General features: G+C 47.3%; 10 protein-coding genes across 14 annotated transcripts; 7 read left to right on the top strand and 3 right to left on the bottom strand.

The window, feature by feature from the left end:
* Positions 1 to 13,575: 13,575 nt before the first annotated feature.
* neurod2 (neuronal differentiation 2) lies at positions 13,576 to 19,952 on the bottom strand. Of its 2 annotated transcripts, none has more exons than XM_052038853.1 (2): positions 19,382 to 19,952; positions 13,576 to 17,736 (listed from the first exon to the last, which is right to left on the bottom strand). In XM_052038853.1, exon 2 carries the CDS (start codon positions 17,729 to 17,731, stop codon positions 16,664 to 16,666), a length of 1,068 nt encoding a protein of 355 aa, XP_051894813.1. In that variant the 5' UTR covers positions 17,732 to 17,736; positions 19,382 to 19,952; the 3' UTR covers positions 13,576 to 16,663. The 2 variants fall into 2 exon arrangements, with proteins under 2 accessions (XP_051894813.1, XP_051894812.1); XM_052038852.1 differs by lacking the exon at positions 19,382 to 19,952 and adding an exon at positions 18,564 to 18,963.
* A 39,854-nt stretch (positions 19,953 to 59,806) lies between these two features.
* stard3 (StAR-related lipid transfer (START) domain containing 3) lies at positions 59,807 to 96,090 on the top strand. Its single transcript, XM_052038847.1, has 15 exons — positions 59,807 to 60,417; positions 62,415 to 62,767; positions 66,709 to 66,786; positions 66,883 to 66,960; positions 68,188 to 68,244; positions 72,211 to 72,328; positions 79,247 to 79,345; positions 81,496 to 81,551; positions 82,800 to 82,892; positions 83,898 to 83,957; positions 87,605 to 87,700; positions 88,788 to 88,867; positions 91,953 to 92,057; positions 93,644 to 93,737; positions 95,216 to 96,090. The coding sequence occupies exons 2-15, from the start codon at positions 62,573 to 62,575 to the stop codon at positions 95,324 to 95,326; spliced, it is 1,320 nt and encodes a 439-aa protein (XP_051894807.1). The 5' UTR covers positions 59,807 to 60,417; positions 62,415 to 62,572; the 3' UTR covers positions 95,327 to 96,090.
* An 8,565-nt stretch (positions 96,091 to 104,655) lies between these two features.
* Positions 104,656 to 114,394, top strand: mreg (melanoregulin). Its single transcript, XM_052038366.1, has 5 exons — positions 104,656 to 104,738; positions 105,803 to 105,962; positions 109,718 to 109,808; positions 110,233 to 110,393; positions 114,185 to 114,394. Exons 1-5 carry the CDS (start codon positions 104,656 to 104,658, stop codon positions 114,392 to 114,394), a joined length of 705 nt encoding a protein of 234 aa, XP_051894326.1.
* A 2,218-nt stretch (positions 114,395 to 116,612) lies between these two features.
* Positions 116,613 to 118,337, top strand: LOC127583047 (telethonin-like). The gene is made up of 2 exons (XM_052038765.1): positions 116,613 to 116,936; positions 117,833 to 118,337. The coding sequence occupies exons 1-2, from the start codon at positions 116,821 to 116,823 to the stop codon at positions 118,206 to 118,208; spliced, it is 492 nt and encodes a 163-aa protein (XP_051894725.1). The 5' UTR covers positions 116,613 to 116,820; the 3' UTR covers positions 118,209 to 118,337.
* Positions 118,338 to 133,739: 15,402 nt separating this feature from the next.
* On the top strand, positions 133,740 to 136,184 carry LOC127582801 (phenylethanolamine N-methyltransferase-like). Its single transcript, XM_052038367.1, has 3 exons — positions 133,740 to 133,884; positions 134,637 to 134,844; positions 135,758 to 136,184. The coding sequence occupies exons 1-3, from the start codon at positions 133,740 to 133,742 to the stop codon at positions 136,182 to 136,184; spliced, it is 780 nt and encodes a 259-aa protein (XP_051894327.1).
* A 1,722-nt stretch (positions 136,185 to 137,906) lies between these two features.
* On the bottom strand, positions 137,907 to 146,370 carry pgap3 (post-GPI attachment to proteins phospholipase 3). 3 transcript variants are annotated; one of them, XM_052038869.1, is made up of 8 exons: positions 146,036 to 146,370; positions 145,233 to 145,330; positions 143,729 to 143,881; positions 143,088 to 143,150; positions 142,943 to 143,004; positions 142,289 to 142,425; positions 141,397 to 141,601; positions 137,907 to 138,754 (listed from the first exon to the last, which is right to left on the bottom strand). In XM_052038869.1, exons 1-8 carry the CDS (start codon positions 146,220 to 146,222, stop codon positions 138,691 to 138,693), a joined length of 969 nt encoding a protein of 322 aa, XP_051894829.1. In that variant the 5' UTR covers positions 146,223 to 146,370; the 3' UTR covers positions 137,907 to 138,690. The 3 variants fall into 3 exon arrangements, 2 of the variants coding, with proteins under 2 accessions (XP_051894829.1, XP_051894830.1); XM_052038870.1 differs by lacking the exon at positions 141,397 to 141,601; XR_007958208.1 differs by lacking the exons at positions 137,907 to 138,754; positions 141,397 to 141,601 and having other exon boundaries at positions 142,292 to 142,425; positions 142,867 to 143,004.
* erbb2 (erb-b2 receptor tyrosine kinase 2) lies at positions 146,309 to 201,948 on the top strand. The gene is given in 31 exon segments (XM_052038871.1): positions 146,309 to 146,422; positions 152,681 to 152,815; positions 160,861 to 161,126; positions 162,215 to 162,366; positions 162,607 to 162,790; positions 168,877 to 169,014; positions 169,214 to 169,282; positions 169,686 to 169,804; positions 172,042 to 172,183; positions 172,416 to 172,532; positions 174,345 to 174,471; positions 175,444 to 175,517; positions 176,808 to 176,898; positions 177,167 to 177,366; positions 177,898 to 178,027; positions 178,147 to 178,237; positions 179,525 to 179,647; positions 179,649 to 179,671; positions 188,372 to 188,510; positions 189,261 to 189,383; positions 189,760 to 189,863; positions 190,841 to 191,042; positions 193,751 to 193,856; positions 193,859 to 193,932; positions 196,457 to 196,532; positions 197,243 to 197,268; positions 197,270 to 197,390; positions 197,674 to 197,771; positions 198,396 to 198,500; positions 199,600 to 199,861; positions 200,271 to 201,948. Coding segments are annotated over 29 exon segments (3,654 nt in total). The 5' UTR covers positions 146,309 to 146,422; positions 152,681 to 152,815; positions 160,861 to 161,026; the 3' UTR covers positions 200,609 to 201,948.
* Positions 201,949 to 211,541: 9,593 nt separating this feature from the next.
* LOC127582990 (von Willebrand factor C domain-containing protein 2-like) lies at positions 211,542 to 218,560 on the top strand. The gene is made up of 3 exons (XM_052038665.1): positions 211,542 to 211,765; positions 214,962 to 215,091; positions 218,250 to 218,560. Exons 1-3 carry the CDS (start codon positions 211,595 to 211,597, stop codon positions 218,429 to 218,431), a joined length of 483 nt encoding a protein of 160 aa, XP_051894625.1. The 5' UTR covers positions 211,542 to 211,594; the 3' UTR covers positions 218,432 to 218,560.
* A 140-nt stretch (positions 218,561 to 218,700) lies between these two features.
* LOC127582989 (zona pellucida-binding protein 2-like) lies at positions 218,701 to 265,769 on the bottom strand. The gene is made up of 7 exons (XM_052038664.1): positions 265,671 to 265,769; positions 262,660 to 262,785; positions 238,035 to 238,184; positions 235,701 to 235,919; positions 232,436 to 232,521; positions 226,929 to 227,106; positions 218,701 to 219,895 (listed from the first exon to the last, which is right to left on the bottom strand). The coding sequence occupies exons 1-7, from the start codon at positions 265,741 to 265,743 to the stop codon at positions 219,798 to 219,800; spliced, it is 930 nt and encodes a 309-aa protein (XP_051894624.1). The 5' UTR covers positions 265,744 to 265,769; the 3' UTR covers positions 218,701 to 219,797.
* A 499-nt stretch (positions 265,770 to 266,268) lies between these two features.
* Positions 266,269 to 420,222, top strand: LOC127583066 (zinc finger protein Aiolos-like). Of its 2 annotated transcripts, none has more exons than XM_052038792.1 (8): positions 266,269 to 266,359; positions 287,041 to 287,092; positions 287,492 to 287,608; positions 348,828 to 349,085; positions 350,773 to 350,940; positions 372,850 to 372,966; positions 405,699 to 405,821; positions 415,585 to 420,222. In XM_052038792.1, exons 2-8 carry the CDS (start codon positions 287,044 to 287,046, stop codon positions 416,295 to 416,297), a joined length of 1,545 nt encoding a protein of 514 aa, XP_051894752.1. In that variant the 5' UTR covers positions 266,269 to 266,359; positions 287,041 to 287,043; the 3' UTR covers positions 416,298 to 420,222. The 2 variants fall into 2 exon arrangements, with proteins under 2 accessions (XP_051894752.1, XP_051894754.1); XM_052038794.1 differs by having other exon boundaries at positions 348,828 to 348,989.
* The last annotated feature ends 24,854 nt before the right edge of the window (positions 420,223 to 445,076 follow it).

Raw genomic sequence — 445,076 nt, forward strand, 5'->3', positions numbered from 1 at the left:
AGATAAAACCAACTAGAAAAGTAAAAACAGACAGTAAGTGTGCCCACAGGTATTTGAACCAGAGAACTGTTATCGCAGTGTGCTGGTCCCATAGAATTAATAATAATAAAAACACAAGAAACTGGCAGATGAATTAACCAGGCACTTTCCATCGGTCTTCAGCACAGAGACTAAAAGTAAAAATCAGCAATAAATGTAGATTGGGGACTGGAAGGGAGGAGGACCTCAGGACAATGACAGGGACATGGTGCTGAGCAGGAGCTGTGGCTGCCAGCTCCCTTGTCCTGATTGACTTCATCCTGGGAAGGTTTTCAAGAAGTGGTTTGTGGAATTATTGATGCATTGGTTTTAATTTTCCTAAGTTCCCTAGGTTGGAAATCACATGAGATTGGAAAATAACAAATAGCTATTTCAAAAAGGGAAGGAGACAAAGTAGAACACTGCTGGTCAATTAGATAAACATTTGTGGTAGGGAAAACATTTGAAGCTATTATTGAAGGTGCTGTACATTCAACAAGGCCACGTTGCAAAATTCAAGGTCGTCAGGAAAGGTCAACTTGATTTTGTGAAAGGGGAGTCACATTTGAACAACATTGGTGTGCGATGGATTTGGGGGCAACCAGAGGATGTTCAACGTTTAGATTATTGACCAGGTTCCAGAACAAAGGTTGTTTTGGAAAATGAGATTTCATGGTGCCAGAGGTAAAATATGGACATGGATGGAAGAGCAGCCGGCTAACACAAACAGAGAGTCGGCATCTCTGGGTCTTCTCAGTGGATGACGGAGTGTGACTATTGTCCCACAGGAGCTGGTGCTGGGGCCTCAGGGTGTTACCATTTCTCTGAATGACTTGAGTGAATGATTGCTAAACTTGCTGATGACACAAAGACAAGTAGGAAAGTAAGTTGTGAAGGTGTGATGTTAGGAGGCTACAGAGGGATGGGGCTAGGTTGAGGGAGGGGGCAAAGAGCTGGCAAACGGACTGCCATGTGAAATTGTCCACTTTGACAGGTTCCCCAAGTGGTGAGCGATTGCAGAGCTGTGAGAGGCAGAGCGATCCGGGTGTCCCAGTGCACGATTCATAAAAAGCTAGATCGTAGGTACAGTGAGTGATTGGGAAAGCTGACAGGATGTTATTGGTTATTGTGAGGGAAATGGAATATAAAATTACGGAGGTCATACTTCAGATGCATGTGGTCTGGAGTACTGTGGACAGTATCGGTCTCCATATCCAGGGGATGTTCCTGTGTTGGAAGTGGTTCTGAGAAGGTTTACTGGACTCAAGACCTGGAATAGGCATGGTCCAATGAGACAAGTTAGACATACTGGGCTTGTATCTGCTGGGGGTTAAAAGAGTGAGAGACGATTTGATTGAAGGGTCTGGAAGGGGTGGATGTGGAGAGGATGTTTTCTCTTGTGGGAAATCTAGAACAAGGTGAATAAGGGATCACCCGTTTAGGAGAGGGAGGCATTTTTTTCTCTCAGAGGTTTGTAAGTCTTTGGATCTCTCTTCTTCAAAGGCCAATGAGCGCAGGTCTTTGGATATCTTTAGAGCAAGGGCAGGCAAGAAGGTGAAAGGTTACCAGCGTGTGGATTTGAGATTCCAATCATATCAGCCATCGTCTTGTGGTGACCTTGTTGGTGGGACAGGCTGGAGGAAGCGGAGAGCTCCTCTTGCTCCAGTTGGTATGTTTGTATGTTTGTGTGTTACTCCTGCAGCAACATCCAGGATGGAAAATATCGACCTTCAACAACCACGACTCCTGCTTTGTGCGAGGAGTGAATGCAGTCTGGTTACCACCTTGTCACTGACTCCATCTCCAAAACATTGAGCCTGAACTGTGTTAAAACACCACAACCTTGCTATTAGCCAGACTGTGGGGCCAGGGTCTGCTTTTTGTCCAGCCCATTCACATCTCCCTCTGCCTTTCAAACCCTCCTGACATCCTGCCTGTCCAATCAGCTTTAGGCATCGCTCCTCATGCTTCCAAAATGCATCGTATTTCTTGAACCAATTTATTTATCTTCTCTTCTGTAAAATGGCTTAGAAAGTTTTCTATGTTAAAGGTGCTATATAAACGCAGCTGTTGTTTTGCTGAGACAAGGTATGCTTGCATTGAAATGTGAGCAGGAGAGTCAGGTGTGTGCCAGGATGGAGACGGGTTCTGCACCATCTCACACGTGCCCAGGCTGCCTTCATTGGCCCAGGGGAGAGTCTCAGTTTAAGGCCAGCTTCCTGAAATGTTCTTGATATGTTCACAGCTTGTTACAGACGCTGACTGAAGATGAGGAAAGCTACTAACTGTGGGCGCTCTACCTTTTGATTCCACGCTGCCCATTCCCTGCTACCATTTACGGTTACACAGTTAATGCAAAAGGCCACAGGTTTGGACAGGTGAGAGCTGCAGAACTGTAGACTGATTATACATCACAGAACAGGGTAACAGGATGGCAGGGGATGGGGGCCTGGGGTAACCACAAGTGTTTACATGTGAGTGTTGCTGAATCATATCTAGGTTCAAGTCAGTTTCTACAACAGCTTCTCTGGAGACCCATAGTCTGTGGCACATGCACTGTACACAGGAGAGCAATGCCTGGGGCAGGAAGTATAGAAATAACAGCACAAGATGGGCAGTAAATGAGTGACACTGAGCACAAACTCTTCTTCTGCCACTGTGGTTTGTAACATCAAAACACAACAGCAACAGACTGAAGCGGCAAGTGACGGGGGATCCATTAGATGGTGAAGCAAGTGAGAGGGGCTCCAACAGACGGGGGAACCACAGACGGGGGATCCAACAGACGGGGGAACCACAGGCATGGGCACCAAGACATGGCACCAACAAACAGGGGAACCAATGGATGGGCCACCATCGACAGGGGAATGAACAGGGCAGTGATCCCAGCGACAGGGAACAGACGTCCCTCTATCTGTCCCACACAATTGTTGCAAGACATTCCTTCTCCTGGGGTGGATTTGCTGTGGAATTGGTGAAAAGGAGAGAGGAATTCTTTGACCTGCACACAGGCAGAACTGATGACTGGAATATGAAACAGAGCAAAGTGGAGCCTGTGGTTCCTGGCGATTTCTCTGTGCTCTGAGTGCGGCCCTGTGTACTTGTGTTGCGGGCGCCATCGATGCCATTGTTGCATGGAAGCAGATGGGGTGGCGGTGCAATGCCAGCACTGAAATCCGGCTGCTTTACAGTCACTGGGGAGGCAGCAAAGCAAAACGCACCTCCCCCATCGCTGCACATACTGGCAGTAAACAGGAACTAACACACAGGCAGCTCTATCGCACGAGGCTGTGTCACATCACATCCTGCCAGCTCAGAAAGAAACAAGCCTGCAATTAAACAACATTTACAATGTTGGACTTAGCTAACAATCAAAGGAACAATTCCCGTCTATTACTGAAGTGGGAAGAGTTTCACTCCAGCAGCAGTGTGTGTCTTATTGAGCCCCTGGCCTGGTCTCAGCGGTCAGTTGTCACAGTTACACACGGTGACATCACCCCGCCTGTACACAGCATCAGCCCATCTCTCCCCCAGGAGCAGCAGTGTCACCACAAATCAGTGCTGAGCCCCTACACTGGACACAAGTAGGGCACAGAGAACTGGCTGGACATCCACAGGCTGACCCCGTCCCCTGCAAACAAACCTTGCCCCCATTTCCAACTATTGGGACAGAATTGTTGTGGACAAAGTGACAATTGGCCCATTCTCTCCCTTCTTGTTGTTTGAAAATGAGAAGAGACAGGATAACCTTAGAACATCAGAGATCGGAGTGGGAGACCACACACCTCCACCCCACCCCACCCCACCCCACCCCACCACACAGAAACATCACAGCTGAACGTCTAGGAAAACACATACCACCAGGTTCAAGGACAGCTTCCACCCCATGTTATCAGACTCTTGAACAGACCTCTTGTACAATAAAGATGACTCTTGATTTCACAATCTACCTTGTTGTGACCTTGCACCTTATTGTCTGCCTGTACTGCACTTTCTCTGTAACTGTAACACTTTATTCTGCATTCTGTATTGCTTTTCCTTGCACTGCCTCCAGGTACAGATGTTTGGAATGATCTGTATGGATGACGTGCAAACAAAAGTTTTTTGCTGTACCTCGGTACATGTGACATTAATAAACCAAATACCAACTTTCCTGCCCTATTGCCATATCCCTTGATTCCCTTAGTATTCAGAAATCTACTGACGTTTTTCAATGAACTCAATGATTGAGCCTCTGGGGAAGATAGTCCCAAAGTTTCACTGCTCTCTGAGGAAAGAAATTTCTCCTCATCTCAGTCCTAATGGGCCACTCTGTTATTCAGATCCTCAGTCCTGGTCTCCCCAGCTGGAGAACATCCTCCTCACATTTATCCTGTTGAAAGAATCGGGGTCTGATCTGCTGAGTCTCTCTCATATTACAGCCCACCAGCCCAGCAACCAGTCTGGTAAATCTTTGCTGCACTCTCTCAAATACGTCCTATTTGGTGAACAGACCGAGATTGTGTAAAATACACCAGGGTGGTCTCACCAAGACCCTGTATAACTGCAGTAAGACATCTTCACTCTTGTACTCAAATCCTCCACAATAAAGACCAACATACCGTCTGCTTTCCTAACTGCCTGTAGCAGCCAGGTGTTGGCGTCCAGTGACGGTGTACAGACACACCCAGGTGTTGGCGTCCAGTGACGGTGTACAGACACACCCAGGTGTTGGCGCTCAGTGATGGTGTACAAACACAGCCAGGTGTTGGCATTCAGTGACGTTGTACAGACACAGCCAGGTGTTGGTGCTCAGTGACGGTGTACAGACACAGCCAGGTGTTGGCGTTCAGTGATGGTGTACAAACACACCCAGGTGTTGGCGTTCAGTGATGGTGTACAAACACACCCAGGTGTTGGCGTTCAGTGATGGTGTACAGACACAGCCAGGTGTTGGCGTTCAGTGACAGTGTACAGACACACCCAGGTCCCTGTGAACATTAACATTCCCCGGTTTCTGACTATTTAACAAGTTCTCAGGTTCCTGCTTGTTCGACAAGCGGACAACCTCACACTGTTCCTCGCACTCTCCCCCTGTCACGTCACTGTCAACCATCTCTATTGCCACTTCTGTCACACCCCTTCTGGTGACAGTGCAGCAGTTCCTGACCCCAGCCCCTCACCCCCTCACCCCATCCCACCCCATCCCTCCCCATCCTCACCCCCTTACCCCCTCACCCCATCTCACCCCATCACCCCATCCTCACCCCCTCCCACCCCCACACTTCATCCCACCCCTAACCACCACCTCTTACCTACACCACCCCCACCACCCACCATCTGACCCATCCCCCCACCTCCCCCAGGGGAGACAGGGTGACAGGTGATGCCAACTGAAAGGGGGTGATAAGGGCCAGTGAGCAGCAAAGGTTGTGCCTGGGAATGGGGGGGCTGGGTGGGGCTGGAGTGAGTGTGGGGAGGGGTGGGGCATCACTGAAGGTCGTGAAATGACCAGGAGAGAAGATGAATGATAGGAGGCCTGGGAGGTGACGACTGCGGTGTTGAGTGAGGGAGGCCGTGATGTGCCAAGCTGGGAGATGAGGTGCTGAACTTTGACCGGAGCTTCATGGGAACAGTGCAGGTCAAGGAGGTCGGAATGGGATGGGATGGAGAACAAAGGTGACAGGTGACCGGATGCAGAGGTCACCTTGGGCACTTAACGGGGAGGGCGGGTTGGGGGGTGCAGCCAAATGGTCACTCGATCTGTGGTTTGTTCCCTCGGAGGAGGGAACTGTTTGTGACGTTCACCCTCCTTGTCTCCAGGCCATCACTCGCCCTCCCTTTGTTCTTTCTGCCTCTGCCTTGGCTGCAACTACAATCCTGTTTTACCTTCTGCTGAAAGGTCACTGACCTGAAAAGTTGACCCTGGTTCCCTCCCCACAGATGCTGCCTGACCTGTTGAGAGTTTTGGCATTTTCTGTTTCTATTTCTCAGTTAACTGATCTTTGAGTCATCCAGTCTCCAGGGAACACAAACCCACTCTGTGCAACTGATGTTATACTTTAACCCTTTAAAGCCCAGGATCGTTCTTGGGTACCTGCTCTGCTCCACTTTGAAGAGCACTCCACCAGTCAGGAGGCAGGACTGGAGCAGTCGTCAGTCCAGAGCACCAAAAGAAGGGTCAACCTTCCAGGATCTGCCTGGTCCCCTGTTCTACCATCACAGGGAACAATGGAATGGTTACAGCACAGAGGAGGCCATTCAGCCCATGTGTCCACGCTGGTCCCCATCAGTTGGTGCTGCTGCCTCACAGCTCCAGTGACCCAGGTTCAATCCTGACCTCCAGTACCGTCTGTGTGGAGTTTGCTCATTCTCCCCATGACTGTGCGGTTTTCCCTCGGGTGTTCCGGTTTCCTCCCACATCCCAAAGATGTGCGGGTTGGTAGGGTAATTGTCTGCTGTAAATTTCCCCAAGTATGCAGGTGGGAGAAGAATTGGCGGCTGTTAATGGGCCGTGAGGGAGAAGGGGTTACGGGGAGACAATGGGGCTGATGGGTTTGTTTTGAGAGCCAGTAGACTCAATGGACCAAATGGCCTCCTTCACTATTGTAAGGGAAGGTATGAAATGTAAAACATGTGTGTACCAGAGCAACTGTCCAGTTCCACCCACAGCCCTTTCTCTGTAGTTTTTCAACTTCCTGTTTATCTAATTGCCTCTTGAAGGTGACAATGGAACCTCCACCACACATTGTGCTCCAGATTCCAACAAGGCTTTTCCTCACATCACTGTTAATCCTCCTCCCCTTTGTTTTATACCTGTGACCTCTGGTCCTTAACCCCCTCCCAATGACCACCTCCCTGTCCACTCTGTCCAGACCATCATTTTTATATAACTATCCATCTTGTCTCTGCCTTTACTAAACAGGCCTCTCTCATCTCTCCTTGTAACTGTAGTCCTCAGCCCAGGAACCCTTCTCGGAACTGGTCTCTGGACTCTGTCTAACACCCCCACGTCCTTCCCATAATGAGCTGACCAGAATTAAATACAATACTCTCGTTGAGGCTGGGCCAGTGCTTTAGAAAGTTCAGCAAGCAGTTCCTGCCCTTGTACTCTGAAGCTGTGCTGACAGAGTCCTTACTTACCTCCTTCTCACCTGCCCTGTCACCTGCATTGATGTGTGGGCCGTCTGCTCCCTTTGCAACAGGGTCTTTCATTCCACATTCCTCCCCTCATTCTCCCTACTAAAAGGCATCACCTCACACTGATCCGCTGTACATTCTACCAGCTACTGATATCCTGACGCAGCCTATCACCACCCTCCTCACACTCCACAATGCTGCCAAGTTTTGTGTCATCTGCAAACTTAAAAATTGTGGAGTGCATCCCTAGGTCTATCACTAACATAAACTGAAAGAAGTACTGGCCCTACAGTGGGGACACTGCTCACTGCCCTCCAGTCTAAAGCACCCGCCATTCACCACCACCCTCTCCCGTCTGTTGTTTAACCAACTTCAAATCCATGCTCTTAACTTCACTCTTGTGCTGATGAAAATAAAAAAAACATTGGATTCTGGAAATCTGAACAAAACTAGAAAATTCTGGAAACTCAGCAGTCAGGCAGCTTCTACGGAGATAGAAACAGAGTTAATGGTTCAGGTCTTGGGGTGATTTCTGTACCCCGCCCCGGCCTATTTCTCATCATTTGGAAGGTATTCCACTTTGACTTTCTGCTGCTGTCTGCACTGTTACCGTGGAAAACATATCTCAAGGTGGCATGCCCAATGATCAGAAAGCATCCCATTGTAGTTCTCTCTCTCTCTCTCACTCTCCCCCTTTCTTATCTTCAAACTAATTTCCAACCTATGGGAAAAATTTGGCTCTAATTTCACCTGCTCCCAGTTAGATGATTGGATTAGGTGTTGCAAGCTTTCATTACATCCTTAGAACATAGAACATAGAAGAGTACAGCACTGGAGGCGGGTATTCACTGGGGCAGGGGGAGGGTGGGGGTGGGTATTCACAGGGGGAGGGGAGGGTGGGGGCGGGTATTCACTGGGGCATGGGGAGGGTGGGGGTGGGTATTCACTGGGGCAGGGGGAGGGTGGGGGCGGGTATTCACTGGGGCAGGGGGAGGGTGGGGGTGGGTATTCACAGGGGGAGGGGAGGGTGGGGTGGGTATTCACTGGGGCAGGGGGAGGGTGGGGTGGGTATTCACAAAGGGAGGGGAGGGTGGGGTGGGTATTCACGGGGGAGGGGAGGGTGGGGTGGGTATTCACTGGGGCAGGGGGAGGGTGGGGGCGGGTATTCACTGGGACAGGGGGAGGGTGGGGTGGGTATTCACTGGGACAGGGGGAGGGTGGGGGTGGGTATTCACGGGGGAGGGGGAGGGTGGGGGTGGGTATTCACTGGGGCAGGGGGAGGGTGGGGGTGGGTATTCACTGGGGCAGAGGGAGGGTGGGGGCGGGTATTCACTGGGACAGGGGGAGGGTGGGGGCGGGTATTCACTGGGACAGGGGGAGGGTGGGGTGGGTATTCACACGGGGTCACAGTGAAGCTACAGAGGTCACAACCTGGCCCAGGCCGGGGGGATGTGACGTCCTGAACCCCAGTCTGTAGGAGGGACGCCACGGCCCGGGAGAGGGTCCTGGATGTGCCGGGACTGCAAGAGGCTGCCGGGGTTCCCCGGGACCGGAGGTCAGCGGAGAGGTGCCGACAGCTGGGAAAGGTTTTGAAATGAAAGGGATGCTGTGGCCGAGAGCGCGGCTGCAGGGGCTGTGGGTGTAAGGTGATCGCGGGAGGGGGTCGGTGAGTTGTGATCAGGGAGCTCTGCCTGAAGGGAGGTGAGAATGTACGGAGTGCGGGGAAGTTAGGGCTAATGCTGGGGCCGAATGGCCTTGCCGGTGACTATCCCACTCCCCACTGACAGGCGGGGCCCCTGACTGACGGATCCAAGGAACTGCTGACAGGCTTTGACAGGTCTGACGTTGCCACATTTCTCTGCTGGAGAACTCGCCAACTTTTCAATCATCAACGCGACCTGGAGGGTCGGAGTTTGGGGAAATAATTCCAAACACAAGCCCAGTTCTCCCGACATCTGGAGGTTCGCCAGCCATTTGCGCGTTAACTGCGCCGAAGCCGCGCCTTGGATGGTCTCCCCGAGGAGTGGTCGCACGGAAACCGATCTGCCTGGGGAGCGGCCGCCATCGCGGCTGTCGGGGGTCACGGGGATGTGGGAAATGTGTCCTCGGGAGTTCCCATTAAATGTCCCATCCGCGTGTGCGGCAGAGTGTGCCCACCTCAGCCACCCGCCCACCGCCTCTCGCTGCAGCCCGGGCTCCGGGTCACTGCGTGTGAGCCGGGCGCAACTGGGACCGGCGGCCGGACCTTGCGGGACAGGGTGAAGGGAGCGGGCGGGCTGCGGGAAACCGGCTGGACCGGAGAGTTTGTGGCGATTCGGGTGGTCCCGTCCTCCCGCCCCTTCTCCCGCAAAGGGCGGGCGGCGGAGGCAGGAACGACCGGAGGTAGAGGGTGAGTCGATTGGAGTAAATGGAGGAACGGGCTCAAGGGGCCGAGCGGCCTCCTTCTCGTTCGTTTCCTGGATTGTACGCAACGTACACCCCCAGGTAGAAGGCAGACATTTCAGTCCATCGAGTCTCTGCTAGCTCACAGAACAACCCCAGTCCCCTGTAACCTGTTCACCAGGAACTGGGGTTCTGTGAGCTAGTACAGACTCGATGGGCCGCTAACACCAAGATAATTGATAGTCACTGTTGGTAACGACGTGTCTGCCTGCAGAGGAGATTATGTCAGCCACAAAGGCCGCGGTCCGGGGAGAAGGAGGTCACCTGCCGATAACCAAGGTGACGGAGGGAAGGGAGAGCCGGCGGCCGGCGAGGCTGCTGCTCTCCGCTCCGGGCCGGCGGACCAGGGAAGGAACCATCTGGCGCCGATGTGTCAGCGCGGAGCTGGGCTGCAGCAGCAGCGGGTCGGCGGCTGCGGGGCCGGGGTCGGCGCTCCTCAAGGCGCTCCGCAATCTGTGAATTCAGGCGGCTGGAAGGACAGGAGCTCGGCTCAGGAGAAATCGGATCTCTGCAAAATGGAACTGGGAACAGCAGCTAACGCAGCGTCACTCTCAGTAGGTATTGTGAATAAATACAGTATTGAATAAACGCAACGTTGTTCTAAATCAATACAATGTTACACTAAATAAAGAGTTATTCTGAATTAATCCAACAGTGAATGAATACGATGTTACTCGGAGTAACAGTGTTCCGAACAAATAGTGTCATTCTGTATAAAAGTATTATTTTCCTGAATAAACTGCTCCTTGAATCAAGACAGAGAAGCAGTTTATTTGTTCAGGGAAATAACAATAATATGTTACTCGTGGTGCTGCATCGAATAAATAAATTCTAACCTGCGCGCAGACGGCCTGACTGAACCTCCGATATAATCCCGAATAATTCAACGTTACACTGACCACATTTCCCGAAAACTACAGTAGTACAGTGGTCACTTTGAATGAATTCAGATATTCTGAATAAAGAAAACACTACAGTAAATAAATCATTTCTCTGAATAAGTATAATGTAAATCGAATTACTGCAAATTGTATTATGAATAAACGCCGTCCAATCTGAAGAAATGAAGTGTTATTCTTAATAAGCAGGATTTGGTTTAATAATTCTAGTTATTCTGAATAAATGCATCATTACTCTGGATGATTGCAATATCGGTGGGAATAAACACACCCTAAATAAACATCTCGTTCAAAACTACTGAGGAAACGCCGTATTACTGAATGAATGTGATTCTTCATAAACAGTATTTTACCCCGAATGCAGAGTTTCTCCTAATGAAGAAATCAAATTGCTCAGAGTGCGTAGATGTTACTCTGAATTACTACAGGGTTACCCGGACCAAGTGCAACATTACCTGGTTCTATTCAACTAGATGTTGTTACTTTGGTTAAAACGGTGTCAGGCCGATGCTAATTCGTAGCAGTCTGATCTTTTTGTAACGAAAAATTCACAATTAAACTAGGATTAAATGACTCTGGTGAAAAGCTCTGAACATTCCCCGCGGCTCCTCAGAGCCAGTGAGATTATATCCGTCGGAGAGAGAAACAAAATCCGCTTAAATCGGAAACTATCGGCGGTTGGAATTTAATAGTTGCTTTACCTAAATATTCGTTAATTTCTAACGGATGCTGTCTGTCTGTTGGGTTAATCGATCTGGTTCGGGTTTGAATTTCCGAGATGTTGGTGAGATCCATTTCCTCGTTCTGAGCCTCTCTCTGTCTCACACACAACACACTCTCTTCTCCCATCCCCACGAGCTCTTTCACTCTCCATCCGAATCGTTCTCCCCACCCACCCCACCCCACCCCACCCCACCACTCTGTCACCTTCTCGCCCAGCTGTGAGTTTCGCTCTCTTTCTATTCGTTGCATTTTTCTGTCCATCTCTCCAGCCACCTCTATCTCTGTCTCTGCCTCTTTCTCTCTGCTCCTCTCCCCCACCCTTTCTCCCCCTCTCTGTACAGGTGTCGGATCCGCTACCTCCTCTCCCTCCTGAACTGCCCCCCCCCCCCCCCATTTCACGCACGTCCCTCTCCGCCGATGTTTATACTCGTGGAGTCCGGTGTGGCGGACCCTGCGCTGGATATGGTCAGACACCGAGGCCTGAAGTGTAGCAGCTCCCCCTCCCTCCCCCCTCCCCACCCTTCAGGTTACTCTTCACCCCATCTTGGCATTCACCGGGTCAGGGTATCCGGAACCCGTCCACGGGACGGGCAGCCGCTGCCGCCGTCACCGCGCCGAGAGAATTGGGGAAGATGTAAATGTGGGAATGTTGGATGTACCGGGATTCTGCAGCTCCAGGAGCGGGAGCCCGGCTCTCTGCAGCTCCAGGAGCGGGAGCCCGGCTCTCTGCAGCTCCAGGAGCGGGAGCCCGGCTCTCTGGCGCTGATCGGCTGCCAGAAATTTGGGCTCATCCTGAGCGCGGCCGCGTTTGTGGTTCTGGAGAGAAGCGGGAGGGGTGTAAACTCCTGCTTCGGGGAGAATATGTGAGAGGGAGAAGGGGGAGTGTGAGACCGAGGGAGACACCGACACGGTGACAGAAAAAAACACAAAATGAAGCAGGGAGCAAATCAGAAAAAGGCACCGTAAAGATAGAGAAAGTGGGAACCACATTCCCGACCGCCAGCCCAGAGCCCGGACACGGGGACAGCCGGAGTGTGGCAGTTCGGCCCTCCGCTCACCGGCTCGGGTCGCAGTGAACATTACAGAAGTGAGCACTTTAAACCTCACCGTCTGTCTGTGAAACTGCCGGACTGAGCGTGCGATTCACTCTCCCGTGGCGGGGGCTCCCAATTTCATGTATAATTCAAATCGGGGGGGTGGGGGGGGGGATGTGGAGGGAGGTGCGATCTCGCAGCCTTGGCTGGGAATGACAAGGTGTGGCGGGGGTTCAGGGAAGGTCTCCGGGATCTAACCCAGGGGAGAGGCGCAGGGAAGGATTTCCATCCAATCCGCGGGAATGTGTGAGGAGTGAGGTGTTGACCGGCTTTCGACATGACGGGGACCTCCGGAGCGGGCTTGAGGTTGGAGTGACACCGGGCTCCTGAGATTGGTGCTGACCTTTGCAACCGCGGATCATCTCCGACCCGCGGGTGTGGGCGGCTGGGGTACACACCGGACAGTCACGCCTCTGAATGATGGGAATGGGGTGTGAAAGGGGAACCGTGAATGTCCACCCCTGGTGAGCACTCGGACACACAGATTTTACTTCACACACAGATCGCCATTACATCTACAGAGATATCGATAACGCTCAGAGATTCCCGTCGGCGCTACTTTCACCAACAGGTAAACACCAGCCCCGGGTAGAATGTGTTGTTGGACTCCCGCCACCGCAGCTGGGATCTAAATCCACAGCTCAACCACCCGGCCGTCCCTCGGGAACGGTCACCACCAACACTGGCTTCGCCCATGTCCTTCGGGGAAGGAACTCTTACCCAGTCCGGCTGTACGTGACTCCAGACCCGCCTCCCAACTTCAATGGAGATTGGGTGGACACTAACTGCCGGGGGTTTCCCAGCCGTCCACTTCTCTGGAATGAATGGAAAAGACATAACCGTTATTGTATAGATCTGACCATCTCTACGGTAATCGAAATTATATCCGTCAACGTACACATCGATATTGGTGTCCATATCCATGACTAGGCACAACTTGCAGCAGACAGGAGCCCGCGGACCGCGGCTCACGGACCGCGGCCGGGACCCATCGGGAGGCCGTGGGCTGCGGCTCGTGGGGGCCCCCATGAACGGGACTGAGGCATCGGTGACATTCTCACGTACAGAAATTCGTGGAAAGATATTTAAATAAACGCAGGCTCCGCCAGTGTTACAGGCTCGAAGTAAACCATCTGTTTGGTTTGTTGTTGTTCTAGACATTTCTGGCATACACAAGGAGTCGTTCCTGTGGAAATGGTTTTCGCCGAGAGGCGGGAGAGGCGGCAGTTGAAAGCCGCTCGGAGTTGTAACCAGGAAGAAAGAATAAAGGAGGGCAAATGCAGTGGAGGATTCACTCCCAGATTTTATTCGTCAGTAGGAAGCACAGTGATCGACTCTGATCTTAAAAATCATCAGAATTCATGGCAAGAAATTTCAGAATCGGGAACATGACGCACAACGCACAGAGTTTCCAACTTTACATCTTCAGAATTAAGGCAAGAAAGCAGAGGGCATCGTAATATCAAACGGGTCGGGTTAGTAACTAACCGTTTACAAAAGAACTCACAGCTCATTGTTATGTGCAGATACACCAGACGACGAGGCTCGAGGAATCTAAACATCAAACACCAATGTACAAAATCTGCCGACCTAAAGGCTGCAGAATCCGGGGAACGAAAGGTCGCGCTCGGTGCGAAGCGGAGAGCGTCTGAACCGCGGGAAGGGCTCGGATCACCTCCTTGAGCCCCCATTCTGTGGAGATGCGACAGGCGGGGGTCGCGCTCAGTGGGAAGTCACCAACAGTTCGCACATCGCTGGGCAGAGCACACACTGCACCCCCCACCCCCGGCCTCAGACCGCACCGGGTCTGGAGGTTTATTTGCAGTTCAAATCGTCCCGGCTGGGGCCCCACCGCCGCCGGGATCAGCGCCGTCCGAATTGATGATGATAGCTGGACATATTATCACAACCATGCAGAACACGAAACAATCCAACTAAATATAGTCTGTGCAAAATGTAGCTGTAAACATATTTAAGTGCATAATCCTGTAATATTCATACACATTAAATAATATATACAGTTCGAGTGTAAACCTGCCTCGACGCGGTAACGGCTTGTGCCGCATTGTTACATTGATGGGGTCAGGAGAGGAGACGGTGTCTACAGTCTCTCCAAGCCGAGAGAGTGCCCGAGAGCGCGGCGCCCTCGCCCAGTTCCCCTTCCATCCGTTCTCTCCCATCAGTTGGCGGGGCCCGTTCCGCGGAGACCTTCCCTCCTTGGCCGCACTCACTGCCTGTCGCACAGGGACTTGTTGAGGGAGGTCTGAATGCCATCGCCGTTACTCGGAGCTGCAGGCGGACAAGTTGCTTATTTCACTTTTGGCCAGTTCAGACAGAGTCGCCGCGGGATTTTCGTTCCCATTTCAAACAAAGAAAGCAACTCGGTGCAAACCCAGCGATAAACTTGCCGACCGCGCTCCTCAATATAACGAAATCTCCCAGTGTGACCCGGTAACCAACCCCAATGCGATCGAGTGTTACAGGATTCGCGCGAGGATTCTCAAACCAAGGATCCGCCGGGTTATTCCTCCCGCCGGGGCCGGGGCCGGGGCTGGGGCCGGGGACTGCCTCCTCGGAGCTGATGATGTGCGCCAGGGTCATTGTGTAAATATCAAAGGTCCATATTGGTCTCAGAGGAGCAGAGAACCGTGGTTCCACGGCCCGCCACAGCTCAACTCACACCTCAACCCAGCAACTCAGAGACAGCGGCCACCAGAGGTTGGGGTGGACGCGAAGCGCCGCCGGTTCACCGGGAGAATCTGCAGCATCCGTGTCGGGAGCGGCGCTAAGGCTCGCCGCTGTCCCGGCGCGGGCTGTAAGGGGCATCGCTCAGCTGAAATCATGGACATGTCACCCAAGGAGAAGGTGTATTTCCCAAGTGAAATCTCGGTGTCCCACGGGCGGCCTGTCGTGGGGGGGGGGGGGGGGGGGGAGGCGGTGGGGAGCGGAGTGGCCCGGCACCGCCATCCGCTCTCCCTCCGCCTCCCGCTCCCCACTGACGCGCAAAGAACAGCTCTCGGGAATGGAGAATAAGCATACAGCTCCGGACAGAGTCACTGTCAAACTCGTGTCAGCGCGCTGTGGGAGCGGACGTGCAGAGGCAAGGGGGAGTGACAGGGTGAGGGGCAGGGAGGGGCGGGAGAGGTGGGGGCGACACGGAGGAGCAGGGACAGGGAACGGAAGGGCAGCGAGCGAGAGAGAGTTGTTGGCAACTCAGCGGTTGTACATTTCTGACCTCGGGTTACCCAACATTAACAAAGTCCTAAACCCTCACCCTGAGCCCCTCTCACAGACTGAGAGCCCCCCCCCCCCCCACCTCCCGCCGCTCCCCCTCTCCGGATGGTAAAGCCAGGAGCTTGCCCCGTGTTCCGAGTCGCTCCCTCTCCCTCTGTCTCTGCACGGCCCTCGGATTCATCCTCGATCGGAGTGACCGAGTCTGCGGGTTCGGCCCTTTTGCTCCGGGACCCGGCGACGGCAGGCTAAAGTCAGCCATTCCAGGCTGCACTTTGAACCCCCGTGGCCAGGAGACCGCTGCCGGTGACGGACACGGGTTCGGTGTCACGGGCCTGACTGTAACTCGGCGGCAACTTTCCGCACACGGGTGCAATGTGCCCTCAGGCCGGCGGGCCGGGCCAGGCCAGGCCGAGCCGGGTGTGAAGGACCCCAGAGGTTGTCCGTCTACTGCGGGGTGAGCAGTGAGAGCGGGACGCGGTGCGAGTGGATAAAACGGAATAAGGGGACGGTTATTTTTGTTGAAATCTGAGAACCTGGAAGTATTTGCAGTGCGAGCGCCGGCTGCGACGTTCCGTGGAAGATATTCTCCTTTGCACAGTCAGAGATTTCTCAAAACGCATCTTACAAAAAAATCTGTAACAAAACTTGTCCCTTCATCGGTAGAAAATTCCCAGAAGGTTGCTGGAAAATAAATAGAATTTGTTTCTGTTTGAGTTGCCGCGAGCAGCATCTGATTGAAACTCGGGTCCAGAACAGAAGGTGATCGGCAGCTCCTGTCCGAGTGCGGCTCCGGCTGACAGAATCATCCTGTAACGCCACTTGCATAGATTTCTGTTATTGCTTTACCGGAGGTCGCCGCGGGCAATCTTCCGCGCTCTGTATCCAAACAACCTCGAGAGCCGAGCCACAACCGTAGGGACGGGCTCGCTACACACAGACACACACAGCTGACCATTCGCATCCGACACAGCTTTCGGAAGCACTTTGAACACTTTGGGTTGCGCCCACACCTCTCCCGCGGTCAAATCACGTCAGGCCCAGCGGCGGAGTCTGCGCTCGGCCGTCCGTCCGCTCCGGTCCCTCGCCTTTGCGAATCTGCCGAGGGCTAACGGCCCTCGAACAAGTCTTCCTCGCCTAGTTGTGGAAGAAGGTGTTGAGTTCCTCGTAGCCCGGCGCCCTGTCGCTCTGCAGCAGCGTGTCGTAGGGCGTGAGGTTGTCGGAGTGCAGCGCGCTGCGCAGCGCCGAGCTGCTGAAGATCAGGCCGTGGGCCGGGCCGCGGGAGCCAGGCCGCGCCGAGTAGTGCATGGTGTAGTGATAGGCCTTGTCGTGGTCCGGGGGCGAGTCCGGCTTCAGCGGGTAGCTGCTGTCGGCGCACAGCGAGGGGCTGAGTGGCGCCTCCAGCTCGGAGCCGGGGTAGTCCGGGGACACGCCCCCACACAGGTGCTCAAAGGAGGAGCAGTAGGGGTGCGAGCGCAGCGGGTGGGTGCTCCCCATGGCGGCGGGCGGGCACTGCGGGCTCGGCAGCCGGGCGCACGGGTAGGTGTACGGGTGCAGAGCGAAGGAGTTGTTGGCGGCGTGCAGGCGCGCCGCGTCCTGCGACGGCTCGGTGATGAAGTTCCTGGAGTTGAGCTGCAGGCAGCCGGCCACCAGGTTGGTGGTGGGCTGGGACAGACCCTTGCACAGGGTCTGTACGTAGGACAGCAGGTCCGGCCTCTTCCCCGAGCGTAGGATCTCCGACAGCGCCCAGATGTAGTTCTTGGCCAAGCGCAGCGTCTCTATTTTGGAAAGTTTCTGCGTCTTGGAGTAACACGGGACAACTTTGCGCAGGTTGTCCAGCGCCGAGTTCAGGTCGTGCATGCGGTTCCGCTCCCGGGTGTTCGCCTTCTGGCGCCGCAGTTTGAAGCGTTCCAGTCTCGCCTTCGTCATCTTCCTCCGCTTCGGACCCCTTTTCCGGGGCCTGGCGCCATCTTCCTCCTCCATGTCCCCCTCCTCCTCCTCGTCCTCCTCCTCCATCGCCGTTTCCCCCTCGTTGTCGGGGGCCGCGCTCAGGCCGTCGTCTGCCGCTCGCTCCCGGGACACGCGCATGTCGCCCTTGCCCTCGGCGCGGGTCCGCTCCTCGTCGCTGTCGCTCTCGGCAGCCCAGCTGGCGAACTTCTGAAGGCCGGGAATCAGCGGCGAGTCGCTGAACAGTCGGGTCAACATGGTCCCTGCAAGTGGCCAAAGACAACACGTCGGGAACGGTGGTCAGTACTGGAGCCGCGCACGGCCGCACCCTCCCCGCAGTCGCGGGGCCAGGCGCCAGTCCACGGGACGGTCGCCAAGGTCCGGCCGCGGCCGGCCTCCCTTACCCGGAGCCCCTCGACCTCCTTTCCGGGGAGGTGTCCGGCAGCCCGTGAAACCGGGGCATCGGACCAAGAGCTGCCGCTCTCCTCGACAGGAACGGACACATTGCGGGAATATTGAGGGTTTATCGCCCATTCCCCCTTAAAGCCCCTCCGTCAGCGGGTTCAACCTTTCGTTTGGTGATTAATCGATTGGTTCGATTTCCACGCTCGCTCCCGGATCGCCACGCCTGCCCGACCTAAAAAATGGAGCACACTCCCTCGCGTTTGATGCATTCGGGCACACAATTGTTTCTATTAAATAACTGGGAGATGTATCCCGGGACCGTGGCCAGGAATCTCGGGGTGCGGGAGCGGCTCTCCGTCTCCGAAACATCGCCGTTCCGCTCTCGCATTATTTGTTCAACTTCCATGGGGAGAAACTTGGAAGGACATGTCTCCGATTGTATCGGTCCTTTCTTTAAGAAAATAGTGAAGGGATTCGCCATCGAAGGCGGGCGCCTCCTGAGGATATCCTAATCCGAATTGTCTCATCTCCCGGTTCGCCCAGATCACAAAGCTCTGGAAGCAAATTAATTCCCAGAATTATTTTAATAACCAGACACTGATTTAAGGGGCCGGGGTTTCTGACGGACATCACCCATATGTCAGCCGTCAGTCAGCGGGACAGGACTCTCCAGAACTGGCCTTACCTGCAGAGGAGAGGGAAGGGGCGCCGGCCGCCTCCGGGCCTTTAGCTCATTGTTCAGCCGTACCTTCTGGGATTAGCTGGTTCGTTAAGGTCCTGGGCGTCTGGCAAAGCTGCTCATCGCCAATCTATCGACAGAGGCAGCTCCACCAAACTGCGGTACCAGCTTCAATGCCAGGCCATATGCTTGCACGTCATTGGCAGCGCGCATCACATGAGACGCACTGATTGACATGAGCTCGCATTCGGAGCGATCCGTGTCCCGCGGGAGCAGGGGATGACCATCTGTCGCAGTGTGCCGACTGTACCAACACAGACCCCACAAACCGGGACACGGCAGCCCGCCGAGCCCCGGCACTTGCACCTCCCCTTCCATATACGGCCAGGCCCTCGGTTTCTTTAAGTTAAAGTGAGCTTTGAAGATCAGAATGTAGTTGACAGCTTCCCCCCCCCACCCCCCCTTCCGCCCCCTCCCACACAGGAACAGCGCCCGGCACTGGAGACCGCTCTCCTGCGCTGTAATTTTGGGAGTTTGATGTTTATAGAATCGAGCATCCGTCTGCGTTTGGCCAAAGTCCAAAGCGACACAAACTCCCTCACCTGCCTCTCCGCACACCGGAGCCACTCCGCGCCTGCCTCCCGCATCTACCCCGGGTATCTGCACTTTCCCCGTTTGTTCTGGATCACACAAGCCAGCTTTGCCTGTACGTCCCCAACACTTGGTTCCCGTGGGTATGCGTGGCCGGTATTCGGCGCAATCACCCCGCACACGTCCCGTGAATTTGTTCACACGGCATTCGCCTTGTACCGCCGTCTACTCACCTGGTGCACGCTCCGTTCCCCGCGCCGCGTCGGTTTTCGTCCCTACGTTGATATCGCCTACACGCCGGTTGGTTCTGTGCGATGTATTTATCCCAATGTCCTGTGGTCACTGCACACAGAGGGCACCTTGCACGGGATTTGCCAGCAGCAGGCCGGATTCCCTGAGTTCCCTGTTTACTCCGTGCCCTGGACATCGGTACATTTGTATCCTGTACATGTAGTCCGTGTGTCCCTGGGTGCGATTTTTGGCTCTTTATCCGAAATGGCACCCGTGGCGGAACACGGTCCGGAGCCGAACCGCCGCTTGGTCGGCACTCGAACCCTGCCCGTTCTCACGTACCTCTGCGTGAGGCATTTAACCCACACGCTGTCGTTTCTTCCGAACTGCGTGTCCTGTACAAAATAACGTTACCCGTGTGCCCGCCGTTATCCCGTTCATTGTGTCGGTCTGTTTCACACGGCAGGCGATACACAGCCGTGCACTCGATTTACCTGATGCCTTGGCGCTCCACTGGTCTCGGTAATCCCCTGGCCTGGACGGCACACGCCGTCTTAGTATTTACATGATGTTTTTCCTGGGCACATTTTATTAACCCTTTGTGTCTTTTACATGTGAGTTAATATATCCCGTGTGATGCTCTAACTGTACGCTCTCTATTTAGATTTTTCGTGGGTGTTACAATTTGCATGTGGTTTAATTGGCGTGCAGTATTTATATTGTACATGCTAATTTAATACATGAATTTTATTTGCAGATAAATTATTGTCTTTCCTCGCAAATGCTGAATTTACCCCTTCCGTTTACCTACTCGGTTGTACACCCCATGTTTACAATGTCCACACCCCGTGGGACACGTTGTGTTGGCCCCGCCGGGTGTCAGCGCTGCAGAGTCTCCGCAGTGGGGTGTGTCACGGTCTTGCTGCATGGATCCGGCCGACACAAGTGTGGCTTCAGGACAATGACATTCGTTCAGTGACATTTCTGGTGATGACCGGGCGCTGACCACCACCCAGCAACTCCCCTCCCGTTCTGATCCACGCAGTCCGGCTGCTCCTCTCTCGCCGTCCTCGGCGCTCTTCCCGTGCTCTCGTTCCTCGTGCACGTGCTGCAGTTTGACGAGATTTTCCAGAAACAACGTGAACGGGGCTCCGCTCCGCTCCACCCTCCTCCGGGCCGCTATCTCCGGCCGCCAGGCCGCTGCCCGACACCGGGACCCTGAGGAGCAGAAACTCCCTCCACGAAGCTCAGAACCTCCGCCTCAAAGTCTGTTCCCGACCGCCGACAGCTCCGGCCAGCAACGTGTGTATGAGGCCGCGACGGAAAGTTGCCTGGAGTCCCGTCTGACCCTGAGAGCCCCGCCCGTCTGTCCCAGCTCCAGAGTTCCAACAACCCCCCCCCCCCCGTGAACCACTCCCGGTGCCCGTGTGTCTCCCCACCCCGGGTTCACCCTGCGCTCGCTGACCGTCGCGGGCTCCGGTTCTGAGTCCCACCTGTTTCCAGATTTTTCCCCGAGGGCCCCCAAACCACTGGCGGGGAATCCTCGCCGTGCCCAAGGCCCCACTGCCCTGGAGACGTGTCCCCAAGAACCCGGCACCTCACTGATCAGAGGCGGAACACCAACAGATGCTCAGCTTCCCATCCTGGTAGGTTCCGTGGAAGGATTCTCCACATACCCGCCGTGACCCGCCCGGGTTACCCGCAAATTACAGCCCTGATTACAGCCTCGGATTACCCGCAGATTACAACCCTGATTACTGCCCTAATTACAGCCCGGTTTTTACACCCCGCGGCGCTGCTGCGATGAAGCTTCTCTGCGTCGTTCTAATTGGACGCTACAAATCCCCCCAAACTCTCTTCTTGAGACAAATCTCCGCCACGGGCCTATTGAGACCGTCAGACACAGGCCATTCGGTCCATCGAGTCTGCTCCACCATCAATCATGGCTGATTTTTTAACCCCATCCTCCCGCCTTCTCCTCCGAAACCTTAATCACCCCACCCACACCCATCAATCTCTGCCTTAAACACACCAATGACGGTCTCCACAGCCGTCTGTGACAACGGATTCCACAGATTCGCCGCCCTCTGGCTGAAGACATTCCTCCTCATCTCAGGTTCTAAAGGGACGTCCTTCTATTCTGAGGCTGTGCCCGCTGGTCCTGGACTCTCCCACTGATGGAAACATCCTCTCCACGTCCCGTCTATCCAGGCCTTTCAGTATTGAGGCGACTCCCAACCTGAGGTCCAAGGCTGTTGAAGCCTCTCCACCAGCAGCAGCCTAACACACCGCCTTCTCTGCTGTCCGCCCGGGGCCCTGACAACCCGCGCACTCCTCCCACACCAGCGCGTCCACTCAGCTGCAGGGACCCGGCTTTCAGCCGCTCCTCGGCGCTCTCTGTGTGGAGTTTGCTCGTTCTCCCCGTGACCGCGTGTTTTCCCAGGTGCTCCGGTTTCCTCCGCATCCCGGTGTGCGGGTTGCTGAATTACTTGCCTCCTGGATGCCAGGGTAATGCAGACGGACAACCGATGATGTTGCGAAAGGGAAATGTGCTGCGAATCAAGGGAACACCGGGCAGGTCAGGGAGCGCCCGTGGAGGGAGGAACGGGGTCACTTTTCAGGCCAGAACTGGGAGAGGAAGATAACGTGGTTGCGGAGCAGGTGGCGGGAGGAATGGACAGGAAAAAGGGAATATCTGTGGTTCGGCGACACCACGTCAAGTGGGTGAATGGGGTTAGAGATGTCTTTGTCTTGTCCTGTGTTGCTCGTTCGCAGGGCCGCGGGACTTGTCCAGCGGGTCAGCCGGTACAAGCGGAGAGCCAAAAACGGAGCCAGTGTCGCAGACAAATCCTTGCAACAGAAACGGCCAGTTCTGACCAAGGCAAGGCGAGGTATCTGCCGCTAGAGCTGTGCTGTGGAGTCCCGACTGCTGCCTCTCTCCCTCAGCTCGGGTCTGTTTATAACTGTGCCAAATTTCGTTGGTGTAGACGGACGTTTGATGGTCGGCGCTGGGCTTGCTTCAGTGCAGTCTGATCCCATGGACAACAGGTGACCGCCTGTGTACAGATACCCAGCAGACACCGAACGCAACGCCACCCACTCCCATCACTGTGACCACACGCGGCTGTGTCGTGTGTGTTGTTGCGGCCTTGGTACACGGTGTTTATTCCGCAGGTTTATTCAGCACCCCGTGCATGTTGTCGTTACTCTGTGGATAATATATCCAAGTTACGAACGGGATGTCTACACCGGATGTGTCACGATTCAAACGTACAACGGCAAGAGGCGAAATACCGCGGACTCTGAAGCTCCAAAATGACAACAGACGGCGTTGGAAATGTTCTGCGGGTCAGGCAGCATCTGTGGAGAAAGAAGGTTAGTTGGGGTCAGTGATGGATGTATGTACCGCGGTGAATGGGAAGGGCGGAGAGTGGTGCGGAGAGAGGCAGGTCTGTGGGAACCTCGCCGTGGACCGGTTACCCGCCAGCGCTCAGTGAAGGGGAGGCGACAGGGGGCGGGAGCGGGACGGACACGGCCGCCCCTTTATTTGGAGCGGGACGGAGCGGTCGTGGCCACGGGAACGCGCCCTGCAGTGAGGGCACCTTGGGACGTTGAAGCGAGGGGCTAACGTGGGCCGGATTATCCAGAGATGAAGATAATCCGGATTACAGGCTCAAGGCGGTACATCCCGTCCAGCCGAGCGCTTCCAATCGCTCGAATCAACATTTAATCACTGACTGGAGATGTTTCACTGATTGTCACAGTGCCGGAGACGGCCAGTTCCCGGAAATTACAGGGAGAGAATCAGTTCCCGGAAATTACCGGGAGACGGTCAGTTCCCACACATATCAGTGGGGCGCTGAGGGGGGAGAGGGTGCGATGGGTGGGGCCGCGGGGCTGAGTTGGGGTGTAGTCAGGTAGCTGGGACAGGGAGACAACGGGGTGAGAAGTGTAGCAGGCGGACCGAGAGAGGCGGGGGTGAGGGAGCGGCTGCTGCCCGAGGTACTAACCGGCAGGGGAGGAACGAGCAGAACTCAGCGAAGTTAGGGGCGTGAGTGGGAGAAATGTGAACCACACAAAGCCAGAGAGAGCAAAACGGACAGTCTTAGTAATTAATTCATCTCCGTGCGTCGCTCGAGTTTCAAATAAACTCACACCGCACAAACCAGCAGCTGTGTGTCTGTGAGTGTGTGTTTGTGTGTGTGTGAGTGTGTGTCTGTGAGTGTGCCAATATGTGTGTGTCAGTGTGTGTATCAATATGTGTATTGTCTGTGTGTGTGCATATTTGTGCCAATATTTGTGTGTGTCAGTGGGCCTGTGTGTGTCAGTGTGTGTGTCAGTGTGTGTGTCAGTGGGCGTGTCTGTCTGTCTATGTCAGTGTGTGTATCAGTGTGTGTGTGTGTGTGTGTGTGTGTGTGTGTGTGTGAGTGTGTGTGTGTGTGTGTGTGTGTGAGTGTTGTGTTCAGAGGTGGTTCCGGGGAAGCAGCAGTTTCCCCGGGTGGGAAGCGAGGAGCTGGGATTGGGGTTGGGAAGCGGCGGGAGAGCCCGTCAGTCCCAGAGCTCTGACTGAGGCCGACTCAAAGACCGCCCCCACTGCGCCCCCATCCCCCGCCCCCCCCCCCCCCCCCCCCCCCCGCCGCCACCCCACGGATCCAGCTCTGTAGCTCACGCCCTCGCCCTCCGGCCCGGCCACAGAGAGCGGTGACCGCGGCGGGAATGCGGGGGTTAGAGAACAGTCCTACTTCCGTCCGGTCCAGTTCGGGATGAAGGCAGCGCGATTCCTGGACTGGGAATGAATTCACATTGACAAGCGGAGGAATTCCCAGGGAATTATTTCCAGAAGCGGCTTCACTCTGCGCTCATCAAGTGGCCTCTGCTCACTCTCCCAAAGAAACAGCGGCAGGGGAGCGCTCGGCCCCTCCAGTCCGTTCCGTCTTTCAATAAGATCGTGGCTGATCTAACCCTCTGCCCGCGTCCCAAATCTCTCCGGTCCCCTAACTGCCCCACCCTGAATGTACCAGTGACCCCCCCCCCTACCCATCCACCCCTTCCTCCCTCCCCGTCCACCCTTCCCTCCCTCCCTCCCCGTCCACCCTTCCCTCACCCCCCTCCCTCCCTCCCCGTCCACCCTTCCCTGCCTCCCTCCCCGTCCACCCTTCCCTCCCTCCCTCCCCGTCCACCCTTCCCTCACCCCCCTCCCTCCCTCCCCGTCCACCCTTCCCTCACCCCCCTCCCTCCCTCCCCGTCCACCCTTCCCTCCCTCCCTCCCCGTCCACCCTTCCCTCACCCCCCTCCCTCCCTCCCCGTCCACCCTTCCCTCCCTCCCTCCCCGTCCACCCTTCCCTCACCCCCCTCCCTCCCTCCCCGTCCACCCTTCCCTCACCCCCCTCCCTCCCTCCCCGTCCACCCTTCCCTGCCTCCCTCCCCGTCCCCACTTCCTCACTGCTGCAACTTATACTTGTGTTTCCGCAGCTCTGGCGAAGGGTCTTCGACTTGAAACGTTCACCCTGTTTCTCTCTCCACAGACGCTGAGTGTTTCCGGCGATGTCTGTTTTGGTTTTAGAGTTCCAGTATCTGCAGGTGAGCCGCGAACTCGTCCATCTTGCAACCAGCGCTGTGCGGTCAGATAAAGAGCCTTTCCTTCTTTGCTCTATTTCCTGGTGCACTTTACACCTGCATGTTCTGCCCTCCTTGATACATCCTCGTTATTGCCCCCATCATCACTCTACACTATTGCCTTCTCTTTCCCTTTGCCTGCCCGAGTACCCCCTCACCTGAACCCTTCCATTTCCAGTTCAACTGCTGTGCCCATGTACCCTCCGGTTCCCAGCTCCCTGTCACTCCAGCCGCCAGCAGACATTGTCCCCACGCTGCTGCCTTTCCCCATCCCTGGCCCCTTCCTCCATCCGACACAGTCCCTGCAGTCAAACATCCGCTGGTGGTCCTCCTGCCAACGAGCTGAGGCATCCCCAATAACCCAGAGGTTACTGCCTTTAAATGTTTGTCCTGACTCCCTGCCCTGTGACAGTGGACTCGGCCTCTGACTGTTCACCTCCCCCATCAGGATGCCCCTTCACTGTCATCCCTGACCCTGGCACCATGGAGCCACCCACCTTCCTGTGGTCCTCCTGGACACTGGAGCCACTCTCACTGCTCTTCCTGCCTCCTGTGAAGGGAACCACTGTGGTGCCACACTCCCAGTTCTGGCTGCGGCTGACAAGCAGGAGGGAATGAGAGGGAATCCCTGCACCATTACCTCTGGCTGCACACACCAAAACTTCCTGTAACCACCTCATGTTGCACCTTCGGAGTCTCCAACCTGACGGCCTCAGCATTGATTTCTCCAACTTCCAGTAACCCCTCCCCTTCTTTTTCTATCACCCCCCCCCCCCCCACTCCTTTGTCTTCCCTTATCCCTGTGGCTCCCTTCCTCTGCCTTGATGACCTGCCCATCTCCTCCCCTCCCCTCCCCCATCCTTTATTCCATGGTCCACTGCCCTCTCCCACTGGATTCCTTCTTCAGCCCTTTGCCTCTTCTACCCATCACCTCTCAGCTTATTACATCTTCTCCCCCTCCCCCACCCACCTACCTTCCCCCTCTCACCTGGACTCGCCTATCACCTGAACTCACCTGTCCCCTGCCTGTGTGTGCTCCTCCCCCTCCCCCCACCTTCTTATTCTGGCTTCTGCCCTCCCTTTCTGCTGCTGCTGAAGGGTCTCGGCCCGAAATATCGACTGTTTCCCTCCATAGGCCCTGCCTGACCTGCTGCGTCCCTCCAGCGCTCTGTGTGTGTTGCTCCAGATTCCAGCACATGCAGAACCTCCTGTGTCTGTAACACTCTGTCCACCAGCCCTCGGCTGTGTGGGACAAACCCCAGAGCAGCTGCAGATGGATACACTTCCTGCACACAAGGACATCCAGGTCACTCAACCTGCCCACAGGATGCAGAGTCAGCCGGGCAGCCTTGCTGCTGCTCGCCATTTGTAAAGCAGGAATTGGACAATAGAAATCCTCTCCAGCTCCTCACTGCCCGCTCCCCTCTGCTGCCAGACTGATGCTGAGCAACGCACTCACAACTCACCATGTTGGCTCCTCTCCCCCCCTGACCTGATCCCCGAATTTCCCTCTCTCCTGACTTCTGCCTTGCCCGTGTTCCCTGTTTACGGCTGGGAGACCTGTGTCTGCAGTCATGGGGCATCCCAATCGTGTGAACATTGTGCTCCTCTGTCTTTTGGCAATTCATCACTCCATTTCCAACTTTTCTGCATTTCCTTTCTCCATTCCCTCTGGATCATCCCATGAATCATTAATTTCATTCCTCAGTCTTCCCAAATCCCAGCCCAACCACATGACTTCTCCCACAATGGCAGCTTGATGTTCAGTGGGGAGCCCATGTTTTCACTCTCTGACTACGCCTGTCTTTCTCACTGGACCCTCACACTGCCTCCCTAACAGCAGCAACTTCAGCTGCATCATCCAGTGACCTCTGGCCCTGTGTACCCGAGAGGTGAATCATTTGTAACTCACCCTCTCCGGTTACTGGTTCCCTCCCCAGCTCCCCCCAGATCTTCGGTGGCCCAATGCCGGTGACTGACTGATCAGCTTCACAGCCACAACAGAGGAGTGAGGAGGCCTCCGTATGTGCACCCTCCTCCCTGGCTCGTTCTTCAACACCCAGGCCAAATGGCTCTCAGCACCAAATACCACCCTCATCTCCAATTTGTTCCAACCTCCTGCCTCTCACTACTCCCTAAGGCCACCCCACTACCTTGACAAGTTTCCCACCCAGATTTCAGTGATTTCGTCTCTGCACGAACTGACTGCTCTTCCTGGCTGACTTCGGTCTTCATCCCGATGCATCATGATCTCTGTTCCTCAATTTCAAGACCCTCCCATTGCCTCCCTCTCCATAGGAACTCCCCCACCTCTGCTTAGTGCCAGCTCACCCATCAAGTTGTAGCATTCCCTTCTTTCTATCCCTCCCCACCTACACCCGCCTTCCTTCTCCCACTGGCCTCTGCCAACTCTCGAAGCTGCTCTTTCCCAATTCATTCCTGCCTGCCCGCCTGCACCTCCAGCTGCTGAGCCCTTGTCTCTCTGCTGCAGCTGCTGACTGCCCACACACCATCCCACACTCCACCCAATACAGCCCTCGGCTCTGGTCATCCCAACACTGCTCCTCATACAGGATAATCCTCAACTCCAGAGATAACCTCCAGTTCCTATCCTTCACCACAAACTGTCTTCTTAAAGCCCCACCCGTATCCTCAACCCTTGATTTCAAAATGCAAAGAAGCTGAGACCTGATAGAAGTTTCTAAAATTATGATAGGGTAGACAGCTGGTATCTTTTTCCCAGGGTAGAAATATCTCATACTGGAGGTTATGCATTTAAGGCGAGAGGGGGTAAGTTCTAAGGAGATGTGCAGGGCAAGTTTTTTCCACAGAGGATGGTGGGTGCCTGGAATGTGCTGGTGGTGGAGGCAAATACGATAGAGACATTTAAGACACTCTTAGATAGGCACATGAATGTGCAGAGAATGGAGGGATATGGATTTTGTATAGGCAGAAGGGATTAGTTTAGTTTGGCATTCAATTACTCATTTAATTAGCTCAGCACAACATGATGGGCTGAAGGGCCTGTTCCTGTGCTGTACTGTTCCCTTTCTGCCCCTACATCCACTCTTCATTTCTCTCCATGGATGCTGCCTGACCTGCTGAGTTCCTCCAGCATTTCGTGTGTGTTGTTATCCCTCTCAGTTCCCTCAGCCAATTCCCCTGAACTTGTACAGGAAGTCCATCACCTGCCCCCTCAACATCCCACGAAAGGTGCTGAGCAGCCAACTCCCCATCCCAGCTCCCATGTTGTTCGTGGTTCTACCTCAGGCACACTCTCCTCCTTTGAACCTGCTGCACTCTCCCTGACCACTAAAAATTACTCTTCTTCCCATGATTAATGCTGCCCAAAGCTATACTGTTTGTATGTGAAAATCTCTCCCGAATCTGCTGCTGCCTTTCGTGTGAACCCAGTTGGATATCTGCCCTGTCACAATGCCAGGATACCTCTTACTAAAATCACCAACAACATTCCGTGTAACTTTGACAATTGTAATCTCCTCACCTTGTGTCAGCCTTTGACATGGTCGATCACAGCACCTCCTGCATTCTCATCCAACTGGATCCAGCTGTGTCCAGCTGTGGCCAGGCTATCTGCATCTGGAGCTCTTTCTGCACCTTACCATTCCCTCTGGTGTGTCCCAAGGATCTATCTCTTTTTCTTACCTGCATGCTGTCGCTAGGCAACGTCAGTTTCACTACATACACTGAAGATAGACAACTCTGCATCAGCACCACCTCGGCTCACCCTCCACTCTCTCGAAATTGCCACATTGCCATCAACGTCCTGCCCCATGAGCACACCTCAGCAAAGAACTGGGATGATCAAAGCCATTGTCTTTGGTCCCTGCCATAAACTCCGTTCCCTAGCAACTAAACATATCCTTCACCCTGGCAACTGCCTGAGACTGCCTAACTGTTCGCAACCTTGGTGTCATATTTGACTTTAAGATGAATTCCTGACCTTGAATCATTATGTCCATTCATCTCTAGTTCTGTAAGAATGTCCCACTCTGGACTTGCTCAGCACTTCTGCTGCTGAAATCCTCAATACATCACTTTGATTTGACTGTGCTGGGGCACTCCTGGACTGCCTTCCACCTTGGCATCCTCAGCACACAAGATCACCCAGAGCCTGGTGTCTGTGTTCTAACCTGTACACCCCATTTACCCACCCCATCCACACTGGCTCCCGGGTAAGCACCAATCCAATATAAAATCCACATCTGTTTCCAATCATTTGAATCTGCTCCCTTTCCCTGCAACATACTTCAGATGGACAACTCTTTCTGATCTATGTTCTCCTCTGTTCCAACATTTTGCACAGCCCTGAATTAAATCCTTCTATTGGTGACTGTTCCTTCAAATACCAAGGATGTGGTGTCATGGTGTAGGTTTGCTGGGACTGGGGTGTTGGAGCTTTGATGTTACAGTGCTGGGCTGTTGGAGTGTTATGTTGGAACTGAGGTGTAGGTGTGTTAATTTTGGGGTGTTTTGGGTTGTTGGAATGTGGCGATGTCAGTTTGTTGGTGGAGGTTTATTCTGTTTTTGCTGTTGTACTATTAGTGTTGTAGCTTTGGTGTTGTGGTGTTGGTGTTGAGGGTGTGGTGTTGGTGTTGCACTGCTGGATTGTGGGGTCAGTGTTGCTCTTCTAGGTTGTGGTGTTGGGTGACGATATTGGTGTTGTAGTGTTGGGGCTGAAGGGCTGGACTTGTGGTGCTGGAGTGTGGTGCTGGAGTGTGGTGCTGGAGTGTGGTGCTGAGGCTGCAGTGCTGGACTCGTGAGGTTAGATAACCAGCCTATCCACCTTGAGTTGGAACCAATAATTTCTGGTGTAAGGTCATCAACCTGTGACAGTAGGTACGTTTTACTCCCTCCACAGATGCTGCCTGACCTGCTGCAAGTGTCCAGCTTTCTCTTTTATTTCAGATTTCCATTGATCTTTATCTTACAGCGGCGTTGTGTGTTCTCTCCTCTGTTCTCACCCTCCTCTATCTACACCTCACCCAGAGTGGTCAGCTGTCAGCCCGCAACAACCGAGTCTGTGTCGTTCCGGCTCTGCTGGTCTCCAGCCTATCACAGACATTCTCTCCGTCCTTTCTAACACCCCACCCCCCAGTCACCCACTGAGTATTTCCAGCTATTCCTGTTTTATCTTTAGACCTGGAGTATCTGATTGATGTATGTGCTGGTGTTCATGTAGGTGTGTTGTGGATAGATTGTTGAGGTGTTACTGTTGTGATGTTGGTGTCGAGGTGTTGTGTGTGGAGTGTTACTGTTGGTGTGTTTGATGTGCTTGGTGAGTTGGTGTGTTGGGGAGGGGAGGGTAGACAATGCCTCCCCTCAACCATCATCCCCCTCCTCACCTGGTTCCATCTATCACCCGACAGCCCCTGCCTCACCCCTTCGTTCTACCGGCTATCTCCCCTCTACACTCAGTCCTGATGCAGGGTCTTGACCTGAAACATTGGCCTTCCCTCTTGCCTCCACAGACACCACTCGGCCTGCTGAGTTCCTCCAGCAGTTTGTTTGTTGCTCCAGGTTCCAGCATCTGCAGTCCCATCTGGTGTTGCAGTCCCTGCCCAGTCCTGACGTCACTCTGTTTCTCCTTGCATCAATGTCCCTGACCTGCTGGCCTCCCAGCTTCCTCCTTTACTTCAGTGCCTGGTACAGAGGCTCCGATGTGCAGCATCGAAAGAGGCTGCAGAGGGTTGTAGACTCAGCCAGCTCCATCACGGGCACAACCCTCCCCACCACCAAGGACATCTTCAAGATGTGGTGCCTCAAGAAGGCGGCATCCATCATTAAGGACCCTCACCATCCGGGACATGCCCCCTTCTTGTTACAACCATCAGGGAGGAGGTACAGGAGCCTGAAGACCCACACTCATGGATTCAGGAACAGCTTCTTCCCCTCCACCATCAAATTTCTGAACGGTCCTTGAACCAATGAACACTACCTTGTTATTTCTCTTTTGCACTATTTATTTTGTAACTTATAGTAATTTTTATGCCTTTATGTCTTGCACTGTACTGCTGCTGCGAAACAACACATTTCACAACATCTGTCGGTGATAATAAACCTGATTCTGATGTTCCTTTGTCTCTCGTCCGTCTCCTTCCATGTGTGCCTCCTCCAATAGATGTCTCCTTCGCCCTCTCTCAGCCCTTGGTCCAACTTCCCCTGGCCTCCACCTTGTCCTACCTGCCCCATTGTTTACTTCACCCTTCTGTTCTGCTGCCTGTTGCTAAATCTCCCCACTTCTAACAATATGTCTTTACTCTGAAATGTTAATGATTTCTTTCTCCATGGATGCTGCCTGACCTGCCAGGACTTTCCAGCATCTTCTGTTCCTCTTGTCCTGGATGTTTTGTGCTTTAATGTCTGAAGTTGGATGTTTAAAGGTTGCACCGAATGTCTACAGCCAGCAACTGGAGTGGAGACATGATTAAACCGTTCATTGTTGAGAGTCTCTGTGCACAGTGCACACATCAGATGTTCCTGGGATGAGGGAAGGACAGAGACTTTAAACCAGTCCTCACAAATGAAACTGCTGAACAATCCTTCTGTGTGAACAGGAAGGTCAACCTGTCAGTCGCCCTCTGACAAACGATGTCAACTGTGGTTCTCAGATGGGGTGACTGGTGATATTGGACGGTTTATCCTGGAATCTGCAAACACCTTCACATTGTATGTTGTCCGTGTTTTGAATCCATACCCACTTGATATGTGATGAATTGAGAAATAGTCAGACAGGCTGGTGTTAAATTTACTGGATATTCTCAGTGTCTCCCTCTCCCAGAAAAAAAAGTCCCCTGTCAGCAGGACTGCACGTCTCAATCCAGTTTTAAAGGGAACCAGCATAATAACCCAAAGGCCTGGACTATAATATTATTGGCATTCATCATTTGGGCGTGTGGAATTTCTGACAGTAGCGGCCACTGAGGTTGTTTTTGACTGAAAATTTTAATACATTTTATTGCACATTGTCAGCCTGAATTTACAGACAGTTGTTCATTGTACTAATACTGACACTGGTCACCGGTCAACTGGGCACCGACACTGGGGACTGGGCACTAACATGGCACAGGGACAGGGCACTGGGCACTGACACTGGGCACCAACATTGGGCACTGGGCACTGACACTGGGCACCAACACTGGGCACAGGGACTGGGCACTGACACTGGGCACTGTGCACTGGGATTACATTGAACAGTGAAAAAGGCTGTCGAAGGACACAGATCAAATGGGAAAGTGAGCACGGAATGGCTGCTGGAATTTAACTCAGACAAGTGCAAGGTGATGCATTGTGGAAGCTGGGCTGGGGCAGGACACACACAGTGAACGGCAGGGCCCTGGGGAGTGTTGTAGAACAGAGGGACCTCGGGGTACAGGTCAGTATTCCCTGAAAATGGTGATGCAGGTAGACAGAGTGGTGAGGAACACATTTGGCACAGTTGCCTTCATCAGCAGAAGGTGGAGATGGAGAGGCTGCAGAAAAGGTTCACAAGGATGTTGCCGGGACTGGAGGGCTTGGATTGCAAGGAGACACGGGATAAACTGGGACTGTTCCCTGGAGTGAAGGAGGCTGAGAGGAGAGAGAGGTTTATGAAGTTATGAGAGGCAAGGATAGGGGAGATATCCAGAGCCTGTTCCCCGTGGGAGGGGTGTCTGAAACTGTGGAGGGCAGAGGTTTCAGGTGAGAGGGAGGAGGTTTAAAGGGGACCTGAGGGGTAAATGTTTCACATATAGAGTAGAACAGTACAGCACAATACAGGCCCTTCGGCCCACAGTAGTTGGTGTCCGGACTGAGCTGCCGGCGAGGTGTAGAGGCAGGAACAGAAAAACATTTAAGAGGCGCCTGGACAGGGCACAGAGCGATGTGGGATTGATGCAGGCAGGTGGGGTTAGTGTAGATGGGTATGGTGGTGGGCACAGACACAGTGGGCCGAAAGGCCTGCTTCTGTGCTGTACACCTCTGTGACTGTAGGACACACGTGGAGAGGACGTTTCCCTGTCGGAGGGGACTCAGTGTTATCGTCCCAATGTAATGGGAAGACCATTTCGGACTGAGATGAGAAGATATTTCTTCAAAGGATGTGAATCATTGAAGTGCTTTTCCCCAGAGGGTTGAGGAGATCCAGCTATTGAATATGTTCAAAACACCGACCGACAGAGTCCTGCTAACTGGAGAAATTCTGGGATCTGGGCAGGAAAACGGTGTGGATCAGCCACCATACAGATGAAGGGCGGGGCAGACGAGGGGTCGAATGGCCTCCTCTGTCCCTGGACACTGATACTGGGCACTGACCCTGGCAGAGAGGCTCCAAGCACCAGGAAGCGAGCACCAGGCGCTCTGGCAATGAACGTCCTCCGCACCCCAGAACTCGCCGCAGCGAACAGATGGAATCTCCAAATGTTACAGCTTCACGTAACAGGCAAAACCCGGACTGGAGTCACAGACCGACTCAAAATACCCGGACTGTGGAGGAGACTGGATTCACAGAGCAGCGCACAAAACCCGCACTGGAGCCCTAAACTAGCAGGCACTCCTGATTTTCCCCATTGTTCTCGCCGCCCGGCATCTCTTATTCTGCAACCCCAAACTTTTAATAAAATAATATAACGTTTTCTGTTTTCATACAAAAGTTAAATCGGTTCTACTCTCCCTAGAAGTTCTTTGATTTGCAAATTTTGTTATTGAACCAACACACAAAGCCCGGACTGGAGTCAGGAATCCCCACCCAAGTCCGGTCCGGAGTCAATAACCAGACACAATAACCCGGACTGGAGTCACCGATCAGCACACAAAGCCCGGACTGGAATACAGAGCATCATGTAAAGTCCGGGGTGGAGCGAGCGACCAACGCTCAAAGCTCGACTTGAGTCGGAGGTAAACAAGTCGCAACTGCGATCAGGATTGAGGAGAAATCCAGGAATTGAGCAGGCAGTTGGAACGAAAGATCCCGGGACTCCGACCGCGCTCCGATGTCACGGTTCTGATTCATTTCTTTTGTCCCAATTAAAAATAACAGCAGCGGGTTTTGTCTGAATTCGCTCTCCAACTCTCCCCCATCGCGCTGAGTTTGCTCCCCTCTGCTTGGAGGGCTTCCCTTCCCCTTGAGCCGCTCCCCTGTTTCTCTCTCCACTCCGCTTTTTGAGTTACTGCTTCCTCTTGTCCTCAGGGTGCCTCCTGTCGCCTGTTCGCTCTCCTCCTGCCGCTGTTATGTTTTGTGCTTTGTCCTATCAGTTAATGTGTTTACTGACAGAGTGTGGGCCCCTCGCCGGCTGTGTCAGTGATGCGGGAGCCCCGCGCTGCCGCCGAGCCTGCCGTCCGCCTCATTTGGTAGAACGTTTCCAGCCCGCTTCACACCAACATCTGACAAGTCAAACTTCTCATTTCAGAGTAATCACGCGGCTGCACTAATTGCACATGCAAATATGCAAATTTGTATTAATTAATTACTATACTAATTAGTTCTGCGGTATTTTCAAGTAATAAATCATTTCGCAGTGGCGGAGAAACAGGAGACTTGTCCATTTACAGATTGCATAAAACGCTAATAGCAGCGAGCACGGAGGGAGCCAAGTTCACCAACACACACACAGACCAACACACACCCACACATACACCAACACACAAACACCAACATACACCAACACACACACAGACCAACACATACACCAACACACAAACACCAACATACACCAACACACACACAGACCAACACACACCCACACATACACCAACACACAAACACCAACATACACCAACACACACACAGACCAACACATACACCAACACACAAACACCAACATACACCAACACACACACATACCAACACGCCAACATATACCAACACACAAACACCAACATACACCCACACATACACCAACACACACACAGACCAACACACACCCACACATACACCAACACACAAACACCAACACACACCAACACACAACACATTCAGACCAACACATATGCACACCAACATAAACCAATGCACACCAACACACACCAACACAAATATACACCAGCACAACACACATAAACACCAACACACACCAGCACACACACAATAACACTCAGTGAGGGGTGCGGGGTGTATCAGTGTTACAGTGAGGGAGAATGTGGGAAGAATTGGGATTAACGTAGGGTCAGAGTAAATGGGTGGTTGGCACGGAGTTTGTGGGCTGAAGGCCCTGATTCTGTGCTGTATCTCTCCATGACTCCGTTGTGACAGTTCCTGTGTGTGTGAACATGTGATAGTATGTACACATGTAGAAACATGTATGTTGATTACTGTGTTTAAACATGTGACAATGTCTCCCTGTGGAGACGAGTCGGTTCAGGCTGGTCTTGCATTGTTACCTCAGTCCTTATCACTGCCTCTCTCACCAGCAGCACCACCTCTTCAGCTGAGCCCTGACAACACTTATTGTTCCCACAAAAGTGTCTCACCGAGATGTTCCCGGGAGGAAAGGGACACATTTCCAAAACCTGTGCAGTGTGGAGTTGGTCTGGGGCCAATGTGCCTGAGCGATGGTGTCTCTCTGCACCTCGTCCAATCACAGTGACAGGCAGCTCCTCGATACATCTCTCACCATCTGTCACTGCACACAATACCCAGCCCGAGTGAGTCTGCGGCCTGTACAGCAGCAGCTCCTGCTTCTGAAGGTATGTGTTGTTGAGCGGAGCAATGCGAAGAATGGCAGACCTATTGAGGATGGAGAGGGGAGGTGGGCAGGTGGCAGGAGGCAGGAGCAGCCCACGTCACAGGCTGCCAGCGATGTTCCTCGGGGTAAAACCAGAGCTCAGTGATCGGAACCACTGACATAATTTCACAGCAAAGTTGCTGCCTGACCTGCTGAGTATTTGCAGCAACTTCAGACTGTCAGCACCTGCAGTGTGTTTATAACTCAGCCAAGGACCACTGACCACATGCTCCAAGTTAAGCTTCTCTCACACAGCATGTACCTGAGTGTCTCAGTCACGGGCAGACATGGAGCATTGGCCAATCAAGAACTCCTAAATTTTGACAGTCACCGACATTATTACAGGGAGGATGAAAGGTAAATATCATTGATATATACCCCGGCAACTCACCCCGGCAAAGGTACATATCATTGAAATATACCCCGGCAATTCACCCCGGCAAAGGTACATATCATTGACAGGGGGAGGGAAGGTTATAATAGTGTTACAGTGTGGGGTGTGTTGATGTTACAGTGAGGGGTGTGGGGGTGTTGGTGTTACCGTGAGGGGTGTGGGGTGTGTCAGTATTACAGTGTGGGGTGTGGGGGTGTTGGTGTTACAGTGAGGGGTGTGGGGTGTGTCAGTGTCACAGTGAGGGGTGTGGGGTGTGTTGATGTTACAATGAGGGGTGTGGGGGTGTTGGTGTTACAGTGAAGGGTGCAGGGTGTGTCGATGTTACAGTGAGGGGTGCGGGGTGTGTCAGTATTACAGTGAGAGGTGCGGGATGTGTCGGTGTTACAGTGAGGGGTGTGGGGTGTGGGATGCGTCAGTGTTACAGTGAGGTGTGTGTCAGTATTACAGTGAGGGGTGTGGTGTGTCAGTGTTACAGTGGGGGGTGTGGGGTGTGTCAGTGTTACAGTGCGGGTGTGGGGTATGTCAGTGTTACAGTGAAGGCTGTGGGGTGTGTCAGTGTTACAGTGAGGGGTGCAGGGTGTGTCAGTGTTATAGTGAGGGGTGTGGGGTGTGTCAGTGTTACAGTGAGGGGTGCGTCAGTGTTACAGTGAGGCATGTGTCAGTGTTACAGTGAGGGGTGCAGGGTGTGTCAGTGTTACAGTGAGGGGTGCGGGGTGTGTCAGTGTTACAGTGAGGGGTGTGGGGTGTATCAGTGTTACAGTGAGGGGTGCGGGGTGTGTCAGTGTTACAGTGAGGGGTGTGGGGTGTGTCAGTTACAGTGAGGGGTGCGGGGTGTGTCAGTGTTACAGTGAGGCGTGTGTCAGTGTTACAGTGAGGGGTGCAGGGTATGTCAGTGTTACAGTGAGGGGTGTGGGGTGCGGGGTGTGTCAGTGTTACAGTGAGGGGTGTGGGGTGCAGGGTGTGTCAGTGTTACAGTGAGGGGTGTGGGGTGTGTCAGTGTTACAGTGAGGGGCGTGGGTTGTATCAGTGTTACAGTGAGGGGTGTGGGGTGTGTCAATGTTACAGTGAAGGGTATGGGGTGTATCAGTGTTACAGTGTGGCATGTGTCAGTGTTACAGTGAGGGTGTATCAGAATTTTACAACGAAGGTTAGAACATACAAACGAAAAGCAGGATGAGACCATTGGGCCCCTTGTGCCTGTCCTACCATTTTATAAGAACATGGCTGATTTATTTTTACCTCAGCACCACTTTCCTGCACTTCTCATTTTCTTCCCTCCTTTAATACAAAAACATCGATCGCTGTCTGGAATAAATGCAGTGACCGAGCTCATACAGGTCACTGTGACCACTCTCATCTCGTTACCAGCCTGAATGGCCAACCCCTTGCTCTGAGTCTGTAATCAGCGGACACATCATCCTGAATGTACCCTGTCAAGCCTTGTTAGAATTTTGTCTGTTTCAATGAAATCACCTCCATTCTTCTCAACTGAAGAGAGTGCCAGCCCGGTCTGATCAATCCCTCCTCTCACAATATGCCTTCCATTCCAGGAATCATTCTGTTGAACCTTTTGTGCACTCTCCCAATCACAAGTATATCCATCCCCAGGTAGGAAGAACAGACCTATACACAACAGTCCAAGTGTAAACACACCAGAGTCCTGTGCACTTGGAGTAAGACTTCTGTACATGACTCAAATCTTCTTGCAAAAAAGACCAACCTACCATTTGCAGTCCTACTGGTTTGCTGTATTAGCTGATTAGCTGTCAGAGCACTGAGTACACCTGGTCTGTCCAAACATCTCTCATCATTTAAGATTACTCCTCTTGAATTTTTCTACCAAACAGGATGCCCTCATATTTTTCCATGTTATATTCAGTCTGCTGCCCTTGTCCACTCGCTTGACCTGTCCATCACTCCCAGTCTCCCTACCCACACTGCTGCCCAGCTTTGTATCATCAGCTTGTGCACTTGCTCCCCGCATCTAAGTCATTGACATCGACTGTGAGCAGCTGGGGCCCCAGCACTGATCCCTGGTTCCCGCCGTCCCCCAACCCAAGGATATTTAACCAACCATGACAAAATGCGTGCCAGTAAACTCCCCCTAATGTCTTGTATCTAATTCTGCGTACAAACTTACTGACTGATATCTTATTGAAGATCTTCTGAAAGTCCAAATGCACCACATCCATCCTCATAAGGTCCCCCTTGATCTAGTCTGCTTGTTATAATAGGCATGCCAAATGTGATTGCTCTCTCAGAGATCCATGTTGACCCTGCCCAGTCCTACTAGTGTCACATTATTACTGCTTCCTTAATAAGAGATTCCATCCTTTTCCGAACACAAGCTTTACTAACAGATCTCTCCCTCTCTGATAGTAAAGTAATCCCACCCTTCCTTGAAGACTGGGATTACTTTTCTATCTTCCGATATCTGGGAATTGTCCCCAAAATCTATTAAATTGTGAAAGATGACATCCATTGCATCCACTATCTCTGTGACCACAATACTAGGCCTGAAGTCGTCCATTCCTTTTTTGGTTCCCCAACACACTGATGTAGAAAGCCATCTCTGACCTACATTGTGAATTTAGTCTCCACACAACTGCTGTTAGTTTTGTTTCCCTGGTCTATTTGTGGATTAGTGTCCCTGGTTATTGTGTAATCCTTACATGTACTTCTGACCTGTTCTATGCCCGACGTTCTTGTAAACACTACTGTGGTGTAGCGGCTGTGGGGTACATCAGGGTCACAGTGAAGGGTGTGGCGTATGTGTCACATTGATGGCTGTGGATGCACCAGAGTTAGTGATGTGCGGTGGTATATTGGAATTTTATAATAAGGATTCAGGATATATTGGAGAGTTTCAGTGAGGCTTGCAGGATACCGGAGAGTACTGATGCCAATAGTAGGGATGTGGTAACTGGCCACTTCGGAAACAATAATAGAATGGGCAGACTCTACATCTACTTCCGAAAAGGAAGTTGTGTTTGACAAACCTTCGAGTTTCTGAGGTTGTGACAAACGGATTTGTTACACAGACTTTCAGAAGGACTTCAACAAAGTGCTGTACAAGAGGTTGTTAAACAAATTCGAGCCATCAGTATTGGGGGGAATGCATTGCTGTGAACTGAGCTAAGGTTAGCAGACGTGATCCAGCAGGATTAAATGGGGAAGATAAAAACAGAAAGTGCCGGAAAACTCAGTGGGTCAGGCCACATCTGTGAGAAGAGGACTGAGTTAACATTTCAGGTTGAACACCCTTTGACCAGAAACGTTGTCTCTGTCTCCCTCCTCACAGATGCTGCCTGACCTGCTACTCCCAGAATTCTCTGTTTTTATTTCAGATTTCCAGCATCTGCACTATTCCTTTAGTTTTCAGGAATAAACAGGTGATTTTCGGGTTAGGAATCTGTGACCAGTGGGTGCCACAGGGATTGGGTACCACCTGTACCAATGATGGGTGAGGGAATGAGGTGTAATACATCCAACGCTGGGTAACGGAGTGGCTTTGTGGAGGATGAAGAGAAGATGTGGGGGTTTAGTCAGGCTGAGAGAATGGATGGGGATACGTCAATGAAACTAATGTCATTACAGAGAAAGGCGGAAAACTTGTTAAATGGTGTGTGATTGAAAGGTGTTGGTGTTCCGGGGGCCTGGTTGTGAATCACTGAAAGTCACAGAGCAGGCTCAGTAAGCAGAGGCAGACAGTGCGCCAGCAGTTATTGCAGATGGACATGAGTACAAGGAGAGGGGTCTTCCTCCAGTTATATCACAAAGGCAGACACCTTGCTGGAGGCTCCAGAGGTCCTGAGGCACAGAGCAGGAGAACACACCTGGCACACAAACTCAGCACTGGAACGTCTCACATTGTGCCTCAGAACCACACTGGACTACCCAGGACACAGCTGGGACAGGCACAGCGTCAGACCGGGGTTAGGGCTACAGTTAGTGGAGTGGACAGCAGGCAGCAGATGGGCCGAATGTGCTTTACATTTTAGTCCTTTCTCACAAGTATCTCATGATGGATACTGAAGGCAGCTGAGACCCCTCCCCCCACAGCTGAGACCCCCCCCCCCCCCCTTCTTCACAGGTGGGACACTCCCCTCACTGGGGGACAGTCCCACACACACTGACCCTCACTGGGGGACATTCCTGCACACACTGACCCTCACTGGGGGACATTCCCGTACACACTGACCCTCACTGGGGGATGGGTCCCATACACACACTGACCCTCATTGGGGGACAGTCCCACACACACACTGACCCTCACTTGGGGACAGTCCCACACACACTGACCCTCACTGGAGGACGTTCCCACACACACACCCTCACTAGGGACAGTCCCACACACACTGACCCTCACTGGGGGACGGTCCCACACACACTGACCCTCATTGGGGGACGGTCCCACACACACACTGACCCTCACTGGGGGACAGTCCCACACACACACTGACCCTCACTGGGGGACGGTCCCACACACACACTGACCCTCACTGGGGGACAGTCCCACACACACACTGACCTTCACTGGGGGACAGTCCCACACACACTGACCCTCACGGGATAGTCACACCTTGCTCTCCGCACTTACCGTGCCCTGTACTCTCCCTACGATGGATCCATCAAGCTCCCTGACTCAGCTGCCTGACGCTGCTTTGGGACAGATGTTGGTTCTGAATGACACGGTCCTTCCCTGCTCCCACTCTGCTGCCCCCCTCCAACTCTTCAGCCACGTGCACCCTGCCCCACCCTTCTCCCTCTCTCTGCTCCCACCCCCTCACTCTGACCCCATTCTGTTGTGCTCTCTGCCATCCCTCTCCCTCTTCTTCCTCACACTGTCCCCTTCTCCCCCCTCCTTGTTTCCCTCGACTCCCTGCCTCCCTCTCCACACCTTTCTTTCCCTCTCAGTCTCTCTTCATCTCTCGCTCACCCAAGCCAGAATGTGACGAGTTTGGCAGATGTTCTCCATTTATTAACCAGTCATGGTTAAATTGGTTTATAAATTAACAGATGTTTCAACTTTATTTTTTTTCTTCTGGGAGTCAGGGCATTTCCGGAGCAGCTCCTGTGTGTCGTCGCTGGTAACAAACCCTCGGTTGAGCCCAACACCTCAGTTAACCAGTGTTCCGTGGGGGTGAATATTGTCTCAGCAAATTCAGAGATAACAGTGCTTCAATATCCCGCCACATACTCCCAGGGTACAGGTCAGACACAGAGCAAAGATCCCTCCGCACTGTCCCGTCACACACTCCCGGGGTCAGACACAGGGTGGAGCTCCCTCCGCACCGTCCCGTCACACACTCCCAGAGTCAGACACAGGGTGAAGCTCCCTGTCTCATGGGACGGGATTTAGATTGGGATGTACGGAAGAATGCCGCTATCAGTGCTGAGGCTGCATCTGGCAGCAGCATTGTCCACTCTGGCCCGCTCCAGGAACCTCGGGCACCAGCACTCCCAGTTCTGGGGGAAGGGATCCCAGCAGCTTGGCACAGTCAGCTCCAGGCATGAAGGATGGAGCCAAAGCTCCCTCCGGTGATGGTCGGGACCACAACCAAAGAAGACGCTGGGAACACTCAGCAGGCCAGGCAGCATCTGTGGAGAGAGAAACTGTTAACGTTTCAGGTCCAAGACCCTTCACCAGAACTGGGAGGGAGGGAAGGTGGGAGAGGGGTGGGTGGGGGACAGGGGATCTCTGAGGGGTTGTAACCTGAGAAGGTCCTGGACCGGAAACGTTAGATGTCTCTGTGTCCCAGGCCATGCCCACCTCGTGCCTCCAAACATCCTGCACTGCCCACTCCCATTGGTTGTCCAGCAGGGATAACCCTGGTTTGATGCCGACCGCCGGTGTTGGTATTGGTATTGGAATTGGAATTGGTATTGGTTTATTATTGTCACTTGTACCGAGGTACAGTGAAAAGCCTGTCTTGCATACTGATCGTACAGATCAATTCATTACACAGTGCATTGAGGTAGTACAGGGTAAAACAATACAGAATGCAGAGTGAAGTGTCACAGCTACAAGGAAGTGCAGTGCAGTAGACAATAAGGTGCAAGGTCATAACAAGGTAGAATTTGAGGTCATCTCATCGTATAAGGGAACTGTTCAATAGTCTTATCACCATGGGATAGAGGCAGCTCTTGAGCCTGGTGGTACATGCCCTCAGGCTCCTGTATCTTCTGCCTGATGGGAGAGGAGAGAAGAGAGAATGACCCGGGTGGGTGGGGTCTTTGATTATGCTGGCTGCTTCACCAAGGTAGCGAGAGGTATAGACAGAGTCTATGGAGGGGAGGCTGGTTTCTGTGATGCGCTGGGCTGTGTCCACAACTCTCTGCAGTTTCTTGCAGTCCGAGGCAGAGCAGTTACCATACCAAGCCGTGATGCATCCAGATAGGATGCTTTCTATGGTGTATCGATAAAAGTTGGTGAGTGTCAAAGGGGACATGCCAAATTTCTTTAGCCTCCTGAGGAAGAAGAGGTGCTGGTGATCTTTCTTGGCCATGGTTGGACCAGGATAGGCTATCGGTGATGTTCACTCCTAGGAACTGGAAGCTCTCAACCCTCTCGACGTCAGCACCATTGATGTAGACAGGTGCATGTGCACCAGCTCCTTTCCTGAAGTCAATAACCAGCTCTTTTGTTTTGCTGACATTGAGGAGAAGGTTGTTGTCATGACACCATGTCACTAAGCTCTCTATCTCCTTCCTGCACCGACTCATCATTATTCGAGATACAGCCTACAATGGTGGTATCATCTGCAAACTTGTAGATGGAGTTAGAGCAGAATCTGGCCACACAGTCATGAGTGTATAGGGAGTAGAGGGCTGAGGATGCAGCCTTGTGGGGCACCAGTGTTGAGAATAATCGTGCCAGAGGTATTGCTGCCTATCCTCACTGATTGCGGTCTGTTGGTCAGAAAGTCAAGGATCCAGTTGCAGAGGGAGGTGTGGAGTCCCAGACGTTGAGTCGTCAGTGCTGTCTGTGTGGAGTTTGCATGTTCTCCCTGTGACTGCCAGGGATTCTCCCTGGTGCTCCGGTTTCTTCCCACATCCCAGAGGTGTGCTGGTTGTAGGTTACTTATGCCTGGTGTGGTGGTGGTTGGGGAATCAGGAAGTCAGTGGGCATGGAAGAGAGAGTGGGACACAGGGAAATGAATGGGACTGATGGGCCAAATAGCCTCCTTCTGCACCATACATTTCTCTGCTTCTTCGAGATGTTGAATTGTTGAATGAGGCATTGATGCTGTTTAACAGTGGTGTGCAGCTGACGTCAGTGATTGTCGCTCAAGAACTCTGCACTAACCATGGTCCAAGCAAGCAGGTAGAGTGCAGTGAGTAGGCTGAGGGGCCACGGAAGCAGCTCAGAACCTTTTGTCCTTTCCTCTGTTCCCCTTAGGAACCCCCTGTTGAATTTTCCCACTGCCCTTTCAGGCAGCACATTCCAGGTTTCAGCTCCTCGTCACCTGCGTTAGGCCTTTGTGAATGTGTTTCCACAATACGAGCAAAAGAGAACCGAGGAATCTTTTTGAACATAAAAGCCACATCAGTCTTGCTCCCATCTTACTTTCAAAGCAATGCTGGAGTTTCCAGCAATGCCATATCCCGTGTGGAGCTGCCCTCTACTGGATTCAGGCAGGGACGCACAACTGGGGTCCTCTCCAGAAACTCCCCTGGGCAACTGGAGATCATCAGTGGGTTCATCTCCTTTCACTGCACACAGACCTCAGCAAAATCATTCCTCACCAACTGTGCCCGGTTACAGATGCAACATCTTGTCGAGGAATTGCATGTCAGCCACACACACCAGAGAGTCAGGAGGAGAGATGGAGCGGGAGGGGGGGGTGCGGGGGGAGAGGAGAGAGAGATGGGGGGCAAGATGGGAAGAGGGAGGGAGAGAGGCAGGGTAGGTAGGAGGAGGGAGGGAGGGAGAGAAGCAGGGTAGGTAGGAGCAGGGAGGGAGGGAGAGAAGCAGGGTAGGTAGGAGGAGGGAGGGAGAGAAGCAGGGTAGGTAGGAGGAGGGAGAGAAGCAGGGTAGGTAGGAGGAGGGAGGGAGGAAGAAGCAGGGTAGGAGGTGGGAGGGAGGGAGGAAGAAGCAGGGTAGGTGGGAGGAGGGAGGATGAGAGATGGGAAAGGAGAGGCAGGAAGAGATGGGGAGGGAGATGGGGTCCCTGTAGGGTTGGAGTAGGGGAATGTTGGGAGGGACCACAGGAAGTGGGGGATGTGATTAGTCACTCAGTGTGGAAATTATTGAAGGCACAATCCTGTCCATTGGGAATAGTCAATAATCTGCTATTCTGGCATTTGCACTTTTACTTTGAAGTAGTTTCCAAGCTGAGATCTGTAAATGGAAATGTTGAATGGTTTCAGTGAAAGAATTTGATAAATTAATTATTTCCTGAGGCACCTTGTCTGTCTGAATAATTGTCAGGATGACCCAGAATAAGTAGAACAAGCTTTCCCCACACTTCTTCAGGTGGCTTCTGCTTCTAAAATATGATGTTACTGAGCTTGATGTGGAATTTTAGAAGGTTCCGAAATTCCTATTTGCTCACCTTGTGGAACTACGGGAGATGAGAATTTCCACAGGGAGCTGAAACCTGGAATCTGAACAGGGAGACAGGACATGGCAGTGGGAATAATGGGAGATTCCTTTCATAGAGCTGGTACACACCTGATGGGCCGAATAGCCACTTGTACTGTCAGATGCTCTAATTCTGTCAACATTTGCACTATTGTGTAAGTATTTTTTGCAGACATCGACCAGTTATGGTCCGTAAATGTAAAATGGCAGTAATGCTGACACAAGAGGAGGCTTTCAAACCTGTGTCAGATGTTTGATACAGGACGAGTCTGGGAATGTCGTCCGGCAGAACTATTGAAGTCAATAATTCCACTCACTGCAATTAGGGTTTTTATGGAAAAACTGAACAATTTGACTGAGGGAAAGGCCAATTCAGGGCTTGCAAGTACTCGGACTGATGTGCTAATTATATTATTGTGAACCTGGCTTCATTGTTCTTTTTAATCCTTAAAACATTTCAGAGATTAGAAATATCAGTTACTGAGAAAAAAGGGACAATAAAGATTAGTTAAATGATTGATTGTTCTTGAATGTTTTCTCAGCTCAGTTATTTTTTATATAAAAATTAATATCAATGAATACATTTACATATCAGCCAATCATCTTTATAATAATTTGCATTCATATGAATAAATCAAATAAATTTGTGGCAATTTGCACTGGAATAATTTGAATAAGTTGAATCTATAATTTTTCAAATACAGCATGTTGTGTGGAAAAGGGCCTGAGCAAGAAGTACAGGCAAAGCCCGTGTTCACGCAATTCCCGGGTGATCTCTGACAGCAATCTGCAGGATGAACCCTCCCTTGTGGTACAGGGTTAGGATTTGCAGGATTGAATACTTTCAATTCCATTTTCATTAAATCTCAATTTTTTATTATTGGATGAGCAGAAATGCACCCAGTTGTATCAGGAATACCAAAACTATTGCCGCACTCTCTCTCCTTCGCCTTGCATCAACCCATGGTAACCCCGCTGCCCTGTCCCTGTTGAATCCCCCCAGATAATACTATCGGGAGCCCCAACAGCCGTGGAGCTCCGTAACCCAGCCTGATGGTGAGTGGGTGGAGAATGAAAAGGTAGGAGAGATGAAAGAACCTGAGTGTACTGTGGGTGGGGGGAGAGGGGGGTGAGGGGGGGGTGAGAGGTGGGGGTGAGGGGTGGGGGGGTGAGGGGGGTGAGAGGTGGGGGTGAGGGGTGGGAGGTGAGGTGGGGGTGAGGGGTGTGAGGGGTGGGGGGTGAGGGGTGGGGGTTAGGGGTGGGGGTGAGGGGGGTGAGGGGGGTGAGGGGTGGGGGTGAGGGGGGTGAGGGGTGGGGGTTGGGGGGTGAGGTGTGAGGGCTGGGGGTTAGGGGTGGGGGAGAGGGGTGAGGGGTGGGGTGTGAGTGGTGGGGGGGTGAGGGGGAGGGGTGGGGGGTGAGGTTTGGGGGCTGAGGGGGGTGAGAGGTGGGCGTGAGAGTGGGAGGGGCGGGGAGGTGAGAGGGGTGAGGGGTGAGGGGTGGGGGGTGAGGGGTGGGCGTGAGAGGTCTGCAGGTAGAGGCTCTCACCAGATTTAAGTATCTGGACCAACACTTGAATCACCAAGGCAGAGAAGGCTACTGACTGAGAGCTGGGAAATGGCATTCGTGTGGACAGGTGGCTGGTGGTCAGGATGGCAATGATGGGCCGAAGGGCCTGTTTCTGAGCTGTGTGACTCTGTGACTTCATCCAAAGGTTCTCAGGCAACGGAGCTCACTGGATTATAAAATACTCGGGTATACGTGGAGCACGGACATACCAGGCTGAATGGCCTGTGCTGTAAGTGATTTGAGAATTCTCAGGAGTCAGTCCCCGGGAATTCTGTGTCTCATCCATGCCAGGAACACGGCGATGTGATTGGGAGGGGGGGCAGAGGGTTGACCCGTGATGGTGTGGGGTCAGCTCGCCTCTGACCCTTGCCCACCTCAGGGCCCCGGACTCACAGGTCAGCTCTTCCCCTCATCTCGCACATTCCCATCAACAACTCCCTGACTCTACCACTCACCTGACCAGGGCCATTTACAGTGGTCGCTTAACCCCCCCCCCCCCACCCATCATCCCCACTCTCCCCTCACCCCCATTCTCCTCCCACTCCCTCAGCCCACACTCTGCCCTCAGGCAGCTTTCTCCATCGTATACCCTCCATCTGTTGCCCACTGTGGTTGCTGGGAATTGGTGGTGTTGTAGACGGAGGAAGGTTGTCAAAGGATTCAATGATTCAGCAGGATGTGGATCAGCTGGAAATGTGGGTGGAGATGGCAGGTGGAGTTTAACCCGGATAGGTGTGAGGTGTCACACTGTGCGAGGTCAAATATGAGAGGAAAGTGTACAGCGAATGGTAGGACCCTTGGAAGCACTGATGTACAGAGGGACCTTGGGGTCCAAGTCCATAGTTCCCTGAGAGTGGCCACACAGGTGGATCGGGTGGTAAAGAAGGTTACGGCATGTGTGCCTTCATTGGTCGGGGCACTGAGTCTAAAAGTTAGCAAGTCATGTTGCAACTTTAGTTTGGTCACGTATGGAGCATTGTGTGCACTTCTGGTCACTGCATTACAGGAAGGTTGTGGGGGCTTTGGAGAGGGTGTGCAAGTTCACCGGGATGCTGCCCAGACTGGATGTATTGGCCATAAGGAGAGGCTGAACAGACTGGTTTTCTCTGGAGCGTCAGAGACTGAGGGGCAACCTGATAGAAGTTTATAAACTGATGAGAGACACAGATAGGGTAGACAGTGAGAGTCCTTCCCAAGGTGGAAATGCCAGAGGACATGCACTTTAGGTGAGGGGGGTAAGTTCAGAGGAGATGCGTGGGGCAAGTTTTTTACATGGAGAGTGGTGGGTGTGTGAAACGTGCTGCCAGGGACGTGGTGGAGGCAGATACGACATCAACATTTAAGAGGCATTTAGACAGACACATGAACAGGCCAGAGTGGAGGGATATGGACCACGTGCAGGCACACAAGACTTGTTAGGTAGACATCATGGTCAGCATGGACATGGTGGGCCAAGGGGCCTGTTCCTGTGTGTGACGGTGGCGTGTGTGCTGTACGGTGTGTGACGGTGCTGTACTGTTGTGTGTGACGGTGGAGAGTTCAGTGGAAACCTGTCAGCATTATCCAGCCCACCCCATCCCTCAGCCGTGAGGTTCTGGTACTGCTCACGGTTAAATCAGCCCACACTCTGTCTCTAACTCGCCAAACTCATTCTCTCTTTTACTCCAGAGGGGAAACCATCTTCACATCCAGTCAGCCTGACATTTCTGATCAGGACTGAGTAACCTGTGGCAAAGGGTCTCTGACCTGAGATGTTCCCTCGGTTCCCCTCTCCATAGGTGCTGCCTGATTTGCTGAGTGTTCCCAGTATTTTCGATTTTTGCTTCAGAGAAAAGCAGAATCTGGATCCGAATTATCATCTGCAGAGTTACCCCAGCCTTTTCTTCCCCTCTGTCCCAGTACTTAGACTCCATTGCTGCCGGCCCAGTACTCTCTTCCTCCCTGGGGCCCACTCCTACTGCAGTCATGTCAACCCAGCCTCCGGGACTCACTCTGAGCTCAATCCTGTGGCACTCCCCCACTCCCAGGACACACTCAACCCTCAAGAATCACTAGATTTAGGAATGGTTCCGGAGGACTGCAAAATCACAAATGTCGCTCCGCTCTAAGGAGGGAGGGAGGCAAAAGACAGGAAATTATAGGCCGGTCAGCCTGACCTCAGTGGTTGGTCGGATGTTAGAGTCCGTTATTGAGGAGGAGGTTTCGGGGCACTTGGAAGCTCAAAGCTCATGATAAAATAGGCTGGTCAGCATGGTTTCCTTAAGGGGACATCTTGCCTGACAAATCTGTTGGAATTCTTTGAGGAAGTAACAGGCAGGATAGACAAAGGAGAGTCAGTGGATGTTGTTCACTTGGATTTTCAGAAGGCCTTTGACAAAATGCCATACATGAGGCTGCTAAACAAAGTAGGAGCCCATGGTGTTACAGGAAAGGTGCTAACAGGGATAGAACATTGGCTGACTGACAGAAGGCAAACAGTGGGAATAAAGGGGGCCTTTTCTGGTTGGCTGCCGGTGACGAGTGGTGTTCCCCAGGGGTCGGTGTTGGGACCGCTACTTTTCATGTTATATGTTAATGATCTGGATGACAGAATTGATGGCTTTGTGGCCAAGTTTGCAGATGAAACAAAGATAAGTGGAGGGACAGGTAGTGTTGAGGAAGCAGGGAGTCTGCAGAAGGACTTGGACAGGTTGGGAGAATGGGCAAAGAAGTGGCAGATGGAACACAGCGCAGGGAAGTGTACAGTCATGCACTTTGGTAGAAGGGATAAAGGCGTAGACTGTTTTCTAAACAGGGAGCGAATTCAGAAATCGGCGGTGCAAAGGGACTTGGGAGTCCTAGTGCAGGATTCCCTAAAGGTTAACTTGCAGGTTGAGTGGGTAGTAAGGAAAGCAAACGCTATGTTAGCATTCATTTCGAGAGAACTAGAATAGAAAAGCAAGGATGTAATGCTGAGGTTTTATAAGGCATTGGTCAGACCACATTTGGAGTATTGTGAGCAGTTTTGGGCCCCATATCTAAGGAAGGATGTGCTGGCATTGGAGAGGGTCCAGAGGAGGTTTACAAGAATGATACTGGGAATTAAAGGGTTAACATATGAGGAGTGTTTGATGGTTCTGGGCCTGTACTCGCTGGAGTTTAGAAGGATGAGGGGGGATCTCATTGAAACCTACCGAATATTGAAAGGCCTGGATAGAGTGGATGTGGAGAGGATGTTTCCAGTGGTGGGAGAGTCTAGGACCAGAGGGCACAGCCTCAGAATAGAAGGACGTCCCTTTAGAACTGAAATGAGGAGGAATTTCTTTAGCCAGAGGGTGGTGAATCTGTGGAATTCATTGCCAAAGACGGCTGTGGAGGCCAAGTCATTGGGTGTATTTAAAGTGGAGGTTGATAGGTTCTTGATTAGTAAGGGCGTCAAAGATTATGGGGAGAAGGCAGGAGAATGGGATTGATAGGGAAAAATAAATCACCATGATCGAATGGCGGACCAGTCTCGATGGGCTGAATGGCCTAATTCTGCTCCTATGTCTTATGGTCTTAAGATCAATCCTGTGGGATTCACCTGTCCCAGGATCTACTCCAATCCTGTGGGAGTTCCCTGTCCCAGGATCTACTCCAATCCTGTGGGAGTTCCCTGTCCTAGGACCCACTACCATCTGACGGGGAACCTTGCTCCTGAGCCCCACATTTTTTTCTAATCTATTTGTCGTCTGGAATCTGGGCATCAGCAAGGCCAGCATCTATTGCATATCGCTTATTGCCCCTGAGGAGGTGGGGGAGAGCCCCTTCTTGAACCGTAGTCCTGGTGGTGAAAGTGACATCATTTACAGATCACATCGGCAGTGTGATGGAACACTTTCTATTGCCTGGATGAGTGTCTTGCCAACAACTCTTGACATCATCTATGACAATGCAGCACATTTGAGGTAGCCCTCCCGAAACACTCCCTCCCTCCACCACAACGCTCAGTGCTGTCTACAAAATGCACAGCCTTCACTTGTCCAGGCTGTTCCCATGATCTTCCCACCATGGACACGGGAAACAAGCGCAGGGGAACACCTTCACCTGCTGGTTCCCCTCTAAGTCACACAGCACCCTGATGTGGAGCTATATTGCCAGCATTACTGGGTCTAAATCCTGGAACTCCATCCCCAACAGCACTGTTGTTACTGGCCATGTCCAATGCAAGCCTGAACATTGTCAGGTCATGCTGCTTCATATAACACAGAACATAGAACAGTACAGCACAGAAACAGGCCCTTCAGCCCACAGTTGTGCTAAACCAATTACATTAGTAATCAAATGCCCAACTAAACTAATCCCTTCTGACTACTCAGTGTCCATATCCTACCATCTCTTTCACATTCATGTGCCTATCTGAGAGCCTCTTGAACACCCAGATTATATCTGCTTCCACCACCACCCCGGCAGCACATTCCAGGCACCCACCACTCTCTGTAAAAAAACTTGCCCCACACATCTCCTTTGAGCTTACCCCCCTCACCTTAAATGTATGCCCTCTGGTATTAGACATTTCAACCCTGGGGAAGACTTTTATAATCTTATAAACCTCTATCAGATCTCCCCTCAGCCTCTGCTGCTCCAGAGAGAACAACCCAAGTTTGTCCAACCTCTCCTCATAGCACATGCCCTCTAATCCAGGCAGCATCTTGGTAAACTTCTTCTGCACCCTCCCCAAAGCCTTGACGTTCTTCCTGTAACGGGGCAACCAGAACAATGCAAAATTCCAGATCTGGACGAACTAAATTTTTATAAAGTTGCAACATAACTTCATGACTCTTGAACTCAATGCCTCGACTAATGAAGGTTTATCATTGGAATTCTCTGTCCCTGAGGACTGTGGATGCTGACTTACTGACTGTGCTCAAAACCAAGACTGATGTATTTTGGGCTACAGGAGAATCCAGGGTTTTGGGGAATATGTGAGAGAATGGTATTGAGGCCAAGAATACATCAGCAACAATCAGAGTGAATGGTGGAGAAAGCTTGAGGTGCCTTATGGCCGTCTCCTGCTCCTGTTTCATCTGATAGGAGTTCGTCTACTGCCTGGGGACTTATCCACCTTAATGCTCTCTTATCTCCTCCTTTATCTTGAAATATTAGCACGCTCCACACTGATCTGTCCTCTACATCCTTCTCCTTGGTAAATACAGATGCAATGTACTCATTAAGGACCTCACCCACCTCCTCTGCTTCCAAGCACATGTTCCCTCCTTTATCCTTGAGTGGTCCTACCCTCTCCCTAGTTGTCCCCTTGCTCTTGATGTATGTATAGGATGTCTTGGGATTCTCTTTAATCCTACTTGCCAAGGACTTTTCATGGCCCCACCTCCTCTCCTAATTCCCTTTGAGTTCCTTTCTGGCTTATTTAGAATCCTCAAGTGCTCTGTTTGATCTGAGCTTCTGAAACTTTACAAACTTTTCCTTTTTCTTCTTGACTAAATTCACCACCTCTCTCGGTCCAAGGTTCCCTTCCCTTAGCCATCCTTGTCCTTCCTCCTCCCTGGAACATCCCTGTCCTGTACTCTGTGCAGTCGGTCTTTAAACACCCTCCACAGGTCAGATGTGGACTTGCCCAAAAACAGCTGTTCCCAATTAATTCTCCCCAGTTCCTGCCTAATGCTCCCATAGTTTGCCCCGTTCCAATTTAATACTCTCCCGCAAGGTCCATACTTACCCTTGTCTATAGCTATCTTAAAAACTTAAGGACTTGTCGTCACTGTTCCCTAACTGTTCTCCCACTGAAAGGTCAGTCACCTGGCCAGGCTCGTTACCCAACACCAGGTCAGTACGGCCCCTCCTCTTGTTGGACTATTGACATATTGATTTAAGAAATCCTCCTGGATGCACCTAACAAATTCTGCCCCGTCCAAACCTCTTACAGTAAGGAGGTCCCAGTTTATATTCAGGAAGTTGAAGTCCCCCACAACAACAACCCTCTTAGTTTTACACCTTTCCCTAATCTTCCTGCATATCTGTTCCTCAATGTTCCGGTGGCTATTGGAGGGTCTGTAGTATAATCCCATCAGAGTGATTGCGCCTTTCTTATTTTTGAGTTCTACCCATATAGACTCAGTGGACGAGCCCTCTACATCCCCTCTGTGACATCATCCCTGATTAGTAGAGCAACTCCCCCTCCCGCCCCCTCTTTTACCTCCCTCTCTACCTTGGAACATTGAGCATCCATTCCTGTCCCTCTCTCAATCGTCTGTGTTCTGGCCACAACATCATCGTTCCAGGTACTGACCAATGCTCCAAGTTCATCCCCTGACCCATAATACTCCTGGCATTCAAACACACCCACTTCAAGCTGTCCGCCCCATCGTGTCTGTTACTTTGCTCCTGCCCGTGTTTACTGGCCCTGTCATCTCCCTTCCTCTCAATCCCTCCACTTTCTGACCCAGTGCTCTGGCTCCCATCTCCCTGCCAAACTAATTTAAACCCTCCCGAGTAGCACCAATGAACCACCCGGCCAGGATATTCGTTCCCCTCCAGTTGAGGTGCAACCCATCCCTCTTGTACAGGTCATCCCTGCCCCAGAAGGGGTTCCAATGACCCAAGATCTTGAAACCCTGCCCCCTGCACCAGTTCCTCAGCCACTCATTCATCTGTTCTATCATCCTATTCCTGCCCTGACTGGCACGTGGCACCAGGAGTAATCTAGAGTTTACTGCCTTGGAGGTCCTGCCCTTTCCTAACTCACTGCGCAGGACCTCTTCCCTCTTGCTACCTGTGTCATTGGTGCCAATGTGCGCCACAACCTCTGACTGCTCCCCCTGCCCCTTGAGAATATTCTGCAGCCGCTGTGAGACATCCTCGACCCCAGCACTAGGGAGACAACACACCATTCTGGTGTCTCTTTTGAGGCCCCAGAATCTCCTGTCTGTCTCCCTATCGAGTCTCTTCTCACTATTGCTCTGCCTGACTTTACCCTTCCCTGCTGAGCTGCAGAGCCGGCCACAGTTCCATTGACCTGGCTGTTGCTGCTGTGCCCTGATAGGTCATCCCCCAGCAGTATCCAAAGGGGTATGCTTGTTGCTGAGGGGAATGGCCACAGGGGAACCCTGCACTGACTGCTCACTCCTCTTACCTCTCCTGGTGGTCACCCATCTCTCTGCAGCCTGTACCCTGGATGTGACCGCCTCGGTGAAAGTCTCATCTATGAGGTTTTCAGCTTCCTAGATGGTCCTGAGTACATCCAACTCCAGCTCCAGTTCCTTGACCTGGTCAGTCAGGAGCTGCAGCTGGGTGCACTTCCTGCAGATGTAGTCACCAGGGAGACGGTGAGGTTCCCTGACATCCCACATCTTACAGGAGGAGCATTCCACTGCCCTAACTACCATCCTACCTACACTGAATCAAGGACTAAGGATATGCAGACAACAAAATAACCTGTTCTTACCTGTGCCTTCTTACCAAAACCTTTTTTTTTAAAGAGCTACTCGCTCTCCCCTCACCCGGGTCACTTACTCAGCCTCCTCTCGCCGAAGCCTCTTGATCTAAAGCCTCAGTCCCCACTCTAGCACTGAACCACTCCACCAATGGCCGCTCCAAAATGGAGGTGTTGCAAATGCATTGTGCAACTATCTGTGAATAAGACCACTTCTGATATGGTTGGGGGTGGGGAGGGGGTGGGCAGAGGAGGTTCCCGAGGGTGTTGTCTCAAATATGAGGCGAGGATGGAGATGCAGGATCTGTTTTCCTTGGAGCGGAGGAGGCTGGGGGGGACCTGATGGAGGTGTACAAAATTCTGAGGGGCATAGATAGGGTAGATAGTGGGAAACTTGGCAGAGGTATCGAAATTGGTAATTGGTTTATTATTGTCACATGTATACAGTGAAAAGCTTTGTTCTGCATGCCATCCAGACAGATCATTGCAAAACATGAATATGACACTAGGGCAAGCTGCCTGTCACAGTCGCTCCCTGATCACTGCCCCACACTTGGACCACAACCCACCAAAAGATGACTCGGTGCCCCAGCGAGTCCTGCACAGATCACACACTCTTTGTTCCTCGTTACCCCACCACTGGCTTGGTTTTCTTCAGTCGCTGGTGAAGTGGAGCTGAGCCTGTGGCAGGGTCGGGGGATCGCTGATATCTGGAATAACCCCTTCAGGACCCACACTGCGGTGTGGCCTCAGCATACCCTCTGAATGGCCTCAGTCTGTCGTCAGGCCTGAACAATTCACTCCCCACTACAGCAAGGCACATCTGCTTTCTTTGAGCTTCACATTATGTTGATGAATCTTCGAAACACCTCCTCCAGCACCCGTAGGTTTTCTTCCTCTGCGGCTGTTGGAACGCGAATGTCATCCTGACTGCAGAGTCAAGGCAGGATTGCTTGCAGCATCTTATCCATTGTTGCTAGGTGATGATATTACCCCATATGGTCGCTTCGTGAATGAACACAACCCCTTGTGGGTGTTTGTTACCGAGTACAATTGGTTCTCTGTGACACTGAACTGGGTTTGAGTGTGGGACAGATCCAGTGTAGTGAAGACTAGCTCTGCCAACTCAGTATTTAACCCTCGAGATGTGGGTCTCACGTCACCTACTGCTCGTTTAGGGGTCACTTTATAACCTCCACTGAACTGGACAGACTCATCAGCGGAGACAGCAGTGTGGGTGTTGTCCGATCACTACTGGCCACTCTCACCAACATCCCTGCTGCAGTTTGTGTTCGGGTATTTCTCTTGTGGTTTCTGTGGATAATACCGGCTGGCATTCAGCTTTACAGCTTACTATTCATTGACGTGAACCTTCGTTGATATCCATTTGAATTGACATCTCTGTGAATCTTCAAGTGTCTCTTCACATCAGAGTCATAGAGTCAGTGAGGTACAGCACGGAACAGGCCCTTTAGCCCGACAGGTCCATGCTAACCATCAACTACCCATTTACACTATCCTACATGAATCCCATTTTACCTTCTCATCTGCTCCTCTTCACCCACACACTGGGGGGCAATTTACAGCAGCCAGAGGTTGATAGGTTCTTGATTAGTGAGGGCATCAAAGGTTATGGGGAGAAGGCAGGAGAATGGGATTAAGAGGGAAGAGTAAATCAGGCATGATGGAATGGCGGAGCAGACTCGATGGGCTGAATGGCCTAATTCTGCTCCTGTGTCTTATGGTCTTCCCAAGTCTCTCTGTCCATAACCCTCCTGGGTCCCTGTCATGTGCTGCACACGTCCTGTTGGTATTTGATGTCCCAAGATTCATTACCTTACACTTGTCTGGAATAAATTCGACCTGTCACCGTTCCATCCAATGTTTCAACAGATCTCTCCATTCCCTCCCTCGCAGAACAGGCACTCCTCACTCACGACTCAGCTCTTCCTGAGAAGCAGATGCTGTTGACAGTTCTCACAGCGCTCTCTCCATCAACCCCTGATGCTGCCCTCACAGGGTGGCCCCCAGCACAGAGCGAGCTTGAGGAAGGATCCGTCCACTGACAGAACCAGGAACGCACTGCCTGAGGGATACAAACACAAACACAATTCCGCCAATTTGTGTGTCACCAAGTTACAGGGTCACAGAGTCAGACAGCCCTCCGTGTCCATGCCAACCCACCTATATTACCCCACATACCAGCACTTCTCTGCCCTGTGCTTATCCAGGTACTGAGAGAGTCTCTGCCTCCACCTCCCCCTCAGACAGTGCGTTGTCACCAGACCACCCCTCTGAGCTGAGGGAGACCTTCCACAGTCCGGGAGGTGTGTGTCGGTTCTTTTATCATGGGCTGGTCACGGCACTGCAGTGTAGGCACAGCGAGGTCCTGGTCCGTAGGCAGGGAGAGGTGAGGTGATGGGGCATCGGCAGATCGTGGTTCCCCACTGCCTGCTGTGGGGAGAGATGGCGTGGAAGGGAAGAGATCCCCAAGGCATCACCTGGGCCACCTCATCACTTGGTGGGTCGCACGGACCCCTGCCCTCCCCATTCCTACACCTCCGGGCCCTCGATCCCCCATCCTAAACCCCCCCAGGGCTTCTGCACCCCCCATCCCAAACTGCCGGTGCCCCGACCCCATTCCAAACCCCCGGGGCCTGATGTCCCACAGGATCTGGCAAGGCCCCCAGTGGGAGTCCCTCTGACCTCGGACAGGGCTCTGTGACCCAGGTCAGGGGGACGGGGGCGTGGGGGACAGTGAGGGTGGTGAGGGAGCGAGGGGGAGGGGTGAGGGGAAGGGATGGGGTGGGGAGGGAGGGGAGGGGTGTGGAGTTGGACAGTGGGGTTGGAGTGAGGGGGTGAGGGGGAGGGGTTGGGGGGAACAGGTAGAGGAAATATTAACCAGGTTGAAGGATCAGAGAGCTGTATGGTACAGCCCAGTGAGTCCATGCTGACCATCGTGAAATTGGGATGACCGTGTCCGTGTTTCCTGACCAGTGGCCAGGGTCCATCCAAGGTCCCCAGCTGTGGAGCTGTCCCAGGCTGGGTGACTGCGCCCTGTATCTGTTGGTTACCCTACTGCTCAACCTGTGGGGTAACCATGTGAGGGTGGAGTCAGGGTTGTCAGCACACTTGTGTACCGTGTGGTGGCATTGGTAAAGCAACGCTCCCCTTCCCACCCCTCCCCTCCCCTCCCCTCCCCTCCCCTCCTCACCCCACTGCTCCCCTCCCTGCCCCTCCCCATCTCACCCCTCCCCTTCCCACCCCTCCCCTCCCCTCCCCACCCCTCCCTGCCCCTTCCCTCCCCACCTCGCCCCGCCCGTCTCCTGAGATGGAGATTGAAAGATGGAGGAAGGAGAGAAGAGGTGTCAGAGATAGTTCAAGTGAATTGGAGAGCAGGGTGAAAATTAGTGGTGAAAATGTTGAGTTCCAGACGGGTACAGGAGGTGGCACTAATGCAGTCGTTGATATAGCGGAGAAAGACTTGAGGAATGGGTCTGGAGTAGGCTTGGAACAGAGACTGTTCAATGTAGCCAATGAAGAGGCAGCTGGGGCCCATGCGAGTGCCCGTAGCTACGCCCTTGCTCTGTAGAAAGTGAGAGGAATCAAAAGTGAAGTTGTTTAGGGTGAGGACAAGTTGAGCCAGGCGGAGGAGAGTATTAGCGGAAGGTGAATGGTTCTGTCTCTGGCGGCATAGACACAGAGTGAGAAAGGCCACATGGCTGTGGAGCCGAGTCTGAGTGAAAACATGGTGAGGAGCTGGAGAGCAGAGGAGGTCACAGAGGGGGAGCTCCCGTCGAAGAGAGGAGGAAAACTTCTTCAAAGTGGGAGAGACTTCGCAGTGGAGCAGTAATACTAGAGAAATAAAGTGCTGCAGATGCTGGAATCCAGATTTAAAACACAATGCTGCTGGAGGAACTCAGCGGGCCAGGCAGCACCCATGGAGAAAAGCAGGCGGTCAACGTTTCGGGTTAGGACTCTTCTTCAGGACTGAAGATAGGAAAAGGGGAAGCCCAATATATAGGAGGGAAAAGCAGAGCAGGGACAGGTAGACAAAAGAGGGAGGCAGGGTGGGCACAGGGTGGTGATAGGTAGATGCAGGTAAGAGGTAGTGATGGGTAGGTGTGGAGGAGGAGGGCAGAGCAGATCCACCGGGGGATGGGTCACAGGTAAGGAGAGAAAAAGCCAGTTAGCTTAATGCGTTTGTGGAAAATATTCAAAGCTGTTATTAGAGACACAGCAGGTCACTGAGAAACATTCAACACAAGACGTCAGAAATAGGATCAGGAGTCGGCCATTTGGCCCTTTGAGGTGCTTTACCATTCAATGGGACCACGGCTGTTCAACTTTCCTTGCTCAATGTCCCGCCCCCTCCCCATAACGATTGACTCCATCCTGATTAAAAATCTATCTCAGCTCTGAATAAATTCAAGGATTCAGTCTTCATGGTGTCTGGGACAAAGGACGGCAGAGACTCACAAATTCTTTATCATCCCAGTAAGGGCACCCCTTATTCTTGGAGCATGCTCTGTGGAATTAGAGGAAACATTCAGCATTCACCCTGACAAGTCCCCTAACCATAGAACCATACAGCACAAAACAGGCCCTTCGGCCCACCATATTTCAATAAGATTGCCTCCCATTCTTCTCAACAATAAGTACAGGCTAACTAGTTCAATCTCCTGCATAAGACGATGCTCGAGATGGTCTCACTCGAGCCTCGTACAGCTGTAATAGGGAGGAAGGAATTGTTGATGTTTTGGGTCCTTTCCCCACAGATGCTGCTCAGCCCACTGAGTTCCTCCAGCAGACTGTGTGTTGCTCCTCATTCCAGCATCTGCAGACTTGTGTCTCCAGCATTCCATCAACCTTCCTGATCACTTGTTGCACCCAGACAATCAGTGAGCCATGAATTTCTTAAATGGAGCAGGCTCAAGGAGCTGAGGTCCACTCCTGCTCCTGACCCATGTGTATTAAACAACAGTTACAGCTCAGCAACCTTCCAGCCCTCTGATGCCCATCGTGAAGGAGACTTCTGTGGACAGACCAGAGAAGCTGAGGTTGTTCTTGGAACAGAGGAGATTGCAAGAGGATCTGATAGAGGTGTTTAAAATCATGAAGAGTTTAGACACTAAATAGAGAGGAACTGTCCCCATTGGTGGAGGAGTCAAGAACCAGAAGGTACAGAACCAAAAATAAAATTCTCACAAAGTGCTGACCTTTCAGGCCACTTGAAGCTCTCTCAGCATTCTACCTGTGCTGCAGTTCATACCTGACTCAAGTTGTTTCCAGAGTTAGGTCACAGACATTGGTGAGACCACAGATCACTTACTGAGTAAAATTTCAGGTTTAATGGGCAGATCAGTCTTTCCTCTTGCATGTTCCACTTGTTGAGCTGTGTACATCCCCTTGACTGGGCATAGGATCCAACATTCAACGTGACCCCTCTCTCCATTGCCTCTCTTCCCTGTAGCTCTACTCTGTTTATATTAATACCATCAGTGCAGCTTCTTGCTTTTGAGCTTTATAAGTTCCAACTGCCCAGTCTTCTGCCATCTCCCTCTTTCTCTTTCTCAGGACTGTCTCCAGGTCTAAATCATTCTCTCTCAGGGTCACTGTATCTCTGCAACTATTCCTCCTGCATTCTTCTAATCAACGCACGATGCAACTGGTTTAGTGTTATTGTGATTCAAAAGCAAAAAGCAGCAGGGTGAGACCTGCTTCCCTCATTAATCAGGCTGGAGCAGCAGAGAGCAGAGTGTCCATTACGGGCTGGAAACTGTAATCCTAGATCAGATCTGGCACAAAGATAAAGGCATATATCCAAGTGCACCAACCCTTCAGGAAAGGTTGTGCAGCAACTAAACTATCACCCAGGATCTTATAGAACCTGATGCTGGAGGTCTGGCAAAAAATAAAATCATACTAATAAAATTGGTTTTAATATAGCATGTGTAGTCTGCTTCCATGCATGGAATGGATTACTGTTGAATTGTGATGTGGACACTAGTCATTGAGACCTAACTTGCAAATGCAGGAAGCGACAGAAAATATATTGGTCTTTAATAAGGTAGGTTTTGAGCACAGGTGTAAAGATGTTTTACTGCAATAAGGCCTTGGCGAGACGGCACTTGGAATATGGGGTGGACAGTTTTGGTCTCCTTACCTAAGAACGGATGCACTCGCAGAGTGGAAGTATAGCAAAGATTCACTAAATGGGGCTTGGGATGGCAGGTTAACTGTGAGAGGAGAGATTGAGTAGACCAAAGTGTTCTTTAGAGTTTAGAAGAATGAGAACACATCTCATTGAAAATTCAAGCAGAGTTCAACAAGCTGAAGAGCCCAGAAGCAGGGGTAGTCTCAGAACGGGGGAACTCATCCAGGCCTGAGACCAGGAGCGTTTGTTTTAGGCAGAGCGTGGTGGATCTTTGAAACTCTCCACCTCGGAAGGGCGCGGATTCATTCATGGAGTTTATTCAAAGCAGAGAATCAAGGGATGTGGGGAATGGAGCTGAGGGAGGAGATCGATTCTGTTCTTCATAAAGGACAGAACACGTCCGCAGGGCCCAATTACTCCGGCTCCTGATTTCGTTGTTGTCTGGCCGGAAGCCGGGGGATGATTGAGGGGGTGACACAACTGGGAAATCGCTCTATCTCTCGCTGGGAGCGGTTCGAGTGGATCCACTTCCGGGTGAGACCGAAGCGCGGGTTCCGGATCGGGAGCGAACGGCGGCGGGTCTGAGGTAAACGGACCACGGACCGGGGACCGGGGACCGGGGGGGGGGGGGGGAAGCGGGAAGCGGGGACCGGGGACCGGGGGGGGGGGGGGGGAAGCGGGAAGCGGGAAGCGGGGACCGGGGGGGGGGGGGGGGAAGCGGGAAGCGGGGACCGGTGGGGGGGGGGGGGGAAGCGGGGACCGGGGACCGGGGGGGGACCGGGGACCGGGGACCGGGGACCGGGGGGGGGGGGGAAGCGGGGACCGGGGACCGGGGGGGGGGGGGGAAGCGGGGACCGGGGACCGGTGGGGGGGGAAGCGGGGACCGGGGACCGGTGGGGGGGGGGGGGAAGCGGGGACCGGGGACCGGTGGGGGGGGAAGCGGGGACCGGGGACCGGTGGGGGGGGGGGGGGGAAGCGGGGACCGGGGACCGGTGGGGGGGGGGGGGAAGCGGGGACCGGGGACCGGTGGGGGGGGGGGGGAAGCGGGGACCGGTGGGGGGGAAGGGGGAAGCGGGAAGCGGGGACCGGGGACCGGGGGGGGGAGGGGGGGGAAGCGGGGACCGTGGGGGGGGGAGGGGGGGAAGCGGGGACCGTGGGGGGGGGGGAGGGGGGGAAGCGGGGACCGGGGACCGGGGGGGGGGAAGCGGGGACCGGGGACCAGGGGGGGGGGGGAAGCGGGGACCGGGGACCAGGGGGGGGGGGGAAGCGGGGACCGGGGACCGGTGGGTGGGGGGGGAAGCGGGGACCGGGGACCGGGGGGGGGGGAAGCCGGTTACCGGGGGGGACCCGGCACGGAGCCGCCCGACCTCTCCACGGCGTTCCCGTCCTCCCCATCGGCCGCTGCTGGTGGTCATCCCGGACCAGTGGTCACCCCCCCCCCCTCAGTCCCTCTCCCCAGACCAGTGGTCACCCCCCCCCCCTCAGTCCCTCTCCCCAGACCAGTGGTCACCACCCCCCATGTGCATTGAGTTGGGTACCGAAGCTGATAGATTCCAGGCAACAAACTGAACTCTGCTCTGGTTAATTCACCAGCAAAGGCAGCCTGGGGTGGTGGATGGTCTCCCCCGATCCCATGACTGGTTGGAGGGAGTACTGAGGGCTGACTCTCCATGGCTGAAACTCTTGTTGAGATTTCCCTGCTGGTTTAGATATTACTCAGTCATATGATGTTGTTGAAGCAGTTGTTTATGAAATAAATACTATCCTCATTGCAGGTCAGAGTGACCACTGGCACTGCAGCACCAGGAGTAGTTGCTTGTGGGTTGGTTGAGTGCGAGACGCTTCTCTGGTGTGTGTCTCACGGTCAACAGGGATTATTCATCAGGCTGTGTCTCTCACCCCATTAGTCTTGCTGCTGGGCTGTGATGTTCCTGCATGAGACCAAGGTTATATCTGTTCCTTGTTTACACAACCTGTGGTGCACTGAGGATACACAGCTGATGCCGCCCATCGATCCTGGACAGATGACCCCACACTAGTTTTAGGTTTTTTTTGTATCTCATTTTCCTTCAATCTGACCAATAGATGAGGAACTGTGCACGTGTGTGTGTGTGTGTGTGTGTGTGTGTGTATGCATGCGTGCGTGCATGTCTCTCACTGGGTTTCTGTGTGTGCATATATCATGCAGTTCCTCTTCAGTTGACTGACACTTCCTGTCTTGTTCTGTGTACTTTTGCCCCTTAGTACAATGTGGTTGTGTTGTCCCTGACACCTGAGCCCAGCTGCCTTCCATTGTTGGAGTCCAGCAGTACTGGGCACCATAGCTGCAGAAGTGATCTGGTCAACTGATTCATTCTTGCCGGGACCGTAATGCACCAACTAGTGCTCCGGCTGAGACTGGTTAACCGCCAACTAGAGGGAGAAATGTGGGATTTGTGGGGCTCTGTTAGTGCCATCCAGCCAATGAATTCATCAAGCAGTTACTGGGGCCATTGTCAAATACCCAACAATGTCTGCATTTACAAAGCACCTTATCAGGTTAAAAGACCCGTATTTAATTATCTTTGACCTCTGTATCTATAGAACTGTCTCCACGAGTGCCTTGATTGCGTTAGAAGCAGACTGCGTTTGGGGGCACTGATCAGAAGTTGGGCATCGGCTGTCGTCTCCAGCACTTGGACTGTTCGGACTGCCGTTTCTTTCTCTGCAGCCCTGATGCCTGATGGTGGGCAGGGGCTAGGATGGATGGGCTGGACCAGCCTCTCCCAACCATTGCCTCAATCAACACCTCGTACTCCCAGTGCCAGGCAGGCCTGGCAGCACAGTGCCCAACTCTGGAGGAGAGGAAGGCCATCTCTGACGTACGCCGGACCTTCTGCCTCTTTGTAACCTTTGACCTGCTGTTCGTTTCCCTCTTGTGGATTATCGAACTGAATGTAAGTGTTTCCTTTCTGGGAATCAGCACACACACACACAGGGACAGGATCTGAAACGCTGTTGCTTCCTCCCTGCTAGTTTTGCTTTGATTTGTAAATAGTTAATACAAACCCCCACCTTTTATACTGGCTATCTCCCCTCTTTCTTTCCAGTCTGGATGAAAGGTCTCAATCCGAGACATTGACTGTCCGTTTCCCTCCGTAGATTCTACCCGACCCGCTGAGTTCCTCCAGCATTGTGTTGCTACCAAAAACTCACAGTTCAACTCTCTCCCCTGTAAAGAATAAAAATTGAAATTAGATGTGATTTCAACACATCCGTGGTTACTGTAGAGCACAATTCCAGAGCAAAGGTCAGCTCCTGTTTGTTAGTCACTGGGTGTGATGGCCACAGTCACTATACCCAGAGTGAGGATCAGATTCTTTGTCACTACATGGAGTCACTTTCTCTTCAAGATAAATGTTATTCCCTGTGAAACTGTACAGAGTTGATGTAGTGAGGTATCGTTAATCAGATCGTTTCCTGAGCATTAATGAGCAGCAGCTTAAACACGAGCTGGTTTCTGGGTTTGAAGCCATGATGTTTGGTGGGCTGAGTGGTTGGGCAGAATGACTGTGTGATCGCTCAGTGACCCAGTGCAGTCCCTGTGAGGGGGAGTGTTGCAGTGTGGGTGGGGCGGTGCAGAAGGAGCGCTACGCTGTGGGAGGGGCAGTATGGAGAGAGTGCTGTGCGATGGGAGGGTGCGGTGTACACATAAGTCAGAGGTTGAACCCTGGTTTAATGAGTGCAGAAGGACATGCTGGGATCTGACAACAGTACCTGGCGAAACACTGCCACAGGACTGTGTGAAACAGCAGAAGCAGTTTGCAATACAGCAAAGTGATTCCACGACCAACCAACCCAAACAAAGCTAATTAGAGCTGGTGGTGCACAATGATACAGTCAACGTGAGGAGGAACCTCCAAGGACATCACCATCCTCAACGATGACAGCTCCTAGGAGAAACACCTGAAACGTTTGCAGTCGTGTCCAGCCAGAGTGTCTCGTGGGTGCTCCATCTCAGCTTCATCCTGAGATCCCACCATCACAGGAGCCAGTCTCCAGCCAATGCGACTCACTCCTTGTGATATCGGGAAACAGAGATCACCGAATGCAGCAACAGCAAGGGGGCCAGACAAGTCCTTGTTCCAGACCCCTCCATCTCTGTCCAAGCTGTTCCGATACAGTTAAAGCAACAGCATCCACTCAACAACATGGCAAATCGTCCAGGAGCCCTGTTGAGGAAAAACAAGACGATCCAGTCTGGCTAAAATTACTGCTCAGTTGGTCTACTCTGTCATCAGCAAGAAGCTAAAGGAGGAAGATGTCACCAGTAGTGGTGTCGGGCACTCACAGACGGGCTGCTCACGTGTCCAGTGCAGGTTTTTGTCAGGACCACTCAGCTTCAGAGCCGTCAGTCTTAGTCCAGACATGGACCAAACAGCTGACTTCCAGAGGGGAGGTGAGTGCGACTACCCCTAACAGCAAGGCAGCATCTGACCCACTGCGGCAAAACTGGTCACTGGAGGTTCAAAGAGAAAAGACGAAGTCAGGCCTCACACAGAGGAAGATGGTTGTGGTTGTTGGAAGTCAATTATCCCAGCCCCAAGATATCACTGCAGGAGTTCCTCAGGACAGGGTCCTGGGCCCAACCATCTCCAGCTGCTTCATCGGTGACCTTTCTCCCATCGTGAGGTCAGAAGTGATGATGTGCAAGCACCAGCAAAAAATGTTCAATTCCTTTTGCAATTCCACAACAGCTGAAACTGCCAGGACTGGGCTGAGCATGGGCTGAGAAGTGGCAAGTGTTCTTGCCAGAAAAGTGCCAGGCAATGACCATCTCTGATGCAGGAGAGTTTAATCACCAACCCCGGACATTGTGGTCTATCATCACCGAGTTCCTGGAGGTCACCATTGAATGGAACTGGACCAGCCACATGGGTACCATGACAATGAGAACAGGTTAGAGGCTGAGGCAGTGGCGAGTGACTCACTTTCTGACACCTGTAGCACAAGACAGGAGTGTGAAAGAATGCCTGGATGTGTGTAACTGCGACCACACCAAGAAGCTTTACACCATCAGGACAATGCAGCATTCATTCACTGGGCCACAGTGGCTGCAGTGTGGACCATCTACAACATGCACTTCAGTTCAAGTCCAGGCTACTCCGACAGCACCCTCCAAACTGAGGACCTCTACCACCAAGGACGACGACAGCAGGTGCAGGGAACACCACCACCTGCAAGTTCCCCTCCAAGTCACACACTGTCCTGATTTGGAAACGTGTTGTTGTTCCTTCATTGTTGCTGGGTCTAAATGTCAGAATTACTCATCCGGTAGTGTTGGGGAGCACCTTCACCAGAGACTGCAGCGGTTCAAGGTAGTGGTTCACTGTAGTGCCAAGAGAGTGCTGCACTGCAGGACCTTCACTCATTCTAGACCCATGGTTCTCTTGTTTTCAGATGTTCACTGTCTTCTGTCAAGATGAATGCAGAATAGATGTTTCGTTTCCTCTTGTATCCCAAACACTTTCTCTGACTCTGTGTAAGGGGCCCACATGTTTAATTAACCTTTTCCTTTAACATATCCATAGCAACCACTGCAGTCAATCGGTGTCTCCCTGCCCTGCCCTCGTTTTTCACTTTTACTTTCCTGATCAGCGTTTTGGTTTCCTCTGAACTCTGCTTTCCAACTGTCAGGCTTGTTGCTTTTTTTGATAACTGCTCTCTCTTCAACTTCTCGATAGAAAAGGCCTTTTATTTTTGCCTCAGGGACATATAATACTTACACCATGCCTACCTTTTAATGTAAATTTTCTAAGCTATCATAGCCAAATCATGCCTTTGAGGCATAAAAACAAACTGCTGGAGGAACTCAGTGGGTCAGTCAGCATCTGTGGAGGCAGAGAGATGATTGACGCTTTGGGTCAAGACCCTGCAAGTCGTTTTGACCTGCTGAGTTCCCCCAGCAGTTTGTTTTTCTGCTCCAGATTATAGCATCAGCAGTCTTCTGTGTCTTCATGCCTTTGAAGTTTGCTTTATTCAGATTTAGGATCCTGACTCCAGATCGAACAAATTCACTTTTGTTTTTATATGAAAGTCTCCTTCATATTATTGATCAGTCCTCTGAAGACCATTTAACTACCAGATCATCAATGAACTGATTCTCATTGCACCGTGTGGCAGATCTGCACTCGCCCTTTGCACCTACTGATCTGAGTGAGGGGGCAACAGAGAGAGAGCTGTGCTGAGGGAGGGAGGGAGGGGGCACTGTTGGAGGTGTAGTACTGAAGGGGATTTGTACTGTTGGTAGGGTCAGTACTGAGAAAGGACGATACTGTCAGGGTAGCAGTATTGAAGGTGCACTGAATTGTTGGTGGGTCAGCACTGGGGGAGCTGTGCACAGCTGGAGGCGCTTTGACTTTGGGCTGAAATGAGGTGAGATTTGAACTAGGGCCCCATCTAGCCTCATGTCACTGTCTGAAGAAGAGCAGGACACTGCCTCCTGGTGTCATGGGGCCAATACTCATCTCCCAACAGATTGCCTGGTCCTTACCTGATTACCTTCTGTGGGATCTTGCTGTGCACAATTTGGCTGCTGCACTTCCTACGTTACAAAGTGGCAAGTCCTCAAGTTCTTATTTGATTGTTGAGCTTTAGCATGTCTTTGGGTTAGGAGAGCTGCTGTAGGAATGCAAGTCTGTCTTTACAGAGCTTGCAGAGCATCTCAGAGCTTCACCACGTCTGCAGCTTGACTAAACAACTCTGTCAAACAACGTCTCTGCCTCTTGGCACAGAGGCGGAGCTGGAGCCTCCACAGTGAGTCAGAGTGTTTCCGTGAACTGCATTTCCCTTGGAAAATTACTGACTCTGAAACCTTAACATGTTCTTTGTTTCCCAGACAAAAGATGGTATTGAAAAAAATCTGAAGGCTGAAATAATACAGTATGATTTTAGAACTTCATTTTTTGACATTTTTGTAAGTATTGTGTCCCTACATCTAACCAGAATTCCATTACTCCACCTCCTAATGACTCTAAACAATTATTGATGTTGGTTCTTCTGCTCCCTGCAGTTGCTGGCAGTATTACGTTTCCTGGTGTTGCTGCTGGCGTATGCTCTCCTGCGGCTCCGTCACTGGTGGGTGATTGCAGTAAGTAGAGTTTTCACGGTCTCGCTGGTTGTGTGACGAGGGGTGTGCACTTGTCCGGCATTTTTACAGGTGTTGGTGGGGCCAAAGCTGAGGGTGAGTGGGTAGATGACGAATTCTCTCCACACTGCACCAGCTGACAGAACTGGTTGGCAAGTATCTGCACAGAGCTTGGGGAGTGGTTTTGGTCACCCACCCAAGCCAGTAATCAGCCTGCCTCTGCTATAGGCATGGCCTGCCTGCAGATTCTGCTTTACTTTTGGGTTTCAGCATCCCCTTTGCTGCTGTAATGACCAGACCCTCGATAACACTTGTTCACGGTTTGAGAGGGCTGAAGGCTCCAAATGGAGATTTGGCCAGAATTTGTCAGAAATCAAAACCAAGCAGTGATTAATCACGTTTTGATGTATTTGGGCAGAGTGAGTGTGTGAAAGGGATGAGAGGCAGCAGGGTGAAGTTCTGCTGATCACACATTTGCTGGATGTTGCCAGTACTGGGAGGGAGGAGGGAGGTCCGTGGGGGATGTGTTCCATTCACTGGGCTGAGCAGAGTGCTGCAGGGTCTGGTGTACGTTTCGTCATTGTGTTGTGCCCCCTTCACACCAACCTGCTCACACACTGTTTGCTGGTGATCTGGGTTGATTCATCTCAGGCAGTAGAGATATTGTCTGCTAGAGCTGGCTATGGCACTCTTGGCCAGAGGCTCTGCTCAGAATGGGGGGTCAGGGGTCAGCTTGGATGATAGGGGTCAGCTCGGAGTTTGAGGGTGGGGCTCAGGAGTTATCTCACTGACTGCAGGTCAGGCAGAAGCTGTTTATTAATTTCTATTTCTTAGCCTATAATTGATGAATTACCCTCCTGCTCTCAGGTTGACCCAGCTGGAAGGGGGGCACATGGGAGCAGTGCATCAGGGCAGGGAAGCAAGGATAAGGTGATTCCAGTACAGGTACAGTGGGTCACATGGCCTCCTTGTGCAGCACTAAGTTGTTTGTGTGTAGGGAAAGGCCCACTCTGGTGTTACTTTAACAGATAACTGTTGAGGAGGGAAGTCTCGGTGGGTCCTGGAGGTTCACCAGTTGATGCTCAGCTTGGCACTCTGCTGGATGTGAGGATGTTTCAGAGGAAAACACAAGCAGGTCTCTTACCTGGTCATTGTTGGGCTCATTCTGCTTTGAACAGCCTGTCACTGTCCCCACAGGGAACTGCCACTGACTCTTGTGTTTTCTTTTAGATCACCACTTTATTTACCAGTGGCTTTCTAATAATAAAAGTCATTCTCTCGATTCAGGTAAGGAGCATTTTATTATCATTTCTTTCTTGTTCTGCCATTCCTTCACGCTTGACATTCCCCCACAAGGGGCTGACTTTTACCATGAAGGTGACTCAGTAATTGGCCCAAGGACTGTGGGCCCAGAGCCACTCAGAGGTTTGAGCACAACATTCAGGGTAATTCTCTAGTGCGGTTAGAGTCAGTTATACAGTACTGAAACGGGCGCTTCAGCCCAACACATCTGTGCCGACCAAGTTGCCTAACTGAGCTAGTCCCATTTGCCTATGTTTGGCCCATATCCCTCTGAACCTTTCCCATCAATGGACCTGTCCAAATGCCTTTTAAATATCATAATTGTCCCCACCTCTACCACTTCCTCTGGCAGCTCATTCCACACACCCATCACCCTTTGTGGAGAAACTTGTCCCTCAGGTTCTGAGAGAGGGCTGCAGAGGGCCTGTCTTATTTGAGATGCTAAACCGATGGCTCCAGTGCTCTCTTGCTGAGAAAGATACCATGATATCACTCTGAAGTCATCAAGGGAATTACATTGCTGATACTCTTACCTCCAGCTAGATCAGGGAGGCAGATAATCTTGTCATTTATTGAACCTGGTGCCTTGTGCACACATTTTCTTCATTTCCTACCTTGAACCATGGCAGTACAAGGTATCTCTTCAGATCAAAAGTGATTTCAGATGTCCTACAATTATAAAAGTGATAAAATGCCGACAGAGCCCTTTACTGCAAGGTCTTTTGACATTCAATAGACCTGTTCTATCTATCGACCCCGTGAGGCCACAGGAATTCTTCTTTACAATGGCCTCCACCATGTCTGTTTGTTTGTCAGTGATTCAGCAAGTTAAGCCCTGGAAATGTTTGGGGATAGAAACCTGCAGCCAGTTTTGTGCAGTTAGTGTCTGCTGACAGTTGCTGAACTTATGAAATCACAATCCTGGTGAAGTCCTCAGCACCCTGGCTCTTGTGGCTCCCTCTCCTGGATCTGCACCAGGTAGACATTTGGCCTAAAGGGGGAACAGCAGCTGCTGATGGTCTGTGGTGGTTTTGGGGGATTTAAATGTGGGGGAGTTCTGTGTGAAGCCCCGTCTGAGCATTCCAGAGATGTCTAGTTAACTCAGAGCTGGACACTTCATTCAGTTCAGCAAGTTTCTTTTACAAAGGTCTTTAAAAGAAAAACAGTGCAGGTGCCAGAGGTTGGCACTGCAGAGTCATTGAGAAAACAGTGGGCCAAAGGGCCTGTTTCCATGCTGAGTCCATACTAGCCATCAGCCGCCCATTTACACTAATGCTACATTAATTGCTTTTTTGTTTTCAAATTCTCCCCACATTCTTCAACTTCCCCAGATTGTACCTACACACTAGGGACAATTTACAGCAGCCAGCTAACCTACTTTGGGCTAACTTTGGGCTCTCTGCCTGCCCTGTCACTCAGACTGATAACAAAACAAATCTGTCCCCCCACCATTGGTAACATTCTCCACACATGGGCCCCCAAACTTTCTCTGTTTGAATCACAGTAAATGAATGGAGGTTTTTCTGATTGGCCCCCTCCCAGACAATACTCTCCGTGTACCAACCTACAGCAGAGCAAAGTAGCTCAGTTACCATGGCAATCTTCAGCACCCCGAGAGCTGACTTGTTGCCTCTTCAGAGACATTGAACTCAAGCATACAATGTAGGAGGACGACGACATTTGGCCCTTCATTCCTGCTCTGCCATTCAATTAGATCACAGGTGATCTTCTGCCTCAACACCATTTTCCTGCCCATCACCATACTTCTGATTGATTTAATATCTGGAAACCTATTGGATTCAGAGTACAGCACAGAAACAGGCCCTTCAGCCCCACTCATCCATGCCAACCCTGATGCCCATCTATGCTAATCCCATTTGCCCGCATTAGGCCCCTATCACTCTACACCTTTCCAATCCATGACCCTGTCCAAATGCCTCTTAAACATTGAAATTGTTTCTGTCTCTACCACTGCTAGCTTGTTCCAGAATCTGACCACACTGTGTGGAAAGGTTGCCCCTCAGATCTCCTTTTAAATTTCTCCCCTCTCATCCCAAACCTATGCCCTAACTTCAGACTCCCCTGCCCCATGTAATCTTATAAATCTCTACAAGGTCACCCCTCAGCCTCCTAAGCACCAGTGAGAACAAACCCAGCTTACTTACTGTCTTGTACCTGAAGCCCTCTGTTCCAGGCATCATCCTGATGATTCTCTTCTACACTCTCTGTTGCTACCGCATCCTTCCTGTAGTGTGGTCCAACCAACGTTTTGTACAACTGCAACATGACGTCCCAATTCTTACACTCAGTACCTCGGCCAATGAAGGCAAGCAGGCCAGATGTATTCTTCATTACCCTATCCATCTGTGTCTCTATTTAAGGAATTGATTTCTGTTGTGAACAAACAGCAGGACCGAGCTTCCACAGCCCTTCAGGGCAGAGATTTACAAAGATTCATTACCCCCAGAGTGAAGAAATGTCTTCGCTGGGGAAGCATCTTACCACATCTACCCTGTAACTGTTAGAATTTTGTATCTTTCAAGAGCTGCCCTTCTATCTTCTAAGCTGCGGAGAACAGAGGCCCAGCCTCTGCTCCTATCAGCCATCCCAGGAAGCAGCCAGGTGAATCTTCACTGTTCTCTCTCCATAGCAAGTACTTACCAACACCCTGTCTAATTAGATAAAACATAATTACTTCTGTAGTCAAATCCTCTTGCAATAAACTTCAACGTACCATTTGCTGTCCAAAGTGCCTTCGATGATTTGCATGCAAGCACATCCAGGTCCCATTTAACATCAACATTCCCCATTTCTTGCTGTTTTAAAAAAACCTAATTTTAAACTTCTCCACCAGAGCGATAACCTCACCTTTTCCTACATTATTCTCCACCTGCAATGTCGTCACTCACTCAGTTTGTCCATATCCCCTTGGACTATTTGTATCCTCAACTACTCACCTTCCCACTTAGTTTTGTGTCATCAGCAAAGAATGGATTTTAGATTAGGTCAGGAGCAGATCGAGAGAGCGCTTCATTACTCTGCTCCTGGGTAACTGGCTCCAGGAGTCAACTCCTGTAAAATAAAGGGCTGGCAGACAGATTGGGCTGAAGGTCCTGTTTCCATGCTGTATGACTGCTTAACGGGATAACTGAACCCCAGTAGATGTTCATAGCAAAACCCAGAGTGGAGAAGAGCTGAAGCCCTGTAACTGGTGGGGACCGAGAGTTGCCTAGGTCCGTCCTTCTCAGGGGTCTGTTGATGTTGCTATGCCTGGCCATTTATTTCTAACATTTCAAGTTTGTGTGCTATAATAGCTGGTGCTCCTGCTGTTCTCAGCAGACCGAGGACAGGTATTTATATCTTTCAATTTTTTATTGCATTTCAAATTAATATACATAACATTAATGATTATACATTCAGTGTGAAGAGATCAGGATAACAATAAGTTAATATTTATACTCAAGGAGTAAAATATATAATCTGGACCTCCTGCACTCATGCCAAGTGAGCGTGATACAAAAAATTGAAAAGAGATTATATGAAAAGAGAACCCAAATAAACAAATAAATCAACAAAAACAAACCAAAAACTTCAAAAAAGACTGGACTGATATTTCTTTGGTTTAAAAAAACATTATTATATCGTTAGTTCCACTCCTATATTCAAAGGTTATTGAAAGGGATTCGAAAAGGTCTGCTAACATCATATGGAAATATTGAATAAATGGACTCAACTTCCTCAAATTTAAGTGAAGGATCAACAGTACCACTCCTAATTTTTTCTGTTTAAACATGTTATAGTTTGAGAAAACCATTGAAATGTGGTAGGGGGTATAGGGTCTTTCCATTTAAATAGAATGGATCTCTTGGGTATTAATGTAACAAAAGCAATCATACGACAAACAGATAAGTGGCCAGAATACCAGGTATTTATATCAAACCCTTCATTCAGTTTCAGACGAGAGGTGCCTTTGGCTACGTTCTGCCAATTGTTTCCTTCATACTTGTCTGGCTGGAGACCTGGTTTCTTGATTTCAAAGTCTTGATCCAAGAGGCAGAGGATGAGAGATGTGAGTAAATGTCTGAGGTAATGTTGCAGCTTTGCTGGTCTGCCCCTCTCTTAGGTGTGGTGTAGTCACTGGCTGTTTGCATCAACTGATAACCACACACTGGTGGAGTTGAGAAGGCAGGCAGTCGTCAATGTGACTCTCTGAAAGACACTGTTTGACCCACATCCCTGGTTTTTGTTTGTAATCCCACATCAAGTGCCTGCTCAAATTTCACTAAATTATTCATGGTTCATCTTGGAATAGAACCTTAGCATTGTTACATCACAGAAGGCCATTCAGCCACAGAATGTGTGCCAGCTCTATGCACCAATGCAGTCCATTCCTTTCTGCCAGCTGTAGAAAGGGATAAGGATGGAAGCAGGGTGGGCTTATAGCCCTCTGGTGCCTGTGCGCTACACACCAGCACCTCTACTTCCTCAGAAGGCAAAGGAAATTCAACATGTCCCTGTTGACCCTCTAATTTTTTTTTTACAGATGCACCACAGAAAGCATCCTATCAGGATGCATCACAGCTTAGTGCAGCAACTGCTCTGCTTGTGATCACAGACAGTTGTGGACATAGCTCAGCACAGCATAGAAACCAGCCTTCCCTCCACTGACTGTCTACAATTCCCACTGCCTCTGGAAAGCAGCCAACATAATCAAGGACCCCTCCCACCCCAGTCATTTTTTCTTCTCCCCCTTCCATCAGGCAGAAGATACAAAAGCTTGAAAACACATATCAGGCTTAAGGACAGCTTCTATCACACTGTTATAAGACTATTAAACAGACCTCTTGTACAATAAAGAACTCTTGACCTCAGTCTACCTCATTGTAGCCCTTGCACCTTATTGTTTACCTGCACTGCACTGACTGTAACACTATACTCTGCATCCTTTGGTTGCTTTTCCCTTGTACTACCTCAATGTACTGATGTTTTGAAACTTTGTATAGATGGTTGCAAAACAAAGTTTTTCACTGCATCTCAGGTGTGATGCTAATAACCCAATTACTGCAACACCATTTTCCTGCACTAACCCCAACCTTTCTTTCCCTTAAGATTTAAAAAAATCTATTGAATATTCTCAGCAACTGATCCTCCACTACCTCTTGGCAAGAGAATTCCAAAAATTCACCACTGTCCAGGTGAAATTTCTCCTCATCTCAGTCCTGAATGGCACAACGAGCTAACCCACCAAGCTTTCTATTATCACAAGTAGCTGCACTGGACTCACTCCCCTCAGCCAAGTCATTAATGTAAAAAATAAGTAGTTGTGGCCCCAGCACTGATCCTATTACTGATTACCAATCAGAAAATTATCCATTTATCCCACTGCTGTTTCCTGTTAGTTAGGCATTTCCCTATCCATGCCAATATATTACCTGGACCCCATGTGCTCTTATCTTGGGCAGTGCTCTTGAGGCACCTTATAAAATGCCTTCTGGAAACCCAAATACATTATTCTATTAGTAGCCCTTTTTCTACCCTATTACACCCTCAAAAAATTCTTGCAAATTTGTCCAATGATTTGCCTTTCATAAACCCATGTTAACTCTGCTGGATTGTCTTATGATTTTCTAAATGTACTGGTATTATCTCCTTAACGTCCCAGTGACAGATGTCAGGCTAACTGGCCTACAGTTTCCTATTTTCTGCCTCCCTCCTTTCTTGAATGGACCAACACATTTGCAGCTTCCCAATTCTCTGGGACCTCTCCAGAACCAAGGGAATTTTAGTGGATTACAGCCAAAGCATCTCTATAGCCACTTCCCCAGGGTGGAAGTCATCACATCCAGAGATGGCAGCCTGTAGCCTCATTAGAAATGGGTACTGAAACTAATGATAGCAACTGTTTTAAGTTCCTCCCTTTCTCTAGCTCCTTCACTATCACTTATGATTAGGACATTAAGTTTCTTCTGTTGTGAAGGCAGATCTAAATTAATTTAGAGAAATGAAGAAGATTCTATTTCCTTTATTAACTTCTCACTCATCTTCTAAAACAATGTTTACTTTAGCTACTCCCTTTATACACCTGCAGACATTCTTGCCATCTATTTTTATCATTTGTTAGTTTACTCTCATACTCTATTTCTTTAAGCTTTTTTTAATTCACCTTTTGCTGGTATCCCAATATCTTGCTTACCATCAACCTTCACACCATTGTATGCCTTTTCATAGAAGGCTACAGTACAGGCCCTTCAGCCCACAATGTTGTGTGGATATTTTATCCTCTAAGATCTATCTAACCCTTCCCTCCCACATAGCTCCCCATTTCTCTATCATTCACGTGTCTATCCAAGAGTCTCTTAAATGTCCCTAATGTATCTGCCCCCACAACCTCTGCCGACAGTGTGTTCCATGCACCCACCACTCTTTAAAAAAAAGAGCACTTACCTCTGACGTCCCCTTACACCTTCCTCCATTGACCACCTTCATGTGAGCCATTTTCACCCTGGGAAAAAGTCTCTGACTGTCCACTCGATCTATGCATCTTATACACCTCTATCGTCACCTCTCAACCTCCTCCCCAAAGGGAAAAGCCCTAACTCACTCAACCTATCCTCAGACATGCTCTCCAATCCAGGAAACATCCTGGTAGATCTCCTCTGCACCCTTTCTAAAGCTTCCACATCCTTCCTATGAGGCAAGGAGACAGAACACAATACTCCAAGTGTGGTCTAACCAGCGTTCTATAGAGCTGCAACATCACCTCATGGCTCTTGAACTCAGTACCCCAACTAATGAAGGCCAACACACCATATGCCTTAACAACCCCATCAACCTATGCAGCAACCTTGAGGGATCTATGGACATGGGCCCCAAGATCACTTTGTTCCTCCACACTGCTAAGGGTCCTGCCATTAACCTTGTATTCTGCCTTCAAATTTGATCTCCCAGAGTGCATCACTTCACACTTTTCCAGGTTGAACTCCATCTGCCACTTCAGCTCAGTTTTGCATCCTATCAATGTCCTGTTGTAACCTACAGCAACCTTCTACAACACCACACCACCAACTTGTGTGTCATCAACAAACTTACTAACCCACCCTTCCACATCCTCATCCAAGTTATTTATATAAAAATAGAAAAAAAGAAAATCACAAAGTGCAGGGGTCCCAGAACAGATCCCTGTGGAACACCACTTGTCACCGACCTCCAGGCAGCATACCCTCCATCTACCACCACCCTCTGTCTTCCATGGGCGAGCCAATTCTGAATCCACACAGCCAAGTTTCCTTGGATCCTATGTCTCCTGACTTTCTGAATAAGCCTTCCATGAGGAACCTTATCAAATGCCTTACTAAAATCCATGTACACCACATCCACTGCTCTACCTTCAATGAGCTGTGTCACATCTTCAAAGAATTCAATCAGGCTCGTGAGGCATGACCTGCCCCTCAAAGCCATGCTGACTGTCCCTAATCAACCTGTGCTTCTCTAAATGCCCATAAATCCTGTCTCAGAATCTTCTCCAGTAATTTGCCCACCACTGAAGAAAGACTCACTAGTCTGTAATTCCCAGGGTTATCCCTACCCCTTTCTTAAAGGAACAAGATTTGCCACCATCCAATCATCTGGCACTACTCCTGTGGCCAGTGAGGACACAAAGAACATAGCCTAAAGTGCAGCAATCTCTTCCCTTGCTTCCCATAATAACCTTGGATATATCCCATCCAGCCCTGGTGACTTATCTATCTAAGTGTTTTTCCAAAAGTTCCAGCACATCCTCTTTCCTCACATCGACATGCCCTAGTGTATCAGCCTGTCGTATGCCATCTTCAAACATCAAGGTCTCTCTGGTGAATACTGAAGCAAAGTATTCATTAAGGACCTCCCCTACCTCTTCTGACTCCAGGCAGATGTTTCCTCATTTATCCCTGATCAGTCCTACCCTCACTCTAGTCATCCTCCTATTCTTCACATGTGTAGAACACCTTGGGGTCTTCCTTAATTCTCATGCCCCCTTCTAGCTCTCCCATGTCCATCCTCAAACTCCCTCCTGGCTACCTTGCAACTCTCCAGAGCCCTGTCTGATCCATTCTTTCTAAGTCTTAGGTAAGCTTTCTTCTTGACAAGATATTCTACATCTCTCGTCAACCATTGTTTCTTCACTCTACCATCCTTACGCTGCCTCAATGGGACAAACCTATCCAGAACCCCATGCAAGTATTCCCTAAACCTCCACATTTCCACTGTGCACTTCCCAAAGAACATCTGTTCTCAATTTACACTCAAGCTCCTGCCTAATAGCATCATAATTTCCCCTCCCCCAGTTAAATACTTCCCCATATTGTCTGCTCCTATCCCTCTCCAAGGCTATGGTAAAGGTCAAGGAGTTATGGTCATTGTCACCAAAAGATCTGAAACCTGATCAGGCTCATTACCTAGTCCCAGGTCCAGTACGGCTTCTCTTCTAGTCGGTCTGTCCACATACTGTGTCAGGAATCCTTTCTGAACACACCTAACAAACTCTGCCCTATCTATCCCCTTTACACTAAGGAGGTGCCAATCGATATTAGGGAAGTTGAAATCACCCATGACAACAACCTTGTTATTTTTGCACCTCTCAAATCTGCCTCCCGATCTGCTCCTCGGTGTCTCTGCTGCTATTGGGGGGTCTGTAGAATACTCCCAACAGAGTGATCGCTCCCTTGCTGTTTCTGACTTCCACCCACACTGCCTCAAGTGGACAATCCCTCCAGGACATCCTCCCTTTCTACAGCTCTGACACTGTCCCTGATCAGCAAAGCCACTCCCCCACCTCTTTTACCTCCATCCATGTCCCTTTTGAAACATCTAAACCCTGGAATATCCAGCAGCCATTCCTACCCTTGTGACAGCCAAGTCTCTGTAATGGCCGCCACGTCATAGTTCCATGTACTTACCCACGCTCTAGGTTCTCTATGCTCCAAACTCTAACCCTTGTTCCTGATACTTCTCACATTAAAGTGGACACACTTCAGCCTATCCAACTGGCTGAAATTTTTCCCTTTCAACTGCTTATTCTTCCTCAGTCTTTCTACACTCTGCATCTACTTGTACACTAAGTGCACTAACCTGACCTATCACTCTGGTTCCCATCCTCCTGCCAAACTAGTTTAAACCCTCCCCAACAGTTCTAGCAAACCTGCCTACAAGAATATTGGTCCCCCTCCAGTTCAGGTTAACCTGTCCCTTTTGTACAGGTCGTACCTTCCCTAGACAAGATCCCAATGATCAATAGATCTGAAACCCTGCCCCAACTCCTCAGCCACATATTCATCTGCTAGATCAACCTATTCGTACCCTCACTGGCACATGGCACAGGTAGCAATCCAGAGATTACTACCCTTGAGGTCCTGCTTTTCAGCTTCCTACCTAGCTCCCTATATTCCGTCTTCAGGATCTTATCTCATTTCCTACCCATGTCATTGGTACCAATATGTACCACGACCTCTGGCTATTCACACTCTCCCTCCAGAATGTTGTGGACCCGATCCGAGACATCCCTGACCCTGGCACCTGGGAGGCAACGTACCATCCAGGAGTTTCTTTCACATCCACAGAATCTCCTGCACCCCCCACCCTTACTATGGAATCCCCTATCACTACCACTCTCCTCCCTTCCTTTCTGCACCACACAACCAGGCTCAGTGCCAGAGATCTAGTCACTGCAGCTTTCCCCAGTAGGTCATCCCCCCAACAGTATCTAAAGCGGTATACCTGTTATCAAGGGGAACAGCCACAGGGGTACTCTGCACTACCTGTCTATTCTCCTTTCTCCTTCCTTCTCCTAACTGTTACCCAGCTTTGGAGTGACTGCCTCCCTGTAACTCTTGTCTATATACTCCTCTCAGTATCCCATAGGAGCCAAAGGTCATCCAGCTGCAGTTCTAGTTCCCTAACACAGTCTACAAGGAGCTGCAGCTGGATGCACATCATGCAGATATAGTTATCAGGGAGACTGGATGTCTCCCAGAACTCCCACATCTCACAAGATGAACACACCACTGACCCTGGAGCCATTCTCACTACTCTGGCCTGGCACCAAAGGGGGCACCAAAGGGAACACCAAAGCTAGAAACTTATCTTTGCCTCATCTCACCAAAGCCTCAGTTCCTTCCCCCTGCCCCTAACACAGATCCACCACAAAAATAGCTGCTCTGCTTAGACCTACCTTCCTTTAATTTACTGCTGTTAATTAGCCAATCAACTGGTAACAATTTGCAAATGTGCCTCGTTTAGACTCTTGCAAGGTGAAATTCACCAGCTCAGGCAGAGAGACTCACCTCTTTTCAAAGGTCCCGCTCCAAATCCCAACTCTGCAAGGTGAAACTCATAAGCGCACTGACAAAGACTCACCTCTTTTCAAAGAGGTGCCCCTGTTGTTACCCCAGATGATTGCCTTCTCCTTTCTCATTGCCTTTCTGGGTAACCCTTCACCTGAACCCCTTTTCTATTTTCTGATTCTGCATTCTGATTCTCCCCTTGGGTTCCCAGCCCCCTGTCAAGCTAGATTCAACCCTCCCCAGCAAAATTCCTGCAGAGTTATTGGTCCACCTTGTCCAGCTTGTAGACATCCCACCTTCCCCAGACCCAGGAACTTAAAGCCCTCCTCCTACACCACCTCTGCAGCCATGCATTCACTCGTGCTCTGCCTATTTCTCTGCTCCCTAGTGTATGGAACTGGCTGTAATCAGGAGATTACTGCCTTTGAGGCTGTTTAACCTCTTCCCTAGCTCTCTAAATTCTGCCCGCAAAACTTTGGCCATCTTTCTGTCCACGATCTTCTTGATTTTATATGTCCGTAGATTCCATGTAACCTGATGCATTTTATTAGCACCTTATCATCTAGCCCTCCCAATTTCAAGAATTTATGTTTTTCTTCCTCATTTACTTAGCTTCACAACTAAATGTGATGTTCTTTTGGTTGTAATACAATTTGTCTCTGCCTCAGTGTACCAGGCATCACAAGCAATACACAGAGGCCCTGGCCTTCTTTACCCCAGTGCTGTGTCAGAGGGGCAGTTCTACTCTCCACCGGAGTCCTTCGCAGGTACCTGTCAAAGCAGCTTCTCTCTTCGATATAGTCTCTTCAGAAAGCACAAATAAAAACAAGATGTTAGAAACACTCAGCACGTCAGGCAGCATCTGTGGAAAGTGGAAACAGTTAAGGTTTCAGGTTGAAGACCCGTCATCAGTACTGGTGAAAAGAGAAAAAAGGTTAGTTTGAAGTTGCAGGGAAGTTGGGGGAGGGTTGGAGAGCACACCGGGAACAACGTCGTTAGGGTGAGCTCAGGATTGCCATGAGAATAAGTTGTGGAGGTCATCCGGTTGTTGGGTTAATGGTGGAAGTTAGAGAGAAATAGAATAAACCAAACCCAAGAGCACTTAGAGAGTGAAAGGTGAAAGTTGTGAAATTCAGGGCTGTGGGACATGCCTGGTCTGGCCGGCTGAGTCTGTTTTTATTTCAGATGCCCAGTATCTGCAGTTTTTTTGATTTTCCTTCAGCAACCTCCGTGGGAAGCGAGAGGCTGTGTGTAGGCAAGCAGGAGGTGAGGTACAGGAGAGGGCAAGGTTGGGAGGGAGAGTGGGTTCGGGAAGGAAGAGGGCACAAGAGGGACTGGGGGAGCTGTGTGTCTGGTCGCTGTGTTTTATGCAGTGTCACTTATGCACTGTCCTCACATGTAGGGAGACTGACCTGTCCTCCAGCTTTAAGCTGAGAGCTGAATTGGGAAAGGATGGCAGGGTACTTAGACGGTTAGCCTACATCAGGAGTAGGGGAAATGCTGTAATTTATTATTAAGGAAGTGCTGATGGGAGTGGGCAGAGTCGCTGAGTACTTATGAAAGGGAAATGACATCTCACAAATCCATTAGCTTTTTGTGACAAGCAGAATGAAGAAAAGTGAACTGTGGTGCATTTGCACTTCCAGTTAATGTGTCGCACGATTATTAAACAAAGTTAGAGCCCCTGTATGAAACAGCAATATTCTGGCATGGATGAGAACTGGGTAACAAACAGAGTAGGAATAAACATTTGTGTGTTGGGAGGCTGGGAGCAGTGGGTGCCTCGGGGATCGGTGCTGGGACCCAGCTGCTCACCATCTGTATCGTTGATTTGAATTGGGGGCTCGAGCCCAATACTTCTGAATTTGCTGGAGGTACAAAGCTAAGTGGCAGTGTGACGCAGAAATGGTGCAGAGGTTTCCGTGGGGGTAGACAGGTTGGTGAATGGGCATGGGACACGGCAGGTAGAATCGAACGTGGAAACGTGTCGGGAAATGCAGGGTATTTGTCAGTGCTGAGGGATTGAAAGGTGTTGTGTTCAGAAGTAACTGGGTGTCCTTGTACACCAGTCACTGAACGCTAACATGCAGGTTCAGCAACAGTTTGCAAGACAAGTGTTTCATTGGCTGTTATTTCAAGGGGAATAGAGATATATTGCTCCGATTGTATCGTGCCCTGCTGAGTCCTTGTGGAATAGTGTGTACTGGTCTATTCTCCCAGCCTAAGAAAGGATCTAGAGGGGGTGCAGCAGAGTTCACCAGATTGATTCCTGGGGGTGATGGTGGTCGGGGTTGTTACATGAGAGATTGAGCAGACTTGGCCTGCAAAACTTTAGGAGAATGAGAGGTGATGCAAAGTTTTTATAAGAATGAAAATCTTTCCCCCTCTTTCCCAGTTCTGATGAAACATTCCCTCTGTTTCTCCTTCCACAGAAGCTGTCTGACTTGCTGAGTATTCCCAGAATTTTCTGTTTGTATTCCAAACTTTTATGCGACTTGACGGAGTAGATGCCGGATGATATTTTCCTGGCTGGGGGTCAAAAACCAGGGATCAGAGTCTCAAGTAGAGGCTAGAACCCGGAGGAAAGATGATGAATCAGCAGAATTCTCTACCAAGAGGGTTATGGAGGCATCCCTGAGTGTACTCAAGAAAGCAATTGAGCTTTTAGATAATTATGGTTAGGGAGATGGGGATAGTGCAGGGAATTGGTACTGAGCTAGAAGCTAGGCCATAATCTTACTGACTGGTGGGTCAGGCATGAGGGGCTGAATGGCTGCCTCCTCTGTTGTATATTGGTAAGGACTGGGAGGGATATCAAAGCCTCTGCATTGTTCACAACCGACCCTGGGCCGTTCTGAGTGAGGTGTGCTATTACCTGTCTGCTGTTAGCTGTGCTGTGTTTTGCTTCATGTTACAGGTTCTGAAGATGAGTTGGATGAGGAAGGTGTGGGAAGGGTTGCAGCAACACCTCAGGTATGGACGAGTTGAAGTTTTCACAGCAAATACTGTTTGTGGGGAAAGGGGCTGATTGTGTCCATTTTGGGGAGGCAGGTGTCACTAGCCAGGCCAGCTTTTATTGCCCATCCCTAACTGCCCTTGAGAAGGTGGTGGTGAGCTGCTGCTTGAACCACCAGTAGAGGGCTATGGGGGTATTAGGCTTGCAATCCATTGACCTGCACTAACGATCCAGTGCAGTGCCAAATCTCACCACCACGTGGGGAATTTACTTCCAGTTAGTTCAACCTTCTCTTTGTGTTAGTTAATAAATGATATTGTCAGATTTGATCTCGCCCTTGGGATAAAAGGCTCCTTCAGTGCTTTTGGGTCAGTTGTCCCAGGGTCACACCCAGCAATGAATTGGGAATGGTGATGTTTCTCCAGATGTATAATCCAGATCCCATGCACCCTGTCCTCGGAGTTACTGCTATGTTTTAATCTGAGCTTTAGTCTTCCATTTCCCGTTCTCCTCTCCACACTCAGCTTGGAAAGGTAAAAAATAAACATTAAAAAGAACCCAGTAAAGTAGAGCCAACCTGAAAAAGAAATCTTCAACCTCTCAGTGGGAAGTTGCATGTGATGATTGCAGTTGCAGTCTGCTCCCGCTCCCCCTCGAGGACATTGTACAGTCAGCACTCGTTAACCACTGACACCCTGCAGGACAGCAACAGATTCAGTGGCAACAGTAACTTCCCTATATTAAAAAAAAACACCTTTAGCAAAGAAAAGAATCCCAAAGCTCTTCACTGGGGTGTTGGTTCTGAATCACATTGGGACATATCGGGGCAGCACGTCAGGAGCTTGGCTAAAGAGATGGGCTTAAGAAGGAAGGAAAGGTGGAGAGGTTTTATAGAGGGAGTTCCAGAGCTCAGGCCCTTGGTAGCTGAAGGCATGGCTGCCAATGGTGAACCGATTGGATGCTGAGGAAGGAGAACTTGAGGAACAAGCTTGGAGGGTTGAAGGGCTGGACAATGGTGTGTGACCCAGATCCCAGGCTGAGGGGTTTGGAAGAAGAATGAGAATTTTAAAATTGAGCCATTGCTTGGCTGGTCCTAGTCAGCAGCATGGTGATGGGTGAGCAATGCGAGTTAAAACATGCCAGCAGAGTTCTGGATGGCCTCAAATTTATGGAGGGGAAGGTTGTCATAGTTAATTCTTCGTCACTTCATGGTCAGTCTCCTGCTCCAGGACATCGAGTGCTTCACTGCCACTTTCCTTCTGCAGGACAAGGAGTACGTGCGTCAGGGTCGGGAGGCGATGAAAGTGGTGGAACAAATACTAGGGCACGAGGAGTTCTGGAAGCTGGAGAAAGAGGATGTGAGTATGTGGCCAGTGAGAAGCTGCTGCCTCTTGTACTCATGGTTTCTGTGTGTCCTACATCAGCTGCTCAAGTACAGAGAGTCCATTTGTACAATAACAGAGTTTCACAGGCTGTGTTGTGAGGCAGACATCTAGAACTGTGGCTCGCAAAAGTAAAATCCTACAGATGCTGCAGATCTGAAACAAAACCATAAAGTGCTGGAAATATTGAACAGGTCAGGCAGCATCTGTGGAGAGAAACAAAGGTGAATGTTCTGAGAATAGATCATCAGCCTGAAATGCTAACTCAGTTTCTTTCTCTGCAGAAGCTGCCTGACCTGCTGACTATTTCCAGCTACTTCTGTTTTTATTGTGGAACCTTGTGCTGTGTGTGGAAAGATGGATGGGATTTGATTATAGCTGAGCAATTGCTAATGCTAGTTTGGCAAATAAAACTATGTTTAAATCACAGGTTTTAAATTTGAAAAAGAGCAATTTAAACACTTGTTAAACAAAATAATGGGGTTTTGAATTCCGTGTCCAACTTCTGTCTCTGAGCACCACAGACGCCTGCCTCAGCCCTGAACTTTCGGTGGTGCAAAGCCCTTGCTGCAATGCTGCGAGGGTTGGCCCTGTTCCAGCAATACCTAGAGTGGCCCAAAGGTTATCCGTGCTCACTCCGGAACTCGGGACAGGTCCAATGAGTTTTTGTTTAAAACTCTCCACTTGATTGCCACTGCTACTTCTGTTACCCCATCAGGAGCTGTTTATCTGCCTTATGCTGATGGAGCTTGTGATGTGGTGGGGAGGTGGTGCCCTGGCCACAAGCCTGAACTATCCATCAAGGCCACTGCTGGGATCCCCGTGTTTACCCAGTTAAGCAGTCAGAAGTGGATGGTTGACCTGCAGTCTGGTCTGACTCCAGTTCTGAAATATCTTTATTGCTGATCACACTGTTGTTGTTTGAGGAAGAGATTGTGCTGAGGAGTCCAGGCTCCCATTAACCTGGGATCTGTATTACAGGGCAGCGACGCTGTCTACACGTTTGAAATCCCATATCACGGGAAGAGCTTCATTCTAAAGGTGAGAAGTTTTGCAGATGGGTAATCTCTAGCCTGAGGAGGAAACATTTACTCGTGAGAAATTCATTAAATATACAAGCCGTGGTTGTGCTTTGACCAGCAGCATGGAGTGTGATGTGAATGCACGGACTCCCTGCCCATCCCGAGGCACTGGTGATGTCAGTGCTTGGATTGCCGATGTCACATCACCCTGTCTCCCTGCCCCACTTCTCCACTCACCCTCCTGCTCTCCCTCTGTCCTACATCCTCAGTTGCGCCACCCCCACCCTCGCTCTGTTCTGTCCCCACCCTCACTGCCTCCTCTGTCCATGGTCTCTTCCTTCCCTCACACCTCTCCCTCTTCCCAGCAAGCAAACCCGAATCTGGAGTTTGAAGGGAGGGCGGAAGGAGCTGCTGTCAGAAGGGGAGAGAATGGTGCTGTATAATCAGGAGGGACAAAACTCAAGAAGCAATGCGTACTGATCTGGAGACGGCAGACACTGGAATCTGGAGCAACGAACAATCTGCTGGAGGAACTCAAGTGGGTCGAGCAGCATCTGTGGGGGGAAAAGAATTGTAAATGTTTTGGGTTGAAACCATGCAAATTCCTTCTCCCCCTCTTGAGTTCCTCCAGCAGATTGCTTGTTGATCCAGTACTGGTCTGGATTATGTTCCCAATGGAAAGGAGGTTGCAATGGATGGGCCATTAACCATTGCCTCTGGCATTTGGCTTGGATACAGTCTTACAGCTCAGGTTCAAGGCTCCAGTGGATTGCTTTGGGGATGGGGTTCAGTTGATTTCCAGTGGAGATGCCAGTACAGAATGATTTGAATGTGGCTAATTTATTGGAATAACCACAGGTTGACTGGTATGGGAAATGGAAAAACTTCTCAGAGAATTAAGGGATTGATGAGATATTCCTGGATATTCTGGGACAGGCCGACGAGAGGAGGGGCCATTCTGGACCTGGTACTAGGCAATGAGCCGGATCAGGTTTCAGATCTCTCAGTTGGAGAGCATTTTGGAGATAGTGACCATAACTCCTTGACCTTTACCATAGCCTTGGAGAGGGATAGGAGCAGACAATATTGGAAAGTATTTAATTGGGGGAGGACGATTTATTATGCTATTAGGCAGGAACTTGGGAGCGTAAATTGGGAACAGATGTTCTTTGGGAAGTGCACAGTGGAAATGTGGAGGTTGTTTAGGAGAGCTACTCTGGAGAGCTACTCTGGAGAGTTAGAAGGTAGCCAGGAGAGAGCTTAAGAATGGACTTAGGAGAGCTAGAAGGGGGCATGAGGTCTTTGGTGAGTAGGATCAAGGAAAACCCCAAGGTGTTCTACACGTATGTGAAGAATAGGAGGATGACTAGAGTGAGGGTAGGACCGATCAGGGATAAAAGAGGAAACGTGCCTGGCATCCGAAGAGGTAGGGGAGGTCCTTAATGAATACTTTGCTTCACCAGAGAGAGAGATCTTGATGTTTGTGAGGATGGTGTACAACAGGCTGATGTACTAGGACGTGTTGATGTGAGGAAAGAGGATGTGCTGGAACTGTTGAAAAATATTAGGATAGATAAGTCACTGGGGCCGGACGGGATATATCCAAGGTTGTTACAGGAAGAGATTGCTGCACCTTTGGCAATGATATTTGCATCCTCACTGGCCACAGGAGTAGTGCCAGATGATTGGAGGGTGGCAAATATTGTTCCTTTAAGAAAGGGAGTAGGGATAACCCTGGGAATTACAGACCAATGAGTCTTACTTTATTTGGAGAAGCGTAGGCTGATTAGGGACAAGTCAGTATGGCTTCGTGAGAGGCAGGTTGTGCCTCACGAGCCTGACTGAATTCTTTGAGGATGTGACAAAGCACATTGATGAAGGTAGAGCAGTGGATGTGGTGTACATGGATTTCATAAGGCACTTGATAAGGTTCCTCATGGAAGGCTCATTCAGAAAGTCAGGAGGCATGGGATCCAGGGAAACTTGGCTGTGTGGATTCAGAATTGGCTCATCCATAGAAGACGAGGGTGGTGGTAGATGGAGCATATTCTGCCTGGAGGTCGGTGACCAGTGGTGTTCCGCAGGGATCTGTTCTGGGACCCCTGCTCTTTGTGATTTTTATAAACGACTTGGATGAAGATGTGGAAGGGTGGGTTAGTAAGTTTGCTGATGACACAAAAGTTGGTGGTGTTGTGGATAGTGTAGAAAGTTGCTGTAGGTTACAACAGGACATTGATAGGATGTAGAACTGGGCTTAGAAGTGGCAGATGGAGTTCAACCTGGAAAAGTGTGAAGTGATACACTCTGGGAGATCGGATTTGAAGGCAGAGTACAAAATTAATGGCAGGACTCTTAGCAGTGTGAAGGAACAGAGGGATCTTAGGGTCCACGTCCATACATCCCCCAAGGTTGCCGTGCAGGTCAATAGGGTTGTTAAGAAGGCATATGGTGTGTTGGCCTTCATTATTCGGGGTATTGAGTTCAAGAGCCGCGAAGTAATGTTGCAGCTCTGTAGAACTCTGGTTAGACCACACTTGGAGTATTGTGTTCAGTTCTGGTTGCCTCATTATAGGAAATATGTGGAAGCTTTAGAGAGGGTGCAGAGATTTACCAGGATGCTGCCTGGATTGGAGAGCATGTCTGAGGATAGGTTGAGCGAGCTAGGGCTTTTCTCTTTGGAGAGGAGGAGGATGAGAGGTGATGATAGAGGTGTACAAGATGATAAGAGGCATAGATCGAGTGGATAGTCAGAGACTTTCTCCCAGGGCAACAATGGCTAACACAAGGAGGCATAATTTTAAAGTGATTGGAGGAAGGTATAAGGGGGATTTCAGGGGTAAGTTTTTTACACAGAGAGTGGTGGGTGCGTGGAACACACTGCTGGCAGAGGTTGTGGGGGCAGATACATTAGGGACATTTAAGAGACTCTTAGATAGCTAGATGAATGATAGAGAAATAGAGGGCTATGTGGGAGGGAAGGGTTAAATAGATCTTAGAGCAGGATAAAATGTTGGCACAACATCGTGGGCCGAAGGGCCTGCACTGTGCTGTAATGTTCTATATTTTATAAGGGTTGGGAGCTTTTAATGTGTCTGCCTCCTGAGTGTCCTTGCCATGATGGTTCAGTGTTGAGGGAATTTTACTCTGTATCTAACCCGTACGGGCCCTGCTCTGGGGATCTTTGAACGGACAATATAGAAGGAGCTTTACCCTGCGTCTAAACCATGGTGCCCTGTCCTAGGGGCATGAGACAGGATGGTGTAAGAGGAGCTTTATCTGTAACCTGTGGTGTACCCATCCCCCAGGAATGGTCCTTGCCATTGATTTCTTCATATTGATGAACATGACGAAGTACACTCAACCTCAAAATTAAGTTTGAAGTCATTGCTGACGGAAGTGTTTGAGTTTCACCCAACCAGTCAGGATTACCAAGGTGGGAGCATGGTGACCAGGCGTGGTCAGAAACAGATCACAACGCACCAACGTTGGGGTCAGGAACCAGCTCAGCTCCAAACATAGCTTGAGTTTGTTTCTGTCACCTTCCCCATTTGTCCAGTAGGGTTACAGTAACACCGCCACCTAACCCCTGCTCCCTGTGTCTGTTCTGTGCCTGTACATGGTAGCTGGAAGTTTGTGTGACCACATTAATGTACGTCTCCCCATCAGGCATTATTGCAGTGCCCGGCTGAGCTCGTATACCAGGAGGTGATCCTTCAACCTGAGAAGATGGTCAGTTGGAACCGGACAGTTGCAGTGTGCCAGGTACTTGTGCAGTGACAGCTCCTGCAGGTAATTCACTTAGCCGCCGACTCTCTGCAGAGCAGAGGTTCCAGACGCTGGGATCGGAGAGGTGACACTGAACTTTCTGCTGTATAGACCAAACAATTCACTCAGACTGCTTCCTGTGCTGATGGGCAGGGATGTCAGCTGATGACTCTTAACCTGTCTGAGAGGGGACGGTCCCACACACACTGACCCTCACTGGGGGGGCGGTCCCACACACACACTGACCCTCATTAGTGGACAGTCCCACACACACTGACCCTCACTGGTGGACAGGTCCCACACTCACTGACCTTCACAGGGGGACAGGTCCCACACACACACTGACCCTCACTGGGGCTGGGTCCTACACACACTGACCCTCACTGGGGGATGGTCCCACACACAGTGACCCTCACTGGTGGACAGGTCCCACGCACACTGACCCTCACTGGGAGGACAGGTCCCACACACACTGACCCTCACCGGGGGACGGGTCCCATACACACACTGACCCTCACTGGTGGACAGTCCCACACTGACCTTCACCGGGGGGATGGGTCCCACACACACACACACACACACTGACCCTCACTGGGGGACGGGTCCCACACACACTGACCCTCACTGGGGGACGGGTCCCACACACACTGATCCTCACTGGGGACGGGTCCCACACACACTGACCCTCACTGGGGACGGATCCTACACACGCTGACCCTCACTGGGGAACAGTCCCAAACACACTGACCCTCACAGGGATGGTTTCACACACACTGACCCGCACTGGGGGACCGGTCCCACACACACACTGAATCCTCACTAGGGACGGGTCCTACACACAGACACACCCCTTTGGGCTATTCATTCACATTGAACAGTGGGGGAAATTGATGCCACGTTACCAGCCGTTTCCACCTCCCACTCCACCCACCGTAGCTTCCTACTGGGCACTCAGTGTCAGTGAAGTTCAATGTCACCTGCTACTGCTGCTGTTTTACGGTGTTGTTACTCTGCCTCACTTCACAAGTTCTGGAGTGGGTGGATGAGGCCTGCCCCTGTAACTCTTGTTCTGACTGTGTTTCAGGTTCTACAGCGAGTTGATGACAACACCCTGATCACCTACGATGTATCTGCTGGAGCTGCAGGAGGGGTCGTTTCTGCCAGGTCAGACCACCAGACTTCTGTATCGTCATAGAGTCACCCATAGAGACAGGCCCTTCACTCACCATAGAACCCATCTGTACTAGTCCTATTTACCAGCTCTCGGTCCGTGCCTTCTGTGCCTTGACGATTTTTGCTTGTCTAAATACTTGTTAACTGTTGTGAGTCTCTGCTCCCTTCCCCTCAGGCAGTGAGTTCCAGATTCCAACCACTCTCCAGCTTAAAAAATCTCAGATCCCCTCCAACCCTCTTGCCCTAAACCTCTAGATGTCTCTGCTCTAGGGAAAGGTTTCCTACTGTCTCCCTATCTATGCCTGTCACAATTTTGAGCACCTCTGTCAGGTCCTCCTCAGTCCCCTCTGCCCCAAGAAAAACAAACCAGCCTCTCCAGTCTCCCCTCGGTGAAACGCTCCATCCCAGGCAACATGCTGGTGAATCTGCTCTGCACCATCTCCAGTGTAATCCGTCCTTCCGGTAGTGTGACAAGCAGAACTACACATAATACTCCAGATGTGGCCTGACCCACATTTTCTAAAAGTTGTGCCATAACTTCCTATGCCCAGCAATGTGCTATGAATTCAGGGATCCTTGATCAGTCTGTTCCTCAATACTCCCTAACATTCATTGTGTCTCCTAACCCTATTAGACCTCTCAAAGTGTATCACCTCACACTTATCAGGATTAATTTCATCTGCTGCTCTGCCATCTCATCAACTAATCAATATCAACCTGGAGTGTAAGACTATCCTTCTCCTCAATATTTACAACACTAGTAATTGCCATGCCATCTGCAAACTTATGAATCATCGCTCTACCTTCATATCCAGATCATTTGTGTATATAACAAACAGCAAGGGTCTCAGCACTGGTCACAAATGTCCACTTAGAAAATTAACCCTCCACCATGGCTCTCTGCCAATTTTAGATTAAATTGAGCAACTTGCCTCAGGTCCCATGGGCTGTAACCTTTGAAATGAGTTTTTCATAAACTGCACTGCCCTCATCAATACATTTTGTTACCTCTTTGAAAAATTCAGTCAAGTTGGTCAGACAAGATTTCCCCTTAACAGAGCAATGCTGACTATCTTTGATTAATACCTGCCTTTCTAGGTGTAGATTAATCCTGTCCCTCAGAACTCCCTAACACTGCTGTTAGATTCACAGACCTGTGATGTGTTAGTCTCGCCTGCCTCGTCTCTGCCCCTCTTGAATGAAGACGCCACGTTTGCAGTCCTCTGGTCTGGCACATCACCTGTGGCTGGCAAGGTTAACATTTCTGTCAGAGCACCAGCAATCTCCTTGGCAGCCTTGGGTACATCTTATCAGGCCTTGGGGATTTATCCACCTTCTAAGACATTTAGTACCTTTTTAATGCTAACATGTTCTAGAATTTCACCATTCCTTCTAACTGCAATTCCCGATGAGAGTGTTCGCACCTTCGTGACTCTACACACAGATTGCCTCTTTGGTCCTGAACAGGCCAGACTCTTCGTTAGACAAGGAACAGATTTAGATTGGTCACAGGTACTGTTCCTGTGAGTAGACCAGAGGTTGTGTATCCTGATTCCCACCACCAATCTCCTCCACCACAGGAACAGAGGAAACACTATGGCTCATTCTGCTTCCTGTACCTGCTCTGTATTCAAAAAGATCATGACTGCGTTTTACCCGCACCGTTTTCCTGCACTAACCCATATCCTTCACATTGTCTTGAACACACAGTGAATGACACTCCCCACAGCCCTGGTGGGTTGAGAATTCCAAAGGTTCACCACCCTTGGTGAAGAAATTTCTTCTAACCTCAGTCCTGAGTGACTGACCCCTTACATTGAGGATTGAGGTCCCTGGCTCTGGATAACCAGCCGGGGAAACCATCTCCCTGCATCTACTCGGTTAGCCCTGTAAGGATCCTGATTTCTCAATGAGATCAGACGTCACTCATCCAAACTCGAGCAAGTACAGATGTAATCAGCCAAATCTATCCCCATACCTCAAACCCCCACGCTTGCCCCACCCCAGGTATCTGATGACCCTTCGCTGCACTCTCTCAGTGGCAAGTCTACCCTTCCTTGGGTAGGGGACCAGACCTGTACGCAAAATTCCACATTTCACCAGAACCCCATCCGATGGGATCCAGTCCTCCCTACCTGTGTACTCACCCATAACGTACATCATAGCTTCAGCAGGAAGTTTGACATATCTGGGTCAAAGCAGCCACTTGGCTGGCATGCCACCCACCACTGAGATCCATCCCTTCGCCAGTGTGTGCCCCCTGAGGACTGTCCCGTCAGGTCAATAGAGCAACCTGGCCTAGTCCGATATGCCATTACCTTCTGCCCTATGTGTGACTCTGTGGGCACCATTGTTACGTCAGCTCACCTCCCAAACCTGCAGCCTCTGTCACCGAGGACCAGGGCAACGGGTGTATGGAACACCACCTGCAGGTTCCCCGTCAGGTCACACCATCCAGACCACTACTCTGAGGGCAGATGTGCAGCACTCACACCAACGCGAGTGATCTGTCCTGACCCTAGCCACCTGCTCGGCCGTTCACTCATCTGCAGTCTCCCTCTCGCTCTCTCTCCCCCCCTCCCCCCTCCCTCTCTCCCTCCCCCCCCTCTCTCCCCCTCTCTCTCTCGTGTACACACACACGTACAGTGATGCATACACAGGCGAGTATTCCATCTGTACCATCCGGCAAGACAGTTGCTGGCCTGGTGAAGGTCACTGAATTGGGTCTGGATTTCACAGATATTTGGAGCCAGGTCTTTGTGTGTGAGTCTGTGTGGCTGTGTTCCCGACCGCAGGTTAGGTCACTGTGGAGACCTCACCGGAGAGCAGTCAGAAGCATGACCGCTTTCTGATTTCAGCTCTTCAGCTGGTGACACCCAAGCAGCACACAGCTACCTGAGACCCGGTGGAGGGACAGGCTTCCTCATTTCCAGGTTACATTGGCTGCACTCCCAGTGCTGGGACTGAACCACAGCTTCCCTCCTGCTGTGACCAGTCAGCCAGCTGTAGACTGGAGTGTGCAGGCACAGACCACAATGTTCCTCCATCTCTAAATCCATGTCCCGTCAATCTGCAGGGATTTTGTAAATGTGCGTCGTATTGAGAGAAAGAAGGAAATGTACATTTCGTCGGGTGTGTCAACCACTCATGACTCCAGACCCCCACTGAAAAAGTACATCAGGTAGGTGAAAATTTCTTAACCCAGGGCCCGGACATTGGTTCTAGGTCAGCACAAAAAGGGTTAAAGTTTGCCTGGAGATTCCCTCTGGGAGTGGATTCCTAATACAGATTGTAAAGAGCTGAATCCCACCAGCTACAGCTTGCACCCTGACAGTGGCCTGTTCAATGCTACCCACTGTTTCTTGAGTGTATTAACAGGATCCTCGCATTATGAACTATGACCCTGTCCAGTCACTTTTATAACCTTTTGAATGCCTTTCACAAATTCAAATACACCAAATCCAATTTATTTCTCCTAGATACCCACCCAAAGAACTCCACCTGTCTTCCTCTCATCAAACCATCTTAACCCTGCCATGTAAAATCACTGTAGGAGTATACAAGTTGTCCAAAGCCATTGTCGGGGGAGCCAGTGCCAGCTTCTTCTACTGGACTGACAACCCAGCCTCAAGGCTCTGATTAGCTCCTGTGGGCAGGCTCCTGTGGTGTCAGCGGATTGGAAAGCAGCAAACGGAGGCATTCGCTTTGCTGTTTTCCAATCCACTGACACCACTTAGATCGGGGGAACTTTGAAGGTCTGCAGCCTCCTCTGTCAGAGCTGTATGATGCAGGCCCTTGAAGGGTGGCAGTACAGTGGCTATTTTATCTGAGCGGCAACCAGAGATCTGAACCATTGTTCAAGGGTCTGCATTCAAATCCCATCATTCAATTAACTAAATGAATCTAGATTTGTTTTAAAGATACCCAGTCCCAGTAACTGTTACCACAAGAGTACTGTATTGTCATGGAGCCCCATCTGTTTCACCAACGTCCTTGAAAGAATGAAACTTGCTCTCCTTGTGTGGTCTGGGGGATACGTGACTCCATACTCACCATTCAGATCGGCTCATAACCCACACACCAGTCTAGCAGCAACTGGAGGTCAGCAGTAACTGTGGTGTTTCCTGTGACAGTAAAGGCAGGAAATGCACAGCTACTGAGTGCTGCTGGAACACGTTACTTTAGGGTTACAGCATCTGCATCTTTTTTTTTGCTTTGCAGTAAATGTCGGTTTATCCATCGCTGATTTCCCAAATTTGTCCTCGCCCTCGTATTCTTTGTAAATTTACATGTGGTTCATTTCAAACTTAATCCTTAACATTTTTAAATAATCTCAATGTGACAACCCTTCCCATTGTGTCTACACCTCACTGGGAGTGATGAAATATTTCAAGAACTCCTGCTGCTCACTGTCACAGCTTCTGATCTAGTTTCCCAATCTGTTTTAGCCAACTTCTCTCTCAAGACTGTGATTGTTTCTTAAGCTTAAGATTCAAGTTTCAGACTTCAGCTGTTACTTTCAGACTGAGCACAAAATTCCACGATTTCATGATCACTCGTCTGCTGAAGTTCCTTTGCCGTGAGTTTCACTTTTCACTTTGCTGTTGAACTGGGAATGATGGTGCTGCACCATGTTGGGAGAGGGAAAAGCGAGGGATTGAAATTCCTCTGTCGCCCAGTAGATGGTGGTGGTGTTCCGTGTCTCTGCTGTGTTGCTGTGTGTTGGTAATCACACTTTTCTCTGATTTCCCCCTAAATTTTTTGCAGAGGTGAGAACGGACCTGGAGGTTTTGTGGTGATCAAGTCTCTCCGGAACCCCAGTGTCTGCACCTTCATCTGGATATTAAACACAGACTTGAAGGTAAGTGTGGATTCGAGTTGCTCACTATGGTGAGTTAAGACCAGGGTTGAGTTTGAATGACTGTGGAACAGCTGTCCACAAACTAGAACCAGGGTGTAAAATCCCCTCACTCCTGGCAGCTGGCTCTTCTAACCTAACTCGGGCCGGTGGATTCTGCTCCCAGATGTGGCCTCCCAGCACAGTGGGTGTTGCTCCTTGGAGAAAGAGCTGCAAGTAAGGGCTGCTGACCAGAGCAGTGGCAGGTTAGGTATTTGTACCCTCCTTGCAGGATGGTGGCAGGCAGTGAGAAAGCGGTGCCTCTGAGCAGAGAGATGTACCATGGATGGCTCCCACCTCTCTGGCCATGTCCTTGCGGGAGACCACCCTGCCACACCCCTCCCGCCACTGCTGAGATTAACTGACTGGTGTGTTCGTGATCCGGTTGGGGGCCATTTCTGACCCAACATCATCAGTAGTTGTCCCACAGTCACCAGGTTCAACGCTTCTAGACGTGAATGTCCCACCCCGTCTGATCCCCCTCCTCACTCCCTCACCCCTCCCCTCGCTCCCTGCAGCCTTCATTGTTTTAATATTTTATAAAGTCTACCTTTTCACTTCTCGACACACTGGACGCACTCGGGGAAATGTTCTGAAATTAAAAGCATTTGGTGGGAACTCACAGGTCAGGTACTGTGTGTGTGGAGGGAGAGCAGAGCTCGTGTGGCAGGTCACTGACCTTCATCAAAATAGGGGTGGGGACTGTGGGGGGTGGGGATTGTGGGAACTGTGGGGGGTGGGGATTGTGGGAACTGTGGGGGGTGGGGATTGTGGGGGTGGAAGGTGGGAAGAGACGGTGAAGTACAGGAAGTGACAGAGGAAAAGACAAACAGAAGATGGTGGGGAAGGGGGAAGGGGTGTGGGGAGGGGTGTGGGGAGGGGTGCGGGGAGGGGTGCGGGGGAGGGGTGCGGGGAGGGGTGCGGGGAAGGTGCGGGGAAGGTGTGCGGGGAGGGGTGTGCGGGAAGGGGTGTGGGGAAGGTGTGGGGAGGGGTGTGCGGGGAGGGGTGTGCGGGAAGGGGTGTGGGGAAGGTGTGGGGAAGGTGTGCGGGGAGGGGTGTGCGGGGAGGGGTGCGGGGAAGGTGTGCGGGGAGGGGTGCGGGGGAGGGGTGCGGGGGAGGGGGAAGGGGGAGGGGGAAGGGGTGTGGGGAGGGGTGTGGGGAAGGGAGAAGGTGTGCGGGGAGGGGTGCAGGGTAGGGGGAAGGGGTGTGGGGAGGATTAAACATGAGGAGCAGAATACCTGAAAAAATGGGGGAAGTGCTGGGGATCGGAACCTGTAACCCTGACGTGCGCAGACGACCGGTTGAACTGAGGCTCTGTTCCTAACCTGAGGGAAGTTTCTTTGGAAGTACATAGGTGGTTGGGGCCAGAGAGCTCGGAGTGAAATGGCTGCTCTCCCTGGGCTTCTCTGGCCGGCTGTAATCTCCTCTCTGTCCTTGAGCAGGGCCGGCTCCCGCGGTACCTGATCCAGCAGAGCCTGTCGGCCACCATGTTCGAGTTCATTGCACACCTGAAGCAGCGGGTGCAAGAGATGACTGAGGTGGGACATCAATGACGTGGCGCGTGCAGGGACCCGAACGTCACGCCTCACTCAGCCTGGCATCTGCAGCAGCACCGTGACCCAGGACCAAGCATTAGCCAGGGCCAACTGACTTTCCATTGATGACAGAACATTCTTCACACGAGTGTCTGACTGAACCGTCATTTGGAGAACTAAAGAACGGGATGCAAAACTGATCCATTAATACTTTTATACTTAGCTGTTTGTGTTAGGGGTGGGGTCAGTGGGACTGGGTGCTCTGGAGATTTGCCCTGACAACCCCCAGTTGCTTGTTTTGATCAGAAGCCTGCTTGATGGGCAGCTGACGGACTGCTGGTTCACTCAGCACTGTGGTATTGCAATGCTTGCTGCATCTGTGACATGCAGCTGAGGAGAGCTCGGAGGTCGGGTGTTGCTGCAGCTTTGCACCGTGTGACCGTTCAGCCCTTTGAGCCTGCCCCACTGCAGCTGATCTGACCCAGCTCCTGGTTCTCACCTAGCCCGATCGCCTCCCATCGCCTTGTTCCCACACCAGAGTCTGTGAGGCCAGCTCAGAGGCAGAGCACCAGTAACCGAAGGGCAGCAGGTCGGGCAGCAGCTGTGGGGACAGAAACCACTAACGTCTCAGGTCAGCCGCCTTGTGTCAGAGCTGGGGAGCAACAGGACCCCTTCTCCTGAGGAATGGACTCCAGCACTGAGCAATTGGCCAACCGTCCTGTTTCTGTTGCTGTATCTCTGTACTTGCTTCTGTGTGAATTAAAAGCTGTTTGATAAAGAAAGTTGTTTGCCTTGAAGGAATCAGGTTCAAGAATAAACGCGCCATCTTGTCCGATGCCTGGTATGTGGCTGACCCTGACTGGCTGCAGCTCTGACACGTGTGGAGGGTGTGGTGTCCAACCACAGGGACACGGCAGGAATGCCCAGACACTGGGAATCGGAGAGCTGCTGTCTTTCACCAGCACATGTCTGTTGACAGTGCCCATTGATCACTGCTCAGACATGGGCCGTGATTTCCACCTTGTGTGGGAGCTTGCTGTGCAGAAACTGGTTATTGTTTAATTCATTCCACACCGGCAGTGGGACAACCCAAAGCTCTGGGTTCGACTGTACCCTCGGCTGCTGTCTGTGTGTAGTCTTCCCAAAGGAAGAAACTGAGAGCTGGAGTCAGCCATTCAGCCCTTCGATCCTGTCCTATATTCAATACTCTGTTCCTGTTTTCTCCTTGCGTTCCATGTTATCTTTAGGCTCCCTCTTGAATATATTTAATGATTTGGCCTCAGCTGTGTTAGACAATTCCACAGGTTCACCAAAGCTTCTCCTCACTGAGTCTTCTCCCTCCTGAGACTGTCCTGGTCCTGAGCTCCCCATCATCGGGAACATCCTGCATCATCCGTCCAGTGTGCTGAGGATTTTATGTTTCGTGAGGTCCATTCTTCTAACTCTAGTGCCCACTGAGCCAATCTCCTCGTACGTCACTGCTGCCCTTCACTGCACTCACTCCAAAGAAAGAACATCCTTAGATACGGAGACTACAGCAGCACACAACGCTTGAGGTGTGGTCTCACCAAGGCCCTGTACAACGAAACGTCCCTGCTCCTACACTCGAATCCTCGCTATGAAAGCCAGACACCACTCACCCTGTTCACCTGCTGCCCCACCAGCTTACCCTCACCCACTGGTGCACAAGGCCGCCCGTGTCAGCACTAAACCCCTCTCCAAATCTCCCTTTGTTCAGATAATAATCTTCCTCACTGGTTTCCCCAGGGAGTGACTATCCTAGGGTTTATCCACATTACGCTGCCCCTGCCATGTGTTTGCCCAGTCCCTCGACCCGCCCACTCCCTCGACCCGCTTGCCCAACCACCACCTGCCCCCCGACCCACCCAGATCAACCTGGAGCCTCTGCATCCTCCTCACAGCTCCCCCAACCCTGCCCACACCCCAGGCTGTGGAGAGAGATGGGGGGAATTACATGTACCACGTCTGGTTGCGTCCAAGTACTGAACCCTGTTCCCTGACTGCCTGGACAGCTCCTTCCCCTGACAGTACGCTACCACAATGTCGTGCTTATCTGGGACCTTGTCAAATGCCTTCCAAAAGTCCATTACACCCTCCCCCCCCCACCCGCTGCCTCTCCTCCTCCATTCGCTCTCCCCAACCACCCGTTCTACCAGTTACATCATCAGAACATACCAGAAGTTTGTTCAGCCTCCATGCTGACTTTGACCAACCCTGTTACTGATTCCCAAGTGCTCTGCTCTCATGTTCAGCAACTGTCTCAGGTGTTTGCCCAGACTGACATCAGGTGAATTGCTCTATAATCGTTCTCTCCTTGTGTTAATAATGAGGTTACACCAGCTACCTCCTGTACGTGAGAGAATGCCCACCACTGTATCTGGGACCGATTCCGTAAGTACTCCGGGGGGCCAACTCTCAGGCCGCAGGGATTCACCACCTCCAAGGTCCCCAACACCTCTGGAAGGACATGTGCCCTCCTTTGTGAAGACAGAGCCAAGGTTCTTCCCCACAGCCCTGAGAGGTGGTGGCTGGGTAATCTGTTGTAAGGTACTCCTTAGTGTCAGTCAGTGGCAAATGAGTTAAAGATGACGTGAACAAAAGTTGTGGGGCTCGGGGGAAATGAGAACGGAATGGGACTGATGGGATTGCTGTACTGGGAGCCAGAATGGACCTGGTGGGCTGAATGGCCTCCTGTGTATGTATAGCTAAGTTTCATTGTTGGGTGTACTGAGGTTGCAAAGGGGGCTATTGAAATGCAACTATCTGGAGATTGGAGTTTCAGGATTAATTGTCGCAATGGAACTGGATCAATATACTGGTGTGGCAGATCACATCTCTGGGTATCTGGGGAACTGCTGAGAGAGATGTGGGCCCTGCAGTCCTGAGCCCCGAATTCAAATCCCACCACTGCCTCTGTGGAAATTCAATTCTGTTAATAAACCGGAATTTGGGAAAACAACTGTGCTTAGTGCTGGGCTGAGCAGGCTCCTCTGTTCAACTGCTGACTTCTGTCTGGTCTGTGCGTGACACCACACTCACCCCGCGTCCACCCAAAAATACCCTGTGCAAAGGCCGAGTTCCCCGTAACCCACTTCACAGAATTCCCCATTGCACAGTTTCCTCTGACCTGTGTTCAGAATCAGGTTTATTATCACTGACGTATGGCGTGAAATTTGTTGTTTTGCGGCAGCAGGACAGTGCAAGACATGATAGTTACTATAAGTCACATAAATAAATAGATAGTGCAAAAGAGGAATAACGAGGGAGTGTTCATGGGTTCATGGACCATTCAGAAATCTGATGGTGGAGGGGAAGAAGCTGTTCCTGAGTCGCTGAGTGTGGGTCTTCAGGCTCCTGTACCTCATCCCCGATGGTAGTAACGAGAAGAGGGCATGTCCTGGATGGTGAGGGCCCTTAGTGATGGATGCTGCCTTCTTGAGGCACCGCCTCTTGAAGATGTCCTCGATGGTGGGGAGGGTTGTGCCCGTGATGGAGCTGGCTGAGTCTACAACCCTCTGCAGCCTCTTGTGATCCTGCACATTGGAGCCTCCATACCAGGTGGTGACCAACCAGTCAGAATGCTCTCCACTGTACATCTATAGAAATTTGCAAGAGTCCTTGGTGACGTACCAAATCTCAAACTCCTAATGAAGCAGAGCTGCTGGCGTGCCTTCTTCATGCTTGCATCAATGTGTTGGGCCCAGGATAGACCTTCTCAGATGTTGACGCCCAGGAACTTGAAGCTGCTCACCCTTCCCACTGCTGATCCCTTCTGCTGCAATGCCTGTGGCATTCACATCCACATGTGAGGGTGACCCACAGGCAACTGAACCACTGCCGTCTCCCTGTTGGGTCTCTGGGTGACTGTGTTCCCGGGGACTGAACAGCTAAAACCTGAACCTGCACTGCCCCATGGCCTGCTCCCTCCCTCCCTTCCCCCACCCGCACTCTCCCCCCACCCATCCTCTCCTGCACCCCATTCCTCTCCCTCTCTGTGGGTCCCTGAGGAATGATATTTCCAACCCCGGCCTGGCCTTTGCTGAGTCTAGTCTTGCTTCCTATTTTGGGACCATTTCCCCTGCACCTCTGCCCACACATTCCACCCTCCCCCCCCCCGGGCTCTTCCCCCATCTCCAGCTCTGGTTTTGGCACCATCCCAGCCCAGATTGGGGTCCACACGAAGAATCTGCCCAGGGACAGGTCCCACCCACTTGTGTGTTCAGGACAACGTCACTTATAGAACTCAATGTGTGGTTAGAATCATGAGATCCTCTAACATTCCTCCAATTTTAAATCATTTGATCTTCCAAAAGTAACCAATGACAAGCTGAGCACTGAACAGTGTCTGTATTGTTGAGGTAAGTGCTGATGTTGATGAGATTAAAAATAGCAACCTGCCATAGGCTACTGACTTACTGACTCCTCTGTGGGGGAGGCTGGCTGCAGGAGGGGGTGCACTGGAGGGAGATGCTGCCTCCTGGTTGACCAATCCTCACTGCCAGGCTTTGCAGTCGTCCTGGCAGGAGCTGGGTACAGTGAAGCTTGGTGCCACACTGCCAGGGCACTAAATCGTTCTCTGACAGTGAGTATGGTGTTCCATGATGAGTCAGGCTGGTGAGGGAGCTTGGCCATGCTTGGACACACCAAACCTCACAGCCGTGTGCTTTGTCCAATGTCACACTGCCCACACTTGCCCCGCTGATGGCTGGCACGCTGAGCATTCAGGTTTTACTGGCGAATACATGAAACTGAAGCCTAGAGTCAGTGACACAGCACAGAAACTGGCCTTTAGCCCCACATCCATGGACCAAGGTGCCTAGCTGAGCGAGTCCCATTTGGCCCAGATCCCTCTAAACCGTTCCTATCCATGTCCTTGTCCAAATATTTTTTAAACATTGTCATTATCCCCACCTGTACCACCTCCTCCAGCAGGTCGTTCCACACACCCACAACCCTCTGTGTTAACCACTTGCCCTTCAGGTCCCCTTTAAATCTTTCCCCACTCACAAACCTATGCCCTCTAGATTCTCCTACCCTGGGGAAAAGACTGTGATCATTCACCTTATCTCTGCCCCACATGATTTTATAAACCCCTATAAGGTCACCCCTCAGCCTCCTACGCTCCAAGAAAACAGTCCCAGCCTATCCCGTCTCTCCTTGTAACTCCAACCTCCAGTCCCGGTGACGTCCTGGTAAATCTGCTCTGCATCCTTTGCAGAGTAATGACACCCTTCCAATAGCTGGGTGACCAGAACTGCACACAACACTCCAAGTACAGTCTCACCAATGCCTTGTGCAGCTACAGTCAAAATTCACTGGAAAGGGTGCAGCTGGAGAGAATCAGGCCAAAACAAAAGCTGTCTCTGCAGCAAGAAAATCCGGTTAAAAATGGAGCAAAAATCATCCAAGTTCTGGTGTCCAGGAACGATTCCACTGACATTCAGCAAGTGTAAAGAAGGAAGAAGCACTCACTCTGGGGAGTTAAACCAAAGGCAATGAAGCTACAGCATTCGGGCCCCCCTCTGTCAACCAGAGATGGTAGGTAGGGAGCAATGGACACAGATGCTCTTCAACCAAGACAAGGACACCACACAGAAACCACGGGAGTCTGAAAAGAACAGGAAAAGCTGAGAAAGCTGAGAAAGCTGGGAAGTAGGACCCAGTTTGTGCACAGTAAGCTCCCATTATGGTAATGTCCAGGTCATCTCACAGATGTTGAATGAGGAATAAACTTTGCCCAATCTGTGGGAAAGTTCCCTGACAGTGCCTTAAGGTTCTTTCACATCCACCTGAAAAGCAGATCTGAGAGAACGCCTCCTCCCAATGACCCTGACAGAGCAGCACTCTCAGCACTGCACTGGGGGACAGCCTCCACTTTTGTGCTTACACTTGTGGAGTGGGTCAAACTCATCAGCTTCTCGCAGGGCTGGAGAGATCCACAGAGACATATGTGATGCAGTGCAGAGGCACACTGAGCCACACCAGTGTAGGGCCATGCTTGCTGTGTTTACTCTGTCACTCTGAGAGTGAGGGAGGAGAGTAATTGTGGAGTAAGGCCAGGGAATGGCCATGTTAACAGATCAGGGAGCTCAAGGCCTGACCTCAATAGAGCAAGTCCCACCAGCCATTCTGGGAGCTAGGATTTAGTTTAAATAATTTGCAAATAAAATGTTGATGTGTGAAATTATTTTCTGGCCACATTGGGCAGTGAATCCTGGCTCAGTGAGGAGCATTGAAGGTCAGGGTGGGACCAAGAGTGGATGTACCAAGAAATGATGAGGTGCCTGCTGGGGGAAGCTGGACACAGGACTGTACACGCACTAAACCGGACTGTGCACGCACTAAACCGCAGAACAGCATTGCAACAGGCAGAACTAAGTCATCTCAACCAATTGATCAGACCAAAACTCTGAAGTCCAACCACATGGCGGGAACAATGAAACAACTAGGGGAAGGAGGGGGTTCTGAGGACTTCCCCACCCTCCATGAGGACAGGGCCCAGGGTGAGAGCTGGAGACCAGGCTGAAACATTGATACCCACATTCAGCCGGAAGGGTCGAGTGGAAGATCCATCTCCGCTCCCTCCTGAGATCCCCACAGTCATGGGAAATGGCTGAAAGCTTCAGATACAGCAGAGACTACAGGACCGTACGACATCCAGGCTGTAGTATGGAAACCTGTGCTCCGGAACTGGCCATGCCTCTAGTCCAGCTGTTCCACTGTGGGTACAGCAGTGGTTAGCCAACAACGTGGAACTGTTCACAAAGTCCAGTCTGGTGAATGACTGCCCAGTCAGTCCACTCTCGGCAGAGTGACAGAAGGTGCCATTGACAGTGCTATCAAGCAGCACTTACTCACCAGTGACTTGGTTACTGCTGCCCAGTTCTCGCTTCACCAGGACAGTTCCAAACCCCACCACAGTCTGGGTCCAAACGCGAACCAGAGCTGAACTCCTGAGCTCAAGAGAGTGATTGCCCACAACACCAAGGCAGCATTGACCAAGTGTGACAGGGGGGTGTCCTGGTGAAACTAAAGTCAATGGGAACAAAAGCAAAACACTCTAGTGATTGAGGTCAGGCCTCACAAAGAGGAAGATGGTTGTTGGAGGTCAACCAACCCAGCCCAAAACATCACTGCAGGAGTTCCTCAGGGCAGGGTCCTGGGCCCAGCTTCATCAATGGCCTTGTAAGGTCGGAAGTGGGGATGTTCACTGATGACTGCACAACCTCAGCAGAAGAAGGAGCCCATGCCTGCACACAGCCATATCAAACAATGTTAAGGCAAGGGCAGACAAGGGACAGGTAACAGTTCCTCCATAAAGGTGCCAGGCAATGACTGCTTCTAACAGGAGTGAGTCCCACCACCTCCCCTGATGTTCAATGGCACTGCCAAAGCCAAGTCCCACCAGCCACGTCCTGGGGTTCACCACTGACTAGAAATTCAGCAGAACCAGTCACATAAATACTGTGGCTACAAGAGCAGGTCAGAGGCTGGGTGACTCACCTCCTGACACCCCGAGGAATCTCTACCATCTACAGGGCACATGGCAGGAGTGATGGATCACCCTCAGGACCAGTGCAGTCCCAACAATGCTTGAGAATTTCCGCAGCATCCAGGACAGCTGCTCAGCACTGCGTCCACCCCATCACCACCCCCTCCCTCCACCACCCCCTCACCACCCCCTCCCTTCACCACCAGCTCAGCACCCCGTCCACCCTCTCAACACCCCCTCCCTCCACCACCAGCTCAGCACCCCGTGCACCCCCTCAACACCCCCTCCCTCCACCACCCCCTCCCTCCACCACCAGCTCAGCACCCCATGCACCCCCTCAACACCCCCTCCCTCCATGACCAGCTCAGCACCCCATCCCTCCACCACCAGCTCAGCACCCCGTGCACCCCCTCAACACCCCCTCCCTCCACCACCAGCTCAGCACCCCGTGCACCCCCTCAACACCCCCTCCCTCCACCACCAGCTCAGCACCCCGTGCACCCCCTCAACACCCCCTCCCTCCACCACCAGCTCAGCACCCCGTGCACCTCCCCAACACCCCCTCCCTCCACCACCAGCTCAGCACCGCTTCCACCCCCTCACCACCCCCTCCCTCCACCACCAGCTCAGCACCCCGTGCACCCCCTCAACACCCCCTCCCTCCACCACCAGCTCAGCACCCCGTGCACCTCCCCAACATCCCCTCCCTCCACCACCAGCTCAGCACCCTGTCCACCCTCTCAACACCCCCTCCCTCCACCACCAGCTCAGCACCCTGTGCACCCTCAACACCCCCTCCCTCCACCACCAGCTCAGCACCCTGTGCACCCCCTCAACACCCCCTCCCTCCACCACCAGCTCAGCACCCTATCCACCCCCTCACCACCCCCTCCACCACCATCAGCACACAGTGGCTGCAGTGTGCACCACATACAAAATGCACAGTGGTTACTTACCCAGGCACCTCCCAAACCCATGACCTCTCTCATTAAGAATGACAAGGACACCAGGTGTTTGGGAACACCACTGCCACAGGTTTCCCCCTCCCCATCCTGACCTGGAAATATCTCACTGGTCCTTAATCATCACTGGGTCTAGGTCCTGGAACTCCCTCCCAACAGCACCGTGGGAGCACCTTCACCGAAGGGCTGCATCCATTCAAGAAACCAGCTCACCACCTTCTTGAGGGTGATTAGGGGAGGGCAATAAATGCCGGCATGCCAGTGACACCCAGATCCCAAAAACAATAAACTGGTTCTCCAGGGAAGTAACCTGGTGCCTACTCATTTTGGGCCCATGTATGACACCAGTTCCACCAGAGCTCACTGGTGGACGGGCAAGCTCTCGGGATGTATTAAGCCAGCCTCAACGTCTCCACCTCAGGACAAGTCATGAACGGAAGTAAAGGCAGCCCCAGTGACAGAGGCAGAGTCAGTGACAGTGGCTGCTAAACCTCAAATGTCAGTGCATCCGATCAGTGTATTATCCTGGGAACAGGCAATGTCCCTTGAAGCCAGTCTGAGCTGCCTGTCTCAACTGGCAGTCAGGACTTGAACTTATTTTTAATCAGACCCTCTCAATGTACTTTGTGTGTGTTTGTGTAGCTGGAGGCAATAGTGAATCACCACAGCCCTCACATGACCACTCATGACTTGGTCCTCTCCAGAGGAAACATTCAAATGATCCACCAACCTCAGCAATTGTGAAAGTGCCTCCATCTCCAGCTGATGCTGAGCTGTCCGCTTGACCCTGCTCTGTCCGCCGAGTGTCTGCCCATTCTACCTGCCTTGCCCAGGCACCTGGCTAACTCTGGTGCTGTGTGACCAAGAGTGAGATGGGGGACAGGACCATGCTTAACTGGATCTGCTGCTCTTGTTGTGGGGGAGATGAAGCTGAGGAGAAGACTCCAATCATCAGGTAAACATTGCTGTAAACTGATTATTTACAAGGTCTTCAGCTGAGAACTTGGTGTGTCACAGCCCAGAGCTTCAGTCCTGACAGGAGACTCAGCTCAAGGTGTGGTGGGCTCCCAGAGAGGGAGCTGGGCACATTGTGGTGGGGAGTGAAGATCGTGAGGTAGAGAGGGATGGGGATGGGCGGACAGGGTGGGGTTTGGGTGAGGTGGTGGGATCGAGGCAGGGAAGTAGATTTTCCTCGCGTGTGCCGGTGACGTGCTGGGAGGTAATTGGCTGCTGTAAATTACCCCTTGTGTCAGTGAGTGGCAGCTGATGGGCAGGTTGTGGGGCACAGGGAAGGAGTCGTGGAGATTCTCTCCTGGGGGCTGGTATGGACCCGGGGGGGGGGGGGGGTGTGTGGGGGAGAGCAGTCAGAGCAGTCATTGGGAACTGGGGTCTCCTGAGCCACCCCTCTCATCAAAATCCTTTCATTATCTTAAAGTCTGCACTTTGTACAGACGTGGGCAAACTCTCCAAATCAAATCAAACTTCCCCTTTAAACTTACTTTCATTTCTCTGCTGTTTTCCAATTTCGTCCCTTCACAGGTGAGTGTTGGGGTTGGTTGGATTTACTTCCAAACGTTAACCTGTAACTTTACGTGCTTTGTCTGTAGCCAAGACTCCCTGCTCTTTCCCTCTCCTTCCACAAGTAGCAACTCAGCCCCTGCTCGCTGAACTACCAGCTACCCACCCTGGACCCAACAATTACCCACTCTGTGGGCTTGCTGAGGTCTCCCTTCACACCCCTGATTTAAATTTTACCCGTCCTGAAGTTGTGTTTCCTGCCTCAGAGTCTGTTGAAATTCGGGCCACAGCCGCAGGGCCCAAGGCCAGCACACATGACGATTTCACCCCCTCTGGCTGTGGAGAAACATCCACGGGAAAACAAAATGCTGCAGATACTGGATATCTGAAATAAAATCAGAAAATGACGGGAACTCTGTGGATCAGGCAGCGTCTGTGGGGAGAGAAGTGTTTCGGCCATTTGTAGCCTGTGTGAGTGACCTTGCCTGCTCTCTCTGACAGCGAGACCTTGCTGTACTTTGCCCAGGAGGCTCAGCGAAGGCGATCAGAGCAAACCAACCTGTGGAGTGAACCCCACGACACCTCCCACACGGAGAGAGACGATGATCGGGAACTTTACAACCTGCTGCAGAAACGGTCCAGGACACGCAGAGGTTCCCAGGTCTGAACCCTTCAACCTTTCATTGAACCAGTTCGTTACAAATGAGCCCAGAATCTGATAAACCCCAAGTTCCAAAAATCTCAAGAACATAGAAGCATAGAACAGAGAACAGTACAGCACAGGAACAGGCCCTTTGGCCCACAGTGTCTGTGCTAACCATGATGCCCATGTAATCCCATCTGTCTGCACGTGGTCCGTATCCCTCCATTCCTGACCTGTTCATTGTCTGTCTAAATGCCTCAAACACCACTATCGTATCTGTTTCCACCCTCTCCCCTGGCAGCCCGTTCCAGGCACCCACCACTCTGTGTAAAACACTTGCTTCATAAATCTCCCTTATAGTTTCCCCTCTCACCTTAAATCTATGCCCTCTACTATTTGACATCTCCACCCTGAGAAACAAACTTTGACTATATACTCTATCTGTGCCTCTCATAATTTTATAAACCTCTATCAGGTCTCCCCTCAGCCTCCGACACTCCACAGAAAATTATTCGTTTGTCCAACCTTTCCTTGTACCAAATACTCTCTAATCCAGGCAGCATCCTGGTGAACCTCTCCTGCACCCTCTCCAAAGCCCCCACACCCTTCCTGTAATGGGGAAACCAGAACTGCACACAATAATCCAAGTGTGGCCTGACCAAAGGTTTATACAGCTGCAGCATGACTTCCTGACTTTGGTGCTCAGTGCCCCGACCCATGAAGACACGTGTGTTGTACAATTTGTTTACCACCCTATCAACTTTCAGAGAACTATGGACTTGCATCTCAAGATCCCTCAGTGCAGCAATGCTCAAAGTGCGACACCTCACTTGTCCGGATTAAACTCCATCTGCCAACTCTCCACCTACAATTCCAACTGATCTACATCCCGCTGTGTCCTTCAACAACCTTTCGCACTATCCACAACTCTGTCGATTTTTGTGTTGTCTGCAAACTTACCAGCACATTCACCTACACCTTCATCCAAATAACTTACATGCATCACAAACAGAGGACCCAGCACTATCCCTGCAGAACACCACTGGTCACAGACTTTCAGTCAGAATAACAGCTCTTCACCACTACCCTGTCTTCAATTCTGAATCTGCTTTTTGAGTTCTGGAGTAGGTTGCCATGATGATGTGATGCCATTGTTATCAACTTCCAAAGTTCAACGGATTCCGGTTCCTGCAGACTAAAGTGTGAGGTTGCTGTTTAGGGAGGGAGGGAGAGAGACAACAGGAGCCTGACACCAGGAGTGGGGAAAATGCTGGGATCAATAATGCAAATGTTGTGATATTGATTCCCAAGGCATTTTAAGAGGGGAGCCAGGGAAGGAGTGGGTCCTCTGATGGACCAAGTGGAGCTGGGGATGTGGGCGAGGTCATAAATTAATACTTCTCACGTGTGGTCACCAAAGAGAAGGACGTGGAGGGCGGTGAATTCAGGGAGAGGGATGTGAGCAGGTCAGTATTGGGTGAAGGTGTTAGATGTCATGGGACAAATAAGGGTGGATAAATCCCCAGGGCCAGATGATATCTGGGAAACGGGGGAGGAGATAGGTGGGACCTTGATGGAGATTTTTGCGCCTTCATTAGCCACAGGTGAGGCACCAGAAGACTGAAACATAACTAATGTTATTTCTTTATTTATATCAAGCAATTTCTTTTCAGAATAAACTCAGTGACTGAGTCCCCATACCCCTCTGGGGTAGAGACTTACAAAGGTTCACCTGATGAATAAAGAAATTACCCCTCTCGCTCCTAACTACCAACATTATCAGACTGACCCATCATTACAGACCCCGCAGCCTGTGCCTACCGTGGGCCCTCTGAGGGTCACCTCTCATTCTCACCCTCTCCCCATCTGACAGACTCACCACCCTAGGAACAGTCGGGTGACTCTTCACCGCACTCCCTCTGCACCAAGTACATCCCTTTGGCAAACCGCCTCAGTACTCCCAGTGTGGTCACAACATGCCCTGTATGGTCACGGTAAGACATCCTTGCTCATGTGTTCACATCCGCTTGCAATAAGGCCAAAAGAAGGACATCTTTTTCCTAACTGCCTGCAGCAGCCAGGTGTTGATGTTCAGTGACGGTGTACAAACACACCCAGGTGTTGGTGTTCAGTGACAGTGTACAGACACAGCCAGGTGTTGGCGTTCAGTGACGGTGTACAGACACAGCCAGGTGTTGGCGTTCAGTGACGGTGTACAGACACACCCAGGTGTTGGCGTTCAGTGACGGTGTACAGACACACCCAGGTGTTGGCGTTCAGTGACGGTGTACAGACACAGCCAGGTGTTGGCGTTCAGTGACAGTGTACAGACACACCCAGTTGTTGACGTTCAGTGACGGTGTACAGACACAGCCAGGTGTTGGCGTTCAGTGACGGTGTACAGACACACCCAGGTGTTGGCGTTCAGTGACGGTGTACAGACACAGCCAGGTGTTGATGTTCAGTGACGGTGTACAGACACAGCCAGGTGTTGACGTTCAGTGACAGTGTACAGACACAGCCAGGTGTTGGCGTTCAGTGACAGTGTACAAACACACCTAGGCCCCTGTGAACATCAACATTCTCCGGTTTCTCACTATTTAATGTTCTCAGGTTCCTGCTTGTTCGACAAGCGAACAACCTCACACTGTTCCTCGCGCTCTCCCCTTGTCACGTCACTGTCCACTCACACAGCTCATGATATCCCCTCACCGCCTCATCACTGTGCCCATCCCCACTTGGTTTTGTGTCATTGGTAGCTTGGTCCCCTCACCCCCCAATGTAGATGGTGAATAGCCAGATCAATCTGTCTGGAACCCCCAGTCACAACTTCCCAGCCAGAGAAGGACTCATTTGTTCCCACTCCTTGTTAACCAGCTCTCACTCCACAAGGAAAACACCCCTCCACCACCACTCTCATCTCCTATCACCAAGCCAATCTCAATCCCATGTGCCTTACCCAGCCAACCATGCAGGACCTCGTTAAATGCCTTACTGCAGTCCACAACATTGCTAGAGTGGACACCATCTACTGCCCTGCCTTCACCTTTGCTACTTCCTCAAAAAACTCCGGTTAGTGAGCCGGGTTCCTGATGACCCCCTGCCTTTCCAAATATAACTATCTCTCCACATTTTCTCCAGTAGAGTCCCTCCACTGACAGAGGGCTCTCCAGCCTGTTGTTACTTAGCTGATCCCTTCCTGGGTGTTAAGGGAATTGAGGGATCATGGATCAGGCAGACACTGAGGCAGATGATCTTTCTGAAAGGCAGAACTAGCTCAAGGGGTGGAATGGCCTTGTGATGCTCAGAGACCTTCCACCTGTTCTCGCCCTGGAGGCATGGTTTATCCCGCTCATCTTTACCACAGCGAGGTCCCCAGGAAGGGCTCAGTTCGTGGGGGCAGAGGGGGAGGGGTGCTGGGGAGACAGAACCAGGTGGGGAGAGGCCAGTGTCCACAGTGAAATGACCAAAGGACGTGGTTCAGTGACCCCACAGGTCAGGGTTCATTCAGGTGGTGACCCCCACGGGTCAGGGTTCAGGCAGTGATCCCATGGGGTTAGAGTTAAGGCAGTGACCCCCGTGGGTCAGGTTTCAGGAGGTGACCCCGTGGGTAAGGGCTCTGATGGTGACCTTGTGAGTCAGGGTTCAAGCAGAGACCCCGTGGGTCAGGGTTCAGGCAGTGACCCTGTGGGTCAGGGTTCAGGCAGCGACCCCCGCAGTTCAGTGCTGGGGTGGGTGGTGCTACCAGTAATCACTTGTCTCCTCTGTCCAAGGGTTACCGTCGGCTGAGCCTGGACATTGAGGCGGTTCGGCAGGAGCGGAGGGACGTGCTGGGGAAGTGGAAGGTCATCCTGCAGAGTCTGGGTAGGAAAATGTGCTCCCTCAGCCTCTCCCTCGCCTCTGTCACCCCCTCCTCTCCCCCCTCACACTTCCCTCATCTCTCACCCACCCTCTGCCTCTCTCACCCCTGCTCCTCCCCCTCCCTTCCCCCTCCTCTATCCTCTCACACTTCCCTCATCTCTCACCCCTCCTCCCCCTTCCCGCTCCCTCACCCCCTCCTCTCCCCCTCACACTTCCCTCATCTCTCACCCACCCTCTGCCTCTCTCACCCCCTGCTCCCCCTCCCCCTTTATGCCCCTCCTCCCTTCCCCCTCCTCCCTCACCATCCCCATTACCCATCACCACACTTTCAATCCCTCTCACCCACTCCCCCACCCGTAGCCCCTGCCCCCCCCCCCCCCCCCCCGCCGATGTGGGGAGGTTGAGCTGAGCCTCTGTTGTCCTGCAGGGTTTGCAGCGGAGGCGGACTCCCTGCTGACGGTCACCTCCACCACCACCTACAGCAGCCTCCGCAGCGCTCCGCACGCCAAGCATCTGCTCGACACATTGGCTCAGGAGACCAACATCTTCGACAGCAAGATGCCTGCTGAGAGGTACATCTATGTGCTGGTGAGTGTGACAGGGAGGGGCCGGGGGAGGGGAGGGGAGGGGAAATGGGGAGGGGGAAGCAACAGTGGCAGTGCCTCTGGCACAAAGTCCGGCCCGGTGGCTCAGAAGGGTAGTGAAGGAGAGAGGAGGGCACTAGTGATAGGGGACTCTATAGTTAGGGGGTCAGACAGGTGATTCTGTGGACATGAGTGAGAATCCCGGATGGTATGTTGCCTCCCAGGTGCCAGGGTCCAGGATGTCTCTGATCGGGTCCACAGCATTCTTGTGCGGGAGGGAAAGCAGCCAGAAGTCGTGGTACATGTTGGTACCAATGACGTAGGTATGAAGGGGGATGAGGTCCTGAAAAGGGAGTTTAGGGAGCTAGACAGAAGGCTGAAGAACAGGACCTCAAGGGTAGCAATGTCAGGATTGCTGCCAGTGCGACATGACAGTGAAGGTAAGAATAGGAGCAGATGGCAGATGAATGTGTGGCTGAGGAGTTGGTGCAGGGGGCAAGGTTTTAGATTTTTGGATCATTGGGATCCCTTCTGGGGAAGGTGGGACGTACAGATTGGATGGGTTACACCTGAATTCAAGGGGGATGAACATCCTTGCAGGCAGGTTTGCTAGTGTGGTTCGGGAGGGTTTTAACTAGTTTGCGAGGGGGATGGGAACCGGAGGGATAGGTCAGTGGAAGAAGTGCATGGAGTAAAGTCAGATCTAACATATAGAGAGGCTTTGAGGAAGGAGAAGCGAGTATAGGGTATAAAAGTAGTGAGGTGGATGGGCTAAAGTGCATTTACTTAAATGCAAGAAGCATCAGGAATAAGGGGGATGAACTGAGAGCTTGGATAAATTCGTGGAACTATGATAATGTGGGTCTTGCAGAGACTTGGCTGTCACCAGGGCAGGAATGGATACTGAACATTCCTGGATTTCAGTGTTTTAAAAGGGATAGGTAGGGGGGGAGAAGAGGAGACGGGGTGGCGTTACTGGTCAGGGACACTGTTACAGCTGCAGAAAGGGTGGATAATGTAGCAGGATCCTCTCTAGAGTCAGTATGGGTGGAAGTTAGGAATAAGAAAGGAGCAGTTACTCTACTGGGAGTATTCTATAGGCCCCCTGGTAGCAGCGAGGATACTGAGGAGCAGATCAGGAGGCAGATTTTGGAAAGATGCAAAAATAACAGGGTTGTTATCACGGGAGACTTCAACTTCCCAAATATTGATTGGCACCTGCTTAGTGCCAAAGGTTTAGACGGGAAAGAGTTTGTAAAGTGTGTCCAGGACAGAATCCTGTCACAGTATGTTGACAGGCCGACTAGAGGGAATGCCATATTAGATCTAGTATTAGGTAATGAACCGGGTCAGGTGACAGATCTCTCAGTGGGTGAGCATTTGGGGGACAGTGACCACCGCTCCCTAACCCTTAGCATTGTCATGGACAAGAATAGGAGCAAAGAGGACAGGTAAATATTTAATTGGGGAAGGGCAAATTATGAGGCTATAAGGCTAGAACTTGCAAGTGTGAATTGGGATGACATTTTTGAAGGGAAATGTACTATGGAGATGTGGTTGTTGTTCAGGGATCTCTTGCAGGATGTTCAGGATAAATTTATCCCGGTGAGGCAGAGAAAGAATGGCAGGGTGAAGGAACCATGGGTGATAAGAGAGGTGGAACATCTAGTTAGGAGGAAGAAGGCAGCATACATAAGGTGTAGGCAGCAAGGATCAGATAGGTCTCTTGAGGAATATAGGGTAGCAAGGAAGGAACTTAAGAAGGGGCTGAGGAGAGCAAGAAGGGGACATGAAAAGGCCTTGGCGAGTAGGGCTAAGAAAAACCCCAAGGCATTTTTCACTTATGTGAAGAGCAGAAGGATGATGAGAGTAAAGGTAGGACCGATTAGAGACAAAGGTGGGAAGATGTGCCTGGAAGCTGTGTAAGTGGGTGAGGTCCTCAATGAATACTTCTCTTCAGTATTCACCAAGGAGAGGGGCCTTGATGATGCTGAGGACAGTGTTGGTAAGGTTAATGTTCTAGAGCATGTTGATATCAAGAAAGAGGATGTGTGGTAGCTGTTAGAAAATATTAGGACAGATAAGTCCCCGGGGTCTGATGGAATATTCCCCAGGCTGCTCTGCAAGGCGAGGGAGGAGATTGCTGAACCATTGGCTAGGACCTTTGAGTCCTCGTTGTCCACGAGAATGGTACCAGAGGATTGGAGGGTGGCAAATGTTGTCCCCTTATTCAAAAAAGGTAGTAGGGATAGTCCAGGGAATTATAGACCAGTGAGCCTTATGCCTGTGGTGGGCAAGCTGTTGGAAAGGATTCTTAGAGATAGGATCTATGAGCATTTAGAGAATCTTGGTCTGATTGGGGACAGCCAGCAAGGCTTTGTGAAGGGAAGATTGTGTCTCACAAGCCTGAGAGTGTTCTTTGAGGAGGTGACCAGGAAGATTGATGAGGGTAGTGTAGTAGATGTGGTCTACATGGATTTTAGTAAGGCGTTTGACAAGGTTCCACATGGTAGGCTTCTTCAGAAGGTCAGAGGGCATGGGATCCAGGGAAGCTTGGCCATGTGGATTCAGAATTGGCTTGCCTGTAGAAAGCAGAGGGTTGTGGTGGAGGGAGTGCATTCATATTGGAGGGCTGTGACTAGTGGTGTCCCACAAGGATCGGTTCTGGGACCTCTGCTTTTCATGATACTTATCAAAGACTTGGATGAGGGGGTAGAAGGGTGGATCAGGAAGTTTGCAGACGACACAAAGGTTGGTGTTGTTGTGGATAGTGTGGAGGACTGTCGAAGATTGCAGAGGGACATTGATAGGATGCAGAGCCGGGCTGAGAAGTGGCAGATGGAGTTCAGTCTGGAGAAGTGTGAGGTGGTACACTTTGGAAGGACAAACTCCAAGGCAGAGTAAAAAGTTAATGGCAGGATTCTGGGCAGTGTAGAGGAGCAGAGGGATCTGGGGGTCAATATCCACAGATCCCTGAAAGTTGCCTCACAGGTGGATAGGGTAGTTAAGAAAGCTTATGGGATGTTAGCTTTCATAAGTCGTGGTTTCGAGTTTAAGAGCCGCGAAGTGATGATGCAGCTTTACAAAACTCTGGTTAGACCACACTTAGAGTACTGTGTCCAGTTCTGGTCACCTCATTATAGGAAGGATGTGGAGGTGTTGGAGAGGGTGCAGAGGAGATTTACCAGGATGCTGCCTGGTTTAGAGAGTATGGATTATGAGGAGAGACTAAAGGAGCTAGGGCTTTACTCATTGGAGAGGAGGGAGATGAGGGGAGACATGATAGAGGTATATAAGATATTAAGAGAAATAGATAGACGGCCAGTGCCTCTTTCCCAGGGCACCAATGGTCAATACAAGAGGGCATGGCTTTAAAGTAATGGGTGGGAAGTTCAAGGGAGTTATCAGAGGAAGGTTTTTTACCCAGAGAGTGGTTGGTGCATGGAATGCGCTGCCTGGGGTGGTGGTGGGGGCTGATACATTGGTCAAGTTCAAGAGATTGTTAGATAAGCATATGGAGGAATTTAAAATAGGGGGATATGTGGAAGGGGTTAGATAGTCTTAGGTGAGGTTTAAAGATCGGCACAACATTGTGGGCCAAAGGGCCTGCATTGTGCTGTAGTGTTCTATGTTATATGAAATGGGGAGGGGGAGCGAGGGGTGGGGACACTGTTGGGATCTGGGTTGATGGGGGACGGGGATGTGTGCGGGACGAGGGGTGTGCGCGGTGACGGGGGGCGTGGGGGGCGTGAGGGCTGGGCTGGAAGCCGAGTGACGGTCTCCTGCTGTCCCCAGGACCGCCTCATCACCCTGGATGCGGCGCAGGACTTCGTGGCCAAGGCCCGCAGTTACTTCCCCCGCGACCCCGGGCCGGAGCCGGAGACGGAGCCGCCGGCAGACGCGGCCGCCGTGCTGGTGAAGAAAAGCGAGATGAGCTTGGTGACGGACGAGGAGTTGGAGGAGCTGGATGAGGAAGCCGTTCTCTCCCGGTCCCTGGAACTCTGACCCAACCCGGACTGGAACTGTTGCAGTGAATGTCGGAGCTTCGGGCGGTCCGTCCCGGACCGGGGGCCGGGGACGGGGGACCGGGGGCCGCCGCACAGACTCACCATGTCACGGGTTGTGTGCGCCATAAATGTCGGTGCCGGTGACCGGGACCCACTCACTGCCGCCGTCCTGTTGTTGCGGAGCCTCCCACAGTGCGGCGCTCCCTCACTACCGCCCCTCCCACAGTGCGGCGCTCCCTCACTACGGCCCCTCCCACAGGGCGGCGCTCCCTCACTACCGCCCCTCCCACAGTGCGGCGCTCCCTCACTACCGCCCCTCCCACAGTGCGGCGCTCCCTCACTACCGCCCCTCCCACAGTGCGGCGCTCCCTCACTACCGCCCCTCCCACAGTGCGGCGCTCCCTCACTACGGCCCCTCCCACAGTGCGGCGCTCCCTCACTACGGCCCCTCCCACAGTGCGGCGCTCCCGCCCCACCTACAGAGGCGCTCCCCCAGTACCAACCCACGGCAAACCGCCCTCCCAGTGCGGCGCTCCCTCAGTACTGCCCCCCACAGTGACGCTCTCTCAACATAAGAAAATAGCAGCAGGAGTAGGCCACGGCCCGTCAAGCCTGCCGCACCATTGAATGTGACCACGGCTGATGTGTCCCCTGTCTGTGTCCCCGCTACCCGTCGTCCTGTCCCTGATCTTTCAAAAATGTATCTACTCCACCTTAAATGCTGGGAATGATCCGCCCCTCCCCAACTCTGGGCAGGGAATTGCAGGGGCTAATTTCTACATATTTCAGTAATAAATGACCGTCCGGTTATCCTGAATCCGTGTCCCCTTGTTTGTGGCTCCCACTCGTGAAAACATCTTCGTGTTGGAAACTCCAGAAATATACCCCCATCGCAGCTGGTGTCTCCTGTCAGGACAATCGTCTCATTCCAGGATGAAAAACTCTCTGATGCTGGAGGAACTCTGCAGGCCGGACAGCATCGATGGAGAGAAGCAGGCGGTCAGGACCCTTCTAAAGGTTCAAGTCCCGAAACGTTGACCGCCTGCGTTTCTCCACAGATGCTGCCGGGCCTGCTGAGATCCTCCATAATCTGCAGTCCTTCGTTTCTCCAGTCTCATCCCGGGAATTGGCCTGGTCAATCTCCTTTGGACTACATCTGCTCACGGGTGCGTCGTACTCCAGGTGTGGCCTCACCAGCACCCTGTACAACGGGACAAGAGAGGTCTACAGCACAGAGATGGCAGTCTCTCTCCATTTAGATAATAACCTGCCTTTTAGAACAGAACGGCACAGGCGCTTCGGCCCACCATGTCTGTGTTGAACCATCTCTTCTGCCTGCACATTCCCCGCGTATTCATGTATCTGCCTATTGTAAACCCCTCTGCCCCCACCCCGGGCAGCCCGTTCCAGGCACCCACCGCTCTCCGCGTAAAACACTTGCCTGCACATCTCCTTTGAATTTTCCCCTCTCACAAATGCGTGTCCTCTAGTGTTAGACATCTCCACCCTGGGAAAAAGATACCAGCTGTCTACTCTGTGGATGCCTCTCATAATTTAATAAACCTTTCAGGTCTCCCCTCAGCCTCCGCTGCTCCAGAGAAAATAACCGCAGTTTGTCCGACTTCTCCTTCTAGCTCATGCCCTCCAATCCAGGCAGCGTCCTGGTGAACCTCCCCACACCCTCCTGTAATGGGGGCGACCAGAACTGCACTGAATACCCCAAGTGCGGCCTGACCAAAGTTTCTTCCACCGGCAACGTTCCGCTTTCGGCAGAGATGAGCGAACACGTTGCATTCCGCCCGCAGTCTGTGGAGGTCATGTTGCAGGATCGCAATGTTCTCACCACAACTCGTCCTTCCACGATGCTTATGTCAAACAGGACTGGATCCTCGCACCCCTCCGACCGGAACACCCCCGTGCGGTGACCAGCGGCCCAGGCGCTCCCTCAGCACCGCACCTCGGACAGCGCAGGGCCCCGTCAGCACTGCACCTCCTCTACTGCGGCGCTCCCTCAGTACAGCGCGCTCCCTCGGCAACGCCCCGCTGATGGCGTGGAGCGCACTACCCGTTTAACTGCCATTTAATCAGTGCGGCGCTCCCTCTTTCCTGCCCCTCCGACAGTGCGGCGCTCCCTCATTCCTGCCCCGCCGACAGTGCTGTGCTCCCTCTGTGTGTCAGCGCTGCCCCTCGGCGCTCCCCCACCCTGGCGGGCGTCCCCTGGGTGTGTGTGTGCCTGCGGGCGCTGACAGCCGGAATGCGGCGGGAACGTCACCAATTCCACTGCGAGTTGTCAGCGGGGATTTAGCGGTGATAACACAGCCCCAAAATAGCGGCTGCGGACTACATAAAGGGGCGGCCGCCGCCCTAGCGCTCAGTGACCCGGGCACCCACCCAGCGTCGGGCAACTCACAGGTCGCGGGCAGGATGAAACTGGCGCCTGAAGCCACTCTCACCGCCTCCGTGAACGAGGAGAACATCCGGAGAGAATCTTACTCGGCAGAGTGGCAGGACTTGATCCTCAGAACTCTGCCTCAGGACCGGTGAGGGCCACAGGGACAGAACCAGCAGCGGCCCGGCCGGCGGGTCCTCCGGACAGGGCGGCGGGGGGGGGGGGGGTCATGGAGAAGTGGGGTGGAGAGGGGGGAGAGGGAGGGGAGAGGGAGGGACGGAGAGAGACAGCGAGAGGGGGAGGGAGGGGGAGAGGAAGGGGTGAGGGGGTGAGGGAGGGAGAAGGAAAGTCAAGGAAAGATTTAAAGAAAGACACAGAAAGGGAAAATGCGTTAACCATAGAGAGGGAATGGGAGAGAGTCACAGAGACGGCAAGAACCGGTCACAGAGAAGGAAATAGTGAGAGTCACAGAGTGGAGGGAGAGACACAGTCAAAGAGAGAGTCAGGACTTACACAGGGAGAGAGAGAGAGACGAAGGAGTCACAGGAAGAGAAAGGTTCATCCAGAGAGAGAGAGAGAGAGAGAGAGAGAGAGAGAGAGAATTACACAGAGAACGACAGAGACGAGAGAGAAAGAAAAAGACCTGCGAGGGAGAGGAGGAGTGCGGGGGTCTCAGCCTGGGGTGGGGGGTCGGGGTGGGGTGGGGTGTGGTGTGGAGGGGAGGAGTGCGGGGGTCTCTCCCTGGGGTGGGGGGTCGGGGTGGGGTGTGAAGGGGAGGGGAAGGGTGCCGGGTTCTCTCTCTGAGGTGGGAGGGTCGGGGTGGGGTGGGGTGTGGAGGGGAGGGGAGGAGTGCGGGGGTCTCTCCCTGGGGTGGGGTGTGGAGGGGTGGGGTGTGGAGGGGAGGGGGGGTGCCGGTGTCTCTCCCAGGGTGGGGGGTCGGCGAGGGGTGCCGGGGTGTCTCCCCGGGGTGGGGAGGGTCGGGGTGGGGTGTGGAGGGGAGGGGTGCCGGGGTCTCTCCCCTCCTGACCTGCCTCTCCCCGGCCCCAGGTGCTGCCTGTCCGAGGTGAACAGATCCCGGCGGGAAAGCTACAACAGGAAGCAGCGGGTGAGTTACCTGGTGCAGCGGGCTCCGGACCAGCGGCTGTGGATGGGTCTCCTGGGGCAGGAGCTGAGCGAGTACCGTCTGCCCCTCCCCATCTTCACCCCCACCCAGATCGGCGGCACGGCGGAGCGGCCCGAGGCTGAGGCAGCGCTGGAGCGGGCGCAGAGCCCGGGCGGAGTGTGCCCGGACAAGCGGGAGATCTCGGCCATCACCAAGGACCTGCCACCGCTGATGCAGCCGGTCAGCCTGGCGGGCAAGAAGCCGGAGCTGGCCCGCCGCTCGCTCTCCAGGTCCATGTCCCAGGAGGCACAGAGGGGCTGAGCGGACTGGGCGTGCCCCGGGCGGACGGTGCAAGGACTGGGCATGTGGAGGAGGGAACGGCGGTGGGCAGGAGGGTGGGGGTGAGGCAGCGAGGTGCGGGAGGTGGGGGCTTCGGCTGGTGAGCCAGTGTTCAACGTACGGGGGCTGGATGCGTTCACTGTCGATGTTTGATGATTTATTTTTGTAATTGGTCGAGCAGACGTGTGTTATTTCTAATAAACTTTAGTGACTTTGCATAGCGTCCTGTCCCGTCCTCTCTGACCCGGAGAAACGTTGAAATCTGAGATCAAAGAACGCGCTGGAAACACTCGGCGGGTCGGGCAGCGTCTGTGGAGGGAGACAGCCAGTGTCCTAGTGCGAGAGCCGCGGACAACTGATGGGGAAGCCGAGCCAGTGCGTCTCAGGCGGGGTGCAGCGCGAGGCCGCTCGGCCCACTTAGCTGGTGCTGTCCGGTCAGTCCTGCCCCTGGCGGTGGCTCCGGCCCTGACCCAGCACAGTCACGGGCTCCGGATACCCCCTCCCACCTCGACTGCTGCGAGCCCAGTCTGTGCACGTCCCCGGAACCGTGTCAGCGGGCCGGCCGCTCTGCCGCTGCGGTCAGTCGGCATCGGACAGGGCGCTGAGGTCCGGGACACGCGGGCCTGTCCCAGGCGGAGGGTGCGCTCGCTGGGGCATCGGAGACGGCGGCGTGTAGAGTCCCGAGGGGCGCGGATAGCCTGTCCTCATCCTCCTCAACAGGCACCCCGCTGCCGCGACTGGCGGCTTCGGCAGAGTTTGAAATAATCATCAGGTTTGGGGAAAACTGACTCTGGTGGGTCCTGACCCTCGGGACCAAACACTGGCCGTCTCCGGCGGCACCCACGGATTCCACCTTCAGTGATTACTGTGAAGCTTCATCAAACCCCGTCAATCGGCCTGACAACGTTGTATCGCATCACGGCTCCCGTTCCCTCTCAGAGTCATGTTATTAGTGGAATTGGGAATGTGACGATTGGTCCCCGCAGGACGACTGCGAATCGCTGCACAAAGGATCAATCCCCTGGCACCCACTAGTTACAGTCTCCCGGTCTGAGAAGGGCTGGTTTATTCCACAGAAAGATCCTAACCGGATGCATCACAGCCTGGAACGGCAGCTGCTCCCCCCGGGACCGCAAGAAATTGCAGAGAGTTGTGGACACAGCTCAGCGCGTCACGGACACCAGCCTCCCCTCCATGGACTCTGTCTACACTTCTCGCTGCCTCGGTACAGCAGCCAACATAATCAAAGCCCCCACCCACCCCGGACATTCTCTCTTCTCTCCCCTCCCATCGGGCAGAAGATACAAAAGCCTGAAAGCACGTACCACCAGGCTCAAGGACAGCTCCTATCCCGCTGCTGTAAGACTATCGAACGGTCCCCAGTACAGTTAGATGGACTCTTGACCTCACAATCTACCTCGTTATGGCCTTGCACCTTATTGTCTGCCTGCCCTGCACTTTCTCTGTAACTGTGACACTTTACTCTGTGGTATGGTATTGTTTCCCATTCTAATGATGTTTTGGAATGATCTGTACGGACGGCACGCAAAGTGTTTCACTGTACATGTGCATGTGACAATAATAAGCCAATAACTTGCCCCTTTTCCCATCTGTGAAGCAGTTCCCAGCCCACCAGACTACCTTACCCCAGTCCCTCGGTCACCAGCCTCTTGCTGGGATCTTATCAAAAGCCTCTGAGGAACAGCGGCAACAATTTCTTGTTCGTAAATCAGAAATACACGGGAAACAGGTCGTCCGAATGTCAAATCGGGAGATCACAATGAACGATAAGGTGGCAGAAAGGTTAAGGCGAGAGGCAGGAGCCCGAGGTAGCCGCTGTAATTCCCGGCCGCAGTCAGTCTCTCGGTGACCCCGGGAGACACATTTCACGGAGAGTTTCCTCCTCAGAGTTCTTTCCTCAGCGGGTAACAGGGAAAGGTTTGCTCAGCGTGTCGGGCAGCGTCTGTGGAGGGTGAGGTGACATCCTCTGTTCCAGGCGCTGTCCGACCCAGAAGAGAAATATTTCCTGTGGACCCTTCCCGTGTCGCCGACCCCCTGCCCCCGACCCCTGCCCCTGACCCCTACCCCCTGCCCCTGACCCCCTGTCCCCGACCCGCACTCGGAGCTCTTGCCGCGACCTTGCTGTGCCCGTGGCAGCGGTTCGCAGGGCGGGGATTGTCAACAGATGGGCGATCGGACACCGCTTGGGACCTGACCAGCACATTCTGCCGGCCGCTGGTGACTCGTCGCTGCTGCAAGGAATTCATTCCGTCCCGTAGGGGTGGGGGGGGGCACGAAGGTCACGGTTGGGGGTAGGTTCACCACATCCGCCCCTGTCTCTGACCCCCCGTCCCCGACCCCCTGCCTCCGACCCCCTGTCCCCGACCCCCTGCCCCCGACCCCCTGTCCCCGACCCCCAGCGGTGTGGCAGCCGGGGTCTGTCCCGGTTGCAACCACCGACCTGGGACCTGAGCTCGATCCTCGCTGAGCCGGGACACGAACCGCACGGTTCCGTGACCCAGAGACACAGGAGACGCTGGAACCTGGAGCCACGCACACACGGTCCGGAGAAACTCAGCGCGTCGGGCAACTTCTGCCCTCTTCCTCTCCAGTCCCGATGAAGGGTCTCGGCCCGAAACGTCGACTGTTTATTTCCCTCCATGGATGCTGCCTGACCTGCTGAGTTCCTCCAGCGCTCTGTGTGTGTTGCTCGGTGAACCAGAGCCCTGTCGTCAGGCGAGGAGTCGCCCTGTTTACCCACTCTGGCCTGTCTGTGACTCCAGAAAACGACGGGATTGCCCCTGACCTCTGCCGCTGTGCTCCCCACCTCCAGGGCCGAGGGGATGGCAGTATGTGCCGGTATCCTCTGTGTCCTGTGACTTACTGACCACTCTGGACACCCGTGGACAGTGACTGCGGCTCAGAGCTCAGGCAACGCTGCCTTGGTATTGCCATTGGTTTATTATTGTCACTTGTACCGAGGTCCAGTGAAAAACTTGTTTCCTTGTCTTTGGGGTTTGGTGCAGAGACGGTCCGCTGGGTTAATTCCTGGGTTGGGGGGGGGGGGGTGCGATAACTGCTGCCAGCTCACCGTTCCCGGTGCCCCCTCCTCCCGCAGCCCACGGTGGGTGTGGCTCGCTGATCTCCCAGTGCCAAACCACCGGACCCTGCACACCGCCCGGCGCGGGCACTGTCCATCGCCGGCTGGGCGGTCCTGATGCAGGCTCTCGACCAGAAACGTCGACAATTCCCTTGCCCTCACAGACGCTGCTCGACCCGCTGGGTCCCTGCACCAGGCTGTGTGTTGCCGGCTACGGGTGACTTGCTTCTGATGGGTTCGGTAGTCGGAACTGTGGAGACAGGGAGAGTGATCATGGACCACGCTTCAGAGTAGGAGGATTGGAGACGATACCCCATAACCTCAGTGGCCGATTTCCACTAATTTAAACCCAACATCAGGTGTCCGGATCATGGGATGTGATGTCCCAGGACAATCTGGCAAAGTCCCATCAGCACAGAGAGGGCCCGCCAAAGGTCCGGCGCCGGGATAATTACAACATTCCACGCACCATCCAAGTTTCCAGCGAGAATGGAGCCAGGCTTTTAATCATGTTCTGGAAACTTCTGAAGCATGTGCTTAACTGATGGAGCGGAGAGTCTCCGCGGGGATTCGGATTTATCTGCGCGTCTGTTGTAGTGCAAGGCGACGGAGCGCCAGATCACAACACCCACAGTGTAGCGGAGCCCACGGGGAGGGAGGGTGCGGGCTGTAGCGGGGGGGGGGGGGGGGGTGGATGCGGGCTGCTCGGGCTGTTGGGGGGTGGGGGCTGCTCGGGCTGTGGGGGGTGGACGTCGCTGTGGGGTCCATGCGCCGGATAAGGTGCAGCACTTCACGGCGCGGGTGCTCGAAATCAAACCCAGGTTTGTCATTCAACAAACGGAGTGACACTTTGAATTCCATATGAGATAGAAGGAGGCCATTCAGTCCACCGAGTCGACGCAAGCTCTCAGTCCTCTTCCCCTCACAAGTATCCGCCCACATCCCGACCCCTCCTCCAACCCCACTACGGTCATTCCCGGGGGAAACTCACGGTCACAGGGAGACCGTGCAAACTGCACACAGACAGCGCCGGAGGTCGGGATCGAACCTGGGCTGTTGGAGCTGTGAGGCAGCGGCTCTGTCGCTGAGCCACTGCGCCCCATGTCTGAGTGCCGCTGGCGTCTCTCTCAACACCACGTCTGCCCTGTTCTGTGTCGCGCTCTCTGCTGGAGTATCTTTCCTTCCACCAGTTATGTGTCCGTCTCTCACGGGTGGCGGGACATTCCCTGAGCCTGGCCGAGCGGAGTCAGTGGCGGGCAACGGTAATGGGAGTTACCGAGAGCCCGGACCCACCGACAGGAGGCTCGGTACCGCAGGCCGTTTCGCCAGTAACTGAGCGAAGGAAAACTTGTATCTCTGTAATTCTGAACCCCGAGCTCAGGACATCCCGAGCATTTCCCAGTCAGACTGTAACGTGGGCAAGCTGTCACCACAGACGGTGCGGTAATGACCATGGCATCTGCTTCAGTGCTGTTGTCCCGGGGTAAACATTGGGCGTAACCATGGAGCGTTCCCTGCTGTTCCCAGTGTGTGGATATGTGATCTCCCGCCAACCGCACGGAAGTAACAATGAATAAAAGTCAACAACAAAATCAATTAAGTGAGAATCTGTGGAGAGGTGAAAGTTGCTGGGAAACTACAACAGCTTCACCAGAGGGATTGGTGTTGGTTTATTATAGTCACTTGTACCGAGGTACAGTGAAACACTTGTCTTGCACACCGATCGTACAGGTCAATTCATTATACTGTGCATTGAGGTAGTACAGGGTAAAACAATAACAGAATACAGAGTAAAGTGCCACAGTTACAGAGAAAGTGCAGTGCAGGCAGACAATAAGGTGCAAGGTCACAACAAGGTAGATCGTGTGGTCAGAGTCCATCTCATGGTATTGGCGAACCATCCCATAGTCTTATCACAGTGGGGTAGAAGCTGTCCTTGAGCCTGGTGGTACGTGCCCTCAGGCTCCTGTATCTTCTGCCTGATGGGAGAGAAGGGAGAATGACCCGGGTGGGTGGGGCCTTTGATTATGCCAGCTGCTTCACCAAGGCAGCGAGAGGTATAGACGGGGTCCCTGGAGGAGAGCCTGGTTTCCGTGATGCGCTGGGCTGTGTCCACAACTCTCTGCAGTTTCTTGCGGTCCCGGGCAGAGCAGTTGCCATACCAAGCCGTGATGCATCCAGTTAGGATGTTTTCTATGGTGCATTGATAAAAGTTGGTGAGTGTCAAAGGGGACATGCCAAATTTCATTAGCCTCCTGAGGAAGGAGAGACACTGGTGAGCTTTCTTGGCAGTGGCATCTATGTGGTTGGACCAGGATAGGCTGTTGGTGATGTTCACTCCTAGGAACTTGAAGCTCTCAACCCTCTTGAGCTCAGCACCATTGATGTAGACAGGTGCATGTACACCGTCCCCTTTCCTGAAGTCAATGACCAGCTCTTTTGTTTTGCTGACATTGAGGGAAAGGTCATTGTCATGACACCGTGTCACTCAGCTCTCTAGCTCCTTCCTGGCTGGGAGCTTCCAATGGGCCCACACCCCCACAATCCCCTCACAGGGAGGAGACAAGGGGCCCTGCGGGACATGAGAGGAGGCTCTGGGGATTCACCACTAATCAGCGAGACGTGACTTGCCCAGGTCTGTGTGACCATGAGAAACACCCCTCTCACATTCACTAACAGCAGTGAGTGCTGGCGAGTTGTACAAGGTGACTCCCCCGAGTCCTGACGTCTCGGTAACCTCGTCCTCCACAGTCAGTAAACAGCAGCTGCCGTACTATGTTTAGTCAGGGTGGGAATGTTAACTCTGTCCCTCTCCCAGATTCAACATGATCCCCATCAGCTTTCTGAAGCAACTGCACAGTTCATTCATTCACAGGGTCTGGCTGCCTCTGCCAAGGCCAGAACTGTCCTTGGGAAGGTGGCAGCAAGCTACCTTCCTGAACTGCTGCTGTCTGCTGGTGAAGGGGCTCAGCAGTGCTGTTGGGGACAGACTTCCAGGATTTAGACCCCGGCGATGATGCAGGAGCAGTGATTTAGGAAAGGGTGTGATGAGAAAATGTCTCAACTACTGACTGTCTGCTCCGTGCCTACAGTGGGGGGGGGGGGGGAGTTCTGAATCAGTGTGATATCTGAATACTGACTGGTGTCTCTCAGGGGGAGATCTGTACACTGACCGGTGTCTCTCAGTCCCTGTCTCTCAGGGGGAGATCTGTACACTGACCGGTGTCTCTCAGTCCCTCTCTCAGGGGGAGATCTGTACACTGACTGGTGTCTCTCAGTCCCTCTCCCTCAGGGGGAGATCTTTACACTGACCGGTGTCTCTCAGTCCCTCCCTCAGGGGGAGATCTGTACACTGACCGGTGTCTCTCAGTCCCTGTCTCTCAGGGGGAGATCTGTACACTGACTGGTGTCTCTCAGTCGCTCTCCCTCAGGGTGAGATCTGTACACTGACCGGTGTCTCTCAGTCCCTGTATCTCAGGGGGAGATCTGTACACTGACCGGTGTCTCTCAGTCCCTCTCCCTCAGGGGGGAGATCTGTACACTGACCGGTGTCTCTCAGTCCCAGTCTCTCAGGGGGAGATCTGTACACTGACCGGTGTCTCTCAGTCCCTCTCTCTCAGGGTGTTCCGTGTACACAGAATCATTGCTCTTATTTTAACATCCCTTTGCCAAGGCATCTTGCCTGGATAATGATCACACAAATTCCCAAATCTCTGACCTTTCCCCATATGATTCAGAGTCCACCTGTTTGAGGCGTTTACTGCATCATGACATCACTGCTTACATTTGATCTTGCGTCTATTCTGAGTCATCACAGCAAATGCCACAGGAGTGTTGATGTTGGTCCGTCCCAGCAGGGCATTGCCTCAGTACACAGGAGTGCACACCGAGAAGATCTAGTGTTTTCAGCCAAGTGCAGTATAGGTAGGCAGGGGGTAACTGAACACTGTGACACACCACACTGTGCACATAGAGATTATATACCAGCCCCGCCCTGAGTGCAGTGTGGAGCAGGAGAGGGGGTGAGGTGGGGGAATACCCTGCACTGCTCCATACAGAGGCATAAGTGCCAATGTCATGTGTGTTGTATGTCATTGAATGGTACAGCAGAGAAACAGGCCCTTTGGCCTAACTCATCCATGCCAACCATAATGCTCATCCCATTAGCTTGCGTTAAGCCCTTATCCATGGACCTGTCCAAATGTTTTTAAACACAGTAATTGTACCCACCTCTACCACTTCCTCTGGCAGTTCGTTCCACACACCCACCGCCCTCTGGGTGAAAAAAACTGCCCCTCAGATCTTCGTTAAATTTCTCCCCTCTCACCTTGAACCTGTGCCCTCTACTTTGAGACTCCCCTACCTTGGAAAAGGGCTGTGACCACCCACCCTGTCTATACCCCTCAGAATTTTACAAACCTGGGTAAGGTCACCCCTCAGCCTCCTGTGTCCGAACCAACCCAGCCTGTCTGGTTTCTCCTTGTAACTATTGCCCCTCCATTCCGGGCCAATGCCGGGGAATCTCTCTGTTGCTGCCACATCCATCTGGCAGTGCGGTGACCACAAATGTACACAATGCCTCAAGGTGCAGCCTGACTGATGTCTTACGCAGCTACGATGTGACATCCCAATTCTATACTCAATGGAGAACAAGAGGCTGCAGATGTTGGAATCTGGAGCAAAAAACAAACTGCTGGAGGAACCCAGCGGGTCGGGCAGCATCTGTTGAGGCAGAGGGATGGTTTTGGGTTGACAGCCTGCACGAGGACTGAGAGTGTAGAGGGGAGATAGGTGGTACATGGAAGTGAGAGGGAGGGCTGAGGCAGGGGCTGGGAGGTGATAGGTGGAACCAGATAAGGGAGAGGTGATGGGAGTTGGGTGGAAGGGGACATGAAAGGTAAAGCAAGGGAGAAGAAACTCAGGTAAATAGGTGTGTGGGTGATGGGCGGATGGGCGAGGGTGATGTCTTGGTAATGGGGGGGGGGAGAGGGATGGAAAAGGTGAACAAAGGGAGACACCATGGGTGGAGTGGGATGGGAACACAGGGAGGGGGTTACCTGACATTGTTCAAACCCATGGGCTGCAGGCTGCCCAGGCACAATATGAGGTGATGTCCCAGGGTGGTGTCACCCTGGCAGTGGAGAAGGCCACGGACAGATGGGATGGTGTGGGAATGGGGTTTGGGGGGGGGGGGGTTGTAGTTGGAACAACATGCACCTGGGAGCTGGAGATGGCCGTTGTGGACAGGGCACAGGTGCCCTGCCAAACAGTCGCCCAGTCTGCACTTAGTCTCACCAGTATAGAGGAGGCCACATTGGGAGCACCGGATGTACTACACTTGGTTGGAGGTGCAGGTCTGCCTGACCCGGGACAGAGGTGAGGAGGGAGGTGTGGGGACATGTTGATCCTAGGGCTGCAGGGGACAGGGAGGGGTGGGCAGACCAGGGAGGGGAGAGTGGTCCCTGTGGCCGGAAGGTGAGGCTGGAGCTGATGGAAGTGACAAAGGACCATGTTTTCAACTTTGTCACCAACTTCCACCCTGCCCTCAGTTTCACCTGGATCCCTCTGTCTCCATCTCAGGAGACAAACTATCCACTGATATCCACTATAAACCTACGGACCACAGCTCCCTTGGCTACACCTCCTCCCCCCATCTGCTCCCACCTGGGTCCTCTTCCCATCAGCCGGTACCCATCGGTTTCTGGGCTCACCATTCCTAACCCCTGCCCAACCGGGTACCATCTGTCCATCATCCATCCCTCAACTGGTCCACCGATCACCTACCACCCTGTGCCTCACCGTGCTCTCTCTCACTATATACCGGCTATCTTCCCTCTACGCTCTCAGTCCTCATGCGAGGTCTCAACCCAAAATATCAACGTTCCCTTTGCTTCCACAGATGCTGCGCCTGGCCCACTGGTTTCTCCCAGCCCTTCATTTTTTGCTTAATGCCTCTGTCTGTGAAGCCAAGCATGCCGAATGCCTTCTTCATTACCCTATCCACCTGTTTCATTATTTTCAGGGAGCTATGAACTTGCACCCCAAGGTCCCTTTGAACATCAACACTCCTGAGGTCCCTGCCACTTGCTGTACGTCCTGTTGGTGTTTGAAGCCCCAAAATGCATTATCTCACACCTGTGTGGATTAAATTCGATCTGCCACCGCCCCGCCCAACTTTCCAGCGGATCTGTGTCCCGCTGTACCCTTTCACACCCTCCTTCGCTGTCTACAACTCGACCAGATTTTGTGTCATCAGTAAACATGCTCATCAGTCCACCTACATTCTCGTCCAAATCACTTACGTACATGACAAACAACAAAGGTCCCAGCACTGACCCTGCAGTACACCGCTGGTTACTGACCTCCCATCAGAGAACCACTCCCTGTGAGACAGACGGGGTGGTCCTGAGCCACACAACTTTCTTCAAAAGATGTAGAGTTAAGCTACAACAGGAATAGAAGCAGGAGCCCGTCCAATAAGACCAGCACCACTTTTATGAATGAACCTCATACCTCCCGATTCCTTTAACATCTAAAGACCTACCGATCTGTGGGATATTCTCATTGACAGCCCTCGACCTGAGTATTCACTGGGTGAAGAAATTTCTCATCTCAGTCATGAAAGGCCAACCCCTTATTTGAGTCTGTGACTCCTGCCGGAAACTTCAACTATGTCAGGCTGTGCATGTTTTAATGAGACGGCCTCTCATTCTGCTGGCCCAGTGTGACAAACCTACAGCCCAGGAACCATTCTGATGAACCTTTGCTGCACTCCGTGGTAAGTATATCCTTCCTTAGGATGGCTCCACAATATTCCAGGTGCACTCACCATTATATTACTCACTGGAAGTTGTTCTCCATAACACAGTGAACACATCAAACCCAGTTACTGTGAGACACACCCTCACAGGGTCAATATAATGGGAGCAAGATGTCTTTAATCTTATACTCAAATCCTCTTGTAATAAAGACCAACAAGCCACTTGCCTTGCTGGTTGCCTGCTGTACCTGCACTTCCAATGGTTTCTATACAAGGACATGAGGTCCCTCCCAACACTGACACTGAGGACAAGACAGACCAAAGTGTGGTGAAGTAACAGCGACGTTTGATTGAAAGGAGTTGGATCAGGAGCCGGATTGGAAGTTGGATTGGGAGCTGGGTCAGGAGACGGATCAGGAGTTGGATCACGAGTCGGATTGGGACTGAGATCGCTTCTTTTCCAATTGGTTATTTTCTACAGTTTCACTTTTCCGGCACTTTCCCAAGATCCAGGGCTGGACCAGTTGCTCCTTGGACACCTGCCCTGCAGAGTGGCTCCTTCACACAACCCTCCCATATCTCATCTGCTGAATTCACTGAGCAGATAAACACTGCCCGGTCCACTGCCCCACCAGCACCACAATAACAGACAATTACATCAATTTGTGCTCAGCCTGAAGGTTGTTAGTGATCTCCATCACTGATAACGCTGTTTACCAAAGTCCTTAACCTCACTAATGAAATCACTCTGAGGGATTGCTGCACTAAACGAGCACTGCATGGGGCACTCTGCATCAGGGAATGCTGCATAGAGCAAGAGCCACACTGGGAGAAGGCTACTGGGAGAGCTACACTGGTGCCGGGGGGGGGGGGGGGTGGGTGGGAGGGGCACTGCATTGGTGGAGCGAGGTTGCAATGTAGGGACGCTGCTTTGATGGTACACCAAGCACTGTTTAATCTGAATGCTGTGGTTTATTTGAAATCTAATAACGGTGAAATATGTAGGACGCGTTTGGCCTGTTTCAGGTGGGAGCATCTTCAGTCAAATTAAGACCAAGTGTCCAACTGTCGGTACCTGGGCAACATCCTCGAGAAACGGCAGCAGTCACTCCTCCAAATCAGACAGTACAATTCCACTTCAGACACGTCCTAATCTATAAAACACTCTAACTGTGTTACTTCCCACTCCTGCTTTCCATCTGTTACTGGGAAGTGCAGTTAGATTGTGATGTGTTGGTTGGAGCAGTGTGTAACTACGTTACCCGCCTCGGAATGGCTCTCTTTCCTGCGTGCTGTCTCGTCCCTTCATTAGATCTTTCAATTAGAACCCAGCAACCTGTTGAAAGCCACGTCTAGTTATTGCTGTGTTAAACTGATGACAGCAGGTGATAAGGTTCTCCCAGAGGTCAGTCTGCAGGAGCTGAGGGAGCTCAGCATCACTGCAACACAGAGCAGCAACCTGATTCCAAATCACAAACCGCAGGGGCACCGAGACTGTGAACTGGGAGACCATTGACCCCAGACACTGACCTCGGACACACTGACCCCAGAGACTGACCTGGGACACACCGGGACCCCAGACACTGCCCTCAGACACACCGACCCTAGACAGTGACCCTGGACACACCGACCCTGGACACTGACCCCGGACACCAACCGCAGAGACTGACCCTGGACACACCAACCCCAGAGAGTGACCCTGGACACACTAACCCCAGACACTGACCCTGGACACATTGGCCCTGGACACCGACCCCAGACACTGACCCTGGACACACCGACCCCGGACACACCGACCCCGGACACACTGACTCTGGACACTGACCTCGAACATACCGACCCCAGACACTGACCTGGGACACACCGACCCCAGACACGGACCCGGGACACACTGACCCCGGACACACTGACCCCAGACACTGATCCGGGACACACTGACCCCAGACACTGCCCTCGGACACACTGACCCTGGACACTGACCCCGGACACCAACCCCAGAGACTGACCCTGGACACACCGACCCCAGACACTGACCCCGGACTCTGACCCTGGACACACTGACCCCAGAGACTGACCCTGGACACACTGACCCCAGACACTGACCCCGGACTCTGACCCTGGACACACTGACCCCAGACACTGACCTCGAACATACCGACCCCAGACACTGACCTGGGACACACTGACCGCAGACACTGACCTCAGACACACCGACCCCAGACACGGACCCGGGACAGACTCCGGACACACTGACCCCAGACACTGACCCTGGACACACTGACCCTGGACACTGACCCCGGACACTGACCCCGGACACCAACCCCAGAGACTGACCCTGGACACACTGACCCCAGACACTGACACTGGACACACTGACCCCAGAGACTGACCCTGGACACACTGACCCCAGACACTGACCCTGGTCACACCGACCCTGGACACTGAACCCAGACACTGACCCTGGACACACTGACCCCAGACACTGACCTCGAACATACCGACCCCAGACACTGACCTGGGACACACTGACCGCAGACACTGACCCCGGACACACTGACCCCAGACACTGACCTGGGACACACTGACCGCAGACACTGACCTCGGACACACTGACCCCAGACACTGACCCGGGACACACTGACCGCAGACACTGACCTCGGACACACCGACCCCAGACACTGATCCGGGACACACTGGCCCCGGACACACTGACCTCAGACACTGACCTCGGACACACTGACCCCAGACACTGACCCCAGACACACCGACTTGGGACACTGATCCAGAACACGCCGACCCCAGACACACTTACCCCGGACACTGACCCTGGACGCACCGACCCCGGACACTCCGACCCTGGAACTGACCCTGGACACACCGACCCCAGACACGCTGACCCCGGACACTGACCCAGGACACACCGACCCCGGACACTCCGACCCTGGACACGCCGACCCCGGACACTGACCCCGGACACATGGCTACAGTCACAATGAGACTAGACCCAGCTGTAGAACTGGGGGCCTGTGCTCCAGATCGAGCTGTCCCAGTTATTGGCATCTACCCAATGACCTGGAGAACTGCCCAGGTATGTCCTGTTCACAAATAGCACCATGACTCCCGTCCAAGTAATTAGCACCTAATCAGTCTACGCTCAGTCATCAGCAAGTGACGGAAGGGCCGTCAACAGTGTCTCGGCAGCATCTCCTCATCAATGACCTGTCCACTGATGCACCAGTTCCAGACCTCAGTGTGGAGAATTCCAGTGGCGAGTTGAGGGTGGCTGACCTCGAGGGAGGGACAGTACTGTGGGTGGGGCAGTACTGTGGGGGGGGAGTCACCCTGTGGGAGGGGCAGACTGTGGGAGGGGAAGTATTGTGGGACGGATGGTACTGTGGGATGGGCAGTTCTGTGGGAGGGTTGTTCTGTGGGACGGGCGGTACTGTGGGGGGGTCACCCTGTGGGAGGGGTGGTACTGTGGGAGGGGGAGTACTGTGGGTGGGGCAGTTCTGTGGGAGGGTTATTCTGTGGGTGGGGCAGTACTGTGGGAGGGGAAGTGTTGTGGGAGGGGCAGTACTGTGGGAGGGGTGTTACTGAATCCTGGACTGAACTCTGTGTGTAAACCAGTTCACACAATGACAGCAGTGGTGACCCCAGTAACACCCGGCAGCAGCTCCCTTTGGGAAAGTCTGGAGACAATTATAAATACAAACCTTCCTTTCCTCCACTGAGACATTTTTGATGCTTCAGTACATTAAAATAAAGGCCTGATAATCTGCTGTCCGACTGTTCAGAAATCCCGAGGGTTCATCTGTCTCACAGGGTGCTGATGCACCGGGATCCTAGTCCCCATCCCCTCACACACCGGGGCCCTGGAACAGGCCCTTCGGCCCACCATGTCTGTGCCAACCATGATGCTAAATGACACTAATCCCATCTGGCCGTATCCCTCCATTCCTGGCCCTTTAATGTGTCTGTCTAAATGCCTCACAAAGGCTTTTGTATCTGCCTCCACCACCTCCCCAGGCACCCACCGCTCTCTAAAAACCTACCCCGCACACCTCCTTTAAACTTTCCCCCTCTCACCTTAAACCTGAGCCCTCTGGTATTTCACGTTTCCACCCTGGGAAACAGAGTCTGACTGTCTGCCTTATTGGTGTCTTTCATAATTTTATAAACTCTGTCAGGTCTCCCCTCAGCCTCCACTGCTCCAGAGAAAACGACCCAACCTCTCCTTATAGCTCATGCCCTCTAATCCAGGCAGCATCCTGGGAACCTCTCCTGTACCCTCTCCAAAGCCTCCACTTCCCTCCTGTAATGTGGGCACCAGAACTGCACACAGTACAAGTGCGGTCTAACCAAAGTTTTATACAGCTGCAACATGATTTGTCAACTTTTATACTCAATACCCTGACCATTGAAGGCAAGCATGCCGTACGCCTTCTTTACCACCCTGTCTACCTGTGTTGCACTCTTAGTGAGCAGCAGACCTGCATCACCAGATCCCTCTGTACATCAATGCTCCTGAAGGTCGCGTCATTTTCTGTACACTTTCCCCTTACATTTGACCTCGCAAAGTGCAGCACCTCACACTTGTCCAGATTAAACTCCAACTGCCGTCTCTCTGCCCACATTTCCGGCTGACCTACACCCCACTGCATCCTTCAACACCCTTCCTTACTGTCCACGACTCTGCCAATTCTTCAAACTCATAGGATGTGGAAGGAAATGGAGCACCTGGAGAAAACCCACACAGTCACAGGGAGAACGTGCAAACTCCACAAAGACAGTGTCCCAGGTAGGATCTCCGGCAGCAGTACTACCTGCTGCGCCGCCCTGGCTCCCACTCGGCCTGTGGTGAAGGTTGGGGTCTGTAAGGTCCATTGATTACTCTAACCTCAAGTAAACATAACACTAACCACACTTCGACACAGCCCACAATCCCCCTGACTGAGCTCCAGGGAGGACCGGGAGCCGGAACGGGATCAAAACCAGAGGTGGATCAGGAGCCGGAGCCAGGAGTTGAATCAGATCAGGATTTGGATCAGGAGTTGGATAATGAATTATATCAGGAGCTGGATCAAGAACTAGATGAGGAGTTGGATCTGGAGTTGGATCAGGAGCTGTGTCGGGAGCCGGATCCTTTCCAAATGGATATTTTCTGCAGTTTCAGTTTTCTGACATTTTCCCAAAATCCGGGGCTGGACCAGTTGCTCCTTGGACACCTGCCCTGCAGAGTGGCTCCTTCACACAACCCTCCCATATCTCATCTGCTGCACTCACTGAGCAGATAAACACTGCCCGGTCCACTGCCCCGCCAGCGCCACAATAACAGACAATTACATCAATTTGTGCTCAGCCTGAAGGTTGTTAGTGATCTCCATCACTGATAATGCTGTTTACCAAAGTCCTTAACCTCACTAATGAAATCACTCTGGAACCTGGCCCAGAGCTACGAGTTGCACACAGGGTATAAATGCCACAACATTGTCCGCCTTCACTTGGCCACGGCTCGCTCGCTGTGGTTCTGGCCAGGCGGAGTGTTAACTAGACTGTGACCACCGATCATTCTGTTGTGGCCCAGGGCAGCACGATTGGTCATTGGGCAGTGCCAGTGTCAACCACTAACACAACAGCCGTGCCCACAGGAAGGATGTCGCAAGGTGCCAACGGGTACCAGCTCTTCAACCCTCGGGCTTACCTGCAGAACAACTACACTCCTCCCAGGGCCGACTTTGAGAGAGAGGACAGTGTGGTCCCATGGAAACTCCGCTGCCTTGCAGCTTCCTTCTCCACAGGTCAGGGGTCAGTGTGGCTCAGATGCAGGGGGGTGGGTCAGTATAGCCCAGGGGGTGGAGACAGTCAGTCCATCCAGTGCCTCGAGGAGGGTCAGTGGGACACAGTATTCACAGAGCCTGCAGGGCTGTGGACTGGTGTTTAGTGACTGGGGGGGAAGGGAGCATCCGTAATGTGCGGTGTGGGTGTGTGGGGTCAGTGATGTGTGGTGTGGGTGTGTGGGGTCAGTAATGTGCGGTGTGGGTGTGTGGGGTCAGTGATGTGCGGTGTGGGTGTGTAGGGTCAGTAATGTGCGGTGTGGGTGTGTGGGGTCAGTGATGTGCGGTGTGGGTGTGTAGGGTCAGTAATGTGCGGTGTGGGTGTGTGGGGTCAGTGATGTGCGGTGTGGGTGTGTAGGGTCAGTGATGTGCGGTGTGGGGTCAGTGATGTGCGGTGTGGGTGTGTAGGGTCAGTAATGTGCGGTGTGGGTGTGTGGGGTCAGTGATGTGCGGTGTGGGTGTGTGGGGTCAGTGATGTGCGGTGTGGGTGTGTAGGGTCAGTAATGTGCGGTGTGGGTGTGTGGGGTCAGTGATGTGCGGTGTGGGTGTGTGGGGTCAGTGATGTGCGGTGTGGGTGTGTGGGGTCAGTGATGTGTGGTGTGGGTGTGTGGGGTCAGTAATGTGCGGTGTGGGTGTAGTCAGGAGTGTGCTGGTGTGGGCAGCTGTGATCCTGTGTGGGGGGGGCAGCTGTAACCAGGGCATTGTGCTGTCTGCAGGGGAGATCCGAGGTCAGACCCTGCTGGACATCGGCTCTGGACCCACACTCTACCAGGTCATCAGTGCCTGTGACTTCTTCACCACAATCATCATGTCTGACTACCTGGAGGGGAACCGGGAGGAGCTGTGCAAGTGGCTGCGGGCAGAACCAGGAGCCTTTGACTGGAGTCCCTACATCAAGTATGTGTGCAGCCTTGAGGGCAAGAGGTGAGTTCTCCTGGGGCCGTTCAGGGTCCAAAGTGGAGGGCTCAGAATGGACCAATGGGGTTGGTGTCGGTGGAAGAGGGGGCAGTAATGGGTCTGTTGTGGGGACGGGTTTGTGATGGATCAGTGGGGAGGGGTCATGGTCAGTGGGTGACTCCTCAATGAATAAGTGCGAGGGGTCAGGGGTTAGTGCAGCAAGTTGAAGAGACTGTGTGTGTGGGTGCGTCAGTGACAGCGGTCAGAATCAGACTGAGTAACTCGAAGCTGACACACGGCCACCTGCTGACGATGAGGGAAGCTCACCCACGCGGAGGGGTCAGAGTTGGGGCGGGAAACACATCTGGAGTCCTGTGTACAGGTATTATGTCAGGGCAGATGTTAATGTTTTGGAAGCAGTCGAGGTTTACCAGACCAACACCCGGGATGGGGTGACAGGGCTGGGTTTGTACCTACGGGAGTTTCGAAGATTGAGCTGGGACTTGATTGAAACACATAAAAGCTGAAGGGGTCTCGACACGATGGATGGGGAGAGGATGCTTCCACCAGGGAGAACCGGGAACCCAAAGTCAATTATTTAAAAATAAGGGGTCACCAAGTTAAGGCAGAGATGAGGTGAAAATGTTCTCTTGGAGGGTGGAGGCTCTTTGGAACTCTCTTCCTCAAAGGGGAGGGTGGATTGAAGCACAGTTTGAATATCTGTAAGGCAGAGGTTTAAAGGCAGACTCCGGTGAATGAAGTGTCACTGTATCATGGGAATCCAGGGCTGAGGAAACATCAGATCAGTAAATGATTCAGTGATGGGGCAGCCCTGGGAGGGGGCAACACCGGGAGGGGGGCAGCCCTGGGGGGGGGCAGCCCTGGGACGGGGCTGTGGTCAGTGAGGGAACAGTCAGTGATGTACTGATCTCCTGTGCAGTGACCAGTGGCAGGTGAAAGAGCAGAGAATGCGAGAGACGATTAAAGATGTCTGTCACTGTGACATCATGCAGCCCAACCCTATGCACCCACGGGTGCTGGAGCCGGTCGATGCCATCAGCACCACCTTCTGCCTCGAGTCAGTGTGCCCAGATAAGGAATCGCTGGAGCATGCTCTGAGCAACGTCACGTCACTGCTGAGAGCTGGTGGCTTCCTCCTGATGATTGGGGCCTTGGGTGAGTCCTATTACCTGGCTGGGGAGGTGAAGCTCAGCGTGGTACCCGTGGATGAAGATTATGTGAAGGAGGCAGTGAGCAAGTCCGGCTACAGAATTTGTGTCTTTAAAACATACACCATGCCGCCTGAACTCAAAATCGGGGTCGATGATGTGACTGGAGTCTTTTATCTCCAAGCACAGAAGATCTGACCCGGATGCTCTACTTTTCCTGTGAGAATCTCACATCGCCTCATCTTGTAATGACGTAGGCCATTCTGCCCATCAGTCCCTGCTATTCCCCATCAGCCCCATTCCCCCTTTCCTGATTCCCTGCAACTTTCACTCTCTCACACATGCCCACCAGTGCCCCTTTGATCAGGAACAGCCGAAGGGCTGGGGTCAGGATGTCACCACGTCAGTGCATCATCCCAAGCTATCCCGTGTGACGGCATGAGTAACCCTATCACCCCCTGAATTACTCAGTGTCACCCTCTGAGTTGCCCCATGTCACTCAAGGAAGTATCTAACACAGTGACTCAGAGTAACTCAGTGCCACTCCTTGCAAATTAGTGTCACTCCTGGAACTATTCTGTGCTTTTCCTTGTGTGGACTGAGTCACAGTTGTTTTTCATCTTTAATTTGATGAATTCTCTTTGGGGCAGAAAAATACGATGAATAATAGACCAAGGTCCCGGGCCCCCAGCTCGTGGCCCCACAGTTACCACAACCTGCCGGGCCCCCAGCTCGTGGCCCCACAACTACCACAGCCTGTCCCACACACCCTCACTGCCCAGCCCGGCTGTCAGACACCATGGGTGTGTGCTGAGAACGACTGCTCTCTGAACGTAATGTCCTTCATTTCAGTGTTGCCTGTTTGATTGGGACAGTGGCTGAGGATGGGCCCACATGTCGTCACTCAGGTTCGGCACCACAATGCCCCTCCCAGCCCACAGGCCTGAGGAGATGAGTGGGAGAAAAGATCTGCAGCAGCCAAGCAAAATCTGACCTTGGCCAAGCCATGCCCCTCCTGCCAGCCTCAGCATCACACCCCACTCCATGTCACGGACCCCTGAGGCCAGAACCTCCCTCCACACTGGTCCAGATGCAGCAACTCCTCAGTGCCCCCGGATCAGTGTTTGCAGAGACCGATTACCAGCACAGATTCCAGAGGATTTCCAGCTGCAGGGAGTGTCACAGCTGGATCCAGTTTGACCAGTGTAGGGGGTTGGAGGATCCAAGTCTGCAGCCACAAGGAATTTCCTGTGCCCTCCGTCAGATCCCTACAGGATTTGAACCAAATGTGCTCAGCCTCCTGACCCAAGGGGCCAACCCCAACCTTTCCAGACTCTCCACATAACTGTAGTCCAGGAAACACCTTTCTATTCTAACCACAGTGTGGAGTGAAGTGCAGGACAATTCTTTAGTGGGGCCAAACTACTGCATGGTAACTAAATATTTGCTGCAGATTCATGTGTAATTAAAACGTGCTCTTTGTGCATTGACTGACTGTGTCCAGACGTGGGCAGAATTATTCAATAATGTTCTAAGTGTTCATGTGCCATCTTCTTTCAATGCAAGGCTCACTCAGCCTATTTGCAAAGCTTTGTCTGCATCACTTATGTGTGAAAATACAACTGCTGTGAAATGGTTTTGAATAAATGCAAAGTCAAAATACCAGGCTGCTTCAGAGACTGCTTCCAGGAATCAGACACACTTTACAACAAAATTGCAGACTCCCAAAAGATTGAATTATCTCAGTTACACACAGGCAAGAATCAGCAGGTAAGGTTTAGTGCCCTCACTGACTGCCAGCACACAGGTTGAGCAGATACACCCAGCAACCACTGACATCCATGGGGCGAAGGGGCTCACAGTGCTTTGGTCAGGACCCCAAGGTTCTGACCCAGCAACAATTAATTACAAAGTGCAAAATCACAAATTTCCTTATTTATTGAAGTTATTCAAAATATTTCTCTGACATTCAGTGGGTGCAGTTCACAGTCTAGGGTCACTGGAGAGTGCACTGGAGTCTCTGATCCTGAGGAGTGGTGGGTGAGAGACCGGAGGCTGTGGGGAGATGGGGCAAAGAGTGAAGATGAGGTGGTGGGGGGTGTCAGTGAGGGTTTGCATGGAGGCAGAGGTAATGCAGTGGGAGGTGCTGCTCACATCGGTAGGGTTAGGTGTCCCAAAGGGTCGAGGAAGGACCTGGAGATGGGCAAGAGCCGTGTCCTGGGCTGACCCTGAACTGCAGCATCAGACACGACACCACAGTGGCTCCAAACTGGCACCAGCAACACCACTGGCACAGAAGGCAGCTCGGGGCTTGGGTGGATGATCTTTGGATTGGGCAGATGCCGTGCAGTGGGGAGGGGCCACACAGGGGGTGGGGGGGGAGTGTGCACTGGGGAATGTCCCGTGTTTGCAGTCAGTGAAGTCCTGATGTCTTGTGCCTCTTGGTGGCAGTGTGGGACCACATGCACCGTTGCTCCAACCTTGGGCAGTTACATCCAGCGTCTTCACATCTCGAATCAAACCCTTCACCAAAAATCAGCATATCCTCACTGCTGACGCAGGGTTAAACCCTGGGTTCCAACATGATTCGGAGACTCACACACCAGGAATGAATTAGTTCAATCAGAGTCTAAAAGGGTGCAAAGCATCAGTGTGAGCGTTATATTCAGTCTCGTTGCCTTCAATGCTCACACCCGTCACCAGCTCACTCCTCCTTCCGATAATCTCCCCTCACAGCGAGAAGATGCAGACTGTCATCAACCAGAAAGCTGCGAGGGGAAGAGGGAGGGGAGGGGAGGGGAGGGTGCAGGGGGACAGAGAGCCACCGTTAATATATTATCTCACTGCAAAGCATCTTAAAGTCACACATCATCCAAATATTCTTCCTGCTAGAATTCTGCACCATCACCCCAGACTTGTAACACCAGGACCTCCCTCTCTCAACTCCGGAGATGCAATAGTTAGTGTTAGACACACACAGGGGTCTGGAGCCACTGGTGTTCTACCGGCCTGGATACAACAGCAGAAAGTTCCCAGACCCTGGGATTTGAGGTTCAACTGGTTTCGACGGAGCAGAATGAGGGAATCGGGCTGGTCATGTTCACCATCTCACTTCTTTTCAACAGCAGCTTGACTGTTGGGTTGTTCCAGTCAGAACACAACAGGAGGTGCTGGGGGAGCCTCAGTTACTAGGAAGATGCAGAGAAAGATGGGTTTGTCCTTCACAAGATTGAGGAGCTTTGATACAGCTGTTCAAAATCAGACCTGGAGGGCACAGGTTTAAGGCAAGAGGGGAGGAACTTAAAGGAGATCTGAGGAGCATGCTTTTCCACAGAAAGGGTGATGGTTCCTGGAACGAGCTGCCAGAGGATGTACTGGAGGCAGATATAACTGCAATGTTTAAAAGGCATTTGGACAGGTACTTTGGTAGGAAAAGTGTAGGGGGTACAGGTCTAACAAGGGCCAGTGGGATGAGTGTAGACAGGCATCACAGTCGGTGTGGACGAGGTGGGCTATAAGGGCCGTTGCTATGCAGTTTGTTTCTAGGATTCTATGAAAGAATAACTGAGAGATTGTTTCGAGTGGCAGGAGAGCTGTGACTAGAGACAGATCATGGTTCGCAGAATCAGACAGAGAAGATCTCCCTTTTTGCAGGTACCACGTGAACAATATTGCAAAGGAAGACAACAAGAACAATGAAGGCGCGAAGATGGAGTACACTGAAACTTGTAGTGAACAAAACACTGACTGTTAAAGCTTCTATAAACATCAAAAAAAGTGACCTCAGATAAATGCCTGTATGAGAAACAGGGTAAATTCTCACTGGGAACAAAGAAATAGTGAATAACATGCACTTTTGTTCTCTCTTTGCAAAGGACACCAATAAACGTGGGAACTGAGGGTGTAGGGAGGAACTGAAGCAAGTCAGTACAGTACCAGTGAAGAAATAGGGCAAGGGAAATGAACGGGGATAAGGGCCAACAAATTCTCAGGCCGTGATAATCTACACCCCAGAGCACTAAAGAACGTGGTCCTGGACACACTGCATGCGTCAGTGGTCAGCTTCCAAAATTCTTCAGACTCTAAATTCCAAATCCTTTAGAGTCTGCAGATTGGAGGGTGGCAAATGTAATTACACTAATCTGAGAAAAGAGGGAGAGGAAAACTTCTCCCTCTGGAGAAGACAGCCCGACATCACTGGTTCTCTAATCTAACAGAATCCCTGAGCATTGATGGGACTGGACAAAGTCAACATGGGTTCACGGAAGGGAGATATGTTGAACAAATCGACTGGAGTTTGAGAATGGAAAGGGGCCAGTGGATGGGGCGTATTTCGACTGAGGCTTTAGATATGGTGCCACACACACGTGCAAAACATCAGTCACTTAAAGCAAGCACTCAGGTGCAGCAAGCAGTTAGGAAAGGGGTACAGGAGCAAGGATGCAGCTGTGCAGGGCCCATGGTGAGACTCCATCTGGAACCGTGCATGAGTTTTGGTCTCATCTCCGAGAGAAAATGCAACAAGGATTTTCTGGTTTAGTTCCTGGGCCAGTATTCACTGGATAATATAACATTGAGGGGTGATCTCATTGAATCCCATAAAGTTCTAACAGGACTGGTTAGACTGGATGTTCCTGATGACTGGAGAATGCAGAACCAGGAGTCTACAGTCTCAGGATATGGGTAAACCATTTAGAACCAAGATCAGGAGAAAGTTCTGCACCCAGGGGGTGGTGAACCTGTGGAATCCTCCACCACAGAGGACAGTGGTGGCCAAGTCAGTATGTTCAAGAAAGTGTTTATGTATGTCTTAGTGCGAAACGGATTGAGGAGGGAGCAGGGTACTCCAGTGGATGGAGAGAACAGACTACAGACACTGGAATCTGGAGCACAAACAAACTGCTAAAGGAACTCAGCGGGTTGAGCAGCGACTGTGGGGGGAAAGGAATTGCTGATGCTTTGGTTTGAAACTGCATCGGGACAGAGAGGGGAGAGGTTAGTATAGCGAGGAGACAGGGAGCGGCAAGACTGAAGTGAACGATCAGCCACGTAAATCTGAAGGTGCCCCGGACAAGGGGTCCAGTAAAGCGCAGTCCCCAGTGAGAGAGGGCAGACCCTGAGACCTGTACCTACGTTCTGCGATTCTGGGAGCAGTGCCCCAGGTCTCAGCTCTTCAGTGTGGAAGCACGTGGCCAGTGCTGCTGTGGCAGAGGACAGCAGCTCACGTGCTTGGCCAGGATCCCAGAACTAGAAGAAAGGGGTGTGTGTGAGGCAGGGAGGGGGCAGGAGAGAGCATCAGAAGCAGTGGTTTATCAGAAGGGGCAGGTTTAGCAGGGTTGGGGGAGAACTGGGAGAAGTCATTCGCAGAAAGAGCTGGCTCCTCGTGCTGAGAGAGTGTTGGGTCACTGACCTGTAGAACAGGAACGGCACAGGGATGGTGCTGAAATGCCAGACGGCATGCGCGTCGAACACCCAGAGCAATGGGGGGAAGTCGAGCAGCTCGAGGAGAGCCAGTCCGTGCAGCATCACCACGACCACTGCACACTTCCACACGTAGGGCAGGCGAGTGCGGTTCTGCAGGCACCAGCCCAACCACCACAGCACGTTCATCAAGCCTAGAAACAGACACCGGGCAGCACAGCACCACAATCACCACACCTCAACAAGGTGGTTCAAGTCAGCTCCACCATCCCACAGAAACTCGACTTCCCAGCTATCCCTCCACACCTGAGGCACACTGCAACCAGCCTTGTGCTCTCCCACACCCAATAGCTCAGTATCCACACCAAAAACATCACAGATTTATAACCCTGAAGTCAAGGAAGTTCTCACCTTGGTTTTAAAAGTAATTTCACTCACAACTATGGTTGTGCTTCCCAGCCTCCTGGTTCAGGGACAATTAGGAAGGGACAATAATTTATGGTATCACTGGTAATTTTCAAATCTCTCTACACCGTCCCATCACACACTCCCAGAGCAGGGATAGGGGCAAACCCAGAGTGAAGGTCCCTCTACACTGTCCCATCACACACTCCCAGAGCAGGGATAGGGGCAAACCCAGAGTGAAGCTCCTATACCGTCCCATCACACACTCCCAGAGCAGGGATAGGGGCAAACCCAGAGTGAAGGTCCCTCTACACCGTCCCATCACACACTCCCAGGGCAGGGATAGCAAGGGTTAGACACAGAGTGAAGGTCCCTTTCACTGTCTGGTTTGTATTTAAACACACAGTAAAGAAGCACTTATGCCTAAAGACTTTCTCAGTAATGAACAGCTTGGATTTTGTGGAAGTCTCTCTCACCTATTAAAACATTGGCAGCCATATTGTAGCCATAATCGAACTGCACGTACGTGAGATACCAGATGTGACATGTGAACAACACAATGAGCAGTGTCCCAAAGAGACTGGCCATCCAAGGACGGAACAGACCCAGAGTCCTGCAGAGGAAACACATGGAGATGACCAGCAAGGTTCCAGCAGTTAGTGTGTGGCAAATTCTACTGAGATCTCAATGATTCCAATCTCCTGGTCCGGGGAAATACGAGGATACAGGGTGTGAAAGGGTGGGGTGAGGGGAGAGCAGCCTGTGAAAGGGGCTTCATCAGGTGGGGTGCTGTAGGCATGGGGCTGGAGATGTTCATTGCGCTCTGTCACTAATCATCAAAGCTACTGAAAGCCTTTAGTTGTTGGTATACAGAGAGCTGGGCCCTGGTACACTGACAGTTAAACCAGAAAGGTCAGCAACACCAGGGAATTCTCCACAGCTTCAAGCAGTGGCAGACCTCTGCACGTCCCAAAACCGCTCCTTCAGATCACCTTCATGCAGACCCCAGCTCAGCTCACCCACCCTCCATCCACCCACTGCCCCCCTCCTTCACCTGTGGGTGCCCCGAGGCAATGGTACCAGTTGGGTTGGACTGGAGGCTGGTGTGGGGTTCAGGCGGCGTTACTCACCGGACACAGCACAGGTAGATGGAATACAGCACCACAGCCGAGGCACAGAAGTAATCCATTTTCTGCAAAATTAAAACGACGATAAATCCACCAACATTGTGTCAGGTCAGAGCAAGGTCAAAGCACCTGGGACATGGCTACTCACTTCTGTTAGTGCTGTGTCCCGTGTGTGGAACACTGTGGACCAAACCCAGGCATTGAGGCTGACCTGCAAGACAGAGGGTGCCCATCACTGTAAATATTAATCAGACCAAGGGCTCAGCACAGTTAGTGGGGAAGGTTGAAGTCCCTGCTCCTCTGCACCCCCTCCATCACCTTCATATCCTTCCTGTGATGGACTTTGATTTGACCACAACTCTCCTCAATCTACCACAGCAGCTAGAAAATGACCTCCTCTGTGGAGCCTCTCTCACTGAGGAAACACTGCACAACAGGGCAATGTACAGTGGCTGAGTCAACATCTCCTGGGCCCAGAGGTTTCCGTCACCGAGGAGATAAGCAGCCAGGACCCCAACTCCCGATTCATCTCAGAAACTGCATCCAGACAGGCTAGGAGCAGGATGAAGCCCCAAGTTCACCCAGGAGGGCAAAGCATTTCTAGGGGTTCTGAAAGGGTTAGAATGGAGCGGCGTGTGGAAGTGCCACATACAGAGGCAGAGGTGACACTGTGTTTCCCTACCTCAGTATGAAAGCACCTCCCCTGAAACAAGCCCAGAGACAGAACAGCGTTACAAATACCAGGGGTTACGAGTGCTGCAGAGGAGCAGGTATCAGGGATTTGCTTACGATGGCAAAGGAGACGCAGGTGTTGTACATGGGGCATTCTGTAGGCACCACGGCCCGGTACTTGGCTAACATCAGCAGATTGGCCAGTCCATTCAGCATCGAGGCAATGGCTGAGGCAGGTTCCTGGAAGAACAGGAATCGGTAGAAGGGCCACTAGAGGAGGAAACCAAGAGAGAGGAAACCATCAAAAGGGAAAAAAGCCAGGTACACAACCTGACCCACATTCACTCCCAAATTGTCCACACACTCCCCATTCCAACATTCCTTACCCTTCAGATGAGCCCCCTTCCTGCCCCATCCATTCTCCATCCCAGTGCATCCAATCCTCTACCTTGCATCACACCAGATCTCCTGACCCCCACCCACTGATCCATGTTCCCACTTCACTCCCTTCCCCCATGCAGCACTGCCACTGAGGCCACTTTTGCATGCAGTAGGGGCCCAGAGAGCAGGGGAGGGCAAGATGCCATGGGGACTTGGTAGGTGGGGGGAAGGGAGTATAGAGTGGTATGATGGGGTGAGGGGGGGGCTGGGCAGTAGGCAGGCAGGAGGGGGTCCACACTCAACAAGCACTGGCAGGAGAGCTTAAAAGATGGTGGCTTCCAGCAAGTGGAGAGTGGACTGCCAAGGTCCTATAAAGTACGGGGACGGAGTGTGGCAGACCCTCACTGAGGGGTCCAGTAAAGAGCAGTCCCCAATGAGAGAGGGCAGACCCTGAGCTGTGGGCTCAAGAATGAGGGGGTAGCAGCAAGGGAGGGTGTCCCAGAACTGGGAGTGGGGTGGGCAGACCCTACAGGGAGCAGGTGACGTGAAGGGGTCCAGCCAGGGAGGAGGGGGAGCTGTGCCCCAGAGATGGGGAGGGCACTGTGACAGGCCAGCTGTGCTCTCATGAGGGATGTGACAGCTGAGGCAGCCCCTCCTCTGGGCAAACCACTGGGTACAGCCGTCACAGTTGTCAGAGCCGAGGAATGTTTGTTAAAGTCAGACATTTGTAGATGTTCAGGGACAAGAAGAAACTACCAACAAACAAAACAATACATGTCTTTCATTAAAAGGCTTTACCAATTAAGCTCAAAGAAAAAAAATAAAATCATTCAAAAGAACTTAACTAAATCCTACTTACCCTGACCGAGAGAAGCTGTGCTTGGGCCACTAACCCTGGTGCAGCTTCCGTGGGCAGGCTCCCCAGCCTAGGGAAGCCTGCAGAAGTTCGTGCTGCACTGTTAGGACTCTACGAGGAGCTAAGCAGCAGCGGTGGCTGGGCAGAAGATGCTTCTGCCAACTTAAGCCTGTGCCAGTGTTGGAAGCAGAGAGCTCCATGGGAAACCCAGGTTACCCTGGTATAAGGTCAGCATCTAGGTAAAAAGTAAAGAACATTTGCAACAGAAGACCAGAGTTAAAGTTACACCTGTCAGGACAGACGAAACAAGTAGGTTCTTTCCAGTAGCAAAGGCTGAGGATTTCCAAATGACCCATTTCTGTACTATACCACTTACTTCATTACCTTGCCATGAAACTGAGGCACCTTGTGTCCTTCCCTAATATACAGACTAACTGTCGCCCACATGCAGTCATACTGGCAATCGTCAGCGCAGGTCCAGCCTGCCGGCAGAAACAAACACAAAGTCAATCTCAAGACTAATGATCATGCATAGCTCCACCTCTCAGAGACAAAGCAGCCATCAACCTGCCAATATCCAACATACAAATGCTCAGCTTCAAACACCTGCTGATAGATCCCAACACAGCGCCGGTCCGAGTATGGAGAAAGGGACGGGGGTGGAGTGGGGGCGACCATCTGACATCAGGAAGCCTGGGCAAGGTTCAACTCAGTGGGATTAAGGAAAGTCCCCACTGCAGGTTGTTGGCTCTTGGGGGGGGGGGCGCTGGGGAGAGGGCAAAGGGTCCTGTGGGGTGGGGGGAGGGTGATGGGTCAGAGGATGAAGGTCCCTGAGGTAAAGGATTGAGAGGTCAGGGTGGGGTGAAGGGTCCCTGGGGTGGGGGTGAAGGTCAGAAGATGGTCCCTGGGGTAGGGGTGGTCAGGGGTGAAGGGTCCTTGGGGTGGGGGTGGTCAGAGGTGAAGGGTCCCGGGGTGAGGGTGAAGGTCAGGGGTGAAGGGTCCCTGGGCTGGGGGTGGTCAGAGGTGGGGTCCCGGGGTGGGGGTGAAGGGTCCCTGGGCTGGGGGTGGTCAGAGGTGGGGTCCCGGGGTGGGGGTGAAGGTCAGGGGTGAAGGGTCCCTGGGCTGGGGGTGGTCAGAGGTGAAGGGTCCCTGGGGTGAGGGTGAAGGGTCAGGGGGCGGGGCCTCACCTGTCAGCTGCATGTGGATGGACTGCGCCGTGCGGAAGGCCCCGAGCGCGGCGCCGGTGCAGTTGCGCTGCTCACACCGCCGCACGCACTGGCGGTAGTAGGGCTCGCGGTCCCCCTGCGAGCCGCCGGCCCCGGACACGGCCCAGGCCGCCGCCGCGTAAACCCACACCCAGGCTGCGGCCCGCATCCTCCCCCGCACTTCCGGTGCGCGCCACAGCCCGACCCCGGTTCCGGCCCCGCCCCCTGGGCGGCCTGGCCCCGCCCTCACCTGGCCCCGCCCACCGACGGCGGCCCCGCCCCTTCCCGGTCCGTGAGCCGGAAGTGAGGGTCGGACGGGTGGCGGGACGATGTGGCTGTGGGCGCCGTTGTTCGGAGCCCGGCGGTCAGGTGAGGCGGGGCCGGGGGCCGGGGGCCGGGGAGTGGTGGACGGTGGATGGTGGATGGTGTGGGGCCGGGGCCGGGGCCGGGGGCGGGGACCGGGGGGCGGTGGGGAGTGGGGTTGGGGGCGAGGGCTGGGCCGGGGTTCAGGGGGCCGGGGTTCAGGGGGCTGGGGCTGGGGGCCGGGACCGGGGCTGGGGCTGGGGCTGGGGGCCGGGGCTGGGGCTGGGGGCTGGGGCCGCAGGGGAGCCAGGGAGTGGTGGACGGTGTGGGGCCGGGGGCCGGGGGTTTCACGGCGGAGATCGCGGCCGCGGAATCTGGAGACGAAGCGGCCTCGGGACGTCCGAAAGCCCCGGCGCTGCCTGACGGAGAGCAGCGGTGGCTGGGGAGCGGGGGTGAGGGGCAGGTTGTGACTGAGGGTCGGTGTCTGGAGCTGACTGCCGGGGGGAGGTGCCGGAGTCCGGTACAGCCCTACGTTCAACAGACGTTAATGCAGACGCTTCATGGACAAGGGTGGAAGGATACGGCTCTAATGTGGGCAAATGGGTAGTGTACAGAGGGGCAAAAGGGGCTGGCATGGACATGATGGGCCAAAGGGCCTGTTTCTGTGCTATACAACTCTGTGATACCGCTCCTCAAAGAGTGAGGTGCTCCCTCGGTCCCCTCTCTCAGACAGGGCGCTCCCTCGGACAGCGGGGCCCTTCCTCGGCCCTCTCAGATGGGGGGGCTCCCTCGGTCCTCTCTTTTCAGACGGCAGGGTGCTCCCTCGGATGGGGGGCTCCCTCGGTCCTCTCTTTTCAGACGGCAGGGTGCTCCCTCGGATGGGGGGCTCCCTCGGTCCTCTCTTTCAGATGGCGGGGGGGCTCCCTCGGTCCTCTCTTTTCAGACGGCAGGGTGCTCCCTCGGATGGGGGGCTCCCTCGGTCCTCTCTTTCAGACGGCAGGGTGCTCCTTCGGATGGGGGGCTCCCTCGGTCCTCTCTTTCAGACGGCAGGGTGCTCCCTCGGATGGGGGGCTCCCTCGGTCCTCTCTTTCAGACGGCAGGGTGCTCCCTCGGATGGGGGGCTCCCTCGGTCCTCTCTTTCAGACGGCAGGGTGCTCCCTCGGATGGGGGGCTCCCTCGGTCCTCTCTTTCAGACGGCAGGGTGCTCCCTCGGATGGGGGGCTCCCTCGGTCCTCTCTCTTGGATGGTGGGGTGCTCCCTTGGTTGGCGGGGCTCCCTCGGCCCTCTCTCTGGGACAGCAGGGTGCTCCCTTGGCATCACACTGGAGTCCGGGTTTTACCGTCACTGCTCCAGAACATTAATGTCTCCACCATGGAGGCATGTAAATCACAGCCAGTGAGGGGATGCTGTACTCAATGTGGATTTGGTGATTGGAACAGACGTTCCAAAGCACAAACTCTAATGTAAAGAGCAGGATCAGTTGCACCCAGCCCACTTCATCGTTTATTGAGATCTTGGCCTCAGCTCTGTTCCTCATAACTGAAATTCCCTGTGCTGAAACTCATTCCATCTGAGCCTTGAATATCTTCATTGACTCTACAGCTTTAGGGGTATACAATTCCATGTATTCACTAACTTCTGAATGAAGAAATTCAGTGTCGTCTGTGTCTTAAATGGGTGACCACTCATTCTGGCCTCTGATGGTGAGTAACAGGGCCTGGTTGAAGCGCATGTCTGCGGTTACGTTGGAATGGTTAGTAATGTGTCTGAAGGGTCAAGCAGCAGATTCGTTGTAGGACTGGACGTGTGGAGTCTTTGGGATGTTTGAGTAGTTGAGGGTCAACCACTTCCTAACTGGGAACTGGTGTAGGTTAATAAGCACGGGGATGAGGTGAGTTAGGAAATGGGCAGTAGACATTCTGATGAGCTCACCTTTATGATGAGAAGATGAGATTGTCCTGGTGTGTGTTGGAATGGTCAGCTCTGGAATATCAGGTGCATGGATTTGGCAGGACATTAGCTCTGGTGGGGCTGGATTCAAACTGTTGTACAGCACAGGAACAGGCCCTTTGGCCCACGGTATCTGTGCCGGCCATGATGCCAATCCAAACTAATCCCATCCGCCTGCTCGTGGTCTGTATCCCTCCATGCCCTGCCTGTTTCCACATCCATAGACATGTCCAAATACAAGTTCTGGATGTGGAAACAGGTGGTCGTTGTAATGGAGAGGAGAGTTGGGAGGCAAGGTGAAAGGGGATACAGTTGGTAGGTTATTGATTTCTGTTACGTAGTTGTTTCTGTATGATCCCTTAAGGCAGATGTTGGGTGAACCATATATTTCATCACACTTACCCAATCACATGGTGCCCTTGTGTTTAAACTTTACAAGCACCATAACTTCACCGATGTACAGTGATGATTGGGTAACTCACTGCTTGCCTCCTCAAATGGCAGCTGGGATTTTCTATGGCTGCACCTCGTATCACCTGCTTGCAAACAATGACTTGCATCAAACTCCTGGCTCTGGACACTAGTAGATGGAAAGCAAAATGCTCTGCAGTGTGTCTGGTTGAAGTGAAATCTCAGTGTAGCTGTCCTTGAAAAGTTAATTTTTAAATCCTCCAATGGTGCTTGAAGGATTGCTGCCTTTTGTGACCTCTGTACCCCGTAATTAGATGCTACGTGATCAATGAGCGATTTGTTTGATATGTTTAAAAGTGGGCCCTGCCATACAAACCTAGACTGACTCCTTGCAGTACTGAGGGACTGTTGCAGGTTTACCGTCTTTTGGATGAGAACTCAAACAGCCTCCTTGTCCGTTCACTCACAGAAACATTCTGTGACACTGTTTCAGTGAAGAGCAGGACAGCTTTCCCCAGGCTCCAGGGGCCAAGGTTTATCCACAGATCAACATCTTGTCATTATTTCATGACTTCATAGGATCTTGCTGTGCATAACTTGGCTGTGTGTGATGTGGCTTGTTTTACCTGATTAGTGGGAGAAGTGGGTGGGTTCAGGGGGCTGCAGTGAATCACTGGGTCCTCCTTCTCATTGGAATATAACCTCCCATGTCAGCCAGTTGATATATGTGGATTAAACCAATGATGCTGATTAGATTCCTGAGCAAAGACATTTATATCGAGCAACTTCTGGGAATGCTGGAAAATGGAACGCACTGGAAATGTCAGGAGACTGGGCCTCTGTAGACAGGGGAAACAGTTGTTCTGATCAAAGACCATTGGCCTGAACAGCTGTTTCTCCCTCTGCAAGGTGCCACCTGACTCGTGCTTTTATCATTTGTTTTTATTTCAAACTTTGAAAGTTCGTTGGATGATAAATGGCAGAGTTAGTGCTCAGCCTGCTTAATCTAAGATATCTCCGTTCACTCAGCAAACCTCCCCACACTGCCTCCAATGGAAGTGCATCGTCCCTTAAACAAGGAGACCAAAGTTCTCTGCCGGACTCCTGGTGTTCAGGTATCATTGGATTGCGTATGTCGGCCCACTGAGTGTCTACCTCTGCCCTAATGTGTGTTTTGCTTATTGTCACTAGGCTAACAGTTATACACACCAAGCACTATGCATAGCGTCTGGTCCCTGGAGGTGAATCTAGAACCGGGGCGTAGCTTCTGAATTTATTTCATCGATTTAAGACGAAGATAAGAAAAAACCTCTTCAAAGTCATAAATTTCTGGAGTTCTCTCTAGCTGCAGTCATTGAATATATTCAAGACTGAGACAACTTTTCGAACTAAGGAGAGCTGAGGGTTACTGTGATGGGCCTGGAAAGGTCACGGTCCCTTTGAATGATGGAGCAGTTTCCAGGGAACACTGACTGCCTCCTGTTCTTGTTTTTTTTGTGTTTGAGAATGTGGGTGTGTCACAAACTCTCAGTGGAGATCCTTGGTCCTGTTGCTCTGATTTCACTCTGGTACATCTGATACCAACTTCTGCTGCTGCATTGTGCCAGCAACAAAAGAAACCTCTACCACATCTCCCAGTGGAGGATCAGAAACTGGAGCACTCCTGGTTTGGCCAGTTTTTGATGAGGTTGTTTGTTCCGTGAGGCTCAGTTGGCCACCTGCGTGTTGTTGGTGTAGTGATTGGCCTGGTCTGTCCGACTGGCTCACCCTGTTTCTCCACTTCCCTAGAATACCGAGTAATCTCTGTTGCTGCTCCCAATGAGCTACAACACACACACCACTTTGGTAAGTGTTAGCTCCGGCATTGTGTGCCTGGGGCCAGGCATCTGTTTACAACTCACTGTTTCAGTAAAGGGTGGTTCTCCAGATTAATTATTCACAGGCTGGGTGGTTGCAGGAACTTTGCACTTTGAATTTACCAGAAGCTTTATCTCCAGGTACTCCCAGTCCAGAATCAGTGCAATAATTCAGTATCAACAAACAAACTACTGGAGGAACTCAGCGGGATCGAGCAGCATCCGTGGAGGCAGAAGGATGGTTGAAGTTTCAGGTGGTGACCAGTCCCTCTGCCTCCACAGATGCTGCCTGACCAACTGATTCCTCCAGCAGTTTGTGTTTTTGCTCTCGATTCCGGCATCTGCAGCCTCTTGTGTTGGCTGATCTGGTCTGTCTGTCTTCTCTGGGGAAATTCCACTCCAATCACTTCATGGTTTCATTCATGTCACGACCATAGGAGCCTCTGATCCCCTGTTACTCCCCCACTGTGCAGATACACAATCCACTGTCCGAGCCAGAGGGGCCCAGATTAAACACACAGACTGCCCACTGATGCCAATGTGAATGGAGCAGCACAGCCACAGAACAGGACTATGGGACACGCCTGTGCACCTTTGGGTAATGCTTCTAGCTTTGTCCTGTACCCCAGCATTATCATTCCCATGCCTCCACCTCTTTACCCTGCCGTAAAGCGCCCTGTGTCTTGGAGTAACATACAATGATAGAATAGCCCGGAGGGAGGTTGTTTGGCCCATCGTTGTGTTAGGCAGAAATGGAGCTAATTAGGGTTCCTGTCACATCACAACTCCATAAGACAAAGGAGCAGAATTAGGCCATTCAGCCCATCGAGTCTGCTCCACCATTCCATCATGGCTGATTTATTTTTCCCTCTCAATCCCATTCTCCTGCCTTCTCCCTGTAACCTTTGACACCCTTACTAATCAAGAACCTATCAACCTATGACTTGGCCACAGCTGTCTGTGGCAATGAATTCCACAGATTCACCGCCCTCTGGCTGAAGAAATTCCTCCTAATCTCTGTTCTAAAGGGACGTCCTTTCATTCTGAGGCTGTGCCCTCTGGTCCTGGACTCTCCCACCACTGGAAACATCCTCTCCACGTCCACTCTATCCAGGTCTTTCAATATTTGGTAGGTTTCAATGAGGTCCCTCCTCCTAAGCTCCAGTGAGTACAGGCCCTGAGCCATCAAACACTCCTCGTACATTAACCCTTTCATTCCCAGGAGGCTGATCATGGCACACATTAATGCCAGCCTTGTATGGGCTGAAGGGCCTTTTTCCCTGCTGTACAACTCTGACTATTCTTTGGCAGAAAAAATATTTCCTCAGCTCACTCCTTATCTTTCTACTAATTAACCTAAATCTATGTCCCTTAGTTATTGATCTCTCTGCCAAGAGAAATAAGGTTATTGCTCTTCACTATATAGTCTTCTGTGTTTGTTAACCTCAATTAAACTGACAATATCATCATAGGTTTCTTCTGCACCTTACCCAGTGCTATCATATTCTGTAGTATGACCAGAACCCTACACCGTACTCTTAACAGGTGGAGGATGAGAATAGCCAATCAAATCCGAGAACAATCCTCCACAAAGCCCCCTCAGTTGACAAAGACTTTTGTGAGGTTAAGGCCACCTACAGTGGTTGATGCTGCCCCCTATATTTTGCATGAACTCGTTACACAATGAATGTCATGTCCCTGCAAAGAGGTGGACAAAGAGCATCCATGTCATGACTTTACCAGTGGTAGACAGCCAGAAGACTCCTGTAATTACTGCAATCTGACGTCTCCACTGTGGCAGATCGCCATTCTTGCAGTGACTCAGATCTCTCGACATGCCCTTCTCTTCCTGGTTAAGGGAGCAGAGGTTGTGGATTCACAACAGAAGCACTTTTCTGTCATAGAACACACAACAGTACAGCACAGAACAGGCCTTTCAGCCCATGATGTTGTGCTGTCATGTTTAGTACTTCAGCATGGATTTTGTCTGCTTCAGAAGCCTTTCCTTCCGTGTGGCCTTTCCAACCTTTTGCTGGGCTGAGATAATGGTGAGATTGCAGCAGGTAGTGTGCTGTAGAATATCACCCACTGTCATTTCCCTCCATAGATGCTGCCTGACCCGCTGAGTTCCTCCAGCTTTTTGTCTGTTGTGCCAGATTTCAGTATCTGCAGTCTCTCATGTCTCCATGCTGTAGAATGAGGTCCAGGTGTGGAATGGAATCAAGGACAACGCGCAACAAAGGTAGAGTATTGGTTGAAATGTTCCTACCAGTGGGTGCTGACTGCCTCTCTATTATTGACAAGCTTCCCCCTGTTGGCAGTGAGGGATCTCGGTTGTCTGGGCTGTAGATGATTGTGAAAACAATGAGGATTGCATGCATGTTGTGTTCTATTTACTGGACCACCTACATTGTTCTGTTGGACCATGTCTAAGACTTTGGCCTTCAAATTCCTGTGGATTTATTTTTTAACCTTGAGTTGTGATAATGTTTTAAGTCCAGGAACACCTTAGTTTGATTTATTAGTTTGTGGGTCTCCTGCATATGCTCATCAAACACTCGGAGGCTCTCGTAGGTTGGGAATCACCAGACATCGGCTGAGCAGCACTTCCTTTGCTGGGTCTTTGAACCCTTTGGTATTGATCGTCCTGCAGTAGTGTTTCTGTTGCTGTCACTGTTTTGGGGCCAAGTTGATGGAGAGGAATGTTGCTGATGTTTGCAAATGTTACAAAAGAATAAAAAATGAAGAAAAGTTAATTGTGCTATTAAAAGTTTAAATTATTTAAAACATTTTACATTGAATTTAAAAAACAATTAGAAGGCTAGAAAACACAAAACAATTGAACACATTTAAGTACCTTTGGTAACTTGGTACAAAAAGTATTAATGACCTGAAACTTGGCCTTCAGTCTGGGAGCTGTTACTGCCACTGAAATGAGTGCACTAATCTGGTGCACATTCTGCATCTCAATTTCCCAGTGTAACTGCAGGATTTTAACACTGTGTTGCTGTAGTCTATCAGCATTCCAGCACTGATCACAGTCAGAACGACTGCAGCAAAGACCCCTCGGAGTTCAAGGCATCCCTGTCCATGATTGTCAATGCCGCCCTCCCCTCTATAGGCTTTGCGCACTTACAAGGATATAGTACTGAGCCCTGTGGAACTTTGCTGCACACTGCCCTCACTGACCTTTGATCTCTCCCACTGAGCCAGTGTTTAATCCTGCCTGCCAGTTTCCTTGTTTCATGTGAATTTTGACTTGTGATTTGTCCGCTGTGTGGAACTTTGTTAAACAGCTCTGCATCAAATGTGCTATCATCATCAACATCCCCCCCCTGCCCCCCCCCCCCCAAACATTTAACTAGTCTGTCAGACAAGACCTTGCAGTCGGTCAGGACCTTAATGCCCCTGCTGCCTCAGTACCCTGTAGAGTAACCCTTCTGTGCCCTCTCCCTCCCTCCACCACCAGCAGAAGCAGGGTGTGAGGGGCATATCTTGGATCCCTGTGCCAAGTTAGTGTGATATGTCTTCCTTTCAGCACCTGCAGGTTTTTGCATTGCTGTTGCTGGAGTCTCTGGACAATGTGAAGTTCAGAACGTTCATCAAGTCACAGGTTGTACAGCACAGAACTGGGGCTTCCACCCAACTCGCCCATGCTGACCACGATGCCTGGCAAAGCCAATGTCATTTGCCTACATTTGGCTCATATCCCTCTATCCCTTTCTTATCCAAGTACCTGCCCAAAATTGTAATTATATCTGCCTCTACCACCTCCAGATATTCTCTGCCCTCTGTGGAAAACCTGTCCTTCAGCTCTCCCTCTCACCTTCAACCTGTGCCCTCTAGTTTTAGACTCCCCGCCCTGGGGAAAAGATTCCGACTGTCTACCCTATCTGTGCCCCTCATAATCTTATAAACCTCTACAAGGTCACCCCTCAGTCTCCTACATTCCAGTGAGAACAAATCCAGTTAAACAAAATGAACCAAGATAAAATCACAAGCTTCAAATGTGTCTCATGCAGAGCTGGATGCTCACTGTCTGTGTGTGCCTTCCTCAGAGTGTTACTCTGTCACTGAGCACTCCCTCCCAATGTTAGTGCCTCACACCCAGATTCTGTCCCCTCATTCCCTGCTGATGATTTTTCAGCCTACTGCATTTGGGGAGGAGGAGCACAATCACTCCTATTCATTGGAACTAGTGACGTCTAAAATTTCTGTGCATCACATCTGAGAGTGCCAGGAGTTACAAGAGCCACTCCCAGAACATATCCAACCCCAGCCATAGTGTACTCCACCCCACAAGTACACAGCTCACTTGTTGTGACATGGTGTCATAGTCCTTTGTCCTTGCGCCGGCCTTAATCAAGCAGAGCTGGTGTCTGGGCAGTGTGCTGGCTGACTTACACTTTCTACCTGTGGCTTCCAATGCTTGCATATCCAGGGAGCTCAGAACACAGGAGTCAAAGTCTTCAGGAAGGAATAGGTTAAACACCAGCAGTAAAGCTCCTGTGTTTTTGGTTTACTGGAATGACTGGTGATATAGTAACCTGTGAAACAGGAAGATCTGGTTTCTGTATTTGCAGACATTCAGGCGTTGAGTTCTGCATACAGCCCACCTCCAGCGGCAGGTTTCAGCAGACTGTGATGGTTTCTTCCATTAAAGGTGCTTTCAGTTCTGGAGGTTGCTGGCACTTAGACCCAGATTGGGCATGGTTTGGGTTTCTCCACCTTTTCCCTCGTCTGTAAGAACTTCTCTCAACATTTGCCATTGTTTGGTGTGGAGACCACGAAGCAGAGGAATGGCTCTCTGTTAAACGCCCCACTCGCCACAAGTATCGCAGGAGGCTGTTTGATGAAAGATTATGCCAGGAGACTAGCCACAAAACTGCCTTTATAAAACATTGCTTTGGCCATGCATTTCACCATGGGAATCTTGTGTCCACTTCTAAGAGTCATGCTTTAGGAAAGATGTGAAGGTTTTAGAAAGTGTTCGGAAGAGATTTACTGAAATGATTCTAGAGATGAAGACACAAGAGACTGCAGATGCTGGAATCTGAAGCAAAAAACAATCTGCTGGAGGAACTCAGCGGGTTGAGCAGCATGAAGAAATGTAGTTGTATAAATAGATGGGAATCTGGGGTTGTTCGTGGAACAGAGAAGTCGAGAGGAGATCTGACACAGGTAATTAAATTCATGACGTGTGTGGACTGAGTGGATAGAAACGGTTCCCATTAGTGGAGGGGTTACAGATTAGGGGACATAGGATAAGGTGAAGGCGATATGAGTAGGTTGGGTTGGGAATGCACAGCTAGGGACTAGTGCAGGGCGACTGTTGTTGTTTCATTTGAAAGGGAGCTGGAAAAATCTCTGAAAGGAAAGGAGTCACAAAGTTTGGGAGTCAACTCACTGGATGTGATGGGCTGAATGGTCCCATCTTGAGCTGTATCATTCATTCTCTCTCTCTCTCTCTCTCTCTCTCTCTCTCTCTCTGGTCTCACACGTACGTGTTGGGGTTGCGCGCGCACACACATGCTGGGGTCTCTTACACACACCTGCGAACTAAATGCTTGAAGCTTTAAGTTCCCCTGCTTTCAATGCTGCCATAGTTTCCCACGGAACATATAGAGATTAAAGAGGAGGAGGTGCTTGCTGCCTTACAGCAAATAAAGGTAGATAAATCCCCCGGGCCTGACATGATATTTCTTCGGATCTTGAGAGAGACTAGTGTAGAAATTGCAGGGGCCCTGGCAGATATATTTAAAATGTCCTTAGCCACAGGTGTGGTGCCGGAGGACTGGAGGGTAGCTCATGTTGTTCCGTTGTTTAAAAAAGGCTCTAAAAGTAAACCAGGTAATTACAGGCCGGTGAGCCTGACATCAGTAGTAGGTAAATTATTGGAAGGTGTTCTGAGAGATCGGATATACAAGTATTTGGACAGCCAAGGGCTGATTAAGGATAGTCAGCATGGCTTTGTGCGTGGTAGATCGTGTTTAACGAATCTTGTAGAGTTTTTTGAGGAGGTTACCAAGAAAGTAGATGAAGGAAAGGTTGTGGATGTTGTCTGCATGGACTTTAGTAAGGCCTTTGTCAAGGTCCCACATGGGAGGTTAGTTCAGAAGGTTCAGACACTAGGTATCCATGGAGAGGGTGTAAACTGGATTCGAAATTGACAGTGTGGGAGAAGACAGAGTGGTAGTGGATGATTATTTCTCAGACTGGAGGCCCATGACTAGTGCTGTGCCTCAGGGATCTGTGCTGGGTCTGTTGTTGTTTGTTGTCTATATCAATGATCTAGATGATAATGTGGTAAATTGGATCAGCAAGTTTGCTGATGACACTAAGATTGGAGGTGTAGTGGACAGCGAGGAAGGCTTTCAAAGCTTGCAGAGGGATCTGGACCAAATGGAAGAATGGGCCAGAAAATGGCAGATGGAATTTAATGCAGACAAGTGTGAGGTGTTGCATTTTGGAAGGACAAATCTAGGTAGGACATACACAGTAAATGGTAGGGCACTGAGGAGTGCGGAGGAACAAAGGGATCTGGGAGTTCAGATACATAATTCCCTGAAGATGGCGTCACAGGTAGACAGGGTTGTAAAGAAGGCTTTTGGCATCCTGGCATTCTCAAATCAAATTATTGAGTATAGGAGTTGGGATGTTATGGTGAGGTTGTATAAGACATTGGTGAGGCCAAATTTAGAGTATTGTGTGCAGGAAGGATATCAATAAGATTGAAAGAGTGCAGAGGAGATTTACTAGAATGTGGCCGAGTCTTCAGGAGTTGAGTTACAGGGAAAGATTGAACAGGTTAGGACTTTATTCCATGGAGCATAGAAGAATGAGGGGAGATTTGTTAGAGGTTTACAAAATTGTGGGGTATAGATAGAGTAAATGCAAGTAGGCTCTTTCCACCTAGATTAGGAGAGATAAGTACGAGAGGACATGGCTTTAGGGTGAAAGGGGAAAGGTTTAGGGGGAACATTAGGGGGAACTTCTTCACTCAGAGTGGTGGGAGTGTGAAACGAGCTGCCATCTGACGTGGTAAATGCGGGCTCGCTCTGAAGCTTTAAGAATAAATTGGATAGATACATGGGTGGGAGAGGTCTGGAGGGTTATGGACTGGGTGCAGGTAAATGGGACTAGCAGAATAAAGTTTCGGCAAAGACTAGAAGGGCTGAATGGCCTGTTTTTTGTGCTGTAGTGTCCTATGGTTCTATCCTCAGTCAGTCCCTGCCCATTATTGGGGGGGGGGGGGGGGGTGAAAGGGAAGAAATCATAGACTGATAGAAAATGTACAACACGAGGAGACCATTTGGCCCATTGTGTCTGCCAGCTGAAGAAGAGCTGTAGAGCCCAATCCCACCCCCCGGCTTCAGGTCTGTAGCCCTGCTTCTCAAGCGTACACTGTGTCCCATTTAACAGCCTTCAGTTACAAATGCGCACACCGCTGTTCAGCCAGATTTGTGTCAGGTTTCCCACTCTCCCAAGGCCCATGGGCTTTTCTGTTTCTTTGACCAGCTCTCTGTGTGGGACCTTGTTAAAACCCAGATGGACAACATCAAAAGCACCTTTCTAACAACCCAACCTTGTTATTGCCTTTCAAAAAAAAAGCTCAAGTTATTTAAACATGGCCTTTGCTTCACAGATCCCTGGCCAATCTGTGCTTTTCTAACTAAGAATTGCTACTGTCCCTTGGAATTGATTCCAATAATTTACCCGTTACCAAAGCTACGCTAACTGTAATTACTAAGTTCATCCCTTCATCCCTTTTTAAACTAATCCAGTACGGATTCTGGCCTTTGGCCCAAACATTCGAAACACATTCTGTTCCCATCTCCCTTCAGCATCACCCCAAAGCATTCTGAAACACTGACATAGTTTCTGCTTCAAACACTAATTCTGGGAGTGAACCCCACAGTCCCAGAACTCGCTCTGATTCCTGGCATGAATCTCTTGAATCGAGGTGGGGTTTGGGGGGTGTGGGGGAGGACAGTCCCGGCAGGGTGACAGGACCACAGTCATAGACACATGGCTGTTCCCAACCATGCCCAGAGGTAGCCCCCGGGTCCTGCTCATTCAGGGGGGCTGCAGGAGTAGGGAGGGGGGACAGGAAGGTGCCTCCCACAGTCCGAGTGCTTGTGCTGTCTGCTGGCCTCACTCTGTACAACTGCTGAGTGAGTCAAGATCCCAAGTTCCAAAACACCGAGGCTGCCCAGAGTGAAGGCTTTGGGAAAATCATGACAGCTTCTGCAAGAAGAAAATTGTAATAAACACAGATGGTCACAGCGCAGTGTTGCTGCCAATAGTAAGTTTAATATTTGTAGAATTCATAGATGGGTACAGTTCAGATGGCCCATCTTACCTATGCCAGCACTGTTTGGTCCACTGCCCTCTCTCTGTGACCATGCAGTTCGCACCCCCCCCCCCCCCCCCCCCTTCAAGTATTTGCTCAATTCTGCTGTGAAAGTTGTGGTTAAAGCTGCCTCCACTGTAAACGTGAAGAAGAGGGAAGCACTGACAACAGTGAACTGTCTGAACGGGGGGGGGGGGGGGGGGGGGGGTGTGGGCAGGTATTCTGGGTAGTTTGAGGCAGTTGGGGTATTTGTGGCGTTGGTGGTTTAGGAGGAGTGTTTACAGGGAGCATGGCTTTGGGAGATGTTTTTGGGGAGGGGTTGAGCTGAGGGAGTTTCCTGTAGCGGTATCAATGCTCTCTGTGAGATCCCCACGGGGTCGGAGTCTGTTGCCGTGGTCACCGGGCCCACGTTCAGTGGGGGTGGTGGCCAACAATAATTCACCTGTCTGAGAGCTAGTGTTTGAGGGCTGCCAGCCTGGTGGTGTGAGTAATCACCTCATCCAGCCGAACTTGGCACAGAACTTCCTTTCTCAGCACATTCCTGACATTCCCAACAAGCAGCAAGCGGAACCATGCTTGGCCTAAGCTGAATCTGTGGAGACACACTCGGAGAAAGGGATTGACTGAGAGCAGGCAGCTCCTTCCTGGACTCCATTGCTTGCTGCTGGACCTCGGATCACCCAGCCACAACCAGACAAACCTTCTGTCTGAGGATCAGGCCTGGATCTCCTGACACACAGATTCCTGGGATCCTGTCTGCCTGGGATGTAGATTCCATCCACCCAGGCACAGGTCACCAGGGGTTCATCCAACCTGGACACGGATCCCTGGGGAATCTCCATTCAGCTGGGTACACTGGGATCCTCACACCCAGTGGTAGGTGCCCTCCTCGCCAGAATGGCCCCATCACCGCTGGGTTACTCTTTGGTTAAAGTGTGTAACACTGGTTGGCACTGTGAGTCCTGCACAGACAGTGCTGCAGCATCTGCCTGCTCGGAGTGACGGTCACACGTGAAGTCAGCTGCTCAGTCTGTTCCAGCTGTCAGTCTGCAGTGGGGGGGGGTTTGCTGCAGTATTGAGCTGGGATGTGGGTGAGCAGTGCTTTAGTGGGCGTTAGGAAACAGTGAAGGCTTCTGTAAAACCTCAGTGACGTTAAACTTGAGTGGCAGATGTTTCATGTGACAAGTCATAATTTTACTCTGATAGAAGAAACAGTGACTGTGCAGTAACACACTGTCCCTTCCTCTGAATAGTGACTCCTTGTAGTTACATACGGAGTAATCCTCATTCAGACTTCTCGGATTTATTCAGGGCACTGTGCTAACACATTTAGATGAACAGGGAGCCACGAGGGCTGCAGTTGGGGTTAACTCTGAGGTTGTGCTGTGGTTGCTGTGTAACACAATCGTCCAGTTTCCTGGGGAGAGTTGTGAGGTGGGCGCTCCCTGCCAGCAGAACGTTTACCAGAGTCTCAGTGTGTTCCATGCTGGCTTACAGCACAGGCAACACTCTCCAGACTGGCTCAGCTCTTCCTGCAGTGCCTCATTCCCTTCCATGGATCCTGATAGTTTGCTTGTACTTGGGTATAAATACCCTGCACCTGCCCCTGTGTCTCAACATGTCTCTCCCACAAATCCTCTTCAGTACCCTGTCTCCCCCCCCCCCCCCCCCCCCCTCACCACCACCACATCCCTCATTGCTGTTCCTGGTCACCATTCTAACAGCTCATACATCACCACTCAGAACCACCAACTCCCCTCACCAACCCCCACTCCATCTGGAAGGGTCTGTGCTGTATTTATGGGACCGGATCAGACTAACCCTTTAAACAGACAGGCTGTAATTAATAGCTGTGAGTTGGTGCCAGGTATTGATGACAGTTCAGCGGAAGGAAACTCAGTGACACTTCTTTCTCTTATTTTACTCCCGTCCAGGAAATGCTTGTCCAGTTAGTCCGTTAGTGACCAGTGTGCCATTTGCTGTCTCCTGTCTTGAACTGACCTGCTAATTGCGTACACCCCGAGCATTGCAGCAAGATCTGGAGCAAAGGAGTTCTCTTACTTTGAGCTCCAAGTTCACCCTCGCTCATCAGGCACTGTGATGGTTGCTCAGACTCTTGCTCCCTGGGCTGATGCTGCCCCCCTTTTGGTCCTGCTGCTGTGTGGAACCATCAGCCCAGCTCAGCTCTCCTTCCCTCGAGGTAAGTGCTGCAAGTTGTATAAAAGTTGGGAAGTCACGGTGTGGTTGTACAGGATGCTGGTGAGGCCACACATCGAGTTGTGTTCAGTTTTGGTCGTCCTGCTATAGGAAAGATGTTACTAAACTGGAAAGAGTACAGAAAAGATTTAAAGGATGTTGCCAGGACTTGAGGGACTGAGTTATAGGGAGAGGTTGGACAGGCTAGGACTTTATTCCTTAGAGCATAGGAGACTGAGGGGTGATCTTATAGAGGTGTATAAAATCATGAGGGGCATAGATGGGGTGAATTTTCCTGGGGTTGGTGAGTCAAGAACTATAGCGGGCATATGTTTAAGGTGAGAAGGGAGAGATTTAAAAGGAAATTGAAGGACAACCTTTTTTACACAAAGGGTGGTGTGTATGTGGAACGAGCTGCCAGAGGAAGTAGTTGAGGCAGGTACAATAACAACTTTTAAAAGACAGTTGGACAGGTACATGGATAGGAAAGGTTTAGAGGGATATGGGCCAAACGCTGGCAAATGGCATTAGCTTGGATGGGGCATCTTGGTCGGCATGGACCAGTTGGGCTGAAGGGCCTGTTTCTGTGCTGTGTGACTCCATAACTCTATAAGTATCCAGGAGAAAAGAAAGCCACTGTGGAGGCGACCTTGGAGCTGTGTGTAACAGAGGAGGATCCAAACTGTCTCCATGTGAGAAATTAAACAGACAATGCTGGATACCCACTACAGGTCAGGCAGCTTCTGTGGAAGGAGTAACAGAGTAAATGTTTCAGGTTGAAGACCTTTCATCAGATTTGGGAAAAGTTAGAACACAAGCATGCTTGCTTTTGGGGTCTCTTTGAAATACTTCAATGAACAGTGGCCCTGTACCAATAGGGGTGTACCAGAGTGTTACGGTGAGGGGTGTGGGGTGTACCAGAGTGTTACGGTGAGTGTGTGGATATAACACCGATACAATGAGGGGTGTGTGGTGCATCTGAGAGTATGGGAGATATTTGGGAGTGTTGCTGTGGGCGTACTTGACTGAGATTTCAATGGTACTGGCGCAGTAAACACCACAATACCTCACGTCTCCTGACGTTCTGTTCAGTATGTCCAGGAACAGACATGAAGCTCAAGCAGACTTTCAGTTTAGAAAATCATTACTACACTCTGCGCAAGTTGTACGGGAACTGCCAAGAGGTACAAGGTAACCTGGAGATCACCCACCTGAAGGGGAACCTCAGCCTTACCTTCCTGAAGGTAACTATAAAAAGTAATGCTACAATAGCACTGCTTCCAAACCCCTCCCCCTCCCACCATCCTTCCCCTCACCCCCTGCCCCCTCTCTCCCTTCTGCCCGCCCCTGCACTCTCTCTCCCCTATCCCTTCACTCCATTAGTTTCTTACTCAGTTACCCACAGCTGGATAACAGCAGCAGTATGTTGTTGGATTTGCTCTCAACTTGAAATTTACGGATTGTGTTGATGTTTTGTTGCCCAGGATATTCAGGAGGTCCAAGGCTATGTTCTTATTGCTCATAATGAGGTCAGCTACATTCCCCTGGAAAATCTACGCATCATCCGGGGAAGCCAGTTATATGAGGGCCGCTTTGCGCTGGCTGTACTCTCGAACTTTAACTCTACGGGCACGGGTCTGCGAGAGCTGCGGATGAGGAGTTTGACAGGTCAGAACCTTCTTACAATCTCTGTTTCACTGGTTCTGAAAACCACTTCCATCTGCCCTGCTTCATCCCAAATCATCCATCAGAACGTTCTCAACTCTCTCCCATCTCTGCTCAGGAGATCCCTCAACCTATCTTGGGAATTTAAGCAATTCTACTTTGAGTTAGCATGTTAGACAAAATCCAGATGGGTTTGATTAGGATTTGCTTTGCAGGAGTTGGTTCTGGACTTGGACCACTGTGTTTGTCCCAGCACCTTGCAGAGCAAGCTTGTAGTGCCATTTTTCTGCTCTTTTCCATAATACTGCAAATTATTTTTCCTTAAGTGTCTGTACCAGTTCCTCTCAAAGGCATTGATCGCCGCTGTTTCCACTGCCTGTAACAAACAATGATTCCAGTTCATACCATTCTGCAAAATAAACAAAAACCTTTTCCTCGCCTCTTCCCTGAACCTTCTGTCCATCGCTATGAATCGGTTTCCCCAGTCCTCGAACCACCTGTTAGTTGGAACGGCTTCTAGTAATGTTCTTCTCCAATCTTTTGGGCTTCACAATGCTCCATTTGGCCCTCATACAGGTTCAGCATAACCTCCCTGCTTTTGTACTCTGTGTGCCTCCTTTCATGAAGCTCAGTATCACATCCACCTCAGTCTCTGCTCTCTCAACATGTCCTGCCCAGCTTCCCCGTACCTGAATGCTGTTTAGAATACGATTTTTAGTCCTCGTTGTCTGTCCTTATTCTTTCTGCTACCTCACCTTTCTCTGTATTAAGCTTCAATTCCAGACACTTGTCCATTTTGTCAGTTCCCCTGCCTTATTGCAGTTTCTACAAACCTCCTTGCTGTTTACTGCACCTGTAAGTTGCAAATTTTGAAACTGTTACTCATACACCAGCCCAGGTGAGTATCACTAACCGCCATCCTCAGTCTGGTAAACACCTGTTCACCGTGCCCTTTTCCCTCTATCTTCAGTCAATTTCTAATTCATGCTGTCAGTCACCTTTTAATTTAGAGCCTTGGTTTTGTTCACCAGCCTTTTCTGTAGAACTTTGTCAGATGCTCTCTGGAAATTGATGTAGACAGTGTCCACTCCATTTCCTTCATCAACTGCCCTCTTTCCTAATCAAACATTTTAATCAGGCTCGTCAAACATGATCTGCCTATAACATATATTTATGGCTGTCCTTCATTCATTCCCCTTCTTCAAGTGCCTTGGTTATTTCTCCCGATATTATTTCTAGAAGTTTTCCCTCCACTTTAAACTGATGAACACACAGTTGCATGTCCTTGCAATCTTTTTTAAACAAGGGTGTTACATCTGTCACTTGCCAGTTCTCTGGCACCTCTTCTATATCTAAGGAGCAGTGGAAGATCACTGAAGGTCCTTAGAAACATAGAAAACCTACAGCACAATACAGGCCCTTTGGCCCACAAAGTTGTGCCGAACATGTCCCTACCTTAGAAATTACTAGGCTTACCTATATAGCCCTCTATTTTTCTAAGCTCCCATTTATCCAAAAGTCTCTTAAAAGACCCTGTCGTATCCACCTCCACCACCGTTGCCGGCAGCCCATTCCATGCACTCACCACTCTCTGAGTAAAAAACTTACCCCTGACATCTCCCTTGTACCTACTCCCCAGCACCTTAAACCTGTGTCCTCTTGTGGCCACCATTTCAACCCTGGGAAAAACCCTCTGACTATCCACACGATCAATGCCTCTCATCATCTTATACACCCCATCCTCCGTCACTCCAAGGAGAAAAGGCCGAGTTCACACAACCTGCTTTCAGGTCCTTCTGCAATCTTCATCCCAGTTTACCATAGCTTTCCATCTAGACCCAGTGACCTGTTTGCTTTAGGCTTAGCTAGCCTGTCCAGCACCACCTTATTGTTAAATTCACTACATTCATTATATCTAAGAACTCCACTTTTGATAACATTTTGGCAGCATCCTCTACTCGGGTAAAACCAATGCAAAGTTCCAACTCCTGTGCATAGATCACCTTTTGGTAACCAATCACCCCACCCTCTGCAACCTGCTTATTAGTACATGCCTTGAGAAGGAGCTTAGATTCCTTTCTCTGTGCATCACCTTCTCAAAGCCTCTCTTTACTACTTAACTTTTTCTTTTCACTGCCCCTCTAGTCAGCTGTATTCAGTCTGCTTCTATCCACCTGATGAGTGTCTCACATGCACCCTCTTCACTATTTTCATTACATCCTTTAATGTCCAGGGAGCTCCAGTTTTGTTGCACATAATTGTTCTTTGTTTTGGGAATGTGCCGAAACTGTCCCTGAAACATCATCTTTTCAAAGGTCATCCACTGTTCTATTTATTTTAGCTGCCAATCTTTGGTTCCACTTAGATCCCCCCGCAGCCCACTGAAATTAATTCTTCTCTAGTTATCGCCTTAAACGGTGGTAGAGGTAGAACCTCTCATTACATTTAAACAGTGTGGCACTTGGGTGTGATCTGTAGGGCTACAGACCCAGTGCTGGAAGGGGGAATAGAATGAGTTGCTCTGGTTGAATATCAGAAGGAAGATTGGCAATTAATTCACCGTGCTGTACCAGGGTTCCCGAAGAGGTGAGAAACCCACAGGGTCTCCGGCGCTTGGGTGAGTAAACAGTCAGTGATATCATCGTTCTGTGACATAGAAAGGTTCAAAACATGGTGTTCGAAATCGGTGGGATAAGACACAGATTTGCTCTATGTGAAGACAACTGCCTTGGGAAAACCTGAGAGGGTTCCTCCTGAGTACGGATGGCCTTTGGTGTTCTGCATTACGGTAGCGTAGCGGTTAGCATGCTGCTATTACAGCACCAGCGATCGGGGTTCGATTCCTGTCGCTGTCTGTAAGGAGTTTGTACGTTTTCCTGTGTCTGCGTGGGTTCCTGCCGGGTTTCCTCCCACATTTTAAAAGACGTACGGGTAGGTCAATTTGGGTTTAAAATGGGCAGCGCGGACTTGTTGGGCCGGAAGGACCTGTTAGCATGCTGTAATAAAATTAAAATTAAAAAAAAATTAAAAATTAAAATTAAAAATTAAATTTAAAGGACGGTAAACCATGGGGCGGCATTTGGAACAGTGGGTCTGCATCAGGTGGTAGTTTCGCAGCAGCAGAAACGCCTTCGGGACCCACACAGAGGGCGAAATTAGTGATAGAGATGGACTTACTTTGGCTGTCTCACAAGAGCCTTCATAAGATGGTCCGGACCCTCCACACAGTAATGCGCCGTGCAGTGGATAGTTGTATGCCGCTCGGATGTTATGTATGGGTATTTTCCCGGTGCTCTGAGGGCTTTAGGGAGTTGCAGCAGTTGTTTAACAGTGGCTAATGCTGTGTAGACAAAGGTTTGTTAGTAAACTTCCACCATCAAACTTCAGGTTTTACCCGAGCAGTCTCTTCCAACAAGACACAGACAGTTGGGTGTACAGTTTCTGGTACTTCAAGTTGTACTCCATCAGGGGAACGTACCAACGTTCAGCTGAGCTTGCAAAGGAGATCCCGCCCCAATAAATTAGCCGAGGGTCGTGTGCTATAAGAGAAACTGATGTTCCCTTTAGTATCCCTGAAGCTGATCGGTATCCTTCGGGGAAACAGGTAAAGAGACTGGCTGTCCCCCGGTGTCGACACAAGTAACGGGTCCCCACCTCCTTCAGCAGGTTTAGGTTTCTGGTGTTGTAACTGTCTTTGACAATGTTGAAAAACACAATCTTAAATCAAATTGCAATCTTAAAGTTAAATCTTTGCCTTCCTTTCCCACACGTAACAGTGAACAGCTCCTTTAAGCTGGGTTGTAACCCATTTACAGTAACATTTATCAAGGTGGGTGCCCCGCCTCTGGGGTTATTCCGGAATGCTTTTGAAATGTGGTATGTCTGCGTTCTACACATTTGTTGACATCCTCATCTGCCTTTTGCACAGTGCTGTGTATCGGATGCCAATCTGCAGTGCGAGGGGAGACACTCCCTAAAGCATTTGTCAGGCTATATCGGGACCCTCCGACTGTGGTGGGGCAGTGGCTGGTGCCGATCCCGCCGAGTACTTGGGGGTGACACTCGGAGCGAGCCTTGTTGTAGCTGTGGCTGAGGGAGGCGAGGGTGCAGAGAGTATCGTCATCTGTTCATCCTCTGATTCCAGTACCGGCTGTTTCTTTTTAAACACAGAGGTTGACACCATTATCTTTCCCTGTCCTTTCTGTCTTTACCTTTCCTACACTTCCCTTGCTCTTCCTGTGAGATCCATTGAACCGCCTGCATCTCGCTTTTCCAGTGAATAAATGCAGACCAACCCACATTACCCTTACATCTCTCGCTCTCTCTCTAATGCCTTCTGTGACACTCCAGACAGTCTGCATTAAAGGCACTGCCAGGAGGGAAATTCTTATCTGCTCCTTGAGTCCACTTCGCCCACTCGTTAACATACTTAACACTTTCTGGTCCGCGATGCAAAGACATGTACGCCGCCGGTGTCCCCGAGGTAGTCCGGGGCAGTCTTTTGACAGGGCTCCTCCCATTTTTGCTTTAAAGTTTCACTCACACATTCATTCACACTCACACTGAAAAGAAAATATTTTACTCTTACACAGCGTTCCTTCTCCATAGAACACTACAGCACAGAAAACAGGTCATTCGGCCCTTCTAGTCTGTGCCGAAATGTTATTCCACTAGTCCCATTTACCTGCACCCAGTCCCTAACCCTCCAGACCTCTCCCGTCCATGTATCTATCCAGTTTATTCTTAAAACTTAAGAGTGAGCCCGCATTTACCCCATCAGATGGCAGCTCGTTCCACACTCCCTGTTCCTCTTTTTTTTGTTTCTCTTCATGGGACCCAGCCCACAGGTGCTCACTTGCGGGACTTGAACCTGGCCCGAGGTACCTTAGCCGGGGACTCGAACCTCTGACTGCCACAGCTCTCCTCATTCCTGAAGGGGGGACTCGAACCTCCCGTTGTGATTGCTCAGCCAATTGCTACCCCTCTCGGCGACTATCCAATGGCGTATTTCAACTACCCCTCACGGGAAGAAATTAAGGTTCCAGCGACACTCAGTCCCACTTGCTCCGATACGAGCAGCTGAGGACTCGAGACTGATCAGTCATTGGGGCTCAACTTAGTTTTCCCATATAGTGAAGCTAACGGTCAGCCATCTCGGTGGAACCTCCAAGAAACTGTCGTTGCTGATTAACTGGACTTCGACAACTTGCACTTGTTGCTCAATAACATTCACTTGTGCACAAGCAGAACAGGCCGGCCCTGTCACCGAACTGTTCTAAAGTTTCAACAAAGAGTTGTCTTTTTTAAACAGATATTGACCAATTAAAGTCTTTGGGCACCTTAGAATCCCTCATTTACATACATAAAATACCAATCACGTTCCATTAATGTAGGTGTTAATGACCAGTAGAAACTACATGTTAATGGCCAATAATACCTTTGAGTTAGTGAACTAATTGTCCAATAGTTAGTGTGTGCCTGGCGACCTCAGCTCCCATGCTGTACAAAGAGGAGCTCTGCTCTGAAGGACCTTGCTCAGCACAGATGACTGCAGACTGTCTACAAACCATCTCTGCCTGTACACTATCTTAACCCCTGCCTTGCCACAGCGTCCACGTTTTATACATTATGTTGCACTTTACTGCTGAGGCGTGTCAATCCACTGCTGATTTAGTTCACAAATTCCCAACTGCACTAGTGAAACCTCTCATTTCACGTGTCACTGAATCAAGAGTTCTTCCTGCAGCCAAGAATTAGAAGCTCCAGCTACATCCCTGTCAGGTTCAGTAAAATCAGAGATTTTGTTGTGAGGGGCGGGAGAAGCATCAAGCGCTGAGTCCAGGGGCTAGCAGGGTGATGAGGAACAGAAGAGACGAGCTTAATAGCTTTCAATCTGTCAGGAACAGGAGACTGAGAGGGTGCCCATAGTCATGGTGCTGCTTGGTGCTTGCAACCTGGTTATACAGGGTCTGTGTGACTAATTTGTTAAGTTTAGTGACTGGTGCTTATGTTTCCTTGTATGAAATTCTTCCCTGCAATGTGCTGGACTATCTAACTCCAAGCTGTTAACGCTAGCATGTAATTGACAGAAATCCTGACTGGGAGTATTTGGATTAGCAACAATCCCTGGCTGTGTTACCAAGAGACGATCCAATGGGATGACATTCAAGATAAGAACAACAAGTTTCCCTTTGCAGGAACAGTGGACGCGAATCGGACAGTTCAGTGTGAGTAGCTCATCAGTGAATGGAGGCGGGTGTTACCCTCCAGCAGCGCAGAACATGGAATATTACAGGGTTCTGCTCCCAGTGTTTACATGGCTTTAATGTTGTCTCTCTCCCTCTCTCTCTCCCTCTCTCTCTCTCTCTCTCTCTTTCCCACCAACCCCCACCCCTTTCTGTCTCCCTTCCTTCCCCAACCCCACAGGTAGAAACTGCAGTCCTGCCTGTGAGTCGTCATCTTGCTGGGGTTCCGGCCCTGAGTATTGCCAGACATGTGAGTGACCACCAGGGATCGGTAGTTTGTATTGGTGCAGCATAGTGCTCTGGTAGAAACCTCACCAGCCACCTGCCCTCCTCCTCTAGTCTTTGACTGGGCGCTAAATCAGAATTGGACGCTGGCTTCATTAATTTCCTGCTGTCTGTGGGACATGTAATGAAGTCTGGCTCACCAGAGCCATGCAGAACAGGGTGGTGGCTGCAGTCTGGCTGCCCCCACTCCTGGTGACCAGGCCAGTGACATCGCAGTGACCTTCACCCGGGGGCTGTTGGTGCTGAGCTCCAGAGTAGATATAGGATGCAGCCTGTACTCTGCCGAGTTCGCTGGGATGGAGAGGGAGGCGGAGACCCACGGGGCCCACCTGGAGTTCTGGTTTGCACACCTTATTTTGCCTTTTCAGTGACTCGGAAGATCTGTGCCTCTGAGTGTCTGACTCGCTGTAAGGGGCAACACCCGACTGATTGCTGCCACAGTGAATGTGCCGCCGGCTGCGTCGGACCCAGGGACACCGACTGCCTGGTACGTACACACCAGGGGTCACTCAGTGACGGCAGATACACCCCACCAAACCCAGGCTCATTCAGGGCAGAGCTACCTTTTCATATCCTTACATCCTGAAGCCATAGGCACTGACAGTAGATTGGCTAAACCAGGGGCAGAACAAATCCCAGAATTGTTAAGGTGCTGGTGTGGTGGGGGTTGTCAGGCTGGGGGAGAGAGAGAAATGTGGGCGGGGGGAGAAAGCTGTGGTTTGATGATAAAAATGTGAATTTTACAATTAGGAGCATGGGTTTCAGAGGTCTGAAGAGTCACGAGTGTGGACCAAGCAGTACTGCAATGAAATAGTCAGGCCGGGCCGCAGCACGTGTTGAGGTAGGGACATCCATGTGAAGTATCCTGTCAGCCCCTTCAACCTGCTCCTCCAACCTAATGGTTGGTCTGATTGGAACCAGCTCCGCATGCCCATCTGCTCTGCGAACCTTTCACTCCTTTGCTCAGCAAGACCATGTCTATTTCTGTCACCCCTTCCCCCACCTTTCATACTGGCCATCTCCCCTCTATCTTTCAGTCCCAATGAAGGGTCTTGACCCAAAATGTTGACTGTCTATTTCCCTCCATAGATGCTGCCTGACCCGCTGAGTTTCTCCAGCAGCTTGTGTGTTGCATCTATTTCTGCCTTTTGTGTTCGTAGTCTCTGTTCCCACCACCCTTTGAGGAACAGAGCTCTAAAGATTCACAACCCACTGAGAGAAAAACATTTCTTTACCTCTCCTTTAAAGGGAAACTTCACCCTGTGACACCCTTCGGTGACAAGGTGATCACACCAGTGGAAGTAACCAATCCTAGTCACGCCACACGTGTGTCAGGCACGGTACAGAGAGGTTTCACAGTCTTGTTGTGATGTTTCCTGGGAGACGGCTGGTGCCTGGGGTTTGGAGTTGGTGAAAGGATCCAAAGGCAGTGGTTTGGGTCTTGCCAGTGCTGCTTGGAAGAAATGGCAGTGGGACTTGTCTGATGGGTTAGGCTGGGCTCAGGTGAGGTGGTGGCTGTGTACATGTGGAGGTGTTCCACTGAGGAGCAAGAGGGGTCTGGGGTAGATCTGAGGGCACCAGAGGTAATGTTGCAGGACTGGGAAGGGAAGCCATCGGCGGAGATTCCCCACCTGTGACTGGGTGGGTGGGTGGGTACAAAGTGGTGAGTGTAGTCACCCTGTGGCAGGAGGGTGGTGGGTCACCCTTTGGGTGGGGAGGCGTTTGAGGAGGGTGGGTCACCCTGTGGGTGGGGGGGAGACGTTGGAGGGTGGTGGGTCACCCTGTGGGTGGGGGGGACATTGGAGGAGGGCGGTGGGTCACCCTGTGGGTGGGGGGGACATTGGAGGAGGGCGGTGGGTCACCCTGTGGGTGGGGGGGACATTGGAGGAGGGTGGTGGGTCACCCTATGGGTGGGGGGGACATTGGAGGAGGGTGGTGGGTCACCCCGTGGGTGGGGGGAGACGTTGGAGGAGGGTGGTGGGTCACCCCGTGGGTGGGGGGGACGTTGGAGGCGGGTGCTGGGTCACCCTGTGGGTGGGGGCATTGGAGGAGGGTGGTGGTCACCCTGTGGGTGGGGGGAGACGTTGGAGGAGGGTGGGTCACCCCGTGGGTGGGGGGATGTTGGAGGGTGATCCCCCTGCCAGAGGATGCGGAATGGTCAGGAGAGACCACGTTCATTGAGGAGGGTCGTGGTGACCATGATGAGAGCATGGCGACTGGGTGAAAACCAGAGTGGAGAGAAGGCAGGGCAGGTGGGTGTGGGGGGGGTGGGCAGCACCTTCCGGGCTGGTACGTTGATGAAGGGGGCAGGTTGGAAGAAGAGCAGGCAGTGCCTGAGGGCAGAACAGCTAAACATGGGTCCAGTTGTGGTCAGCTGTTCAGGGAGCTGGTGGGGGGGGTGAGAGTCCTGCATCGATGGAGATGTGATTTTGGGGCTTGGCTGGGGACCACCCACTTGCTCTTGTTGGATGTGGGGCAAGGAGTGGTGGGGAGGTCTGGGGTATTCAGGGGTCGGGGGCCCAGGCTGACCTGGTCAGCTTTGAGTGTCCCAACTCCTGATCCAAATCATTGAGCCACAGACTTGCTGCAGAGGCACTTGGGAATAAAGAGAGGAGCGACGTTTTGTGGAACTCTCTGCCGCTCAGAGCCTGTCGCCTTGCCCCAGGTACAGAGGGCTCCCCTTCAATTCCGTCCTCGCATCTGATCCCTGGATTTTGTTTCCAGGCCTGTCATCATTTCAGCAACGGAGGCATGTGTCGTGGGGACTGCCCGCCTCTGAGCATCTACAATGCTCAGGCCTACCAGATGGAGCCCAACCCAGATGGGACGTACATTTTTGGAGCCAGCTGTGTCAAAGAATGTCCACGTAAGACCCTCCCACTACTTTCTGGCAATTCTGCATTTATTCTTCTGTAAAATTTATCTGTGACGATGTTGTAATAAATCTCTAAACCCCTTCCATCCTTCCTTCCTGAACCTCTTTCTGGTCCCCTTATGCACGTAAGCCCTCTCCCTCCCCTCTTGTTCTCATGCTCCCCCTCTCCCTCTCTTCCCCCCCCCCCCCCCCCCCCCCCCCGGGTCTCTGTTAAATCTCGCAGACAATTACTTGGCCACAAATGTGGGTTCGTGCGCGCTGCACTGTCCAAACAACACCAAGGAAGTGATTGAACGGGATCGACAGAGATGTGAGAAGTGCGGTGAGCCTTGTCCCAGAGGTGAGGACCGGCTCGGCTGAGGGGAGGGGTGGGGCGGAATGTGGACTGCTTGCTCATTACCCTTTTGTGAATCGTGCACTGGACACCCAGATCCCTCTGCATTTCAGAGTTCTGCTATCTCCCCCATTCAGATTTTTTTTCCTGAAAAAATGGAAAGTTTTGCATTTTTTATATTCCATTTGCCAGATCTCCACCCATTCGTTGTTCTCATAAAGGGCCTTTGACCTGAATCGTTAACTGTTTTCTCTTTCCACCGATGCTGCTCGACTGGCTGAGTTCTGCCAGTGTTCCCACATTTGTTTTAGATTCCAGCATCTGCAGTTTTGTTTTTCTTTCCCCCCAATTCCATGACTTCTCTTCCAGGTTTATTTCCCTGAAGGAGTTCTCTTCCTCATACATTAGGATTTCCGACATCTCTTGCACACTGTTCACCCTCAATGCAAACTCCTTATGTCCTCTTTACACTTGTGTACCTCCCTACCTCTGTGTCATCAGCTAATTTAGTGACTATACCTTCAGTTTCAATCCAAGTGAAATGTAGAAGGGTGATGCGCAGTACACGTTACACCTTGCCACTCATTTATGCCGACTCTCTTCTCCCTGTCTTCCACACCACTATCAAATAAACCGTGAGCTTTTATTGTCCACAATAACCTTTGATTGATATCTTATCAAATGTCTTCTTGAAATGACTGCTCTTTGACCAGAGCACGTGCACTTCTTCAAAGAGCTCCATTAAATGTCATTTTCCATTCACAAAACCAGGTTAATTTTGCCTGATTATCTTGACTTTTTTCTAAGTGCCCTACTTTTATTAATAGCTTCTAACTATTTCCTAATAACAGATGTTAAGCTAACTGGCCTGTAGCTTCCTGCTTTCTGACTCACCTCTTTGAATAAAGGAGTTGCATTTACTGTGTTTTAATCTAATGGAACCTTGCCTGAGACCATTGAGTTTTGGAAAATTAAAACCAATGCAACAACCATCTTTCTAGCCCATGTTGTGAAGATCCTAAGATGCAGTCCATCGATTTGTCAACCTGCTCAGTAGGGCTGCCCTGGTGATTGCAATTTTCCTGAGTTCTTGGCTCCCAGTTTCTGATTTACAGCTATCTCTGGGATGCTTTTGTGTAAATTGATGCACAATATCTGTTTTCGTCATCTGCCATGTCCTCACTTCCCATTATTAATTCCCTGTACTCACTGTCCATAGAACCAGTACTCACTCATTAACTATTATATAATATTTAATAAAGAGAACTCTTACCACTTTTTTTTAACTCTGTTTTCCTTTGTTATTTTGTTTTTTTTTCAGTCTAATCTTAACAATGTGCCACCTGTCTTTGCACAGTTATATCCTTTTAATTTTTTTTGAGTTACCTAGCAATAGTGGGTCTTCCACTATGAATTTTTATTTCTTGTTAGAGTGGATGTATTCTGTGTGCTCCAAAAGATTCCCTTAAATATCTGTCGCTGCACCTTGATTAGCTAATCCTTCACCTTGTTTTCCAGTTCACATCCCTTATAATTTTCTTATTTATGTTTAAAATACTTGTCTTCCACTCATTTTTTTAATGCAGCAATCAGGGTAAAACTCATCCAAATGGTCTCTTAAATATAAAGTTTCCCAGTTTTTGATGGGAAGTTGTTTCCCATTTGAGTGTTAGCACTAACCACACCAAATCAGCTTATAGTTCAATTTTTCAACCGCCACTCTCTGTTTAGTTGATTAAATGTGTTTTATGGTTATGGAAGATGATTGTTTGATGTTGATCACCTTGCTCAGTCCTTGCTTACTGGTCTGTCTTGCAGTGTGCAACGGTTTGGGGGTAAATAACATGAAGAATGTGCGTGCAGTGACCTCCAACAACATTGATTCCTTCAAAGGCTGCACCAAGATCTTTGGCAGCTTAGTGTTCCTCACCGAGACTTTCTCTGGGTGAGTACAGTGGCTGTGGACCCTGTCACCTCTCATCTCTCACCTCACTCTCAGTTCCTGCACACTCAGACCCTCCCTTGGTCATGGGGTAGATTTTCTGGAGTTGTTTATGGTAGAATTAACTTCAGCACATGTTGGAAGGTTTTGGCGTGTGGGGGCTTTAGAAGCCTGTCTTTTGGTCTCACAGCAGTGTGGCTTCATGTAGTTTGCAGCCCATGTGTGTTTGTGTATGTGTGCGTAAAGGTGTACGTATGCACGTACATGTAAGTTGTTTTCTCTTTCTCTCCGTCTCTCTGTGCTGAGGGTCTGTTGCTATAGTGAGTGAGGTGTATTATTTCTGTCTGGCTCCGAGCTTTAATTCACAGAGGTGGTAGGGGTCTCTCGGTTGTGTGGGAACTGTTCTAATTCTGCAGTCCCTCCCTGAGGTGTCCAGTGGTGTCTGGCCCTGTATTCTGACCCCTTCGCCAATCGGAAGATGAGCTGTTTTGAGTCGGTGACTAAGGTGTGAGGGTGAGTGAGGCTCCAGGCTCCCCATCTGAGGCTGTGTGATGCCCATCACGTGGTCACACTTCACTAAAGCCATGCGCTGTGCTCTATCCAAGGAACAAACTACTGTCCCAGTCTGCTTATCAGAGGTAGATTAAACTACAGTGCAGAGATGTAGGGTAAGGGATAGAAGGGATCCGAACATTTAACGTGTCTAGATGAGTATTTGATGGCCAAGGCGAGAAGGCCAAGTGTTGGAAGATAGGTGCCCACTGGTTGGCATGGATGTGATAGGCCGAATGGCCTGGTTCTGTGCTGCAGACATTGGTTAAGGAAAGAATCGTTTAAGGATACATCACTGTCTGATATCATGCCAGCATCGACTGTCACGTGTCCAGGACAACCTGTGGGCGGGATGTGGTGGCCACAGAGGGGGCCAGAGGTAGAAGGTTAAATGTGGTCTGATATTTATTCTTGTCCTTTTAGCGACCCAGCTGCAAAGATTCAACCCCTGGATCCAAGGAAGTTGCAAGTCTTCAGTGCTTTGACAGAGATCACTGGTATGAACCCTCCACTGATCCATGAGTTCCAAGTTGTCGGAAGTAGTCCTGTCTTTAACCATGTCCCTGTTCTTTTGTCCAAACCAAAGAAGAGTCAGGACATAAGAAATGGAAGCGACGGGGGACATTCGGACCCTTGTGCTGCTCCACCATTCAGTGGCTGATCCAGTGCTTCACCTCCAACTTCCTGCCCATTCCACCTTTCCCCAATGTTCAAGCATCCAATGACCTCATCCCTGAATATATTCAATAGCTGAAGATCCAAAGTCTCTGGGGAAGAGAATTCCAAAGATTCATAATTCTCTTTGAGAAGATATTTCTCGTCAGTTCAGTCCTCATTCTGAGACTACCCCTCAGTCCCAGACTCTCCGTCCTCGCCACATCCATCCTGTCAAATCCTCTCAGTAAGGTCACCTCTTCTTTCTGCTAACCTCCAGTGATTGAAGGCCAGTCTCTCCTCATTGGATGAGTCCCTCATCCTCGGTGTGACCTCGTCATGGGCTGACTCTGAGTACCTGAACCTTTTGCAATTGACTGAGAGTCCTCTCTGATTCTTTTTCTGACTGATTTGAAACAATCCTGTGTTCTGATGCATTCTGTGTTAAATTAATCTGAGGGAATACCCACCTAACCCATTCCCTTTTATTGAAGTGTGGAACACAGAGGGACCACTCAGAACTCGTGCCCATGTAGACTCCTTGAAGGAGCCGTCAGTCAGACCCCTCCCTACTCTTCAGCCATGGTCCTGTAAATTTTTTCCTTCATCCACTGCCCTTTGAAGGCCAAAACAACTTGCTGCGTTAAAAATGTCTTCTTCTCTGGTGCGTTTGACATTTACCCTAAATACATCAGCTCTCCTGACACCGGAAGTAACCTGCTGATTGATTAAAGCTTGTGATTTTGAACCCTTTGTTAAATCTCTCTTCTGTTATCAGGTAAACCTCAGCTTCTCTGATCTCTCTACATAACTGTAGTCCCATCACCGGGCCCATCCTTGACACCCTCTCCAAAGGCTAGCTGTCCATCCAGAGTGAAGTCGCCAAAAATGGTAGAACTGAGGCCCCTCCCGTTAACCCTGAGTTGATCCCCTTGTCACCAGTTTACTAAATGATCTTTCAGTGTGCACAATAACTAAATCACCCTTAAATGTCTCAGTGCTGTTGAGCAAAACCCTGTCCTACAAATCCAACAACTAATGCCTGAACCCACCCTATCCAGAACCAATCCCCTGCCAGCTCAGCGTATCATACATGCAATGTCACCAGTCTGTGATGTCCTTCTGGTCTACAGGGTATTTGTACATCGAGGCTTGGCCACAGAATTTTACTAACCTGAAGGCTTTTGAGAATCTTGTTACCATCCGAGGACGACTGTTATACAGGTGAGACTTGCCTACGCACCTCAAAGCCTGTCACTGATCTCTCCACTTACACTGCTTTACTCGTTTGTATGTTGCACTTACCCTGTTCCCTAGAGAACACATCAAGGATGCAGGCAGGACACAGTTTGTAAATTGCCTTTGATTTTGATTTTTTTTGTCGTTGGTTTTGATTTTTTTGTCATTGATTTTGATTTTTTTTGTCTTTGGTTTTTATTTTTTGTCTTTCGTTTTGATTTTTGCTTTTGACACGCTCCCTCTCTGGTTACAGCGGTGCTTATGCATTGTTAGTGCAGAATCTCCAGATACAATCCCTAGGACTTCGATCTCTAAAAGAGATTAGTAATGGGCTGGTGTTTATTCACCGGAACCCTAACCTCTGCTATGTGAATACCATTCCTTGGAGGCAGCTGTTTAAGAAGGATCACCAGGAGGAGCTGATAACAGCCAACAGGCCCCAGGATGTCTGCGGTAAGTAGCAATGGGACACGCAGTCCAATCTGATTGCATTGGGTACTGGATCCTTCCCAACAAGGGTATCTAGAAACATGGTGGAACAAAGCAGAACATGTGAGATGCTTACATTTTCCTATTCATTTTAAATGCACATAGTGGCTGATGGAATGACATTCAGAGCGTTGCACACAAATGTACCTAATATTAGCACTGAGTGAAATGGCCTGTTATCCGGTAAATGCAGAAACACAGCCCAGTCTGGATCCCTTGAAGCTAATGGCCAACTCCTCTTATGTCTGTTTATTCATTATTAGCGTGGAGGGAATCTGTGTTATCCAAAAAAAATCCACAATTATCAAAGCTTAAAATAGCCGTTCTCTCTGCTCTGCACTGTGCAGCCTGTGTGTGAAAGTACTGACCGCTGCTACCTGATACTGTGTCTCCCCTGTGTTTCTGTGCAGCAAATCCCCTTAAACTCCCGATTAGTGACTGGGTCAGAACTCAGTGTCTGACTTTTACCCTTGACTCGTTTCATTTCTCTTGCAGAAGCTGAGGGGAGTACCTGTTACAGCCTGTGCATCAACAGCAGCTGCTGGGGCCCAGGCCCAAAGCAGTGCCTCTCCTGCACGTACTTCCGAGGTCAGGAATGTGTGGAATCCTGCAACTTGTATGAGGGGTAGGTTGTGCTAAAGGTGGCTGCAGCAGACAATGGCGAGAGGGTGCTCAGGGAAAGGGGTGCCTAGAGGCACGTGTCTGGGCTGCATTCTAAATCTTACTTTGCTTCTCCTTTTCCAGGCAAGTTCGGGAGTATCTGAGTGAATCGTCCTGTATCGCATGTCACCCTGAGTGTCTGCCGCAGAATGAGACCCTGAGCTGCAGTGGGAAGGTAATGACCCTGGAATCGACTCTTCAATTCACACATCAGTGCCTTGAGGAGGGGAGACTGAGAGGTGTGGGAGGGGAATGGCAAAGTGGTCTGTGAAGGGGCAGAGAAGGCTATGTGGTAATGTTTTGAGTGAGGCAGCGGTGAGAATGCTCAGGCAGTGATGGCAAGGTTCCCGGAAAGGCCAGCAGCAGAAGGCGTTGACTTGTTGCAGGCCCTCTGCTGTGGGCAGTGACTGCACTCTGTGGCTCATTCAGGGGCCGTTCACTCTGAGGGCAACCTCACTGTAGCAACTTCATTCAGCTCCCTTGTTCCACGTCCAGTGAAGTGGAAACCATGAGTACCTAACCCACATTCTGTTGCTCACCTTGCAGTGGGCTTTTCTCATTTCTCACAGATCCCACATGCCCCCCCACACACACACACACACACACACGCAGCCTTGGGAAGTAGTAGAGTGCACTCTGCTCTTATTCCTATCTTTGGCCACCTCAGGATTTCAGTTTCAGGCTGGATTTGTGTGTTTTCAAGGCGACAGCTGTTGTTTTCCTGTCACCTGTGTGCTCTGCACTGACTTGGTCTTCAGCCTGAGGTGAATCTGAGTGTGATGCAACCTGTGTTGCTGAGGTCGCTTATAGAACTGTAACTGCTGACTTCAGTGAGACCGGCTCCTGTGGCATGGACAGAGTCACACCATCAACCTTCCTACTCCAGCAGCACCTCAGGTTTAGATGATCACCCTCTGTGGTGTGGCCCCTGCCTACATCAGGGTCCCACACCTCTGCAGGATCCTTCCACTCCAAAGCCAAGGCCCAAGTTCTTGAATTTGTCACTGAACCTCTCCTGTGCCTTTTCTCTCTTCACTTAAGGAGTTATTTCAAACCTGCCTCTTCAACCAAGCTCTCAGTCATCATCTCTCCCTGTGGCTCCTGATTATGTTCCTGTGAAATGTCTTGACACATTTTGTAATGTGAAAGGCATTAAATGTCAAAGGTCATAGGGTGAGTACCAGGGTGTCAGTCACAACTTCAGGAATACCTTTGGGATGTGCACTGACCGCCCCCTCAGGTGAACATGGCAATACTTCAAAGCAGGGACCTTCTCTTTGGTGTCCCAAGCAATACTGATCCCCACTCAACACGATTCATCAAATGTGTGAGCTGTTGAAGATCAGCTTGTGTCTGCGTCACTGTTTCAGTATTGTTGCTGCTGGGTGACTGACGGGAGAGGGTGTTGTTTATATTCTTCATGTGCTGTTCCTGGGGGCTGACCTTTCCTTCTCACTGTCAGGGTGCCGATGCCTGTGTGGCCTGCAGGCATTACAAGGATGGCGCGCACTGTGTGGAGAAGTGTCCGAGTGGTTTACACGGACACATCTGGAAATACCCTGACGAGCATGGCCTTTGTCAACTGGTGCCCCACAAACTGCAGTCACTCGTAAGTGCACATCAGCAGTGAGTCTGTGCCTTGTTTGGAATAACTCTCTGCATTTGCTGTAAGTAATTCTGCTTTGTTCTTCAGATGTACAGCAGTGATGATGGATGTCCTGAGAGCCTATTCACAGGTAACTGCTCTGCTTTAATCACTCACTGGTGTCGGTAACCCATTGCCCACCACCCTGATGTTGTTATGTTGGTGCAGTCTGTTACTGGTGCATATGCAAGCAACTGGGGAGAGGGAACGCCCACATTCCCAACCTCAAAATTCAGCTAGAAGCCGGGTAATTTCCCCATATCATTGCCTCTGCTAGGAGGACAGCTGGGGAAGAGAGTAGGATTGGTGTGGTAACCTACGTGTGGAGCCACGGGAAAGGAGCGAGGTCTTAAGTGAAAACTTCTTGTCTGTGTTTACTATGGAGGAGGAGGTGGAAGCTGGAGATGTCCTGGAGCACGTCAACATTATGAAGGTGGTGACATTGGAGGTCTTGGAACATATAATGGTGGATAAATCCCCCGGGGGCTGATTGTATCCTGGAATGTTATGGGAAGCAAGGGAGGAGATTGCTGGGGTCGTGGCCGAGATTTTGTATCTCATTAGCCGCGCCTTTATTGAGGAAGGTCTGCAAGGACAAGCCAGGGAACTGCAGGCAACTATTGAGCCTTACATCAGAGGTGGGAAAGTTATTGGAAGGGATTCTGAGGATTTGTTTGCATTTGGAGAGGCAAGGACTGACTTGGGATAGTCAGCATGGCTTTGTGCACGGGAAATCCATGTCTCATAAAATAGACTGAATTTTTGAAGAGGTGACCAGAGGAATCGATGAGTGCAGCATGGTAGATGTTGTCTGCATGGACTTTAGCCAGGCCTTTGACAAGGTCCTACATGGTAGGCAGTTCTAGAAGGTTCGATCATATGGGATCCAGGGTGAGCTAGCCAATTGGATACAGAATTGCCCTGTTGATAGGAGGCAAAGGGTGGTAGTGGAGGGTTGTTTTTCCAGATTGGAGGCTTGTGACCAGTGTTGTGCTGGGACTGGAGGGTTTGAGTTATGAGGAGAGATTGGATAGGATGGGTATGTTTTCCCTGGAGTGAAGGAGGCTGAATGACATGATAGAGGGCTATAAAATCATGAGAAGCAGAGATAGGGGAGATAGCTGTGGTCTGTTTCCTGAGTCTGTGAAGGTTCTATTCACACGCACCACTTTTATTCCAGTCTTGATGACAAGCCAGTACATGGCATGTAATCCATGTCTTTTGGGATTGCTTATGTAGCACGTTAATCAGATTTCCCTCATTGATCCTCTCTGTTATAGCTTTATCAATACATATGCTCACATGTGGAAAACAGACTTATTAGGGAGAGTCACGTCTTACAAAGTCGACTGTGTTTTCTGAGGAGGTGACAGATGATTGAGGGCTTTTGACAAGGTCTCTCCTGGTAGGATGATCCAGAAGATTAAGGCACATGGGATCCATGGAGACTTAGCAGATTGGATTCAAAACTGGCTTGGCTTTAGAAGTCAGAGGGTAGTGGTAGGGAGGCATTATTCTGACCAGAGGTCTGTGATCAGTGGTGTTCAGCAGGGATCTGTGTTTGTGAAATTTGTAAATGATTTGGATGAAAATGGAGGTGGGCTGATTAGTAAGTTTGCAAATGACACAAAAATTGGCAGAGTGTGGATAGTGAGGAGGGTTGTCAAAGGATGCAGCAGGATAGAGATCAGTTGGAAATATCAACAAAGAAATGGCAGCTGGTTTGAATCTAGACTAGTGTGAGGTGTTGCACTTTGGGGAGGTCAAATGCACAAGGAAGGTATAAAGTAAATGACAGGACCCTTGGGAAATATTGTACAGAGAGATCTTGGGGTACAAGTCCATAGCTTCCTGAAAGTGGCAGTACGTGGTAGAGGGTGGTAAAAGGCGGCGTGCAGTGTACTGGCCATTGGTTGGGTGTGGAGTGTAAGAGTCAGGAAGTCGTATGGCAGCTGTATAAAACTTCAGTGAGGCTGCATTTGGAGAATTGTGTGCTGTTCTGGTCGCTCCATTACAGGGACGATCTGGAGGTTTTGGAGAAGGTACAGAAGAGGTTCACTAGGATGTTGCCTGGATTAGAGAATGTTAGCTGTATGGAATGTCGGAGGCAGAGGGGAGACCTGATAGAAGTTTATAAAGGCACAGATAGTCTGTTTCCCAGGATAAAAATGTCAAATACTAGAGGGCATAGGTTTAAGGTGAGAGTGGGATAGCTTGAAGGATATTTGAGGCAAGTTTTTTCTCACACAGCGTGGTGGGTGCCTGGAATATGCAGCCAGGGATGTGGTAGAAGCCATGTATAAGAGGCAGTTAGACAAACACAGGCAGGGGATAGAGGGATACAGACCACATGCAGGCAATCGGGATTAGTTTGCATTGCCATCATGGTCAGCACAGACACTGTGGGCCCAGAGGGTCTGTTCCTGTGCTGTACTGTTCTTTGTTCTGTGTTCTATGTTTTAATACACAATTTGCTTTTAACAAATCCATGCTGGCTTTCTCTAATCAAACCACCTTTCTCCAAGTGACTGCTAGTTCTGTCCCTGACCGTTGTTTCTGGACCTTCCCCTACACTTGAGTTTGAACTGAGTAGCTAGGTTTGCTGGGTTTACCCTTGCACCTCTTAAAAGCAAGGGTGTAACATTTGCACCCCTCCAGCCCCCTGGCACCACTTGTTAGGAAGATGATGGCCAGGATCTGCACAATTTCCATCTGTTCACCTCTCAGCAACCTTGAGTGCATCCAGTCTGCACCTGGGTGATTCATCCACTTTACTGGTACCACCTCCTTTAAATGTATCTCATCAGTACCTTAATTATGTCTTCCTTTGCTGAGATTCCCGCAATGTCATCTACCCTGGCGATGTACGTATTTAAATACCTCAGCCGTGTCCCTGCCTCTGAGTAGATCTATTTGGGTTCCTGAATGGCCTCATCACTTAAGCCCCAGTTACAACTGAGGTATCTCAAGAAAATATTCAGGTCCCTGTGATGTTTGTTGCTGGTGTTTCTTCATGATTTCCCCTTGACCCTTTTTCCTTTCTCACTTCCCCTCTGAGCTTCTGCTGTCAGCCCAGTTCTCACTCGTGCCAACAACCTGGCATCTGCCACGTGCTCTGTTTTTCTATCTCACTGGTCATCCAGGGAGCTCTGGCTTTTATTGCCCTTCCCTCCTCCCTGTGGGAATGTCCCAATCTGCACCTGAATCCCCAAGGGCAGGCTGTTGCTTATACTTAGTCTTGCCTGTCAGTGTTTGGTTCACATTTACCCAGCCCACATCTCCACCTCCCAATGGAGCTAGCCTTCCTAAGCTTAAGGATGCTCTGGTTGCTGTTCCCCAACTATCCCCCCAGTGACATGTGATTTACATAGCCCCATTCATTCGCCAGCAATGCTGCATCCTCATTGCACTGGAAACTTACTGGTCAAGGAAGTTCTTCTGAATGCACTCCATAAAATTACCCCCTCCCAGGACTCTTTTGGTGGCGCTGGATGGAGTAGGTCGTATCTTGGCTCGGCTCCATTCACCTTTTAATTTCTTCCGCCCTTTTAATAAGACTTTCATAACACTTTTACAAGGCTGAATTTGATTTTTAATTGCCGGAAATGAACACCAGAGCTAAAGCTGCAGCTAATGGTAAGGGTAATGGAGACCCTCAGCTTACTTTGGAAGCTATTTCTAAACTGGATAAAAAACTTGACCAGAGATTTGCTACTTTGGAAACGTTGTTAAAGGACATTGACGACAGACAAAATATACTCATACAGGAGAATGCTCAACAACAGCAATTAATTGCTCACCTGGATGAAGCTGGCAAAGAAAGGGATCGCAGACTGAGCTTACTGGAAAAAGACTTGACTGCGACCATCCAGAGGCTGGAACAGCAAAGGCAGAGGATTACTGATTTAGAAAATCACAGTCAGAGAAACAATTTGAGGCTCATTGGTTTTCCCGAAGACACTGAAGCTGGCAATCCTACTGAATTCTTTTCTAAACTTCTGATGGATGTGTTTGGCTCTGAAGTTTTTTTCTGTACATCCCATACTTGATTGTGCTCATCGAGCGTTAAGACCAAAACCCCCAGCAGAGCAAAAACCATGGCCAGTAATATTGAGATTTCACTATGCGAGTACCAAAGAGCATTTGATTCGAATCGCTCGTCATCAAGGAATGATCCAACATAAAGATTGGAAGTTTTGTCTGGTTGAAGATTACAGCCCAGAAGTTATGAGAGAGGGACTGCGTTATAAACCGATTATGTCGCGACTCTATCAAGAGAACTATCAACCCGCATTAGTGTTTCCTGCATGTTTGAGGATTGTACTCCCAGACAAATCATGCCGATGGTTTAATTCCCTCAAGGAAGCCGAAGAATTCCTTCAACAATAACTCTTGGCTTCAGATGGTTAAGAAATGTGCTATTCTTTGATTTTTATATCTATTTGGTTTATTAGGTAATAATTAACTTACAGACTTTAGAGCTTTTTAAGTTCGGAGATATTTTTCTTGCTTTCTGTTAACACTTTCATGCTTGGTTCTGGAACATGGACACATATCTCTGTTTAACATTTTTTTCTTTTTATTATTTTACTTTATTTTTTTATGGTTTGTTTTGGTAATAATTAAGAATCTGATTGAGTGACTGCTTTTATTCCTCTTGAAATAATAGTAAGATTGTATTCTTTAAATGTCGATTGTCGGTATTTTTGTTTCTATAGAACTCTGTTAGCAGTCTGTTTACATTTCGATTTGTGTTTTGGCTAATGGTGGTGTTTGGCATTCCTTTTAATTTGGTGATCTGCCACCAAAAGAGGTGGGGTTAAATTACGTAGTGGGTAGCATTCTGGCTGTCTATTGGCCAGTTTTAGGGCTTTGGGGGGTGGGGCTGTTTTTAGGTTAGTTTTTTCCCTCTGGACTGATAAACTACAAATATGTCTGAATTGTCGCCATATGTGGCTCCTCTGTGAACTTTTTTTTCCTCTTCCTGTTTAGGAGTCTCCTCTGCAATAAAGTTAACCCTTTACATACCATATGTTTTTAGTCTGTTAAAATGGAGAAGATGATTAATTTTGTTTCATGGAATATGAACGTTTAAATAATCCAATTAAGCGCAAGAAGATCTTTAAAGTTTTTCATGGACTGAACGCTCAGATTATTTTTGCACAGGAGACTCATTAGGAGAGAGGATAATCAGCGTTTTTTTTTAGATTTTGGAGGGGTCAACAGTTTCATTCTAACTCACAAGCAAAGGTGAAAGGAGTCATTATTTTTATAGACTCCTAAATTTCATTTCATTATGAAATAATTTCAGACCCGAATGGTAGATTTCTATTAATTACTGGCTTACTTCATAATAAAAAAAGTGGTTATGGTTAGTGGCTATGCACCTAATGTTGATCATCCCAAGTTTTTTAAACATTTATTTGCATCTTTTTCTAATTTAAACGAATATAAGTTGATTATGGGTGGAGATTTCAATTGCTGTTTAAACCCTTTGATGGATAGATCTGCGTCGAATCACGTACTTCTAAACAAATCCACTGTCTTTATTAATTCCTTCTGGAATTCTAGAAGTTTGGAGATTTTGACACCCATATGATAAAGAATTTTCATTCTTTTCTCATGTTTATCACAACTACTCTAGGATTGATTACTTTTTTATTGACTCGTGATTAGCTCCATCTGTTATTGACTGTAAATACGATGCAATTGCCATTTCTGATCATGCACCATTGAAACTAACTAACTTAAATTAGGGGACCTACCCTCTGGTGTCAGACAATGGCGACTCAATTCTTCTCTATTTGCAGGGTTTAGACTTTGTTCAGTTTATTAAAGAACAGATTTCCTCTTTCTTTTCAACTAATTCTATGGAAGAAATTTCAAGTGGTATATTATGGGATACCTTTAAATCTTATATCCGGAGTCAAATTATTTCATACTCTGCTGGATTGAAAAAATGAAACTAATAATGAAATGCGTATATTGGCTGATAAGATCAAAGAAATCGATAAAAAAATACTCTGATGCTCCTAATTTGGAGCTTTATAAAAAGAGAACTGAACTTCAATTACAATATAGTTTATTACTAACATCTCCAATTGAAAATCAATTACTCAAAACTAGGAGTCAGTTTTATATACATGGTGATAAATCCAGTAAATTGTTGGCCAACCAACTGAAAGCTGCTTCAACTAAATGTCAGATTATTAAAGTTCGTAAACGAGATGGTAATTACACGGTGGACCATGATCAAACTAATAAATATTCAAAAATTTTATTCTTTATATCAATCAGAATTTCCTGAGGACCCTACATTAATGCATGAATTTTTAAGGAATTTGAAGACTCCGAAATTATCGCCTAATGAATGTTCAATATTAGATGCGCCTATTTCGGAGGAAGAACTAAAGAAAGCAATTTTTTCAATGAATTCGGGTAAAACACCTGGTCCCGATGGGTGTACAGTCGAATTTTTAAAATCCTTTTCTGATCTTCTCTCTCCCTGGTTAGGTAAAATTTTTAAAGATGACCTATTAGTAGTTAAATTACCACAATCTTTTTATGAAGCAACTATCTCTTTAATTTTGAAAAAGGATAAAGATCCTACTGAATATGCATCTTACAGACCTATTTCTTTATTGAATGTGGATTCCAAAATTTTTTCCAAAATATTGGCTTCTAGACTAGAAAAGGTACTTCCACAAGTTATTTCTGATGACCAGACAGTATTTATTAAGAATCATTATTTGCATTTTAATGTTAGGAGGTTACTGAATATTTTATATACCCCTCCATCTATAATCTCGCTAGATGCTGAGAAGGTGTTTGACAGAGTTGAATGGGAATATTTATTTAACACACTTGAGAAATTTAATTTTAGTCCAAATTTTATATCCACAATTAAATTGATTTATCATACACCTATGGCTTCGGAGATCCCCCCTTTTTTTAGGCTTTTTCAAGATGTAATTCAATGTCCTCGATGGGTGTATCTTGAGTATGAATCAGTGCAAGGATTTTCATTAGCTTCTATTTTAGGAGCCTCACTCCCTTTTGCACTTACTAAATTGAGTAAACAAATGACTAACCCAATAGTTAAACATACAATACGAATATGGTTTCAGTTTCGTAAATTTTTTGGATTGAATAAATTCATTTTATCAAGTCCTATCCAATCAAATTCTAGATGGTTTTCTTTCAACCATCTAGAATTGACTTAGCTTTTTCTTTATGGAAAATGAAAAGAATAATGTTTTCCTGATTTATTCATTGATAACTGTTTCATGTCTTTTGAACAGTTGTCTAATAAATACAATTTGCCTAGATCGCATTTTTTTCGATATTTACAGATTAGAAACTTTTTAAAAGCCACTTTACCTACTTTTCTGATACTATATTAAAACTGAAATTACAAGAAAAATCTTAGGTTTTAATCCTTATTAGATTTTGAAAATAAGTCTAGAGACTCGATAAAATTAAGAATGAATGGGGAAGAGAACTCCAGATACTCTTAGCTGCAGAGACATGGAAGAAAATTCTCCAACTAGTTACTACTACTTCAATGTGTGCTAGACACTCTTTGATACAGTTTAAGGTGGTCCACAGGACACATATGTCCAAGGACAAGTTAGCCCGTTTTTATCACCATATAAATCCTATATGTGACAGATGTAATTTGGAGGTGGCTTCCCTGACACACATGTTTTGTTACTATCCTCTTTTGGAAAAATATTGGAAAGATGTTTTTAATATTATTTTAACTGTATTGAATATTGATCTACAACCCCATCCTACTACTGCAATTTTTGGGTTACCAATGATGGATTCTGGCCACTTATCCGCTTCAGCTTGTCATATGATTGCTTTTGTTACAGTAATGGCAAAGAGATCCATTCGATTTAAATGGAAGGACCCTGTACCCCCTACTACATTTCAATGGTTTTCTCAAACTATAACATGTTTAAACTTAGAAAAAATTAGGAGTGGTATTGTTGATCTTTCGCTTAAATTTGAGGAAGTTTGGAATCCATTTATTCAATATTTCCATACAATATGAGCAGACCTTTTTATGAATCCCCTTCAATAACCTTTGAATGGAGAGGAGCGGAGCTGACGATATAAGAATGTTTTTTTTAATCGAAGAAATATCAGTCCAGTTTTTATTTCTTTGAAGTTTTTGGTTTGCTTTTGTTTAATTTTTTTTTGATTTGGGGGTTTTCTCTTCATATAATTAAATTTCTTTTCAATTATTTTCTTCCCATCATGTACACTTAGCAAGGGCGCGGGAGGTGTAGATTATGTATTTTACTCCTTGTGAGTATAAATATTAACTGTCATTGTAGTTACCCCGATCTCTTGGTATCACATGTAGAATCATTAATGTTATGTACATCAATTTGAAATTCAATAAAGAGATTGAAAAAGAAAATTCCCCCCTCCCCCCACTCTTTACGTTCTTACCACCCAGGTTACGTTAGCAGAGCTGGAAATCCCCTACTATAATCTTTGACTTTGATTAAAGTCCCACTGATCTTCAGAATATGAAGCAAATCTTTCCCCTTGGTGAGCCTGTGTTTGGAGCTCTGTTCTGGAAGTGTCCCAGGTCACTGCTGGCCTGAGCATTGGTCTCTGGGACTTACTCTGTGTCTGTCTTCCATTTAGCCAGGTGACCTCAGTCGTGGCTGGGATAGTTGGGGCTCTGCTGTTCATGGTGCTTATCATCCTGCTGATCATCTGGTGGAAACGCAAGGTGTACCTGAAACAGAAACACAAGATGCTGAGACTCCTGGAACAGAACAAGGTGAGTGTTACTGCTCCCAGCCACCTTCAGCAGCAACGTTAACCGTTCCAGGCTGGGGGAGTGATGGTTTCAACATTTTCCAAAGCACCTCAACATTTCCAACCACCAGTTCATCCATAACTAACATTCAGTATGGTAATGATGTTGTATCCAAATAATTACGTTGGGGCATGTTGCTGTTGCTGGATGTAGCCTCCACCTCAGCTGCACACAGGTAGCCAGTGGGATCGGGTTTCTAATCCATTAAGGGGTATTGTCCCCACCCACTCACTCAGCTGGATTACACTGCACTCCCGAGTGGGCCTGGGCTCACTGCCTCAGGGTGCTACCTCATTTGGTAGGGGTGAGAGATCTCAGCCTGGATTATGGGTTTAGATCTCTGGGGTGAGGCTTTAACCTGATCTCATTCCTTGTGAAGTGAGCAAAAAAGAGGCACCTTGCACTTACTGAGCTCTCAGCGAGCCACGCCCCCCACTAGAGGCAGTGCTATGTGAATTAATCGGTAACAGAGCAGCACCAGAATCTGCACGAAGCAAGCTCTGCCGATGCTATGTCTTCCTGGAAGAACATTTCACCGTGTCTACAACCTGCAGCCCACACTCTCTCACTGCATCAGCCATGGACTAATCTGCAGGGTCACTGCTGTGCAGAAGCTCATGGGTCACATACCTGGCGCGTCGACGCTCTCAGGTCACTCCCTGGCGTGTTGATGGATCATTTATTTTGGTTGTGATGTTCTGTCTCTTCCAGCTTGTTGAGCCAGTGAGTCCGAGTGGAGTTGTTCCAAATCAGGCCCAGATACGAATCCTAAAGGAAACGGAAATGAAGAAAGTAAAAGTTCTGGGATCTGGTGCTTTTGGAACTGTTTATAAGGTAAATACACTGGGCAAGCACAGAAACTGGCGCAGAGGCTGCTCTCCAGTGAGCAGCTGGATGCAATTACTGATGCTGTGGGGGACACTGAAAGTTAACTCTGAAAAACTGTTTCTCTCTCCACAGATGCTGCCTGACCTGACTGTTTCCAACGTTCTCTGTTTATATCTCAGGGGTCTACCCTTTCCAGTTTTTAGGTCTCATTTACCTGGCTGCTCCCTTCCTGGACTTGGAAGGGGTCTGATACAGTGGACCTGATTAGATTTGGGATGTTGTGAAGCAGTGACCTTTCTGAAGGTTGCTTGGATTTTCCGGTCAGTGTTTTGGGGAAAGGCTCAGTTACTGACTTCACTGCTTTGCCTTTTCCTGAATGCAGGGAGTCTGGATGCCAGAGGACGAAGATGTGAAAATACCTGTTGCTATTAAAGTTCTAAGAGAGGGAACGTCTCCCAAAGCAAACAAAGAGATCCTGGGATGTAAGTAGAACCAGCGAGTACTCGAGCCGAATAAACAGGAATCCTTTGGCAATACAGTTTACCCTGATTCTGGGATTAAAAAAAATCTCTCGGCACAGTGAGAGTCCTCTCTCTACTGCCTTCACGTTTTTTGTAGAAGGTAACCTCTCATCCCACCTCATCCTCTTCCACTGACACTTTCCTAAACGAGTGACTTAGCTTTGCAAACATTTTTCTCACAGTAACAGTAGTGCAGTTGATAGTTAACAATTCAGTGTCCAGTGTAGCTTCTCACTGGTGACCATGCTATTCCTCTGTTAATCCTCAGTAGAATCTGTCCTTCAACCCTTGGCAACTCTCTCTCAGATTTTGGCAACCTTCTCATCTGTAGCTTCCCATTAAAGCTGGAATCTCCCTTCTGTTGCTTTGCCGGTCATACACTGACACCCGCCAGTAATGTGTTTGCAGGACTAACACAGCCCCTTCCCCATTGGTAAACTGCTCCATTCGCTGACCAGCCCATTGTCCTCTAGCCACAGGCTGAGCTGCTCCAGATCCTTGCCCTGGTGGCTTGCAGCTTTTTGGTAAATTGGTTTATTATTGTCACGTGTTCCGAGTAACAGTGACAAACTTTGTTTTGCCTGCCATCCATACAGATCATTTCATCACATCAGCACATTGAGGTAGTACAGGGAAAACAACAACCAAATGCCAGAATAAGTGTTAAAGTTAGAGAGAAAGTGCAGTGCAGGCAGACAATAAGGTGCAAGGCCATGGTGAAGTTGAACATGAGGTCAAGAGTCCATCTCATCATTCAATAGTCTTATAACCGCACCTTCAGTGCAGTACCTGAGTTTGTACAACAGTCAGTTCACAATCGAGTCCAACCAACGTGGAAATTGGATCCTGTTCCTGGTGCCTCACTGCTCCCCGTGAGGTGGAATTTTAAGGAGAGCACTAGCTGCTGGCAGAGATTGGGGGTGGTGACGGCAGTGTGCTGAGTGTTTGTGTATTGCAGGAGGCGTACATTATGGCAGGAGTGAGCAGTCCCTACGTCTGCCGCCTCCTCGGGATCTGCCTGACCTCCACTGTGCAGCTGGTTACCCAACTGATGCCGTTCGGATCCCTGCTGGATTATGTCCGAGAAAACAAGGACCGGATCGGATCACAGCATCTCCTCAACTGGTGTGTACAGATCGCTAAGGTACGTCAGCAGAGAGAAGCCACAATTCAGAATCCTGATAGTCTTCGCTATATTGTGGGGAAGTGCCTACTGTCTGGTACTGGTGATAGTGACTGAGCATTGGCACTAATCGCTGGGCAGAGGGAGCCAGCGTGGATTCAGGGTGGAGGCCTCAAACGGGCATAGCTGTGATGGGGGAGAGATAATTAACGTGGTGGTTATTGTGTCTGTGTATGTCTTATTAATATAGTTTCCATAGAGGGTATTGGGGGATTTGGAGGTAATACTAGATTGGTACTTCAGAGATCCAAGCCCAGTCACAGCAGCTGGGGAATTGAAATTCAGTTAAATAAGCTGGAATAAAAAGGTAGTTATAGTAAAAGTGGGTGTGGATCTATCCATCCAATGTCTGGCTGGTGTGGGAGTCCAGATGCTGGAATCTGATTAACTCTTATTGGGTTTACTTTTATGCAGCTGGTAAAACAAAATGTAAAAGAACAAATGTCCCTGTAGTGAAACTGGCCAGGCCTTGCCTCTGTAATCGAGCTAACAGCCTGGGCAGTACAAACAAGATCAGTGGAGATCCATAAGAAAGAGTTGATGGACCTGCTCGCTCGGTGGGCTGTGGAATAACTGCAGGTGTGAAGGGGCCACAGGCTTGTTCCTCAGAGGCAGTAAGGAGCAGTGCTCGGCTTGGGGACAGCTCACAGCCTGTAGAGTACAAATGACCTGTGAAGGGGTAGACACTGGTTGAATGGAAGCAATGTTTTGTTATGATCAGAAACTGACCAGGCCAGTGGTCTCATTTTGGGTTGGTTGAGAAGTAAATAGCTAATTGTTTGTGGATTAGTCAAGAAAGAGCTCACCCATGGTGTGCAGAATTAAAATTTAATGATACAGGTTGCATGTAATGATGCTTTGGTTATAATAATGACTGTCTGTATTGTGCTAGAACTCTGTATCTAGGGGCTTCCTTGCATATGTTTGGTTAAACCAGTGAACAAAGGAGTTTTGGCAGATTGCTGTGGGATGTGGTGAGTGATAGAACTTCCACAACACTCTGAGCTGTCTGTGCCCCATGAGCTCTTACGCACCAAGTGTGTCCTGTGTGCTTCTCACACTAGGCCTATGATCTGGGAGCTTTGCACAATAGTCACCAGGGAAATGAGTTCATGCCTGAGGCAGGTTGTGATGTGGGGAGGTGCAACATGTAACCGCAACAAGCAATGAATGTTATCCTTGCCAGTAATGCCCACATCCACTGATGGAATAACAAATAATTTGATCAAGTTGCATACAAGCACTGATTAAACATGAGAGTGTGTGGAACTGGGGAGCACCTGATCGACGTGACTGGGAGAAATGACTCAGAATCTCGTGTGAATAGCAGGAGGTGACTCATGTTGTCTCTCGGTGACCTGTGCTGGAAACCTCAGTGTATTTATAAATGCCTTGGATGAGGGAAGAGAGCACCACCTGTACTAGATGGCTGATGACCCTGTTGGTTACACATTAAGCAGTGTAGATTGGACCAGAGACCTGCACATGGACACTGACAGGTTAACAGTGGGAAACTGTGGCAGACAGAGTCAGTGTGGGACAGCTCAGGTGTCCTGCTTTAGACCTAAGAAAGCTCAATCACAGTACCTTCCAAGTGGTGAGAAGCTGGGAGCCCAGCGATTTGAGGGCCCAAGTACAGAAATCTCAAATCTGAAGGACAGATTGAAAAAATAATTGAAGATGATAAAGGGATGTTGGTCTTAGGGTGATAGTTAATGTCACCGTTGTACAAAGCTCTGGTTAGACCCCAGGAAACACGAGACTGCAGATGCTGGAATCTGGAGCAAAAAACTGAGCTGCTGGGGGATCTCCAGCGGGTCGAGGAGCATCTGTGGAGGGAAGTGGACAGTCGACACTAATTTCCCTTCACAGATGCTGCCTGACCTGTTGAGTTCCCCAGCAGCTCATATTCTGCTCTGGTTAGACCCAGTCTGGGAAACACATCCCAGAAAGGAGATTGAACTTGGGTTGGGTGGAGGGCAAATTGAATCGGAGGGTAAATATTAAATTCCCTTAAATATAAAACATTAAGGGGTGATTGAACAGTTCAAGGTGGTGAGAGGATTTGTTAGTGCAGGTGAAGAGAAACTGTTCACCTGAGGGAGCAAGTGCAGAACAAGAATTCGAGCTCTTCCGCACAGGGCTATCGTCGGGAGAACTTCTTTCTGTGAACATCAGGTAACTGCTCCCCAAATGGCTGTGGACCTTGGGGCTCGGATGTAAATCGGAAATCTATGATTGCGAGATTTTTTTTATATCAGATTGTGGAATTATGGGTTACAGAAGCAAAGTAAGTAAATGACATTAAATTGGGATCAGCCGAGATCTAACTGAATGATGGAACAGCGTTGTTGGTTGAGTGGTGTCTTCCTGTGTGGGACAGTGCAGATTCTGATGCTCTGTCAGGAGAGGCACTGCAGAGCAAGTAGCCTGAGGGCAGTAAATCCCAGGAGCCATTTGGGAACGTGTACCGGGGGTGTGACAGCAAGTTCCATTGTTAGCATTGCTCCCATGGTATAACTCTCAGCATTTTGTAAACCACAGGCCATGTAGAAAAACATTTGGGGAATGAGACCAGACATTTGGGGTGTTTAAGGAGGTTTTTTGGTCAAAGAGGGCAGCTTTGGCAAAAATAAGAAGAGGGCAGGAGAATGGAGCACATTGACCAGATCTCATTCATACCATTTCCCAGGGAAATGCATTACCTTGAAGATCAGGTTCGATTGGTCCACCGTGATCTGGCAGCAAGGAATGTCCTGGTGAAGAGCTTGAATCACTGAAGATCACTGACTTCGGACTTGCCAGGCTCCTAGATACAGATGAGACAGAGTATCATGCAGATGGTGGAAAGGTAATCCGTCTGATCCACAGCCTCTGTAGCCCGTACAATCCACACATCGTACGCCAACTCGCAGCACAGAATTTGTCATTGGACCTCAGTCACAAAGGTGAATCGTGGAACTGTAAACCATTCAGCTGAGAGCTTGGTGTGTTCCCTGAGCTTGGTGTGTTCCCCAAGGAAAGAGTGATCACAGTGTAGTAACATTCTAAATTCAGTTTGAGGGTGAGAATCTTGGGTCTGAAACTAATGTCCTAAACTTAAATTAAAACTGTTGCATTTGTAGGAGGACAGAGTTAGCTGTAGTGGACTGTGAAAATGGACGGAAGTGTAAGGCTGAGGCAGACATTTAAGGAGATATTTCATAAATTTCAGTGAAGGTTTGTTCCAGTGAGAAAGGCTGTATGCGAAGAATATACCATCTGTGGTAAGGTTGGTATCAAAATGAATGAAAACTCGTGCAGTGGTGTGAGGTTTAGTGATAGGCCAGAGATTTTGGAAGTTCTTAGAAACTTAAAAAAAGGACATTGAAAACATAAAATGGAGAAGATAAGAATATTTGAGTAAACTAGTAAATAATATAAAAAATAGACAGTTTCTAAGGTTATATATAAAATGAAAAGCTAAAGTAAAACATGTTCATCCCTTAGAGGATGAGACTAGGGAGAGTATCATAGGAAATAGAGAAAAGACAGAGGTTCCAAATAATTATTTTGGATCAGTCTTCATGGCAGAAAACAATAAAACCATCCCAATAAAAGATGACCACATGTCTGTGGGGAGGAAGGAACTTAAACTAACCTCCACCAGCAAAGAGAAATGACTCCGCCAAAGACCGACACATCCCCTGACCTGATGGGCTGCAGCTGAGGGTCTGCAGAGACAGTGGATGCATCGATCAGAGGTTACCAAAGTTCTGGGTTCTGGAGCAGTCCCAGTGAGCCAGAAAACTGCTAATGTAAGCCCCATGATTCAGGAAAGGAGGGAGAGGGAAAGTAAACTATAGCCTAAGTCTGTTGGTGGGAACTGCTGGAATCCACTAATGATGTAAAATTTGAAAAATCATCAATCAATTGAAGTTGTCACGGTTTTACGAAGGAAAACCATGTTTGACCAATTTACCAAGAAGGTGCCACATAAAAGGTTACTACACAAGTACACAGCTTGACATAATCTATTGGGATGGAGAGGGGAACAGAAAACTACTAGAAACCAGGGAAACACAATAAATGGTGCAATTTTGGCAATCAGTGACCAGTGAGGTGTCTCTGGGATCAGTGCGGGGGCATCAACTGTTTACAATCTCCAGTGACTTGGATGAAGAGACCAAAGGACCTGTGGCCGAGTTTGCTGCGGTTACAGAGACTGGTGGGTTAGCAAGTTGTGAGGAGGAGCCAGAGAGGCTGCAGAGGGGAGAGAGGTTGGTGGGGGGCAGGAAGTAGGCAGATGGAGTATAATGTGGGAAAATGGGAGGTTGTCCACTGGAAGGAAGAACGAAACAGCAAATGATTTATGTGGAGTGATGCTACAAAATGTTGTTTTGCAAAGGGAACTGGAGATCTCAGTACATGAACTGTGCAGGTACAACCACAAATTATGGAGGTTAATGAGTCATGGGCCTTTTTTACTTGGGGTATGGAGTATAAAGGTCAGGAAGTTTAGATGCAACTTTACAGGCTGCAGGTGAGACTGCACCTGGAACATTGCAAGTAGCTTTGGTCACATTTGAGGAAGGATGTGCCTTCACTGGGGGGCATTGCAGAGGCTTCACTGGCTTGGTTCCTGGGTGAGGGGTTGATGTCTGAAGAGAGGTTGAGCAGCTGGGCCTGTACTGATTTAAGACTGAGGCGACCTTGGGGCAACAGATTGTGATGGGGACTGACAGGGCGGGGTGCCGAGGAAGTTAACCCCAAAAGCCAGTATCTGGAACCCAGGGTCATGGTGTCAGAATCAGTGCTGGCCCGTCTAAAGTGAGATGAGGAGAAATCTCTTCTCTGAAAGGGTCGTGAATCTTGGGAGTTCTCTTCCCCAGGAAACTGTGGAGGTGGAGTTAGTGAGTGTACACAAGGTGGACACCAGCAGATGTTTGATTTGTTGAGGGATGCGGAAAGGGAGCAGAATGTGTTGTTGGGGCTGTAATCTTGTTACGTGGAGGAGGCTGAAGTTTTACAAAGACATAAAATTACTATAAATTACAAATAAATAGTGCAAAAGAAAGGAATAATGAGGTGGTGTTAATGGACCGTTCAGAAATGTGATGGCGGAGGGGGAAGAAGCTGTTTCTGAATCGTTGAGTGTGGGTCGTCAGGCTCCTGTACCTCCTCCCTCCTTTGATCCTGTGATTCACTGCCTGCATTTCCCAACTTGTTTCTGCAGCCGAGACTGTTCTGGCAGTGACAGTTTGGGCAATGACCCAGCACTCTCCTTGCTCTCTGGTGGAGTGGGTATGTTCTAATGCCACAGGTGTTGTACATAGGGGGTGCTGACCCTGTTGGTTCAGAAGCTGGACTGATACATCTCACGTGCTGCTGTTTAGGTTCCAATCAAGTGGATGGCTCTGGAATCCATATTACACAGAAGATTCACACACCAAAGTGACGTCTGGAGTTATGGTATGTGAACCAGCTTGCTGAGACATCAGCTCCTGAGGACGGATGGTCACCTCAGTCCCAGCAGGACCCTGCTTCATGGCTGCTGTCCAACTGCATGTAGGCAACAGGTCCCTCCAGGGTTGGTGTCCATCCCTGCCAACCCAATCCCCTGACCCCATCCCACCCACTGACTGAGCTACCCATCCCTGGTGTCCATCCCTAACCCCTCCCCGTCACTGACCCCTACCCCCCCAAACCACCATCCCTAACCCCTCACCCCGTCACTGACCCCAAACCACCCATCCCTGGTGTCCATTCCTGCCAACCCAATCCTTCCTTGACCCCACCCCACCCACTGACCGAACTCATACATCCCTGGAGTCAAACCCTGCCAACGCCAATCCTTCCCTGAGGCCCACCCACCTCTGTGTTCCACCCTGCCAAGCTGATCCATCCCTGCCCCCACCCTGGTCGCTGACCATGCATCACGCACTGGACCGGAGCTCACCCACACCACTGACCGGAGCCTGCCCTGGAAGCACAGACACTCTCCAGTGACGTGAGCAGCTCAGTCGGCCTGGGCTGCAGCAGGGAGGGCAGCTTTGTCCTGGCTGAGTGAGGATCACATGTACCCAGTGGCCTCGCTTGTTAAATGGGACTGTGTGTGTTTCTGGTGTCTGTGGGAGAGAGAGGTTCCCTCAGTGAGGTTATGTCCTGGCTCTCTGCTACAGGTGTAACAGTCTGGGAGCTGATGACGTTTTGGAGCCAAACCTTATGATGGGATCCCAGCTCGAGAGATTCATGACCTACTGGAGAAGGGAGAGCGCCTGCCGCAGCCTCCCATCTGCACCATCGATGTCTACATGATCATGGTGAAATGTGAGTTGGAGAGTGGAGAAGTCCACAGGGGTGGGACAGAGCCTGGGAGCAGAACTCCGCCTGGGGTGGGATACCCCTCGTCCCATGTGGGACTGAGCTGGGGAGGAGCAGAAACCGCCCCAGGACTGATGCTGGTGCTCAGTGTGGTAGTGAATGTGGGTGGGGAGCAAGGAGATCGACACCCACGTGGGACTGTCCCGGGGAGAGACCCTCCCACGGTTTGGGACTGTATCCTGGGGAGACCCAGACTGACTGCCATTCTCCGTGAGTTTCTGCCTGGTAGGATGGATGATTGACTCGGAGTGCAGACCCAGGTTCCTGGAACTGGTGGCAGAGTTTTCAAAAATGGCCCGGGACCCTCAACGATACATCGTTATCCAGGTGAGGGGAGGAGGGGGTGGGGCTGGGGCAGAGGGGGAGGGGGTGTGAGGGAGGGAGAGAAATGGCGGAGGGAGAGGGAGGGTGTAGTGAGGAGGGAGGGCAAAAGTGAGGGAGAGAAATGGCAGAGGGAGGGAGGTGTAGTGAGGGGAGAGGAGGGGGGGCAGTGTGTGGATTGATGGGGTGGGAGGGGCGTGCAGTCAGGGCTGAGGAACGGAGCGGCGATGGGGTGAGACGAGCGGGTGCTGAGGGCTCCGGGAGAGACCTGGGGCAGTGGTCAGGTGTCTGCTGTGGGCCTGGATCTGGGTCCTCCCCAAAACCCCCACCCCTCCCCCCGCAACATCGTCTCCCACCCCCATTCTGCCCCCTCTGCCTTCCCCCCACCCCCTCTCCTCCCCTTGCCTACCCCCCTCACCCCTCAATACCCCTGCCCTCTGTTCTTCCCATGATCCTCCTGCCCTTCTTCCACCAATCCCCTTTGTCACCCCTTTTTCCCTCCATTTCACCCCCTCCCTCCCCCACCTGCCCACCCCTCCCCCTCTCTCCCATTGGGGGGTTCGGTGTGGCCCCCCCCCCCCACGGTCCTGCTGTTGGGGTGAGCTGACAGGTTGCATTCTCTCACTACAGGGCGACGAGCACCTCGTCCCTCAGAGCCCGACCGACAGTAAGTTCTACCGCACTCTGCTGGAGGAGGAGGACATGCACGACCTGACCGACGCTGAGGAATATCTGGTACTGACAGGGATGTTCTCGGCCGCGCAGCGCGCCCTGCAGCAGAATAAAGGCAGAACAGCCCCCTGCCTGTGTATGAGCCCTGCCCCAGTGCCCAGTTCAGGGAGCCCCAGCGTTCACCACGCCCACAACCTTCGATTCCCCCAGGCCTACATCTGTCAGTCTCGCCTCTCCGAGGGGGCAGAGAATTGGAAGGATCCATCGGCACCAGGGGAAGGAACTACGACACCCCCTGTACTGAGACATTGCCCATTAGTGGACTCCTCCACTCAGGAACCTTGCCCTCAGCATCTGCCGCAGAACCCCGCTGCCTCTCGCCTCAGCATCATCACCTCTCGATCTTTTAAACCCGAGAGTGGAGGCCCAGCCTGCATCCGCCAATCCATCACTGTGCTGTGAGTCACAATATCCCGCAAATAACAAAACCAGCTGCAGGACCCCATCCATCTGCCAGTAAAGGTGGACGTGGTGCAGTGTCTGTCACCCTGTGATCTACACAGACTGCAAGAGACATTGGACAAGTGCATGGGCCGAGGCTTCTCACACCTGCCTCACAGTCCCACCCTCCTGGCTAGCCTGGCCTTACAGTGATCAGTAAACACGCCCCCTCCCCTTCTGCAACTCATTCTGGCTCAGCAACCCTGAACTGGTTCTGCAGGACGCAAACACTCCCTATGGATGTACTTGCTGGGGTCTCACCTGCCCACTGACTCCCACATGCTGCAGCCACAACACATCACTTGCACTGTGAGCCCGATCCAATCTCAATTCACATATTCAATAGCTTTGTATTTAGGTGATATCTGGTACAATGACAGTATATCCATCAAGTGTTGAACCCTTTATAAACTCCAAATGAAGCCCTGGCTCACCCCAAGGTAGAGTCTAACTTGCTGCCTGGTCTGCTGCAGAGAGCAGGCCCTCTCCCTCCCCCTTTGTTCCCACACTCACCAACTTCCTGACTCCAGCAATCTGTTTTAAGCTGCATTCTGTGTGATCCGGTTAGAGTGCTGGTTAGCGTGAAGTAGTTAGAACACTAACTAGTGAGGTTTGGGCCCAGGTCTGTCTCCTGTCTGACTACCTTTGTTTCTGCCCCCAGAGTGCAAAGAGTGTGGCGGAGGTGGAAGGTCGGGGGTCGGTGTCCACGGAGAGCTTGGGCCAGGCCTGTGGTCCCCTACAACAGGCGGCTGACGTCCCCAGCGACGGGGAGGGCTCGGGGTACAGGGGGGCCGTCTGCCCACCCCAGGAGGACAGCGTTGGTCAGCGGTACAGCTCAGATCCCACTGTGCACCTGGACGATGAGGGAGAGGGGCTGGAGGTGGACAGTTACATCGCACTGGGCAGTGAGTCCCTCGGCACAGGTGTGGGCTCTGACCACTCCCTTTCTCAGGGGTGGAGGGAGGGGCTGAGCAAGGGAGGGCATCCACGGAGGGAGGGATGAGGGTAGGAGTGGATCCACGGGGCGAGGGACGAGGGATGGAGTGGATCCGAGGAATGAAGTGGATCCATGGGGCAAGAGGGGGAGGGACAAGTGATGGAGTGGATCCAGGGGGGATGGATGGAGATATTCCCAGGATGAGGGACGGCGTAGAGTGCCTCTTCAGGGTGAGGGGTAAAGGGTGGATCGTGTCCAGGGGAGAGGCTTGGGGCAGGGGTGAGGGGGAGTGTCCCCAGGGTGAGGAGGCCCTGGGCAGGAGGGGGAAGTGCGGGCAGTGTACCCCAGGGTCCGGCCCTCCTGGAGGTGTCTGATGTCTCTCCCTCTCCCCTCAGGTTACATGAACCAGCTGGGGGAGGTGCCTGCCCCTGGGCACGCTGGAAGAGGGGGATTATTCACTCGGGGCAGCGCCGGGAATGGTCTCCTGGTCCCAACCAGTTCATTTCGGAACACGGTGGAGAATCCTGAATATCTGTCTCACCAGAGCTTGGTGTCGGACGATGACCCGGCTTTTGACAATCCTGATTACTGGGGCCAGGATTCCCGGACGGTGAGTCAGCCTGGGATCACTCCAGGCCTGACTGCTGCTTCAGCCCAGCCCAATGGCTACATCCGTGTGGCAACTGCGGAGAATCCAGAGTACCTTGGCCTCTCGGAGACCAGCAGTGTGTAGGGGGATCTGTGGCTCCCAGTGAAACCAGTCTCACCACAGCCCTCGCCAAGGGGACCTCACTGACTAATGGCACAACAGACAAAACCATCGACAGAGGCACCGCTTGTTGAACTCGGCGTGATCCAGACTGATGGTAGAGAGCTCCCTGGACAATCCTGGTACCTCGGTCCGGACTGGTGGACCCCTCCCTGGAAGATCCTGGTCCCACAGGGTCTGGACTATTGGACCCCTCCCTGGAAGATCCTGGTCCCACAGGGTCTGGGACTATTGAATCCCTCCCAGGAAGATCCTGGACCCACAGGGTCTGGACTGGTGGACCCCTCTCTGGAAGATCCTGGTCCCACAAGGTCCGGACTTGTAGACCCCTCCCTGGCTCTCTCACATTACTAGTCAGAGCCCAGGTGTTGCCGATGGGGATGCAGCCAATCAGGGTGTGGTGAATACTCTCCGTGACTCTGGTGGAAGTTCGCAGTTGTTGGGTTCCTTGAATTACTGGGAAATGAGAGAGACGTTTGAGGAGTCCACAAAACCCAGCTCCTGTCCGTGGGGCTTGTGGTTCCGTTCCATCACCCCACTCGTACCTCTCCCCCCCCCCCTGCACCTCCTACACCCCGCCGTACCTCACCCCCAGCTCCTACACCCCATGCCCTCTCCCCCACCCCACTGTACCTCTCCCCCCATCCCATACATAAAGTAGTCATCCCCTCTGAGTTTCACCTCTGGTGACTGACAGTTTGTCAGCCAATCAGTTTCTGGTTGGGTGAGTCCTGAACGATGCTGGAATTAGTGAACTTTTAACAACTTTTATGTTTTGTATATTTTTGATTTGGGAGATAGTTTTGTATGTTTGAGGAAAGTATTTTTTCTAGAAGTCTCCGTTGCTGTGAATGTGTGAGCTGAGGGCTCCTGGCTGGGGGATGGTGTGATTCAGGTGTTGATGCAGCACCTGGTGTTCCCGAGCTCCGGGATCAGACCATCTCCTGCCTGGGACGTCAGTAAAGCTGCTTCAGTCTAATGAAGCGTGGGGCACGCGATTGTGCTGCTAATTAGATGGCGTTCTGTGTGGCCCTGTGATCAGCCCCGCAGTGCAGTGACTTGATCGTGATTTGATGATTGGACACAGTGGTGTGGGCAGAGCCTGGGTTTACTGAGTGCGCAGAGATACTGCAGCCCATGCTAAACCTGGGAGTGTGCAGCAGGACCTTTGATCCACATTCCCCACAGCCAGCAGTCAGGAATTGTGTGACTAACAGGCACTCCCGTTCTCTTCTCCCAGCCACTGTGTCCCAGAGTTATTCTTGGAATCTGGTGTGGATAATAAATCTCATGTGATTTTTAAATCTGTTTCTTATTTTGTTCTCAACCGGAGATCTTCATATTCCCAAGCGTTCCCTTCTCTCACTCCCGGTGGGAGTTAAAGGTTGCCCTGCAATGTCTGTAATGGTGGGGTGGAGGGGGTGTTTCAGGATGAGGGACACAGAAGCAGGCTGCAGATCCGTGGCCTTCATGGGAGAATGGGACCAGACAATGCACAGAATACCGACAAAGTGTTACTGGGCTGAGCTGACACCAGAGCGAAGGGCTGAATGGCCATGAGTGGTTCCCATTCTGTGATCCCAGGAATCTGGGAACTATACTTCAAGGTGGATCGGATTTTGTTTATTTGTGAGGATACGCCATCGCCAATGGTATTGGTATTGGTTTATTATTGTCACTTGTACCGAGGTACAGTGAAAAACTTGTCTTGCATACCGATCGGACAGGTCAATTCATTACACAGTGCAGTTACATTGAGGTAGTTTAGGGTGCATTGATGTAGTATAGGTAAAAACAGTAACAGTACAGAGTAAAGTCTCACAGCTACAGAGAGAGTGCAGTGCAATAAGGTGCAAGGTCACAACAAGGTAGATCGTGAGGTCAGAGTCCATCTCATTGTATAAGGGAACCGTTCAATAGTCTTATCACAGTGGGGTAGAAACTGTCCTTAAGTCTGGTGGTACGTGCCCTCAGGCTCCTGTATCTTCTACCCGATGGAAGAGGGGAGAAGAGAGAATGTCCTGGGTGGGTAGGGTCTTTGATTATGCTGGCTGCTTCACCAAAACAGCGAGAGGTAAAGACAAGTCCAAGGAAGGGAGGCTGGTGTCCATGATGTTTTGGGCTGTGTCCACAACTCTCTGCAGTTTCTTGCGGTCCTGGGCAGAGCAGTTGCCATACCAAGCCATGATGCATCCAGATAGGATACTTTCTATGGTGCATCAGTAAAAGTTGGTGAGAGCCAAAGGGGACAAACCAAATTTCTTTAGCCTCCTGAGGAAGTAGAGGCGCTGGTGAGCTTCTTGTCCATGGCATGTGATTTGACCAGGACAGGCTGTTGGTGATGTTCACTCCCAGGAACTTGAAGCTGTCAACCCTCTCGACCTCAGCACCATTGATGTAGACAGGTGTATGTACACCGTCCCCTTTCCTGAAGTCAATGACCAGCTCTTTAGTTTTGTTGACAAGGAGGGAAAGGTTGTTGTCATGACACCATTCCACTAAGCTCTCTATCTCCTTCCTGTACTCCGACTCATCACTGTTTGAGATACGGCCTACAACGGTGGTTTTATGTGCAAACTTGTAGATGGAGTTAGAGCAGAATCTGGCCACACAGTCATGAGTGTATAGGGAGTAGAGGGCTGAGGACGCAGTTTTGTGGGGCACCAATGTTGAGAATAATCGTGCTGGAGGTATTGCTGCCTATCCTCACTGATTGCGGTCTGTTGGTTAGAAAGTCAAGGATCCAGTTACAGAGGGAGGTGTTGAGTCCTAGGTCTTGAAGTTTGGTAACAAGCTTGCTTGGGATTATTGTATTGAAGGCAGAGCTGTAGTCAATAAACAATAATCTAACGTAGGTGTCTTTACCGTCGAGATGCTCCAGAGCTGAGTGTAGGGCCAGGGAGATGGCATCCGCTGTAGACCTGTTTCGGTGGTATGCAAATTGCAGTGGGTCCAGGTTGTCTGGGAGGCTGGAGTTGATGTGAGCCATGACCAACCTCTCGAAGCACTTCATGGTGGTGGATGTCAGAGCCACTGGTCGGTAGTCATTGAGGCATGTTACCTTGCTTTTCTTTGGTACCGGGATGATAGTGGTTTTCTTAAACCAGTGTTTGTTGCCCTGGAGAGCTGGTGCTGGGACATGTGCCGTTTGAGGTTCTGGGCAGTACCTTTGCCATTTCCACCCCCGGTACCCCAGAATACATGCCGTCTGGACCAGCACACTCACCCACCTCAGTACACCAGTGCCTCCACTTTTCACCACAGCCAGTATCTAAGCTGCATTCCCCTCTGCCTCCAGGTCAAGATCAAGATTCCTGATGTCCCCATTCTCTCCTTGTTCACTCTGCGTCTGTAGGAGCTTGTAGGCTTCCTTCGTGCATTTACAACCGATTTGTTCTCATCTCTCCACCCCTCAATAACCGACCTTTCATTATCAGCCCAACATCTGTTGTGTGCCTCTTTATTCTGCATCATTTTACTCTGGCCATCCACAGTGATGGCCTTTAGTTGCCCTGTCAGTGCACCCGAACTCCTCTCATTATCAGCCACTCAGTGTTCAGTTTGTTCTGTCTGTCTGATGTTGATTCCACTTTGCCCAGGCCGGATCGTGCCCTCCCACTGCCTGCTCTTACCATGGAAGAGTCTGTCTCCAGTAGCTATTCCAAACTGTCTGGAACGTTTTGCTCCGTAAGTGTCTCCCTGTGAGACCAGCTCCACGTGACTGACATTCTCCGCGGGCCGCAGTGCCTCCTTCCTCATGCTGGAACCACCTCAATGCCCCTCCATGGTTGCCCCTTAAATTAACAATCTTATTATCTGTCATTTGTTTGTAGAAGTTCCCTCCATTACCACCGAATTGTACTTCCACATCTCTGTAAGTTCCGAGCAAATGTTCCTCGATACCCCTCTCACTGCCCCGTGACCCCCCTGAATATGCACAGTGTAGAGGTAACTAAACACATCCTGCCCCGTCTGCTGGTTCATTCTCCTTGATCAGTGGCTCCACGGCTCTGAACCCCCCCACTGGATCCAGTCACACTGAATTCCCAGCACTGCAGTTTTCAGCCGGAATGTTTCTTCTCAAGATCCCAGACCCCACAAACTATCCCACACACCCAGTGTGTTTTTGCCTCTTCCCTGTGACCCCCGGGCCTTCAGTGGGGAACCAGCGGGCGGTGGTGTCGCCATGCCCACTGCCCCTGGTGGGAGGGGCTGTTGGAATGGCACGGGCAAGTAACCGCAGCCACTGTGCCGGTGGTGGAGGGAGGGGGGAGGGGGTGTGTCGGGTGGAGGGAGGGGGTGTGTCGGGTGGAGGGAGGGGGTGTTTCGGGGGTGGAGGGTGTCGGGTGGAGGGAGGGGGTGTGTCGGGTGGAGGGGGTGTGATGGAGGGAGGGGGTGTTTTGGGGGTGGAGGGTGCTGAATGAGCCACTGCTGAGAGTGGGAGCTGCACTCAGCCAGACGGTGCAGAGCATCCTTCACACTCCGGAGTTGTTCCTGGTCAGTGATGAGCCCTGGGGTGTCAGAGGTGAGTCACTCGCCATGCTGCCTGTGTGGCTGGTCCGGCTGATGTTCTGGTTGATGGTGACCGCTGTGTGTTGATGGGGGATGCTGGGTGAATGCAGTTCCAGCAACAAGGCCACACCACCCAGGACAGCAGCCGCTCACTCTGCAATCTCTCCCCCGCTCTCCCCACCACCGGCGCATAGTGGCCGCAGTGTGCACCGTCTCACTCAGGCTACTCCAACAGCCCCTCCCACACCAACGCAGACCAGGGGGATATCACCACCTGCAGAGTTCCCTCCATTTCAAACCACCTGACTTGGAAATACATCGCTGTTCCTTCACCGGGTCTAAACCCTGCGACCCCCTCCCCAATAGCACCGTGGGAGCCCCTTCCCCACATGGTCTGTGGCGGTTCACCCTCTCTCCTTGTGGGGCAGTTAGGAATGGGCAATGCTGGCCTGGCCTGTGGTGCCCAGATCCTGACAAAGAACAAACAAAAACAACTTCCCAGCCCATTCCTGAGTGTATCTGGGTCTGGCTCAGTGGCCACCTGACAGCAGTGCGTTATCCAAGTGAGTACTGTGCCCAAAGCAGATGTGGAGCTGCAGCAGTGGCAGGGAGACAGGCTCTGCCTGTGGGGTCCAGGGCTCCTGAGAACTTCAGGGGAGACGAGGTGGGTGTCCAACATCAGAGGGTTGACTGAGGAAGCTGTGGGCGTTGTTCCTGGTAACCAGAGGAGATGGACTGAAGGTTGTGAACGCACAGCGCAGGAGGTGGGGGGGAGCGGTGAGTGGACATGAGAAGGCACAGAGGGAGACGGGGTACGTCGGTGCATAAATAAACGGTAAATCCACAGGATTCCCTGGGAAAGAGCAGTGTTGTTGGACTAACAGTAGACCTGTTCCAAAAACTGTGCAGGTCCCTCACTGGGGGACGGGTCCCACACACACTGACCCTCACTGGAGGACGGGTCCCCCACACGCTGACTCTCACTGGAGGACGGGTCCCCCACGCACTGACCCCCTCCCCCACGCACTGACCCCCTCCCCCACACGCTGACTCTCACTGGGGGACGGGTCCCCTACACGCTGACTCTCACTGGAGGACGGGTCCCCCACGCACTGACCCTCACTGGGGGACGGGTCCCCTACACGCTGACTCTCACTGGAGGACGGGTCCCCCACGCACTGACCCTCACTGGAGGACGGGTCCCCCACGCACTGACCCTCACTGGGGGACGGGTCCCCCACGCACTGACCCTCACTGGGGGACGGGTCCCCCACGCACTGACCCTCACTGGGGGACGGGTCCCCCACGCACTGACCCTCACTGGGGGACGGGTCCCCCACGCACTGACCCTCACTGGGGGACGGGTCCCAAGCACACAGACCCTGAGTCTGGTGGGGGCGCTCTGCTTGCCCACTCCCTCAGCTTGTCCTGTCCCCGTGTCTGACCCCATCTCCGATCACTGTCCCTGGGGCAGAGTCGTGACCCTGTCTGACCCAGTCTCCGGCCACTGTCCCTGTCGCTGGGGCAGGCAGAGTCGGACCGGTCTGTCAGGTCCGCACACCCTGGGCCAGAGTCGTGAGACTCGGTCACTGCGGTTATTCAGACCAGAGAGGACAGATTCTGGGGTGTGGAGGGGGTGGTGACTGTGGTGTCAATGCAGGAGGGTGATGCTCAGGATAAAGGTCGGTTGTGGTCCCACCAACTGGGGGCTGGGACACGCTGTGGGAATGCCCCTAGCTTCCATTGCTGGTTGTCTGACACTTTCACCCGAGCACTGATGGTGCATCTGGATCCCGGTTCATCTCGGCTCAGGGCTTGGAGACAGCACTGCAGCTCGGTGACTCTGGACCCAGGATGTGGACCCGAGCTCGGCGCAAGAGCAAATCTTTTCATTTTCATGTGTGAAACAGGAAAAAGCAATGAACTATTCTACAGAGTGGGGGCAGCTTGTGCAGAGATGGTCAACTGAGAGTTCCTTCACAAGCTGTGCTACAGCCAGTGCTACACACAGCAGCTAAGAGCAGTGAACACACCATGCAGGAAGGTAAGCTGTAAACACTGTACAGTGGACCTGTACATGTGTTGTACACTGAGAGCTGTACACTGCACCCTGTACACTCGGTCTGTGTGTACACTGGATGTACACAACATCTATGCAGTGTGCTCTGGACCTTGCAGCATAATGTAGTTTCCATTGGCAGGTGAGTTGTGTCTGTCTGTTAGAGCACCAGGTCCCCAGTAGGAAGGAATGACGGTGAACACATCCAGTCTTGGCCGGCAAATGTTCAGAAAAGCCCCCCAACCCAGTGAGGTTGTTGTCACCTGAGAGTTGCTGGGTTTCATCCCCAGCCTGGGTGCCCCTGCAGTGCTGACACCAGAGAGAGCCCAGCTTCACAGAGCTGCTGCCTGGGGTTTGTCATCCTCAGCTCCCCCACTATCTCCCTGAACTCCCGGCTCACAGTCACAGAGAGAGGAATCAACTTGCTGCTCCAGTGTCGGCTTAAGTGCAGTCCCCAGGGTGGGTGTCCCACCACACCGAGCAGGGTATCCCCTCAGGCTGGGATCTGCACCGTCTCCCTGACAGCTCTGGGGTGAATGGCATGTACGGCAGGCACCGTAGTGTAGCAGCGTAACGCTGCACAGCGCCAGCGACCCGGGTTCAATTCCCACCATGTCTGCGTGGGTCTCCTCCGGGTGCTCCGGTTTCCTCCCACATTCCAAAGACGTACAGGTTAGGAAGTTGTGGGCGTGCTATGTTGGTGCTAGAAACGTGGTGACACTTGTGGGCTGCCCCCCAGAACACTACGCAAAAGATGCATTTCACTGTGTGTTTCAATGTACATGTGACTAATAAAGATCTTATCAAGATCTTATTTTATGTTGGCCTTCACTGTGAAGGGGTTGGAATTTGCAAAAGGGAGGTTGTGTTTCAGATGCACAGGGTGTTGGTGAGGCCCCAAGTGGAGATCTGGTCACCTTGCCTATAATAGTATCATTGGGGCAGCCCAAAGGGGACCCATCAGGTAACTCCTGGGATGAGAGGGTTGTCCTGTCAGTCTCGGTCTGTATTCCTCGCAAGAATTAGGGTGACCTTATTCAAACATACAAGATCTCATGACTTCCATTGGGGAGGAGGTACAGGAGCCTGAAGACCTACACTCAACGATTCAGGGACAGCTTCTTCCCCTCCCCATCAGATCCATGAACCCATGAACACACCTCACTATTTCTTTACTTGCACTATTTATTGGTAACTCAGTAATTTTTGTGTCTTGCACTGTACTGATGCCACAAAACAGCAAATTCCACAATGTGTGTCGGTGATGATAAACCTGATTCTGATCCTGGGGGGCTTTCATGGTAGACGTTGGGATGTTTCCACTAGTGGGAGAGTCACAAACGGGGAAAGAACACAGGATAAGAGGTCAGTTGTTTAAAACTGAGGAGTGTAGAAATTCCTCTGAGGGTGGGGAATTCTCGGCACCTGAGGGTGCAGGATCAGGAGGTGTATTTAAAGTGGAGGTGGATGAATAACTGACAGATCGAGGGATAGAGGTTTACGAGGAACTGACACAGGAGAGTTTGAGGCCAGCATAGATCAGCCATGGTCGTACAGAATGGTGGGTCAGGTTTGAGGGACCGAGTGGCCTTCTGCTCCTGTTTCCTTGTTTCCTTGTGTCCTTGTGCCGAACCTGGAGCCTGTCCGTGTACGGCCTCCACCCAGAATCAGGGGATGTCCTGGGGGTCTGACGGTGGCCACAGGAACAGGGAGGCCAAGCTCAGCGTCTGCTCGGACCACCAATGACCAGAGACTGAGGGTGGCTGTCACCAGCCCTTGGGATCTGTTGGGCTGTGCTGCTCATAGGGCTGGAGTGCAGCAGATTGGGAGCAGGCACTGTGGCAGCTGGAGGCATTCAGTGTCGCAGCCACAGGAAGACTGCCTGCTCCACCAGGGCCACATGTCACAGGAGAAATCAGGAGGGCAAAGAGAGAACAAGGTTGCTCTGGCAGACAGGGTGAAGGAGAATCCCAAGGGTTTCTATGGCTATATTAGGAGCAAAAGGATAGTCAGGGACAGAATTGATTCTGTTGAAGATCAGTGTGGTCATCTATGTATGGAGCCGAAAGAGATGGGGGAGATCTTAAATGAATTTTTTGCATCTGTGTTTCCTCTGGAGACAGACACAGACAAAACTGAGGCAAATGAGTAGTGAGGTCATGGACTGTATCCAGATTACAGAAGAGGAGGTGCCGGCTGTCTTGAGGTGAATGAAGATGGATAAATCCCCAGGGCTGACGAGGTGTCCCCTCAGACCTTGTGGGTGGCTAGTGCAGAAATTGCAGGGGCCCTGGCAGAGATATTTAAAATGTCCTTAGCCACGGGTGAGGTGGCGGAGGGCTGGAGGATAGCTGATGTTGTTCCATTGTTTAAGAAAGCCTCTAAGAATAAGCAGAGAAATTATAGGCCAGTGAGCCTGACGTCAGTTGTGGGTAAATTATTGGAAGGTGTTCTGAGGGACAGGATATATAAGTATTTGGATAGACAAGGCCTGATTAGGGATAGTCAACATGGCTTTGTGTGTGGCAGGTCACGTCTAACCAATCTAAGAGAGTTTCTCGAGGAGGTTACCAGGAAGGTTGATGAAGGAAAGGCAGGTGGATGTTGTCTACATAGACTTTCGCAAGGCCTTTGACAAACTCCCGCATGGGAGGCTGGTCCAGAAGGTTAAGTCGCTTGGTATTCAGGATGGTAGTCAATTGGATTCAACATTGGCTTAGCGGGAGAAGCCAGACAGTGGTAGTAGATGGTTGTCTCTCTGACTGGAGGTCTGTGACCGGTGGTGTGCCGCAGGGATCGGTGCTGGGTCTGTTGTCGTTTATCATCTATATTAATGATTTAGATGATAATGTGCTAAACTGGATCAGCAAATTTGTGGATGACACCAAGATTGGGGGTGTAGTGGACAGCGAGGAAGGCTATCAAAGCTTGCAGTGTGATCTTGACCAGCTAGGAAAATGGGCTGAAAAATGGCAGTTGGATTTTAATGCAGACACATGTGAGGTGATGCACTTTGGGAGGACCAACCAGGGTAAGACTTACACAGTGAATGGCAGGGCTCTGAGGTGTGCAGTAGAACAAAGGGACCTGGGAATACAGGTCCATAGTTCCTTGAAAGTGGCGTCACAGGTAGATAGGGTCGTAAAGAGAGCTTTTGGCACTTTGGTCTTCATCAATCAGGGTACTGAGTACAGGGGTTGGGTGTTATGTTGAAGGTATACAAGACATTGGTGAGGCTGAATTTAGAGTATTGTGTGCAGTTCTGGTCATCTACCTACAGGAAAGATATCAATAAGCTTGGAAGAGTGCAGAGAAACTTGCGCTGATGTTGCCTGGACTTGAGTTATAGGGAAAGGTTGAATAGGTTAGGACGTTATTCTCTGGAGCGCAGGAGAATGAGGGGAGATCTATAAGATACAAAATTATGAGGGGTATAGCTAGGGTGAATGCATGCAGGCTTTTTCCCCTCAGGTTGGGTGAGACTAGAACTAGAGGTCATAGGTTTAGGGTGAAAGGTGAAATATTTAAGGGGAATCTGAGGGGGAGCTTCCTCACTCAGAGGGTGGTGTGAGTGTGGAATGAGCTGCCAGCGGAAGTGGTGGATGAGGGTTCAATTGTAATATTTAAGAGAGGTTTGGATAGGTACATGGATGGGAGGGGTTTGGAGGGATATGGTCCGGGTGCAGGTAGATGGGACTAGGCAGAAGACCAGGCTGGCATGGACTAGATGGGCTGAAGGTCCTGTTTCTGTGCTGTAGTGCTCTGTGACTCTGTGGAGAACCCTACGCTGATATTGCTGGTGTTTTCACAAAATAGGAGCCTGCAGAGTCTGTGCTGGATCCATGTGATGATCCTTGGTCCTACTCCCATCTCTTGGAAACGGGAACAGGGTAGTTGGAGTTAAGGTCAGCCCTGGCTCCGTTACATCACCGTGTTTCTTGCCTCTCCCCATCCCACCCACAGTCCGAACCTTGCCCTTCCTTGAGTGGGCCCACTTCTCGGTGCTGCCTGAGGTTGTTGCTGCGAGGGATGTGACCGGAACGGAGCTTGCGGGGTGCAAGTGGTGGTCAGCCGGTGCCTAATTAGTGCGGCTCCCTCTCCGTGCAGACACTCTCCCTGCAGAGTCAGAGATTGCCGCTGTCAGCCAGGTGAGTGGGCATCTGCTGCCCTCTATTTCTGGTCTGCACTAATGGCTCCAGTCTGTCTCTGCTCATGGAGAGTCACTTCCTCGACCAGCGGGGCACTGCCCTACTTACTGATGCCAGCTCTGCTTCAGGTCCCAGGCGTCACTCCAAGCATGTTTACAAGGTGTGTGATACAATTTGCAGCACTTTGCTTCCTTCTCTGCTGCAGAGATACACCCAGCCTGCTCCAGGGCGATGGCCGTCTGGAGGGCACCATCCTGGTTAGTGCCTGTGAGCCTCGTGCTGATTCACACAGCACCCAGAGCAGCCAGCCTCAACAACATCCTCCCTAAAGGGGAATCAGACTACCTTCTGCCAGACTACCGTGGGAAAGGCTGCATCGATGACAACGGGTTTGTCTTTGAGGTGGGTGAGACATTCTACCCCACCGCAAGGTCCTGTCCCTGTGTCTGCACTGCTGTGGGTCCCGTGTGTCATAAGCCCCGCTGTCCCAGACTCCCCCCTCGCTGTATCCGGGTCAGTTACCACTTCTGTTGCCCACGTTGTCTGGAGACCAGGAATTCGTGTCAATACGGAGGCAGGACCTATGGGCTCTACCAGGAGTTCTGGGTAAGCACACTTGCCACTTTGTTCTCCTTTAACTTGGTAAATTGGTTTATTGTTGTCACTTGTACCTCGGTACAGTGAAAACTTGTCTCGCATAGTGTTCGTACAGATCAATTCATCACACAGTGCATTGAGGTAGTACAGGGTAAAACAATAACAGAATGCAGAATAAAGTGTCACAGCTACAGAGAAAGTGCAGTGCAGGCAGACAACAAGGTGCAAGGTCATAACGAGGTAGATTGTGAAGTCAAGAGTCCATCTTTTCGCAGTGGGAAACTGTTCAGTAGTCTCATAACAGCGGGATAGAAGCTGTCCTTGAGCCTGGTAGTACGTGCTTTCAGGCTTTAGTATCTTCTGCCTGATGGGAGGGGGGAGAAGAGAGAATGTCCGGGGTGTGTGGGGACAGATTTATGCTGGCTGCTTTTCAGTGATCCTTTTTGTTTGTGAATTGCCCTTGTTCTTTAAGCACCAGCTCTGCTAAATTGGTAGGTTTCCAACTGAGTTAGAATGTTGTGGCTTGAAACAGTTTGGAATGGCACAGTTCACAGGTGAGGTGCAGATAAACAGACTGAAGAGCAAGCACAGAATCGGAAGTGGTATTACCTCATTCAAGATCAGCATTTGTTGAATTTGCACCTGAGAATGTAATTAATTCTGGGGCAAATAATATTTTTAAGGTTGAGAAGGAAGTGTAATGTGTATGTGATATGAATTTGCAAGGAGCTTAGAGAGGGAGAATGGGGTGATTAGTCACACAAGGACTGTTCGCAGTGAGTTTGGCATTAAGTGTGAGTGAGCTGTGGGTTAAAGTATTTTGTTTACCTTGGGTGTTAGTGCTGTGATTGCAGCTATTTTGTCTGTTACAACAAAACCCAACTGATCAAAGTGTGAGAGAAGTAAAATTCTGGGCAACTAAGAGGTGGGAGCATGTGTTCTATCTGTGTGGCACCTACAGCAGCCAACACAAAGACAACACAAGCTGTACACTACCAGGCAGGAGTCAATCATTCCCAAAAGCTGTGGGGAAGAGAAATAACATTAACAGTAAGTGAAAGGCAATGGCTGAATCAGATTAATTCTGCCCTTTGAAATACATCCACTAAAGGGTAAATAAAATTCTGTGGGATGGCAGGGAGGGTTGAGAACGTTGCACTACAGTCAGGTGTTTATCATCCTTCACCATTGCTGGGTCTAGTTCCTGGAGCTCCCTCCAACACCTTCACTGCAGCGGGTCACCCCTACCTTCTCAGGGGCACCTAGAGCTGGGAAATAAGTAAAATAAACCTCAGGACGAGGATAGAAATTTAGAGGTCAAAGGTAAATCCAAAACTGATGTGGAAGAGAAGATCTGATGAAGATTTGGAAGAAGCTGCCATGGTCTGCAGCTGCCAGTTGCCAAAAAGTTAAATGCAGCTAGATTCTGGGATAGAATTCTCTGGCCAAGTTAACGTGGTACAGTCCACTCAGTGTTACCGTCTCGCAACCAAAGAAGGACGTCTTAAAGTTGATCAGACCTAGTACCTCTAATTAGGTCACATCTGAAATTGACCCTTACCTGACAGAATGTGTATGTTCCTGTCTGACTCTGGGCTTGCATTTCAGGATCAAGTGCAGTTCAGATGCATCAGATGTTGGCAGCGTTCCAAGAGGTGGCTTCACTGCAGTGATCACATAAACAAGTTTCGTATTGCAGTGACAGTGAAGATTAGGGATTATTTCATAGGATTTAAAGGTTTTCAGTATATCAGAAGGAGCTGATTGGATGAAGAGAAATGCTCCTTCATGCTGGGACCAGAATGTCCAACCCCAGGGGGTGAAGTTAGGGAGCCAACCTTACACTGACAGCAGAACTTTTTCACAAAGTGAAGTAAACACGAGCTGAATTAATCATTTCAACCCCAAGACAAGTAGATTCTGTCAACAAAAGAGATCACTGACTGAATGTGGGTCCATGGAGTTAGGTTACAGATGAACTCTGACCTCACTGAAAGTAGAACAAGCTCAAGGGGATGAATACACACCTTACATCACAGGTTTTTTTTGGACCAACCAATAGGTTTACAACACTTGCCACGGTAGATGGATGGAAGTCACGTGGAGGTGCAGAGCCAAGCAATTCAGGGGCAGTGCAGGGAGTATGTCACATGGTGGTGTGGAAACTGGGGGCTCACTCCTCCAACACAGCTCACGGGTGTGAGGGGGTCAGTAGGGCATTCGAGATTAAGGTAGATTTTTCTAAAAGCAAAATACTGCAGATGCTGGAACTACAAAGGGAAAAAAAATTTAAAATGCTGGAAATGCTGAAGAGGTCAGGCAGGATCTGTGGGGAGAGACACAGGTTAACGTTTCAGGTCAATGGTCCTTCATTCTATGTTTGTTTGGCGGGAGTGTCAAGGAACAAAGATAAGAAAATAGGAAGGGATTAGCCTTGAATCGTGGAATTTTCTTGAATCACTGAACTCGTTCAGTTCCTACTGTTATCTGAAGCTATGTGCATGACGTGACCTGATTGGAGTATGACAGGTCTGACCAGTAACTTTAAAATACTTTCAGTATAAGGACTGTTGACTTGGCCTCGGAGTCCCTGCTACAACATTGGCTGCTGATCAACACAACTCCTTGAACTGGGCAAGGTTTCTCACTCTGTCCAAGTGCCACACTGAGACAGACCTTTGTTCAGATTGTTGTGTGCTGAGCTTCAGGGCTGCCTGGCAACTGAACAACAATCACTGTTTGTTGTAAGGTTATATCAGACCATCCTGCTAAACAAGAATTTCTTCTTGCCCATGGGATGGTGCTGAACCCAGGGTTTTGTTGATTGCCGAGGCGGCCAAATGCTGGAAATGTCTGTAAACTTTGAATAAAATCATCTTTTGGAAGCTTTGTTACTGCTCACTAGTTTGCTGGCTGTTTTACAAATTAGAAGCTGAGAAGCTCGTTTAGAGCTTTTGGTTTAATTGATCATCAGTCCTGATCTATAAATGTTTTTCTGCAGCCATCTGCCTGTGAGAGGTGTCGGTGTGAAGCTGACCGAGAGGTGTACTGTCTGACCGCAGAATGTGCTCCTGTCCACTGTGTCAACCCTTCGTATGAACCCAACCAGTGCTGTCCTGTCTGCAGGCAGGGTAAGTGGTGATTCTGAGTGCAGAATCAAAGGCTCTCTCGCAGAAAGGACTCAATATTTCCCAGGCTCCCTACAACTGAAATCACAGCCGCTCCCCCCATGGCCCCGAGACGGCAGATTCCAGCAGCTCCCGCTGAACCAACAGATTCCAGGCCCAAACTCCCAGCTCTGTTTTCAAATCCTTCCTTGTCTTGGCTCATCCAGTCCCCCACCCCTTCCCCCTGCATCACCCTCCCACCCCCATCTCCCACCCCCATCACCCTCCTCCACTCCTCTGCCCCACCTCCACCCCATCCCCTACCCCCACCCCCATCACCCTGCTCCCCCACATGACCCTGTCCCCCGTCCCCCACCCCCCCACCCGCCATCACCCTGTCCCATCCCTTTAAAGTCAACCCCTTCACTCCCAGAATCAGTGGAGAAAATTTCTCTGCATTGTCCGAAGGCAGGCGTATCCTTCCTTAAATCACCCCAAAGACACGTGTGGTTGTATAAGTGTGGTCTCACCACTGGCTCTTGGAGCTGCAGTAAGACTGCCCCACTTCTGCACGTCTTCAATCTTTCAACATTCCATTTGTCTTTGTAACTACTTGCTTGCTAACGTTGAGGACATTTAGAGCTCTCAGAACACCTGCATTCGATACACACTATTTAAATAATATTCAGCTTCTGACATGTTTTCTGTCCACTGTCCTGTCTATATCCTTTCACAGACTCTTCTGTCCTCCTGACAGCTTATCAAATGCATTTTAGAAATCTTATACACCATATCCACCTGGTTCCCCCTTATCCACCCAACTAGTTTGATCCTCGAAAAGTGCTGAAAAATTTGTCAAATACAATTTCCCTTTTCAAAAATTCGTTTTGACACCTAATTTTCTCATCTGCTGAGATCTCTCCAGAATCTAAGGAAATCTTTAAAGACACAACTATTGCATTCACCTACGCCTTCCTTAGCCTCTCGTTAGTGACACATGGATCACCTTTCTCAGAGATTCGTTATTCCTCAGTGGTTTTGTTGAGAATTAGTTATCTAGTAAATATTAGTCTCTCCTTGTATGTCATCACATACTTTAGTCTAACTTCCCAGTCCACTTCAGGTAGCTTCATGGATGTGTAATTGCTGTTTTTATCTCATTAGTGCTGCAGTTTTAGACCTCGGTTTGTCACTCAGGCTGAATATGGCATTCAATCATCTCTGATTACTCTTCCCTCGAGGATCCTTTACTATGATATTACTGATGAATCCTGTCTCCTCACACATGACCAAATCTACAATAGCTTGTTCTCAAGACATATTGTTATAGGAAAGTGCCGCAATGAACTTGCCCTCAAGCCTACTTTTGCCAAATTTGATTGGCCCAATTGATGTGAAGATTCAGAGATTATTGCATTACTTTTGCTGCAAGCTGCCTTTATTTCTTGATTCTGTGTCCAATTCTGACCTCTTGATCATCAGGTGTCACTCCCTCGCTTACTTCTTCGATGAGGCTTCAAACTATCTCTTCATATGGCTTTGGGTTGAATTTTATCTGATTTCACTCCTCTGAAGCACCACATTTAAGTTTTGTCATGTTTTTGAATAACCAGCAGAATTCTCAAAGTGTTGCTAATTGGATGCTGGATAACACACAGAACTATCTGTAGAGTGCTGAATGTGACACTTGCAGGAATTGATGTGCCAATTGTAAGGATTATTTTTCTTTGTGGACTTTTCTTCCATTGTCTTTGCTCTCCTACTGCTAGAGAGAAACTTGGGCTCGTGCCAACCTGCATGTTGTGACTCACCTGTCTAGAAGTTTCTATGAGAATACATTTGGCTTCTGGCCTGTGTTCTTCCTGTAATGATTATCCTAAGTTAAATGGTGCCGGGGAACTTCTGCTTGGCTTGGATGTGCAACTTTGCAAATGGGTCAGGTAGCTGCAGGTCAGCACACGGGTGGAGACCGTATCAGGCTCCTGCTCTTCCTGCTGCCGATATTCCATGTGTGGGTGTGTGACTCCTCTTTGACAGAGGTGTTGTGTAGATCCAGAGCATAAGATGGTGGCTCTCCTTTGTACACCATTGTCATCTCAAAGAAATTACTTGTACATTGTGCGCTTGTTGTGTGTCTCAGAGACAAAAACGTTACGTGCGGCTGATGGTAGGAGCAGAGGGAAACTTAAATTTCCTAAATCTGGCAGCCAGGCTGTTCTATCTGTGGTGTCACAATGTGGCACTCTGTAAAACCCAGAGGCAAGGAAATAAAATGGATTAATTAGACTTTTCACCCCTTCTTCCCCCAGCCCAGTTTGAGATCCCCTCTCTACTATGTCTCATAACACGGTTTAATTAGTCCTCCTGCAGCTATTGATACAGGGAGATAATGCCTTGGTGTGGGGTTTCAATTGAAGGTAGTGTTTTGCAATGGTGTACTTCCCCATGGTGTCTCAACTTTTCACTGTTAGGGACACATGAAATAGAGGTGGATATCCCAGTTTAAAGTGCTGCTTTATGGTTTAAATTATAGCTCAAATTACATAAACTTCTCTTGAGCTCAGAAGGTTGAAGGATTGTTTAAGCTTACAATTCCTTGATTTACAAAAGCAATGCATTCCTGAAAAAACATTTCATTGAGTGAGTTTTGTAAATCAAAAATGAGAATTAGAATTTTGATAGACCGTACTCCTGTGCACAAGGAATAGTGTGCTAATTGTTATAGCTTTGTAAATCCAAGACACCTACCCAAAGTAATCACTTCTGTTAGAGCACAAATTTTTTTAAATCAAGGAAATACCTGTTTAATGATTTGATAAGGTTGACAAAGAAAACTATTCTCTCTGAGAGAATCCTGAACAAGGGAGTGTCTTGAGATTAGAGCTCGACTGTGCAGGAAGGAAATTGAGAAGCAGTCCTTCACAAGTCTAGAAATCTCTCCCAAAAAGCTATGGTGGCTGGGATCAATCATGTTTTCAAGACTGAGGCTAGAACTTATGTTAGTGAAGGGTACCATGAGATAATGATGGATAAATGGAGATAGAATCCAGTTCTGATTGAATAACAAATTCTAGAGACAAAATATCTTCCTACTGTAGCACAATTTGAGCAAGGATCTTGCTGTGTGAGATACCTTTATTTACATAACAGAACTTCTATAACAGTCTGTTTTATCCCTGCAGGGCCCAACTGCTTTGCAGGAAACACTATTATCCCTGCTGGTGTGAAGGTGGAAATGGATGGAATCTCTGTTTGTTTCTGCCCATATAAGGATGGCTCCTGGGAACCTCAGCAACAGGCGATCTGCAGCCCCCGTGGCTGGAAGCAGTCTCATCATTATACCACTAATGAAGGCCGCCACTGACAACAGGAGCCAGGCAACAGGCTGACTGCCGCATCCTGTCACCAACTCTTGTCATGTTTGTCAGAGACCTGTCATCATTATTAACACGGAAAACCCAGGTCTGTCAGCAGCCCCCCCCCCCCCCCCCCCCCCCCCCCCCCCCAAATCATCAGTCTACAGGCAGCATGATCTCTCCACGGGAGGCTGCATGATGTGAGTGTTCTGCTCTGGGCCCCCAGCCCCACCCTTGAGCCAGTAAGGTGAATGTGAAGAGGTAGGGCCCCCTTGCTCCTTCTGACCTCACAAAAATAATCCTTGGACACAAACTATTAAGGCTTTCTCCTAACCGTGTTCCAGCTTGCTCCAACACATGCTGGAATAATGAGGCAGGGTGGGTGCCCAGCAGCAGCTAAAGGTCCAACTTAAAATGGCGACATGGTGGAAGGTCGACAGCAGTCAATACCTGAAATTTAACTCTGTAACTGCTGGGCTGAGGGAGTTAAAACGTCACCTTGTTTCCCCAGAGTATCACTACTACTTCAATGTCTCTTAGCATGCTCCTGTCCCAGTGCTACAGGAAGCTCAGTACATCCCATGTCTGTGTCCAGTACTCCCAGTCCCACTGCGCTGAATGAGGTGGCTGCTCATGCTGAATCTCCACACATGCTTGCAGATTGTCTGGTATTTATTGTAAAAATAGAAATAAAAGTTGTTGGGTGGTACATTTTGTTGCAAACTCCATGCCTGTGTTTACATTGACTTAGAAACAGCAAATCATGATAAATCACTGACAAGGGTTCAGCCTGCACCACGTTGGTTAAAATGTGTTTGCTCTTCGATAGGCTGATGGGGCCTGGTCCACACTCACCGTGGATTGACAAATACAAATTGAAAGAATGGGCATTTGGTTTTAGTGAGAATTATTTTCAGAAATACATTCAGTTCACTTAAAAATCTATCTATTTTTAAGGAAGCTTTTTATACTTCCTAAACCTTCATGGATAGTTTAGTAATCTCAGTGTTTGATTATATGGAACATCAGGTAATAGAGCCCTTGGTAACACCACTAATGCTAAACATTAAAGGCAGGGGAAATAAAGACATCAGACTTGCACAATTTTTACCGATAACCAACTGGAGATGATGCCAATCCAATTAGGAGAGTGAGAACAGTCATTAATCTGTGGAAAACCAGATCTTTCGTCAATTGCTCCCAATACAGATTTCACAAATGTAGCTTATGTATACAGATAAACCTTTGTAAGATATATAATGCAATTTTACTGGTATCACTGGGGAACTTTGGCTTTTCAGGTGAAATTGATTTTGTTTAGAGAGCAGTATCAGTCATTGAGATAAATATAAAATTGGAACAGTTTGGCTCTGGTTAGCAGGCAGTTGCTCCGTAGTAATTAATCTTGACACTGGTGCAGGGTTTACAGTACACATCATTGGTAGGGCTGTACATTCCGTGATCACAAACCACTGTGGGAGAAAACAAAGAGACGTATAGTTAGAACATACAACATGGCAGCTAAACACAAACAGGAAAACCCACGCAGCACGAAGCCCAGAACTGTGGGATATTGATTCTACAAGACTACAAAGCTCTGAAGCTGGGAGAGCGGGGAAATTTTAAGGGTTTTAGGGGTTTAGCGCTTTCTAGATTTAACTCAGTTTAGCAGTTACCTTGGACCTTTGTTAGTGGCAAGCAAGCTGCTTGGTGGAGGCAGTTGCACAATTAACAAAGTGAGTGACGGGAACTGATTTATCTGGTAATAACTGTGAGGAGGAGCTGGCATCTGTTTGAGAACTTTAGTATAAATACAGGGATTTAACTAACACACTTTGAGTTCAGGTCTGCTGAATTTGATGAATGGGGAATAGAGTAGTATTTTGTTTCTGATTAGGGAGTTCATCTGACCTTTCAGTGGGAGAACATTAAGAAAACAGTGATCACAACTTCTTAAGTTTTGAGATAGCTGTAGATAAAGGATAAGTATTGACCTTGTGGGAGAGTATTCAATTGGAGCAGGGGAAATTACAAGAGTGTCAGGCAGGAACTAGGGAGAGTTAATTGGGAACAGCTGTATTTTGGGCAAGTCCACATCTGACATGTGGAGGGGGTTTAAAGACCGACTGCACAGAGTACAGGCCGGATGTTCCAGTAAGAAGGAAGGACAAGGATGGCAGGGTGAGGGAACCTTGGAGGTCAAGAGAAGTGGCGAATTTCGTCAAGAAGAAAATGAAAGCATATGTAAGGAAGGTCAATATGGAAGCTCAAATGGAGCCCTTGAGGATTATAAAGAAGCTGGAAAAGAACTCAAGAAGGGAATTAGGAGAGCTAGAAGGGACCATGAAAAGTCCTTTGCAAGTAGGATTACAGAGAATCCCAAGGCATTCTATACAGACATCAAGAGCAAGAGGGAATACGTGGAGGATGTGGGTGAGATTCTAAATGAGTACTTTGCATCAGTTATTTACTAAGGAGAACTATGTGGAGGATAGTGAGATCAGTGTGGAGAGTGCTAATATGCTGGGGCATTTTGAGATAAAGAAGGAAGTTGTGTTGGGTCTCTTAAAGAACATTAAGGTGGATAAGTCCTCAGGGCCTGATGGGATATACCCCAGGTTATCGAGCGAGGCAAGAGATGAGATTGCTGGGGTCTTGACCAATATCCTTGTGTCCTCTCTAGCCACAGGCGAGGTCCCAGAGGACTGGCGAGTAGCTAATGTTGTTCCATTATTCAAGAAGGGAAATGGGGATAATTCTGGACACTATAGGCCAGAGAGTTTCATGTCAGTGGTAGGGAGATTATTGGAGAGGATTCTTAGGGATAGGATTTACGAGCATTTGGAAAACCATGGCCTAATTAGGGGCAATCAGCATAGTTTTGTGCAGGGCAAGTTGTGTCTTATTAACTTGATAGAGTTTTTTGAGAAGGTGACAAGGGTGATTGATGAAGGTAGAGCTGTGGATGTTGTCTACATGGATGTTGTAAGGCAATTGACAAGATCCCCCATTGGAGGCTCATCCAGAAGATTGAGATGCATGGGAGCCACGGTGAACTGGCCGTTTAGATTCAGAATTGGCTTGCCCATAGAAGACAGAGGATGGTGGGCGATGGGACTTATTCCAGCTGGAGGTCTGTTACTAGTGGTGTTCTGCAGGGATCAGTGCTGGGACATCTGCTGTTTGTGATATATATAGATGACCTGGATGAAAATGTAGATGGATGGGTTAGTAAGCTTGCAGATGATGCAAAGATTTGTGGTGTTGTAGATAGTGTAAAGATGCCAAAGGACACAGTGGGATATAGATCAGTTGCAGATATGGGTGGAGAAAAGGCAGATGGAATTTAATCCGGCCAAATGTGAGGTGTTGCACCTTGGGAGATCAAATATAAAGGGACAGTACATTGTTAATGGTGGGACCCTTAGCAGTGTTGATGTACAGAGGGATCTTGGGGCCCAAGCCCATAGCTCCCTGAAAGTAGCTGCACAGGTTGATAGAGTGGTAAAGAAGGTGTACTGTACAGTATACTTGCCTTTATTAGTTGAGGCATTGAGTTCAAGAGTTGGGAAGTTGTGTTGCAGATTTATAAAACTCTGTTTAGGCTGAAACTGGAGTATTGCATTCAATTCTGGTCACCCCATTATAGGAAGGCTATGGAGAAACTTAACAGGATGCTACCTGGATTAGAGGGCATGCTAAAGGTTGTAAAGTAGATTTAAAAATAGCTTACTGGTTCATATTTAAACATAAGGAATATAATGAAAAAGGCAAATGAACTGAAGGGAGAGATAAACATGTCCAAGTATGCTATTTTAGCCATTACTGAAAAATGCCTTAAAATGTGGCAGGTTGGCAGCTTATTGTTCCTGTTTACAGGATTTTCAGGAGAGGTCAGACAAACAGGTTGTTCTCTCTGGAGTGGTGGTGGCTGTGGGGAGACCTGACAGAGGTTTTTGTAAGATTATGTGAGGCATAGATAGAGTAGACAGCTGGTATCTTTTTTTCAGGGTTGAAATGTCTAATACCATGCACTTAAGGTGAGAGAGGGTGTTTAAAGGAGATGTGCGGGGAAGTCTTTTTACAGAGCGGTGGGTGCCTGGAATGCGTTGCCAAGGATGGTGGTGGAGGCAGATACAATAGAGGTGTGCTTCTTAGATCGGCACATGACTGTCCAGAGAATGGAGGGATACGGACATTGTGCAGGCAGAAGAGATTAGTTTAGTTAGGCATTTAATTACTAGTTTAATTAGTTTGGCACAACACTGTGGGCCGAAGGGCCTGTTCCTGTGCTGTACTGTTCTATGTTCTCTAATAAACATCGGCTTGGCAGGATAGCTCACATCTGTGGAGTGCACATCCTGTGCCATGTAGGAACTCCCGAACACTCCTGTATCCTGAGGAACCACAGGTGCAGAAGGTGTTGCCAGTTGGTGGAGCTCAAACTCCAGGTTTTGAAACTTGAGAGACAGCTAATGTTACTTTAGTCTGTGAGGCTGACTGATTCATGCACAGCACGTCTCAGGAGGTGATCATTCCGTAACTTGAGAGAGGAAACGGGTTACTGCCAGACTGAACAAAAAGCAGTGGGCAGTCAGTTCAGGAAGCCCTGGTTCTGAACACTGGGGAAAAGGGAGTTGTGGGGAATGCAGGCAGAGCCAAGCCCATTACACCATGGGTAGGGTAGCTGTATTGGGGGGGGGGGGGGGGGGGGGGGGGGGGGGGGGGGGGGGGGGGGGGGGGGGGGGGGGAATGTCCTCAGTGCAACTTTTACATGGGATTCTGTAAGCAGTGAATGAACAGACAGAATCTTCTGTGGTACTGACATGATTTCAGGATGGTGTGTTGTCTCCCCATGCTGGGGTCAAGGATAGTATTGAGCAGCTGCAGAACATTCTTGGGAGTGGATTGAACACCAGAGGTTGTGGTCCATATCATGAGATGAATAGTAAAAGCAATGAGGCCCTGAAGGTGGAGTTGGAGGCATCAGAAAAGAGACTGAGATGTAGGACTTTAAGGGCAGTAATTACTCCTGGTTCTGGGGAGGTTGAGCATGCCAGGCATGTTACAGTTCAACAGGATCGGGGCCAGTATCCTGGAGGCGCTGTTGAGAAGCATTCAGACAAGTTTGGCAGGGGGTGGGCAGTGGAGTAAAGGCTCAAATGGGTGAAAAGCTCCCATACTGTAAAGGGATTGGATGATATAGAATTTGTCAAATGTGTTCAGGAAAGTTTCCTTAATCAATATGTTGAGGATCCAACTAGAGAGAACTGGATTTTCTATTGGGGAACGAGACAGGGTAGGTGACAGAAGTGTGTGCAGGGGAACACTTTGGGTCTAGTGATTATAATTCCATTAGTTTCAAGATAATTATGGAGAAGGATAGGACTGGTCCTCGGGTTGAGATTATAAATTGGAGTAAGGCCAATTTTTATGGCATCAGAAATGATCTGGCAGGCGTGGATTGGGATAGGTTGTTTTCCGGCAAAGAGATGGTAAGTGGGAGGCCTTCAAAAGTGAAATATTGGGGGTACAGAATCAGTATGTTCCTGTTAGAATAAAAGGCAGGGCTAGTAGGCCTTTGACAAAGTCCCTCATGGGAGGCTGCTCCAGAAGGTTAAGTCGCTCGGAATTCAGGATGAAGTAGCCAATTGGATTCAACATTGGCTTAGCGGGAGAAGCCAGACAATGGTAGTAGATGGTTGTCTCTCCGACTGGAGGCCTGTGACTTGCGGTATACTGCAAGGATCGGTGCTGGGTCCATTGTTGATTTGCATCTATATTAATGATTTAGATGATATTATGGTAAAGTGGATCAGCAAATTTGTGATGACACCAAGTTTGGGGGCGTAGTGTACAACGAGGAAGGCTATCAAAGCTTGCAGTGTGATCTTGACCAGCTAGGAAAATGGGCTGAAAAATGGCAGATGGAATTTAATGCAGACAAATGTGAGGTGTTGCACTTTGGGAGGACAAACCAGGGTAAGACTTACACAGTGAATGATAGGGCTCTGAGGTGTGCGGTAGAACAAAAGGTCCTGGGAATACAGGTCCGTAGTTCCTTGAAAGTGGTGACACAGGTAGATAGGGTCGTAAAGAGAGCTTTTGGCACTTTGGCCTTCTTAAATCTGGGTATTGAGTACAGGAGTTGGGATGTTATGTTGAATAATAATTTGTATAAGAGTTGTATAAGTTGGTGAGGCCGAATTTATGGTATTGTGTGCAATTCTGGTGACCTACCCTACGGGAAAGGTATCAATAAGCTTGAAAGAGTGCAGAGAAACCTTACAAGGATGTTGCCTGGACTTGAGTTATAGGGAAAGGTTGAATAGGTTAGGACTTTGTTCTCTGGAGCGCAGGAGAACAAGAGAAATTAACAAAATTATGAGGGGTATAGATGGGGTGAATATCTGAAGGCTTTTTCCCCAAGGTTGGGTGAGACTAGAACTAGGGGACACAGGTTTAGGGTAACAGGTGAAATATATAAGAGGAATCTGAGAGGAAATGTTTTCACTCAGAGGGTGGCGCAAGTGTGGAACAAGCTGCCAGTGGAAGTGCTAGATGCAGGTTCAATTGTTATATTTAACAGAAGTTTGGATAGGTACATGGATGGGAGGGGTTTGGAGGGATATGGTCTGGGTGCAGGTAGATGGAACTAGGCAGATGATCAGGTCAGCATGGACTAGATGGGCCAAAGGACCTGTTTCTGTGCTGTAGTACTCTATGACTCTAGAGGGCATAGGTTTAAAGTGAGAGGGGAAAGATCTGAAAGGGGCTTGGACAGGTACATGGATAGGAAAAGTTTAGACGGATATGGGCCAAATGCTGGAAAATGGGACTGGCTTAGATGGGAATCTAGGTTGCAAGCACCTGATGGGCTGAAGAGCCTGTTTTCATGCTCTATGACTCTATGACCAAGACCACTTTGCTAAATTAAAAAGACAGCAGAAGTGGACTGGAAGCAGTAATTTAATGGTAAATCAGTCATGAAGCAATAGGTTTTGGAAAGAGAAACAGAGTTAATGTTTGACCAGAAAGGTTAATTCTGTTTCTCTTTCCACTGAATTTGCCTTATCTGCTGAGTGTTTCCAGTATTTGCTGCTTTCGTTTCAGAGTTCCAGCATGTGCAGCTTTTTGAAGGGATCAAAGTTCTCATAAAGAAAACCCTTTTTGTTTCCGATGGGATGAGCGTAGGCATTTGGACAGGTACAGGAACTGAACGGAGAAGAACCTGTATTAAGTTCTGTGTCTGACATAATGTTCCCTTTTTTTGCCTTAGCTTACTCTCCATGCACTCTGTCACGTTGGGGGCTTTAGATTTGGCATAGAAATGTACAGCACAGAAGCAGGCCCTTCGGCCCACCTCATCCATGCCGACTATGATGCCCATCTACACTGATCCTATCTGTCGGCATACGGGCCTAATGCAGGTAACTGGGATTAACGTAGTTAGGCATCACAGTAGCATGGGAGAGGTGGGCCTAAGTATGCTGTGACATCCATCTATAATGTAATAAACATTTTTATGTATCATGTACTTCCCATGTTTCCAGGAAAATCACATCAGTGTATGTCATAGCTGAACACCAAACTTGGATACTGGTAGGCCTACATTTGCTGCATTCTATTTCACATTCAGTTCCCCACAGGTAGGTGGCATTATGGTATTGTGCTATTGGATACGCTGTCCCTGCTGTGCTTGTTGCTGTTTCACTGATGTGATTAGCAACACCTCTCCATTGCTGGTCTGATGCTTTCTCTGCAATTCATACCTATCAAAACATGGTCTGAAATGCATGCCCCTTTCCAACCTCAACTCCCAAGCTCACAATTGCTGGCAGCGAGCTTTAGCCAGACTTCCCACTCAACTTGCATCAAACACTTACCACCACCAAGTAATGGGCTAGAAAATGAGAGAGAGGAAGTCATAGGAAGAAAAAGGAAGTGTTATATATGAAACTAGCTGAGGAGAAAGCGAGAGAAGTAGCAACTCAAGTGTAAGAAAAGCATAAGATTGGGGTTGAATTCTGATGGTGATCACTGTGCATACATTACCACAGCACATGATCAAGGACAAGTTTCTATTCTGTTTTGCAACTAGTGTGTGCAATACATCATGTAATATGCTATGTTTAAATTGTAGAAAAGATCATAGATTGTGTCCTTGGATTTATATATGGATCACTAAGTATAAAACCAAGAAACTAAAGTTGAATGAAAAAACAAGAGACTGCAGATGCTGAATCTGGAGCAAAAAACAACCTGCTGCAGGAACTCAGCGGGTCGAGCAGTGACTGTGTGGGGGGGGGGGGGGGGGGGAAGGAATTGTTGACATTTCAGGTCAAAACCCTGCATCAGAACAAAAATTAAATTTGGCTTTTGCTATGACCTTTGGTGCACCTCTAGCACTTTGGATGCCTTATTAAAGGAAGGACATAAGAGCTATAGAAAATGTATGGTCAAAATTCAGTCAGTAACTAATACAAAGAACAGCTCAGAACTCACCACAACACTCAGAACAGTCTAAATGCGTTAACTTGTTTTTCCCAAACCCTGGCCGACAATGATCCACTCGTGTTGTTTTCAGAGAATTTGTGATGTAGTAATATGTGGGCATGTTATCGTTCATTTGGTCAAGTGCAATACTCTGTTTCTTGAAGAAAGCCTCAATACGATTTCGGGCCTGAAAGTGAATCAAACACAAATGGTGTAAAAATACCAGGTTAATTTCAGGCAGGAAGCAATAGAATGTCACCATGTGGGAATTTTCAGTTACCCTAGGCAATGTGTAGTCTGCACTGCGGGGTGTAAGATTACATGTATAATATGATACAAACACTAATCTTACTGAAATGGATTTATCACTGGGTTTAATCCCTAAGATTCTACATTCAAGATATATTTTAAATTTAAAATAATGTAAATACTTCAACTGTTCACAGTGTTGTTCCCATTTTGCCATTCCCTCCTCATTCACAGTTTCTTCTTTGAACTGTTATTTTAATATAATCTAACAGGTTTTGCAAACAATCAGCCTGGTAAATCTCAACCTGTTCCTGTTTGTACTTTGGCTTTTGCTGTCCATTTCTGACAGCAGTGCAAGTTTAAGTAGATAGGCCAAAATATCCACAATTTGTAGATTATACCTACATCAGAAATGGGACCATTCCAATCCCTGACAAAAGCTTGTGCAGGAAAGTGATTGCAATAAAAGTCACACCGTTTGTCTTGGAGTCCTTTAATACCCAGTGGGTTAACCACTTACACAGTTCAATGCACCTTTGAATGGAAACAGAGATCAGAGTAACTTATTAGGATGCAGCACCATCAGGACAATATTCTGACATTGTGCCAATGGCTGTTCGTTTCCCTATTTTTCCCAAAGGCTTCTCGTGTGACATACTGTATCTTCAAGGTGCGGTGTGGTCTACGCAGGCTGCTGGGATACACCTGGAACGGGGCTGTATTCCTTTCCTACTTTTTCCTGGCATTGAAACTGCTGTGTGTCACCCCAGTGCTGTATTTAAAAGGTGCACAAAGACTTTAACCTTCAATTGCAATGTTCCCAGACAGAATAGAGTCATAGAGTTATCCATCACAGAAACAGGCCCTTCAACCCAACCCATCTCTGCTGACTATGCAGAGTCAGCTAGTTCTGCTGAGCTACTTCCATTTGCCTGTGTCTGGCCCATATCCCTCTAAACCTTTCCTCTCCACGTACCTGTCTAAATACCTTTTAAACATTGTAATTGTACCTGCCTCTGGCAGCTTGTTCCATATACCCACCACCCTTTGTGTGAAGAAGTTGCCCCTCAGGTCCTTTCTCCTCTCACCTTAAATCTATGCCCTCTAGTTTTCGACCTGGAGAAAAGACTGTTATATCCACCTTATCTATGCCCCTCTTGATTTTATATATCTCTGTAAAATTTGGATTAAGGGTTACAGGGAGAAGGCAGAAGAATGGGGTTGCAAAAAATCAGCCATGGCAGAGCAGAATCGATGAGTCAAATGGCCGAATTCTCCTCCTATCTCCTTATGGTCTTATGAGGTTATCCCTCAGCCTCCTATGCTTCAGGGGCAAAAAGTCCCAGCCTATTCAGCCTCCCTGTATAACTGCTATAGATGACAAACAACAGTGGACGCAGCACCATTCCCTACGGCCCACCATAGGACTCCAATATGAGAAACAACCCTTCACTACCACCCTCTAACTCTTTCTACCAAGCAAATTGGTGAGCTCACCCTGAATTCCATGAGATCTAATCTTCCGGACCAGCCTATCATGCAGGACCTTGTCAAAGGCCTTGCTAAAGTCTATGTAGGGACTGCTCCGCCCTTGACAATCCTCTTCGTCAGCTCTTCAAAAAACTCAATCAAATTTGAGACACAATCTCCTGTGCACAAAGCCATGTTGACTATCCCTAATCAGTCGCAATATACAGAGCGCTGGAGGAACTCAGCAAGTCAGGCAGCATCTCTGTAGGGAAATGGACAGTCAACATCTCGGGTGAGAAGGGAGGAGAGTGGGAATGATGTAAAAAGCTGGGAGCTGATAGGTGGAAATGACAAAAGGCTGAAGAAGATGGAATCTGATAGGAGAGGACAGTGGACCATGGAATACAGGGAAGGAGGTGAAGAGGGGAACCGGTGGGAGGAATGTGTGGGTGATGGGCAGATGGAGAGAGTGGGGGAGGGATGGGGTGATGGGGGCCTGTGGGATCAGGAGGAAAAAAAGGAATGGGGGAAGGAACAGAGGGAAGCAGTTACTGGAAGTTAGAGAATTTGATGTTCATGCTGTCAGGTTGGACACTACCAAGCAGAATATGAGGTGCTGTGCCTCTAATCAGCATCTATCCTTGACTTGGGAGTGGAGGAGGCCATGGACAGACACGTTAGTGTGGGAATGGGAAGTGGAATTATGGGAAATGGATCACACCCTCCCCTCACCTGGATCCACCTATCACACAGCAGCTCTTGCTCCACCCCTTTCCCCCACCTTTATATGCTGGCTATCTCCCCTCTTTCTTTCCAGCCCAGATGAAAGCTCTTGACCTGAAACATTGACTGTCCATTTCCCTCCACAGATGCTGCCTGACCCGCTGAGTCCCTCCAGCGCTTTGGATGTTGCTCCAGATTGCCAGCATCTGCGGTCTCTTGTGTCTCCCTAATCAGTCTTTGCCTTTGGTAGATCCTGTCCCTCAAGATCCACCCCTCACCCCCAGTAACTTTTCCACCACTAATGTTAGGCTCAATCCCCAGCTTGTCCTCGCAGACCTTCTTAAATAAAGTCATAACATTAGCCACTCTCCAGTCTTCTGGTACCTTACCTGTGGCTAAAGATTTTGCAACCATCTCTGCCAAGACCCTGCAATTTCTTCCCTAGCTTCCCACGAGGTCCTAGGATTCACTTGGCCAGGCCCCAAGGATTTATCCACCTTTCTTATGCGTTTTAAGATTGCCAGCACCTCCTCTTTTATGTGGACATGTTCCAAGACATCACTATTCATTTCCCTTGACACCTTAGCTTCTCCACAGTAAATACAGAAGAGAAATATTTCATTTTAGACTTTGCCCACTTCCTGTGACTCCACACATATCATCCACACTGATCTTTAAGGGGACCTATTCCCTCCTAGTTACCCTTTTACTCCTAATATACTTGTAGAATCTCTTGGGATTCTCCTTTACCTTATCTGCCAAAGCCATCTCTTGTCCTCTTTTTACCCTCCTGATTTCCCTCATGTACTACATCCCTTATACTCAAGGCATTCACTTGATCCCAGCTGCCTATACCTGTCATATGCCTCCTCCTTTTTCCTGACCAGAGTGTCAATATCCCTCATCAACCAGGGTTCTCTAATCCTGCCAGCCTTGCCCTTCAGTCGAACAGGAACATGTTGTTCCTGAACTCTCCCTTTCTCACTTTTAAAAGCCTGCCACTTGCCAGACATCCCTTCACCTCCCTTTGTAGCATCCCTATGTCCTCTTCACAATTTATTTTCCAATCTGTCTTTGTATCATCAGCAAACTTAGCAACCGCACCTTTGGTGTCCACATCAATTTTGATAAATTGTTAAAATCTGAGGCCCCAGCACCGATCGCTGTTGCACACTACTCATTCCACCTTGCCAGCCAGAAAAAGACTCTGTGTTTTGTGTTAACCAGCCAGTCTTCTATCCCTGCCAGTATTTTTCCTCCTACATCACAAACTAATTTTATGTGATAACTTTTGAGGCAGCATCTCATCCAATGCCATAATGCATACCTATGTATAGTACAGCCACTAGCTCCTCCTACTTTGGTACATTGGTCAAACATGGAAGACCTCTCTTTCACAAAACCATGTTAATGACTACCTTGAATTTTTTTTTTGAAGTGTCTTGTTCTAAAAGGTTGAATAATAGCTTCCAACATTTTCCCAATAACAGATGTAACGTTAACTGGCCTGCAGTTTCCTGTTTTTATCTCGCACTCTTTTTGAGTCAAAGTTACAATTGCTATTTTCCAATCTAATGGAGCCTTCCCTGAATCTAGGGAATTCTAGAAAATTAAAACTAATGCATCAAGTATTTCACTCCTGAAGCCTGAGGATCCAGGGGCTTGTCAGACCGCAGCTTCAGTAGTTTGCTCAGTTCTACTGGCGTCTGTACGTTTTCCTGAGTTCCTCCCTCTTTTCAAATTCCTGATTTACGTCTATTTCTGGGATGTTATTTGTATCCTCTATAGTGATACAAATGGATGGGAATTATCTGTTTAATTCACCTACCATCTCCTTGTTTCCCATTATTAATTTGCCAGACTCATTTTCTATAGGACCAATGCTCACTCTGTTAACATAGGAACACAACAAAATAGAAGCAGAAGTAGGCCCCCTGGCCTCTCAAGCCTTCCCCACCAGTTAGTATGACCTGCCTCAGGCCTCAACTCCTTTTCTGCTTCAGTTCCAGATACCCTCAGATCTTTCCTGATCTTCCCATAGTTTATCTAACTTCCTTTTAAATACTTCCAGTGATCCTGACTCCACAATCTTTTGGGGTAGAGAATTTCAAAGGTTTACCATCCACTAAGAAATTCCTTCACACCTCATTTAAATGACTGCTCCCTTATCTTGTAGCTATATCCCTTTGTTTAAGACTCTCCCACGAGTGGAACCATCTCAGCATCTACCTTGCCCCTTAGGAGCTTATTGTAATAAGATAATCCCTCATTCTTCTAAACTCCAAAGAACACAGATTTAGCCTTTTTAGTTTTGTGTGACAGGCCAACCCTCTCAACCCAGGAATTAGCCCCAATTACCAAGTTTTTGCCCACTCACTAAACCTCGGGTTTATTCTTAACACACTCCACTCAGTATGTCTTTCCTGTGCTCACTCTGCCAACTCCTCTGGACTTAAGGAAAGTCTTCGCTCCTTCAGAGTGGAACTTGGGTGACCTCTGTAATACAGCAGTAAGATGCACACACTGAGATGTGAGATGGATTGAAGGCAGCATTCTAGAATGATCCTGACCTTGACCTTCATAAACAAAGGTGCCCAGACATTTGTGAGTCTGTTTTTGCACTCTCAGTGAGGATGTCCTGAAGAAGCCTAGCCTGCAGAGATATTGCTCTTCAGAAGTTTAGGCATGAGCGTGGGTGAGCAATATCTTAGACAATGAGCCCTTCTACGTATCCTCCCACGCGCTGCCTGGGATGACTGTCCTACTAACCAAGTTAAATAGATAAATCCCCATTGGATGTCAGTTTTCAGTGTAGCTCAATTATTGCTCAAAATGCTACCACCTAGAAATTATACCATCCTATATTTGTTTGAAATCATTTTACCTGCCACTGCACCCCAATACATTCAAATCTCGTTTAAGTATGGGGGTAAAATTATTTTAGAGGGATGTAGTGAGTTTACAATGGGTGCCTGTGCACCTTCATAGAGCTTATACCCAAAGTACTTTCATCGTTATATTTTTACACCTCTGGAAGTCCCAGCAAGACCAGTTTCTCTGTGTTCTCAACTTACCTTCTCTACCCTTCTGTTTGTTTCATCCTCACAGTCATGTATGAACTTTTTGCAAACTTCTTCCCATCCATAGCCAAAAGGGTCCACTGTGGATTTATAAAACAAAAGGTTTGTATTTTAAGCGGTGCTGAAGTTTGATCTGCAACCCAGCATCTCTGTGAACTTAGCTATCAGTTTAATTTCAAAGAACCAGGGCAGTTTTAAAGAAAAGTAAACAAACTAAATTGAGAAGTAATTTAAAAGCAAAAAAACTGCAAAAAAAAGCCAAAACAGTTCAGACTGTAGAATCAGTTTGGGTGGAGATAAGAAATAATAAGGCTATGGGTCACTGGTGGGAATACTACATGGGCTTCCTAACAGTAGCTAGAAATCTGAAGTAACAACAGAAAATGCTAGAGATACACAGCAGTGTGGAGAGAAAGGCAAAGTGATTGTTTCAGGTTAATGACTTTGCATCAGAACTGAGAAAACAAATGTGTTTTAAATTGAAAACAGGGAGGCGTGGAGTGCACAAAAGGAATGTCCGTACCAGATGGAAACCAAGAGAATCCAGATGATACAAGTACTGCTCATGATGTCTACGAGAGGATGATGACAGCTTGTTTCACTATCAGACATCAAGCTTCGGATTCCTGAGGAACTGAGACCATTTCTGGGAGAGGTGGGACCTCTAAAAGGCAGACAGGTGGCACCTCAGCAGGGAAAGGTGTGGTGGTGATAGAAGCTGGCTAATGCAGTTTGGGAAGGTTTAAGTGAGCTTTGCAGGGATCTGTGGAGAAGCTGGGAATCAGTATGGAGTAAAACTAAGCTGCAAATAGAAGATGGAGATTCAGATGAAGGGGTACTTAGGAAGGCAAAGAGAAAGAGAAGACAATAGTGTAGAGTGATGATAGGGGAAATAACAAGGATGTATCAAGAAGGGCAGAACATACAGGCATAAGAGAGCACCAGCACATAGAGCAAAGAAGAATGATAGGATAAAATTAAAGGCTCTTTATCTGAATGCACAGCATATTTACAAGATGGATGAGTTGGCAGCACAAATGGATATAATTCAGCAGCAATTACAGAGAATTGGTTTCAATGTGACTGAGGTTAGGAACTGAATATTCAGGCACACTTGACATTGTGGGAGGACAGGCAGAAAGGAAAAGGAGGTGGGGTAGGTTTGGTAACAAAGGGTGAGCGTGCTGGAGTAGTGAAGGATGGCATTGGCTTAGGAGTTCAGGATATACAATAATTTGGTAGAGATAAGAAATATTAATGGTCACTGATGGGAGTAGTACATGGGCTCCCTAACAGCAGCTGTACTGTAGGACAGAGTATAAATCAAGACATAATAGAGGCCTGTAAGAAAAGTACTATAATAATCATGGCTAATTTGTAACTATCATATTGATTGGACAAATCTAGCTAGCAAAACTAGCACTGAGAACAGGTTCACAATGTGTATATAGGACAGTTTCTTGGAGGAATTAATCAGGGAACAGGCTACTTTACATTTGGTATTGTGTAGTGATCATTAATTACTGATCTCAGAGTAAAGGATCCTCTAGCGATGTAACTCATTCTCGGGTGATCATGGCACAGTAGAATTACAAACTCAGTTTGAGGATGAGAAATCAGGGTCCTAAACTTAAAGGTAATTACCATGGTATGAGATTAGAGTTTACTTATTTGGACTAGGAAAACAGATGAAAGGCTAAGACTGTAGATCAGCTGTGGCAGACATTTAAGGAGATATTTTATAAATCTCAGCAAAGTTTGTTCCAGTGAGAAAGAAGGCTGTATGAGAAGGATGCATCATCTGTGGCTGTGGTAAGGATGGTATCAAATTGAAAGATCAGTTGTAGCCCAAGGATTAGAAACTTTTGGAAACCAACAAAGAATGACTACAAAGGTTACAGAAAGTGAGAAAATACATTGTAAGTGTAAATTAGCAAATATAAAAATATCTAGAGGTATGTACAAACAGAGCAGCTAAAACAAACATTGGTCCCTTAGAGGATGAGAATAGGGAATCAATCATGGCAAACAGAGAAACTGCAGAGATTCTACACAATTATTTTGGATCACTCTTTACAGTAGAAGACCCAATGATAATAATAAATAATCAAGTAGCTATAGACAGGGAGGAACTTAAATCAAGCTCTATCATGAGAGAAAAAGTGCTAGACAAGCTGACAGGTCTAAACACCAACAGGGTTTGATAATAAGAAAATGTTCCCCCTATGGAGTATCTACACCTTGGGGACATATGTTCAGAATAAGTGGTCACCCGCAGGTATGAGGAAGAACTTCTTCTCTTAGAGAGCCATGAATCTTTGAAATTCTCCACCCTATAGCTGTGGAGATGGAGTCACTGAATATACTCAAGGTGCTGACTGATAGACATTTAAACTACAAGGAAGTAAAGGTCTATTCCTGCCTCTTATGTTCTTGTGATTGTTTTCCCACTTTTCCGGTTCTGATGTAGAACAGACTGCAAGATCCCTTTAAGAGGAAGTTAAGTTAACAAGAGAAACAATTAGAAGGTTATACTGATAAGGTGTGATGAAAATGAACACTGTTATAGGGCAATCAGAGCAAGGGCTTGTTCCTTTCTTTAAATCCCACCAGTGGTTACAGATATAGTGATGTAGTCCTACAGCATGGAAACAGGTCATTTGCCCTACTACGCCTACAACCATCTACACTAAGTCCTTTACTTTCCCCCTCCTCCACAACTAATTCTCCTGCCACCACCTACACTAGGGGAAATTTATAGTAGCCAATATACCTACCAACATTCAGCAGTGATTGCAAGAGAACATTCTCAGTAAGGAAAACTGCTGCACTGCCATCACATTCTTTCAATTTCCTGCCTCTTCCTATTCTGATTCCACCTACTACTTGTGGTAGCTGATTCCACTTCCAGACACTCCTCTGCAGAAAGAAGTTCTTATAACCTGCACTTGATGATTTAATTGTATGCCCTTTTTATGTAGGTAGTGCACTGCCCACACATTTGATTAGGTTTCTGGTTTGAAAGATTTTTTCAATCACTGTAAAGTTACTTTTCAATTATCAGTAAAAGCTGGTATATGTTCAAAGAAGTGATTCACAAAATTTCACAAGCATATATTTCTTTCCACGACAACAGCTCACACCTGTGTGCAAATGTAACTCATCCCCAGTACATTTTAATCTGTAATACTTTTGAGAAAAGTCATCCAAATATTTAAAAACTTCCAGTCTCCAGCTGTCTGGTGCAAATTGAACTTACATTTAAATGTAATGAAGAGTTCAGTTACTAATCCTTTATGTGGTACTTTGACAACGTGGCATTTCATCTCTACGTCAGTTATTCTACAGGTCAGGTCGGCAATTAGCTCCTTTTCCACTGACTTGAACTTACGAAAGAAGTGGTTATTGGCAGGATCATGGCATTCATGGGTGTGATAGCGTGTTGAAAACTTAAATGAATAGTCTGGTTCGCGAAAGCCTGCAAGATTTCAATCAACAAAATTTGTCAGAATTACTGGAAAATGAATTTCTCAAGGAACGTGATGGTGGTAACAGTTAATGTGCAAGTCCAGCATTCCAGATGACAGCTCACTCCCACTGATGGCTCACCTCATGAACAACTTGGTAACATTGATGTCTCCTGATCCTTCAATGCCCCTGAATGCTCAGCCTCCCTTTTGCCTCACCATCTCTGATAGCGCATACCTGGTGGCAGCCTCCCTGAGTCCATCCCCCACCCCAGTAACAGCTTATGCCCACTTACAGCTCACTACCACCAACAGATAGATAGATAGATATTTATTAGTCACATGTACATCGAAACACACAGTGAAATACGTCTTTTTGCGTTACTGAGAATGTGCTGGGGGCAGCCCGCAAGTGTCGCCACTGTTCCAGCGCCAACATAGCATGCCCACAACTTCCTAACCTGTACGTCTTGGGAATGTGGGAGGAAACCGGAGCACCCGGAGGAAACCCACGCAGACACGGGGAGAATGTACAAACTCCTTACAGGCATCAGCGGAAATTGAACCCCGGTCGCTGGCACTGTAATAGCATTACGCTAACCACTATGCTACCATGCCGCCCAATGACAACCCTTTGCCAATAGCTGCTCATCTCACTGAGATCTTGCTTCCATTGTGTGTTCACCCCACTGACAATTCATAGACATTGTAAAATGTGACCTCCCCATGTTTTGTGAGAACTTGTTGGCCACGATCTGACTGGAGACTCTCCTAATCTATTGCACCTTTAGTACAAACAGCTAAATTCTGTCAGATATTATCCCTAAGCAGACTGAAAAAGCCATTTGGCAAAATGCCTCATCACCAGAACTTTCAAAGAAGCACCGACCATACTTGTTGGTGGTAAGAAAGGTCCTCCTTGTCAGATTCATGCACAGTTAGAGTCTCAGTGACTGCACACTGCCCTTGAGGCAGCTGCAATGTCGAAGAGACTGCTAGCTATCTCCTCTGGAGTGTGTATTTTTCATGAACGTCTGGAAAGGGATGCAGTGATCTTTGTCAAAGTTTATCCCAAGTAGCTGCTTAATCAGGCTATGCTCCACTGTCTGCTCACAGGGATACATACTGAGGCAAGTGTTAACTGTTGCTGGAAGATCAACATTCCAAGGTTGCAGGACTACCATGCTAAGTGATGCACTGAAGCTTGGTGTAGTTCCTGCAAAGGCACCATGGGGAAAGGTCATTGTGCCCCTGGGCACTGAGCCTTGTGTAATAACCTCTCAAACTTAGTGCTAATGGAATATTTAGGAAAGGTAAATTGATGTAATGTTGACATAATATGTAATGTAAACAAGTATAATGAGGGGTCAGTGGTGGAAAGGGTGAGCAGCTTCAAGTTCCTGAGGGTCAACATCTTGGAGGATCTATCCTGGGGCCTACACATTGATGCAATCATGAAGAAGGCACACCAGCGGTTCTACTTTGTTAGGAGTTTGAGGAGATTTGAGACGTCACCAAAGACTCTTGCAAATTTCTATAGATGTACGGTGGAATGCATTCTGACTGGATGCATCACAGCCTGGTATGGAGGCTCTAATGCGCATGATCACAAGATGCTGCAGAGACTTTTAGACTCAGCCAGCTCCATTATGGTCATAACCCTCCCCATCACTAAGGACCCTCACCAGCTGCAACATGCCTTCTTCTCGTTACTACCAGCAGGGGGGAGGTACAGGAGCCTGAAGACCCATACTCAACGTTTCAGGAACAGCTTCTTCCCCTCCACCATCAGATTTCTGAACAGTCCATGAACCCATGAACACTACCTCATTATTCCTTTCTTTTGCACTATTTAGTTATTTTGTAATTTTTATGTCTTTGCATTGTACTGCTTCTGCAAAACAACAAATTTCACATAAGTCAGTGATAATAAACCTGATTCTGATGTGCTAGACACAACAAATGATGCCAAATGAATGTCCTGTAGTGTATAACTGCAATTTTTATGAACAGAGTGTGTGTTTGAAAAAAAAGCTGAAAATGTTGAAATTTGGGCTTTTAAATTTCAGTTTCTGTCCCAATGCAAAAATATGCCAGCGTTCCTCTGTCTTTCACTGAGTACTTACCATATACTGAGAATTTCATATCAAGAAACACTTCCTTGTTTGCATCCACATCCTTGTAGGAAACTGTACATGTGTAATCTCCTGACATGGACTTGTCAAAGGATTTCAGTATAAGTCGTCCTGTTTCAGATATCCTAGTGTAAGGCTCCCCTAAAATGAAACACACAAAGCAAAATATCACAAAGGTCTTAGTCATGTATTCCTTAAATGAGAAACTTAATTGAAACACTTTCTTATTAAATGTTCCTGATCTCTAAGTACACTGATATCCCATCTGTGGGGCATTGCAGCTCACCAATGAAACTTGAACACACTGAATATGAAAGTTAGAGGAGTCAGCCAGAGGCATGATCCTTCAACTCTGGTACATTTCAGCTGTAACGTACACATTTTCATTAGGCAACTGTGGGATTCCCATTTTTTTTCCTGATATTTCTTTGTGTATGTATGCGGAAAGAAGTGACTGAGTAAATAGGGAGTTTCTTAAATCAAAGGAAATATCTTAAAAATTCATAAACCTTATTTTAAAGCATTTGAAGGATTAGTTTCATAGTGTTTGTTGCATTATTAGCTTCTGCTTATCAGCGTCTCAGTGAAGCAATAAACGGATGTATGCACAAACCTGATTAAGGATTACAGCCATTACAGAGCATAAGGCCATTACGGAATACAAAGGAAGGGGAAACTGAAAACTGGACATCACATGACTGAAGAATGAGACAATGTTTTGCCATACAGCCATACTCCACAGCTTTACAATCTTTCAGAGACATTTCATATTGTACTGCCCCAAATAGAAGGCAATTTTAAATGGGAAGGGTTACCACGTGGTTTGTCTTGAGTAAGTTTAATTCTTGAAAGGGCTCACTTGGTAACATCCATCACATATCTTCTGACTTGTTTGCCTTCGTATCCTCATTTAATCTCATTCTTAATATAAATTCCTTTACTCATAATCTTCACTAACCCTCCAATCTCATTGCTTCTTGTCATCTTTTCTTTTCCAAAATCTTATTCACTGGCGAAACAATCTCCCCCAGTTGCTTATGTCCTTTTCTATGCACATCTACCACCTCAATATCCTTATCCAATCATGGTACTGTCACCAACAAAGTCCTCCAAAGTTGTACTGTTTACCTACATTCTACTGTTTGGTGAATCTAACAGAGGCACAAGGGCAATTCTTTATGTACACCAATATCATCAGCTCCAATGCTCTGAAACTTCTCTCAAGCCCATACTGTCAAATTATGTATTCAATATTAAGTTTGTCAATATGTCACAACATTATTCCAATAGACATCTGAAAGGTGAACACTTGGCACTTAACCAATCCAGTTTTGGATCATGCTCTGTTACACATCTCTTCCAACTGTTCTTTGAGTGGCTGATATTGCCTGTTTTACATACATGTAATTACTTCATTTTATCTTGTCCAATCACCACTGAACTACAAATCCCACACACTAACCTCACAAAGACCATTTGGTTCATTCTCTGCAGTGGTGCCTGCCTCTGGTGATACAACATGGTGGCATGACAGTTAGTTCCACTGCCTTGCAGTTCCAGGGTGCTGTGTTTTATCCTCACTTCAGTGCTGTCAGTGCAGTATGTATGCTCTCTCATGTATTTCCTCTGGGTTATCCAGATTCCTTCTATATCCCAAAGATGTGGTGATAGGCTAATTGTCAACTGAAAATTACCCCTTAAGTGTATGTTAATGGCAAGAAGAATCAAAGAGAGTTTATGGGCATCTGTGAAAGAGAATGAGTTGCAGGGATACAGGGAAATAAGGAGGGGGAATGCTCGAATGGGAATGCTTCCCTGGGAGACACCATAGGCCTAATTTGACCTAATGGTCTCTTTCTGTGTCATTATAAGTTCCATCAAAGCAAAACACTTTACTTTGCAACAATAGCCTCGCACTCAACATCAGCAAGACCAAGGAATTGATTGTGGACTTCAGGAAGGGGAAGTGGGGAGGACACAGACCAGTCCTCATTGAGGGGTCAACGGTGCAAAGGGTGAGCAGCTTCAAGTTCCTGGACATCAATATCTCAGAGGATCTATCATGGGCCCAACACTTTGATGCAATCACAAAGAAGGCACACCAGTGGTTCTACTTCATTATATGATTTGATATGTCACCAAAGATTCTTGAAAATTTCTAGATGTACGGTGGAGAGCATTATGACTGGTTGCATCACCACCTGGTAAGGAGGCTCCAATGTGCAGGATCAAAAGAGGCTGCAGAGGGTTGTGGACACAGCCAGCTCCATCACGGGCACAACCCACCATCGAACATATCTTCAAGAGGCCGTGCCTCAAGAAGGCGGCATCTATCATTAAGGACCCTCACTGTCCGGGACATGACCTCTTCTCATTACTACCTTCGGGGAGGAAGCAAAGGAGCCTGAAGACCCACGCTCAACATTTTAGGAACAGCTTCTTCCCCTCCGCCAGCACATTTCTGAACGATCCATGAACACTACCTCGTTGTTCCTTTCCCACACTATTTATTTATTTATTTATTATTTGGGTAATGTAATTTTTATGTCTTGCACTGTACTGCTGCCACAAAACAACACATTTCAAGCAACAAATTCACAACATATGTCAGTGATAATAAACCTGATTCTGATTTGTTATCTCCTAACTTGGGTGTAGGGGGGTTCTAGAAAAAACATCCAACAATATGTTGTGGAGGGGGCATCCTACAACAGGCTTATGGCTCCCTGAATATACAAATAACTATTTGAACAAACGACTATTTTAAGACAAATGAATTTACATTGGATGGATCTGTTGTGTTCCACACTGCCTGGTATACATGTGACCTAAAGAGTGACCTTGCAACCAAGTGTAGAGGTTTTTCACCAGGATGCTGTCTGGGATGGAGCGATTCAGCTCTGATGAGAGACTGGATAAGCTGGCTGAGTGGATTTGCGGAAAAACTATTCCAGACAGAATGGCTAAATTCATAAATGCACTGCCCGAGAGGGTAGTGTAAAAAGTATCTTGGCATAAATAGCTACTGGTTGAGTGCTGGGAAATGGGATTAGTATAACTAGGTACTTGATGGCCAGCACTGGCACAGTGTACAGGAGGGCTGCTTCCACACTGTATGACTCTGTGAATGTGGGGCTGAAAGGAGCAGGAGTGCTTGTCTTGCCTCCACAGTTAAACTTCTGACATTCACTACTTACTTTAGTCATTTTTAAGGATACCAGTCAGCTGATTTTCCCAATTCTCTTATTTCATTAACTAGCTGTCCCAGTAATAAACATATCAACTTAGCTGGCCAGTTCAGTGTGGACCTGTCACCAGATAGTTCAGAAACATGCAGTATGTAGGACACCTGAATTGGGGTGCACTGTGAGTGGAGCAGTTAGTGCTTCATTTGGATCAGATGGTGCAGAGCGAATGGTATAAAATGTGCCACACATTTAAGTGGTACAGACTGTAGGTGGTACAATGTGTGTTGCATGAAGATCAGGCAAGGTAATAAATTTATCTGTATGTAGACATTTGAGTACCAGCAGCAGCATCTGTTGTTATTAAATGACACAAATCTTGTAGTAGTTAATATGATAAAAAACATTTGCTCCACACCTCTGTTCAGTTTTGCAAGTCACTTGCAATCTATCTTATTAAAAAGAATGAAAATAGGAAAGCAGCTGCTAAAGTAATCATATTTTACACAGGGACAGATCTTCCGTTTAAATGCCTGAAGTTCTGTTTTCAACTGCTGGCTTTAACTGCCTTAATTTGGGTGGAAATTTGTAAACTCCTGAGTGAAGGTAAAAGACCCGAACTTCCATTAAGCTGTTGATCTTACAACTGTATTCTCCCTCTGGACTTCTCGTGGAAGGGTTGGTATATGGTATCTTATTTACTTGATTTAGTTGGACTAACTTAAATGTATATATTCATTTTTAATTGTTACCAAGTGTTTTCAGGTTTAATTTACTAAAAACTGAATAATTTTAAAGTTTTAGTAGTATTCTTAATAGTTTTTGAGTGTTCTTGCATGTTTGTGAATACCAAAGACAATCATAACCATTCATTCTTTTAACAGCTGGTAAGGCGGGAGGCAGGGCTCACCAGCTATCAAGGCAATTTTGGGGTGGAGGCTGTTAACGATGCAGGGCCTCTCTGACCAACTGGAAGCTGGCATTCCCTCAATCCATTGTGCCCGTTACAAGGCTTATCAACCGTAGATGGTGTGGCCCATTGTTATATACTACACTAGGAAGTAGTTATTTAGGTCAATGTACCTAAAATAAAATTGCTAATACTGTTACCAGACAGGTTTACAGTTCCTCTTCCCACACACTGTTGAGATGGGTTTTGGTAACCATTCTCTGGCTTTCTCTTCATCTTCTCCTTCTTCCTTCCTTAAAGCCTATTCTTGCTCTTTAAAGAGTACTGGGAGAGTTTGGTAAACAGAGAAGCTGGGTGTTGCTGTCCTGTGAATTATTGTGCCTATTTTTAAAAGTCCCTTTGCATATTGTTATTCTGAATTAATTCTCAGAGCCCAAAGTAAAGCAATCATGCCAGTGCACTCTGGCTCACCGAAACTCAGCAACACTAGAAATTTTGGACATGAGAAAAACTTTTTCTAAAAACTAAGTCGCATTCAACGCCAAACAGTAGAATGCTTTGCATTCTCTGGCCACATGAGGATGTCATGCCACATTTTGTCATGGCATTTTGGTACTGGTCTTAGTTTTTTCTTGTCAGAGAAAAAGCTCTTTTTTTAGCACTTCACTATCAGGGAAGGCAGCTGGGCCAGATCGGGGCAGTGCTGTGGGACTGGCCGGGCCAACATTACAGCAAAGGCTGGGCCAGATCAGGGCAGTGCTGTGGGAATGACCAGGCCAACCATTACAGCAACAGAAGGGCCAGATCGGGGCAGTGCTGTGGACTGACCAGGCCAACATTACAGGAACAGAAGGGCCAACAACAGGGTAAGGCCGAGGGTCTGGCCAGGATGATACCCAGTTTGCTGACATATGTGATTAACTGGCACCTGTCAAATCTGGTACCTGTTGAATAACTGAGCTTTTACTGTAAGGTTCTGGAGGCTAGAAAATTGACCAATGTATGCAGTTTTCATTTGTACATTATTAACCTGATGAATTCTGCATGGCAAGAAACAATCCAAGTCCAGGGGCAGGGTTGAATCATCTTAAAGTCAGACATCTAACTGTTCGGAGTTACTACAGAAAGGGGGGAGGGAGGGAGAGGGAGGCTGAGCAGCAGCTGGTGTGTTCTGAAGATGTGGTATATGGTCAGGGAGAGGCTCTCACAGGCTGCAGCTCCACACCCCAGGTAGGATTTGACTCCGCCTACTATCTGCCAGGCCCTCAGAGTCACCTTGCTGCTGGGCAGGCCCATGGACCCAAGGGATTGGTGGCACTAGATATTGGAATCCCAGGATCAAACAGGGCCTGGGAGCAGGAAAGCAGGATCCATAAATCTGGGGACACAAGAGACTGCAGATGGTGGATCTGGAGCAACAAATAATGTGCTGGATGAACTCAGCGGGTCATGCAGCATCTGAGAGAGGAAAGATCTGGGGGACTACTTCGGGTTGACTCTGATTTGGGCCTGAGTTTAGATTCTGGGCCATTTCCAGCTCTAAATCCATTTGTTTGGGTTTCAAATATTGACCAGTACCCTGCACTGCTGGGTACCGGTCAATATTTGAAACCCAAACAAATGCAGGGACTGGAAATCTATAACATGAACAGAATTGTTGAAAAACACTCAGCAGGTAGGGAAGGATCAATGGAAAGAGAAATAGTGATAAAAGTTTCATGTCATTGATCTTTCATCAATACAAATACAGTGAGGAAAAGTTTCCAGTTTTCTTTTTCCGACTTCACTTATTTAATATAACTTCATACATTTCCTGTCATTGATACTGTATTGGTGGATATAGGTCTGTCACTGTAAACACCAGGATACAGGTCTCTTACTGGTACTAACTGCAATTTCAAAGAGCTCTTTTAAAGAGCTAGTACAGGTAAGATGGGCTGTAAAATTCTCTGAATTACCATCCCTGCCATAAGAGCATCAAAACATGAGATAAAGAAGTAGGAGTACGCCATATGGCCCTCATGCCTATTCCACCATTCGATAAAATCATCAACTTGAGGGACTCGCAGAAAAAGCTGGAGCTGTGAGGTACGTTAGTTATTGAGGGCGGACAGAGAGGAAATGTGTATAGGCTGTTTTTTCCCCCCTTTCAACCATTTATTATAATTTCATGCATGGTTAACAGGAGACACTTTGTTCAAGTGAGCCTCTGTGACACCTGGAACATTCTGTTATACTGTGGGTTTGTGGTGACCCAGCCCACGAGAGAGAGTGGAACGGAGAGGGAGAGGGATTGATGGAGGAGGGAGAGAAGAGTGAAGGAAGGAGGAAATGGTTTGAATACAGCACCCTGTCATGGGGAAACTGCAAAATGTCATACAGGAAACTCACCTTTCCATGGGCCAGATATTGCTCCACCAAGGCTTCCCACCCATCTGCCTGGACTCACTTGGGCCAGATTCAGGGTGGCAGCGAAGATTCAGGGTGGCAGCAAAGTTTCAGTGACAATCAGGCCGCATGCAGCTGGCTGCTGAGGCCTTGCCCCAGGAGCACTCGTGACAAGCTTCGACAGAGAAAAGTAGTGCTGAAGCTGGGAGGCTTTATATCAGTTTTTAAATGTATCTGACTTTTAGTTATTAAAAAGTGTATTAAAACATATTAAGCCAATTATAAATCATTAAAAACATTAACATGATTAAAAGTAATAACTTTCCTATTCTGCCTGCTGAGAATCCCCTTTCAAATTAATGGAGCCTTTTGTTCTTGACCTGGCATATATTTTGAGTGGTGATTTCCCAGTGTAATGCTGGGAGCCTTAGCAAGAATGGGTCCTATCGCTGGACCCTATAAGAGTCCAGCAGACAATAGTGGCAGAGGCAGTGGTGGCATCTGTCTCTCAGTAAATCCTGGACCAGCAGTAGGCTATTGTCTACTTCTCCACACTTTTCCTCTTCCATCTCTCTTCTTCTCCATTCCTCTCTCTATTGTGGGCAGGGCTGCAACAAACCCTCAGTGTAACAGAAGATCCCAAGAGTTTGCACCAGCTCAATGGACCAAACTATCTCCTGTAACCATGGATACTGTATGAAATTATATTAAACGAGTAAAGGAGGGAAACAAGCAAATTGATTTCATTTCCTTTCCCGTCCAGCTTCTGCAAAGGCTCTGTGGGAAAATCCATCAGAGTATGGATATTCTGCAAATCCATTGCAGAAGCTGGACAGGAAAGGAAATTAAATCAATTTGCTCTTTGATTAGTGTCCTGCTGCCACTGGGCACTGAGGGGCTGGGCCCTGTTTAACAGCCTCGCAATCGTTTCAATGACACAGTGTTTGGGGATGAAAGAGTGACTTTGACACACTGTAAGTGAATGTTTTGAATTCCTTGGGACCGTAAATGAAGACAATGCCATATTCTGATTTTAGTTCTGTATACTTTATGAATAAAGTGTATTTTTGAAAAAAAACCTTCCCTCTGAGCACAGATCAGGTAAGCAGATAGCGAAGGACTGGGACCTTCTCAAAGGCACTCATGTGATGGCTTGAGCTCCCTATGTGAGCACAGATCTCTAATCAGAAGGACTTCACACTGTATAATAAACTGACCATCAGCATCTTGCTCAATGGCATGTGAGCTCAGGTGACTCATTTATTCTCAAGTCGGCTGGGCTTGTTGTACTTGAATTGCCGTGCCACATGGAGAGCTGGTTCTTGGTGGACAAAGGTTATCCCCTCCTTCTTGGCTCCTCACCTTTTTTCCTAGCTCCTGCAATTGAGTGCTAGTGTTACAGCAGTCACCAGGAGCAGTAGAGACTGCAATCAGGGCCCTAAAGATGAGATTCCAGAGACTACACTGATCTGGAAGTGCCCTTCCATATTTGAAAGAATGGGTTTCTTATTTCATTGTCTTTTGCTGCATACTCTACAATCCGGGCACCCTTGACTGATGGGTTCCAGAATGAAGCAGACACAGGCAGAGGAGGGGCATTTTGACAGGCTGTGACAAGGTGGGGGGGGGGGGGGGCTGTCCTTGGTGGATTTGCTGCCACATAGTTCCAGATTAGTGCATCTATTTAAAAGCAAGAGAATTTTTAGCCCAGGAAATATAATACAGATGACCCCCCATTAAGGAGGGGGAGAGGGGTCTGAGGTGAAGGAACGGGGACATGGTTGTGTTCCTAGAAAAGTCTGAATTGTGTTTTTTCCGTAACACCAAGCCTTGTCATTGTGCAGGTGTCAAAAACAAAAGTTGAAAAAAGTTTTATTTATTTACTTTATTCACATAAATTCCATGAAAGCAAATTTTATTCTGCATCTCAAATTTTTGGGTAGTGATTTGTGAATTCCGTAAGGGTGCACTTCCTTAACCAGAGTTGTAAATACATTCAACTTGTTAAAGCAATATTTAATGAAATAAACTTTTCATCTGATAAATTAAAACCACTTTTCCATTATGGATTTTTTGCTAATTAAAATTCAAGGTTTTCAGGGGAAATTGGGGCTTTTATCTTTAATAAAAAAACTGATGGTCCAAATCAAGGAAGGGTTTGTGCGACTTATCGTTAATGTGTACATTCTGTAATTGCACAAATTTGCAAAGGTTTGTCTTATCTATTAACAAAAAAACTTGCATTTATATCGCATATTTATATGCTTTATGGTCAATAAAATGGTTTTCAAATTTAATCATTACTGCTTTGTTTGCAATCAAAGCATCGAATTTAGAATACAGAACAGTACAGCACAGGAACAGGCTCTTCGGCCCATGATTGTTGTGATTCTCTTAAACACATCTATTGTAACTGTTTCTGCCACCACCCATGGAAGCACATTCCAAGTACCCTCCACTGTGATGGATATTCACTGTCCAGGCCCCAAAAAGGCTTACTGCTAACCTCACTTTTTGGACAGGTCATGCTGCTGTGCTAAAGGTCAAGAAGTGGTTGCTCATTGAGCTAAAATCCCTTTTGCAAAAACAGCAGAAATTGTCCAAGGCTCGAGATGTTTGTTGTTTGCTAAGTTAGACATTGAACCAATATTCCCTGCTCAGCCTCTTGACATAAACAAGAGAACAATGGGGTCCACATTTACCTAGTTAAACACTCCAGTCACCTGGCCTGAAAATGTGGTTGATAAAACACCACATGGCAATGATGTCGACTAAGTGAAAAATCAGTATAAATGTTAGAGAGCAGTCGGGGAGGGGAAATGACAGAGAAAAAGGTGTTACAGCAAGAAGACATGGAATTCATTCCTCAGCCTTTGTTTTTGCGACGGACGACTAGTTCACCTGCAACTTGTTGGTATGACTCTTTAGCTTGTAAGAATTGTACTTGTGTTTGGAAACCCTTTGTAAGTTACAAGTTGTTAAGAATTACTTATTAGAATTAAACTTGTCTCAATAAACTGTGTTACAACTGCTTCGTTAGCTGGAAGTATCTTCTCCTTGGTTGGGAGAAGGGACCCACTGCTTGAAATAGTGATTATTGACAGCTAGACCTTTCCATAGACTAGTGAAGTAAACTAGTCCTTGAAGTGTAGGTTGATACAGTATAAATCACCCTACAGTGAGGGTAGACCACTACAGTAGATACATATGCCCAGATGGAACTTAAAGTCTTGACTTAAGTTTAGAGCTCTCGGACGGTACACTCATCTTATCACAGTTGGCGCCCATCATGATCACATTTACTTTTAATAAAATAAAATATAAAGAATTATTATTTAGTAGTAGTCCAAATCAGAGCACTCGAAAAGTGGTAAGACACACCACCTGGTACTATAATGGCTGTTATCCTAGTTCCAGTAGTTACACAAGCAAATGCTGGTCAATATTATGAATGTGTCATTAGTACAGAAGAGATATGGGATGGTCCACCCAATGCTCCTCAAACTGAGCATGATGAATATTTTATTCTTCAAAGGTCAGAGACTGGAATGATGAGGGGGGTAGAACACAGAGTAGGGTGTAGACTGGACAGACCGAATCCTTCTATAATACCTACTGGACTCAGACCATTGCAATTTTGTACCAGATCCCAATAATGTAGCAATAATTCATGCCTGGAGACAACAAATTAGCCCATTTCTAGATAGAAATCAAGCTCCTGGGTGGGGACTATACATCTATGTAACAGAACCAGGTGACCCATACGTATGGTAAATCCTGATGCATGGGGACATCATGTATTTTCTTCCCAAATTAGATCAAGTAGTACCCCCAATCAGCAAACCCTGGAGGTACTAATGAAGCCAGGAGAACAGAGGCTTGGGAATGTGTAGTAGTCTTAATAATGAGACTGAATTTAGCAAGTAAAAGAAAATGCAGGGACATGCTCCTGTATAGGAAGCCACTTCAGCTTCCCCAGTACAAAGCCCCCATCGAGTTTTTGGACTCACTGACTGTTGAAAGTTACAAGCAGTGTGTGCTGCACCTCCAGCTGATGCTGAAGGAATTCTAAAATGGTTACCCTCAGGATTCTGGAAGGTTATAGGCCTTCTGGCTAACCATACTCCTCAACATATCCAACAATTCCTATTAATGTTATTTCCCATAGCCTTGGTGTGGAAATCCATATCAAAATATATGCCTGGATTTATAAACAATGATGATGTCCGCGGAGGACTCCATACCGTACTGACCAATATCATCAAACATCAGGGTTTAGTGACAGCTTATAAAATAGGAGAACAAATGGCACGAGCAGACTGGGACTTAGTTCATTCAATAATATTACCCCTTCATCCCAGTCAGCACCTCTGTACCATGTGCGGAATGGCTCTTACTCAATATCTGATACAACAATGATTTCAGGTTGTCGAGGAAATCCTACGCGCCCACATAGTAGCAGCTGGATTACCGCCCGTTCCCACACATGGGCAGTGAAGTGCCAGCGGAGGATCGTCCCCATTTCCTCCTAAAGGGAATTCAGGATCAATAGCAAAATCATCGAATCAAGCTCAACCCTCGTGTCGTTCACAGTCACAGCATCCCCAGCAGGGATGAGGTAATCAACAACCTAGACAAATATCTTGGGGAATACCTCCCTCAGGCAGGGACACTCACCCACAGACTAGATGGCTAGACATGAGGTATAGGCCGAGACCTTCACTCCGGAGAATTTCAGCGATGACCCTGACCAAAATGCCCCATCTCAGGAATAGGATACAGACATACCCAGTCTCGCCTTTCCATATGCCAAAGCCCGTATTTTTGGGAAAATTCAACCCTGTCATTTTGACACAGGTGCAGACATCTCAATGCTGAATGCAGATATTATTAATGGTGATGAACTGGGGAGCCGACAGGGAGAATTAAAACTGTAGGCATACATGGAAATGAGGTAGAGTGCCCAACTTATAAAGTGCTCCTACAGATACTATGGGATTAAACGAACGATAGAAGTAACCGTAAAGTCTCTACACCAACTTGCTCCAGATTGTACAAAAGTAAGCCTTCTAATAGGAGCACCTGATGTTTCCTATTGGATTCGTGCCATTATCAAACCAAAAGCCGATTCAACTGCACCGGATGAACGAGACATTCATATCCAGAAACAGTTAAACTATCACCAGGATAAAACTACCAGAGCAAAATGTCTTGTACAAATATTATGACCACCTACAATAACACCCCAACCACTGGAGGTGGGTCGATATTGAACTAACTAAATTAGGATGAAATCCATTTCCGCGTCAGAAACAGTGGTATATCCCTGAACATATTATTTTCCTCTAAAATAATCTCTGCAAGAGACTGTAGACTCCCTCCGTAAACCAGGAGTATTGATAAAAGAACTTTCTTGATTTAACTCACCCATGTTTGCTGTAGGAAGACCTGATGGACGGTGATTGGTCATCGACTATATTGTTCTAAATAAACACTCAGAGCCTAATTCGGCCCAACAGCAGTCATTACAACAAATGTTGCAAGGATTAACTCATAAAAAGTATAAATCTTGCATAGACCTAACTAATGGCTTCTGGTCACACCCAATTCTTGAAAGTGACAGATATTATAGAACCATAGAACAATACAGCACAATACAAACCCTTCGGCCCACTGTGCCGCCCTTCAATCCACACCTAAGGGTATCTAACCCCTTCCTACCACATATTTTAAATTCCTCCATATGCTTATCTAACAATCTCTTGAACTTGACCAATGTATCAGCCTCCACCACCATCCCAGGCAGCGCATTCCATGCACCAACCACTCTCTGGGTGAAAAACCTCCCTCTGACATCTCCCTTGAACTTCCCACCCATTACCTTAAAGCCATATCCTCTTGTTTTGATCATTGGAGCCCTGGGAAAGAGCCACTGGCTGTCCACTCCATCTATTCCTCTTAATATCTTGTATACCTCTATCATGTCTCCTCTCATCCTCCTTCTCTCCAATGAGTAAAGCCCTAGCTCCTTTAGTCTCTCCTCATAATGCATACTCTCTAATCCAGACAGCATCCTGGTAAATCTCCTCTGCACCCTTTCCACCGCCTCCACATCCTTCCTATAATGAGGCGACCAGAACTGGACACAGTACTCTAAGTGTGGCCTAACCAGAGTTTTGTAAAGCTGCATTACTTTGTGGCTCTTAAATTCGATCCCACGACTTATGAAAGCTAACATCCCATAAGCTTTCTTAACTACCCTATCCACCTGTGAGGCGCCTTTCAGTGATCTGTGGATATGAACCCCCAGATATCTCTGTTCCTCTACACTGCCCAGAATCCTGCCATTTACCTTGTACTCCGCCTTGGAGTTTTTCCTTCCAAAGTGTACCACCTCACACTTCTCTGGATTGAACTCCATCTACCACTTGTCCGCCCAGCTCTGCATCCTATCGATATCGCTCTGTAAGCTTCGACAGCTCTCCACACTATCCACACCACCACCGATCTTTGTGTCATCTGCAAACTTGCCAACCCACCCTTCCAGCCCTTCATCTAAGTCATTAATAAATATCACAAAAAGTAGAGGTCCCAGAACCGATCCCTGTGGGACACCGCTAGTCACAACCCTCCAATCTGAATGCACTTCCTCCACCACAACCCTCTGCTTTCTACAGGCAAGCCAATTCTGAATCCACACTGCCAAGCCTCCCTGGATCCCTTGGCCCCTGATCGTCTGAAGAAGCCCACCATGTGGAACCTTATCAAACGCCTTACTAAAATCCATGTAAACCACATCCACTACACTACCCTCATCAATCTCCCTGGTCACCTCCTCAAAGAACCCTATCAGGCTTGTGAGGCAAGATCTTCCTTCACAAAGCCATGCTGGCTGTCCCTAATCAGTCCATGATTCTCTAAATGCTCATAGATCGTATGTCTTAGAATCCTTTCTAACAGCTTACGCACCACAGACATAAGGCTCACTGGTCTGTAATTCCCTGGACTACCCCTACTACCTTTTTTGAATAAGGGGACAACATTCACCACCCTCCAATCCTCCGGTACCATCCCCGTGGATAACGAGGACTCAAAGATCCTAACCAACGGTTCAGCAATCTTCTCCCTCACCTCGCAAAGCAGCCTGGGGAATATTCCGTCAGGCCCTGGGGACTTATCTGTCCTAATATTTTCTAACAACTCCAACACATCCTCTCTCTTGATATCGACATACTCTAGAACATTACCCTTACCAACAATGTCCTCAGCATCATCAAGACCCCTCTCCTTGGTGAATACTGAAGAGAAGTATTCATTGAGAACCTCACCCACTTCCACAGCTTCCAGGCACATCCTCCCACCTTTGTCTTTAATCGGACCTATCTTTACTCTAGCCATCCTTCTGCTCTTCACGTACGATAAAAAAGCCTTGGGATTCTCCTTAACCCTACTCGCCAAAGCCTTTTCATGTCCCCTTCTCGCTCTCCCCAGCTTTCTTAAGTTCCTTCCTTGCTACTCTATATTCCTCATGAGCCCTGTCTGATCCTTGCTGCTTACACCTTATGTATGCTGCCTTCTTCTTCCTAATTAGTTGTTCCACCTCTCTCGTCACCCACAGTTCCTTCACCCTGCCATTCTTACTCTGCCTCACTGGGACAAATTTATCCCTAACACCCTGCAAAAGATCCCTGAACATCGACCACATCTCCATAGTACATTTCCCTTCAAAAATGTCATCCCAATTTACACTCCCAAGTTCTTGCCTATAGCCTCATAATTTGCCTTTCCCCAATTAAATATCTTCCCGTCCTCTTTGCTCCTATCCCTGTCCGTGACAATCCTAAAGGTTATGGAGCAATGGTCACTGTCCCCCAAATGCTCACCCACCGATAGATCTGTCACCTGTCCTGGTTCATTACCTAAAACTAGATCTAATATGGCATTCCCTCTAGTCAGCCTGTCAACATACTGTGACAGGAATCCATCCTGGACACACTTAACAAACTCCGCCCCATCTAAACCTTTGGCACTAAGTAGGTGCCAATCAATATTTGGAAAGTTGAAGTCTTCCATTATAATAACCCTGTTATTTTCCCATCTTTCCAAAAACTGCCTCCCAATCTGCTCCTCAGTATCCCTACTGCTACCAGGGGGCCTATAGAATACTCCCAGTAGAGTAACTGCTCCTTTCTTGTTCCTAAATTCCACCCATATTGACTCTAGAGAGGATCCTTCTACATTATCTACCCTTTCTGCAGCTGCAACAGTGTCCCTGACCAGTATCGCCACCCCTTCTCCTCTTCTGCCCCCTCCCTATCTCTTTAAAAACAATGAAAACCAGGAATATTCAATATCCATTCCTGCTCTGATGTCAGTCATGTCTCTGTAATAGCCACAATATCGTAGTCCCATGTACTTATCCAAGCTCTCAGTTCATCTCCCTTATTCCTGATGCTTCTTGCATTTAAGTAAATGCACTTTAGCCCATCCTCCATACTACTTTTATAGCCTGTACTCTGCTTCTCCTTCCTCAAAGCCTCTCTAGCTTTCAGATCTGACTTTTCCCCATCCCCTTCTTCTACTCCTCTGGTTCCCTTCCCCCTCGCAATCTAGTTTAGACCCTCTTGAAACACCTTAGCAAACCTAGCTGCAAGGATATTGGCCCCCCTCAGGTTCGGGTGTAACCCGTCCTCTCTGTACAGGTCCCACCTTCCCCAGAAGAGATCCCAATGATCCAAAAATCTAAAACCCTCCCTCCTGCACCAACTTCTCAGCCACGCATTTATTATACAGCCTTTACAGTCCCTGATGGTTCACAGTATCAGTGGACCAGACTTCCACAAGGTTTTCGGAACAGTCCACAAATATTTTCAGCGGGAGTTATTCAGACATTACAGGGAATACCAGATATTTGTGCGTATGTAGATGATATATACTGCAGAGCAGATACATTGGAAGAGCATTGAGACTGCACAAATTGAGACTGTCATTAAGAAACTGACAGACAGAGGCTATGTAATTAACATTAAAAAATGTCAACTCTGCCAAACAGAAGTAGATTTCCTAGGTATGTCAATTATCAATGAAGGATGTGGCTTCCCCAAATTTAGAAGAAGGTTGCTCAAGTGGGATATCCAAAGACCCTAAAAGCTTTACCATCAATTTTAGGCTTATTCAATTATGCTAGAGCTTTCATTCCTGACTATGCCTGATTAGCAAAACCATTATATGACAGATGTACTTCAAAGAATGATAAACCTTTTACTTTACTCCAGACAATTATGAGGCACCAGTAAAATTGACAAATGCAGTTCAGTTAGCAATAGACCTCTGGACAAGAAAGCTCACAAAATGTCTTGTTCTACATATTCGTGTTTCTCCTAAATCCGCTATAGCCATCTGCTATAACACAGGAGAAGAAACACAAGCCTCCTGTACACTATGCCTCATATAATTTCACCCCAACAGAACAGAACTTTACCTCTTTAGAGCGATGTCTCATTATGGTGTTCCAGACACGTTGCAGTAAGACCACTGCAGGAAGACAAATCAATTATCACACAAACCAAATTTGCATCTCTAAAATATGATAACAAATTACCAACCAATGAACAGAGAGCTACTGCAGTTAGGTATGGGAAATGGCAAACACTTTTACAAGACGAAACTTTGCAATGGGAATATCTTCCTGAGAGCTATGACTTATAATCCTTACCAGTCATGGAGGATACAGAACAATCTGCACCACGGCCTAATGTGGCACAACATCCTTTAAAACACTACTATGAAATATGGTACTGCGATGGGTCAGCAATGAGAGACCATAGAAATAAATCTACTAGGTTACAAGCAGGAGCAGGGATTATAAAAGGAAGATTTTCGTCTGAAACAGAATTTGAACCTCATGAGTTACAAGCTCATCCTTTAGGGAACCATACAGCACAATTTGCTGAGGCTAAAGCTCTAGAGATGTGCTTGAGACAAGTAAATACAACTGAACCAGTCTTGATCAGGACTGACTCTATGTCACGAATGCAGTAGAAAGAAATCTCCCCATCTGGTTGACTACCAGATGGAGAACACATAGCGGAAAACTACTTCCACACTTGTTCACGTGGAAAGGTATCTATGAATTATGATTGACTCGTCAATTAGTACAGGTGTTACACTCTCCAGGATATGCTGCAGGTCGTCTACCAGTTATGGTGATAAATTAGCCGATGAACAAGCCAAACAAGCTGTAAGATGGACCTTACTACGGTAAAGGAGGCCAGGGTTATGGTAGTAATGAAGCAACAAATAAAAAGTAATCAAGATGATGTTTTAAGAAAACTCCTTGATACTACTCAACCCAATCCTAAAGGATTTCCAACACAAGTACGAGACCGATGGTGAAGGTAAGGTCTGGTATGCCGCCCTAAAAAAGATAAGAAGCAAATACCTCCTGCTCATAAGTGGGAAGAATTAATTCAAGAAGGATTTGGACACAATCATGGTGGCGGATAAGCCACTCATGCCAAATTAGCCATGTTATACTGGTGGCCTACATGCTGACTGATTGCAAGCAGTTTTTTTGCAAATTGTAGAGAATGTCTGGCCTATAATAAAGGAGCAGTCACAAGACCACCTCCTAAAGACAAATAAAACCAAATGGCACAATGCAGGTGTGGCAAATTGATTATATAGGCTCATTTCCGGCATCCCAAGGCAACCCACCTTATCAGAGACCAAATAAATATACTCTTGTCATAGTTGATATTTGTACAGGATATACGTGGTTAGTCCCCATCACTTCTTGTAGTGAGACCGCTACCGTCGCCGCACTTCATAGCACAATAGCCCCGCACGTTGGCACTCCTGCCTGCCTACATGCAGACTGAGGGTCCTTCTCCATTGGTAAAGGCTTTCAGACCACGAGTGAAACGGCAGGAATACAAGTGGAGTACAGCACTCCATGCCACCCGCAATCGAGTGGGGTAGTGGAAAGAAGGAATTAGGAGATTAAGGGGGCCCTGTCAAAACTGGTCTACTCTACAGGTAAAAGATGGGCTACACTTGTCCTGAAGTTCAGCATCTGTGAACAACATGCCATTAGCAAAAATAGGAATACATTGTTAAACATTATTTCTGAATGTACATTGTCCATCTAAAATACACCCCTAATTGCTAAATCAGGCCAACCATTGCCTGCACCTGATAAAACTCTCCTCAATCAGTCATGAGAGTATATGGGAACTCAAACGATAACAAAAGAACCTGATAAGAAAGTTTAGATACCACGAAAAGGTGACTGGGCTCAAGAAATTTCATAAAAACAATTTTGACCCTAGTTTTCCATCCTAAATGGAAACCTCCTTGTCTGGTCACCCAGGTTATCAATGACAGGACTGTGGTAATCGAGACTGGGAGGGGAAACAAGACTGTAAATAGATATGTCTCCATCGATGACATTAAACTTGCCTCAGCAGCGTTTATACCCCCAGAATGAGTTAGAACCCTTATATTAAAACTATATATGGTTCCACCATAGAACCTCCACATCCCGATGGGAGATAGGTGAGATGTATCGAACAGATAAGACATGCTTCGATCTAAAAAAAAACGTAAAAATTCCTTTCACTTGAAGAAGATCTCATAGATACATTACCCAGAAATAGTACTCCTGAAAAGGGTTGTTGTTTTTGGAGGAAGAAACACCCAAACTCCAGAAATAAATGTTGCTTTTGCTATATTTTTCTTTTAATATTTATGCTTATTACAGTATTATTCAGTGCTGCTTTACCTACCTTTTACTTTTAGCAGGTGAAGTAGCGTTTACCACAGAGATTGGCCTCATCTGGCTCGGATACCCTTAAACAATGACTCGTAAAATATTAGATCTAGGAGATCTGTGAGCAATGATGATTCCAATTTAAATGTCACCAAATAGTTCTTACCCCTTGGTTATATGTGGACCAATACATGTTGAAGGTGAACTAATAGAGGAATCTCTTGACATGGATCCCTCTACACTTGAAAGAAAAATATGGACACTGCTATGTTGTTGAATGGACCCAGTCATGGAGACATCACATTAACACGATTAGACTAGAAACATTGTGAGAAACCATTTTTTAACAATGATTCTTCCATGTTAGGCGGATATCTTATTGCACTTTCCCTTTATGGCAAACAAATATATGAACATACTTATTACAAAGACTTTAGATGTTTTCATTTCTCCAACTGAACCCGGGTTCAATTCCTGTCGCTGTCTGTCTGTACATTTTCCCTGTGTCTGCGTGGATTTCCTCCTGGTGCTCCAATTTCCTCCCACATTCCAAAGACGTACAGGTTAGGAAGCTGTGGGCATGCTATGTTGGCGCCAGAAGCATGGCAACACTTGCGGGCTGCCCCCCAGAACACCCTACGCAAAAGATGTATTTCACTGTGTGTTTCGATGTACATGTGACTAATAAAGATATCTTATTTTATCCTCTTCCAATGTTAACGGTAACATGACAATTTTCTGTACTACTGCTTTATTTTCTAAATGGTTCAGCGAGGCCCTTGATCCAGTTTTTGCATGGGAAGATGACATTGAAAGATGCACTGAAGCAGAAGTGCTCCTCCTGTTGAAACATTAAAGCCTGCAAGTTTTTGTGACTTCTGCTTTCTGTATACCGGGTCCACTCCAACTCCGCTGAGTCTAATGCCTCACCTGCGGCCACCATGGATCATCTCTCATCTGTCTGCTTCGGTATACACTACCTCATCCTCGCATTCTACCTGTTCCTAGGGTTCGTCCTCAACCCTGGAAGAGTGAAGAGCAGGGACCACCCTCCCCACATTATCCTTGCTCCCCTCCTTTTCTTAGTCCTGATCACTAATGTTGCATATGGCTATGCACGTTTCTTGCCTCATTTTGAGGCGGGTTGGGATGTGTCTGTAGTGAATAATTGGTCTAATAACACAATCCCATGAAAAGATGAGCCAACAAACATTTTCTACTCACTATTTGGATATTACATATTTATTTTCTAACATGGGTAACTTTTTATATATGGGTTATAATGTACTTTGTTAATATATTGTTAACTGCTAATGTTAGCGTTATACCATCATGGTTCACCTCATTAACTTTTATATTCAAATCAATATGTCTTACTATATCTTGTGTGTTATGTTTTACTATGGTAAAGTCTTACTAGGAGGAGAAAAGTGGCTACCCCTGGGGAATGCCATGCTCCTGATAACCTTTTTACCTATTTTGTTGCCATTTCATCAGAAACAGTGATGTAACCCTAGGCCTTTGAGGCCTACGAAGCATTATATTGTCACAAAGTTGAATTGTTTGGATGTATTTTGTTACTTACTATTTGGGTATAGGCACTTACTGCATATGCAACAATGCAACAGGTAGGACCACCAGGCTTACTGATACTGCCACTTGTGTTATACTTAATGTTACAAGAACAATTTACTGTATATATTCGGTTGACTAAATCTCATGGCCTGATAAAATGGACTGGGTTACCCTTGCTCAGTTAAAGTTTTCTGGAAAAAACACAAAGTTGGGAAGATGTATCACTATTTCCTCATCAGGCCCAATTCTTTACTTAAAGGAGAGAGACCTGGACATTTATATCCAGAGTGCAGAATCACCCAAATGGGAAGGAACTGCAGATGGTATGGTTGGTATCAGAATGCCAAGCCACAGCATATCCTTGGGTATTCATTCCCATGGGAGGGACATAACCAACCCATCCATCCTCACACCTTATTCTGGTCACCCAGTACAGACAGAATCCTTAACGGGAGTGCTGTCCCTTCCTTACCAATGTTTTTACCCTATACTTATACTGTTGAATCATGTAATTTATGAGTCTAATTTCTATAAACATAAGATTACCAATCCATAGGCAAAAGAAGATAGCATACAGTCTAAGGAAAAGTCACTAATTTGCTTACAAGATTCATTTTCAGAAAATCTAAATAAAAATCGTGTACAGCATCCAAAGAAACATGGACGCTCCTGTGGAAAGGAATGAACCACCTTCAGCTCAATAAAAGACATTACCAGCTGATGAGATTAACTAATGGTAACAAGAACAGTGATTCAAACTTGCATCGTCAATGGCGAGAACTGATTATGAAGAAGAAAAATTTTAAAGATGAACTAAAAATGGACTTGTAACATGAACATTGTGCGCTGTTGTCATGTGTTTATAAATGATTGGTGGTAAAAAGGTCCTCTGAGAGTTCAGAAATGTGTGCAGCTTAGATTAAGGAAGTGAATACTCTTACAAAGACATCACACAGAAACCCTTATATTGGGAAGTATTCAATGAGTCCTTTGAGCATCCACTCAAGGAAAGATCCTCTGGTACCGGTAGCCTACTGGAACAGTTGGTGGAGCGATAGTCTGCTCCCAAGGAGGAATCTTGTCAGGAGCTTGATCTCGAAACCAGCTTCCAGAAGGACCAGCTGGACTAGAAACCTTCGCTTAGCAAGAGGGGGGTGTGATGGATATTCACTGTCCAGGCCCCAAAAAGGCTTATTGCTAACCTCACCTTTTAGCACAACAGCATGACCTGTCCAAAGATCAAGAAGTGGTTGCTCATTGAGCTAAATCCCTTTTGCAAAAACAGCAGAGATTGTCCAAGGCTCGAGATGTTTGTTGTTTGCTGAGTTAAACTTCGAACCAATATTCCCTGCTCAGCCTCTTGACATAAACAAGAGAACAATGGGGTCAACATTTACTTAATTAAACACTCCAGTCACCTGGCCTGAAAATGTGGTTGATAAACATCACATGGCAATGATGTCGACTAAGTGAAAAATCAGTATAAATGTTAGAAAGCAGTCGGGGAGGGGGAATGACAGAGAGAAGGGGTTACAGCAAGAAGACCTAGAATTCATTCCTCAGCCTTGGTTTTTGCGACGGGCAACTTAATAACATAGAAACATAGAAAACCTACAGCACAATTCAGGCCCTTCGGCCCACAAAGCTGTGTTGAACATGTCCCTAACTTAGAGACCCATAGCCCTCTATTTTTCTTAGTTTCCATGTATCTATCAAAAGTCCCTTAAAAGACCCTATCATATCCACCTCCACCACCGTTGCTGGCAGCCCATTCCACGCACTCACCACTTTCTGAGTAAAAAAACTTACCCCTGACATCTCCCCTATATGTACTCCCCAGCACCTTAAACCTATGTCCTCCTGTGGCCACCATTTCAGCCCTAGGAAAAAGCCTCTGACTATCGACCCAATCAATGCCTCTCATCATCTTATATACCTCTATCAGGTCCCCCTCATCCTCCGTTGCTCCAAGGAGAAAAGGCCGACCTGCTTTCATAAGGCATGCTCTGCAATCCAGGCAGCATTCTTGTAAATCTCCTCTGCACCCTTTCTATGGTTTTCACATCCTTCCTGTAGTGAGGTGACCAGAACTGAGCACAGTATTCCAAGTGGGGTCTGACCAGGGTCCTATATAGCTGCAGCATTACCTCTCGGCTCCTAAATTCAATTCCACGGTTGATGAAGGACATACACCATATGCCTTCTTAACCACAGAGTCAACCTGTGCAGCTGCTTTGAGCGTCCTATGGTCTCGGACCCCAAGATCCCTCTGATCTGGGGTCCGACCTTGTTCACCTGCAACTTGTTGGTATGACGTTTTGTACTTGTGTTTGGAAATCCTTTGTAAGTTACAAGTTGTTAAGAATTACTTATTAGAATTAAACGTGTCTCAATAAACTGTGTTTAAACTGCTTTGTTAGCTGGAAGTACCTTCTCCTTGGTTGGGAGGAGGGACCCACGGCTTAAAACAGTGATTATTGACAGCTAGACCTTTCCGTAGAGACTAAAGTAGTGAAGTAAACTAGTCCTTGAAGAGTAGGTTGATATAGTGTAATCTCCCTACAGTGAGGGTAGACACTACAGTAGATACTTATGTCAGATGGAACTTAAAGTCTTGACTTAAGTTTAGAGCTCTTGGACAGTGCACTCAATATCATCACATCATTCACTGTGTAAAAAACACTTGGCCGCACATCTCCTTTGAACCTTCCCCCTTTCACCTTAAATATATGTCAGTATTAGACATTTCAACCCTAGGAAAGATACCAGCTGTCTCCTCTATCTATGCCACTCATAATTTCAGGTCTTCCCTCAGCCTCCGCTGCTCCAGAGAAAACAACCCGTTTGTCCAACCTCTCCTTATAGCACATGCCTTCTAATCCAGGGAGCATCCTGGTAAACCTCTTCTGCACCCTCTCCAAGGCCTACACATCCTTCCTATAATGCAGGCAACCAGAAATGAATGCAATATTCCAGATGCAGCCTAACCAGAGTTTTATAAAGCTGCAACATAACTTCCTGACTCTTGAATGCAGTGCCTCAACTAATAAAGGCAAGCATGCCATGTGCCTTCTTTACTGCCCTATCAACTTGTGCAGCCACTTTCAGGGAGCTACGGACTTGAACCCTGTACATCAACACTGCTAACTGTGTACTTTCCCTTATATTTGATCTCCCAAATTGCAACACCTCACACTCACCCTGATTAAGTTCCATCTGCCATTTCTCTGCCCATATCAGCAACTGATCTTTATCCTGCTCTATTCTTTGGTGATCTTCTATGTTATCCACAACGGTCCAATCTTTGTATCATCTGCAAACTTACTAACCACCTATCCACATTTTGAACCAAGTCACTTAGATATATCACAAACAGTAGAGTGGATCAATGTGGAACACCACTAGTCACGGACCTCCAGCCAGAATAAGATCAATCGACCACTACCCTCTTTCTTCAATGGGCAGGCCAATTTTGAATTCAAAATGGCCAAGTCTCTGTGGATCCCACGCATCTTAATCTTTACACAGAACAAAATCCATAAGGGGCAATTTGCCAAGAAGCAGATAATTTTTTCAGTTCAATAGAAAAATATTGGCCAGGATATCATTAAGAATATCCCAACTCTTGTATAACTGGATCTTTTACATCTACCTGTCAATCTCTTCTTTTAATGCCTCATCCAAAAGAGGATACCTGCAACACTTAAGAACTCTTTTGAAACTGCACTGAAGGATCAGCCTTCCACAAATGGCAAATTCAAACCAATTATTTGGATATTAATCTATGTAGTACAGGATAAGGGCAATGACCAAAATATGTGGGATTAAACTGAAACATTTACACAGTGTAGTTGGGCCATTCTGTATCATTCCAGGATTGGGTAACTCTTGCTGGAGTCAACTTCCTTCTGGCTTACGTATGAAGTTAAAATCAAACTGGGGATTCAACCATAGACATTCAAGAATGATGCAGATTAAGGAGACATTGTTACTTTTAAAGATTTGAAGAGGAAAGATTGGTGATAGGACAGAACTTTGGACACAGAGCAATGTTGGTTAGAGGTTATGTTTATTAAGCTATCAGAGAATGGGAATAAGGACCAGTTAGAAAAAACATAATATTAAAATTATAGCACATTTTGTTATTTCAATGATAAAACTATTTCTAATATCTGACTTGATTTATTGTTGTAATATTTGGGTGTTTGTTTCAGCATTACTAAGTAGGGTTGAACTTATTTTTGCATTAACCCATGGGTCTGCCTTCCTACATAAAGTCCTACGTGCTGAGGTACAGACTTTAAAGAAAAATAATGAAAGCAAACTTAAAGCTCTACTTACATAAAGCACATAGGCTTTTACAAGTCACAGGCATAGCTGTTAACGTAGTGGGACAACTGAATTATCTCATACAGCTTAAGAGCAAGAACACAGAAAGACTTGACAGAGCTAACAGACTTCCTTTTATAAGTGTATCCTTAAGAATTGTTCTCATCAAAGTGACATGACCACCCTGTTCAAAGACATGACATGGCTTGTTTTCTGATCTTTAAATGATATTTCCAGTTCTCAGTGAAAATATTTCTTGAACACTAATTCAGAACTGGATGACTTGCTGCAGACTTTCACACGTTAATGCTACAAATCCCAAGGAGAGCAGAGACAAAAACAAGAGCACTATGGTCATCAATACAATGACTTTAAAAACCTCAATTTATTAATCATGACCTATATTGTTACAGAATAAAATCTCCGGATAAAGCTGATTGTGGAGTAAAAGTATCTCACCTTTTATGTTTCTTCCTGTTGGGCCCACCCATATAAAATATGGATCCACTAATTCTTTTTCTGACAGTTCCTCAGTTGTACAGAGAAGAGAAGGACTATCAGAGTACATCTTCACATAAACTTTTACTAGAAAAACAATAAGAACTGTCAGCAATTATGTAACTGGAATACACAATGTACAACATAAACATTTCCAGGCAGGTTCTGTTCTTGAGGATGTCTGTAAACTGATTTTTCCGTAAGTCAGAAATATCTGTTTTCTATAGCTACCCATATTGTATTGCTCTGCATACACTTCCTATAATCCTTTCATTTCATGGAATATCTTCAATGTTCACCCTAACACTACCCATAATTAAACTAATGGAACATATACTGCATCCAGTTTTTTATTTAACATATTACTGTTATATTGAAAAATTCTTTAAAAAATCATGGAAGAATTTGCATAAAGTTTGATTTCCATAAGTTAGGTCTTCCGTAACCTGGGGAGCCCCTGTATTTTATTGCAAAATATCAGCATCCATATTTCTTTATACACCCTCTCCCTTTTCTTCTCCTGCCAGTGAAAACATTTCAATGGACTGAAGGACAGCAACACAGGAGTGAGACCATTATAGGTACACTGACAGATACTGAGACATCCATGTGGATATTGAGGCAGTCTGACACACTTTAAAGCATGGGCAGATGGAACACCACACTGAGTGGGATGCTGAGATAAAACAAGGGATAGTTACAGAAACAGACATGAAACCCTGAGGCAGCAAACGTGCCAATTTAATGGAAATATTGGAGACACAAGAGAATGCAGATAGTGGAAGCAAAAAACTTTTTTTCCTGGAGCAAAAAGCAAACAGCTGGAGGAACTGTCTGACCAGTTGAGTTCCTCCAATAATTTGTTTTTTGCTAATGGTAATATTGTTTTGTTGCCTTGCTACCAGTGACAGGAGTAATGGTAGATATTCAAAGTAGTTGATATGAAAATTAATTGAAGGATAAAGCTTATTATGTGAAAATACATGGGACTAAATTTATCATTATGAAGTATCATAGAATACTATTTATTAGTATATGTTGACAGGTAACAAGGATCAGTTCTGACTTAACTCAAATAAATTTAAGCATTCTTATTAATGTTACTTTGCCCAAAAACATATTAATAAACAAAATACTAATTAATACTTTATAGCAGCCATACAACATTTGATTTGTTGTTTTTCCTGTTGTGAGGCTGTGTCACTTTTCCCTTAATCATTGAAACTTGCATTATACCATTCTCATTGGTAACTGCCAGACATTGATCTTTCTTTACTCACTCATGCTATTAGTTACCTGGTTTGTTGCTGTTGCCATAAATTTGTGTGATTGTTTTATGTCCAGAGAGTTCATTGTTATTTTCTGTGGTTTCACTGAACTCATCAGATTTACCTATGTTAAAAAAAAACAAGCAGCTGTATTTTTTTCTGCCCACTGCTTAATTTTTCAACAGTAATTCACTGGCTCTGTTCCATTTGTCTCTTTAGGGATGAGGTGCACACATATCTGGTAACTTCCTGAATACAGACACAAAATTACACACTGGGTTTAGAAATTAAAACTAAGGAGTCACTTTGCAGTGAAGATCAGAGCTTTGCAATGTTTATGGATGGCTGTTTTTATCTTCCTCATTGAAGCCACTATCTTCCCTTTGGGTATGGATCTGCAATGCCAATACCAACTGCTAGTTTGCTCATTTCAACATGTATACAGTATATACAGAGGACCAATGATCAATTGCTGGCTTCCTGTTTCTCACCTGCAACACAATTGATCAGTAATTAAAAATAGGGAGGTAGGGTGGAGGGAGGGAGAGCTTCTCCACTCCACAGACATACAAGGCCCAGTAGAATTTTTAGTTGGGCCTGTGAATGTGTGGGCAGTCCATCTATCTGATTAGTCAAGAGGGAAATTAAAAATGCAAATGGTAGTCTTGTGCTAACTGTACAAATGGTACCATATAAGCACCACCAAACTACACTGAGTATTGCCAAAAGATGTCTGTGGATAGGCTGTTTAAAGGTTACCAGCAGAAAAACTTAATGCCAGAGAGTAGTGTGAACAACGATTGGCATGGGAAGAGTGCATGGAGGAATAGGGATGAATGGGTTAGAGATGGTAGGATATAGGGTGTATGTAGACAGAGTAAATGGGAAAGGGACGTATGGCGTAGATGGGCTGGGTACATGACATGTGAGTTTAGATGGGCTGGGATGGGATGAGTACACAAAATTGGGATAAATGCTGTGGTATTGAGGGAGATGTATACATGGGCTGGAGAGACATGGGATGGGAGGGGTACAGGCTAGGAACACCGGGAAGGTTAGGGAAGACACTGGAGGGGGGGCGATGGGATACAGGGTGGGGTTCTGGGGGCAGTGGGAGGGGGAAGGGATGTGGTGGGACACTGGGAGGGAGGGGGTCAACAGGCACTGTGAGGGGGGACGGGGGAGGTCACCGGGAGTAGGGGACGGGGGACACGGTGGGGGGGGGGAAAGATAGGGTGAGGCACCGTGAGGGGGGACGGGGATAGGGTGAGGCACCGTGAGGGGGGACGGGGGAGGGGGATAGGGTGAGGCACCGTGAGGGGGGGACGGGGGAGGGGGATAGGGTGAGGCACCGTGAGGGGGGACGGGGGAGGGGGATAGGGTGAGGCACCGTGAGGGGGGGACGGGGGAGGGGGATAGGGTGAGGCACCGTGAGGGGGGACGGGGGAGGGGGATAGGGTGAGGCACCGTGAGGGGGGACGGGGGAGGGGGATAGGGTGAGGCACCGTGAGGGGGGACGGGGGAGGGGGATAGGGTGAGGCACCGTGAGGGGGGGACGGGGGGGGGGGGACTCCGGCGGGGCCACGAACCCGAGGCCGGCCGCCCCGCTGTTTATTTTCAAACACCCGCCCCCAGCAGCTGCAGGGTTTTGCCCCCCCCCCAGGGCCAGTGTGAGCGGCCCGCAGCTGACGGGCTGCGCCTCACCTGGCACGGCGGAGAGCAGGATGGCCAGGGCGGCCAGCCGGAGCGGGTGCCCGCCAGCCTCGGCCCTCCCCATGGTCGGCGAAGCCACGAGCGTGCAGGCCGCGCACCAACCGCCGGGCGCACGCCACCGCGCCTGCGCACAGCTGAGCGCGGGAAAGCCACGGCGCAGGCGCCGGTTTGGCGCCCACTCAATGCGGCTGCGCAAGGCGGCCACTGACGTCAGTGCGATCGCTTGAAGTGGCGGTTGTGCCTGTGGTTCCTCGCTAACGGCTTCTTTTAACGGTCAAACACGACTAACGTGGGCAGTTTGTTACATTTTGCCCAAAGTATTCCTGTTATATTTAAATCCGGCGTTATACTTTCGAGGCTGGGAATAATCTGCTAATTTCGCGCTCTTCTCCCGCCTTTTGACATACCCCGCCTCCCGAGTGGGGGTTCGGTCAGGTGACCGCGTGACGTCATGCGCCGCGCTCACCGTTTCCCCGCCCACCCGCGCGGGGACGCGCAGAATCCAGATGCCTGGCATCGGCGTCTTTACGCAAAGTATCCCAGTTACGTGGTGGCGTCACGGAAGAGCGGAAGCGTGCGTGGATGGATTCTCCCGCCTGCCGCCCGCTGTGAATGTTTCCATGTGAAATTGCAACAGCGCGGCGCACACGTGGAGTCGGCGACGCGGCGGCACAGCGCAGGTTAGCCCCAGCTCGGCGGGATCCCGACACCTACTCACTGGGATTGGGAATGGTTTCGGGCACATCCCGAATTTAGGATTGCATCAAATTTATGAAATGCAAACTTGAAGGTTAGGAATAGTCTTGGGTGGAATTTCTAAAGAAAATGTTTAAATAGAGGTGGGGAATTTATTAACCAGTTAGTATTTGCTTTGTTTCTTTTGCTTTGGTTAGAAGTTCCGCGTTGGGATCCCGTGACAAAAACGCGATCTGATGTTGGTCGAAGCTTAGACAGTAGATTACAAATTGTGGCAGTCTACAGAAGTGCAAACAGGATATTGATTAAGCTTTTGAATTAACGCCGGCGATATTTTAATATTTCATTTACTTTTAACTTCATATTTGTCTAAAGGATAGTAGATCGATGGGTTAGCAGAAAGGATGAGAATGTGGCGAAGGTCTTGCGTGACATTATTTGAATGTTTGTGTATTTGGGGATGTTGTAAATAACGTGCGGCATGTTGCTGTCTTGAAAAGAGCCGCTTAATATAATTGTTGTGATGACTTCGGTGTAATCGATTGTGTGTAATGTATCTAAATGTGTTAGAATAATTTAAAGCTCTTTTTAAGACATTTCAATGTATTTGAATTGTTCAATGAAATTATGCAATATTCTTTTGAAGAATGTCTTTTGTAAAGCCAGCTTCCTCTAGAGACCAAGATTATATAAATACTAAAGGCTAGAAATCGGAAATAAAGAAGGAAAATGCTGAAATCGCTCAGTATTCGTTGAGGGCACGGAGCAAGGGACGCTTCACGTACAGTCCTGTTGACAAAAGCCGCAGATGCTGGCTGGTCTTCCTGACACTTCGAGTATCTCTTATTTGTGGAGGTCTCATCTTTGAACTTTGCCATTGTGGTCTTGGCCTTAGTACAAGTGCGTTTTTCACCTAGCGATGCGAGGAACGAACTTTCGTAAACTTTTAAACGTATTTAGCACGGGAGGGTCGGTCTGAAATGGTACGGAAAATTCAGAAGGTTTCAGGGCGTACTCGCTCATGCGAATAGTAATTGTGATTTTTACGGTGAAGTATGTTGCTTTGGAAGTGCCTTTCTTTAATGGGAAGTATTTTCCCTAAAGAATAAAGAATTTGTTTGTTTCTAATGTAAAACATAAGCCTATATATTTTTTTAAAGACTTTCTCGTAAATCATCTTGCATCAGGCCTGATTCCCGAAATTGCATCCTTTGAATGGAATTGAGTAAGCACCAGTATTTCTGGATCCCGTCCTGTAAATCCTTTGAAGTAACCCAATTGAGCGATTTTTACATGGTGCACCCTAGGATTAGAATTTGTTGATAGCTTCGATAAAGATCAGTCATTATGTGAGATGATCCCTTGCAGGGTTCGAAATTAGATTCCAGTGGAAGCACCTTGCACTATGTGGTGGTTTGTACATCCCAACCTCATCAGTACCACCTTGGTATCTTCCCTCACCCACAGGAGGCGCTGGGTGCATGGGTGGGGAAGCCATTTTAATTGCCACCCAGTGCTGTGCTGCAGGGGAGTCTGAGATTATCTTCAGCACCACAATGGGGCAGGGCTCTCATCAGCAGCTCGTAAAGCCTTTAGCACTAATGATAACAATAGGTTCATCCAAAAGTGAAATTGACTATAATAAATCCAGAGAACAAAATCACAGGTGATCTACCTGCGCTCAACTTCAAGAGTGGACATTTTCTAATCACTTTTTTTGATAATATACTGGGTTTTAAGAATTATGTCCTATATCATTAAGTTAAAGATAGTTGCACAATAGTGGAGCAACACACAAAGGCACTGGAGGAACTCAATGGGTCAGGCAGCATCTATGGAGGGAAATGGACAATAGACCTTTCAAGGGAGACCCTTCATCTGGACTGTCTCCATTTTGCACAATAGTGGTCTGGTTCATGAGTAGTATACTGTGTTAGATGCCCTACTGTCTCTTGATCATAACGTGTATCATGGAGATACAAAGGACTGCAGATGCTGGAATCTAGATGAATCTATGAACACTGCCAGGAGAATTCCAAGCTCAAACTAGAGGAACAGCACCTCATTTTCCATCTTGGAACCTTGCAGCCTAACAGCATGAACTCAAATTACTTTAATTCCCTCCCCCCCCCCCCATGATTCTTTTCTCCCTTTCCCAGCCTATCTCCCTTTTTTCTACCTCTTTATTTTCCTCTCTCTCCTTACCTTTGACCCATCCCCCGGTGGATCTGCTCTCCCCTCCTCCCCCGCACCTGCCTATCACTATCTCTTACCTGCATCTACCTATCACCACCTTGTGCCCACCCCGCCTCCCCTCTTTTGTCCACCTATCACTGCTCTGCTTTTCCCTCCTACATATTGGGCTTCCCCTTTTCCTATCTTCAGTCCTGAGGACAGATCCTGACCCAAAACATTGACTGCTTGCTTTCTCCACGGATGCTGCCTGGCCTGCTGAGTTCCTCCAGCATCCTTGTGTTTTTCATGTATCATGGAGATGATGTCAAACAGAGACAATTAAAGAATCTGAAGCAAATTTATAGCAATCTCCAACATCTCTTGATGCAGCTTGCAGAGAGCTATTATTAGCAAAGTTTCACTCTCCTGGCCCCAGTTGTTAAGTCTGAAGTGATCATTTGTTAATAGCTGTCTGGACGTATACAATTCTGGAATGGAATGACAAGGATCTTCTGAAAAGCAGGAATCTTTTGTGATTGTACTAACCCTCAGACTGCTCTGCTGAAATGTACCTTGTTCTGTGTTCAGCAGATGCACATTAACCTGCTGATTACAGCACTTCTCTTTTGTTTCGGATTTTCAGGATTTAGTTTTTGTTTTCCAATTTAGGCCTTCAGATAAAATTGGTTTTACATATCCAAATGGTCTTTTGAAAAAGGTTATATGAGCTATCTCATCCAATAATTACTCAGGAATATCTTGGGTAGCTACCTGCTCTCCAACATGGAAATGCTTTGATTCAGATTTACTGACCTATTACTGCCTATGTACCTAGAGTAACTTGCTCTGGAACAGGAATGAAGCTGAAAAGTGTTGTAAAACATGAAGTGTGTCTTGTAGATGGCTTGCATTATATTGCATCAACATACCATGTTGAATGTCAAATACAATAAAGAGCAAACCTAACAAAAATCTACCAAATTCAGCTTTGACATTTTCAGTTCACCAACTTTAAGAACTTTTTTGCAGAGTGCCAAATTTGTAAAGTAGTACTTCGTGACATCACTCCTGAATGGTCTTGCTGTAATTTTAAGATTGTCTCCTTGCTCTGGATTTTTCTTTCAGAGGAAATAGTTTCATCCTACCTACTTCTATTAATTCTTTTAATCAATTGTATCACTTCTTTATCTTGTTCAATGAAGTATGACTGCAGTTCAATTCATCCAGTATTCGTGATTTAACCTTTTTAGTCTCAGTATCACTCTGATGAATGTGTCCTGGACCCAATCTTCTATGTTTATGAAACCTTCCTGAGATGATGCCTGGTGTGAATGTACCATATCTTCAGTCTAACCAGTGCTTTATATAACCATGATATGATGTCCATCCCTTTGTATTCCAGGCGTCTTAAGGTAAAGATAAACGTTAAATTATCAATGGAGTATAGAAACACTCCCTTCAGCCCAACTCATCCGTGCCGTGAGGTGCCTTCCTGAGCTAGTCCCATTCGCCTGCATTACATCCACATCCCTCTAAACCTTTTGTATCCAGGTACCTTCCAATTGCATCTACCATTTCCTTTGGCAATTCGTTCCATATACCCATCACCCTCTGTGTGAAAAGCTTGCCCCTTGTGTCCCCTTTCCCCTCTCACTTTAACCCTGTGGCCTCTAGTTTTAGATTCCCCTGCCCTGGAAAAATGCTGTGCCCATCCACCCTATCTGTGCTCATCATGGTTTTATAAACCTCTATAAGGCCATCCCTCAGTCTCGTTCGCTCCAGAGAAAACAGTCCCAGTCTGTCCAGTGTCTCCTTTGTAACCCCAGCCCTCCAGTCCTGGCAACATCCTGAATCTCTTCTGCACCCCCTCTAGCTTAATGACCTCCTACAGCGTAATGACCAGAACGGCGCACAATACTGAGTGCAGTCCTGTACAGCTGCATCATGAAGTCCCAGTTACTCAAGTTTAATTATTTTTATGCTGCTCACCAGTTTTGTGATTTCTGTTCCTGGAACTCGGAATCTCTGGGCTCCCTCTCAGTTCCAAACTTTTGACTATTCAGAAAGTACTTTGATCTTTCTTGATTCCAAAGCGGTTGACCTCTGTTGTCCCCATATTGAATCCATCTGCTTCAGTTTTGCTCTGTCCCTATGCAGGTCCCTGTTCCAAATTACACTGCTTGCTTTATCACCTAACAGTACAGGTGGCTGGGAAACAATATTGGTCACATTTTGCCAACTGGAGTATGTATCTACTACCTCTAATCTTTCTTCTATCTGTCAATCAATTCCTTGTCCATGCCAAAAGTGGAGTGTAATTGAATGCCCTCTGGGAGTTCATGTAAATAGGGAAATTTCCAAGGATGTTACTTGTATCTTACAAGTCCATGCTGATGCAACGTCTCCTCCAGACATTGCTAATACAACACTGAATCCAGTGAAAAAAGCACCTGTGCTGTTTAGAACGGGTTTAAATAGCTTAAGCTGAAGATAAAGTCAATTGCAAGTCAGAAGGGAAACCAAGCAGAAAAGCAAAAGCTGCTCATCTCTGTGGAGGGAAGTTGTTGAAATTCCATTGAATTTTCTCCAGATTTGTCATTTAAAACCAAACAGAATACCTCCTGCAATTTACTTTGAACCCTGAGGATGAATCCTAGTGCTCAGCAGATATCTTTATACAGATCTTAGGCAGTGGGTGAGGCAGGTACAATAATATCATTTAAGAAGCACTTGGATAGGTACATGGAGGGGAGGGTCTTGGAGGTATATGGGCCGGACGCAGGAAATTGGGACTAGCTGGGTGGGCACCGTGGTCGGCATGGACTGGTTGGGCTGAAGGGCCTGTATCCATGCTGTATTGCTCTATGACTCTATGAGATCTTGCAATACTACAAGTACTTTTCTAAATGCAGATCTTGTACCCCACAATTCAGAACCTGTGCCTTTTCTACATTTTGGATTTCTAAGCCATAAATGTTTGCTTCATTACATTAATCAGTTTATTGGATTTATGATTTTTCACACTGGCAGAAATCTTCAATGGTTCATGCTATCCTCAAAAGAATGGAAATGTGAAGCATGTTCTGTGAGTTAGTTTTACATATGAATAGTAATTTGAATACTACCAAAAATTTATGGATTGGGAATATATATAATCAAATATGCAAGATGTAAAAAAATAAGTTTACAGATATATTTATAAATAATGATGATGAGGGATTGCTCTTGTTTGAGGAGCTCAACTCAAGGGAGAAAAATGAAGACTGCACACTTCACAACCTTGGGTTTATCCAACATGCTGTACAAGTATTTTTTCCAGTGTTATTGGAAAAAAAAGCAAAATTCTGGCAAATCCAGGGAGCCTTGAGCTTGTTTTAGTTCTCATTGTGATCACGGCTGATCTGTATTATAAAAATAATTATTTACATTTGTTTACTACCTGAAGCATGATGGAAAATCTGAAGAGCTTTATGAGAGTTTTATCAAACAAAGTTTGATGCAGGGTCATACTAAAACAGTTAACCTAAAGCTTGGTGAAAGAAAAAGGTTTTAAGTAGGGTGTTGTAGAGGAAAGGGATGAGAAGTTGATGGAGGGAATTCTCAGAGCTTAGGTCTTTGGCTGATTAATTACATCTACCTGTCTTATTTTCACATCCTTTTATACCCTGGTTATCAAAAATGGAATCAATTTCGGATTTAAAATAAATAATTAGTTATTAGTTAATGCTTCCTGTGGGAATGAGTTCCAACAGTCATTACTTTTAGAACTGTTTCCTAACTTCTCCCATAAGCCACCTGCCTCTGATTTTGAAGTTTGACCAAGTGTCCTAAGCGACAGCGCCAATGGGAAAATATTTATCTCTGTGTACCCCATTAATTGCTGTTAAAATTCTGATTACTTCAAACAAGTAGCCCATTATCCTATATTGGGAATATAAGCCAAGTTATTGCAATTGGTATTGGTTTATGAGTGTCACTTGTACTGAGGTACAGTGAAAAGCTTGTCTTACAAACCGATCGTACAGGTCAATTCAGTACACAGTGCATTTACATTGAGTTAGTACAGAGTCCCTCGATGTAGTACAGGTAAAAACAATAACAGTAGAGTAAAGTGCCACAGCTACAGAGAAAGTGCAGTGCAATAAGATGCAAGGTCACAACAAGGTAGATCGTGAAGTCATAGTCCACCTCATTGTATAAGGGAACCGTTCAACAGTCTTATCATAGTGGGGTAGAGGCTGTCCTTAAGTCTGGTGGTACGTGCCCTCAGGCTCCTGTATCTTCTACCCGATGGAAGAGGAGAGAAGAGAGAATGTCCTGGGTGGGTGGGGTCTTTGATTATTCTGGCTGCTTCGTCAAGGCAGCGAGAGGTAAAGACAAGAGTCCAAGGAGGGGAGGCTCATGTCTGTGATGCACTGGGCTGTGTCCACAACTCTCTGCAGCTTCTTGCAGTCTTGGGCAGAGCAGTTGCCATACCAAGCTGTGATACATCCAGATAGGATGCTTTCTGTGGTGCATCGGTAAAAGTTGGTGAGAGTCAAAGGGGACAAACCAAATTTCTTTAGCCTCCTGAGGAAGTGGAGGCGCTGATGAGCTTCCTTGGCCGTGGCATCTATGTGATTTGACCAGGACAGGCTGTTGGTGATGTTCACTCCCAGGAACTTGAAGCTCTCAACCCTTGCGACCTCAGCACCATTGATGTAGACAGGTGCAGGTACACCGCCCCCTTTCCTGAAGTCAATGACCAGCTCTTTTGTTTTGTTGACATTGAGGGAAAGGTTGTTGTCATGACACCATTCCACTAAGCTCTCTATCTCCTTCCTGTACTCCGACCCATCACTGTTTGAGATACGGCCTACAACAGTGGTATCATCTGCAAACTTGTAGATGGAGTTAGGGCAGAATCTGGCTACACAGTCGTGAGTGTATAGGGAGTAGAGTAGAGGTCTGAGGATGCAGCCTTGTGGTGCACCAGTGTTGAGAATAATCGTGCCGGAGGTATTGCTGCCTATCCTCACTGATTGCGGTCTGTTTGTTAGAAAGTCAAGGATCCAGTTACAGAGGGAGGTGTTGAGTCCTAGGTCTCGGAGTTTGGTGATGAGTTTGCTTGGGATTATTGTATTGAAGGCAGAGCTGTAGTCAATAAACAATAATCTAACGTAGGTGTCTTTACCGTCGAGATGCTCCAGAGCTGAGTGTAGGGCCAGGGAGATAGTGTCCACTGTGGACCTGTTTCGGCAATAGGCGAATTGCAGTGGGTCAAGGTTGTCTGGGAGGCTGGAGTTGACACGAGCCATGACCAACCTCTCGAAGCACTTCATGATGGTGGATGTCAGAGCCACTGGTCGGTAGTCATTGAGGCATATTGCCTTGCTTTTCTTCGGTACTGGGATGATAGTGATCTTCTTAAAACAGGAGGGAACCTGAGATTGAAGCAGGGAGAGGTTGAATATGTCTGCAAATACTTCTGCCAGCTGATCAGCACAAGATCTGAGCATGCGGCCCGGGACACCGTCTGGACCAGGTGCTTTCCTCGTGTTCGCTCGCTGGAAGACTGATCTTATGTCCTCCACTGTGATCACAGGTTCAGCTGCGTTGGTGGGTGGTGACAATTGCTCCTCATGTATCAGCCCTTGCATCCAGGGCTTCGTAGAGCTGTAGCAAAATTGTCTCCCCAATGCAATATGGCTCTCCAGCTTCAAAGACTAGCATTCCATCAGAAGTTTTGTTTTTCTTCACAAATGACTACCATATTTTAGTGACCCCAGAATCTCTTTACACTTGAACTGTTGCTATCTTTTCACCGTTTAGGATTTAAGTACTACATGGGGATATGTAACTGCTGTTTACATTTGTTCAATTGAAGAAACAACTTCAGGTTTTGGACAGCACAGTAGCGCTGCAGAGAGAGCTGCAGCCTTACAGTGGCGTGGTCTTGGGTTTGATCCTGACCTCCGGGGCTTGTCTTCATGGCATATGTTCTTCCTGTGACCGCATGGGTTTCCACTCGTCATCTAGTTTCCTCCCATATCCCAAAGATGTGCTGGTAGGTTAATTGGCTACTGTAAGATTCCCTTTGGTGTAATACGTGGATATGGTATCAAAGGGGAATGGGTGCGAGAACAAACAAGTTGCAGGACCACGGGAAGGGGGAATGGGACTGATGGGATTGCACTGGGAGCCAGCATGGATCCAACACACCAAATGGCCTCCTATGTCATAATAAGTAAGGTTACCAGAAGAATAATTTCTTTGAATTTTTGAACTTTCTGTCTAGTTGCAAAGCAGAACAGATTTTGGAATGTGAGCCCAATTCTGAAGCAATTTACTCAGGAGCTCTCTGTGAAGATTCCTTGCCTGTTGAAAAAGCAGAGTTGTAATTTCTACTTTCATACTACACATCTATTTGATGTGTATATTCAAATTAATAAATAATAGAACGTAAACCAGGTTTTTAAAACAACGTTTAATGACAAATTTTCCCTTTTGACATTTGCATTGTGTAGAACTTGAATTGAACTTGGTGTAAAACTAATCTCTAAATGCAATTCATACCTTACAACATCCACTGCATGTAATGAAACTATTGATTACCTCAACATGTACTTGTCAAGTGCACATGCTTAGAGCACCCAGTGCACATGCAGGAACAACATCAATTCTGCAGCTGTGCTCTTCAAAGAATCGTCAATCACTTGCAGGTTTTTTGGGAAATCACTTAGAACAGAACTCATTGAAGTCAACAACAATGAAGTTTGGAGCTGCAGCAGCTCTGTACATTTGAGGATCTTTGAAGTTACACTTCTTTTGCTGGGCATCCAGCAAGTGCAGAAGCCAAAGGCAAGGGCATCTGAGCTCATCTGTGAGGCCAAAGAAAGAGGGGTAGAAACGTTCAGATCAGGAGGACCCATTTTAGAAGCCACATTTTTACCTTAGTCTGTAGGTGGATTAATGCATCCAGGGAATAAAACTATCAGTCAGTGATAATAGATACCTTTTAACTTCTGCAGGCAGACTTTCAACCATGCTCGCTTCCTGTATTGGCTATTGAACATCTTAGCCTCTGGATTATTCCAGCTGGCAGAAGACCTACTTTTCAGCAAGTTTTGCAATACGAGACCTCCCAGATGTTTTGTACTCAAGGAGAAAGGAATTAATCTCTTTGAGCAAAAAGCATCAGGTGTCGAAGGTTTAGGGAGTGATTAACAGGATCCTTAAGGCACTCCACTCTGCATATCAATTTGGATCTGTTTTACCAATGGAAAAACTATCACTTCCTCAACATCTAAATAACATAAGATCTCCAGTTTAAAGGTCCTTATGGTCAATTCAATGCACCCAGGACTTTCACAAGATTTGTGCATTATGAGGTAGTCACTGTGCCTGTCATACTTCATCAAGAAACAGATAGCCCTTGCTGGACAATCTCCTCATGTCTTTTCACTCCAGTTTGGGCTCCTGATTGTGCTAAAGGCTACAATTACAAGTGTTGGCACAGGCCACAAAAAGTATAGAGATTCTAAGGGATGTGGTTCTGCCTGGATTACTCTCCAGAGAGATCTTTGGGATTAATCTGCTTGGCCACCTCCCTGCATTGTTTTGCATCTCAGCCCTTGCTGGCTTCCTGGTATGCAGGACTCTTTTCTGGTGTCTGCATGCTCAAGTGCCTTGCTGAGGCCAATGACAGTGAAGCTGTACCCACTCCCACATCTGTGTCACCATCATTTCCAGTGCTCTGCAAGCTGTAGAATGATGTTCATGTATTGGATTCATTGCAACCCTTTCCTTTAATAATTGGAAGCATGACTTGGATTGGTACAGGTTAGCTTTAGCTCTGCGTGGAGGTTCTAAAATAACTCGAGTTTATGGGGAAAACGTCGTGATTGGCACCCCTTCAGTTCTCATTTCCTTGAAGGAGATGGTCATAGTCACAGAGGTGTAGAGCATAGAAATAGGGCATTCAGCCCACCACATCTATGCCAACCATCATACCTACCCACCAGCCTGCATTAATTCCATATCCCCATTTGCCCTGCTCATTCAAATACCTGTCCAGATGCCCCTTAAATGTTGCTACTGTTCCTGCTTCCACCACCCCTTCTGGCAGCACGTTCCAGATACCAACTACTCTTTGTGTGAAAAAATTTACCCCTCGGATCCCCTTTAAACCTCCTCCCTTTCACCCTACATCTATGCCCTCCAGTTATAGTTACCCCTACCATGGGACTCTGGCTATCTACTCTATTTATGCCTCTCATAATTTTATATACCTCTATGATGTCACCTCTCAGCTTTCTTTGCTCCAGGGAAAACAGACTCAGCTTATCTAGTCTCTCTTTACAACTCAAGCCCTCCAATCCAGGCAATATCCTTGTGAGTCTTCTCTAGCTTAATCACATCTTTCCTCTAGTGTGGCAACCAGACTGCACACAATATTCCAATTGCGACCTAATCAATGTTTTGTACAACTGGTCCCAACTCCTGCATTCGATGCCTTGACCGACAAAGGCAAGCATGCCATATGTCTTCTTCACCACCCTGTCTACTTGTTATGCCACTTTCAGGGAACTATGTACTTGTACCCCAAGGTCTATCTGTTCAAGAACATTCACTGTGTATGCCCTGGTTTAATTTCCCATACTTGTATGAGTTAAATTCAACCTTCTATTCTCTTGCTCACTTTCCCAGATGATTTCCCATTGTAAATTTAGACGACCTTCTCCACTGTCCAATATACCCCTAATTTTTGGTGTCATCTGCAAACTTACTAATCATGCCACCTTTCCTTCTCGTCCAAGTCATTAATATATATGATGAAAAACCGAGGACCCAGCACTGATCCCTGTGGCACACCACTGGTCACAAGCCTCCAATCTGAAAAACAAACCTTCACTACCACCCTCTGCCTCGTACTGCCAATCCAGTTTTGTATCGAGTTGTCTAGCTCCTCCTGAATTCCATGTGTTCTAGCCTTCCAGACCAGCCTACGGTGCATAGTGTGCATAAAAATCTCTCTGACAAGAAGGCAGTGGGACAAACTAGTTCAGGACTCTTGCTTTGAGGTGATAGAGCAAAAAGCCCAACATGGGAAGATCTTTAATTTGGTACCAACACACATTCCTGTCACACAAGTGTCCCTAAGTAGCTACCTTTAAGGGTGATGTGCAGTGGGTTATTCAGTGCATGACTTGAAAGAACTTGCTTAAAATCTCTGTGTTCCCTAGATGTTATCAGTGGTCATTTTCACTCTTGCATTGTAGATTATAGAAAGAATCCAACAACAGGGCATTAAATGCTCGTGGATTCTATCACTGGTATTGATCGTACTTTGTTCACTAATGGCAGTCTGCTGGGAAATGGGAAACAGGTAACCTGCGGTGTAAGGGGGTAGCTCATTTTCATACTAATTATGAGTTTGCAATAACCATTTTTGGTAAAACGATCATCAGAATTTTTTTTGATTTGTTCTCCAGGCCTTTTAGTGATTGGGTATTGAATCAAATTGACTTGATATTGTGAGGGTACCTTGCAGGGATGAAGTGCCTCCTTCAAAGAATCCAGTGCTGCCCTTGTTTCCTTGTAAAGCTGATACAGATTAACGTTATAGAGTCATGGAAACAGGCCCTTCGGCCCAACTGGTCCATGCTGACCAAGATTCCCATCTTAGTTAGTCCATTTGCCTGTGTTTGGCCCATATCCAAACAAAGGAAAGAACTGCATTTCATGGAAAGGAAACTTTTAATTCTTGTAGTTCTGGCAAAAAGCTGTGTCATTTGCTGTCTTCTTCCCACAACCATAAGGTGTTCTTGCATTCAAGGCAGCTGTTGAGTGTATGCATTGGCAGATGTGTTGTACCTCTTTGTGGGTCAGATTTAGGCTCTTTACAAGATGTCACTATACACACAATCTGATTCTCAAAATCATTCTGGGGAAATTCTACCAATGACACAACCAAATAATAACTTAGGGGGCTCAGATTTACATAATATATATAGACATAAATGTGTATATAAAGTAAATAAATACACTTTTTAAGTTGTTTGGAGAGAAAAAAGCATTATGACTAATACAAATGTTTCACTCTAATTTTGTTAGATGGGGAGATGTAGTGGGAATTCTGCTCCCTGGTACAAGTCTCATGGCGGCCAAGGGACCCTGAAATATATTGGCATTTGATTTCATTAAACTTAAGCAACTTTAACCAGAAAACCATATTCAGAAGCAACCAATAGAATAAGTTGGGAGCAGGTGGAGCAACAGTCTTGGGTTTAACTCTTTGATACCAGCAGTTTCATATTTGCATCAGAACGAAAAACAGAACAACATTTCAGTTGTTACTGTATTCAGACTGCATTACAGGAATGACATTTCGGTATTCTCAGGGGTTTCAGAAACCCACAAAGAAAAATAACACGAATGGTTAAAGGAGGAGACAAGCCATCTGGGTGGGTCTCGTCTTTTTAGGAGGGAGATGGCACTAAGATCAGATTTCCCTATTGCTGTTCTATCACCTCTAAAGCTGCAGACTTTTGCTAGATTCTGGTTCAACGGATGTCAAGCCTTGAGGAGAGACAAACACCCTCTGCACCTAGAGACAGAGAGAGACACACACATCCACACACACACACACACACACACACACACACACACACACACACACATCACTAAAACCTATGTGGTTCATTAATGCCCTTCAGGGGAGGATAGCTGCCAAGTTTACCCAATTTGGTCTGCATGTGACCTGCCCCATGTGGAACTCTGAAGGCCCTCTGAAATGGCTTGACAAGCCACTCAGTTATAGATGACTTACCACATGGTCCCTCATGGGAGGCTTATCCAGAAGATTAATATTCATGAGATCCACTGTGAACTGGCCATTTGGATTCAGAATTGGCTTGTCCATAGAAGAGTGGTGGTGGTTGATGGGACTTATTCTGGCTGGAGGTCCGTTACTAGTGGTGTTCCTCAGGGATCTGTACTGGGCCCTCTGCAATGACCTGGATGAAAACATAGATGGGTGGGTTAGTAGGTTTTCAGAGAATAGAAAGATTGGTGGTGTTGTGGATAACAGAAGACTGGCAAAGGATAGAGTGGGATACAGATCAGTTGCAGATATGGGCGGAAAAATGGCAGATGGAGTGTAACCCGGCCAAATGTGAAGTGTTGTACTTTGGGAGATCAAATGTAAAGAGACGGTACACAGTTAATGGCAAGACCCTTAACAGTGTTTATGCACAGATGGATGTGGGAGTCCCAGTCCATAGCTCCCTGAAAGTGGCTGCACAGGTTGATAGGGTGGTAAAAAGGCACATGGCATGCTTGCCTTTATTAGTCAAGGTACTGAGTTCAAGAGTTGGGATGTTATGTTGCACCTTTATGAAACTGTAGCTAGGCCAATCTGGAGTATTGCATTCAATTCTGGTCGCCCCATTATAGGAAGGATATGGAGGCTTTGGAGAGGGTGCAGAAGAGGTTTACCAGGATGCTGCCTGGAAAGAGGGTATGTGCTATAAGGAGGGGTTGGACAAACTTAGGTTGTTGTCTCTGGAGCGGCGGAGGTGGAGGGGAGATCTGATCAAGGTTTAATAGATGATGAGGGTCACAGATAGAGGAAACAGCCGGTATCTTTTTCCCAGGATTGAAATGTCTCATACCAGAGGGCATGCATTTAAGGTGAAAGGAGGCAAGTTCAAATGAGATGTGTGGGGCAAGTCTTTTACACAGAAGTGGTGGGTGCCTGGAATGCGCTGCCTGGGGTGGTGGTGAAGGCAAATACGATAGGGGCTTTCAAGAGGTTCTTAGATAGGCACATGGATGTGTGGGAAATGGAAGGATATGGACGTTGTGTAGGCAGAAGGGATTAGTTTAGTTGGGCATTTGATTACTAATTTAATTAGTTCAGCTCAACATCGTGGCCAAAGGGCCCGTTCCTGTGTTGTACTGTTCTACGTACACCATTTTCTTCAGAGGCAATTAGGAATGGGCAGTAAATGCTGGCCTTGCTGGTGATGCCCAGATCTGGAAAATTGAATAAAAAAGTATTCATGCCCATAGAGAGAAACAACCCATGTAAATGCAGTCACAGATATGTGCTCACAAACGCACACGCCTGCCCCTCACCCACCCCCATGGATATCCTACATACATCCATGTATTTCCCCCTCTCTCTTACATACACGTTTCTTACCCAGGGCCATATAACACACCTACACGTACACCTCCTAATATTCATGCCTTGTCTTCATATGCACATATCACTTACTTGCACATGCCATTACACACATCTCACATACATACTCATTCTCACATACACGGATGCATACATGCCACACAGACATCTCACCATGCATTCATACACACACACACACACACACACACACACACACACACACACACACACACACACACACACACACACACACACACACCCCTTGCGTATGAAGTTATACCCCATGTAAATTCACGCATTCCACACACATGCAGTTGATCCTACACGCTGGACACTCAAAGGAAGTAATATGGGTTCCAGGGACTGGAAGCTGTGGAAGGCTGATCTTTTTCCATCTGTCACTTTGCTCTGTATGTACTCAAACCCACAATGTATACATGCAACTACTCATGTATAGGCACTGATTCTTCTCTTTCCATCTCTAGCTCCAGGGACCTGTAGTGGGATCATTTAATGCACACTCACTTTCAAAAGCCATTGACTTTCAGAATTCCTTTTTAGAGGCGGGGTGTAAGATAAAGAACTCTTTAAAATTAACTAAGAATTGTGGTTATCTAAAGCAATCAGGGGAACGGACAGCTAGGAATTGCCGACTTAGGTTGAATAAAGCACTTGAATTAAAAATGCGAACACCACAGAAGTTCCTTGGGGTTGGTGCCTACATTCAACAATGTACTTCAATCCTCCTCATTCAAAATGGTTTAATTTGAATTAGTCAATTCTTTAAAATTTTGAGTCCTGTATAACCTCTATTGAGATATTGGTATTACTTACTGGATAATTTGATTGTTTTAAGTGCAAACATTATACTTTCAAGAGTCATCTGCTGCTCCAGTCAATATTCAATGCAGGATTCATTGTTTTCTTACTCAGTAATTTAAAAATGAACAAAATGTTGTCATTAATCAGTGTCCCTCAATAAGAGATCCTGATCCTTCATGCTCTTCTATTTGTGTAAGGCTTTATGCTTTCTTTTATGCCTAATCAAACTCTGACTTTATGGATCAGTATACACTCAAAACCAGTTTGTGGAATGCCAAAAAATGGACCTAGGATCTCACTAAGCCTAAATTGTAGTAGTGAGCAGGGAAGCTTCATGAGTGTTAGCATTGGTAGGATTAGTTTGACATTTGTATGGCATTCATTCAGAGGGTAGTAACAGTAGGTAGCTCCTCAACCCACCCTGTCAACTGTCAACATGGGCAAACATCTGCATCAACTGACCTGTTTGTCTATCATTGACATCTAACATTTCCAGTGCCTTTGAATGATATACTTGAGTAAAGACTATGAAGAAGCTCTGAAGACTAAATATATCAGCATAGACTTCCAGTTAGACTAGGGATGGAAACACTTAAGAAAAAAGATGCATTATGACAAGAGCTTTTGATTCTTACTGATGTCAAGCAGATTTAAAGTTCTTCTACTCTGATCTTGTGAATGAATTTGGCAATACCATCTTCTGGAATGTTTGAGAGTTATAGTTCACACTGTCCATGTAGAATCTTTGTGTTATTGATGATTATGATGGCTTCTATTGTACCACCTCACAACATCATCAGTAAAGAAAATAATTTCAGCTTCTCCAGTCCATGAAACTGAAATCCCTCATCTATGAAACTATTCCACTGAATCTTCTCTCTGCTCTTAGCCTTTACATTATTCCTTGAATACAGAAGAGGAAGGAGCCAAGGTAGGGAATTTGACTCCAAATGCCTTTCAATAAGGTTACTGATCAGAATTAGACAGGGTTCTGAATCTGCAGCTGAAGCAGTGTTTTGTGAGGTTCAACATAGCCTCCTTGCACTTGATCTCTGCCCTTCCTCTAAAAAAGCCCAGGATCCAATATGCTTTTTAAATTGCTGCCTTAATCTGTCCCTGGCACCTTCAAAGATTTGTGCACAGATGTAACCAGGTTTCTTTATCTCTGTGTTCCTTTTAGAATTTTATTTTTCTTACAGCCTTCCCTCATTTTTATTACCAATATGCAACATTTTGCACCTCTGCATTAAATTTAATCTGTCACATTTGTCTATTTCACCAGCCCCTCTATATCCTCTTGAAGTATGTCTTTGTCCTCCTTGCTGTTTACCACACTTCCAACTTTTGTATCATCAGCAGAATTTGAAATGCTGTCCTGCTGAGATGTCATCCTCCAGCTGAAAACTATTCACCACAACTCTGTTTATTGTCCCTGACTCAACTTTATCTCCATGTTAAACTTACATGGGTTTTGTTAATAAGCTTATAATGTGGCACTTCATCAAGCTTCTTTTGACAGTCTATATGCACAATACCAACTGCATTGTGGTCATCAATCCTATTATCGCACCAAAAAACTCAGTTAAGATTATTGAGTGCAACTTTCCGTTAACAAGTCCATGCTGGCTTTCCAGTATTAACATGAAAATCCAAAATCCTATTAATTTTGTCCCTGATTGTTGTTTTCAGCAGCTTCTCTCAACCAGTGGTAAACTAACTGGCTTGTAGTTTCTGGGTTTATCTTTGTAGTCTCATTTTTTTTAACAAGGAAGTTGTGTTTGCAGTCCTCTGATCCTCCAGCACTACTATTGTTTTTAAGGGGGAGGCAGGGCTGGAAGATAAACGAATGCCTCCACAATTTTGTCCCTCAGTCCCCACATACTGTATCTCAGATGTAGCTCATGTGGACCTGGTAATTTATTTATCTTAAGTGCAGCCAGCCTTTTTATCTTCTCTTTATTAATTTTTTAATTGTCCATTGTTTTCACTGCCATTTCTTTTCACTGTGACTTTGGTGGCATCTTCTTTGGCACAGAGATACAAAGAATTAATTCGCTCTGCCATGATTTCCTTTTGGTCTGGACAGTGTTTGATTCTGGACAGTGTAGAGGAGCAGAGGGATCTGGGGGTTCATATCCACAGATCACTGAAAGTTGCCTCGTAGGTGGATAGGGTAGTTAAGAAAGCTTATGGGATGTTAGCTTTCATAAGTCAGGGGATCAAGTTTAAGAGCTGCGAAGTGATGATGCAGCTTTACAAAACTCTGGTTAGGCCAAACTTGGAGTACTTGTGTCCAGTTCTGGTCGCCTCATTATAGGAAGGATGTGGAAAGGGTGCAGAGGAGAGTTACCAGGATGCTGCCCGGATTGGAGAGTATGGATTATGGGGAGAGATTAAAGGAGCTAGGGCTGTTCTCATTGGAGAGAAGGAGGATGAGGGGAGACATGATAGAGGTATACAAGATATTGAGAGGAATAGATAGAGTGGACAGCCAGTGCCTCTTTTCCAGGGCACCAATACTCAAAACAAGAGGACATGGCTTTAAGGTATTGGGTGGTAAGTTCAAGGGAGATGTCAGAGGGAGGCTTTTCACCCAGAGAGTGGTTGGTGCATGGAATGCGCTGCCTGGGGTGGTGGTGGAGGCTGATACATTGGACAAGTTCAAGAGATTGTTAGATAAGCATATGGAGGAATTTAACTTACGTGGGAGGAAGGGGTTAGATAGTCATAGGTTTGAAGGGTGGCACAACATGGTGGGCCGAAGGGCCTGTATTGTGCCGTATCGTTCTATGGTCCCTAATCTGCTGTGCCACTATCAAGTAGGTGTTTATTACTTACATGCTAACAGAAGACGTTTTGATTTCCTTTTATGCAAACTTTTATCTCATTCTCTCAATTAATTTCTGTTTTTCTACATTTCGCTTGATTCTCACTTGTACTCAACATCTGTTATATGTCCCTTTTTGTGCATCATCTCACTCTCTACCCATTTTATTCCCCAAGGACCTCCGGCTTTGGTTACCAAGCTTTCAGCTGGTGGGAAGATAGTTAGACTGTATCTGAAAGTTTTCTTTTTAAAGGCTATGCATTGGCAAGAAATGTAAATGAACAATCTTTGGTTGCAAGTTAGTCTGTTCAAATCAATTTTCAGTTCACTCAAATGGGCATTCTTCCATTGTGGTCCCTTTACCCTCAATTCCCTCTTGTCCTTTTCCAAAATTAACTTTATGATTCTTTGATCATTATTCCCCTTATGTTCTACACTGACTTGACCTGACTTTGTTTCCAGTAACCAGATGTAGTAATGCTTCCTTCCTCATGGGACTGAAGATGTACTGATACAGAAAGTTATTCTGAACACATTTCTGAAACTCATTACCCTCTTTATTATTGATATAGAGATCTATATTTAATATATTTGAAGTCCCCATATTCTATAGTTCTTACAACTCTCTGTAATTGCCCCGTACATTTGCTCTTCTATATCCTGCTCACTAGTTGGTGGCAAATAGGATGTGTTCAGAAATGTAAAACACCTCTATTACCATTTAATTCTAGCTATGTCTATTCTGACTGTAACAATATCTCTCTACTTTCGCACTGCAGTCTTCTCAATCGTTAATAGAAGATTTATGACACAGAAGGAGGCCATTCAGCCCATTGTGTCTGTGCCAATTGACAAAGAACAACCTAATCTGATCCCACTTTAGAGCATTAGGCTTGTATTCTGCTGGTCACAACTTTTTAAGTACACATCCAAATGCTTTTTAAATGTGATAAGGTTTCCTGCCTACACCAGCCTTTCATACAGTGAAGTTCCAGCCTCGCCATCCTCTTGATGTCTCCTCTCTCCTCGTCCTTCTTTCAATTACTTTACACCTTTTGGTCTCTGTTTTTAGACCCTAGCTAAGGGAAATAAATTTAATGAAAGGCCATTGAGCTGAAACATGAGATGCTGTCCGACCTGATATTTTTTTGTTTTCATATTACCTAATCCTGCCCTGTCTGAGAACGGTCTCTTGTCACCATAACATCAGTATCCCTTGTGGCTGCTTGTACTTGCAGCTTGATATTATTTTCCTCTGTTGTGTCATTTCACACTTGCATTGTCAAGCTCTCATAATCACCTTCTATTTCGTCTTGGTCTAATCCCACCTTGTACTGCACTATTTTGTTCTCCGGGTGCTATCTGTATAATCCAGTTTTTTTATACATCAAGTTTCCTTTCTAATTCTCTGCCCTGATTCCCATTTCCTTGCCAGATTAATTTAAACCCTGATAAAAGGTTCTGACAAAGGGTCTCCAACCTGAAACGTTGGCTCTGTTTCTCTGTCTTGTTTGTGTGTGTGTGGATCTTGACCTCTAGCATTTTAGTCTCCTTCGTAATTTCCTGCAGCCACTCTTGTTGCAACCTGACCCAGGTGCTATGGAGATAGCATATCATCCTAGAATTTCGTGAAAGGCTGTTGAAACCTACCACCCTTACTATTGACTCCTTTACCACTTGAACAATGTTCAATTCAATTTGCAACTCCTCAGAAAATGAAACAGCCCATGTCTGTGCGTGGCAAGATCTAAACTACATTCAGGCATTGGCTGATAAATTGCAAGTGACATACGCATCACAAAATTGCTAGACAATGACCATTTCCAACAAGAGTTTAACTGCCTACCTTTGTCATTCAATAGTACTACCATAACAAGCCATAAAATATTGTGGTTACAGCAACAGGTCAGATATTGGGTATCCTGCAGGTTATGATTCCGTTTCTTACAGTGCATAGACTTACCACCATCTATAAGGTACAAGTCAGGAGCATGATGTTCTGTACTTGCCTGAAGCTTGCTGAAGAAGTTTGATACCATGCAGGACATAGCACAGCATCTGATTACCATCTCTTTCACGAAACTGAAGATTTGTTCCGTCTATTGCTGGTGCACTTTGACTGTTGGATGCACACCATTTACAAAATGCTCTCCAGTTACTTGCCAAGACTACTCTGACAGCACCTCCCAAATCCAAGACTCGGGTCAGCAAGAAGGACAAGGGTAGCAGGTGCTAGGGAAGACTATCACCTGCAATTTTCTCTACAAGTTACACACCATCCTGACTTAGAAATATATTGTCACTGGGTCTAGATCTTAAAACTCCCTACCCCAAACAACTGTGGGGAGGACCTTCACTACAAGGACAGGTTCACGGATAGGAAAAGATTAGAGGAATATGGGCCAAATTCAAGCAAAGGGGACCAGCTCAGGAAAGGTCAGCATGGATGGGTTGGGTCGAAGGCCTTTTTTTTGTGCTGTATAGCTCTATGTCCAGTAGTTAGAGAAGGTGCTTCACCACACTTTCGCAAGAGGAATCAGGGATGGAGAATAAATACAATGCCCACATCCTGAAAAATTATGAAAATAACACTAACTTTCTTGAACTTTCTCTAACTGATGCTAGAGATAAATTTGATGCTTAAGTTTGAGTGATTTTATTTTTTTCTTTAGAAGATGTCTGACATGGGAACAGAAGAGATTCAAGAAATCTCTCAGCCAGAAGGTAAAGATACCTTTATTTAAACTATTAGCAAGTTTTGCTAGAAAATCAAATTAGTTGAAGCAAATGCTAACAAGTAATTGTATATAGGAACAAGGAGTTTTAGAACAAGGAAGCATGTAGTTAAGAAACAAAACCTCAACACAAGATGCAATCTTAAAATTACCATATTGTGTTTGGACATAATTTGAATATAGTCAAAATTATTATGTTCATTGAAAGAGCTGCAATAAATCTGTTTTAAAGTTAACATGCAAACTTAAGATGGATTTTTTTAGCTTATGTGTATAAACTTATAACAGAACTATTTTAACAATTTACTGTTAACAGTGCTATCTTGGATAACATCTTTAAACCTTATGATTTTCACGTGTCCCATAGCTTCATTTTGTTAATATTCAGGTGCTGAGACTGTCCCCACAATGACTGATGGTTCAGCTCTTCCAGAGAAGGACAATGTGGCAGACCCTGTTGAGGAGCCCAGTGATGGGAAACAGCTCAGCACTAATGGAGTTTCTGGTAGGAACAGTTATCATGACAAAGAACCTGATCTTAGTTTTGTCGTCTTTATCTACTCTCCCAACTTTTCTCAGATTATCAAATGAAGACGGTGACAAATGAGCAAAGTATTTTGGCAGTGCTTGGTTCTTTACACTTCATTGCAAGGAGTCTAGGAAATTAAGGTACTGAGCTAAGGACACAGATAGACGTGGGAATATGATATGCTATTTGTCAATGAAACAAGATGGGTCAGAGTGACAACTCGATATTCCTGGTTACTGGGTTTTCAGACAAGATTTAGGGGAGGGTCAAAAAGGAGATGATGTAACAATATTGCTGTTTTAGAAAGAACAACAAATGAAGCCATATGGATTAAACTGAACTAAAAAGGGGCAATGAAATGGAAATGTTACCCTGAATTACATGTCTTAGTCAAGATGTATCGAAATAAGGAATGGTCCCAAAACTGACCCTTTGGGAACACATCACTGTCTACCATTCTCCAGTCTGAAAACCAAACATTCCCCTCTGCTCTGCCTTTAAGCCAATTTCTTATCCAAATTGGTACTGATCCTTTTACTTAAAGATTCTCAGTTTTGTTAACCAACCTTTATTATGTGGGATGTTATTAAATGCTTCTGAAAAACCAAGTGGATGAGATCTACTGTGTTTGCTTCTTCAATTTTAGCAAGTTGTCTCATCAGAAAATTCAATCTGATTGGTGAAGTGTGATTTGCCTTTAAAAATCTTGATGGGCTCTTTTTTCTCAACTCTAACTTCTTTGATTGCATATTAATATTTTCCTGATTGTTTCTAAAAGTTTTCCACAACTACTTAAACTGATTGGATCGTAATCACCTGGATGTCCTTGCACACCTTTTTGAACAAGGATATTTGACATTTTCTGGACCTCTGGTGCATCTCCTGTTTCTAGGAAGAACTTCAAGTTTATGGCAACTCTTTCTGTGATCTCCACTAAATCTCCCTCAAGCAACCTTCTGTACATTCCACTGGGAGTGTATGACTTTTTCCATTTTAAACATAACTATCTTCTACTTTATTAATTTCACACCATTATTTCTGCTACCTCCCCTTCTAATGAGAGGTTAGCAGCAACCTCTCGGTAAAGGTAGAACGTAGAACAGTAGAGCACAGGAACAGGCCCTTTGGCCCACGATGTCTGTGTTGAACACCGTGCCAAATTAAACCAAATCTCTTCTGCCTGCACATGATCCATTTCCCTCCCATTCCCTGTAGATTCGTGTATCTATCTAAAAGACTTAAATACCACTATTGTATCTGCTTTGACCACTACCCCTGGCAACCTGTTACAGGCACCTACCACTCTCTGTGTTTAAAAAAAAATCCCACACACCTCCTTTAAACTTTCCCCCCTCACCTTAAATGTATGTCCTCTGTTATTTGACATTTCTACCTTGGCGGAAAGATTCTGACTGTCCACTGTATCTATGCCTCTCATAATTTTATAAACTTCTATTAGGTCTCTCCTCAGCTTCTGATGTTCCAGAGAAAACAGTCCAAGTTTGTCCAACTTGTCCTTATAGCTCATACCCTCTAATTCAGGCAGCATCGTGGTAAACCTCTTCTGTACCTTTTCCAAAGGCTCCATGTCCTTCCTGTAATGAGGTGACCAGAATTGCACACAGTACTCCAAATGCAGCCTAACCAAAGTTTTATACAGCTGCAACATAACTTCATTAATGCCTCAACCAATGAAGGCAAGCATACCATACACCACCTTTGCTGTCCTATCTACTTACGTGGCTATGGATGTGGACCCCAAGATCCCTCTGTACATCAATGCTGTTAATGGTCCTGCCATTAACTGTATACCTTGCCCTTGCATTTTATCTCCCAAATTGCAACACCTCACACTTGCCCAAAGTAAACTCCATTTGCCATTTCTCTGCCCATATCCGTAACTGGTCTATATTCTGCTACATCCTTTAACAACCTTCACTGTCCACAACTTCACCAATCATTGTGTCGTCTGCAAACTTACTAACCCACCCATCTACATTTTCATCCAAGTCATTTACGTACATCACAATCAACAGACGTTCCAGCACTGATCCCTATGGTCACAGACCTCCAGTCAAAATTACATCCTTCTGCCACTGTCTTCTATGGGCAAGCCATTTCTGAATCCAGACTATCAAATGACCATGGATCCCATGCATCTTAATCTTCTGGATCAGCCTACCATGAAGGACCTTGTTAAATGCCTTACTAACGTCCATGTAGACAACATCCACTGCCCTACCCTCATCAATCACTTTCGTCACCTCCTCGAAAAAAACTCAATCAGTTTGTAAGATCTGACGGTCCCTAATCAGGCCATGTTTTTCCAAATGTCAGAAAATCCTATCCCTAAGAATCTTGTCCAATCACTTCCTGACCACTGATGTGAGGCTCATCGGCCTACAAATCCCTTCATTAACTATTCTCCAGTTCTCCAGGAACTCAGCTAGTGAGGATACAAAGATCTTTGTCAATGCCCCAGCAATCTCCTCTCTTGCCTCTTTCATTAACCTGGGATAGATCCCACCAGGCCCTGGGGACTTATTCACCTTAATGCTGCTAAGTTGTTTAGCATTCCAGCCATCCTTTCTAATTCTGCATCAATTAGATAACAACATCAGCTGGAGTAGGCTATTCAGCCCCTTGACCCTGATCTGTCATTTAACAGGATCATGGCTGATCTTCTACCTCCACGTTCCTGCCTTATCGTTAAACTCCTTGATTTCTCTAATATTCAAAAATCTTATCAATCTCAGTTTTGAGGACATTACGATTCTGATATAGATAGATTGAATGATTGCAAAAACCTGGCAAAAGGAGTTTAATGTGGGGAAGCGTGAGGTCACTTTGGTAAGAGGAATCAAGAGGTGGATTATTACCTAAATGGAGAGAGACTGCAGATGAGAGAAGCTCAGAGGGATCTAGGTATTCTAGAGCACATTGCAAAAAAACTTGGCAGGTCCAACAAATAGGAAGACAAACAACATTTTGGCCTTTATTATGAGAGTTTAAGAACAGAGAGATTGTGTTCCAGTTGTACAGGGTGTTGGTGAGGCCTCACCTGGGGTACTAGGCATAGTTTTGTCCCCTTACCTTTTTAAAAAAAAGAATATAATAACATCGGAGGCAGCCCAAAGGAGATTCACTAGGGTAACCTGGGATGAGAGGGTTGTCCTATCAAGTGAGGTTAGACAGTTTGGGTCTGTATTTATTGGAGATTAGGAGAATGAGGGCTGACCTTATTCAAACATACAAGATCCTAAGGGGGCTTGACAGGGTAGATGTTGGGATGTTTTCACTGGTGGGACAGTATGAACAAGGGGACGTAACTACAAAATAAGGGGCGGGTTGTTTGTAGAAATTTCTTCCTGTGGTGAACCACTGGAATTCTCTGCCCCCGAGGGTGGTGAAGGGCAGATCATTAGATGTATATAAGTGGAGAGAGATACGTATTTGAACGATTAAGGAAATGAGGGTTATGGCACAGAAGGGGAGTTTAGGTCTGCAGAGATCAACCAGGGTTGTACTGGATGGTGGAGCAGGCTTGAGTGTTCTCCTGCTCCTATTGTGTTCATGAATCAATCAATGACTGAGCCTCCATTTTGGAGAATCCCAAAGGTTCACCTTTGAGTCAAGAAATCACTCTTCATTTTAACCCTAATTGGCCTACCTTTTATTTTCAGACTGTGACTCATGACTCAGCTAGGGGGATCATGAATCTGTGTCTACCCTGTTGAGCCCTTTAAGAATTTTGTATGTTTCAATAAGGTTACTTCTCATTGTTTTAAACTCTAAATCCCGAATTGGCCTTGCCAATTACCTACTTACTATTTGCATGCCTACAGGAGACTATTGTGTCCCCTTTAACTAATCTCTCCTCATACTCTCTCTTTGCATCTCATATTCCGTTTCATTTCAAATCTCAGCTCGCACACAATGGAGTTCTTTCTGGATTCATCTGATGTCATATACCCTCTTTTTTTTCTTTCACTGTCTTTGCCATCTCCTGTCACCCAGGAAGTCCTGACTTTAGTTCCCTTACCTTTCCCCCATGTGGGATGTGTCCAGCTTGCACTTAACACCTGTGCTTTTCAAATATCACTGATTGTTTTGGGACAATTTGGTTGCTTTGATAAGTTCCTTCTCATCCCATTGATGTGAGCCTTCCTCCATTTTAAAGATCTTACTTTTCACCATGCCCCTCCTTCATTAATCTAAACTGTAAGGTCTGATGATTAATGCTCCCAAAAGGTTTTCCCACTGATAGTTGGACCAATTGGTACATGTCATTCCCCAGAATCAATCCAGCAAGGACTGCTGCCTCTTTAGGTAGGAAACATACTGATGAAGAAAGTTCTCCTGAACGTCTTTCAGAAAGTCCTTCCCTCTGTTCTTTACTCCAAAACCATTCCAGTTAGTATTAAGGAAATTGCAATCCCTCATATCAGTGTCTGGATCTTCAGCTATCTAGGCTTTAAGGTCTGCTCCCACCCTGCTCAATATTTTCCTATGTTAAAAGTGCAACACAAATTTAAGATGTTAGTACATTTAGATTATAGAAATGTTTTATTTTAAGGCAATGTTGGGAAAAATGACTTTTATCACTGTTAGTGGTGATACTGTAGATGGATAATGCATATCAGTCAGAACAATTCTCACTATGTTCCATTTAGTGTTCACCTTGCCCCCCACTACAGCTCTGTCATGGCGGCTATCCTGCTGGTTGACCAGGTTGCAGTTTCTTTCCATAGGGATTTGCAGGCCTATTCCAAAAGGACTGAGTTATTTCATTATATATCATCTCTCCCTCCCACCTGCCTTTTCCTTTTGGGAAGAGCTGCATGTGTATGTATAAATTAACACGTTCCGTGTTACCCTGTACACGTTAACGAAGAAAGGACATAAGCAATAGGGGTAGTGTTGGGCCTTGTGGTCCCTTGGTCCTTTTCAAACATTCAATCTTCAAGAATGTTTTTTTTTTCCCCTCAGTTGATCCCCATCAAGGTTGATTTTGGACTGTAAAGAAATCAATCTTGGCTTTGAATACACTTAATGTTAAATCCAAAGTTTTTTGCAAAGGTTTCCTCGCCCATATACATCATCCCTCTTTCAACAAAGGCTAACATTCCATCTGTATTGTCTGTGAACTGTAACTTTCTGTGCTTATACGGACACCCAGATGATCTCTCTGACCGCCAACCTTTATTAGTTTATTTTGTTCTTCCATCTGAAACATATAACCTCGCATTTCCTCACATTACATTCCACCTGGTGACTTTTGGCACTCAATTAACCTGTCTTTATCTCTCTAAAGACCCTTGCCTAGAATTTCATCCATGATCGATAGTGCTGGATACACCATGGTAGTGTACTCCTGTGACTCAAAATCCAGTTACATTGAACTTAATGTGTTTGGCACTATTGACCAGTGATATATTTCTAGACATTTGTATCCTCCTCACAACTTTCGTAGCTTTTTTTGTAATATCGGCAAACTTAAATACATTATGCTCTGTCCTTCCATCTACATCATTGATATCATTTGTCAATAGCTGAAGTTCCAGCACCCTCCTTCAGTCAACGTACTAGTTACGTCCTAGCCTGAAAATGTTATTTATCCTTGCTCTGTTTTTTAACTGTTAACCAACTGGCTTCCAAAAGCAACATGCAGTGCTTAACTCCTTGAGTGTCTACTCTTGTGTAGTAACCTTTTATGTGCATTTTCCCAAATGCCTTTTGGAAACCCAAATTCACTACCTTCACAAAATTCACACACTTTTTCTAACCTACTGGTTACATCCTCAAAAATATAATAGACTTGTTAAAGAAAATTTTACATATAAAGTCACGATGACTCTTCCTAATCTTGTTATTCTTTTCAAAGAGGTCTGTTATTACTTCACTAATAATGATTCCAGTTGAACAGCTGGCTTGTAATTCCCCATGTTTTCTCATCCTACTTTCTTGACTAGTCATGTTAGACTTTCTATTTTCCAAAATATTTTGAGGAGCCACCAAAACTAGCTCAGCTTGCAGACTTTCATTTGCAGTTGCTGTTCATCAAATTTTGTGTTGGGTTTTGTGGTCTGACCTTACTTATGCCACTTCCAGACTGTCAGTAATCTAAGTCTTTTTACTTGTTGAACATTATGTGATTAGCAGCAACACTCCTGGAAACCCCCATGTACATGTCACCAATCAGAGCCTTGAGTGGTTTAAACATGCGTCAAACTTTAAGCTATTGATTTAACCACTAACTTGTTCTCATTGCACCTTGAGTGATGGCACAGGCAGGGTGGAAACTTTTATACATAGTTTTCAACTTATCCTGAAAAGAAATCAATAACATATCCTGACAGAAATTATTCTGAAAATGTACTCTGAAGAGTTATTTGTTATAGTTACATCAGATTTAAAACTATTTTTGAAAGTACATTTTTGTTAGCTTTGCTCATTTAATGGGAATCTCTTCTCAGCTCCTAAGCACTGGATTGTGAGCTTGGAGATATTGCTACCAAGGGGAAGTATGTGGTGGTAGGGGGTGGAGGGGAAAGTGGTGGTGCTTGAGGAAGATCCAGATAAGTGCAGTGCCTAATGGGAACCAACTTGAGGTGGGTTCCCTCTGTTCACCTCACAGGTTGAGCAGTTACCCTTAAGGTATACTGAAGCAGAGCCAACAGACAGTATGAAAGGAGTAGAAGTAGAGTGGATGGCAAATGGCCTGTAGTTTTCTCATTTCTGTCCCCCTCACCCCCCTTTTGAATAGAGGCGATACATTTGTTCTTTCCTAATCTGCTGGAATCTAGGGAACTTGGAAAATTAAAACTAATGCATCAAATATCTCATCAGCCACTTCTTTTCACTGTCTAGGATGAGGTGCATCAGGACCTAGAGACTTGTCAGCCCACAGTTCCAACAATTTGCTCAGTAAAACTTCTCAGGTGATTTTAATATTTCTGAATTCCACCCTCCCATTCTAATTCCTGATGAGGAGCTATATGGGGGATGTTGTTTATAAACTCTATATTGAAGATGGGTGGTTTGTTTGGGTTGCATCTTTTCTGCTGATTGTGAATGGCTCATCTGTGCACTCCTCATAGTGAGCCGAGGAGTTCAGTGCCCTCCTGGATGCTCCATCAGCCCTGTCAAACACCACATGTGGTCATGTCTGTGGATCCTGCATTGAATTCTTCAGCCACCTCAGAACCCACAGAACTGGAATAGAAGCAAGTCATCCTGGCACTTGCGGGAATTCCTAAGGTGAAGAAGGTTTCTAACATTGTATGGTGCTTGATTCCAAGGACTGAGAAAGATAAATAGGAATGGTTATGGGCTAAGGATTCCTATGAGTTTATGTAGATGTTACCTTTATTCAAACAGACCTTGAGACTATCTTCTGTCCTGTTGAAAATCTTCCTGTAATAAAGCTCACAGTAGAATGCTTTATTTTCGAGATTACTCTCAGACATGCAGGAAAATGTGGCTGCTTACCAGGGTCGGTTGAGCATGATTGGAGCTTTAGTACTGCAGTTGAAAGTCTGGTAATGAACGCTGACATTGGCTCAACTATCCTGACAATGAATTTGGAGGATTTTGCAAGGACAGGGTCAGTCATATTTCTCTAGTACCTTGTGGTGCCTGTTTGTAGATACTCCATGTCTCCAGAGCCTCTCTGTGGACCTTAATTGTCAAGGAGCAGTGTGGTGCAGCAGGGCAGGTTGGTAAAGGGTCTGATGATTTCTGAATCCAGCCAAATTTGAGAAAGATTTTCCATAATCTCTTGATTGACAGAGTTGAAGACTTTTGTGAGGTTAGAAGAAGCTATGTACGGTGTTTGGCGCTGTTCTCCACATTCTTTGGGAGGCGCTTAGCTTGCACTACCTGACACAGAGCCTTCAAATGGTTGGCCACAGCCAATCTTCAGCACACACCATGTCCATCCACAACCTACCAGTCCACCTCCATCCTTATATTCCCTCCCTCTCTCCTCCTTTCCTTCCTCCCTCTCTCCACCAACTTCCTCCTCCTTGATCCCCTACCCATTTGTTTCCCCACATATTTGCTTGTCAATCACACTTCCTGCATATGAGTTGGCCCCTCCCCTGCTCTCCCCTCACTCGACAGCTGCCATGGACGGGATCTCCCTATCACTAGCAGAGCTCCTTTACTCCAACTCCAGAGGCACTCCCAGAAATGCTGCTTTGTCACTCCAGGGTCACTGGCTAGGTCTTGCTGCTAGGAACAGCTCCAGACTCTTGTGCTAATTAATGGTGGGTAGCCCATTGCCCAATGCAGTATTGGTCTTTAGTTAATCTTGAGGGACTGGCAGTGGGCTGATGTTGCCAGATGCTGTGGTCTCGGTGTCATCTCCCCTATGGCATGCACTGCAGGAAGCCTGCCAGGAGGAAATACACCATTACATAATCAAATGAATAAATATTGATCAGGGAATCAATAGAAGGAAGTTCATGTAAACATTGCGATCAGTCAGGGTGTGGCAGGTTGTACTACGGTTCATATCAGTTGATGGTGTTTAATGCTGAAAAAGAGTGGCCAGGAGAACAAAGCTCCCACTGAAAATTGATGAGATGAATTTCCTGATGTTGCTAAGTCTACATTGAAAGAATCCATAAAATTTAATCACAAACCTTGGTCTAAGATCAGGTCAAAGATCAGCAAGAGAAGGATATTTGTTTAAGAGCACATATTTCTCTTTCATAGAACATAGAACAGTACAGCACAGTACGGGCCCTTCGGCCCACGATGTTGTGCCGACCTAGATAAACATCTACTCCATGATCAATCTAACCCTTCCTCCTACACAGCTCATAACCCTCCATTTTTCTTACGTCCATGCGCCTATCTAAGAGTCTTTTCAATGTCCCTATTGTATCAGCCTCGACCACCAGCCCTGGCAGTGTGTTCCAGGCGCCCACCACTCTGTGTTTTTCAAAAAAAAATCCTACCTCTGACATCTCCCCTAAACTTTCCTCCTCTGGTATTGGCTGTTGCTGCCCTGGGAAAAAAGTGCTGGCTGTCCACTCATCTATGCCTCTCGTAATCTTATACACCTCTATCATTGCCTCTCATCCTGTGTCGCTCCAAAGAGAAAAGCCCTAGCTCTCTCAACCTTTCCTCATAAGATATGTTCTCTAATCCAGGCAGCATGCTGGTAAATCTCCGCACCTACAATACTCTAAGTGTGGTCTAACCAGAGTTTTATAGACCTGCAACATTACCTTGCGGCTCTTGAACTCAGTCTCCCGACTTATGAAGGCCAACACTCCATACACCTTCTTAACCACCCTATCAACTTGTGCAGCAGCTTTGAGGGATCTGTGGACTTGGACCCCAAGATCTCTCTGTTCCACCACACTGCTAAGAGTCCTGCTGTTATCCTTGTACTCTGCCTTCAAGTTTATTCTTCCAAAGTGTATCACTTCACACTTTTCCAGATTGAACTCGATCTGCCACTTTTCCACCCAGCTCTGAATCCTGTCTATATCACATTGTAACCTACAATGTCCTTCTACACTGTCCACAACACCTCCAACCTTTGTGTCATCTACAAACTTTCTAACCCGTCCCTCCACTTCCTCATCCAAGTCATTTATAAAAATCACAAAGAGCAGGGGTCCCAGAACAGATCCCTGCAGAACACCACTGGTCACTGACCTCCAGGCAGGATATTCTCCATCTACTACCACCCTCTGCCTTCTGTGGGCAGGCCAGTTCTGAATCCATGCAGCCAAGTCTCCATGGATCCCATGGCTCATGACATTCTGGATGAGCCTACCATGGGGAACCCTGTCAAACACCTTACTAAAGTTCATATACACCACATCCACTGCTCTAACTTCATCAATTTGGTTTGTCACCTTGAAAAACTCAATTAGGCTCGTGAGGCACAACCTGCCCCTCACAAAGCCATAATGACTATCCCTAATAAGACTCTGGTTCTCCAAGTGCTCGTAAATCCTGTCCCTAAGAATCCTCTCCAATAGCTTGTCCACCACTGATGTAAGACTCGCTGGTCTATAATTCCCAGGATTATCCCTGTTACCTTTCTTGAACAAGGGAACAACATTTGCCATCCTCCAATCCTCTGGTACCACTCCTGTGGCCAGGGAGGATGTAAAGATTATTGTCAACACCCCAGCAATCTCTTCCCTTGCTTCCCGTAGCAACCTATGGTATATCCTGTCCGGCTCTGGGTATTGGTATTGGTTTATTATTGTCACTTGTACCGAGGTACAGTGAAAAGCTTGTCTTACAAACCGATCATACAGGTCAATTCATTACACAGTGCAGTTACATTGAGTCAGTACAGAGTGCATTGATGTAGCACAGAGTAAAGTGTCACAGCTACAGAGAAGGGACTTATCTATCCAAATGTTTTTCAGAAACACCAACACTACCTCTATCTTAACCTCAGCCTGCTCCAGCACATTAGCCTGTTAATTTGGAATGTGGAAAACTATATGTCATTTCAGTGTGGAAACTTACATGTCTTTGCACATACTGAAAGCTTTATTAAATAATTCAAGTAACCCAGTCAGAAACTAAAAACTCATGGTGTCAGAATAATTGTTAAGGGGATCAGCTTCCATTAACTGCCTGGAAAACTTTATTAAGGTAGATGGAAATGAGAAAGTAGATTGTGGAATTTTAAAAAAAGGAACCAAAGGTATTGTAAATGTTCAACTGGAAAAGGCAGATCTGGTTCCCTTTGCCCAATGAAGGGTCATTGACCTGAAATGTGAATTCTGTTTCTCTCTCCACAGATGCTGCCTGACCTGCTGAATATTTACAGTACTTTCTGCTTTTATTTCATTATGGTAGAATTAATTTGCTGTGATAAAGCAAAAAAAGTACTATTAATTCGGATAGTAAATAGGGACAATATTACCTGATGTATGAATGATGTGTCATTCTAGTGAATTATCTGGAATCATCTGTCCTGAATTATCTCATTCTACTTGAGGCAAATCTACACTTGGCCTTGTATGCTGTGAGAAAGTCAACTTAGTGGATACTGAAAGAGGACAGAAGTGTGTTTAACTGACCTACAAACAGAAAGGTCATCTTCAAATCCTCCAGAGGCCTTCCATGTAAATACTGGCTCACTCTCAGGAACCATCTGCAAACACTGCTGCTTCCCAAGTGCCATTGTTATTGCTGAAAATACAGTAGGAAATCAAGAAATACTGGAGACAGGGAGGTAATTATAATGGCAGCTGGGGTATGATGAGGTGTTCTAACCTCCAGAAGATAACGTGAAGCACTGCTGATGCTCAGGTTGGCCCTGGGTTGATTTCCATTTCGTTGGAGAAGATGTGCACATCCCAAATCATTTTATAAATATATTTAAGTCCAGGAAGGTCGCTAGGGAAGGAGTAGGACCTATTAGGGACCAAGAAGGATGTAGGTGAGGTCATAAGTGAATACTTCTTATTTGTATTCACTGTGGAAAAGGACACTGTCATTGGAGAATCCAGGGAAGTGTATGTGGAATTCCAGAAAAAATTACCATTGAAAAGGACGAAGTATTAGATGTCTCATCAGGCTTAAAGTTGAATAAATCCCCAGGGCCTGATGAAATGTATCCCAGGATGCTATGAGAGGCAAGGGAGGAGATTGCTGGTGGCTCTGACAGAAATTCTCAAATCTCCTCTGGCCACATGTCATGAACCAGCAACAAAAGAAACACACTGAGTCATGATTCAGTGTTAAAAACTATTTTATTAATCACTATTTATGATAATAAGAAAAATAAAAGTAAAAATGTTAGTATGTTAGAATTAAAAATGTTAAACCTTGAACATTAACCCCAAAAACTAAACTCTTCGTGTGTGTGTGTGTGTGGCAAAGTCCCAACTCCAAGTCCAGGAATGGTTCTTAAAGTTCAGTTCAGCAAGCCGTAAGGTGAAACATGAGCAAAGGCTTCTTCAACAACCACCGTTGTCTGAAGATTAGATGTAGAGAACATGGAGAGAGTAATTACGAAATCCAAATATTCCACAATGGAACCCAAACGACACCTCAGTGTTTACTCGGTAGTGACTTCCTCACCCCGAAAAGCATCCGAATCGTGGTCGTCCACACAAATACCTGTTTCCTTCTACAGGTCAGCAACAAAGTGAACTCCACCGGATTACTCCCAATTTCCATACATGGATTTCAGTGACAGACACAGATATTGTTTCTCATCCATCGATAGAGAAAACTAGCAGGCTGGTGTCTCTCTCCCTTCTGACTTCAACTGACCTCTTCAACAACGTCATTACATCCTTTATCTTCTGTTGACGTAAGCACGCCACACACACACACACACACACACACACACACACACACACACACACACACACACACACACACACACACACACACACACACACACACACACACACACACACACACACACACACACACACACACACACACACACACACACACACACACACACTCTCTCTCTCTCTCTCTATCTTAAAGGGACTTTCACTGAGTCCGTAACACACGGAAGAGATGCTAGATGATTGGAGGACAGCAAAAGCAGTACCCTTATTCATGAAGGACAGCAGAAATAAATCGGGTGATTGTGCACCAGTGCATCTAAAGTCAATGGTAGGGAGATTATTAGAAAAGATTTCTAGGGACTGGAATAATCTGTAGTAGGAAACACAAAATGTGATCAAGGATAATCAACATGGCTTTGTTGAATGCCGATCTTCTCTGATCAATTTGATTTAAAATTTTAAAGAGGTAACTAAGTATGCTGATGAGGATAGTACAGTTGATGAAACTTGTATAGACTCCCTTAAGGTTTTTAACAAGGTCCCACTTGGGAAATTGGTCCAAAGCATTAGAGTCCAAGGGACGCAGAGTGATTTGGCAAATTGGATTTGAAACTGACTTAGTGATAGGAGGTAGAGGGTGATGGTTGAGGATTGTTTTTGCAAATGGATGACTGTGACCAATGGTGTACTGCAGAGATCGGTGCTCATACCCTCGCTGCTTGTTTTATATATAAATGTGATTGTGAATGTAGGAGGTATAATAGTAAGTTAGCAAAAATTGTGGCGATGTTAATATTGAGGAGGGTAGTCTTCAGCTATAGAGTTGGTCAATCAGGCACAGCAATCGCAGTTGGAGTTTAATTCTAAATTATGTGAGATCTATTTTATTTGGACTAATAAGGCTAAGATATACACAACAAATGTTAAGTTTCCAGGAAGAATTGGGGAATGGAGGGACTTTAGTGTACATGTGTAAGGATTCTAGAAGGCAATAGCAGAGGTAGATAAGGTGTTTAAGAAAGCATACAAGGAATTGTTTACGTTAGCCATGGCATAGAATATAAAAGCAGAGAGGTTATGGTGCAACTAGATAAAACATTGGTTAGGCCACAGCTTGATAACTGTGTGCATTTCTGCTTGCCACACTATAAGATGTGATTGTACTGCAGAGGGTGCAGAGGAGATTCACCAGGGTGTTCCTGGGATGGAGCATTTTGGTTATGAGGAGAGACTGGATAGGCTGGGCTTGTTTCCTTGGAGTGGAAAACAAGCTATGTTATCTGTGCCCCCTCATAATTTTGCACACCTGGCAGAGGTGCCCATAAACAGGGGGCTTAGGTTTAAGGTAATAGCTAGGAGATTTGAAGATTTATTTTTTGAGACTGGTATTCTCATAACATTTGGATGAGCATTTGAAATGCCAAGGCATAGAAAGTTACGGGATGGGTGCTGGAAAACGGGGTTAGTATGGATGGACGTTGGATGGTCAGCATGAATGCGGTGAGCTGCAGGGACTGTTTCTGTGGGCTATGACTTCATGAGCATGTGACCTCATAAACCTTAGCAGGTTCAAATCAATAGTGACAGAAATGAGAAGATATGTGGATCATTGCTTCTAAACTAGCTCGTGTGAAGGATGCTTGCCTGGGCACTTGGGCAGTCTTCAACAGCAGGGGTGACTTGGAACTGCAAAATTTGGGAAAAATGGCTCTGTTAACTGATAATTTGAGAACTGACTGTGGGAGACATTGAGTCCTTGATGTATTGCAATGTGATGTTATAAATTATGGCTGATGGCAGTTCTTATTACAACTTATTATTTGTTTTAGGAATTGATGTGCTTTTTTTTCCTGAAAAGTTGTGAAAATTCACTAGAAAGATCATGTGTTCTTTTTTCTGTAATTTCCCCAGGGCCCAGCCTTTTTAGTGAACCCAAAATGTCTTCTGGTAAACTTAAAACTGTAAAATTTTGTGTGTTTAGCAGGAAGAGTATGAGAAGGTTGTTTATTGTCATGTGCAAAGGAATTCCATATGTACTGTTGTACAAGCAGATCTACAAAGGCATTACTAACAGGTGTTAGTTTTATTGTTGAAGCAGATCTGAAACTCTGCTGCTGTGCATCATTCACGCTCTTCTGTGATCTAATACTTCAGAATCAAAACATGTATTCTTGTTAAAATTCCTCCATGTTCAGCCATCTCTATCTCCAATCTTTGCCAATCCTACATAAAGGGGTTTCTGACAGTGGGTCCTGAAAGTCATGTTAAATGGAGTGTGTTCTAAACAGAATTTTGAAAATGTGTTCAGTGCCTAATGGAAGTTACCATGTTTAAACAATAAGTTTCAAAAGATTAAAGTTTAAGAAATAAACTATGTAGGCTAAGATAAGGGAGAGGAGATTGTGTGTCCATACTGCAGTATGTGGAAGATTGTGGAGCACGAGACTATCCTGAGCAAAAATGTCTCAGGTAGATCACTCTGTCTAGAATCTGGATCAGAGTCATTGTGCACAGGAAGCACTTAATTATGTGATTTAGGGAGGAGACAGTTTGTTCCCACGCCCAGTCACACTTCATAGAGTTGTGCAGACCAGAATGGGCTTGATGTCACTGAGAGTACAAAGCAAGAGGAAGCCAAGTGGGAAAGAGAATGAGGATCCATATCCAGCAGGTACATACTGCCTAAGTGGATAAAGATAAATGCTGAGAAATGGGATTGCATGCTGCCATATTCCCAAGTTTCAATGAAAAATCAGTTGTGAAGGAAAATTAAGGACTTGGTACAAGTTCCATGAGGCCTAAGTGTGTTTGGCAGACTATCTAACGGAGGAGCCAGGTATGCACAGTGGTATCCAATGGCGCGCAATATACCACTTCCAGAATTAATCTCCCCATGAGCAAATTTGCAAGTACATTTCTGACAAATGTAAAAGTACAAGGGCAGTGATGGTACTTACTTTCCCATCAAATGGGATGCAGTCAGTGTGATAGGTATGAAAGCATACCGAGGTCCAAGGGAGGGTTGAGAGTCTCGGATTTAGCTTTGGGGAATGAAGCTGGGCAAATGTGAAAACAGTTTTATGGCAGTGATCATAAATCAGTTAGGTCTTGCATAGTTATGGGAAAGGACAAACATAGAATAGGAATAAATGTTCTAAACTGGGAAAGACCAATGTTATTAAGGTGAGAAGCAGCTACTTGAAGATGACTTGGTCTTTTAGCAATGGTGCACATTTAAGAAAGAGATACAAAGGGTTCGGGGTAAATACGTGCCACAAAGAAGAGTGGGATTGTTGCATCATGAGCCCCTTGGATGACAAGGTGTGTAGAAGCTTATGTTAGACATTAAAGAATACAGAAGAAAGCATGGAGGAATGTGAAAAATGTGGGAGTGGAATTAAAATGTGATTTATCAAAGCAAAGAGAGGGGTTGAAAATATTGGCAAATAAAATCAAAGTAAATTCGAAGGTATTTTATAAGTATACACAAGCAAGACAATAAAGAATTTAAAAAAAAAGTAGAGGCTGTGTGCGGATGTGAGGTTAGAACATAGAACAATTACAGCACAATTCAGGCCCTTCGGTCCACAAAGCTGTGCTGAACATGTCCCTACCCTAGAAATTACTAGGCTTATCCATAGCCCTCTATTTTACTCAGCTCCATGTACCTATCTAACAGTCTCTTGAAAGACCCTATCGTATCAGCCTCCACCACCGTTGCTGGCAGCCCATTCCACGCACTCACCACTCTCTGAGTAAAAAAACTTACCCCTGACATCTCCTCTATATCTACTCCCCAGCACCTTAAACCCATGTCCTCTTGTGGCCACCAATTCAGCCCTGGGGAAAAGCCTCTGACTATCTACCCTATCAATACCTCTCATCATCTTGTGTATAAGGTCCCCCCTCATCCTCCGTCTCTCCAAGGAGAAAAGACCGAGTTCCCTCAACCTGCTTTTATAAGGTATGCTCCGCATTCCAGGCAGCATCCTTGTAAATCTGCTCTGCACCCTCTCTATGGCTTCCACATCTTTCCTGTAGTGAGGCGACCAGAACTGAGCACAATACTCCAAGTGGGGTCTGACCAGGGACCTATATAGCTGCAACAATACCTCCCGGCTCCTAAATTCAATTCCACGATTGATGAAGGACAATACACCATCTGCCTTCTTAACCACAGAGTCAACAGAGTCAACAATTCTTAATGAATTGTTTGTGATTGCCTTCACAAAATAGGCAGCAGGTGAATTGAGAGCATTTATTTGCACACAGGAATATGATATTATCGCTGTCTTTGAGACTTGGTTGAGAGAAGGGCAGGACTGGCAACTCAATATTCTGGGGTTCAGAATCTACAAGCGTGATGGGGTATGTAAATTAGGAGGTGGTATTGCAAAATAAATTAAGGAATCCATTATTGCAGTAATGAGGGAGGATGTCCCTCAAGGCTCTTCAAATGATTTTAGAGACAAATAGGTGACAAACCTCTGCTCAGGGTTACTTCAGGCCTTCTAACAGTCACTGGGCAGTAAAGGAGCAGATATGTAGGCAAATTACAGGGAAGTGAATGAATAATAGGATTATGGTAGTGGGGAATTTCAACTTCTCCTGCATTGACTGGTATCATGTTAGTGTGAAAGACTTAGAGGGGGTGAAATTTTCAAAATGTTTCCAGGAGAGGATGTATGGTGAGGAAGGGGAGATGAGGATCATTGGCTGAAATTACAGCTGCTGCTGAAAATCTGAAGGAAAACTGAAACTACTGATTGATTGGACTGAATTTTGTGGGAAAAGGTGGGCAAGTCTGTGCGTAACTAATGCTGTTGCCCCCGCCATATAGCAGCAAGTTTGGTATGTCTTTGCATATAGCAGCAAGTTTGGTATGTCTGCACTGTGCTAGAATGTGAAAGTCTCAGACTTGTTGACGATTGCCTGCCGGTGATACCTGGTGTCCAGTGCAGAGTGGGAAGTTGCAGGAATCAACCTGCGCCTGTATTAGAGACTTTGTTTGAAGAAATTGCTGTGTGGAGTTGTTACTATTTTTTGAATTTGCATTTATTCAGAAGTTGCAGTATATTTTTAAGTGTGTTTTTAATTTATTTTAATAATCTTGTAATGTTTTTAATGATTTTAATTTTTGGAATCAATACATGAAATATTGAAAATTTTTAACTACTTGACAGCTTCAAAAGCCTTCAGGGACATGGTTTAACCACCTGTGAAAGGATTTTATGAGAGAAGCTTGTTCTTGCACCCTTGTATCTCTTCCCCCCGCCCCCCACCTACCCCCCACCACTCACAATGAGTGGAGGCCCAACTGTGGCATTGGTCATTGCTATGGACTTTGAAGCTGGCACTTGACAGCAACCCTTCACCAGAGAAACCGCATAAGGTGAGTATGATTTCTGTTCAAAGGTCAGTGGTGAATGTGGGCAATTTGCAACTCTGCCAATTCTGGGCAAAAGATAAGCCCAGAAACTTGTAATACATCTAGTTAGAAGACAAGGCATTATTTCTCAAGCTGTTGTTGAGCTTCATTGGATGAATGTAAGAGGCAGAGGGGTACAAGTGAGAGTGCAATGGAGAATTAACGGGACAGGAGCTCAGGATTATAATTGTGGACCGAATAGAGGTTTTGCAAAACATCACCCAAACCATTCGAGGTCTCTCCTCTGGAGAATAGACTACATTGTGAGGCATTATCTGCATTTAATGGGTCATCCTCCACCTTTCCCGTCACCTCTAATGTGATGGCGAGGTGCAGCCTTCATGAACTGAAATCACTTGAGTGATGAGAGCAGATATTACCAGAAGGAACCAGATAGTGGAAATGTTATTGGGAGATATTGGATCTGACAGTGCAGAATTTTATGTGCTAGAGTCCACATTTGGGGGCAATTGTAATGCAATCTCAATGTTTTAATGTGCCTCATGTAACAGGCTGTGGAAGCATTGTGGATCCAGAGATGAATTAGAATTCCACCAAGGAATTTGGGGAGTTCAAGTTCAAATAATTGTATAAATCTACAATTTAAAAGCCACTATTAGTAACAGTAACAATGAAAATATTGAATTGTCACAAAAACCCATCTAGTTCACTGATGTCCTTTAAGGAAGGAATTTTGCCATCCTGGACAAGTCTGGCTTGTGTGTGACTCCAGCACAATAATTTGGTTGACTCTTACTTCTCAGTTCAGAGGCACATAGAGATTTACAATAAATGCCAGCTTTGACAGTGATGACCACGTCCTAAAACCAAAATCCTCTTTACTATTTCTATGCACAGTGCCCATCCCTACCTGCCTCCTTGGCAACCTTCTCCCATTGCAGCTTCATCTTGGACCTTGGTGGCTTTCTGTGACCCTGAGGGTGCAGAACTTCATTCCTGTGCCGATTTTTGTTTTTCTCTCTCTAAGAAAATGGGGGCAGTGGGGTGCTCACCCAAATATCTGGCTTCATGTAGTTCCACTGAATGCTCCCCTAAATAGTGTATGGACTGGCAACACTTGTTGTGGACTGCAGGCAGTTTACTTTTAAGAGATGGATTCTTGAAATAAAGCTATTGTGTGTTAATACGAAAAATGGTGTGAAAACCTTTTGCAGAGGTGTACGCAGACAAATTTCTTGTGCAAGCCGTAGGGGCACAGACGTGTGGATTCTCCTGCATTGCCATTTTAGTTCAGGTTCCAGTGCAAGTCTATACACCTGTGATGGAATTAAGAAAAAGATTTAACACATTGTAGGAGTTGTGTATTAGATACCGAGTAAAAGCTGTGGTGTGTAAGAGCATAACATACATGCACTCAAAGGAGAGAGATTTGTCTTTGGTTAAAGTGTTAAATTTGTGCATGAGAATTGACTTGACTTAATTCTACTTTTTCTACGTATTTAGTTTCAGTGAAATTAATGGAAGAAAATAATCAGGGGTGAGTACAAGCAGCAGTGACTATTCCAGCAAGTATTTAACACTAGCAACTAACGATGAATTCCTGCCCCAGAGGATTCTAGTGGAGAATTTTAACTTTGATATGGATTGGCATAAGCAGACCAAGGCTGAAAAAGTGTCAATTTCTTGACTGTGTTCAGCATACTTTTCTACAACAATACCCCAGAACTAATTCTACTAGAATTAATATTGACTAATGTGTCATATTTAGCTCACAGTCTAATGATGTCTGAATATAATGACCATAATATGATGGAGATCAGAATCAGATTTATTATCACTGACGTATGATGAGAAATATATTGTTTTGTAGCAACAGTACAGTGCAAGACATGAAATTACCGTAAATTACAAAAATAAATAAATAGTACAAAAACAATGAATAATGAGGTAGTTTTCATGGACCATTCAGAAATCTGATGGCAGAGGGGAAGAAGCTATTTCTGAATTTGAGGAAGTGATACTGGTACAAATTCAAGTAAGGTTAATATTAGAGAGGCCTAGAACTAATTCGGCATCTGGAAAGTTTGGGATTGTTCAGTAACAATCGATTTGCCAGTGTGTTTCAAGGATAGTGGGGCCTGTTAGGAAAATCTCTGCATTTGACCCATTAAAGTGAACCCTACTTGAAGCTTGCTCCAGTTTTTAATGTACAACAAAGCTAGCCCTGCATGGCATCAGTGGTTCTGTCGGAGTGGCCCCTACACCATCCTTGCGATGGGCATGCATGAACAAAGGTTTAGGAGACACAAGAGATCATTTCCTCCCACAGATGCTGCTCGATCCACTGAGTTCCTCCAGCAGATTTTGTTGAAACAAAATTTATAGAATTGGTACCCAAAACATGTTGCTTACCATTGGACTCCACTGTGTATATCCAGGTGCCTTTTGGCATACAGTGCCTTATCTATGAAGGGTCCAAAAAGGAAATCATGGACTTTACAATCCATGAAGTAAACCCCAAGAGGATTTTTAGGCCGTACTTGTTACAGTAAACTGGGGAAATCCGTTAATGTGCAAATGACAGTGTGAGATGTTTGATAAAATAATCCTGTTTTCACATTAAATTCTTTATCTCCTGAGAGGGAGAGGGCATTACTGATTAAAATGTGCATTTAAAGAGGCAAAGGACAAAGTTTTTAAAAAAAAGGAAAAAAAACATGCAAATAGACAAAAACTGGCACAACCCCTAGCAATTCAAAGCGATTAATGAAAGTGAGAATAAGGAGTAGCTATTTGCAGTGGAAGTTGCTGGATGGCAATGTTCCGTGGATCAGCCCTGGGACCACTGTTGCTCACAATTTCCAGCAGTGATTTAGACCCTGGAACCAAAAACTCAATTGCTAAATTTTCAGACATCACCAAAGTGGTTGGGTTGTGGGGGGTGGTAGAGGAATAATCAACCCTGAGGAGGTCAACAAATTACTGGAGGCCATTTAAAAAAAACTTGCAGAATTGGGAAATAATTGGCAGATAAATTTGAGGCATTGCATTTGAATGGGAAGAATAGAGAGGTTGCATTTCTTTGAAGATGCAAGTCTCATTGGGCTGAAGGAACAAAAGGATCACAAGTTAGCAAGGCCATTAAAAAAACCACAGCAAACAAAACACTGGGGTTGATGAGTTGAGGGACTGAGTTGAATAGAGGGGATGTTACATTAAATCTGTATTGAACCTTGGTCAGTCCACACTTAGAGTACTGCACACAGTTCTGGTCACCATATTATAGAAGATATTCAGGCAATGGACAGACTGCAGACAAGGTTTACAAGAAGGATTACAGAAATGTGAGGGTCTATATTTCAAGATGAACAGACTGAACATAGAACATAATAGCACAGTATGAAACCTTCGGCCTGTGATGTTGTGCTGACCCATATAAAAGTACTCCATGTTCAATCTGACCCTTCCCTCCTACACGCTCATAACCCTCCATTTTTCTTACATCCATGTGCCTAACTAAGAGTCTTTTATGTGTCCCTATTGTATCAGCCTCTACTACCATCCCCGGCAGTGTGTTCCAGGCACCCACCACTCTCTGTGTACTTAAAAAAAAACCTACCTCTGACATCTCCCCTAAACTTTCCTCCACTCACCTTAAACGGATGTCCTCTGGCATTGGTCATTGACGCTCTGGGGAAAAGGCGCTGGCTGTCCACTTTATCTATGCCTCTCATAATCTCATACTCCTCTATCAAGTCACCTCTCATCCGCCATTGCTCCAAAGATAAAAGCCCTAGCTTGCTCAACCTTTGCTCAAAAGACATGTTCTCTAATCCCATCCTGATAAATCTCCTCTGCACCCTCTAAAGCTTCCACATGCTTCCTATAATGAGGCGACCAGAACTGAACACAATACTCCAAGTGTGGTCTAACCAGAGTTTTATAGAGCTGCAACATTACCTTACAGCTCTTGAACTCATTCCCCTGACTAATGAAGGCCAGCACACCATACGCCTTCTTAACTACCCTATCAATTTGCGTGGCACCTCTGAGAGATCTATGGACTAGGACCCCAAGATCTTTCATTAATCGAGGTATTGAGTATAGGAGTCAAGAAGTTATAATGCATCTCTAGAACTCTGGTTAGGCCACATTTAGAGTATTGTGTGCAATTCTGGTCACCTCACTATAGGAAGGATGTCGAGGCTTTGGAGAGGGTACAGAAGAGGTTTACCAGGATGTGGCCTGGATTAGAGGGCATGTGCTATCAGGAGAGGCTGGACAAACTTGGGCTCTTTTCTCTGGAGCGGCGGAGGCTGAGGGGTGATCTGTTGGAAGTGTATAAAATTATAAGGGGCATAGGGTGGACAAGCAATATCTTTTCCCCTTTATTATCCAATACTAGAGGGCATGCATTTAAGGTGAGAGGGGGTAGGTTCAGAACAGACGTGAGGGGTAAGTTTTTTTACTGAGAGAGTGGTGGATCCCCGGAATGTGTTGCCTGATAGGGTGGTGGAGGCAAATTCATTGGGGGCTTTTAAGAGGAGCTTGGATGGGCACATGAATGAGAGGAAAATGGAGGGATATGGGCATTCTGTAGGTAGGAGGGAATAGCTATGTTGGCACAACATTGTGGGCCAAAGGGCCTGTTCTGTGCTGTACTGTTCTATGTTCTATATCCCTCTGTTCCTCCACACTGCTAAGAATTCTGCCATTAACCTTGTACTCCACCTTCAAGATCGATCTTCTAAAGTGTATCACTTGACTTTTCTGGATTAAATTCCATCTCCCACTTCTCCACCTGACTCTGCATCCTGTCTATATCCCGTTGTAACCTATGACAATCTAATACACTATCCACAACACCGCCAACCTTTGTGTCATCTGAAAACTTACTGACCCACCCCTCTACTTCCTCATCCAAGTCATTTATAAAAGTCTCAAAGTCCCAGAACAGATCCCTGCGGAACACCACTGGTCACTGACCTCCAGGCAGAATACTCTCCATCTTCGACCATCCTCTGACTTCTGTGAGCAAGCCAATTCCGAATCCACGCAGCCAAGTCTCCATGGATCCCATGCCTCATGGCTTTCGGGAAGAGCCTATCATGGGGAGCCTTGTCAAACACCTTACTAAAGTTCATATATACCACATCCACCAGTTTACCTTAATCAATTTGTCAGCTCCTTGAAAAACTCAATTTGGCTCATGAGGCATGGCCTGCCCCTCACAAAGCCAAGCTGACTATCCCTAATAAGACTATGTTTGTCCAAATGCTCATAAACTCTGTCCCTAAGAATCCTCTCCAACAGTTTGCCCACCACTGATGTAAGACTCACTGGTCTATAATTCCCAGGATTACCTCATAACTCTCGAGCCCTGTCTGAATTTTGCTTCCTAAAGTTCGCTTCCTCCTTCCTCTTGACTAAATGTTCCACCTCTCTTGTCAACCATGGTTCCTTCACCCTACCATCCTTTTTCTGTCTCAGTGGGATAAACCCTTCCATAAGCCCATGCAAGTGGTCCCTAAACAACCTCCACATTTCTGTTGTGCTTTTCCTGAGAACATCTGTTCCCAATCTACGCTCCCAAGTTCCTGCCTAATACTATTGTAATTAGCCCTTCCCCAATTAAATACTTTCCCATATAGCCATGGAGAAGGCCAGGAGCAGACGATGCTAGAGGTCAGGGTGTTGTGGTCACTATTGCCCACCAAGAGGTCTGACCAAGTTCGTTGCCTAGTACTAGATCCAGTATGGCTTCTCCTCTAGTTGCCCTGTCATCCTGTGTGTCAGGATTCCTTCCTAAGCACACCAAACAAATTCTGCCCTATCTAAACCTTTTGCAATAAGGAGGTGCCAATCAATATTGGGGAAGTTGAAGTCATCTATGACAACGACCCTGTTATTTTTTGCACCTTTCCAAAATCTGCCTACTCATCTGCTCCTCAGGAGAATGGTTCTCCTTTTTCTTGAGAAAAGAAAGCTGAGGGACAATGTTAAAAAGCTCTTTAAAATAATCAATGGCTTTGATAGAGTGGTTATAAAGAGGCAGCTTCCTATCATGTTATACTGTAGTTACCATGGAGAATGATGTTCACAAGTTGACTTGCTTCCCTCTGGCAATGATGCAGCAGTGGCAATGTCTGCAGGCAGTTGTCTTTGGGAATGTACAGGTAAAGTTTTTGTGCATGAGTAAGGGTGAAAAATATATTAACAGAATTCTTAAACAGGCTTTTAAACTGGCTGCTCGTGCTGCATGCACCTGCTTAGCATACCAAAAGGTGAACTCCAGTTTCCTTTCAGGGGAGTTTAACAGTCATGGTGTATCAGTAAACAAAGCAATTTCATGAAAATTGGTAAAATAAAATTAAAATGAAAGATGTGCAGAAAACATTTTTAACAAAATGGAAAAAATGAAGGGAAAGATGGGTTTGACCTCCTGGCTCTCACAGTAATGTGGTTACCAAGGTTGGGAATTAAATAGTTTAGAGTATTTGAAATTTATAAGGGATGGACAAAATCCAAGGAGTGGCCCTGATAATAAGAATGATTGTGGCTCACAACAAATGGTTGGATATTAGAGATCACAAGGATAAAACAAAAGAGCAGAGTGATTCACTGGTTCCCTGACAGCAGAGGGAATTGATCAAGAAATCAGAAGAAAACATAGCTTGGAGGATGAATTCAGAAAAGCCATTTGAGATTATGGAACAATGCATCATGGGACATGCTGGGGAGAGATTATATTAGACCCCTTGAGTAATAAAACAGGTTTAATCACCTGACAGTGAGGGCTCTTAAGGGAGAGCAATCCCAATGTGATGAATGCCATATTAGAGAGAGAGAGAGAGGCTGACTCATTAGAATTGGAGTCTTGAACTTGTTAGTCATGCAGCTATGACCATTTAATTGGCTAAGCTAGTTTAGGAAATTAGATGATTATTAGAAATTAAATTACTAGAGCTGGTCATTGATTTCAGGAAGGGGGCAGTGCACATGTTCCTGTTTACATCAGCGGTGCTGAGGTCGAGAGCTTCAAGTTCCTAGGAGTAAACATCACCAACAACCTGTCCTGGTCCAACCACGTAGATGCCATTGCCAAGAAAGCTCATCAGTGCCTCAACTTCTTCAGCAGGCTAAAGAAATTTGGCATGTCCCCTTTGACCCTCACCAATTTTTATTGATGCACCATAGAAAGCATCCTATTCAGATGCATCATGGCTTGCTATGGCAACTACTCTGCCCGTGACCGTAAGAAACTGCAGAGAGTTGTGGACACGGCTCAGCAAATCATGGAAACCAGCCTCCCATCCATGGAGTCTAACCATACTTCTTGCTGCCTCGGTAAAGCAGCCAACATTATCAAAGACCCCACCCACCCCAGACAGTCTCTCTTCTCCCTCCTCCCATCAGGCAGAAGGTACAAAAGCCTGAAAGCACGTACTACCAGGCTCAAGAACAGCTTCTATCCCACTGTTATAAGACTATCGATAAGATGGACTCTTGACCTCACAATCTACCTTATTGTGACCTTGCACCTTGTTGTCTACCTGTACTGTACTTTCTCTGTAACTGTAACACTTTATTCTGCATTCTGTTATTTTTTTACTTTGTACTACCTCAATTTACTGTGTAATGAATTGGTCTGTGTGAACGGCATGTAAGACAAGTTTTTCATTGTATCTCGGTACATGTGCCAGTAATAAATTCGTTTACCAATTTAGATCAAAAGGTTTGACTGAAAATAAACAGTGGTAAATATTAGTAAAATGCTTCAAAATTCTCAACATATTCATTCAATGAAGAGATGTGGTTACCACAGAGACAATGACAGAGGAAATTGTAATGGGGGATGAAGAAATGGCTTAGGTGTCAAATAAAATTTATGTCAGTTTTCACAGAGAAAGACAATAAATGTCGCAGAAATTGATGGTGACCAGGGGTTAATAGTCTGAAGATTTTAAAGTAATTAAAGTAATGGGCGTGAGAGCTAGAGGTCTGCTTCACAAAGTGGTGTTTCTGAGATATGGGAAGTGGACCAAGTGTTCCAGAGTCTCGGTGTGAAGTTTCATTGCTGGAGGACCATGTGATGCAGCAGAGGCAAATTGATAGATGGACCTTTGTCTTGTGGACCTTGATCCTTATCCCACCTTCCACTGATAGATCCACAGCCCTGCAGGTCATGGCTCTTCAAATGCAGATCCAAGGACTTTATAAATGTGATGAGGGTTTTCACATTTAGTGGATAAGATGGTGGCAGATAGTGTAATGTGGGAAAATGTGAGTTACTTTGGTGGGAAGAATAGAAAAACAATTTTAATGACCAGAAGGCAATAAATTGGTGTACAGAGAGATCGGTGGGCTGAAACTTCTTCAGGATCTGGGCACTGCTGGCAAGGCCAATGTTTATTGCCCCTCCCTAATTTCCCTTGAGAAGCTAATAGCAAGCGGCCACCTTGAACCACTGCAGTGTTTCTGGTGCTAACCGAGTGGCACGTTGGGCAATACGTCAACCACGTTGGTTGGTCTGGATCACATATAGGTCAGATTGGGTAAGGATAATAGACTTCCTCCCCTGGAGAACATTGATGATCCAGTTGGGTTTTTACAGCAATTTGCTAGTTTTGAGGTTATCATTACCGATAACTAGATGGCATAGCTTCATTTCTGGGTCAAGGTCCTGGAACTTCCATTAGCACTGTGGGAATCCCTTTACTGACACATCAGCAGCTGAAGAATGCAGCTCACTACTGTTCTCTTAATGGTGGGTCCGGATGGATAATAAAGATTGCCGTTGGTGTATGCACAACATTAATAAACATCAAAGGTAGTAAACAGGGAGGTATGAAATGCAATTAGGAAGGCAGTGGTACGTCAGGCTTTATTACAGTGGGTTTGGAATATGTCAGGAAGTCTTGCTGAGAACGTACAGCCTTTAGAGTGACCTCCTTTTGAAGTACCATGATGGGTCTTGATCACCAAACCTAAAGAAGAATAAACTTTTCCAGGGATTGATTAGTGCAGCATAGATTCATTGAATTGATTCCTGGGATGAGAGTGTTCTCCTGTGAAAAGGTACTGAAAGAGACTAAACTATACTCAGTAGAGTTTTGAAAAATGAGAAATTATCTCATTGAAACAAAAGAGGCTGATATCTCTTCAGCTGGGGGGGGGGGAGTGCGGAATGATGGGTGTCATCTCAGGGTCAGGGATCAACTGTTGAGGACTGAAGAGGTAAAAATTACATTACGCAGAGTGTTGTAATTTTTTGGAATTCTCTGTGTCAGAGACTTTTGATTGCTTAGCCCTTGGGTATTTAAAGACTGAGATTAATAGATTTTTGGCACTAAGAGAATTGGAGAGCAGGGTGATTGCAGTAAAGGAGATGAGGCATAGGATCAGCCACCAGGGCTAGGTAACTTGTTTTTGTTCAGATTCCCATGTTTGTACATTTCATCTAGTTACACTGTGGAGATATTGGAACTGCAGCTGATATAGAAGGGCTTTTATAATTATATAATCAACTTGTGAATGTGTTCAGACAACACAAATGAACTTCTTAAGTTTGGCCTTAATTGGCAGTTGTATTCCAATGCTTGAAGGTAGCATGAAATCATACTTCAAAGAAGGAATCTATTTACAGAATCATAATATAGTACAGTACAGAAAGAATCTGTGGCCATTGTGTCCTTCAAGCAGCTGTCTCTTACTTTCACCCATCTGCTCTCTTTCCATCGACCTGTAATTTTTTTCCTTTTCAAGTGTATGCCCAATTTCCTCTTGAAGGTTAATGCTGAGTTGTTTCCATTGCCATTAACCTTAGACACTCTGTTCTCCAATGCTTCAGTCAATGTGTTTGATGTACAGTTTACAGGAAGTACATCCTTGATAAATAAACTAAGATATGTAGTGAATGGAGTGTTTTTTAGCACTGTAGTTTCTACAGTGTTATCAGAGTGCTGCCTGGTTAGGTAAATGAGTGCTTGTGGCTTATAGGCTTCTCAGCAAAGTACATTGTGGTTCATGGATGTGAAATGCTGTTCGATATGTAATTGGAAAGGATTTCTATTTATTGCTGGGGAGTGAGACTGGAGAGGTGAGAAGTCTGCAAGCCCTAGTCGCTTGACTGCACATACACTGAGCCCTCGCAGTGCTGCTGCAGACTTGCTCGTATCAACTGTGAGAGGAAGTCTTTATCAGCATGCTACATCTCTGAAGCCCAGATAAACCCCATCTCATGGGAGTGAGACTTATCTCGCAGCATCACAGCTTTGCTGCAGTAACTGAATAGCTGGGCATTTTCTGTAGCTGTGAACAAGTGGCAAGCTAGCTGAACATTTCAGAGTTTATCATTTTTCCTGATTATGACTTGATATTTTCTATCTTGTTTTATCCTGTTTTCAATAAGTGTCAGGGATTCTGATGCTGATACTGTGCTGACTCCTGTGAAAGTTCAGAGTGTGTCAGTGACTTGTTTTCTTCACTAACAAAAGAGGTGCTAAGCTCTTTTGACCTTGAACCCCTGAAGAAACTGCTGAGGACTATTAAAGAGTAACTTCAGTATATCAGAAGCAAACATTGAGATGAAGATGGAACAGCATAATCATCTCTGGTAGGAGGTGGAATTTTCCCTGTGATTTCCTGTGATGCATTTCTGGATAGGGAGTTGTGGATACACTGAAAAGAGATCAGTCTTCCCTGAGTAACAAAAACAGAAGGAACCACTGATGGACTCATGCAGAAGAAACCTGTGGCAGTTGTAAGAAAACAGATGCTTGTAACAGAAAAACTGATTATTGATCATTTTCCTCAAAACATCACGTGTTTTCCTTCATTGGATGTATATGTCGTTATTGAGGCCAGAATATACTGCCCGTGCTTGACTTCCCCCTAAGCCATTTCAGGTCCAAACGCTGTTAAAATTGAAGAACATTAGTGAATCAGATGGAATTTTATGGCAATCAGTAGCTGAAATCTTTGGACACTAGTTCAGTAATTTCACCACTATTCCTATGGAATTAATGGAAGTTAACAGAGAATCAGTTGCAAAGCAGATTAGAAAACATTATTTATTACTCCAGCTTTGGGGAACTATTAAATGGATATATTTGAGTCTAAGTGTTCCAAGCAGGAGTTGGTTGGTGGATCCTGTGTCCATTACTAGGACACAAGTAGGAAATACTGCTAGCCTAGGCTTGGGTGGCCTGCTACCTTGTTTCAGCCAATAGCATTGAGCAAATGCACAAGGTATGGTAGTGCAGTGCTTAGCATAACGCTTTACAGCACCAGTGACCCAGGTTCAATTCTGGCCGCTGTGTAAGGAGTTTGTACGTTCTCCCCGTGTCTGCGTGGGTTTCCTCCGGGTGCTCCGGTTTCCTCCCACATTCCGAAGACATACGGGTTAGGAAGTTGTGTGCATGCTATGTTGGCACCGGAAGCGTGGCGACACTTGTGGGCTGCCCCCAGAACACTAGACAAAAGATGTATTTCACTGTGTGTTTCGATGTACATGTGAATAATAAAGATATCTTATCTTAAGACAGGGTAAAAACTTTGTGTTGCAAGATTTAATTTCTGATAGAAATACATCAATGCTGCTAGAAATCCGCACGAGCAGACATTGGCTGTACGTTGGTTTGAGTCCTTCGACAATGGATTCTTCTCAAAGATCAAGTTTAAAGACAGAGTCACTCATTCTTGACCATGGTACCACGACATCATTGCTGTAAATGCATGCAACTGAAGCCTGGCATGATTGACTGATTGTAGGAGAGGAGGAAGTTTTACTTAAAACAATAGAGTATAGGACTCCCATTAAGCAGATCTGAGCTTAACCACAAACTGAAATTCTGAATCAGACATCTGCTAGAATGATTGAATTCTCCTAAAATGGAAGCAATGCTATTGGAAGGACATAGTGCTGGGCTTTTTTTTTTGCTCCTGTTCTCTTTCTTCTTGCTTTTTCCCTTTCTCATGGGGGAGGAAAAACAGGAGCCGATTTACTCCACTGGTTTCTATTTTCCAAAGTTTCACTAACGGGTCATACAATTTGAGGATTATTTTCTTCTGTTTGCCTCTTTTTTTTATTGTTTGAAAAATAAGAACAAAGGACAAGAAGTTGTTTAGCACTTTAGCCTGTTCTGCTATTCAATTTAATTACACTTATCTGTACTATAAGTCCATCTTGATTCCTTAACCCTGAATGTCCTTGCCTCACAGAAGTTGGCCAAATTCAGATGAAAGGAAAAAAAATGCTGCAAGTCTGAAATAAGAAACACAGAAAATACCAGAAATACTTAATAGGTCAGGCAGCAGCTATAGAAAGAGAAACATAGTTAATGTTTCAGGCCAAAAGCCTTCCACAAAATGTCTAATGACCTTTTAGTTTCTTTCTGACAAAATTGTTTTCGGCCTGTCAATTTACTTTTTAAAATGTTTCAGTTGAAACATCATGGCAGCCTTCTGAGGGAGCTCCCACCATGGCAGCTTCCCACTTCCTTCTGTGAGGAAAATGGGCTTCCCAGCATCATTCCTGAACAGCCTGTAGTGTAAATATTCAGCTCCTTTTTCTGGTATCTCCCCATTAGAGGAAATACTTTCTCTCCATCTATCCTAACAGATCCTTCAATCATTTTAAATACCTCAATTACATACAGGTCTAAATGCTATATAGCCATATGGGAATATGATGCCCAAAATTGAGCAATGTACTTGAACTGGGGTCTGACCAGGCCTTTCTATAATGATAATAACATCTTCATGTCACATAATCAAAAGGCAAGTATTTCAACAATTTTTTAAAGATATTTTTCATTTCAGTCTACTAGCCTCAAGTCATCCATTCTGTCTCTCATTGCAATCTTACATTGAGTACATCAGAAGTAGGTTCAGGAGTATGGTGATCAGCTTCTGAGCCTGTTCTGCAGTTTGGAAGATTACATCTGATCTACCACAACACCATTTTCCTACCTTATCCCTATATGCCTCAGTCCTTTTAATATCCCAAAGTCCATCAACCTCAGTTTTGAATACAATAAATGACTGAGCCTCCACTGCATTCTGGATAAGAGAATTCTAAAGTTTCTTCTTATTTCAATCTTAAATGGTTTACCCCCTACTTTGAGACTGTGACTCCTAATTCTGAGCACCTCAGCCATCGGCAACATCCTCCCTGTATCTATCCTGTCTAGTCTTCTTAAGAATGTTGTTATTTCACTGAGATCTCATTTTACTAATATTTAGAGATTAGAGGTCTAGCCAACTCAATCTCTCCTCATATGATGGGCACACCATCTCAGAAACCAATTTGGTGAATCTTTCGCACCCCCTCAGAAAAGAAGTCTGAATTTGCACACAGTATTCCAGGTGTGCTCTCCCTAAGGGCCTACTGTGTATAGTTATTCTCATATCATCTAGCAATAAAGTAAAACTATTTGTTGTCTTAATTCTGGTGTGTGTTCGCTTTCAGTAATTTATTTGTAAGAATGCCTAGATTGCTTTGAACATAAACATTTTCCAACAATGTAGCTTGTAGTTATGTGAAGCCAAGGACCTGTACACTGTCATCCTTTTAGGAATATTGCAGGAGATCACTTCACTGACAGTCATTACAGTATTATCCTTAAGCAACAGAAAGGTGTTCAGGGGAACAAAATGATGCATTGGTTTCTGTTTTCTGAGCTTTATAGGTGTATGTAGTGGTTTTAGAGGACTCTACTCTAGACCGTTCTCAGCGGGAGAGCCACATAGCTTTGCAAATCAGTCATCATTTTATGGCTTTCACACTGCGCAATAGCATCTCAAAATTTTCCAGTGGCTCAATTTACTGTTATTTAAAATAAAATCAGAGTAAAGTTTAACCCTATGTAACTAGTTTCCGGCTTTCGTAGGATTCAGAGTACTTGAAAATTAAAGATATGGTTAAGTGGGAGGCCTATGGAAAATCTACTGTATCAGTTTTACTGGCCTTCTAAGAATTTCACTTTGTGGGAAAGCTGAAAACTAAAGGCTTTATATTTTTGAGGTGAGTTAATGCAAAACTAATTGATTAGCCTTCTTGGCATCCTTTATTACTGAAAATACTTTGGTAAACATATAACTGGAGTAAATCCTTCTCCGCTGAAGATGCTGAGAAATTAACATACATCTAATGCTGCCACCTCAACCCACCCCCACCCCAAATTGGTATTGGTTTATTATTGTCACTTGTACCAAGGTACAGTGGAAAAACTTGTCTTGCATACCGATCGTACAGGTCAATTCATTACACAGTGCAGTTACATTGAGTTAGTACAGAGTCTATCGCTGTAGTACAGGTAAAAGCAATAACAGTACAGAGTAAAGTGTCACAGCTACAGAGAAAGTGCAGTGCAATAAGGTGCAAGGTCACAACAAGGTAGATCGTGAGGTCATAGTCCATCTCATTGTATAAGGGAACCGTTCAATAGTCTTATCACAGTGGGGTAGAAGCTGTCGTTAAGTCTGGTGGTATGTGTTCTCAGGCTCCTGTATCTACCCGATGGAAGAGGAGAGAAGAGAGAATGACCCGGGTGGGTGGGGTCTTTGATTATGCTGGCTGCTTCAACCAAGACAATGAGAGGTAAAGACAGAGTCCAAGGAGGGGAGGCTGGTGTCTGTGACGTGTTGGGCTGTGACCACAACTCCCTGCAGCTTGTTGCGGTCCTGGGCAGAGCAGTTGCCATACCAAGCCGTGATACATCCAGATAGGATGCTTTTTATGGTGCATTGGTAAAAGTTGGTAAGAATCAAAGGGGACAAACCAAATTTCTTTAGCCTCCTGAGGAAGTAGAGGCGCTGGTGAGCCTTCTTGGCCGTGGCAGCTACGTGATTTGACCAGGACAGGCTGTTGGTGATGTTCATTCCCAGGAACTTGAAGCTGTCAACCCTCTCGACCTCAGCACCATTGATGTAGATGGGTGCATGTACACCGCTCCCTTTCCTGAAGTCAATGACCAGCTCTTTAGTTTTGTTGACATTGAGGGAAGGGTTGTTGTCATGACACCATTCCACTAAGCTCTCTATCTCTTTCCTGTACTCCGACTTATCGTTGTTTGAGATACGGCCTGCAACGGTGATATCATCTGCAAACTTGTAGATGGAGATAGAGCAGAATCTGGCCACACAGTCATGAGTATATAGGGAGTAGAGTAGAGGGCTGAGGATGCAGCCTTGTGGGGCACCAGTGTTGAGAATAATCATGCCAGAGGTATCGCTGCCTATCCTCACTGATTGCGGTCTGTTTGTTAGAAAGTCAAGGATCCAGTTACAGAGGGAGGTGTTGAGTCCTAGGTCTCGGAGTTTGGTGACAAGCTTGCTTGGGATTATTATATTGAAGGTAGAGCTGTAGTCAATAAACAATAGTCTGAAGTAAGTGTCTTTACTGTCCAAATGCTCCAGAGCTGAGTGTAGGGCTAGGGCGATGGCATTTGCTGTAGACCTGTTTTGGTGATAGGCGAATTCCAATGGGTCCAGATTGTCTGGGAGGCTGGAGTTGATGCGTGCCATGACCAACATCTCAAAGCACTTCATGGTGGTGGATGTCAGAGCCACTGGTTGGTAGTCACTGAGGCATGTTACCTTGCTTTTCTTCGGTACCGGGATGATAGTGGTCTTCTTAAAACAGGTGGGAACCTGAGATTGAGGCAGGGAGAGGTTAAATATGTCCACAAATACTTCTGCCAGCTGATCAGCACAAGTAAAGGGTTTTCTTTGCTATCATCATTTTCTCAAATGTCCTACAGCGTGCTGAGGTGTGGATGAGCAGGCACCAGCAGTCCTCTGCTATTGTCATCATTGCCACCCTAGCAGCCACTCTGGAAGGTTACTCTTTTTTTCTTTGTGATTTTAATAGCTTTCAGAAAACTTACCTTGTGTGCGATTCAGTTTAATCAACTTCAGCACCCATATGTTCCATCCATCAACTAAGTTCCTCATTTTCCTGAAAGATTCTGAATCACTGCATGAATAGAGTAAGTCGTGTCTTGTCTCATGTACTCATTTTTAGGATTTTGGGTGTTGGGGACAAGGCCAGTATTTATTGCCCCTCTCTAATTGCCCTAGCGGAGGCAGTGCCGAGCCACTGCAGTTCTTCAGATGAAGGTACTCCTATTGTCCTATTGGTCAGGGAGTTCCAGGACTTGGATCCAGCAATGATGAAGAAATACCAGTATGTGTTGGGATTGGAGGAGTATCTGCAGGTGGTGATGTCTTCATGCACTTGCTGCCTTTGCCCCTCTTGGAGGTAGAGGTGGCAGGTTTAAGAATACCTATGAGAGTAACTACAGTGCATTTGTAAATGGTGAACACTGCAGCTACTGTGCGCTGGGGGCAGATGAAATTAATTTATAAGGTGGTGGATGGAGTGCAAATCAAATAGGTTGCTTTGGTCGGAATAGTGTGGAACTTGTTGAGTGTTGTAACTGCTCATAGGGCAAGTGGAGAGTATTTGATTATCTCCTTACTTGTACCTTGTAGATAGTGGAAAGATTTTGATGTGGTAGGAGGTGGTGTGAGAAACCCTGCCTCTGACCTCCTCTAGGCCACAGTACATATGTGGTTGATCAGCTTGTTGGTCCAAGATGCTGATGATGTGGAACTTGGGGATGGTAATGCCATTGAAGATCAAGGTTAGGTGGCTGGACTCTTGTCCTGGAGACACTCATCAGCTGACAGTTCTATGGTGTCAATGTTACTGCATCTTATCAGTTCATGCCTAAATGTTGGCTGGGTATTGCATGCAGACATAGTTTGCTTCATAATAATTAGCAAATGTCCTCCTTTATGATGGCCAGAAAGCCATTGAAGATATCTAGGCCTATGACATTCTTACAACTGGCATCCTGAGCTAGGATGACTGACCTTCAACAATCACAGCCGTCTTCCTATTTATGAGATACGACTCCAACAATAGGACCATTTTCCCATTGATATCCATTGGTCGTATTGTGGTTTATGTTACTGACGTACTGATCCAGGGACCTACACCAACGTTTAGTTAGAATATACTGCACCTAGGCTGCAATATGTGAGATGCACAAAATCCACTTCCCTTACTTGCCTAGGCAACCCTGATAGCATATCCCAATCTCACAACCTCTACCATTAAGAAGAACAAGGGCAACAGGCCCTTGGAGAATACCATACCTGGTTCTCCTCCAAGTCACACACCATGCTGGCTTGGCAATGTATCGCCATTGCTGTACAGTTATTGGGCCTATATCCTGGAACTCCCTGCCCAATAGCAGTGTGGGAGAAGCTTCTCCAGAGGGCAAAAGCATTTGAGGAAGGCAACTCAGCTCCATATAACTTGAGGTCAATTGGGGATGGACAACAAATGTTTTGCCAGCGATCCTCCCCCACACCTCAAAAAATTAGCACAAAAGTCCCACCTTGGCAATTTGAGAAACATTGCTTTTTGAAATGTTAGGAATTGAAGCAGTGAAAATGATTATAAGGCTGCTGGACTGTTGTAAAAAATCAAACAGATTTGCTAATATCATTTAGAGAAGGAAATCTCTGTCCTCACCCAAGCTGGTACATACGTGATAGCAGTCCCACAGAATGCGGTTGCCTCTTCACAGCACTTGGAGAGGCTATGCAAAAAGTTCAGTGTTTGAAATCACCACAAAGGTTATCACCTTTCCAGGGAACCAAGGATAGGCAGTAAATGCAGATTTTGCAAGTGACCCCACATCCTGCGATTAATTAAAGAAAACCAAAAATAAGATGATTCTTTCCTCTCCAAGCTCCTTCTCGCCTGTTGTAACTGCCCCTCCTTCCCTTCACCCTCTGAAATTCTCTCACCCAGTGTAATCCCCTCTCATTGATGGACATCATCCATCTCGTCACCCACTAACACCTCCTTTGCCCATCTTCAGGCAGGGAGTTGTCTGGATACAGGGGCTTTGTATGTTGAGGCTAGCACCTTGGATTGGTTCTGGAGATTCGAGTAGGGGATAATCAGGAGGTAGTTGAGGGAGCTGGGGTTGGTTCAGCTTTGTGTAGGGAGGGAGTGTGATGCAGGGGGAGGAATGTAGTGGGGAGGTCAAAAGAACAAGCGAATCATAAGGGTTCCCAGCAGGGTGATTGTGGGGCAGGGTGGAGGGTTGCATTCACTGTTCCAGGTCTCTTTAACTAACGAAGCTTCATATCTAGCAGTAGAATGAAAGCACGATTATTCTTGGAGCGGGGAAGGACTATTGCTCCTCAGAACAATATGACCTAATTTCCCAGGCTGTGTTCCAGAATCACATCATCAGTGCAAGGGTGATTTGTAACTTAAAATATCCAGTTGAATTTCCAAAATGGCAAGATTCAACCTAGAAACATTAAATCACACTCCACTTGTGTGCTATGCGGCTAAACTTCTCTGTCACAGTACCAGTGTGAATTATTTGTATTCCAGTGTTAAAAGTTTACTGTCACACAGTTCATTACAGTCTATCTGTTCACAGCGTGTACACTAATACACCACAGTTAGAATGGCAGGTTGCTGGTAATAACACAGGGAAGGAAAATGAACTTCTGGGACCAAAGAGGGCAGGACAAGCAACTGTGCATCTTCTTGATCGATCAGTGTAACCAGTTTCAATTTTACTCTGAATCGACAATATTAGTGATCATTTACAGGAGAAATTGTGTCGATCATGAAATTGAACCAGGCACTTCCAGTCACGATCCACATTAGTGTGCCTGGCTTTTCCTGGCATCAGACGAGCATTAACTGATATCACTGTTCACATAGTCCCTGCTTCTGGCCATAATTACATAAATTAAAACTCCAACTACAACCATCATGCAACAGAACAAGGAGCACATCACATTAGTTTGTTACTATTTAAAGGGATGTTGTACTGAGATAGGAAGACCAGACTGGACAGCTTCAGAATGAGCAGCAGGTACCCAGACCAATTCCACATTCCAGAAATAGAGTCAAAGTGTCATAGAATTATACAGTAGGGAAACAGGCCCTTTGGCCCAACTTGTTTGTGCTGACCAAGTTGCCTTCCTGAGCTAGTCCTATTTGCCTGCATTTGGCCCATATCCTACTAAACGTTTCCTATCTATGTACCTTTCAAACATTGTCATTATACCTGCCTCTACCACCTCCTCTGGCAGCTTTTTCTATCTATCCACCACACTTTGTGTGGGAAGTTCTCCCTCAGATTCCCCTTAAATACTTCACCTTTCACCCTAAATCTATGTCCTCACCCAACCTTAGGGGAAAAAGCCTGCATACATTCACCCTATCTATACCCCTCATAATTTTGTATACTTCTATAAGATCTCCCCTCATTCTCCTGCGCTCCAGAGAATAAAGTCCTAACCTATTCAACCTTCCCCTATAACTCAGGTCCTCAAGTTCTGGCAATATCCTTGTAAACTTTCTCTGCACCCTTTCAAGCTAATTGATATCCTTCCTGTAGGTAGGTGACCAGAACTGCACACAATACTCCAAATTCGGCCTGACCAACGTCTTGTACACCTTCAACATAACATCCCAACTCCTGTACTCAGTACCCTGATTTATGAGGGTGAAAGTGCCAAAAGCTCTCTTTACGACCCTATCTACCTGTGATGCCACTTTCAAGGAATGATGGATCTGTATTCCCAGGTCCCTTTGTTCTACTGCACACCTCAGAGCCCTATCATTCACTGTGTAAGTCTTACTCTGGTTTGTCTTCCCAAAGGTTTGTCATTCACTGTCCACTATACTCTGATCTTGGTGTCATCTGTAAACTTACTCACCATGCCAACTACATTCTCATAATATAGCACTGATCCCTGCAGCACTCTGCTGGTCACAGGCCTCCAATCTGCAAAGCAACCTTCCACTACCACCCTCTGACTCCTTCCACCAAGCTAACTTTGTATTCAGTTGGCTAGGTCACCCTGAATGCCATGTGTGCTGCACTATCTTGGAGTGTTACCTCCAGCATTAGACCACTGATACATTCGTGCAATGGGTACCTCACTTAGCAAAAGTACTGATAGCACTCACTATTGGAGATGTTCTTATGGCATGCTTTGCAACTCGGGATGGGTTTTGGTCCTTGGTAAAGAAGGCAAAGACATGCCCATCAGCAAAGAGTCTACTGCCACAACTTTTAGACCTTCCATCCTACTTGCGTCTTTCTGATGAAAGATGCATTTGCAGGTTCAGGTTTTCCAAGGCTGTCGTCACTGAGGTGCTGCTGAGAGACTGTGCTCTGTATTGAGATTGGCTCTGAGCTTCCTTGCTACAAGATCACTCCAAGCAGCTGCAGGAGGTCTCTGCCTTATCTCCCATCTGCTGATTAATGTAGCATCATTGAGGCACTGCACTCGTGAAAAAATTCTGAAAGGCCATCAGTCTGATTCATTAACTGTTTCTTCCTCCACAGATCTGCCTGACCTGCTGACTGTTCCCATTTACTGTTTTAATTTCATCAACTATATTTTGGGGTTTGCAGTATTGCTGGCTTCCCACACAGTCATTGAGGCCATTTGCCTTGTTGAGTCCATACAGAATTATGTAAGAACAAGGGTGCAGGCAGAGGAGAGCACTCCCCTCAATAACTCAGATCTTTTAAGGAATAGAAAGGGTATGTACTCCCTCAATATGCAGGTCATAATGTGAATACACGTTTCCAGGAAGCACACATGACTCCTTCATCCTGAGGGAGTCTGTACTGGCAGATATTTTCAGTGGCCAGCACTGCCCTGCTGGATGAATCCTAGGCGACAAAGGCTACCTCTATTTCAATGGCCAGGCACATCAAACACTCTTCCACTGTAGCTGCTGAGCAGATACATAAACTACACCATACCAGGATTGTAGCTGATCTCCTCAACATAACATTACTCCGCCTCAATTAATCCAGGCTTACCTAGCAGTACACAGCAAGCAGATGTGGAGACATCATCCTTTCAAACCAAAGGCAACAACTGACACTGGAGAAAGAGCACCAAGGAGACACAGAGTCTGAAGAGCAGTAGGAGCAAGAGGACCAAGAAAACAGTGAAGACTACCAGGGAGAATGACCCTGCATCAGCATCAACAGCCTTATTTCCCAGTTGAACAGATAAGGCCAGCATTGTTTACACAGGATCTAAGGGACTCACTGATAAATGCTTGCCATAAAGAGGCTACAAAACCATAGACCCCGGTGCAAACCCAGTAACTATAGTGGAACACTGTGCACTGTTAGTGGAGAGAATGATAAGATAAGATCTTTATTAATCACATGCACATCGAAACACACAGTGAAATGCATCTTTTGCGTAGAGTGTTCTGGGGGCAGCCCGCAAGTGTTGCCACGCTTCTGGTGCTAACATAGCATGCCCACAACTTCCTAACCTGTACGTCTTTGGAATGTGGGAGGAAACCGAAGCATCCGGAGGAAACCCACGCAGACACGGGAGAACATTTAGGATGGTTGCTGAAGTGCCAATCAAGTGGGCTGCTTTGTTCTGGATGATGTTGAGCTTCTTGAGAGTTGTCAGTGCTGCCCTCATTCAAGCAAGTGGAAGGCATTCCATCACACTTCTCATCAGCAGGGAGAATCCAGCTGATAAAAAATAATCCATTGAGTCATAGAGTAATATAGCACGGAACTGGGCCTTTCAGCCCATCATGTTCGTGCTGACCTTTTGCTCATCGACACTAATCCCATTTTCCCTACCCTTCTATGCCTTGTCTATTTGAGTGCCTGTCTAAATGCCTCTGAAATGTAGTAATTGTGTCTGATTCCACTACCTGTTCTGGCAGCACAATCTCTGTGTAAAACAAAAACCAACTGCTCAGATCTCCTTTAAATCCCCTACTTCTTACCTTAAAACTATGCCGTCTCATTTTTGATACCCCTACCATGGGAAAAAAGAATTTGACGATCTGAAAACAGTGCTGGAAACATGCAGCAGGTCAGGCAGCATCTGTGGAACGAGTATCAGAGGCACTGCTTAAAGTCGAAGACTGTTATAGCCTGTGTTGTTGCTGTGAGATTGCCACGAGGAATGTGCCTTTAAGATCTGTTGCCCTTTCACAGATCACTGTCTATCAAAATATCACACGTGGCATTCCGTTGAGCCTGTCACATCAGGAAATCCTTAAGTCCTATTTTGCAGTCCTTCCTAGGTGTATAACATCCTAACACAGTTCAAGACTTTATAGGCTAATTTTGTTAATTTTTGAGGATCACCCGAATCAGCTTAGTGCACCAAAAAAAGATCCAATCCGATTTTAGACAACCATATTGCAAAAGGCTGCCAACATTGAAGGTATTGGTATTGGTTTATTATTGTCACTTGTACTGAGGTACAGTGAAAAACTTGTCTTGCATACCGATCGTACAGGTCAATTCATTACACAGTGCAGTTACATTCAGTTAGTACAGAGTGTACTGATGTAGTACAGGTAAAAACAATAACAATACAGAGTAAAGTGTCACAGCTACAGAGAAAGTGCAGTGCAATAAGGTGCAAGGTCACAACAAGGTAGATCGTGAGGTCATAGTCCATCTCATTGTATAACGGAACCATTCAATAGTCTTATCACAGTGGGGTAGAGGCTGTCCTTAAGTCTTGCTGGTACGTGCCCTCAGGCTCCTGTATCTTCTACCCGATGGAAGAGGAGAGAAGAGAGAATGACCTGGGTGGGTGGGGTCTTTGATTATGCTGGCTGCTTCACCAAGACAGCGAGAGGTAAAGACAGAGACCAGGGAGGGGAGGCTGGTGTCCGTGATGCGCTGGGCTGTGTCCACAACTCTCTGCGGTTTCTTGCAGTCCTGGGCAGAGCAGTTGCTGTACCAAGCCGTGATACATCCAGATAGGATACTTTCTATGGTGCATTGATAAAAGTTGGTGAGAGTCAAAGGAGACAAACCAAATTTCTTTAGCCTCCTGAGGAAGTAGAGGCACTGGTGAGCTTTCTTGGCCATGGCATCTATGTGATTTGACCAGGACAGGCTGTTGGTGATGTTCACTTCCAGGAACTTGAAGCTGTCAACCCTCTCGACCTCAGCACCATTGATGTAGACAGGTGCATGTACACTGCCCCCTTTTCTGAAGTCAATGACCAGTTCTTTTGTTTTGTTGACATTGAGGGAAAGGTTGTTGTCATGACACCATTCCACTAAGCTCTCTATCTCCTTCCTGTACTCCGACATCGCTGTTTGAGATATGGCCTACGACGGTGGTATCATCTGCAAACTTGTAGATGGAGTTAGAGCAGAATCTGGCCACACAGTCATGAGTATATAGGGAGTAGAGTAGAGGGCTGAGGATGCAGCCTTGTGGGGCACCAGTGTTGAGGATAATTGTGCTGGAGCTATTGCTGCCTATCCTCACTGATTGCGGTCTGTTTGTTAGATAGTCAAGGATCCAGTTACAGAGGGAGGTGTTGAGTTCTAGGTCTCGGAGTTTGGTGATGAGTTTGCTTGGGACTATTGTATTGAAGGCAGAGCTGTAGTCAATAAACAATAGTCTGACGTAGGTGTCTTTACTGTCCAGATGCTCCAGAGCTGAATGTAGGGTCAGGGAGATGGCATTCACTGTAGACCTGTTTCGTCAATAGGCGAATTGCAGTAGGTCAAGATTGTCTGGGAGGCTGGAGTTGATGCGTGCCATGACCAACCTCTCAACCCATTTACTTCCTCTGTAGACTTTAGTTCAGTTTGAACACAGCGATTTCATGCCATTTGAATCCTGTCAGTGGTAAGACAGAGATGCTATGTTTGCCAAACTGGTAGCAGTGGTACAACTCGGAATAAATTTGTGGCCTCTGTATTTAATTCTGTCTCTATCCTTCAGCTGAAGTTGCTGAACCAGTTTTGCAGAGGTAACTGTGTGGCACTAGTTTCACCACTACATTGACAGGAAAGCCTGCTGCCGTGAAAAAGTTCAAAACTATGTATCAAAATTAAAATCTATTCAACAAGGCAATACTTGCTTTGTGGAACTTGGTACAATGTGGAATAGGTAAGATGGGTTACTTGATGCCTTTAAGGGGAAGCCTGGTAATGGAGTTGAATGATAGGGTTAGAAGTAGTAAGTTGGGAAAAGGCTTGAATGTAAATACCAGCATTAACTATATGGGCTGACTGGCCTATTTCTCTGCCACAAATTCTATCTCTATTGTTAGGATATTGTAAAAAAAGGCAAATTCTCAGATAATGGAGTAATCAAGGAGAGAAGTGAGCTGGATGTTGTCCTCCCCTTGTGGCTGGTTAGCAGTAATGACAGATCCTGGTTCAAAAATCAGTGGAAGACTTTGAAGAAGTAAGAAATTTAAAGTGATGTGACAGTAGGATTAAAGTTATGGAAGTGACTGCAATGAGCTTGAAAGTTGAACTTTGATGTGAAATGCCTTTGACAAGAGGTACTGGGTGGACCAGAGAGTGCATGTTGAACATGCATCAGAAAAGACAACATCATTCTCTCTGCTCTCGCTAGTGAAATACTTCATTTTGCATTCAGTATGCTCATCTTTACACATTATTACTTTCTACGCCTACACTTGAGCAGCCAAACTTTGGCGATATGGCAGCACAGCTGAGGAGACCGAAAGTCAGGTGCATCCTTTAGCAAACATGTTCTTACTGAAGTGTGAAGGTCACACAATGTGTAAAGGAGTCATTTGGCTGATTTTCAGGAAAACAAAGATTGTCCTCACAAAGCAGATTTCACTTCAAAATACATCTAATTGCTGGAAGCGGCAATTGAAACATCTGAAATGTTTTGCTTCAACTGTAGTTTTCTTTCTTATGGATAATATTTCTCACGGGTTTTCCTGGTACTATCCACCTGGGCCTCTCTCCATCACAGTCTGCATCCAACCTGAGTTCTGTGCTAGTTTTGCAGGGGGGAGCTGGCAGGGGAAAGGCTTCTGTGCACAAGCTGTGCCAGGCCAACACTATTCTGCACAGTGCATTGATCCTCATGAAGCAGAACGTTGCTGTGGGGTCTGTGTACCAAACGTGCTTTTCCACCATGCATTGCTTGCTTAATGTGCTTAAGGGCTGGCACGGTTGTGTAGCGGTTAGCATAATGTTATTACAGCACCAGTGACCTGGGTTCAATTCTGGCCACTGTCTGTAAGGAGTTTGTATGTTCTCCCTGTGTCTGTGTGGGTTTCCTCCGGGTGCTCTGGTTTCCTCCCACATTCCAAAGGCGTACAGGTTAGGAAGTTGTGGGCATGCTATGTTGCCACCGGAAGTGTGGTGACACTTGCTGGCTACCCCAGAACTCTCTACGCAAAAGATGTATTTCACTGTGTGTTTCAATGTACATGAGACTAATAAAGATCTTGTCTTGTCTTGTCTTGTCTTGTGTCCTTTAAGCAATTCAGAGACAGGTTCTTTCTTTCTGAACCCATACCAGTGCCAGAACTGAGAATGCTGCATTCTCGTATATCTCCCCAGTTTAACCCTTCAGGTGGACATGGAAGATCTCATGGCAATATTTTAAAATTTCATGGGGTTCTATTCCCGGTTCACTGGACTTGTATTCATTCCCCAATGAAGATCTCTTAAAAAAAATTATTATTGCTTCGTGGGAACTTGCTGTTGCCAGGTTTCCTACAACATTGACTATACTTCAAGAAGCATTCAATTAGCTGCACAGGATTTCTGGGCATCCAGAAGTCACAAAAGGCAATTGCAACTTTTTAGAGAGTAAAAATCTTAATATGATAACCCAGCATCCTTCTATTCAGAAGATCTATCTATTATTCATAGTCTTAAGTTTTCAAGCAAATTCATACCTGTCGATATTTCCTGTACACGATGATTACGTGGTTCTGGAAGAATTTATTGTTACCCTGGAACATGGACAAAGTAAAGCAGATGTCAGAAATCTGAACTAAAATAGAAAAAGCTGGAAACACTCAGCAGATAAGCAATGGGAATAGAAACAGCTAAAGCTTCAGACCTGTGACCTTCCAATAGAACTGAAAATGGTATGACAGGTACAGAACGTAGAACAGTACAACACAGGAACAGGCCTTTTGGCCCATAATGTCTGTGCCAAGCATGATGCCAAATTAAACTAATCCCTTCTGCCTGCACATGATTCATATCCCTCTGTTGCCTGCATATTCATGTGCCTATCTAAAAGCCTCTTGAATGCCTCTATCACTACCCCGGCAGGGTGTTCCAGGCACCCACCACTCTGAGTAAAAAGAACTTGCCCTGCACATCTCCTTTAAATATTGTCCCTCTCACCTTAGATGATTGTCCTCTAGTGTTCAACATTTCTACCCTGGGGAAAAAAGCTCAGACTGTCTCCCCTATCTATGCCTCTCATAATTTTATAGAATCTTATAAAATTATAAGAAGTTTATCAGGTCAGCCCTCAGCCTCTGATTCTACAGCATTTGAAGCAACACAGGTGCAGGGAAAGGAAAAAGAGAGAAAAGAACAAAAGAAAACATCTGTGACAGGCAGGAGATGAAAAGGCTCCATGGTGGCCTGTTGGCTCTTCCTGCTCATTGAGTTTAGGGCGAGGGCTGTTTTTGGCATTGAATCATGGAAGGACAGCTTTTGTAGGAGCAGTGCGGGAAGCTCTGGGAGAGATACGGAGCTAACATTTGTAATCAATGACCTTTCATCAGACCTGAAACATTATTTCTCCTTCCCTGTGCCCAGATGTTGCCTGCCTTGCTGAACATTTCCAACATGGCCTACTTTTATTCCAGATTTTCGGCATCTACAGTTTTTGCTTTCTGAGTCCCATTCCATGACTTTTCTCCCCTACTCCTGTAGATTTCTTACAGTCAAGTAATTATTGATTCCTTTTTGAAAGCCATGGTTGAGGTTACTTGTACCACCCATGCAGGTCACATATTCTAAATCAAATTGGTATTGGTTTACTATTGTCACTTGTACTGAGGTACAGTGAAAAACTTGTCTTGCATACCGATCGTGCAGGTCAACTCATTACACAGTGCCGTTACATTGAGCTAGTACAGAGTGCATTGATGTAGTACAGGTAAAAACAATAACAGTACAGAGTAAAGTGTCTCAGCTACAGAGAAAGTGCAGTGCAATAAGGTGCAAGGTCACAACAAGGTAGATCGTGAATTCATTGTCCATCTCATTGTATAAGGGAACCATTCAATAGTCTTATCACAATGGGGTAGAAGCTGTCCTTAAGTCTGGTGGTACGTGCCCTCAGGCTCCTGTATCTTCTACCCGATGGAAGAGGAGAGAAGAGAGAATGACCCAGGTGGGTGGGGTCTTTGATTATGCTGGCTGCTTTGCCAAAACAATGAGAGGTAAAGACCAAGGAGGGGAGGCTGGTGTCCGTGATGCGCTGGGCTGTGTCCACAACTCTCTGCAGTTTCTTGCGGTCCTGGGCAGAGCAGTTTCCGTACCAAGCCGTGATACATCCAGATAGGATGCTTTCTATGGTGCATCAGTAAAAGTTGGTGAGAGTCAAACGGGACAAACCAAATTTCTTTAGCCTCCTGAGGAAGTAGAGGCACTGGTGAGCTTTCTTGGCCATGGCATCTATGTGATTTGACCAGGACAGGCTGTTGGTGATGTTCACTCCTAGGATCTTGAAGCTGTCAACCCTCTCGACCTCAGCACCATTGATGTAGACAGGTGTATGTACACCGCCCCCTTTCCTGAAGTCAATGACCAGCTCTTTCATTGACATTGAGGAAAAGGTTGTTGTCATGACACCATTCCACTAAGCTCTCTATCTCCTCCCCGTACTCCGACTCATCGCTGTTTGAGATATGGCCTACAACGGTGGTATCATCTGCAAACTTGTAGATGGAGTTAGAGCAGAATCTGGCCACACAGTTGAGTGCAGAGTAGAGGGCTGAGGACGCAGCCTTGTGGGGCACCAGTGTTGAGAATAATCGTGCTGGAGGTATTGCTGCCTATCCTCACTGATTGCGGTCTGTTTGTTAGAAAGTCAAGGATCCAGTTACAGAGGGAGGTGTTGAGTCCTAGGTCTTGGAGTTTGTTGATGAGCTTGCTTGGGATTGTATTGAAGGCAGAGCTGTAGTCAATAAACAATAGTCTAATGTAGGTGTCTTTACTGTCCAGATGCTCCAGAGCTGAGTGTAGGGCCAGGGAGATGGCATCCGCTGTAGACCTGTTCTGGCGATAGGTGAATTGCAGTGGGTCCAGGTTGTCTGGGAGGCTGGAGTTGATTCGTGCCATGACCAACCTCTCGAAGCACTTCATGATGGTGGATGTCAGAGCCACTGGTCGGTAGTCATTGAGGCATATTGCCTTGCTTTTCTTCGGTACTGGGATGATAATGGTCTTCTTAAAACAGGTGGAACCTGAGATTGAAGCAGGGAGAGGTTAAATATGTCTGCAAATACTTCTGCCAGCTGATCAGCACAAGATCTGAGCACACGGCCAGGGACACCATCTGGGCCAGGTGCTTTCCTCACATTCACTCTCTGGAAGACTGATCTTATGTTCTCCACTGTGATCACAGGTTCAGCTGCATTGGTGGTTGTCAGTTCACTTCCCTTCTGTTCAAAATGCGCATAGAATGCATTAAGTTCATCTGGAAGGGGTGCGTTGTTGTTAACTATGCAGCCTGACTTTGTCTTGTAGCCTGTTATGGCATGTAAACCCTGCCATAACCGGCGGCTGGTCAGGGACTTTATTTTGAGTCAGTATTGCCTCTTGGCATCCCTGATAGCTTTCCGAAGGTCATACCTCGATTTCTTGTACAGATCAGGCACAAATGTCTTGTACAAATGCATAAAAAGATTTTTTCCTCAGGTCTTCTTTGGTTCTTTTGATAACAATTTAATCAATATCTAGACCTTTATGACTTTGAATACTATCATAACCCTTCAACCTGCTCTGCTGTAAAGAGAACAATCCCACTGAAGTCCCTCATTCCTAGAAATATTATGGTAAATCTTTTCTGAACCCACTCTAAGGTCTTGTCATCCCTTTAATGTGTGATAGCCAGAAATAGACAAGGAACCCCAGTTATGATAGTGTTTTATAAAGATTCAGCTTATATCCACATAGAATCATAGAAATGTACAGCACAGAAAGGGGTCCTTACAGCTCTCCTCCTGCATGCTGACTGTGATGCCTCTCTACGCTAATGACCTTTACCCTCAGTAGGCCCGTATCCCTCTATCTCCTATCCTTTTAAATGTTGCAGTTGCATCTGCCTCCATTACCTCCTCTGGCAGCTCATTCCAAATATTCACCACCTTCTGTGTGAAAACTTACCCCTCAGATCTCCTTTCTCCCCTGTCACCTTAAACCTGTGCTGTCTAGTTCTAGACTCCCCACCCTGGGTAAAAGATTCTGACTATCTACCCTATTGATGCCCCTCATGATTTTTTAAACCTCTATAACGTTATCCCCCAGCATCCTACATTCCAGTGACAATAAACCCAGCCGATCCAATCATTCCAGGTAATATTCTGGTGAATCTCTTCTACACTCTCTCTATTGCTACCATATCCTTCCTGCAGTGTGGTGACCAGAACTGTATGCAATACTCTAAGTGCAGTCAAACCAATGTTTTGTACAACTGTAATTTGACGTCCCAATTCTTATACTCAGTGCCTCGGCCTATGAAGGCAAGCGTACCAAATGCCTTTTTCCACCACCCTATCCAACCATGTCACCACTTTCAGGAACTCTGGACTTACACCCCAAGGTCTCTCTGTACGTCTGTGCTCCTGAGTCCCTGCTGTTTATGTGTCCTAACAGAATTTGACCTCCCAAAGTGCATTACCTTGCACTTGTCTGGATTAAATTCCATCTGCTATTGCTCCACCTTTCCAGCTGATCTTTATCCAGCTGTATCCTTGTGTTCTACAACTCCACCAATTTTTGTGTCTTCCGCAAACTTCCTAATCATACCCCTACACTCTCATCCAAGTCATTTATATATTTATATTTGCAAACAACAAAGGTCTCAACACCACTACCTTGGTTTCCTACCACCCATCTGATTTTGGATTCAGTTCACCAACACTGCCTTGGATCCCTTGTGCCTTCACCCTCTGGTCCAGTCTACCATAAGGGACTTTGTCAAAGGCCTTACTAAAGTCCATTTAAACAAATCTACCACTCTGCCTTCATCAATCTCCTTGTTACCTCCTCAAAAAACTCAATCAGACTTGTGAGACATGGTCTCCCCTACACAAAACCATGCTGACCCCTCCTAATCAGTCCCTGCCTTTCCAAATGAACATAAATCCTGTCCTTCATAATCTTCAGCTACTTCCCTACCGCTGATGTAAGGCTGAATGAGTATTACGTACATTTCAATCAATCCTGACATTATGTTCAGACATTCTTCCATTGCCTTCATTCTATGCCTGTTCTTTTGGCCAGGAATTTTCACCCCAGTCTGAGGACATTTCTCCTGTTTCCAGAGTTCCTGATCCACCTGGACTTAACCTGTCTCAACCTATTCATTACTAACTGTTGGTGTGACATTGACTGCATCAATTTTCCACTGTCCTCTTTTCCACTTACTCTAACCCTACCCACCTCTGAACTTGGAGCTCTCTATTCACCATTGACCAACCTCAATATGGATATCAAACTTACTGACAAGCATAGAGCTGTTTGTTGTTTCGCAATCTGACCTCTGCCTTGCAGAGGTGAACGCTGGCTCTCAGACACCTCATCATAGCTTTCTCTGGACCTTGAAACCATCAGTGAACATCTCTCTGGCTTTTGTCTTCCAGACATTCACTGACCTCATTTCCTCTGGGAATCTTCCCTCCACACCTCTAGGCTCAGAGCCCCCCAAACATGCACGCAGCTGCTTCTCTCTCCTCCCAAGATCCACAGTAGGACTGCTCTTTCAGACCCACTGTTTCGTGTTCTCTGCCCCATAGAACTAATTTCTTTCACTTTGATTTGTTTTCTGTCAGGCTCTGGCCACTTACGTCGGTGACTCCTCTGATGACCTTCACCACATTGACTCTTTCCTAGTCCTAACTGGTTCATTTTTACCTTGGATATGTAATCCCTCTGCACCTCATCCCACACCAGGATGGCCTGAGGTCATTGACTTCTGCCTTGAACAGATGCCCAACCAGTACTCCTCCACTTTCATTGGAACATTCAGCAACTACTTAACACCATTCACTTCTTCCTAGTCAAAGGTGCAGTTGTGGAAACCCTGCTATACCTGCTTTGTGGGATATGTGAAACAGTCCTTTCAGTCCTGCTCTCATACAGAACCAATTATTGTCCTGCTTTCATTTTCAAATGACCTGTCTCTGATTCTTCCTTTCCCCTCTTGACTTCTCCATCTTTATCTCAGGGGACAGGTTAGAGATCAATATCCATCACAAACCCACAGAAACCCCTAGCCATCTCAAGGACTTCATTCCATTCTCCCAGTTTCTCCATCGACATTGTATCTGTTCTGATGATGACAACTTCCACAAACTATATTTATTTTTCCTTAACTGTGATTTCTTCTCCAGGATTTTCAACTGCATGTGTTCCATTTCCTCACATCTGCTCTCCTTCACCCTGTCCAAGGATAGGGTCCCCCTTGTCCTTGTACGCTGCCAACCTCCACACTTGGTGATCATTCTCCATAATTTCCACTACCACTTGATACCTGTTCCTCCCTTCTCCCCTTTCAGCATACTGAAGGGACTATTCCCTCTGTGATTCCCTGGCTTATTCTTCCATCTTCACAAATATCCACTCTCCTCACAGGAAATGCAACACTTGCCCTTTTATCTGTTTCCTTCTTGCCATTTAGGGATCAAAACACTCCTTCCAGATGAGACAGCCATTCTCCTGTACTTCCTCCAATTTAGCCTACTGCATTCAGTACTCACAGCGTCTCCATTGCACTGATGTAGATTGGATGTCCGCTTTGCAGAGCACTTCCTTTCTGTCCACAGGGGTGACCCTGAGATTCCAATTGCTTTAATTTTCTATTCCTATACTCTGACTGCTCAGCCTTTGTCCTCCACATAGTTCCCACAAAGTTCAGTGTAAGCTTGCGCAACATTACCTTATCTATCGTCTAGGGACAATACAGCCCAACAACATTGAATTCAACAGTTTCCAATAACCAGCTTATCATGTGGCAGAATTAGCCATTTCTGATGAAAGGTAATCAATCTATAAAGCTAACTCCATTTTCTCTCTCTACAGATGCTGCCTTACTTGCTAAATATTTAATTTTCTTTTATTGCAGATTTCTAGCAACTCGTGTTCTGTAATTCATAGTTCCAGCACATTTTTCTCCTTGTTCTCATTCATCACCACTTATTTACACCTTCTATAGACACATCAAGCTGTGATTAACAAGTCTTCACCACCCTCTCTCAGCTAGCACCACCACTAGTTTTATTCAGTCTTTCTTGGTCTCTTCCCAATCAGAAACATTTTCTATGTTCTTTTCACCCTTCCTTTTTTTCTGCAACTTAAAACCTGTTTGATTTCCAACCGTTCCCAGTTCTGATGAAAGGTTATTAGGCCGAAATATGAACTGGGTGTCACTGCCTGCAGATATTGTCCAACTCCCTGTGTGTTTCTGTGATTCTCTGCTTCCATTTTAGGTTTTTAGCTTCTGCAGTTTTTTTGCTATTCAACATAACCCTCTTGCATTTATATACTGTGTCTCAGTTTGTAAATCCCAGGATCGCCTGTCTGTTTTTAATCATTTTCTCAGCTTATCCTGCCACCTTTAAAGATTTGCACACATCGAACCCCAGGTCTCCCTGTTTTTTGCAGTCCATTAGATTATATCCTTTATACTGCCTCTCCTTGTATCTTATTTTTCTCAATATTCCTCATACTTCCTTACAAAGAAGAAGACTATTTGGTGCATCGTGTCTATGCCAACTTTGATGACAATCCCATCGGGGGAGGAGTAAAGTTTAAAGGAGATGCGTGGGACAAGTTTTTTATGCGGAGAGTGGTGGGTGCCTGGAACAGGCTGCCAGAGGTGGTGGTGGAGGCAGTGGCATTTAAGAGGCTGTTAGATATAAACATGAATTCTGTATGCAGGGGGTGGAGGGATATGGATCATGAACAGGCAGAAGAGATTTAGTTTAATTTGGTATCGTGTTCAGTGCAGACTTTGTGGGCTGAAGGGCCTGTTCCTGTGTTGTGCTTTTCTATGTTCTATATTCTAATCCCATTCCCATATTTATTTACTTGTAACCTATTCTCCCCCACATGCCCATCAGCTGTGCCCTGAATCCTGAAAATTGTCAGGTTGTCAAATTTAACGTTCAGGGATTTGATAAGGAAGGTATAGAAAGCTTATTTCCTCAAGTAGCAGAATCCAAAATAAGCTGATATCGTTAGAATGGCAACATTGGGGAGGTAACGGAAAGCACAGATCACAGAACACATAGGCCTGAAGCTGGTTGGAACTGTCAGCTTTTACAGTATGGAGGGACATCCCAGCAAACCAAAGTCCTGAACTTCTTCATAGGTGCTTTTGTCAAGACAGCTGAACTGTGGAGTAGGACAGTGCATGCATCCACAGTCCTCCCAGCATTGCGGTTGGGGAGACTGCCCAATGAACCTGTGCCTGGTTAACCTGCTGTGTCCAACAGGGTTGTTTATTTTATTGGGTAGAAACAGCTGTAGAGAGCGAGAGGCATCTGAAAAAGAGTGAATTTCAAAGTGAAATTAAGAGAGTAAAGAGAAGACTGAAAAAACATTGGCAAATAAAAAGAAAATCCAAAGATGTTTTGTGAGTATATAAAGCACAAGGTGCTAACTCATGAAAGAATATGGCTGATTAGGGACCAATAAGGAACCTGTGCGTGGAGGCAGAGGATGTGAGTTAGCTTCATATTTATCCTCACAAGACAGAAGGCCACTGCCAATACTGCATTTCAGATCATGTGCAGTACAGTAGACGGGATGAGCATAGTAAAAGAGGAAGTATTAAGGAATTTGTCTTTGCAACTGGATAAGTTGCTAAGCGCAGATTGAATATATTATGGCCTGCTAAAATACGCCAGGGAGGAAATTTTTCAATTCTCCTTATCAGGAATGGTAAATAACAGTGTTAGAAAGCATATAGGATGCTTTCCTTTATTAGCCAAAGCATGGAGTATAAGAATATGGGGGTTATGCTAGGACTATATACAGAATCAGGTTTATTATCACTGTCTTATGACGTGAAATTTGTTGTTCTGCGGCAGCAGTACAGTGTAAAGACATAAAAAGCTATAAATTACAAAATAAATAATGCCAAAAAGAAGGTAGCATTCATGGGTTCATGGACCGTTCAGAAACCTGATGGCAGAGGGGAAAAAGCTGCTCCTAAAATGTTGAGTGTGGGTTTTTAGACTCCTGGACCTCATCCCCAATGTTAGTAACGAGAAGAGGGTCGTTAGTGATGGATGCCACCTTCTTGAACATAAGAAAAAGGAGCAGGAGTCCACCATCGGGCCCATCGAGCCTGCTCCACCATTCAATAAGATCATGGCTGATCTGGCCGTGGACTCTGATCCACCTACCTGCCTTTCCCCATAACCATTAATTCTCCTACTGTGCAAAAATCTATCTAACTGTGTCTTAAATATATTTAATGTAGTTATCTCTACTGCTTCCCTGGGCAGAGAATTCCACAGATTCACTGCTCTCTGGGAAAAGCAATTTCTCCTCATCTCCGTCCTAAATCTATTCCCCCGAATCTTGAGGCTATGTCTCTTAGTTCTAGTCTCACCACCAATGGAAACAACCTTCCTGCCTCCATCTTATCTATCCCTTTCATAATTTTATGTTTCTATAAGATCCCTTCTCATTCTTCTGAATTCCAGCGAGGATAGTCCCAGGTGACTCAATCTTTCCTCACAGGCTAACCCCTTCATCTCCGGAATCAACCTGGTGAACCTCCTCTGCACTACCTCCAAAGCTAGTATATCTTTCCTCAAGTAGATATGATAAGATATCTTTATTAGTCATATGTACGTTGAAACACACAGTGAAATACATCTTTTGCGTAGTGTTCTGGGTGCAGCCCACAAGTGTCATCACGCTTCTGGTGCCAACATAGCATGCCCACAACTTCCTAACCTGTACGTCTTTGGAATGTGGGAGGAAACTGGAGCACCCGGAGGAAACCCACACAAACATAGGGAAAACGTACAAACTCTTTACAGACAGTGGCCGGATTTGAACCCGGGTCGCTGGTGCTGTAAAGCGTTACGCTAACCATGTAGCGACCAGAACTGCACGCAGTACTCCAGTACTGTAGTACTTGAGGCATTGCCTCTTGTAGATGGCAGTGGTGGGGAGGGTTATGCCCATGATAGAATTGGCTGAGTCTATAACTCTCTGCAGCCTCTAATGATCCTGTGCATTGGAGTCACCATACCAGGCTGTGATGCAACCAGTCAGAATGCTCTCCACCCTTTATCCATAGAAATTTGTAAGAGTCTTTGGTGACATACCAATTCTCCTCAAACTCCTAACGAAGTAGAGCCGCTGGTATGCCTTCTTCATGATTGCATCCTTGGAGATGTTGACACCCAGGAGCTTAAAGCTTCTCACCCTTTCCATTGCTGGCCCCTCAAATGAAGACTGGTGTGTGTTCTCCCAACTTCCGCTTCCTGAAGTCCACAATCAATTCCTTGGTCTTGCTGACGTTGAGTGCGAGATTGTTGTTGTGACACCACTCAAACAGCTGATCTATCTCACTCCTGTACGCTTCCCTGTTGCCTTCTGAGATCTTACCAACAACATTGGTGTCATCTACGAATTTATAAATGGTGTTTGAGCTGTGCTTCAACAGTACAACAATACAACAGCACGTCAAGCACAGCTTGAGTACTTTCCATTGTTTATGATATTCTCCAGTGGTTTGAGCTGTCTGGCATTGGTAGTCCACCTCTGAGAAGTGTACAGAATGGTGGGGATCACTGCTGCCTGGTGGACCATGAACCTTTTGCTGGATTTGAACCATGATCTTCAAACATCCTTTTCCTCAGACTGTGCTGCCACACTCAAGGCATCCAAAATGTGGGAAATGCTTCACATTTTCCAAGGTCTTGGTGTGGTCCTGTATTGTTGGAGGGTATTGTTATATGTTGATAGAGGACATTTGTTTTGTGAATGTTTGGTGTAAGGGCCCTTCAACAGTGAATTGGATTCTGTAGCAGAATCCCTGTGGATTCTGCAGCATTCTTCATCAAGTGTGGTGGAATACCTATTCCACAGTTTAGCATCATAGACTAATTCAGTTGTCAGGAAACTGCTGGGGAATAGTATTTGTGAGATGGCCAGAGGTCAGCTGATAAACAATGCCTCGGGAGCAGATGGTATCCCTGCTGAATTTCTAAAATTTGGTGGAGAGGAAATTCAGGCACAACTTCACAGCCTGGGAAGAGGAGGACATGCCAGGGGACCACAGAGACTGAGAAAGGAGATTAATACAACAGTGGAAACTGCAGAGGGGTCTTGCACAGAGAAAGTCATCACCAGGGTCCTCCTCAACCAATGGCCAGAAGGTTATTCCCTGATTCGCAGCATAGATACCAGCTTCACTGTGCAGTAGCTGCAGGAGACATGGAGGAGAGCAGCACCAGCACTGTACACTGCCTTTTTACATGGCACTTGAGGGACTGTGCAGTATCCTCTCAAAATTTGGCTACCCTCAGAAATTCATTTCCATTTTACATCTCTGACATGACAGCATTCAAAACCTGACCTTAATCAATGGATTCACAACTGATCCAATCTCAGTGCAGCCTGATGTTGGAGGTAACATATTTTAATGGATAGTGGATCAGCTAATGGATGGAAGGAACAAGGATGGACAAGCGATTCATTTTCAGGTTAGTGACCAGTGGGATACAACAGGGATCAGTGCTGGGACATTATTTATGAATGACTTGGAGGCAGGAAGTGAATGTATAGTGGCCAGATGTTGAACACCACAAAAATAGGTGGGAAGGCGAGTTATGAGGATGATATAAACAGTTTACAGAGAGTTATTGATAGGTGAGTGGGCAGAAAGTTGGCAAAGAGCATGATGTAGGAAAATGGGAAGTTGTTCATTGTGGAAGGAAGAACAAGAGCAGAATTATTGAAATGAAGAAACATTTTGGAAAGTGCAACACTAAGGGATTTGGAGTCATAGAGTCAAAGAGTGGTACAGCATGCAAACAGGCCCTTCAGCCTAACTCATCCATGCCGACCAAGGTGCCCATATGACAACATTTGGCCCAAATCCCTCGAAACCTTTCCTATCCATGTACCTGTTTAAATGTCCTTTAAACATTGTAATTATACCCACCTCTACCATCTCCTCTGGCAGCTTGTTCCACACACCCACCACCCTCTGTATGGAAAAATTTGCCCCTCAGGTCCCTTTTAAGTCTCTATCCTCTCACCTTAAACCTATGCCCTCTAGTTTTGGACTCCCCTACCCTAGGAAAAAGACTGACCATTCACCTTATCTGTGCTCCTCATGATTTTACTGTATATAAGGTCACCCCTCAGCCTTTTATGCTGCAGGGAAAACAGCCCCAGCCTATCCTGTCACTCCTTATAACTCAAGCCCTCCAGTCCCGGCAACATCCTTGTGAACCTTTTCTCCACCCTTTCCAACGTAATGACATCCTTCCTATATCTAGGTGACCAGAACTGCACACAATACTCCAAATGTGGTCTCACCAACGTCTTGTACAGTTGTAACATGACGTCCCAACTCTTGCACTTGGTGCCCTAACTGATGAAGGCAAGTGTGCCAAGCACCTTCTTCACCACCCTGTCTACCTGTATTGTCACCTTCAGGGAACTATGTACTTGAACCCCTATGTCTCTCTGTTCTACAACACTCTCCATGCCCTGCCATCTCCTGTGTATATCCTGCGCTGGTTGTCGACGTTGGCCCAATCACTTCAGCCTCCTGTCTTGCCACTCCCCTTCCCCTCTTTATACTGGCCACCTTGCCTCTCCACTCTGAGTTCTGATGCAGAGTTTCGAGCCGAAACATTGACAATTCCTTTCCTCCTGCAGATGCTGCTCAATCCGCTGAGTTCCTCCAGCAGATTGTTTGTTGCTCCAGATTCCACTTCTTGTGTCTCCATTGTACTCCTACATGTGTGGGTGTCATGTGGAATAGAATTACTTGCACTGTTAACTTACACACTGTAGTGTCTGCTCTGGGACATAAGTTTCAGTCTGATGCAGACTATTAACGGTGAACCTGGGTCATTCTCCCAAGCACAGAACCACAGCACACGGCTGTCCACAGCCTGGCCAAATTGATACTAATTTAGCTGTGAACCTTACTTGTTGGATGTTCTAAAGTGTGCATAAGAGTATGATGCGAGGCACTTTGGTAAGATTGTGGTTTAGGCAGTTTAAGGCTGTGCCTGATCTGAGAGTACTTGAAGCTGAAATACATGACCAAAAATGGAAAATTGTTCCATTCCTCAGCATTGACAGCCATCACCTTCGTTGCACCATAAACCCCTGTCCTAGCCCTGCGGCTGCTGGTTCTCAGCTTCTACCCCACTGTGATAAGACTATTGAACGATTCCTTTAACAATGAGATGGACTATGACCTCACGATCTACCTTATTGTGACCTTGCATCTTATTGCACTGCACTTTTTCCGTAGCTGTGACACTTTACTCTGTACTGTTATTGTTTTTACCTGTACTACATCAATGCACTCTGTACTAACTCAATGTAACTCCACTGTGTAATGAATTGGCCTGTACAATGGGTTTGTAAGACAAGCTTTTCACTGTACCTCGGTACAAGTGGCAATAATAAACCAATACCAATACCAATCATGCCCTTAACTATCCCCTGCAGGTGCCTGGCAGGCATTAAACAGATGAAGATGGCCCTCCACTACTGTGTGGTGAAGCAGGCATGGGCAGTAAATGTCATCATTGCCAGCAGTGGCTACAGCTGAGAATGAAGTGAAACAGTTCTTGTTCCTGACTAATTCCTCTCCATTATACAAGATAGGAAATACATTTAACCCAATCTGACGGGAACAGTGGGTAAATTGTTAGCATGCCTGTTTTGCTCTGCACATAGTCCCCTTGCCTGCTCCCTTCCCACCCTCCCCTCCACAACCCCAACATTAAGCTCCCTCATCTTACATCCAATGTCCCCCTTCTTTCTCTCATCAATATTCTATTGTTCGGCGACAGCATCTGTAAACCGAGCTGGACATACCCACCTCCACACTGACTACTCAAAATTTAACCTCACCACCACCTTTCTTGACCCCTCCACCATCTCTAAATGGTCGCACTTAATATGAGGAAAACTACATCCATCATCTTCAATCTCCATTCACTAGTCATCAACACCATCCCCTTCCCTTGGCACTGAATGAGATTCACCTGTTTGCTGAAATCCTCACTTTTTTTTTTCTTTTTTTTACTACAGCACAGTACAGGCCCTTCGGCCCACAATATTGTGCCGACATTTTATCCTGCTCTAAGATCTATCTAATCCCTCCCTCCCACATCGTCCCCCATTTCTCTATCATTTATGTGGCTATCTAAGAGTCTCTTAAATGTCCCTAATGTATCTGCCCCCACATCCTCTGCTGGCAGTGTGTTCCACGCACCCACCACTCTCTGTGTAAAAAAAAAACTTAACCCTGACATCCCCCTTATATCTTCCTCCAATCACCTTAAAATTATGTCCCCTCATGTTAGCCATTGTCGCACTGGGAAAAAGTCTCTGACTGTCCACTCGATCTATGCCTCTTGTCATCTTGTACACCTCTATCGTCACCCCTCACCCTCCTTCTCTCCAAAGCTCAGTCAACCTATCCTCATAAGACATGCTCTCCAATCAAGGCAACATCCTGGTAAATCTCCTCTGCACCCTCTCTAAAGCTTCCACATCCTTCCTATAATGAAGTGACCAGAACTGAACACAATACTCCAAGTGTGGTCTAACCAGAGTTCCATAGAGCTATATGCCTAAGTTACATCAAGACTTGACTATTTCAATGCACTTTTGACTGGCTTCCTATTTTCTACCTGACCTTCTGGCTACCTCCCATCTTTCAATCCAGATGAAGGGTCTCGACCTGAAATGTCAATTGTCCATTTCCCTCCACAGATGCTGCCTGACCCAAAGTTCCTCCAGCAGTTTGAGTTTTGCTCCAGATTCCAGCAACTAGTCTCTTATGTCTCTGCTATCCACCCTGCTACCTTCAACACGATTAATGAGAGGAATCTCCATCAGGGACATCTTCCCCTTACCTCCCCTTTCATCATTTTGAAGAAACCATTCCCTGGTTTGTTCTTCCATCTTCACCAACGCCCCCCTTCTCACAGAACTTTCCCATGCAACCTCAAAAGTTGTAACATTTGTCCTTTTTCCCTTTCCCTTTCTCCCATCCTCCAGGGACCTGAGCAATCCTTCCAGATGAAGCAGCAATTCATTTGCACTTCTTCCAGTTTAATTTACGGCTCACAATATCATCTCCTATCCAAACACAGATAGATTGACTGCTTTGAAGACGGTTTCCGTTTAACCCCCAAGAGTGACCCTGAGCTTTAAGTTCCCTATCCATTCCACTCCAATTCTAACTTGTCTTTGGCCTTCAACACTGCTCGAGGAACATCGCCTCATCTTGCATCCAGTCATGTGGCAGCCCTTAGGATTCAATATGAAGCTCAACATTTGCTGTTTGTTTCATACCTGGCCAGTTCTGCTGTGTATTCCATTAGTAATGTTAACTAATTTTTCCTCTCTCTATGGATGCTGCCTGATCTGCTGTGTATTTCTAGCATTTTCTTTTATGTTCAGGTTTGCAGTAACTGCACATCACAGTTCCAACATTTTTTTCTTCTCTACTGCCCTCTTTCATTTCCCTCTATTTCCACTCCTCCAGATAGATCAGCTATGATTAAAATCATTCATTACCCTGAGATGGCACCAACAGTATTTGTGTCAGCTGGGCAGTCTTGACCTCTGCCCTATCACAGACATTCACTTTGTTCTCTCCACCCACACTCCTTGCTGCAGTTTAAACCTGTGTATTCTCTCACTTTTGCAGATGTGATAAAAGTTCATTGACCTAAAATGTTAACTCTTATTCTCTCTCCACAGAAGCTACCTGATCTGTTGAATAGCTGTGGCATTTCTGTTTTATTTCAGTGCCAGCATCTGCATTTTTTTTTGCTTTTTTAAAACATTGATTCCCAATTAAGCATCAACTCAATTTTAAAATCATCGTTCTTATTTTGAAATCCTTCCATTGTCTTATTCTTCCCTATCTCAAACCTCCAAAAGTTAGGCAACCCTCTAATATATCTCCAATTCTGATCTCTTGAGCACTGCTCAAATTTAATCATGTTATCACTGGAGGCCATGCCTTCTGCTGTTGTGGCCTCGAGCTCTGGAATTATCTTTTATGCCTCAATGTCCTTCTCAACTTGTTCTTTAAAAGCTATCTCACACTAATCTTTTGGTCAATTGCCTAAAAATCTGTTTGTGTAGTTAAGTGTCAGATTTTGTTTGTTGATCTTCCTATTAAGGGTCTAAGGGTCTTGGGATATCCTACTGCTTTGAAGGTGCTATGTAAATATGAGCTGTCACCTTTGTGGATTGTCCATGAGAGTGAGACTGTAGCTAGGGAAATTCAAATGGGAAACCAGCAGATTTGATAAAGAGTAGGTAATTCTTTTATTTGTCTATGGGCAATCAACCAGCACTCTATCATAAAAACAGAAAATGTTGGAAATATTCAGCAGGTCAGGCAGCATCTGTGGAAAGAGAAACAGTTAATGTTTCAGATCTGGGACCCTTCGTCGGACAATCCTCTGTTCTGAGGAGGGCTCAGACCCGAACCATTAACTGTTTTTCTCACTCCACTGACGTTGCCCAGTCTACTGAGTGTTTTGAGCATTTTCTGTTTTTATTTAAGACTTCCAGCATCTGCAGTTTTTTGAATTTCTAGCACTCATTCAGTTTGGTTCTTTTTCAAAAGCTTTATAAAACCTTACCTCATAAAATATATATCTTTTAATTTTTATGTCAGAAATTGGTTCTGCTATTTCTTTGATTTTTTTTTTACTCTCCTTTGCTCAGATCGTTGGTAGGTACCACCGCTGTTTGTGCATCCTCTATTACCCTGCCTGAGAACTTATTATTCACATAAAGCCATTAGAGAGAGTGTCAGTTGGCTTTTTGACCACAGTGGTACTGGGGATAGGAAGGGTGGAGATTGCATGCAAGTTCTAATCAGTCAACATCTGATGTTCATTTGCACACATCCAAAGCAGGTAGTGGACTACAGTGAATTGAGTGGGAGAAATAGTTGAGTTTTGAGTTGATTTGTCGACCTCTTCCTTGGATACTGAAATGAGTCAGAATACCTGAACTTGTGGTGGTGGTTTGATTATACATTGGGTAAACATTCTTATCAAAATGTGAATTCCTTTGGTTTCCACTACCATCCCTTAGATTTCTTGGGCTATGAGCCAAGCGTGACCAAGAGGACAGGTGGTTGTGTGGCTACCCTCAAGTCTAAGGGAACTGCCAAATTCTCTGGACAGCATCCATCCTGGTCTTTATTCAAGATAACAGTGCAGCTGAGAGCAATATCTCAGCACTGTGGTGGAATCGCACATTGTCCACCACTAAGCTGGTACCGAGTTCATGCTACATCATCGCATTCTCATTTTATATTTATGATTTAATTATGTTTATTAATATAAATAATTGGAATAGTCTATTGATTATGTTCTGTGGTTATACTTGCTGAACAGGTAAAGCATTTATTCAGTGTGTTTAGCACTTGTGGTTTGGGATATGGGGCTATTTCATATTTGGGACCCATAAAACACTCTCATAATTGGGAAGCAGAGTAAATCTCATTCTAAAGTGTCTTTAACCTTGGGCTGGTATCTGAAGAACAGCCCAGGCTGCATCAAGGTGACAGCCCCAGTTTCTCGCACCATATCCTTGATTGAGGTTGTCAGCCTAATGCCAGAATTTTTGGATGATGGCTGAATAGAATTTGGAGTGAGACTCTCCCAACACTTTGCAGTAGTTGGCTCATCAAATGAAGGAAGTTTTCACCCCAACTATCTGGTAAATAGGGTTAGTATAGGAGGGTACTTGATGGTTGTCGTGGACATGTTGGACGAAGGTCCTGTTTCTGCACTGTATGATTCTATGACTCTGTCTGGACAGAATTTCAACCCAGGTTACAGGAGTGAAGGACTGGAGTACAATTCATTCTAACATCCATCCTTCTTTTAGACAGTTTGTTTAATTGAAAATAAAACCATTCAGAACAAATTTTCTACTTACATATTCCTGTCATAAGTGTCTCCCACTGGACACACGCATTAGGAAATTTGCTGAGTTGGCATACTGTGTGAGCTTTATTGGAATATTGAATTTGAGTAATTTCTGAACATTTAGCACAGAGGAGATGTGTACAGTTTGTGACACGTTTGTTGCTTATTGTGGAGCCATTAAAACTATTAAAAGAAATTAATTTTAACCCAAATTTTATTCACTTAAAGCTGCAAGTTATTTTCTTGCTTATTCTACAACAGGTGCTGTGAAGCCTGTTTATGATGAAGGTGAAGAAGCTCTTGATCTCAGGGAAGAAGGCTGTCACTCTGGGGAGTATGGAGGAGCCAACAGCAGCAGTTGCTTGGTGGAGAATGAAGGCTATGAGGGTGATCACTTCAGCAGTCAGTCATCTACAGCCGATGGTATTAGAGCATCTAATGGAAAACTGACATGTGATATCTGTGGACTGTCATGTGTTGGGCCAAATGTCCTCATGGTACACAAGCGAAGCCACACTGGTAATTGGTGTTACTAAATTTAAAGTAAAAGACAATAATATCATAGTACGGTGGAACCAATTTAAATGCATAACATATAAACAAATATCACACTTCAGTGTTATTTTAATGATTTTACTTCTGAATACAGAATATCCTTTTACCCATGTCATATCTTTGTGGGAGCTGTATGTACTAGGGTTAGGATTAGAGTATGAACCATGCGCTTCTCCACAGCTTCTAGCAAAGCCATGTCATAGCTTTTGATGAGATTTATGCTTCCTGGCCATTTCACTTTACAATGACCAGTGGAAAGTGCACTTGTTTCCTTGTGATGTTCATCACTGGATAACTTCTGAACAAAGAGCCAATGGAAGACAGTCTTTGCCAGTGTCGTTTTTACAAGTTGCTACTAAGAAGGGTGCTTTTCGCAGCTTGGTGTTTGTTGCCAGCAGGCGTCACGTTCAGTGCCACCATGCGATTTTCCCCCTCAATGTAAAATCAAAACTTTGCTCCTTTGTGCCCTGGTGATTCCAAAGCTCCAGTCCTCCATTTTCTTTGACCTTAATGTCCATGTTGAAAATAAGAAACAAAATTCTACAGCCAGTACTTTCTCCTTGGATTAGTTGATATGAAATTGTAATTAATGCATGGCTTTGTGTACTCAGCTGTAACCATACTAGGAAGTTTGTCAGGAAAGACCAAACTTCTGGAATCCATAATTTTGAAGCATTTTAAAGTTTATTTTTATCCTGGTCTCAGTTGTCCATCACCACCACTATGCTACAGTACTTCATTGCATTGCAATTCACCTATTACAAGACAGATGGATGCAACTTAAACTTCCCCTTGCTACCGAGTGTTTTATCTGGCACAGTTGTTGTGAGTTCAACTGAAGACAAGTGAAGACTTGAAATAACCTAGTTTCACCAGGTGTTACAGATAGTCAGAATTCTGCCATCTAGCTGTGATTAATGAATATCTTTTTTCATAATGAACAAGACTGCAAAAAAAAATTCTAGGGCACCATTACTAAATTTTAGGATAACCAAAGTTTCACTGCTGGCAAGATGTGGTCTATATAAGCATGGTAAAAAGAATAAGGTGTTTGTTTCATCTCTCTCATTAAACTGGGCCTCCACTTAACAGCTCAATGGAAATTTGAGAAAGGCAGAGCCTATGAGAATGTTGCTGTCTTTGGATTCTCGTGAGCCTGATGAGACCCATTCACATCTAAGATAAACACAGCAAGTCAGAATGAAATTCTGGCTTAAGGCTACTTCTGTTGGTTGAAGTAATACTCATGTTGACTAGCATCAGAGCATGTTCCTGATCCATTGCCAATGCCCTGAGATGTAAGCATTAATCTTACAAATTCATGTACCTACCATTTGAAGTATGAACGTGTTGGTAGCTCAGGCATTCACTTGCCATGATTTTTTTTCTTTGTATTAGCAATGAATAGGTGGCAGCTCATTGAAGGCAAAGAGAGGTTGGGGTTAGGTGTACTTCCAGGAACATAACTGGCAAATTACCACACTCCTATTCATGACTGCTTTTATTCTCCAAGGAAGATGTTAATAATAATAGATACTGATAATTTCATTATCTTCCGCAATTATCTCCCCAAAATACCACATAAGTGTATATGTAAAATGGGAGAACTTATTAAATCATTAATATTAATTTAACATTTTTGCTTTTGCAGGTGAGCGTCCATTTCACTGTAATCAGTGTGGAGCATCCTTTACTCAGAAAGGGAATCTCCTGCGCCACATAAAACTTCACACTGGTGAAAAACCCTTCAAATGTCACCTCTGTAATTATGCCTGTCGACGCAGAGATGCATTGTCAGGTCACCTGCGCACACATTCCAGTAAGTCAATCTGTACATTCAATTATTTAGTGTCATCAAAAATCTTGATATTGTTTCAGATCAGCTTCCAAGAAGTGTGAGTAAAGGTCATGATTTGCATGCAAGCTTCATTTGAGGAAATAGGCCGGAAGCAGAATCGAACAATTTCAAGTCAATAAAATAATAGTTGAAAGGAGAAAGGTAAAATGCAGTAGCCAGTAAGTTTCAGTGATTTTTGTGATAACATAAATAACCGCTCCATAATAACTGCTCACAGCATGCTAATATGTTATTCATTCACAGCAACAAAGGACTTTTCAAAAGGAACACAATAGGAGGTGTTGTTCAGTCGAATATTCAAACTGCCAGTAGTAGAGACCTGTCTCTGTATAGTTCATATTTTCATTTATTTGCACAAAGCTGTGCTCTGCCAGAATAATCCTCATAACGCAGCCCTGTGTTTGATGGCTGGCAGAGACTCCATGGACTGAAGGGCCTATTTCCATCAGTATCAGAGGGATTCTAGGACTATATCTCTCATGTTTACAATATATTCTAACATTTTCATAAAATTACTAAGCCAACAGCATGTTCAGGGTTACCACCCCTTCGAAGATGATAATTGTGGGTGAGAAAGACCAATCAGTCCAAGATTTTCTGTCAAAGAAGGCATTTTTCTTTCTCAATAAAGCATCCATTTGCTTCTTAACCAATTTCAGGGCTTTTACTGCAACTGAAATTTGATTCCATGCTGTGATTACACCTTATAATCAGATAAACTGCAAATGCTGGAAATCTGATTGCCCCTCCTAACATTAATCCTAAATTTGTTGTTTTATTTGTTTGAAATTGTGAGTGGTTGACCTGCTTTTGAAATTTAATTTTCTGACTTGTCATTTCCCTGATGTTTCTCAGTGTGCTGTTTCAGGGAGCCTCTCAGACACGTCCCCTCTAGAATGAAGAATCCAAACTTCTCAATTCTAATGTTAGGAATATTAGGAATCAGCTTTTTGCCTCATCTCTGCACTTTTCCAAAAGATTTGAGTTTCTTCCTTTGCATTTGTGATCAGAACTGCACTGTGCTGACCTAACATATTATTGATCATGACATCCTTTAGCTTAAAGACACAATGATGCTGGAGGAACTCAGCAGGCCAGGCAGCATCCGTGGAGAAAAGCAGGCGGTCAACGATTCGGGTCAGGTCTCTTCTTCAGGACTGAAGATAGGAAAAGGGGAAGCCCAATATATAGGAGGGGAAAGCAGAGCAGTGATAGGTGGACAAGAGAGGGGAGGTGGGGTGGGCACAGGGTGTGATAGGTAGATGCAGGTAAGAGATAGTGATGGGCAGGTGTGGGGGAGGGGGGAGAGCAGATCCACCGGGGGATGGGTCAAAGGAAAGGAGGAAAAAAAAGAAAAAAGTGGGCAGTAAAAAGAGAGAGAGGCCAGGAAAGGGAAGAAAAGAAGATGCATGGTTGGGGGTGGGGGGTGGGGGGGCGGGTGGGGATTACTTAAAGTGGGAGAATTGAATGTTCACACTGTTAGTCTGTAAGGTTCCAAGATGGAAAATGAGGTGCTGTTCCTCCAGTTTGCGCTTGGAATTCTCCCGGCAGTGGAGGAGGCCGAGGACTGACATCTCAGTGATAGTGTGGGGGGGGGGAGTTGAAGTGACTGGCAACGGGGAGATGCAGGTCGTGGTTAGGGACAGAGCGCAGGTGTTCTGTGAAACGGTCACCTGGTTTGTGTTTGGTCTCGCCAATGTAGAGGAGGCCACACTTGGAGAACTGAATGCAGTAGATGATATTAAGGGAGTTGCAGGTGAATCTCTGTCTCACCTGAAAGGACTGTTTGGGTCCCTGGAGGTGGTGTAGGGGCAGGTGTTGCACCTATGGCAGGGGCAGTGGAAAGTTTCCGGGTGGGAGTGGGACAGGTGAGGAGTGAACTAAGGAGTCGTGGAGAGAGTGGTCCCTGCGAAAGGCAGAAAGGGGTGGGGAAGGGAAGATGTGCTTGGTGGTGGGGTCCCGTTGGAGATGGTGGAAGTGGTGGAGAATGATGTGTTGGATACATAGGCTGGTGGGATGAAATGTGAGGACAAGAGGGACCATATCCCTGATGGGTCTGGGAGGGGTGGGGGTGAGAGTGGAGTTGCAGAATATGGCAGAGATATGGGTGTGAGCTCTCTCGACCATAGTCAGGGGGAAGCCCCGGTTAGGAAAGAAGTTGGACATAGAACAGTACAGCACAATACAGGCCCTTCGGCCCACAATGTGATGGCTTCTAAACCTGCCTAAGACTATCTAACCCCTTCCTCCCACATATCCCTCTATTTTAAATTCCTCCATATGCTTATCTAGTAACCTCTTGAATTTGACCAATGTACCTGCCCCCACCACCGCCCCAGGCAGCGCATTCCACGCCCCAACCACTCTCTGGGTAAAAAAACCTTCGTCTGATATCTCCTTTGAACTTCCCATCCATTACTTCAAAGCCATGCCCTCTTGTATTGAGCACTGGTGCCCTGGGAAAGAGACGCTGGCTGTCCACTCTATCTATTCCTCTTAATATTTGGTACACCTCTATCATGTCTCCTCTCATCTTCCTTCTCTCCAAAGAGTAAAACCCTAGCTCTCTTAGACTCTCCTCATAATGCGTACTCTCTAAGCCAGGCAGCATCCTGGTAAATCTCCTCTGCACCCTTTCCACCACCTCCACATCCTTCCTATAATGAGGCGACCAGAACTGGACACAGTACTCTAAGTGTGGTCTAACCAGAGTTTTATAGAGCTGTATCATTACCTCGCGGCTCTTAAACTCGATCCTTCGACTTATTAAAGCTAACACCCCATAAGCTTTCTTAACTACCCTATCTACCTGTGAGGCAACTTTCAGGGATCTGTGGATATGGACCCCCAGATCCCTCTGCTCCTCCACACTACCAAGAATCCTCCCTTTAACTTTGTACCCTGCCTTGGAGTTTATCCTTCCAAAGTGTACCACCTCACACATCTCCGGATTGAACTCCATCTGCCACTTCTCAGCCCAGCTCTGCATCCTATCAATGTCCCTCTGCAATCTTCGACAATCCCCTACACTGTCCACAACACCACCAACCTTTGTGTCATCTGCAAAATTGCCAACCCACCCTTCTACCCCCTCACCTAAGTAATTAATAAAAATCACGAAAAGCAGAGGTCCCAGAACCGATCCTTGTGGGACACCGCTAGTCACAGCCTTCCAATCTGAATACACTCCCTCCACCACAACTCTCTGCTTTCTACAGGCAAGCCATTTCTGAATCCACATGGCCAAGCTTCCCTGGATCCCATGCCCTCTGACCTTCTGAAGAAGCTTACCATGTGGAACATTGTCAAACGCCTTACTAAAATCCATGTAGACCACATCTACTGCACTACCATCATCAGTATGTCTGGTCACCTCCTCAAAGAACACTATCAGGCTTGTGAGACATGATCTGCCCTTCACAAAGCCATGCTGGCTGTCCCTGATCAGACTATGATTCTCTAAATGCCCATAGATCCTATCTCTAAGAATCCTTTCCAACAGCTTGCCCACCACAGTAAGGCTCACTGATCTATAATTCCCTGGACTATCCCTACTACCTTTTTTGAATAAGGGGACAACATTCGCCACCCTCCAATTCTCCGGTACCGTTCCTGTGGACAACGAGGACTCAAAGATCCTAGCCAAAGGCTCAGCAATCTCCTCCGTCACCTTGCGGGGCAGCCTGGGGAATATTCAGTCAGGCCCCGGGGACTTATCTGTTCTAATATTTTCTAACAGCTCCCACACATCCTCTCCCTTGATATCAACTTGCTCTAGAACATTAACCTAACCAACACTGTCCTCAGCGTCATCAAGGCCTCTCTCCTTGGTGAATGCTGAAGAGAAGTATTCATTGAGGACCTCCCCCATTTCCACAGCTTCCAGGCACATCTTCCCACCTTTATACCTAATCGGTCCTACCTTTACTCCCGTCATCCTTCTGCTCTTCACATAAGCGAAAAAGGCCTTGGGGTTTTCCTTAACCCTACTTATCAAGGCCTTTTCATGTCCCCTTCTTGCTCTCCTCAGCCCCTTCTTAAGTTCCTTCCTTGCTACCCTATATTCCTCAAGAGCCCTATCTGATCCTTGCTGCCTACACCTTATGTATGCTGCCTTCTTCCTCCTAACTAGATGTTCCACCCCTCTTGTCACCCTGCCATTCTTTTTCTGCCTCACCGGGACAAATTTATCCTGAACATCCTGCAAGAAATCCCTGAACAACGACCACATCTCCACAGTACATTTCCCTTCAAAAATGTCATCCCAATTCACACTTGCAAGTTCTAGCCTCATAATTTGCCCTTCCCCAATTAAATATTTTCCTGTCCCCTTTGCTCCTATCCTTGTCCATGACATTGCTAAATGTTAGGGAGCGGTGGTCACTGTCCCCCACTGAGAGATCTGTCACCTGACTCGGTTCATTACCTAATACTAGATCTAATATGGCATTCCCTCTCGTCGGCCTGTCAACATACTGTGACAGGATTCTGTCCTGGACACACTTAACAAACTCTGCCCCATCTAAACCTTTGGTACTAAGCAGGTGCCAATCAATATTTGGGAAGTTGAACTCTCCCGTGATAACAACCCTGTTATTTTTGCACCTTTCCAAAATCTGCCTCCCAATCTGTTCCTCAGTATCCTTGCTGCTACCAGGGGGCCTATAGGATACTCCCAGTAGAGTAACTGCTCCTTTCTTGTTCCTAACTTCCATCCATACTGACTCTAGAGAGGATCCTGCTACATTATCCACCATTTCTGCAGCTGTAATAGTACTTACTCTGTCCACTCTGACAATGGCTGCTCCAAAATGGCTGCTCTGCTTGACAAGGCCTCCTTTTTATTGGCCCTTCCTAAATTAGCCCTGACCTGTGAAGGACCTGCTGCTCCTTGGTTTCTCAGCTCCTGATTCACTCCTAAGTAGAAAGCCTGCGTAAACATGAACTTTTTAAAGGGTTTTAGATCTGACCTCTGAGGGACCCGCTGCTCCTTGGTCTCTCAGCTCCTGATTCACTCCTGAGTAAAATGCCCATCTCGGATGTCCTGGAGTGGAAAGCCTCATCATGGCAACAGATGCGACAGAGGCAGAGAAATTGAGAAAAAGGGATCCCGTCCTTGCAAGAGACAGGGTGTGAGGAGCTGTAATCGAGGTAGCTGTGGGTGGTTTGTAGAAAATATTGGTGGATAAGGAATCTCCTGGAGATGGAAAGATAGAGTAAAGAGAGAGAGAGAGAGATGTCAGAGATAGTCCAAATGAACTGGAGAGCAGGGTGAAAATTTGAGGCAAAATTTCTGAAACTGTTGAGTTCCAGACGGGTACAGGAGGTGGCACCAATGCAGTCGTCGATATAGCGGAGAAAGAGTTGAAGAATGGGTCCGGAGTAGGCTTGGAACAGAAACTGTTCAACGTAGCCAACGAAGTGGCAGGCATAGCTGGGGCCCATGCGAGTGTCCATAGCTACACGCTTGGTCTGTAGAAAGTGAGAGGAATTGAAATTGAAGTTGTTTAAGGTGAGGACAAGTTCAGCCAGGTGGAGGAGAGTGTTAGTGGAAGGGGACTGGTTCTGTCTCTGGTCAAGAAAGAAGCGGAGGGCGGTGAGGCCGTCATGATGGGGAATGGAGGTATATAGGGACTGGACCTCCATGGTGAAGATGAGGTTGTGCGTGTCGGAGAATTTAAAGCTATGGAACAGTTGGAGTGCGTGTGATGTGTCACAGACATAGGTGGGAAGGGAATGGACCAGGGGGACAGGATAGTGTCCAGGTACGAGGATATGAGCTCCGTGGGGCAAGAGTACGCTGAGACAATGTCTGCTAGGACAGTCCACCTTGTGGATCTTGGGGAGGAGATAGAAGCGGGCAGTCCTACGTTGCGGGACTATCATATTGGTAGCTGTGGGGGGGAGATCTCCCAGGGTGATGAGGTCAGTGCTGGTGCGGGAGATAATGTCCTGGTGGTCCTTGGTGGGGTCATGGTTCGGGTAGGTAGGAGGTAATGGGTGAGGCACTTTATTTGTGTATTTGCATTTTACATACCTTGTTCAACTTGTGTCATTTTTGGACAGCCTCTTTCAGTTCCACTGCCTCTCCTAGTTTATATTGTTCACAAATATAGTCAATTTGCATTGGGTTTCTGAATGTTAACCTTTGGATTAGAAACAGTGGTGGTTTAAATCTGTTTCTTAAATTATGCAGAATGGTCCAACTCCTATCCTGACGTGATCCTTAAGCCAATATTTGTTGCTTTATATAAACCACTTGGTTATTCACTTTGTCACCACATTCATTCGCTTGTTGTGAGTGTCACTGACAAGGCCAGCATTTATTGCCTATTCATAGTTGCCCATGAGGAAGCAATAGTGAGCTGCTGCCTTGAAACCAAATCAGTCTGTCTGGTTATACACTCACACAGCACGGAAACAGGCCCTTTGGCTCATCTGGTCCATCCAAGCTAGTCTCACTTACCAGCATTTGGCCCATAACCTTCTGGACCATTCTTATCCATGTCTCTGTCCAAATGTCTTTTAAAAGTTGTTATGTACCTGCCTCAACCACTTCCTCTGGCAGCTCATTCCATATACATACCACCTTCTGTGTACTGGTATTGGTACTGATTTATTATTGTCACTTGTACTGAGGTACAGTGAAAAACTTGTCTTGCATGCCGATCGTACAGGTCAATTCATTACATAGTGCAGTTACATTGGGTTAGTACAGAGTGCATTGATGTATTACAGGTAAAACCAATAACATTACAGAGTAAAGTGTCACAGCTACAGAGAAAGTGCAGTGCAATAAGATGCAAGGTCACAATAGATCGTGAGGTCAGAGTCCATCTCATCGTATAAGGGAACCGTTCAATAGTCTTATCACAGTGGGGTAGAAGCTGTCCTTAAGTCTGGTGGTACGTGCCCTCAGGCTCCTGTATCCTCTACCTGATGGAAGAGGAGAGAAGAGAGAGTGACCTGGGTGGGTGGGGTCTTTGATTATGCTGGCTGCTTCGCCAAGGCAGCGAGAGGTAAAGACAGAGACCAAGGAGGGGAGGCTGGTTTCCGTGACGCGTTGGGCTATGTCCACAACTCTCTGCATTTTCTTGCAGTCCTGGGCAAAGCAGTTGCTGTACCAAGCTGTGATGCATCCAGATAGGATGCTTCAAAGTTGCCCCTCAATTTCCTACTAAATCTCTCCCCTCTCACCTTAAACCTATGCCCTCTAGTTCTTGATTCACCAACCCTGGGAAAAAGACTGAGTGCATTCACCCTATCTATGCTCCTCATGATTTTATATACCTCTGTAAGATCACCTCTCAGTCTCCTACGTTCCAAGGAATAAAGTCCTGGCCTGTCCAAGATCTCCCAATAATTCAATTCCTCAAGTCCTGGCAACATCCTTTAAATCTTTTCTGCACCGTTTCCAGTTTAATAACGTCTTTCCTATAGCAGGACAACCAAAACTGAACACAATATTCCAATTGCGTTCTGTACAACTACATCATGACCTCCCAACTTTTATACTCAATGCCCTGACTGATGAAGGCCAGCGTGCCAAAAGCCGCCTTCATTATCCTGTGACTCCACTTTCAGGGAACCATGTACTTAAACTCCAAGGTCCCTTTGTTGTACAACACTCCCCACGGCCCTACTGTTCACTGTGAAATTCCTACCTTGATTTGACTTTCCAAAATGCAACAGTGTTGATAAAAAAAAAGGAGTTGCATTATGTTAATCCAGATATGATGCAGGGCTAGTAATATGTGTCCATTCTGATATACATCAGAGTGATGTATGTTATGGAGGACTTGGAGGTACTGGTACCAATAAATTTGCTGGTCTTGCCTTTTTCCAGCAGAAGTTGGAAGTGTAATTGAAGAAGTCTTGGTGAATAGCTGCAGTGAATTTAGTGGATGCCACACACTGCAGCCATGGTGTGCTGTTGATGGAAGAAGAAATATTAAAATCCAAAGATGTTTTGTAAATACATAAAGAGTAAGAGATTAAGAGGATGATGAAAGAATATGGTCTGTTAGGGAACAAAAGGAAATCTGTGAGTGGAGGCAGAGGATGTGAGGAAGGTCCTGAATGAATACTTCCTATTTGTCTTCACAAAAGAGAGGCTGATGTTGTTAAAGTGAGAAACGTTGAAGGGAATAATCGTTATAAAACAGGAAGCATTAAGGAGTTTGTCATCTTTGAAAACAGATAAATTGCCAAGCCCAAATGAAATATATCCCTGGCTATTACGAGATGTGAGGTAGGATTTTGGAGAGGCCAGCTGCCTCACAGCTCGTCCTGACCATGTTGCTTTCCTCCGCTTTCCCCCCACATCTCAACAATGCATTGGCAGGTCACTGGCCACTGTTAACTGTTCCTAGTGTGTAGAGTAGTAGAGTCTGGGGGTGTGGGAGGAATAAAATGGGGATTAGTGTAAATGGATGCTTGATGGTTGGCGTGAATTGGGTGGGCTGAAGGGCCTGTTTCTGTGAGTCTGTCACTCTAGGAGTGGTCCCAAAAGGATTAGAGAACTGCTAGTATTGTACTCATGGAAGGAAGGGATTACTACAGGCCAGTTAGTGGAAGGAAGGGATTACTACAGGCCGGTTAGTGGATGAAAGGGATAACTACAGGCTGGTTAGTTTAACTTAAGTGGTGGGCAGTGGTTAGCGTAACGCTATTACAGCACCAGAGACCTGGGTTCAGTTCCCGCTGCTGTTTGTAAGGAGTTTGTATGTTCTCCCCATGTCTGTGTGGGTTTCCTCCGGGTGCTCCGGTTTCCTCCCACATTCCAAAGATGTATGTGTTAGGAAGTTGTGGGCATGCTATGTTGGCGCCGGAAGCATGGTGACACTTGTGGGCTGCCCCCAGAACACTCTACGCAAAAGATGCATTTCAATGTGTGTTTCGATGTACATGTGACTAATAAAGGAATCTTATTATTGGAATGGATTCTGAGGGACAATATCAACCTTCATTAGAAAATGCACAGATTTATCAAGGACAGTCAACGTAGATTTGTTCATGAATACCTAAGAATTAAATGTTTTGAGGAGAGTCACTGAGGCACTGTGTTCAATGTAGTCTTCATGAATTTTAGCAAATATTTTGAAAAGGTCCCATGTGAAGAAAAACACGTATGATCCAGGGTAGAGTACCAAACTGGATCCAAAATTGGCTCAGTAGCAGAAAGCAAATGATAATGGTTGATGAATGTTTTGAGAGTGGAGCTAACAGAGAGGTACCACTAGGCTTAGTGCTTGATCACTTGCCTTTTATAATGAATGCTAATGATTTACTCTTAAACGTCAATGGCACTACAAAGAGATTGTTGGATTCGACTGTTATAATTAGTTTATTAACATGTATAGTGTTTAGTACACCTCAAGTGGCTACACAAAGAATGGCCGCTTACTAGCTTATTGGTTTGTCTATCGGGTGAATATGTGTTTTTTTATTGGTTGGTTTGGCCATGGGTACCTAATAGGTTTCCTGATTGGACTATTGTTAGCTAAGGAGTATCTCTTATCTCAGGTATAAAAGGTGTCATTTTTTGTTAGTCACTCTCTTGCTCTCTTCCCCCCTCCCTGGCCCTAGCCCATCTTTAGTTCCTCTTGTCTCGGCTCATCTCCCAGTAGTAAATAGTGCCATGTGCTCTTTGACTGTTTCTTTGTTTCAAACTTTTCCAATAAAACTTTGTAAAGCACGAAGTTGTTTTCAACTCATTCCTGGACTCCTGAAAGAACCTGCGGATTCGAAAATAACCGGATCCGATAAGGTTTTCAGATGATACAAAAATTGACCATGTAGTTGAAAGAGGAGGAAAGCCTTAGACTGCAGGAGGATGTGGATGCTCTGTCAGTTGGCCAGAAAAGTAGCAATTGAAATCCAGTGAAGGATGAGGTAATGCAGCTGAGGAGGTGCAATGAGGCAAGGGAGTATACAGTGCAAAAAACGAGCTGCTGGAGGAACTCAGTGGGTCAGACAGCATCTGTGAAGGGAAACAGACAATTGAAGCCCTTCATCTGGACTGAAAGAGTAGAGGGGTGATAGCCAGAATCAAGAGATGAAGGGTAGGGGTTGGGCAAGAGCTGTGAGTCCTTGTACACAAAGAGATACAAAAAGTTTGTCTTGTACACAAGTCACTGAAAGTTATTGTGCAGGTTCAATAAACAATTAGGAAGGAAAATCACAGAGAAAATTCAGTAAAGGTCCACCAGATTGATTCCTGAGATGGTGGGTTAGTCGTAAGGGGAGAGATTAAGCAGACCAGGCCTCAGTTTAGAAAAACAAATGGTAACCTTATTGAGATGTACAAATGTTTTTCAGGGCTTCATAGGGTAGATGCGTAGTTGATATTTTCTTTGGCTGTGGTGTCTAGAACTTGGAGACACATCACAATAAAGTCATAGAGCCATGGAGTACTACAGCATGGAAACAGGCCCTTCGGCCCATCTAGTCCATGCTGACCTGATCTTCTGCCTTGCCCTAGCTACCTGTACCTGGACCATATCCCTCCAAACCCCTCCCGTCCATGTCCCTATCCAAACCTCTCTTAAATATTACAGTTGAACCTGCATCTACCACTTCCGTTGGCAGCTCATTCCACACTTGCACCACCCTCTGAGTGAAGAAGTTCCCCCTCAGATTCCCCTTAAGTATTTCACCTTTCACCCTAAACCTATGACCTCTAGTTCTAGTCTCACCCAACCTTAGGGTGAATGCATACAAGCTTTTTCCCCTCTCTATACCTCTAATAATTTTGTATACCTCTATAAGATCTCCCCTCATTCTCGTGTGCTCCTAACCTATTCAACTTTTCCCGATAACTCAGGTCCCGGCAACATCTGTGTAAGTTTTCTCTGCACTCTTTCAAGCTCATTGATATCTTTCTTGTAGGTAGATGACCAAAACTGCACACAATACTCCAAATTCCGCTTCACCAGCGTCTTGTACAACTTCAACATCCCAACTCCTGTACTCAATGCCCTGATTTATGAAGGCCAAAGTGCCAAAAGATCTCGTTACAACCCTATCTACCTGTGACGCCACCTTCAAGGAACTATAGATCTGTATTCCCAGTTGTCTCTGTTCTACAGCAAGCCTCGGAGCCCTACCATTCACTGTGTAAGTCTTACCCTGGTTTGTCCTTCCAAAGTGCAACACCTCACACTTGTCTGCATTAAATTCCATTTGCCATTTTTCAGCCCATTTTCCTAGCTGGTCAAGATCACACTGCAAGCTTTGATAGCCTTCCTCGCTGTCCACTACACCCCCAATCTTGGTGTCATCTGCAAATTTGCTGATCTAGTTTACTGCGTTATCATCTAAATCATTAATATAGATGATAAACAACAACAGACCCAGCACCGATCCCTGCGGCACACCACTAGTCACAGGCCTCCAGTCAGAGAGACAACCATCTACTACCACTCTCTGGCTTCTCCCCTTGGCCATTTAGGAGTTGAGAAGAAATTTCTTCACCCAGAAGGTTGTGAATTTTCTACTGGGGAATGTCAAAGCTTAGGCACTCAGTACATTCCAGATCAACTGGTATTAAGGGAATCAAGAAATGTGAAGTAGGTGCAGGAAGGTTGTGCAGAGGAAGAAGATCAACCTTGATTGAATGACAGAGCAGGCACGAGGCACTGAATGTCCTGTTTCTGATGTCCTTTGTCAGGTTTGAACTCAGGTTTCTGGACTGTTCGTCCAATCAGTATTTCTCATCAGATAATGTAATTTTATGTCACTGCCATGCCCTCTGTCAGTCAGGTGAGATTAACATACTTCGCTGGCAGCTCATGGTGCATAGGCACTGGCGTAGGTCTGTTGGGTCAAATGTATTCTTTGGATGCTATGAAAATGTATGTAAATTACATTTAATAGTTCATGCCTTCTTCCTTCATGTAACTCCATCCACTGGTTTCTTACGGTCAAGAGCAGAGTATTGCGAGGGGTAGTGCAGAAGACCGCAAGAGTGCATCACACATTCCTGACTGAGAGGATGTATAGCTGCAAGTGCAAAAGTGAGAAGAAATCGAGATAAAGACCTAGAAAAGGAGAGGCATGGATAGAGTAGACAGCCGATATCTTTTCCCCAGTGTTGAAATGTGTAATACTAGAGGGCATGCATTTAAAGTGAGTGGGAGTAAGTTCAATGGAGATGTGCAAGGCAAGTTTTTTACACAGGGATGCCTGGAATGCGCTACCAGGGGTGGTGGTGGAGGCAGATATGATAGAGGCGTTTAAAAGGCTCGTAGACAGGCACACGGATGTGCAGGGAATGGAGGGATATGAGCACTGTGCAGGCAGAAGGGATCAGTTTGGTTAGGTGTTTAATTACTAGTTTAACTGGTTCATCACAACATCGTGGGTCAAAGGGCCTGTTCCGGTGCTGTACCGTTCTATGTTCTAAAATCAATTATGCAGCAGATGTTTTTATGTGCTGAGCAGGTCTTAAGTATTTGCAGCATAAAATCAATTATAAAGTATGATTGGGACTTACAGTGGGCATAGTGCATTATGCAATTCTCAGTTGCTTGCTTCTACACGCATACTACATAAAGCACATGAGAGTGTGCAGGGGTGAAGTCCCTCACACAACACTGAATTAACACCTCCTCTGAGAGACTGATTCATGTTGAAGCAATTATCACTCAGTGTGGGCCACGCACAGGAAAGCAGCATGGAGATGCCCTGCACCCACACTGGTTAAAGAGTTAATCAAACACTTGCAACAGTCACTTGGAACTGAGCTTAGTGTCTCAGTTCATTCAGACTGCCAGGCCCTTCCTATTCCTTTTGGCCCCCATTAACAACGTGTTAAGAATTGCAATATTTTAATTACACCCATAGGTGGTACAATAGCATTCTCAGCCTCAGATACCTGGGTTCAATCCTGACCTTGGGTGCTGTCTGTGTGGAGTTGGCATGTACTCCCTGTAACAACGTGTTTCCTCCGGTTGCTCCAGTTTCCTCCCACATCCTAAAAATGTTTGGGGATAGAAGGTTAATTGGCCACCCTTAACAACATCCTAAGGTGATGGCTGGAAGTATTGGAGTGACTTAGGTGAAGGATGTCTTCTATAATTTGGAATATGGGATTCCTGGTATCGGCCATCAAGGACTCCCGTGTGATGAGGAGTAAGAGTAGGCACAAAGGGAGTGGGCAGGCATAGTCGGACTTTGCCAAGTGTATGAGGACAAGAGATTGCAGGTGATGGGATCTGGAACAGAAGGCAGAATGCTGGAAGAACTCAGAGGGTCAAACTGTGGAGGTCAGAGGTGTGAGTCAACATTTCGGGTTGAAGCTGTGCATTAAGGCCCACTGAGTTATAGTCATAGAATCATACAACACAGATACGGACTCTTTGGCCCAACTGGTCCATGCCAACCAAGGTGCCCATCTAAGCTAGTGTTATTTGCCTGTGTTAGGCCCATATCCCTCTAAACCTTTCCTATCCACATATCTGTTCAAGTGTCTTTGAAATATTGTTAATGTACTTGCCTCAAATGTTTCCTCTGGGTGAAAAAGTTGCTCCTCAGGTTCCTATTAAATCTCTCTCCTCTCACCCTAAACCTATGCCTTTAGCTCTTGATTCCCCAACCCTGGGAAAAAGATGGTGTACATTCACTGTATATGCCCCTCATGATTTTATATACCTCTATAATCTCACCCCTCATTCTCCTGCGCTCCAATTAATGAAGTCCCAGTCTGCGCAACCTCCCTCCATAACTCAGTCCCTTGAGTCCTGGCCACATCTTTGTAACTCTCCTCTGCATTCTTTCCAGCTTCATGACATCTTTCCTATAGCAGTATGACAAAAATTGAACACACTATTCCAAATGTGGCCTCACCAACATCTTGTACAACTGCAGCATAACATCCCAACTTCTATACTCAGTGCCCTGACTGAAGAAGGCCAGTGAACCAAAAACCTTCTTCACCACGAGTCTACCTGTGATGCCACTTTCAGGAAACCATGTACTTGTACTCCTCGGTCCATCTTCCAGCATTCTGTTTTTTGATAAAAAGAACCTGTCTCTAAGAGTGTTATGGGAGCTGCAGTCCAAGGAAGAGTGGAATTGGGTTTTCTGAATCTTTGTGCCCTACACATCTTTGCCTGTAAGTGTGAAACTGACTGTTGCCCTGAGGTTTTTAGCCTGTGGATGATTTGGTTGGGGTATGCTACGAGGAATTTTGTGGATGAACTCTAAGCAACAAGAGAAATGCACTTCTCTTGTCAACACAAGGTCAAGGGTCAGTGAATTTGCCCAAATGTTGGGTTTCCTGAAGTCTAGTGAATGATTCATGTGTGGCTTGGAGGTCTTCATGAACCACTATGGCTATCATTCCCTAATTGTCCGTACTATGTGTGACCACTGGCAAAAAATTCCAGCTGGTCATGGCTGTGAAGCTTGATGCAATCGTCCTGAGGCTGCCTGCTGTGCTCGGCAAATTGGAATCACCTGCCAGGTGGCTGTATGGCTCTTGGGAGATGACCCAATCTATCTTTGGATCTTTACTCTAGGCCAGAGTCCTTGATAATTATAACCACAGCCAAGGACCCACATAACATTAGTGGTGAGTGCCATCAAGGTGAATTCTGCAGCTTGAGAGTGACCTGCAGGACTGTTGAAGTGTAGATTCTAAACTTTGGACTTAGGTTTGTCATTCTAAAACAGAATGTGAAATACTGTATTCTTTGTTTTCTTTTTAGTATTTTTATAATTGCTCTTCACCAGAGAATCCTTTGCCATGAGATGACTGGTTAAGCATACCTCATTACACCTGAGCAAATGTAAAATTGCCTGTCCCTATTTGGGTCCACAATGTATTGATCTGTCAGTAACCTGCCTTGAATGCATTCCATGGTCTCCAAGATTATCTTTGTCAGTGTGATTTGTCTGGTCTAAGTGAAGGTTAAAGTTTAGATGTTTGGGTTTCCACCTATTCTCTTTTTGAAAACATTCCTTCTCATCTTCCCTTTAGATTTTGTGTGGGTAATTTTAGATTCTCGTCTCTGGTTATTGACCCATGCCAGAGGAATCAGCCTTGAGATCTATTCTATCAAAACCTCTCAAATTAGAAAAGTCTTTTAATCTTCTTTGATCCAAGATAACAGACCTAAATTTTCCAACTCCTTGCCCTCATCCCCTGCTCTGTATTGAGACAAAGCAGGTTTCATGTCTTGCCGTCTCTGTTGCTGACAACTTCTCAGTTTAGCAATTTATAGCCGTGCTGCTATTGATTCATCACCTCAACTGCACATTGGAAAGTTTCACATTGTCACCTACATTATACAAGCACATACTGTAAAGTGTGGGAGATTCACAATATAACAGAAAGAAACAGAAAATCAAAAAGAAACCATACAGTTACCTCCTCCTACGCTATTTATGTAACAATATTTTCCTCCTTTTTGATCCCTACATACACATTAAGCTCCCTGACCTACCCTTCAGCTGTGACGAGGTGACTAGAAAAAGTGTATAAAGTTTGCTTCCTCTGGGAAAGGATTCCATTTTCAATAAATGGGCTTGGGTCAGGAGTCAGTGATACACAGTATTATAGATTCTATTTATGGTTATAATTATTAGAGTAGTTTACATATTTCCAAAAAAACACATTAAAAAATACATTAAAGGTGCACAACACATAATTATTCACTCTTTCTCTCTGGGGCACATTTTTGTTCCAGATTTAACCTTTATCTTAATCAAATTCGGAAAGACTGGCTGGTGCCCTGTCCTGCTCTACCCTTCCTTTCTCCTTACCATTTCCAATTGAGCTGCACTGACTGCCACAAGTATAGTGAGATATAGCAGCTGCAACAGACTGTTGTTTAATCTGCAGGTGGCCTTTGATGTTCAGCCATCAATTCTCTCACCATTCCACATTGAAAATAATATTTGAATGAAGCAGTAAGAGTTCCTCTTTTAACGGTTTTATTTGTAAAGTGGTTGAAGGAAGTTTGGGGACAATGTTTTGAAGACCATTGCTTAATTATTGCACTGATGTATGTAAAGGAGTCTCTAGTTGGGTTTTGCTGGTGCAGTTATTTCCATATCAAATATGGGAGCTCTGCAGAAATTGAAGCCACATGTGTTGGTAGTTAGTGTTAATGCAGGACGTTTGCCACCCTTGCACTGGCTGCTAGATTTTTGCTGCCATTAAGTACATTACATCTGTTGTGTGTAGGCATGCACAGTCATATCTGCATTAGGACATTGCATCATCTATATTCAGGATTTCAGTTGGAGTTGCTGAGATAAACAGTTTGAAATTAAGGAGGTTCTAACAACCACTCTTTCAGCACAGGTCAATAATCTTCTAGGTTCAACCACAGCCACATCCCCAAACTAACCCATTCCTCACTTCATCTCCCAAACCCTACCGCACCCCAATTGCACCCTCACTTCTCCTTACACAACCATATCAAACCACAAACCCACCTCGAACCTCACCCACCACAATCCCACCCTATCTAACCTTAACTGCAACACACCCCATCCGTACTTCACTAATAATTGCACCCCACCCTACCTCATCCCCATCTCACCCACCCCACCCACAACCCCACCTTATCTCTACCCCACTGATCCCTTACTGCCCTCACCCCATCCTCCAGATACATCACAAAACCACCTCCATTTCCTTTTGCTGTGTACAGAGACATGGTATTACAGGAGTTAAGGGAGCCATGTTTGGCAGTGGACACCCTGCCTGAATTTGCACCCAAAATACTTGGTGCAGATGAGGGCTTCAGAAAATTAGCAAGAAGGATGTCAGAAGCAGTGATGTTACAGAGCAAGGAGATCCAGAGAGGGAAGTTAGAAACTTTAGAGTATGTAGGTGAGAATGGGGAGGACCCAGAGAAGGGTTAGGTTCTTTTTCTCAAGAGTTGACAGTCTTGGCAGAAGAAGGCAGAGAGTTGGAGATGTTGGGGACAGGGAGGAAAGTGAGGGCTTTGGAAACAATGAGACTGTGGGTGTTGGAACCAAGGTGGGAGATGAGGGTGCTGGAAGCAAGATGAGAGGTGAGTGTGTTGGAGGTTGGGAGGGTGAACATATTTGAGGCAGAGAAGAGAACCATGGAGGGAGGTGAAGGTGTTGGAGTCGTGCAAAAAGTTGCGATATTGGAGGCAGGGAGGATGCTGGAAGCAGATGGAAGGTGTTGGTAGAGCTTGAAGAGATATGTGTTAGATGGAGGGAGGAAGCTGAGGGTGCTGGAGGCATGGAGAAAGGTGGGAGTTGTAGAAGGCAAAGGAAGTGAAGGTATTGGAGGAAAGTGAGGTGTTGACAAAGTAGGGAGGAAGGTGAGAGTGTGGAAGGAAGGTGAGGATGTTGATGGAGGAAGGGAGGGGAGGGATGGGATGGAGCGAAGTAAGGATGTTAATGAAGGGAAATGGAGGCATAGAGGGTACTGAGGATTTTGGAAACCAGGAGAAAGGTAAGGGTTTTGGAGGCAGAGAGGTAGGTGTGAGAGTACTGAAAGCAGAGTAGGTCAAGCTGTTGAGGGTGGGAGCTGGAGTTTTTTGAGGTTTGGAGGTGAGGGTGCTGATGGAGGTAAGTGATGTAGATCTGGACATCACATTCCTAGAGATGATAGAAGGGCTTTAGAGTCAGAAGGTGAGGTGCTCATCACAGAATTCCCAGCTTCTAGTAGCCCCAGTATTTATGTGGTTAGTCCAGATAGATTTCTGGTCTTCGGAGACCTCCTCCTGAGATGTCGATAGTGAGTAGTTCAGCATTGGTAACTGCCATTGAATGTCAAGACTAAGTGGTTTTGCCCCTTATCAGTCCATGCCTGACTGTCACCCAGATCTTTCTACATGCAGACACAGATTACTTCATTATCTGACAAGCTGCAAGTGGGAGTGAATATTGTGCAATCATCAGTGAACATCTTCACTTGAAAACGTTGCACACTGTCTGCAAATTCTCATGTACAAGGAAAGACAAGATTAAAAAGCTGATGAATAACATGCCAAATTGTCAGTCAAAGAGTGCGAGACCTCACGGGTTAGGTTGTAGAATGTGCAGTTATCTGGAGGGAGTGATGGGGTCCCAGTTGAATGTGGCTAGGGGTGGGTGTTGAAGTTGAGGTGTGATGATTCAGGTCACTCCCTGGAGTACAGCTGATCACATGGTGTAAGGCAGCACTCTCACTAACCGCAATGTTTAAGATTATTATAAAAGCCAGCACTTCTCTTCATCATCCTTGGAATAAGCCAATCCAGCTGGTGTTGGTGGAGGTTTCTTTGTCCTTGTTATCCTTTCCTGACAATACGATTACAGGCAGTCTGGTAAAGTTCCTGCCCCTGAAGGCAGACAAGCTGCAAGCAGTCCACACCAGGTTTTCATTTTTAAAACTGCCTTGAATTAGACACTGCTATTTCAGCACTTCCTATCATTTTGTTTTTTTTTGTAATCTTGCAGCCAAGTGGGACTGCAACCATTTGCGTAAAGCTGGGTAAGTGGCCAGCTTTGCATCTCCCAGGGGCCGGTATGTTGGGGTGGAGGTGAGGGGATGTCCAGCAGGAGCAGGCTCACCCAGCAGTAATCATTAAACATGTTCAGGATGCACATGTATTTGTATTAATGTGTTCGATAAGCTCTCCAAAAGCAGCCACGTTTAAATTTCTCTTCAGAGCCCTGGCATGTCCCGTGTTCATTTTGAAGTCCTTTTCTATTGTGAGAGCATCAACGCAAAGCAGAGTATGGAGGTTGTGGCCACACCAGTTATATTCTGTTACTTGTGGATTGTGATAACCCCTGTAAAATTCACTTCACATAACAGCAAGTATGTTGTCATTTCAGGAGAGCTTGTTTTTGTAGGGGAAGGGTGTAGTAAAATGAGAAAAGTGTCGGTTAGAGTATTTACTGCTTCAGTGCCAGCTTTACTGCACATCAGCCCTTACACACAGGTCAGAGGCTGAGAACCCTGCGGTGAGCATCTCACTCTGACTCTCCAAAACCTTTCCATTGTCAATAAGGCGCTTGTCAGGTGTGTAATGTAGAGATTACTCAATTAAAACCAGCCTGACCACAGTCAATCGGAACATCACCTGAGGCTGACACCCAACCAGACTGTCACCCCCCGCAAACCGTGCCCGGGCATCTAGCACCATGCACGTGCCCACTTGACCCAGCATTTCAGCGCCCCCTTATGGCACCCAGCAACATGCAATCATGCATTTATTTATAAAATAATGTTAGTGGACCTATTTATAAAGAGATGGCCTGGATTGATATGGCTTGAGCCTGAGGACTTACAATTTTTATCAGTTCAGACACAAACCAAACCCAACATATACCTATTTGGGTCCCATCAGGCTTGGTTACGTAGCTAAGCTTCAGTGTGCAGGAGAGCTCTCCATTTGCTTGGGCAAATGCAGCTCTAGCAACACTCAGGAAACTCAACACCATTCAAGATAAAGTAATCTGCTTCATGAGCAGCCTTTGTATTAGCCCAACCATCTGTTGGCTCGAACTCTAGTGTAGATAGTTACTTTGTATAGCATCAGAAGGTGCACTCCTGCAATTCGCCAATGCTTGAACAACACCTCTGAAACTCTCAACTTCGGTTGTCTAGAAAGGTGAAAGCAGTAAGCATCTCCTGTGGGTACCCACTTCATCCTGACTTGGAAATATATTGGCATTCCCTTATCATTGCTGTCTAAATCCAGGAATTTTCTAACCTGGAAGTACCTTCACAAAAAAGACTACAGAGGTTCAAGAAGGGACCTCACTACTATCTTAAGAATGGTTTGGGATGGTCAATAAATATTGGCTTGTCAACGACACCTAGACCCTGCAAGTGAAGTTAAAAAATACAATTGGTTTAATGGTGGCTGGAATTTTTAATCGATGGAATTAACATCATGTTGGTGTGCCTTCTGCATTGCAACCAACAGGTGCAGAAGGAAAATCAGAAATTCTGGAAGAAGTCAGCCAGTCAAGTAGCACCTCTTGAAAAAGGAACCAGTGCCGAAGGGGCTATTGTATTTAGTGTCCATTTTAAGCTTGCTTGTGTGCACTACATGCAGTTTCCAATCTTTCAATTGTGCTGAATTATATTGAAGCCAGACTCTTTCATTCTGATACTGCTGATGCAGAAAAATAGAAAGCTTTTTTGTAATAAGTCAGCCCTATTGAGTGATTGATCTTAGCCTTATCAGCTCATGCAGACAGTTAAAAACCACAGGGCTCTAAAACACTGAAGCGTGCAAGCTGGGCAATACTCACTTTGAACATGCAAATTTAGTCAGAGTATGAACTGATACCAGGATTTGGCCTAAGGATGGTTTTGATCTGATAGCCCCTCTGCATCTATGGTTTCCTGACAAAATAGGTCTTTCAAGATAGTGAAAACTTCAAGTGCCAACATGATTGGAAACTTACAACTTGGTTTTCTAATGATGGCAAATTGGTTTTATGTCAACCCTCCATATGGACATACACAGGGGCATTCAACACATATTGAAATGTCATTCATTTGTACAGCCACTCGTGTGGAACCTTGTCATTACAAAGTCAAAGTCGAGTACATTGTCAGATGCACAATTACATGTGTGCACAGGTGCAATGAAAAACTTACTTGCAGCAACATCACAGGCACACAGCATCAGATAAGCAGCATTCACAAGAAAAACATAAATGATGAGCAATTTTTGTGAGAAAGAACAAACAAAAAACAAAGTCCATTTTAGTGGTAAAGTGATCAAAGTGGTCATAGTGTTGCTAAACTGTAGTGATTAGGGTTGTGCTGATTGGTTCAAGAACAGAATGGTTGAAGGGAAGTCACTGTTCCTGAACCTGGTGGTGTGGGACTTCAGGCTTCTGTACCTCCTGCCCAATGGTAGCTGTGAGTATATGTGAAGCCCTTCAAGGGGAACAGGCTCACCTGGTGCATAGCTTTAGAATTCCATACCTGGATATCATTGCAGGGGACCCCTTTTGTGATTTTAACATAACTCCAGTGGGTGCAACCCATTCCCATCACTCCCTGCAGGTTTCCTTCACACTCCCTACTAATGGCCCCAGCCAGCTCGCATTCACAGTTCCTCTCACTCCCACAACCAGTCGCTATCCAGACCTGTCTAGCCACTATTACCCCTTCCCCACTATCAAATACAAACCTCCCCTGTGCCCAAAATCAATTATTGAGGTTCTGATTGCGTTCCCTCCCCACCCCACTGAGGGAAGACCCAGGGGTGAATTGAATATTTCATCGCAGTGACTTATAGCCTTCTGGTAATGTTGCTTGGGAACATAGAGCTAAAGTGTGTCAATGTAGTTGAGTTACAGGTTAACCTTAACCTACTTAGCAGGCTCATGGATTCTATGAAAAATGCAGGGAAAGGTAGCAGAAATGGGGAGATTGGAACACTTACAGATTAGAAATTATATACAGTACATCCCTGTGTTTGCCTATTGTAATTCCTTACTCTGCAATTTCAGTCACTGAGAAAGATCAGAGCAGCACATCATGATATATCATCATTGCTTCCAGGGCACATATGTGTTGACTTATATCAGCATCACTACCTTCTCAGTGCAGCCTGGGGTGGATTATAAATGCCAGCCTCAGTACAGTCCATGGCTCCAACTGTAGATCCTAGATTCTTCAACGTCAGAGACAAAGAAACAGTTGACTTTGACTGGTACACCTCATTCTTTCTCCTCAGACTATTTTTATTATTGCACAATGTTGCTTGTCCTGTTGGTGTTCCTCTGATGATATTTATTCAGAATGATTTTCTTTGCTAAATGGTTCAGAATTAAAAACCTCACTGCTAGCAATAGCTCTTGGCTCAGATGTGTTTGCTTCGTACTCCTGTGAGATGTCCCACAATTTGCTTTTTCTCCTTGCAGTTGACAAGCCATACAAGTGCAGCTTCTGTGGGCGGAGTTATAAGCAGCGCAGCTCTCTGGAGGAGCACAAGGATCGTTGCCACAGTTACCTGCAGGGTATGGGTCTCTGCACTCCGGGTGAGATGAATATATTTATGCATTTTCATCATGTGCTTGGAGTTTTACCTCAGATATCAGGTGACAAGTATTGAACAGACCATGCAAAGTAACATGATTGTTTTTGTCTCTAAACCATTGCATTAAAGAAATTCTTCAGCAGATCCCGAGGGTCAAGAATGACTTGCTTTCACTGCAGTTCTGTGGCTCTGAAGTGGGAGATGAGGCTATGGGGGAGGGCAAGAGATATCTGATGAGGAGGCAGGGGGATAGTTTGGGAGAAAGTGTGTTTCCTTCTGACAGTTATGTTGGGCTTCAGTGTGCTCCCAACAATGGATGAGGTTCTCAATACTACCCAAATGCTCTTTCCCCCTTACCAGGGATTCCCAGGAATTGATGTTACTTTTTTTCAAGGCTGCTTTGAGAATGTCCTTGAATCTGTTCTCTAGCCACCTGGTAATCTATTGCTGTGATGGAGCTCAGTGTAGAGTGTTTGTTTTGGGAGTCTGGTATCAGTCAAGTGAATGAGTGTAGTTAGGTCCTTAATACTGGACATGTTGGCCATAGTATTTGGAAAATCTTGTGGAGTCAGCATTGTTGGTACTTCTCAAGTATCAGAGGTCCTAGTGTAGGTAGTTGATGCTTCATATGCTTATAGGAACACAGGGCTATTGCTGCCTGGTAGACCATGAGCTGTGTACCAGGTTTGAGAGATTGACCTTTAAACATTCTTTTCCTCAAACAGCCGAAGGCTATGACAAACGTCATCATTAAAGTCTGCCTTCATTGAGAGTTGTCTCATGAAGTATGGGAAATCCTCCACATTTTGTAGAGTTTCATTGTGGACTTGTATTGCAGGTGGACAATTGAGGTTGCTTGGTAAAGGACCTTCGTTAAGCAGATATTAAGTGCAGGACCCATCTGGTATCCTTCACTGAATGAATTCACAAAGACTCTGAGCTCGTCATTCAAGTGAGCACATATTGCAAGCATCATCTGTGCACTGCAGCTTGACGATTGAAGTTGGGGTGACCTTGGCTCTGGAGAAGAGCTGATAAAGGTGGATTAGTTTCTCATTTGACCGATAGGTTAGCTCCAGCATTGGAAAGCTGGTTGGGCGTGAGTAGCAACATTGTAAGCTAAGATAAGATAAGATAAGATAAGATTTCTTTATTACTCACATGTACATCAAAACACACAGTGAAATGCATCTTTGTGTAGAGTGTTCTGGGGGCAGCCCGCAAGTGTTGCCACACTTCCAGCGCCAACATAGTATGCCCACAACTCCTAACCCGTATGTCTATTTTTTGCAATGTGGGAGGAAACTGGAGCACCTGGAGGAAACCCACGCAGACATGGGGAGAACATACAAACTCCTTACAGACAGCAGCTGGAATTGAACCCAGGTTGCTGGCGCTGTAATAGTGTCACACTAACCGCTACACTACCGTGCCTGAGATAGCTCTTATCAGACAGTGCCTCATGGAAAATCTAACAAGATTTTAACAGCCAACAAAAGCTGCAGAGTGTCCTGAAGTCCACTGTTACACGGGAAAAGTTTAAAGGAAATGTACAAAATAAGTTTTTTCCACAGAGAGTGGTGGGTGCCGGGGGATGCACTGCCAGGGAATGCACTGCCAGGACGGTGGAAGCAGACATGATAGTGATATTTAAGAGGCATTTAGACAGATATATGAACATGCAAGGAATGGAAGGATATGGAACATATTCAGGCAGGTGGGAATAGTTTAGTTTGGCATCATGGTTGGCACAGACATCGTGGACTAAAGGGCCTGTTGAACTCTTCGATGTTCTACAATTAGCACCTATGAAGAGACTCTTGGCTTCTGTACCAGATAACATCAGGACAGAGATGACCATAAAGGACAGAGAGTTGGTCAGTACCCCACTGGAAGAAACATTTTGAAGAACTTCTGCAGCACGATTCTGGCCCTCACTTAGCAAACTTAGCAATCCTTCAATTACTGCCTTTCAGTAAAGGCAGGTAATCTGGTCATTTAATTCACCGCTGTCTATGGGATATTGCAGCGCAGAAATTATCTGCTGCTCTGCAGTGGTTCTAGAAGTAACCACTTCAAAATTATTTCATTGGCTCCAGAGTGCTTTAAGATATCCTAAGGCTTTGAAAGGTTCTGTATATAAATTTACTTAGTGAATGAATCTCCTTGGAACCGAGCAATAGCCTCCTCATTTGCTGAGTTCATTGTTGCTGAGCCATTCCTCAGAGGGCTGTCCTCAACAAATGCAATGTTTACCTGTACATCACCACAGCTACAAAAGGGTTTAACACAAAGGCAACTGTGCTGAAGATGGCCTACGGACATCTGAATCAGTTCAGATGTGGCAGCTCAAAACCCATTTGGGTGATGGGTAGGGTTAATCAAAGAATTTCCTGTCCAGGGCTTGCCCTGCTGATGGGGTAGCATGTCACAGAGACTCTCGAAGCAAACTTGCAGTTCTCTACTTTGGGAGGCTTCAACCCTGACCCTTTGGATGGGCATGTCCGATGTTGTTTCATGTAACATGGTAGGGTCAAATCTAGGCTGCACAGCACAGCTATCAGTAGGATGGAGCTTCTTTTGATTGCTGGCATTCGCTGCCACGTAAATGATCATTGCCAGAGTGTCTGTAACGTCATTGCCCTCCCTATTGTCAATATCATGGACCTTTTCTTTGACTGTTCTCTACAGAGCTATCACAGAAATTTTGCCAAAAAACAAACAAATGTCTTTGGGTGAAGTGCAGATCTGTGTAATGTGTTGCCGATTTTAATAGCAATGTGGGCAACTGAGGACAGGTCGTGTAGATGGGTGGGGACAGGTCGTGTAGATGGGTGGGGACAGGTCGTGTAGATGGGTGGGCTGGAGTACAGTTCGAGGAGATGGGTGGGGACAGGTTGCGTAGATGGGTGGGCTCGAGAACCTGTTTCCGTGCTGTTCAGCTCCATGACTATGACTCATCTTAGATGCACACATTGTTCTTTCTGGGCATAATGTAACAATTTTAGAATTAACTTTAATTTCCTTTGTAACTGGAAAAAGTTTTCTTTAATGCTATCATCTTGGGAGATATATTGTTCCTTTCAAATGCAGTAATCAATGTGAGACGTTTACGCATTTAAATGTGCCTCAATTCCTTCTGTCTCTGTAAACCTCCCACCATCTGACTTCCCAGTGTTTCCCCACTTCTGGTTTCTTGGTCGTCCCAATTTTAATTGTTCTCCCAATGAAAGTCATGCCTTTCTCTGCTGAAGCTCCAATCTCTGGAAATCCCTCTCAAAATTCTCTGTTTCTCTCTATCCTGTTTTTCTTTAGAACTCTCCACCTATCTGACCAAGCTTTGGAGTCATCTCTCCCAGTCTCTCAATAATGCTGGAGGAAATCAGCAGGCCAGGCAACATCCGTGGAGAAAAGCAGGCAGTCAACGTTTCGGGTCAGGACCCTTCTTCAGGACTGAAGATCGGAAAAGGGGAAGCCCATTATATAGGAGGGAAAAGCAGAGCAGTGATAGGTGGACAAAAGAGGGGAGGTGGGATGGGCACAAGGTGATGATGGGTAGATGCAGGTAAGAGACAGTAAAAAAAAAGGGGGCTAGAAAAAGAGAGAGAGGTTAAGAAAGGGAAGAAAAGTAGAGGCATGCTTGTGGGTGGCTGTGGGGATTACTTAAAGTGGGAGAATTCAATATTCATGTCGTTAGGCTGCAAGGTTCCAAGACGGAAAATGACACCTCTGCTCTCACCCCCACCCCTCCCAGACCCAACAGGGATAGGGTCCCCCTTGTCCTCACATTTCATCCCACCAGCCTATGAATCCAACACGTCATCCTCCTCCACTTCCGCCATCTCCAATGGGACCCCACCACCAAGCACATCTTCCCCTCCCCACCCCTTTCTGCCTTTCACAGGGACCACTCTCTCCATGACTTCCTAGTTGACTCCCTGCTCTCAGCCCGGGAACTTTCCACTGCCTCCTCCATAGGTGCAACACCTGCCCCTACACCACCTCCAGGGACCCAAACAGTCCTTTCAGGTGAGACAGAGATTCACCTGCAACTCCCTTAATATCATCTACTGCATTCAGTTCTCCAAGTGTGGCCTCCTCTACATTGGCGAGACCAAACACAGACTAGGGGACCGTTTCACAGAACACCTGCACTCTGTCCCTAACCACGACCTGCATCTCCCCGTTGCCAGTCACTTCAACTCCCCCTCCCACACTATCACAGATATGTCAGTCCTCGGCCTTCTCCACTGCCAGGAGAATTCCAAGCGCAAACTGGAGGAACAGCACCTCATTTTCCATCTTGGAACCTTGCAGCCTAATGGTGTGAACATTGAATTCTCCCACTTTAAGTAATCCCCACCCGCACCCCCAACCATGCCTCTTTTTTTCTTCCCTTTCCTAGCCTCTTTTTTTCTATCGCCCCTTTTTTCCTCCTTACCTTTGACCCATGTCCCGGTGGATCCGCTCTCCCCTCCTCCCCCGCACCTGCCTATCACTATTTCTTACCTGCATCTACCTATCACCACCTTGTGCCCACCCTGCCTCCCCTCTTTTGTCCACCTATCACTGCTCTGCTTTTCCCTCCTATATATTGGGATTCCCCTTTTCCTATCTTCAGTCCTGAAGAAGGGTCCTGACCCGAAATGTTGACCGCCTGCTTTTCTCCACAGATGCTGCCTGGCCTGCTGAGTTCCTCCAGCATCATAGTGTTTTTCATCTAGATTCCAGCATCTGCAGTCCTTTATTTCTCCTAATATCTCCTTGGCTTTAATTTTATCTGTTTGAGTTTCCTTGGGATGTTTTTATCAAAGGTGTTCTATAATTAAGACTTGTTGCTCCTATTCTGATAAACAATGTGATCAAATCATGAGCTTTGCATCACATATGTATTTATGGGCACAATTTGTAAAACTCCGCAAGGTGATGTTCTGTATCTAATCTGCTTGCTTTTCATAATTGTCTGGTTTCAAGACTCCCAGACTTGTTGCTTTACATCAGTGTGAACTTGTCCCAGTGTGTGTGTGTGTGGAACTCCCAACTGTGCACCCTGACACACCATATGCATTTAGAATGCGAAAGTACAGCAGATATAAAACACTTAACAATGTGAAGAAATTCATCTCATTTTACCTACCATTATGAATTTAACGACACATTTTTAAAGGGCTGCAGGAACAGAGACGGAGGTTCAGCACTGAGTTTCTGGTGATTGGATAAGATGACTGAGAAGCACCCAAAGGTGTAGAGGGATATGGGCCTGATACCAGCAAATGGAATTAGCATAGATAGACATCACCATCAGCATGGACGAGGTGAGCTGAAAGGACCCGTTCCTGTGCTGTAAGTCTCCATGGTTCTGTGGTCCTTAGTGTTATCAACAGAGGCGCAGAGCAAAAGACTGAAAGGTAATATTGAGGCTCAACACCAGTTAGTGCTTAATTTTAGAAATGGCGCATTAGGAAGGATTTCAAGGCCTTGGAACGAATACAGAGGAGATCGCTGGGCTGGTAACAAGGATGAAGGACTTCATTTCTGTGGAGAGACCAGAGAATTGGTGAAAAACAGGTTCAGATGAAGGATCAGCTGGCAAATGTTGACTGTTTCTCTCTCCGTAGATGCTGATTACCCGCCTGAGGTTTTCCATTGTTTTCTGCTTTTATTACTGGAGAAACTGGGGTCATCTTTCTTAGAGCAGGGAATTTAAGCAGGGATTTAGTAGAAATTTCTAAGATCATCAGGGGTTTTTGTACAGTAAATCAGGAATATGTTTCCAGTGATGTAGAGTTGATGACAGGAGCACACACTTGTGGTGATTGGCAGGAGAACCAGAAGAGGTGAGGAAATATTATTCTATGGAGTGAGTTATGATGCAGAACCTGCTGCCTGACAGAGCAGTGGAAGCAGATTCAATGAGAACTTCCTGAAGAGAATTGTAGAACATTGTGAATGCAATGGTTAGGGAAGCAGGATTAATTGATAAATTGTATCAAAGAATCAGCATAGGCAAATTGGTGTAAGTAGCCTCCTCCTTTGCTTCTATAAATTCAATGACTGGGGTTTCCAAAGTGTTAGACTGAATGTCCGCTGTTGGGCATTGCACCCAGCAGCTCCAGTCCTGTAATTAGTTGTCCTGTAGGTTCCACTCCAGGAGTAATCTGCAAGCAACTTTGTAATTGCCGGCCACCAAGAGCAGCATTGAAAACCTCTTTACTTGACGTGTTCTCCAGCCAGAGGAGTACATTCCTACTGAGAATCGTTTATGTAAGAAATCAGAGCATGTGACCTCTGCTTTTTTATCACTATTCAGTCAAGTTTTGATATTTTATAAATAAATTGCAAAAACATGGTGAGTCGCAGTTACAGGTTTGACAAGTCTATGGGATGCCTGTATTCCTTGCAGTTATTTAATGCTTTGGAATGTTGTGTTGTAAGGTGAAACTTTTGTGTGAAATCACGCCATGTGCGGCACATTTCAGGATGGTCAGTAATAGAGCTTTTGATTGGTATGTGCTTACAGGGAATAGGACAATATGTTCTGCAGTCCACTTTCAGCCCAGAACTTTTGATCCACAGAGTCATGACCTTCTGTTCCTTACCCTGCTGTGGGACCCCTGGGCACCTTCACTATCACAACTAGAACCCTTCCTTCTCTGGCTCAGAACTCAGATCTTGGACACCATCCTTCCAATTGCTGTTAACATAAGAACATAAGAAATAAGAGCAGGAGTAGGCTATCTGACCCATCAAGCCTGCTCCGCCATTCAATAAAATCATGGCTGATCTGGCCGTAGACTCTGATCCACCTACCTGCCTTTTTCCCATAACCCTTAATTCCCCTACTATGCAAAAACCAATCTAACTGTATCTTAAATATATGTAATGAGGTAGACTCCACTGCTTCCCTGGGCAGAGAATTCCACAGATTCACTACTCTCTGGGAAAAGCAGTTTCTCCTCATCTCTGTCCTAAATCTATTCCCCCGAATCTTGAGGCTATGTCCTCTAGTTCTAGTCCCACCTACCAGTGGAAGCAACCTTCCTGCCTCTATATTATCTATCCCTTTCATAATTTTATGTTTTGATAAGATCCCCTCTCATTCTTCTGAATTCCAGCGAGTATAGTCCCAGGCGACTCAATCTCTCCTCACAGGCTAACCCCCTCATCTCCGGAATCAACCTGGTGAACCTCCTCTGCACTACCTCCAAAGCTAGTATGTATTTCTTCTAGTAGGAAGACCAAACTGCACGCGGTACTCCAGGTGCGGCCTCATCAGTACGCTGTACAGTTGTAGCATAACCTCCCTGCTCTTAAATTCAATCCCTCTACCAATGAAGGCCAACATTCTATTTGCCTTCTTAGTATTGGTATTGGTTTATTATTGTCACTTGTACCGAGGTACAATGAAAAGCTTGTCTTACAAACCGATCGTACAGGTCAATTCATTACACAGTGCAGTTACATTGAGTCAGTACAGAGTGTATTGATGTAGTACAGGTAAAAACAACAACAGTACAGAGAAGTGCGAGGTCACAACAAGGTAGATTGTGAGGTCATAATCCATCTCATTGTATAAGGGAACCATTCAATAGTCTTATCACAGTGGGGTAGAAGCTGTCCTTAAGTCTGGTGGTACGTGCCTTCAGGCTCCTGTATCTTCTACCCGATGGAAGAGGAGAAGAGAGAATGTCCTGGGTGGGTGGGATAACCTGTTGCACCTGCAAACCAACCTTTTGCAATTCATGCACAAGCACTCCCAAGTCCCTCTGCACAACAGTATACTGCAATCTTTTTCCATTTAAATAATAATCTGATCTCCTATTTTTCCTTCCAAAGTGGATGACCTCGCATTTACCGACATTGTACTCCATCTGCCAGACCCTTGCCCACTCAATTAACCTATCTATATCTCTCTGCAGACTCTCCACATCCTCTGCACAGTTTGCTTTTCCACTCAATTTAGTGTCATCAGCAAATTTAGATACCCTACCCTTGGTCCTCTCTTCCAAATCATTAATGTATATCATGAACAGTTGCGGGCCCATCACCGACCCCTGCGGCACCCCACTCACCACTGATTGCCAACCAGAGAAACACCCATTTATCCCAATTCTCCGTGTCTTCTACTCTATCCATGCTAATACCTTACTCCCAACTCCATGCATCCTTATCTTATGGATGTCTTTTATGTGGCACCTTATCAAACGTCTTCTGGAAATCCAAGTATACAACATCCACCTGGTCCCCTCTATCCACTGCACTCATTATGTCCTCAAAGAATTCCAGTACATCTGTCAAACAGATCTGCACTTCCTGAATCCATGCTGTGTCTGCCTGGTGGAACCACTTCTATCCACTTCTATCTTGCTATTTCTTCCTTAATGATAGTTTCAGGCATTTTCTGGACTACAGACATTAAGCTAACTGGCCTATAGTTACCTGCCTTTTGTCTACATCCTTTTTTAAACAGTGGCGTGACATTCGCTGTCTTACAATTTGCCAGGACCTGCCAGAGTCCAGAGAATCTTGGTAAATTATCACAAATGCCTTTACTATAACTTCCGCCATTTCTTTCAGTACCCTACGATGCATCCCATCAGGACCAGGGGACTTGTCTGCCTTTAGGCCCACTAGTTTGCTCATCACTCCCTCTTTAGTGACAGCGATTGTATTGAGGTCCTCACCCTCCCATCGCATCCATAACATCTCTCTTTAGCATGTTAGACATGTCCTCCACCGTGAAGAACAACACAAAATAGTCATTCAAGGCCTCAGTCATTTCCACATTACTCAATATTAATTCCCCCTTCTCATCTTCCAAGGGACCTACATTCACTTTAGCCACCCTTTTCCACTGGGACCCAGAGTCCAGAGAATTTTGGTAAATTATCACAAATGCCTCTACTATAATTTCCGCCATTGGCCACTAAATCATACCCCCTTGTACTCAGACAAGAAGCCCCACTATCCAACTCAGACCCTGCGAATCAGACATAGAGTCCTCCCCCTCCTCCATCCCCAACTATTTTTACAGAAACCCTCAGATTCTCACAAATTCTCCTACCGCTGTCCTCTCTTTCACGTAGTAGAGTGAGGCAAAGTGTTTTCTGTTGAACTATTCAACAGATTAACAGTGTGATTAAAAGCCACAGTTAACATAACATTAAGTTTAATGTTGTTGTAATATTGGTTAGAAAAGGTAATGAACTCAGGAAATGATGAACCTTTTTTCTGCAGATTTCACTCAGAAGTTCTGTATTTTTTCTGGCATGTTTTTAAAGCATGATTTTGTATCATTGTTAAATTTCTGAATTTGCTTTTTAAGTTGCAGCCCAATTGTCCAATTTCTCGAGGCTTGTAAGCAACCCTTAAGGGTTTCAAAGCTCATGTACAAGTTAGGCTCAAGAAAGGTTGATAACCATGGAGTCGAGGTTGGACACATGCATGGGACTCTCACCAATCTGTAGCATAATGCTTGTTTGGAACTGAAATTGAGCCATGTTGCTCTGCTTCAGACAAATTGTTGGTAACTCAGTGACCCACGTATTCATTGCACTCTGTTCACTGTTGTGACACCACTTGAAGGACTACAATTTGTTTGACACTTTTGTAATCTACTGCAGAACAGACTGATTGTCGGAAAAACCACTAATGTCCTTCAGGGAATGAAATCTACCACTCTTACCCAGTCTGCCTTGTACATGACTTCAGACCCACGACTGTGATTGACTTAAACATCTCCTCAGTTCAGGAGCAAGAATGGATGAACAATAAGTACCAGCAATGAGTAAATAAACATTGACTTGGGAGGCTGTTGCAAGGTAACTCGGTGACTTCTTGTGCAGAGCACAGGAATTTCTCCACAGTACTTCCTTGCCATGGGTCCAGCTGCAAGCCATGGACCCTCAAGATGGAGCTGAAGGGCAGACATACCTGGCAACTCAAAGCAAAGAGGGGAAGAAAGCCACAGATACTGACCCCCAAAAGTATTCAGGGAGCCACACCCCTGTCTGCAGATCGCTGAAGAATGGTGCTTCGGGAGGTAACGTTTTCTTGTTAATGGTGACAAAGATCTGTGACTCTCTGCAGGCAGACAGCTATAACCATACACTCCTATGCCTGGATTAGATACTTTCACTGTTACCTCAGCCTTCTCATCTGGGTCATTTCAGGTGGCAGCTGCTGGTCTGTGCTGTATTTCACAGTTAGCTGTGCACCATTACATTGGAGTGATCACTGATACGGCTACAGTATTGTGTACAGTTCTGGTCACCACACCACAGGAAGGATATAGTAGCAGAATCAGGTTTATTATCATTGACATATGTCGTGAAATTTGTTGTTTTGCGTCAGCAGTACAGTGCAAGACATAAAGGCTTAAAAATTACTATAAGTTACAAAAAAAAATTGGTGCAAAAGAGGAATAATGAGGTAGTGTTCATGGGTTCATGGACACAAGAATGGAGTACAGAAGAGATTCAGCAGGATGTTCCCTGGAACAGAGAGCTGTAATTATAAGGAGAGATTGGATAGGCTCAGAAATTTAAGAGAGATCTGAGGAGTAGGTTTTTCACACGGAGGGTGGTGGTTATCTGCAGGGAGCTGCCAGAGGAGGTAGTGGAGGCAGGTACAATTGCAATGTGTAAAAGGGGTTTGGACAGTAGTTAGATGGGAAAGGAACAGAGAGATATGAGCCTAATGTTGGCAAATGGGATTAGCGTAGATAAACATCACGGTCAGCATGGATGCGGTGGACTGAAAGGACCCGTTCCTGTGCTGTACGGTTCTATGATTCCTCGATTCTGTAACTTCAAGGAAACAGACTTTGTCTTCCATTACAGAGCAGTGAACAAGGGGACAAATGGATTTGTGAAAATCCATTTGTCCCCTTGTGAAATTCCCCAGAAGTTTGGGGAATGACGGACTTCACTGATGTGGCGTTTCAGGCTGCCCTTCAGAACTGGGGCTCTATACATGTAGCAAGGCTTCTCCCTGCAGGCACATGGTTGACCATAGAAAATTCCTCATGGGTGAATGCTTCAATACAGGGAGCTTCAATGACCGTTTTATTCTTAAGCACTTCCATACTTAGCCAGAGCTCCGCACAGAGAGCAAGAGGGCTGAATCTTGGAGAACAATAGTAACTGAAAGGCAACACAGACAGCTGCGTGAACAAGTGCCCTGCACATGAGGATTTCTCAGTGTACCCAGAAGAATCATTCAGATAAATCAAATACTTTCATTAAGGATCCTTACAGAGGGACACTGATTAAAATCTCCAACCCTAAAATGGAACTACCCTCCACACAATTGTCAATACAGGTCAAGCTCAGAAGGCTGAAACACTCTTAGATTCTTAAATATCCCCTACAAAAGCATGAATATGTACACTTGACCACACTGCGACAACAGGAGCTCCTCCTTAGGAGTGAAGCAATTTCTAGTCTGTTGAACTTAACGTAAGAACTAGAATCAGGAATAGACCATTCGTTCCATCATGCCTATCCTGTCGCTCTGTAAAATTGTGGTTGATCTCTTACTTCAGTACCATTTCCTACATTATCCCTAGATGCCTTGTTTCCCTTCATATCTGAAAATCTATTGCTCTCTACTGGAATGCACTCAGCAACCAAGCTTACAAAATCCTCTTGGGTAGAGAATTCCAAAGATGCACGACCTTCATCTCAATGGCCAACCCCTTATTTTAAGACTGTGACCCCCCCCCCCCCCCCCCAGCCAGGAGGAACATCAACATCCCTCCTGTCTACCCTGTCAAGCCCTTTAAGAATTTTGCCTGATTATTTCTTTTAAATTAAAGAGAACATAAGCACTCCTCTGTGGGCAGATGGGATTAGAATAGGTAACCATCACAGTCAACGTGGATTGGGTGCAGTGAAAGGACCTGTTGCCTAATCCTTGTTTAACCCATTCCTCCACTGCTTAATCTGTCCTCATTGGGCAAACACTGCACCCGAATAGTCAATCTGGTAAAGCTTCATTGCAGTCCTTTGTTACAACTATACCACCTGTACATTCCAGGCGCAGTCTCATCATTATAGTCCCTATATCATTGCAGTAAGATGTCTTTAATCTTGAACTTTTCCAATGTGGCCAACATACCATTTGCCCTCCTAAATGCTTGCTGTACCTGCATATCAATTTTCACTGATCTGTGTGCAAGGACACCCAGGTCCATCTGTGATGTTCCCTTTTGCAGATGTCTCTGTACACAGTATTTCAGGTGCAGTTTCATATGGCCCCATATCATTGCAGTAAGATACCTTTATTTTTGTACTCAAGTACCGTTGTAATAAAGTTCAACATTCCACTTGCCTTCTTCACTGCGTGCTGAGATTCATTAATCTGTCAGCAAGGACACCTCTAGGCACCAACAGCTTTCATTCTCTCACAGTTAAAAAATACTCTGATTTTCTAGTTTTTCTACCCAAGTGGATAATCCACAATGTATTCCATCTACCATGACCTTGCCCACTCACTGACTTTAATTCCCTGAAGTATTTCTGCACCTTCTCACAACCCACAGAGGCACCCGGATGAGTTTCATTCACAAACTTATCATGATAATCGAAAAGTGAGAAGCTGCAGGTACTGAACAACTGAAACGAAAGCAGGGGATGCTGGGAATACTCAACAGGTCAGTCATTGTAAATTACACTTGGTCCCCTTATCTGAGTCATTGTTTGTATCATAAACAGCTGGCCCAGTACCACTCCCTCGGGCACCCCACTAGTCACAGCCTCCCAACCCCAATATATCCCATTTATTCCCTCTCTCTCTTTTCTGTCTGTTAACCAGTCCTCAATTCACACCAGTGTGTTACCCCTAATACCTTGCAGCTTCTCAATCTGAGCCCGTGACCTGTGGTTCTAGACATCTAGAAGACTTTAGGTACAGTGCATCACAAAACAACCCACAGTGATGTACCTTATTGAAGGTCTTCTGAAAATCCAAATGCACCACATTTGCTAATTTTTCCTTTATCCACTCCACTAATTACAATCTCAAAAATTCCTCAACAGATTTGTCAAACATGATTTCCCAATTCAGTTCTTATTTTCCCTGGTACCACCTCCTTGATAACAGATCCAGCGTTCTCCTTGCAGTTGACGTCAGCCTTAACTGATCAGTAGTTCCCCACTTTCTCTCAAACCTTCTTTCTCAAATAATGGGATTATATTTGCTACTTTCCAATCTGTAGAAGCCATTGTAAAATGTTTGGAACTATTTTTCAGGACCTAACTACCTCTACACTTGAAAAGTCAGGAGTTGATCCAGGATAGTCAGCACAGAATCAGGTTTATTATCACTGACGTATGTTGTGAAATTTGTTGTTTTGCAGCAGCAGGACAGTGGAAGACATAAAAATTACTATGTTACCAATAAATAAATAGATAAGTGGATAAATAAGTAGTGCGGAAGAGGAGTAACGAGGTAGTGTTCATGGACTATTCAGAAATCTGATGGCAGAGGGGAAGAAGCTGTTCCTGAAACGTTGAGTGTGGGTCTTCAGGCTGCTGTACCTCCTCCCTGATGGTAGTAGCGAGAAGAGGGCATGTCTTGGATGGTGAGGGTCCTTAATGATGGATGCTGCCTTCTTGAAACACCGCCTCTTGAAGATGTCCTCAATGGCGGGGAGGGTTGTGCCCGTGATGGAGCTGGCTGGGTATACAACCCTCTGCAGCCTCTTTCGATTATGCACATTGGAGCCTCCATACCAGGCGGTGATGCAACCAGTCAGAATGCTCTCTACCATACATCTATGGGAATTTGGAAGAGTCTTTGGTGACATACCAAATCTCCTCAAACTCCTAATGAAGTAGAGCTGCTGGCGTGCCTTCTTCATGATGACATCAATGTGTTGGGCCCAGGATAGATCCTCTGAGATGTTGACACCCAGGAGTTTGAAGCTGCTCACCCTTTCCACAGCTGGCCCCTCAATGAGGACTGGTGTGTTTCCCTACTTCTCCTTCCTGAAGTTTACAATCAATTCCTTGGTCTTGCTGACGTTGTGAGGTTGTTGTTGCGACACCACTCAACTAGCTTCTGTCTGAATAATTTGATTGAGTTTTTTGAAGAAGTAGCAAAATACATTGATGAGGGCAGTGAGATACATGTGGAGTTCAGTAAAGCCTTTGACAAGGCCCCACATGGAAGGCTGATCCAAAAGATTATAGCCCAAGGGATCCTACACAAGTTGGATAATTGGATCCAATGTTGGCTTTGTGATAGGAGTCAGAGGGTGATGGTGGAGGGCTGCTTTTGTGATTGGAGGCCTATGACTATTGGTGTTCCACAAGGATCAATGCTGGGACCCTTGCTGTTTGTCATACACATTTACAATTTGGATATGGATGCAGTGGGTATGAAGGTTAATTTGCACATGACAAAAATGGTGTTTTGATAGTGAGCCATATTCTTACGGTACTTGGGTCGTCCTTGGAAAGTTGGGCAGACCAATGGCAGATGGAATATGATCCCGATAAGTGTGAGGTGATGTATTTAGAGAGATCTGATGAGGCGAGGACATACAGGTAGGGCATACTGAGCAACAAAGGAACCTTGGTGTCCAAGTTCAAAGCTTCAAAAAGAAGGCAGCACAAGTAACTGTGGTGAAGGAGACATATAGGATGCTGGCCTTAAATTGCAGGGACATAGAAAATAAGAGTCATAGAGCAATACAGCACGGATACAGGCTCTTCGGCCCAACCAGTCCATGCCGACCATGGTGCCCACCCAGCTAGTCCCAATTTCCTGCGTTCGGCCCATATCCCTCCAAGCCCCGCCCCTCCATGTACTTATCCAAGTGCTTCTTAAATGACACTGTTGTACCTGCCTCACCCACTTCCTCTGGCAGCTCGTTCCATATACTCACTACGCTCTGCGTGATAAAGTTGCCCCTCAGGTCCCTTTTAAATCTTTCCCCTCTCACCCTAAACCTATGCCCCCTAGTTTTGGACTCCTCCACCCTGGGGAAAAGACTGTTACCGTCCACCTTATCTATGCCTCTCATAATTGTGAATGTTTATATAAGGTCACCCCTTAGTTTCCTACGTTCCAAGGAATAAAGACCTAGCCTGGCCAACTCCCTCCGTATAACTCAGGCCCTCTAGTCCTGACAACATCCCTGTAAATCTTTTCTGCACTCTATCCAGTTTAACCACGTCTTTCCTGTAACAGGGTGAACAAAACTGTACACAGTACTCTAAGTGCAGCCTCACCAATGACTTGTACAACAGCAGGAGCATGGAGATCATGGTACAACTTTATAAAACTTTGGTTTGTGCCATTGTGGTCACCACATATTGCACTGGAGAGGGTGCAGAGGGGATGCACCAGTTTGTTGTCTGGGGTGGAATGTTTCATTTATGAGGAGAGACTGGATAGGCTGGGTTTATTTTTCTTGGAGTTGGCTGAGGGGGATCTGACAGAGGTATACAAAATTACGAGGGGCATAAACAGGGGAGATAGTGAGAAACTTTCCCCATAACAGAGACATCTGGAACTAGAAGGTATAAATTTAAGGTGAGGAGTAAGAGTGAGAAGGTGGTGGAGGCAGGCACTCTCACAACATTTGAATCGCCCAGCTATGGACCAAGTGCTGGTAAATGAGATCAGTACAGATGGGTAATACATGGTTGCCCTGCACATTAGAGTGGGCTGAAGGGTGTGTTTCTAAGCTGCACTGACTAAATCTATGACTCTAATGATCAAGTAAAAATGTTCTGCCGCCAATCTGTTAAAGACATATGTTGCAGGGTTCATGCTTTGATTTCTTCTGTCCACCTGTCATACTTACAATGTGCGACATTAATCAATATAGATTTATGGCATTTACCTTTCTAATCAAAAACCTTGTAATCCATGGAAAGGGGCAATTAAAAAAAAGATGAAATATGCAGCCAGCAGTGTTTCAAGGAATGGATAGATTGCTGAGAAGCTGGATCTGAGCTTGTTGCAAGTTTTTCTGAGAGCACGTGATTTCCCATGACTGGGTCAGCGTTGCCATTCACACTAGAGGGTGACTTCTTACTGCCCTTTTTGCAGCATATGTGATGCTCAACATCTGGTGGGACAGCAGCTGAGAACTAAAGTCTGATCTCCAGACCTTCAGTCGCTAAAGTAATTCACTAATTACTCTGTAAAAGTGATTCCAGAGAATGTTTTGATGAGCTGTAAGCTTTTCAGAGATGTAAAGTCATCTGTATCTGTTTTAAACTAGTGTTTAAAAAAAAACTCATTCAAGTCAAGTTGTCCTGCTTTGGGCAAGCACCATGCAGAAGATGGCATTTCCCTGGAGGGAAGGTGGGAATTTCAAAGGGAAATTCCTTCCCTGGGAAACCAGGAAAAAATGGCAATAAAAATTAGAGGACCCATTTAGGCCAGGCAGCACTTTGTTTACCCAGGGTTGTCATACAACATTACCTCCAAATAAATACAGTTCATAAATTAAAGTATCTGAAACATTTTTGTGCAATAATTTCAAAATTTGAAATTCCAAGAGACAGCACCCAACCATTTCCTATGGAGACTGTCACATGTCCTGAAACAGAATAGTTTTTTTATGCAATGATTATCAGAGGATTCCAGCTCCTTCTGATATGATCATTGTTAATCAGATAGGCAGTTGTGATTGCAAAATAATCTACCTCTGTGCATATCCCTGTATCACAAGCCGACCACATTACATGTCTAGCAGGAAGTGAGCATTTTCCTTTACTTGTACTTACCCTAGGTGGTTTAATCTGGTGTTTTTCACCAGTCTACGTCTGACAAATCTGGACACCAAGCAATGACGTTTATGGCAGAACTATTTGTTCTGTACTCTGGTTCAAGGTATGATAACTCATAAATAAATTGTAAAGAGGCCTTTCTTAAATAATTGGGTGACCTCTGCTTCTTTCTTCACAGATACTTGCTGACCTGTCCCCAGCACTTACTGTTTTTATTTCAGATTTCCTGCATCAGCAGTTTTTTTTATTTTTCATTATTAAATTATGAATTATTTCATGTGCAGATGATTCCAGATGAATATAATTAAAGAAGCCATCTCCTTCCTGAAGTATAGAAACCTGTGGTTTTAACTGCAGGCATGACACAGGAGAGGACTAGAGAAACTGTCTGGCTTTACTTTAGAACGGTTCTTCATTTTACCAGATCACCAGTGAACTGCACGTCTCAGATTGCTGTTCCACACCAGCTCACCAGCTGTGGGCTGGCACCATATCAAACAGAAGCCAGCAACAGATAGAGGAAGCGGGCCAATACCTGCATGAGCCTTTCTGCCATTCAGTAAGATCATGGGTGATCCTGTGTCTCAAATCCCATATCCTCTGAGGCATAAGCCTCTTCCATTATTATTTTCAGTGCCTCATCTGCAGTACTGAAGTGCAACTGAACAACTGGGCAGCAGGATGCAGTCATGTTTCAGTCTATATTAATTATTGATGTTGATTATTGATGTATTATTGATATCATAGCTGATTGGCGTTGCCTCCCATTTAATTCTCCTTCCTATCCATTAGCTTGCTTGCTGCACCAGTTAACATTTCTGCAATCACCACACTATACCATTACCACATTCGATCTTTATCTGAGCACCAGCTGATGCATGTAATCATTTTTTCTTTTGGTTGACACCACAGGTCATAGCTAAAGATTCATGGTATCTTTCCATGGCAGAACTTGAGGTGAAACTGGTCATAACCTTCCAGTCTCTGGAGGTTCCAGAGGAACCGGAGAATTGCCAATGTTACATTCTTGTTTAGAAAAAGATTTCAGAAAAAAACCAGAAACCACAGGCCATCAGCTTAACCTTAGTGGTGAGAATGTTGCTCGAATCTATAATCCAGAGCAAAGTATATAGTCATTTGGACAAGTGTGAATTGATAACAAAAGCCAACACAGATTTATTAAAAGCAAATCATACTTAGAAGGCTTACTTAACTTTTTTTAAAATAAAGTAACTGAGAGGGTTGATGAGGCAATGTGCTTGATGTGTATATGGATTTGCACAAGGCATTTGATAAATTAGCCTATACAGCAGCTGCCTCCGGTTATGGAAGCCCTGACTTACAGAAACCTGACTTTACACAAATCCTCCCATAAGTTTTTAAAGAATTTTTCAAGATAGCAAAGCTGGTTACAAAAATGCAGACATCAGGAGTAATGGAATAGGGGTAGCAGTGGTTAATTCAAAGATCAACCAGTCTTCAACAAAACTGTTTACATATCTAACCTGCCAGCACTAACCAAACAGACACCATTGTTGTTAAGAATGCAGTGGGAGACCACTTAAAAGATTTACTTTGGAAACTGACAAGGCAATTTATTCTATTGACACCATCTCTTCTATTTATCAAACAATGTAACATTAATATGGTAAGCTCATGAATACTAGCCACTGGATGTGGAACATTCTGATTCATACCACTGTAACTACATGAGGGACAACAATAAATAAATTGTTGATGTTAATCTACCCTGATTGAAATTGTTCATTTCTGACTCAGCGAAAAATCGGTTTATGGACAGTTCTCAGGAACAGAACCCTTACATAACCCGGGAATGCCTGTAATAGGCCCGGCAACACAACTGAAGTCCGTGAGATAAGAGGGGCAGTGGCAACATTGGCCAAAGGACAAGAAGCAGTGAGTTACGGTGAATACGTTCTTTTAGGCTGGATGTTCCCTGCAGGTCAGTGACAGGACCAGTGTTTATCTTCATACTAATGACTTGGACAGATGACCTTTTCCCACATTTGTAAGTGTGATAAGTAGTGAGGAGGAGAATGATGGATTGCAAGAGGACATTGACAGGCTGTTCAAAATGGAGGGCATATAGTATGTGAGATTTAAAGCGCAAGTCCACAGCAATGTATTTTAGTAGAACAATTAGGAGAAGCAATGTTGCATAAATAGTCCCAGTAAGACTGGAGAATCTGTGGGTATATGTGCGTAATCTAGGAATATTGCAGGACAGGATGAAACATAGAAAATATGAGCAGGAGTAGGCTGTTCGACCTGTTGGGCTTGTTCCACTATTCAATATGATCATGGCTGATACTCCACATTCAGTACTCTGTTCTGCTTTCTCACCATATCCTTTGATCTCTTTAGCCTTTAGTACCACATTTAATTCCTTCCTCAAAATATTTACTATATATTTTTTATGATCCTGAAGGCGGTGATTTGGCCCATCAAGTCTATGCTGGCTCTTGGAGCAACCCCATTAGTCCTATTCCCCTACTTAATTCCCTGTAACTCGTTCTCCCTCTTATGCCCAATAACTCCCCCCATTATCCTACCACCCACTACAATAGGGGCAATTAGCCCACACTCAGCATATCGTTAGGAGGAAATTGGAGCACCTCGGAGAAATCCATGAGATGACAGGGAGAACATACAAACTCCATATGGACTACACCTAAGGTGAGGATTGAACACAGGTCACTGGAGCTGTGAGGGAACAGCTGTAACTGACACCTGTCCCTTTGCCTGACTCAGAGTTCCACCATAGTTTGTTTTTTGCTTCAGGTTCCAGCACCTGTAGTCTCTTGTATCTTTAACTGCTGCACCACTGGTTGATTCAGCCCCAACCACCTCCTATGGTACAGAATTCTACAAGCTCATCACTCATTGGATGAAGAAATTTCTTCTCATCTGACCCCTAAATAGCTGATTCTGTATCCTTGGGCTGTGATCCCTGGCTCTACCACTAATATGTGAATAGCTGGGGTCCAAGCACTGATCCGTGCAGTACACCACTAGTCATTAGCAACACAAAAGGCACTGGAGGAACTCAGTGGTTCAGGCAGCATTAATGGAGGGAAATGGACAGTCAACGTTTCAGGTTGTCCCCACTTGGAAAAGGACCAGTTTATTCCTTCATTGTGTTTCCCCTCTGCCAACCAGTTCTCTTTCCATGCAGTACTCTTATCTGGGGCCTTTTTGAAAGCCTTCTGAAAGTCCATTACACCATATCCGCTGGCTCTTCCCCATCCATTCCCCATTACGTTCCCAAAGAATTCCAGTAAGTTTGTCCAGCATGATCTCCTTTAGGTAAATCCATGCTGACTTTGATTGATCCTCTCACTGTTTTCCAAATGCTGAGCTCTCACATCTTTAATAATGGACTCCAGTATTTCCCCACTGCTGACCTCGGGCTGTCCAGTCTGTAACTCCGCTCGCTGTCTCCTTTTTAAATAGTCAGGTTACATGAGTTACCTTCCATCAGTAGGAACTGACCAGAGTCTAAAGGATGTTGGAAAATGCCCACCAATGTATCCACTATTTCTAGGATCACTCCCTTCACTACTCACAGATATAAACCATTGGGTCCTGGGATTTATTGGCCTTCAGTCCCATCAATTTTCCTAACACCATTTCCCTACTACTACTGATTTTGAGAAAGTGACTTAAATAGTATATGGTATTTATAGAAGCACAGAGCACAAATTTATGTCGAGCTGTGTAATTTATGTGTAATCTAAGCACTAAACTTTAGGAAGTATATGAAGGCCTTAGAAAAGGTGCAGAAAAGATTTATTAGAAGGGTCTCATGGATGAAGGTTGTTAGTTATCTCAATAGACTGGAGAAGATGGGTTATTCTAAGATGAGAGAGGTAGTGATTTGACAGATATTGAAAATTAGGAAAGGACCAGATGGGAAAGATAAAGAATTGGCAGAATGATCATTAGCTAGAGGGCACAGGTTTAAGGAGATTGGTGAGAGAGCCACAGGATATGAGGATATTAATTTTTCACAAGCCAGTGTTTATGATCTGGAATTTACTGTCTTCAAGGATAGTGATAACAAATTCAGTTGTGTCTTCCAAAAAGAGCAAACCCACATTTATCCCTTCCTCATCCCCCAAACGTTATCAGTGTAATTCTCCCATTCACTCTCATGTCCTGCAGCATGAGAACATAAGAAATAGGAGCAGGAGGCAGCCATCTGGCCCGTCGAGCCTGCTCTGCCATTCAATAAGATCATGGCTGATCTGTCCATGGACTCAGATCCACCTACCTGCCTTTTCCCCATCACCCTTAATTCCCCTACTATGCAAAAAACAATCTAACTGTGTCTTAAATATATTTAATGAGGTAGCCTCTACTGCTTCCTTGGGCAGAGAATTCCACAGATTCACTACTCTCTGGGAAAAGCAGTTTCTCCTCATTTCCATCCTACATTTATTCCCCAGAATCTTGAGGCTATGTCCCCTAGTTCTAGTCTCACCTAACGGTGGAAACAACCTTCCTGCCTCTATCTTATCCGTTGCTTTCATAATTTTATATGTTTCGATAAGATCCCCTCTCATTCTTCTGAATTCCAGTGAGTATAGACTCAATCCCTCCTCATAGGCTAACCCCCTCACCTCCGGAATCAACCTAGTGAACCTCCTTTGCACCGTCTCCAAAGCCAGTATATCCTTCCTCAAGTAAGGAGACCAGAACTGCACGCAGTACTCCAGGTGCAGCCTCACCAGTACCCTGTACAGTTGTAGCATAACCTCCCTGCTCTTAAATTCAATCCCTCTACCAATGAAGGTCAACGTTCCATTTGCCTTCTTGATAACCTGTTGCACCTGTAAACCAACCTTTTACGATTCATACACAAGCACTCCCAAGTCCCTCTGCACAACAGCATGCTGCAATCTTTCACCATTTAAATAATAATCTGATCTTCTATTTTTCCTTCCAAAGTGGATGACCTCACATTGACCAACGTTGTACTCCATCTGCCAGACCCTTCCCCACTCACTTAACCTGTCTATATCTCTCTGCAGACTCTCTGTATCCTCTGCACAATTTGATTTTCCACTCATTTTAGTGCCATCAGCAAACAGATACGCTACACTTGGTCCCCTCTTCCAAATCATTAGTGTATATCATGAACAGTTGCAGGCCCATCACCGACCCCTGCAGCACCCCGCTCACCACTGATTGCCAACCAGAGAAACACCCATTTATCCCAACTCTCTGCCTTCCATTGGTTAACCAATCCTCTAACCATGCTGATACATTACCCCCAACTCCATGCATCCTTATCTTATGGATAAGTCTTTTATATGGCACCTTATCAAACGCCTTTTGGAAATACTTTAGACTTCCTCTCTTAATTGTTTATTGGATGAATATCTTCTGGTGCTCTTTTGTCTTGGAGAGGTTAAAGACTCCATTGACAAAATAGAAAAATACATGGTGGGATTGTTGGAAATGGACACGTGTTCCCTGCAATCATGGCAATGAGATTCCGATAAGCTTTTCAGCTTCGTAAAAGAGGTAGCCCAGAAAAATCAGGACATTGCTGTTCCATTCCAGGTAATGGAACTTATAATAAATTCTTGAAAAAGCAATGGTTTAGATTGATAACACTGCCTCAAATCACTCATACACTCAGTCCAGGGAACTTGATGGCTTCAATTTCATTGATACTCATTTCGACATCTCCATTTGTGATCATCATCTCGCGTACAGTTTAATTTTCAAGGTAGCTTCAGCCCCAAGGCTGTTAACAAAATGGTCATTGTCACAGCATATACCAGAATATTGACTATTCATTTGTACTGAGCTGGCTGCAGCTAACTCCAACTATATCATCTCATTTGGAAACAAAGTAGAACATTACAAGCCCTTGATTGTTGCCTCTGTATATCTGAAACGCATGGATGCCCCACATGCAATGTTGCAATACAAGTTGTTCGTAAGCAGGATCTCAAAGAAGTCTTAGCTAATGTTATTGCAATTGTTCTTGGTTTCCCCGCCATCAGACCTGTCTGTAGTTCTTTGCAGACTGGCACTGTCAGATTTGAAACATCAAACATTTCAGCAAACACTATCTCTATATCTTCAAATGCCCGGCTGTTGTGAGATAGCTACAGTTGGACCTCAACGGTTTTAGTTAAGAAGCTGGCATGAGAATGGTAGAACAGGCATGAGAGGGAGGAATTGGCCATTCAGCCTCTCAAGCCTGTTCTACCATTCAGCACACTATGCCTCAAATCCATTTTCCTTCTGATCCACATATTTCTTGATTCCTTTAGTTCCCCCATTGAATTTTACAGCAGTTTGAGGCAGGGAATACCAAAGTTTTCAGCAGCCTGCATAAATTTCTCATCAACTTGGTCCCAAATGGTTGACTGTGCCCAGAATTCCACTCTCTCTGGTTAGACGAAACAACACCTTGCCATCTTTCTCAGAGCATGATGTGAATCCATGAGAACACCTCTCAACTTTCTAAATTCCAATGAGTATTGGCCAGTCTTACTTAATCTCTTCCCATTCGATAGTCATCTCATCCCAGGAATTTTATACTGTACTGTCTCCAAAGTTTAGACCAAAACTGCTCAAGGTACTCCAAATGTGGTCTCATCAAAGCTCAATACAATCTCAGGAAAACTTTTGTACTCTGCAATAAAGGCCAACCTGTTTACCACAATTGTTGGCTCTCTCTGCAGCTCTACACTCTGCATCTCATGAACCAAAATGCTGAGAACCCTCTAGACATCAATATTTACTAGATTTGCACCATTTAATGAATACTTTGTCTTTCTGTTCTTCCTACCAAAGTGAATCACCTCACATTTTCCCACATTGTACTCCATCTGCCATTTTCTTACGCACTTACTTAACCTTTCTACACTCTTCACACACTCTTGGTAGTTCCTTCATCTCACTTTGCCACCTCTCAGTTTGCAGTCAGTGGGTCTAGATTAGGCCATGTGATGGTCTTAAGTTGGCAATGCCAGCAATGTAATGTTCTCGGAAAGAATGATCTTTTGCAACAACCATCTCATCAGTTGATACCGATAACAGATGTCTTACTCAATGAGTTTCATCAGACTATGTAGCTGAAATATTAATAAATGACTAACTGGACGAGACACCCTTTCATTTCTCTGTACCTACTATAAGTCTAAAGGTTAAAAATGTAATCATTTTATTTCCCTTTATGTAAAATTTCCATTTTATTAAATAGGGCACTACATTCAGATATGATCACATCACATTCCTCTATATAGGTCACAGCATCTGATCTGTGACATGCTGTTACGTTCTTTTCATTTTTTAGTTCAAAGTGTTGCACTGCAGCAGTTCTCCAGTAATTAAAGATATTTCTGTATTTCTGAAAGATATTGCTGGTTCCATGCTGGTCCAAGGTGGCTTTTTGAGTTCACTGATCAGACAGTTGCTGTGGCTGAGACAACCCTCAGAGTTCAAACGCTTATTAGTTGTTTTAAGCTATGGTATCATCAGTCTCTTTACTATGAACCAATTTTATATATCTGGACTTTTACATTTGGAGGGAATTGAAATGCTGGAAATCTGAAATGAAAACAGAAAATGCTGGAAATACTTATCAGGTCAGGGCCACTTGTGGAGAGAGAAACAGAGATGTTTATTTCAGGTCAATGATGCTTCATCAGAACCACTGATGAAAGACCGTCTACCGGGAATGTTAATTTTGGTTTTCCCTCCACAGATGCTGCTGACCTGCTGAGTATTTCCTCTTGTTTTCTCGTTTTAACTCTGGCATGAGGTAACTTGGGAAGGCCACAACGTGGAATTTATACCTTAGCCGTACATAGTGAGTGGCATCTAGAAGATAGAGATAAAAGCTCGTGTTGTCGAGGGTAACGTTTTGGCTGCTAACAGGATCAGGTGGCAGGCAGAAATGAGTCTTTTTATGATTGGCAAGATGTAATGATTGACGAGCCATGGGATCGGTGCTGGGACGTCAGCCGTTAACAAATTATATAAGGGCCGGAAAGATTTACAGGGATGTGGCCAGGACTAGAGGGCCTGAGTTATAGGGAGAGGTTGGCCAGGCTGGGTCTTTATTCCTTGGAATGTAGGAGAATGAGGGTGACCTTATAAAAATGTTTAAAATTATGACATAGATAAGGTGGACGGTAACACTTTTCCCCAGGGTAGGGGAGTCCAAAACTAGGGGGAATAGGTTTAGGGTGAGAGGGGAAAGATTTAAAAGGGGCCTGAGGGGCAACTTTTTCACGCAGAGGGTGGTGAGTGTATGGAACGAGCTGCCAGAGGAAGTGGGTGAGGGAGGTACAACAGTATCATTTGAGGAGCACTTGGATAGGTACATGGAGGGGCGGGGCTTGGAGGGATATGGGCCAAACGCAGGAAATTGGGACTAGCTGGGTAGGCGCTGTGGTCAGCAGGGACTGGTTGGACCAAAGGGCCTGTATCCGTGCTGTATTGCTCTGTGACTCTATGACTGGGGCCGAAGGTACAGTTGCTAAATTTGCTGATGACACAGAAAATAGATAGAAAATTAAGTTGTGAAAGGACATGAAGAAGGTACATAGGGATTGTGAATGGGCAGAAATCTGCAAAATGGCGTATAATGTGGGAAAACAAAGCCATAGAGAGATACAGCAGGGAAAAAGGCCCTTCAGCCCATCAAGTCTGTGCCAACCATCAAGCACCCATTTACACTAATCCTACATTAATCTTATACGTATTTTGTTTTCCCTCCATTCTCATTAAGCCTCCCCACCCGCCCCAGATTCTACCACTCACCTACACACTAGGGGCAGTTTACATTAGCCAATTAGCCTACTAACCTGCATGTCCTTGGGATGTGGGAGGAAACCGGAGCACCTGGAAGAATCCCATTCAGCCACAGGAAGAACATACAAACTCCACACAGAGAGCACACAAGGTCAGGACTGAATGCAGACCTCTGGTGTCATGAGGCAGCAGCTCTGCTAGCTGAGCCACTGCTGTGAAATTGTCTATTTTGGCCAGAAAAGGGGAAAAGCATATTATCCAAACAGTGAGAGGATGCACAGCTCTGGGTGTCTTGGTGTATGATTCTCAATAGTTCACTGGGAACTGCATGTAATGAGGAAAGCCAGCAGAATGTTATTGTTTATGGATGGGTGAAATGAACACAAAAGTTGGGAGGTTGCACTTCAGCTACAGAGAGAATGGTGAGATCACAACTGGAGTACTGTGTACAACATTGGTCTCATTTAAGGAAAGATATTAATGCACCGAAAGTAGCTTAGAGAAGGTTTAATACAAAATGGAGGAGTTATGAAGAAAGGTTGGACAGACTGGGTTTGTATCTGCTAAACTGCTAGGCGATCAGAGTCATGGAGTTATACAGCACAGAAACAGCTCCTTCAGCCCAACTTGTCCATACCATAAGACTATAAGACATGGGAGCAGGATTAGGCCATTCTGCCCACGGAGTCTGCTCCACCATTCCATCATGGCTGATTTATTTTTCCCTCTCAATCCTATTCTCCTGCCTTCTCCCCGTAATCTTTGACGACCTTACTAATCAAGAACCTATCAACCTCTGCTTTAAATACACCCAATGACTTGGCCTCCACAGCCATCTGTGGCTATGAATTCTACACATTCACCACCCTCTGGGTAAAGAAATTCCTCCTCATCTCTGTTCCAAAGGGACACCCTTTTATTCTTTTTATTTTTTTTATACATATGCGGTCTATATGGTGGATGTGGAGAAGAGGTTTACTCTTGTGGGAGAACGAGGTGCTCACTGTAAAACTAATGGAGCCCAATTAAGACGGGTGAAGTGAAAATGTTCCTATCAGAAAATTGACAGTCTTTGAAGCTCTCTTCCTCAAAGTGTGGTGGAAGAAGAGTGTTTGAATGTTTTTATGGCTGAAGTAGATAGATAGGTCGATAGATCAGCAAAGAGGTGAAAGCTTGCTGTGAGGAGGTGGGACTCTTTGAGGTTGAGATCACAAGCAGATCAGCCCAATTCATTAAATGGCAGAGCAGGCTTTAGCAGCTGTGTGCCCAGCTCCTCTGTTCATGTCCATGTAGTTATGTATCTGTCAAAACCTCAGAACATTCTAAAATGCTTTGCAGCCAAAGTGCAGGCACTAGGACAGCTTCTATCCTGTAGGGGAGAGAAGAGATCAACCCTCTCACTCTACAATCAAAATAATTTGAAGTTTGCCGAGGATCTGTTAACGGATTGAGTCAGAGTTAGAGACGATATACTGCCTATTTGGCAAGACTTCCTCAACGTCTCTCTCTCTCTCTTTTGCCACCTCCCCTCCCCCCGTACCTCCTGCCTCCATACCTTTGACCCATCCCCCACTGGATCTGCTCTCCCCTCCTCCCCCGCACCTGCCTATCACTGTCTCTTACCTGCATCTACCTATAGAACATAGAACAGTATAGCACAATACAGGCCCTTCAGCCCACAATGTTGTGCCGACCTTTAAACCTCGCCTAAGACTATCTAACCCCTTCCTCCCACATATCCCTCTATTTTAAATTCCTCCATATGCTTATCTATTAATGTCTTGAATTTGACCAATGTACCTGCCTCCACCACCGCCCCAGGCAGCGCATTCCATGCCCCAACCACTCTCTGGGTAAAAAACCTTCCTCTGATATTTCCCTTGAACTTCCCACCCATTACGTTACAGCTATGCCCTCTTATATTGAGCATTGATGCCCTGGGAAAGAGGTGCTGGCTGTCCGCTCTATCTAATCCACTTAATATTTTGTACACCTCGACGACGTCTCCCTTCATCCTCCTTCTCTGGACACTAGAATTGGACACAGTACTCTAAGTGTGGTCTAACCAGAGTTTTATAGAGCTGCATCATTACCTCACGGCTCTTAAACTCGATCCCTCGACTTATGAAAGCTAACATCCCATAAGCTTTCTTAATTACCCTATCCACCTGTGAGGCAACTTTCAGGGATCTGTGGATATTGACCCCCTGATCCCTCTGCTCCTCCACACTGCCCAGAATCCTGCCATTCACTTTGTACTCTGCCTTAGAGTTTGTCCTTCCAAAGTGTACCACCTTACACTTCTCCAGACTGAACTCCATTTGCCACTTCTCAGCCCAGCTCTGCATCCTATCAATGTCCCGCTGCAATCTTCGACAATCCCCTACACTATCCACAACACCACCAACCTTTGTGTCATCTGCAAAACTTGCCAACCCACCCTTCCACCCCCTCATCCAAGTCATTAATAAAAATCACGAAAAGCAGAGGTCCCAGAACCGATCCTTGTGGGACACCACTAGTCACAGCCCTCCAATCTGAATGCACTCCCTCCACCACAACCCTCTGCTTTCTACAGGAAAGCCAATTCTGAATCCACATGGCCAAGCTTCCCTGGATCCCATGCCCTCTGACCTTCTGAAGAAGCCTACCATGTGGAACCTTGTCAAATGCCTTACTAAAATCCATGTAGACCACATCTACTGCACTACCCTCATCAATCTGTCTGGTCACCTCCTCAAAGAACACTATCAGGCTTGTGAGACATGATCTGCCATTCACAAAGCCATGCTGGCTGTCCCTGATCAGACCATGCCGGTACCATTCCTGTGGGCAACGAGGACTCAAAGATCCTAGCCAAAGGCTCAGCAATCTCCTCCCTCGCCATGCAGAGCAGCCTGGGGAATATTCCATCAGACCCCGGGGACTTATCTGTCCTAATATTTTCTAACAGCTACCACACATCCTCTTTCTTGATATCAACATGCTCTAGAACATTAACCTTACCAACACTGTCCTCAGCATCATCAAGGCCCCTCTCCTTGGTGAATACTGAAGAGAAGTATTCATTGAGAACCTCACCCACTTCCACAGCTTCCAGGCACATCTTCCCACCTTTGTCTCTAATCGGTCCTACCTTTACTCTCATCATCCTTCTGCTCTTCACATAAGTGAAAAGCACCCTGGGGTTTTCCTTAACCCTACTCGCCAAGGCCTTTTCATGTCCCCTTCTTGCTCTCCTCAGCCCCTTCTTAAGTTCCTTCCTTGCTACCCAATATTCCTCAAGAGACCTATCTGATCCTTGCTGCCTAAACCTTATGTATGCTGCCTTCTTCTTCCTAACTAGATGTTCCACCTCTCTTATCAACCCATGGTTCCTTCACCCTGCCATTCTTTCTCTGCCTCACCAGGACAAATTTATCCCGAACATCCTGCAAGAGATCCCTGAACAACAACCACATCTCCATAGTACATTTCCCTTCAAAAATGTCATCCCAATTCACACTTGCAAGTTCTAGCTTTATAGCCTCATAATTTGCCCTTCCCCAATTAAATATTTTCTTGTCCTCTTTGCTCCTATTCTTGTCCATGACAATGCTAAGGGTTAGGGAGCGGTGGTCACTGTCCCCCTAATGCTCATTCACTGAGAGATCTGTCACCTGACATGGTTCATTACCTAATACTAGATCTAATATGGCATTCCCTCTCATCGGCCTGTCAACATACTGTGACAGGATTCTGTCCTGGGCACACTTAACAAACTCTTTCCCGTCTAATCCTTTGGTACTAAGCAGGTGCTAATCAATATTTGGGAAGTTGAAGTCTCCCGTGATAACAACCCTGTTATTTTTGCACCTTTCCAAACTCTGCCTCCCAATCTGCTTCTCAGTATCCTTGCTGCTACCAGGGGGCCTATAGAATAATCCTAATAGAGTAACTGCTCCTTTCTTATTCCTAACTTCCATCCATACTGACTCTAGAGAGGATCCTGCTACATTATCCACCCTTTCTGCAGCTGTTATAGTGTCCCTGACCAGTTATGCCACCCCTCCAACTCTTTTTCCCCCCTCCCTCTCCCTTTTAAAACACTGAAATCTGGGAATATTCAGTATCCATTCCTGCCCTGGTGACAGCAAGAGCCACAATATCATAGTTCCATGTATTTTTCCAAGCTCTCAGTTCATCTTGCATTTAAGTAAATGCACTTTAGCCCATCCACCTTACTACTTTGATACCCTATACTCTGCTCCTCCTTCCTCAAAGCCTCGTTATATGTTAGATCTGGCTCTACTCCATGCACTTCTTCCACTGACCTATCCCTCCGGTTCCCATCCCCCTTGCAAACTAGTTAAAACCCTCCCAAACCACACTAGCAAACCTGCCTGCAAGGATGTTGGTCCCCCTCGAATTCAGGTGTAACCCATCCAATCTGTACAGGTCCCACCTTCCCCAGAAGGGATCCCAATGATCCAAAAATCTAAAACCTTGCCCCTGCACCAACTCCTCAGCCACGCATTCATCTGCCATCTCCTCCTATTCTTACCTTCACTAACACGTGGCACTGGCAGCAATCCTGAGATTGCTACCCTTGAGGTCCTGTTCTTCAGCCTTCTGTCTAGTTCCCTAAACTCTCTCTTCAGGACCTCATCCCTCGTTCTACCTATGTCGTTGATACCAACATGTACCACGACTTCTGGCTGCTTTCCCTCCCGCACAAGAATGCTGTGGACCCGATCAGAGACATCCTGGACCCTGGCACCTGAGAGGCAACATACCATCCGGGATTCTCACTCATGCCCACAGAACCTCCTGTCTGTTCCCCTGACTATCGAGTCCCCTATCACTATTGCCCTCCTCTTCTCCTCCCTTCCCTTCTGAGCAGCAGAGACCTGGCTACTGCTGCTTGATCCCTGTAGGTCACCCCCCTCAACAGCATCCAAAGTGGAATACCTGTTTTTGAGGGGAACAGCCTCCGGGGTCATCTGCTCTGTCTGCCTGTTCCCTTTCTCTTTCTCTCCCACGACAGTCACCCATCTACCTGCCTTCTGGACCCTAGAAGTACCTGCTCTAAGGGGGGGTGACTGCCTCCCGATGCACAGCATCTACATAACTCTCTCCCTCCCTGATGCTTCGCAGTGTTTGAAGCTGCGACTCCAGCTCATCAGTTCTGAGCTGAAGTTCCTCCAGCCTCATGCACTTACTGCAGATGTGGTCACCGTGCACCACAGCAGGGTCCACTAGCTCCCACATCATGCAGCTGCAGCACATCACCTTGCTCTCCATCTGAACTATTTTTTTCTTCTCACCTAGCTGTAGTCTACTTAAAAACTATAACAATAACAGTAAACCTTACCTTTACTTACCAGCTACTCACAAGTATTGTTGCAGATAGCCTCCGCCTCTTGATGCCGAAGCCTGTTGTGCCAAAGCCACTCACTCTGACTCTGTCCACTCCGACAATGGTAGCTCCAAAATGGCCGCTCTGCTTGACACGACCTCCTTTTTATTGGTCCTTCTAAATTAGCCCCGACCTGTGAGGGACCCGCTGCTCCTTAGTCTCTCAGCTCCTGATTCTATCAGGTCAGCTCCTATCACCACCTTGTGCACACCCCGCATCCCCTCTTTTGTCCACCAATCACTGCTCTGTTTTCCCTCCTATATACTGGGCTTCCCCTTTTCCTTTCTTCAGTCCTGAAGAAGGGTCCTGACCTGAAACGTTGACCACCTGCTTTTCTCCATGGATGCTGCCTGGCCTGCTGAGTTCCTCCAGCATCAGAGTGTTTTTTCATCTAGGTTCCAGCATCTGCAGTCCTTTGTTTCTCTGCTCACGAGAGGGCCCTGTTTCAGTTTCTTTTATTGTTATATTCTTCCCATCACGTCCTTAATCCTGGCCTTCTCTCGGGCTGGTGACTGCTGGTCCCCTCAGGAGCACCATCTTGAAGATATTGCAATAACTGGCCACTGACACCAGTGGTCTTGCTTGCAATAGAAGTTATGAATATAAGTGTCTGAATTCTCAAGCAATTCCTTTGTACACATGCAGTTTCAGCTTTCTTTTTTTCTGCTGTGGAAAATGCACAATGTAGGGGAGATTTTTACATAGAAATTACAATAAACTGCTGTCAGGCTCAACCAGTCTGTGTTAATTCTCCATATAAGCAGGATCCTAATCCTAGATACTCTCTTCATAGCTTTACTCTTAATGCCTCAGGTACATTCCTTGATGTTTGCCACTGGAATTTTGTCAGGAAGCAGGGGTGTTCTCTCCTCTCTGTGTATTCTGCTTCATCCATTGCTAGGGAACACTTCCAGTGTTCGTCTTTGGACTGTGGATAATAGGTGGAAGTTGATATGAACTGCCTATCCCAAGCCTGTGTAGATGCAATATTAACAACATAAACAGATCTTCAAATGCTGGGAATGCCCAATAGAGAAAGGGCTGACTGCACTCTTTCCTGCACATACGAGGAATATCTGTCTGTCACTAGTTCCCACCACACATTACTGAAAGCACAACTTTCAAACATTCAATTAAGTAAAATGGAAAATGAGCCACTTCATCTTTTTTTTAGAGATTTCAGTTGCAGAGTCATTTCTACATGTCACCTAGGATCCGTAATTGACAGATGTATTCTTCTTTCTAACATTCTGCATTAATCCTATAAACTCCTGGTTCAAAGGATAAATTTAATGTATTCATGAGTTCTGCAAGTTCTACAGCCTCTGATATTGTGCTTCCTCTTCAGAAGAAAACATAGTGCTATATGAATTACAAACAGTCATTTAGTATTATTCATGCATTTTCACTGGGTTAGAAGAACCCTCTCACTTTACAACTGAAATAATTCAAAGTTTGCCGAGGATCTGTTAACAGGTTGAGTCAGAATTAGAGACTATATACTGCTTATTTGGCAAGATTTCCTCAATGTCTCACTCTCTCTTTACCCCAAGCCCAATTTTAATCAGTTATTTCCTCCATTGATGAAAGCACGCTAATATCAGTAAGTCTCCAATTTAACATTGGTAACCACAAAATCTCTCTCCATGCCCCCTTTGGTCATAGTCAGTACCCTCAGAGTTGGCAAGGCATTACGTCAGCTTCCTTCCACCTGCCCCACAAACTCTGCTCAGAGGTGAAACCTCATGTTATTCTGTTGATTTATGTTGCTGTTTTCAGCAGACACAGAAGAAGTTCAGCACCACAACCTGAAGGCAGAGATGGGATCCGAGAGAGCTCTGGTACTGGATAGACTTGCGAGCAACGTTGCCAAGCGGAAAAGCTCAATGCCTCAAAAATTTATTGGTAAGAATTTAGATGCTTTATTTTAGTCGTGTAACTGAGCTGGCTTCTGACGCCCACCAGTTCCTGCAGATAAAGCTGAGGATTTTGACACACTAGTGCTTGCAGTGTGCATTTATTACATTAAGGTAGCACAGCTTTTTCTGGTAATGCTTGCACCAGTGGTCAGCCTCTACAAAAACAGAACCACGAATATGCTGCTGTAGAATTAGAAACTGCCGGACTGTTGGAGCTGTTTGTACAATTGAAGATTGCATCGAGGTCGAAGTTTGAAAATATTTTGAGAGCTGTTCTTTCAAAAAAGTGTTCGTTTTGTAATGAATTTTAAAGATATTATCATATTGAACAAATTACTGCTCTGCAATGTAATTACCTTAACCTACAGTGTATATGGAGTTTTGTACCGTTACACTGCAGAACCGTGCACATTTAATGTATGACAATCTGTAGAGTTATGTGCAAATAATGCAAATTTACTGTCATGATTATTGATATTTACTGTAAATTGAAACATTTTTGCTTCATTGAGCATATTCACCATTTCTTTGACTTTACAGTTAATTTGTCACCATGACAGTATTTGTAAATGTCAGAACTTTGTTAAATAGTCACCACCCTCAATTTTACCAACAGTCCCACTTTTAAACAGAAGGAATGTTCCAGTGAAAAAAGTAATTAATGCTGACTAAAGTGAAGGCTGGGGGGTAAATTATATTGAGCAGTCATTAGCATGATAGCGTGCACAGAACCTGGTGTACTCTCTTCTGTGCACACTGGACTGGCCGCTTTAATATTCTCACCGCTTTTATGCTCTTATGCTCCTGTTTGTTTTTGAAATTCTATGTATGCAGCGGGATTATAAAACTGACAGATGCTTTATGATTTATGCCAGTGTATTTACTGGCAGATGATAATCATTTTAGAAAAACAGTAAACTGTTGCAAATATCTTTATTAATATTTCCTGCTGTTTCGCAGGTTCACTAAATTAGCCATTATATTTTTAGAAATACTGATTTCAGAATCAAAGGTTTTATTTGGATTGGAGCCCAGTGTCATCTTTAGAACGTTTGTCCATTAGGTAATGTGAAAACAAATAGCGCTGTGTTACATGCCAGTGGTACGAGTGCATAGCTTTGCATAAGTAAGATGCCAATATGTTGGTGAAATACGATGCTGTATTAGTCTGTTTTATTTATGGTTGTTCTGTACTAGTGTAAGAGTTAACTTGGCATGTCAGATAGAATAATCCTGTGTATCTGCCAAAATGTATTATTAGAGTTTCAGACAGGCAGCAGAAACAAGAGATAAAAAATACTAATCTCTGTGGTATTTTAAACCCTTTAAAGTTCCCATGAGTTCTTTCACATCTCCCGAATATTTTAATGGGAAATGTTTTAAAACAAACTAAATTTTTCCATTTTATATTGATGTTTGTGCCCAGCTATTTAGAAGTGAAGGTTATTTTGCAGAGAGTAGTAGGAGTGATTCTGCAAAACTGTATTGAAACTCGGTAATGAAGTGTTAATGTGGATCAAAGTGCCCAGTCTTTCCTGTTCACAGGAGGCTGTTTCTCACCATTTTTCTGAACTCTTGTTATCTGCATTTTTGTAAAAAAACACAGAAAGTAACAAGTATCCAGCTAAAATGATCTTAACAAACGCTTTCATCTGCTGGAGATCTCTTGACATTTATCTTACCCGTAAATGAAACACTATGATAGATTTTTGTATGCTTTAGTCATTAAGCAAACCCACACCACCACTGGGACTGTACATGTTTTAGTAGAGAGCAGGAAGAAGCAACATCCTCAGCCACAGGGTCAGATTACTTCACATCATGTTGATGAAGCTTTAAACTCGTGAGTCATTTATCTCAGTTTCAAAATAATTAAGGCGGGTCTGCTGGTATAAATGGCTTGACTACAAGGACAAGGCTTCTATCAACTCTTCTATAAGCCAGACAGGGTACATTTTCACCAGACACAGCTTATTAATTCTGTACGGGAGAACAGCATTGTTGCAGAGTAACACACACAAGATGCTGGAGGAGCTCAGCAGGTCAGGCAGAGACCCTTCAAAGGGTCTCGACCCAAAACGTCAACTGTTTATTTCCCTCCATAGATGCTGCCTGACCTGCTGAGTTCCTCCAGCATTGTGTGTGTTGCTCCAGATTCCAGCATCTGCAGAATCTCTTGTATTTCAGGATTGTTGCAGAGTTCCTATTCCCAACAGGAAAACATTGGATTTCGATCTAGCTCCCATTCCCAGCAACTTACACTTGTGTTTGTGACCTGTAAAATTATGGCTTCCTTCGACAGGTGCTAACTATAGACTGACCCTGAGGAAATTGGATGCTGCCTATCAATCTATTGGGAACCTGCTGGGATCAAGATTTCCCTGTCAATCCATTGTAATCTTGTTGGAATTAGGGTTTCCTATCAAACCGATGTGATCCTGCTGGGAGTGAGAGCTCATGGACTGGTTACATTTAGATTTGGACATTACAAAACCCCGAACTACATTCAATGCTCTTTCATGCAATTTACATTTTTATTGTTAGGAATTAATTGAGACAAAACATATCATTAAAAGTTACCAAAACCCAAACTAAATGTTCAGCAACTCAGGCAATATCTGGGGAGAGAGAAACAGCCAGAGTTTTAGGTTGCCTGCTTTTCTCCACGGATGCTGCCTGGACTGCTGAGTTCCTCTAGCATCATAGTGTTTTTCATCTAGATTCCAGCATCTGCAGTCCTTTGTTTCTCAAGAGTTTTAGGTCAATGACCTTTTGTCAGAAAGGTTAGAAATCAAACATCATTAAATTGCAGGGAATGGGGAGGGGAGGAGAGATTAATGGGAATGTCTTTGATAAGGTGGAGACTGAGCAAGACTGAAGAACACAAGTTGTAGTGGGAACAGCTGAGAGAAGGAGAGGAAGGCTTTTTAATAGAATATAGCACAGGAACAGGCCCTTCGGCCCGCAATGTCTGTGCTGAGCATAAAGCCAAATTAAACTAATCCCTCTGCCTGCACATGATCCATATCCCTCCATTCCCTGCATCTTCATGTGCCTATCTAACAGCCTCTAAAACACCACTATCATATCTGCTTCCACCACCACCCCTGGCAGCCCGTTCCAGGCACCCACCACTCTGTGTAAAAAACTTGCCCCCTCTCACCTTAAATGCATGTCTTTTAGTACTTTACATTTCTACCCTGGGAAAAGATTCTGTCTGTTCACCCTATCTATGCCTGTCATAATTTTATAAACTTCTAACAGGTCTCCCCTCAGCCTCCAATGCTCCAGAAAAAACAATCCAACTTTGTCCAATGTCTCCTCATAGCTCATACCCTCTAATCCAGGCAGCATTCTGGTGAACCTCTTCTGCACCCTCTCCAAAGCTTCCACACCCTTCCTGTAATGGGGCCACCAGAACTGCACACAATATTCCAAGTGCAGCCTAACCAAAGTTTTCTCCAACTGCATCATGACTTCCTGACGCTTCTTGTCTCTGTCCTTAGCAATGAAAGCAAGCATGTCATATGCCTTCCTTTGGATGCCATGCCGGATGTTCTCCCAGAAGAGAAATGGACTTTGAAAGAGATGGGGGGTGGGGTGGGGGGGAGGAATATCAAAACAATGCTGGAAATGTAAGATGCACACTGGAGAACAAAACACTGCAGGTGCTTGAAAAGCCCATAATGTTGGAAGCTGTAGGTCAGGCAGCAAGTATGGAGAGAAAGTTAATGTTTCAGGTCGGTGACCTTTCATCAGAACTGGGAAAAGTTACAGATAAAAACTGGGGGTGGGATACTGAGAAAACCAAAGGGAAAATCTGTGAGAGAGTGAAGACCAGAGGCATTAGTGGTACCAGCTGACAAAGGTAGGAAAGATCTGGCAAGTGAATGAAATCACCTCTTCTAGTGTCAACGCTTCTTCAGAACTTCCCCTGCCATACCAGACCATCTTAAATGATCTTCTGCATCATTGAATTTCCAGTCCAATCCCCAAAGTCCCTCAGTTTCCTTCCGTGTCCAAATCGATTTTATTCTTCAATATACTCAATAACTGATCATCCACAGCATTCTGGTCTAAAGAATTCCAAAAACTCCCTACCCATTGGGTAAAGAAATGTCTTATCTCATTCTTAAATACACAACCCTTTAGCTTGAGACAATCCCCCCAGTTGTAGGTCCTCAGGATCCACCCCTTCAGAACCTTGTATGTCTCACATCACCTTCTAACCTCTAAAACGTTAGTTCTCTTCGAACAACTCCCTGCAAAGCAGACGTGAATCAGGCAATAAATTTTGAGTTTAAGCAGAAATTGATGAGAATTTTAGTTTTAAATACTTGTAACTAGTCAATTAACATCACACAGAAATTATTTCATATGGCAGAGTTCAGTGAAAACAATCTTCACCACAGACTTTTTATAAAAAAGATGGATACAAGTTGAAGGCAGAAGTGGTGGTGATGGGTGACGGACCATCAGGGAACAGTCCCACTCCTTCAGCAACCCATTGATAGTCCTAATCAACACCTCCATCCCACTTGGAATAAATGCTTCCTGGTCCTCAGAAAGAATCAAGATAATCTCTGAATATTAATGCATTCATCATCTCCCCCAAGTTGTCCTTCCCCAGGCACTAGTGCAGGTTCCTCCACTGCCCCAGCATTATTTTCTTCTCCCAGCCTGAACCCCTTGGTACTTTGGTTTCCAACCAGATGGATTTTAATTGGGATACTCAGCAGATTTTACTGGAGCCTGTTTTATTGCTCTATTAGAGGAAAGGTTTTTGAATTGTTTTCTAATCTCAGAGGTTTATTCATTCCAACCCTGTGGCTCTCATGCTATTCTAAAGGCTGCTCCCAAGCTCAGGCTGCTTCTCCGCTTCTCATGGTCTGAATTCTCCGAGCTGTTCTGTTCAGGTTAAAATCTGACTTGAACACGGCCAATCTAAAAGCGACCCAAATGTTATATCAGAAAGTGCAACCAAGCCCACCTCCATAGGGATAGCCAGGCTCCACGCACAACTGCTTCACAGCTGCCTTTCATCCTTGGTTCTCACAGTGAGAGAGTGAGCAACTACTGATCATATTAGACTGCAGACAGAGTGGGAGGGCCTGGACCTGTCATTGTTGCCCGACTTCAGTGAGTGAATGTTTCCAAAGCACCTGATTGTGACTGACTTATGAAACAATAAATTTCACATCATAAGTCAGTGATAATAAACCTGACTGTGATTCTGCTGATTCTGACCAGAGCAGACCTGTGCTTCAGCAGAGTGGTGTCTTTGTAGTTTTGAAGGCTTCGAAGTTGAAGGCAGTGTGGAGGTGAAGCAGTGGAATCTGAAAAGGAAGAAGCTGATGATCAGGAAATGAAGGGAAAGAATAAGGAGAAAAGACAGGGAGAGCGTGAGAGTGAACATTCGCACAAAGACAGCTGTGAAGCATTGCACTAGTGAGCAGGATGGCAGCATTGTGATCACACCAACCCTTTTAGTGTAACTGTACTTTACCCCAGTCTGTGCCTGTGTGTACACTGGAAGCAGTGAATGACAACAGGCAGAGAAGTGCCTGATTGTATCTCTGTGCTCCTGATGATGGAATTACATTGTGCAACCCCAAGATACAGAAGGGGATATAGTTTCTGTTTCTGTAAACTTGTGTTTTACTCTAAATAACTTACAATACTGTGGGGTCCTCTGGCAACATTCCAGCATTGTGGGTGCTCACCAAGTTATCTGAGCTAGTCTGTTTTTCAACCAGATGCCTGAATATAAATCTATTTTTTGATCATTTTAAGTGTCAAAATGAAATCCTACTTTTCAAGTTGAGTTCAAAAGGGCATGAGTCACATGATTGTTTCTTGCACTGAGTCATCTAGCACCTTGTTCGGTAAAGTTTTCCTGTCTGTGGGACTGAGACCCCACAATATCCACATAACAGATCTGGCTGATTATTTTGAGACACCAGCAGACCAGCCATAAAAACACGTGGAATTCACAGCAGGGAAGCAGGCGATTCCCACTTCCCCCAACCCATTTACTTCGTGCCCCCCCGAAAATGGGTTCTTTTGCTAAAACATGGTAATTTTCAGGCTGATGCGATGGTAACCCTTAGTTGGAGCCAATTATCAACTTATTTAAGTGGGCCAGCAGAGCCATATCCTCCCACTTGTACAGCATGGTCCACTGGTGCTAAAGGCATGAAGGCCACAATAAGACCATAAGACATAGGAGCAGAATTAGGCCATTTGGCCCTTCGAGCCTGCTTTGCCATTCAATCATGGCTGATTCATTTTTCCCTCTCAACCCCATTCTCCTGCCTTCTCCCCGTAACCCTTGACGCCCTTACTAATCAAGAACCTATCAACCTCCACTTTAAATGTACCCAATGACTTGGCCTCCACAGCCATCTGTGGCAATGAATTCCACAGATTCGCCACCCTCTGGCTAAAGAAATTCCTCCTCATCTCAGATCTAAAGGGATGTCCTTCTATTCTGAGGCTGTGCCCTCTGGTCCTAGACTCTCCCACTGATGGAAACATCCTCTCCACGTCCACTCTACTCCAGGCCTTTCAATATTCGGTAGGTTTCAATGAGATCCCCCCTCATCCTTCTAAACTCCAGCGAGTACAGGCCCAGAGCCATCAAATGCTCCTCATACGTTAACCCTTTCACCCACAGGATCATTCTTGTAAACTTCCTCTGGACCCTCTCCAATGCCAGTACAATCTTCCTTAGATATGGGGCCCAAAACTGCTCACAGTACTCTAAATGTGGGCTGACCAACACCTTATAAACCCTCAGCATTACATCCTTGCTTTTATTATTGCTAACATTGCATTTGCCTTCCTTACTACCGACTCAACCTGCAAGTTAGCCTTTGGGGAATCCTGCACAAGGACTCCCAAGTCCCTTTGCACCTCTGATTCCTGAATTCGCTCCCCATTTAGAAAATAGTCTACACCTTTATTCCTTCTACCAACGTGCGTGGCTGTACATTTCCCTATGCTGTATTCCGTCTGCCATGAACAAAATAATGCTGTTTGTTCAGCATTGTAGGAGGGAATATAGAGAACCAGTGATGTCCAGTTTACAGGAGTGTGGGACTGAAAGCTCCTTGCTATGCCTTGGTTTGTAATTGAAATATAACACCCCGTTACCATGTCTACAGTTACACCACTTTTTTGATCAGTGCTATCCCAGACAGCTGCCTTCACTGACCCTCTTCCTACTCCCCTCTACCTTCACAGACCTTCCTCCTACATCACACCTATCCTTACAGCCCCTCTGCTCAGACCTGCTCACTTTTAGATCTGCCCAGGCTCCAGCTCACACACGCTCACTTTCACAGGCTGCTTTCAAAGAACATAGCAGAATCGATCAGTATTTCTGTCTGCGGCTGTGAATAGAGTTTGTGATAGAATAAAGTTTTCTACAGAGGAGGCAGTTTTATGTCTGTGCTCTGTTAGTGAGCATTGTTACTGTATGAGCAGTGCCACTAATGAAGCTTTTGTGGAATATTAGTAATTGTAGCAGCGAGTTGTTAACATACACGTCACACATTTGGAAAGGTTGTTCAGGAGGAGCCAAGCACAGATAGCTTATAAGTAAACAAATCATCTAACCTATCCAGGGAATTCTGGATGCATTTTGTCACTTTGTCTCCTAATTAAAGAGTTACCTATATGAGCCCAAGGAGCATAGCTTCATTCACTGCTATTTTGTCTTTGAAGTTTTTAATTAATTCCTGCTTAAGATAAGATATAAGATTTCTTTATTAGTCACATGTACATCGAAACACACAGTGAAATAAATTTCTTGCGTAGTGTTCTGGTGGCAACCCGCAAGTGTTGCCACACTTCCAGTGCCAACAAAATGACAACTTCCTAACCCATACGTCTTTGGAATGTGGGAGGGAACCGGAGCACCCGGAGGAAACCCACACAGACAGGGGGAGAACGTACAAACTCCTTACAGACAGTGGCCAGAATTGAACCTGGGTCACTGGTGCTGTAAAGCGTTACACTAACTGCTACATTTGCAATTGTAGGTTTGTCCTTGCATGCAAGGCCTGGAGGATTAATTTTTCATCAGCATTGTTTCATGAGAACATTTCATACATCTTTACTAAACCCCTCTGCTCCTATTTCAACAATTGCTTTAAGTCTATTCTTGAAGGCTGTGTATTCACAGTGGAGGAGTTTCTCGCCAGGAGTGTGAAGCTCCTGTGGGTTATCACCCAATCAGACAGTTCATGCTGTTACATCTCAGTGTTTCAGCCCAGACACCCTACTGGTACAGCTCCACATCGGATCACAGGATCAGACGGGTAGCTGCTGCAGTAGCAGGAGGTGAGACGCTGTACTCTGACAGTGAGCACAGGTGGATAAAGGGGAATGGAGATGGGCGCACACTCTCAGAAAGTACAAACTATAAAGGAGTTAAATGTGGGTGGAAGTAGATGAAACAGTTGAACGTTGGGTTAATAACATGCCCGCTGGGAAATTGCTCCTACAGATGACGGTACAAAACAGGCAATGAATACAGTGAAGTACCGAGTAGAATTGTTGTGGTTACTGAGATGTGATGTGATAGTCTCAGTTTCATGCTATCAGTGCACAGCAAATTTATAAACTGTTTCTCACATTTTAAAGAATTTATCCCTACCTGTGGTAAAACACACAAACTACCTGTGGTAACGCCTCAGCTGCCTCCGAGGATCTGTATAGGATTCTGCTGACAGAATTTGAACTATTTCTTACATACTGGGCTCTGTGCTGAAACCCTTGATGAGTGCTGTGAGCTATTCACCATCCACAGGGATCTCAGATGCTACGGTAAATAACCAGACTGACAGCTCACAGATCCTGCTCTTCCTACAGACTCCCATTTCACATTGCTTTAGTTTTTAAGTACTCATTTCATTGCATGCATTACAACCAGCTTACATTCAGCACTCTCTATAAACCCCACTTTCCTTTTCTTTGTTAGAATTACCCTGCTGGTATCTCTCTTATAATCCCTATGTCAAAGTCAAGTTTATTGTCATCTGCACAAGTCCGTGTGTGCACAGGTGCAATGAAAACTTACTTGCAGCAGCATCACAGGCACATAGCATCAGATAAGCAACATTCACAAGGAAAAACAAATTAAGCATAAATCATACATAATTTTGACAAGAAAGAACACAATTAGAACAAAAAAATAAACAAAGTTCATTTTAGTGCAAAGTAATCAAAGTGGTCCCAGTGTTGCTAAACTGCAGTGATCAGGGTTGTGCCGGTTGGTTCAAGAACCGAATGGTTGAAGGGAAGTAGCTGTTCCTGAACCTGGTGGTATGGGACTTCAGGCTTCTGTACCTCCTGCCCGATGGGAGCTGCGAGAAGATGGCATGGCCCGGACGGTGGGGATCTTTGATGGATGTTGCCTTCTTGAGGCAGCGCCTCCTGTAGATACTCCCAATGGTGGGGAGGGATGTGCCCGTGATGTATTGGGCTGAGTCCACTACACTCTGCAGCTTCTTACTTTCCTGTGCATTCAAATTGCTGTACAAACCATGATGCAACCGGTCAGGATACTTACAACAGTACATCTGTAAAAGTTTGTTAGAGTGTTTGGTGACAAGCCAAACCTCCTTAACCTCATAAGAAAGTAAAGCTGGTGCACTTTCCTTATGTTAGAGCCTGCTGCAGAATTTGACTTTTGTTGCTCATCCTGAGCTCTAAAGTAAACTTTGTTATTCTTGTACACACAGGTGAGAAGCAGTTTTGTCCAGGTTACCCAGACCTGCAGTACACCCCAACTCCATCATATGACAAGGAGGGTGAAATGATGCAAACGCGTTTCATGGACCAAGCTATCAACAATGCCATTTCCTACTTGGGGGCAGAGTCGTTGCGACCCCTTGTTCAGACACCCCCTGCTCCCACTTCGGAGATGGTGTCTGTCATCAGCAGCCTCTACCCACTCTCCCTCACACGTTCTGACACCTCAAATGGCCACACAAGGGAAGCAGCCACAGAGAACAGCAGCTCCCAGTTGAAAGCAAAGTCATCGGAAAGAGGAACGTCCCCCAGCAACAGTTGCCAGGATTCCACAGACACAGAGAGTAACCATGAGGATCGGCACAGCCAAGCCTATCTGCAGCATCATATGATTGGGGCTCGATTCAGAAATGGCCTGGCTGCAGCCAAAGAAAGTCCAAAGCCTTTCGACATCATCAAGGCAGCCACAGGATCAGGCCGTGAGATGTTTAAGGTGATCACTAATGAGGGCGAGCAGGTCAGAGTCTACAAGTGTGACCATTGCCGAGTGCTCTACCTGGATTATGTGATGTTTACTATACATATGGGTTGCCATGGTTTCCGTGACCCATTTGAGTGTAACGTGTGTGGGTACCGCAGCCAGGACAGATATGAGTTCTCCTCACATATAGCAAGAGGGGAACATGGATTTTGTAGAAAATAAGCTGCGGAGATCAAATTCTATCCAGGGACCAAAAAAAAACAACAAAAATAATTTTTAACTAAAGCTTCGCTTTTATACTTAATGCTGTGTTTCAGTGCCTTAGTGGGAACACCTCTGGAATCTGTAGTCCTGTACACAGGGCAATGCAATCATGGATCACGTGGAGGCATTATGTTGTAGCAGTAAAGAGCTCAGCATGTAACATTGAAGCAACAATGCTGAATGAATGCTCATTGTCATCTGGGCACAGGCCACAGTGCAGGTCTTCAACATTGTACAAAATATCTACCAGAATTACTGTGAACTTAACCAACTTGAACAGGTAATTGTCAGTATTCTGGACTCTTATGGGCTTCAGATGGTGATGTCCTCCTCTCTCAGGTTCCCTCATGTGTTGGGGGACTGAAGGATCACAGAGTTAAAATTATGGGCAGTGAACTCTGTTGTTCTATCAGGTTTCCAGTCAAGATTTGCCTGTCCTGCCAGTCCCAGGTAACAGACTGGCATGATCCGAGTGGAATGTTGGTATTGACGGAGTCAGACAATCTTTTGGACACACATCACTGCACCAGCTCCTGTTAATTTGGCTCTCGGAAAGACTGTGTTCCTTCATGAAACCTGTAACTCAGTTGCTGTCCTTCCAAATAGTTTGAGTGCCACCAGTATCCAGAACCCATGTACCTCCACTTGATAAGAACTTCCTCCAACACTCCCTGACTGTGAGTGAAGAGTGATGTCAGAGTTACCTGTCACTCACCAGCTCCAGAAGGATACATTACGTTAGATTGCTGAATATAAGATGGAGCGCAGTGTTGGCATGGAAGATTGCTCACCTCCCACTGTTGTACTGTGCAGTCTGCCAGAGTGGCCTCAGATGTTGTTTCCACCATCGAAAGGGAGAAACATCAACAGAAAATACCAAATCTCAAAGAAAATTGATGATTGCCTCTCCTGTTGCATCCTCTCTGCTTCTGTAAATAACGACCACCTCCCTCTCACCAGCTGCCTTTATTTTGTATAAAGACGATATCAGAACAGATGCCGCACTCGTTGCCCGCCGCAGAGCTAGTGCTTCAGATTACATCTCATTTCCCTGATGTTTTTGCTGAAATATTTTAAGGACAGCTCCATGTATTTTGTGTGGGTGTATTAAGTATGCGAGCTTATTACTGTCTCCTTTCACCACATTAGATAAGCTTTTTTGCAACAGATTTATGCATTGAATTCCTGAAACAACTTCTGGGATCTCAGCTTTGACAGATATGCTAGAACTTGCTCTTTACTTCCCCTCCGAAGGAAACACCCAGAATAACGGAATCGTTTTATTTTTTTTCCTTTTCTGATTTTCAGCATTATAATTTTTACAAAGTATTGCTTGCATATACTATATGTAAGATTTTAGATAGCATTTCTATGTGTTACAGGAGAGAAAGGAAGGTCAAAGGACATACCGACAAGGCACTTTTATTTCCCAGTTCAATACAAGCAAATTAGCAATGCATTTCAATCCACCTATGCCTAACTCTGGCATTACAAGAACACCTCCTACATTTAGAGGAAGGAGGAGGCCATTCGGCCCCTCATGTCTGCTCCACCACTCAATAAGATCACAGTCTTTTACCTCAGTGCCACTTTCCTGCATGTCCCTCAATTCCCTTAATGTCTAAAAGTCTGTTGATCTCTGTCTATCAACTGAACCTTTTCTGCCTTTCTAAAGGTTCACCATGCCTCGGGTGAAGAAATTTCTTCTCATCTCTATCTTGAATGACCGATGCCTTAAATTAAATTTTTTTTTATTTACAGCGTGGTAACAGGCCCTTCCGGCCCAACGAGTCCACGCCACCCATTTTTTTTTAAACCCCGATATTAACCTACCCGTACGTCTTTTTAGAATGTGGGAGGAAACCGGAGCACCCGGAGGAAACCCACGCAGACACGGGAGAACATACAAACTCCTTACAGACAGTGACGGGAGTCGAACCACAATCGCTGGCGCTGTAATAGCATCACGCTAACCACTACGCTACCGTGCCGCCTTATTTTGAGATTGTGATCCCCTGGTTCTTGAAAGCCCAACAGGGGACATATCATCCCCACATCTGTCCTACATCTGTAGGAGTCATGTTCTCTGTAGACATTCACAAGCATCTTCAGACAGCAACTGCCTCTGAACAATTAATTGTACATTATGACGTTTGAGACGATGTGGCTGGAGCAGTGCACGTGAAGCCAGTATTCCTTCTGTTAATGAAGGACTTCAGTGCAGTTTAACACTCTGCAAACACGTAATCTGGCAGGTATTTGCTTTGGTCTCCTCAGTCATACACTGGGAACATTTCTGCTTTACTTTTTGTTCTTTCCCATTCCATCCTTTGGAGCTGACCAGACCTGGCCATCTGTTCATGCACCCAGTCTCAGCTCTGCCATTGCACAAGGCTTGTGCTCCTGCTTCCTGACAAACTCCAATTCGTTCCATGGTGTTTCTGAACTCGGCACAACTCACTGGAAATTTCAGTTGAACAATTAGTGGTGGAAAGGCTCTGTATTCCTGAAACCATGAGTCCTCTTCAGGCAATGAGCATGCTTACAATGTCACGCACTGAAGGTACAGTGGCCAAGTTAACTATTAAACTCTGCAGCTTTTGATGACTGCAAATTGTGAGAGCACATTGTTTGATCCTTCACTGTAGCCAGAATCAGTTACAGCCCAGCACAGAGTCACACACACCTGATAGAACAATGCAGACAAGAACTATGTCATTTTCTGCAGACCCTACTGCCTTCTCAGAAACGTAACTTGTCTTGCTGATATTGTTGAGTATACAAACTGTTGTTAAAAACAACAGTTTGTATACTCAACAATATCAGCAAGATATTAAAAACAACAGTTTGCTCTGATTGCTACCCAATTAGCTCATGTACCACTGTCCCGATCCATTATCTACAATCCTTCATCGTTGCTAGGTCAAAGTCCAGGAATTGCCTTCCCATCAGCACTGTGGGAGCCCCTCCACCAGAAGGTCTACAGCAGTTGAAGCAGGTGGCTCATCCCCCCCCTTCTCAATGGTATGTAGGGATGGGCAAATTGCCCGAGACAGCCAGATCCCAGAATAGGAATTAGAAGTAAAACTTTTCAGAATTTGTATGCTTCTTTACTCATTAAAAATAAACGATACAGCCTTAGATTAAAAGCTAAAACAAAAAGCAAATTCTGTCAGTGTCAGTTAATGTTTCTGATAGAGAGGATTCTGACCAAGGGTTTTGGTCTGAATCTTGATCTCTTTTTGGGATGCTGAGTTTGTTTTATTAATCCGTTTCTGAAAGACTGCTTTGCTTTTGAGAACTCACTCTTTTTACACATTGTGGATTGTGGCCAGACTGCAGCCATGATCTAGAAAATGCAGTGAAATTCTTCCATGTTCATTTCCTTGTGCTGGGCCCAAGAATCTGATGCAAGGTTAGCAGGAACAGATTTGTGAGAGAGAGAGAGCAGGTAGACAGCTTTTTGTGTAGACCAGCGGTCTGCAGGGATTAGGTGGATTCCACAAATCTCTGACTGCTATTTGAGTGCAGTCAAGGCAAACAGGAAAACAAATACAACATGATGTCCAAAATAGCCAGCAGTTGCTGTGTAAACACCCAAAATAAATACGGTTTTACTGTGAATGTAAATGTGAATCATTTTTATATTTTCTGCTTCACTAGATTTTACACTAGATTGACAGAGTAAAGTTACCTTTTTTTATTTTATATACTTTGCTTTATAAGCATTGGGCTGTGCTTTGATTGCTTTGTGTAATGCAGCACAATGAGAATTCATTCACTTTGGAACCATTCTCTTGTATTTTTTAATGTTTTACTGATCTGTGAAGTAAATACCAATAATTTTGTATGTTGTTTATGAAAATAAAACTTCCAAGAATGATGTGCTTCTCTAGCAGCTGAATCACAGCAGTGTTTCACCTCAGTTTGTCCGCATGGAACTCTGCTACAAAGCTAACAGTTTGACTGGGGGCCCTGATACATGGACCTCGACAGTACCACCAACGGCTGGGGCTGCAGAGTAAGATCGGTCTTGATTGGAAACCAAGGGGAACTGAGTGCAGTCTGTCTCTGGCCCACCCTGGTGGGCTATGCATGTGAACCCAGTCCTTGAACCAGCCAGCACAACCCCAGATGCCTCATTGATGAGGCTCTAGTCTGGGCTACAGTGGAGTAGGCAGATCTTGACCTCAATCATTCTGCTGTTTAATGTCAGTGCTGGCATTTTGGAAGCAGCTGAAAAGTTGAGCTCCCTCTCAGCCTTGGCAGGATTCACCAGCATTGCCACTTAAAGAGGGCGAGCTGCTGGCCAAATTGTTGCTACCGTTCTCCAAGTGTTTGTTGCTTTCTGGAGTTCATTAAAGTTGCAGAAGTCTGAAGGAATTCTGCACAAAGTACTTGCTCCCAGACTTTGGTGTGCCAGAAGGCATTCAACTTGTAACAGCCTGACGAGGAGGATGAATAGACATAGGCAGACCAGGACGAGTGCTGGAGGAGGGAGGGGAGGGGAGGGGAGAGCTCTCGGCGGAAAGCCATGCCAACCTGTTGACAAAGCAGTCACCCTGCCTGAACCTCAGTGAGGAACGGTGTGTGGTTCTTTGGATTTGGGTAAGAGTTGAAAGCTGAAATCTGAGCTCTGTCACAGACTCAGAGGTGGGACACTAAATCACCGTGGCAATGAACATTCGTGCGCTGGGCTCCTTCCAAGCTGGAAGTGGAGATACTTTCTCTCAGTCTGCCATCCATTGATGGTAAGGGAGGATGTTGAGACCGTCTCAGTCCCTCTTGCCTGAGATACCAGGCAGGGTGACCTCGCTGCATTCCAGGTTCCCAGTGATGGAGGGAGCCACAGACACACACACACATCACCTTGCGGGCATGAAAGGGATTCCACTCACGCAGCAGCTGCCTGGTGTGCATCATGTCAGTGCTTGGTGCTCGGCACCGTCGTGATGCCTTCCACCCACAGCAGCTCACTGAGCCAGTTGCTGACAACATCCAAAAGGCAGCTGGTGGGCACAGGACCCAGCTGATGGTTGGTGTGCATTAGGTGCAGGTTGTATGTGGTGAAAACCGCAGCTGGGTAAGTGTGGCTGAGACTGTCAGCTTGCTGAAGCAGTGCTTGCACTGAAACACTGCAGCAGATGTACAGCACCTGCAGAGCAGGGGGGCAAGATTGGCAGTAATCTGTCTCCTGCTGCACATACTCACCCTTGTAAAGGGACAGACCTCCAGCTTCGCAGTGAGGGTCTGTGCAGTGGGAGCAGGAGGAGGAGCTAACCCCTTCTCCTGGGCTGTACAACAACATCTATCCAGATGGGATGCCAGGAGCCCCGGTTCCCATAGAGGGCAGAGTATATCCTCCTTTTATTGACCATTACACCTTGTGCAGGATTAAAATGCAGAAGTAAAAGCATAAACTTTCCAACAAAAAACAGTAGTGTAGCGGTTAGTGTAATGCTATTACAGCGCCAGTGACCCGGGTTCAATTCCAGCCACTGCCTGTAAGGAGTTTGTACGTTCTCCCCGTGTCTGCGTGGGTTTCCTCCAGGTGCTCTAGTTTCCTCCCACATTCCAAAGATGGTCAGGAAAGTTAACATGTGAGTAATTGGGCGGTGCGGGCTCATTGGGTCAGAAGGGCCTGTTACCGTGCTGTGTAAATAAAATTTTTAAAGTTTTAAATCTTCGGCTTTTGCAAGCGAAGATCACCTAACTCCAAGTGGAGGCCCCCTGGGTGATTTTGCGTGCTCCTGTGTACATTCAGCTAATGCCTGATTCAAAGCTCCTGGTCAGTGGGGGGAAGTGCAGATGTCTTTAGGACAACTTCAAGCAGCTGTGGCCCAGGAAGGCCTGGCTTTGGGTTGCACCATCTGACCGTGGGTGTTTGTAGCCTGGTCTGACTGCAGGGGCACAGGGCCAGGGTAGAGGATGAATGGATAAACCCTGAGGGGAAAGCGGCCATTGATCCTTGGAGCTACAGTCCCGGCCCTGAAGCAGAAGCAGCCCAGCCCCACCAGTTGGAGAACCATCTGATGGCATCACGTGGCACACTGCAGACCCATCTGTACACCACGTCACACTGATGATGGCATCTGTCTTGGGTTACAAATGGGGTTTACATTTTTAATCCAGGTTCAGATTTTTTTTTGCTTTTTATTAGTGTTTGACAATATTTTCAGCTATTAAAAACAGTAAAGGGAAGCATCAAAGCTTCAGTCACTGTAAAGTGCATCTGAATTGAAACAGTCACATTCAAATTCATATTGTCTTACTGCTGTACCAGGTTACCACTGACCACTGAGTCCCACCCGGCATTGGTCAGTAGTCCACGCACGGATCAGAAAACCCACGTGTTTTATTGTCAAATGAATGAACTGTGAAGGTGTAAGAAGTAGAAGTTGGAATTGGACGTTCATCCCCTCACACCGACTTCACCCTTGAATAAGTCAGAGTCACACCGCGTGGAAACAGGCCTGTCGGTCCAACTGGTCCACGCTGACCAAGATGCCCATCTGAGCCAGTCCCATTTACCCATGTTTGACCCATATCCCTCTGAACCTTTCCTATCCATGTACCTGTCCAAGTGTCACAGCTGATCTTTTGTCTCATTGCCACTTCCCCTCCCTCTTTTATTCCCATAATATCTAAAAGCCTATCAATTTCTGTCTTGAATGACTAAATGACTGAGTGCACACTGCCCTCTTAACCACCCTCTGGGTGAAGAATTTTCTTCTCATTTCTGAATGGCTGATCTCTTTACTCTGAGACAGTGATCCCTGATTCTAGACATCCCAGCCGGGAGAAATACCAACTGCAGAACCACCCTGACACGCCATGTCTAAATGTTCTATCTTTCAATGAGATCACTTCCTATTCTTCTGAACTCCAGAGAGTACAGCCCAGCCTGTTTAATCTCCCGGAAGGGAGCCCAACACCCTTCCCCCACCTTCCCAGACACCAGTCAGATACACCTTCCTTGTTCTCCCAGTATTGCAGGAAGTGTCTACTCCATATTGTTACCTTTTATTGAGTTTTATCCCTGATATAAAAAAATTAAAACAGATTTTTCCATGGAGGCCCTCAGGGCTGTTTCTTGGGCTAGATAGGTTGAAGCCAAAACTCAACATGACCTACATGAAACACTGCACTGGTGGAACCGGCGCTGATGAATGGAGTTAGCCACATCCTTCTGGTGGGAAGTTGGCTCCAAGCTCGGCACGAGGCCCTGTGCCAAGTGGCTGCTGGACATTCCCATGCTTCTTAACATTGTGCAGACTACAGGCAACTTTGCTAGTGCACCAAATATCTAGTGGGACACACACACCAACATCTTACTATAACCTGTCCCACCACAGTGCTCAAGTGAGTTGTCTACAGCAAAACATGTCTGTGGCCTTACCCTGGGTCCTGTGCTATCCCTGGGTGCTCATGGTGAGATGTCCATTGGTTTTTATTGTTACATGTACCGAGATACAGAAAAAACTTGGTTTAGCATACAGACCATTTCATCACATCAGTGCATTGAGGGAGTACAAGGGAAATAATGCAACACAGAATAAAGTGTTACAGTTACAGAGAAAGTGCAGTGCAGGCAGACAATAAGGTGCAAGGTCATAACGAGGTAGATTGTGAGGTCAAGAGTCCATCTTATCGTACTAGGGAACCGTTCAATAGTCTTATAACAGTGGGGTAGAAGCTGTCGTTAAGTCTGGTGGTACGTGCTTTCAGGCTTTTGTATCTTCCCGATGGGAGGAGGGAGAAGAGAGAATGTCCGGGGTGGGTGAGGTTTTTGATTATGTTGGCTGCTTTTACCGAGGCAGCGAGAAGTGTAGACAGAGTCCATGGAGGGGAGGCTGGTTTCCATGACATGCTGAGCTGTGTCCACAACTCTCTGCAGGTTCTTGCGGTCTCAGGCAGAGCAGTTGCCGTACCAAGCCGTGATGCATCTGGATAGGATCCTTTCTATGGTACATCGATAAAAATTAGTGACGGTCTAAGGGGACATGCCAAATTTCCTTAGCCTCCTGAGGAAGTAGAGGCGCTGGTGAGCTTTCTTGGTCATGCTGTCTATGTGATTGGACAAGGACAGGCTATTGGTGATGTTCACTCCCAGGAACTTGAAGCTCTCAACCCTCTCAACCTCAGCACCATTGATGTAGACAGGTGCATGTACACCGCCCCCTTTCCTGAAGTCAATGACCAGCTCTTTCGTTTTGCTGATATTGAGGGAAAGGTTGCTGCCTATCCTCACTGATTAGAACATAGAATATTACAGCACAGTACAGGCCCTTCGGCCCACGATGTTGTGCTGCCATTTTATCCTGCTTTAAGATCTATCTAACCCTTCCCTCACTCATACCCCTCCATTTCTATATCATTCCTGTGCCTATCTAAGAGTCCCTTAAATATATCTGCCCCCACAACCTCTGCCGGCAGTGTGTTCCACACACCCACCACTCTCTGTGTAAAAAACTTACCCCTGATATCCCCCTTATACCTTCCTCCAATCACCTTAAAATTATGTCCCCTCGTGTTAGCCATTGTCGCCCTGGGAAAAGGTCTCTGACTGTCTACTCAATCTATACCTCTTATCATCTTGATTGTGGTCTGTTGGTCAGGAAGTCAAGGATCCAGTTGCAAAGGAAGTGTTGAGTCCCAGGTCTTGGAGTTTGGAGATGAGTATTGAAGTTCTACTTATTATGTTAATAGATGTATGAACATACCTGCACTGAACTCTGTGTCTGTGGTGTGGAGAATGATGTTACTCCCGTGTGTGTTGATGATGAGGTGAGACGTGGAAGGGAAGACTAGGCTCACGGATCCCGTTGTCCACGATGATGGTTACTGTCTCACCATTGGCTGTTGAGCGACCGATGGGTTAGGACACGTGGACCGAGGCACCATCACCTGGCCCCGGTCTTTGCAGCACTGTGAGTGGACGTTGCTTGGCCTGGAGTGAGTGACATTGCAACCAATTCTGGGCCAGGTTCTGCCCATTGTGAAATTTGGCCTCACTTGCTGATGTAATTTCCCCGACAGAGGTGATGGCATTCCCCATCCAACTCTCCTGTCAGACCATCTGGGGGAAAGGGCGACCTCCTGACAGTGCCTGTCATTGGGCACTCCCAGAGAACATGATCTTCACCACACACCAGCAAAGTGAGAGGATGCAGGGTAAATAAAACAGGACACTAACTGACATCGCCAGCCACATTGAATCAGCACATCTCTTCCCACATCCCCCCCCCCCACCAATAACTTGCTCATCAATGCCCTGCACTGCTCAGCTCCAGGCTCATCGCAGCCCTGAGCCAAATGTGCACCAAACCATTTCAGATGGTGGTGATCCCCACTGCCTGAAGTCCTTGTCCTCGTGGTGGAAGAGGTTGTGGGTTTGGGAGTTCTGCTCTGTTGGAATGGCTGCACTGTTGCAGCAGCAGGGAGAGCTGCACTGTTGCTGCAGCAGTACCGAGGGCTGCACTGTTGCTGCAGCAGTACCGAGGGAGGGCTGCACGGTTGCTGCAGCAGTACCGAGGGAGAGCTGCACTGTTGCTGCAGCAGTACCAAAGGAGGGCTGCACAGTTGCTGCAGCAGTACTGAGGGAGGGCCACACAGTTGCTGCAGCAGTACCGAAGGAGGGCTGCACGGTTGCTGCAGCAGTACTGAGGGAGGACTGCACGGTTATAGGCTTGTGAGTGTGAGGTGGAAGTGAGGTTGAGGCAGCATTTGACTGTGGCAGAGGCAGTGGGTATCAAAGGGAAAGCCTCCAATGGTTGGGTGCCCTTCACACAAGGAAGATGGCTGTGATTGTCAGAGATCCATCAACTAGCCCCGGGACAGGAGTTCCCCAGGGCAGTGTCTTCAGCTGCTTCACCAATGACCTTCCTTTCAGATAAACTATAGTCAATTATTTTAAGAAATAATTTGAATTTCCCGTCCTCACTGCAGCCACGCGCCGGCATGTGGAGGGATGGGTGCTGGGAGTGCTGGCAGATGGAAGCCAAACTGCTCAGGACAGCTGGAACCACAGTGGACGTGCCTGGAGATGGCAACACCCCAGCTCGTCTCCACACGACTGTGTGACCTGCAGTTTGTGCCATGGAGCTACAGCCGATCAACTCACTGCTGGTGGGGGATCGGGGAGGGAGAAGAGGTGGGATGTGGCAGATTGAGGACAGGAGGTTGGGTAGGGGGAGCGGAACAACGAAGGTAGAGCGTTGGATGGGGAGGGGAAGAGGAGACATGAAGGGCACGTGGAGGGAGCCGGAGGTGGGGGAGGGTTCCCCTTTCAACCCAAAATATTGTTCAGCAAGGTCTCATCCTCGACTAATGCAAATTTACTCAATTAACGGTAAATTGTACAGATGTTCTCAGGCATGAATTGTCTCTCGGATCGATACGTCCTGTGTTGCACAGACCGCTTAGTTCCAATGTATTTGTCACGGTACTGAGTCAGACGGAGGTTTGTCACTGGCCCTGAGGGAGTGAGACTGGAGGACTTGCAGACAGTTCTGGGGATGTTCAAGGCAAGAAATTAGTCCTGAATTAACTGTGTGGGTGAAAACCGGTTATATTTAATCAGTGCCCAAATCTGTCCCCAGTGTCAGACACCAGAGTGACCTGGGCCACTGACAGCTGGGAAAATCAAAGCAGATGCAGATAAATTATAGGAAATTATTTAAAAAAATAATTTGAATGCATAACTGGAGAAAGTTCACATATGAAGTTGTACCTCTGACCATGGACAGGAACAGCTGTTCAGCGATGTGTGTGGAACTTGTGACCACCGTTCTGTCCCCAGCTCGACCCACCCTCAGTGACCCTTCACCAGTCGCCCCCACACACCAGCCCTGGGGCACTTCCACCCTGGTTCAGAGGTGCAAGGTGACCGACTCTGACTGAACGTGGAGTCTCCCATTGTTGTAAACCCGGGTCCAGACATTCCCGTTCGCCTGTGGGTGTTGGGGGCAGGAGGGTGTACCCCCGGGAGGGGTAACTGGTGCACCTGTGCGTCCTTGGACTGGGATGGGGGGTGGGGGAGGAGGGTCGATGGGAGGGGAGGGACAGGTGGGTGGGTGGGCGGAGTAGGGATGGGATCAGTGGGGGGGTCTGTGGAGGGGGGTTGGGTGTGTTGGCACCGTCAGTGAGGAATGAGGTACAAGAAGTGGTGGAGGGAAGTTCATAGACTCTGCGCTGGGGCTGGGTTGGGACAGTGGGGATCTGCCCCCAGCACTGGGGGGTGGGGGGGAGCTGTGTGTGCTGGTAGTCCATGCCCTGGGAGGTGTACGAGTCATGTCTGGGACTTTCCCTGGGTTGGATCTGTGTGGCAATCCCAGGGTAGACAACCTCCACTGTTGGACCTGGTGGGTCAGTGCGCAAGGAGTGAGCATCCGCAGTGTAACTAGTGCAGAACGTTCCGGAGTACAAGGGTGAACCGTGTACTACTGCAGGAGTCGGTGATCCACAGGCAGAGTTACAGAGATACAGCATGGATACAGGCCCTTCAGCCCATTGAGGCTGAGGTGACCATCAACCACCCATTTACACCAATCCCATGTCATTCCTCCCCACACTCCCATCAACTCTCCCAAGATTCTACCCCTCACCCACACACTGGGGGTGGATTCACCCACCGAAGCGAACGTCATTGTGATCTGGTATTGGTATTGGTATCGGTTTATTATTGTCACCTGTACCAAGGTACAGGGAAAACTTGTCTTGCATACTGATAGTACAGGTCAACTCATTACACAGTGCAGTTACGTTGAGTTAGTACAGAGTCTATCGCTGTAGTACAGGTAAAAGCAATAACAGTACAGAGTAAAGTGTCACAGCGACAGAGAAAGTGCAGTGCAATAAGGTGCAAGGTCACAACAAGGTAGATCGTGAGGTCATAGTCCATCTCATTGTATAAGGGAACTGTTCAATAGTCTTATCACAGTGGGGTAGAAGCTGTCCTTGAGCCTGGTGGTACGTGCCCTCAGGTTCCTGTATCTTCTACCCGATGGAAGAGGAGAGAAGAGTGAATGACCCGGGTGGGTGGGGTCTTTGATTATGCTGGCTGCTTCACCAAGACAGCGAGAGGTAAAGACAGAGTCCAAGGAGGGGAGGCTGATGTCCGTGATGCGCTGGGCTGTGTCCACAACTCTCTGCAGATTCTTGCGGTTTTGGGCAGAACAGTTGCCGTACCAAGCCGTGATACATCCAGATAGGATGCTTTCTATGGTGCATTGATAAAAGTTGGTGAGAGTCAAAGGGGACAAACCAAATTCCTTTAGCCTCCTGAGGAAATAGAGGCGCTGGTGAGCTTTCATGGCCGTGGCATCTACGTGATTTGACCAGGACAGGCTGCTGGTGATGTTCACTCCCAGGAACTTGAAGCTGTCAACCCTCTCGACCTCAGCACCATTGATGTAGACAGGTGTATGTACACCGCCCCCTTTCCTGAAGTCAATGACCAGCTCTTTTGTTTTGTTGACATTGAGGGAAAGGTTGTTGTCATGACACCATTCCACTAAGCTCTCTATCTCCTTCCTGTACTCCGACTCAGCCTACAACGGTGGTATCATCTGCAAACTTGTAGATGGAGTTAGAGCAGAATCTGGCCACACAGTCATGAGTATATAGGGAGTAGAGTAGAGGGCTGAGGATGCAGCCTTGTGGTGCACCAGTGTTGAGAATAATCGTGCCGGAGGTATTGCTGCCTATCCTCACTGATTGCGGTCTGTTTGTTAGAAAGTCAAGGATCCAGTTACAGAGGGAGGTGTTGAGTCCTAGGTCTCGGAGTCTGGTGACAAGCTTGCTTGGGATTATTGTATTGAAGGCAGAGCTGTAGTCAATAAACAAAAGTCTAACGCATGTGTCTTTACTGTCCAGTTGCTCCAGAGCTGAGTGTAGGGCCAGGGAGATGGCGTCCACTGTAGACCTGTTCCTGGGTGGAAGCCGCAGAGACAGGAGGAAACCCATGTGGCTGCAGGGAGAACGTGCAAACTCCACACAGACAGCACTCGAGGTCGGGACTGAATCTAGGTTCCAGCACAGATTGTACCACCGGATGTGCAGATCGCAGAATGGAACTGCTCAGGTCTGCACTGCCTGTTGTCGACTAAAGTACAGGCCACTCTGGTGCCACCCAACATCTTCATCGCCACCACCCAGAGGAGATTGGTGGACCTCTTATGGGGCGGACGGAGGCACTGGGTCTCTGCGGCGGTCCTGAGTCTGCGGCTGGCGGAGGGTGGTCAGTCGCTGGTGTGCATGCGTACCTAGCTGGCGGTCCTGAGTCTGCGGCTGGCGGAGGGTGGTCAGTCGCTGGTGTGCATGCGTACCTAGCTGGCGGTCCTGAGTCTGCGGCTGGCGGAGGGTGGTCAGTCGCTGGTGTGCATGCGTACCTAGCTGGCGGTCCTCAGCCTCCGGGCGCTGCAGAGATACCTGTATACAGAGCACCCCCTGTGGTGGCACGCGCTGACCACCTATTTCCTCTGCCAGGGACACTGCCTCCGGGTGGGGGTGCGTCTCTCAGTGGCGGCTGTCGGCTGTGCCACTCTGCGGGAGCTGCCCGGGTTCTACCAGGATCTGATGCGGGTGTGGGGAACGGTGTCGTGCGGCAAGCGTTTGGCCGTTCCCCCTCCTGTCGCGGCGGGTGCCGGGGAGGCACTGGGGGGAGTCCTTGCTGTGCCGGCCCCCGCCCCACCGGAGTTGCTGGTCGGGTCCAGGGTCCGGTGTCTCTCTCGGGAGGCGGCGTGGCACAACCTGAGCTGCCTGGAGGACACGCCGAAGGTGCTGCTCCGCGAGGCGCCGAGGCGTTTCTGGTACGGACTGCTCCTACATTCCCTTCACTTCCTCGCCTTGGTCTGCCAGCCGGACACGCCGTGGCAGTACCACGTGTATGTGGAGTGCAAGAGGTTGCAGACCATCTTTGAGTATCTGAAGGGGCTGCTGCTCAAGTTCTGGCTGTAGCCCGACGTTGCTGATCTACAGTCACCTGGTGCGGTGTGGGGCGAGGCACACGGGGATCTCCTGGGGGGTCTTCTGCTGGGCCTGTGGCGACGGGTGGCCGAGGGTTCCGGCCGGTCCGCCTGCCTGCCGGTCTTCTGTGTGTATGTGCGTCCTTGGAGAGGGAGCACACAGACCGACACCACACACAGACCGACACAGCTCAATGACACCGCTCACAGACCGACACCGCTCACAGACCGGGGTCGCTCACAGACCGGGACCACTCACAGTCCGACACCACTCACAGACCAGGGTCGCTCACAGACCAGGGTCGCTCACAGACCGGGGCCGCTCACAGACCGACACTGCTCACTGACCGGGGCCGCTCACAGACCAACACCGCTCACAGACCGGGACCACTCACAGTCCGACACCACTCACAGACCAGGGTCGCTCACAGACCGGGGCCGCTCACAGACCGGGGCCGCTCACAGACCGACACTGCTCACTGACCGGGGCCGCTCACAGTCCGACACCACTCACAGACCAGGGTCGCTCACAGACCGGGGCCGCTCACAGACCGGAGCCGCTCATAGACCGACACCACTCACAGACCGACACCGCTCACAGACCAGGACCGCTCACAGACCGACACCACACATAGACCGGGACCGCTCATAGACCGGGACCACTCACAGACCGGGGCCGCTCACAGACAGGGACCGCTCACAGACCGACACCTCTCACAGACCGACACCACTCACAGACCGGGACCGCTCACAGACCGGGACTGCTCACAGTCCGACACCACTCACAGACCAGGGTCGCTCACAGACCGACACCACTCACAGACCGACACTACTCACAGACCGGGACCGCTCACAGACCGGGGCCGCTCACAGACCGGGACCGCTCACAGATCGACACTACTCACAGACCGGGGCCGCTCACAGACCGGGGCCGCTCACAGACCGGGGCCGCTCACAGACCAGGACCGCTCACAGACCGACACCGCTCACAGACCGGGACCGCTCACAGTCCGACACCACTCACAGACCAGGGTCGCTCACAGACCGACACCACTCACAGACCGGGACCGCTCACAGACCGGGGCCGCTCACAGACCGGGACCGCTCACAGACCGACACCTCTCACTGACCAGGGCCGCTCACAGACTGGGACCGCTCACAGACCGACACCGCTCACTGACTGGGACCGCTCATAGACTGAGTCCACAGCTGTGCAGTTGTGTCACGGAGAAACTTGTTGTCTGTGTTTGGACAGTGCCGTTCACACATGTTAGCAGTCACATTCATGTAGAAAATTCCGTGTGGCCATGATACTCAGATATGAGAGCCAGAGGAACCTGCCTCTGTTCTGATAAAGTCCTGGCCCCTGCTGGCAATGAGGCTGGTGTTTGGCACGTTGCCCCATCGATCGAGGCACTGAGTGCAAGTATTGGGTCCTGTGTTACCCTGGTATAACAGACTGGTTCTGTTGCGCTTGGAGTACTGTGTGTAGTTGTGGTCACCACTCCCCAGCACCGAGGTGGTTCAGCTGCAGGAAGGATTCACGTGGATGTTGCTGGAATGAAGGGCTTGAGTCATCAGGAGGGACTGGACAGGTGGGACTGTTTTCCCTGCAGCGAAGGAGGCTGAGAGGAGAGAAGTTTATGAAGTTATGAGAGGCAAGGATAGGGGAGATATCCAGAGCCTGTTCCCCATGGGAGGGGTGTCTGAAACTGGAGGGCAGAGGTTTAATGTGAGAGGGAGGAGGTTTAACTGGGACCTGAGGGGTAAATGTTTCACACACAGAGTAGTTGGTATCCGGACTGAGCTGCCGGGGAGGTGTGGAGGCAGGAACAGGAACAACACTTAAGAGGCATCGACAGGGCACAGAGGGATGTGGGATTGATGCAGGCAGGTGGGGTTAGTGTAGAGGGGATGGTGGTGGGCACAGACACAGCGGGCCGAAGGGCCTGCTTCTGTGCTGTACACCTCTGTGACTCTACAAACTTTGCTCTGTGTGCCAGGACTTGCAGGCATGAGAGTGGAGGTGTGGGCGTGTTCATTGGTGTGTGGGCCTATGTCTGCCGTTACTCTGACAGTCCTATACTTGCCTGGGCTGCTGTAAGTTGTTGGTCTCTGTGACCAGCTGTCCATCCAAGGGTTAACTGTTCTGGTTTGCCCTGGAGTTACCTGTGGAGTCTCCGATCAGGCTGCTTTCAGTGCTCTGACAGAGCCGGGGGTTAGTTGGGGAGGGGTTCTGTTGTTGGGGGGGAGGTGTCCAACCAGGTAAACAGTCACAATTGACTGAAGCTCAGAGGTCTTCACAGAAGAACTCAATTGAATCAAACCGTAACCACTGTGAAATGTGCTGCAGCCTTGCCTTCCTATTTGGTCAGAGAACTGTGGATCTCATGGCCCAGGAGGTGGGATCCGCCCTGTCTCTGAGCCTGACGAAGTGAAGCGGGTCCTTGGGATTCCCAGGGCGCTGCTCAGCATTGGTGGCTGCATTATTGGCTCCTCACACTCCTCAGACCCCCGACAATCCCCTGAGGAGTGGTTCAGGGAGGTGGCGTGTCCAGTCACGGTGTCACACACAGCTCCTGGCCAGGACTGCACTTGAGTTGGTGCTTGTGTCCGAAGGCGAGAGGGGAAGAAAACTACAGACGCCACCCCAAAGCCACACCTTGTCTGTGGATCTCTGACCAATGTGTCTGGAGGCCACGTTTTCTTAGTCAGTGGTGGCAAAGGTCTGTGACCTACCACTGGCACAGATGTGCCAACTTCTGTAAGCAGCAGCCAGCCCCCTCAGATGTTCTTGTGCTCCTGCTGAGAATTCCCAGCAGTTTCTGGTTTATCTCAGGAAAAGGTCTCCCATGACAAATGAGCCAGTCACCAGGAGACTGGGCAGAGGGAGGAGATAGTTTTACACAGAGGCTCGGCAAGGTCTGGAACACATCACATGGAGGAGATTGCAAGTGATAGACTGTGGCTCCTTGCAGCAGAGCTGCAGGTATCCTGGGCTCTCTGCACACAAGAGTCAGTATTCCACCAATCCCGTTTCATGTAGTTTCATGTTTTCATGTAGTTAAATAATCCCATCTCTTAATAATGTTGTCATGTCACAGTGTTTCCCAGGACATGTTTTACTGAACAGTTGCCCAATTTCCCAAGTGCCGGTGCTGGTCTGTGTAGTCCTGGGAATGTCACTTAGTCCGAGATCGATCCTGGTGGTCAGTGTGACAATGGCAGGCAGCTGTGGGCTCTGTCTACATCTGTCGGTAGGAAACACACAGATAAAGTTTCAATGCAAGAATCAGGGTGAAAACCACCCTATCAAGCTCTTCATCAAACTTTTGCCCAGTTTCATAATTTTTTTGCGTGTCAGCAGAACGGGTGTTGTACTGACCTTACAGCAAGCTGTTTCACGTTGCAGTTCTAGGCTGTAGGCTTTGGCTCCACCATCAGTGACTAAATGAGTCGTCAACACACACACTCCTGCAGGTCACCCCAGGGTCTGCAGGCATGAAAAGTAATGAGGAAAGCTCACTGAATGTTGTCATTGCAAGAGGAATGAAACACAAGTAGGCAGTTGTGCTTCAGTAACACAGGCAATGGAGAGACCACGGTGTCAGCCTCATTGTTCAAGGAAGGATGTTACGGTGTTGGGAGCAGTTCAGAGAACGTTGACCGGACTGATACTTGTTCAGACTGGCCTTGTATCTGCTGGAGTTTGGAGGTATGAGAGTGGATCACTGACAAATAGGATCCTGAGCGGTCTCGACAGGGTGGGTGTGGGATGATGTTTCCTCCTGTGGAAGATTTAGAATGGTGGCTCACTTAACAATAAGGGGCACCCGTTTAAGACAGAGATGAGGTGAATTTTTTCTCTCAGAAGGAGGTGGGTCTTTGAATTCTCTCCCTCACTGGTTAGGTCAGAAGGCAGGGTTGAGACCAGCCATGGTTGTACAGATGGGGAGCAGGCTGTGGGGCTGAAGGACCTGCTCCTGTACACTGGTCCATTTCTGAACACCTGCCCATTGTTCCAATCATCAGGCAAAGTCCTGGGCTGGACTCGAACCATGGTTATAAGTCACCCACAATGGGAAGTCTCTGCCAGGGACATTCCCCAGTGCACTGAATGATTCAGTGAGGTCACTCAGCCATGTTAACCCTTTGTTGGTCATGGCACATTACCGAGCGACTGAAACATTCTGCCCAGTTGCCTGGGCCATGTGACTTTGAATCCCAGGCTGACACCAGTTCCTGCCCCACTCCTTGTGGTCTTGCTTCAGCCGGCCCAGTGATCTCTGGGTTCAGTGCACAAGTCTGGGCCCCTGCATGTTCCACTGTCAGATCCCAGGTCTGGCTGGGTACAGACCGTGACGGAGTAAAGCAGTGAGGGAGAGGCTTTCTCCAGGAATCGAGCAGCACTCCCAGGAGATTGACATCGAGCTGGAACTGGGATCACAGACACATGACAGTGAGACCATCAGGAGGAAGGCAGTGCGTCCCACAAAGGACAGGTTTGTGTTCCAGGTCTTGGGTCAGTCAGGTCTTGGCCTGAAACACGAGCCTCTCTGCCAGACCCCACTTGCTGTTTGTTCACCAGCTCAGGCCTCTGAAGTAAGATAACTACAAGATATTGTGACTGCACAGAGTAACTGGAGAATTCTTCATCATCAACTGTGAAATGTAACCGAAAATAGTTTGGTATCTTGAACTCTACAAGACAGATCAGTTGAGGCTGAATCCAAGCTCAAGTTCTGTTGCTGAGAGAGGCTCTTGTTGAGCTCTAGTCTCTGAAAGCCATCAACTTTGATGGTTCTTCTAGTTGGCAACTTGTCACGGCTCAGGAAAGACCTGCCTTTCACAAGAAAGAAAAGGAGGCATCCACAGAAGGAAAAATTCCCGGCATCCCTTTAAAACAAAGGTAACAATAACTTAGTTTTCTGAAAATGAACTATTTCAGATCTACTTCATGAAGTGGGATCTCCTGTGCACAGTCTAACATTTGAAGCTTTACATTTAGTGGTTTACACTCTTTCTGATCTTTATCTGAAAGATCTACAGTTATTTCTGCGGGGAGCAGTGGAAATTGCAGGCCTCTGAAACGCAGAGCTCACAGTGAAGCAGTAAATATAGATTAAAGAGCCTGGATCAGAGTGTTGGTTATACATCTCATGGTGAGGCTAAATGTGTAACTGCCTGTTGGCTCAGTGCTGTGTCCAAGCTGATAACAATCTCTTTCTTGTTGCTTGCAACAGAGTTGGAGTGCAGTTTGTTTCAGAGCTGAATGTCCTTTAACCTCGTGCAGAGGTCCAGCTCCCAACTTGATCATTTCACATCAAGGAACCACAGCTGGACAGAATGAAGACATTCCAACTCTATTAATTGGGCAAACCATGGGAGATATTTCTCATTCAGATTGGCACCTTCAGACATTGAATGTCAGTAGAAATTTTCGGCACAGTCAGATCCAGACAGAGGCAGGACCTCTGTCAGTGTCTGCCTTATCCAGTGAGCCCTGGATTAAGACTAAGTTATCCAATCCCTGGTCCATTGCCTGCCCTAACACTCAGCACTCACCACGTGCCCTGTCATGAACTATCCCTCCCCACTGAATCTCCTCCACTCCTCAAATCTCATCCTGCACCCACTGAGGGAGAGCCGTGCTGCTGGAAGAACTTGTTCTCCATTTAGATACCCTCTGCACTCTGTAACATCCCTCCTTAGGTACTGCCCCTACGCCTCCTCTCCCAGTACTACTGCTCAATTCAGACCTTCACAAAACTACTGTTTCCTGGCTCCTCCTCCTTGTAATGGAAGGTTTGCAGGGTCCTGTGTCTGTAGGTGGTCCGATATTTAACCTTGACATTTAATGCCCAGCACTCCCTTACACAATACGTTGTGTAACCGACAGTGACTGCACTGGAGTCACTGTGCAAATCCCATCCCTCTGGGCCCCTGTCGGAGAGTGCTGGCCCCTGTCGGAAAGTGCTGGCCCCTGTTGGAAAGTGCTGGCCTCTGTTGGAGAGTGCCGGCCCCTGTCGGAAAGTGCCGGCCCCTGTCGGAAAGTGCCGGCCCCTGTCGGAAAGTGCTGGCCCCTGTCGGAGAGTGCTAGCCTCTGTCAGAGAGTGCTGGCCCCTGTCAGAGAGCACTGGCCTCTGTAGGAGAGTGCTGGCCTCTGACACTGGACATCTCTCTGTCACGCACACAGCCCACACAAACACAACTTTTCAAAACTTCAAGGATAAATTCTGCTATTCTGGCATCAACAATTACCAGCACTTTGTTAGGGGCCTGCCCTGAGTGTCATTGCTGAGGGATTTACACCCTCTCTCCTGTTGGAAGTGGAACCGATTCCACATTCTCGCTGCATTCCTTAAGGATTGTACACGGTACCTTGAGTAGAAGTGGCTCCCTCTGTAGACTGCTGTTCTGAGACCCATGTTTCCATCGTCCACCATGGTACTGAGGACAACTGCCAACTTTATCAGTGGACTGGCTGCAGTTGAAATAAAACAGAAAATGCTGGAAACACTCAGTGGGTCAGGCAGCATCTGTGAGTGAGTGTGTATGTGTACATGAGTGTGTGTGTGTTTGTGTGTGTGTGTGTGTGTGTGAGTGTGTGTGTGTTTGTGTGTGTGAGTGTGAGTGTGTTTGTGTGTGTGTGTGTGAGTGTGTGAGTGTGTGTGTGAGTGTGTATGCGAGGATGTCAGGCTGTGCGGGACTGTACTGACAGACACCCCAGCGTTGAGGCCTGGCTTTGGAAACGGTCCAAACACCTCTGGCAGCCGCTGTAACATCTGTGAGCCCAGGAACGGGATGTGGGAACATCAGCACTGGCAGCCTCACATCATCCTGCACTGGAAGTTCCTCCCCCTCAGTCCTCCTCACTGGGCTGGAGTCTCAACCTCCATCACACCTCTGTGGGTGCAGCTTCACCACATGGACCCTGCCCACTCACAATTAGAACCCTGACAACAGGTGCCTCTGTCCTGTTACCACGTAAATATGAAAGACCAAAACATCCTGTGGGCTGTTGGTATAATGCTCGGTGTGAGGTTGCCCACACACTCCTCAGGACCCTGCCTGGTGGCGGTGGTGAATCACCTGTGAACCTCTCCAGTCACCAACTAATGGAAATAGCTTATCCAGGTCTGCACTCAGAGTGATGCTGAGAGTTAACTGATAGGACAGTAACTATCTGGAGAGACACACCAGAGACTGGAACGTGAAGCAACACACATCTGCTGGAGGAACTCAGTGGGTCAGGCAGCGTCTGTAGAGGGAAGTGGACAGTCCACGTTTTGGGTTGAGACCCTTCACCTGGATGCAGACCAAATGAAGGGTCAAATGACCAGTCCAGGTGAAGGGTCTCGACCCAAAACATCGACTGTCCATCTCCCTCCACAGATGCTGCCTGACCCGCTGAGATCCTCCAGTGGTTTGTGGTTTGCACCAGATGTTCTGGATTCATTTTGCCAGTTATGGACGGGACGTAAGGGAGATTTTTGGAGCACGATGCTTTTGTACGGCACCGGTCTCATCCCCTGCCATCCAGTGATCCTAAAGTCACACGGCCTAAATAACTGGAGATGGGTGACTGTGAGGGTGGGCTCTTGGGAGGAGACTGAGGTGGGTCACCCACAAGTTGCAGGTGACTGCAATGTTGAGCCCTATCTATCTTTGTCACAGACGAGTACAGTGCAGGCTGCACTGTGAGCCTCCTCTACACTGGTGAGACCAGACGCAGACTAGGTGACCATTTTGCAGAACACCAGCGCTCTGTCCGTAACTGCGACCTGCATCTCCCCATTGCCAGTCACTTCAACTCCCCCTCCCACACTATCACTGATACGTCAGTCCTCGGCCTCCTCCACTGCCGGGAGAATTCCAAGCGCAAACTGGAGGAACAGCTCCTCATTTTCCATCTTGGAACCTCGCAGCCTAACGGCATGAACATTGAATTCTCCCACTTTAAGTCATTCCACCCCCCACCCCCCCATCACCATGTTTCTTCTTCCCTTTCCTGGCCTCTTTTTTTGTACCTTTTTATCCCTTTCTCTCCTTATCTTTGACCCATGTCCCGGTGGATCTGCTCTCCCCTCCTCCCCCACACCTGCCCATCACTACCTCTTACCTGCATCTACCTATCACCACCCTGTGCCCACCCCGCCTCCCCTCTTTTGTCCACCTATCACTGCTCTGCTTCTCCCTCTTATACATCGGGCTTCCCCTTTTCCTATCTTCAGTCCTGATGAAGGGTCCTGACCCGAAACGTTGACCGCCTGCTTTTCTCCACGGATGCTGCCTGGCCTGCTGAGTTCCTCCAGCATCATCGTGTTTTTCATCTAGATTCCAGCATCTGCAGTCCTTTGTTTCTCTACTACCGCACAGGAACAGGCCCTTCGGCCCACAATGTCTGTGCTGAACACAAAGACAAATTGAACTAGATCCCTTCTGGCTGCACATGATCCATACCCCTCCATTGCCTGCACCCTCCAGCCCCATTGTCCCAGGGCTGTGGGTCTGCAGTGGGGTCTTCCACTGCCTGTGTTTCTCTGTGTGTTTGGGCTGCAGGCCCACGTGCATCAGAGGATGTGGTGTGTGAGGGACTGTTGCAGCGGGGAGGTGGGGGTACAGGGTGTATCATCCGTTTCTTCTGTGAGGGAAGGAGTCAAAAACAAGGCACGTTATTGATACCAAAAACGGAGATTTACTGAAAAATAAACCACGGAGAGCATGAACCTCAGAGGCCACAGGTGATAGGTGATGTCAAACCGTGGTTTATCTCCCTGGAAACCACAGAGCTGATCGCTCATATTATTTACACCCACACATCGGGCTTCCAATTTTCTGCTAATTAATGATTTTTTTATTTGAGTCATTGTTTTGTGCAGAATCTGCTCATGTCCTTTTGCAGAAATAATAGTGATGGATCTACACCAGGCCGAGAGTCTGAGAAAGGCCGGGCTGCTGACTCCGTCAGTGGCTGGGATTCGGGATGGGACGGGGGAAGGGGAACAGTGATGGAGGGGAAGGGACCGACCAAAGCCCAGAGGCAGCTGTAGACAAAGTTACAGGGCTGGGGATCTTCTCCGTGACTGAGTGGGTGGAAGGAAATCTCCCGGCCAATTGCTCTGCTCTGTGCCGGTTTAGGACACACTTGTCTGTTGGTGGCATTGGTGGGTAAGGAATGTGGGAGGGAGAAGCTGTCTGAATGAGAGGCTCGGGTGTCAGCGCAGTGCAAGGTTGTACTGGGGTTGTGGTGGCTCAGTGTAAGGGCAGAGCTCTGTTGGCAGAGATACGTTACAGATTCATTGATGGACGAGGTATAAGCAATGGTTTGCACTTGTCTGTGAAGCAAGTTTAACAAGAACATGTTGAACAGAGAGAACAGCTCGCTGGAGGATGGGGTATCCCAGAGAATGAGCAGTATTAGTCTGGTGACTGAGGGAAGGAGGAGCCTTGTGGATCGGACAGAGCACATGGCTTTTTCCTATGGTCACAGGATCCAGTGAGTGCCTCTCTTTCCTCCCTGCACACAGCATGGTTTTTCCAAGGATGTCCGTGTCATTAACTGTAGGTGTCAGGACCAAGAACTTCTCAGCCAATCCGAAACGGAGGTTGATTAGGAGAAGCTCAGTGTGGGGCGAAGTTTCCCACCCAAGAAGGCACCTATTCCTGTCTGCCTGACCCTTCTCCCAGGGAATCAAAGCTGCAGCCATCCTAAAACTCTGGCAGCGTGACCCCTGCCACTAACCCAACCCCATTCCACAGAGACAGACACATCCATGGGCGTGGGTCTATATCTGAGGGTCCTGTCAGGGAGCGCTGCAGCAACTTGCTGGCACTGATCCACGTTTGCCTCTTCATTCACCAACTTCTCACCCATTTGTCTCGCTGCAGCTTGTTCACAGCCCTCTCCAAAGCCTCCACATCCTTCCGATGACGGGGCGACCAGAACTGAATGAAATACTCCAGATGTGGCCTAACCAGAGTTTTATAAACTTCCTGATCCTAGCGGGGAAATTTGCTTTTGCCACCAGGGAGGGTTTAAACTAGATTGGCGGGGGGTGTGGGACTTGAGAGGGTGAAGTCAGTGAGAAGACGGATATGCACAGCAACAAAGGAGTGTAAGCCCAGCAATCAGGACGGCAGTGTTCACAGTGACAGGGCAGGTAGGACCACTGCTGTAAATCTCACCTATTTCAATGCATGCAGCTTAACAAGAAAGGCAGACAATCGGAGGGCGTCAATTGCCCTTCGGGACTGGGATATTGTGGCCAGAACAGAAACCTGGCTGAAAGAAGGGCAGGACTGGCAGATCAATGCTCCGGGATACCGATGCTTTAGGTGTGACAGGGGAACAGGTAAGAGTGGAGGGGGTTCCTGAATCATTGAGTGTGGGTCTTCAGGCTCCTGTACCTCCTCCCCAATGGTAGTAACGAGAAGAGGGCATGTCCTGGGTGGTAAGGGTCCTTAAGTGATGGACGCCGCCTTCTTGAGGCACCGCCTCTTGAAGATGTCCTCGATGGTGGGGAGGGTTGTGCCTGTGATGGCGCTGGCTGAGTCTACAACCCTCTGAAGCCTCTTGCGATCCTGCACATTGGAACCTCCATACCAGGCAGTGATACAACCAGTCAGAATGTTCTCCACTGTACATCTATAGAGATTTGCAAGAGTCCTTCTTGACATATCAAATCTCCTCAAACTCCTAATGAAGTAGAGCTGCTGGTGTGTCTTCTTCGTGACTGCATCAATGTGTTGGGCCCAGGATAGATCCTCTGAGATGTTGACGCCCAGGAACTTGAAGCTGCTCACCCTTTCCACTGCTGACCCCTCAATGAGGACTGGTGTGTGTTCTCCCGACTTCCCCTTCCTGAAGTCCACAATCAATTCCTTGGTCTTGCTGACTTGTAGAGATAATTACTTCATCATTAGAAAAGTTCCAGAAGACTGGAGGGTGGCCAGTGTTGTTCTGTTGTTCAGGAAGGGTAGCAAGGACAGGCCAGGGAACTACAGGCCCGTGAGCCTGATGTCAGTTGTAGAGAAGTTACTGGAGGGAATTCTGAAGGACAAGATCTACCATCACTTGGATAGTCAAGGCCTGATCAGGAATAGTCAGCACGGTTTTGTGTGTGGGAGGTCATGTCTGACGAAGCTTTCAGAGTTTTTCAAAGAGGTAACTAAGGGGATAGATGAAGGTAGGGCAGTGGATGTTGTCTGTATGGACTTTGGTAAGGCCTTTGACAAGGTCCCGCATGGCAGGCTAATCTGGAAGGTTAGGTCGCATGGGATTCAGGAGGAGCTAGCGAGGTGGATTCAGAATTGGCTCAGTGATAGGAAGCAGAGGGTGATGGCTGAAGGTCAATTCTCTGACTGGAGGCCTGTGACTAGTGGGGTGCCCCAGGGCTCAGTGTTGGGACCTCTGTTATTCATTATGTATGTAAGTGATTTGGATATGAATGTACATGGCACAATTAGTAAGTTTGCCAATGAATCTAAATTAGGAGGTCTTGTTGTTAGTGAATCAGGTTTCAATGAATTGCAAATAGATCTTGACCATTTAGGGAGATAGGCTGAGGAATGGCAAAAAGTTTTCAACTTAGATGAATGTGAGGTGATGCATTTTGGACATTCAAACCAGGGTGGGACCTATCGACTGAATGACAGGCCACTGACGAGTGTTGTGGAACGGAGGGACCTGGGAGTGCAAGCACACAGTTTGCTGAAAGTGGCCACGCAAGTAGACAGGATGGTGAAGAAGGTGTTTAGCACGCTGGCCTTCATCAGTCAGGGCATCGCGTGTAGGAGTAGGGACATTATGTTGCAGTTATACAAGTTGTTGGTGAGGCCGCAGTTGGAGTATTGTGTACAGTTTTGGTCACCCTGTTCTAGGAAATACATTGTCAAGCTGGAGAGGGTGCAGAAGAGAAACAAAGGACTGCAGATGCTGGAATCTAGATGAAAAACACGATGATGCTGGAGGAACTCAGCAGGCCATGCAGCATCCGTGGAGAAAAGCAGGTGGTCAACGATTCGGGTCAGGACCCTTCCTCAGAATCTTTATTCTTTGGAGTGCAGGTGAATGAGGGGTGACCTCATAGAAGTTTATAAAACCATGAGGGGTATGGATAAGGTGGACGGTCATAGAGTTTTCCCCAGGGTTGGGGAGTCTGTAACTAGAGGGCACAGATACAAGAGGGAAGAGATTTAAAAGAGTCCTTTGCACAGAGCGTGGTGAGGACCTGGAACGAGCTGCCAGAGGAAGTGGTCAAGGTGGGTACAATTGCAACATTTAAGAGGCATTTGAACGGGTACACGGAAGGAGGGGCTTGGAGGGTTATGGGCCGAACGTGGGCAACTGCGACTAGCAGGGAGGATGGTGTGGTCGGCATGGACCAGTTGGGCCGAAGGGCCTGTTTCCATGCTGTATTACTCTGTGACTATGACTCTATGACTCTTGAACTCAGTGCCTCAACTAATAAAGGCAAGCGTGCCATCTCCTTCTTTACCGTCCTATCAACCTGTGCAGCCACTTTCAGGGACCCCAACATCCCTCTGTACACCAACGCTGTTACGGATCCTGCCATTAACTGTGGCCTGTCCCTTCACATTTTCCTTCACACCTAAGTCACTGTGAATAACTGAGGCCCAAATGTAGTCCCAGTGGGACCTCACTTGGAACAGTTTCCCAGTGTGTAAACAACCTGTTTATTCCTGCTTTCTGTGTTCCAACTTTCTCTCCACATTAACATGCACCAACCTCTCGAGCCGTATGTTATGGAACAACTGTTCACTGGCTCTACATCAGGTGCCTTTTGAAAGTCCAGATGTTCTACATTCACTGCTCCCTCCTCGGTTCTACAGAAACTACCACGTTCCTCAAAGGCAGGTTCCCTTCAGTGACCCGTCCTGACTCTGTCTGACCATTTCATTATATCCAGGGGCCCTGCTGTACGTTGGAGTGATGGCCTGAAGCAGCCTGCTGACAGCAGCTGTCACACTAGCTGCTCTGTGGCTGCCTCACCTGTGCTCTTACATCTGCAACCTTCTGGTCTGCCGAGGGTGTTCCAGAATTTGGAAGCTTTCCCCCTGCCTCTGCCACTACCTCTGTCCCACCCCCCCCTGCCCACTGCCCCCAACCCTCCCACCCCCCCCCCCTCTGCCCACTGACCCCCCCCCCACCCCTTCCCTGTCTTCTGAACCTTGGGTCCAGGTCCTGCAACCTGTCTGGTTTCATCCCTTCGAACCTCTCCAGCTGGTTTTCTTTCGTGACACTGATTACTTAAAGTTCCGAGTCATTAGACCCTTGGTCACCCCCAAGTTGTTGCATTTACTGTGTCCCTTGTAGTGAAGGCAGGTGCAAAGTCACTGCTGGATGCCCATTGTAATCTCTCCAGTCCCCCTCTGTGCAACACACATTTACTTCTGCTGCTTCTCTTTCTTTCTATATGCTTGTAGAAGATCTTGCAAACCCTTTTTTATATTTCCTGTGACTTTGCTCTCATATTTTATCTTTCGTCCTGTTTGACATGTTTTGGGCTCCCTTAAACTCTTCCAATCCTCAGGCTTACAAAAAATCAGCAAACTGCAGATCTTGGCAATCTGAAATAAAAACAGAAAATGCTGGAAACACTCATCAGGTCAGGCAGCGTCTGTGGAGAGAGAAACAGCTAATGTTTCAGTTCAAAGACCCTTCATCAGAACTGGGAACATGATAAACAAATAAGTGTTAAGCAGCAGAGGGAGGGGGAGAGGTGGCTCGGACACAGAGAATTTCTTTCCAAGAGTGAAGCCAGAGAAACCTTTGTTAGAAATAGAACATAGAACATCGAACACTACAGCACAGTACAGGCCCTTCGTCCCACAATGTTGTGCCGACATTTTATCCTGCTCTAATATCTATCTAACCCTTCCCGCCCACGTAGCCCCCTATTTTTCTATCATTCATGTGTCTATCTCTCTTAAATGTCCCTAATGTATCTGCCCCCACAACCTCTGCAGGCAGTGCGTTCCACACACCCACCACTCTCTGTGTTAAAAAAACTTACCCCTGACATCCCCCTTATACCTTCCTCCAATCACCTTAAAATTATGTCCCCTCATGTTAGCCATTCTCGCCTTGGGAAAAAGTCTCTGACTGTCCACTCAATCTATGCCTCTTATCATCTTGTACACCTCTATCAAGTCACCTCTCATCCTCCAAAGAGAAAAACCCTAGCTCGCTCAACCTATCCTCATAAGACATGCTCTCCAATCCAGGCAACATCCTGGTAAATCTCCTCTGCACCCTCTCTAAAGCTTCCACATCCTTCCTATAATGAGGCGACCAGAACTGAACACAATACTCCAAGTGTGGTCTAACCAGAGTTCTATAGAGCTGCAACATCACCTCACGGCTCTCGAACTCAATACCCCGACTAATGAAGGCCAACACTCCATACACCTTCTTAACAACCCTATCGACCTGTGTGGCAACTTTATAGGATCTATGGATGTGGACCCCAAGGTCCCTCTGCTCCTCCACACTGCTAAGAATCCTGCCATTCACCTTGTATTCTGCCTTCGAATTTGATCTCCCGAAGTGTATCACTTCACACTTATCAGGGTTGAACTCCATCTGCCTTCAAGCTTCTTTTGATCAAATCCTATCCTCAACCTCCTGAGTAAGTCACAGATGGTTCACTTCTCTTGTGGACTTTTTAACTTCCTGAAGTATGCCTGCTTTGAACATGTTGAACGTGTTTTCAAACACTCATCATTGTCTGTCCACGGGGACATT

Source organism: Pristis pectinata, chromosome 25 (genome assembly GCF_009764475.1).
Source record: "Pristis pectinata isolate sPriPec2 chromosome 25, sPriPec2.1.pri, whole genome shotgun sequence".
Lineage (NCBI taxonomy): Eukaryota > Metazoa > Chordata > Chondrichthyes > Rhinopristiformes > Pristidae > Pristis > Pristis pectinata.

What these genes read in the sequence shown, in the direction of transcription:
- LOC127582989 (XM_052038664.1), bottom strand. Translation starts at nt 265,743, where the DNA reads ATGGGGAGGGCCGAGGCTGGCGGGCACCCGCTCCGGCTGGCCGCCCTG. An exon ending in CCTGCTCTCCGCCGTGCCAG is followed by an intron (nt 262,786 to 265,670) that starts GTGAGGCGCAGC and finishes TTGTTTTTCTAG; the next exon opens with TAAAAGTTTATGTGAAGATG. An exon ending in CAAACAGAAGGGTAGAGAAG is followed by an intron (nt 227,107 to 232,435) that starts GTAAGTTGAGAA and finishes ATTCACTTTCAG; the next exon opens with GCCCGAAATCGTATTGAGGC.
- LOC127582801 (XM_052038367.1), top strand. Translation starts at nt 133,740, where the DNA reads ATGTCGCAAGGTGCCAACGGGTACCAGCTCTTCAACCCTCGGGCTTAC. An exon ending in TGCAGCTTCCTTCTCCACAG is followed by an intron (nt 133,885 to 134,636) that starts GTCAGGGGTCAG and finishes TGCTGTCTGCAG; the next exon opens with GGGAGATCCGAGGTCAGACC. An exon ending in TGCAGCCTTGAGGGCAAGAG is followed by an intron (nt 134,845 to 135,757) that starts GTGAGTTCTCCT and finishes TCTCCTGTGCAG; the next exon opens with TGACCAGTGGCAGGTGAAAG.
- pgap3 (XM_052038869.1), bottom strand. Translation starts at nt 146,222, where the DNA reads ATGCGGGCCGCAGCCTGGGTGTGGGTTTACGCGGCGGCGGCCTGGGCC. An exon ending in CATCCACATGCAGCTGACAG is followed by an intron (nt 145,331 to 146,035) that starts GTGAGGCCCCGC and finishes TTCTGCCGGCAG; the next exon opens with GCTGGACCTGCGCTGACGAT. An exon ending in TGCCTCAGTTTCATGGCAAG is followed by an intron (nt 143,882 to 145,232) that starts GTAATGAAGTAA and finishes TTCCTCCTCTAG; the next exon opens with TGGCCCTTCTACCGATTCCT.
- neurod2 (XM_052038853.1), bottom strand. Translation starts at nt 17,731, where the DNA reads ATGTTGACCCGACTGTTCAGCGACTCGCCGCTGATTCCCGGCCTTCAG.
- LOC127582990 (XM_052038665.1), top strand. Translation starts at nt 211,595, where the DNA reads ATGGCCGTCTGGAGGGCACCATCCTGGTTAGTGCCTGTGAGCCTCGTG. An exon ending in ACAACGGGTTTGTCTTTGAG is followed by an intron (nt 211,766 to 214,961) that starts GTGGGTGAGACA and finishes GTTTTTCTGCAG; the next exon opens with CCATCTGCCTGTGAGAGGTG. An exon ending in CTGTCCTGTCTGCAGGCAGG is followed by an intron (nt 215,092 to 218,249) that starts GTAAGTGGTGAT and finishes TTATCCCTGCAG; the next exon opens with GGCCCAACTGCTTTGCAGGA.
- LOC127583047 (XM_052038765.1), top strand. Translation starts at nt 116,821, where the DNA reads ATGAAACTGGCGCCTGAAGCCACTCTCACCGCCTCCGTGAACGAGGAG. An exon ending in AGAACTCTGCCTCAGGACCG is followed by an intron (nt 116,937 to 117,832) that starts GTGAGGGCCACA and finishes CCCCGGCCCCAG; the next exon opens with GTGCTGCCTGTCCGAGGTGA.
- mreg (XM_052038366.1), top strand. Translation starts at nt 104,656, where the DNA reads ATGGGGGACAGGACCATGCTTAACTGGATCTGCTGCTCTTGTTGTGGG. An exon ending in GGACACGCAGAGGTTCCCAG is followed by an intron (nt 105,963 to 109,717) that starts GTCTGAACCCTT and finishes CCTCTGTCCAAG; the next exon opens with GGTTACCGTCGGCTGAGCCT. An exon ending in GGTCATCCTGCAGAGTCTGG is followed by an intron (nt 109,809 to 110,232) that starts GTAGGAAAATGT and finishes GTTGTCCTGCAG; the next exon opens with GGTTTGCAGCGGAGGCGGAC.
- stard3 (XM_052038847.1), top strand. Translation starts at nt 62,573, where the DNA reads ATGGATGGGCTGGACCAGCCTCTCCCAACCATTGCCTCAATCAACACC. An exon ending in CTTCATTTTTTGACATTTTT is followed by an intron (nt 66,787 to 66,882) that starts GTAAGTATTGTG and finishes TGCTCCCTGCAG; the next exon opens with TTGCTGGCAGTATTACGTTT. An exon ending in TATTAAACACAGACTTGAAG is followed by an intron (nt 93,738 to 95,215) that starts GTAAGTGTGGAT and finishes GTCCTTGAGCAG; the next exon opens with GGCCGGCTCCCGCGGTACCT.
- LOC127583066 (XM_052038792.1), top strand. Translation starts at nt 287,044, where the DNA reads ATGTCTGACATGGGAACAGAAGAGATTCAAGAAATCTCTCAGCCAGAA. An exon ending in CAGCACTAATGGAGTTTCTG is followed by an intron (nt 287,609 to 348,827) that starts GTAGGAACAGTT and finishes ATTCTACAACAG; the next exon opens with GTGCTGTGAAGCCTGTTTAT. An exon ending in ACACAAGCGAAGCCACACTG is followed by an intron (nt 349,086 to 350,772) that starts GTAATTGGTGTT and finishes TTGCTTTTGCAG; the next exon opens with GTGAGCGTCCATTTCACTGT.